Here is a 576,716-nt window from a genome sequence, read left to right on the forward strand (position 1 = left end):
TAATAGTTTAGTTTAATAGTTCAGTTTAACATTTGACTTCCAAATAAAGAATAAGTACTAGAGGAAACAGAGAAGACAATATATTATATAATATATAATAGATAATAAACTGTGTTTCTGTTCCTGAAGCTCAAGTTCAAGGTGAATAGAACCATTTAGGCTGGAAAGAACTCTAGAGGGCATTTATTTAGTCTTACCCCTCGCTGAAAGCACTGTTGATTTACAAGTGAGATCCGGTTGCTCAGGCTTTGTCCAGGTGAGTATATCCAAGAACAGAGAATCTGCAGCCTTTCTGGTCATCCATTCCGATACTTGACCCTCACTGACACCCTCACTGTGTCTTTTTTTCTCCAGTCAGGATTTCCATGGCTACAGCTTATGTCTGCTACCTCTCATACTTCTGTTGTATGTGGCTGAAAAGGGTCTGTCTGGTTTCTTTATAACCACCTGTTAGGCAGCTGAAGTCAGCGGCTGGTTAGGTTTCCCCCACCCTTAACCTTCTTGAGACTGAACAAAGGCCGTGCCCTTACCCTTTCTTACGCATCACATGCTCCATCCTCTCACCATCTGAGTGTCCCGTCACTGTCTTTCTCATACTGGGGAGCCCAAAGATGACACTACACCAGATGTGGTCTTACAGAATGTATATAGAACAGAGGAGCATGAATAATCACTTCTGTTGAGCTGCTGGCTACACGCTTTCTGGTAGCTACGTGGATAGCTTTCTCTGTTGTAAGGGCACTTTATCTCTTGCCCACCTGGATTCCTTTTCTTCCAAGGTGCCTTCCATCCAGTGGGCACCCAGCCAGCGTGGAGTTGTTCTGTTCCTGGTGCAAGACCTCATTGTGTTTCCACCAACCCATTTCTCCAGCCCTTAATACAGCTGGCCTTTGGACCAGTCACTCTGAGACTGGTGGCTCACCGATGTGAAACTTCACAGGTCCCATCACAGTCACCGGCACCACTCCCATAGTAAACCAGCCCTTCCAGGGGGAGGGGAGGTGGCTGCAGGCTGAGGCTTCGTTAGGGATTGCTTGAAAAGCCCAGTATGGGGAGCTGAAAGGAGACTCTGGGGAGCACTTTACTTCAGGAGCATTAATTGGAGGAAGAAATCACATTCAAATAAAATGCTGAGATCCTATGAAGTTCAGTATAACTCTATCTGAAACATTAAATCTAAATCCTGCCATCATCTGGATTTCCTTCTAAATATTATTCCATTCCCCTGTCAGAGAACCCATGGAACCCGCAACCTTATTTACATAAATTCCATTTAAGAAAGGATGGTTTTGCAGGCAGGTACATGGAGTGAGAGCATAATCTCCATCTTTGAAGCTTTGATCACTGACTGAGCATTTTATTGCTTTGTATATTAGGAATATTTTCGCAAAGATAACAAAAAGTACACTGTGACCAGTACAATTGTTCTGATTTCCAAAATGGCCAATGATAACATTGGCAATAAAAGCTCTTCTGGTGCGTTGCTCAGCCTGGAAGCTCTACGTACGTAGCTGCGGAAGCTGCAGTAGTTCATCAGCTGCCAAAACGAACCTCGCAGGGATCTTAAGCTGTTGAGGACAGGCAAAATACACAACGATTCTGACTTGCTACTCAGCTTTTTCTCTCTGCAGCTGGGTGATGGGAGTCTTTACGCAAGTCAGGTGGGACAAAGCGCAGAGGCCTCACCTGATTGCCCTGATTACAGGGGCTTCACCTGATTGCAATTACACAGGGCCAGGTCTCACCTGGGGGTCTGGGGTAAGTTGGCGAGGTGTGCCTGGGGCTGTGGGGAGTGGTAGGGAGTTGCTGTGGAGTGGTGCGAGACTCGTGAAGGACTGGCAGGCAGTACCCGTTAGTAATCCAGAAGGGGTTGGCTTGGATTTCTGCTGCGCTGGGAGCACTTAAGGATGGAGTACAGAAGTGACCGCAGCAGAAAGGCCATTTGTTTGCAGCTCTTTCTTCTCAGTGGTAAGACAAAGGATTTATCTAACACGGGGCTGAGTGCGAGGTACCGGCTCTTTCTCTCTTCAGTGGCAACGGCTCAAAGGGTTTGCACCGCTAAACCCTCTTAGCAGATGTCTCTTTCCCTTCCCTTTAAAATCCAGGTTTATCTAATGTAAAACTCTGTGATTTGAGAACAGAGAGGTAAAACTTGTTTCAAGTGCTTAGTCTGCATCTGCTCCGTGTTCTCAGCTGTGGGAGCTACTGAAAGGCACGTGGTGGAAAAGCATTAAACAGAGCTGGCTGCCTAAGGAACCCCATCCGAAACCTTTGGGTCCGTGTTCCCTTCCTTTTTACACTTAACTCACCTGTTTACTTACTGTGGCCTGAAGGAAATGTGGGGAAAAAAGGAGAGGAAAAAAAAAAATAATTAAGATTTGCAAACTGTCTCTGCCTCATTCAAAAAACTCAATGTCTTCCTGGCATTTACAACTCAGTTAAACGGCAGTGAAAGCTTAATGAAGTATGTGGTTAATGAAGCTATGGAAGAGTGTAGCACTTGATTATTTTTTGTGTGTGTGTGCTGGAGTAGGAGCTTAATCACAACAGCTTGCTTCCTAACACTGCTCATCTTCAGGAGCAGTGGATTGATGTCACCTGAATGCTTTAAAGTCACTGATGCAGCTGGGCTTTGAGCCCCTTCCCTGCCGAGGAGGCACCCCTGGAGGAAGGCGCCTTGGGCAGCTCCATCCCGCAAGGCACCACCGGATCATTGTGGCGGGCGGTGGGCTGCTGCCTGTCCCTCCAAATAACCAGGGTGAAGGGCACCGTCTGTCTGTGAACTGTGCAGCAGAAGGGCAGCCCTTAAAACGGAGATGTCTGTGGCAGGGCACGTGAATTACAGTGATTTGTGTTGTGTTTTTTTTCTTTCTTTACGAGGAATTAAGGAGGAGGGGTCGGGATGGGAAACTGCTATTTCTGTCTTGTATGCTTCAAGGTTTGTGCCGGAAAATCCGGCCTCTGTCAGGGCACTCCCTCTCACCAGATATGAAGGGGGGAAAAAAAAAATAAAGCTCCATGTGCTGGATTTCTAGCTGTTGACATTATTTACTGTGCTCTTAACAAATGGTGCCCTGAGGAGAATGAGAATAATGTGCTCCAGCAGCAAAATATGCATAATAAAGAAGCAATTGCTTACGGTTTCCTGGGATTTCTTCCTCCGTGCTCTCTACTTCCCTGTTCCTTCATTGTTTCAAGCTAATGTGTATTTCAGTTCTGCCATGCAAATGTTCAGAAGGGCTCCCCGCACCAAAGGAGAGGAAACAAAATATATTCAGATCACTGCTTCAGTGGCATAAGTTGTGTCTTGGTTTGCCAGAGGCTCGGGTACATGCTTTAGCTGGCTGTATAACTCTGCTGTTGCTGCTTGTTGACTCGTGCTGAAGTCTTTTATGTGGCATATCTTGTTGTGAGCAGGGTTTTTTTTTTCCCCTCCACTGTTCAATCAACTCTGACTGCTAATCAGAATGTTGCTGGGTAAACAGGACTGATTAAAATTTTAATTTTGTGTTGTAAACAATATGGCACTTTAATATTTGTACTGTTATTAGAGATACTAATAATAATGCATCTAGTGTTTTGTGGTACGGTTTTCATATTCATTTCTTGAAGCACTGACAAGTTTTGCTAAAGAGCTTCACTTTCAGATGCCAGGATTTTGTATTCCATGTTTTCCCCTTTTCAAGGGTGATTGTACCTTAATTACATTGGATAAGGGTATCCTATTTATTCTTTCTGGTTTTAAATCTCATGGGGAAGAAATGTTTCTGTGAAAACTGGGGACATTACACTGTAAGAAACAGTCATATCGTGAATGTCTTAGTCTGTATGAATCTACTCGTTGCTGTTAACATTGCTTACCTGTCTGCCAGAGGAGAGAAAACTTAGGTGTGGAAACACCTTGCAAGAGTGTTGGCTGGTGCTTGGAGACTTGGCCTGAGGAAAGGGACAGGGGAGCCTTGAAAGTCCTTGCCAGAAAAAATAAATCTGTGATGGGACGTTGAAGTGTGAGGATGAATGGAAGATGGGAAAGGACGTGCATGTTTGCACAAGAGGTCTGTTACCTGTCAGGCCCTTCCAGGCCGAGGCAAGCTGCCTGGAAACGGGGAGGGAAAGAACCTCCCTGTGTTTTGGAGAAAAAACTGAAGGAAGAAGGAGGGTGGAGAGCCCGAGCACGTCAGTTAACCCTATTGTAAACTGAAGGAGCTTTTCAAAGCGGCCAGGGAGCGTATGCTGAAAATCTGTGTTTCTCCTGTGCTAACTAGAGTCGTTGTCTTCTGAAACTGGTGGGGGTTGTAAGTGCTTCTTTCTAGTGTGCCTGGCCGCTGAGGTCACCGCGGAGCACCTGCGTGGCTTGGTGATGGGAGTGCACTGAAATCGCTTGTGTAGGGGGCTTGATGCAGCTGGACTACGGCCTCTGCCCCGGGGAGTCCCACGGTCAACCAGTAACCAGCGGGATGGTGTCCTGCGGAGAGTCAGCATCTCTGCTCCAGAAATGAAACTTGCCAACAGCTCTGACAGCGCGGTGGCTCCTGGCCATTTCTGGGTGTATGCTTTGCCTGCTGCCGCCTCCTCCCCCGCCTCCCTGCTCTCTTGTGTCCTCTCACTGTCTCTTCCCGCAGCCCCCGCCATCACTTCGGCAGCCTCTTTCCCTCCAGGGATTTGCAGAGATGTGAGCAAGAGGGCCGCGTGGCAGAAGCGGCACGAAGATGGCAGAAGCGGCATGGGTCATCATTCGCCTGGCAGGGCTGCGGGTCTCTGCTCCTTCCGCTCCCCTTCCCTGAAATACGGGCTCTGGCAGCGCTGTAGCTGCCTCCCCAGGCAGAGTGGGAGCCATGGTGAGCATTTCCATCGGAGGGACACTTGTCCTCTCCTGGGGCGACACCATGGCTTGGTTCAGGTTGGGTGGCTCTGGAAATAGGATGTCCCTGCCGCTCTTCCCCTTGTTTGTCCCCTGGCTCATCTCAGAAAGGCTGCTGCATGAGCACGGGTGAGACGGGTCAGTGCCAGGCAGGACACATGTCCCTAGGGCTGGGCTGTTGGGATCCTAGACCCTCTAGGAGTGGCTTAAGCCTGCAGAAAGGTCACTGATGCCTGGGGTCGTTCTTGCTGTGAGGCATAATAAAACGATGCCTTCATACCTTTGGTTTGAATAGACTGTTCTGACATGGGCTGAGCAGGCTGATCCCAGTGTTCACTTCTGGCCCGTTCCTTCCTTTCCTGCTGATCATAGCCTGGAGTGCAAGACAAGCCATAACCATCCTTTGCGGTGAGCTAGGTAGCCTGTGCAAGTGTGTGTATTCCCCTTGCAGCTAAGGTGACTACAGTACCACATATCTCCTGTTCGTGACACAATGTAAAATATGTGCTTAACTATCCTTTAATTCAGTGGGGCTAAAGCTGACTATGTGCTTACATCCTTTCCTGACCTGAGGTCTATAAAGTGACATCCCTGTTGGCATTCAAATAACGCTTTCCTGACAAAGTCTGCAAAAACACGGCTTTACAGCTTGGTAATAAATACTCAGATTTGAGATTCTGCCCTCAAGTGGGGGCTATGCATTACCTGGATTGATTTTAAATGCACTTTTAGCTCAGGCTGATGTAGCTAAGGTGTTCTTTTACATACCCACCGGTGTGTGCGGGGGTGCAGAACGGACTGGGGAAGAGCAGAGGAGAGCTGTTTCAGGTCACGGTCTCTTCTAATGGGTAACTCTCTATAAAAGTTGAAATAATTCTGTTGTATTGGAACTTCACCCTATTCGTTTTATTTTGACCGCTTTTTAAAGTTAAGGCATAACTACCAGCATGGGGTACACAGAGCTGACTGACTTCAACTCATGCAGAGAAGGCATATCTAGTAAGATGAATGATGTTTCTGATAATTTGGCGTTCAAGAGAGGGCAGGTCATGCATTTATACACCCAAACGTGTTTTCTTAGGAAAAACCTTCGAAAGAGAGGGCAGATTTGTCTGGGGAATTTTTTGATAACATTTTGATAACATCTGGGGAATTTTTCTGCCTTTTCTTGGTTTCCTTTTATTTTTTCTCCCATAGAAATTGTCTGGTCTTGGTGCTTAAAACTCTCTGGCAGTAATGTCTATGAGTTTTCTCACCCGTGTCACTTTTACTGCGCGCAGAAAAAGCGTCCTTTCCAAGGTGCATGCCTGTACACATGTAGCAGACACCTCTCGCCCGGAATGCAGGCAGGCTGGGCAGGCATTCGGATGTGAGCAGCTAGCACTGCAAAAAGCATGTCAGCTTCTACGGGTTGTCTGCTCCGATTTGAAAAAATCCGTTGAAGGATGCAGCGGGGGAGACAGGCTGTGGAGGGGAGCTTAGGAGACCAGCATCTAAAAAGGGAAGCCTCTCGAAAGAGCTAGGAGTTGTGTTTAAGGCAGGCAGATTGATCGCCTTGATGTCAGGCAATGAGACTTGACAGATGAACAAAGTTTCCAAAAAAAAAAAAAAAAAAAAAAAGTTTATATCTATGCCCGAGATAATGTAGAGAATGAACAGAAAATACATACTTTGAGACTTGCCCCTGCGCGTTGCAGGGTATGCACGCCTTGGATTTCGGTTTCTGGGAGGAGACTCCAAAACTGCAGGATGCTGCCCTGGGGGCTGCGCAGCCAGCCGTGTACCACCCCTGCCTGATACTTGCATCGCAGCTTCTGTACCAGAAGGGAGGATGTGAAAACTTTAAATCGCTCTCCCTCTGGCTGTGCTGAGGGTTAACATCCATTTCTTCTCCGCTAGTGAACGGGCTCGCTAGGCAGGAGCCCTCAAGCTACAGGGAGGCTTTTTGCGGCTGCCCTCAGTGTGCTGCCTGAGCCGGGGATAAAAATAAAAATAATGGGGACTCCGAGGAGCTCGGTGACTTTTAGCTGCCAGCAGAGAAGGCTGGCTTTGCTTGCAGAGTATAACTAAGGTGTGACTTAAGAGATGCTGGAGCAGATGCTATTGGGACTTGGAGAAACACCGTGAGTGAGATGTTCCAGGTGCTCCTGGCTGCCTTGGTGGCTGGTGCTCTCCTGTGGGGCCTCACTCGCTAGCTCTGCTCCCAGCGCTGCCTTTGACTCCAGCCAAGTTCCTTGATCTCACTCTGTGTGTTGTGTGTGTTCCTTCCCTGTGGAGTATCTCCTTTGAGATGTGGGAAAGAGGGATCATAGGTAATGGTGACGGCTTCCCGTTATAAGGACCGGCTTCCTACATCTCTATAGGTCATGCGCTTACCACGTTGCAAAACATCGCAATGACTTGCCTGCGAGTCACATCAGGGTTCCCTGGGTGAAAGGAGACTACAGTTCTCTGCCTACTCTGCTGTTTGCTTCTGGACATTTCTCTTCTGAGCTAAATTGAAATCCCTGGGTCAGAATCTGATAATCTTATCTGAAAAATATTTTTTTGTATAGTTACAAAATGAGAAAACTTGTTCATCCAAAACCTGTTATTAGAAATAGCTTTGAACCAAAGATAACATGTTCTTCAAATGATTTTTAACAAGACACAGGTATCAAAATCCACATCAGGCTGTGAAGTCAGTCAGTCTTGTGTAGCACAGGCACATTACATGGAATTGCTGTACTTACTGATATAACAAATACATTTTGAAACTCGGTGCTTTCTTTATTTCTTCCCTCCTTACTAGATAGATTTTTGTTATATCTATAATTCTTTGTTGCTAGCTATTTTACTGAAAGTAATACCTTACCAGGGTGGGTTGGTTTTGTTTTTTTTTTAATGGAGAAATCTGCCACTTAAATTTCTTAATTAGCAAGCTGTAAAGTTTAGCTTAAAAAATTGCAAATTAAAATGGCTTTTTTCTTTGTCACCTTCTAAATTCCTGAGTCTTATTCTCACTGAGTAGTGGATAATATTTGAAAGACTGAACACATTTGAATAAGTGGGGATGCTTTTGTCAAGAGGACTTGGAAGGGAGAGGGACTGAAGGGGTTATTTGTGTGGGTGATTAATCGATTAGATAAAGCTTTAGATTTTGTTTATGGAGTTACTCAAAAGCATAGCCAAAGAATAAAGCAGTTGATTTCTCCCTTCCTTATTCCTTATCCTTTAGTCATATGCTTGCAACATCACATACAATTGGTATCCATGGAAATTATATCATAGCAGGAGCAGCTGATGAACTCTTGGGAAATAAAGATCCCATTTTCATGCAAATATTCTAAATAGCAAAGAGGTGAGGAAGAAAAATGATTGATAAATAGAATTATTTCTGTCTTAGAATATATTTCAGGATTTTCCTTGAGGCAGCAGTAGCTTTTTGAAATTGTGTTCTTACTGAACACAAACTTTCATAGATCAGTGTGCGTATGCAAGCTATGAGGAAGAAAGCAAAATTTAAAGTAATGCACATTGATTTTGTGATGAAATATTCTAGATACTCCTTGTGTAATTTAACTTTATTGTCAGAATACAATCCAATAACTTCAGAAAGAGCAGGCAACTTTCATTTAAAGGCTAGATTGAGAGAGAGATTAATTGCTTGCTAGAGGCTGGACACTGGTGATTAGTGTAGCCTTCCGTGTCACGTGAAAGCTCTCTCTCCTTGCCCCCTCGATACTGCACAAAAATCCTGTCTTTCTGTCTGCTTTAAAATGAGAGCAGTATAGGATGCAAAAGACTGCTCTTTCTGTAGCATCTTTATTCTGAATTTTAGAATTTACCTGCACTGATATGAACACTTGCTTTCTGTCCTGCTGCCAACACATTTGAACGCAAGCTCCTGAAGTGGGATGGTGCTCCAGTCTGTGTTTCCACACAGGCAAAGGCACAGATTAATTTCCAAAATTTGGCTTCCTGACTTTTATTTCTGCTGAAAACTACGGATGGAAGCTTCAGTGAAGTAGAGGTTATTATACACCTCAGATAGATGGCAATAGTGGGAAATGCCATAAAGAAATAGAGTTTCTTGACAAAGAATCCCTCTAATGCTTTTTGGACACTGTGATGGGTTGACCCTGGGCGCCCACTAAAGCTGTCCTACTCCCTCTCCTCAGTTGGACAGGGGAGAGAAAATACAGCGAAAGACGTGTGGGCTGAGGTAAGGACAGGATCATTCAGCAATTACTGTAACGGGCAAAACAGACTCGGGGAAAATTAATTTAATTTATTACCAATCAAATCACAGCAGGGTAATGAACAAATAAAACTAAATCTTACAACACTTTCTCCCCACTCCTCCCTTTTGTTTTGTTTCGGTAATAGAGGTCCTCACATCCCTTCCTCTGCCATGTCTAAGAAAGCTTATAAGTTAAAACCACGTGCACCGGTTATGTGAGCTAGCTCTTCTTTTAGGTTTCTTAAGAAGACCTTAATAACGGCATTGTGATAGTCACTTGCAGTAGCTACCTCTGAATAATAAAAAAAAAACAAACAACCCCCAAACATAATTTATAGAGCAAAACTGTTGCCTTGTAAATAACTAATTACCTGTGTATTGCGGTCATTAAATCTTCAGCTACCGATACGGAAAAGTACTGTGACACTGCTGCTGAAAACAAAGATGGGGAGGGATGTTAGTCGTCAGTGCTGATGGGCTTTCGATCCATTTGGTTGGCAAGACCTTCATTAGGGGAGTTGTCTGGACCATCAGAACCGTCTGCAATCGAACCAAATACACGTATGGTCCATTCAGCCAGATACGCTAAGGGAGATCAGCATCGTATGCTGCAAACCAGTGTACCTGCCCCTGATTTGATGCGTAAATATTTAAGTGCGTATTACGAGGACTGTCTTCCTGTAAACACAGGGAGTTACTGTTTGGGTTGTATCCTGCATCACCAGTTTGTTGTCCCTAGATTACTTTGGTGTGGTCTATTTAGGGTGTACCTTAGTCACCTGAAGGTAAATCTTGGGGTATGGATCTTCACAGCTTGGTGATCCTTAGCAGGAAAAGTGGACAGGTCGTTAAGTCTCATTGACTTTTTTTTTCCTGTCTTAGACTTTGGGCAAATCAAGGTCAAACATTTACTAGTCAAGGTGGTAAGTGAGACTAATATCTCTGAATTGTGATAGTTTCCCTCATCAGTTGTGTCTGAGGAAGGTTTCGCATCCAACTGTGTTAGGCTTCCCAGCGCAACTGAGGAGTGAGTTGGGCCGACTGAGCCTTGCTCCAGGCTCACGCAGGTAATTGCCTTCAAGACTGGGTCCACTGCAAGATTCCTTAACTCCTCTTCTGCCCTCCTCCATCAGGATACGAGAGAGAAAAGAAATTTACTGCATCTGGGGAAAAAGTCATCTGAAACAGAAGGTCCCTGAGAGGGAGAAATTTTGGAAAAAGTAGTTAAGTAGCGTTAAGAGTCAGGCGTGCGTACACGATAGAAGAGTTTGAGATGGGGTACAGTAGCTCAAACGACAAGGGTGACTTTTGGAATGTGCCTGTCATGGAGAAGAGCGAAGTGATCCTTCCTCACAGGATGGTTCTGCTGCGTGCCCTGCATGCTGTTGGGCGCTGGGGTCCTGTCCCGGCCCGTTTCTGCTTCGCGTAACTCCGAGAGGGTGTAACGATGATTAGGAATGTGGGGATGAGGGGAAGACTTGAAATGGGTAACCTTTTTAAACGATGCCCAAAATGTCACTGCGGTGCTTCCAAACGTTTGAAGGTACAGGGAGGAATTACTCCCTGTAATTCAAAAGATTGTAACCAAGGACAGTGTGTTAAATAAAGGGGGAATATTAAATATTTGGAGGAATTGTATTCTGATAGCATCACTGCAACCTGTAACAGCAACAACACATCTTTGGGGACCAAACTGCTGTCAAACAAAAATCTCTGTGGTTTGATTTGTTCCAAACGAACAGATACTTGAGGTTTTTTCTTTTTTTTTTTTTCCCTCTTTTTTTTTTTTTTTCTTTGTCTGCTGCTGCTCAGTGGAGTGATGTACATACCTATATGCTAGTCGGCACAGGCTGATATAACAGAAAATATTGGCATGAGTATTTGCTTAGAAGGGATTTTGTTTCACACCATGTTGACTTGTCTCTGCTATGGTGAACAGAGGTTTCCACGGCAATCCTCATCTTCAAGAGTCTGTCATTTGTTGCAATCAAAACTTCCAGTCTGAAATTCCCCTCCTGTTGCGTGAGCCCAGCGCAGAGCAGTTGTACGTTTTAAATACTTACTTTAAATGTTTTCTAAACTAGACTACATTTAAAATACTTACTTTAAATGTTTTCTAAACTAGACTACCAGGACAACTGTTGATGTTTGCACCTGCAAGTATTTTTTCTTGGAGAAGAGTTTGACAGGGTGGCGCTTCTGATTGTGGTGGGAAGAGGCAGCATCGTGACATGGGGATGCCAATGTCACCTGTGTGATACAGATCAGAACTACCAAGTATTTAATAAAACAGCTAAATTGCCCCAATTGCTTTGATAATAAAGTGACTGCTGAGCTGGCCAAGTAAATAATGAATTTCCAGTACCTATTTGGCTCTTGTGGCTGGCAGCCACCTTTGTTTCACGGACCATAACTAGTTGGCACTACTACTCTAAGGCAGAAGCCTTTAATATAGAGACTAACAGGCACGTTAACTTTTAGCACATAACCTTTTAAAGAATGCGGATTATTTGTCTTTTAAACAGAAGGAAGAGCCATATTATGAGAGAGAAGGTCTAACCCAGCCAACACGTGCATGTGCACTGTTCGGGTTTTAGTCCCTTACCTGTAAATGATAATAGTAACGATGCTACTCGCTTGTGTAAAGAGCTATTCTGGTCAGTCTTACCCTCCTTCTAAGTTCCAGACTCTTAGGAACAGGTGTTTCTGTGGCCAGGGTCCCTGCCACCGTTGTCAAATATGGCACGGATTAAAAACCAAACAAACCAAAAGCAAAACCACCTCCACTTCCCAAACTCTGGGATGTGATGCTGCGTCTTTTCTTTACTCGGGCTCTCAGGCGCCTGCAGATTCACAGTGCAAAGCCAAAGGGGAAGAAACAAAATGATACCGAGGGCTCAGTAATATCCACCTTCTCTCTCTTCACACTCTGTCACAACCTTAATGTAATTTAAGACACCGAAGAGGTATTCATGGATATGCTGGCTGGTGCTCAGAATCTTAGGGAGCCTTTTAAAAATTTTATGAATTTGTAATATAAAACAGGTAGTTGCGTGAGCCAGCTAAAGCCGTGCTTGCTTTACAATGGAGAAGTGGCAGTGACTGCAGTATGGCTTGCAATATCCAAGAGGGATATGTACTCACCTGTGATTAACCTTCCTTGGCCATTAAATGTCACAGTTGGTGCGTACACATGGAGCAGAAAGAATATATATTTGTCAGTAAAAAGGTGACTGAATGAAAGAAGTCGTGAAATGACATTTTTCAGAAGGTTTGTCATAGCTGGAGCATGGAGGAAAATTGCTTTCTGTAAATCTTGGCCCAACAGAACAAAACACACATTTCTTTCCAGTTGGGAAGCCATACTCATAGACATAATGAAAGCACTGTGTGCTCTGACTTTTGCAAACTCTGATAGAAACCAATCTGCAATCTTGACAGATATGATCTTTTGCAGGATGCACTGTTCATTTACAGCAGCTAGAGACCTCAATTAATTTATGAATGAGGACAGCAAGCTGTGAACTCCCCAGCTCAGCCTAGGTGGAGATGTCCCTGTCTGAATTTATGTTCTGGTAATTTAAAAAGATTTATACAAAGCTTTTCTTTCATTTTGAGAGTAGATTAAAATTCTAATGGAAACCATTTGTATGCATTTGTTGAATTGAATAATATTTATCGCTGTATGAAATGGGGAGAGAAAAAAAGAAAGAAATGCTGAAAAACTTTGCTAGCAATAAAGTTAGTGAGGCAGGAATAAATAAGTGCAGAGGCAGAAAGAGCCCAAACCAGAACGTAATACTTAGTAGAGCCTGTAGAAAACCCGCTGTTATATAAAAGCGTAATGAAAGCAATCTACACCTGTTTCTGAACAAATAGAAAATAGGATGCTGCCCTGTGTGTGTGGTCTCTCAGTTCTTTAATCTATCTGGGGAGATATTTCTTAGTGCTGGATAAAAACATAGCTTCGTCATGGACATGTTGTTTGCAGCTCAGAACATGCACTTTCACTGTAGTAGGGTTGCAATTTTTTTGGGGGTGTGTGATGGTCACACAACCTGTTCATTTATTCCTGGAAAGACCTTTTTCTTTTTTTCTTTTTTTTTTTTTTTTTTTGCAAGTTCATAGATGACTTGAGAGCAGAAATCCCACTGAAGGGGAAGATATTATACGGACGTATGCTTCTGAACCCAGTTAACTCATAACCTTTGCTCTGACATGACTGTTTTGGTTGGGGTCCAGCTCTTAGGTTTTCTTTTGATGAAATAGTTGACAAGCACCACAGATCACGCAGGGGCATGTGTCGGTACAACATGACCGTAGCCAGAAGGAAGAATAAACTAGAATAATACCTATCCAAGAATTGCTATAATTTTACTTGGTCATTGTCTTGTCTGAGCTGTGATCAATAGATTCCTCCTGTGAGCGTTTTGTATGAAAAGGAACATGTAAATATTTGAGCTGTTTCTGAAGAGACTTCTTGGTGAAAGTGAAGTCTTTCATTCGCTGACTTGGTAAAGGGAATGAGGGTATTCCTAAAGCTATCGACCGTGCACACCGATGGAAAAGTATTCTCCCTGAACGCCTCGGAGCTGTAGATCTTGTTTCCACATCCGAATGTAGAAGCCCAGGCAAACTGTTGACATTGCCCAGATACAATAATGCAGATAAGCTGAAGTAAATTTTGGTAAGGGCTGCAACAAGTTCAGCTAACGTGCTGCACAGCCATCTGCACCGGAATAAAGGCAGGGGTGCCAGAAGGGAAGGTAATACTGAGGAAAGGGTCGGCTCTCAGTGGGATGGGCTCTGGTGGGCAAGAACACGCTGATAAAATAGTAGCATTTGAAAACATTAACTCTGTATGGTTTTAAATTAGGTTTTATGATGCATATTGTCCTGAAATGCTCAAAAATATTGGGGGGAACCAATATCAACTAATAAATTATTGTTGTGGTTCTTTGGGAATTCCTCATGCCAAAGCTGTGAATTTAATTGCATCAGTCTCAAGACAAAGTGACCCTTGATGATAAATATCTGGAATATAAATGAAGAACTAATGCAGGATATAGACATCCTGACATGATCAGGCTTAGTTGTGATAATATTAATGTGTTTTGAAGGCTGGCCAAATTAAACTTGGGACAAATTTCTGACATTTTAATTCACACTAAACAGTATCTTGTTTCATCTGCAATTCTGCTGACGATCTGTTAATGTCTAGTAAGAATTTCATTCACAAAAAAACGGGTCACAGAGCAAAAGGATGAAGCATATCCTTTGAAGTATATCCATATTTTGATAAACTTTAAAAAAGGTAAATACTGGGCTCATTTTTGCAAGCAGTTGAGTATGTAGGCACGTTTTCTAGAGAAGCAAAGTGGCTCAGGTGCAGACTCAGTTTGATTCCTGTGCCCTAACTCAGTAAATCTTAATGGCATTACTTGAGCAGCTGCTAATTTTGAACAGGAGAGAAGAATTGAGTCCTTGACAAATTACCAGCCAGCCAAGCTATCTAAAAGCATTTCTTTTCTGGACTATCCTGCAGCAAAAGCATGCATAAATCACTATCCCTTTATTGTATGGCCCCCTGGAATGTAAATCTTTTCCTTCTGCCTTTTATCTGAACTTATGTTTTATTGAACTATACAGTGAAGGGTTTTTTTGGGGGGGAAGGTGGTAAATTAATACACTGCATTTTCCTTCCACACACATTCTTCATTGCCTTTAGGGATTTCATTTGACAAAGGCCTTGCTAATGGAAATGCAAATTTTCTACCTGTCATAGAGTACTTTTGACTCTGCTGTTTGTCAGAGCAACACATTCCTCAAAAGCATGGTTACTTTGACTTCTCAGAAGCCAGGGGAATTGCGTATGCACCTACCAGGGCTCTGTTTGACCTAGCAGACAGTAAAGAACATTATTTATGTAAATTTGAATGAGAAATATTAGCCTATTCAGTCCTCTGCTATAAATAAAAACCCACATAGATTGAAAGCCTTATTAAGCTTTGATTTATTGTAGCCAGTAATTCATTTCCTGTTTAGTAGTTTTGTTGCACTTTAATAGACAGCAACTTCTTCTTTCATTTTCTAGTGATACATTAGTGATTCTAGTTCTGATAATATTCCATCTAATCTAGCCTTATCTTTTGAGGGTTGTAGAAAACCATGTGCATAACAGTGGAGAGATCCTTGGGCTACAGAATTTAGAAGATTAGAAAATGTCCTTTGTCTTTGCTCTTCCACTCTAAATAGAGCAGACAGCCTCGCCAGACTTCTGGTAATGGAATCGTCAAACAAAAATATACAAACTTTTAAGAAAAGGAATACAGAAATGAGCCTCTGTGTTATCATATTCATGTAAGAACTGAAAAAAATAAAATTCTTCATATCCTCAGCCAGAAACACCCCCCCCCCTTTTCAATCACTTTCTGAGAATTTGGACTTCTGTTGCTATCTAAATCTCGGTGGCCACAAAAGGTTGTGTTTAGGGCAAAACAGTAAGTGAAATCCTCATGCCTTTTAAGTAGTCTGGAACATTCCCCGTGACTAGGGAGATCCAGGAATTTGTGTGCCATATGTTAGTCCAGCTGAACAATACTCATGGTGTGTTGTTACATAGCTGACATCCTCGTTTGGACAGCCTTCCCTAGCGCACGTTCTAGCCTAAGCAATACATTTTCTAACTCTTCTCCCCCTGACATGAATGCCTTTGAGCAATCACACTTCTTTTTTCAATCGTGCCCTTTAATTTCTCTTTTAATTTTGTCTACTTCCTTTCTTTCCCGGAAAGCTCTACTCGTTCCTGTGAAATTGTAGCATTTCTTCACCTCCACTGTCCTTGAGTCTTTCTTTTCCTGATCCACTCACCCTTCACAGTGCTTTTTACAAAGCCTCTCTCACCATCTGTGCTTCATCTTGAAGAGGAAGGATGGTCCTTTCCTTCTCTGCCACGGTTTTTGGGTGTAAGAAGAACTGCAGTAACTTCAGCAGTTCACATTCTCTGTGTTCAAACCCGGGTCCTGTAGGGCTATAAAAAACAAAAGGGAATGCCATGGTCTCACTCCCGCCTGAATTTTTGGCATTGTCTAGGTTCCAGTTTCAAATTTTATTTTAATGACTGAAGAATAAAGGAAGGGAGCTAAATGCCCAACACATATGGATGGATCTTCTTGCTTGCACAGGTGATATGGTTACAAGAGACGGCAAAAGATCACTTAACTGCTGTTCTCGCATGATGATGATCTTCACAAACACAGATTCTTCCCCCTGCGCAGGCCAGAGGAGACCAGCAGCAGCCAGGACTGCTCTTTGTAAAATCGAGTGGTGGTTGTTTCAAAATGCTGCTTTCTGCAAAGAGACAATTCTACTGAAATGGAGGATGCTTTTCAAGGCTGGATTGCAACACAGTATTTACTTAGTCATAGAGACCATAATGTTCCATGGTTTATTTGAATTATTAAAATGCAATACTGCACAATAATCATTATTGCAGAGCTTCAAAACACTTACTGACAATGCGGTCTTGGCAAAGTAAGTACTAGTCTTTTTAATGGATAGTTGTTGCAACAGAGGAGGGGAAACCTGTGTTTCAGACTAAGCTGTGCTTTCCAAAAGGGCAGAAGATATCGATTATATTATCGATTCCATACAGATTTGTGTCGTTGCTTTATATTTTAAAAATACCCCCCTCTCCTCATCCTCGCTCGACAAATCAGATGTCACTTCACTTTTCTTTCCTTGAAATAACGCTGAAAGAAGATTGTTGACAGCTTCAGGCTTCTGCACAGTCAGCATTGTAAGAGAACAGTATAGACATGAGCAGAAGTCAAATAGTCTCCTAGGAGCTCCAACCCATTAAAACAATTGCTAAGGGCGCAAGAGCACAATAAACATCTGTGGTTTGTCTCCCCAGCACACCACATGCCTTTCAGTTTGCCTCTGCTTGGAAATGGGCTTGAGCTGTCTGTTGGGCATATATGTGAACTTGCAGAGTCTGCGGAGCTTGGACTTCTGGGTCCAGACTTGGAGTTCTGGGCAAAGGCTAGAAGTCACTGTAAAGTAAGGTTCCATAGCAGCATTTTCTCAGATTTGACAACACCTTAACAGTACTTTATATTTTTGGCTCTGCTCTGCTAGGAATTGCCTCTTTGCAAGCATCCTGATCTACTGGACGGTCCTCACTGGAACCAAATACTGCAATGAGAAAGTAAGCACCCTCCTAAGGTTCCTTGTGCAGGCTCTCTTCCTCATGAGTCAGTCACTGTTTTGAGCTAAATTGGTATTAAAAACATATGCCTTGCCACATAATCGTCAACTTGCTGCTACAAACCATTTTATTTACCTTGATTTTGTGATAAAATGTATATTCATATCTTATTTTAAAGACAGACTTTAGCAATCCAAATGATACCAACCTTGACATACTAATTAGAAAACAACAATTTTATATGGAAATGTTTATCACAGCCCTACGCGTAGATGAGAAACATCCTTCGCTACAGAAGTATGATACCTCGTTTATGATAGCTGGCTGGCTGTAATGAGGTTCAACAAAAGGAAAAGTGAACCAAAACTCTGGAAAACTGTTTTGCTAACAAACGCCGCTCATGGGTAATTTGGCCTCAAGGATGAAATATACTTTAGAGGGTTAAGCAGAAATGAAACAATTGACTCGTTACTTTAACTAAAACTATTTGGTCAGAAGAGATGAGAATTAAGACGTTGTGGTAACATAATAGTAAGGTAAAGGTAAATCGGGCAGTGCTTGATTTATCTGTAACTGTGCTTGTGCATTGCAATGGAGAATAAACACAATCTTGTTGGCAATAATGATATTACTCTTAAGTCTTCACTTAAATAACTTCATGGAGGAGGAAATGAGACACAAATAACATCCTAGCAACAGCTGTAAGTCCAAGTGCTTCACTCTGCATGCACTTCCATTCAGAAAGCTCAAAGCAGGAATCACAGAAGGCAAACCAGCCCCTTCCAGGTTGGAGTTGTGTTTGTTCATTAAGTAAAAGAGTGTTTCAGTGCACCACAATCACGAGCCTGCCTTCCATTGCAGCAGTGGCAGAATTTGCTGGACAGTCACTGGTGTGTGGTGTAACGGTGACTGAGAACACGAAGTGCAATACGAATCATGCAATACAGGTGGCAGATTATTTGCACTTAATAAAAGCAGGCACAGTTCCTGTAGTTGAGCAAAGCTTATCTAAGTGCGCCTATGGATAACTGTATGCGTGAGGGAGTGGCGGAGGGAAGGAGCGGCACCGTGCAGATTTCTTACAGGCAGAGTAAATAAGGCAAAAATATTAGCCAGTATGTCTGGAGGTGATGCTGGCTGGTACTGGAAATGGAATAATGAATAATCCCAGAAGCAGACAGAGCATGGGTAGAGGGAGCAAAGCAAAGGAACGTTGTATTTTATTCTGCAAAGTTTGCAGTGTAGGTATTGTTTAATCACAGAGCTGATTCCTGATAAACTGTCATCAGAAGATGACTAGAAATAAAGAAAAGCGATCTTAGGATTGCTTCAAGATGCCCGGTGCAGAAAGGCGATGGGACCTGTTCCTAACTCTGCAGTGGGGCTGGTGGGGGTTGTCAGCACTGCTGGGACAAGTTTAAGAGGCTGTGAGCAGGGAGGATAATCGCAGCACTCTGGCAGGTGGGAAGACTTCGCAATAGAAAGGATGACCTGCACAGAGTGACTTACTGCCAGATGGCTCCCAGCTGGGGGACTTAAGGAGGCTGTGATCTGGCCTCATCAAATGCCTGGCACCTTCTCTCCCTGCAGTGTCCAGAAAGACAACCCTCGCTGCCAGCAACACAGCGGATGGGGGATGATGAGGCTGCCTTTTATAAATACAGTCTGGGCAGCGCATGTAATTCTTCTTGTTGGCTTTCTCTCAGTGGCATTACCTTGAATATGAGGAAATTAAGGAGAAAAATTGCTATGAGCTTTGCAGGCCCTTTATCGCTTTAATCTCCTCTCCTCTCTGCTTTCTGTTTTCCTGTCTTGTCATCCATCTTTGCAGAGACAGTGACCAAGTTAAGCTAACCAGCAATTTAGATTTGTTTGCAACTCATTTGATTTCTGCTTTCAGAAACGGTTTGAAATTGTGTAATGTATTACTTTAACTAGGCCTAAATTTTCAATGCAAATTCTGGGATTGCCAGAGCAAGGATTCAACACAGATCTCCTGGATTTAGGGAAGGGGGAAAAAACTACCTAGCATGTCTATGGGGTGTCACAGACTATATGATTTCTGGGATTCCCTTTAGAAGGATGCAAAGGAAGGGCAAGAAAGACTGTGTTCTGGAGCATGTGCCCTTACAGAAACTTGGCACGGTGGTTGTTAAGGTTTGGTGTTGCAAGAGGCTCTAAAGTTACTGGTTGAACCTTCTGGACGGTTAGTGCAGAGCCTGCAAGGGCTGTTTGTGTTAAGTTGTATTGATTGCCTTGTGTATAATTTAATAAAGTTGAAGCTTGCTTTCTTTCCTTGCAGCTATTCACTGCATCTGTCCTTGTTGGAGTGTTCCCATGGCAATCGTGGGCTGGATTTTTATTAGTTTGATTTATTTGATAAATAAATAGAAAAATAAAACAATGTAATTACCCAGCAATGAATAGCTACCATATGAATACTGTGAAAACTACACCAAAGGCCACTGGCAACAGGCAACGCTTCCAGTTTAAAAGTAGTGCAGATGTTTCCAGTGTAATTTTTTTTTGACCTTCGTTGGCCCTTCCCCCGTTAGGTGTCAGGCTCTGTAGCTTACCTGAGTTTCACCACATACAAAATGTCTCTCCTGGCTTCTCACATTCATACGATCGCTATTGTTTAAGCAGTGGCAGCAGCTTTTATGCTCTCTTACCTACTTAGGCTGAATAGTTATATTTGCAGGGAAGAAACATCCCTCTTTTCTCCCCAGAGAAGCGGTAGAAAAACCTGTGCTAATAAACCAAACCTCTGTGCTTCGGCTGAGGTTTGCTCTCCTAACAGACTATTGGCGAACATGCAGGCAGGCTGCTAAGAGGCCCCCAGCTCTCAGGAAGCCAGCGTTGCCAAGGATGTGGGGAGCTGGCTGGACTCCCCCTAACCGTGGGAGCCCTTTGCAAGGGGCACTCCAGCGTAGCTTCTCTTGTGGAAGAGCAAGAGAGGACTAGTCTGCAGGCTACTCGGAGGACAGGAAGACGTTGGTAGTAGCTCATAAGGACATCGCATCCAATGCTTAAAATACGGAAGCATAGGTCACTTCTTTTACAACGTGGCTTGAGTCGATTTTTCCGCTCGCTGTTCATAAATGTTAGGAGCCTTGGCTCCCGCTATAGCGGCACAGCATTCGGTGCACCACAGAATGGGAGAGTTGTAAAACACTGCAGTGTAGTCAACTGACAATAAAATTTGACTTGGGCTTTCCCAAGTACTTGCTCTAAGCTCTGGAAGCTGCTGATAGCTAACCTGGCCATCCAACAACCAATGCCTAGTGAAAAACTAGAGGCTCTTTGCTGTGGCTCCTTGTACCCTTGGCACAGAGGGTGTAGAGTGACTGTTTCTGAACAGAGTCAGTCCAAGGCTGTCTCTGCTGACTGCAGGGTACTTGTATTTCGGTCAAAACCATTTAAAACCCTGAATGTCATATAAAATGAGAGGACAAGAAAAATATTTCCTCAACAGGCTGCTGATCAGAAGGTGCTGTGCAGGCTGCACCCGGCGGTGCTCAAGCAGCATACCAAGCCAGGCTTGTAATCAGAAGTAGATGCTGTTATCCCTTTGAAGATCTCCCTTTTCTCTAGAGGATCTCGCACAAGTGCAAACCTTCCTAGGAGTCTCTGCCGAATGTCTTGGGACATGCCCGAGTATGAAAAGCTTCTAAACTGGTGTTTGGAAACCGGCTTGAATGCCCGCTGAAAGGCAGCTGTAATACAAGCTAACATTTGAGGCTTTTACAGGGAACCGTGGATCTTGTTTCAAATCTCATTTCCCTGAGAATTACATCAGCACTGAAGTCTTCCAGCACTGCTGCTGGAAATGTTTTTAAAATTAGTGCTAAAATGACAGTGCCTTTGTGGAGGAACTTTCATTATGAGAAGATTCCCGTGATGGCAGCTTGTTCCCACCATTAGACCTGTAGAAACTGGGAGACCTGGGGTCTGTTTCTTGACTCTGCTCTTGGCCTGCTGTTGCATGCAACTCTTATCATCTCTCTGTGAAATGGGGATAAAGCTCAGCTTCTTTCGTACGATGTTACGAGCACTTCAAAAAAATGATGTTTCAAAAGAACTAAGTTCTATTAAGAACCTCTGTTGTTCTCGCCTCCTCCTCTCCCCTACGGTGTGGAATATTATGAGACCTGTGGCCTTGGAAGGTGCGTAGGCTCTCTTGTGAGCCTCTTGCTGCCGGTTCTGAGGCCGGCTTGCCTAGCTGGTGTGCTCAGCGGTGGGCCAGTAATTGTATAATTTCACCCTAGGAAACTTCCCACTTCTGGCTAGGGTGATGCCCTAGACAGATAGCGCTCCAGAGTTAGTACAGCCTGAATCAGAAGTTTGGGAGGGGGGAAGAGTGAACAGTTTCACCTTGGCTTTCCCTAGCAGAGTGGCAAGAGAATATGTCCTAAAATAAACGTGAAGAAAGCTCTCAGATGGTGCTTCTCAGCCCGAGGAAGTAATAAGTGCTCTCTCCGGGCATGCAGATGATCAAGAAACCATTAACAAGATTTGTTTGCTGCTGCTGTGAGCATGTGGTGCGTACGTCTTCTCAGGCATTTGCAAAGCACTTGAGGGAAAAACTTGGGGTCTTGGAGATGGGAAAAAAAGCCCTGCCCCTGTGCACTCCCACAGAGGCTCGGAGTGGCTTGGGAATGACAAGCAGAAGTTTGTAACCCTGATTAGATGGAGGGGCAGCCCCGTGCATCTGAGAGATCCCTGCTGTTCAGCCTGTGCCAATTCTTTAAACTTGTGCAGACACACTAGGGAGGGAAGACCGTGCCTGAGGGGCAGATGGAGAGGAGGTGCTGTAGGGTGTGGGACTGCAAGGTTGGGGCCATGACCCTTCTGCCCTGCTCCAACCCTTGTGACATTTCCTCCCCTGTGCTACACTAAGGTACAGAGAATGTCTTCCTGCTCCCTTACCTGCTACTGGCATTCCGTTTAATCAATGTTCTCTTCTTTAGCTATTATCTCCTTTCCTTTTATTTGTTTTCCACTTTCCTGCCCCTCTCCTATTCAGGACCTGATCCTGCTCCACCCAGTTTAGGCTGGGTGTGTCACCGGCGCTGTCCCACCTTCTGGGACGCAGACCTGTGCCGTGACGTAGGCTTGGTACATATGCCACAGCGTGAGCTTGAGTCAGGATTTTTGCTCTTGCCAGGCAAGTCCCCGAAGCAGATTCGCAGGGCAAGGTCTTTTGAGGTCCCAAGCCTGCAATGTGGTGCAGAGAAACTGCTCCCTGCCCAGAGTGATTCTTAACATCAGTGCCTGGGGGAGCAAAGCTGGGTGTCTTTCTACCTCCTCCAGCTCCCCAGAAGAAGAGGTTTCGGGTCTGGAAGACAGTACAAAGCCAAGGTTACGCCGTTTGGGCCATCCTCTCTACAGCTTCTGCCCTTCCTCCCTGCTAAAAAGATACTCACACTGCACATTGCTCAAGCACACTTGTTGCAGGGCGGGGAAGTACTGAGCTGGGCTATACCTGACCGCTAACCACTGTACTTACTGCTCATGTTAACTGATAAGTAACGGGAGGTTTTTAATATCATATGCAGTTGTTTGTTTGTTTGTTTGTTTTTTAACTCCTGACCCTGCAACATGATCCAGGAATTGCAGCGGAAGGCTTGTCGTATCCTAACTGGTCTTACAAATTTTGTACAGTACCAGTGTTTTGGCAATGGAACAGTTTTGACCAAAGGTTATATAAATCCCATTAATCACAGCAGCTAAACTTGTGTGAACCTTCTGATGGGGCTTGTATCACCTGAATTCATACGGTACTGTTGCAACTCGCACCGTCTGTGTATAGGTAAGCTTTCATCTGAGCTCCTTCGGCTGCAGGTTCTGGTGGGCTAAGGCAGTGTGTGGGCTGCAGGATCCAGGCTCGCCAGCCTTTCCTAACTGTGGGTCGTCAAGCTCCGCATCTCCCTTCGTCAGCTAGCGTCACATCCCTAACATTTTGGTGGAATGTCTCTTGCCTGACTGGGAAAATAAAATAGAGCTCTGGCAAACAAATGGTGCTTCTTTACTTTTATGCACGTGCCGACAGGAACAAGGAAGCGCAAACCCCTTCTGCTTCCAGGTATTGCAGGTTTCTGTTTAATAACACCCCAGGCCAGCCGCTCCGAGGGCACTATTCTGTTTCTTGGGTTGTTGAACTGGTTTGGCCTTGTGCCTCACAGCATGCAGGGGGTACGTGTTAGTAGACCTGAAAGATATGGCATGCTGTGACTTGATTTTATTTACATTTACAGAAATATCACCATGTTTATTTAAAGATGGCTGAACTTCTGCAGTTGCAGCGCCAGGGTGGTAGAGATCGCTGAAAGGACAGTTAGGTTCCTATCATCTAAATCTGGAAGACCTCACTTAAAATCATGCTCACTGTTTGCCATTCCTTACTTTGCTGAGCTCAATCCAGTGAAACTGTACTGGTCTGTTGTCTGGTCTGTACTGGTCTCCTGCCTTTTTTGTCTGACTAGCTCAGTGACTCTAGTTGGATTTCCAGTGACAGAAGTGATAGCTATAATTCCTCAATAATATGAAAAAATATAATTCCAACAAAAAAATTAAACTTTTTCTTACACTAAAAAAGTATATTTTAATTCATTGAACTGAAACTCCAGCTCATAACTGACTGTCCCAGATCCCCGTGTCTCTCTGAGCTCCATCTCAAAAAGACAGCTTGACTAGCCAGAAAAGGGAGCTCTGAGGCACTACCGGTGCCATGACATAAGTCAGTTTCTGGCTTACTGTGTAGTGCTGGTCAGGAATTTTCTGTCAAAGTGTTTTTATTGTCTCTAGTCAGAAGCCCCTGATTTGACAGCTGTTAGTGGAAATGTACCTATCGGTTTTGGCAGGTAAGTCTTCTCACGCAGGAGGAGGAATCACTGGAGCAGGGCAGACACCTGTCTGCAGAGCATCCTTCTCACCCTGGTGCAGCCGGCAGCCCTCCCTGGGTCCTTGGGGACGGCTTCCAAGGCTCTGCTGGCCTGGAGACTTAAACTTCCATTTCTAATAGTCCAGATGGGGAGAGCACCAGGATGCTACTGCTAGTATGAGGCATGGCTTTCTCAGTCTCGAGTTAGTTCTTCTTTTGTGCTTGACTAAGTAATTCAATATTTATTGGGCCAGAGAGGGAGCAGGTGACTGAAACTGTTACAGGACAGATGCTTGAACTGACTCTGGTCAGAGAGATCCTGCCCCTGTCTCCCCTTCACACCGAGCCTGGCTGCTTGTTCCTATCCTGTCACACGGATCCACAGTCAGGCTTGTCTCATGCTGCCTGAAGGCGTACCAGGGAGCTGAGATCCACGGACAATGAATCTCAGGGGAGGAAGGCATTTAGGTCCTCGGAGTAACTCACAACAGGACCAGATGTACGTAAGTGCTGGCACCAACAATGGAAGGCCTTGGCTGGGAGGAGATGGGAGAAAGGCATTCAGCTCTCCCTTTGCACGGCAGCAGGCCGTGAGAATGGTTTAGCTGCAGCCTTGGTTGGCACCCTGATTTCTGAGCCTTACCTGGGATGTGTGCAGCTGTATGCCTCTGGTTTCATTCACTCTCAGGGATGAATCCGTATACCGCTCCTGCCAGTAAGCAGGTGCTTAGCATGTGAGCTGAAAACATGTAATGCTCAGGCTCAGATTCCAGCATGCCCTAATCAACAACCAAACGGCTATTTTGGGACATCTTGCTTTCTCTCCTCAGTGATTTCCCCCATGGAAGAAACACAGACACCTTTAGGTTTCATCCAGATGTGGAATCAGGAGGTCCATCTTCAACATGGCCCACGGCTGCCTCTCTGCCCCGTTGTCTTCTGCAGCCCTCTTCCTTTCTCTTGCTGCCGTTCCGCTGTTCTGTCAAACTAAGCTCAAAAGCCTTGTATGACAGGAGACTTGCAGACCTTTGCACACGTGCTTCCCCAGAGGTTTCGGTTCCAGGAGTGGGGTGCAGCTGGCCTTGCCTGCAGCCAGTAGAGCCCATCCAGCAGGACTGCACCTACTCTGCAGCATGTCCTGTCCCCCACCGGCTGAAAACCACTGTGATGGGGACATCTGTTACAAGCTGAAGTCTCTGCCTCCCAGCACTCAGCGAGTTCGGTGGGATTACTTGTATGCATAATGATGCTGCCATTTTAAATATTTCCTTTCTTAAAGTTAGTTAAGTGGGTTTTCTAGTAGGTACCGCTACACGTGAAGCTGAGCCTTTGCTTCTGGGCACAGGGTGTAAGTGACCGCTGAGCTGCTGTGGAAGGTAGAAGGTATTTTGACTGGTTCATTGCTAATTACTGCTTCAGTAAACAACAGCTGTTCAGAAGCAGCTCAGCTTCTTGCTTTGAAAAGATTACAGTGCCCAAACTGTAGTCTGGTATTATTGAAAAAAGAAAAAAAAAAAGTTATAATCATTTCACTCCCCTACTGCTACAGATTTTATGGGCCTTGTAGTGTGCTGTTATGTCAGGCATATTAATTGCTAGCGAGTTGCTGTTAAGCAAATGAAACGGCTTTGTGCAGTGTTCGGACACTTGGTTATAGACAGTTTAACAGCAGTCTTCTGGAGAGACTGTGCATTAGTCTTAGATTATTTTTCAGCACTAGAGGAATGTCTCTTTCAAAGTAACTATAAAATGAACTATTGCTGCCATGCAATAGCAATAATAAGCTGTTAAGGTACATTGCAAAGCATGAGGTCAGAGGCAGTGTGTTCTTCCAGCCACCCAAGAAGTGTAATAGCAACTAATTAGTGCAGCTCTTTCAGAGGCTATTGCAACAGGAGGAAAGAAAGGCGGAAAAGTGCGAGGGGGGCCCCGCTGTTACTGTCTGCCCTTTAGATGAAGGAGTCGTCGGTATTAACTTAGCGGAGGGTGAAGGCCTGACCCAGCACAGCAATAAGTGCCACTGATGCGCTCTTGGCACTGCTAAGAAAAATAGCCCTGTACTCTACCCCGTGCGGCTCCTGGCCTTCTGCTTTCTTCCTGAGGAGGAGGATTTATAGGCGCATCTGCCTGGATGTACTGAGGAGCAGAAATTACAAATTAGCTTCCAAGGCAGGTACGCACCCACGCTTCGCTGCACACCAGGGACCGAGCTCTTCCCCTCGGCCTCCCGGCCGGGCGGCTGTGGCGGCGCTGGCGTTGGGCCGCGGCCTGGCCTCCCCCGGGGCCGCAGGTCCCTCCGCCACAGCCGCAGAGCTCTACCCTGTTGTGTTTCGCTGGCCGCTGATGAAAGCCACCCGTAAATACCTCTTGTGCAGTTAAACTCCCCCCCCTGTATTTTGCTAAATGCGTACACCAGCGGCCCAGCCGGTAGCCTTTGGTTGCATTTAAAACGTAACAAGGCGGCATGGGAGCAGCTACCCATTGCCAGGTGCGGCCAGTCGGGCTGAACGGCCAGAGGAAGGGCCCCGCTTTCGGGGCGTCAGCCCGGGCCTCGCACCGAAGGCCGCAGTTGCTTGGCTTTGTTCGGCCGCTGGGTGCCCGCCCGGGGCCGCGCCGAGCCGCTAAGATGGCGGCCAAGGCCCCCGCGCGCCGGGGCCGGTTGGTGCCGCCCCGCCCCTTCCCGCCAGGGGGCGCGCGCGCGCCGCAGCCGCGTCCCGGCGTGAGGGAGGAAGGGGCGGCGGGCGCCGGCGGGGCGAGGTGAGCGGCCCCGGTCCCTCGCCCGAGGCCGGGCCGCCGCTGTCGGGGGGCTCGGCCGGGCTGCGGCCCTGCTCGCTGAGGGCGCGGCGTCAGGTGGTTACGGGAGACGGTGTCCGTCCCGGCCGGGGCGCGGTGTGGGGCCGCCGTGCGCGGGCGGGCCGCGGCACGCTCGAGGCTGGCAGCGACCCTTAACGTCTTCTCTAAAGCCTGAGCTTCGCTGCGAGGTGGGGCAGGACCTGGGAGGGAGGAATGGCCTTGCCCGGCGTGAGGCGGGGCGGCAACGTGGCGACCATCGCAGCCCAGGTGTCCCCCGGGTGGCGGCAGGGCCCGGCCCGGCGGGCTGAGGGGGCCGGGGCCGACCCGCCTCACCGGGGCTGGCGGCACCTGGGCAGGGGGAGCCGGTGACCTCGGGGCGAGTGCAGCCACGGCTGGCGCAGGCAAGGCTTTGCTTTGTTTTTTTTTACCTGAACACTTGTCTCTGGATGCCTTGGAGACATAAAACATGCCGGCATGTTGGCTCTTGCCACACTCGTGAAAATAATAGAGAGCCGGGAGATTTACTTCAGTTAGTTTTAGTAGTCAGCTGCTATAAAAAGTAATAGAACAGTGCATCACTGCTGTGGAAACCAAGGGATGTTTTTAAAATGCCTCCGCCTTGTGCTGTCCGTTTAAAAACTCGGGGCTTTCAGAGTGACCTTCAGTCTCTGTCACAGGAATTTGGATATTTCAGGGTTGGAGAAGGGCAGGGGATAAGGGGAGGACAAGCCCAAACCCTCTGGGCTGGCATTTCCCAGAGTCACAAAGGTTTCACGTTGGTGGCTCCTGTGTGGCTAAATGGGTGGTGCGGTGGTCTGGGTTGACCTCCCATCACCAGCATCCATGGCCCGTCATTCCAATAGCTGCCTATTTTGCCAAAAGCTTCTGGAAACTTGCTTCTCCTGTAGCTTGTTCTAGCAGTCAAGCAGAGCTTGCCTCATTGGTCTTTTTGTTTGTTGTTTGTGGTTGTGGTGGTTTTGGGTTTTTTTACTACCCAATTCCTAATGTGAATTTACCCAGAGTTGCATTCCCACCCACTGCCCCCTCCCCTTTAGAAGCACTTCACTCCAGTGGTTTTTTTACTACAGTGTGTTTTTTAGTAGTGTTGTGGCTTTTTCTGTAAAGGCACTTGAGATCTATTATCACAGCATCTTTTCTTGCCTTTTTTTTTTTTTTTTTTTTTAAGGTGTGCTGTTTAAATCTCTGTCTCCAAGATTTTTTTTTTTTTTGCCAAGCCTCAGATTCACGTGTGATTGTCCTGCTGTGCTCTCTTCAGGGTTTCGTGAGCATCTTCACGATGCATGCACCAGGGCTGCGTGCAAGGGTAGTGTTACTGGTGCCATATGCAGAAATAACATTGCCTTCCCATTTCCCTTGTTTAACAAGGCCAGTAATCTCATTAAGCTTCTCCGCTCCTATGAGCTCTTCATTGCCACGGCTGTTGTACTGGAATCTCACAATGAGTTATTTATCTATTATGTGCTCCTCATTCTTTCCAGTCGTTGCTTTCTTGTAGGCAGCTACATACCTTTCATAGCAGGATTTGCATTTCTTATTCTGAGATATTTTACTTCTGGAGTTGCCTGTGTTAAAATGCATTTTATTTGAATGGGCTCACTTCAGCGAGTGATCCATATTGTTCTGTATGACTGCTCTGACCTAGCCATTATTTGCCACTCTATTAATTTTTGTCATCTGCAGATGTTGTTGTCACTAATCTATTTTTCTTTTTTTTTTTTTTTTTTTTTGATATGGGCTTCCTCATCATTGTGGAAAATGGTGATTAGCACCTGGTCCTAGTATTATGGTCTTGTGCAGCCCCCAGCTTGCCCAGTCCATTTTTTTCCCCCCAGTAGTTCTCATCAGCAAACACTGGATGGACTTTCCTACAGCATCATGTGCCTATAGTTACTCTCAGATTTGAATTCTTAACTGATTCCTCCACTAGCTTTCCCCATACTGTTGGTTGTTGTTGTTGTTTTTTTTTAATTGATGTAAGCTTAATTGGTTCATTAGATAGCCATTCCTGTAATTTCAGTTTTAAAATTATTCCTGGGCTTGGAATGTGGAAATACTTTATTGTGTTGGGATAACAGTTTCCTGTGTGCCTCTGTAATGCACGGCACTTGCCCTGCTGTCTCAGACAGCTTAAGTGTGATTGAGTAACTAGAGCCTGTTGAAACATGTTGTCGCCTTCCAGGCTTGTTCTTCATTTCTGAATTTTCTCCTTTCCTCCTAAATCCCAAAAGGCTTTATTAAGACAGCTTTGTGGGAACCATTAAGTCTAAGCCGCATAATTATGTTACTATGAGCTTTGACTTATAGTATGAAAAAAAAAAAAAGCATGCATCTCTAGAAATTCATATTCCTCAATGACAGAATTTAAACCTAGTAAATTAAAAGGTTTACTCAGTTTACTTAGGAACTTATAGTAATTAACAGCAAGAGAGTTTACCTGCAGAACAACTGAAGGCAATAAAGTAGATTCTGTGAAAACATGACACTCTAATGAGCTGCCATGTTATGCTTGTTCTTTGCCTTCCAAGTTGCACATAAGACTCTGTGAAAGAGACAGTGTTGCTGTTTGGCTTGCTTTGTTTAGAAGTGAGGACTGATATTTAGGATATTTACCTTTATTTAGGGATGAATTTTATGTCGTCCTTGCACAGCTCAGATTGCGTGCATTTGTGACACTAGAAATTGGGTCAGGATGTTGGTTTTTTTTTTTTCTAAATTTGTTTTTAAGGCATGTGTACAAAGAATAGTGCAGTTGAGATCATTCTCATGCCAGTCTGTGTGTGGTACTGTGTGACTTCACTTTCACTGTTGCATTTTAGACCACCTAATGACAGGCCACCTCCCTTTCCTTCTCCCTCTCCACCACCCCCAGCACATCTGGTTACTTGAAGCAGGGCAGAGCGTGCCTGAGCTTCACGCAGCATGTCCTTGTTCCTCTGTCCCCCTTACAGTGCCAACTGCAAGAGCCATATTCTGTCTTGCGATTAGGAGGTGGCATGAGAAACAAACCTTTCCACCATCTTTTCACCCTGAAAGGCCCAAGGCATTTTCAGTGATTTGCAATGAATACTCAGGTGTCTGGGGTGAATGAACACACAGCTGCAGGTTTTTTCAGGTTGTGGTGGTGCACTTAAGCAAGCGCTGGCATCCTTGTTTATGCTGCTCCTGTGGGAAGGTGGGCCTGGGGGGAGGAGTGGGGCTTTGCCTATTATTAGTGTTTTGACCTTTATTATAGGTGCAGCCTAGGCATTCACACAGCTGAATTTGCCTCTTATGGTCACTCTGCCACAAAGCTAGAAACTTCAGAGGAAAAAAAATGAGTCTTAAGCGCTGTCTGTCAGCGTGGTCGCTATATACCATGTGCTCCTTTTTTTCCCAGGGGGGAAAAAAACTGGCACCTACCCATCAATTAACTGGTTTTCATTTTGGCTTTTTTTTTGGATCATTGAGCCCCAGCAACTTGTGCGTGCAGTCAAAGATCAATTTAATTTTATAAGCATTGCATGTTTAATCCTTAGCACTAATTGGCTGTAGATGAGAAGCTGATCAGTCTGGTTGATTTGGATGTGGCTTTGCAGTTCGGGGTGATTTCCCTGTGCCTGTGCTGTTCAGTTTATGCTGTGTGATGCTCTCTGCTTTGGCTTATTTTTAACCCTGGCAGCTTCTAATAGGTGTCAAATAAGCAGCTTCTAATAAGCTGCTTAGAAGCTGTTTCTAGTAAGTGTCTTTGCTTTGCATTTCACATCCCCAAAGAATTACACGCTAGCTTCTTCCTCTTTTTCTTAAAGGTTCTCAAGCTGGCCATATGTATAGCTGTAGCTTGCCATTCTGGAGTTAGCAGTCAACTAAGGTATTAACGCTTTTAGAAGGTTTTTCTTTTTTCTTCTGAAAACAGAATTTGAACATTTTGTCATCTCAGACTCTGCGACTGCAGCCTATTCTCTTGTAGACAATCGTTTTAAACTGTTATTTTATGCAGTCTTTTTTTGGTTTACAGTCTTTCAGCCATCACTTTAAAAGTGCCTCTGAAGAGTGGCAGTGGTAACTGGCATTTTTTTCCCCCTTGTCAAATGCAAATCTCTCACCTCCTGAGTGTGAACATATAAAGCTCTCTTACTTTTTTTTTTTTTTTTTTTAAATAACAAAATTAGGCCACAGTTAGCTAAGCAGAGTGACCTGATTCGTGCTGGATCAACATGTTATCAACTGGAGGTTGTCACTACAAAGTATGTGTGGTGAAGTCTGCCTGTTCCAACTAAAATCAAAGCGGTCTCTTGACATATAGCAGTGCTGAAGTCAGCAGTTTCTGCAGAGTGGTTCTAAATGCAGATTGAAGGATCTCTTCTGTGTATGTTTGTAACCACTAGTGCCAACCTATTTATTTATAATCAGATAGTTTTTGTTGTATTTTTACTCAGGAGGACATGAGAGAGAACGGTTCCAAGTGATTTTTTTTTTTTTTTTTTTTTTGGTTCTTTAGGTTTCCCTTATCTATAAAAGATTTGGCTTTGTGAGGTGTATTTAACGTTTTCTCTAAAGCAGGCCACCTGAGAGATCCCGTGGACTAATTCACTTTGCTGAGTTAGCAGACAAGGCCATTGGACAGAGTCAAAAAGATACTGCCAACTGTGAAGCAAATGAATCGATACCGGTGCAAATGGATCAGTTGGCTTTTTCTGATACAACGAGAAAAGCAATAGCACAGATGCAATATGTGACATACAGATTTAAAAAACAAATATAAACACACACACACACACACACATTGGGTCGGCTTTTATTGGAAAGCCCAGATGCAATCTATAGTTATCAATTTGTGGAAAATTCAGGACACATATAAAGTTAAGAAGGCAAATTAAAAGAACAATACAAATCAGACGAAATATACATCTCAAAATATCAGGATAGCATTTTGACTGGCATTGCCTAAAATACTTAGAATCTCCTTTCTTTTTCTGTAATATGCTTCTTTTAATTATGCATATTTTTTCTTTAAAAAGATCTTTTGTTTATATATTCCCCAAGGTCGCTATTTCCTGCAGGAGCATGTCCAGATCAAAAGTCTTTTTTAGCAAGAAATAGGCTCATTATACCTACTAACAAGGCCACTAATTGGCTTGATTTGACTTTATCTAAAATGATCACCAACAGATACTATAATTTGTTGTTTATTGGTGCCAGAACAAAGGAGAAGGAACTGGTACGAGTCAAGTAGAAGATATATTTCATTGTTGACATGTTATACAAGCTTTTCATATTCAAACAGAACAGAAACATTTGACATAATTTAGAATATGAGCCTATTTCAACAGAGAGCACTTACAGCATGCTAAATACAGTGCTGTGGAAGAGCCACCCAACAGAACTGCGAACACCTAGCATTTTACATCTTTAAAAAGAATACGTAGATCAATGACACGCCTCTGGGGTCTGACATATCGTCCTCTCTAAATTTAGGGCCCTCAAGACTTCAAGGGTAAAAGTACTAACAACTAATCTGTGCTTTCATTCTAATAGATGACTAGCATTCATTATATGTGTAATTAGTTCTGTATGCTCTACCAAATACACACATACAGTAATAGCACTGATACTGTAGATTCGGTAGCAACTTGGCTGGGAGAAATTCAAATCTGTTTATCAAACAATCCTAATGTGCAATTTAGAGTATGTAATACCATAGACTCTCGGAATACAAAGCAGTTAGAAAACTATTTTTATTACATCCACTTGAACCATTCATAGTTAAGACACGTTCACTTACTATGTTTTGTCATTATAATACATGGATAGAAATACTGTGTATATTTCAATGAACATCAAAAAAACCCCAATTTTGTCTCATCTTAAAAATATTTATTTTTGTGGCTGAATTTAGTGCTCATGAGAGTAAAGCTCTAAGAATGGTTTCAGCCAAGATGTAGAACAGATGCCATAGATGCCACCACAGGCTTCCTACGAGGAACCAGCTGCAAGCTTCAGTTCTGTCCTGCAGCACGTGAACTGGGCCTTGGAGCCGAGCATGCCAAATCTATGCAGTGGTGTGGAGATGCAGACTAGGCACTAGAATTGGACCTTCCTCTCCATCCCCAGGCTCAGTGTTCACAGTAATGGGATTTGATCTGCCAGCCGAAGGCCAGGAGATGAACCTACCGAACAGCCTGCCTGCCTAAAGAGCAATTCTGTAGCATCAGGTCAGAGGTACACTTCTTCTATCTGGAGTTATTAACATCTAAAAGAGCTGTATTATACATAAGACAAAGTTGACATAACTGGATGAACTACATCATTTCTTCTTCTTCTTCTACATACAATTTGCCAAGCACCTGAGACACTATTCTCTCCATTGTGAAACAAAGCTTCTAAAAAACCAACAGAAACCCCAGTTGGTATGAATAAATGTCCATTTATTACGTTAGGGCTGGAAAAAGACAAGGAAAACCCAACCTATTAAAGTCTTCCATCATAATAAACAAGACTTATTTGGTTACTGTGCCTTCTAACAATGACTGATGAAGTGGCACTGGCCTGGGTGACAGGAGAGGAACGGGAGGGGAGGGGAGGGAGCTGTGGTCTGATTCAGCCAGCCACTTTGGAGTGTCCCATCCTATCAGCAGAGTGATAGATGCACAGCTTTAAACCTAATACAAAAATATTAACACTTTTGGACATTAGTCATCACTGTTATATCTCTACAATATAATCCTTTATACTGTACAGCTATAACATAAAAGGTGCAATTCCTTTTTCTTTAAAAAAATCACACACAGCACATGTTTTTATCGTTTTATTTTTAAGTATAAACTTTTTTAAACACTTTACATAAATTAACTCCTCTGAGACTAATATTTGATGTACAGTAAATTGTAATTCATATAAAAATCCATAAACAACTTGTCTCACATAATTTACAAAAAAATCAGGGTTTCCTTTGCTTATCTGCAACAAGGATTCTACTTGCCATTTTCCCCCCAAGGCAAACCATGTTAGCATTGTAAAATCCATTATTAAATTCCCATGGTAGCATAAGTCACTTGTGCCAATGTCCTTTTAGAAAGCAGCACAGTTTAAAGCAGTTGGGTTCTCTATAAACAGTAATTTTTGCCCCACGTTTTAAAATTAACAGATATATACCACATCCTATGCAGTGAGAAAGAGAGAAAAAGAGAAAGAGAAAGAGAGAGACTACTTCTCGTAAGCAAAGGTCAACAATTCAGTAATATTTATTTGGAAACACTGTATGGGTCTGTATCTTAATTAAATACAGTGCCTCAAAGGAACAGCCAGCCTGTTGCAAAATCTGTAGGCCTTTTTTTCTTTTTTTCTTCTTTTTAATACTTTTCAGTCCAACTTGAGTGCAGCGATATGCATATGTAAACATATTCTTTAAAGCAGATCACCTTTAAGGTCATTGAGAAAAAAAAAAAAAAGTTTTGTCATAAGCAGTATCATTCTTCTGGAAGGCGCTCTTTTCGTTACAGAGTCTGTTCAGATTGTGCCACAGAAAAAATCTGAGCAAAGATGTAAGCTTAGGCTCAAGTAGTAATGCAGCAAAACAGTTTGGTCTCCTTTTTAGAAGACACTGGTACACAGTCTCTTTGGCAGCCTGAGCTAAGCCAGTGTGTTACCTCTTTCCTATCTCACTTTGTCTGAGGAACTGTATGTTGTTAGCGCTGTCTGCTAATTCTGGATATTGCTCCACAGAGAGTACATAGTACCCATCGTATCCTTGTACCTTTCCAGCACTTAGCAACTGCCTCTTTTCTCCTTCTGTCCACAACCTGGCGCCTTCCTCTCCATCTCTTACTCTCTGTTGTTCTCTGGCCCAGGCACTGGAAAGAGCTCTTTGCCTGGCTTGCTCCAGTATTCGGGCCTTTTCCTCATCAAGTGTCATGCCATAGCGGACGTGAAGTGCTAAAGCACCGTATTGCATTTCAACATCGGCAAACCTACGAGTCCTGCCGTTTACCACAGTGGTAGACTGGGAAACAGTGACGTTGATGCCGTTCTCCAGGGCCTTCCGCCCACTTGTCAGCCTCAGCGTCCCAAGGTCACTCTCGGGGGAGGTGGTCTTGATAAAATAGTGCGTGTCCTTTCCCTCAACAGTGAAATGCAAGTTTTCTAGGTAGTAGGCGTTGTTCAGAACAGCTGCCACTTTTATGCAGTCCTCGTTTGCAATGTTGAGCACGTTAGTTTGCACTCTACCTTGATTGACAGCGAGCATCACCCCCTTCCCAATCAGAGACTTCACCGTAGCAAACCACAGCCATGACTTCTCTCCACTGGATTTCCGTCTGCTGACCTGCACTTCTGCCATCTTTCCCAGGGAAAGAAAAGCCTTTGCTTGTCTTGCCACTTGTTGTTGCACTCCAGAAATTGGCTGTAAACAAGAACAGACACAAGTTTTACCAGCCATCTGTAGCCCTCTAGATGCCAAAGAGCCTGGCTTGCTTGATGCGCTGCCTGTGGACGACAACAGGATATGCCACAACTGACAGTGCCAAGGAGTTAATTAAATCTACACGCTGCTTGTTCTGCTGAGTTACAAGACTATTTTGTTTGCTAGTGTTCAGTGTTTTTACTCTTTGGTTCCCCAAGAACCTGCACAAAACTAAAGTTTAAATTCACAGGCTGCTTGCTGGGCTGCACGGCACAGACCTTTGCAATACTAATACTTAGTATGGGTAAGAGCTATCGTACTACGGTGTCCTCTCACCCTCTGAGCTTGTTCAACTATGATTCCTGTCTACCAGAAGTCCATCAACATTGAGATTTTTGCAGGTTGCAAAGCTGCACTTTAGAACAGAAACAAGCCGTTCTTTACACTGAGTCAGGAGATGGGAGTCTCTCAGGTAGCTGCAGTATGAGACCAAACTGCAGGGAGGCTCTCATAACCCCTCGAGCTGCTAAAAGAAAGAGGGGAATCAAACTGTAATGATAGTCTTTACAGTAAAGGAGAAAGAAGCAAATGGTACAGAGCAGTAAGGTGGAATACTGGGGACTGATGCCCTTTCTTGCAAATACTTGCAGAAACTGATAAAAGGGGATATGTGAAAAGGCTGCAGCCAATTCAGTTGCGTGAGCTTCCATTTCACTCCAAGTATCAGCATGCTGCCTAAGAGAGATGAGCAGCTTCGCCCCCCAGAACTTCAGGTGGGTGCAATCCTGAATACACAGAGTGCTTTGTTGACAACTAGCAAAGAGGGACAATGAAGGAAAAGAACCAACGGGCAAGTATAAAACACGCTCGCTTGGTATTCTGCGTTTCGCTGTATCTGGGGTGTGCTTGTTGAAAAGGTGGGTGCTGTGAACGGGAGGAAATAAGAGTTGCAATTGTGAGGTGCAGAATAGGAGAATCTGTTGAAGTTTGACTATTAAGAGCTATATGCCAGATGCACTTTTGGTAAGGAGAGAGGGAAGCTGGGGAATGGGAACTGCCAGCCTAACCGCTGTGGTTAGCCAGACCAGCTAGGAGAGCCAGAATGGCTAGCAGGAATGGTTAGCTCGCACAGCTAGACAGTGGGGGCACCTCACATTACGGGGGCCAGATGTGGTTGGGATGAGACAACTGTGCAGAGCAGGCACATCTTACCTGTCTAACCCTGACTTAACAGCTACAAGATGTGAATGAGCTAGTATGGACGGAGGTGGGGAGCAGACAGCTGCCCTAGCAGTGGTCTCAGCGGGAAATGAGAGAAAGATTTAAATAGCTTTGGCTGCGCTTTTGAGAAGGAATACTTAGTTTCTGTAGATGATCCGGTTTATCCTCCAATTGACCCTTTCTCCCTTCACTAAAATACCATTTGATTTATTGCTGACAAATGAGGCAAAAGCCTGTTTAGTTTTCCCAAATTTCTGGGTGGGAGACCAAGCAGGAGTCATTAACAGACCCCTCCAAACTTAATTCAGCCTTGCTGCTAATCAAAGCCTGGCAGAAGGTTCGCAAAGGCTTCTCTGCTCTGCCATGAGGGCAGCTTTCTGGAGGGGACAGTTCCTGAGGGAATTATGAATTGACTTGGACTCTCATCTCTTTTTGAATGTGGCAGATTCCTGTCTGCACTTGCTAACAAGTATGGATTTCAGCTGTTGTAAATCCTGCATGAAAGCTATTGAGCACAAAATATATTCTAGACAGCACGCTCATCAATGAGAGCAGTGAGATGCTACAGCAAGTTCATAATGACAAAGTTTGTTTATTTTTAACATGTATCCTCAGAGCTCGGTAGAGCTCGGTAAAGCTCGCTCACTCCAGAATGTTTCAAGATACTAAGTGGTCTGTGTGTTTACTTCTGCCTCCTGGTTGCATTTGCTTGTTCAACAGTCAATATCATGGTCACAGCTTTTTCCTACCTGAGAATTTTGAATCCTTGTTTTCCTCCCACTTCTCTCTTTCTCGCTGTCATGTCACATGCCCCTGGCACTCCTCACGTTGATGAGCTCTTTCCTGAAGATTTTTGACAACTAGCTGTCTGCTCTCATCTCTTTGACCAGACTGGTTCTCTTCCTGGTGCACCTTTGCTGGTGTTTGTGGATAATTGCGTTTTTTAGTCTTTGAGATCTAAATAACCTCTGACAGTTCTTCCCAGCCGTGCCTGATGGCAGGTCTCTCATCTCCTGATACAACCACCTTGCCTGGAGTACTTGCAGTGCTCCTCCTTCACTGCTTCTCCTGCTCACAGCAGACACTATTCTCATGCTGTGCTCTAAGGTCTTTCCCCATTACTTAATCCCTGGCTATTAAAAAAATTTATACAGTGGGTCACTTCATGCATGCAAAATCAGCTTCCATATGCTTCCTTCTGCTGGACCACCTTTTTGTCTAAATTAAGTTGTAAGATTCTTCAAGATCATATCCTCTTTTATCTTGTAAAGCTCTCTATCACGATTCTTGTAAAAAGAGATCTGGTTTTGACTGCTTAGAATGGGATTACCTGTTTTACTGTCTCTTAACACTTCCTTCTTAACTGAGAACTGTAGGATTTTTGAGGGCATAGGTCTTTGACCTTTGAGTAAGTTATAATTTTCTTAAATAGCAGATCTGGAATTTTAACTTCCACATTTATTTCTTTCATAATTTAAAAACGTAGCAGGTTTTCAGGACTGAATTTCATTTTTTTTCCTCCCAAAGAACTTCATAAGCACCTGGAGTTTTGGCTTTATGTAATGTAATGGGTTTTACCTCAGGTAATTTCATTTTCAATATTTCATCTTTACATATAAAACATGGTTAATATTAAAGAGAAATAAAATTGTAGTGGTGCCCAGTATGCATAATTTATATCACCTGTTCCTCTGTTTATTTCACAGTCTATTTTTTACTGCAGTGTTCAGTTTTTGCCTTCAGGCAGAGTATTAGTACAAATCTAATCTCTGTAGTTTCTGCTACAAAACTTAAGACATCTTTCAAGGGTCCTAAACCTCTTTTCATTGATTATTGTCTTTCTGTATTTTTATTGCTGAAAGCAAACAAAAGCTTGTTTAAAATGGTACCTAACTTAGCAAATATCTAAGGAAAAACACCATCTGTAATTTCTTCAATGCTTTTGAAAGAAGATAAAAATTAGAGGCTTAAAAAGCACTGTTCAGATTTAATTTAGCAAGTAACCCTGTCTGGATTATCCATGCCTAATACGATATGAATAGAAAGGAACATTCTGTCTTGTTCCATTTGTATGTTTAGTTTTGTTTCTTACTGGTATGTCCTCCCATTGCTGGCTCTTCACAAGTTCGTAAGAAGGTTCTGTTAAATCAAATTTTGGAACAGGGAAACCAGGAATGGCATTGTGCAGATGGAAGCCGAATGTCACCAGCCAGCTGTTAACATCTGAAAGAGAATAATTTTTTTAAAAAAAGAGAAAAAATTGAGAATTGTTCTAGATTTTGCATATATTGCCATTTTTACATGGAATAGCTTTTGGCACAGTTGATTGCCTTCTGTAACATGAAAGTTATTCAACAGTTTTCATTTTGATATGTGTGGATTATAGTGTTGTGCTACAGCTAGAACAGAAACCCTATACAGAAAACCTGAAGGTCTAAACTTAAAAGACAACTTCTGTTCCACTATGCTCGTTTGAAAGGCACTGAAGGTTTCAGCAATCCTGAAGGCCTCAGTGACTTCCAGAACAACTGCAGGAGCACAATTAAAGTGAGACTTCCTTCTAATATAGCCTAAACTAACTGGGATTTCATGGTCAGGCTGGACACGCTTTATGTCACACCTTCATACTTTAAAACAAAGCAAAAAAAGAAAAAGTACAGCAGAGCACATCCTATCCTTTTGTTACATATGTGTTATTGTAATGTCTCCAGACTACCACTGAAATAATGCCTGTACGCTCAATTACCTTTTAAATGATTTGGTAGACATTTTATGCTGATTCAAGGGAAATCTCCCCCTCTTCAAGATGAAGTTGGACCGATGAAATTAAAAGCTAATGAAATGTATTACAGTTGCATCAGTAAGCAGACATGAATACTAAACTGGCGTTAGGTAACATTATTTATGATACATTTAATGTTCTGTTAAAAATAAATAAATTAGGGATGCCAACAATCAATTAGTCAAGAATTGTTGGGCAAGAATGGGTGCTCTGCCTTGTTTTTTTTTTTTTTTTACCCTAGCTTTCACAAATACTAAGCTTAGCAGAAGTTAGTAGACTACTCCTTACCAAGTCTAGTAGTTTTCATTTAAGAAAACCCCCAAAACGTGGACCAAGAAACCAAATTTTCCGTTAAAGGATAAAAAATATTTACCTTAAAATAATTTCTAACCTTTCCGGATACGCCTCATGAAGGCTCTGCAGCTAAAACTGTCAGTCAGCCAACTTACTAATTGTAATGATAACCTCATATAAACAGTGTGTGTCTATGTATTTCATACCTCAAAGATGTTAAGTAAAGAACTAAAACTGTATTTTGAGGGCAATTTTTAAACTTAAGTGCATAATTTTCAATGCCACAAAGAATCTGATTGCAAGTGCATCCCCTACAGCACCTGCTGCTAAAAGAGGACAGACTCAAAGGTCTGTTGTTATCCTTGGTCCCAGGCAGTCCGTTAGCAACCCCGTTAATAGCTGCTGTTTGTTAAATTAATGCAAACCCAGTTGATTCCCAGGATACTTTTCAGAGTCGTAATATCACAACTTGTGAGTGGGGCTGAGCCCCTTCTGTAGTCTGGCACTCTCTGTGTAAAATACTTCAGATTATTTACATCTATTAAAATAGGAACATTCAAATGGATCTGAGCCCTGCATTTTTCAGAAACTTCTGGCAATGTGCAATCAGATTTTTTTGTATGTAGAATAATGGAAAACACTACACATCACTAACTCTAGACCCACAAAAAGCATATAGCTTCCCTAGGAACTCAGATATACAGGGAGTGGCGCATTAGCAGCTCTTTGTTGCCAAAAGAAAAAAGCACGCTCCTTTTTCTATACCCTGCTTCTCCTTCCCCGCTCCTGGCTGTGTGCTCGTTAATTTGTGCTGGCCCTGGAGCTTACTGGACTTCTCTTTCTTAGCCAATTTACATTAGTAGCCTTGCAAAAACCTACCTTGGCAAATACCAACCAACTTCCAGTGGATATTTTCTGCTGTGTTCATTAACGGGTCACAGAAAGACCCCTCGTGCCCTTGCTACCTTACAGTCTCTTTTCTTCTTGTTTGTGGTCTTTTTGGTCCATCAATATGCACTTTTTACTGCTCAGTAGCCCAGAGCCGTGAAGAAGCCTGACTTTAATCCACATGTAAGGAGATTCTCGTGAACGGACTTGAGGGGTTCTTACTCTTACACTTGCTCAAGGAGTCTTACTTTTTTTTTTCACTGCAAGAGCACTGGCTAACGCATAACAGTACTGGAAGGCAACCTAGGGTTCCTCTTTCCTCTCCCAAAGCACTGAGCTCTCTCTAGCTGAGGCACACTGCGTTACAGTTCCGTTAATGGGAGAGGAAGAGATGTATTCCGCTGGGACTCCAAACCGTACTTTGGAAAACCCAGCCCCTCTGTGTACTGAGATGCTCCGATTTATCTTTTTGGGGCAACAGTCTAATATTAAAGCACCATAAGGAAAAAGTAGGGCACAAGGGTTTAGGTTTAGTTACCTAAACTTGAAAGCTCATAATGGCCTGTGGACCTTAAATTATTATACAAGTACCTAAATCACTATCTAAAGCTAGATGAGATATTTTCAAGATCTCCCATGTGCTATTTCGCTATTCCTGATAGGCAAGTTTGCTGTAATTATTCTCGTTGTTAACTGCTTAATGCTTCCTCATAAAGAACTTTTCCAAATAGGACATATTTAGCAATTTCACCAGAACTGTGAATTGCAGTCAAAATTGGATGTCTTTAGTCCAGCACCTCCAAGCTAAAATCACTTTGTTGATCTGTTTCTAAGCGCCGACTACTTTTCTTAACATATACCTTCCCTGAGAATTTCTTTACTGACCTTCCCCAGGCAGAATCCTCAGCCTGTAACCCAGTCAGATTCCAGATTATGAGAACACAGACAGGTAAGATTCTGAGCAAGTGGGAGACAGACTTGAAATTAAGTAACCTTTTACCTGTGATATAATCCTTCACATCATGTATTTTACTGGCTGGGTTGTTATTTCTAAACATGTACAAATTAAAAGGAGCTGGATCCTTCCCAATTCTCTTCCAGATTTCAATATCGGGTGTTGTCCACCGGCCTGCCAGTATGTCATAATCTCTTTCTCCAAAGTGGACTAGCTTGGTCAGTGGGTCATACAAGCCTCCGTGGAATCCGATTACCAGCTGGAAGTCAAGGTTAGAGTCAAAATAGATCTCTCCATAAGCAGTGTACTGGATTTGTTTAAGCATGAGACCATTGCTACTGAAAACAGCCAGTGGTGTCCCTGTATTGTCTGATGCAATGTAGAACTCATCTCCACTGCTAATTTCCATGGCAAAAAGGTGTCCTTGCAGATCATAGTAAAGAGATGTGATTTCAGAACTTGAGTGGTTATACACGTGAGTTATCCTGGTTGGGTAAGTAAGGTCTGCATAAAAAAACTGGAGATGCTGTCCAAGGCTAGTTTTACTGGAAACTCGTCGTCCAAGTCCATCGTAACGGTAAATCACTGTCCACCCACTGCCTTTGCTATAAACTCGTGTAAGAAGGCCCTTTGAACTGTATTCAAAGATTTCAGTACCCCTCTGACGCAGAAATCCATCTTCATCTAATCGGTACTGAACATCACCTAGTCGAGTTATTCTGTCTCTCAGGTCATAGCGGAGTGGTGTCAGACGGGCGCTGCTACTGGGGTTGAGCAAGTGGAGGTTGCCGTTCAGGTCATAGTTGTATCGCCACATTATTTTTTCATTCAGATAAACTGTCTGGAGCTGACCGTCTACATCATATTCATAAGCGTATTTCGTGGTGTTGGCAAACGGGCCTATCTTAATTTCTCTTTTTGTCACTCGTCCCATGTTATCATACTGAATTGTAATCCAATACATTAATGACCGAAATATCTCGTACTGAATCTCCTTGATGCGGCCATGTGCATCAAAGTGTTTTGTGTAGGTCATTACAGCTGTTGAAATGATCTGGTTAATATCATAATATATAACTCCAAATTTTCCAAATTGTTCAACTTTGCCAGAGATATCATCAAACTGGTAGAGATCAATAGGCAGTGGGGTTTCATTGATGACACCTTGCATGCTAGTCACTCTGAAGCTATTGTCATAGCTGTAGTCAAATCGGGCATTTACCATTCCGTCTTCGCTAAAACGGAAAATCTGTCTGTCAATCAGTGGGCCAATTTGCCTGTATCTAATGGTGCAGATAAAACCATCGCTTTGGAGGTTTACTGTTTTCAGGACTCCTGCTGTCTCATCGTAAGTAAAACTAACTCTTGTACTATCATATAAAATTTCTGAGAGCTTGGTCTGCCGTCTGTACTTGAATAAAACTCTTCGGCTTGTCCCCAGGAAGGCAGTTTGGAGGAGCTGCCCTTCTTCATTGTAGTCCATTATGACAGAAGCATTGCTTTCTGGGGGGTTGTATATATTCCGGTAATAACCAATGGAGCGGATAGTCTGCATGGTATGACGAGCAACACTGGGCATGGTGACAGCAGAAAGCCGATCCAACAAATCATATTCGAAGATATACTGCCGTTGGCTATGAAGCAGAAGAACCATTGACTGAAAATTAAGAACAGATTTTTACCATGTGACAAATGGTGGAGTACCCCCCTTCCCCCCCACCCCCATATACCGATACTATTTCTTCACAAAAATGTGACATTCCCGCTTGAGAAAATTATCTCTTCTTTAATTGAGTTATCCTTGACCTTACATGTTGTTAACATCTCCCTGCCTAATTTACTTGGATGCTTAATTGTAAGGGCTTTTGTAATTAGTAGTTCCACATTCATAATTTGCTACTTGTTATGACTGTATCACTCTTTTATCAAGCATTCACAGCTAAACAGCAGATTGTCAATGGATTCAGATAAGTCATGTTTAATATGGGAAGAAGTAAAACTGTCTTAGAGCCATTAACTCACGAGGAGAACAACATATGGGAGATACAATTTCTTCCCTACAATTAGAGATGATGTTGAAGAATTTGAATAGCCTGAGATCCCTGAATACCGTGTTCTTGTTCTGTAAGCTTTTAAGACATAGGCAAACGAATTGTTTATTTATATCAAAAGGAGCTACTGGGAATTATACTGACATTTTTCTGATGCATGGCTATTATGTATCATAGGTCTTGATTGACTTATGTCTGCGGTGACTAGTAAACGGTATTTGCTGAGCAACAGCTTCGACAGAAATATATTTAAACCCCAGAAAGAAATGGATTCTCTTTTTGCATAGCAGGCATGAGATCTCACAAGGGGGATTTTCACAAGTATTTCTAGAGGGAGAGCTATCATTCAGCAATCGTTACATATAATGAAGATTCCTAATCTTTTGACTATCATTTATTTTGCTGCTACAACGTATAGCAAGTACAAATTGACAGCTCTATTTAGAAACAAGAGCTTTTCTTGGTAGTGAAAAAAAAAAAACAACAGTGAAGACTACAAACAAATTATTTTCAACTGAATTATACTGCAGCGATAATTAATTTAAGTGTTAAGATAAAAGGTAAATACTGATGCTTCTTGTTAGCTGGTGGCCTAAATAATTTAAAACCACATCAATTCCTAGCAATTAGCTACAGCGTGATTACGTATCTATTGTGTAAAACATTCCCCTAGGAATCACATGCTGATACTTAGAAGAACTGAAAGGTGCTTCTACTACCTCTTTTTGCTTTGTACGCAGCAGTCAGATGCTGCAGAACTTCAGCACGTTCCAAGCATTTTTTAAAACCCGAGTGTTCTTTACCTTTTCCAAATATGTGTAACTCCAAGTTTTCCCATCAGCAAACACTCTAGACACTATCCTTCCCTGTCCATCGTACTCTATTTTTTCACTAGTGGTCCCTCGCTGTATGCTGCCTATTTGACCTGTGGATGAATAGGTAACATTGACAGCCATCAGCTTGCTGCTCGGTAGCCACAGGGTGGGGTGCCCTGACGTGTCGTAGGCAATCCGCAGCAGGAATTTACGGTGGTCATCGTAGATCTTTTCTGTCTTTGTGGTTCGATCAAAGTCAACTGAAAGGAGGTTTCTGCCATTAACCTTTTTAAAGCAAACAAAATGACACAATAAATCATGCTGTTCAAACCTTAGCCACCTATTACTTCCCAAAAGCTAGCTATTCTTTAAATACCATTTACAGTGATTGATTTGCTGTGCGTGTAAATTATTTTAGCAACTTTTTGATGTAAATGTAAGGCACTATATTAGCATCTACTTTAGAAGGTCTCATTATATGAAGAGATAGCCCAGAATTTGTTGCAGTGTATTCTTTCTTAATGCTTAGTCAACTGTTAAGAAAATTAGTGAAAGATGATGAGCACTGAAAACTTCTGTAATAAATGGGGCCATTTCAGTGAACAAACTATTTCTTTTGTAGGCAGTCCAAAGTATATCTAGCAAATTATTGTCAAAACGTATTCCCGGTAACCGCTTGTCCAATTCATAACAATCACGCCGAGAAAGAACTGAATCCTAATCTTCCACAGCAAGTATTTTTCAAAATGGTAAATACAAAAGCATGTTAAATCTTCAAATTAAGCTTAAACAGTTTTAGAACACAGGCTTTCCCCTTCTGGATCAAATGGAAGTTTAACTCACTATACCGCTGCTGCAACGTATTGATGAGGCTGAAATCCTTAGTAGAGGATTATGTCTTTCGCCTAATTAACTGACCACTTAAAGTTATAAATGACTGGAAGACTACTGAACCACTGAAAAACAGTTACAAATGCTTTTAAGTTTATATTCTGATTTGGAATCAAGGCCTTAGCCTACATACCTTTATGTTAAAAACTGTATTATTTATATATGTAAACTACGCTGGTGGATAGTGATTTCCATGTAATACTTTTCTGTTGAAATTTCCACCCCTCTCCCCTTTTAGTGTTCTAAATACGCTAACTTTCACTTTCATTGACTCGGCCCTCATTTTTATATTTATGAAAGGAAAATGTCTGGTTTTCTTTTCCCACGTTGGTATCTTTGCATTTCTCTGTTCCCCCTCTGCATTGAACTGTTTTTTTTTTTTAGTGTTCCCAAACAGACCCCTAGGATTTTTTTTGTTCATCTGTAAACCATTTCTGGATCTGCCGCGTCTTTTAGAAGTTATTCCAGGTGGGGATGAAACACCGATAACTAAGATTTTTCAACACCATATTTTGCTAACATATGGGAAGTAGGGGACAAATGGACATTAGGCTATGTGAGCTAAGATTTTTTTTTTTATTATTCCTTTTCAAGCACTTGATGCATACATTACAAAGAGGTGAAGAAAGACGGCTAAATAACATTCAGAAAAGAACAAGAAAACAGATATCCTGACCAAAGAAATGACTGGAGGATTTCTGCATTTTTCAAGGCTGCATGTTCAAAAATCACGCATCATGGATGTTGGTACTTACACCCTGAGGTAAGCTTCTAAAAGATCATATAAATTAGAGTCTTTGTTACTGGCATAAAAGGTTTTAAAGTGCTGGTGGTGGGCCATAGGCAAATATGAAAAAAAAATCCTACAAATGCTCAGTTTTGCTTTTACCTGTCTGTCTGTCTACAATACCTTTCTCTTTTTAACGCTGGCTTGAGAACAATCTGTACTGTCAATTCAGGAACAAACCAATGTTCTCACGTAAGTCTTCTAAGTAAGGAACACAAAGTCTAGCAGATGCAGAATAGCTACTTTATTTAGTGAGCCATCAAATGTGATTTAAATATGTTTTGAGAAATTAATGCTACAAGACTGATTCTCGAAGTAGGTTAAACTGTACTATGAAGTATGCCAATTCACTTCCTTTTTGTCATTTTTTTGGACTTACTGATTTTCAGGTAGTTTTTGTTTAAATTTTCCAACATCTAATATTCGCTCATTTGCCTAAATTCACTCTTAAATCTTGTTTGTCTCTGGCTTTTCTTTCCCAGCCTCTCCCACGCATGCCTGCACTCATCTCTGCGTTCTCCCTGCCTGTTTGCTTCTCTGATTCCCCCCACCCCCCTTTTCTCTCCATCTTCCCTTCCTTATTTTACATTTAATTACGATTTTTATTAATTTTCTTGTCTATTTGTCAGGCTTAGACACTGAAGCGAGAATGGGCACTTCTGATTTTCTGAATTGGCAAAGAGGGAAGGGTGGTTTTATGGTTAAGGCAGATGTCCAAGCAATTGTGGTTAATTTCTTGGCTAAGCACATCCTTCCGGTGTAAATTGCAGAAAAGTACTTAATCTGGCTGTCTCGCTGCCATATCTGCTAAATAGGATAATAACATCCCTTGCCTTCTCACTTTACATCTGTTTGGTCTGTGTAAGGGCAGAATACGAGGGGAAAGGAAGGAAATGCCTCTTTCTCCAGCCAGATTCATGCTTCTAGATTTCTGCTGACAATTGTTCTTGAGTTCAGACACGCAAGCTTTTGGTGACTTTTTGGCTATGCCTGCATAACCTCTTAATACAGACAGCAATTACAATAACAACAAGTTTTGGTGATACAGCTTCTTTCTTTGGACAGTACGGGGCTGGAATAACATATGTCAGCTCAAGTACTGCCTTCAACAGAAGCGTTTCTTAACAGCTCTGCTACCAAAATGCTTTTACGGCAGAACCTGAATATTTTTATTGGGTCTAAAAGACAGTCACACGCCAAATATATGTGAAACCTCTGGGTTTCATTACGATAAGAATAGTATTTCAGGAAATTTTCAATGAAGAAACGATGACATAAAACTGAGTTTCTTGACCAGTCCCTGCCTACTGTCCTACTACATTTCAGTAGTTCAGGTGTTCATCTCTCGTGCTCTGCTTTGACTCCTGGTTTTATTTCCAATGAGAAGCATGAAATCTGGCTGTGATTCCCCCGTTAGAAGTAGGGGTGTATTGCTGTGCCTTACAGAGAGGCTCAAGAGGTAATGTGAAAACTGGGGACCTCTTTAGAGCTTGGAGTGTGTCACGTTTCAGAAGGCAGAGCAAACTCTCCCTGTGAGCCCTCTTGTCCACAGTACCCGTCTACTCTGCACGCATCCCTTGAGACAGAGCTCATACCAGTTCCTGTCTTTGGGACCCTTCTGAGTAAGGGTCCTTTGTGTAGGGGACTGTCAGGACCTCTGCCAAAGGCCAGCCTGCAGACCAAATGAACAGGTCCAGGGACAAAACTAGCTTACCGAACAATTCCAAAGGAAGTCTGAACAAAAGTTTGATTGACAGAGGGTTGTTAAGGAGGGTGACATAATTCCTAATTAATTTCTTTATAAAGACTACTAGTAATGGGTAGAACTAATACAGGATAGAAAACCAAGAGTGTACTTTGTAATGTTATATACCGCATATATTTAACACAGTGAAAGTGTCATATATATGAGTACATTTACTGGCAATACATTTTGTCACTGCTTTTTGTCTACGTTTGTCATCTTTTCAGCCAAATGTTACTGACATATCTGTAGATGAAAATGATGAGCTCCCTCAAATATTCCTGTTCTTTCTGTTGTTTTCTTTCTCTGCTTTCCTACATCCCCCACCCACCCCCGAGCAACATTTCTGTAATATCTTCCCATGTAAATAATTTTCAAGAAACCTCCCTTTTTTCTTGCTGACAAGATTTTACTTTTCTTTGGCGTTTTTCTCTTAGTAACCCGTATTTTCCACCTACTTCTCCCATTTGTATATACACGTTTAATTACTATTTTACCCTAATGTATAATCTGTCACTTTCCCATCCTTCTTGTTAAATCTTTCCCTTTTCTCTGCTATTCCTTTTTCCCTGTTAACTCTTCCAAGTTAAAGTGACATTGCAAGTTAAACTTCCAAGTTAAAGTGACATCTTTTACCCCCTCTGCACCTGAATGGCAAAATTTTGCTTCGCTTTTGAGAACTGAACTCATGGGGCTTTGTTTCACTGCCAAACCCAAACCCCATGGTACGGTTATTTTATTTTCTGTTGGGCTTCTTTCACAAATGAACTGGCAGGTGTGTTATCCCACTGTTCTATGTAATGACACGTCTAGGAACCAGAACCGCAAGGAAGAGCTCCAGAAGCATAGCTTTCTTTCCTAATCCATGTAAGACAGCTGCCATAGCTAGGTGCAAGCGTGTTGTTCTTAAGCAGCAGCTGCTGTGCATAATCATTCCTCCTTCCTGGAAAAAATCCATCCTCCTTGCAGAGCAAGTGGTAGAGAGGAATATAAGGTGCGTGACAGCATTCCCTCCTTTCTCATCCCAAAGGAAGATATAAAAAAATTTAAGATTTAAAATGGCATGTTACCTCTTAGAAGTTAAGTGGTCTGAAATTACTTACCTGCATTTGATATCCTGTCTAGGCCTTACTTAAAGAACTGAATTCAGTTCTAATAGTAAGTCAGACCTCTGATGTGGTCTTGAAATGGTCTCCTGGCAACCCAATTTTAAATGCTTAATTTATGTTGTCTTTACCAAATGGCTGTCATAAATCATAGTTTGCTTCCTACTTACATTTCACTGACTGTATAGGAAGAAGAAATGCCAACAAAATGGTAAAGACATATGTTAGAGGAATATGCTATACACATGCACACAGTTAAACCCTTTCTACCATAAATAAGTATTAGTTCAATTTATATTTAAAATAAAAATGAAAGAAAATCCTAGGACTGTGCTAACTTATGGTAGAATAATTTAAAACAAGATTCAAAATCAGGCATGTGAATTCAGTACCAGAAACAAAACCAGTAAAGGAGAGCAGAAAATTATTCTTTTATCCTGGTTCATTCCAATGAATTCCAGGCTAACCACAACAGTTTAGAGTCCGCAGAAAAGAGCAGTTAATAAAGAAAACCAGCCAATAAATGATGTAATAAAAGCAGTTACTTCCAGCTCTACAGTAAGCTTGTCTATGGTAAATATTCTGTGGTTGTTGGATGGCAGTACCTATAGGAATCTATTTAACATTTCCTTTCACTTAATGAAAATGCAGTAGGTGCCACACATGCTCGTGTGCTTACCCGAAGCTTTCGGCCAAACACGTTGACTTTTCCCTGGGCTTGCTCTTTCCGGAATCGCCACTCCACCAGGTTCTGCCCGTTCTCCCCTGGGAGGGTCATGTTCCTCTTGGCCACTGTTGGGTTGGCAGTGCCAGCCAGCACGTGTGGCTCTGTCTGGTAGTGTGAATCCAGGCCGCTGGCGTACAGGATCCTCAGTGAGCCATCGTAACCGATCTGGTAGCTATTTCTTAACTGATCTGAGAAAGCAAAGAAGAGAAACACGGATTACCGACATGGGTTAAGAGTCTGCCCTTGTCCCACACCCTTCATGCAATACGTGTATGTAACATCTTAACTCCATGTAATTGACCCGATGGTAATAAACATCCAGGGTGAGGCTGGTAAGAATGTCTGTATCACATGGGACCACAAATGCCTTTGGGACCCATCTTGAAAGTTGCTTAAACACTTAAAAAAATCCCACCCTCAGACTATATTCTTTGGACTGGCACAAAACATGTGTTCTCCTCTTTTACTAGGCATTTTTGGCCTAATCCTAAGCATACCATGACTACTGACTTCTGCAAGGATGTGGCTGCTGGGACGTCACATGCTATTTTAAAGCTACTATCTCACTTCATGCTATTTCTGTACCTATTTCCCTTTCAATCCGTTTTGCTCTCCTGTCCAAGATTCCCTTTTAATACCAAGCAGATATTCTGACTGCTTTCCGTAGCATTTTACAAAAGCTATTTGGTTAGAAAATATTAATTCTACTTTCATTGCAACTTCTTCCCCGAACAGTTCTTTCTATATATGTATAAAACCATGGAGGTATCGCTCCTTCCTCGAAATGCTATGCCTCTAAAGTTTCCCTCTAATGCATCCGATTGGAGCTGCCTGTACCATAAGAAAACAGTTTTCAGGTCAGTATCTGCTGAGAAATCTTTTGTTTACAGTACCTTGAACCATGGTATAGAAAGAATCAATTGATGATAAGTTGGAAGTGATGCTGACATCTTCCTCTCTGCTGGATGACTGAATGTCCACTGTAATGGCCCCTTCCATTTCCCCATGAAGGTTAGTGACAACTCCAGTTGGGAATGTAACGTTTGTTAGACGGCCCTCACTATCGTAGCTAAAAAAAGGAAAAGAAAAAAAAAAAACCCAAAGGAAAAAAAAAAAGAAAAAAGAAAAAAAAGAAGTGTCCAGAAATGATACATAGCAGGAACAAATTGTTTTCATTTACAAGTCAAATGAACACAAATGCCAGCTACTCATATTGTTAAGGCACGTTTGCTTTTTTGTGCATGGGATAGGCAGAGCAAAGACTTCAAACGTGCTTTGAAGTAGTCAAAAGACTGCTTAACATACAGGAGCCTCAGTGGTGATAGCAAGAGCAAACAGATGGATCTTCAGCTCTGCATATTATTCTTTGAAGTGTGACCAGATCCTGCTGCACATCTAATTCACCATTTCAAAGGAAGCATATTTATTGGTGCTAAATTCTGTAGCATTCTGTACTTACTCCCTATTATTAGACTAGATTTTGCTGTTATTGTAGGAATCTTCAAAATTTTTCATAAAAAGGGTATCTTAGTAGGAGTGTCTCTTGGGCCTTTCCTATCCAATGTTTATGCAGACCACCTGCCCTCCTGCTCCTGAGTTCTTAACAAGCCTTGTATGATTAAGAAAAAGAACCTGGGGTAATATTTAATTTACTTAAGCTGCTTGTAGCTGGAAATCGGAACAGCTACATGTATAACTCGTTAATTGCTTATGGGTCATAGTTTGAGAATGGTGGCATAAGCCATGCAGGAGATGCTTTTTTTTCTGGCTCTACTGACATTTCTTTAAACCAACAGCTATATAGCCATTTAATATGAATAGACAGAGACAGTTTCTGTAATTGAGGTAGACCTATGAGGTCTAAACCATGTCTTTCCCTGCGCTGTTAGGTACACTCCTTTGGCTCTAGACCTGAGACCATGCTCGCTCACAGACATGCACTGTGGTCACGCTATGGAGAGGTAAAACATTATGTGACGTTCAGGTCATGTAACTGCCTTTAAGATTAGCGCTTCCAGGACTACAGCCTTCATTTGTCAGCCAAGGTGTTCAGCTGAGGTTCCTTGTTTCGAAGTATAGCTTGCCTGTACCTGGAACAGAGAGAAACAAGTATCCAAACGGTGCTTCCAGGCCCACATATGACCTGTTTGCTCTCAGGAGTTTTTCACCCCTCTCCTGTGACTGTGTAGTGGGAAGCTGAGGGAAGCTTTAGTCTCTTAAAGTAACTAGAACGTGACCCTGCAGGTCCTCGCAGACATTTCATGCTTACAATTATCATCAAAATTGCTCCTTCTGGCAAGAAACGCAAAACAAAAAAAACCCAAAAACCCCAAACCCAAACCAACAACAAAAAACCCCCCCAAGCATATCAGTGAGGCTATAGAAACTCTTTTTCTTAAATTGAGAGAATTAATTCCAAACAGTTTTAACCCACAACGCCCTAACTTTCTCTGAACAGCATGAGTACTGCACAGCATTGCTGTAACTGAAAGGATTAGGTTAAGAAATGTTTTTTTCCAGTTTGCTTACTCTGTAGATTTGACAGCTTTTTGCATACAGTCATTTCCATCCTTTTAACACAGTTGATTTCCTTTGTTTATATAAGACTTTTACTTAGCAACAGGAAAAAGAAAAGAATGTTTAAAAATCAGAAACCATACTGCAAGCCAGGGAAACCAAGTGAGGAAACTTATTTTTTGAAGTTAAGTACATTTCAAGATAATGGGGTTTCTTCCAGTGTGTTTCTAGCCCTAACTGGCTCTTTTTCGCTTACTGGACTTGGCAAGCTGAGATGCTGCATTTATGCGTGAGACCGAAACAAACATACCAGCGTTCCTCGCACATGAATGTGACTGCTAGCCTGTTCATGACCGACCTTCCATCTCATTCCTCGGTTCTGTCATTTATTTTCATGCACAACTTCCCTTTTCAACTCCCAGGGGAATGTGTATTGTCCAATTACTGCTCTTTTCTATTTTCTGCTTCATGTTTGAAAACGGTATTTTGTTGGGAATTACTTGCGTCCTTTGATTCCAGTAGCCAAATACTGGTCTTTATTTCAAGCAATGCTTACTATAGCCGCAGAAGGTAAGGATTCCCTGTAAGAAGAACTTTTCACCCTTTGCATTGCAATACTTGTGAGAAATTATTTATCATAGTTCTGAGTATACCACTTGAGTTGGAAAAAGCTACACATACAGTACGCTTCGCTGCAGTATGCAGCACTGAACATCGCTATTCTTGTTTTATGCATTCTTGCTTCCACATTTTTTTTTTTTTTTGGAGTCCATGCCTATAGTTCCTGGACTGGTCTCTTCTTTCACAAATACATGAAAGCACATCATGAGCCTGAGATAAGCAGCTAATATTATTACAGTGGGGGAGAGTTCAAAGATCGGCAAAAAAATGATGCTACACATTCATGTTCTTAAAAACATGCCTTTAAAGCTGAAAGAATCTTAAAAGCCACGATTGCTTGGTTCAGGCATCTTAGTGTAAGAAGAAAATCTGACTGAGACGTGAAAGGCAAGAATAGGATTTTTCATACTTTTATAGCCAGGAACAAAAGGAAAGAAGGGAAGTAGGTCTTTCTGCAATTTACTACATATTCCATTTTATGATGGATTGTAATGTGTGTCCTTCATTTTGTTCACAGCACATCGAATACCAAACTTACTTTATACTTGCTATCTTTTTGCCCACAATCAAAGCCTTATCAATGCTCAGCATAGCAACATCACTCATACCTTTGGGCATTCCTCTGCCATTTTTCCTATTACATTCAAATATCCTTGCATTCTGCTGCCAAGGTGAACTTATTCATCCAAGACTGTCAGTTTTAGACTAAGAGATTTCTTTTATCTGCCTAGTGTTCTAATATTGAAATTGCCCTAAAAAGGAGTGAGATCTCAAGTCTAGAGGGCGAGTGCCTATATTTGGCATTTCACAGCCTCTTTGATCTTTTCATCCAAACACAAGCTGCGGCACGCGGGTTACCGCGGAGCCCTCTGATCTTTCTCCTGTGCCAGGCTCCACGGCAAAGTCATTCAACCCATCTCTTCAGTTCCTCAAGAGCAAGCTGCACGTAAACTTTTTTCAAGAATCTAACCAGAAACTTGCTCACTGGCTGTGACCTCATGTGCATTAATCCCGCCAGCTCATTGGCATTTGCATTAATGTAACAATCTTCGTATTTGGTCAATAACTGCAGAAGACGGCAGCAGGGGCAGCTGCTGCCACCGTGAGCTGACGTTCCCCTTAGATCAAATTCTTTTTCTTCTTTAGGATGATGTGCCACTGCCAGGTAATTTTACCCTTCTGCAGTGAGAATTTCTCAGAGATAATGACTATCAGCTTCCCAGATTCTTGACCTTTTGCTCTTCACCTGCTGTAAGTCTCTTTTCCATTGTTCATCTCCTTTAGTTTTAATTACATTCCTTCCCAGACCATTTTCTTCTGTTCTAAGTCTGTAGGACACTTCACTTTGCAGCGGTAACTTCTCGGTAAGCCTCGTGACAGACGGAAATGCCCCACTTTCTTTATTTCTCACTTGTTTCTCATGTGCGCTGTATCTTAGTTTGGAGCACATTTAGCTCAACCCCAACTTGCAGAGCATTATTAATGTTTTATATCAGAATTTACTTCAACATAAAATAGGGAGCTGTAGAAATGAAGTGTATAGTAAAGGTTGCTGCTAACACCAATTCTGAAGTTATGACTGATACTGTTTTTTCCACAGACTTCGGCAGCACGCTCCCGTAACAAAATCTGTTATTTTTTTTGATTGTGTGTGCGCTATTGTAAACATGTCAGGTTGAAGAGCGAGGCATGCTGGTTCCAGCGCATTTCAAATAACAAGACATACAGTGCAAATGTGTATCATGTATTTCTTTAAAGACTAGTTACAGATTATACTATTAGTTGGGATACTGTAATAGAGAAATGAGGCATGAATGCATTTCATAATATAGATGTGTATAATTTCGACAGTAAAATGAAAAGTACTGTTATATTCTCATTCAACACGCATCAAGCATTTCCTCGGTGCGTCTCGAATTAAAGAGTGGCTAAAAAATTCATGGAACATTACCCTACTTGTTTCAAATTGTTTGTTGGAAGCCTTATATACCAAGGTGCTGCTTCTTGGCATGTGAGAACAGAAGTTTTGAAGCTGGCTTTCAGAAGTGTAGGATGATGTGTACTCATCATGTTAAAACATAAAATCTATCTTAACCTGGCAATGAAACGCCTCTTTCAGCTTGTTGAGGCCATGAAGTTCACATTTAGGTAGAGAACTGTTGGCTTTAGCATTAAAGTGTTGGTTTGCAGATACGTTCTTGCACTTGTCTTCGGCCTCCCATAGCATACTGCAAGTTTAGTCCCTCCCACGTAGTGAATTCATAGATGGAAAATTACAGTAAAGAGCAGCCACCTTGATGGGGTGTCACTGCACTGCTAAACCAGTAACAAAACAGTTATCTTGCTGATCAAAGAAAACAAATCCGTAGTTTATATAGCGTGACTTCTATTATCATTTCTTCCCCTGTATGGAGCTCTCCTGTCCTCCACCAGCTTAAACAGGGCACGGCAACTTACTGGGAGCTCTAGTTCTGACCATTTTTAACTGTTATGTGGGTTGCTGAGAGAGAAGAAGACTTTCAACTTCAACATAATGAAATTTGTTACTTTTTTCCCTTCCTTCCTGAGTTGCTTTCCTCATTTTGCTAAGCATTTTTTCTTTTTATTTGTCTGAAGAGTGACTGAATGAGCCTGCTAAGAAAGAAAAAAGGTGACAATAATATACAGATGCATGGATAGACAAATGATTTCTCCTTTTTTTTTTTTTTTTTTTTTTGGCACTTCTGTGGATTTCCATTTCAGTGGCTCCATACCTACTCATTTATAACCTGCCTTTTAAAAAATATTAATTGAAATACTGTATGCATATATTCCTTTATTTCCACACAGTGTATTTGACATCTTAAAAGGTTTAGCGTCTTGCTTGTGAATTCACAGAACAATGTATCAGGAAACACAAAATATTAAACTGTAACAGATTGTTATTTTTTTTTAAATAATGAACAATAAGATAGCTACATGTCTTGGTAATATTGTTTTGTTTTGCTTAACAAAAAGCAAGCAAATGTGTCATAAATGACAATTTGATGTATGTTGGTAGGCTTGGAAATTATGACAAGATGATTTATTTATTTATTTAAATTTGACTATTGTCTTAGAAGGGTAGCATTTTTCCTTTGCTTTTATCTGGAATATTGTTAAGCATGAGAAAAAAAAATTCAATATAGTTTCCAGTCTTGCAGAATTGTAAATGTACAACCAAAAAAACTCCCAAAAAACCAACAGCTTCCTTCCCTTCTTTTCCCTCTCCTTGCTGCTCTACTCCTTTTCTCTTTCTCTCTCTCATTTCCCCTCTTTTCCTTTTTCCTTTTTCTCTTCCCTTCTGCTGTGCCTAGATCTGAGGAAATGAAAATGAATTAATAGTAGTTCTAGAAAATAGGTCCAGCAGTGATTCTAGTGATTCTGGAAAATAGGTCCAGGAGTGATTTAGCTCTAGGAAGGAGCTAAAGTAAACTGCAGCCCAAAGTCCAATTCTGGACAGGAATTTATCTACCTACTTGTTTTTTTTTATAGAATTTGGGCCGAAAATACAAGCTCACAAAACCACAGAGGCTGGAAGGACATTAAAGTATTGGTATCTGCTAAATTTCTCTGTCCTGCTCAACCGAATGTCAGACAACTCAAGCTTAAATTCAAGCAGCTGGTCCACTTTTCCTGTTCCTTTGTCTGATGGCTGCCTTCCACGGGGAAAGGGTCTTTATCACGTTTTCATCTGGAAAGTCTTATGCAACTGTTTGCACAGCTGGTTAAATAATTCAGGTAATGGGTCTTTTATCTTAGCAATGTGGTCAGGACGAATTTTTCAGCTCAGGTTTAATGAAGAGATTTCCTCAGCTGGAAAGTGATCGACAATTTCTCTTTTCACCTTCTCCTGTTATAACCGCAGCTTTTGAGGCCTTTTTTTTTTTTTTTTTTTTTGTGTGTGTGTGTGTGTGTGTGTCTATTTTGTCATAACATTAAAAGGATAGTTTTCGTTCTTTTTTTGTAAACTGGCAGTCAGCACACCAGACGTGAACAATTCACCTAAACAGGCCCTTCTTGACAGCTATAACTCATCTGCAAAACAACAGGCAGACTCTAACCGAAAATCACTGCAGGAAACGTGTCTTGGAAAAGGAGCTCAAAGAAATGAATCAACACCTTCCCTTGTGATAGCTCGCTCACTTCCGCACAGAGAAGTTTTTGATGCTCATTTTCCACTTCATTGCACAACCAGACAAACACGCGCGAGTCCAGCGCGGGTGCTGCAGTCAGATGGACCACCTTCACAGCCTCATCTAAAATGACTTCCAGAGACAGGTATTTGGGGGGCGCGGTGCTTTGCAGTGAAAGAATAAATACGTGAATTTATCATGCCGGGGCTGCTGCTTTACTTTTTGCCAGGAGACTGCCAAACTTCCCACTGTTGCTGTACGGTGTATCTGGGGCTGGGGGTGCACCTCAGCTGTGCATACCAAGGGCAGCCTATTCCAGAGCGATTGAAGGGGGCTTGTCCTTTTGAAGATGAGACTAAATTACAGTAGCCAGGCTTTTATTTACAAGACCTCAGTGCTCATCAGCTCTTTTCAACTTCCCTCTAATGGGAATCCATCCGCCCCCAAGCTCCGCAGGGTCCACGGGGGCCAGACTGGTTTTTGCTGGGCTATGCAGAGCCAGCTCCTGCCCCGCAGCCGCTTCCCGTGTGCTGGGTCTTTAATCTCAAGGCTCCCTGAGGCTGCTGGTTTGTTTCTGTGTCACTTCCCCCCCACCTTCTTAGCTCATCTATTACCGTACAAATAAACTGTGTGCCTTGTCGATATAAATACCGGAGTACGGCCTTTCAACTAAAAGCACCGCTGGTGTGTATCTACTTGGTATGACGGATTGTCCCTTGCTGTAAGGTCTGCTTACACTAGCAGAGCTGAGCGCACAGGCCTTTGGTCAAGAAAGGATGTAAGGCTGGTCTCCTTAGCCAGACATTTTTGTCAACAGAAGAAGCTGTAATGTTGCTTTTTTCCTCTTAATTCTTCTTCCCCCCCCCCTTTCTTTTTTTCTCCTTCTCCATTTTGAAAGGTAAAAACTCTGTGAAGGTGGTTTTATAGGGTCACAAAAAGCAGACATAAACTTATTAAATAGCATTATGTTTGAAAAGCAGATTTAACAAAAGGGCAGCCGGATTATATAGGTATATATTTTTTTTCTTTTAGGACAGTGGAATAGCAAATGGTAAACAAATGCTGCTCGACGCCAGCTCTGCGAGTAACTTGGCATAACATCCTTATTCCTCCGAGGCACCACTACAGACTTGAGGAGCCAGAGTCTCCCCTCTTTGGAGGGAACAAGGTAGGACTTTCAACTTCATGTGCCTTGTAGGCTCCCTAAAGAGCTGATCAGTCCAGCCTCACTGGGGACATCAAGGAGGACCAAATCTCTTGATAAGACTTGTAAATTAGGACCGTGTGTTCAAAATACAGAATGACTGAAAATAGGGAGCTGCCTTTTCAGCTGCCGTCTGGAGCCGCCCTCCCACCCTCGCTGCACCTTGTGAAGTGAGTGTAAAGAAGAGCGAGCGAGCTCAGCTGTAGCCTCCCTGACAGTTCTGTTTGACAAAGAAAATTAACATGGGACAAGAATATTAACTATGTCAGTAACTGAACAAACGGTATCAAGTCCCTGATAAAGCCAAATGTGAAACGGATACTTTCAGGAACCTGGATTGACAATGCAGGACATTTATGTCATTAATAGGAACAATGCCATTTTTTTGCTGAACTATCCTTACTTTTTAAGTGCTTTCCAAACCCACAGAGACATTATATGCCGATTTTCTTGACAGAAATCAAAGCACTTCTTCTCTCATGCATGTAAGATGTAATAATGTTGTTATGTGTCTTCAGCATTGCTATTTTGGTATTACTACCTATTCAACAGTTTCTCAGATCTGCTTTTATTACTTAGCCTAGTTTTAAGCACAAGGAACAGTAAACATTTAAGAATGAAGAAATGGGTAAACGTCTATTAGACGAGCTATGCTACTGATATCAGGGCAATTAGGGACACACTACAGTGCTCTAAAAAATTTCACATTTATATCTAATGGTATCTATACACGGCTGCTTTGTTATTAAGCAGGATGAGCAGCAGGTTTGTGTGCTCCACTGTCAGCACAAGTCTTGCAAGACTGAAGTATGTAACACCATGCTGTATTATAATTATGAAATTTACTGTAAAGTTGAGTTACATTTCCAGTTTAGAAAATCGTGAGATCATAACCTCTATTCTTAGTAAAAGGAAGTTGAAGTTAGAAATTTAAAAAAATTATTTAACAATTTATCTAAAGAAGAAACATGGTAAGTACGGTCAGAAAGCACAACTGTCACTAGGCTCCTCTCAAAACCTGAATGTTGCACAAAACATGGTTACATGTTTGTGTAGTACTGATTTATCTATGGGAAGGTTTGAACAAACCATGTTGTTCTTCAGCTTGTGGTTGTGCACGAATCAAACATGTCCGCTTGATATCTTCCCCTGAAAGTTCTCTTTGGATAGGGGGAATACTTAGCTTGTTTGAATAGAGGGAAGTGTTTTAATTGCCTTTTGGTCAGCCTTGCCTCCACAGGTCTACATGAAACGGTGAGAGACAGTTATGCCTACTAGTTTCAATTTGTGCCATGCTGAGAGGAGGAGAAGCCCCAAATCTTGACTGACAGGGAACCAGCTAGTCCCCGAAATGTGCTTTAAGGGAGGAATGTTATGTATTGCATGCTGGATTGAGACAGGCGATGTGGATAAAGAGGCACTTATGCAAAGACTGGTTATTTCAAAAACAGTCCTAAAAAGACAGTTCAGAGATGGTTAAGAAAGAAGACACTACGTCTTTTGTTGCTTTTATATATTAAATATAATATGGGAAGATTAAAGACATTGCACTTGTAAGTCATGGTTTGCAATCAAGGGCTGATGTGATGCCACAGAAGTCAATGCAAGAATATGGTAATCGGCTGAAGAAAACTGTTTTAATGAGCATGGTTAATTACAGGGTTAATGGTGAAGTCATTGTGTTTTACACTGGTGAAGCAAGAAGCAGTAAAAGCAGAAGGTACAGAAGGCTGTTGATGGTAAAAGGATAAAAATATCTAAAAAGCACTACGATACCAAGGACATCCAGAGAATGCTGTTTAGAGGTGATAAAAAAATCCAGATTACAATTTTGTAAAAAGTTCTGGTATTTGTAAGAAAACAGAATCAAATTAGAATGAAATCCTCCAAATTGCAAGAAATAAAGACGATGAGGCATTTTTAGATATTCATTTTACTGAAATATGAATATGGTAGAAAAATGAACACAAATAGAAATATTAATTATGAGTTGTGAACCTCTTAATATACAGTAAAAATGCAAGTGAATTGACACTGTTTGGGGGGGTGGGTGGGATAATTTTTATCTGATCACCACTAAATACTTGCTTTTATCTGAATGGAATCTTTCAGTAGAAGTTCAGTAGACTTTTTACAAGCCAAATCTCAGTATTTCCAAGTCAGACTCCATAAGCAATGCATTCAGATGAAGCAAGAGGAAAACTGCAAAATATCATCTGTTCCTTGTTGCCAAATGCCGACAGTTACAGATGATACGCCTGGTACGTGGGGAAACTAAACAAGCCCAAACCAGAGGCAGTATCTTACTCTGCATCACAGAGTTTTAAGGCAGTCACAGCACTGAATGCATTGTTAATAAAAGCGTAATATGCAAAGGCTGATACTCTGTAGCACTCAGTGAAAACAGATTTTTACCTGCAATTCTGTCTAGTCTGTAAGTTATTGTAAGAATTTCACATTCTGCATGATTTCACCACCTCTCCAGAATGGCTGGAAAGCTCGTTAATTTAACTGTGGGAGCAAAGTAAACTTGTAAGGGCTCTGCCGCTAATGTCACTCTCTTTGATTTCAGTTGCATTCCTTCGGAGACAGGAATTGAACCAGGAGAGGGAGGAGGGGAAGAAGACAAATGAGCTCAGGGCACGAAGTGCCCGGGGAAACGCTGGATGGACTGTCAAGAGATACAAGAGGGGATTGAGAAGAAATGCACTGCTGGGAAAGGAAAAGGCAGGGAAGCCAAACACGCCGTAGAGAAATAATGACGGGAGACATGGGAAGGAGCGAGGTAAAAAAATAAGGCATCACAGTAGGAGGGCAAGGTCTGGAGAGCAGAAAGACATGGAAGAAGGGCGGTGGATTTCCAGGGAGGAGGAGGAAGAGGCATCTGAATCTGGATCAGATCTCTACCTGCTGATACTACTCCTGACAGGAGAGAAAGGCAAGAGGAGGTAAGGCAGGAAAGAGGTAAGAAAGTGGCTTATTGGGATTAATTCACAGGCTAACGAGGAAAGTTACCCGAGTTTAACCAAACAAAAGGGTTCAAGGAGGCCAGAGGGGAGCACGTGCAGCTTGCACCTTCCAGGGGAGCTGTAACATGGAGAAACAGTTGCCTCTTCCCAGAGGGACCTGCAGAAGCCCCTGGGCTGGGACCACAGAGGGATGGATCCCCGACAGCGGGCTGACCGCAGGTTGTCCTAAACCATCTGGAAGCACTACGTGGCCGTCAGAGACCAGGTGACTGCCAAGTGCACGGGTGTGCACGTAGACTGCAGCCTCCCCAGTGCAGCCCAACCTCAGCAGGGGCTGCCCAGGCAGCAAAGGCTGTCTTCTTGCCCCGGAGAGATCCTGCCTCGCGAGCAGCCTCTACCAGTTCCTCGAGCAACCAGAGGAGCGCCAAGTGCCAGAGGCTGGCGGGGCAGCAGACCAGCAATCCCGCCAACGCCCCAGCTGAAGTTACGCAGGGTAGTTGGGCAGCAAGCTGAGTGGGCGCAGCAAGGTTCTGACACCCCCTCGAGCGCAGGCTCAGCTCCCAGCAGCTCCAGGGGAGTGACTCGATTCAGAAAGTGGGGCTGAACAAGACGCTTGGGACCTTCTTAGAGGGCTGCCTTACGCTCCTGGCCAGATTAAACACCGTGAGTAACAGCAGCTTTTTATCTGGAATAATTTGCCCTCTTGAGCGTTGCCAACCTTTCAATTAACAGCAAGCTTTCTACACATTTTCAGCTGACTTTAAAGCCTGGCTGGCAACTGCTGGCGTGCCAGGGCTTTGATGGTGACCTGGGATGGCAGGCTGGGGGGCAGTCTGACCTCCTGAAAAGAGTGAACGATTGCACAGGGGCACGAGGCTTTTTAGGACTTCTGATAATCCAGAAACTTAGGTGCAGAGAAAATGCTCCTGTGCACCTGGCTTAGCTCTCTGTATGTGAAGGCAGAATGGAAACTGCTGCACACAAGGGCTAGCTAGGAAGTGTCACTTCCAAAATGCTAATACTTACATAATTAGTTCAACTTTCAAGTTTTTTCTGTTTGAACATTCATATTATGCATACATAATATGCAGTTAACAGTTTCCAGCTCAGAAATCTCACAATTTTATGACAATAGAATTCTATTAGCCCGATTACTTTTATACCTTGTTTAATATCATAATTTCATTACAAAACCTAAGCCGGAGGACTTCTAGCTTCATATGGCTCCGTTGGTTTTTCAGTATGTGTGTATTTTCAATCATTTCTGTGAATACTCTGTTAATATCTTTTCTGTTCAGCAAGTTTTTAGACCCTCGATAACAGGTAACACTATGAATTTCAGTAACAGTACTTTACAAAAGTAACATTTCTTGAAATACACAGTTTCAATTTTGATCAGCAGATTATAACCCTTAACAAAATAGGAATTTAGAAATCCATTGTCCACAAAGATACATAGAGATATAAAAGCAAAGTCTGTAAACAAATACTGTAAAGAGATTATATGATACCCTAAATAATCTGAACATTTTCACTGTAAAAAACACAAAAAGTATAAAAAAAGTATTTCCTGTATGTCAGTCCTTCCCTTCTTCACTCAAAGTGGAGACTAAATACACTCAACTCTAGATTAATTAGTGTCCAGCCTAAATGAAATAAAAAAGTAAACTTCTTTTGGATCCGATGTTAGTGTGATTTAGACTGTGGAAAAAAGCCATGAAAAGAAACAAGTCCAAATGCTTTAATATATGCCAGAGCAGTGATTGCCTGTTTTTGGGATGCAATGTTTTTTCAAAGATTTCCTCCTTTCAAAAAAAAGGTAAAAAAGATTAAATCATTTTCATAAATCTGCTGTCATCACTGAGAACTCAACTAAAACGATCTAAGTTCTTTGGGTCCACGCTCTGGTTATACAAACAGGTTTGCCCAGGAGAGTAGTTAACAAAGCTGTTGCTGAATTAGCTCCAAAGACTCATTTTTTTATTACTAAAACCGCACTATTTTTACTCCGGTGTAACTTCTGCCATTTAAACAGACGTGTGACAACCAAAGGGTGAAACAACCCAGCCATACTCAGAGCTGGTTGAAAAATGACATTTCTAGTCCCCTAACAGTTGAAAAGTTTTAACTCTGAGTGGGAAGAAAGTCTAAATTCACCACGGAATAGAAATTCCATTCCCTTCCCCAAATATTTTGAGAATCTGAGTAATACAATAGAGTAAACGAAGAACATAAATAAATTCTGATATTAAAAAAAAAAAAAATTGCATCCAGCAATGAAACAGAAATACTTTGCTATTACTAAAATAGAACAAGGAAGGCAGAATGATTTCTTCTCCTGATTTCTTATTCCTCGCCTGACGTTTGAGGGAAACTTTTCCGTTTTAACAAGACTTCATCTTTTTCAACAGAAAACTCTCCAGCTGAAAATTTTTTAGCCCACACTGCCTACAAACGTGAATATGCAAAACCTGGGAAAGAGATACAGACAGGTTACCATGTCACCTTACACAAGGTTTCCATCTATTTTGGCAATAGTAGCAGAAGCCTCTGGAAACCCAGCCAGGTCAGATGTAACGTTGCAAGTCATCAGTACTGAAAAGCAAAGTCACAATAATGTTTGCTGATCCTCAAATAGAAAATGGCAAAACGGTCATGTTTATATCTACTTCTTCTTCAGAAGCAAAATACAGAGACACAAATTTAGCGCATGGGGATTTTATGTTAAAAAGAAGCAAGCAGCTACGATGCCCAGTGGATGTTTTTAAGAATGCTGTCTTGGCAAGAAAAATAACACTGTGGGTTTTTTTCCCACTTGCTGCCTGTAGCTTTACATAATCAGTGCAGTTTTTTACTTTTGGTATTAACTTGTACAGAGCATCATAGAAAACGTGATTGCAAGGGACCTTAAGAGGTCATGTGGTCCAAGCCCTACCCCGTGGCAAGATCCTGTGTTACTCCTGGAAGATGTCCGAATTGTTACTCTGGAATCTGTTCTTAAAGACAGTCTGTGAAGGGCAAGGGGTCACCATCGTCTGACTGCTGCAGGGCTCCAGATCTTCACTGTGAAGTTTCTCCAAATGTCTAATCTGAATCTTCCCCGTTGCAGCTGAACAGATTACTGCTTCACCGTGGCTGTGGGGAAGGAGATTAATATCTGTGCTTCCACAAAAGCCTGATACACTTACGGATCTGGGGTGAGTGAAAATTGCCTATCTTTCTCCGTAATTATTTCAGCTTGGAAATTCTAACGAGACAGTGGTCGGAGGTAATTGTTTAAGAAGTGCAGAAACAGCAGCTTGGAAATAACACTAATACTTCCTGAGGGGAACAGCTTGGCCTTTGGGTGCTCCGTAAGCCAGCTGGCTGTAACCTATCTCAGGCCAGAAAGCCTGCGTGAAAGCAGATCGGGTGTGAAAGATGGCTATTTACCGACTCAGTAAGTAACTACGCACTTCATGACACACAGTACCCTGGATTCTCCCTATGATGAAACCCAGACCTATCAGCTGCCTAACAGTGACTACAATACGCACTTTTTTGCGATCACACAGACGCCATTAAGATACATCCAGGAGCCATCAGCTACTTCTGCAGTACACCACAGTAGGCTACACAAAAACTACGGGCAACATGGTGAGAAATTACTGCCCTGATTAAAACTGGAGGTCCTCAATTAGCCGGTATGAATGCCAGCATGATTTAAAGCGCCTGCTGTACCCAGCAGATGCCTTCATTTCAGTAAGGGACTTCACTATCCCCCAGATTGACTGCCTTGCCCAGCTCGCCTGCTGGAAACAAGGGGTTGTGTGTGTCACAGTTAAACACCAAATATACTCTCCATGGAAATGGATGGCTGTTCCCAGCCCATCCCAAGCTGTGCTTTGGTCTCTCAGCGTACAGGACTGGGAGATGAGGAGCAGAACACACGCCCCTCCCGCCCAAACCGTTTCTCATTCCTCTGTGTATCCTCCCTGTGCTTCTGTGTCCTCTTGGCAGGACCTAAAAAGATACGCAGCGGATGTACCAGTGCACAATTAAATATTACAGATGTGTGCTACTGTTTTGGGAACGTGCCCGCTACCAAAGCCCTGCCAATTTACAGATTAGTGTAAGAATACCTTAAAACTGGCAGCAGCACCATTCCACCTGCTGTCTTTGTTAGGGATCAGCATCTCTAGCCCTGTCTCCACTTCAGGACACAATATGCAGTGAAGCAGCACCTGCTGCCCTCGTGTCTCTGATGGGCATATGTAGAGGCTGGAGAGTACATACAGGTGTTCAGAGTCCTCCTGCACGCTGCCTCAGCCAAATGTACACTGACAGCAATATGAAGTTATCTCAGAACACAGATGTTTGGCTTTGCTGCCACTGCCTGACACGGGCACTTTATTTTCTTTATCATGTGTGTTGAATTGAAAGCTTTTTTTTTAGGCCCTGACCTTGGCAGCCGTTGCTACTGCATTTCATCACAAAGATAGGAGAAGAGAAGAGGTAAAACAAAAATAAAGAAAAAGAAGAGGGACTTACTGGATTTTCATGATGCCCCTTGTAATCCTGAATACTTCTGGTGAGGGCCCTCTTAACAACTTTACTTACCATACTAACTCTATGTCTTCCACTCCTTCCATTTTTATCTAGCCTTAGCCTGTCTTTCACGTGATTTAAAGATACACGTGGTTTTTCCAGTTGACAGAGATTAACTGAAAAAAAAGCTGTGTTAATTCTACATCAGCCTCTTCTGAAAGAAATTGTGTTTTAAGCTGCATTTTTGTTACGTTTTGTTTGGTGTATCCGTTTTTAGTTCAGCTCATTTGGGCGTGAAGTTGCCTATAAAACCTGTATGTGAACTCTCAGTTTCTACAAGTTTATCTATAAATTGTCAGGACCTTCCTTAGTCAATATAATTGAGGATTCTGCAAAACGTTTTGCTAATCTGGCTGTTATGAACAGGCATTGATGACTTAATGACTGTAACACAGGGTAAAGCAATTCACTGAAAAGACTTTTTTTCTGAGGTTGATAAAATTACAAGTCCTACTGTTCCACTAACACCCCTCGCTGCTGTGCTCACACCTGTATACCGCACATTGTTTTCAGCTTATTCCTGCAGGAATGACACTTCCCCCACGGCCCACGTTTCTCAGCTTCCTCTGCTCGGGTCCACCTGTGTGAAAGCCTGCTGTGTCATCCACGAGATCCTTCCTGCGTATTTGCCACTCAGTGAAATACAACCTTTTACAACTCCAAAAAAATACCCACTCAGACTTTTTGTTGGGGGTGTAAAAGACCACGCAGACATGCTTTTACTTAGAAAAGAAGAAAGGAAAAAATACTGAGCAGTGATGACAGATTCCTTGTCAGTATTTGATGCAGAACAACATCAATCTAATGAGCAAATGGGATGAAAAATCTAGTTTTTGATGCAAATCTACAAAATTGTGGCTGTCTGAGTTACAGCTTTCTTGACGAGAGTGAAATGTTGTCTATTATTTCAATATATAAAACTGAAATTCAAAATAATGAATTTAAAATTATTCAGACCGAATGTTTAGAAGACAGACAGAGGAAGACAGCATGGGAAACAAAAAGTATGTTGCTGTTTTTTTTGTTATCATGGGTCACCTTTAGAGTTACTTCATTAGTCTCTAGAAATACGTCAAATGGTACTGTAAAACTACAAGGCATCTGACTTCATTTTATGTACTTACTCAAAGAAAGTTGTCCATCCAGTCTCGTCGCTTTTAGTCGCCAGAAGTCCACTGTTGCCATGGTAGGTAAATAAGACAAGCTCCTGCCCTTGTGCCGTCATGCTTTTCAAACATCCATTGGTGCCTATCGTCAGCCAGATGACCTGGTTATCAGGAGAGACCACTCTCACCGGCATCCGGTTGGGATCCCGTCTGATACGAAGAGTATTCCCATTGCTGTCCGTTACTGCTGTAATATCATTATCGTTGCTATAGCTGAAATTGTACAGATAGTCCCCGGTGACTAAACTCACAGTGTACTGGTGAGTACCGTTGACATCAAAGATATAAAGCTCTTGGTCAGTTGGAGAAGCAACTTCGTAGAAGTTCACCGAGTTCAGTAAGGGTTTGTTCTTTGACACAGCCCGTATCCTAATATTTCCCAGATCAGCGATATACAGGGTGCCGTCCGGAGACACAGCTAAGGAGGAGGGGGCGTTCAGTTTGGCGTCTTTAGCGTAGCCGTCTCCGTTTTGGTAACAGTCACAGTTGACATCATTTTTGCAATCGCAGTCTGAGGGTATTCCAGCAACTAATGAGATCTCTCCATCGGTTGTGACCTGTCTTATCCTATTAATCTTTTTTTCATCGGTTTCTGTAATGTAAAGCACCCCGCTGTAGGACACGGCGATGGCGGTTGCTGACTCCAGCGTGGTCTGTACCGCGTGCTTTCCCACCGTGTACTCCACTCCAGGAACCTGGCAATGCATGGGCCTCCCGGCAGCAATGCGAACCTGACGGTTTTCAGTGATCTGCAAAACCACGTTGTTATCCAAAACGTAAATGGAGTTATCCATTGGGTTGATGGCTAAATCTGTAGGCCATTCCAGACGAACCTTAGCAAACAGAAGTGTTTTGTTAAACAGTTAACCAGCACAGAAGAAATGAATTCATTCACCTTCAGTTTTAGACACCGCTGGAAGGATATTTTTCATGTGCTGTAAGCAATCACGACAACAAGACCGATATGAAAATGGACACAGAAGCTAAAGGTTTGCAGGGAGGCAAAGGGAACAACATTCAGACATCTACTTTATCAGAAAAAAAAAACCCCAGCTGCATTGGAACCGTAATAGCCCCTCCACTAAATGCTATACTTTTCTGTGTCACAAATCCGTAAATAAAATAAAGATGGATAACAACTAAATACAAACTTTAAGGACAGTACTCATCTTTTATTCGTGTAGTATCAAAAATAACTTATTACCTTCCAGGTTACAAAACACTGTACTGCATTTTTAAAAATACCACTACTGAGGTCCTGCCTCACCTACACAAGCTTCTTGAGACAAACAGAAAAATACGTTTTTTTGTAGATATCCTCTCATTCACTCCAGCGGGCTAAGGACGTTAGTGATTCAGAAAACATCAACGCGCCAAGACAGTTCGAACAGATCTGCCATTCTCCCAGTATTTACTACCAGACTTAGTGTTTCCTGCTGATAGTTTTGCCGGTCTAAACTGAACTGAACTTTACGGGCAGAAAACTGAATACAGCAGCATTTAGAGCTAAGAGAATACACCGCGACTCATGCCCTTGGAACAGGTTTCTTTCTCCCAAATTCTGCTGTCACATATCCATTGCGCGTTCCACCCAGTTTTATTTTAAGGGGCCAGAAAGCTGCATTTGCATTTCTAGCCCCAGCTCAGCTTTCCAAATTAGCAGCAGCTGAAAAGTACCTGGCTGATGTGCATGCTGGTATCACAGGTTAGAGGTCGTGCTGAGGTCAGGTCATTGGAGCCAAGCAAAGTGGATATTATTCCATTCTGATCCACTTTTCTGATCATGGTCCCATCAACAAAGTAGATTAACCCGTTCTTGTCAATTGCTATTCCTTTAGTGAAGAGAATAAAAATTAGATTTTTGTGCCAGAGTGAATACATTATCCGTAACTAAGGGCATAAGTGGCATGTATCTAGCAGAAATTAAGGGCAGAAAATACGGTCTTAGGCAGTAAAGCAGCTTGTAAACATATTTTCATAATAAACCAATGTTCCGTGTGAAATGTACTGCTGCTGGTCACATTTGCTGGTCGTTTGCCGTTGTGTGTTGAGAAGTGCCTAGCTTTTAAGTTAACGTGAAACACGGGATAAGTGGGACCAAAAGCAACGCTGATTTTAAATCTTCACCGTTGCCTGCCAAACACATTATCTAAACGAGCATTTAAAAATGCTCAATAACCACGTAAGCCAAATAGTTCCTAAAAGAGCAGCCCAGCTCCCCTGTAACTCTCTTCCTCAATGGTCTTTCCAGCTGGAAAAAATTACTCAAACCCACATTTTTAAGCCAACTGGTAGGCTCAGTAATTAAACATGATCACCCCCCTGGGTCAGAACTTTCACATTATTTTGAAGATTACGGAGGGATAACTCTTTTTACCTTTAGGGCTCATGAGAGTTGCCTCCACCGCCTTGCCTCCATCACCACACCTGGCCTCATCAAAGGGCAGGCACTGCTCCCCTGTTCCTCCTATGACCTCGGCGTTTTTGGTCAGGTCTTTCGCACCCGTGAGCGACCTGGGCCGATAAATCCTGCGCGTGTTTGTGTCGGAAACATACAAATCTCCCGTCACGGGGTCGGTTGCGAGGTAGTATCTGTGAGCTGGGTTGTTGCTGCAAAATGAAATTTTGTATTGCTGTATTGCAATATATCTATGCACATATATTGAATATGCTGTAATTAATTGCACCTAACATCGGATCAAGAATAAACGGCTTCAGTTCATGTGCAGTCATACACAAATAGGTAAACCCGACAGCGATGCTCTAGGCACAGGTAGCACAGGTCAGAGCCCCCAAACCTTTTCAAGTTCACGTTTCTTGCCCGTGTGACAGGCGGTTCAGTCTAGACTACTCATCCTTCTGGGACGGAAGATCCATTTTGTCCGTGCTGCTCGCAGGCCTGTTCCGTGCTCTGTAATTACAGGCAGCTCCTCTCTCTGTAATAGGCCAAATCAAAATCCTGGAGTCTAAAAGCTTTCTGGGAACCTCGATCCAGTTCCACACTTTGCAGCAGGACCCCAGCCCTCGCTTATACTTTGTTGCTGTTATCGGCCTATCTATCTTATTATAACTTATATAAGGCTGCTGGGGTGCATGGTTTATATAATTCATAAACAGATAAGGCAGAGTTCGTATTATTAGTTCACAGGCAAGAGATAAGACATCCTTCATAAGTATTTGTTTAATCCACTGCTTTCAAAGACGTGATACGCATGATTTAATGCATGAGGAAATGTCATCTTTTCCACCGGAGCACCGAGCGGAGCTTTTCTGTTCTTCTTAACTCAGAGTCATATTTCAAGGAACTGTACACATTGGCACAAAACCACTAACTATGCCAACACAGTCTTTATTACAGTGAAAATATATATTGCTAACCATTTTCCCAGAAACGTACATTTTGCCTCTCCACTGGTGCCACATAATTGAGAATTACTGTCTTTTCTCCCCTGCTGGTGAAAACACCAGCCCTGGAGAGTACTTCTTGGGTTGATATATTATGATGTAGAAACTTAACCCAGTGCAGTTGGGATTCCTGACCTAATTTATGGCACAAAGAGCTGAAATAAGGTCATGTAAATACAGGAGGTAATTTCAGATGCTCTCCTAATGGATTGAAGCAGAGTGTCAGAACAGTCGGTCCCACTTCTGATGTTTGCAAAAGTGCTGCTCAGACAGATCTACCAGTCGCGGTGACAGCCAAACATCTGGTTGCAGAATGTTATACTTCACGTTTTGTAAATACGTAACTGTGCTAATGTAACACATTTTTATATACTGCTACTTGGAAAAAGCAACAAGAGACCAACAGGAACAACTTGTGAACAAATTATGTCTTTTAGCATGGACAGATTTTTATAGCTATCCAATTACAAAAACACAGAGAAAATGTGTTGCATAAATAGGATTTTCTTTAAGACTTGTAACGTGTTGGTTCAGAAGGAAGAAACTAAGTGAAGCAGACTAATGAAATCAAATACACAGTGATTAGCACCTCTTAAAAAGCTCTGCTCTAGAGCCGAGTGTTGTACAGCATGTCTGAAAACAATCAAACGTAGGCTTACTTGAAATTTCTCTGTTAGAAATCTATTGCCAATGTGCTAAATAGCTGAAAGGTATTTTTGAAACCTTACTTTACAGAGAGATCATCTAATATGATCACTATGTAGTGTACAAATTATTTGCACCTCTGTACACTAATTAATTTATACCGATATAGGTGATTACTTTGGTCTTTAAGAAACTTCAAATATAAACACATCGCAAAATGTGAAATGTGGATTTAAATTTTATTTCATTGCAATAAAAATTAAAATCCTTTCTTATACTACCGAAATCTAAAAGTACCTCTCTTCAACGCATCTAACAGTATTAGCTCAATCATATTTTCCAATTGTTGGAATAAAAGGTCATCAAATCCATAACTAATTTATGCCTAACAATTATTTCTTTCTAAAAAGAATTTTTAAAGCTGTTTTCGTCATAGATACGAAAATTTTTCTATGTTCTAATTAACTCCAACAAAAATGACAAAGCTGTTCTTACTGGGGATGAGTTCTCATAGCAAGTAGTGTATCCTCATCAAAACAAAAAAAAATACAGCTGTTAATTTAAGAATATTTTCTCATTTCATGAAAAAAAAATCCCAAACTTTGCATAGGATATTATTATTGAATCAATGTAAACTCTCCAACTTGTCATACGTAGATGTCTAATGGCTCCTTTCTCAGATAACACAACAGGCTTAACTTTAGTGTTTCTTTTCAAGTGAAGATTAAAAAGCTGAGGTAGCTGTAGCTCATAGAAAAAACCTATTAAATCACAGGAGCAAGGCACAATTTGAGGAAATGAATAACTGTCCAGTGAAAACCACATTTATTTTCTAGCCAGAAAACATCCACGTACACTATGCAGATCTCAAAAATAGTAGAGGGATAAGCAGCCAGCAGTTGGAAAGCTGCACAGAGGTTCTTCTATTTCATTGCAGCCTGAAATGATATTAAGCTTCTGCCTTATACCAATAGCAACAAAAGCAAAGAAATAAAATTCAGTCAATGGCAAGTTCTTGACTCATTCAGTGTCGCCTAATCGCTATCTGTAGCTCTGCAAAACATGCAGTTACATACCAACATGAGCTCCTGTAAAGACAAATAACTACAAATTAACTTGTTCTGTCTGTGCCAAATAATATTAAGTGCTTTGAATTCAAAGTGCGCACTCACACAGGCAGAGCTGTAGTGATCTATTTCCCATTGCTTTTATCTTGTAATTCTTCAGCTGTCACATCACCTGCATTACTCTCTATGCACAAATTTTTAAAAAATACCCTTTCTGCTTCAGTCCCCCCTGTCTGCCACTCACTCTGTGCCTTCCAAACCACATACCCTCAAAGCTATTTTTATGTTTTGCTTAACTTTTTTCTGTCTCTCTACAGACTTGGGATACTGCCACAGCTTACAAATGACCTCCCTGTCTTCAAAGTCCTTCTAAAGATTACTTCTCCCATGAATGCCTATCAGCATTAATCACCCACAGGCAGCAGTGTGTATAAAGACATCAGTTCAGCTTGGAGATTGAAAAAATGTTAGGTCACTAGTACATGAGAGGATAAATCTGACAGGCATCGTTTCTCTAATTTAGGGTACAGGCTCCTTGAGGTGGGAGGCGCATCGCCCCGTGCTCCTGGAGCACTGTGGTAAGGGTGAGGAGAGTTGAACGTGTGAACAGATGAAGAGAACTGAACTAGTGTTCACCCCTGTTCATTACTTGGGGAAGGCCTATTTTAGGGATTTTTCATAGTTTTGAGTACCTAGTAATTATACGAAGCCCAAGCGGTCTGCTGGGGGCTGCTCTCCAAACCGCAGTTCACATTGAATTCCCCTCGGCAGTTTGAAGGGCTTTGCCCTGAACTGGACGGTTTGCCCCGCTCCCGTGCAGCCCAGGCAGGTGTGCTGCTCTCCGCAGCATTTCCCAGGGCTCTGCATGGCTTCACGTCGGCAAAAGCAGCTATTTGGTCTCATGGCGCGTCCTGAAGTTGGGCATGGCAGCAGGATTTAGCGGACCCTCGAAGTTTATACATGTTTAATAAAAATCGGCTAAATGAACAGAATAAAAAGCTGCCGGGGGACAGTAAGCATAAAGATGCGACTCTTGGCTTAGGAAGCCCCTGAGCAGCAAACCCCTAAGGCCAGGAGTGGACACTGGGCAAAGGTACGATGGGAGAGAACACTCCAAGGCGTAGCAGACCGCGTCAGGCTGCGCAGCGGGATCCACCCCTGCCGGCTCCACAAGCCCTCCTGCAGAGCGCTGCCCCACCGTCCTCTACGCCTCCTCCTGCCTCAGGAGGAATCCCCGCTCACAGCCGCTGTGCGGGCCCGCGGAAGCGCTGTTACACTGATCTGGGCGGTACAATTGCAGTTTTTGCCACCCGGAGCTTCTGCATGTGTAGGCATGAATAAAGGAGACAAACTTCACCGTTCTCCCTCACCAACTTTTCTTAGGTGCAGGGGGGACCTAGTTTCCGAAACGCTGCAGCCGAGTCTGTGACCACAGTTCTGCCAGAGGCAGCAGAGGATGTTGCTACTAAATCACAGCAAAACAAACATCATTATGCGCCTGTTCCTTAATCCTGTTTGTCCATTCCAAATTCCCATTTTGAGCATAATTCTGTATTCCACCCATATGCCAAGACAATGTCTTATCCAGCTGCAATCACAACTCTGTGATACCACAAGGGATAGAATTCTTTTAAAAGGAGTGGAACAAATGCAAATTAAATGTAATAGTGAAAACCTAAACCCACCAAACGGAAGACACTGCCTCTAAGTCACAACTGGAAAATAACATAAAACCAGCTAGACCGTGCATCAACTCCCAGTTCTGATCATTAGCGCTGATGCAAACACCTTATTTAGTCACGGATTTTTTTGCCTAACACATTTGAAAGATACTTTCTCAAACAGAAACCCCTTCTTCACAAAGAAGAGTGTCCAGAGGAAACTGAATTTAAAAAAAAAAGAGAACCGAGATATGACTCTCTGGGATTTGTTTAAAAACAAGGAAGGAAAACGACTGGCAGCAAAAAAGGAGAGAAAGGGACCAGCGGGGCTGCCGAGACTTACACTGAGCGGTTCTGCCACAAAACCTTGCAGGGTTTCACGTATCCAACAAGATTTTAGCATAACTGGTTTTGTCTCAGCACTGGCTGCTGCAGCAAAGCAACTGTAAGCATCCACTGCCTTCCCTTCTGTTCTTGCCACCACTGTAGCGATGCCAGGACAGGTGAATGTTGCGCTACAATCCTTCTGATTACTATTGATTTTATGACCAGTCTTACGAATCTTGGTGTACTTGAAAATCTTAACTCCTAGAGTTGTGTTATTATAGGAAAATTTCGGTTTTCATTATTAAGAAAAGTCTGCCTTTAAAGAAACAAATCTGTTAAATGTAAGCCCGAAAAGACTCAACTTCAAAAGGCTAATGAAACGAACTCACTTGATACTTCTATAATTTTATTACTTATATGCCATTCTCATCATATTTGGGGTATCTGATTAATGAGTGAGTTTTGACAGGATCAGCAAAAGTGCTGCCAGCAAAGAATAGGAGTGAGCAGAGATGAGGGGAAAGCAAAGGTGGGCATACAAAGCACAAAAAGAAGCCTGACGGTGGACAGAGAGTGATGAGAAAAAAGGAACTCTTATCCGAAAGGATGATACAGCCTGACAACTGACATAACTAAAACATATGAACTCATTATTTTTGAAAAATACTCCTCTTTTCTGGTAATACATCTCAGAAACGACTTCTCCATTATAAGCATTCACTTGTTAAAAAAGAAAAAAGAACAGTTAGAAAAATATAAATCTTCTTTAAGGAATGCTTACCTATGTCTAAAATCTTTATTTCTTGGTGGGAGCACGTAAAAAAGAACAGAAAAACATTGTTAGAAAAACATTCAGAAAGGATGTTAAAAGATGAAAAGAAGGCAACATTTCATCTATCGTTAGTGAAGCAGTGAATGACTGTCTTTTGTCCACTCGTGTCGACTAAGTAGGTTAATTCTTAAAATCTACAGAATAATTACCTTGGGCCAATTAAATTCTCACATTTTATGTAAGCATCGCTAAAATCTTTTACCAGGATACAATTTTTTCACTTCAGTTTTAAATAGTTCTTCAAATGGTTTAAAACCTTTGTTCCCAAAAGCATTTGGAAACTCTATCTCACGCAATGACAGGAATCTAGTCAATACTTCAGTTTGCAACTAGAATTCACAACCCATTCGCAAAGATGAGAAACCCCCCATACCTTAGCTCCAGAACACTAGTTACATTTCCAGATGGGAATATCCGCCGAACATAGTTGAAATCCCCCACGTACAGGCTGCCATCTATCCCACAAGCTAAGGCAACTGGAGCCAGTAATTTATTACCATCAGCTTGACCATTACAACTGGGACAGGAGATGCTGCGTCGTCTTCCATTGCCCATAATGCTACTAACAACTGGGGGTTGCTGAGATATAAATTGATTTTCACCGTTTCCTTTGTAGAGGATTCCTGGCAAATAACAGAAAAAATGCAAACCAAAAAAAAAGTTTATAAAAAAATCTGAATGCTCTGAAAACTCTCTATATACGCTCTCTCTACAGTCTACATATACTGAAAATTCTACAAAATCTCTGAAAACATAAAATGATGCATACATATTTTAAATATTCTTTCAGTAGATTAACAGAATTTAACAGACTTTTAATTCTCACTATGTATTTTTCTCACTACAAGTATCAGAACTTCATTAAAACGCTTATAGTTAAGCCACAGACACACAAAGCATTAAATTACCTTGTCCACAAAATATAGTAGAAACACTAAATATATTAGTATTTAAAACCCAAACAACTTTTCAGTCATTCTTATTTTAAAATTTTAATAATGGTTATAATTCAGAATAAAAATTACCATGTTGATGGAAATGCAAGGTGTACTGAATAAAATCAAGGTCTTGTGTTCCTAAATGTTTACAGTTTTGAAATTCCCCAGAACTGATTGAAATTCTAACTGTGTCTATTTTATAAAATAGAAAAAATGTATTTGGAAATTGTATTCCTAAAGTCCTTCTAAAATGAATTACAAATATGATGCCAAATGCAATGTAAAGTGGATTACTGCTGCAAATTGTAAATATTAATTAAAGAGCTACTTCAGAAAGTTGGAGATTGCTTCAATTTTACATTACGAAAGAGTCTTTGCTCAGCTCACCACAAAAATGTACCTCTGGCAACAAAGCCTGCCTCAATACCGTGACTGCAGTTATAGACAGTTATTAAAAATGTCAAAACAACAAAAAAAATGTGGTGCCAGGCCAACCTGCCTCTTAAACTTAATTCTGCTTTGAGGCATGAAAGGAACAATAATTTCGTGAAGACAAAGCAATGTGCCAGCAGTATTTGTCTTCCTTATAGCCTCCACAAGAAATCTGAGAAGAAAAATGTATGCTTTATGTTAAATCTTCAGTCTTAGGAAAAAAAAATGGTGACTTTACAGTGTGTTAAAACGTTGCCGGGACCCTCATTATTGTACCTCCCGATGAATCCACTGAGGTGTATCTACAAACGGGCAGCTATTCTGGTTATGCTCCGAAGTCACAGTATGTCTTTCCGTGGTATAATCCACGTAAACCACACGTCCTTTTGTACTTTAGAGTGATGTGTGTTTTATTGATTGCATGCCCAGCGCTTCAAAGGCAGTTTGGGGCTGAGGGATACATTTCTCTTTTGAGATGCTTGCAAGAAATTTACGATGTATTCCTCTTTCTCTCCTCACTCCCAAAATGCACTCTCTATACTGTAAGATAGGAGGAAAAAAACCCCTTTGTTTTCCTTTTCAAATGTTTTAGGTGTCTCCGCTACTTTTTAATGGTTTAAAATTTAGGAAATTATAAATGTAAAACCAATACATATGATAAAATCGGGAAGAACGAACATGGCTTATGGAAACCTAATGGCAAGTGATCTAAGTAATCTAAATCAAAAGAGGGAGAACATGTTTTTCATGAATAGTTAAAGCCAGAAAACATTAACAGGATATGAAATCCCTTTTCCTATGGTTACATCATTTATGACAATCATGGCACCATAATTTTGCCTGAAATAGCCGAGTTCTATAATTTTCATCAGAGGAATTCCTCAAGTCAGCACAGTGCACTATTGCACCTGATTTATTCCGTCATTACCTTGAAAAATTGGTCCTTCACATTTCTCCTCTATTATCACAGACTAAAAGATGCACATTAGACTATTTACTGCATTAGTTCGGGATACCCGTACAAACACTCTCTGCACTCTCTTCTGAATAAATTTCTCCAGCTCATCCACCTTGCCATTACAACTCTCCACTTCGTTTATTCAATTAGACACACGTCACTTTGAAAAGTCATTACTTGTCAAATGTACTCCTGAACATAATTTAAAGCCACCATCAATTTACCTTGTGAACAGAATCAATCTTATATATGTATTTGTAATTATAGGTCTTTACATTTTCAGAAGGATTACCTTATATACATTAATTTACACAGGGTTTTTTTGACATTTTAAATTAGGTACAATGACACCTTCTCCCTCGATTTGGTTACCTCGGTTTTCTACCAGTGAAGCAATGCTTTAGGTGGCGATTGATGTATCACACGAAAGATGCTCAGGTACTAGTGGGAGACTCCAAGGGACACCAGGTACTGCAAAAGTGACGTTCTGCCTGCTGCATTACTTCTGGGCTCCTCCTTTGCATAAAAATCTAGTCTGACCAACTCCTACCTTGCGCCATGCGGCTGCTTATTTCACCTTTCTTGCATGCTTCCAGCCACATTTTTCCAAATTTCCTCCTGTTCAGTGTTGAGCTGGGGTATACTTAGCGTGGCACCCTCCAGACAGTTGCTGAGTAGCACACTGGACACACTGGCACACCTTGGTGCCAGGGCACAGTTCTTAGAAATGTGTATCGCTCCTCATCTTTTCGCTGACATCAAAAAAGAACTGCTCACTAGCAACTGGACTCTGTCCTGAAACAAGGGGCGTAAACGCTCGTGCTCGGTTCGTCACCTGCCCTGTGCTAAGGTGACCTCAGCATCCCGGGGAGGATTCACTTCAGGGAAGGATTTAAACAGGAGGAGAGCGCAAATGAGTGCTCACCCTCCAGAAGAGACAGTACCCACGTGCTAACTGCTGCGCTGAGCAGCCGGTGATACCGTAACACAAAGAGGAACACCTCCTGTATAAATAAGGAATCAGTATCGGGAGCGAAGAGCTCTCAGTTTGGCAGGAATGTCTCTTACTGCTGTTTGATTGTCATTTACTGTGAAAACTGGAAGGAAAAACATTGTCCAAGTTACTGTTAACAAACAAACAGCTAATCCCACCACCACCACATTCAATTGCTTTAGAAATAGCGTCTCCTTAGCATCACTCAACTTTTAAAAACAATTTCAACATTTTTGGGTTGGGTTTTTTTTTTTGGTAAGCGTATCTAACACAGGCCGACACTGATGAAACTATTAACGCATATATATTTATAGGATGAAGAAACATGATGTCCACTGTAAAGCTCAAAGCATTTACCATATGCAAAGCATTCCATAATTACCTTTTTAAAAATAACAAAGCAAACATTTGAAAGGGAGAATGAGATACCTGAAGTGTGGGGCAGCTGAGTGTTAAAATTAGCAAGAAGGAAATGAACTCCTTACCGTTCTGAACATCCAGTACGTGATGCTTATCCAACGTCCAGCCACCCATGTTGGAGGCATCCAGTTCATAACCCTGCAAAACGGCAGTCCGCTTTTCCCAGAGAGTTAGATCCAAGCAAGACTCATACTCATAACCGACAGACACTGAAACAACAAAAAATGTCCTCATTAAGTATAGGATGTCGTTCCAGAAGAAGAGTTTCCAGGATGTGACTTCCTTCAACTACGCGCGTTCTCCTGCTCTCCCAGGCTACCTGAAAATCCCTGTGGCTTCCTTAGATGTACTGAAACTACTAAAGAGAATTCCAAAATAATTTTAAATGCAATCCCGGGTTATTAGAGTAATTTTAGTTATGGAAAGTAAGTGGATTAGGACAGGTATAGAGGAAAGCCATTCTGTGAAGTACGTCAGAACGCTATTGTGCTGCGCTCTGAAGTACGAGGAGCGTGAAGCCTAAATACCACGCTATATTATTAGGCTGGAGGCTATTTCATGGAGAAGAACTAGAAGTGAAAAATCACTGGTTTCTTTTTCCTTTTGAAATAATTTTTTTCTTATAATTCAAAGTTTAGATTAGTATTTTCTAATATATTTTATACCCATTATTATTTCTCATCTTACTCAGCTAAACATTTTGGACTTAATGGATACAAGTATTTGAGACGCGCTTCCTGATTTTGAAGACAACAGTAAAAATGCAAAAAAGCTTCCGTAACACACATACCAACAGCTTCAGATAATCCATAGACTCTCTGGTTGTATGCATCAGTTTTATCCCATATGAAAGTGTAAGCCAGATTTGGGGATGCAGGGAACCATTTCTGGAAAAGTCTTCCCACCACTGCCACCATAAGATGAACCTTCATTAAATTAAACGGTATGACAGATTGGGTCATAGTAATCTTCAGAACAGATTTATATCCTGCAGCCCTGGAGCTTAAGTATGATAACTTCAAATCCGTTCCTGGTATTGTTGTTTCCTCATGAAGAACCTAATGCATTGGTAAGAAAAAAATACCGTATTTGAATGATTTTGAAATTAAACAGAACAATGCAGCTATCACAAAAGGAGGCCTGACGTAATGCTACACGACAACCCATTAGAGGAGGTATCATCTAAATCCAGCCTTCATTTAATGTAAAAAAAATATATAAATAACTAACAATATTTCACCTTTTTGTCTGGAAAGTGAAGTCTAAATTCTTCATTATACTGAAGCTGCTTAGTTGATTCTTTCTGCTGAAGGATTTCAAAGATCCCTCCTTTATTTTAATGAGGGGAAAGGAAGCATGCAGGAGAGGGAAAACATTCCCAACTGCTTTTTACCAAGAGGCAAAACAGGCATCTTTCATCTAAGTGAAAATAGCCCCTTCTGCTGCTGCCACCCACGACCCAGCTACGGATACATAATAAAGGCAGCAGAGCCTCTGAGCACCGCAAAGCTTCAGAATTGGGTTGGGATGTCTAATTGCTCCTGTAGAAGCGGGAAGAACTTTTATGTGGTTTATTATTTGCATTACCTGTGGATTGTAAATACTTTGAACTAGAGTATTCTTCCATTTATTTTGAAGACAGATAAGCAGGATGCCTCAGGGAAAGCTTTTCCATATTTCCTGATCAATATTCACTACTCAGACATCAGCTCACCACTTTCTCATTTCAGAGAGGTGCAATGATTCAATTTTATTTTTAAAAAGGTTCCTCCCCTCCTCTACCTTGTCTTTTCCTCTGAGCTGAGGAGCTTTTGTGGGTGATGGATGGATGTGAAAGGTTTCTGTGGAATATGGATGAAGACAGCCTATAGTGTCCTATACCTCTGTCAGGACATAAACACTGACAGCCAGCACTTCAGGTGTGCACCTACCAACTATCCCAGCTTGCTGGGGGGAAAAAAAAAAGAAGAAAAAGAAATAAAAAAAAAGAAAAAAGTATCTAAACATATTTATAACAATAATATTTCTCTGGTGGGAAGAGAGGGCAAAGGATGCTGAAGGACAAGCCCAGAGCCTCGGTGGTGTCAAAGGAGCACTCTTGGGGAAATAAATTTGGAAAGCATTATTTTACTTTCCTGTCTCTTAGTCCTAAAGTCTTAAGACCAAACAGTAATTAGTGTTGGTGGAAAGCAGACTTCAGGGAGAGCACTGCCACAAGTATTAGGCATGAGACTTCAGTGGGATGGAAAGCTGGCTACTAAACGAGTGCTAAAGTCAGCCCTCTATGCCAGGGAAACCCTCGGACATTGCTTTTGAACAACTGACCGTCTGTGCTGAATAGGGTCAAATAATGGGGTTTATGCTCCTGAGGAGGGCAACAGGTGCTACGCCGTCTCCTATGTTAGCACTTTTGGTGAGATATAAAGAAAGATTGATACGGTATTAATTATATCTACCTCCTCTCCAATAACAGTAACAAAAAACCAGAAATAGTATTTCGACTTTTTGCCTGGCATGAATCGTTATTTACATCTGATACACGTAAACATAAAACTCTTCTTCTCCAGTAAAACCATAGTAGAGCTGTAGGAAATAAAGGAGGAATTGGAAAATATTAGAACTATGAAATTCAGATTTATAAATTCTTAATTTTCGAATGTTTCTTTTCCCCCACCAAGAACCTGCCATCACCGAGAAGAAATTACAAGCAGCACCACCACTTGAAGGAGGTGAGAGTGGCATCATTTCTGTTTGTAAATCTAGTCTGCTCTCCCTCAGCCCAATATACTCATGGTATCTAAGCCAGAGAACAAGCAAATCTTTTGTATGCAAACAAACCCCCCTGCGCCCAGAGAGAAGCGATTGTGAACATGCTCCTTTTCTAAGACTCTGAAGGAAAAACACAAACCACCCGGGAACAAAAGCCAAATTCCTCCTCAAGACATCAGCGGGACTCTCATATACTGCACATTAAAACTAGTCTAACAGATGGAGGTCTCTGTAAGCAAGAGGAGAAAAAGAAGTAATACACGGATAATAGGACACAATTTAATGGACTTCACTGGTCTCCTGTTATGACCACTGCTTTTTTTACAACTGCAACTGCGGAAGAGCAGCGTTAAACACTTAGGTGGTCTTCCAGTACTCTGGGCTGAGATAACAGGCAATAAAGAGGACACCTTGAGGTTTCAACTTCCAAGAAATTCCACTGTGTATTTGGATTACTATCAAATTAGAAACTAGGACACTCATGCAGTTCTTAGTGAGGTTTAAAACAAAATCCAAAGCCCTGTTATTAGTTTCTGCAGAAGGCTCAAATATCTGCTGGAAATCCAACTTACGACTTCCTTCTTTCCATAAAATATCCCCTGTAGTAACTTATTTTCTTGAGAACTTTAAAAATGTAGAGGTAAAGTTACGCAACTCAATCTCTCTCCCAGAATCAAGCATTACAAAGAGAATTAAACAGCTTAATGTTCATCAGAAAAGTTAAACCATCAGGCACAGCAGAGAGCATCCCATGGGTGCCATGACAACACATCAATTGTAAAGCGATCAGGAAAGTCACCGGGTATAAAAGTCACATCAGGAAGCACCAACAGAACCCAGCTGTCTGTACTTTCCCTTTTTCAGATGGAGTATCAAACTACCTGCAGAAAGGCTGATACCCTAAGGGGACTGAGTTATAGCCCAACCACCAAATTCTAACGGTTGACATTTTATTTATGGATGACCAAGCTTCTTGGAAGGACAGGTAAGAAATATTTAACCTACAGGACTGAGATAAGGGTCACCTCAATTTTCACAAAGACAAGAGTTTGTTCTCCTGAGAGTTCAAGCTGGCAACTGAGTCACATAAATTGTGCAGGGCTCGTCGCCTCTCATGGCCAGCAGGACTAAAGCTGTGCAGACTCCGGAATGCCTTCCTGCTCCAAAATATAATATGATTCCAGTGACATGCTCTGATGGTATTAAGAGCCCTGAATAAGGAATTTAATTCAATTAGAGGGAAAATTGCCTGCTGTATTGCCATTTGCCATGATTTTTTTTTTTGGCACAATGAGCAACTTCAATAGAGGATTTGAGAATAAATTTCACAAGTGAGCGCAAACCTTGGTCCTAATGTCAGAAAAAGGTTCTTTGCTGAGAAGTAACAGCTGAACTGCTGCATTTAAGTGTAGTACATCTTGGTTTGAGAGGGGTAAAGATGGCGTTTTCAGGTACGGCCAGATATTGGCAACTACTGATATTACACAAAGGTTGAGATCAAGGAGTACTAAAATTATACTTCTTTAAGCAGGAGCTGAAACTGCTCATTTCAAGAGGGGAAAAACTTTTCCTTTAAAAAAAAAGACTTCCCCTAGAACTGAGGCTCTTAAATGAACTTATGAAGAAACACCCTGAACAATATAATGCAAGGAGAAATGAAAAGGGGAAAAATATTCGTCTTTTCTAGACTTCAAACACTGCTGAGATACCACAGAGAAGAGGGATAGGAAAGCGCCGTACACATGTGGAAACCTTAATATGCGTCTATAAAAGAATAAAATCAAAAGCTGCATATAAAGTTTCAAACAGAAAGCAAGAGAGAAGGAAACCAGAAAATGTGCTGGAAAACAAGGACACATAAATAGAGATATTTGGCTCTGAGAGTAGTCTCCTTTCTTTTTCTCAGTACAAACTTCCAAGTTCTGGAGATTTTAGCTAAGTGAAATGATGATGCAGCATCCATGCAATAATGTAACATTTAGACAGCCTATTACAGTGCCTGTTTAACTGATAAAATAGGTTAATTTCTTTGCTGAAGATCTGGCCACCCTGACGTTAAAACACACATTTTTACTGTCACCGAGGCCCACATTTTATCCTGAATTTTCATGGGTAAATACGTTTTGCCAACTTCTGCTCTATAGTATCGCCGGTAGTGGGTGTCAGTCAGGGGAGAGGAACCTTGAACATACAATCTGAAGGAAAATTTCTCAGTGTTCGTTCTCCCACACACTTTGAGGTGATAGAAACAAGCTGCTTGGGACCTGCAGAAGGCATCTTGCAAGTGTACGTAACAGTGGATGACAGAAGTTTAGGAGAAGGAAACTCTCAAAAACTCGATTTCAGAATCGCTCATTGTGACTCACGTGGGTTTCTGCCAGACCACACTGCAAGGTGCGGCAAACCGACAGGTATCGCATCAGGAAAAAGACAGCAACAGTATCACATGAAACACATCAGCAGCTCCAGCTTAACCTGATCTCCCTCACCTGCACCCAGTTTACTGTCTTGTTCCACACTGATTAATCTCAGCTAGTTAAGCCTAGGCAAAGCATGCTAACTTGCAATTAAAAGCAGACAAGGTAATGCCCAAGTAGCCCGATATTTAGTTAACATGTTAGTTATTATCATCCATTTTGAGCAATGATCTGTTGGATCTGCGATCACCCCTTTTACCCACCGCATTTGTCCCTTCCCCTTGCTTGCCTTCTTTTGTCAGTTTTCTGTTGCGTTGTTTCTTTGGTACAGACTTTAATTCCCCCTCTGATCTATTTGGGATTCATAAGCCACTAAGTACACTCTTTTGGAAACGTTATCTCCAAGGAATGATGAAGCACTTCAAGGGATGATGATTAGAGAAGCACATAATTTTCTCCGGTAGCACATGACAGCGAGTGCTGTCACCCCACTTGAACAGGGTGACTAATACCGACTGAAGAACGTGGGGAACAGTTTCTCCGTGCCTTCCATCTGTCTCCCACACTTTGAACTGGTATTGTCCCTTTTTTACAAAAAGATCTACAGCAGTTCCTCCGGTGCTGAACAGACAGTTTTGAATGGCATCTGGTTCTGCCCGTCTTTTATCAGAATAGTGAAGTTTTTGGCACAGACCGTTACACATGATGCATTTCCGAGGGGAACCTGACCCTAAAAGGGGTAGGTCCCATGCACAGCTGTGGAGCATTGCATGGGATGTACACGAACATGCATGCATGTTCACTTGCTGAGGCAGGGGATGACATGTGTGACCAGCAAAATATACAGAAGATACTCCTCGATAATTTTTTTGTACAGTACTGGAACCGGATTTTTGCATACATAACAAGAGCGCTATTTTTACCTGGTCATTAATGACCATCCATACCAACCGCCTAGGATCTGCTGGGAATATGATCCTTCCTTCCAGCTAGTTTCCCAGGGACATAACTTGACCCAACAGTTCTGCCTGTCAGACCGCCCACCTCACAACTCTTGAACCTGGTAGCTAACTTCAACCACACCTGAAATAACAGTAGAAATCTTGTGAAGATAATACAGTTCCTTTAGGATTTATTAAAAAATGGGTTCAGCTAGGGAAAAAGTAGCCGAGTTGGTAGTCCCATCAGAAAATAAAGGCTGAATGCAGTCCACAGGGGAAGGACTGGCTGGGGCAGATAGCTGGAATTACACCAATGGGTGGGAATCAGTAAAAATCCAGACTTCACTAGTCCCGTGGCTCATGAAATGGCTTGTTTACCTAGATGTTACAAGTTGTTTTTGAAAATACGTATTTTCTGACATTCTTCTATTATTACTTTTTTCTTGATTTATACCCCGTCTATCTAACCCATTTGCCATCACTTCAGGAACTGAATCCATTATCTGTTGCCAAAACAAGTAAATCAGCTGTTTTTCAGTGGACTGTGTATTGCAAATACTTTCTTTTAATTGACTTGCAACTATCAAAGGCACAGAAATGATAGAGAGTATAAAAGCAACAATTTTCCAGCAGAGTCTAGATTTGTATGAGCTTTTAGTTGTAATTTCCTCACATCTTTACTTTAAACCCGCTTCTACCATGAATTGCTTAATGATTTTGCTCTTTTCTTAAGAGCTCTGCATGAAAACATTTGCATACATTTTCTATGTTTCCCTTGAAGAGGCAAGGACATTTCTTAGTGAATGGGGAAAAAAAGAGTGCCCTATGTAATTATGGTATGGGGAAGGTGGGGGAGAGAAAGAGAGACAGAGAGGAGAGGGGAGAAGGGAGAGGGAGAGAAAGAGGGTGGCAGAAAGAGTGCTGATTCACTAGAAGTTTTATCAGAAATCAATAATGAAATAAATATTTCTTCCTGAAAAGCAACTCTGCTTTAAGAGCTGAGGAAGACTGTATTAGTGATCAGTTATTTCAGATGGAGGAATCCAATACAACTGCGTTAGAGAAAAAACATTCCAGTCACAGCTTTTTCCTTTTAAAGCAAAGTTTTGATGTCAAGTCTTACTTTCGGTGTTACAAGTTCTGAAGGAGATTAGCACATATGCTCATTGGTTTGTAAGCCTCTCCTCGGTGTTACAGGGAGTTCTTTTAGTTTATAAAAACCGGAGACTCATGCTATTTATTCTGATTAAACAGATAAATTGAAGTGTATGGGTCTTTCAGACCTAGCAGAAGAACACCTTTCATTTTCAGTTTCTGAGGTGCACTTCTAACAAGAGGGCAGTCAAAAAAGTCAGACGTACTATAGTGTGTCCACTCTGATGGCTTCAGCTGATTGCTGAAGGCATTCTGTAAATTAAATGATGCAAACAAATATAAAACCAGACACTGGTGTACACCAAGCTTTCTTACCTTTTTTGTTTCTCAGATGAAAATTTACAGATCATCCTACAGAATAAATAAATTGGTCTGAAAATGACCACATTGCAAATTGTTAGCACTTAGTCAGAATTATGTGGTTTTAAACATTACTTTGCACTCTTTTCATTATAGTTGCTTAATACCACCTGTGATAAAATGCTATCTATTTGAAGCACACTTTACCTGTGTCTCTGGGATTATAGGACTATCTTCAGGAGAAATTCTAAAGAAGGTGGATAAAGGTGATGACACGATAACAGGGTTTGGCCTTACGAATCCACTCAGATCACAACTAGGAATGTCATTCTCTTCCTTCTTCATGACCAGGGTATCCATGACATAAAAGACATTCCAGGGAATCCATACGGTGTGATACTGTGTCAGGAACGGTGATCGCTCAAACACCAGCGTCAGAGAGGCACCACCATTCGCTACCAAGTCAAACCTAGAAAAAAACCAAACAAAGAACAACAGGGCTAGCTCGTCAGCAAATTCCCAAAGCCATCCACAGCCTCCATTTTATGGATTGATTCTGCATTCCATGTAGTGCTCTGAAGGCAGAATGGCTCTGCTGGGAACAACGGAGAAGTCAGTTCAATTATATTACATAACACTGCACTAAGAGAATGGAGAGTTTGTGATGCTGGGTTTAAATTAAGCAAAGCCTTCTACTTCTAAACAATATCATCAGCATATTTTACATTGGAAGAATGTACAAAGTACAACTTTAGTCGATCACTTTGTTCATGTCTTTTGTTTCCATTATTTTATTTTTACAAGCAGCTCTTCAGTAATGCCTTTGCTGTCTTTATGACTTCGAAGTGCTTCAAAGGAAACTTACATTCCATCTTGGCGAGTGATTGTATACCCGTAGTCTGGATAGTGAAGAAAGGAGACATTGACTCCAATGAGTGGTGTTCCATCAGCAGTTAATACTTGGCCCCTTATGACAGATGCAAGACTGAAAAAGATGCAGGATCAAATTACAATTAACTCTTTTCCTTCTCTTTTGAATGAATAAAAGCTAGGAGAGTGAACACACGCACACACACCCTACATGGCATCAACTGCCATTAAAAAGAATTCCTAAGACTCTACGCCTTTTGCAAGTTCACATAATTTACACTGTATAAACAGATGCCTCAAAATCTACAGACAATAATTTTTTGTCAGTATTGTTGATTTGACTTTGGCTCATTCCATCTGTACTGAGTTACTAAGAACAAATTCACTGAAGAATTTTAAGAACTTATGAACTCTAGATGTTCCCACTTTAAGTCATACTTCTGGCAGACTCTTAAACAACAACGTACTTTTCAATTAGTATCAAAGCAATCTGTAAAACTGCAGGGACTATGAAGTACAAAATTTAAAAGAGCAATAAGGAACATTGGTGCAACAACTTTTAATCAACTGCTGTGCCCAAACACATTAATGCTGTTAAATTACTGCAAACGCAGTAAGTTCTAATGTAAATCATCTTCTTTCACTCAGTGAGATCCCAGACACCTGCTTCCTGTTACTGGTTTATTTTCAGGTCATTACTGCTTCGTAGAGCACCAGTCAAATAGTTTATGCAATTACACTGTCATGCACTTAACAGTTCTATTACACTAATTCATAATTTATATTATTTAGTGAGCTCAGTTTAAAAAGTGCAGCTTTGCTTTCCTTCTGAAGTGTTTTCAGTGCTTTGATATATTTCCAACTGTGCTAGCCCAAATCAACTGGTTAAATGGAGTCTTATTTCATCATTAATGAAGTGCCCTGTTAGAATACAGGTACTAAGCATGGCAAGTACCTTCTGTAACCTACTGGCAATTTGAATTTTGTAGGAAATGAGACAAAACGCGCAATTCCACATATATTAAGAGAAAAGGTCTTTGCTGAAAGTTCACGCCATGAAATTTGCAGCCACAGTGGATCTTCTCCTAAGGTGCATCTCACATACTCTTCAACTTCTTTCATATTGATGAGTAAAGGATGAGTCACGCTCACCTCTTGTTAAAAGGACTTTCCCCAGGTATGACATGAGTGCTGTCCGCTCCAAGGAGAAAACTGATCCGGTCGTAAAATGCTTTGGCAGCTTGCTGAGAGGGCGACTGTTGGCTTTGGCTGATAATGTCTTGGGGATCAGGTAGTCCACGACAATAAGGCTGGTTTTGGCAAGAGCTCTGCAAACAGCAGTCGGGATCCATACAGTCAACTAGCCCATCTGTTGGCAGAAAGTCAGACAAATGAACAAACTCTTCCTCCTGCCCCTTTGCATGTGAACGCATCAGCCAGCAGAGAGATTAAAAAAATTACGTAATACTAATAATTAAGGTTTTAATGAATTCACTTTCAATTAAGGGAAGACAGTTTGTTTCCACTGAGTTCTTAAAACTCCCATGGAAATCCATGCAAGCTGAATATTCTCAGTATCCTGTATAAATTAAGCCTATTTATTTGATAACTTTCTAAAAACATGTTGAACAAACCAGAAAATGAAGGCGCTCAGGCTCTGCATACACTGTTAACTTACGAATATTAAACATTTTAGGTGGGTCTAAGCAGCTTTTATCTGAGGTTATTTGGCTTGCTAGAGAAAAGAAACAAGTAACTCCCACTCAGCTGTTTTCCTGAGGTTTCTCAGCACGCCTATGCTGCAAGTAGCTTTAAGTATTTCACAACATTTATCAAGGTGGATTGCTTTATACCTTGGCAGAAAGATTTTGTTGCTAGTGGCAAAGTTCCACTACTGCTAGTGGCAATAGTTTCCACAACTACTTTGCATGAGAATGTATGCAAGAACAAAATCCGTATTTAACATTTAGATTTTATTCTGAATAAACTGATGAGAAATGCTGGCCAGTATAAACAAGATTTAAACACATGGGTGCTTTCATGCTTATGTGCTGAAATACTCACATAGAAGGAGCATTAGATCTGTCACATCACTGGAAATCTAATTTGGTGAAAGATTAAAATCAAGACCAAACTGATAACTACTAATTTGCTGTAAGTAAAGTAGTGACGAAAACGAGCCTGGAAATGACAGCTACAGAAAATTTCTAGATGAATGTAATACGGTATCACATAGCTGATAATTGTTTCCCCAAAAGAACAGCAAGACTGAAATAGCTCCAACATTTTATTATTCAATTTAGATTATATAGGGAGCTGGCTTGCTGTACTAAACTGAAAAATATACCAATGCAGCACTCTGAGGAAACCCATGACTTCTTCTCTACAGAAAAAAGTGTAGCTTTAGAGCAAAACTTCTTTCTGAAGGGAAAAATATCATCCTTTTTTTTTTTGATCAGATGTTGAAAAAGGGTAAACAGAGACCTTCTAAAGGTATTCCTCTAAGTACCGCTGTGCTGTGCAGATCAGTTAGAGGATTGGTGAAATGGTAAAGGACTGGGATTTCTGTTCTTTTGCACATCCAAAATTCTTGTCTAATTCAGCTGACATGGAATTCAGTTCAGGGAAAAAAAAAAAAGGATGAAAAAGTCATCATTAAGTGTATCAAAGTTTAAACTTTTTTAAGAGAAAAGAATGTTGATTTTTCCTGGGATGAGGATACACCAGAGGATTGTTGCCATTCGGATAAATTTTGACAGACTGGAGAAATGGGCTGACAAGAACCTCGTGCAGTTCAACAAAGAGAAGTGCGAAGTCCTGCACCTGGGGAGGAACAACCCCAGGCAGGAATACGTGATGGGGGACACCTGGCTGCAAGGTAGCTTTGAGGAGAAGATATTGGGAGTCCTGGTGGACACCAAATGGAACATGAGCCAGCAACATGCCCTTGAAGCAAAGAAGGTGCCGATGACATCCTGGGCTGCATTAGGAAGAGCTGCGCCAGCAGGTGAAGGGAGGTGATCCCTCTGCTCTGCTCTGCACTGGGGGGGGCCCAGCTGGAGTGCTGTGTGCAGGCTGGGCTTTCCAGTACAAGAGAGGCAGGGACGTAACTACAGGAAGCTCAGTGAAGGGCTGTGGAGACGGTTACGGGCTTGGCACATCTCTCCTGTGAGGAAAGGTGGGGAGAGCTGGGCCTGTTCAGCCTGGAGAAGAGAAGACTGAGAGGGGATCTCATCAACGTGTACAGATACCTCATGGAAGGCTGTAAAAAACGACTACCTCTCAGTGGCGCCCAGCAAAAGGACAAGAGTCAACAGGCACAGGCTGAAACACAGGAAATTCTGTCTAAACACCAGAAAAACCTTTTTTTGCTGTGAAACTGATCAGACACTACAACAGGTTGCCCGGGGAAGTCATGGAGTCTCCATCCTTGGAGATATTCAAACACCAACCAGACATGGCCCTGAGCAACCTGCTCTAGTTGACCCTGCTTTGAGCAGAGGGTGGGCCTAGATGATTTCCAGAGGCCTTTCCAGCCTCCAATAGCCCACTCTTGTGATTTTTTTCTTTTTAGTCTTATTCTCGTAGTAGAATATGCAACCCCTTCCTAGCCAAAGCACTGACCTCCCTTCCTGGTTTTAACCTGGATCAGTGTCAAAGCTGGGGGTACTGATGGCAGTTTTGGGGTTTTGTATCTCTGTATGGTCTCCCAGGCAGTATTTGGTGCAGTTGCCAAATAAACGCTCACATTTCTTCATTCATCTTTCTTAGTTTATAAAATCTGAATGTACATCTGGAGTATAGTCTGCAGGTCATAAAACTGCATGAGATTGACACCTTCTGAACTAATCAGCTGGAAATGCATTTTTACAAGCCTCTCTGCTAACATCAATCAGAGAAAGAATCTCATTTTCACCAGCCAAGATACAGGGATATGCTGTTTGTTATTTTTCTGTGGAGTTTATCAGCAACTTGCCCAGGCGAGTGACGGATGGTTATGAATCTGGCTCCTTATAACTTGAGAAAACATTTTTCATTCTTTCTCTGTACTTATGTGGCTAGAGCTATCTAGTACCACTAAGTTGAGTACTCTATTGCACTGTGTGAAGCAGAGTAAAATTTCCTTTCTGAAATGCCTCTGCAAAATTATTGACGAAGTTTGTTTAGCCTGAAAAATATGAGACTTAGCTCAACACTGGCTCATCAGTTATATCACTCAAATATGATAGTGAAATTATAAAGAAAACAGAAACTCCTACCGGCACCTGGACAATCATTATCAGTCTCAGAAGGCTATTTATATTCTTTTGATCTAGATGTAAGTGGTTCTTCTATACACAGAAGGCTACGTAATGACGACATTATTGTTTTCCTCCTCGAAAGCTAAAGTCTAGCTGTAAAAAATTTGACTAATGTTACTCTTCCCTTTGTTGCAAAATGCACAGAATTGCACGGTCTGTTGATAAGATTGCTTATTTGGAGAGACTAACAGAACCACCAACACATTAAATTACAGGAGTCAAGACAAAGGATTCCCACCCTTACGTACGTCTAAAAAATAAGATGTATCAGTGGGTGTTTTTGCTTTTGAGTGGAATTTAAAGGGCACGTATAAAAACGCTGGAAGGATGAAAAATAGGAGGACAAAATAAGTACTGGGCACAATTTCTGCCAGTGTCAAGGGGAGATCATAGCCAAGGATCTACATAAATCACATTCTTCATAAATAAGTTGATTATATATTTAGGCAACAACAAATCTCCTTGAAGTGCAATTCAGTGCCTACACAGGAAGAATACTGTTTTGGAGCTATGATGCTGGCCATCCCACCAGGATGGTTTCAGTGACTGTGTCATACTAAGGAAAGAGGCCGGAAAGGACAGAAAACCATTATTAACAAACCTCAGTTACCCTCACATAGCTCAATTTTGCAACAGGACTCAATTATAGACACCAAAAATGACTGCCTGCAGGAGCAGCTGGTCGGAAAAGCCACAAAAGCAGAAACAGCCCTAGATTTATTCCTGAGCAGTGCACAAGGACCTTGTTCAATGTTACTATTGCAGTATCTTTATAAGCATACCTATAGCGTACTCAAATTCAGCGTTCCTGTTGGAGTGAAGAAGCCTAAAATATCAAATGTTGGGCTCTAAATGAGCTGTCACCCCAGAAAGAAATCCTGGAGTCATGGCAGATAAATGCTACAGATATATCAAACCAGCACTCCCCAGCAAACACAGATGCAAACAAAAGGCTGAAAAATAACAGGAAGTGTTGGAATACAAGCCAGAGAACATAAGCATGCCACTTTACCAGTCCTAATTCAATTACAAACTTCCTGAAATTTCCTGAGCTTGGGTTATATTGTACTTAGTAACCCTTCTGACATTCAAAACATTCTGTGGCAGAATTTCCTACTTTAACTAGCAGCCTGCTAGTATATCATAGACAATGTAAGTTCACATTTGTCCTATTATACTGTTTTGCTAAGCATTTGCTATCAGCTGCTATCAGAGAAGAGGCCTTGGTTTAGATAATCTCTAGGCTGACTTTATACTACCCTGTGACAATGCTTGTCAGGAGCAGGCTATCCTAGCCTGTGGATGTAATTCCAAAAATACAGTAATGCTAAGTATGCTTTGCTTTATTAGAGTATTTAATTTCATTTTAGTAATAAAAGAATGTTAATAATCCCTTAAATCCTGCTGGTGGAAACCTGTAACTATTCTTAATAATTGGATAGGAGCTAACAAAATGCAAACTTAAGAAAGGAATCTGTTCAATAAAGGCTTAACCTAAACTCAAGAGTAAAGAGCTTATTCTTTCTACAGTGATGACAAAACATGGCACGCTTTCTTAAAGTGTAACAGTGACATTTTTCCCAAGTAAGGAGGTTAGGTTTATTCCACCGGCCGATGACTCTGACTTCCTCTCTCCCCACAAAGTCAAAAGGAGTTTAATTCAGCCTGAGGTCTGCTTGTTGCATGCATATTCCCTGTGGGTTGCTACAATGTAAAGAAAATTCTGTAATTTATTATCCAAATCAAACACATGGAAAAAACCCCAGTGATCCTTAAAGAGAAAGGAAATGATCTGCAAGCCTCTCAGAAAACTGCATTATACAGAAGATGAGTAATAATCATCCCATCATGTGTCAATAGTATCTAGAAGGGAAAATGATCAAGTATGCCTTGATGTCATTAGCATTTCCTACGGAGAATATTCCCACTGACGTCAACACGCGTGTTCACAGAATTTGAACAATAAGTCTCAGAAAGAGCTAAGAATCAAAGGAACAGCAGGCACTGTTCTTAATGAATTATACTCATATTAATATATGAAATATATTTTATCCAGTGTAGTACAAAACATAAACATTAACCACAGCATATCAATCAGCTAATAATCAAGATAACTTTAATTATATAACCACTAAGCCTAGTGCGATGTAAATCACAGTACCTGTAGTCGTGGTATAAATTCAGCTAGGTGCTCAGATAACCTCATCGCCCACAATAAACAAATACAACAGAGGCATCTCTGTGCCATTCCCTGTACCCGTCTGGAATTTGCATGGCTTGCTCCAGAGATTAGTGGGCTGATCTCAGGCACTGTTGGAAAGGGAAGAAACACTGCTTCTCTTTCCAGGTGGGTTTCTGGCAAAGACGACTTTCTTTTCCCAATTTTGTTTGGTATGCTTCCAGATTTTAATTTGATTTGTTATACTTTAATCCTTTTCCTCAGCTACTAGTCAAAGACTGAAGTGAATATGGTCTGTACTGAAGCACGTAAATTAGTATCAGGTTTGCTGAAAGAAATGCCAGTGACAAATAGCATTATATAGGTCAATGAGGGCAAAACAACCGTTCGGCCAATCCCTTCCTCATACATAGCTGCATAATGTCTGTAGAAGAAATAAGGGGGAAAAAAGTAGAGAAAAAGAGCAACAAAATACCAGCATTAAGACTTTTTTTTTTTAAAAAATATTGTTCTTTCTTCTTGAAGAAGGCTTGTTAGAGCCTTCTGCTCCAATTCCTTGTTCATCTTCCCCTTTTCCCCACAAACAGCTATTATTGTTTTCAGTGTGAAGGAGCATCCTCTTTTCCCTTGTTCTGTTCACAGGTATGCCTGTTCACCTTGCTCCTCTTCCTTCCACAGCTCTGTTATCTGCTCTTGGCTCTTCCTCCGATACGTCACGTCATTCTATTATCTTTAATGTTTACAGAAACTGTTCTAGTCTATTACTGGGCTTTCAACTTTTTTTCCCTACATGATCTGTTTTTTTGCCTCCACGTTGTTTACGCTCTAACCTAGCTTCTCCTCCTCCTTGCTTTGTCTCTTTTCAGGCTTGCAGGTTTCTCTTTCTTCGTTATGGTCACAATTCCCTGGCCCAGCTTAATTCCCCAAACAGCACATCTCTGCATGGAAATGCTATGGCTAGTCACTCCTCTCGCTCCCTTCCTACGTGCAGACATTCAGCTTCACGCTAGCTCAGATTCTGTGCATCACTTTGTGTCAGATTCTTTAGGCCCCTACACGTGCAAAACTGACTCAAAATAAACAATATATAATAGAGAAGGATGACAAACCAAATGATGTGTAAAGCAATAAACGGCATCACTGTTTTAATTGTGTTACTTATTTTGCTTGGGAAGTAAATGGTGCTGTTATTTATACTTTGTGATGTCTAAGATCCCAGCTGCAGTGGGGATATGAGAGCAAACAGCCAACGAGCAATGGCAAAGACATACACAGTCTGAAGCTGAAAATCAAAGTCACAGATGACTCTATCATCACCCCGAGGCCCTAATGGAGTTTCTTATCTGTGCTCTGAATCTGAAGGTGTTAAACAAAAGGAGCCGATGAGAGAAGAGAAAGAAAGACAGACAATAAAATCATTATGCTGATCTAATATTTGACTGCATTCACATTTAATCTTGTTTTTTTGTGGGTTTTTTTCTGTGACTCTGAAGTCATGCCAAAGTCACAGCCCCTCTACCTTCCCTACTCTACAATGATGATTGCAGATTGATTCCTTAGAGTCAACGGTCCTGCCTGCATCTTCCTGCAGATTGTTACCTGTCACCTGAATGACAGACTGCGTAAAAGCAAGCCAAAAACCCCCAAGACTTCTGGGAGCATCCTGTCACTTATCTGAGCATTCACAGGCTACGGAGGGATTAGATCTCTGTAGACTGGGCAGGCAACTGTTTCCAGCAACAGCATCATAGGTCAAAATGTAAACTCCCTGTTCGGCCTTTTCTCTTGGGATAATTTCCTTGTGAGGTCACTGAAAATTTGAACTCCTTTTTTTTCCCCTCTCCACTACAGTTCACTGAGTTGAGACTACATTTTATTATTCCAGAATAGAAGAACACTGCAGGGAAACTAAGGTGACACCCATCATTTTCTAAGCACACATCTCACCTGTCACAAGCAGCTTGTAAGGCTTTGCTGATACGCCATATAAAAGCAATGAATAGCACCGCGTATTCTTACAGGCACAGAAGTTAGTAAAATGTGTGTATGGTTCTCATGGCGGTAATTAATCACCTGACTGCAAAATCTCCATTCCTCCCATGTTCTCCCCAGCGTTAAAGATCCATTTGGTGTATCTTACCTCCTTCATTGTCCTTACTGTCGGTGCAGAGAGTTTCCATAGCTACATCACAGCCTGCTCCCCTCCATCCTGGCTGGCAGACACAGTGCCAGCCGTTTTGGTCCAGCGTGCACCTCCCATTGCTGTTACACAAGCCAGGGCAGCCCTCTGTCGAAACAGACAAAGAAGAAAAATCACAAGTGATTTCAATATTGCAATTATACAGAAAGAAAAAAAAAATACAAACAAGGGACACTTACTGGGAACAGGCCTTAAGAACAGCACAAATACTGTAATTGCACATGGAGTGGAACAGCAACATTACCTGGGGAATGTAATTCTTAACAAAGTGGCATCTTTGATTGGCCTGACACTTGAGACACCACTTACCTGTACAGGCAGGAAATAAATGCACCAATCCTCTAAATACCTGCAGGCCAGACAAAATTAAGTTTGTTTTTTAAATACTGGCTTTTGGCAAAGTAACAAGAGATGAGTGCATAGCGCAAACAGAGCTGGGTAAAATGATACATTTTTCTGTGCTCATAGAACAGATAATTATTTGCTCTATGCAGTATTGGTTACATACTGGCACAAATGTTTAAGCTCCCTGTTACTATGAACAAATCCCTCCAAATTCTTAAGCAGGACAATAGATATGATTTTAGGCACATAATAAAAGAGAACGTTAACTTTATCTGGTCTCAGAGTTGCCGTATATTCATGTGAAATTACAGTGTGTTAAATAATTGCACAAAGTATAGGCCAGTTTTAATGACTATACTTTATGCCAAAAATACATTCCTTTTCACAGAATAAGCAAAGCCCAGGAAATAGTGAAGCAGCTTAGCATCTATTCTAACAAACATTAGGATTCAGGCTGCATACGGATGGGACAGGACCAACAGGATTTCCAACTAAATGTAATAGCTGTGCGTATTTGATTACTTAGGACAGACAAAATGAAATACCATAAGGACCACAATAAAACATTGATAGACTGAACAAAAACACGGTAGTGACGTGCTTCAAGACAGATAGCAGAGAGTGATTTTTTGTGACAATCTCCCTAAGGCTTTTGTGCTGTTACCTTTATATCCTATCTTGTCTGCTTTTATGGCCAAGGAGGGAAAATTTGGGAAACAATTAAAATAATTTAATATATCCAAAATCGATAATTGTTTTCAGTCTAACATTTCATTAAAAAAAACAGTAACTGTCACTTCCTAGTGATGAAATCTGGCATGCAGCCAACATGATCTGTATGAGGATGACAACACTATAAATATGTAGATTTTGGTGTTCCTTATCTATGGCTATGACAAGACACTGACAGAAGCAAGTACAGATATGGCACTAAGTATCTTATGAGAAGGTGGCTACAAATCAGATATTTTTGGACACAACAATTTTCTGTAAACTTTTATCCAAAACACTTAAGTAACTGTCTAAATACTTCTTCACTTTGTAGAACTATCTTCATGAAATAATCTAATGACTCATCCTGGTTAGGCTTAGTTGAGCTTAGAACCATTTTTCAGAAGTAATGGTCTATTTTTTTCTTCTAAAGACTTCTGAACTTACTGACACCGTTCAACCACGTAGCTCCAAATTACAAACATTCCCAGAGTTTAAAGTTCTGAAGTTATAAAGGGTGCTTAACTCTTGTCAAATTACTCTTAGAAGGCAGAGGATTGAGAAAACCTCTTTATGAGGACAGGTGGTGATGCTACCGTTAAGGATACTGTGCTATCATGCCAGGCTGAGATTAGTCTTGCTACTCTTATTCTTTCAGACTGTAGCTGCTAATAGTATTTGTTCACGTACTGAGAGCTATTTGTTTCTTAATCTCTCTTCTGTTTAATTTATGGAAGACTTACATACTTAATTGCAATACTGACAGAGCGTTTTAGGAGTCAACTGGGTGCACTCAAAACTTATTGTGTGAAAGCCTGGATATTGCCATGAATATTGCCATATTCTAACGAAAAAAAACACAAATAAGGAATAGAGAAAGATACTCAGGGAAAGAGGGGTAGGAATATTTAAAACATTTTTCTAAATAATTTTTTCACCATAACTGAAGATACAAGAATCTTTGCTGTTTCATGTCAGGCTTTTGCATCCTTGAACCTTTTTAACTGAAAATGTTGCATAGCATATACAAGCTTTTTCTAGCTTCACGCAAAATACAAGTCATAATTTCCTACAGATGTTCTACACACAGATAAACAAAAGTTTAAAAGCCTGGGTATTCTATTGATCTGTCTATATATATACACACACATATCCATAATTAATCTGTTCTTTAGAACTAATGACACTTGTTCTGTGACAAGAGTATTGCTTTGCTTTGTTTCCTAAATATTTACAGTTTTGTAGGTAGAGGTCCAATGACAAAACTAACAGAGAAAAAGCACCAAACAGCAAACGAATACTATCTTCAGTTTCTGGTTCAAACAAAATCTAACACATGTATACAATTTGCATATAAATGTATAATTACTGATAAAACATTCGTCTATAACAAACAAGATTTCATTAAAAGTTTCCATTAAAAAATTTGAGATGAATTGAAAGTCATATGAGTTAAATCTATAATCCATGGAATGTATGTAAGAGAAGATTCTTTTGCCCAGGCTAGTGTGTTTGTAACTATATATTCATATAAAAAAAGTACATGTAAGTATAGGCATGTCATCAAAGAGCAAATATACAGTACCTTTCACTATCTTATCCAAATAGTGAGCTTGAGAATTAGAAAGAAAAAAAAAAAAAACAGACAGACATTTCAGAAGTGTCACATAAAACAAGAACTGTTCAGAATTCACATGCAAATCAAGCAGGTGCACCTGACATGAGAGGTCTTACATTACAAAATGAAAATGTAATTCAAAGCTTTTAAAAATGCAAGAAATTATCTTTTCAGCAAACATCGTCATGATTCAAAGAAACTATTTTAGAAAGGAGGCCTGCAGAAGAAAGAGATGCTACCTTTCGGAAACTATGTTTTTCTTCTGACTTCTCTTTACATGCTTTGATTTTTATGTATAACAAAAATATAATCAAGGCTAGTTGAAAATGTCCATTTTCAGCACAATGTAGGAGTAATTAGCTTACAAGCTTTAAAACACTGACCATACTGGAAGATCTTTGGTTTGCAGGTCATGTATGATTCTGACAGCATAACTGGCACTATCCTAAATCTGGCTGGATTAAAAGGATTTTTAGGAGGAACAGTTCTCTTCTGCTTCAGTTCAGCCATAGTTATTCTTCCGAGCACAAACATCAAGTATGCAAAGTAAGTTAGATCATATATATCGGGTGTACGAGGAGGTAGTGGGGTTAGTAGGTGGTGATCCATCTCATTTGGAAAAATGGGCGAAAATTAAACTTGGGCTTTAGATGGATAAAAATGAATAACACAGTATATTCAAGAATAGCAAGACTTTTGCTTTATGAAAATGACACCTGAAATTCTGCAAAAAAATTGAGGAGGCAGATGGGTGAATGACAGACGAGTACAAGATGGATTTAAAGCAGCGGGCTCTACTTGTAATACATGAAACACAGCAGAGACGGGTTATATTCCCTCACGTTCCCTTACTTTCAGGAAACAGACGTCAACTGCAGGTGTGTTACAGGGGTTAAACGTCATACAGCAAAACCAGGTAGGACATGTCCATCGCAGGCCACCAAACCCAGCCACCTGCACGGGTGGTGACGGAACATTATCGACCGCAGCAGTGGGGACATGCCAAGCTGAGTCAACAAGGCTAGAGTCGATCTCCTGGTTTTGCTGGACAAGGTCATTCAACTGGGCCCTCATGGGCTCTCTTTACTTTCAAAAATTGGCCTTTTTTAAATCCCTGCTGGGGATCTAGCAAGGATACCCTAGCAAGGACCCTGCTAGGATACTAGCAAGTACTCTGTCATCTGCTATTATTCTTCAACTTCGTGTTTTGGATGGGTAAGAAAGGCATTTCTAAGCACGGCCTTTCCTCTAGTTTGGATGAACGGGGAAAAAGCTCTTCCCAAGTCCAAGGAGGGAGATGATGAGATAGTCTCACAGTAGCCACGGTCACCGCTACAACTAAGAGGCAGAAACTTTCTAGTCCCTGTCTCTCAAAGAGTCAGGTGTCCACTGCACAGTTGTTTTTTTCTTTGTTCTTCTACAATGGTAAGGTTAAAGGGAGACGAAGTAAGAAGATGAAAACATCAATTACAGAACATTTAGAACAGTATCAACAAACTAAGTAGCTTTTCACATTAACCACAAACAAAAAGAAAAGTGATACAGTTGCGTTTCGGGGTGGATCAAATTCTTCTCTTACTCATGCAACACAATTCCCCGTGCTCCTACACAGCTGCTCTTAGAACAGGGTGTAGTATGCGTGGAGGAAAAATTAAGCTTTATTTCATAAAATGAAAGCAATTAGGTCTGTCTGGGGAATGGATCTGTCCACCAGTGAAACATTAAATGCCTCCACAAATGTAGGGATAGGTAACAAAACAGAACGTAACAAAACCCTCCTAGGCAACTGAAAACACTGCAATCCCAGGCCCCCACGTGCTATTTCCTTTCAGAAAATCAATCTGCATTAAAAAAAAACGAAAAAAACCTTCAGAAAATGCTCTTTTAAGATATCTTGTAGCTAGTAGTCTTGTCAGTCAGTTCCAGACCATAAAACTATACCGATCAGAAAACAAGTGCTACCTTTCAGCATCCTTTTACTCATGGTCAGTTGACATTAAGGACAATGTTAGAAACTATTTTGGTTAACATGCAGCATCCTGGAAAAATCAAAAAGCAGAAAATGAGTGACCAAAACCAGTATAACTTTGCAGTGAAGTTTAACTACCCATGCTGTCTTCCTTACCTTCATGGCACTGCAATTGCAACTGAACCCAGCTCTCACTGGAAGTGAAAAATAAAACCCTTTTTTGCTCTGTATAGAGAATTCTAGGTGGGATTTGGAGCACTTCAGTAGGATAGAGCATCTCAGCAGGTGTTCCTTGGCAAGATATTTACACATCTGGCACATGTGGGTTATGTTAAGTCCTTAAATAGTCTAATTATAGACTAGACAATATACCTACAAGGGTTTTCTTGCAGGGTTTAAGACTGTGAAATTTAAAATCTTGCTATATATCCAGGAATAGAGGGACTTCATATAGCTCCAAATGGAATGAAGAAAAATAAAAATGAAGATATAAAATTTGTATGTTCTAGGATAGTCAAAATCCACGAAGATGTAAATGGCATTCAAAATTCACGCAACATAAAATATAAGTAATGCTATCAATGTGTGTGGATATTTATATAAATATGTGGCATGTAAATGTATTTTACAAAGAACTGGTAAGTCAGGCAAATTCACATTTAACACTGCATATTTCATAACCAGTCAGAACCCTGACGTGTTTTTTTTTTTTATTTAATGTCTCCCATTAGTTTCCCATCAGAGATGTAAGTCAATGCCTTCCTTAGATTATTCATATGCTACTTCCTCCAGGTATGACAGAATAGCCACAGAATAAAAGTACATATTAAATCCATTTATCCCAATCAGCTCCTGTTCAAATCAGCATGAGTCACATACCCGTTGATTTGATGTTCCTTAATTGGTACTTATAACACTGCTTTATTCTGATTATTCTGTCATAAAGGATTATAATGGTGACATGCTTCTAAATACTGTATAGCAAATTTATATTTCTATTAGCTTACATTATTATCCTCCACCAGACGTCTTCACCCATCATAATCTTTGTAACCTGTACACTAGACTACAACACGCCACACATCTTTTGTAGGGTATATATAGTCCCATTACAGTACCAACAGCTCCACAAGAGTCACGGGTTACTTTGCTGTAAGAGCAGAATTTCACCTCATAGTACCGCCAGCCGTGAAGCAAAAATACCAAAGAATGTGACCAAAGCCATGTCGATCAAGGTCTGCCTAAGTTAAAAACTAACTTTAAGGTTTTTTTTGCTTTCTACACTTTGAAAGTGTGAGCCAAACCCTTGCCTCCTCTCCACCAACACTATCGGCTTCCTTCCATCCTTCCTGCATTACAGCCTCTCCCTCTAACAGAAAATGGAAAGGAGAAATTAGAAACAGAGAACAGAGCCAAAGGGGGAAAAGGAAAAAAAAAAAAAAAAAAGAAAAAAAAAAAGAGATGAAGAAATGTATGCTACAATAATGATGAACACAGTTCCGCACCCTCCTGAGCAAGCTCTGCTTTGCTTACTCTCCTCATCTCCCACAACTCTGCGTAGCAATTCCCATCCACTGGTGAACAACTGCATACATCTCTCTGCTGCTAACACAAACTTCTTGCTCTCAGACGTACATCTTCTACAGGAAGATGTAAACAACGTATCTTGCATCAGGTGTGTTTACACTTCTACATAACCTTGCACTAGATGTCATATAAGGAGATAACAGGAAAAAATGCCATCTTAATTTCCTGGTAGGAAAACTGACTGTAAGCAAACTATGGTATGTTGAATTTTCCTTAAGCTATCTATACATTTATTTATTTGTTCAGAGTTAGAAAGTTTTAGCATCTTAATATTTTAATCAATTTTTAAAATTTGTATAAAACTGTTCACAATCCGTATGACAAATAACACCCTGCCACCACCACATTACATTACACATTAGAGTGGCCAAGTCCAACAACCCCAAATTTAGGCAATGCTGGGTCTGTGGGTACCTGTGCAATTTTTAGACCCTTCTTCCTTTGTCAATGCACAGAGGTGACAGTCCTCATTCAGCACTCATTCCCTCACGAACAACAAATGGCTCATGTCCCAGTGCAGGCACACTGTGCTAACCTCAACAAAGAAGTGGCTGTTTCCTTACAGACTTTCCTATCATCTTCCTCCTTAAGTCAAAATATTTAGTACAGTGTCTTCACAATACTGGGGTGAACACAGAAATGCATCCTTATCTCATTTTTGCCACCGAGCGACTAAGGAAGGCATGGAAAGATTAAAATGAGAAGTCTTCATCCACTAGGCTGCAAACACCTATGATGTGATTTTCCAGAATACTTAGAGCTATATGGGATTTCATACACAAACCAGCATTTTAGCAATTCACACAAAAGTCAGTCAGGTCCCCAGAAAATGAAGAACAGTCAGAGGACACGCCTTTAAAGTTTGCTTTTGTGAATGACTAACAGAAAATACATGGTAGAAGCAAGGGTGGAATCCAGTTCTTCAAAATCATTCTTAATGAGGAGATCACCCTGTGCACCAGTCTCTGGCACAAGTGAAGTGGAGTTTTTGCATGTGACAGCCCTTCACAGCCTTGCAATGTTCTTAAATCATGTCTGTCGGGTGCAGAGGGAAAAGCAGTTGAAGATACCATTGAATTTTTTTATTACAATGATACATATATACTATAATTAGTGTCACATCTTCTGTTATATAATGATAAGGACACGTAAAAGTGTTCTCTTGCGGCTTCCTAACTTTAGGTTCTTCATTTTGCAACTTGGCTAAAGTTCTTTTAACATGTTTTTTTGGCATTTCAAAGTTCTCAAGCCGTATGCATACAAAGTAAACTGGAAAAAAAGAAGGGAAAACACCCCAGAGATTCCATTCTGCGGTACTGCATTTTTTTTCCCAGTGAGCAGTGGGGCAGCTTTGATGAGCCACCTATGTCTCTGCCATCTGTGCTAACAAAGTGTTACGAACCGCACTTCTTACTCCCTGTGCAGCCAAGGAGTAGCAAGGGATGAGGCACATACTTCATCAGTGGTTTCACTGACACTTGCCAACAGAAGAGAAACTCTTGAGTTTCATTGCAAGCTTTAGGGAGCAAGCACTTTGGGTAAACAGGTTTTTGTGCTTTTTGGGTGGAACTGGTACAAAACACAGAGCTGACAGCTGTGGCCTACACCCTCTAACCTATTCAAGACTCGGTCTGTGGTGGTTTACTTCTGACCTGGCTACGGGAAAACTCTTTAAGTTCCTCTCATTTCCACCCAGCCACAGTTTAACTACCCTGACAATTCAAACATCTTTTGAACGTAAACAACCAAATATTCCTTGTGATACTTAAACCCAGTATTTCTTATTCCACTCACATCAGTCTTAAGAAATAATGTATTGATTGCTTTGAACAACTGCTTTTACTCTCAACAAGAGACTATAAAAAGCCATATGTGTCCATATGCAATTTCTGAGGAGCTCCGTACCTCTACCAGAAAACTTAAAGGAGCCCAGAATTCATAAAGTTTTAAAACCCACTGTTCTGGCCTGTCTTTACAGCAGTTCACTCATGTCAAATGATTCATCCACTCCAGCCTTTTCTGAGCCTCTTCTGCCTGGTGAGCTGCTTCCTAACTTGAATTTGTGCGGTTGATTATTCTTACTTAAGCACAGAATCCAGCATTTGTTGAATTACACCTCATTTTTCTGCATAGTCGGTGCTATTTGTTAAAGTAATTTTAAATTCTTGTCCTGTCTTCCAAAGTGCTTGGGGGCAGCGGGCTTTGGTGTCATTTGCAAATGTAATTCTCTCTATTCATCACTGAACAGTACTGAAAGCACATGCTCTTCCACTGTAAGCAGCGCATGGTCGTCATCCCTTCCCTGCGTTTATAAGAACCTTGTCTTAGACATACCATATGTTCACAGCATTGCTGCCAATAGAGGAGGATTAAAAACACTCTTCCCTTTTGATAATTTTTCACTCCTAAATTCCCATCTTGCCCTCCTTGTAAAGGAGAATACATGGATGGAATAATAGTTTCAGGCAACCTTCTTTTTTTTCCTCTCCCTACATTGGCCAAAACATAATCCTCCCCCTGAAATCATACCTCCTTCTTAATTTCTACACTTCTCTCCCAATGTTTACGTAGCCCTGCAGCAGAAATACCTGCTGTGTATGTTTCTGCAGAGAGACCCGAATTCACTGCGATTTACCCCTTGCCAAAACCGCAACTGTTCTTTGCAGCAACCATTTATGGTTTTTTCATGTACAAAGGCATGTAAGCCCATTATCCTTCCGACTTTTTTGTTCTAGCGTCCATCCCAATTTTACTATGAAGTAAGATTTCTCATCAGGATTATGGGAAAGCCACATGCATCTTAGAATAAAAGGTACAGTTACTTCTAAGGATATAGTAGATGTAGGAAGTTTGGGACTGCTGATAAATTCATGAGCGGTGTTGTTTCCTATTAAACAACTATTTTGCTGGAAAAGGATTTAGAAGAAAGGGTATATGCCATTAAGGATTTAAAACTGTCCCACATGTACAGGCTGAAAAAACGGTCAAACACCTATTTGAGACCTCTGACAAACTTGCAAAGACCTGCCTCAGATGCAGGTAAAACCTGACGTTCTAAGAACTGCATGAAAGATAAATTTGGCTTGAAAACATGTTAAGAGGATGGAATGGGATGGGAACCGTTATCATTTCTGTCTTTTTTCCTGACTGGAGTACCTTCAGAGTGTGTCTGACCAGCATGCAACTATACAACAGAACAAAAGCACTTACTTTCTCGCCACTTCAGCTCAAGTAAGCTGTGCAACGTGCTTTAAAATTCTTCACATCTCAGAGGATTCTGCTGTTTTCTGAAGAAGTGCCTAACTTGAACTTCACATGTGGTCCTTATTTAAATGCAAATCAACCAATAAGCAATTTAAAGTATGCTAACAGATAATTTGTCTTTGAGATACTTGGTCTTGCAATGTGTTAAGGCCTGACCAATAATTCACTTTTTTTCACAGCTTCAGATATGCGTGCACTATTTTAAATTCACCTGGCAATTGAGTATTTTTATAGTTACCAAACACACAAATACTTAGCATATTGAGGGCTTGGCCTGGCAAATTAAAAACAAGCCCTTCAGGCACAGGAAAGATCAAAACCGTATTTGTTCTAAATTTCATGAAATCTTGTTGAACTGTGGTTATTAGTCCTCTGGGTGCCAAGAAAGTAATCTTTTCTTTTTCATGGAATTTCTGCATTGAGAATAAAATTATAAATATTCTGGTGAAATCCAAACTCCAATGTAGTCATGTGTTTTGAAAGTAGGATTTCACTCACAATATTGTGGTAAACTAATTGCTATTTGATTTTATCTGAGAATAAACTGTTTGAATGGCAAAGGTCAGACGTTCATTCAGATCCAATCTTACTTTTAAGATGAAAGTTTTACTGAGGTATAATTCCACGAACTCAAAACTAAGGAAAAGCTTAAATGTAGGAATTCTGAGAATTACAGAATGTATTCATACAGCAGTAATTATTTTAATTTTATGGACAAAAATTTTCTTCTGATCAGAATTCTAAAATCTCAACAGAACCTTAAAATTTATTAAGAATTCTTGGCACGAATGCATTAAGGTACATTAAATACCTAGCACATTAAACCACTATGAAATATCAATATTCTCAGTAATTCAAACTTTGAAGAAAAGTAAACCATGCTTGGCAGCTTAGCATCAGTACTAAAATGACCGTAAAAATGGTCATCATAATACTGGTTATCCATGCTGCTCTGCCTCTAATCTGCAAATGTGGGGAAGATCAATCAAGCCCTCAAACTGGTCCATGAACTCCTTCAAAAATATATATTGTAATGATATATAGCCATATCAAATTTTCTATAAGCACTTCCTTTAATTAACAGGAGGAACACATTTGTCTTGACTCGCTCTCTGATCTTATAAAGAGATAAAGTGTCATTTCCCTGTAGTCATATTTGAAATCAGTAATATAAGGAGCCGTAAACCGAACATGCATTGAAGACAGCAGGTGCATACCATGTAACTTAGTGGAGGAGATTACTTCTTTGCATTCCTTAACGTTAGCAGTACTGAGCTTACACTGCTCATGGTCACATAGAAAACCAGCACATAAACGCATTCATGTTTGTCTGAAAACCATCTTTATCAGTCACCAGGACAGAGTCTGTACCAATGGAAACAGACTTAGGGGAGCGTGCTCTAGATGTTATTTATTTTTTTCATAATTCTGATTGAAAGAAAGTAATTCAGATGACTTTCTTGCTCTTCCTAGCTAAAATTACAAATTTCTTGCTGAAGAAAATTTATTTTTTGGTTTGATTGGTTTGAATGTCATGTTAGTGTCCTTTCATGCCAAGAAAAGGGTTAAAATAAAATACTTTGCTGCCCACTGTTATTTTTTTCTCAACTAAAATTCAGGGGAAATCTTAGAAGATAAAACAATTGGATCCCAATTCTCGCCAGAATATAAAAACATGACAAGCTGCACACTCCTGCAGTGGACCACCACTGAATTTGATTTTCTATTCCATGTACCAGGTAAAGTAGCCTCGTGCAGCAGTCAAAACTAGCATGAAAGTACCACGATGCTAACTTTAGCCTTCCTGAGGGATTAATATGAATGCTTAATGACATTAATCTACATTTAGACCACTTATGTTTAACGACATGCTTTCCATGCATACATATATAAATATTAATTTTGGACTGAAAGATAATCGTTCAACATGATAACAATTAAACAGCTGTAATCTGTCTCGTGCTAAGTAATGGAGCTGCAGGCAAGCTCCATAAACAGATGGTCTTACCCACCCATGCTTAATGTTAAAGACTTTTTAAAAAAGAGGTGTTGACAAATCTGAGCAAGAAGGCATAGTTTTAATGCAAATTGGCCAATTTGCAATTTAGATTACTCTAAAACTAATTTGGTCTATAGAAAAAATTAAGCTGCATTGTAAAACTGAGATGTTAGACAGCACATAGATATAGCAGGTTCCCCACCAACATAATTATTTACTAATTTCATTCAGCTAACAGAGTTTAATGGAAAAGCAGCTGGAAAAGTATTCATATTTATGGGCTTCCTATGACAGTTCCTTAATGTACTCATGGTACATGCCAGTTATATCACAAAAAATAATAGACTTTCTGAAATGGTATCTGTTCCAATCTCACAAAACAACTACTCAGACAGGAGAGGGTCACTGAACTCATTGCAAGTGAGGACAGAAAGGAAACAAAAACATGTTTTAGCACAACTGTGTTATGAAAACTTAATTACAGAGCAAATTTTCATCCAGGCTATCACCTGGGCACCAGCTGTGCATATGTGGTCTTGTATCACATTGAGATGCAGGTTGAGCTTCACAAAATAATATATGGATGTTCACCTCAGACCCACGAATGTCACTCCCAGACCAAATAAACAGCTGGCAGGTCATTTTCCATAGCTTTGCAGTAAACTGTTGATTTAACCTGTTCACACAGGGATACAGGCAATGGTAAAACATTACATGAAACCAATTTAGCAGGGCCTGTTGTGACAGGACAGGGGTAATGGTTTGAAACTAGAAGAGGGCAGATTCAGGCTAGATATAAGGAAGAATTTTTTTACAGTGAGGGTGGTGAAACATTGGGACGGGTTGCCTATAGAGGTGGCAGATGCCCCATCCCCGGGAACGTTCAAGGACAGGCTGGAGAGGGCTCTGAGCAGCCCGGTCTACTTAAAGATGTCCCTGCTCACTCACTGCAGGGAATCGGACTCCATGACCTTTAAAGGTCCCTTCCAACCAGAACCATTCCATGGTTCTATGATTACAGTTCTCAGGAGGGAAAAGACAGTAAACAATGTAGATGCCTTAAACTGTTTAGTATTTGAAACACACATTGCCAGTGTTTAGTTCAAACCTGCAAGATGCTAAACAATAGCATTAAATCTTGAGTTTTGTTAATTTTTATTAGATTCATTTCATCACAGTACTGAGCATGTATTTATCTGCCGAACATCTTTAAGATAAATATTTGGAAGTATATGTTCAGAGCAAAGACAATGACTTGCAAGTGTGGCCAACATCAGGTGTGGTACTGAAGTGGAATTACCCTGTGCCAGAGATGTGTAATGGAACAGGGGATATCGGCATCACACATCAGGTTTACTGCACTAGTCAAAACAATCTTGCCCACCTTAATATATGCATTGCTTCCAAAAAAGAAAAAAAAACCTCACCCTGATTTAGTCTATTCTGTTCTGTCTCACAAATCAAAGTATTGCAATCCTCAGCCTTAGGAAAATGCTAATGTTTAAGCCAGGTAAGCAGATATCTAAATTTTTTCTCAACACAAAAAGCACACCTTTGCAATCACCTATGATTTTGCTTCCCAATATCCTGAAGTATTGAAATAAAAACAAGAAAATGGTCTCTGGAAGCAATTAGAATTTCCTTTGGCCAAATTCCCATTTTAATATCTTGAAGTATACATAAAAATCACAGTATCTCAAGATGCAATCTAGGGTTTAAGAGATATTAGAGAGGAATAAAACTGAGGACTGCTTTTTTTTAATTAAGGAAATAAAGGTTTGGTTTTTTTTCCTTCTTCCTACCCTTTAACACATGTCAACTAATAATACAAACAGTGGGCTAACTGAAAATGAGACCGGACAGATAGTCAGCATTTAGAAATACATAAAAATCATTCGATGAGGTGCAAAACTTTTAAACTATTTTAAATGGCATTTATGCTTCACAAAAGTACCCTAATCTGTTTGATCAAATGAGTTAAGGATTCAGATGATTCAATACACATTCCAGTTAGCACCTCTGTGATTAATGCATATATATCTACTCCGTTTTGTGCATCCAGCTAGAGATCTGGCGAGCTATTCCCCTCCCAAAAAGTGATTAAAGTGCATTGCCCTTAAAATTTACAACTTCTTTGGAATATTTCTTTCACAAAGAAGTTGTAAATTTAGGCTGTTGCACTTCATGTGACTTCCAGCTAATAGCTGCAACAAACAAATATATCTGCATTTCTAAAATACTTCACACTACTTCAGCTAAATGGTTAATGACTTTTAGAAATAAGGAGGCGGTAATTGTTTATTTATAGAAGTATAAAGGAAGCGTGGGAGTCTTTCACACATATCACGTAAATACTCTGCTACCAAGCTGAGAGTTGTAAGCAGCATAAAATGCCGGGGTTACAAATGAAGGGTGACAATAAAAAACTGGTTTGCATAGAGAAACATTCTGATGTCCCTTGTGTTCTGGAATTTATTGCTCAGAAAGAGCTGCTACTTACTTTAGGGCAGGTGAAAGAAAAGCAATTTGACCCTTCATCTGCCAAGCCGAGGAGGCAGCAATTTTTACTCCACTAAGTGGAAATACTCCTGGAAATGAGCAATAAAATGACCTCGTTCCTCCATAACACTGAGCTCCTGAAGAGAACAGCTCTAAGAGAAATAAATACAACAGCAGGCTAGAGCCTGTACCTCATTACTTGTCTTGAAGACTGTAAGGGCAATATAAACAAATCAAACTATCTTTACAGCAGCAGCCAAAAAGTAAACACCCATTTAAAGAATAAACAGGTGGGAAGACAGACCTGCTCACCCAGTGCTGAGGAAAAACTTGTTTGTGCTTAATATGTTGGAAAAATTGTTCAAGAGCAGTTCATCCGTGTATAACTACAACCCTTGAAATGCTGCCAAGGTCAGCGAGACCAACAGCAGCGCGATCTGCTGAGTAATTGCTTGTTGGCAAGTTAAAGCAGTGAAGGGAAAGGCTTTATCCTACTTCTAAAGATTTACTTTATTTTATTGTTCAGAAAGCGGTTCTCTCCCCATCTCTCTACTCTCTCTGTCAGCATGTTTTCTGGAAGCTCCTCAAAAACGTTAACCCTACCGACTCGCGCCCTGGGACTCTGCAGATGCACCTTGGTTCCCTCTCCTTCATGTGTCTCATTCTCATTAGCAAACAACAACAACAACAAAATCGATTGTGATTTCTGTCAAAAATAATTCACAAATCAATCTTACTACTTCACACCTGACTCCGTTCTACAAAACAAAAACTTGCCTCATCTTCTTGGCCCAGTGATGTGGGTATCAGTTAACAGAGCTGTAACAGGCCCTCGTTGTCCTTGCCCTGAAAGCTCACACCACTGTTCCCCACGCAGCAAGCACCACCATGCCGCCTCTCGGGCAGGGCTGTAACCTACCCAGGAGCACAGCCTGGGTTTTACTGGTTTCTAGATGCTCATGCCCCAGTGATGGCCCAGCTGTGCTAACACATTTGGAGTTGCAGCCCTCCCAAAACATCCATGGAAGTTCAAATTCTCCAGCCTCTTTTTAGCTTGTGACAAAAGCAAATCATACTATATCCACATCCATCAGCTCTACCGCTATTACACTTACTGACCTAACCTGTTGCTTTGGCTGTATCACCTCTTTTAACTGGCTCTCCCCCACCTTTCCAAACTATGGGGTTTTTCTACTTCCTGGATTTTTTTTTTGACTCTTCAGATTATCTGTGACTTTCCCATCACTCAGTGTTACTCTTGCCTCTGTTTGACCTGTGGTTACCTCTTTTGCTGTCTATTCAATCCACCTCTAAGTGCTTAGCCGTGATCTTCTCACGCCTGGGGGATGTGTCCCATAAATACCTCTGCAGAGCCACGCTGTTACACCTGTTACAGCCTTTGCTGAGCTTCGTGCAATGCTCTCCACACACCTAGGTACGAGCTAGACATCTCTTGCAGTTAAGACCATTTCCAGTCCTTTGTCTGGGCTTCCTACCTGTTGTTAGGGAATAGTTTCCCTGTGTGGTTATACTGAAACAAAAACTGTTTGGATGGGACCCTCCTCCTCTTACAGACTCGCAGTGTCTTGCACAAAGGGAGATTTAGCATGGAAGGGAATTTCTTAGTGCTACAGCTATACAAAATCAATATGAAAATGATATACTTCTGGCAACTCCTCCCCTTATTTACATGCGTAATTTCTCATGCTAGTCCACTGTCAAGGCCTGTGCAGTGGAGAGGAATATCCTGCTGTATATGGGACATACAGATTGTAAATAACTGAGTAAGAGAAGCTCCATTGATAAAGGCAGAGTAATTTCAAAAGGTTTCCACGTGCTAGGACTAACCTGATTACAGAAACACAGAAGCCGTATTAAGGATGGCCTCTTCTTAATCAGCTATATTAAACTTACATTATTTATGTGTAAGAGATTTGACATCATTCTAAAATAGAGCATTATGTTGACAAGAAGATAATTTTGGGCAACTAGATCACATTTATTACAAGGTGGTAGTGACATTTTTGTGTAGGCAAGTCACTTCTTAGAGCTTCTTCCTCACGGAAGAAAAAAACAACCCCCCAAAACAATAGGAAGCATCATTTCTGAAAAAAGTAAAGCTATTAACAACAGGAAAACAGGAATCAAACAATATCTTTACAGGTTAAAAGAAAAGTAACCTCATCCTCAGCAAAAGGCAGTTAAAAGACTGAAAAAGAAATTATTCCACATCCTTTTTTGTGGCAAATGATGTATGAAAAACTGGTAAGCCACTATATAACCATTTCCTTTCTTAAAATACCCACTCCCTTACACAGGCTGACACGTGCAATATTCTGTTTGAAGAAACAAGCTTCAAAGTAATACACTTCTTATTCAGATGTGGCCAGCAGCGCTGGCTGTTTGAATTTTGCAGCGAAGACCAGGTAAAGCATTGCCAGCCTACCAATGGTACAGTGCTCGCCGTTCCATCCCTGGCTACATTCACACTTCCCGTCTTTACAGGTGCCATGCTCCGCGCAGCGGGGATGGCAGGCTCTCTGGTTGCAGGCTGCGCCCGTCCAGCCTTCCTCGCAGCGACACGTGCCACCCATGCACACGCCATGTGTGCCGCAGTCCACCGAACAGATTTCTGGATTCGAGAAAAGAAGAGGGGAGAAAAGGAGGCAGAGAGTACACACAGGAGAAAGAGGGTATGCATTAATTAGCAGCGCTGCATTTTAACTCGACATGCGAAGAACAAGAAAGGCAAAATCTCTGAAAATTAAATCAAAGGAATTTACTGTGCAAGGCAATTTCAGGTAGGACCCAACAGAATACGGAGTACAGAGTTTTATCTCTGTGCTAATGCTCACTTATTTATCCAGCTGACTTAGTGGTGCTTAAATGCCCCCTCAGTTAACAGCTCTTCTGTTAGCTCCAAGTAATTTTCAGTCATATGTTTTGTGATCACATATGTCTTGAAGAGTATATACCTTTTCTATCTTAGATTATATGGCACTTAGACCTAGCAGAACATACAGTGTACTCCTAGCGACTCATGTAACATAGACCTAGGTCACTGTGGCTCCAAGTGAAAATCTAGTATTAATGAAAGTTCATTTTAACAAGGTTTCCTGCTCCCTGGTTGTTTTTTTTTTTTTTCAAAGTAAAAATGTGCCATTTGTGACACATTTTTTCATTATAAAGAATCAGCCTTAGTGAGACAAATTAGTACTATGCTGACATACTGACACATCTGTTAAATATAAAAGATGATTCTCTTTTACTTTCAGTAAATTTGTATCAGTGACAGCTACGAACAGTCTGGTTTAAATAATAGATTGTTAAAAAAATACATCAACATACAGCAATTTAACTTGTCGTTTACATATAGTAACAGGATCTCATAAGTGATAGAATAATTGAAAAATATGTTAACAGCCAAAGGTAGTCTGAGGCCAAACAACGCATGTTAAGTCTCAGCTAATACACGATGATAATTTAGACTGCCAGATTTTGCATTTACAGTTTTGGTTCATTTAGTCAGACTCCAGCAAACTTTTCCTCTGCTAAGCAGACAACAGAAAAACAAGAGGAGATGCGATACAGCCTGAGGGGCTGCTTTAGTTCCTTGGCATACAGCTGGCTGTAACCACGTACTAGTTCATAAAAGTACTGTATTTAGTTTTTTTTTTCTTGTAAAAGGCAACAAACAGTTCAGTAATAAAAGACTGAAATTATTTTCAAGAGCAAAAGAGAGAAGCATTCAGCGCAAGAAAGGTTTCCAGTTTCCCACTCGACAGTGTTTTTCTTCCCCATAGAGAATAACCCACTGTATCAAAGTGCTGTGGAACATTAAACACGGTATCAAAAAGCTGTGACATTTCCCACAAGAAACAGTCCAAAACTTTTACGGAGAAAGACAGCTGTAACTTCCCCCTCCTTTTTTTTTTTTTTTTTCCCCCCCCTATACAGCATTTTATATGTACCTTGAATTAAATTTTTGATTAAGAGATGCAAGATGGTTTGATTAACTTCAGAGTCGCAAAATGTCAACGCAGCTCCAAGTAAGAAAGGTTTATTTCTCTTCAATCTAATCAATTTTTCATTAGGGTGAAGGTGTTTATCAGCTTTTAGCACACTAGCTTTGAGCAAGGTACGTCAATCTTTGTAATGAATTTATTAATTAGAGTTAATTTAATTGAAGTGGAATTGAAGGGCTAATTAACGGACAAACTGCTGATGAAGATAGAGGAAAGCTCTGCTGATTTCAAACCTATAAAGCCCTCTGATGGAAATAACACAATTCTTTTTTTTCATCTAGCAGCGTAACAAAATGTTTATGGGTAAGATTTACTTTTTTAGCGTACCACTCTGAAGGTCATTTTGCACAACTTCAGCGAATAGTCTATGAGTACTTTTACAGAGCTCTTCTATGAGTTTGACACTTTTGAAATATTTGAGGAGATCAGAAATATTTTATGTTATCTTAATGACAAATCGTTCCTTGAAACGTAAGTAAAAGATGGAGCATAAGTGTATCGTCAAGAAACAGGGGAGTCATGTTTTGCCTGAGAACTAGAAAGGGTCTCTCATAAAAAGCCATTTTTAGTCCTAGAAATGTTCAGAGAAGGCTTTTTTCCTTCTAAACAAATTAAAAGAAGACAGCATATCCTTCTCTCTGTCACTTTTTCTTGAATGTTTGGAACTCCATCCTATCACTCTCATATGCATAAACCATTACGGAGTTATCACAGATCCTGGTCTGGAAGTACATTTGTTTTAAAAAGATGGTTCCTCATGAAAAAGTTACATTTATTCATAAGTTGGCATAGACCCAGCTAGCCCATGTGTTCAGTTTTCATTAACAAAATCATCTGAGCTGTTATATGAACTGTTTTAGACAAATGTATGTCTTGCAGTTAGCCATGACTTCTCTTTTGATATGTGACTACCAGTACGCTGAAAGCCCGTATTTGTCAAAAGACTGCTGTAACACTTCAGAAATATTTAGATTCTGTTCTCTGTGACAGTACCTCCAGACATTTCCTCCTTTTGTTTCTAGGCTCAGATTACAGTTTTAATAAGCTGTTTCTGACTTTAAGAAATCCCTCTGCTTCTTCACTCCTACCAACTCCTTCCACTCTGGCAGCCTGCGCCCTTCCTCGAAAGCTGTTTAGAATTCACTCTTGCATTCCTTTGCCTTCAAACTTGAACACTGTCTGTTTTTCAATAAAAATACCTCCAATTAGCTGGAGAGATTTAAAAAATGTGATTGTCTCTAGTTTCACTAGCATAGTTTTAAGTTTCTAAATAAGATGTATTAGGTAAGATGATACTTAGATCCATTTGTCGTACTAAGAACATTTTGTACTTGCACGTGAAGTACTTGAAGTTATCAGGTGAAGGCAGCTAGAAGATACCAACAAATACACTGACTTTCAAATGCTTCAAATTCATCAATTATTTCGAACCTTTGAAATCTATTCACGGTTCATGCCGAAGTCAACTCAAAGATTTCCATCAGCTCAGCAGGTCAGGTCCTAAGACAATGATGTCACTAAAATGCTGCTATTCAAGATGCCATCATTTTACAAAATGCGAGTGCTTTTAACCCTTACCATTGGAGCAATCTGGACCTGTCCAGTTGGGGTCGCAGGTGCAGGTACCACTCTCTTGAAGGTAGGTGCCATGGCCAGAGCACTGGTCAGAGCACATTGTCTTCAGGATTTCACAGTTGTTGCCACCCCAGCCTGGGTTGCAGTGGCACTCACCGTGGATGCACATGCCGTGGCTGGAGCAGGCTGGGTCCAAGCAATCCGCTACGGGGAGATGAGAAAGGTCAGCTTCAGCTTGTCAGTCCTAACAACAGTAATCAACCCCTAGATGCTCACGACGCTTTGGGGCTTAATCCACATTGTAAGACCCTGTGAAATAGGCAGCATTGCACTCATCTTAAAAGTAAACGTTAGCAGCCTGAGGCCGAGAAGTTCACCTGTGTTTTACTGCAACAAGTAAGGAAAAGACAGAGTGGACCAAGCCACCTTGGTGCCAGCCTCCCTTCCCCGGCTACAAGGTAAATCACTCTTTATCATCATTAATCACATCGCAGCAATTTTCTTTGTAAAAACACCTCGCTTCCACATCACTTTCTGGTATCGTGAAATTTGTGCGTGCACATAACTGACGCCAAGACATTTACAGGCCACTGTAACCACCGAGTTAACAGAGAACCTTTCAAAGTTTGCTAATTTTTCAAAATTACAACAAGATTGGCTTTGGGTCTTGGGCAACTGATTTCTGTTCTGCCTAATCACAGTGTAACAAGTGCTGGACTCCCTGCAGCACTCTGCATCAACTGACCTGATCCACCGCTACAGAGTTCTGACAGCTGTACAGGACCCTCAACTTGTTTCAGAAATGAGTTGCAGACTGTCTATCTGTCTTAATTCACTTTAATGTGCTTTAGATGACGAGATTTAATTTAGCAATTTGACTCAATAAAATGTTACACTTGTAGGGTCAATGGCCTGAAAATTTAATTCCAGAGACTTAATTGCATTACTTTGTACACGGAGATCAATAAAATCAATTTGATTGAGGAAGAAAATGGCACTTTTTCCTCCCTAAAAAAATAGAATGTAAAATGAACTGCATTTTGCAGCACACCCGAACGAGTATTATTAAGCACATCTCTGGTATACAAAAATGATGCATCATTTTTCACTTTGAGGCATTTGAATCAGCACTTTCTACAATGTGGTTGGTGGAAAAGATCATTAACAAATACAACAGATCGACTTATTCTATACTGTGAAAATTCAGTAAGTCTTCCTGTATTCCGACATCTATTTTTTGTGAGCTTTCTTCTTAGCTGACCTCAGCTAAAAAAATAAATAAAAATATACTGGCAAGCAAAAAGATGTCTCACACTATTAAGAATTTTCCCATTGATTACTTGAGGATAAATAAAAGTATAATAATTCTGTAGAATTCAGTGATACTAGTGATTCCCAAACTTGATTTTTAGTATTCTAAAATGACTTTTCAAGAAACAGCATTAGCGCCTACGACCTAGATCTTGCAAAATCAATAGAGCTGGATGTGCCAGCTGGAAACCTGACCAACAACAGCGGGTGCTGGGGTAAATATTTACTCATTTACCTTCTTCACAGTTTTCTCCTTTATATCCAGAGTTGCAGGCACAAGAGCCCATGATGCAAATGCCCCGGCCCCCACACTGGGGATCGATGCACTGAGTTGCAGGCACATCACACTCGGTGCCCTTCCAGCCGCTGTAACACAGGCAGCGTCCTTTGGAGTACTGCCCATTGCCACTACACAGCACTGGGCAGGCTGCTGTGAAATAAAACACGGCAGTACAATGAAAACCAACTTCTTCACCAACGCTTTGCAAAGAACATTTAATCAGCAAGACACACGCCAGTTGCTTTGCTGACGTATCTGTCTTCTTGCTCACTTCAACTGACTCTAGAAAAAGCACTGGGCTGATTTACCTCTTGAACAATCGGGACCCAGAAACCCAGGAAAACAATGGCAGGATCCAGAAACACATTCGCCGTTACCATGGCAATTTCGGGGGCATTCCACCACAGACTCTACAGGGAAAAAAAGGAGGATAATTCACAGCTGCCTACCACATGAAGTACCTATCATTTGAACCACTACTAACTGACAGCCTGCTCTCGCTCCCAGAGAAGTGTTTACATTTGGTTTGTTTGAAGAGCACAAATAGCTGTGATTTTCTGATGCTGATGCCTCTAGTATCTCAGGACATTGCATTCCAACAAAAAAGCTAAACTTACAATGGTAAACCCATATGAGCTCCACACTTAAAATTCAGCCTGTGCCATTTAACAAATATTCAAAATAGCGTCCTCCTTTCTAGCACTGCTTTACAAGAAGGTACACTCCTTGTGCCTTAGATCAAGTAATTAAAATACATATTCTGCATTTTACTCTAAGCAGCAAAAGAAACAGTATGAATGGAAAACCTGTGAAAAAAAGGCAGATCATTTAACTACAAAAACCTATCTCTCTGTTCCTAAAAAACCTGACCAGAGTCTAGCACTTGGTAAGAGCTTTGAAGATTATGCTTACCTATAATTATGGTATTAAAAGACACCTGCTCCGCATTTTTCCCATCATTATAAAAGGCCAGGTGCCAGATGCCAGAATCCAAATACTGGATAAAACCTGCCTCGTGGAGACTGACAGACCTTGCCTGCCGCCCTGCTCGCTCTGACTCCAGTAGGTTGCGTTGCTCCCTCGCAATCAGCCGGCTGCCATCCAGGAGCTCCACAAAGTCATACTGCAGGGAGGAACAGACAGGAGCTTGACAAGTCACAGGATGACCCACCACACTTCCAGCTTCCCCACAACACCTTGACAATATGCTTGTGTTTCGACCAAGAGTTCCCTTTTGGAGCAGGGAAGCAAGAGTTGAAACTGACACTCGCTTATTTCTTCGCCCCTTGCTAAGACTTCAAACAAAATTTCCAACTAGACCTCGTGCTTATTAGAGTGGCTTTTTTGGGGACAAGCGGCCAATGAACCTATTACGTATACTGGGGGCAGAAAACGTCAGTTGAAATGAGTCTGCAGGCACGACTGCCACCTGAATCACAGGTGACAACTAACTTTCAGAGTTATATATACATGAGTTTATAATAATACCCAACATGAATACTCTACTCTGCTTTTCCTTTAGTTTCAGATGAAGGATTAAACTGCTCAATCCCCCTTTTGGACGGTTTGGGATTCTGGAGGAAGGAGAGCAAGAGCTTTACTTCCTATCACAGAAGCCCAAAAGAGGAGATGGAAAGCATAAAACATAGCAACTGTTGAAAATGACAAACTGACCAAACATACGGTACCTCAGGTCAATGGACAGCACAGACTGTATTGTTAAGAACCATCAGTGGGGCCTGGAAAAATGTAGCAGCATCTCAGCTGACACAAGCAGCAAACTCACAACACGAGGTTTTATGCATGTTGGTCTTAACTAGGGCTAACAGCACCTGGAGAGCTGATCTGCTCTGGGCCTGGCACTGATTTACACTGTCTGGGGGTCTGCTCTCATGGCTTTAAAGATGTCTTCTGCACGTTTATCATGTAAAATCAATGAGTATACAGGAAAATTAAAGAGGCAGGAAAATTAAAGAGCGCTCTTGCTTGTGGTAGAGCGTCTCTGCTTTTCCCGCAGAGTCTTTTCACAGGTTCACTTCTACTGACACGTTTATTGTATGAAGTGAAGAGTAAGACATAAACCTTCAATCTTCCCACACGGTAGAGATCTCTCTCAAACGGAATTACATCCAGAGCCCATAAAGGAAAGGCCAGTATGTGAAACCACTTATTCACTTGAGCTAGGATAACATCAGTTACTGGGACCAGAGAATGAGTGGGTTTACACCCTGACTTGTGACCTTCAGAAACTGCTCCCAGGACAAAGGAAAACATGATAGCCTTTGTCCTGGAACAAGGGTTTAAGTACTTATGTTCTCTTCCTGAAATTGCAGGCCAAAATTCACTGCTATTGTAAGAATGTTCCTCCCTAGTCATCAGAATAATCTTCCTACCAGTCAGCATGTGAAGGAAATGCAGAGTTAATATGCGTCTATCAACACCTGAGACACTTTTCTAGCTACGTCTGAACCAGCAGAATAGAAGATAATACGGTTAGGATGTGCAGAAGCCGGTACCTTGCTTGGTATGCTGTGACTCTGTATGTACTGTACCGCATGAAAATGTATGCAACTGTTTTGGGAGAGCAGCCATTATTCAAAATCATTCAACATTCTCATCTTTTAGAGAATTAATATTTATCTTCATTTTGTGCGAGGGAGAAAAACAATTTTCTCCTCCCTCCTGACTCAAGAACACTTCTTTCTGGTTGCGTTTTTCACTAATATTTTAAAAAAGAGAAAGGTCAGGGAGTTCTGAGTTTTAACAAGTCTTTTATGGACACTAGAAGCAAGCCTGTAATTTGTATACTGCAGAGGATCCTTTTTTGTAGGAGGACAATTTCAGAGTAAAACCTATTTTTGATACAGGAACAAGTGATTATAGCACTTGATTGACTAACGGCTAATAAGCATGGTACAATTAATGATTTTGTATTTGTAATGTAATAAGGACATAAGCTGTTATCAGAACACCATTTTAGACTACGTTTTAAAAGCCATACAGACAGGAATTTACTGTTCACTCTGTCCCCCAGTGAAAACCAGTAACTGATCTTCACCCTTTTAAAGGCTTTTTTTTTTTAATATTTAGGACAAGATAACAGAAACAGACTGGAAAAACAATTGTCTTCATAAGCCAGACACACACCAATTTTATTTTACTTCTATGAGGATAAGTTAATTTATATTGAGTCTAAAAGTGCTGATTTGCCCCACCATTCCATTCAGCTTTGCTTTAAACCAAAGTCCTTTTTTTTTTTTTTTTATTCTTAAAGCCTCTTTAAATAAACATATTGATTCTCTGACTGCAATGGAACTGACATTTCTAGAAAGTGTCACAAAGACTTTCAGGTTTGCATTGATTGGGTTTTGAACGGACAGCCACCGTCAATTATTTCTGGTTGATTTATTTATGATTCCCCAGAAAGAGAGAACTATGCATCTCAGATCAGTCTGTGACGCACACGTGGTGGCTGTGCTTGAGACCGATTTCAGTACCTAAAGAGAATACAGAAACACAACCGAAATTCTGTCCTGATTGCAACACATTAAACCACTTCTTACATGCTGTATCCCTATTATTTTGGATTGTGGGACAGAACATGAGTTAAATTTGCTGCCTTCTGTTATTATTTTATGATTAAATGCTAAGCGACTGATAAGAATGATTTAGATGCAGGTGCTGCTCCAAGACAAGGGTATAAACAAGAAGTCTTCTTCAGATCTCTCCCAAGTTCATTTCTATCGTACTTCCATTATGTCCCTTGCACCGGTAGGATAACTGGCATCTAAGGTTGTACAGCTACGGAAAGATAGAGGCTAGTTTCCTCTTACTCACTGTCTGGTTTTACCTGGATTACAAGAGGTGGGTAAAGTGGCAAAGAGTCTGTAAGAGAAGTGGAAAACGAGGTGGCAAATGTCATATGCAAGTTTTGCATTACAGCCAAAGGTGACATGGTGACACTCATAGAAACACCGAAGCTGCAGGGAGGGAGCTAAAGAAGATACTGGTGTGCGGTCACACATGTAGGGTATCACAGGCACACGAGCAAAGATATTGGAGGGGGACAGCTGGTAAGGAAACTTTACAAATGCTGGCAGAGTGCAGGTAGTGATCAGTTCTCTATTACTTAACGTTAAGATCTAAAAATTCAAATACTGCCGTTTGAGGAACAGGCAGCAGTTGCTCATTTACATAAATTTTGTTATTAGCACTTGTCACTCTGTGACTAGGAGATAAGGGCATTCAAAAGACACAGACATGAAGTGATATATATGGGTGAGATCCAACTTTTCAAAGTCCTCATGAAACAACCCTTGCTTTACACATCCAGAGATGGGCTTTGACCCAACTTCTATCATTTTGGCATGAGATCTTGGAGCTATGGTAGACAGATCTATGGAAACATCAGCTCTACGAATCAAAAAAGCAAGCAAGCAGACATCTTAAGGCATTATATGAAACCATCACAGTTACATATCTGCTATGTTCTGTGCTCTTCTGGTTTCCCCATCTCCCCAGTGGATAACATTCAGAAAAGGACAAGGACGATCGAAGGGTTGAAGCAGCTTTCATACAAAGAATGAGAAAACAGACTGGAAAAATATAATTCATTGAGGACACTAAAGATCTATAAATCAAGGGTGGCAGGGAGAAGAAATTGGTGAGAAACTCTCCACTGCCTCTTCCAAACTCTACCAACAGGGTGTCAAACTAAAACCTCCAGGAGGCTGCCTCAAAGCACACTGAGGATAGTGTAAGATGTGTAGTTAAGCCATGAAACTCCTTGCTGCAAATGTCACGTATGCTAAAAGGTTCCATAGGTTCAAAGGTGATGATGCAAATTCACAGGAAAAAAGAATCTATCAAAGGTTGTAAAAAATAAAAGACAGCATCTTTGACTCGGGATGTCCTTCAGCCTTAAAATGCTGGAGGTCAGGAGTGTGTTGTAGGAAGAGTAACTACAAATCTGTCATGCTGCTGTATTAATCTCTATGTACTGCTAATGGCCACCGTCACAGAGAGAATGCTGAGCTAGATGGGCCTTTGATCAGACCTGGCATGGACATTCATGTGTTTTTCTAACATGCTCCCATGACACTTGGAGCTACACAAATAAGCTGCCTTGTCTGATGGAAGGATGCAGTAAAGCCCAGCATCAGCTGCTAGTCTGCCCCTAACAGCTACGCCTGGCCTGCAGTTCAGCATTTCTGTCAGGAAAAGCCATAAGGGTTAGGGGAAATAAGAAAGCAATAAACAGATGTTATGTGTGCAGACCCCTGAACGTTCTGTTTCATTAGATGTCCTTTTGCCTAAATACCTTATTTTGTTTAGATAAGCTACTTTGTTAAAATACATATTTTACCAAGTATCAGTTGTGTCTTCATCGAAGTCCTGTGATTAGAACTTTGTTGCAGAAAGGCCTGAACTGTTGAGAGGTCTCTTACTCCATTTTTGCCCCCATGTGTAGGAGCATAGCAACAAAAAAAAAACCCAACAACAAACCCCAACTGCTCACTGGAACTGCTTTTTTAAGAGATTACATACATGCTTTATTTCAGGCACCTAAACTAGACACCATTGGATTCAAGGCCATATAAACATTCTGATAACCCTGCACCTTTGGGAACCTTCGGCAGCCCTTAGATGTTCACTAGGGTATGCTGATAAGTAAGCATGCCTGATTTTTCAAGGTATCAAATGTCAGTCAAACAGTCTGTAAAAAATACGCTAATTAGATACCAGGCAAAACCAGGACAAGAGTGCTTGACCTATATCCTGGGAACAATATATCCAGGATGTCACCCAATCTACAGAAGATACAGTAGCAGGATTAGCATATGATTCTTTCTGTTGTATCGCACTTAAACATGAATAAGCACTTGGGCAATAACAATCCAAAGGGAAAGGAGCCTGTGCAACACAGATGGTGGGGAAACAGATTTAGTGATCTCCCTTTCCTGAGTTTTTGAATAAAGGGCACCCCGTATTTCAATCTTTTGCAAGGATAAGGGATCAAGTCAGGATCATTTTTCATAGATACATCTACTTGCACAACTTCTCATATAAATGCACAGCCCAGATCAGCTTCTTCAGTTCTATTCATTCTTGCCACACATGTATTCCCCTAGCTCCTGTTACTATTGTTATCATTGAGATGGCATTTGTATTCCAAACATCTATTTCCAATGGCTGATAACTTTCTGAATCAATTTTCTTTGAGCTAGAATTTCTTGTGCTTGTTGTCAGCCTGAGGGTGGGTATTCATATGTGGAGGTCTGAAAAAAATCCATTTAATCATTTTTATGAGGATCAAATTTTTAAATAAACATAAGTGCATTTCCTGCGTTCAGTAAATTGTTTGTAGTTTAATGGAAACTAAACTAAAAGAATAAAGCTAATGTAACGTTTTAAGGTTTTAGCTGCATGGAACTCCTTTGCTGACCCTAATTCTTCCTCTTTGGTTTGTGACTGCTAGATAGGCAATATAATTAACATTATTTCTATGTTCTAGGTCTTTTAGAAGTTATCCTTGAACAAAAAACCAAAATAAATTTAAACAGTACAGTAGCAGGCAAATAAAAACTAAAAAATGTGGAATTAAAATACAATATTTGATATATGGATTTGCTGTTGCAACTGTTTAAGACATAGCCCGTCACGCTTCCTTCCAATTATACCATTAGGTTGCCACACTTGAAGAGTTGTGTCCGGGGCAAATCCATACACTTTAAAAAAAATAAATCAGTGAGACGTTGCAGAATTCTCTAAATGGGGGTCGAAGAGCATGAGCTCAACTCCCATTTCAGGTGGAAAAAATGGTTCAGAGCCAGCACTTGGACAAATACTGAGCTGAAAGAGATTTAAACTTGGGGCATCTTACATCTTAAAAATAAAATCTGAATACAAGTGATTCTAAAGTACTGTCTTGGACAATGATTCTCCCTTTCCTCTGCTAATCCAGAAGACTATTCATTCTTTTATACTTCAGCTTTTCTACAGCTATGAGTAAAAGGTGTTTCCTTGTTACTAACCAAAGGCATGAACAAACCTTCTAAGGAGTGCAGCAGAATAAATCCTCCGGGGCACTTAAGAACAAAGTTTCAAGACACTAGATGTCTAGTGAAGACTGATACTTCTACATTCCCAGTTCACTGTATCTCCATAGGCATGTATTGTATTTTTTTTCTTTTACGTATTTATTTAGTGAGACACCAAGCTGTAAGTACAGTAGCATTTGCTTTTAGAACAAACTGAAACATCACTGAAAAACTGTTGGCTTCTTGCTTGGAAATTTGGCTAACGTGGTGTTTGCCAGGCACTTTTGGTGACGTGTGTGGCCATAAGATGCAGTTTCGGTTTGCTTGGGTTTTTAAAGATACGTGTATATACCACAGAAGAAAACCCCCACACCTATAAATTCTGCATGAATCACTCCATATGTAAAGCATCATCATTGCTCACAGCATACAGAACAGCTCATAAATAAAAATACCTGCCCACCCCCCCCCAACTTGGATCCCATCACTTACAATATTATAAACCTTTTGGACATCACATGAGATCAATAAAGTATAGAAGGTAAAAATAAAAATCGGCAAAATGGAAAAGGATGCAATCCTGAGAAAGAAAGAAGATAAAAAAGATACATGCTCATAGTTTTCAATAACATGTCCTACTTTTAATGCAAGCAGCTCTCACCTGAGTGTGTGAAGGTGGTAAGCCTTTTCGGCCATATACTCCAATCAATGCATCTTTCTGAAGGGATATATTGAATTTTAGAAATTGTGGCTGATCAATGAAGAGTTGTGATCTCCAAAAAATCCCAGGGGGAACTTCTTGTATTGCTCTTCGGCCTATATCAAGTTCTCCAGAATCTATAGTGTTGTTTTCTTGTGCAAATCCCCCTAATTTTCCTGACAGGTTAGAATAAAAAGAGATCAAAAATCAGTATTCCTTTCTTGCTTTCAATCATTCTTCACATAAACCATCAAATATTTAGATTCACCCCTAAAATGTTACCTGACAATCCTTCTGAATGTAAGATCCCAGGGAATTTATTGATTTGGAAATAAAAAGGCAAAGATAGCAGAAATACTTACAAAGTGAAAACGCTGTAACTTCCCTAAGCCCTAAAATTCTGAAAACTGTATTAGGATCTACATTAAACTGTTCATTTTTTTCACCAGGTATTTTAACAGGGGTTTTCCAGCATAAAGTCTTACACTAAAAAAATTTAAGGTAAAGGTAAATGCAGCATACAGATTTGAGGAGTAATAGATGCATATTCATATATATATATATATATTCATCTATCAATAGATGCATAATCAGCAGTCAAGAGAACTACTACAGTCTTTCCGACATAAAACATCAGAGCATTTACACAATACTAACAACATCCACAGCTCTGGATTCCTATTTTTTATTTTTGTCCCATCCCCCCTCAAAAGGCAACGTTTCCTGCTCCATTGTGCCAATGTCCTTATGCCTTCACACCCCATAATGCCTATATCCTCTGCACTGCCTGGCCTCAGCTGCAAGCTCGTTACCACCTCCTTATCCACAGTCTCCTGAATAAAATGTATTATAGCATGTCGAAGTCTAGTACTTTCACTATTTTCTGCATCACCAATATGTCTTTATCCTGCAGGCCAATTACTAGGAATAAGAACACAGCACTGAAGGAAGGGCATTAATGACTTTTCTCTATAAAGCATTTGTCTAACTGCCAGTTAGTCTTGTAATCAGAGGCCAGTGATGATGGCTTGGAAATGCCCAGAAGAAGCAGAGCAGCTAACATGCAAAAGACACACCATGTCAAATACTAACACCAAAAACCTGGACTGCTGGTTGTGGCATTAAAAAAGAAGAAAATAAAGTCATATGCTTCAGATACCCTCGACAAACCTTTTATTCAACTGGGTTACTCCAGGCACCAGAGACTGAATCTGTGCTGCACCTGGAGTACAGGCCAGTACCACTCAATCTGCAAGGCTCTGGGCCATCCTAGTGAAGCACCTTCACGCAAATCAAAGAGTAAAACTGCTCTAGGGCAAGCTGCTGACGCTGCAAGGCTCTGGGCTGGATGCTATGGACAGCACAGGTCTGTGACAGCTCTGCGACCTCCACACTGCCCCTGGTTATACCACACAGGCACACACTAAATCCAGCAAAGATTACAAACCTTTCGCAAAGCTTGTAAGCAAACAACTTCTGGTTCAGTTGTGGTAGCATCTTCTACCTGCCACATTGGTGGGAGACAGAACTACTAAGACCGATGCACTAAAGAAGTGCTTTGCCCAAACATTCACCACCCAGCTTTAAAACCTGGGATGGTTTACATGAGTCTGAGTCAAGTTTGCTTGAGGCCAACGATTCAGATCTGATATTCAGGCACTAAGACCACGCTGTGCAGCCAGACACAGGCAGTCTTGGAAGCTGGTACCACGGTCAAAGCCTATTTTGATCTGATGGGATCAGTGCTGTCAAATCCAGTCTAAGATGCAAAGATTTGTCAAAGAACTTGCTTACCAACACATGTCAACTCTGGAGTATGCTGCATTTAAGCAGCTGGCACATCAAGGTGAGCCTTGGGTGAAGCAATATAAAGAAAAATGGAACTGTAGTTACAATCTTACAGACTGCTGTGTTTTAAACCAATTTATACTTTTTTTCTCCAGCAGCTAGTCTATTATAAAGATAGAACTAAACCCATCTGAGAGTGATAAGCATGTTCAAGGGATGCTGCCTTGTTTGTGTACCAGTGTTCTGAAGAACTGACAACGCTCTGTCGCTGCCCTGTCTATTATGTTCAAATTCTACATTATTCATCATTTGATGGAACAAAGTGACACAACCTTTTTGCAAACATTTAGACCTTAAAAAAACAGATTAAAATCTGAAATGCCAGGTGAGGTCACTGATTGATCCGCGCCACTTTTTGTGCATCAGAGATGAACAGAGACTGCTGCTGAATTAAACAGGCACAGAAGCACTACTGAGAGGCCTTGAGTGGGGGCTTGCGTCATCATCAGAGCTGTGCCACAATGGTGTTGCAGTCACTGAAAATGTCTCTCTCACAGCATCATCATATTGATCAGTGTTCTGCTGAGAAGAGACAGTGAAATATCTGATCTTGGAGACACCATTTTTTTCACACTTTTCAGGATGAGTCTGATGCTTTTCTAATTTTGGACTTAACCTTTCACAATATTCATGTGTTATTCCAGAAGATGGATCTGTAATCGCTATTTCTGTTCATTTAAGCATTTGTTTCTTACCACTTCCTTCAAATTTAAGCACGTTGTGTTGTATAAATACACACAGTGATGACTGGTAATCACTGAACAATAAACACTTGTTTGCAGTATTGATCTGCAGCTTCCTCTATTTCTACATTTGAAATGAGAAACAACTACCACTTATTACGGAAAAGATGAACTAGACAGCCTGAGCAGGTGGCCTTTACAGAACATTTTGACCAGCTTGCCAGAAATGCCTGTTACTGGGTTTCAACACTTATCCTTAGCTGATAATGATCCTAAGGACTCCCATTTTCTTCGCCAAAACAGAGGTAGTTTTACCCTGTAGCCATATGCCCACCACCTCTCTCAAAATTATCTTTTGCCACACCACCTCTCTCAAAATTATCACCAGCTGTTTGCCCTTCTAATGATAGCGTGTTAACTATTCTTTGTTCTCTGTGCTATCTCAACAGGCGTACGAAAAATCTTAGTAGTGTCATCATTTGTTTTTCACTTTCTAAGCAGTAACAGTTCTTATACACAGCTTTAAATCAAAATATGAAACGTCACATTCATTCACAGAATTCCATAATGACATTAATAGTCCAAAGAAGAAACAAAACTTCAAAATACCTAGCCTCTTGAATATATTCTCCTTCACTATACTTCTTCTCTACCCCCAAAATTTCTTCTTTCACAGACCCTCCCCAAAAGACAATAATACAAATAACACATAAATACTTATAGGTAAATAACATTTGTATCTTGATTTGTACTTATATTGGTAGATACACTATAATTTGATTTACAAAAGTCATGATTTTGCTGTATCACTTCCCATCTAATATATACAATCATGCATTTGTGATATCCACAATCCAATGCATTATGGGTAATTAAGAGATAAAATATTTGTTATATTTGTTATTGGTAAATTGTATTTCAACTGTCTGAGTTTAGAGTGGACAAAATCCTGAGCTAAAGAAGTATTGAAAGCAATAAGCAATACTTATTCTACGCGAAAAATTCACAAGTATCACTAAAACGACATGAAGACAAATTCCCTTCCCTTATTTGCAAACATTCTATAGATGAAACCACAAGATACACTGTGAATAACTATCAGTAATGCAGAATAAAAATGAATGCACAACCAAACCACAAAAATGCTCAACAACAATTGCTGCATAGTGTCACACGTATCATTTTCCATCTTTCAAAGGCAGTGCTAATTAGAATATTAGGTTGCAAGGCTGGATTTACAGTCAATAGCGTGTTCTCCCATTCCATTGCATAACTTTGTATTCACGATCTTTTCCTGTGAGACATCTGCTATATATCTTTCTGCAACAACGGTTTCCAGAAACGAAATAAAAACCCTCTTAAAAACATATTTTTAGAAAAAAGCCTCAACGTAACATCTAATTAAGAAGTTACTGTATCTTTAATTAACATGGTACTGTAAACAAAACAAAAAAGCTCAACATACCAGTTAAAGCAAGCATAATATATTTAAATGAGTACAATCTCAAAAAGTACATCTACGTAAACCAAAAGAAATGCCCCTTTCCCCATTCACTTTTTTCCTCTCTTGTATTTTTTAAAACTCTGCAATTAAACATATATTCTTATAAGGGCTTTCTGAACTGCACACAGATTTTATATGACATAAAATAAAGCCAGCAACATGTAATATGCAACCAAGTGCTAAAACACGTTGGTTAAACAAGCTCTGTTTTTTAACCTTTCATTTCTATCATGTAATTATAAAAACAGATAAAGCGCTGATGCACCTCAAGTAGATGCTTGTATTTAATTAAGCATGGCTTACAAATGACTTTGGAGAACCTAAACTGAAATGGCCTATAAAATTCATCATATCCATCGAGAACACACGTCCCTATGCCACCTTATGCAGCCCTGAATTGCACCTGTCTAGATAATGGGTGATATGTTGCCAGCGGTTTGCTGTTCATACAGAAAGACTGGGGGAGGGGGAAAAAAATCCACAAAAGAAACAAACAAAAAAACCACTCCGGAAAAAGCTTGTTCAGAAATTTGAGCTTCACTTAACAAATGATTTGCATTTAAGGATGATTTAACATGCTTTTACTGTTGATTTATGACTAGTTATTTCTAGGTAAACCACAGCTGAATTCTCTTCAGTGGTCATAAGGATGCATTTTCAAGATGAAGCTTTGCTAATCATCACACAAAGTACCTGCACTTCTGAATGAATTCTACTCGTAACTCTGAAGGAATACCTGCGGTCCAGGGCACGGCTATGATTTCCTGACTGAAGCAGGCGCAAGATTATACCGCTCAGATGAGAGAGAGTCAATGAAAATGCCTGGTCCATACAACACTGGGAATTTCTCCCATCTAAATCAGAGTATCAGGATATTACCAGGGGGCTAAAAAGGGGCAGTACTGAAAGTTTTTCAGCTGTCAAAAGTACCCAAATCTAGGCATTATTGATTCTTCCTTACAGTTTTCAGTAACTAGTATTATAGCCCAGGGCCCCCTTCCTTAAAACTCACATCTAGTCATGACACTTTCCCATCTGATGAACCTTCCTTTTGTGGTTTAAAATGTATATTCTCTGGTCTGTCTGTTGTTTAGTATTGATGTACGCTGATAAATCACCACTTACCATATTCCGCAGAGGACAGCATTTTAACAGCGGATGAAATTAACCCTGTTCTCTTGTACAGCATTTAGTGTCATAAGGAAGGAAAAATGGAATTTGATATACTTGCTATTTCCTTTAATTTTTGTGGCGAAGTATAACGGGTTTAAATTTGTAAAAAAAAAATTTAAAAATTACCAAGGGAAAAAACAATATAAAATATTTACAAAAGCTTGTGTCTATAGAAGAAAGTATATTGGCTGCTGAGGGCAGAAGACAGTGGGATGATGGGCTGTCACTGCAGCATCAATATTCATTAACTATACAGCAGCTTTCTGCTATTCATTCAAAACAATTAAGAACACAGAAAGAGATAATGAATATCTAAGTGCAAGGAAAAGGCAGTAGGCTAAAGGAAATGAAAAAAGTCCTGCTGGAGAAGTTTCATATGCTTACAAAGATGACAAGAAGAAAGAACTGAGCTGTATCTCTTCTCTAACTTGGAGCTGTGATACCTTGACAAATTTTCAAGATGTCAGCTGCTGGCAGAGGCTTCCTCCTCCTCAGTGGTAAGGAGGTCAGCTCTACCTTGTGAAAGGGAAAATGGATTTTTGTGTAATGAAGCAAACACCGCATTCATCTACCATTTAAATCAAGTTTTCCATTCAAAACCTATTGATTTTAAAGCCTGTGTTAGCCAAAAGTGCACAGGCTCTTAAATGTTTTGAGAATCTTAAAGGGCAACATGGAAAAAGGTCGATAAAAAATAATCCCTTTATGTGGTTTGTATTTTAAAAACTCCTACAACAAAATTAATAAAGTTTTGTTTTGTTTTGTTTGTGGGGTTTTTTTACTCTAATATGTTGGTCGGATGATTCAGAGTCAACATTACGTGCTACAGACTTTCAGAAAACAAATGAACATATTATACATGACCTATTAAATTTCAGAGAGGAATTAAAAACAAAAGAGATCATAATCTGTAGAAAAAACCACAAGCCATTCCACAGTGAGGTCATCATGCCATAGGAAGCTCCTTGATCATGAGTTGGCTTCTAAACACAGCTAAGAGAGAAGCTTCGAAAATATGCAAAACCTCCCCGAAGTGCCTGTTCTGGTGCCAGCTCTTCAGAAAAGGAGATTATGTCGCCCCGGCCACAGACAAGGCTTTTGCCTGAAAAGCACCCAGAGCTCACTGGGACTCCCGAAGACTGAATCTTGGTATCGGGTCTCCCTTACGAAGGAGTGTGTTCTGTCACCTGGGGCTTCCTGGCTTTATTGAGGCCATTCCCACAGTACGTTCCCACAGCCACCCCAGCCCCTCAGGCAGGATGGTCCCAGCCAGCCTCAGTACCATCCTGCTACCTCTGAGGACTCCACAACAATCGTTACTGAGGAGGATTCATTCAGAATTCATCATTACAGAAGGAGAGAAATTGGTGCCTATTTCACTTACCGTTTTCTCCGGCAGGTACTGTTACAGGATGTGTTGGCACAGTATCGGAATTCACTTTTCCATTCTCAAATGTATCATTTTCAGTTTGCTGCAACTGCCAGTTGAGGCCAAACAGATGCATTGCTGGTGGTAAAGGATACAGGTTATTTTATGCTCTTAACCACAATGACAAATTGCACAAATAATGGCTTTCCATGCTTTGCAGTGGAATAGCAACTCATACATTAAAAAATTAAATTACAGGAACAAGCATTCACAGACTAATAGTTCAACTTAGCAATGGCACTAAGCAATTACTACCACTGTCCTTTAATGATACAGTGCTTTCGGTGAACGGAGTTGACAGAAAGCTCACCAGTTTCACTTTGAGTCTTTTACCGGTCCCAAATCAATGTTCAAAAGGATAGGCAGTAATTATGCCCTTGTCTCTTTTTTTTCATTCTTGGTCCTTCTGAAGAGACAAATCATTTAAATGAGCTCCTAAATGACATATTAAAATAAACGATTTCACCAGCAGATGGATCTATGCTGGTTAGCCAGAAAGAGAAAAGAAACAATGCAAGAGGAGAGGAAGGAGGGTGCTGTGGGCGTTGCAGGGCTGATCCAAGACACGAACACTCCTTTCCATGCTGCCACCAACACACTGCACAACCTCCCTTTACATGGCCATGCCCAACGGTAGCCTACGGAACGAGGCCAAGACCATCAGCAGAGCTAGAGATGCTGGGGCACCCTGCTCTGATACTGACAATGCACAAGCTCCGTTTCTGAACCACTGCATCCTGCGCAAGCACGTTTACGAGAAAGGTGATACCATGTTCCAAGTTCAGCTAAGCTAAGTATGAAAGGACAGGGTCAACCTTCGAAGGTGTTAGGGAGAACGACGTAAGGAACCTTGCTATCACCAGAAATGAATGAACGAACCCCCTGTTTGAACTTTTAGAGCAAAAATACGGAGGAAAAAAAGTCACCTTAATGCTGTGCTATGACACACATAACTTACGCAGTTTCTTGCTATCTGTGGTGTATTTCCTTCTCTTCCAATGACTCTATGATACCACAAAATTAATTTTACCGTAATTGCTCTAGTTTGGTGTAACATGGGTTTGCTCATTTCACTACAGCAGTTATCTCCAAAGCTAAAGCAGTCTTTCAGTGCTACTGGGGAATAAAAATACACTAGAAAAAACCCTGTAATAATGCATTTAACTATTAGTGCAAAACAGAAGGAAGATAATTCATTCTATCTTGTTGCTAATTCTGTCTCTGAAACAGATTACCGCTATAATCAATGTTACCAATTTATTCATTCCTTCTACCCAAATGACAAACAATTCTTCATCCCTTTTGGTTTCATCCCTGATCTTTCAAATGATTCTATGACTGTGGCAGCCCTTACTTAAGACAAACAGGCATCAGTGGAAGTTTAGTCAGGCAGACAGCAAACAATGCAGAATTAAGGCTTTCTCTGCCAGGTCTTTGACTTAAACTCTCCCCTTTACCCTCAACAAAGAACCAGAATGCAACCGAAGACCTATCACTGAATGCTTCAAAGACTGAAATCCTCACTATAGATGACATATTATCTTTGTTCCAAGTCTCTGACTCCACTATTACTCTTCTTTCCCAGATCTTAAATTGCCTGTCAAAGCCTGATAATGTAGAACATTCCTTGACCCTAAAACCTTATTTCTTTTCCCCCCCCCTCATCTCTTGTTAAACCGTAAATCCGACCACCACCATTTTTGGCACATCACTAGAATTAGCCATTATTATTTTGGCCCTACCTCAGCTGAAATTCTTATTTATGTATTAATCATCTGATGATTATATCTTTTTTAACATATTTCATCAAAATCCCTAGGGTCAAACTCTTACTATCTGTTATTCTAGTCCACTCCACTGGCAGCAATGAAAGACTGAAAATAGCTAAATATTTCATGATTCCAATCCAGTACATTTCTTGTCTCCAGTCTGGAGGTCTAAATCACCTCTCCTAACTTTGCTGGCTTCTTATCACTTTTAATACTCTTCAGGAGGAAAAAAAAGAAAGTGACATTAATTTTGTAACTCCAGAAGTATATTCCTTCCAAACACACGAGCTTAGAACATCATTAACAGCTCTGTCTGCTAGTGCTATGTACATGCCCTGTGCCTCTTCACGCTCCACTGGGAGATCAGAAGGGGAAGCAGTGACATGACCTTCTAGCCATTCCTTCATAATTCAAAACAGTTGGAATTTGAAGTCTTCAGAGGTAAGGACTGTGGGATGTATATTGATTACATTTCAAAGAACCATAGTTACTACAAGGTAAGTGACAATTACCTTTTCTTTGTGTTTGTACTGATTTGAGTCCCACTGTAGTTCACTGTCAAAGCTGGTAATAGTTGTATCCCTCAAAAATACTACTGCTCTCTCAACTTTGACACTGAACTAGCACCAAGTTCAGTAAACAACGTCTAATAAAAATGAACAGATGGATACATGCAGCTGTTTCACAGATTGTGAATACTGGAATGCTTTTGAAGCAGACCAGAAATGTTGCTTGACAACTCCAATGGCAACCAAAAACTTCCAGTGTGTAATAACACACTAAATAATTCGACTATGTAATCTCTCTGAGACAGCACTATGGAATTTAGAGAATTGTCCTTTCAGTATAAACGTATGAGAACAACATGAAAGAATTAGGCTTCTTGCTACAGGATTGAAATATGAGACAATTTCTTTAGAGATGGGGAACGTTAAGAACATGGGTAAATTGACTCGTTAAGACAAATTCAGGTACTATTTTGTTGATTAAGATTGGTCTTATCTCAGCCAGCCATCTATATAAAAGCAGACTTCAAGCCCTTATCAGCGGACAGTGAGGCACCTGCTGAAAATTCTCCATGCCCCCATGAGTCTGATATGCAGCACCTGGTACTGGTAATGGCACACCGAGAACACACCACGGCAGGGGGTCTGACACCTTCAGGTCAGATGTTATGAACTAGTTCTGAATTTCCAGAGGGGCAATGATGCAGGCAGACTGCAGGGTTTTGTTTGTTTGTTTGATTTCCTTGGGTCTAGAGAAGAATGAACACTTCCTCCCACCTTTGGGACGGGGATGTCAGAGTTCAATCCCCTTTTCTGTTTCTATTATGTTCAGAGAAATGATAGGTTTGCTTCTTTCTATAAAGAATTTGATATATGAAGCAAAATTAAAGCAAAACCATATAAAGCAAAATATATTTTTCTATTCCCAGCTGCTATTTTTAGTCCCAAATCTAATGTAAAGCAGGTCTTGATTTTTGTATTAGATATTGCCCGTCAGGTCTGGTTTATTGCCATTCAATTTGGCATTTATTTGGTGTTAGACACTGACAATGAAGGGAAGAGACCCTTCCTAGAGTAACTAGTTCTGAGTCTGCCAAATCTATGAGGTTGTTAACGCTGGAACAACTTCTAGTACTGGCACGTCTTTGATGGCAGGAAGGACTTGCCTGAGAATGCCAGATGCCTCTAACCAGAAAGCACGCAGCTTTTGATGGCTGTGGTTATAGACCACAACAACTCCATCCAAACAACCCATGGCTGCAAGCATGGATGAACCCTCAGGGAACAGGAGAAAAGATGGGTTGTCACAATTCCAAACGTGCCCACAAACCTTAATGAAAGCTTCCTTATACTTGTATCAAGACTGGGATGATTGCTCCCATCACGAACAGAACGACTTCACGCAGAGAAACAGACAATGGTCTCTGCCTATTCTGCTGTTTCAGTCCCCATCTCTATTCTGCAAAGGAATCTCTAGCTACCAACAGATCTTCACCTGCTGCAGTTATGATAGCATTTTACTTTGGGACTGACAGAGGTGTTTAAGACGGCATCTGTACATCTGCTGGACAAATTATCGGCATTATGGCCAGCCTTTAGGGTGCAGTGATAGTTGAAATTGTGAGGACTCCATTCCCTCTAACAGAGTGGGAAGGAGAGGCATCAGAGAGGATAAAGTCCTCAAGAATCTGCGCTGCTTTTGGCATGAGCGCAGCACCAGTGTCTGGGTGGTGCTGGTCGGTATAGCTGAATTCTACAGGACAAATCCCAAACATACAAGCAGTGACTAAACCAACAGTTGGGCTTTTACCTCCGCTTTGTATTTCTGCAAAGTAGAACACACCAAATGGACTGGGATATTAAAAAGATTCAGGGCTCAGATTAAAGGAGTGCATTTATACCCACGGTAGCACTGATGTGAACACAAAAAAGCCATCATTTGTTACAAGCTATCAGGTAATCCTACCATCTTTCACCACACAGTTCACTGAAGGGTTTCTGAACCACCTTAAACTGCTTTTTCAAGCTTGGTTGATCTCACCTTTCACTGTGTAATTGAGGTCTAGGTATTTTGGCTTGTAATCTGTCTACAAGGCCTTCATTTCCACTTAAGAATTAAAATAGCAACTAAGAATACATTTCACAGCAAATATTTGGAAAGACTATTATGACTAGTTTACACTGTGTAAACCATTTTACAATAATCTGCTTCGGGAAGAAGTTGCTGCTATCAGGCCCTTTCATTCTTCTCATGTTACCAACCCATTTGTCTTGCAACCTAGTATTGCTATGCTTTATGCATTCTCTTTACAAGGAACTTCTTGTTGAGCAAACCACACTGTATTATCACTTCAAAACTCTCCTTGAGATTTCCTTCAGCAAGCCCAAAAGAAATTAGTCCCTTTATTAGCAGGTAGTAAGACAGAGGGATAATTTTATGTAACTATGTGGCAGGACTAGGACTGTGAGAGCTGACAACTACCTGCTGCTGCATTCGACTGGGAAGTGCTTTCCTTTTGCTTTGCTTGCTAGCTCAAAGCTCGCTCTCTGCAAAGAGGCACAAAAAAGAACTGTAACAGAAAAGCAATTTATGTAGCTCTACCTCCATTTAGCAAAATCTGGGCTTGTCTGATTCCCCCCCCCCCCCCCCCCCCCCCATACACTTAAATGGTAAGAGTATAGGGACAGCTAGTTGATAAATAAATTACACAGGTGTTAACATCCTCCAGTATCCAGGACATAGCTCTGAACAGAAAACAAAGTTTGGACACAGGTGTGAATATACACACAGTGCTGGGTGGGATCTATAACTGCTATCTGAAAGAAAGAGTATTTTTTTCTTTGTAAGAAAGAGTAGTAATATGCAGTAAAAACCAGAGAAACTTACTTATTATTCTGGTCAAAATTAGAGGGCGTCTTTATTGTAACTCACCAGGACCAACCACATCTTTTCTTGAAGTACTGTAAGCGACAAATAGCCTCATATGGAAAACAAAGGGCACAGCAAACACCCTATGAGCTGTGCAAGTGAAAGTATTTAAGAGGCAGGTGATAAGGAGGAGCAAGCAAAACCATAATGCCTATAAGCGGAGGCTTTATTCATGGAATTAGCCCTACAGTAACTGGAGAGGTGACCAAAGTTTGAGTCTGAAGTCTATGACGTACTGGTCAGAAGTGCCAGTAATTCCATAGCTTCCATTCTGAATGTTGTAAACTTGGGGGTTTTTTTGCAGCGAAATTCTGCAGGTCACACAGTGCATTTCTGGGGAACAAGAATTTACAGATAGGAGGATTCTCTGAAGTAGAAAGAAGCAGAAACAGGGTTGCCTGAATTGGGAAATGGACTTCCAGTGTTTCCTCCAGCTCATCTCAGAATAACGACAGATCAAAAATTAACACTAGACAGCGGAAAGAAGAAACACTGGCTATCTCTAAGCAGCAAGCATCTCCCCAAGACCTCTGGAGATAAGCCCTATGGTATACACTCTATAAACATAAAGAAATCGACACTGTGGGGAGAGTTGGCAAAAGGAACCGAATGATGTTGGCGACCCTCCTTCCTTTCCCCCGTGTGTTTTACAAAGTATGGTAATCAAGTCTTATTTAGGAAGCTGTGCTTGAAGAGGAGCTTCTTGCTAAAATATTGCACTCACCTTCCAGGACTGTTACTACTACGTATTTTTGGGTGCTGGTGCTTTCAAACCACGATTTACAAAATTGCTTCCCTTGAATTAATAGAATAATATATATGCACACTAGCACATAAGGAAAAGTGAATATAATTTATATTTAAAGCAATGCAAAAAGATTATAATTTAAACTAAGCAAATTGCAATTATTGCTCAATCTTGTTGAAGGATTATCTTCTAGTTCATCTCCCTGTTGGCAATACATTTTCAAATGAAGTATTTGAACATTGAAGTGGTTTTCAAAATTATCTCCCGTATATTTTTCTTGCAGCTATAATTAGAATCTAAACCTATTTTATTCTGAAGGACCTGGAGTGGACCAGAAGATGTGCAAATCAACTGTCAGTGATTTGCATTCATTTGCTTTTTTCTAAGATAATAGGATGCCTTGGATGTTGCTGCAGATCAAATAGTGAATTAAAAAGAGTTAATTAAAATTTTAAATAAAGTGAATTAAAAGTTACAAAGACAAGTTCTTTATTACTGTTTTTCTCAAACCAACAAAAAGCCTGTTAATTCTAAATTTAAAATAATTTTAAAGCACATGCTTTTGAGCACCTTCAAAATGTTAGCCACCAGGAGCATCATATAAAAGTTTCTGGACCTGTATGCTGAATGTAAGACATTTCAGTATAGCATTATATGAAAAATTTAGCGATACCTATCCAGATCAATACAGTAACTGAAAAAGTATGGTCTCTTTTCTTTTAGCCTGAACTGCTGAATGGGTCCATTGATTTTACTGTTTCACCTGCAAAAACATCCAACCTTTATGCTCTAGCCTTCATTTTCACTTGGAACCCTTTAAGAAAGAATTTGCAAAACACATCACAAAAAATTGCCTAGAAAAATACAGCAACAAAGATATATCAGCTATCCACTATGGCTAAATTTACTTTCTTTGACCACTAACCAAAGATGATTATAAGCCATTTTAAATTATGCTGCATTTGAACTGTAAGAAAGGTATGTGGTAGTCTCAGTGTTACTATTTTTACTACAGTCACCCAAAAATGGAACGTTTATTCCTCTGAAAACTTGTATTGCTAGATACATCATTTTAGTTGTCAAGGCAGGGACTTTTATATAACAACGGTCTGATTCTGTCAACACCATTATGTGAGACACATTCAAAGCTTAAGGGAGAATCCAGATTTCTTAAAACAGAAACAAAGATCATTATTCACTAGCCTCTTATTTAAATAAGATGTATCTGTTATGTCTTGTTTCAGATTTGTCCATTTATTTTGATGATCATCCAACATTCCCCTTGTATAACAGTCTTCAGTATTACCTGAACAGTCTTTAGTATTATCCTGGGCTTTCTCCTGAACATAGCTTTTTTTCTTTCAGAAAATGTTGTTCACAGTTAACAAGATGGTGAAAAATCATTACAGGTACAGAAATTCTGGGGAAGTGCATATTAGATTGCTGACTCCTTTGAGACAAGGGATGTTTTGTCTCTTTTAGTTCATACGAAGACATGAAAAACATTCCATAAATTTTGGGTTTCTATCTAATAAAGTCAAAATCAATGATTTTGCTGTCAACTACTGTGGGGGAGAAAAAAAATTCCCTGATTTACGCTTTTCGAGACTGGGTTGAGACTGCAGGATAATTACTTCTCTGTATTCCTTCGGGCATTTCTTTACTCTCTTCCTTCTCAATCTTTAACTCCTTCCCTCTCCTCCCTTAAACTCGCCTTCTGGAAAACAGCTGAGACTCAGGTTTATGCTTATCTATTTTAGTTTTTTTTCTACAACTCCAACAGAAGTCTTGCTCAGGGCGACATCCTTTAGATCTCAGCCTTCATAAAACGGGAGCGTTAAAAAAAGCAATGGCGATGTAATGTCTCAAAATTCATTGGAAACATCTTTCTTAGGCAAGGGCATCAATGAACGGGTCCAACCATTTTTACAGTTCAAAAGCCTTATTCATTACAAATAAAAACCCCAAACCCAACAAAAGCTCACAAATCTCTTGAGGGATATAATAATAATGAAATGGCACTATATGATCATGCATAACCTATTTGCATGTTGATGGCATGGAGAAGTGCAGTTTGATGAAAAGATTTAAGAACCAAAGGAAAAAGAAACAGGGGCCAATTAATGTGATGTTCAAAGGACACACCAAGCTGGGATTTTATAGTATATAGTGAAATACTTGTGTTGCGTATTTCCATCTCATGACTGGCTGAAAAAAGATCAAAGCTTTTTTATTCCATATTAAGAATGACAGAATATTACAGCAAACATGCAATAAGGAGAAATGTAATAAGCTTTAATAAAAGATGATAATAAGGTTTGATAAGAACTTTTGGAATGTCACCAAATCTGGAATGTAAGATGAAAGCATCTGCATGTAGAGATTGTAGTGTGTTATTTGGAACCCCATGGAGCTAAACTGTGATTAGAACTACATATTTTTCCATAAATTAGCTTTTGTTTTGAATTTCCTGCTGAGATCACATACAAGTTGATTGAACGTGCAAGTCAATATATAGGTTTTCTAATCCTTTACTGTTTGTTAGGCTTCATGATATCATGATTACAGCAGTCCACTTGTAGATCAATGGGACGTGATTGGGGCCAAGAGAAAATAACCTATAACCTCTTTACGAAACTTCTTCATGGTGATTTAGATCTATCCATGATAATTACCACTCACCTACCTGAACTGTGCAATTATGTGGATGCATAAACAAACCACAACATGCAGATCACCTTGCAAACCCAAAGAATTTCCACGTCAATCTGTATTTAAAACCAGAATATCCATATTTAAAAATACAACGGACACAGCGAGTTCACCATCAAAGAGGCTTTTTTACACAACTCTACCTTACCTCAACAATTCCAATATACACTTGTCAGCTATTAGGTATCTGCAAAAGCAATCTTGTGCAGATTCTTGGTTCAAAAAACCAAGGTTTAAATCAGCTCAGTGACTGCAGTTACCCCCTACTGAAACCTCTCCCGCACCCTCTATTTTAGCTCAGTTCCTCACAGCAACACAGTTTCTCACTATAGCAGGAATCACGACTGCCTAAGCAGCTGTGTGTGTGGGCACACAAGTGAGACACACAAGAGGGTACTGGCTACTAGATGAAGCATCCTTTATTATATAGTCATTAATGCACTTTATGTGCATTGGAATAACACATCATGTTCCTCTAGAGGCCTCACTGAAGTGAGACATGGCTTTTATGAAACTATTCTTGTGAGTAAAGATACACTGTAGGTACACGAAAATAAAAAACAAACCAAACAAATAATTTATCATATATGAGTTATGAAAGGAACCTATACCCTAAAGACAACTTTACTGTTAATAGTTTGTAAGACCAGTGATCTGTTGCTTGCAAGCAAGTTTGCAAGCCACTTTGTATTTTTAAAGAATTAGGTAAGCCTTTGAAAAAAAGTTAGGATTACAGTTTCACATTGATGTTTTTTCCCCCCTTACAATAAAATCAGCCATGACACTGAACTAGAAAATCTTACAGGTGATACTAAGAATAGACAGTCTTAGCTCTAAAGTAGCAGTTACTTATAAAATTGATGTAAAAAAACAATTACTCCTTTTACTGTGTGAAAAGATACTGGATCAGTAATAAGGACATGTTTTAAAATTATCCTCTACTTTTGATTCCCGTTGAACTGAAATAACAAGGATAGTATCTCTCCTTTTCAAACATACCTCAATATCATTACCTCTGCTTGAGATTACTAACAGGAGAGAGGCAGAAAAGAAGCTGCTGGGAACAAAAAACTTGGCAAGTAAGTTGAAAACATAAAGGACTATTCCTTGGCAGTGTGAAAAGATTTGGAGTGAGTCAAATGAGGACCCACTGTCCAACAAAAATGCCTCAATAAAAAATAGTGTGAAACTTGACATTTCAAAGATGAAAGACAATAAAACAACAGATGAGTTTTCAGCTTTTGCAAGTGAAGATAAATTTATTGTACCCTGTTGTTGTTTCACACCTTGTGAAACTCATGTAAATCACAGGTTAGCAAAGGGTGTTTATGCAGCTGGCTGTTAGTTTTCGCTGAGTATGACTGAAATAAAAATACTACTCTTCCTGTAGTAACTTAGAAGTATTTTTGAATAAAAACCACAGAGAACATACCTGTTAGGTTTCTAGAGCTAGCTAATTTTCCAAATGGCTGGTATTTATTTGCAATACCTAACCCTCTCCCATATTACTCCTTCTATAGAGTTATTAAAAGAGATGCCTTTGTGTAATCCTATTTCATCAAATGTTGGCAAAACCACTCTAGTTTTGTTTGAATGGTTTTATTATTGAGGAAAATTAAACATTTCAAATGCAAACGTCCACATCATCTACACAGTTGTAGCACGTTTGTTTTTCCTGGATTATAGAACTACAAATATTGTTATAGGTGATGACTTCTAAGAGATAGCATTTTTTTATTATTTCGTGAATGAAGTTGTCTGAAATGGCATCAATGTGAAAATGAAGGATCTCATGTTTAAAGATTCTTGTCTACTTCAGAGGACACCTAGCTTTCATCCATAATTAATCACTGCAGTAGGGTAATTACACCTATATAAAATCCATGTGTTCTTGCGATCGCAGTCATAAATGTAACATCAAATGATATTGCTCAAAGCAAGTTTGGATACATGTACTTGACCTTTTTATTCTAAAGTGCTTGTGTAGAGAGGTTTACCAAAATCTCATCTAAATCAGACAGTTTTAACAGCGTATTTTAAAGCATTCAAAAAGAGACCAAGCATTTCTCTTAATAGAAAAAGATCTGAGAAAAGATTGCAATTTACAGAAAGGATGCACTTTATAAAAGATGCAAAGCATACACAAAACTACCGGTTTTGATACATGTATTATAATATGCACATCACAGCAGACAGCACATCTCTAAGGGCTGCCTTCTTTCTTCACAGACACGAGCTAGAAAATAACGGAAACTACCAGCAAAGAAGAGAAGACTGTAAACCTATGTCCACAACAACTTGAGTAATCACCTGTGTAATTTCATCTCTGCTTTGCAAAATCTCTTAAACATAGGCACGCGTTTGAAGTATCACATATGCTTACATACTACTAAAACATACATGTTTACCTGCATTGATAAAATAGGAGCTACATCTCTAAGCTTGCTATTTATTGAAAATAAGTAGCTGATGTAATTTAACTTCATTTCTCATTAGACTGAAACATTGCTACTATTTCAGAGTCTGCCAGAAGATAAAGTAGTGCAGAAGGGCCCACTTCTCTACATAACGTGCTTGCAAAAGATACCGCTATTTCTGAGACCACCAGTTGGATCTTCATAAACCATCATATTGCATCACAGTATGATGGCAGAATCACACAGTGTGGGACCTATGGAAAATGACACCATGTCATCTTGCAGTTTATTACTACACCTGTTATATTGCCAGGATTACTGAGTTTCAATTTGCTCCACTGGGCAAAAGTGGAAGGGTGACAAGACTATTGCCAAAACCCTTCTGATATATCTTAATTAGGATACAAGCCTTTTTCAGAGCAGAGGTGGGTATGCTCCTTGACAGATTAACTTTTTTAATCCCTTGAAATCTTGTCAAGTTTCTTTTAACCTCCTGACTGCCAATTACATGTTCCTACATCCTTCTGTGCGAGGATTATCTTTCTCAATGAATGTTCTACTCTCAGTGCCACTAACAATAATAGCATGTGACATCCACAACACCAATCAAGTACTAATACTGTGCACTCCTGAAAGAGTAAATATTATATTATGCTTCGCACTGAGTCTGAAACACAGTAACAAGACCTTTGTTCAAAAAAACATCAACCAAAGGCGTTACTCACAATGGTATTCTTGCACGAGAAAAGAAAGTATGTTTAATGTTCAGGCTTCACAACACAGATGTTCAACACGTTTAGATTCTGTACTATTTCAACGAAAGATGTTAGAAACGCTTTCAGCCCGATTCAGCCCAATAAGCTGGTGAAGCATAACAGCTTCATTTTCTGACTAGTCATTCTCTCTCCGTCTCCCAGTTTTGAAAGAAAGAATGTGGTGAAGAAAAGAAATTACATTCTTGCTTACAAAGTATTTCCACACTAAGAAGGCACAATGACCTCATCAGCAATGCTGTATAAACATTGTAAGAAACTCATACAGACGTCTAGAAGTCATAGCTATGGGATACCAAGGAAAATAAATTTATCTCATGTTAGTCATAGCTGAAAATCCCTGCAATGCAGAAAGTCATGGAAGTACTAGCTGTAATATTAAGCTTCAGGTTTAAGCATAAAACCAGTGTGGACAGTCACACGTGTATCTGAATACTTTCATTTACAAAGCACGTGTCAGAAATGACTGAAAGGAGTTGCCTGAACAGATATTATAAAGGCATGGCCTACAAGTACCAATTATCTGGCTTCTATAGTTCTGTTTTTAATGACTGTGAAGTATCGAGATGGAACTAGGACATTGCTACTTCAGAATCCAAGGACTTTCCTAAGGTCCATTCAGGATGTTAAAACCCTTTAGAAATTCCAGGAGGTGGTTTCCACCTGCTAAATAATTGTGCTGTACTGCATTCACCATTATATGAGCACACACTGAAGGCCCAACTGAAGAGACTACACACCCTTTGGTCCTACTTTGTAGTTAGACCACATACCTGACCTTCAGTCAGAGAAAAGCAAGATGTGGCACTGATGTCTAAAACCACAGGCAAGCAGATTTTGACAGGTGTGGAGCAAAAGCCACGCATGCTGCCGAAGCAGAGCCCCACACATGGCGCTGTCATCATCAGCGGCAGCGAGCTTCTGGATGCCCATGACATTTGGATCTGGAAACATGCATTCTAGACAGAAGTAAGACATGACTATGTACCTAATCCACAGCTGCTTGCTTTGAGAGGCAGCCACTTCCAATCGCCATCAAGCCTGAACTGATAAGGGAAACGTTTAATTTGGGAAAAGGAAGGATGACAGTGAACTGACAGTGACACTGCTTCTGTCTCCAAATGCACCAGAGACACACGGAGCTTTCCCTAAAAGCCCCATGGACACTTAAAATGAGAGTTTTCTACAACTTTTTAATGTACTCTCTGTAGTGCTGGAGACACTGGCTGCCTTCACAGCTCCAGAGATAGGCACACACTGGGCAAAACCACAAGATGTTGATGTAGTTCTCCTAAGTGCTTGGTGCAGACAACGCTAAGAACCCATTCTTTGATAGGTGATGTGCTTTCTCAGAAAAGTTTGTAAAAACAAGTTTCCCTGCTGTAGATTTTTGGATGGTAGTTGGAATACACTGTGATATGTGGACTTGGTAAACTGTAAAATCTCAGAGCACTTTCTTCAAATGATGTCAACAAACCAAGAGGAAAACCAAAATATTTCTTATTACCCCCCCTGCCCCGAATCAGATATATAAATGTATTAGTCTACCTCAATACCTCTAATTTGATTGAAAGAGGAATGAGGTGAGAGCATAAATCTGGCAAACTGTAAAAATCTGCCACATATCTGCAGACAGGGAACATATTTCCAATCCATACGCCTCAGTGAAGCTCCAGTCATAGCTAAGGTCCCAGCACAACCTGGGGAGGCAGATGGATGTGGGGAAAGAATGCGGAAAAACAAAAGTTCTTGATGAAACTCTCAGTGACAACAGCATTACAATACTCAAAATTAAATGCAGGTCAAAGAGAAAAACAGTTTCTATAAACACATAATGAAAAGTAAAGGTGATTAATGGCAACTTAACTATATTCTCCCTCATGCCTGTTAATTACAATACCTATGCTGGGTATTGCAATAAAAATTCCATTTAAATGGCATTATTAATTAAGTTGTTTTCTTCATTCCTGGCAGTAATTGAGCTTTACAAACAGCAGAATAATGTTAACTTGGCATTGCAATAAAAAAGAAATATTGTATTGTTCTTTATTGATAAAATAAAATAGATTCCTTTTGATTACAGGTATATGGAGTCATTGCTTTAGTCACAAAAATTCAGTTCTACAATTGTCACGGTTGTAAGTCCATTAGTTTTGGGGAGCGTGGTTCTGCCCTACTATGACTTCTGCCACTGAGAACAGAAAAAGGCATCTGGTCCTCTGCAATCTGGGAAGAGACATGAATGCCAGCAGCTATCACACTAAATCCTGAGTAATATGGGAGAACCACAGACAAGAAACTTGGGAACACACTGGAGACATGCAAAGTTAACCTCAATCTGCAGAAACAGACAGTTTTCTAATTTTTAAGGATTACTTAAAGCTCACCTGCAGGATAGTTAATTGACCCTCAGTTATAATTTTCACACCCTGTACCCCTCCGTGTCAAGTCTGCTCTAATGATGAAACTTGTTTGCTATTTTTCCTGGCCACCTCCTTCTCTTTCTGCCTTAAAACCTCTTATTTTAAGTTGCTCTGCTACTCTCAGTAGGTTTTTGAGATAACTCTGAAGATAGCTGTCCATTATTAGAAATCTATTAGCATATAAATTTTCAGTTTAGTTTAAATAGCTTGAGATGATGATAAAACATTAATGTTTCTAGATGGACGAAAAGCATGAATGCACAGTATTATAACCACAGAATAAGTACAATGTACCTATTTTTATACAAATGTGGAAAATACGAACTATCTGTAATTATAAAAAATGGCTTTCAAGTCTGGTATCTCTTTTCCATTCACATTTCATTTGCAATTTGTGTTATGACTGTATGGTCATCTCCGTGTCATAGCAGAACTGCCGTTTTTCTACTGTTTCTCACAGAACGAAACATAAATTAAAGTACATGTTTTCCCAAAAGATGTTCCAGTTAAGTCTAAATCTTAGCTTTCTTTTCTGTCCAAATTAGATTTGCTTAACTGTTCACAGCAAGCAGTAGTGACAAAAATAGTCCTGTAGCCTTTTTAATTAAACAAAACTCATTTATCCTTTTTTTCCCCCTCTATAGAAGAGATGCCCTTCTGTTATCACTGATACTTAAATATTTGCTTTATCACAAAGAATAGCTAGCTGCTGTATATTCTTGTCCTGACCATTGGCTGCAGAGCTAAGGTTAATAAAATGATCAATTCCAAGGTACACAGAGGGTGAAATGCTCAACAGACTTGAAAGTACAACAGATTGTTGTGAAGAAGTCAGGACAGCAGAGGCCCGACTAAATAGGTCAGGTCTCCCTGTGTATTTGAAGACTGTTTTATGTTCACAGAAACCTATTTAGTAGACATAAGACAACATTCATGACGGATGCATGCAATCTTTCAGTGTAAAACTCTTCAAGTGTAATTGAATGATTCTGGTACTGTGTAATTCTAACACTGACTGAGGAAAACTGCTCGCCCCTGGTTGCATGCACAGTGAAAACGGCACTCACTCACTTCTTGTATTGACTTAGACCATGTCAAGATAGTGCCATTGGCAATGGAGAATCAGTTGCCAGAGCAATTCTTGGGGACGAGAGAGGGGCCTGATGTCCCCAGATTTTCATTAATTTCGTCCAGTTGTTGAATCCACACTAAAGAAGAAATAATTGGTATAGTACCTATCAGTCTGTTAACATAGCTGGTCAGAGTCTGTGCTACACAACACCATATTGGAAACAACTCCTGACTGACGTAGTACTCTAAAACTGCACAGTGGATTTTTTCTGTTAGAAGAAAACCACACCCAAGAACAACTGACCCTCCCTTAATAAAACCAAGAGTGGACAGAGCAGATCCCAAATGGCAGAACTGAAGAATGGAGGTGACATATGAAACGTTGATTTGATGCCCATGTTTGACCTAGTTGTTCTACAGAACTTTCATTCATTCGTTGCAAATGACGGATGGTGAATGAGGCAGTAAGCCATGGGGAGAGGAGGACAGTTTTGTTTTGTCTTGAACACTGTAAAGCTGGACTCCATTTCTGGCTCTCACACAGGCTTCCTGTACCAAGTTTGGGTAAAACTATTAATGTGTATTTAGAAAGAGGTCAAACTAAGGCAACTGCACGTTTCTTACTCTTTCATGGCTTAAATTTAATACTGCTCTTCCTAGTCTTCCAAACAGGGAAAAAGATTCTAAAATTTTCACGCTGGAAAAAAAAAAAAATGGCCATTTTCTTCCTTGGTTGAAAATCTGATTATGGATAGCAGTTAAGCAAATGAGCAGCTTGAAGAAATTCCAGCGTACTCCTGATCCCAAAACGAGGCAGTTTATATTCTTTATTCCCCATCTTTCTAACCCACTATTTCAGGGAGCTCTTCTTTGAATCCTTTACTCTAGATGAGATCTCCACTTTCCTGTATGTTGCTGTACTATCTTTCGGTTCAGCACTTGCATGTTCCTGTTGCTTAACTCCTTGTTTCTCAACCATTTAATTGCAGATGAAGCTTCTAGACAAAGGATCAGTGTTTTCCCAGCTCCTATTTTCCTCTAAAAATTAGCAGGTCTCATTGGCAGGAATGGTGAACTTAAACATTTTGTACGTTGCAAAATGGCTGAGAGAGACCACGAGGACTAGAAAAGCAAGAATATGTGGGGAGGCTGGAAGTGAGACGCACTTTCCTTTAGGCTGAAATAACATTTTCAATTCCTTCTGAAACCCAAGACTGCATTAAGTGGCCTTACAATACAGTGTTTGCTTTCTGCCCCAATACAGTGTTTGCTTTCTGCCCATGCTTACACCCTCTGCTCTCACCTCCTCTTTGAAGACTCTGTAAATGTAGGAGTCTTTCCTGTCAGTGATGGAAGAAGTGCAAGACAGACCAGACTCTTGATGTAGCTCCTTCCCCTGGTTAGGCTAATTGACAGAGCAGTAATTGGCTGAGTAGTTCTGCAAAGGCAGACATGGAGTCTAGCAAACTGTCTCTTCTGCCTTATGTCGCCTGAGAAGAGGCAGTGGGATCCGAAGTCACTGTCTCTACCCCATATCCACTGCAACTAAAATAGGCCTGGGCACGACACATTCATCTCTCTGCTTTTCTGACAAGAGCTGGTTACACCACCGCTCACTGGGTAAGCAGTCTTACTAGTTCTTCAGTCCGCAGCCGCCACAGTCACACAGCGGACATCAGCCACACTATGCTCCTTATCAATGTATACTGGCATATTTTGCAGCAAGGGCTGTAGCACTTCCACGCTTGTGGCAATGTCTCTCTATGAAGTTCAAAACATGTCTCAAACTGCCTTTATGAACGTGACATGCCACCTCAGATGCTGTAAACCTCAGCAGACAAGCCAGACCACTGTATTAGAGCCATGTCACAAGATGCTAGAGGTCCCACAATACCACAGTCCTTCCCAACTTTTTATATTATGACCCATTTCTTACTCAGTCATTTCCCTTTTCACACCTATGTTATGAAACAGTTAACCAAGGTGAAGGACCGTTTCCATCTTACATTAATGATTTCCACCGATTTATACTTGGACAGCCTATTAAATGGAGAGTAATTCTGATACTACATCTGTGGAGATGGCAAAACCACATATATGAATGAGTGTAATCCATTCATGGTTTTATGGACCTTAAGTTCTCTAGAGAGTGTCCCTGAGTGCTGGATTTTACATTTAGATTGCTGAGTTAGCTGAACTGTGTGTAATATCACCAGTAGGCAAAGAGCTCCCTATTGACTATGGGCAGAGGCAGGCCCTTGTGCATTATTTCAGCAAGGATGTGAGCTGGCATGCGCCCATGAAATGAAATGTTGTACAGCTATATTCGGGGTTTTTTTACAGGTTATGTGAATAAATGATGTGTGGAGCTGAAAGCTCTCACTCACTGGAAAGCTCGTCTCTTTTTCCCAAATACAGGAATAGAGGCGCATTAGACATGCTTACATTTCTTAATGTGCCTGTGGGAGAAATAATCCGGTACAGCCATCTTCCTGTGCCCCTCAGATTCATAAATAATCTCACTCTTTGGGGCTAGCAAAGTGTAGAGCTCAGCTCAGAATCAGGTCTTCAATATTTTACCGTCTGGCTGCTTTTCCCGGTTCTTGACAGTGATACTTCACACTGAATTCTTCTTTTGTATTTATGTATTTATTTAGTAGCAGATGTTTGCTTCTGATGAGTTATAAGGCAATATTATGGAGACCGAGTGCAATTAATATGCTTTATAGATGGGATTATTTCCACTCCACTTTTTTTAAAAAAGATGTAGTGTTGTCAAAGCTTAACTCTAAACCACACCTTTATAGGTGCGCATGTTCACAGAACTTTAGTACAGAGCCAGTGACTGCAAGGGGCTGGACGGCAGCGGCAAGCCCTGTGTTCGCATACGTGCCTTTTGCTCTTCGGGGCTGGCAGCTGAAGTGGAAAAGGTGCTCAGGGGGCTTGGTTTTGCTGGGGCAAAGCAGAATTTCTCCAGCTACTCAGCAACCCGGTTTCTTGCATTGTTCACAGGAGCTTCAGCTCAGGAAGAACTACTTCAAAGGCTTTATATAGCTTATGGTGCGCCTCGGATTGAAACGAAGCAAGTCCGTTTCAACAAAGGCAATGAAGATTTAAGGATCATAAGGTCTTCTAGGCTTTATTACTAATTTGCACTGATTTCAAAAAGAGGGAGGAAAGGAGAGATTGACTGTCCTCTTTCTATTTTCTTTCCTTGACTTCTTAAGACTCTGTATCTAAGTGCAACCAATACCAAAACCCAGACCCTTACATTTGTATTTCCCTAACTGTGGTGACTTAAACTTCTAATTAACTAATCAGTTAAAAGAAAGTCTTTGAAGATCATTTATGGACTCAGAGGTGAAAAAATTTGTAATCTGGAAAAAGCCACAGAAGAAATTACTAGCACAAAACCAGCCTGTTCTGTTCCCTCATTAAAGTCAATGTTATTTTTCTTACAGATAAGCACTGCCCCCAGTTAACAGCCTAAACCTCAAATTATAGAATATACATAGCGAACAGTTACGACATTAAATAATTACAGAGATGAAGAAATAAAGGAAATCCTCTAAAATAAAAATTGGGAAATGGAATTTAACAAACAAATAAGGAAAAGAGAGCATAATTAGAAATAAACAACCCGCAGGACAGGAAGACGTCTCTGTCCTTTTGGACAATTGTTTTCCCTATCTTGCAATCAAAAGCATGTATTAGACTTCTGCTCTACCTCTGTACACAAACATATGTGTATGTAATGATGAAATAAGTGATAGTTCACATTCCTAAATGCTGCATTAGTTGTATTTCATGCAAAATGAGAGGAAAAGAGTTCCATGGATAAGCTGCAAGTTATAGTCACGTTACAAAATTTTTAAAGCCTATATTTTGCACATACTTTTATAAGAACTAGACACCACATAGCTTAATTGCAGTTCAAATACTGCTTTGAATTAATTAATTCACCCACCATCATGCTGTAGAATGCTTGCAAAATACTCAAACTTTCTATTTCCTCAAAACAATTGGGACTTCTCTTTAAATAACTGTTGTGGTTTTTCCTGTTACCAAAAAGTTGGCTAGTTAAAAGTCAGTGTGTCACAGTCCATATACAATCCATCAGACATCCCTGTTCACGGTGACAATTACAAAAAATGGGACTCACCTATAAAGTAGGACAGCAGTATTGCCAGCAGCACTGAGACCCCTACAGCACAGAGCGCAGTGCATTTCCAGCTACAGTACTTCGAAGACTTCTTGAATTTAAAAGCACTTCTGGATAGAGTGTTCCTAGGTAGTGGCCGAGTAGGAGGGGAATAAACAGAGCCGGATGCCATTGTGTACCCTGGCGTTGCAGTACTGAACAGCGGTGTGGTCCCCGTTCCTGTTTTGAATAGGAAATGCCTGTGGAAGAAAGAGTGTATGGTAAAGTATGAAAGTAAATAAAGCTGGAGCACAGGCAGTCATACCTCTTTTGTTTAACGTTGCTTATTTTTCAAATAGCTAACAACATCCAATCGACAAAGGGTCACGGAATCAATACTTGTTGTAACACTCAGACATAAAAGACACTTTCCCTTTAAGAAAAGACTGAACCCCCCCAAACGTAGTAATACACTGGTTTCCAGACAGGAAACAAAACTACCCAAAACACAGTACGTTAGGGAGGAGGTCTCTCATAGTTTATCCAACAAGTTGGGACAGGCTTTCTGCTGCTGTTTATTTTTCTTGGCTTTTGCTACAGACTACAGGGAACTCCATTAAAAAGTCAATAATAAGCAATCTGACTATAGCCCACACTACTTATCACAGCCCTCCTGGGTTAAGTACAAAGAAAACAGCAATCTCTCAGATACAAACTTTTGGCAACTTTGCCAGAATTAGTCAGTTAACAGATTATTTTTTTTGTGTCCTAAATACTCAGTTCTCTAAGCCATATCTCCTTGCATGTAATCTTACCATAACAAGACCGTACTATGGATACAGCAGCTAGTCACAGCCCAGGAAGGACTCCAAAGAAATGTATTTAGTAAGTGCTTAAAAGAACCACTGCCAGCAAGAGAAATGAAAAGCAAAGCCGAAGTTAAGACACACTCTGTGAGTTACCAGTAAACTTAATTTTTTTTCCAATTTAAATTTCTAAAAGAAGTATTACTCCCTGAGCCTACATGCAGTAGAACCCTTTAATTTTAGTTCATGCAGGTGTAATTATTTTGGAAGAGCCTCTAAGCATAGCACATACTACCTGGAGTTTTTCTCCTGACGCACGTATACAACTCCACAAACAATAAAACCTCAGCCAAACAAAGTTCTTTGCAGCAGGGTTTTTTCCACCAATTTGCTATGTTGGCAAATCTGTAGTGTAAGGCTTGGCCTTACCTAATTAGATTTTGCAAAATGAATACATTATAGCTAAAAATGGTAAGAAAGCACACTGTGGAGAATTTTGAACTTCCCAAGCACACTAACAGCTGAACAGAACTAGAGAGGTGTTTGCATTTTTTAATAGGTAAGAGACACTCATGAATTGCTGATACCCAGGTCCTCCTGAAGCTGAGTGCATGCTTACACTGTGTTTGCCTACTGCAGGTCACCTACACAGTATGGGTCAGAGGATCTGGCCCCAAATGAGCTAGCTGTGGAGAAGAAAGCCCTCCAGTTATACCATGTGCCACTGTGGACTCCTTCTTGGCCGATGGGACTTTCATCCTTCAGGATCCACGCTTGGATCCTTGCATAGTAATGGACCAACCTACACAGGTATAGCAGCTTTGTCAGAAATGCACTGTAGAGACACTAGAAATGAAGTTGCCCCACTGCAGTCTGAGAAAAATACCAGCAGTTGATAAACAAGGTTTGTTATTTGCAGGTGATTTTGCTATGGGAGGTTAACAGATGAACTAGAACATCTTGGCATAAGCCCTCTCCTTGAAAATATTTGCATTACAAACATGGTCCCATGAAACATGCTACACAGGTTACTTCATTCTGAACAATATTCAACTTGCTGGCAGTAACAACGGAAGGGTATGTGCTAGATCTACTGCTGCACAACAGCACATCCCAATTTTTCTTAGCTTCTGAGCTCAGAGGATTACCAATAATTTCAAAAGACAAAGCCCTGGTGGTTTAAATCCTCTCTAAGAAGGTATTTCATTAAAAGCTGTGCCATTTCCCATGTAGCAAACACCAAAATAATAACTAGTCCTATATAAAAGATGTTTTACACCTTACAAAACCATTACTTTGATTTTACAGCCTCACAGAAGCATGTAGATTCATTAAGTCCTGGTAAAGTGTCTTATCCACTCGACCTTTACTGCTCTTCCATTTCTGGTTACGTATGGTAAATGCTATGTCCTCCAGGTATCACAGAATCACAGAGTATCCCACAAACAATCTCTACACAAATCTCAAGAAAATGCCAAACACAAAGACAGCTGTTTTCCTCTATGTGCAACGTGTAGTTTTGGGGGATTGAAGGAAAGCCATACAATAGATATTATAATACTCCTCTCAAACATCAGCTTCCATGTTAAAAGTAAGAAGCTGCCTGACCGACCTACAATTTTCACATCCTCCTGCTCTTGCTGTAAAAGCCCAACAGACTAAAAATGGAAACTTGAATGGAACTCCATATACGTCAAGCTTTAACAAAATAATACAATGAAACTGTCAGCCTCTGATCTTTCTCCCCCCTTTTTTTTTTTCTCTGAGAAAGTGAGAGCTGAGACATTGGCTTTAGTACAGCACAGCCTACTAGAGAATGTAATCCACATTCTCAAAGCCTTTGAGGAGCTAATCCCATAGATAAACTCAGGAGATGGCTGCATATCCGTGGTGGTGTGAACTGTCACAGCTCTAGCAGTTCACCTCAGGCATCTAGGCAATGAAAGGAAATTGTAACTTTCATATGCGAAACACAGAATCATTTAGGTTGGAAAAGATATTTAAGATCATCAAGTCCAACTGTTAACCTAACACTGTCAAGTCCACCACTAAACCATGTCCCTAACCACCACATCGACACACCTTTTAAATACCTCCAGGGACGGGGACTCCACCACTTCCCTGGGCAGCCTGTTCCAATGCTAGACAGCCCTTTCGGTGAAGAATTTCCTCCCTAATAGCCAAGCTAAACCTCCCCCGCACAGCCTGAGGCCATTTCCTCTTGTCCTATCGCTTGTTACTTGGGAGCAGAGACCAGCACCCACCTCGCTACAACCTCCTTGCTGCAGGGAGTGATGAGGTCTCCCCTGAGCCCCTTCTCTCCAGGCTCAACAACCCCAGTTCCCTCAGGCGCTCCTCATACAACTTGTCCTCTAGACCCCTCACCAGCTTCGGTGTCCGTCTTTGGACTTGCTCCAGCACCTCAATGTCCTCCTGGTAGGGAGGGGCCCAAAACCGACCACAGGATTCAACATGGGGCCTCGCCAGTACCGAGTCCAGGGGGACAATCACTTTCCTAGTCCTGCTGGCCACATCAGTATTTCTGACACAAGCCAGGATGCTGTTGGCCGCCTTGGCCACCCGGGCACACTGCTGGCTCATGCCCAGCCGGCTGCTGACCAGCGCCCCAGGCCCTTTCCCCCAGGCCCTTCCCAGCCGCTCTCCCCCAGCCTGTAGCGCTGCGGGGGGCTGGTGTCACCCACGGGCAGGACCCGGCACTGACCCGTGTTCAACCTCATACAGCTGGCCTCGGCCCATCGGTCCAGCCTGTCCAGATCCCTCTGCAGAGCTTTTATATCCTCAAGAGATCAACACTCCCCCCCAGCTTGGTGTTGGCTGCAACCTTACTGAGGGTGCACTCGATCCCCTCATCCAGATCATCGATAACGATCTTGAACAGGAGTGGGCCCAATACGGAGCCCTGGGGGACACCACTTGTGACCGGCCACCAGCTGCATGTAACTCCAGTTACTACCAGTCACTGGGCCCAGCTGTCCAGCCAGCTTTTTACCCAGTGTAGAGTTCACCTGTCCAGGCCATGAGCAGCCAGTTTCTCCAGGAGAACGCTGTGGGAATTCAGCAGTGTGTAGTCCCAGGCAGCACAAAGCATGACTGCTCACCTCAAGCTTTTCTTCCTTTGCTTTGACTCCATGAATACAACGCCAGAGTACTGGCTAGCTGGAGAACACCAAGATAAAAAAAAATTACAGAAAACCCAGCCTGTGGTTTAAGAAAATTTCTGGGATCTCTATTTCTAATGAGTGGAGTTAGTAACAAAGTTGTCAGTGACTCTCCTGCTACATTAACTTTGAGTGATAAGTATTTAAAATGTAAGACTATCAGACTTGCACATCTTGTCTGTATCACTGAGCTATGCCAAAGTGTTCCCATGAGACACTCAGAAGGATATGGTACCTGACACCAAACCCTGGCTGCTTCCAGATATACTGAAATTCTTATGCTCTTGAAATATAATCCATCCACAAATGATTTTAATTATATATATCTATCTCCATCTACCTTGTCTTTTCAAACCATGGAACTTAAATGGCTAATTTTTAAAGCCTAAAATGTTTGCACTACTTGACCAGGCACTGACTTACTGGCAATTACGCTATGTTTCATCTCATAGGGAGCTTATAGCATCTGCAATAGCGTATCTTCCATTCAAAATTGATCATCTAACCAGCACTTACTAAATCTTCGTGTAAGCAGCACTTCAAATATTTTATTAAGCTTCAGAGTACAAAAATCCAGTGAATCATGCTAATATGTTATAAGGCAAGCTAGCACTATTTTTATTAAATAACTTCATTCACTTTTCAAACCAAATAATTTTCTACTTTTATGTTTATTCAGTATATATTTGTCTGCTCATTCAATATATGTTTCTATTATAAAATGCAGCTAATCTTAACATTTTAGGGGGGAAGAATTTAGCACGTAACAAATCTAAACTATAGACTGGGAGCTAAACACAAAGTTATGTCACAAACTAATCCTTGGATGCAAAGACAGTTGTGAAGTCTCCTTATTTCACAAATGGTAGGCATTTTACTTAGGCTTTCATCCTTAAAAGACAGAAATAAAGCATCAAAAACCTCAAAGACACTAGGTCAGAAAACAGAAGCATATGATTGAAAGTAAAATAATGCTTTTAATTTAACTCTGTACTCTCTGAGCACCAAGCGCTGGTGTGCACATGCTGACATGCAGGCGGTTTTCTTCCTCCTCAAGTTAGGAGGAAGGATTCACATCAAGTAAGGTTTTCTCTGTGCTGCCACTTCTATGGAAAATTAAATTGAAGTACCCACTACTAAATTCAGTAAACGGGAAAGCGGGACAGGAAAAAAGTGATAAAAAATCCATGAGTTGGGCAGAATGATTCAAGTTAACTGAAATCTGTTGTCTTTAGAGAAACTGAGATAGATTATCAAAACATATAAGGACAGTAAGGCTCAAACCATAAGCCCAAATACTTCTGACATAAGATAGCCAGGTGTCCAGCAACAGAAATATGACTTAGAATAATTTCCTTTATGAAAGGATCTGTGACAAAAACTTTTGACCACAGTTAGAAGAAAAGGGTTACTATGCATCAATGAATGCATCTGGAAGGCTCTAAACTCCAGGCTGCCAGAAGCATCAATTTTATACAAATAAACTATCACCAAGAAAAAACAAGTATTCCACATTACTTTTAAATAGATTGGTCTCAATTTATATAGATTTACTGCATAATTTTAATATTCCTAATATAATTTTTACATTAGACATATGACTTCTATTTTTTTTTTTTTTTTTGCTTATGCTGAAATTGCTTCACCTTGCAAAATATTCACTGTGATCTGTAGCTATGATTTCTCTGGTTCTGGGCATCATATAAGAATGCTTTCAATATACTTGGAAGACATGTGAAAAAGCCTATATAATTTCCAACAACTTTCTTGGCCACAGTTCTGTTTCAAAGCGTTTCATACAGCACAACCACATCAATAGAGTGCTGAAGCCCATGGTAAACACGTCACAACGTATTAAAAGTCACACAGGACTTTTACAGAATTTGTACTAAATATGGAATTGTGAATAAGGCCCAGCCAAATTCTATTGAACTCTCTTAATTACGTCAGGATATGCATCATATTTTATCACCTGGCCAGAGAGATTTAAAGGCAGCTGTTGTTATTTTGTGCGATATTATTTAGATGATGCCTGCTGCCACAGAATGAAGATCAGTATTGCTAGGCCTTACGCATATACAACAACCAAACGCTCCTCACCTTAACAGCTATAATACCACTGATCCAGAACAAAACTGCTTTTTGAATATATGTGCTTAAAAAAATCGAAATCCCTCCCTCCTTCCCAACTCTTTGAACCTTGTGTATTGTTGTATACTTACCAGCACCTGAAGAATCTGGGGCAGAATAAATCTATTAGTTTGGTCATGTTTCTGAATAGAGAGATTTCACTGTGACAAATGTCATAGTGCTATTGCAGTACAGGTTTTCTTGCAGTACTGTCTCCTATGCTGTCCTAAATACAGTCTGTTTGGTCATTTCCATGACGGCGTTAATGATATCTGTCTCTTCAGATCATTACAGACCACTATCACAAGACCACTAAGGAAGAACAGCTAGAACACTCAGAAGACTGCACTACAAAAGGCATTCACTGCTAGAAATTATCTCTGACCTGGACTTTTGAAGGAGGTCTCTGTCTAAAAAAATCAGTATAAGGGGTAGGGTTCCCGCAAGCATACACAGTACAATGAGCAAGTTAAATATTCTAAAAAACTGTGGAGAAGGAGGATAATCTTATTCGACAGAGAACAGTTACGTGTGTTAAACCTGTAACTGTAACCAGATGAGCAGAAACAGGAATTGCTGCAGATCACCAGGACCAATACCCTGTCCGAAAGTGGCCAGTGCCAAGGGAAGGGATGAATGCCTTCCCCTCTACTTATTCACTAACAGCTCACTTTCTCTAAATAGTCCAAAACTCACGTTCTCACTGATGTCTTGTGGTGGTTTTTTCTGTAGGCTAAGCATCCATTGAGTCAAAATGTATTTTCTTCTCTGTATTTCAACCGACTGTTCCCTTGTTCTTGTAAAATGACTATGTACTGTTTGCCCCACAGTACAGAAAGACAAAATTTGTATAATACGTTTGATTCCCTTTATTTTTAGGGTAAAACCTATAAAACCATTAAAAAGTAATTGCCTAAATGAAAAAAAGCAAAATTTAGCCGCTTTATGGGTTAGGCAAAGGCAACTGTGTAGTTGAGGACAGCTGTTTTGAGATACATTCTGCACTGAAACAACAGGTAAGAAAACTGACATTTAGAAGATGACAGAACAGAAAGTGACTTCAGGACAGGTGGAGGAGGAAAGGAAAAATATCCCTAACGTTTTTTGTATGTTTCTTTTACTGTTAGGTACCAGAAGACCCCCAAATATTTAAGTATATCTGTAAGTATCTAAATATTTCTTTAATGTAAGTAACAAATCCACTAATCTGTTATATTTGACTCACCTGTTCTTCTTGCAACTTGAGGAAAAACCCTGGACATAATAGTAATTACCAGCACAGGGGACCACTGCTGGATCAAAAGATCATACTTTACTTGACGCTTCCTGCCAAGGCAATACTATTCTGTCCTCCGTAACCACAGGTTAAATACTTTATGAAATGAGCACACCGATTTTTATGTTGTGGAGTATAGGTTAATCTTTCCCCCAAACCCAATTCAAATCTGCCAGTATCTACCTCTATTAAAGATTACCTATTTGCCTCTAAGGAGTTTTGCATCTGCGGACATTATATGAATAAAGACATTTGTAAACAAGCCCAGGTAAATGGTCTTACCCATTCTGCTAAGATCTTCCAAGGCACAACGTGGTAATACGTACACCTCAGACATCCGGAATTAGGAACACATCAATCATATTCTCCTAAGCCTCAAGAGGCAGCAAAAACATCCATCGAATCCAATTTGAGTGAATACAAATTGAGAGAAATGTAAATTTTAGTGAATTTATGTTTTGGTGACATATTTACCACTCGGGACCAATACTTCAGGAGACATGACTTCTCTGCTCAGAATATGACAGTACTCCTAATGACTTGGTTTTGATGTTTAATATAATGGTATTACTGAATTTCTGGGAATAAACCCTGTAATTACTCTGTTTTGTAATGAATACAGCTGTGAGGACTGCTCAACTAAAGTAAAAATAAAATACCGGGCTTTGTCCAAAAATGGTCCCAATTCATAATGCACCTATCTGGAGCCGTCAGCAGCCAGTAATTCTGCTTTTCAAAAGTGCAATGGCACCTTCTACAACAGTTTGGCAGCATCATGAGAGCTGCAGCTTTATCTTTTTATTTTTCTGATGGTTCAAAGGGCCAGAGGAAAGTCAGAATAGACTTCTGAGGTTTGGGAGTTTTCATTCTCTACCTCACATATGTTGTTACTGACATATGCAGAGACAGTGTGTGCCTATCTCTGTGTGAAGACCTAGCATTTTCTTTGCCATTTCCAGACAAAGAAATCAATTAATCTTAAAAAAGTTAACTTCAAGAGGGGATGGATATCTCTAGCTACAACTATTTTAGTTTGCTCCAAATTCCCTCGTTTAAGTTTTTTTATTTCTCTCTCTCCTCGACTTTCCTTAATGCAAACCAGCTGAATTTTTCCCTCCTGGGAATGGGTTATCATGCTTTTGGGTTTGTGTACAAAACCCCTACCAGATACATTAACTGCCAGAATCAGAAGAAAACCATTAACTGTGGAAAAACAGGGGGCTGAGATCCCAATCAACCATTGCACTGCATCTACGGAGTGGTGTGCTCTCTCTCTGCTGACAGACCCTATTCATGCTGGACTGAGTGGGACCGTGACCCTCACCTGCCACCTGACATTAGAGAGCTCTGCCTGGTTCACTAATGGATAGATCACATCAATAAATCTGATTCCTTGCATTGAGTCGAGGAAGCAGATTGAAAGAGAAGATTAATCTTGCCGACTGACATTATAGGGAAGATGTAAAAGATAACAGAAATTACTGGCTAGGTCTCATATGAACTCTAGTTCACTGATGCATGAGATCGGCTTTCCCAGTGGGCTCCAGAAGGAATTGGATTTTTGTTTCTCTGTGAGCATTTACGCCTGTCTTCATCTTCTGTTAACATTCTTCCTGAGATGAAACCTTGTAGCTGGTGGTGTTTGCCCTTAGCACAGGCTTATGACTGACTTCCCCAGAACCATATGGCTGCATTTAACATAAATCCAAGTCAGCACAGAAACTGTATTATGCTGTGAATTTGTCTCAGCTTATTTTTTGTGCAGAACTGCAATCAAAAAATTGCTTAGGAAGAGACAAAAGTGAATTTCCACTTCCTCAGAGCCAATATTAATACTACCATAATCCAGGAAAAAGCTCCAAGATCACAACAGATCAAATGATGATCAAAGTTTGGGGGAAAGAAAGAGAAGAGAGCTATTACCTATATGCAAAACCAGAGGAAACATCTGTGGGAACTGGAGATAAGCCTCTTCTAACAGCTTATTCAAATGTTTCAGAAAACCACTTCACATATGGTAACACTTGCTTGAATTTGGGTGGGTTTACACTGAGGACCCGCTTTCTCCACAAACTGAAGACTGAGAGCCAAGAGAGAAAAGAAGCCCTACTAGGGCTGCAAGTGCCTTCCTCACTGCTTGTGTGTTCTTTCACATCTGCCCCAGCAGGTTACTCCTCCACTGCTGGCTGCTGTTGGAGAAAGACTGGAGAAGTCAGGCATGGCAACCTGCAGCTTCAAACAGCAATTCAGACTCACCAGTATCCCAACCTGCTGTGAAAGCCACCAGGACACGGTGACTTGAAGGACTGGATACTGACAAAAGCTCCAAACTTCCTCCCTGTAGGTGTGCAAGAGTAAATCTGCATTGTACCTACCTTCTTGGTGGTGTAAGAAAGAATATAGTGCTACTGCATGCACCTGTAAATATCCTACTGTTTGTTCCTCCAAATTCAGATTCAGGCTGCTAGCTCTCTCCCCGGGAGAAGGGGGAGCTCACTTCTGTGATACGCAAATGCCTATCTAGGATCATAAGAACCAGTATAATCAGATGGCTCTGCCAAGCCTGCTCTTTCACACTCCTCTGCTACGCTACAACTCTGTGAAGACGAGCAAGGAAAACAAACGCCACGAGGCTACACTTTGCAGATGTGAGCAGGAAAGTCTGACGCAAAGACTGACTCACGGTGCTGGGCTAGCAAGTGAAGAAACTTGCCACCGTTTTAGTTACTCATCTTCGCTGCAGGATTGTCCCATTACCTATTTTCCAGAGGACAGTGGCTGTTCTTACAGGCTTCTTCTGGGTCTCTCAGAGGACTAGTACTTACACAGACTTCCACCTAGGCTACAGGAAGTGCCTTGGCTCTCGATATTGTTAGTGATATTCATTTCCCAAGGAGACAGCAGATGAAGTGAACCTAACAGCCCCTTAGTGCACTTTGTGATACTGACAGTGTTCATGCTATTCCAGTTCTCCTCTCTCCAAAGGAAGAGAGAGTAGAGGAAAGCATCTGAATTTTCCAGTGAGGACTGGAAATGTTCATGTGGGCAGTAAGCCTTTATATTACAATTCCTTATCTTGTTCCCTGCCCTTCTGAAACCATATCCCTACCAAGACAGAGAGAGAAAGAGAGCAAGTTGTCTCTGAGATGAGGTATTCTAATCTTGGCCAGTTCCTGCCTTGTGTATTGAGTAAATTAAGCTTTCCAGGGAGAAAATCAAAGAAGAAAGGTAGGGCACAAGTACTCCTCCCATCTCTTTTACTGCCCTTGCTGTCTTCATAAAGCTGGAAGAGAACAACTGCTCTAAATGTCTCAAACAGCACATAGAGACAATTTCAAAACCCAAATGTGGTTTAGGAGAGCCTCAGAGCTGCATTATTTACCCAAAGATTAATTCAGAAGTTGGAACAAAGGTTGAAATCTCATCTGCAGCTGAAAGCCCTGACTGAGCTGCCGGACATTTTAAAAGGAGATAAAAGCCGAAGGAAGTTAAAGTAGTGAAGTATTATTCTGTCAGTGACTGATAGGATCTGATTCTGCCTGAAGCTGCAAGCAGGATGAAGTTGCCATCATAATGGATCGATCTGTGAACCTTAGCTCACTTTTTGATGTCCATAGCTGTGGTTCTCTTGCAATTCAGAGTCTGTGATAACCTGTGATGAACTCTGTCCTGCCACTCAGTAGTGCTACCAGCAGTCACTCAAACAGCCACATTCACGTAACTACAATGACAGCGCTGTCATAACCTCTGAGTTACAACCACTACCACCAATTTGGCAACCGTGCATGCACATATGATGCAAATGTCATTCCTGTTTTCCAGTCTTTACTGTCCCTTGGTGAAAACTGGTCTAGTGCACTTCCATAGTCTCCCATTTGCAACATGCCAAGATTTGTAGACTTGAGAGACCACCATTCAGGGATTCAGCATGGCAGGGGATTACACCTTGTGCCCAGAAGAGGGTGATGCTCTATCTTTATTGGTACGTAACTTACACATGCGCCTTTTTGGAGCTGGACTTCTCTTTGTGCAACCAACATTATCAGAGACACTGGCTGCTGGCACTAGAGAGTCATCAAGGTCTGCTTTGCCATCGTGTTTGGTATTATTTTCTCACCTGTTTGAATGTGACAGAAAGAATCCCTGGAATCTGTTCAGATTCCTTTCTGGTTCAACTCGAGCCTCACTTACTGGGATTGCAGACTTGACTGCAGCCATGCAACCATAGAAAAGACATAGAAAAAAAGATCTGTAAAATTTGTGTGCTTAACTTCATGGTATCGATGACATTTTTTTACTGAAGTGTTTTTCTGTTTAACCCGTGATTTTTTCAAGCAAGTTTGAAGAAACTTCAGAGACTGTGTTGAAAGACTTCTTATCAGCATTAGCCATCAGATATAAAATCTTTGTTTTGATTATTTCTGGCTTCTACCAGTAGTAGAACAAATGCCAGCAGCCAAGGTTTCTCATCACCTTGAGTCATTCCTATAGGTGATCAGATTCATGCTATTCAAAAGGATTTCACAAGGAATCACAAGCAGTAAAGGACAAGGAATAATCTTGGGTTTCATCCTAGATATTCAGCCTATAGTCCTCTAGCATTTTAGCTAAGTCCTACCATGCCTAACAACCACTCTCAGTTTCTCTTTCTGGACTACTCCATCTACCGTTTTCACACTCATTCTTACCCTTCTGGGCCCAGCCATTTCCAGTTTTCCCCTCTCCACCCTGCACTCCTGGCTTCTTCCACTCTTAATTTAATTCACTATGCTTTTACAACAACCTGACCTGTTTAAACAGAGCTCTCCTGAACTTTTTCCCAACAAATGTCAAAAATCCTCAGCCAACCTCCTTGCAAAGAAGTCTTAAATACAACAGGAAGTTTTCAAACCTCAACCCTGTAAAAATAGGACATTTTCAGAAAATGAGGAGATTCTATAGAAATAGAAAATGCTAGGAATCTTTATCGATAAGAAATATAAATGCAGTCATTTGCTGATAGTGAATCTTACTTTTTTTTGCACATTTTGATACCTAGATAACTCGGGGAAAGGACTGTCAGGTTAGGTAAAAGAAAACCAGACTTTTTACTTCAAATTAAGGTGATTTGTCAGCACATATACTAACAACGTGTTTACATCCTAAAGAAAAGAATAGTGGTACCATGTAAAGCCAACAATACGTACCATTAAAACACTTTGGGATTTCCAGCTGTCTTATAATTAATGCACTGCACACAAATCTCTCGAAGCTATAAACAACTATTCTTTCGGTCTAGGCCTATGAATCATTGCATGAATTTCTATGCAAAATGTCTACTTCTATTACCATTACTAACACTAAAATTGTCAAATTCATTAGATTAATATTCTCTCCATAAGCCATACGAACTAAGAAATAGTGTATCATAATGTAACACACACATGACATGAAAACAAAGAAACAAATATATAATGATTCTAGCTGTGACACAGTATGTTAGTGAGGCTGATAAACTGAATCTTCATGCTGATAGTATGTTGTAGTCTCAAATCTATTATGCTTTGGAACGGATGTGCTATTATCTCTGGACAACTTTCACACCAGGAGATGATTCCTGCTAGCATAATTTTAAAAAAGAAGGGATTACAAACAAGATAAATTTCATTATATTGTTACCTGAATTAGTATCAACTAACAGGAATTTCATATAACATCATTCATTTGCCAAAATACTTGCATTTGGTGGTGCCATTACAAACATATAAAGCACAAACCAGGCATAGTGCTATTAACTCTCCTTCAGCAATTATGCATCTGAATCAGTACTGTATGGTAATTAGTTTACAGGGAACAATAATATTTAGTTTTGTTCTTTTTTACTAGAGCATGCTTACATTTTTACTCTAAAGCATATATATTAGGGTCTTCCAGTAAATATCTGCAGTACCTTTGAGTTTGCTAGTAATTATTAACTAATTGAATTTAATACACCATTCTCTTGCCGCTGTTCATTTTAATTTGTGGCTATGTGAAAGTTTAAGAGTTTTCAGAACATGAAGCATATCAATGTACAGTGTCAATATATTTTACAGATTAGTTATTAAATGGGCAGGTGCAGATCTCACTTAATCAAATACTATCTTACCCCTTTTACACTGTTAAAAGTTACAAGTAGCAAATCAGAATTTGGACATGTATGATTTTTATCATACTATAAACAAAACAAAAAGGTAAATTTATGTTTAATAATTACTCACTAAAACCTAGTGAACTGTGCTGGCTAAGAGGCTGGAACTCATTAGAAATGGTACTGCTTTGTCAGGGTTTTTTGGTTGGTTTTTTTTTTTTGTGTGTGTGGAATAGAAACCAAATATACTGATTTGACATAAGAATCGCAAAACAGTTCAAATGTTAAGACAGATCTTAATGACCAAGTTAAGTAGATATGGAACAGTTCTAAAATATACATTTTATTTAAACATTGAAACATTAAATTGAAACATTCATTTATACGGAATTCTCTATTTTCAGTTTATATATTTATCAGCAGTTCTGGTTTCAAACTAGCTGTTAAAAATATTACAGATTAGGTATGTAATTTTTTGATTGGTCATTCCTTATGCTGTATTAATATGTCATTTCTAAAACAAACATTTGCTGAGTACTAAATATATTACAAACTAAGGATCAGATCTGGCAAATGTGTAATCATGCAAATAGCTTGCAACAGCTTGTAGAATCAGGCCATAGTGAATTAACACAACCTCAACTGCACTCTTACTTTCTTAAGTGAAAGCAAACAAGATTTGGCAGTCAAGGTTTACCATTTTTTATTTACCATAAGTCAGTATGACAAATCATTTGACAATTATTTTTTAAAAAAAATCAGATATAAAGATGAGGAAGTCTGTCCCAGATGTTTTTGACTATTGTAACCAGCATTTTTTTTTTACATCACATTTTGTCTCCTGTGTCAACAGTTAGCATCATGCAAACACTTAGAGTCACATACCCATAACTGCTATCGTGATATGTTGGAGAAAACACATCCATCTCTATAAGGTTGTCATGACCATTTGCAAGGACTGCTTGATTTCCTAATTCTCTATACACAAAGATACAAAAAGATTAAATTAGAGTGGCAATGTCAAATTAAAGAACGGGATGATCCCACAAAAAGAATATACTGACTCGTTGCATAACTTTCTTTTCCCACAGATGTGCAAAACTGCAACTGCATTTTGACTGTGGGATGTGCCTTCCGTGCTGTCTTCTGAAATACATGTTGGATTGAAACCTGACACAGCATTACAAGGCTACCATTAGGTGGTCACTACCCTTTGGTGGTCCCTTATTTAAGTGCAAGTCCTTGAATAAAATTCCTGGCTGCTGCCTGTGGCAAGACAGGCTTAAAGACTGAACAGTGCATAGTGGGGGATGTTGTTTACTTGATGAGGCTGGACCGGAGATGAAGTAATAAAAGTGAACTGAGACAATTAAAAGACAGTCTCTTGCTGGCTATCTGGCACAGCCAGTCAGTCAGCCAGAAAATATGCAGAGGGCTGGCTACCAGAGTGAGTGGAGATGTCACATTCTGCAGACAACACTGCACAGCAGCCTGGGAGGGAAAGGAAGGACCACAGACTCTGGCTCTCTCGGGGACAGGCAAGCAAATGAAGGAGGAAAAACAAAGCTATGCACTAATATTTTATTTAGGACTACATGTTTCTTTTGTCCTATCTAAACCAGGAAAAGGTTAGTTTTGGAAAAAACCACTGGGTCCATGCTTACTTCAATGGCTGTGTATCTTTGAAGAGGGGAACGATAAACGCAGGGAATACTGTGCAAATACTATCGAATTCTGGACTATCGGTGCTTGCCTAAGAGACGGGATGAAGTACACAGCATGGTCAAATTCCAAATATTCATGGTGACAGCAAGGGATTTTTGAGTAGGAAGGATGCCAAAGAGATCAAGCAAAAATCTAAAGTAACACAACATTTACACCAAGGGAAACTTATAAGGATATGGGCTCACTGTGCTAGGATTCAAACACAGATGCTTGGTGAGTACCTAACTGCATGAGAACGTCAAAAGAAAAAATAACTTTTTTATTCAGCTTTACTGTTTGAAAACAATACTGGTTGTTTGACTTAATGAATGTGGATACATACTACTACAATACCATCTAATGTGTGTATATACCGACCCCATAATTAGGGTAGGTCAATCTGTAAAATGCATTCATGCACTCAGCAATCTGAGACCTGTTTCCTCAACTTGCAAACCAGTGATGTGGCATGCCCACGATGATGCACAAGGTCTTCAGATGACTGGGATTTGAACCCCATCCCCAGTTTCTGCCTTTATTTTGTACCATGCCTTCTCAATGTAAGTAACACGTTCTAATCATGTCCATGCATGAAAACGTGGAAGACTTACAGAACGGAACAATTTTGAATTTGATTAAAAATAAAAAGGTACTGTTTTAGTGGGTGGAATGTGTAAAATAGCTGCTTCGAGCAGACTTTCACCACCAGCAGCACTGTGTTTTTGCAATCAATCAGCGTCTACACAAATTGATTTGAGACTTCCCTGGAAACTATCAACACCCTTTCCACACCTTAATCAATACTGAAGGCGCTAGTTTCATTGGCGGTCCACCCCAATATAGACACCTGGGTATGTTCATCACACTTTAGGAATTTCTAAAATCTTCACGTTTTAAAATGAAGTTTGGATCAAGCTTGCAGAATGGTTTTGAAGTAACGCATTCTAGGAATTGTTTTTTCTGTAGCACTTCTAAGGTATTTGAATAGTTCAATTGAATCCTTTAAAATGATGAAATATTTTCCAGCCATCAAGTATTTCTTCAAGTGATTCCCTCTTTCTTCTCAATAAAATTAGCAGATAAGTAACTGAATACAGTAATGTTCCTACCAACTGTATTTTTAAGTACGTTAGGGGTAAGGAAAGGCTCACATTACCAGTATAGACTACAAAAACCACATTAGCTTCTTTGTTAGTTTCTATAAAAAATTCACAGTCCATCATACAAAATACAGCCATCTTTCAAATAATGAGGTATTTTAACACAGCAAATCAAGTAAGAAAAAGCAAAGTTCTTTGATTCACTGACACATTAGCACAGATTCTGAATAAAGTTATATAATATTATCAGAGATTTATTCCTTGACTGGAATATGTAAATTTCCCCTTGCTGACAAATTTATCTTAGACACTCAATGCCTAAAATTAATGAAATACTACCTGAGAAATGCACTAAGCTACCAGCTTCCTTTTATCAACAAATTTATGAAATCTAATGTACTTTTCCTCTGCACATCTCTAACATACATAATTGATTGTGCATTAGAAAAAATCTGCAAATTCAAATATTTGACAGAGAAGGCATTTAAAGACGTAATTTACTAAGTATTTTTAAATACCAGTAATGTAGATCCTACTAGAATACAAAACCATGGAACTTAACTGGTTCCTGGTGCTCATGAACTCATTACTAAAACTTGCAGGTGAATAAAAACTTAAAGGACCAATGATAATAAAAAAAATACTAATATTTAATTATTTAATCACCATTTATAATATTCAGACACCTGACGTAGTCACGCATTTGCATGATTTTGGCTGTCCAACCAGTAATTCAAAGAACAAAATGGAAAGTTATTCAATAGTCCTGCTTTTTTATTTCATCAAAGTTAAAATTGCTCTACAGTGCTGACTCCTCCAGCAGATCTATGCATTCTACAGCTGAACTTAACCCGTAGCAGGTTGGGGAAGAGTCAAATAGTAATGACCATTAAATGTCCAATGAAAAGGCCCTGCAGTCTGCAGGAAGTATTTTCTTACCACCTTGCTTTTGTTTAAAAAAAGTAGATTTTACTGAGCCCCAATAGAATGAAGACAAGTTCTGCCACTGCTCAGTAACCTCGTTGTCATTTAAAGATGGCATCAAAGATGAAAGAAGCATTCACATAATCCAAGTCATAGTTTTAGGCTCTCACAAAATTTTAAGCAAAGAGTCTTTTTATTTTTTATTATTTATTTATAGTTTTAATTTCTATTTCTATTTTATATTTTAAAACCCATAAATCGGAATTTCTGTTGGATGTTATTGATCTGTCAGCTTATAGTTCACCCATTTAGCTGGTAACAGCAATGCTTTACACAAAAGTATTAACACTACACAGAGCCAAATTGCAGAATATGCTATTAAATATACAACTGAATCCAATATTATGATAGATCTATTTTGAAGTCACTTCCATTACTACTGCAAAACAATAGGGACCAGAACCTCCCTCAGGCTTTGCAAATACATCTCTCTCACCTACATGCTCATACACAAACCCAGCCTTTTCACTACCCAGCTATGTATGACAGCGAGCTGTATGTCATTTTTATGCCACCCATCACCAGTATGAGCCTATAGAGATAGAAAGACAGCTATGTATATATGCTGACATATACATTCTGTACCTCTAAATGGCTGTCATCTAAGTCAGTTAAAAAAAAAACAAACCAGGGGGGAAAAAAGCTGACTATGAGCATAAGCTGAAGTATTGCCGAAGTGGAAATAAACTTTCTTTTAGGCTGAGAAAAGGATGAAGGAACAGACCTATCACAAAGTTGTTAACATAATTGAAACTAAGCCTAAGAATCACACTCAGTAGGGAACCTTAGCCAAAAAAGGGAAAAATCAATGACAAGTAAGATGGGTTCTTCACCTCCAGAGTTCCATCCAAGTGAGACTATTAGAGAAACTACAGTAGGGCTCTGTTAGTTTTTATGTGAAATTTTCACATTTCAGCTCATTCACAAAACACTCAACTCAAATACCCTTAGCTTTTCATCACGAACATTTAAAAGATGAAAAGACTATACCTGGCAAAAAATATTTACTCCAGGTTGGAAGTGGTATTCTCATTCAAGTCCTATGTCTTTTTCTTTATAAAGACAATAAACCCACATACGGCAACAGAAGCAAACACCAAAGACCTTACTGTCTACTGATGATTAACCAGTCTGGAAAACGTCAAACATCTTATTCCCACTAGAAACTTAGCTGTTCTATAAGAACACTTTTTCTTAACGTACTAAATTGTCTGAGCATGATGATGGAATCCCTTCAGTGGAAACCTATTCCACAGTGCGTATGTCTCATTAGCAATACATGAGGGCCCAAGAAAACTACAAAAAGGAAGAGCCATTCCCAAGAGCCTGACAGAAGAGTTACCTGGAACACCTATGGGGACAAAACTATCTAATAAAGAATCTTAAGGTCATATATTATTTCGATTAGTCAAAATCAGCTGGACTACCTTTACTTTACTACAAAATGTAATTTAAAGGGTTTCAAAGAATGAATCGAAGGGATTTCATAAACATATTCAGGAGTTACTGTCACCTTCAATATAGTTATAAATGCTAAGTTTGATGCCTAAATTGGAATATTATAGCTTTCGTTAATAAAAAATCAGTGCTGATTGAGTGTTACATGAGTATTAATTAATCACTGTAGGTAAATTCAGCTCTGTGCCAGTAAGTCCTATAAAAAATTTTTATAGATCATTTTGCATCATACATCATCCTGCATCTAAAGAACCTAATGTCGCCCTTTATATTAGTTGCTTCTTTCCCACAGCCAGTTATCAATTCTAAAAGACAAAAAGATTCACAACAGATTTATCATTACATCAGAACTAAGTGAGCTCTTTCATCTCATCAAATCCTAGGCAACTTTAATAAACACCTAGCCTCACACAGGTATTTCTTTAAAGGGACCAAGTATAAGAGTTAAAAAGTATTATTAAAGTTCCTTGACATTTGACCTGTAGGCAGTATACATTTGACACATAACATACCTGGCAAGCAAGGCAAGAAATCTCTTCCAACAGTCAGAAGTCACAGGTTATGAACAGGAAGGAGAATGCTTGCCTGGAAAAATTAATTTACTCTTCGAGACCAACTGCGCTTTCATAAGCATTGTAAGGGAAAAGGGTACCATTGTGGATTTTAGAGAGAGGATAGATTTTTTTTTGGTACTGAAAAGCTTTCATTTTTGTTTGCTGAGGGCAAGTATTAGCTGCTGGTCACCTTTCATCAAGTTAAATGTTTTCTTTCAAAGTGCCACAGTCTGTAGTAGTACCTAAGTAGTTACCTGCTTTCCAGTGGCGCATTACTGCCAAGGACCCAGCTGTCCTGCAGCTGGACTGACTCAGGTGTGGTTTGCAGCTCGGCGGGCAAAGCAGCCGGCGGGGCCGGACTCTGATTCCTCCTATTTGTCAGTGAGTTTCTGTTAAGTGAGGTGATGGATGGGTGATGCTGTGCTGAATGTTGCTTGTGAGAAGGTGGCAAAGGCTGCAGGGTCGACTGGCCTTGGTTATTTGGAGGTTGTTCTAAGAAGAAAGAAAATTAAAGTTCGTTATACACCATCTCAGCATTTGCTACAACCAAACCAGACTGAAAAATTCAATATAATCCTATCATCTAATATATTTGCATATTATTCTATTAGCAGACATTCAGTGACATTCTCTAAGAGCAAGTTTACCCTTGATACACCAAGTTCTAATTAATATACAACAGATGGTAAAATTGCTTTTGGTTTTAATTTGTTTCAGGGTTTTTTTTTTTTTTTAATCTGGTATTATTAACACCTACAGAAAATAGCATCTGACAGCTCCCCTAATGTGCCTTTAGATTTCAGCTTTTTTTAACAAACCAACCCTGAAATTAAATGGGTAATTTCAGTAGAACACAAAGGTTTTCAAAATGCATATAATCCCTATAATTATTTAATGGAGTTTTCTAAGCTTTATTTAACTGCAATAAATTATTACAAGCTAGTTGCTAAACAGCAGTAGACTAGTTTAGTGCATTTCAAATAAGGCAGATCTGCACTATGATCTGCTAATAGATGCTAAGTATTCTTTAGCAGAAGGTCACTCTGTGAAGCAGATGTTGCTTCATGGATATTTAACAGACTGAATCACATCTGATTACAACGTCAGAAGACTCATATACTTAATGACCGTTACATCCATTAGAACACACACAGAACAGATTTTCCAATTTCACACTATGCGATATAACTACAGTTTGGAGTAAGTCACAGGTGATCAGATAGTCAGGCCATCAAAACGAAAGGAAATATTTTTTGACTTAACCAAAGCACACAACACCCATAAAGCTTAAAACCAAAACCTCGAAACAGCAAAACCCACAATCAAATATCCCCAGCAATGCTAGGTTTTAACAATCCGTTCTGTAAAATCAGTGGTAAATAAGTCATAAAAAGAAGACACACTTTGCCATACAACACAACGAATACAAAATTAAAAAAAGTCAAGACACGTAATTTATCATGATTTAGCAATGACTGATAACACTTAAAAATGTAACACTTAACATCTAATTCAAATTGCAATTTATTTCCTAAACTAATGTAGTAGAAAATACTTAATAATACAATTGCAAGTTTTAAGCAGAGCAGAAGACACAGGGCCTGCACTTTGCTCACAGTGTAAATGCTTTCAAATTAGTTTTTTGATCTTCATAAGCAATTCCCTGTTTGGAACTGGTTATAACTGCAAATTGTTACAAACCCAATAATAATACCTTGGTACAGAGAACACAGGGAAAGTATTTCAGTTGAAACAGACGTTTCCAGTAATTTACAGGTGACTACTATAAAAACAACTTAACAATGAGAAATTTGTCATGTTGTGAACATAAAAAAATTTGAGAATGTTAAGGAATAGACATGCTAAGCTTTAACAGAAATTCCAGACTTTGGAATAATTTTCTTTCCCAGAATCCCATCCTGCCTTCCAGTTATCTTGTCTGGTCAATACAACTTTTGCCACCGACTGCAATGCTGAATATGTCATTAAAATAATGACAGCATTTACATACCAATAAGGTTTTCAACACCAAAACCCTAATAATAATAATAATAAAGAAATCCAGGAAGGACAGAACTGATCAGCTTTGTCTTTACTAACACTGAGACCAAGAGTGTCACTCCATGTGATTACAATCACTATCAAGGGCTTCAAGCCACATTTCAACAAGCCAGCTAAAGGAAAGTTAATAGACTAACACTAGCAAAGACGTTTTTTCCCGTGTCTATTTAAGATTTTATCTGATTGAGATTACAAGCTATTTATTGGCTAAATCAGAACTCACTGTGGCCCTGTATTTTATCATATATAGGTGTATATGTGTATATAAATATATATACACACATGTGCATATGTAAACATATATATAAGTATAAATGATTAATTACAGAACAGAAAAAAATACAGGTGAAATTAAAACAATTTTCCTTAATTTTAATCAGATAAATTACTTAATCAAAATTGTCCTAAGGACCTTTTTTGTTACTCCCTTTTTTGACTCTCCTACCTGCCTAGCCTTGCTGAACTGCAAAACCGTCCTCCCCCGCAGCTCCTACTAGCTGAAACATTAGATTCTGACATCCCTCTTCTTCATTAATTTCTTTTCTCATTTAAAATCACAGCTGAAAACCAATCTTTTAACCTATCATTTTTAGTACTAAAGATCTTGCATCATCCTCTGCTAAAGACAAAACAGAGGGTAAAATAATGGTGCTCTCTTGCACAACGGAGGGTGTGAGTAAGGTGTGTGCCAGCCCTGCAGGCTTGCCTCAAGTGGGTGTCAGGCCCTCCCCCACAAGCTCCATCGGAGAGGAAGAGGGGTAGTAAAGGTTCTGTAAAGGCTATTTATGCACTCCCCAAATAAATGCATAGATCTAGTAAGTACACTGATAACATGCTGGAGGAGTGAAACCGCATTCCTCAGCCCATAGGCCAGCTACTTAGGCCACTGTTTGGGATTTAGATTATTCCCCCAGAAATTTACTCAGAACCCACAAAGCCCTTCTGCTATGTAACATATAAACATTACTGACACTGACAGAGTAACATATAAAATAAATACAGAGTTGTGGGATAAGGAACATGAGGAGCAGGCTAGAAGGGAGCTAGAGGAGCACAGCAAGTGCAGCTTTGCAAAGATCACACATCCTTGAAGCCCACTGTCTCTCTCCATAGGATGCTGCCAGGTGACATTTTCTAGTGTCCGAGGGTGACTCCAGTTGGCAGGGACTCTACAGCCTACAGAGAATCAGAAATACCTGAAAACTCCGGAATGATTTATTCCTCTTCTAATTGTGCAAGAGCTACAGGTAGAATTGAGCCTAACAAGATTAGATTTTCCATAAATCAATAGAGCTAAAATCTATATTCCTCTAAATTTCCTCAGTCCTTTATTGTTGTTCTGAATGAGAGATCACTGAGGACTGCTCTTTCGATCTTTTCTTCAGCCTGCCAGATTTCCTGAATCCACAGTTCTTCTGATTGCTACGCAATGCCTAAGAGAAACGTCAATCTTGCACCACTGATTTGTGAGGAAGATATCATCATCATCATCAACAACAATCACGTTTTTAATGCTGTTCTTAAACTGGAGCCAGAGTAACTTTTTTTATTTTTTTTTTACTCCTCTTTTAGGGAGTTAATAGCTAAAGAACAGCTTTCAGTATTATTGCAACTTTCACACAAATCTATCAGTCTTATCTAGTAACTAAGCCTTTTGACATCCTTGTGATACTACGGAAATACTCTCATTGCAGGGAAACTGAGGCATATACGTCAAGTGATTCACACAGGTCTCCTGAGATACCAGCATCACAGCCGGAAAGGTACTGGGTTTTTGCTTTTCATAATTAAGGAATTGATTAAGACAGTGGGAGTTTCATGACACAGATACATACTTCACGATGACCTCTGCAACGCTGGAGACTACTCTTGGTGAAAATTCTCCTGCATGGGCCACAATGGCCAGCATCGCAACCCTATAACTCCCTCCTTCTTCTCTATCCATCAGCTTGCTGGAAAATGGGAATTGTAGAGGGAACCTCTTCTCCCCTCGGTTAGTGAAAAGATGGTCCTGGGCTTGGCCAGGGCCCTCACAACAAACCACTTATTAGAAATTTCCTTCCTATAGACTATCAGGAAGAAGAAAGACCAAATGTGATAAATCATGACCGTGCTGAAATACTTAAAAACTACTGCAGAAAGCTATAGTTGCTTTGCTTTAAACTGGATGTAAAAAGCTATCCTAACTAATCTAAGAGAGAATGTCTACTTCACACTAAAAATAAGCAGGTATGGGTACAGGTGGGCTTATGTCTAAACCCAATAAGTTTTAATTAAAACTTTCTTGCTCAGTCTAGACCTTAATGACTGTTGAGCAATCCCATTCATCTTAAAGAGGTTTCTGCAGCAAGAAGCAAATGTAAATTGTCTGAGCAACCAGCCTGTGCGTTCAAGTTGTTCAGGTGCACCAAAAAAAGCCCCGTATTTCTGAGGCATTTGCTGCATAAGTCAGCATCAGATAGTCATGCATGCAAACATATGTACAGAACTTGGGAAAGTCACAAGAAATCGGGTAGAAAGCTGTCTTACTACAGTTACATGAATTTTTCAAAACATATTTAAATTGTTGTTTACCCTAGGGAACCACAGTGAAGCAAAGCAGCCATTGCAATTGTAGAGGTAAATTATACGCACTCTGTAGCCTTTCACAAAACCTTTTTCTCTTTTCTTTTTCAAAAAGTAATCTACATTTAATTAATTTTATCATTTAATTGTTACAGAATTTGAACGGCATATGAAAGAATACAGAGCAAAGCTTACATGAAAGTAAAAAGTAAGGAGAAACAGACATTTATGATAACTACTGTCATTTGGGGGAAGGGGTTAATTCAGAAGGAGAAAAGCAGACCAAGTATCCAGGAAAGAAAGTAATTTGTTGCTCATTTTGTGCGATAGCCTTTCTATAACAGACAGATCACTGAGACCTGTCAGCTAGCTACTCATCTAGCAAAAAGAGGTGATTTCCATTTGATAAGGACTAGGCTTTTTAATAGGGTGTAATTAACGTTAACTCTGAGTTTCCATGACAAACACAAAAGCGAAGACTTCCATTATGATATAAACACTTCAGATGTGAACATAATGTAATTCAGTATCTGTCTGAAAGAGTTTTAACTCTTTCTAATCAGGTTGCTCCTTTTTTCCTCTCTCTTTAGATGAGTCTCTGCCATGGTAAAGCAAATACCCACAACATATACCAGAAGTAAGCAGCTGGACTAGACTTGAATGTTTTAGAAAACCGGTAACAAAAAAGATAACCTCTCCTTTCCAGGTCACTGGTCCCTGGTCTGATAGCCCTTGATTGCTAGCAGTCACAAGCAATTTCTGAAAGAACTGGTTTGATTTCCTCAATAAAACACTTTGATACACTTGAAATTTTACTTAATTGACACATGGACATATCTCCAAAAGTACAGTCAGCGGAAGTGGGATTTACCTTGGAAACCCCTTCACACTGAAGAGAGTGGGTAGTATGGCTTAATTATTCCCACAGCTCCCAAAGGAGCTCTTTTTTTTTTTACAGTCCCTGCTTACAGGGATAACACAGGTACCTGTACCACTATGGCCAGAGCTTAAATGATTCTGCCGGCAAGTAAAACCAATCACTCCAGAAGTCTCTAGTGTGGGAGCACCTGTCATGGGAAGCTGTATTTAATTAATGAAAACAAAAAGAAGGTTACGGGTTTAGAGAAAACCCATGTATTTAAGTGTTCATTTGTAATTAGGCAGATCTGTCTTTTGAATGAAGCACTGCTTCTGCCAAGGTGTGCAAGACTCATAGATTCCTTTCTGATCATTTAAAACATGATGTAGTGGCAATCGAGATAACTTGCTGTATGTGCTTATTTTGTGGTTAATCCCAAGTATTTGCTTAACCTTATCCATGTCCAAATTGGCTCGGCCCTGCCAACTGCTTCAAGGATCCAAACCACTCATTCAGCCCAAGGAATGAGGTGACATAGTGCCTACCACCACAGGAGAGCTCTTTCACTTTGATTTTTTGTCAGCCTGTACCATCCTTTCTGCTTGCTTTACAATTAATGGACATACAGATGGAAAAAGAATGAACTCGCAGCCACTGCTGCCAACTACCTCTTGCAGCACCCTGTGCTTCTGTGCTAGCTACCTGTGACAAGAATGTGGAGAAGTGACAAGGACACTTTGATGAAGATATGCATCTCATGTGTGTGTGTGTGTGTATACTGTTAAAATATAAAATGGGAAAAAGTCATACAAGTAGCTTGATCAAAGTGGGCCAGTGCTTGTCTCCTCATCAGTGCACTGCCTGTAGGGTCTGACAACCTGTCAAGCTACCTGGGAGTGAGAAACTACCGGTGAATTTAACTGCAGGATACGCTCTGAAAGATTGCACTGCCTTGCTTATGCATCCTGAGATAGGAAGAAATGATAAAGAAAACCTGAATTTTGTTATTCACATTACACATTTTCCTTTAAATCTCAACATTATTTCACTTGTTACAGAGAAATAAAGATGACTGCTGTGAAAGCAAAGAAAGACATGCTTGACTGTGGAGAAACTTAAAATGGTCTCACAGTGCACACACGGTCAGTGTCTGTCTAAGATCTGCCAGATGACAAGAGGAGAGAAGTAGCTGGAGCTCCCTGAAGGGCAGTAAGATAGTCCCTAACATGTAACGTTGGTACTTTAAACCACAAAATACACGTTGATAATTTCCTATGCCCTACAACATATGGAAGTTGTTCTTCACCAGTTAAATACATGCTGGAAGACAAAAACCAAGTCAAGTGCAAGAAATGCAGTCTTTAGGAACTGAAGAAAAAATATTTTTCCAACGTCTTACAAGTACTTTCAGGCTGAAAGTACACCTGTAATGTTGTCTTTCTCTTTTTCATCCATTTAGTAAAGTTATTTCCCCTCAACAACTTCGTACTGATAATATCTGTATGCTCATCTCTGTTTTATAATTCAGTTCTCCATAATGTTTTAAAAATCTAATGCAGCAAACAGAAACCACGAGTTATTAACAATCTTTTCACAAAAACTTTGTAAAGTATATGAACTACACTTTAAACTTGCTTGAAAGGCAGAATTTTTTGTCCCTGGTATTTTTAGAATAAACAAGCTAAAAAGCTAGACACCCTAATATGATACGTGACCCTGTGAAGATAGATAAAATAACTTTTTATTTTATGGCATTTACTTTGAAAATCTGATTAAGATAGATGTCTCTAGTTCGTAATTCTTCAATGTCATGTTGTCATAGTTCCCATCAGCAAGATGCTTTAAAGGCTTTCGATTAATATTGCATGCCAGAACTGAAATTACATCCTTTGTCGTTTAGTTCTTAATGGTGCAAGTGATATCTATCAAGTAGTGTTTTATGAAGCATGTGTGATTTTTATTACAGGCTGTTTTCACAAATCTTCTTCAGGTTTCATAAAGACTGTTCATGGTTCACAACAAAAATGCCCTGCATTTACAATCTCAAATGCAATTGAATGCCAATTCTCAAATGCCAATTCTCAAACGCAAAATGAAACTTGGAATTTCTCTGCAAGGTTTACCAACAGAACAAAACCTCTTCCTTAATTTAAATCTGTATATAATCATATTAATTACCAATGCAAAAATGTTACTGAAAGCCCCTCAGCTCTTCATGAGAACTACACAGTAAAAAACCCCACCAACGTCAGTAAATGTGGTCATGTATTATTTTCACAAGTAACGAGTTATGTTTGCCAAATCTTCTAAGTGCCTTAATTTTTTAAAATGGAAGCGACACACAGATAAGTCAGATGATGCAACATTCCCCCATAATCCAAGTACAACAGAGATTTTCATGTGTAGCATCCATTTCTGTAAAACAAGACACATACAGTTAAAACTTCTTCAGCTGGCTGGAAACCAGACAGTTAGGGGCAGCTGAGGAATAAAATCAGAAGAAAAAAGAAAAACATACAGTCGTATAGATTGATACCCAACTTAAGGTTGGTTATTTTTGGTCAACCTGCCATTTAAAAAAAATATGCAAAGTCAATAACACAAACCTTAGAGGACACATGAACAGAACATTTTTTAATTATTTTTTTTTTTTATTGTCCAAAGACGTCAAGAGCTTTCTCTTGATACCTAAGGCAAATATACTGCAGGAAGAAATACTGCCCACGGAGAAGAAAGTGGGCATTTCTTCCACAGGTGGTGGTCAAGGAAAAATCAGAGGATTTACTTCTGAAAGGTTTATAAAATGCTGTTTCCACTCTGTTGTTCACTGTGGGAACTGAACCAGCTCACTTTTTAAAACATTTTTTCCATTAGCTGGAATCGATCCTCAAAGCATTCCAACATATCCACCTCCAGCCTGCAACTGCTTCATTAACCCCTTCAATACATATGTAACATTTGGTCAGTATCATGGCAGGCAAAATCTGTTTAATTTAGATACCACATAGTGAATGATACACACCACCTTGTCCACGGTACCATGTAACAAACCAGCTAACAGAAGGTAGTTACAAAGCACAGAGGGTGAAAGAGCTCAGGCTGGGAGAACAAATTCATCTGGATCAAGGAAAACCAACGATGATCCTGTCATCCACAGGGCAGACATTCTAAGTAACAAAGTAAACTGAAACTTTGCAGGTTTTCAACTGAATTGAGGATGGCTTAATCATCTTATGAAAGCTGAAACAGAGTTAAATATTTCAGCTTCAGTGAAGAGAGCTACAGTGGAATGAGTTCAGCAAACAGCCTTCCTAATAGTGGCTTCTTTATCCCCACAGGGATTTAAGAAGAAAGATGAAAAAAAAGAAATACAGAAACACTGCTAAAGTAAATTGAAATTTAACCTGCTGGGGTAACATACTTATGATCTTGCTTTACAAGAAAAAGAAATTTAAAAAAGTAACATTAAATGCATGATGGCAGCTATGCACACAGAATGAACTAGAATCAACAGTGTACTCACAATACTGCTGTCATACTACACCTTCCTTCCACCCCAGGCTAACCCACACAAGTAGTTAGCAGGGACACCAACAGCCATTACCTCTATTCTCTTTTAAGGACCTGAGGTCTGGAAACAAACAAAACTTTCCAATGATAACACGTCATTGACTTATTTCCAACGATCTACCTGGAGATCAAACTGGGAAAAGATGATATCCATGCTGAGAACTGGCAGAAGCTTGCTCACTTGAGTGACAAAAATGACCTTCAGCTTACATTATGCAGAGATTCAAACTACAATAATGCAGTCTTCAGCGGTGAACTCCTGGCCTGGCTTCCCTGAAGTGGGACTGAGACGTTTTGCAGGACTCTGGGTTCAGTTTTTTTTTTTTCCCTGGGGGACAGCAGTCTCCCAGAGTAATACTCCCTGGGGCTGCGGATCACCAAGCCCATAGGTTTCACTTAAAGTCACACTTGTTTCTATTCAGAATAGACTTTTCTGCATCTTCATAAATGAGAACACCCTTCTTTCTTGTTTAGTCAGAAGTGAGAAAGTTAATGCAGTTATTTCTAGCTTCAGATAATATTCTTTGCCCATAACTTCTAGAAATCAGTGGAGAAATAAGTTTTGAGTTCACAAATTGAAGGCCAGCTTTCTAATCAGAGAATTCAGATTTTCACTGGAAGAAAATGAAACATGAAACAAAAATGGAGAAATCTGGCTGAAAGACTCTGTAGAGAGAGTAAAAAATCAGCTTTCCAAAATGTTGACAGGGGACTGGAATTAATATGAAAAAATCTTTGAATACATAGCCAAAACCTGCCTGTAAAACACAGGTAAAACCAACTGGAGTATCCCATTTTCTGCTTTGCTCACCCAGCTCCTTATGTTCATACCAAATACAGACAGCCACTTAATTTGACTGCAAAAACTGTGATTTATAAATCAATGTTATAAAAAAGAAGTACCATTCCTCAGCTGTAAACTGAGTAAGTTCTACAATCCCGATTCAGGCAAAATGACAGTGTGTTAATACATGTAGTCATCTCATACCACACGTTTAACTTGAGTGGGGTATGGATTGCAAAGTTTGATGCATGACTTCTTAATAGATTTCCTAGCATTTTCAAGTGTTAGGTAATTTTGGTTCCTATCCAAAATCATTAATCCAAGGAGAGCTACGACTGTATGTTTTTCTTTTGTCTTCTGATTTTATTTCTTAACACTTCCAAGAAAAATAATTTGCCAAAACTATTTACTTTAGAAGCAAAGTTACTACTGTACAGATTAAAAAAAACCCCAAGCTTTCAAGACCTTCAACCCCCCAAAAAACACTCACAAGTCATGATTATGTAATGCTTACAGCCGGCACAGCCAGTGCTGCAAAAAACTATTTTCTTCCCAATAAATAAAATAGTACCTAAAGGCTCTTTTACTACTTACTAAACCTGACTTTTACTGACATATGGCTGACATTCAAGAAGGAGCAAACCAGTAGAATTCCTCAATTCCAAGAGCCAGGGGGAAATTCTTCACTAATTAAGTCAACTGAATTTCTGTCATGGACTTGTTAAGGTTAATGGCGCCTCTTGAACACTCTGTAAATTCACAAATCCAAAAGTAGTTTCAAAGGCCCCCAAATTAGTTCATCATAAACAAAGAAATTTTTGACCGATTTCTGCATGCTCAGCCTTGTCTGGGAACACAAGGCCACACTAATAAAATCTGTAAAAGATAAGCTAGGAATGGGAAAACACAATATACAACTTCTAAGCACAAACAGGTAAGTTTGTTTTATCAGATTTGAAAGAACTCAGATAAGAGGGATTCATGTTTTGCTTTGGAGGAAATGAAAAAGGAACAGGGGCAGTGAGATGAAAAGAAAACCATTGGGGGAAAAATGGTGGAATTGCAAAGAAAAGGGGTTGAATGAATAACACACAGAGCAGACGCAAAAGTGAACAGCTAAAAGAAAAAATGTAAGAAAAATGAGAAAGCATATACAATTTTATTAGAGAATCCTAACAACCAAACTTTTATGGAAAACACAGAAGTGAGATGCTTACTCTACAGCCTTGACTTTTAAAAAAGGAGGTTAATCCTGACTTCTAGAGTTAAAAGTAAAAATCTTTATAGGCTGCAGCTTGGGCCTTAGAGCAACAGCAAAATAAAGTAGTAGGTCACCCGAGGAATCTTGGTCTCCAGATCAATTAATTGATCTGTTACCAAGTACAAGGAATATGCAGATCAGGATAGGCAGAAAAAGAATGAGGAAACAAGCTTCCAAAATAGCTTTTAAATACTTTTTTCTCCTAAGTGCATCAGGAAGAGACATGCCTAAGAGGGGGAGGCCTCCACAAGAGCAAACTGAGGAACTATTGTTCTCTAATGACTTTAAATAAGCTTTTTAGGCTTACATGTGAATTACAATTTTGCTCTTCCTCCTTATGTTTAAGAGACACCACAGAATCCATCTTGATTTTAGTATGATATTATTCTATTCTAATGACAATCAAGTCTAGTTAGGTATCAATCAAAAGAACAAATCCATTGCAAAAGATTTCTTAAAAGATAATCTGGGTTTCCAGCATAGCTGCTTCCTTTTCAGAAGGAACAGAAAGTCATTAACCCTCAAATCAAACAAAATTTTTGAATTGCTGAGAGTTGAAACAAAAACTACCTTTCAGCCTACTGTCCCAGTTCATGTAACTTATCAATAAAACTCTCCCATACCTAGCATAGCATTTGAAGTTAATCTATGATAATGTCAGAGGTATCAGTGACACGGAGAGTGATTTAATTAGACATTTGTATGTGTTCACTATTTATCCTGCAAGTGCCGTGAAGGACAGCACTATGCCGAGCACCTTGAACAGAATGTACTATAATTAATGATAATAAAAAATTATGTCCAATAAAAAACAAAAGTTAGGAGGCATATTCCTGAAATATTTTTAAAAACGTGTAAGACCCAGCAAATTGTGAAAATCAGTCTTTCTTACAGTTAAATTCCACATATATTTTCATAAATGACTGTAGGCTTTGCCTTTTCCTGTACGTATTTTCATTATGCCCTAGCTGTCTTTGCTGCTCCACAGCTGTTTCCAGCAGGTCAACTTTCACATCAGTTTCTAGCTAAACTGTACTGCTTCTTGTCTGAACCAAGCTCCTTAAAAAAAAACGTGGCTGATTCATGTCTTAGTAAGCTCTTCCTTTTAATAACACTGCTGTAGTTCTAAGGCAGACACTGACAGAACAGATAAAAGGTAGAGAAATCACAGCTAACAGCTATATCCTTTGATTTAAGTAGCCAACTAGATGGCATACACATAAAGACCTAAAAAGACTAAAACTAAAATATATGTTTTTGAAACAATGGCAAAAATACACAAAGAATCACAAAGTAAATCTCCACCACAGTGCAGTGCAAAGTGATGGAATATTCCACAGACTGTTAGCAAATGCAAGTTGAATTCCACAATGCTCCTGCCTTCCAGGCGATTTCAGCAGCAAAAGAGATGTCGCTGCTTCTTCTGGGGTACGCAAAGGCTAAATAAAATGATTCATTACAACTCTATGTCCTTCTGGCAGAATTACAGATTCTGCACATTATTTAGTTCTTAAAAAAGGATTGATCTGAAACCAACTAATAGTAATCGAATTTCTACATAAACAGAATTTGAGTTTCAAATTATTTAATGTGTATGAAGTGTATAAACTTCCTTTATACCCAAGAGCTGTCATTTCAACAGTCACAGATTTGGCAAAAGCATTTCTTGGTATGCTGGGAGAACGCTTAGAAAACCAGCTTGCTCACCATGTACCACCCCTGATGTATAATGCAGGCTATGCCCCAGTCAGGGGGACAAGATCTTACACAGACGTAACAGAGCTTGAGATCTGAATGACTGGAACGCCTGGAAACCTGCTGCCTTCTAGGCAAGGGGAAACACCCCTCTATTTCTAGCATAATCACATCCTCTCCACCTGAACACGTTTCTCTGGTCCATCCTCTGATTAAACTAGCATATGGGAAACTGCATTTCTTGCTGTTTTCTGCTGCAACCCCAACACTGCTGACCAGCAATCGGCTGGGGGCGGGGGGAGGTACCCAATTGCGAGGGAACCAGACCGTCTCAGGCTGAGAAGTCTCACACGTAACCTGCTTTTATAACTACTACCACCAGCTAAGCCCAAACATTTCGGAGGGAGAACCGTTTTGTGGTAAGACTGCAGCACAGTAAGTCAGGAAATCTCTTTTTTTTTGTTCCTGGCACAGCCAATGGCTTACAGTGTGATCACAAGCAAGAACCTTTATACATCCAGCGGTCTTACTGCCGAAGCTGCTTACCAATACCTGTCGAAGCACAGGGGGCCGCAGGAATCAATTACGTGCCCAACAGCTCTTTGCTGCTCTTGAAAAGAAAAAGATGTTCTCTGGGTGAAACTTGAACAGATATGGCAGAGGTGAATCAAGGTCCTCTGCCCTCAGCCTGAATTTGTGATGAACAGCACACAGACCAGTGTGTTTGCGGAGAGGAGGAGGAGGAAGGGTACGCTTTATGTTCTGCTGCCAACACGGGGAGGGGATACTCAGAATATCGGACTTTTTCTGATATGGGTCAGGTTTCCATCACCTTTCCACAGAGAGCCTGTAGGTGGGGAAGCGCATGCAACCCATCCCATCTGCTCCCTGCAGCCCAATTTCCCTGGCTCCATGCAGGTGTAAGTGTGAAAATTTCACGCGCACATCCTTCTACAAGGTGCAAGATTTCACAGATTACATGCGGTGCTACATGAGAACGTTGTGTCTTCCACAAAGATAAACCAACATCACAAACAAGGTAACGTTTTCAGCAAAAGCTATGATGTTGCTTTATAGTCTCAGGTGAATTAAACCTATTCGAGACATTCACACTTTGGAAGTCACATCTAAAGAAAATAAATACAAACAAAAACAGTGAAGACTTTGAGGTACACTGGCTGCAAAAATTACCTCAGAAGCAAATGCTTTTAGAAGCTGCGAACATGAACAATTAGTAGCGTTTCTGAAAGCTGGAAGTCTAAATAGCTGTCAGCAACTCCACCAGCAAGTGTAAGTTATTTACAACAGCAAGCAGACAGATTATCAAGATAACAGAAGCACTGATTAATTGTGTAGCCTAAACTGGCAATAAAAACAGTGTAAAGCCCTGTATGTGTGAATATTTATTATTAAACAGGTACATTCTGGTTCCAAATTTTCCTCTTTTAGTTGTTACCATTTAATAATGATAATCATTGAATCAAACTGCTCTTTTAATTTTTCAGAACCTTTAAAAGTAAAAACCTGACTTTGAAGATACCAATGAGATACTTAGCAGAGGCTAAGAGCTGTTTTAGAGTTTGCTGCAACAGTTACAAAATATGTTACAAAACAGTTACAAAAGATGCTTGCATTGCAATATTCTTCTGTAACAGCACAAACTTCAAGCCTAGATTCCAAAATATTTTATAGCTCCCAGCAAAGTTTGGGTGAAGACCTTCTAATGAATTTTATTAGGTACAGGCTTCCTCATGGCACGCTAGATGTATTATACTCTTCTTTAAAGACAATTAGAAAATTCTTCACGTTCAGTAATCTATATTCAGAGTATTTTTCAACTGGACTTCTCAACAACCGGACTTCTCAAAAAGGCAAGGAATAATTTATCTTCAAAATACATACCCAGTGTGCTGGTTTGGGCTGTGTGGAGTCTCACATGACACATCGCAGAAAGTGATGAAGGACAAGGTGAATCGAGTCAGTCTGCAGAGGTGAAAGCCATCCAGCTGACGTTAGATATTGCTGAATGGGAAAAATGGCCAGTACTTTATACTGACTCATGGCGAGGGGCAACTGCCCTGTGCGGGTGGCTACAGCAATGGAAGCAGACCAACTGGCAGCACAGAGGTAAACCCATCTGGGCTGCTGAGTTACAGCAAGATATTACTGCTCAGGTAGGGAACCTGGCTGTAAAAGTATGTCACATAGATGATCACGCACCCAAGACTCTGGCCACTAGAGAACACTGAAGCAAGGAGCAGGTGGATCAGGCTGCTAGAATTTAAGGGGCTCATGTGGGCCTGGACTGGCGACATACAGGTGTTGAACCCTATGGTCTGGCCCAAAGGGACCAGGGTGGTGATCGTAACGGATATACCTTTAAATTGTTGCAACCCATGATTTGAGTTGCATGTTACAGGAATTACCATAACGTGAACCACCTGAACCAGTGGACAACAAGCCGTAGAAGAAGCAGTGCAAGTAGAGACCCAACCTGAGCTGGCTTCAGTACCCGTTAACTCCACGCAACACACCTCTCCTGTCCTGAGTGACCACGGTAACAGATGGAGCCCAAAGTCACGGACTAAATGAAATCAACAGACATTTTGTGGACATTTTACAGACATTGCACATGGGTGGTGCATAGACAAATGGAATGTTATCTGTGTATCGTATCAAAGGATGGGAAGGGGGCTAGCAGTTAGTGAGGATGTATTGGATAGTGTGGTACCTTAGCATGATGTAAACAGTACGGAATAAGGTGTGGAGAATGCTCTGGTTTTGGCTGGTTTAACACTAGCCGGTAACTAAGTACCAAATCCAAACCACAATACTGCAGCAGCTACTACGACGAAAATCAACCCTACCCCAGTCAAAACCAGGACACCGGAGTAAAGTTAATTTTCTTCATAGCAGCTACCATGGGGCTATGTTTTGGATTTGCCATGAAAACCGTGTTGATAATTCAGGGATGTTTTCACTACTGCTGAGCAGTGCTCACCCAGAGTCAAGAACATCTCCGCTCCTGACACCACCCCTCCAGTGAGTAGGCTAGGGGTGCACAAGGAGTTGGGAGGGGACACAGCCGGGACAGCTGACCTCGACTGACCAAAGGGATATCCCATACTGTATGATACCATGCTCGGCAATAAACTAGGGGGAAAGTTGGCCAGGGAGCCGCTGCTCGGGGGCTGGCTGGGCACTGGTCGGTTGGTTGTGAGCAACTGTGTTCATCTGCATCACTTGTCTGTCTTGGGTTTTACTTCTGTTATTTTCCTTTACACTACAATATTTTAGAAATCATTATTGTATTTCAATTGTTAAACTATTCTTAATCACTGAGTTTTCTCACTTTCATCCTTCAAATTCTCTTCCCCCCTATCCTACTGGGGGTGGGGGAGGGCAGTGAGTGAGTAGCTGTGGGGTGCTTAGCTGCTGGCTGGGGTTAAATCATGACACCCTGCTACCAGCCAGACCTCAAGATGCTGGAAGTTTAGACAAGAAGAAACTTGAGCCTTCATTCCATGAAAGACAATGGATATACTTGTTCTGGAACCCAGCCGGCCGTGGCTGCTGGCATGCAATAAGTCTACCCTTGGCCAACAGACAACTACATGGAGGAGCATGCCCTGGTTTTGACTAGCTCTGACAATAACCAGGGGAATCAGCCAGACTGGTAGGAAAGTACATAAAAGGCAGGCACTTGCAGTGCCCCTGGGCCCCGTGCTTCAATTCAAGCTCAGAGACCTGACACAAATTCTCGTATTGTTTTTTGCCAGTCAGACCCTTGCAGCTTCTTTAAGTAAATACCAGCTGATCATTGTTTATCATGTCTCCAAAACATGAAGTTGCAGAAAAGCATCACATCTGCCAGAGGCATTACTCCTGCTTTGTGATTGTCTGTATTCAATCCTCACCCAAATGTAAGCCATGGGGGCACTACCGAATATTCTTCATGCTATCAGAACACAGATGAAAATCATTTGGGCCATTAAAATAAGTGACTCGTATACTGAAGTGAGAGATGATGCCAGCTCTTTTCTAGCAAATCCCAAGAAAGAAATTGGATGACTGATGTGCTGCTGCTCATGCCATTGTGGTTTTCCGCAATAGCTACATGCCCAGCTAATCTCGTGTCAGTTTGCATAATCCCAGCTGGTTAAGCCATCAGGTTTGTGTACAACAGGATGTGTGGAACCCCCCCTTCATGATAACTCTCTTCAGAGATTCCAAGCTGTATTTGAACTTGGGACGGAACTTTGCTGAACATGGGGAAAGATGCCAGATTTACTCCTCCTAGACTAGTGCTCAGGTGTTTAATGACCAGGGCTTTTGCTAATACCAGTAGTCTCAATGAGCTTTTTAATAGTTTCCTCTTCCTCATAAAAACAGAGGAATTCTGATTACTGGTACACATGCCATAGGAGTCAACCCCAGTTGGCATGTGTCTCTTCTATATCAGAAACAACTTTCACTGAACTGAGGTATGCATTTTGAGCTGTCTTCTGATTTATGCACACAGAGCGAAGGAATAGCAGACTAGTTTCTATGTGGACGGGTTTCTCTCCACTTACACAAAGTATCCTCAGTGCTTATCAGTCAGTTGCTTAAGGTCATTCCATTAAGGTCTGAGCTTAACCATATCCACCATTGTTCTACTGTATTTACTTACCTTTTTTTTGGCAGGGACAGGGGAACATGAGTACATATAAATTGTTACTGAACAAATAAAAACTTATTTGAAAAGCAAACCTCAAGAAAGAATATTCAAGCCACTAAGATCAGTCTCACTGCTATGACAGCAAGAAGGTCCCACTTGACCTGTGATTTCTTTTGCCCTTACACAGGAACACAATGAGAAGCGTGTGCCTCTAGAAAAGCTATCTACTCTTACAGAACAGAAGAATAATTCATGTTGTCTTTGATATTTGCAGCACTGTTAAAGCTCTTGGAATATAAATATGTTGCACTATAAGTATTTATGCAAATGCATACAAAATTACTGTTAATAAAAATATAAATATGTGTCAGAAGTAGTACATTTAATATTACTTCATGAATATCTATTATACTTGGGACGTGTCCTTGCTGTTTACTAGAACTCAAGTGAGAAGTTACTGTGCCTGGCATTGCCTGTGACAATTTACATCTCCCTAGGGATAAGGGTGCTAAGCTTCCTTCAAACCACTTATCCTTGGCACCAAAACTGAGCAATTATAGCTATGTCTCACACTTTGTCTTTTAAGGATGTGGCATGTTTATTACTTACAAGAGGAAAATTACTGCTCCAATGATGTTTTAAAATCACTGGGTTCAGACAAAAAACAAAGTGCTGGCTATAAATGACAAAGTTGTTTGTATACAGCTCCTATCTCCATGGCATGTAAGGCACAAAAGCCCCAGGCAGAAAAGCATTCTTTTCCTGCTCTTCCTCTTAGCAGGACAGAGGTACTATGGAAATTTCAATCAACAGTTTGGAAGTTTCCACAAACATTTTGCTTCCATACTAACTACTGGGTATCAACCTTAAAGTTAATATTTGAAATTCAATTGCAGATATAAGGTGCAACTTTCAGTCGCAATCTTCAGAACTACAAAAGTAGCTAATGAAAGCTTGGTTTAGACTTGTAACTTGTAAAATCACAGACAGCCCTGCCTTGCACATGCCTAACACAAATGCAAAATTCAGAGCAGCTCGGAAAAGGGCCTGAAAACACTAAGAACAAAACCAAAACTGCAATAACCAACTAAATACATAAGTGCAATTAGGAAATTGGTCTTCAGCTGCAAAATGAAAATGTAACACCGAATGCATAAAGCTGTCCAGTAAAATATATTCATTGCATCAAATGAAGGATATGATAATTACAAGTACTTTGCATAAATCTGAAAAGTAATGTAATAGAAAATAAACAGCCAATAAAATATGAACAATTTGGGAAAAAAATAACTCAAGCTATTACTTCTGAAATACAAAATTATATTGGTCTCATTAATCAGTTCAGAGTGTTGTACTAATGAATGGAAATTACTTCCTTTTAAGGTGTTTCTTTTACAATGTAGTTTCTTCTACAGAACCAATGTGTCTCCATTCTACATACTAAGGAAATATCAGTAATGAAAAAAAAATTAAAGGGGTATACAGATTTAAAGGATTACAATACTAAATGTGAAACTCACTCTGTTTTGGTTTTTTTCCATTTCTTTATGTGATTGACTGTAAATCTTAAAATAACCTGAGCAATTCGCATTGCTCTGTTGCACAGTATCTTATTGCACCATACATATAATGATGACATACTGAACATATGGTTGAGAAATACGATTAAGGAAAACCTAGACTGATAAACTGGTAATATAATCACAAGCAAAATTCTCACAAGTTTCTAAAATATGACAGGAGATTAAAAAAAACTGTAAATTTTCTTTGTGCTTTAAGAAAAGCAATTGAAATATTCTTCTACTTTTTTTCTTTTCTTTTGAGAAATAATAGCCTCTAGGCAATGAAATCCCTTAAAAATGCAAACATCTGGGAAAGGAAAAAACAAAGCACAATGGTAAATGTATAGAGACAACCACTCAGACATGTCAAAGATGTTTCTACTAGCATACAAGAGAATTAAAAAAAAACACTGAAGAAAGAATGGTGAAAGATGAAAAAAAAAAAAAAAAGAGAAAAAAGACTGACAAGGGAAGGACAAAGGCACCCAAGAGGAACTTCTGTCCTAGGACATAAAAGCAGCAGCTATCCTGTTTTTGCAATGTGCTTCAAAGAGCAATTCTGTTTTTTCTCTAACCACGTTCCAGGGTGCCTCAGAACCATCCTGCCATATTTTCTTTCCTTTAAAGCAGACTAGTTCCAACCACACTACTAGAGCATTGGAAGAGATCCTTGGGATTGGTTATGTATGCCACAGACATCCATCTGCTCTGCGTTACAATGCCAGCTAATTCCCTCTGACCGCTCCAGCCCTTTGGACATCACCAGCACAACCAGAGGGCTGCTGTGCAGGGCTGCCACACGGGTGCTTGGAGGGTATACGACCAGGGGCACTGTGTGCCCCAGAGCAGATGGGAAATCTTGGCAGGTCCACTCACACTGCCGGATGACCAGTTAGGGTGCTGGGAGCACAACTATTGAATTAATCGCTGAGCAAAATTAACTACTCTGAGGAGATACATAGCTCCTCCATTCCAGAAAAGAGTCTCAGGTGTGATCTCACAGAATGGTCAGAGTAGGAAGGGACCTCTGGAGATCATCTAGTCCAACCGCCTGCTAAAGCAGGTTCTCCTCGAGCAGGTTGCACAGAATTGTGTCCAGGTCGGTTTTGAATGTCTCCAGAGGAGGAGACTCCATAACCTCCCTGGGCAGCCTGTTCCAGTACTCTGGTTCCTCTCAAAGAAACTTTTCCTCATATGCAGATGGAACTTCTGGTGTTGCAGTTTGTGCCCATTGCCCCTTGTCCTGTCACTGGGCACCACTGAAGAGAGCCTGCCCCCGTCCTCCTGACACTTATCCATAAGGTATTTGTAGACATTGACAAGATCCCCTCTCAGTCTTCTCCAGGCTACACAGCCCCAGCTCTCAGCCTTTCCTCGTAAGGGAGGTGCTCCAGGCCCCTTAGTCACCTTTGTAGCCCTGAGCTGGACCCTCTCCAGCAGGTCCCTATCTCTTCTGAGAGCCCAGAAGCAGGCAGAGTACTCTCAATCGCATGCAACATGGGAGTCACCAAGGCAACGGTGTTATGTCTACACATGGTAATTTTTTTGTAAAAGCTTCCACGCACTAGATAAAACATTCTTCACAGCACGTTTAAACTCTTTTTATCCTTTGTCCATCAATTAATCGCTCATCTCACATTTAGGCACAAACATGTCACCACCATTGCAATCATATCCTGATGCCACTCTAATATTATGATCCTTTCACTTATGCAAAAAGCATTGTTTTACATGCAGCGATGCTGTTGAAGTCCTACTTGCTGACTGCCTGTCACCTCTTGAACAAAAATACTTTCTCTAATGGGACTACCTGAGCATGAAACACTACAGAGAACACAGTTCCTAAAACTGCTCTCAGTAATCCATTTATATCATTAATCTCTTCAGAGAAATCTGCAATTCCAAACTTGACTTTTGTCTTTTAAAAATTTGACTTTCAAAAGATCATCTAATAATTTTAACAAAATTCTGGGGGGAAAAAAGGTAAGATCCTTGTTTCTAAAACATATTCATTTCTGTATCAATTGTTAGCTTCAGCTACTTAAAATCTAGCTATTTGCACAATACAAATAAGAGCAAGAATACAGAACTGTATAGAATAAAATAGAAGAGACAGAGAAAACACCTGGGGAAAAGCATAAATCCTGATGTTAACTTTTGCACAGGGAGCCTAAAGAGCCACTTGGTATCAAGCTCACACATTAAAGGGAGTGGCATTTCAGGTTAAGTGGGAGCATCTTACTGAGAAGTCTGAAAACAGCTACTCTCTACAGCAAAACTAGTCACATTTCAGTAAATTAATGCCATTCCCAGTACCAACATCTCCTTCATTTCTGCTTTTAATCCTCTTGTAAGGATAATAAAGTATCCACGAATCTCTCAGTTCCCTGGGGCAGGATAAGTAGCCCAGCACCCAAAAGGTTAAGATTATCCTGCACAGCTAGAACCACCTGAGACAGACAGTTTTCTGTATCTTTATCTCCCATTGTCCTCTCTGCAACTGCGAATTCTCCCAATAACCACAGCAGCCATCAAGTGAAGTCTGTTGGGGGTTTTTTTTTTGATCAATTTTCATCCCTTCTAACAGCTTTCCTGCTGCCCAAGTGTAAGAGGGATCAGAAGCAGCCAGGATGTTAGTTTTCATCCCCAATTATAAAGCAACTAGACTTCTTCTAAGTGTTCTTATTTGTGTTTTTGCTGACCCTTCTGCAGATGGCTGGAATATTCTCAGTACAGAAAAGAAGGGTTAAAGAAAATTCTGGATAATGAGAACTGTAATATGGATTAGAAGCATAAATTCTATTTTTTGTTTCAAAAAAACATACACGCTGCATAATATTCAATTCCTTTAATGTGAAGACACCAATATTAAAAAAAGAAATACGACATGGTTATTTTAATTATGTAAAACTGTAATTGGCATTTATTGCGTAGGGCTTCAGAGGGATAGAAGCATGGGATGGAAAGCTGATTTTTTCATTAAATAGCTGCCCCAAGGCAGATACATTCTGAACAAAGCACCTTTTCAGGAGATATACCTGTCCCATGGAGAGCACAACAAAGGGAATGAGGAAGGGGAGGCAGGAAGCCTGAACAAGGAGAGAATGATGTGGAAAGAGTCCACTGGAAAAGAGAAAAAAGGATAAAAGAGAAAGTAGGAAGTGGGATGGAGTGGCATGGTATGGTCTAATAAAGGTTACGTGACTTAATAAGAAAAAGAATCCTTCAAAGGAGAAGGGGTACAAAAAGGGAAAGGAAGAAATGAAAAGAGTACATCTAAAGGATGAGGAGGACTAAAATTAAGATGGAAGAAGAGAAAAACCCCAACAAACCTCTCTCCAAAGAATAGGAAGGAAAATGAAAAATAATAATAATAAAAAAAAATCATATCCACGCATACAGGTCACTTCAGGGAGGAAAAGGCTCCCACCAGTTTGAGCCTGCTGTATTGTACATTTGACTATATGGCATTCCTCAGCACTCTTGACTGCTTAAGGAGCATTAAAAAGATGAGTCATCGAAGACAGAGATAAGGGCAGATGAGTCCAGGACTATCTCTTTTTCATCTCCACTTACCTCCCTCCTGCTTTGCCCCAAGGTGGCTCAGAAGTTAGGCTCAGAAAGAATCTGGAAAGAACATCTCCCTGCCTATTTTTCTAAGAGGAGGGGTGGTATCAAAAAAATTGTCCCCTAATCAGCTGCATATGCTCCCACTAGCAGAAGAGGGGATTCATGCCTGCCTCTCCATAAGAGAGCTGAACATTTGACAACACCAAAAATTGATACGTGGTAGAAGATAAGCCATCTCCATTACTCATTCATTTTCTTTTGAACATGAGGGAACTGCACTTACAAAGCCTGCTGACACTCCGCAGCAGTAATATAGCAATGGAAATGACCATTCATACTATGCTAAACAACAAAAACGCTAAGAAAAAGGGATCTAATTTTCTAGGACCTTCTGTGGATTCAAAATTAGAGGCTTTGATGCATCACCACTTGGCTTCGCTCGTATGGCAGAGTTGTTGTCTGACACGTCAGCAGAGAGCATGTTTTTGAACGGTGGAAATATCTAACCTGCTACTATTTTTTTTCCCTTTTCTACTCATCTCCCAAGGAACCAAACAAAACTAGAGCAGCACTGATGAGGCAGCAAAAGAACACTGAATCCTGAGGTTCCCATACTTCGTAACTCTCAAGAGTTTTTCCCAAAGGCTTTCTGCAGATGCCACTGAATAGTTTAAGTCTTTGTAACCACAGGAGTATACTTTTCACATTTCTTTAAATACATTTTAAGTTCTGTTGCAATCGTGGCAGTACAGTAAAAGGAACCAGAAACACAAACGTACGGTAACTACAACTTAATTCTGCCAGGATTTAAGCCTTTGCACTAACCATCATCACTATAGATGAAAGGTGAGTACACTGATTATAGACTGTTTAGTTTCACATTTTACTATTTCTGGATCAACGTTAGCTAAAAATTCTATACTGCTAACCACATAAAAAAAAAGTTAAACATCTTTTAATCATTCCTTTGATTATTTTCCTGCCTTCAAATTTCTTGAACCTTCAATGGAAGCAGCATCCTATCCATGACTCCAAAATACATACATATATGCCTGCCAGTTTAAAATTCCAGGTGCAAAATCCATAGTCACTGTCTGCTCCTTTAAGATACGACAGAAAAGATTAAATCTGGGGCAGAACAGCATACAGGAACACCGACATTGCTAAAGCATGCATGAAGGATATGGAAGCTTCCCCAACTTCCCTAGCACAAAATCGGTGCTACAGGGTACTTACTTCTAGAGATGTGTGGTTAAAATGCTTATGTTTAAGCATTTTATTCTTTACAACCTTGCATTTTAACTCTCTTAAGGAATTTTTCACACACAAAGGGGGAAAAAATATGGTCTGTTATGGTCACGATTATAAAAAAGTGTTACATGGTAACGAAGCAAAGCTGCATACAAGGTTCAAGATTGAATCAAAAGAACAGCCAGATGAAATTATTTAACAGAAATTTTGATCTGAGTATTACTAATGATAAAACAATTGGATAAACCTGGCCAGGCTGTACTGTTTTACTCTGCTATTATTCTGCTGGTCTTTCTCTACACCACCATCCATTTTAATGCCTAGCTAACACTATAAATAACTGTAATAGGGGAGGGAAGAATTTGCCTTTCAGGCTCAAAGCAATGCAAGTACACTGGCCCATTCCTCCGCCCTGCCCAGGAATGTCCCTCAGGGCCTCCTGTCCCAGAAGGCTTGGCAAACCAGTTTATTCCAGAGGGCTTTTCGGAAGCTAGAAAGGAGTTTTAGCACATATCTAACCCATCCTCCCTCTCTGCCTTCAGGTTTACTGGCTTAGGCACACACTAGTCAGAAATCATGACAATTAAAGGAGACAACAGAGGCTTCCAAATGGGAGACCATATTAAAATAAGAAATAATTTATCCGTACAAAACTGTAAACAAACAGAAAAACATCCTGTATTACAAGCCACTGATGAAAGGCCTTGAGGAAATAGATCATGAAGGACATCTGAAGAAAAATACTGCAGTGAATTTTGAAAACTATAAGTTACAGGCGGGGCATAAGTAACAATTTTATGTTGTATCTCTTGAAAAATGCATTATAAAGACTTGAGAAAGAAGGATTATCTTCAAATTAGCCAGGCAAATATGGCCAAAATTATACATACCTGGAGACACATAAGATCTAGACTTGGAAACTGAAGCTTACAAGGTACCAATCACTACTGTTTCTGTCGGTGGATACTTTTTATCTGAGCGTTATGTTGTGATCTGATGTCAACAAGATTCAAATCGTGAAGTGCTTCTTTCTAATTTTTCAGTACCAGTAAAAATGTCTTTTAATTAATGAAAAACAGATCTTTGGACACTTACCATACGTTTGTAATCACAAGCAACTTCTTTATTAACATACCGCTGCTCTAAGAAACTTTATCTTTCAGCATTTCCATTTTTATCATCCCCATTTAGAACGCCTGCTGGCAAATCAGCAGCATGTCGGAAATGGGTGAAGAACATGAAGATATACAAGTGCAAATTTCAGGAAGTCTGTTGCTCCCACTATGCTATATACTTTTGGCCAGTAAAACAATGAAGTACTTAGCTCCAAAACCCCACGTTGCGCATCTCATCCCAGTAGCAATTACAGCAAGAGTCCAGCTGTAAAAACCTGATGGAGTTGCTGTGCAGATTTAAAGAATCAAAAGCACAACTCATAAATTGTAAGTGCTTCACTGGCTCTCTGAAGCATCTTCGATGCTGGTGTACACAGAGTGAGGGGTGCAAGGTCACTCCTATCCTCGCTTTTTCACTGCTCAACAGAGGACAACCTACCAGAAAGTAACCCAGACTCAAGAAACAAGCACGGACAGTATTTTAAACCTTTCCTGAACACACTGTAGGATACCACTGAGGGGAAAGAAGGAAGCGCATGACAAAAAAACCCCTTTGTGTTCTTTGGATTTAAGAATGAACAAAACAAGCCCCCTTTACACCCACTACTAGCAACAAAACCAAGGAAAAGCTTTACCCTTCTTCCAAGCTGCCTGAATGAACTAAAAGATCCAAACAGTAGCAGCTACTTTGTACTCAGTGATAGCCAAGTCAGCCTTCTATATATTCAGCTATCACAACATATGTTTTTCTACAAATAAATTCCATTATATGTTGTCTGAATAGGTACTGCAGTGTTAAATTAAAGCTTTAAGAAATGCACGTAAAATAATATATAAGAGAATATTTCATCTGGAGTCTCCAGGTTACAGCAATGATGGGATGTTTACTGCTGATTACTGTAAAACATGGTACGTATCACCGCAAAGATGAGTTGGACTGACGGTAGAATTTACCGTTACTGAATTCCTTTTAATTTGCAAGTATCCCCTACTTAGAGTATTTCTAAATTGAGATTTTTTTTTTTTTTAATGCTAACAAAGTATCCCGTTACATACACAGAGCTGTTCTTTGACATTTTAACTGGCTGCTGCTAACTGTTGTGGGATTCATCTTCAAGTGAAGAATAGCAATAAAGAGGCGAATTAATTCATTTCTCTGTAACCATAGCAGGGATACTAGTGTAAACATACAGAATTCCCACGGAGAGAATAATTTTAGTCCTTTGTAATAAATGATCAGCAGCTTAGCAGACAGATACATCCTTACTTTTTTTTTTTCCCCCCCTCCTGGCTCAGAGAACATATCTCGTACCTGTGAATTCTAACGATTAAAATAATTCTGCCCATTACTTTGCCACATTCCAGTATGCATACTCAAGTATGTAATGCAATAAACTATGCCTGAATGGTCTGTTTACCCCACAGCAAGTTACTAGGAAAACTCTTTTCCCTTAAAGGACTTGTCTCATTGAATCGCGCAGGCTGGCAAAAAGCCAAGGAAAGCTGGTGCTTAAGCAACCAAGACTGAGCAGTGCCTGTGTGCATTGCAATCTCAGCCAACCGCAGTAAATGTTATTGGAGTTTTTGTGCTGTAAAATTGCTGCTTTCATGCCCACTGCATCTGACAATAGGAATCCTTGGCCTTGCATGAGAGAGGAAGGCTGATGTGCCTTCCAGTCAGATCTCTGCATCTTCAAAAGTAGGGTTACTACTCCTGTGTACTCCTAATGGGTTAGTGACAAATAAATTCATGTCAATGCTACGTCAGACACGGAAAGATACTAAATGGAGAAGCCTTTTGTGTATAAGGTAGAAAAGCTCTGCTTTATTGATTTATTTAATTATTAAATTATGCTTTAAGCACACTCTTAAGCTTTCGAAATACCTAGTAATATTTAGAAAGAAAAAGGATGTTAAATTAAAGGTGCCCAATGTTTAGCCTTTTACTTTTCAAAGCAACTTTGAGACAGGCTCCATTTTCACAATCATCCAGTGCACACCTATTTATTTTTTGCTTACTGATTCAAGCACAAAATCCTCGGTATTTCTCCTAGGAAAGAATGCAACAAGGATCTGCCAGCAGAATTTGTGAGCCCCGTTTACTTCCAGTAACATATTTAAAGCACTAAAACATTGTTCTCTAACTTAACAGGTAGCCAGAACAGAGTTCAAGTGGAAGCCAAAAGGCAATGAGGAGACAAACCACATTTTTTGTTGCTGACTAATGCTCTATTTTTTTGCTACAGGGACTTTTTCAACACTATAGAATAAAATGTGTGTTGCAATTGCATTACAATGACTTAACTCCTGCATTAACGCCCACTGGCAACTTCCATTTAATCCAACAGCAACCTGGCTTTCCTCAGAAGTACAGAATCAGGCCCTAGCAATCATCAGCATTCAGCAGAGCTAAGGAATAAATGAAGCATTTTATGTATCTGCAGAGCTTTTTTTCTTCAACAGTGACTAAAGACTCAGTCCCAGCTGGAGGAGGAAACTTCACAAGCAAGAGGGCAGGACAGTCCATGTTATCCTTAATAATTTTATACATTTTGCACCAAGCTGGTAGATATTTGGTGCTCTCCAAAGCACTAGGTCCTCACAATAAGCAGGACTACATAACTGATATGAGTTTAGCTAAAATAAAAAATGAAATTACTAACTAAGCTCCCAGAGCTGGAAAAAAACCCATGATTTGTTTGTTTGCTTGTTTTTTAAAAACCACCCCTAATGAGAACAGCCTAAAGACTAAGAAACAAGAAGATTAAAAAAAAATAAAGATTTTCAAAAGCTCACAGCCTTCAATTCATTGTATGTTTCCGGAAGAAGTTTTGTATTCTAAAAGCTATCAAGATTTGGTGAGCATTGGAGCTGATAGGAAAGGATGGTGAAACTCTTAAGTTCAGGCTGTTGCCACTGAGCGATGAACAAATAAATGGGAGCATGTGTAAAATCTTGAGTCTTCCCTTCCTAAGTAGGGCTTTAAAAAAAAAAATAAATCTATTGTGATACAAAGTTAAAAATATTACACCTTTCTCTGAAATAAAATAATGAAAGATCATAAGTAATGGAGTTTAACGTGATGATGTGAGACACGTGCATCTGATCCTGACCTCATAAGAGTTATTTGCTGCGCGCAAGCACAACTTGTACCCCCAGAAGTCTGCCTAAGCAGTAGCTGGGTACAGTCCTCAGTTTTGTAACTTTATAACGAAAATTAATTCTCTCTGGGACTGTTTCCTTCTCCTTTTACCTTTTGTATTACAAATTAACTTCTACCATAAATCTGTTAAAGCCTACTTTTCCCCACAAGAACAGTACATCTCGTTTCTGATCATGACTTCAGGATTCTTCCATTAACAAACTGTGACAGAATTTAAATTCAGTCTCCTTATCTTCCAATTGGGAATGTCTGTTCTGTAATCAAGCTAGTAAAAGGAAACATTGTGCATGCAAGCACTAGCAAGCACATAAGGGATGCATTTTTCACTCTCATGTTCATCTATACTGCCAGGTACATGTTTGTTCAGTTTAAGCAATCTGATATTTGGATGCAGCTTTCTTCCTTTGATAAAACTGTGTTCTGCTTTTGCATTTCACCGTATTTCAGAATCAGTTTATCTTCACAGATTTTCTTAACTTGCATGATTTTTTTGTAATATGCTTTTTGATGGGGATGGAAGGAGGGGACGAAATGTGTCTGCATCAGATGATATCTGCAGCACGATACACAGTTGGCAGGTTGTCCAATCTGGCATGCATTCAAATAGAAGATGGATAATTTGTCACCCTGAATCCTTTGATTTGTGAAGAGGCCGTAATCATCTTTGTAAAGATATTTTGCAGTTAATGATACAGGAGGCATGGAGGAGACTGTTCTTTGAAGGCTACAAAGGCCACAATCTGAGGAGAAATAATTGGTCTTGGCTCTTCTATTAAGTAACAGAGATCAAAAACTACAAAAATCTTTAAGAGAAAAACATGACTTAAAACAATCAGATATGAGAACTAATTGCTCACCACTTTACAAAATTTGATTTTGGAGGGGTGAGGGTAAGATTGGGGAACTGTAATTTGCTCTTGGCAAACAGACTGAATGCTTAATTAAACTGAACAAATGTACATTTTTGTACATTAAGGGAACAATGTTGACAGAAGTTTGGCTTAAAAACACAAGAAAGAGGATAAAAAGACGTATTCATGAAATTGAAATCAAATATCAAAAAAGGATCAAAAATAAATCGGCTATCATTCAAGAGACATTTTTTAAGTTTTTAAAGCAACCGTATTTGCCCCAAGCACGCAGAACAGATAAATCTGTTGATCTGTACCCAAAGGATACTGGCCTTCCTGCATTGCCTGATTTTTGACCGTAAGAGATTAAGTGCTTCTGTAGCTACCAAGGAAGCCTGCAAGCACTGCTATACAGTGGCTGAAATACAAGTCTCCGGCCTCAGAAATACATGTATTTTTATAGCAAGAACTTATTCCATATTTACAGAAAGCTTGTCAGATATCTCTATCCAGCATCACAGGCATTCTGAATTTATGGGTATCAAGCATGTTTGCTTCAGAAATATTTACAAGAACATGCACATGCCCAGAAGACATTGGTAGTTTCCACTGAGAACAGGCAACCTTATTTTGTAATTTTGCAAGATATAAAACGGTCCAGCAAGTGGGAAAAGAAAGTGTCTGCTTTGCAAAGGATTTATTATGGAAGGTGTGGACAATTTCAGTCCAGCCTGGGCAGCAGGACAAACTGGGGCTTTTTTGGTTACATTTAAACAAGACAATGCATTGCAACATGCATGCAGCTAATGGAACACACTTACAGTAACTTAGTACCACAATCTCTGTTACAAACTACAAACTTATGTACACCTGATTTGAAACGCACACAGATATTGCTAGAAAAGGTTACCTCAGTCCACCTTCTCCTAAGCAAACGTAGGTTTGTTCTCAGCAGTATGACTGATATTTTTTATTTATTTTAACTTCATGTTACAAAGTGACAGAGGTTCTGTCACTTCCCTTGGGATAGACCTAGGTATCTTTAATGCAGCTCACCGTTGGAGAGTTTTCCCTGCTGATGTGTCCAATCTTTCCTTATTTTCATCCTACAGCTTTTAATTATATCTCTACATGGTATAAAACATGCTTCATTCCATCTTGGGTTACTGGTTTCCCTTTGTCAGCACTTAATTAGTACTTAGGCTATGTAGAGAGTCAAAAGTTTTATTCGCTTACCTATTCCCATATATTAACACCTCTAACCTTTTAATTGTTTTCATCCAAATATATATGAACAGTAGAATAAATAGTAATAATTCTAGAAGTAATAAGAGAATTTGACAGGAACTTTGAAAGACCAAGAGGCCCAAATTCAAAACTCAGACTCCATTGATGCTATGTCTGTGATTCCCTCTTTGCTGATGTATATGTATACCCAGCTCAAACCGTACTTGTTAGTCAGACCATGTTGCAGATTTATGCCTAATTAAAGTTCTCTATCACCATTTCTCCTCAGATTTTTCTTGAATATTCTGCATCTCAGACCAGCTTACATTTTTCAGTTCTGATTTCACTTTATTAGTTTCTGGCCATATAATTAATGAGCCTTCCTTGTCCTTTTCTATTAATATTTTGTCCCCAGTTGGCACTCAGAACTCTCACTATTTAGTATCATTAGGAAGTGTTTTTAGTGCCTTTTTTACTTCTTCATCCATATAACTAATGATGATGTTAAATAAAACCAAGATTATAGCATAACTCCATGATGTTCTTCAATACAACTCCTCCTAGTTTGATCTATTATTCTTAATTTATTATCACAGACTATTTCTAACAAAGCAAGTCTGAATTCATTTTTCAAGCAACACGTTTTAGGACCAGTGTCTGACTTGAAGACAAATTGTACGTACTGATAAAACAATGAAAAAACTTAATTCATCAATTATGAGATGAGATAAAAATACCTCATTAGATGATGTGCAAGACAACAATGAAAATAAGGTGTGTGGACACCCACAGAGCTTCCAGGGAATTCAGATGTTTGCCAGTTCTCAGAACGATTGACAGAAAAAGAAGTTTACACTTCACCAAAAAAAAAGCCAAAACAGCTTTTAAGCATTCAGTTTCTGGCCATCATGTTTGTGTTTCCTTCTCCCCTAGCACTTCTTCCCCCCCTCCTTTTGTTCCCCAATAATCAGAGCTAAACTGCTCTTGAATACATGGCAGGTGACAGCCTTGCTGCTACGTTCTAGGTCAGCAGCACACGCAGTTTCCCTTGTGGAATAACTGTGGCAAAGCAAAGATGGAATAAGGGCTGGGAAGTGTTTTGTAAGCACTAAAGCAGGACAGCCAGAAGGTTACGTGAGGTACTTCCAAGATGTTGGTTAGGACTAATTTAATTTGCCCTGGGTCTTTTCAACATTCACAGGTTATTTCCAGCCTTATCTCAAGCCAGCGCGGTATGAAGGGGGAAATCATGCTGTCCGCTTACCCTCACAGAGGCAAAAGCAAGAGGTGCAAAGGAAGACAAGATGCCTTAAGGTCACTTGCCTCTTCCACTAACTTTTAACACAAATGCCTGCGTGTACTTCCATTTACACTTCAGTTTCATTTGATTCTGGCAGGAAGGAAAAAGCAGAAGTGAGGAGAAGAAGAAATAGCAGATTGCTTAGTTATGGTGGTTATACATTAATTGAGACAGTTAAGCAGAAAAATAAAATATGATAGCTGGAGGGAAAATCTGAAACATTAAAAGCCCCAGATTTACAAATTCAACAAAATTCACACCTATGCTATGTACATGTGTTGCGTCTGGCCATTAACCACTGCCAGGCTTGAGCATTTGGCCTGTATTCTTTTAGGTGCTTGTACAAAAGCAGGTAGTTTTGACTCTGGCTTCTTGACATTGTGGTATGATAAAATAGTAATAATTTCTGTAGGACTGATACTTTTTTATAACCTCTCCCATAAAATTCTAATGAGTCATCATGAACTAAAGTCCTCAAAATATGTTTATAGGAGAATCATGTCACAGAACATTTGGTGTCTGCAGAGTGAGATGTCCTACAATAAGACCTCTGAATATGAAGAGTTCTCATATGTTATCATTCAACCAGCCTTATTAGGTTATTTTTTCTCTTTCACAAATTGAAATTCGGAGTTGTGCTCTAGATATCCAAATTTTTTCTCCTTGCAGGAAACCTTAGCCATTTTGAACTGAAAAGCCCATCAATCTGCAACTCCCATGTGGCTGGAGCAGATCTTGCTTATCGTGCGTCACCTGGCAGACCCTTGATCAAGGACAACTGAAAAACATTTTATATTATACTGAAATCTTTTTCAGATCTTCCCATCAGATGAACTATCATCACAAATTGTTATTAAGAAACATAAGAATCTTGTACAACTTGAATGTTCAAATACACTGTACAAATGCTGCTGTGAAACCCATCTTTCTCTGCTTTGCAACTGAAGTTTTTGCCATATTATTTCCAATTTAGGGGGTAAAATTCCTCAAATCTGAATTTCTATTTCAGACTCTTAATCTCTATTGCCAGTAGTAAGCATTAATATTTAACTGTATCTTTTCTTCAGTCTGTTTAATCTAAGAATCTAGCATTGTATTTCTCATTATAATACATGTCTGTATTGAAAGATAAGCTACCACTAATTTCAATAAATTCCCTTCCGAATTCTGAGAAATCTATAGGTTGTTGTGGAAAAAGATTAAGCAGCTTATCAAGATGCTTAAATAAATTTACATGACTTCTATTGTTTATAAGGAGACTTTATTACATAAACAAACCCTCTCCACCTCAGTCACATTCAAGAATCCTCTTCCTCTAGATTCAGTTCTACCTCCTCACACTTGAACAATTGTTCCTCTTTCCTGCAGACATTCAGATGCTCCTATTTCTTATAAACTAGTTGGCTTTTATGTCTAAAACCAATAAAACTAGCAAATTGTTCTGAGATCAGTAGACAAATAGGCTGACTGCTGGAACAGAGTCAGTATACTGAGCTGCACCACGGAGAAGAGGAAGAACAAGTAGAACAAATTGGAGTGCTGTGTAAAGGAACACTGTTATGAGGGATGGTCCTAAAATTCATCTTCTGAACTTTATAACCTATTAACACACTGCTTTTAGAGAAATGAAATGACTCCTAGTTAAGTTGTCCACAACAGTCCTCATTTGATACAAATTTTTAAAGCTACTAGCAATACCTCCATGAAAATCTTTTCTTCTCATGTGGTAAGCATTTGATAACTGATTTCAGTAATTTTCATTTCTCTTTTAGCTAATTCCTCAAATGAAAGCTAATTCCCATTGGTTAACAAAACAAACTAATCAAACCCAAAGACTTAGATTAATATGATTCTAAACACATAATCAGATCCTTTAAATTTGGAGGGAGCTGATCAAATAAACTACATTGATCAAATGAACTCAGACTAAAGGAAAACAAACAGATGTTTGCATAGACTAAAGAGAGGGTAATTTAACATGCTATTCACATAAAGTCAATATAACTGAAAACAGTTCAATTATAGAATTGTTTTTGGTCAGTACCTTTTTTTATCTTAAATGCTTCAGAAGTGATCCTTCACCCCCTGCCAATATAAACATTGGACAAAACCACCCAGAATATGGCACTGGAGGTATTTTGTATCCGTTAACATTAGATAGCAAGGAAAGCTTAATTCATTCAGATGTAAAAGACAACTATGGAAACGCCCCCGCCCCCCACTTTCCTTCTGTGGAAGTGCTACACATGCCGTATTACTTACCATTTTACCTAAAAAAACACAATACTCAAAATAAGGCTGTACCAAAGGCCACAATTAAATGATATTTACTTTCTAGGGTAAATTTGGGGAATTCATATACTGGTAAAAAGTTATACAACAATGCAAACCACCGAGTAGAAGAAAGCTGTAGCTAACTTAGAAAGTATTAGCTTAATTATTAAATTCTGCTCCTGCCTGTTTTACAAAGAACATTATTTTTTCCCCATCAACAGGCCAACAGTATCAGATGTTTCTCAGTATGAGAAACCAACCATAAGCAAATAAATTAGATATTCCAAATAATATTCATATACGTGCTGGAAGAAAGCATCCTTTCTTCAAGTAATACAAACCCTGATCCTGCAGCTGACTGCAGGAATGAAAACCTGCTACCAGAACACCTATGGTCTTCTCCTCACCCAGCAGAAAAGCAAACAAACCTTACTTAAATTATGGCAATCACAAATACAGTACCAGTGGTTAGCAAGTTGAAGCACTTCTAAAAACAAGTCCAATCTTGTGGAGAGAGTGAAACATCATTAGCTGCATTACATGACTGTCAGCAAGACTAATGATTAAGAGTGTATATATAGATCACCGATTTAGACAGTGGGAAGCAGAAACTGCAAGCACTTCTACTGCACTTATACACTGAAGGGGCCAATCTCAGACACCTGCAGACAGAGGTGACAGGGGGACACAGCAGGAGAGGGGAGGGGACAACGAACATGTACTTACAGAGTATGCTGGGTTCTCCTTCTGCTTGGCAAGTCTTACCAAGAACAACTCTCTCAACATACACCATGGTGTTAACTCCTGCCTTGCTTGTTATCAACCCCCACCCCCCTCCACCCCCCCTATTTTGTCCTGCTAAAAGGCCAACACTTTACTTGCCATGGGACCTGCTGAAATTATTTTGGCTAGTCTGTGGTGAAAGGGGTTAAGGAACAGTTCTCAATACTGGCAAACTCAGACTGGCAAGCAGCTGTTCAAAATGTCAGAAGCAGCAACATGCTAAAACCTAAAGGAATGATGAACACATGCTAGTTCCTAGGAGGCTAGAAGGTATAAGGAGTTCATCCCAACCATTCAAAATTTTTAACAGCTTTCTCTCACTTTTGCATTTTTTATTCATAGAGGAAGGGCTGGTGGATACAGTAATCTAAATGTATTGACTTATTGAACTACACCAGGCTACCATTTAGATAATGCAGATGTTTTCTAACAGATTTCATAATCCTAAAGGAAAGAAGCCAACTTGATAACATACTCTGATTATGACAATGTATTACTAATTTTTTTGAGTTCTTCACAGATTAAATATGGAGCAAGCTGAACATGCAAAAATAAAGTTATCATTGTCAGTTTTAAAGATCTTAATCCAAGCCCCTAACATAGCAAAAAAAACCCCACAAAAGCCGTCAAATTCACACACACAACTGCTTTTAGCAGATTGGCCTTTTAGACACAAGACCAAAGCTGCACTCAAAGCTAGGAAGAGAAGCTCAAGCTAGTGTTTTCACTCTGCAAAATAATTCTGTTGAACTAACTGATATGCAGGAAAATACTTCCCCAAACCCCCTCTAGTGGTTCATCTGTAAGAGAGTTCTTTACAATCAAAAGACAAAACCGGTTATTAGAAAATGAAGAGGTTTGCTCCAAGCTTTGTTGATCTACTGGGGAAGGGCTGTGAATTAACGTTATTCTTCCAGTCTGCCTACTGCAAGAAAATCTGTTCAAGCATACAACAAAAATGGAACACTGTGGCTACTGTTTTTCGTGTAAATAATAATAAAAAAAAAAAAGTTAAAATGTGGTTTCTTAGGGCATGATGTCTAAGTGGGCATTGGTGTTTCAAATACATGTCACTCCTGTTGGTTACTCATACTGATTGGGAGTATGAGAAACATGGGAACATATATCTCAGGAGCCATTGTTGCCTCCTCTCACCACACAGCTCTCTTGAGCCTCTAGATCTCCTTCTCCAATCTAGACTGCCCTATCCAGTAACATAGAAATCCCATTCTCCTGACCCAGCGAAATTAAAGGAACAGATGGAACCTGCTGAACTTGATGAGGCAGATAACTTTCACATTATTCTGAAGCTAAACATCACGACAGTTTAATCAACTTCAGCCTATCCTTTAAAAAGCAGAACTAAAGGCTAGTCATTTGCTACAAATTACATAATAAATCATCAATGGCTATTGTTTCATATAAGTATGGCATATTAAAATAACTTCAATGAGCTTCTATATACTAGAAGTTAGTTTCTACTCTTGCATATCCTACAGTAAAGTAGAAACATAATTTGCTACATTTAAAGGAAAACCAGTTTAAAATACAAAGTAATGTTGATATCTTTAATTTTTATTAGTCGATTTTGTAAAAGGATGGAAAATAAAAGGGTATTCAAACTATAGACAAAGTGTCCTCTTCTTACCATGACCTGGGACAGACACTGAAATAGTACCGGTCTGTACTAGATATGAGCTGGCAGTATAGTCCTCATCTGTATCAGAGTCCTGAACTGGCTGGCTGGCGTTATTACTTAATAACCACCTCTGGTTGTCATGGAGATTGGGTGATGGAGGAGGGGAGTGTAAATGTTCAGTAACTGATGGACTAGATGAGGAGGATGGCATGGGAGGACCTATGAAAAAAAATAAAAATTAATTTAAAATATGGATCAAGATATCACATGAACAACAAATCATTTTTTGCATCACTGAAAGGCGAATAGTCTATTTCAAACAATAAAAAGAGATGGACAAAGAAGATATGACAATTATCTGTAATAAACCGGTTTAGAAAACCTAACGCAATGCCACGACTTGTTATTTCAATGGACAGTGTCTATCAACTACCTAGACTTCCAATGTCTCTGCAACACAGAATGACAGAGGAACAGGTGCCAAACTTAACGAAGTATTTTTTGTACAACCATTCAGAAAACACATGATTTTCTATTATTCAAGCCTTTCCGCAGTATAGAAGTACTGAAATATATGGCCAAATACAGGGCTGCTTCTTTCAGTGGGATACTCCAGTCCAAAATCTAGTTATGGAAAAAAAAAAAATACAGACCAACAAAGAAACAGAAACAGCTTTCCAAGCTCACACATACAGGGAAACTCAGCCCTGAATTTCTACCATGAGTTACTATGACAGGAATTTCAGTTTTTACCAGCATTTCTCAGACACATACACTATTTAAAGTCTATTAAAATGTTTCACCTGTAAAACTTGAGTCTATCTGCACAAGTTGTTTTAAAACATGCATATGCAATGACTACATCCCATTTCTACATCTTGAAAGTATTGTAAAGGCACCACGGAGGAAGACAGATTTAAACAAAGCTTTAGGATATCATAACAATGCATTTAGTCCTCCAATGGAACAACGATTAAACGTGGTAAACAGCAGAGAAAGCGTCACCTAATTTACCCTGTGAATACATTCGTTCTTTACGGTATTTAGTCAGCACCGATCTCACCCTGTAAGGGTAAGACTGCTGGACTACTTCTGAATATAGTATTATGTTGCCTACAGGTAGGGAATTGTACCAGAAAATAAAGTAGCTTTACTACATACTTTATGTTAAAAGAATTAGATTAACCTGCACGGATACCATTCATAACTATGAATCTATATTTATATTAAAGGAAGAGAGTGGGGTTTTTCCATCATGTAATGACTTGCTTTTATGGTACTCAATAGTATAGTTATGCTGGAGAGGTGCAGCACCCTTCAGCATTATATTTAAGATTAACACAACAAATCATATTGGCACAAAAAGCTTGAGCTACCTTCCCTTGATCTCCCTTGTACACTGCCAGAATCACCTCAATTTTTGATTTTTTTTCTGTCATATTCAGTTTAGCCATTTATCCCACCACATTGTATCTTAAAAGATCTCGAGAACATGTTGCTAAACCCTAACCAATCGTTTTCCCTGGAAAGAAACTTGTGACAGCCTCACAACAAACCATTTGCTTAATTCTTCCATGTCATTTACCTCTTCTTGTATTGAACAGCACAATACGTATCATTACCAATTTAAGATTCAGGTTTGGTTCTGGAAGTAAAGCGAGCACTTGCTATTACTCAAGTAACTCCTGCGTGAAACTGAAGGTTTATAGCCATGGAAATAACAAGGACGGGGGAACAACATTTTACAGGGCTCTACATGGGAATCTGGAAGTAAAGATTGGGCATGTTTTAAAGTTCAAGATAAAGTGACACCAGATTTTCTTGCTACACCTTGATTTTTTTACATTGCTTATTTCAGTAATCTGGATTTGTAGTTATTTCCTGATGGAGTATTTAATGCACTATTTATGATATATTCAAACTGATGTAGATAGCTATTACATTTAATTTTTTCAATAACTGCAATAACAGTTAACAGTTTTTCAAACACAAATTAGCTCATTAACACTCGTTAACTTTTGAACACAACAGAGCCTTGGTTACATAAACAGTAATCATACAAAATATCCAGTTGCCTGAGAATGTGTCATGTTGAAGGTGCCTTAATTATTTTGTGAGTTACCTCATTTATCCAAATTTATTAATTGACTCAGTGCTACTGGCTAGTTCACACTGCACTGGACTGATGAGTTGCCATCCAGAACGAGCATCACTTTAGGTGCTCGGGCTTACTGGGTTTCTCAGTTCAGAAAACACTGTGTGTCAGGTGTGGGGTGGAAGCAGGGGACTACTAGCAAAGCTCCCACTGCTACACTCAGTGGGTATAGATCTCTGCCACTGCAGAAATCGGGTGATAAGGCCTTTAACACCACCAGCAAGTTACACAATTTTGGTGATTTGATTTTTATAAACCAGTGTAACACTGGAAAGCAGGTCTTAGAATTATAGAATCATTTAGGTTGGAAAAGATATTTAAGACCAAGTCCAACCACTAACCTAACACTACCATGTCCACCACTAAACCATGTCCCTAACCACCACATCGACACACCTTTTAAATACCTCCAGGGACGGGGACTCCACCACTTCCCCGGGCAGCCTGTTCCAATGCTAGACAGCCCTTTCGGTGAAGAATTTCCTCCCTAATAGCCAAGCTAAACCTCCCCCGCACAGCCTGAGGCCATTTCCTCTTGTCCTATCGCTTGTTACTTGGGAGCAGAGACCAGCACCCACCTCGCTACAACCTCCTTGCTGCAGGGAGTGATGAGGTCTCCCCTGAGCCCCTTCTCTCCAGGCTCAACAACCCCAGTTCCCTCAGGCGCTCCTCATACAACTTGTCCTCTAGACCCCTCACCAGCTTCGGTGTCCGTCTTTGGACTTGCTCCAGCACCTCAATGTCCTCCTGGTAGGGAGGGGCCCAAAACCGAACACAGGATTCAACATGGGGCCTCGCCAGTACCGAGTCCAGGGGGACAATCACTTTCCTAGTCCTGCTGGCCACATCAGTATTTCTGACACAAGCCAGGATGCTGTTGGCCGCCTTGGCCACCTGGGCACACTGCTGGCTCATGCCCAGCCGGCTGCTGACCAGCGCCCCAGGCCCTTTCCCCCAGGCCCTTCCCAGCCGCTCTCCCCCAGCCTGTAGCGCTGCGGGGGGCTGGTGTCACCCACGGGCAGGACCCGGCACTGACCCGTGTTCAACCTCATACAAGTGGCCTCGGCCCATCGGTCCAGCCTGTCCAGATCCCTCTGCAGAGCTTTTATATCCTCAAGAGATCAACACTCCCCCCCAGCTTGGTGTTGGCTGCGACCTTACTGAGGGTGCACTCGATCCCCTCATCCAGATCATCGGTAAAGATCTTAAACAGGAGTGGGCCCAATATGGAGCCCTGGGGGACACCACTTGTGACCGGCCACCAGCTGCATGTAACTCCAGTTACTACCAGTCACTGGGCCCGGCCGTCCAGCCAGCTTTTTACCCAGTGTAGAGTCCACCCGTCCAGGCCATGAGCAGCCAGTTTCTCCAGGAGAACGCTGTGGGAAACAGTGTCAAAGGCTTTACTGGAGCCTCGGTAGGCAACATCCGCAGCCTTTTGCTCATCCACTGAGTGGGTCACTTTGTTATGGAATGAGATCAGGTTGGTCAAACCTTTCATAAATGCCTGCTGATTGGGCCTGATCATGTAGTTGCACTGTACATGCCATGTGATGTCACTCCATAAACTTCGCCACCAGCATCAAGATCAGGCTGACAGGTCTGTAGTTCCCCAGTTCCTCTTTGTAGATGTCCGTCACATTTGCCAACCTCCAGCCAACCAGGACCTTCCCAGCTGGCCAGGACTGCTGGCAAATGATTCAAAATGGCTGGGTGAGCACTTCCACCAGCTCCCTCAGTACCCTTGGATGGATCCCAATCAAGCTCCATAGACCTGTGCATGTCTAAGTGGTGTAGCAGGTCGCTCACCACTTTCCCTTGGATTATGGGGGCTTCATTCTGCTCCCTGTCCCTGTCTTCCAGTTCAGGGGGCTGGGTGCTCAGAGAACAACTGGTCTTACTGCTAAAGGCTGAGATGAAGAAGGCGTTAAGTACCTCAGCCTTTGTCACTGTTTCCCCCTGCATCCAATAAAGGATGGAAACTCTCCTTAACCCTCCCTTTGGTGCTTTCTTGTCACTAAATTACACAGTCTGCAGAGAAAAGCGAGCTGGTTATAATACGAGCCATTTCATTGTAAGAACCCTAGGCCAACCAGCAGTATTTCTGTACAAATTCATTCAGCACTGGCAGATTTCTGCATTGAGCTCCTCTTTGATTCCAAGTGAAAAGGTAGACAGATCGCTATATTGCCATTTATAGAATAAGCTACATGTTAAGAAAAAAAACACAAACACCACACTAGAAAGAAGAAGTGTAAATGATGTACATATTCCTCTCCAATTCTTTTTTACATGGAATGAAAGGCATTTTAAAATATGTGGTAATATCTCTTATTGAAGTCTTAAACACATTTATAAATCACAAAAATCATTAAATATGACAAAAGCCAATTATATTGATTATAACACTTTTTCACACAGCTTGGAGGCACAAAACGATGCAAAGAATACTTCATTCTAAGGAAAACCACAGAAATACAAATATTGATTTTCCGCCCTCCCTGTTCTGCTTCTTTCCATATACAGGCTAGCAGAAATTTCTGTTCTGCTTTGACTTTCTTGCCCATACTTTAAAAAAAAGCAAATTTTCATGTTTTAACTATGTGACTTTGACATAAGATGGTAAGCTATTTTTAATGAGAAAGTATACTGGGCTTAAGAGTACTGAAATCTCATCTTTTAGGTTAGTTGTAAGTATAAACACACTTTAATCCATTGGCATGTTTATAACCAAAAATACATGACTTTCAATTATCTTCCTGTATTTATGAAAAAAAAAAATTATCTCACACAAACCAAAAAAGATTTGCAGCAAATATAGGCAAACTACAGCAGGAACAGACTTAATAGAGCAATATGTGAAGATGTGAATACATTTGCTAAGGAAATAATACAAGTCCCCAAAGAAAGTAAAACCCAAAGAACTGCTTGTAAGAGGAACACTGACAAAGAAATACACCTGAGCTAATAATGGATACATTAAATACATATGTACAAGATAATTATGTAAAAAAATAATTTTGTACTGTTCTACACAAAGATTGACTCTACCTAAACTATAAAATAGAAGTTAGAAGCAGAGCTGATGTCACATATGGAAAATCTGAAAGGGACAAGTATGGTAAGTGCAACCCATAAAGAGATAGCAAAGAAACAAGGGGAAAGACTGCCATCAGTGGACTGGTAGTAATGGGAGGCACAGGAATGCATGGGATTTTCTATCTTCAGTATATTAAGGCTTAAGTAAGTCTAAGGCTGAGCCTCTGGCAGTTGCTGCTGTCTAACACCATGGGTATGAGCACAGGGAAGGGAGGGGAGCTACTGCAGAGTGTGGGAAGGGCTGGGGGTAGTGCAGGGCAGAGCTGTGCCTTCAACCCCAAAGCCTCAGCGACACTTCCACCTAGCCACAGCCCGCAGCTTAGAGTCATGTACAGGTTGTCTACACCCATTCCCTTTAAAAAAATAATAATAATAATAAAAATTAAAAAAGGCTATTAGCAGCACTTAAGCTTATTTATATTGTATTATGAAGAACGAATCCAACAACTGCTCAGCTTTCATCTTTTATCTGTCTTCACATGCTGAAGAAGCACTTTGCTTCAACACCAACGGGTGCGTAAATGAATTACACACTGCATCTTCACTACATGCACTTTAGAGAAAATAGTATTGGGCACTTTTGGAACACGGCATTTAGGAGAAAAGTAGGATGGAAGAGAAGCAATAGTAATGATCTCCTGCTGTTGCAAGGTGGGCAGGCTGGAATAGATGACCCAGAAAGCCTCTGCAGAGCCTTAAAATACATGTACTTATCAAAACTTCCCAACAGATCCAAACTCTTTAAAGAGCAACATTTTGATGGCCATACGATATCAACAAAAAAGGAAAAACCTTGATTATTTTCTTTTGTAACTGTAAATCTTCAGATTCTTAAGATCATGCTTTAGTTCAAGAGAGTCTTTGCTGCTTCAAGAATTTCTTTAACACACAACTTATGTTCACATATCTAGATTAATTTTCAAAACCTGGCATTATTAATTCACTTTGCATAAGATGTATTGAAAGTTACATACTTTGCAAAAGTAATTTCCCTATAAAAATTTGAAGGGCCATTATTTTCATCTCAATCAGAATGCATAAATCCTATACCTAACTCTTACACAGAACTTCTGATGGCTGCTTAAGGCAATACAAGAGCAGACAGCTCTGTTTAGGCTGCTTAGCTATGGCAGAACAGTGAAGTTTTCCTTTCACAGTCTTGGCAGCCCTTGTCATCGAGACTGAAGGAAAAAAATTCCTCTATCTGCATCTCAAAGACAGAAGAGGAAAGTCTTATTTTGAAGTAAAAAGTACTTACTGACTTCAATGTCAGTAAGAAAATGCTATTAAATTACAAATTGCAAGGTAGGTATCTCCTTCCTTTACTTAAATTAATGGGATTTTTGCTGGTGACTTCATGGAAATGAAGATTTCATGTTATTTTAAATGGCACTATTATGTCATATAAACCCAAAACCACACCACATACTGTGGAAAAATACATTATACATATAATGGCTCACTAACAGTAGCTATATATACCCATTTTGTACCTTCTTTGTTCCACACAACAGGAAAAGACAGGTTGCTGGTTGTTGGGATTTTATTATTATTTTTTTTTTTTAATAAAAATGGGATCCTTTAAAACTGGGATCAGACAGGCAGTGGTTTATGAAGGTCAGAAATAGCATGTCTTCTGGCTAAATTAATTAGAAACCAAAACACTTTCAAACAGGCTGAGGACACTTACAGCCCTTCTGAATCAAGCTGAGATGGCTCTTTGCAATCTGTTCTAGGACTTCCCAGTGTGCTGAAAGCTGTAACACACTCTTGTTAAATAGGGCACCTACACCCTCCTAACAAGCTTACTGATCACATCCCAAAGTTTCAAATACCAATGTAGCACATGTAGATTGAATCACAAAACCCGTCTAAAACCCCCCAAACTCCAGACCAGGTATGTACAACCCTAAGCAACCGGATTTTGGACCTCTTCATCTCTGTGTATAACACAGTAAGTTAGCAGTAAGTGTTTTTTAATTGTAAACTCATTTTTTATTATGGACTCCCTGTATGCTCTCCAACTCATATGACTTGGCATTGGCATTTATCTCTCTGCTGGATACTGCAGCCTTCTGCAGCCAACCTGCAGTGACAGTTATCTCTTAATTAAAACTCTACATGCAAATAGAACTGCTGAAAAGTGGTGTGGCACAGCACACAAAGAACGATTATTTATAACCAACACAGTTCTTTTTATCTCCTTGTATCAGAGTCGACCATTGTAGCTACTGTGACCATGTCCCCAAGGAAACACATGCATAGACAGTCTTTCAAATATATACACATGCATATATACCAATAAGACTATAAATCCACCTATAGTGAAAAACACTCTGGTGAGAAGAACTACGTGCCAAGAATTCTTTAAAAAATAAATGTTTTCAAATGTGTAAAAACGATGCTTGCAATCTACTGTGGGTTTTCCATTTAACTGTTTTTGTTTTCCTTTGTTTGTATGCATAACGGATGACCCTTTTACCCCTGAAATTGGGAAGTGTATTTTCCAAGTTTCAAATCCCTCCGAGTGCTGATGAACTATGACTACATCTTAGATGCAATACTTAAATACAAATGCCATGTTCTTTTCCTAGATTTCCTTGTAAAGTATTACTTCTAAACAAGTGTATTATGATGACACTTATTTAAACTCACAAAGTTGCAACCGCTTCTGTAGACTGAAAGCTGAAATTTTACAAGACTATAATCAAAAGACATTGATTTGAAAACAAAAGTAATCCATTAGAAAGAAAGAGAAATGCTGGCCTGAAATGTAATTTGTTGGGCTGTTTTTTTGTTTTGTTTTTCTTTATTTTATTTTTCCCTTTTTCTTTCTTCTTGGAAGTGTAGTACAATAACCACAAACTGTAATATAAACCTTGTAATTGTCTTCTGAAAAACAGAAAAATTTCTTAAGAAAAACAGTTATGCATTACAACTGACACTCATTTCTGTAGCAAACACTTAGTGTTTTGAAGCATTTTGGTGGTTTCAGAAATTTAACAGCTGCTGCTCAGCAGATTGCTAAATGAAAAGGAGTGCCCTGTTCTTACAGGGGTCAGGCTGCATGACCACAACGGCTCCTTCTTAAATCCTGAGTTCAGGCAGTGCTCATCTTAGCTTTAAATGGCAGTTTTGTCTGTAACAAAATTGCAGAATATGAGCCTTAACCGACAGATTATCCTAACTGAACTGCATTTCTCTCACTACCTGTTTAAAGTTATTATTATCATTTTCAAAAGTAATTACCTCGTAACATAAAAGCTAGGTGCACAGCAAAGGTCCACTCAGCCAGGCAGAAAGTTCATGAGCTGAACTAAGAGCTCAAGCATCTCTAGCATCCAGATTTTATTTTTAGGAGCCATTTTGTTCAACTCAACTTTAGTTTCCACTTTATTTCCCCCAACATTAATTAAAAGCGGGCATGCAAAATGTTGGTAGGGGAACAGAGAGCTATTTCCAGAAGAGTGAAAATTCCTATTCCGCTCAGAAAATAATTTTAAGTGATGTGTCTCTGTATTTTTAGAAAAAGATGCCTAATTCTTTTTTCTTTGGGGTGGGGGGTTTGGACAGAAGCAAGCTGATGAAATCAACAGTGGATTCTTGCATGAAAACGTCACCTCTCCGTTTAGAGCATCTGCTGGGATTCAAGCTCCTCTGCCTTGTGGTAACAGCCTCATCCAGCACAGCCTGGGCAAGACCGCACCAGCTCAGCCACCGACTCAGCTGTACAAGTTGCATACTCACAGTTTTGGCAAAGCCGCTACCACTTGCAGCAAGCACATGACAGCTGGAGCATGGAGGTCTCTAAGGGCACACAGAGCTTCAACTGTGTAGGCAGGGGAGCTCCTGGGGGCCCCATCTGGACCCTGCGTGGCTCAGCCATAGACCTGGCCCCTTCCCACCACCACAGCCACCAAACCAAGCTGCCGCCTGCTCGAATCTGGCCAAATTAGAGAGGTGCCCAGTCTCTCCACATGCAGGCAGGGATACACAGCTGTGTACCAAGGCAACGCAGGAGGCACCCATTCGTGGCTAATGACTTCTCAGTCACAGCCCTGCACCGCTGTGCACATCTGCCTGGGCTTACTGCTTCACTGACCACTACATGGAGGGGTGGGAGAGGGCAGGAGAGGTCCCTTGAGTGGAGGGGATGTGCAGCCACTCAGTTCTTTCTATTCCCTATTCATCAATTCACATGTAAAACAAACAAGAATCACACAGTGCTGTAGACAGAACCCAGCCCTTCTCAAAAACCTGCCAGGATTTTAATGTTAAAAAACCCACCACAAACACAAGCAAAAAAATCAGGAAAACACCCCACCAGTGCGCTTTTTTTTTTTTATTTCCAGAAATGGAACTGCGCATTAAAAAATGGAGTTGCTGGCATATACTGTAACTGCTGTGACAGCTACTCTCAGTCTCTGTGTGTCTTATATTCACTCAGTGATGAGGCTGAAGAGTTTACCAAGTTTCCACTCTCAATTCTGACCTTTGTAAAAGACTGTAATTTTTCTGGATGCTGATATTCTTTCTGATGGCAATTCATAAAAAGTAATCGCCTAAAAAAGTACCTTTGAAGAAATGCTTCTTTGCTTTTCCTATCCATGGTTTTTTATTATTGGAGGAGAAATGGATTGAGCTGCGTCACACCTGGTTCATACTCCTTCCAGTATGACTCTGTGGGCTAAACCGGGGGGTGGGGGAGTGGGGTGATGGGGGGTGGGGTGGTCAGAAGCAAGTCTTTTTGGAACAGGACAGGAAATACACCTTGAAGAGCACAGGAGGGCTTGGGTTGGTGGTTTTTTTTTTGGAAAGGAGGTGGGGGAAAGGCTTGTTAAAGAGAAAGTAAATCTGAGAACGACTCACAATTCATTCAGTTTTCAGATTCAGGTAACTTCCCACCCTCATTTCTCCCACCCCAGTAAGTAGTCTAAAGAGAAATCAAAATAAATACTGATTAACTAAATTTGGTTTTCTTAATTCTACCAGGCCCTACATGAGAAAAGCAGTCAAAGCAATGGTAGGGATGCCAGTTTTGCCTTATTTTGCTACCACTGTGGCTACTGCCTTGCAGTATGCTATAAAGGAAACCCTATCTTTGGAGCAAAGCATCCAGAGAAGCTTTCAATGACATTGGATTGCCTGTGCTTGCAGACCACAGAGTATAACTTGCTTTCTTAGAAGGGAACATGGCAAATTTAAAGAGAGATTTTGATAGAAGGTAACAAAGATCAACAAACTGCTGGGAAAGCATTCTATAAAACTCACCTACATAAAAAAAAATGTTATTTCTCAATATTCAAATTAGTTATTTTAGGATAGTTATTTATATCCCTCTTAGCTGCATTTTTGGGACCATTAGATATTTCAAAAGATCAGGGCTGTGGCATAGCAGAGGAGGAGGAGAAGGAGGAAGGATGCAATGACTGTTGCCATCTTCACCAGCTTCTGATGGAAAGCTGCCCCAGGGACTGGCACACATCCTGACATGAACTCCACACCTCCCAGCATGGCTCTGCAAGGACCATCATACTGTGAAGCCGCGCTATCACCAGAGCCTTCCACATGAAATAAACATCGTGCTGCTACACCCTGCTTTTTCCCAATAAAGTAAACCAATAAAATTTCTTGTAAAACTAAAGAACCGTGCAATGCTTACGAAAGCATACATTTAGCAACAAGAAAGGAGAAAGCAGTCCTGCTAATAAAACATCAAACTTATCTAACCAGTAAAGAAGTATTGAACTTCATAGGGTTTGTATGCCTGGAGGTAACAGAGTAGGTATTTTTGCTAGCTCTTCATTGCTCCATTTTCAAAAGCCCTTCCCTTCCTGCTGCACTTTCAAGTTTTGTTCCTTGTTGGGGCTTTTTTTTTTCCCTATATTAAATCTAACTTCTTAACAAAGGAATTTTGGGTCGCAGAGGAATTAGAGAATTACCAGAAAATTATCGACTGTTGTCTCACGCAGTACCACTCTCGCAAGCAACAGGACATTTACTGGACATTGATGTCTCATTACATCTAGCATGTAATTTATTTCTCTGCTGGAACAGAACTTATCAGCTTTGCCCATGTGGAGAAAATGTTTCTACCTCAGAAACAAATAGATGACCACAGGCAGGAAGCTGGAAAGCTTAAATGAAAACCCACCGCATGATCACCAAAGTTAGCTTGCTACCAAAGCCACTAAGGCAGCAGTGTTGAAATGGGCCGGAGGTGGCATTTTAGGGCCAGATTTTTGACAAAGCGTAGTCTTGTTGAGGGATGATTTAGAAAACTGAGAACAATAAAAACTGTTGGGTACTAAGAACTCAGAGAAAGCTGGACTTATTATTTAGATGTTGCTGGAAATTCAGCCTTAAACAAAACCCCCACATCAAAGCAGTCCCTTATGCTTGCCTGATTATATAAACAGTAATGTTTTAACTGGTGAGAAAATTTATACAGTATTTGCAAAGCACCCCAAAGTTACACATTTTTAGTCACTCAATTCCACTGTAAGAAATTATTGCGATCCAAAATAGAATATATTTTGACTGTTTATATAAACTCCCTATTTGATAGCTTTTAATTTTGTAACATATTATCTGTGTTTATACTTGGCAGGACTGCGCTGTGTTCTAGCTATATGTATAATTTAAAACCATAAATTTCAAATACGGTTAGTTATCAATTCAAGTTTAGAAAAACACAGACATAACGTTTCTTAAAAAAAATAGACAAACCCCTCACATTAGTTTAGGTAGGTCAGAAAATGCTGAATGGAGGTAAAAAAATCCCTTTGGCCTCAGAATCAACATGGAAAATTTCAGTCCAAAAGTGCTTTTCATAAAGTTATGAGCTAATGATCAAAAGGGAGTTCTAATAAAGTTTCATAAAACGCTAGCTATAAAATCCAGCAGTAATAACGTAATCTTTATTTCTTTGCCAATTTGACCACTTCAGAATAGTAAAAAACCAAAGTAAAGTAAATCACACTGGTTACTTCTAAGAGGTTTTATCTCAACGAAAATAGAAAAGGCCTAAAAGACCGGGCCAAAATACATGTAAGGAAAATACCAAAATAAAGAAAATACTTGTTTATGCCAGATCGGAGCCAAGGGTAACAAACCCTCTTTACCAAGCTGCTTCCAGAATCCTTGGGCCTTTCTCCAAGGACAAGGGAAATGCCAACTGGGCCATCCAAACCTGCTGCCAGGCAGAGGTTATCCATCTCTTTGAAAAGAGATAAAAGGAAATTCTCATCTGAGTGCTTTGCAAACTCCAAAACTGCTCTTCATCTAAACGGTAGGATCGCCAGCAGAAGATGTGTAAGTCTCTGAGTTCCTGAAAAATTATTAATGTTGAAGCATTATACTTTCAAGATGCACCCGCTCAGTACCTGTAAAACCTGCCAGATAAAAGCCAATTACTACACAGAAAGCATTTAAAGGCACCGGTCTGGAAGCCCTGCCCTGTAAAACTAAAATTCCCCATACACTTTATTGCACATGCTTCCCAAGATTATCCACTCCCTCATATCAACCTTCATAAATCTCTACTGCCAAAACATCTACCAAAGCACTTACTGATACGAAAAGACACGAAAAAAATTCTTATTCTACTGCTTTTTTTTCCCCTCTGAAAAAGACTTCTTAACAGGTTCTTGACAAAGATTACATTTGTATTCACACAATGCTCCTTTTATAAAAAGAAGTAATGCAACCAATTATGAGAGCAGCCCCTGAAAAAGCCAACTAATGGCTTGACTTTGTCCACATTCATATCAGCACAAAGTAACTAATTTTATATGATGCTCGATAATGCAGCACTATGTAAGGAAAAGATTATGCAGGAACACTTACAAGCTAAACATTCATTCTGAAAGGATCAGCCCATATAAAATGTAATTTATAAGTGCAGAGAAAAGGAAAAACACAGAATTGAAACCAGGTTTACCCGCATTTCACTCCTTTTGTATTTTGGCATGTTTATGCCTAACACGCATGCAGTTTTTTGATGCAGTTGCTGTTCCTACATTGTACCTGATTTAGCCTCCTACACTCAAAACACCACAGCATCTACCCGAAGAGATAAAGACAAAGGAGTAGTCTTAGCTCTCCTGCTTGCTCAGTTGTCTGAGATGCTTTCTCTTCCCTGTGTTGTTTGTATTTGTTATTTATCACTGAGGTATCCTAGTAGTCCAAATAATCATTCATCACATGTTTTCTGAAGCAGTTACCATTCATTATGTATTTTCTGAAGCACTTACAGCCTGCAAAGTCAATTCTTGGTCAGAATTTTTACATCCAGAAGTAGAAAACAAATCACAGGATACTTCAAAGTCAGATCCTGTGAAATAGAGGAGGATGTTAATCAGTGCAGTTTAATACAAAACCCTCTGTCACACTGCTGTTAAGATTATGTGTGCTGAGGTGAGCACGCAGTGACATTAAGAATCATACACGAATTTCTTTTGAATAAAAATGATGCATCCACCCATAACATTCATCAACCCATGCAAACTCTCAGGAATCCAGCTTTCACTGCAAGTGTCTTTTTGGATGTGTTTATTTCAGAAGATGTGGTATGAATGATAGTATAATAAGTTTTACTATGTTTTAGGCATAAATGACTCATATATCATTCCATTTGAAAGAAAAAATCCTAACATGCAAGTACAATATGTTAGCGCAGCTGCTCCATGGGAACAAGAGCATATCCATTTGGAAGGAAAATACATTTACGAAAATGCCCGATTAGCAGAAAAAGAAGAAAACAATTCATTATAAACAATAATATACAACACAACTGCTTTATTTGACATTTTTATGGTTACAGTCTGTTTTCATGGAATCTATTGGATTAAAATGCATCTAGCTCTTCCCCTCCCACCCCCAGCTCAGATTAGTCTTCATTGATGTTATCCATTAAAAAAAAACAACCACCAAAACCCCCTCTAGTTTTCTTTAATCCAGGCTTTGAAGAAGGGGTTCCCATGCTAGTTGGATGTGAAGTTGCTGGACAGAGTTCACCACATTATCTTTTTACTTCAGGCATCTCCTACCAGGATCCCAGTTTGGGGGCAGAAACGCATATTCCCCTCTCCTTTGTGCTTTGCAAAATACTGTATTTTTATCTTGCATGTCTCCTATCCCCTGCAAAGGTTATAAATTGAATGCTGCAAAGCTGACAGGCAACATACCTCTGAGAATTGCAAAACATGTACGAAGTCGAGGCAGTGCCACCTACATCACAGCATTTGTGACCTCCTAGAGACAAAGCTTCCTGCTGTCCCAGTCTTACCTTTCACAGCCAAGGAAACCTCTACCTCTCTACCTTCTTCCGTCTTACCTCTCATTGCCCTTTTATTTCCAGACACCCTTCTCATTAATGGACACCCTTTTTATTTTCCCTCACACTGCAATTGAAAAGTTTTAGATGATTCTTCTGTTACAAATTGATTAATTTATTGTAGAAAAGGCAGGGAACGTCTACTAAAAAAAAATCAAGACAAGAACACGTGGGAGTGTTGAATGTAGCACTAAATAATTATGCCATTTAGTGTAAACCACTGGCACACTAAAATATACTTAGAAATTATTTACAGTGGGTTATGACATTACATGGAATAACATAAACACACAGGTAATACTAGTAATGCCATTGTTTCTTTTGATAAAACCAAACACACACATGCGTAACAAAAAAATTAATAATGGGCTAAGTGGATGCAGTTGGGCACTTCTTTATAGAGTATCCCCCAAACATTCACCAAAAGGAACTGCAGACTCTGCAACACAAGAAGAGTCTCAGAAGTACCTTTATTCCCACCTGCTACTGGAGAGAGATCTCAGATGGTTACCCCAACTTTTGGTCAATATAAGAGACACGACCAGGAAGAGACAGCAGCTTACTAGTGAAAAGACACTTCAGTGTTTTGCTTGAGTCAGGCCAGAGGATTAAGTCCGGATCTCCCACCTTCCAGGTGAGTGCCTCAGCTCAGAAGTGCTCAGCTAATCGCAGAGCAACTTGTTCTGCCTTCCTTTTTTTCATTAAAATCTCTGAAGAACTGTGTTTAGTTCCTCATCAAGACAAATGCCAAGCCTGCTAAATTTTTCATGACACTGAATTCTTGTCCTCCTGCCAGCCCTAGTTATGTGTGAACATTTTAGGCTCCCTCAGGCATTTATTTTACTACAGAGTCCTGAAATACTTAAGTCTATTAAGACCTAAAATAAACATGCAAAAAGGAGGAATCTGCTAGTTGTTCTCCCAGTCTACGTTTTAAGGAGGCAGTGCCTACACCAGTTTAGTCTGGAAATTATTCTCAGTGTTGCCAATGAAATGATGGTACATACAGCAACAAAACCATCAAGCCATGTCAAGCTAGCACAGTGGGGTTCAGCTCCCTGCCACGGCAGGAGCAGCACCGTCTGCAGGCTGGGAAGAACCAGCCAAATGGGGCTGAGCCGAAGAGAATCAGCTGGACTGCAAGCGCACAGCCAGAGCAGAAGGCATAACGCTGTCCAGAAAAGCTGGATTTACTAAACCCACACACAATGAATATTCTGCACGCGCATTACCCCTGGGTTTGTGCCCAGCTGAGTCCTTGGATGCTCCCTTGCTGCCAGGAAAGGGGGGTCGCTGGGAGCAGACCATGACTGAAGAACAAATTCACACAGTTTGGCCTTGGTTAACCTCCTCACTAAAGGCCTTTCTGGAGCAGAAAGCGTGCTGGCTGCAAGCTAGGCTGGCCCGCTGCGCATCAAAGTGGGAGCTTGAGAAAAGGTAGCCAATCATCCAAAGATTTCAGCCAGGCCCTGAATGGTGGCAATGACTGACTGAATTAACCACTGGGCTAGCACACAGGCTGTGCATCCCTTAAGTACAGAAAGGAGCTGAAAGGACACTCATAATAAATTCCTTACACAAAATATCTGGATTTAAAGTCACCCCATGAAAGAACGTTATGGTCACTCCCAGTTTATCTATTATTTTATATATATATAGATATTCTTAAAGCATTCTGTAGCTGCTCTTTCTAAAGGTCTGGAAACAGACTAAGCTTCGCTGTCTTGGTATCTCTTATTGCCTGCAGCAACTCCAAGAGCACTTCCACAGGCAATGCTCCATTATTATTGTTACACTTGCTGCTATTAAAAAAGGAATGACAAATGGCCAACTTGTGGCCAGAAAATACCATGCCCGATACAGAATCTGAAGTTCAACACTGTTGTCTTAGAGACAATCCAGAGAGGTGTGAAGAAGTACATGCAGGGATGCACAGAGTCTTACACTGCAGGTGCTATGTGCTAAGAAGGCAATGTGGACATGAACTCAGCTGTCATGACCTGCTGGTGCGCACAAGCCCCCAGCTCATGCCTGTCCCTAGCATAACTTCAGAAAGCTCCCAAAGACCAGATCATCTTCTACCTAATGCCTCTTATCATCCTTACCTAAACTCCCACACTGCCTTTTTCCTCCTTTTTTTTTTAAAAAAAAGTAGTTTGTGTGTCTTCTTCCATATCTTACGTGCGAAAGAAACTTTCAAAATCCTCTTAAACAGTTTCTTCTCCTACAGTTTTCAAATTGCTATTGTATACATGTCAGCCCTCAGGAGACCAATGCTCAAGGTCCCTGTAATGAACTGGATTTAACACGGGTGTAATATGTCTATATAATCCTAGCAGGTGATCCTCATTGAATGCACAACCTAAGACAAAAGGCCTCAAAATTTTTTTGCCATTCAGAGCAGTGAGGGATTTTTCTTTCCTTAGTACCAAATCTGACAGCTGGACCTTGCGAACGTCCAAGCAAACTGGAGTGCTGATATCCAGCTGGTTCCTTGCCCTGTTTCTGATGCTCCTAAGACACTTTTTCTGATGGCAAAACCCAGAAGATTTCTCTACAAATCATGAATATGGTGGGGAAGGATATGGGGAACTCTTCCTGAGGTCTGCAATTCTGTGAAGTGTGTGTATTTATTATTTAAAAAGTAGGGTTTGAATAGAAGTTAGCAGTTCTTTTACACTGTTATTTCCTTCTGTTGCTGAAGAAATATGAGAGTACTTCAGTTTCCTGGTCTGTCCAGAGTAATTGAAAGAAGTGAAAGAACAGAAACAAAATCACTACCAAAACCCCTAATACAAGCAGTGCTCAGTACTATCAGTAAATGTATATTTAATCTTTGTTTGCCAAACTGCTTAAGTTAAATGCTCATCGTGTTAGTTCCATGTATTATTTGTAACTAATTTTACCTCGTTACCCGGTCATTTTTGCCCTGATTTTCTATCCTCACTTTTCCTATCTTCATCTTGACAAACTAAAAACTTAACCAAGGGAAATTGCTTCTTCCTGTAATTGGCAAAGTCCTTAAGCATAACTGGAAAAATATTGTAATCCCAGTTATAACGGTATTATTTTCTCATGCCTCTGATACGAGCATGATGGAGTATGAGACTGAGTGGCATGTTTGTGATGAATCATACTTCATGCCCCTGAACACCCATGGCAGAAGAAAAAAAGAATCAGTCATTTCTCCCTCTGAGGGCTGACAGGATGTGAAATACAGAGCAAAGTGAAGTTGGAGGATCAGAGCTGCCAGATTTTACATCACGTGGGACCACATAAAGGGCCACAAAGACCATTTCCTTAAGATAAAAACACAAGAACAGACAACCTTTTGCTCTTCCTCCACCCTGAGTGGGAGGGAGCTTTCTTCAGCTGAGCTCTGCAGTAAAATTGTGGCTATGCTTCTGCAGACACCTGAGGAGCCTTATTGCTTTTTGCTGTCAAGCAGCAAAAGGACCTGCTGTCAAGCATTTCACCTGCAACATTCTTCTGCCTTCTGGGTTGGGAACCCCACTTCAGGGAGTTAAAAGAACTCAAAAACCTGATATATTCAAAATTTAAGCCCAGTGTGTCTAAACCCCAGTTCTGAATTCCTAAAATCTGAATATGTAATACCAACTCTGACACAGCTTTCACCAAAGAAATGGTATATTGTGACCCCAAACTACTTGTTCAGTTTTGTGTTTGTTTGTTTGGGGTTTTTTTTGGTGTTTTTGTTTGTTTTTGTTTTTTTTTTTTTACAAAACTCATGACTTTGCTCAGCTCTGAACGAGACCAGTGTAATGAGGAATGCCAAAGGAATATACCCCAAAACTGAAACATCAAAAAAGCTTCACTCAGAAACCAGGCATGGAGCTGGTCCACATTTATCATCTATGAGCTGAAATCTGACTAATGTAATTTAAGATTGATAATTAATGGTGGAGGCCATATATGTTTTTATTAAAAGGGAACTGTCAAATTAGAAATACTGCTGCCATCTGACTTTTTCTAGAGTATCATGGTTTCAAATAACATCTCAGATTTATATAACCAAAATAACCATCCTATACATTTTCAGGATTTTTAGTCTCTTTCCCCGTAAATGAAATCTTTCCCTTTCTTCAGCTGTTTGCATTGCCCTTTCAAACACTAGTAAGGGAAATGAAAATAAACAAAATCAAACAAAACACAACAGTATATTACTAAAACTTGCAAGTAATAGTAGAAGGAAGAGTCGCATTTTTCAATCCAGTTTTTAACAACTGATCTGATTTTAATGTATGTTTATTATTACATTAGTGGGTACAAGGGACTCCGTTGTGCTAGGCATTACAGAAGACTATAACCAAAAAAAAACCCCCAGTTCTTTCTCTGTATGAAGTAACAAATGGCTGGCACCAGACAGCAGTCATCTGAGAGTGAAAATTCAAAGGTAGAATAGCTGAATTACTAATGACGATATGTCATCCTTCTCCCCAGTGCCTTGCTACTCAAGGTCTCCAGTGTGGCTAATGTGCTGCCAACTTCTAATACAGGTTCCAGAAAAGCTCCAGGGAACAGCAATCTGCAAGCCTGATGTCTATATGCTAGTCAAGTTAATAGAAACTATAATAACAAATAGACTAAGCGGGCATGTGTCAGATGAGTAAAATTTCAGTCTTCTAAATGAAGTCCTGTCTTACAAAATTAACCCAATTCTTCAAATAGCTCAAACAAACATGTGAAAGCAGTGATCCAGTCAACACAGCCTATGTGGATTTCTATAGGCTTATTTTAAACAAGTACTTCACCAAAGGCTTTTAAAGAAACTAAGCACCCACGGCAAAATAGAGGTCTCTGCATGGCAATGTAACTGATTAAAAGGCATAACCAGAAATGAGTGTAAATAAATGGTCAAGTCTGCACAGCGGAGGAAGCCTACCAGTGGAGGACCACTGGGATCTGCACTGAGACCTGCTGCTCTTTCCATGCCTGTAATTGACCTGGAAAGGTAGCTGAGCACTGCAGCAACCAAGTTTGCAGATGATACAAACTTATTCAGGGCAGTAAGGGTGAGGGCAAGCGGTGAAGAATCACAGGACCTTATGAAATTGAGTGACTAGACAGTGAAATGGTAAATTAAATTCCGTGTGGATAAATGTAGAGTGATGCACATGGGAAAGTATAACCTTAACTTCACATGTACAGTGATGGGTTCTAAGCTGAACATTACCACTCAGGAGTGAGACCTTGGGGTTACAGTAAATAGTGCCATCAAAATGTCAGCTCAGTGCTCAGCTGCCAAAAGAAAGCAGCCCAAATATTAGGTATTGTTAGGAACCGAACAGGAAGCAAAACAAAGAACACAATTATGCCACTTTGTAATGCAATCCAGTTCACACGATGTCCCTGATTCCAGCAGGGAAGAGTTCAGGGGACATGCTTCATCACTGTGTACTTTTACATTTTACAGTTTACTTTTACAAAGGTAGGAGCAAAACAGGAAGACTCTTAATGCAAGAAGAGTGACCTATAATTAGGGGGGAAAAGACAGCAGTTTTAACATTGTCTGCATCTCAGTTTCATAACAGTTTTCCTTGAGACTGTATCCAAAACTCAAGGAGACAGCACCTTCTAGGTAGTTGATGATAAACCATTCAAAAAAGAGGTTCAAAGATTACATACGTACAATCAATGAGCTCTATTAAAAAGCATTACTGCGCATCAAAAGCTGAACTACTGCTAAATGCACAAGCTTTGCTAGTATTTGAAATAGGTGGGAACAGACAAGTTTGAAGATTTGCCTTCACACTAGCAGCATACAGCCAGCTAAAAATCACTTTGCTGTGCCATTTTGAAGCGACTAAAGACGTTAAGCCTTAAGGGTAAGCACAAGTGCCTGCAAAAGAGTAAGTAAAAATGAATGAATCTAAAAATCTTTGAAGTCTTGCCTTTCTCACTACTCTCTTTTCCTCATTTTCTTTCGTATTCGCTAGCCTGCTCAAGTTGCTGCTGGAATCAGACTGCTTCAGTGCTTGAACAACACACAAATGTTTTTAACCACTGACGTTCTGTTAACAGGGACCAACTAAATTAAGTCTAGGTCTTCAGATTTCTACCTAATCTCTACACATCTCTACCACAACTACTTCTTGCTTTTACGAGAAAGGATCTGCCTGTCTGCTAATGGACATAATACTCGTATCTTTGTCTAATTGCATGAGCCATGAGACTGTTCTGGTTCTCGTTTGGATTGTTAAGTATCAGACACAGAATATGTCTATCAATACTGGCTATGCATAGCGTACTTTACTTACTTACCTGCATAAAATACTGTCTATTCACTTCACATATGCATACGCATATAAGAGATATACACTGCCACCACAATCTATAAACGATCTATACAGTAGCTTTGCCTACCATGAAGTAGAATAAATACAGAAAGGCAGATGTTGGAAGAAAAACCAAAATCGTGATGAATAGTTATTCTTTAAACTCACAAATGTATCCAATATGAACATAAGTGTTTTTCAACAAGAAATAAAACAACACAGGGTATTTCATTAGTTTAAACTGTTAGCTAAGAGCCGCTACAGGAGAGTGCAGACGGACAAAGAACACTTGTTCTAAACCAGACCAAGTCGCAAATTATTTTTTGCCTTTGTTCTAGCCTTACATTTCATTAAAAATCACTTACAAGTTATTTCAACTCAAAGGTTATAGTATACCGTTATGCAATAGAGCCATAATTCTCTACCACTGAACTGTAATTGAAGTTTCTTTCTTTTTTGAAGACACACTTTTCAATTTGTCCTGTCCAAGCACGTTTTTATGACAGGTCATGAAGGACACTCAGCAGGAAGCACTCTGGGAAAATAAGTAGTCCCAGCTAACCAAAAGGCTTCTACAGGCAATAAACGGCATGAGTTTAATTGAAGTAGAATGAAGAAATCAAAGTAAATATTAGCTGGTAGCAATGCACTAAAAAATTCAGTGATTGCAAGTAAGCGGAAGTCAATCAAACTTCGCAGAGAAGCATTCTTAAAGCAATGCACAGAACTGGTGAAGCTGTGACAGACAGCAGACTAAACCCCAGGCAGGCACATGAACTCACTAACTGAAGATCTGCATCCTTCTATCAGATGAGAACTTACATTTCAGCATAACTACAGTTACTTTTGTTAACTGGAGAAAACCAAAGAAAAATCAGGCAACCACCTCTTCCCTCTATTTATTCTACTGTTCACTACAAATAAAGTAATCTTCTGTCTCCTGAAGTGAGAGACGAAACATTAAGTAATCACAGAAACCCTTGGACCACTAGATAACTTGTTCCCTTGACCCCGTGTTGTTTTCAAAGGGCAGGGCTACATTGCTGCAGCTACAGCAGCTGCCTCCGAGCACTGGTAGTAGCACTGGGCAGCTACAAATCACCGGCAGAGCAGGTGAAGTGCAAAATGGTGGCCGGCCCCTTTAAAAGTCCTGGCGCACCCTGAAACTTTAATTCTGTCACGCAGTTAGAAAACGCTGAATAAATGAAGTTTTCCAGAAAGCCATTCTAACTGAGCTCCTCATTACAGATCTAATTACAAGCTATCTTTATAATGTACACCTGATGACATCGTGTAAAGCACTTCGCTTTAAAGGTCAGCAGAACTAGAAGAACAATTTTGCTATTTATAGTAAAGGGTGAACTTTTCTTATTTGGCTGTTTAAGCAGCCAACCCTTGAGTTTAATGTAATTAGGGAGGGGATATTCAATTTACAGTATCCACAAGTAATGATAATTACACTGGTTCAGAAAAGCTGTTGGTAAGCATAAGAAACCTTTGTAATTACATCCCGTTTCCAAAATGACTTGAGCGCCATGAACTCGAAGCATTTCAGAAAATGAAGGCCAAGGCACATAAAAGGAGAGCTACAGCGCTTTAAAAGCTGCACTGTTTAACATAATGAGCCACCCGACCAGAGGGAGATCGCAAAACGTGCTTCATAACTCACCCCGACAGCCCATGCCATCTCCTTCCTGCTCACAAACATCCATTAAGAAAAACATAAGCCGGCTCCCTCATCACTTCCTTCCCATCCTTCGTCAGCATTGCTCAGCTCCCCTCACAGAGCAGCCCCAGGAGCCAGCCCACGTAACTCCACTGGGCTTTGGGAGCCTGTCTCAGGCTCGGGCTGCCGATCCTGTCATGTTCAGCAGTGTCGGCGCTGTGAGCAGTGAAACGTTGTGGTGTGTGTCTGGCCCCAGCGCCCCCGCCCTCCCTGGCCCCACACACGCAGCAGATTAGCAAGGTCAGCAATCCGCCAGGACCAAGGTGAAAAATAAACAAATAACCATGTTCACAGCAGCTGCAGCGATCGCTCTCCGGAAAATTATTCAGGCATTATGAGGGAGACAGTATTAAACGCTGCCACTTGCAGCTTCACGGCTCTCTGCGTATTCACATCAGCCTGGGATGAGCACTTAAGGAGTATCATCGGAGAGCTTGCCCAGCTGAGCATCTTCCATTAAGTTTTTGTCTTAAAAGGAGATAGCAGAAACCTCTCCGCCTGATAGGCAAAAGGCTTGTCATAATTCATTAATAACACAGCCTTGCTCAGGTTTCCTTCAATGAAAGCAGGCAGGCAGCCTATGAAGGAAACGCTGAGTGAACAACAGCTTCTCTAGAGACAATGCAATAAACTTGCCACTACTTGGCATCATTTGGTGTCTGAGACAAGGATGACCAATGCTATTCGACAAGACCTGTCAGAGCCCCTTAAGGGTCCTAGTGAAGAAACCCACAAAACAAACAGTAATTCCTCAGCAGGATGCAATTCCCTGCCTGGAAGTAAAAACTCCACGTTCTAGCTGCAGAAATGGATGTACCAGTCCGCTTTTGCTACGCCCTGTGTAAAGCTGGCAATGTACTCTGATAAACCCTTTGTGTCCAAAAGAAAAAAAGCTAGAAGAGGTGAGGTAAAAAGAAACAATTGCAATATCAGATTTTCACAAAAATTAACAGGACTACCACAACTCTTTCATCAGATTTTAAGTTAATCTGAAGTCTCATTTCTTTCTAAGTAGGAAAACCAGAAAATACAAAGTTATCTGTTAGGTAAGGAAACAAGCTCAGTCTAACTGTCAAGATAAAGTCATTAGGATGGCATCAAAGTAGGGAGAGCAGACCATGAGTAATTCCCCCACCGCCCAGTGCCCATCCATTAATACAGAGCTAAAACGCACCTGTTATGTTTATTTGAGTCTCACGTACTTCCTCCTACGAGATCTGTTCATTATGAAGAAATGAAGAAGAAAAGTACTCTTATTGGCATTTGATCCACTAGCACTTCATATACACAACATCGCTTCAAATGACAAAATAATCTAGTAATACAGCAAGCACCTGCCAGTTCAATGTACAGCATTTTTTATGATCCAGGGTTTAAACAGTCTTCAGCATAAAAACTAGTCCTACAAATTTGTTATCTACTATGACAGGGTTTCCAGGTTTGCATTAAATTTTTAAAAATGCTTTATTATCATGTAACAGGAGTAGTGCAAATATATAAATTAATTTTGTACAACTAGAAAAAGCAACAAATACACAGAAGATGGCTGATTATTGATTTTGGAACATCCATGTCACAAAATCATCTACTGCAATAAAGTAGGTTCAGGTAATTTGCATACAGCATAATACAAACGCTTCCCTAACCTCCTTTGTGTTCTGCTTAGGCACGGTAATTTATTTTGAATGTACTATCTGTCTTTAAAACTATGTTCTATAAACATTATTAGAAACAGCACTATTAGCACATTTAGAGATAGCTGTATTCCAGCAGAATGCAACCGATTGAACAGAAATCAATAAAGACATTTAATGACTTCATGAGAAAAATAAGTGACCCTCACACCCTTAATGGATTAATGTCACTTATGTGCAACACATTGCATAATGCTGACACAGAGCTACTCAAAGCAGTGTCACTTTTCATATGAGTGCCTTAAAACCTTATCAAAGGGAAATTGTGTTTTAATGCTATTTCAGATGTCATTTTTGAGAGGATTTTTACAATCCCATTTCATAAAGCAGAAAGCATGATCTGAATCGTTACAAGTAGCTTTTGTCATTGGCACATGTACTAGGTCACCCTCAGAAGCTAGCTAGTGAAATGAAATCCTGAACACAGAAGGAAGATAACACTTTGAAACATTACTCAAACAACTTATTTACGGTCGCCTTTTGTCTCTGAATACACCTTTATCTACGTATCTGAATGTTTAATTAATTACCAACAGCATGTTTTACTAGGGAAGGGAAAGGACTCCTCATAGTCAGTCCTACAGCATGAGATACAAGGGATGCACAGCTCTGATGTGCTACCTGAGAATCAAAATGGGAGGACGGAGGTAATCTAAATGACAGAGTACTACACCGTTAAATAAATGCTTGTCTCTCCGCCACCACGACTACGACCAAAACTCTCAAGAACATGGCTATCTGCCTGTTCCTCTTCAATATACTGCTTTTGTAACCCATTTTACATCTATTCGCCAAAAAACAACTGTGGGTCACAGCAAACCATTCCATGCTTTCATTCCTTTATTTTCACTTTAATAGACTAAATCAGGAAATACGCAGTATCTACTAGGTATCTCTTCAGTGACATGAAGGCTCCTTTTTGGGAAAGAAGCAAACCAAATTCAAGATGCCAACATGCACTGCCTAAGCAGGCTTTGCCATCACCAGGCTGTATTTACAATTCCTTTGGAGTAAACCTAAACGTAACTGAAGGGAGCTGATCTTTGCCATATTATCTACCATAATTTTATGCTCAACATGAATTAATTTTTTTAAAAAAACAAACCCAAAAATCTTTAAAAAAATAATTTTCCATAAAGATAATTTGGTCCCTGCTTTCATATGCAGTTTTCACCTGAAGAAGTAGGAAAAAAAATGTGTTCAGTTAAAACAAGGAAGCAAATGCAAAAGCTTTTTCTGACTGACTTGAACATTTCCTTATTCCTCCCCAAAGGATATGAAAACTCCTCCAGTAAATGTAGCATCATAATTGGCTATAATTGACTCCATCCTTCAATTTTTAAGGCAATCTATAAAATATGGATTGTTTTGTCAACTGGGAGATAATTTTGTGACACCACACTGTTTATCTTGTTACAGTGATCTCAGCTGCACTCGTATCACTTGTTACCCCTCAGACTACCTTATTCCTGCTGTAATCCTGGACCTCTCTACATTTAACGCACCGCACACAAGTTAGCTTCAACACCAAACGTTTTGAGTGCTACCAAAAGGAATTACTTGCTGGACCAGGTCACTGTAATAGGGGATAACAGTAGCAATGATGTGGTTGTAGGTGAAGCACAGCCATCATATTCGGGCAAGCAAACTCTGTTCCAATACATCAATGTACTTCATGGTATACTGTGTTTAGTTTATCTCACAACTTACCGCACAGGAATCAGAAGGGAAGTGGGACAAAAAAAAATAATCTATATATATTTACAGGTTTAACTGCTTTACTGCTGTTTTTCTATTATACCTGCTGCTCTACTGCACTTGCAACATTTTAACGTGAACTAGTAACAGTCTGGACATACAGGTATGACATCATGGTAATTTTGCAACAGACTTCTGTCACAGTATGATGACTGCTGAATGGGAATGACTGCATCAGGCCACTTCTTGTGAGCTGAATAAATGCAAACACCTCACACAAAGATACTGGCTCCAAACACACAGTCAAAATTATGGAATTGGCTTACCTTTTTTCTGTCTTCCAATAATTATTTTTATTTATACATCTCTCTTTATGTGCTGCACTGCTTCAATTAAAAACTAAGGTAAGTAGAAGGAGGATAAAAACTAAGACCTAAAGAAATCCAAGTACCAATAGCCACAAAACTGCAGCAAATGATTGATAGAAACATTGATGTAATCCTGTCCATAGCAACAGTTTAATTATGAGCATCTTGGCAGTGAGCCTGCTCTATGTGTTGATTTTCCCCAGCAGAGAATGCCATACAATCCATCTTTGTGTTATGCACTACATGACTACATGGAGAGGCCAATCAAAGGGGAAGAAGGAACAGAGAAGTTGTAGTAAATTACTGGGGTGATACAGGAATGCGTATGTTGGCCATGAATAACTTCACTCCTGAGGCTAAGCAAGCCTAAGAAAAAGGAGGGTGCTACCCATAACAAAATAGTACTATAGTTCTTACAGTGATTACAGCACGCAACATGAATACTCCTCTCTGATGAATGACATGAATTCCTGGTACCTATCTTAAAAGTGCTCCGTCTCACATTCTTGTTCCCAGGATCACACCTGTGTTGTCACCAGCACTGATGGGATTGGAGAAGGATCCTGCAACCCCAGGCAAGCAGGTCCCCCACCAGGGACACAGGACTCATGGGCTGTGGCTACAACAGACTGTAAAGCAAAGCGTGCCGACAGGAATGGATCTGCTGCGTGGAGCAGCTGCTGCTGAGAACCTGACAGCCATGTGATCTGTATTTTAAGGGTTTGGCTTTGGGCTTGTCCCAGTGCGGTCCTGTGGGCAGGAGCACATGTGCATCTGAGGACAGGAAGAGCACTCCTGGAGTGCATTGTCCAGCTTAGTGCCACCCAGAAGGCATCAGCATGCATGCTCTGATATCAGTCCGTGCAACATATCCAAGTATGGTAAGCCAGGACATTTGCTGAAAGGCCACACTCAAATAAAAGTAGGCACATCGTAGGGGAGGTATAACACCATCGGTGAGGTGCAGAGTTCGCTCCAGTAAACTAGAGGACAAGGAAGCAACAGTGGCAGCCTTGTAGTAAGGGTGTAAGGGGCAGGGGACCTTAGGAAAAGACAGCCATGCAGACTGAGGAGGTTTATAACAAATGGTGAAATCTGTCTGTGACTCTTTTTGTTTCTGTCTGGAAATTACCTGCAAGTATCTTGAGAAACAATGTAATAGAACCACACCCTATAATTAACCTTACTTCCCATTTCTGTGTTGGAGAGTGTTAAAAAAAACAACCAACAAACAAAACAAAAAAATCAACCATCAAGTTATGATGCAATGAATGAACTCTTCCACAAAATGAATAGAACAAAGTATTTCAGTCTATGTACAACTGCAATCAACAGTGTTTATTTACACAAAATTTTCCCTTAAATTCCAGACCTATTTTTTGAAGCAACATTTAGGAAAATCTCTCTAAAATATTAGAAGCAGCTGTTAAGATTATATTACCTGCTCTTTAAGGAAACGTTCTGGTAATTTTTAATTTGTTCTGTGTGAACAAAGATTTTGTGAAATCCTGTTAGGCTATTACATGTGGTAAGAAAACCATCAATCATTTCTGTAGCCTGGTGTCCACATTCACAATTTAACTCAATAAAGACTTTTTAGTTTCTGTTAAGGTATGACTTTTTTATATATGTAACCACATAAATCAATGAGAATACTCATATATGTATATACATGGATCATACCATGTACATGCTTATTTGAGGAAGGCACTGAAAACAGTTACGAAATCTGAATTAATGGCACTCTAAAAATGAGCTTCCTAAAATTTACAGAAATTAGAAGAGACATCTTCAAATTAAACACATAATTTTGAACTTTTAAGAGTTAAACTTATGCCACACAACTGTTGTTCCACTCTACAATTTCTGGTTGCAGATGCGTGACTTCTTCCACCTCCCAGACACTGTGGCTGTACCACAACACGAAAACAATTTATTTTTATTTTTATAAATATCAAATGTATGGGCATGCTTCTACTTACTGTGCATGACCTGTCTCAGAAATTGCTTTTAAAAATGAAGTGTTAGTATATAGAAGACTCTGCTTTACCTTAACAAGCTCTTCCTCATTAAAATTTACTTAAAACATTGAGGAAAGGTTTGGGGTTTTTTTTTGTGGGTATAAACTAACGTTCAGTTCACTACACTATAAAAATCTATTAAAACACAGAACTAAAACTGGGTTAGTTATTTAAGCTTTGAAAGCCCATGGTACCCATCTGCATCCTTCCAGATATGGTCATTTCTAGCTTTGAATTAATTTCTCATGTTTCAGCTCAGAGCACTCAAAAGGTTTTCTAAACAACAATGTACTAAGAAATGTCCATACTTGATAAAAAGTCTTTTTGTGTATCATGCAATTTTTTTCCACCAACATTCTAGTTTGCTAACAAAGGAAAAAATCTATTGTTTGATCATGTCTTAAATGTAGAGATTCTCTCATAATAAACACATCTTCTAAAACACCCGTATGACTGTACTGATCGAATGATTATCTGAATAAAGCACCCAGCTGATTACATTGAATATTCAGTTAACTTATTTACCCTTCAACAGCTAGAGAATACAATGAAAGAGAAACCCACAGGAAATCCTGGTAAAGATACTTTGTCAAGACATTAATCAAAGCTAAAGTAATATGAACAGTTACATCACTTCTCAGCAGGTTCACCTTGGTATTTCCATAAAAAGGTCATTTGCAAAATCTTGAGAAAACAAGAAAATCATGTCATGCCTGGATTTGTGAGAGTGAGGGAAAATGGGAATGTGCTCTCAGGCACATGGAAATACGTAGCACATACAGTGCTTTTGATGCAGGTCTTTCAGTTGCACTTTTTATTTGTGAAAGAGAACTTTCAAATACAAGAGTGACTGTGCTTTGTAAAAAATGTGCTATTTGGAAATGCTTATAAGCAGCTACACCACAGAGGACACAAGTTTTGCAACTAACAAAATAATTCTGAAGTCCCAATGCAATTACAAATTAAACAAATATATATTTTTAATGAACCAAGAACTGAATTAACGATTACAGAATACCTGAAAGATCTTAATGACTACTAAATCTGACATTAAAGTTTGTGGCCATTTAATCTTTTATTACTTTTGGTGCATTACCTCAGATCAAAGCACACAAATCTGGCTGAAAGTATTTTGCCCTAAGATCTGTATCACAACTCTTTTTCCCTAATTGAAAACCTCAATAAAAAAATCCCCCATAGATGACTATATATCAAATCTCAAAGAGAAGAGGATGATTTTGCCATTTAAGAATTATTAGCTATCAGAAAAGATAGCAAACATCATCTAGTTCAGAATAGTTATTCTGGCCAATCTCCCACCAGGCAGTGATGGGAAGTTGGGATACAAGCCTTGTGGAGGACATCCAGCAATATTCAGCCTGGAGACACCTCCTAACAGTATCTGCTAAAGCTGGACACACAACCGTCCAGTAGAGCAACCCTGTATCCACGTAGAAAAAGTGGCTCAAAGTAACAAAGGCAGATCAGCGAGAAACAAGGTATCACTCCACGTAAAAAACTGCAGTGAAATTTGGTGTAATTGCCTTAAAAAAAAAAAAAAAATAAATCAACAAAACACACAGATACCCCCACCCCACCACAACAATAAAAAGCCCCATGCTCCAGTAACTCCCAGCACTTAGGTTTTATTCATTGCTGTATTTAGAGTCCAACAGCCTCTTTCTCCAAAGTCTCAAGAAACCAAAGGGAGCATGCAGAAACTGTTTCACTTTTTACTGAAGCAGTGGAGAAGACTTAAAGCTTGGGAGCATTTCCTGAGTGACTCTCACCCACTGTATGCTTCTCTGATTACTCTGCCTGGGTTGGTTTTGTTCAAAAGATTGAGAGGTATCACAGCTCAAGTAAGCAAGAGACAACTGTAGAGGCTGACAGATGAACACAGATCCAAAACTAACCTGCAAGACACCTCTCAAACCACGTTAATTAAGTCCGACAGTAAATACGGAGCTTCTTACTAGGAGCACACAATGAACACACCCAGCTATGGGCTTCACTTATCTCACCCTGCCCACAGGCGACACTTTCCTGGGAAACTTTCAGTTTACAAGATTAACCCTTTAGAAATAAATACAAGTTCAATGTATTTTGGCACAGAGCACAGCTGAAATTCTCAATGGGAAAAAAAACCCACCCAAACAACCAACCCCCCAAAAAAGTTATTTTGGACCATAACTGCAAAGAAATCTTTTCAGTTATTTACATATACTTCAATTAAATATTAAACCAGAGACAAATGATCTCAATAGGCTATAGTTGTCTGAACCATCTCTGATCGTTTCTACGGTACAGAGGACTGCAGCACAAACAGAAAAAAAGGTATATGAGGGAGACAGTGTATTTCTACAATTCAACACAATGCCAAACGTGCAAAACAGTACCTTGCATCTTGGGATCAGTTTAACTACCTCACTGCAGTACTGAGCGCAGGCTATTAAGCCTTGCATCTGATTATCTTAGGCACTATTCTGCGCTCACATGGATGCATTACTTCTTACCTGGACAGTAGCCTGGGTACCTCTACACCAAATTCTTTGTGGATTAATTAAACACATTAATTTGGATCTACTCAGAGTAGTAGTATCTGGAGAAGAAGTCCCAAAACATACATCTTCCAAGATTTATAAATGAAACTACCTAAATTAAACTAACAATCCTACAATAAAACAGACAAATTAGTAAAATTCTTTTTAAAGAATCAAACAAGAATAATGGAATTATTTTGTTTTGTATTAATACATTAAATAAGCAAGTAATTTATTATAAGGACTGATAACGTTAGAGACTTGGATCTTGTTTAGGCACTAGCCCCTAAATGACAGGGTATCATAAAGCTCTGTGTGAACAGAAACTGTGTTCCAGCTAACCAGTGAACATGAAAGGATCAGTTCATCTCCATTCTAAAACAAGTACTTAGATTGAGGGTCTCATGCCAATTATGGAAGCCTGCTAAAAATACATCTGATTAGATAAGCTTTTCTTCCTCTCCTTTACAATCAGATATGGATAAAATAGCCATTCTTGATCTCTTCGGGACATTCCATCTTACTACAAGTAAGTTCAGATACAAATTTGAAATGCAAACCTCCTGTTTGAAAAAATAAATGTCTGCCCACCACAGTGGTGGACAGAAAAGGCATTTTATAGGCCACAAACTATTATACTGGGACTGTACTGAAGAAAAAAACAATCTGAGACTAGCTCTGCACTCTCCTACACTACTTGACCATACCATCAAATGGGGAAAATGCTAAAGGAGATACAGATAGCCGTTAAAAATACTAAAAGGAAATTAACAGGATAGTACTTGGGCAGTATGCTTGTTGCTATTTCTGAATTTTAAGTATGCTTCTGTAAATTGGTACATTTGACAAGATTAGCCATTCTTTTTTTTTTTGGCTCCATTAATATCAATGGAGCACTGGGTTTCTTAAACCACACACTTGCCAGATACCTACGCACTTGAGAAAGCAAAGGAAACACATACTTTTCAGCAAGCTTGGTTTTACCATATGATCAGACAAGACGGCAAAACTTGAAAAAACCCCAGATTACTTGCTTTTTCTTCGCCTGGCTACAAAGCCTACCTGCTTCTGCTCATTCATCTCCCTTAGTCCAACAGGCCAGAACACAACAGTCTGCTTTCAAGGCCTCATTAGTTTGGATTGACCATCTTAGGCAGAATGTAGTCTGAAAATACTTTGGATTTTAGACATTTACAGTCCGTTCAAAGAAGTCAGCATAATTTCTTTAAGTGTTTAACAAACTATTCTTAAAAAACAGTCCAATGAGGAAAAAGTCTTGTCAAATGATAAGTCAGGCATAAAACCAGGAAAAAGACTGGAAAAAAAAAGCACCTCAAAAGCAGTACTGCCTCAGTCACAAGCAAAACAATTCCTCCTCTGTTCTGCAGACAGCCTTAAGAACCCATTTTATATATAAACATATCCTGTATTCCAGTCAGCAGTTCAACTTTTAACAAAGTTTCTCAACACAATAATCAGGATAAAAATATTGGATAATCCGAGTAAAACTATACTGCTCTCAGAAATCATGACTTGGATTTGTGTTTTCATATGTAAGCCTACCTGCTTCACCTTAGCTTCCGTGCTCAAAGACCTCATTTGTGCTCACACTGATTATCTTACCCTAGCCAGGTAATTGTAGCTCTGTTCACAAGACCAGTTTTTTCTAACTTCAAAATAGGAAAAAGGAGTCCTGGGGCATGTGGTTGTGAAGCACAAAGAAAATAAAAAAAAAAATACCGTGAACAAAAATGTAAATAGAAAAAAAAATAAATTAACAGTGCAATTTTAACTTGATTTGTTTCTATGTTAATTTTCATTAATATAGCTAATATTCTAAGTCTTCTAACTGTGGCTCAATCACACGTTTTCTTCCATGTGGGCAGATCGGTGTGCCTTTAGGGAACTGCATTTAATTCAGTGAGTTACACAAGGCTGTAGCCATTTGCAGATGTGCTGCCTATATTTTTCCCCCTTTTTTTTGTGTCAATTCATTTAAAAGAAATTAATAAAAATTGCAACACATAAAAGAAACACCTCCTTGCCCCCCCCCCCCCCCCCCCCCCCCCACACACACACACACACAAGCCGACCACCCCTGTCTGTTTTAAAGCTGGGGACTATGAACTTTCAACCTACTTCCTCAAGCCATTTGCCAAAGATGTGGATTCACAAGGGCTACCAAACCATATTCAGCACCAGGAAAAATTCTTAATCACTGATCTTGTGAAAAGGTAGAGTGAATTTTAAGGATTTTGTATTTTGAAAGCAGCAGTACTTATTCCAGATTTAAATCAGTACTCTTCCTCTGTAACCCTTCATCCTGATAGGAGTGGCTTTGCTGTGAAACACACTGCTTTCTTTACTTTCTCTGGCAAGTAAGTACAGCCTATAGTCTGATTTTTAATTTATTTTTTTTTAATTCAGAAAACTTACATGCATGAGAAAAGTATTGTTAGACGGAACCATTTCATGGTCATTAAAATCCCAGAAGCAATAAGCCATATAGACAGGGTCTTGGTTCAATTAGAGGCAGAGACACAGGTCCAGATAGACCTCCTTCCTTTCTTCTTTTTAATGCAACATACTTACCATACTAGCTTCTAAAAACACAAATTTGAAGATCTGTATAGCAAAGTAATCAAAACTGAAAGTAAAGGTTCAGGTTAGCTAAGTCACCCAGGCTTGATCAGCTCTGCCTACAGCCTTGAGTGGAAAAGGCAGAGATGCATCTTTAAACTGAGAAACAACTTCCTCTTTTACATGGTTGACAAAAAAGCCAGATATTAAAACAAAGCACAGAGTCTGTAATTTTAGAAAAATAACACACTTTACATTTATCTACCTACAACAATACTTATTTTCAACATTGAACAACATTCTGCAAGGGGCAGGGTGGAGTTGGGGGGGGGGGGGGGGAAGTAAGTCAGTCTGGACCGCTTTGAGCCTCGACTCAGTCTGAGGCCGGTTCCTGTGGCTCTGCTCAGCGGCTCAGGTGCACAGTGATTCAGACTGATGCTGCTGTGCTAGGACTGTTCCCTGAAGCCACAACAAGACAGTGGCCTGCAGCCATACCATAAACCCTGTCAGATAATGCCAATATTGGATAAAATAAGGTAACGGTTAGTGCAGTCTCAGTAGATCGTAAAGAAACACCGATGGGCACTGCTAAAAGCTTGAATATAAAATTGCAGTAGTATCCCCTCTACAGAGGGGGAGAGTAGCTTTGGTAGAAAAGAAATACCTTTTCCTCTCTTCCCTGCTCTTTAATTTAAAATCTGTTTTACTGAAGGAAGAAGAAATAGTCCAATGTGTTATATCCGGAAGTGTGGAAAATGCTTCTGTTTTTAAATATGCATGTTTTGGTACACAAAAGGAAATGATGCAATGTTATGCTCGCATTTATAATTCCCCCCCCAAAATATCAAAATGATTCCCTATGTGAATGTAAACACACGCCAACAGGAATTTTGCTTCAGCCTTTGAAACTCAGTCTAGTGTGACTTTTCTAAGCACAGATTCTAGTATGACAAAGGGAGACACTGACAAATACATGAAATGAATGGATTAGAATCCATTTCTCCACCTCAGCATTTAGTTGTGGTTTCTGAAGGAAACATGCCAAGTGCACACGCCTCACATCAAACCCCGCCTTGCTAAAGGTAACCTGCAACATCCAGCTAAGTGATTGCTTTTTACTTCAGTAAATTCCAAATGAAAGACGAGAGAAATGATGCTAAAATTATGTCACATACTTTAAGAACAGACATTTTACTTTGGCTTCACTTACTATAATTTTATGCCACTGCATATAGAGCACTTAGATATCACAGGAAAATAAATCAGGGAGGAAAGCACACAGAGGAAACCCAGTTATCAAGTTTCAGTTATGCAACTACACAATTAAATATGCTTGGGTTGGTTTTTATTTTTTTGTCTTTTGGTATTTTGTTTGTTTGGGTTTTATTTATTTTTCTTTCACAGAGTACCCAACCATATCTATGCCAATCAACCCCACACTACATATTCTGACACAAGTATTTTGTGTAAATCTGTAGCTGTAGACAGCATGTATTTTGAAATGCCATTATAGTAAAAACCCGTTTGTGGCCTTGTAATACTCTTATCTTGGTTTCTGCATCAAAACAGTCTTTCCAAGAGGGAGTTAAAAGTTCTGAATACTACACTTAAAGGCTCCTCAATTCTGGAGGAGACACTTTGCTTGCAAAGGTTTCTGCAGACACTACAAAGCTGTGCACTCCAAAGCATTTCCTCTGTGATCAGTTTGAAATACGGCAGAAATATTCCTATTTGCTCATTTAAAATATATTGATTCCAAATGTAATCTAACCAGCATTAAAAAGTTATTTTACATAGTTTAAATCTAAACAAAGCATTTAAAAATGATCTTTGGAAAATGTTTCTAATGAATTACAGTAATTTTCCTTTTCTTTTTTTGCATTACCAATCATGAAAACTTTGAGGGCTTCTATTTTGTCCTGATTTGGAATAGGAATATTCCTCCTGAAACATTAAAGCTGCTTTTTCTTTAGTTCTATTCAGAATATTTACGCAGATTATTTTTGTTGCCTGATGAGCATGCAACATACTTCAAATTGCAATGAAGAAGGGGAAAATGAGCCATGGCATAGTCTGCTTATAAGTATATACCACAGGTACACAGTTAAATCACAGTTAAGTCACCTGCCCATACACCTGACAGTACTGGGACTTGGGTCAGAGCTATAAAAACTTGTATATGGTTACAGTAAGAATTTCTGTGACTCAGTGTAGGAACGATACCCAAAAAAACCCCTACCTTACATACCTGAGAACTCACAGAGGTCCAAGTTTTCACCAGCAAAGCTGCAAGAGCTTCTTGAATTCTGCTGCTGAATATCGTAGCATTATCTTGCATCTCCAGGCCATTTGCTACCCACAAATGAGACTGGCCAAAATCCCTTGAGGCTCACAAGTCATAAGAAAGCTCTGACTGCCTAAGGCCATCGTCAGATGTGTAGCCCTGGTTGCATCTGAGTGGGGTGATGAGGTTATTGCTCCCAGCTGCTAGTCACTGGGGGAGGGGGAGAACATCACCCCTCAGCATCACAACTATACACTCATTTCCTAACCCACTGATGTCACAGAGACAGGCTAAAAAGTCTTCGTTATTGGAAACACATGAGAGGCTGGGGCCTGTCTGGACAGGCCAGGTTAGGGAGCAGCTACCTGGGCAGTTAGCTGGCACGCACGGTGGGAAAGCTAGGGCAAGCAGCTGGCAGCAGAAACCCCTTATGTGGCTCAGCTGCTGCCAGCAGGGTTTGTCTGACTGCAACCCTCACGCGACACAGAGTTCAGCACAATTCCCCGTTCATTCAAATCAGCACCAGGAGAGGAAACATAACCCTTTTTAATTATTAAAAGAAATCCTTTTCCTCCTAATAGAAGTGGTGGCACTTACAGCTAAATGCAAAATCTGTGGGACCTTAAAAGTGACAACAAGGCAGAGCACATTCCTGCCACCAGCCACAGAGAGCACTAACAGTAGAGAAACTACGGTGTGGGGCTGCTTACCTAAGCCTTTGGGAGGATGGAGGGCTAAACAGTATATCTAAGTCACCTGCAAAAGAATCAGGAAAGTAACTTATGTCTGACCCTGAGCTACACCCAAAATAAGAATTAATCTCATTTTTATTTTTCCATTTTTGAAAGAATGTAAAAATTACTATATAGTTAATCCTCATAGAATTAGAAAATATTTATAAACCAGTAAGCACCAAAGTTGATGTTAACAACTACTAACAGTGTTAAAACATACAAAACAATTTTACATGCACTGACTATTATGTGATAATTCTGTATTTCCTAGATATGAGATAGAAAATCTTTAAAGACAGGCTACAATTATAACCAAGTATCTGTCAAGATCAGAAACACATGGCAATGTTACTATTTAATGTCTGCAGTAATTTTTAATGTAACACTTCCCTAAAAATACCATCTGACTTCTTGTTACTGTGTTTACAGCATTATGCACAACATGGTGTAGAGACGCTACAAAATACCAGAAATTCTGTTTCTGTAATGACTGTATACATGTAACAGAATAGAAAAGAGATAAAAAGCAGAAGGAAAGGGGAAGGAAATAAAATAAAAGGAAGTAACTGTGAAAACTCAATTATACATTCCAACAGAATAAAAGCTCCCAAACTTTATCGCAAATTGATGAGGGAGATGAACTAACATCTTAAAGACTGTTACGTAACTTACCTAACCATTGTATAAGAGCAACATATATGCATATTATATGAGGCATTCTCTAAACTTACTTGTACTTGAAAATTAGGGTACATTCAGTCACCATTTCCCATAGAGTAAGATAATTTTTTCCCAGTAATCACCTGAAAATATGGCAGCTGGGATTTGAAATCATACTTTTGTTCCCAAGAATTATCAGACCAGAAATTCAATGTATTGCTAGAAAACTCCCACACTTGGGCTGTAATAATGCAGCAGCTCAGGAGTTGTGACGAAACAGGTCCATTATTATTTAATTCCCAGAAAATACAATTTGGAAGACGAAAAGAGGACAAAGAGAGAAGGAGAAAAAGCCACAGAGGTTTGGTAAATATCTTGACATTACTTTATAGCTGTTTTCCACCTGAGAAATAGCTTCAAATATTTTGTGAAGCTAATACGGAAACGGTTGCTAAAATGCGCTCTCAAATATAAACAACTTCACAAAACAAACTGTCATCCCCTCTGGGTAGCAGCTCCTCTTGACACCTCTGATAATCCTACAGCTCTTGTTCAACAGCCCTTCTCTCACCTCTGAGCAGGAAGCATACTGTGAAGTTGAACGGCGTCATTACTGGACAGTACCTGCTGTGCTGTCCGTGGACTTCAGCAAATAATTAGAGCTGCCTGCAGCCACCCAGGACCATAAAGGCCGCCGATGCACCAAGTCACGTTGGTGACATTTCCCACTAGCGACTGTGTTGCCGAGAAAGGGGCAGCTATGAGAGGTTTCCAGACTACTGTTCTCTCACCTTGTTCAGAGCATGTTTCAGTTGCACTAGTCAAAATAACAATGGTCCCTAAGGTCTCGCTGACCCTGGTAATACCACTCTTTTCTACGCCAGTGCAGTTGAACGCGAAGCAGCAGCAACAGTGGGAGTGAAAATGTCTTTATGTAGAAGGAGACAAGTTTTTCTTTCATTACTCCATATGAATGGCACCATCATCTAAAGCACTGCATTTATTTGCCGCATCTAAAGCACAGTCAAATGCGTACAGAATCTATTGCCAAAGGTCAAGCTATGGATTCTTACTTTTAATGAGCATGAAGTTGCTCAGCCCTCTAGGGTAGGATTCCTTCAAAGAAGCCATTCAATTCTGCTGCGCCCAGAACACAGGAACTGATTCAATCCTAGCCCTAAGTTTAAGTGCATTTTGAAGTCCTGTTAATTTAATTTCCCCTACCTACCACCAGATTAGAGAATTTTATGACTCAAACACTACAATGGATCTAGACAACAAGTCTGGAAATAAATTTTCAGTATTGGTAAAGATTCTGGCAAAACTACTATAAAATTTCTGTATTATGGCCACTGTCAACATTCACAACCCATAAGAGGGGAGAAAAAAAGTGGAATCACACACAAATATTTCTGACAACAACTGCTGATGTTTGTTTTCTTTATTTTCTGGCCACAAGTTTTGTTTTTTTTTCTTCAAAATAGCTGACAACTGAAGCTGTCTTTCACGATTTCAGATACACAACTTTCTCCGCAGGTTTCCCTGACAAGGATTTTCCTCTATGCAACACATTTTGGCTTACTCAGAGAAATTGCCTCATCTACTTGCATTTTAGTGTGAATTTCTCAGACAAGCTACTCACTGAATTTTCTACACAAAACAGAGTACCAGTCATCAAAATAAAATAAATTAATTCAAATAGAAAGTAAAAAAAAAAAAAAAAAAGTCAACGGATCAGTGTCATACACATGAAAATGTCTTTTTTGAGTACAGAAATAGTCAGATGTTGGCCAAACTTGAAAAAAACACAATGAAAAGTAAATTCTAGTAGCAATGTTACAGAGGTTAGAAGCACAGCAAATTACTTAATAGCTTTACTGCATCATGAGAGTGGTCTGAAATACAAAGATGTTACATAAAAATATGATCAAAAATTTGTGCTTGTAGCTCAGCAGAAAGGTTCAATAGCAAGATTGAGTAGAACATCACAGTATTTCAAGCGTACAGGATAAAAAGTCAGAATGCTGGGAAAGACTTGTAGCAGGGAATGAATTCCAGACCTGGGACAGAATGTTACTGAGATACAAAACGTTCACATCAACATACAGGAGCGAGCAGCCAGCAATCCTCCTGACAAAATCAAAGATACAGAAGCATGAGAAAACGTCACCAACTTGGAGTCTGCATCGTCAGAAGCTGTGGATGTATATTGAGCCCTGCATACATCTTCTCTATAACCTTTTATAAGCTTTCTAAAACAAGACTAGAAAACACCACAAATGCATATAAAAGTAGCTTAGGAAATGGAAAGGCCAGAAGATCCAAGACACAGTAACACAGGAAAAACAGAACACAGCTTTGCATTGACCCTCCAAAGCTAAAGAATGCAGAAAACATAATATTAGTATTTCACCCTGTGGGGACAGGTTAAAAAAATCTTCAGTATATATAGATGTTGCCAGAAGACAAATATAGCTCCTTTTTGCAGCAAAGTTCCAAGATCTGTACTTTCACTCCTCCATTTGGGTCAGAAAGTCCTCTTTGGGCTACACTGAAGCTTAGTACTTTTTAAACACATAGTGACCCACATGGCAGAAGAGCAAAGCACTCACTGCCAACCATAATCTAGGCTGCTATGATGCTCAACACCAAGGAAAATTTGAAGAGTACAGGAACCTGCAAGTAGTAGATGCACAAAACCGTACAAAAGCAGGTATTAATCTCCTCTGATTGAAATCCTGTATTCATAAAAGAAGTAAGACCATGAAGGGGAAATGCCTCATTATGTTAAGGTTTAAACCATATTAATGATGCAAACTAGAAGGCTAACAACAACAAAAAAGCTCCAGCAAAAACCCCAAACCCAGCCCAAAAGTCAAACACAAGAAAACCCCAAATCAAAACACCTGAAACAAGCCCCCCCCCCCAATTCAGATACCGCAAAGAATAATGAATTATGAAAGCTAGCTCATACTTTGGCAAACAGAATCTAAACAGCTCACACCCAGAATATTTTTCTGCAAGACTGCAAAGTGTGTAAACTAAAAGCAGTTTTACTATGTCTGACTCCCTAAAAAAAAAGACTGAGCTTCCCACTGCAGCTTAACAAAGAGGCATAAAGACAAGTGGATGTGGTGATAAGGTACTGTGTCCCCTCTGAGGAATATGACAGCTACAGGGGAAAAAAAAAAAAAGAGAGCATACATAAATACTTGATGAGATGACCAAGTCTTATATGCCATCAGAAGTTCAGTGATTTGTACTGATCCTTTGTTGCTTTTCAGTGGTTGTAGGTCTTGAGACAAAATACTCTTTATGTTTCTGATTAACTCTGAAAAGGGAAACAAAAGCTCCAAGAAGATACCCCTTAGGGCACTAGTGACTGTGCGAATGTCAAGAGCACGAAGTTCACTTGAATTGTTTTGTAGGTCCCTGTTCAAGCCATTAACAAATACACAAACACAAAGTTCACTTATTGCCAGGAGTGTGGAAGGGGGTGGAGGAAGACTCCACCATGGAGAAAGCAAAAGAGGCAGCAACACAAGATGTAAGTAATGTTTGGGGGAATCAACGGCTTGTGTCTTAAGCTACAACAGAGTGATGGGCTTTCAGTGAGCTTTGCTGTACTCTGCAGAGCTCAGGAACACTAGCTTGTGCGCAGATGAAAAGAACAAGCTGGAAACACATGAAGGATACCATGGAATTGAATAACGTATTAATAGGAGTAATAAAGAGAGCCAGAGAAGCTGGACCATACACATTCTTAAAAATTACTATAAAATCATGATGATCAGTTATGGAGATGGAAGTAAAGAAGCATGGAAGAGTGACACGATGATGAGCTAGTGTCGCTAGCACATTGCTTTGCTGAAGAGAGCAGCCATGCCCCTGTTTTGCTTGAAGAAGACATAAATTTGAAAACAGCACTGTCCTTTTTGTCATCACACAGATTTAAACCTTATTCCCATTGATTTAATTGAAGGACTGTGGCAGCCAAAGAGACCACAAAACTATAAGCTTTGCAATAACGTATGTAAGTCAATGCAAGAAATCATAAAAACACCACGTCTCATGTCATCATAAGCAAACAGATTAGAAAATGTGCAATGCTCACATGTCCCAAATAAACAAAGCACTTAAACACTAGTGTGAAATAAGAGACTACACTCATGAACACAGAATATAAAATGCTGACATATATTTCAGGTAAAGAGATGTTGCTATGTAGTTGCTATATATAGGACTACACAACTGTTTGAATCTTAAAAAAAAAGTTAGATAGACAGGAAAACCTCAAACAGTTCACATAAAAAGACAACATTAGAAATATTAATATGTGGACAATATATAGTAACTAGAGTAAGAGAGTATTTAAACCACCACTTTCTCATATAGGCTTCACAGAAAGCAGAAAAGACTTCAAGAAATTACGAAGTTTTACAGCATTGATACAAGAGGTTAAAGTTACTGGGAGCAAATGAACAGAACACTAAACAGAACATGCAGAAAAGCCAGAAGTACGGACAGATTGGGTTCCTTTCTGACCAAAAGCAAAAGAGGCTGGAGTGCCATGCAAAGCAGACATGCATGCCAGCAGGCCAGTGAAACTGGTCAGGAACTTTTGATACTGTCATAAAAACACAAAAGGGAAAAAGCTGTATTCTTGTTATTATGTTATTATCTTGTTTTAGGGAACAAGTTGATTCACTTTATAATGGGGAAGTGGCAGGGAGAAGGAGGAGGCAGGAAGTTCTGTAAGTAGGGAATCCCAAGCAAGTAGACACAAAAGGACCAAACCTTCAAAGCCACACGCAAACAGAAGTAGACAGCAGCGTATCTGGGCTAGATAACAAAGTCAAATTAAGAAGGCTAAGACTCAAGCGAATCATCTACCTGCTTCTAAGCAGCAGCCGTGAGGTGTGCCAGGTGCACACACAAGAGGTTCCCCCATCTTTGTATACCGAGGTACTCCTTCAGTAGTAGAAGAAATTCCAATGAAATCCAAAGTCTCTGCTGCCTTTTCAAGGCCTACATCCTACCGCTCTATGATATATTTCTTACTGGGGCTGGTGTATGTATCTCTACTGTGTCTCTATTTTATATGAATGAACCGTGCAGTTCTTCCACAGGGACATCCTTGGTCATCAAAGTGCACTGCTGGGCCTCGTCTATTAGGGACTGTAATAATCCTCACAAATTGTTACAAATCAAAGCATTTGTCTTCCCAGAGCTGCCTCTGCTCAGCCAATACTATAAAGAACTCAGAAAAAGCTGGCTAAAAAGAAAAGGTAATCTTACCTAAACAACAGATTTTCTTCCTGATCACTGCAACTGCAAGCAAACACAGCCCAACTTCTGTCCGTCTGCCATGACGGAGCATCCCTCGGTGGGGCTCTCCAAAGCAAGCCAGTTTGCGGGACCATCCTGTCACAAAGTCCTCCTGCTTGTGCCTTTCTCCCTCTGCCTCTCTTGTGCAGCACAGCCACAAATGGTGCAGCAGTGGCTCCCCTTGGAGCAGTTTACTCCACACCCTTAAGTCATCCAAATTAACACTTGACCGCCAGACAATGGCATTTTATTTCTAGTTGTTAAATGCAGTAATTTGAATCAGCATCTGTTTAAAAACAATTGCAATAAATCTGGATCCTGGATCTGGAATCAATTTGTACCGTCATCAATTTGACTAAAGACAGTAAAATTCAGCTATAAAAGGCATTTTTTTAGCATTGGGATATTCTCTAGATGGTAAAATGTAAGACAGGAGCAGCCAGGAATGTGACCTATAAATTTAACTCTCTTTAATCTTTTTGAATATTGCATCTGAAATGATCATTTTTTTTTTAATGGAGAAGAGAAGGAACAAGCTTTTATGAATTACAGAAATGTGCAGAAGTATGAAGGAAGGGCAAGCAAACCCAAATCCACATCTATTTGCAGTTTCTCCTTCTACACCAGCCGACCAACAGCTAGGTTGAAGAGAAAATGGGAACATTTGGTGTTTTTACTCATAAATTAAAAGAAAAATATATAGAAACAGATACGTGATTGAGTCACGCTTCCTCATTTTTCATATATATTTTGTTTTATATTGCACGCTCTTCAGGACAGGGCTGTGCCCCCATCTTGTTGAAAAGTGCTTTGTATAAAGAGGCTCTAAAAATGCGTGGAGATTTGCGTGACTACTAAAATATTCATATTCTATACTTAATTTTAATATTTAATATTAACAATATCAAGACTAACAACAAATATCTCTGTGGGGCTGTCACAGGTATAATCTTGGCGAGGGAGGGTAAACTCAGAAAAGCTGGATTTTCACTCATGCCTGCGGATCCATCCAAGCTGCACCGATGCCTCTTGGCATCCTTCCCACTATACGTGGTGGCTGCCACTGACTGTATTTCACACTCCAAACTACAGGTTTGACAAGGTCCGTGTTGGCACTATGCAACTTCAGAAAAAAATCAAAAAGGAAAATAATGTCTATACTTAGCTGTGATCCATCATATGCTCTAGTGCAAGGATTCTCAGAAATTTCACACATGCACTGTCTTCTTTACCATTAGGTTAGCTCTTCCCCACTTGTTACTAAAATTTTTATATTAAATTAATGTAAGGAAGGTATTGAATGTCCTAATTTAATCTACCCAATGCAAGAGAGGGCCACCATGTGCCCAGCTGCTCCCAATTCACAGTTCAGGACATGGTGAAGCACAGACCACACTTAAATCTGTGGTGCACGTGTCATGTTCAACTGAATCTCACTTAAAGGCTACAGCTGTAAGTTAGAGATAGAAAAGACTTACTAAATTATTTCTATTCTCTCCTTGCTTCTATACATGTTACTTCTCAGTGCTGTGTGCAGTCTACTCTTAAAAAAATTCTAGGACTTAGATAACTTTCTCCAGAGAAAATGCTATGCTTATTTTATTCTCCAACCTATGTACTTTTCCAACATATACTGTAATTTCCCCCCTTATTTCTATTATTACTGGCTATATATCACTTTAGATAATTTTCTTTCCTTTTCTGCTAATTGCATCTCTCTATTTGCCAGTTTCTCCAAACTAGCTTGTCCTCCTCCAGCATATTGACTTCTTACAAGAATTCTTCATAACAAAACAGACATCCTCATGCTTATGCTGAAACACAAGGCATTGAAACAAAGATCAACTAAATAATTGTAACTCTGGATTCATAAAGTGGTCCTTAATCCCAAACACAATTTAGGAATAATCTTATTTGCCAAGAACAGAAAATCCACTAAAATTTTAAGCCTGAGGTAAAAAATATTTTACTGAATTCTTAATTTAATTTTATAGCAGACCACTATTATTGCATGAAGAACAGTGCACAGGCTTTACTTTACTAAATACAGGATACAATTTCCTTGTAGTCAAACACAACTCACCAAAAATGAACTAATTCTTCACACATCCTGTACCGAAGAACAACCTTTACAAAAATCATTTCCCAATATTCCTTAAGGATTCCCCAAATGCCAATTCATAAGCATAATTAAAGAAATATTACAAAATGCCTTAAGGCTGGACACTGAAAATTATACAAGAGAATTAAAATTTCTCATGGTGAAGTGGATTGGTCAGGATATAAGACAGGTCTAAAACCATATTGTGTCATCTCCATTTATTATACATTGTATCCAAAATCATACAATATGTGGCTTTTGTTGACCAAGCAAAGCCTTAATCCTCCACAGAAAGTGCAAGTTTCTCAGGATATAAAACCATAGTTATACAAGGTTTGGTATTTGGAATATGTGAATACTCGCAAAGACAAGAGCGGAAAGCTAAACAAAAGATAGAAAGGCGTTCACTGAATAAATGAATAGAGAGGTAGAGGATGAATTCCGAGCTTTATAATCCTTGTCTTTTTATGTGTTTGTGGTCATCTAAAATAGTTAATTTTAACTGCATTCTGCCATTCCTTGCCCGAAAAACATCACTCACCGATTTTCTTTATGACTTGATAATGGAATGAAAAGCGTTTAATGCATCAATATTCTGTCATCAATACATTGGCCTTTCCATCACAAAGCAATGATGGGCACATTTAGAGAGCAATATATTCAATTCTGGTTTTGCTGTTACACAGAAACCCTCATGAAAATGAAAATAATAGTAAACACTAAGTTAGAAGTAGACATGGAAAAGAAGCATATTTCTTTTAGGCTCAGGTTCCTATGTTTATTTATAAAGAATGTAACTATGCCAAATATAATATTTTTAACATCACAAATGAGGAATATTACTTCCATTTCAAAAGAAATGCCTCCCCTAATGCTTTCTCCAAACATTCAAATCCCAGCTTAATAAAAACAAACAGCATCCCTCATTTCTTCAAAATTGCATATTTGATATCCAAAGGTTTGCTGTTCTAACAAGATACAAGCACTTTGAAATCCCACAATTAGGTATTCATGTGACAGAAGTCAGGCACATTCTTTTTTCACAGATGTGGGTGAATAATAAATACATTTATAACTCTAAAATTTCAAGATCTTGCTTTTGAAGCATGAAAAAAGCATCATGGCAGATATTAAAGGCCACTGGAAACATCACAAAACCATTGTAAAGGTGAAATCTTATTCCCCTGGCATGTAATCTCCACAGTCATTTGCAACCACATTTAGTAGCAACAAGATACCAAGCCATTTTTCAGTTAAGTTTGCAATGTTATTTACACAGTGAAGCTACAGGTGATTTCTTACAAAGAAAAGAGTTTAAAGAACAGCTCCAACAGCACGTAATTGATGTTTCAATCCAAATTACAAATGTTGTACACTTCAAATAGCTTAAACGCATGGAATTCAATGTATGTCAGAGGAAAGCTTCACACATTTTGCTTCCAAGAAGTAAACTGAACACCACATTAGCTGCACATGGTAGTCGTTCACATACAATTACCCAGCCCACTAATTTAAGGACTATAAGAATCTATGTCTTAAAGTGACTTTTCATTTCCAAAATGACTCTGTAAAAAGAAAATGAAGAGCTATTTATCACTAATAATTGAAACTGTATTGAATTTACCGAATTACAAGGGCCAAGTTGTTTTTGCTTTATATTAGAAAGTTTTACTAAGAATGTCCCTGAGGCATTTTTTCCTTTTCCTTCATTGGACTGCTAGTTGCTAGGTGGTAGTCACATGCACCCTGATCTCACAGAGCAACACTTAGAAGGAAATGACATTAGCTTTCAGTTCATCAGTGAAGATATACTTGGAATTTCTTACTTAGCAGCCTTTAGTGTCGTAATTATTCAGAAGCAAGATCTTCCCTTTCACAGATCATTTAAAATAATACAACAGTATTCTGAAAAAAAAAAAAGGTCTCAATTTGTTTCATACATCACTTAGGAAAATAGTTAAGTATATATTTGATAGCAGGTATGGTCTGGCATAACATTTACATCAGACATTCTCAACAGCATGTATATATTTAGCAATACGATATGAGATGATCACCATCAGCCGTTTGAATTTGACATTTAAGAAGACATTAATAGTAACACTAGAAACATGACAAACCCTGGGCAACAATAATGGGAAAGTAAAATGATTCTGTTATAATTAGGTTTCCAAAAATAAGCCCACTTTTCAGTCATATCCTTCTGCTGCTGCACCTATAAGCCCTCCATGAAGCAGTACAAAATTTTTTGACTATTAAACATGCTACAAGTAGGGCAGTTAAAAGCAACAAGACTAGAGTTCCCCAAATTACTCAAGTTTACTTTGCCTGGATACTAATATATCGTCTTACTCCTGCCCAGCAACAAAACAGCCTTCACTGAACACTGCAGGGTGACATCCACTGACAGTAATTTTTCCCTCTGTGGATTTATCTCATGACAGAGCATTTCATAAAGGACCCAATTCAACCAGATGAACATTATCACAGTTAAAACACAAAATAATTTCAGAATATGTGAAATAATGAAGGTCAAAATAAACTTCACAAACCTGCACTGCTGAGCATCTGTGGGGCCTGACACCTGCACTCTTCAGGGCCACAAGGGGCTGCGGCAGCAGCAACTCCACGGTAGTACGTGGCATAAAACAGAAAAAACAGGCCCATCATGGTACTAATGCTGTATATCATCCACACAAAAACATCCTACCGACAGCAGGCCCACCACAGGGAATATTCAAAGCCTTCTGAAACCAGTTCAGACTTGAGGCAGCTATGGACACTGCCTGTGGGATCCCAGCCTCTGTCAGGAAAATGTAAGGAGATTTTGCTGACAGGAAAAGGCCTTGAAGAAATACTTATCCAGACAAGGACTTCCACCTCCTGTACAATAAGGTCTGTGTCACTCTGAGCCTACAAAAGCTTCTGATCTAGTTTAAAAAAAAAAAAAAAAAAAAAAAAAATCAATCTATCTGGTCTGACACAACATCCAGTGATCCCTTCTACAGCCGCCATTTTAAGGCGACAGTGTATCCTCCTCAAAATGGAGGGCAACGTCCCTTCCTGCAAAGCTGCTGGGACCCTGCAGCGAAACCACCTGCAGCACAGTAAGACACTATCATGGAGAATTCGTAAGATTCTTCCTCACATTATGTCAGGTTTGGTTACAGAAAGAAACAGTAAAATTCTCACACAGAAATTTAAAGGGGCAGCAGGACTTATGAAGTGCTTCCAGTGGGGGATTTGGGGGGGCATTTCTGGAACAGTGACTGACAAAACCTCCCTGTACACCAGCGAAAGGGCCTGGGAAGAGTTCGTGGATCTGGCAACTTGCACCCCACGAAATGGCAACCAGCATTTCCATGCTCGGTGTTAGCCTGGAACAAAGCCTCAGAAACAAAAGCATGCTTGTTTGATTTAACTTGGTTTCCTAATCTACTCTCAGCAAAGATTAAGTACAAGGCAGCAGCTACTCTGAACCTGCAATTTATCTGGATTATCTACTTTCTTTGCAAATATCTCCTGCTTTACTAAGAATTAACTTTCATGCATGGGGTTGCCTTGTCCATCCCACACTGAATTAAGAGCAAGAGTTAATGTCTGTGATCTAGTGTGAATGAGTGGATGATTCACTACAAACCAACAGTCAAGTACAAACAAGCTAAACAAAAAATGTTAAAAATATAATAAATAAGAAATCTCTTCCATTTTTTCTTGTCTCTTAATGTCTCCTCCCCTCTGCTGAATCAAATTACATTAAAAAGTTCAATTTTTGAAAGCTTTTTACATAAAAATTGGGAAACGAATTGTGGAAAATACAGAATTTTATCTGTCAAAAGTAATCTTAGCTTTTCAATAAACAGGTACCTCTCAGTGCACTAAAGCTGGTGTTTACCTCCCATCTAATTCTGCAAAACAGTTCAGCATATTCTTAACTTTACAATTTATCTGAATCTCCCCAAAGGTGCTGAACTACAAGCACTGCACCAAAGACACTCTGTATCTTGGTGCTTTTGCAGAAAACGGATTTACATCAGCCACTTCAATGCTTTGCTCAACTTTATTAGTACGTTCTTCAGATAAAAACGTTTGCTTGCTGCCATATCACACCCACTCTCCTTTACTGTCAGTAAAATGATATCTGAAGAAACATGCTTCTTAGGGCATTGACTGTTTTGAAACAAACTGAACTTCAAGATGGAGACGTTCATGCACTCGTTCAAAATGCAAGCAAGCTTCAGAACAACCACCAGTACAGGATCCGTGCCCAGAGGCAGTGTGCTGTCCCTCCCCGCTGGCCACAGGTGCACACATCAAGAGCATATTCCTGTAACGCTGATAACAGGAGGTCTTTTAGCAGGGACTCACTGCCTGAAAAGGCTGTGCAGCCTTACATCACATCCAACAGCTCTCACTTTTAACAAAACCAAGGAACAAACCTGACCTGTCCAGAGAAGTTTTAAATCAATTAGCAAGAGCCTGCAGTAAAACAACTAAAACGCAGAATGACCTTATTGAGATACTGTTTATCAGATAAGCTTTATTTCAAACAGCCACGATAGGTTTGAGCCAATGTTCTCCACTGTTCATCTTCTCTTCTAAATATCTATTTGGTTGGCAAATGGTAAAGCTGCACTACCATAAATGAATGCATCAGGAGCACACGTGTTCCTTCTACCCAGCCTTTCCTCCCTGGCAGGCTACAGGGTTAGGTTGAATCTCTTCTCTGAATTTTGCCCTCTCCCTATCTTCCCTGCAGCCTCACACAAAATGAAGTGCTATGAAAGAGCAGGGATGACTCACCATAAACCCTTCTGTTTATTAAAAAAACCCCCAACAAACGAACAATGAATTCTTTGTTGGTTCACTGTCCAGTTTTGCCCATTGTTGCCCAGTTTTGTCCAAGAGGTAAGGTTGAGCAGCAAACAGCAAAGACACATCAACATTGAGAAGAAAGGATATATTTTTTTTTTTTTCCCCAGAATAAAGGTTTCGGTCTTTCATTTCTCATTCTTTCAAAATACTTCCTCATAATCTCTCACAGAAATAGGAAACTACTTGTTACTACAAACACACACAATTATGAGTAGCAAATAGAAGTACACAAGCAGTACCCGAAGCCGAGAAACACAATTATTCTTTTCGAGGAACAATAAGCAAATAGCAGTGGAGTTACAACAAAAAGCAGCCTCCTTATAACCTGCGAGTAACCAACTGTGGATACTGCATGACACTTACATGGCATCTAGCTATGCTGAAGTGATTGCAAACTGTCATTTTTCCTTAGGGGTGTATGATACAAAGGAGCTGGGCAAACATTCAGCTCTGTGAAAATCAAGAAGCTTAGCTCATCTCACTCTGCTCTAAAGACTAGCTATTAAAGGAGCCATGTTATTTAAAAGTGCTTGCCTGTATGCACCTTGTGCAGCTCCTTGAAAGGTGTTTTTACAGAGTAAATAGCCCCTAAAAAGAGGAGGGGGATGAGACTGAGTGGCAGGGTTTTGGGGAGAGGACCGACTGCAGTCCAGATTGTACTGCAGCGTGTTTTTTCAGGCAGGACCATGCTCCTGTGCTGCCAGGGCACAGTAGCAGCAAGTCACAGAGTGCAAACTCACAGCGCGACTGGGATAGACTCCTTTTATTTTTCTGCGGAGAAAGCCCCTACAGCTGCTTAGGTTTACGAGTCTATTGTAGTGATTTTTTTCTTCACAGCAATTGCACAAATGTGCACAGTAAGCATACTGAGGCTCAAATAAGAGCAGGACAAGTTCACTCTCAGATCCCACTGGGTAGCCTGAAAAGTAAATAAATAGCGAATACACTGCAAGTCAGCACTGAAACCTTCACTTTCACTGATACTGCAACCATCAATGTAGGTGTTTAACTACAGACATTCCAAGTGCAAGGAAAAAAAACCTTAAAGAACAAGAGATTGAGATGAGGCACAAAACTGGGTATCACATGGCAGTAACTATCTACTAAAAAATAATACCTTCAGATGAATGCTAAAAAAGACGCAAAATAAGATGCGTGTTTTTAAAAGATTGTAGGTATTGGACATCAGTGCTGCAAACCAAGGATAAAGTTATAGTTTAAGGCTGAGCTACTCTCATGGTCTGCCACCAAAAAGGGGGCCCCCCACCCTACCTTTCTCCTGCTGCAGCCAGCCACTCCTGCTCACCACCCGCCCCCCCACCTACCTGCATGGACAGCTGATTTGACTTGCTAACCCACAAGGTAGCCCTTTTCCCACCTACCTGTTTTCTTCTGGGTTATGCTTTTTGGCAGCAGTGAACTGTTAGCTCAAGATTGGCTTAGAGCATGACTCTACCCCAAGTCTTGGGATAGCAATGAGGGGCACAAATTTCCTTTCTCATCCTCTCCTGACCCTGAGCACAGACTTCATTGAAAAATCTTGCCTATTACACTCGTATGGAAAGCTCCGATATAATAGAAATGTTTTCAACCCTTGCACAAAAATCTTGTTCCACTTGCAAGAACTGAGCCCCTGAATGTTTGGATTAGTGAAGAACTTGCCTGTTCTAGTACCAGACCCTATGGTTTGAACCTCTTACACTGCTGCTGTAGGTGGGGCCTTTGCAAAATTTTATTGACATAAGCAGGAACTGTACTTCATACCTAATATTATCAACAAGCAGGACAGAGTAATAAGGCAATGCTCAATAAATGCAGAGCCTTGGGTAGCCTGCAAATCTGCCAAGCAACTAGAAGTAACAGTGTGAGCTACTCTGAAACTGTAGGTGACAAGCTTGAGAAACAGTGATGAGCAAATGGCAAGGCAGAAACTAAAAGAGAGCCTCCTGAAACCAGTATTCTCAAAGACACTGGAAGTACGAGGGTTTTGTTCCGATCTATGCAGCAATGCAGTTATTTGGGAAGCAAAGTTCAGTTGGATAACTTCATTTTCTAGCACACCACCTACACTTATTTGCAAAGAAACCCTAGTATTTTATTTTATGCCAGTCATTTTATGCACCTGGTCAGGTTTTGAAGCAAAAAGGGAAGTAATAATAAAGTAGTTCTATAACTGGGATACTGAAATTTTAACTGCTCAGATATACGCCAATCATTTATAATTCACTCTTAACAAACACTTTCCTTTTAGGATTCATCTTACCTACTTCACAGATACAGACTTTGTGCAAAAAGTCTGGGTTTGGTTTTTTGTTGTTTGAGGAAGGCAAAGCTAGCCAATTACAATGCCAATATGCATTTCTCATAATTAGCCACAGCCTCCATGGTATCTCTTTAGAGGTGCTCACAGGTAATCCAAAAGCATTTTGAAGCCATAAAGCATTACTAATTGAAACATTTTGAGGCTCATAGCTTTCCTTTAAGAACGCAAATTTAACCTTAGAATAAGTTACTTAATTATCCTAAATTTGAAGAGGATTTGATCCTTCCTCCCACATCAACTTGCAAGTGCAAAGCATAAACATACAGGTTCCAGTGCAAAGTTCCAAGTCCAGTGCAAAGTCCCGGTTCCTCAAGATAGCAAAGAAGCTACCTTTCATTTCCTAAATCAGTATTTTCCAACCTTGCCATCCACACCAATACAAACTTTGGATTAGGAAAGGCCAGGACTGAGCAGAAGAGCAGTAAAAGACACACCAAACACCACATCAGCAGCTGCTGCGGATTAAGTAGTGAGGAACTTCTTTGAAGTTAATCCTGCAACCAGTCCTGCTGAAGCCAGTATACACAACTCTCACTGGACAGCCTGCCTAAGCACAGCTTTTTCTCTCTGGTGACATTTACTTCACCCAAGACAGGATCTATATGGAAATCTGCAGGCCCATAAGTAAGTATGTTTTCTAGCACAGCACAGAAGTGAAAAGCAGTTTGAGGGTTGGTTTTTTTTCTCATTGCTCCCTGAAAAGGAACGGACACTCTTCCATAATCTCAAATTTTCACTGAGACTAAACCAAACTAACAAAAAGGTGACTATGACCTGGGGAAGAAAGTAGGGATGGAGAGGAAGGCTGGAGGAAGGGAGTGCCCCAAGCCTTCATCCTGCTCTCCCCTTTAAACCAGCATATATTGCTTCAAAAAATATGTCTAGTTGCCAAGCTAACAGCCTGAATGAGAACTAAGCGGTCCAGTCCAGTCACAGACGATCCCAAGCCAAAAGCACGGCTGGCTCTGGTAAGACAATAAAGAGGCACCAAAAAGGAGCCCAAGGCTGGGGTGAGGAACAAAACAACACAACTCACCAAGAAACCAAGGAACCAAAAAAGCCCAAAGGGAAAAAATAAGGAAGTAAAAAAAATCAGAGCAGACACGAAGGAGAAGGGAAGATTTCAGAACAAGACACGTGGAAAAAAAGCGTGTGGCCTTCAGGCCATTTCAAGTGATCTTCTAGCATGAGGTACGTTGGGCCACATCTCTCCTCTTGTGGGGCTGCCCCGCCACACCAGTAAGAATGGGTAACAGAGTTAACAACATAAAATCAGAGTTAAGCACAGCTCAGAAATACACCACAAGCTGTTCCTTAGTGGAAAAATCACCCTGCCCAGTACCACGCTGGTAAGAAGAGCGTTTGAAAGAAAACTATACACCAGACACCAGAGGTAGGGGGAAAGACGAGGAAGGCATTTGCTCTTCCTGCTGTATGCTGTTTGGCAACTGCTTTTGTTAAATATGAGGCAAAACCAGCAGTTATTTTATTTGATCGTTTCTATACAGATGGTGTTTTTGTATTAAATTAATGAATGCATAGCACATTAGAGATATTAAATGTAAACTACATGAATTGAGGATGTTTTAACTTGAGGATATATTGCTACTTTCTTCTCATTTTTAACATATTTCTGAAATAAACACAGGCCAGCTCAGAGTGCTGCAAATAATCATACAAACTCTAAAACAGTACCCTGTTCCAGCTACTTGGATTTGTCTTTTTTTTAAAAAAATATATTCATGATTTAAAGAAATCAAACGCAGACAAATCCTGCCAGAAAGTGTTTTCGTAACAGAGACAAGTAATGCCTACACAAAATGCATCGCAAACACAAGCTTGTCATCAATGCCTTTCTCAGCTATGCTAGTCACCCTGAGACACAGCTTGTACTGCACACAGTAGTAGCACAGTGTCCCTGGATCACCATTAGACAAACCTCTAAATCCAGATATTATATCCTTATTACAGCACAGCAACATAAACTTCAACTCTCACCCGCCTTGTCCTCCCTGTGCTACAACCCTCCACCCTATCCCAGGCAGCCAGCTGAAGCAGAATTAAGCCAGGATTTAGTTCAGAGGGTTTTTTTTGATTTTTGGTTTTGTTTCACTGAAAAGCTTTAGGGACAAAACTTGGTTTGAACTGCCAATATAGTGGAGAGAAGACTTTCAGGGCTGGAAATAACCGTGACAGCGTGTGCAGGAGAAAATGTAACATGCAAAATCTCAGCTTCTCTCTGCAAGCACCTGTTTTAAGTCACTGGACCGACCCTATAGCAAACTCACTGCATTTAAGGAGAATAGGGTAAAACTTTTTGGTTTAATTGATGATGCTTGTGTATGTGGCCACTGTCAGTATTTTCCGTGCATATCAGTGTTTCTTCTTGGTTTAAAATACCCCCACAAAGTTCCTAGGGAAAAAAATAATGTGAACTAGTTGACAAGATATTTATCACTTAGAGGTTATATTTGTTATAAAAACTTCAAAAAAACAGATAAGCATGCATGTGATGGTAGACTAGTTTTCCTAATAGAAATGGGGAAAAAAATAACGATACCTAAATAAACCCATTTATGCCAGTAAACGTTCTAGCAGGGATACAATCATACAGGCAGCAGAAGCAGAATTCAGTTAAAAATATGAAAGCAAAAATTCTTTCACTGAAATAATAGATGCTTCTATCACTGTGAATGGGGAGCAGGGCTATGTGATGCACCTCTGCTGACAAACATTTTGGGAAAAGTAAGCCCATAATGTGTGTTCCTGTAAACAGCTACAGTCTACCAGAAATGAGAGCAAAGAGTTTATGGGTTTCTTCATTATATCCTTAACATGTTTTACGCAGTAATTCTAAACTTACAACCTCTCACAAGAATTGATCCACTGTTTTGTTCTGGAAATCTACCTGCAGCAGGCAGGTAGGAACTGGCTGCCATGGTTTTAACGCGTTCTTGGTATTTACAAACTTTTAAGTTTATAATCAAAATGCCGTTACTCCACATACTAACAAATGTGTCATTTTACAGTACTGAACTATATTTACACAGGCTACTAAACCATGGATTCTTCAACCCTTTTAAGATTGTTTTATGACATTTTCAAGAACGCAGTGCCTGTAATACTTCTCATACCTCTACAGCATGAAGAAAAATACCGTCTATTAAAAATATTTCAGCTGACTAGTCTGACTTTCCAACTAGTCGATTTTTTATACCTACTCATGCAGGAATTTTGGCATTACGCAAAATGCCTTTTAGAAATGATGAAAGAAAAGCATTTTCCTGATCCTTGGAGCCCTACACATTTAAATTCTATTCATTACTAATTACTGTAATTTTATTACCCATTTTCCATTCATATTATCAAAGATTATTTATTTTATTGGTTACAGATGTGAGTTTTAACATCTTAACATGAAAGATGCAAGTGTTAACATCACAGACAAGCACAAAAACGAGGACTCAGATTATTTTAATTTTTACTAGGAAATATACGAGGAATGTGCCACACTAGGATAAGGCATATCCCATTATATTTGGATTTCTAAGCCTCTTGGGGCTAAACTGTTCAATATTCTCTAAGGGATGGCAAGGACTACTGTTTTTACTGCATTTATTGTTATAAATATTACACCTATTTGTGATCTGAAACATATCCACGCTTGTAACCTGTTGCTGTGGTGTCGGTATTTTATTATTCATATATTATAATGAAAATAACTTGAAACTTCCTACTCCTTTATGTGAATGATGGATTTAAAAATGTTCCCATTATCCGGCTTCCTGCAGAACAGCTTTCCAAATCCTCTTTCAAGAGTGTTTTGCAACAGAAAAAAACCGAACACGTTTGAGTGCTTGCGGTCAATTACAAAGTATGAAAGACAGAAGAGATGCCTCAGAACAACAGTTAACAACTCTCTCAGCAAATAGCTTTTCCCCCTTTCTCGAGGCTTTCCTAGAATGAAAAGGATAGCAATTCTCAAATGCTGACCATCTGACTGGTACCTGCGATTAACATCACCACAACCCTCAAAATAAATAAACATTGTGTTACCTTATGATTTTAAAAGTTCCTGACCTGAGGAGGGACCGGCCAAGGTATTAAGACACATTAAACACAAACAAGACACCTGTTTCAGGGAACTCTACTCCAGCAGACAGCACTTCAAAGTTTACAGATTTGTTTACCTTTTTATTACAAACAAGCAAAAAGCTGATTGCTAGTTTCAAATACGCTACCTCTTTAAAAACTGATTTACTCTTGTAGGCATGTAAAGACCTGCTAGTGCTGTAGCTGTAACACGGCAGGGAATTTGTCTACAGAGCCAATGTGTCTCAGTCATAATCTCCTTCTGAAACATGAAAATCTAAAGGTGCTTATTTCTGATTTTATTGCATTTATAATATTAAGTTATTATAGCAGCTCCTGGCATTACTATGCTGGAGCTGTCATTTCCACTATACACTTGGTTTCTCAAGCATTCATACCTTAGCAGTTTTAATTCATATCTGGCTGAAATTTGGTATACTAGTCAGCTTGCATACAAATTTCCTCTGAAAAGGTGGGGAAAAACAAGAAGCTTCAGATTTCTTCCAGCTTGTTAATCCAAGATATTTTTATAAATGTTAAGAACACTCTAATTTATAATAATATTTTATTCTAATAATCACTGTCTTGGTCTATTGGTCTATTAGCGGTTTTCAACCTAAACTGCACCAGAGCTGTGCTGGCCCTGTGCCTTAGGTAGCTTCGCACCACAATGTGAAACTGGGGACACCAGAGTGTATCTTTGCAGAGACATTTGAATGCAACGTGGCTGGATGCTCTCAACCAACTAGTTCACGCTTCTTGAACTGATTCTGGGAGGTAATGATCCTGATTTTGTAACAGGAGCTAGAAACTCCGAAGATTCAGACTTCAGATCCCATCTGTGACCTCTAACAGGCTTCTTTGTTTAATTCAGGTTGCACAGGGAACTTGAGCTGTCACTTACTACCCAAGTATTATGACAGTTTTATTACACATTCCTCAAATAACTCTAACATACCCCCAAAGTCTGAACACGTGTATAAAATTTTCCAGTAACATCTATCACTTTTTGTATTCAAAAGTGAGTTCATTAAGCTCACTGGATGGCAGATGTGGTCTGAACAACCTAAGGACACCTACTGTATGAGGCTGTACCTAAATGACTTTCAGGTTTTCTGTTAGTAGACACACAATAGCTCACAACAGCAGAGTTTTTAAGTATGGGTATCTGAAGTTAGAGGAAATGAAGAGTAGTAGTATCTTTCATGATCTTCTCTTTGGCACTACTCGGAAATTACAAGAATAAAATATCAGAAAAATAAATATATGCAGTTAAGTCTTACTTAACAGGTATATGCATTGATTTGACACCGGTTTGCTTATACCACAGATGTGTAATTACACTGATTCCACAAACACTGTATATACCATCAACAATAAATTCTAAAATCTTCTATACATTTTATTATAGATGAAGCTTTTGTTTCTCTTTGTCAGAGTTATCCTGTTCATCCGCATTGGCACATCGACTTACGCTACCAGCGTGGAAAGAAGCAAGGTCACCACATGGAAGAGCACAGCAACTTAATAAAATCTGGTTTACATCATAGTTACTCGCAAATCTCAGGTATTTCAGAGAAAAGTATGTACTACTATTGCTATTTTTGCTATTCATACATTATCCTAATTGATCAGACCAGTAAGATAATTCTCCTAAGTCAGCCAGACTTTTACCACCAGCCTGTCTGGACGGAAGGCACATCAACTGCACAAGTGCACACATGCCTGCCTCACAGAAAAAACTGTCACCTCAAAGCACGACACATCTTAAAGGCTGGCCACAGTGATAGTGAATTGCCTATTACCTGTTTGGCTGTGGAAAGTAAACAAGTATCTTCTCTTTCTGCTCTATTTTAATCCTACTGACGTGGAAAAGAGCAGAGTTAGGAGCAGCAAAAGCAGAAGGTCTGTCTGCAGAATTACAAGCAGCACTTGAATGAAAGTGAGAGCTGTAAATGACTGATTGATAACTCAGCTGGCAAGAGTCCACTATTTTTAAAAAAATTGGCTCATGTGCTAATAATTTTCTTTAAACAGAGCAATGGTGGCTTTATAAAAGGAGATGCAGTTCCATCCAAAACAAAAGCTAGGTAGGTCATTCCTCTGCCACAGAGAGATACTGAATCTCTCTATTTAATGTGATTTATAATTGACTTGGAACAGAGTTGAGAGCATTTCTTTAAGCTTCGAAAGGGAGTATTTATACACTTTTTTGACCAACTTAAAATCTGATTGCAGCAATAGTAGTATCATTGTACAAAGGTTTATGACTTAAGATGGTGCATATGTAAGGGAAGACCTTGTTTCTACCAACTAAAAAAATGTATTGCATACATCTACACCCAGCAGAAAACACATCAACACACTTCTTGCTGCTTAATCATCTCACTTAAGAAACAAAGTGTGACCACTAGTATAAGCTGCAACATTTTTAGTTGTCTCAAAAAACGTGGAAATGTGTATGAACATGAAGCAGAGCTAAACTTCTTTCAATCTGCTGTCATTCAGAACGGAGCAACAAATTTTGCAAGAACTGGTACATGCAAGGTAGTTAAGCATGCAGCCACTCAACTAGGCTGAGGGCTGAATGGGAACTGACGTTTCATATTCTTGCGTGGTTTTATCTTCTTGGTTTGTTTGTTTTGTTGGGGTTTTTTTTGTTTGTTTTTGGTTTTTTTAAGCATTAAAAACCTCCTCATTATCCTAAATTAAGAGCTATATGACAAAGAAAGGTGGAAGTCCCAGCATAATTTGGATGTCCCTAGAGCTGGAAGTGAATCTGTGGAATAAAGAGTTAGTAAAGTGGAGGTAACTGCTATCTTTTAAGAAAAGGGGGACATTGCTCCTGATCTGTCAGGACCACACTGAAAAGTGTTTCCCCTCAACAGCCCCATATAAAAATCACCAGACAGAAAAACAACAAAGAAATCCAGATATAACTGGGATGGTGGTCTAAAAAATATTCTGAGACAGACATACTGGGTGACTGTCCTTAAGTTTGCATGGTTATGCTGGAAAGTGTTAATGGCTTCTGTCAAACACAAATTTGTTTCGAGCAGACAGGTGTGTCCCTGTAAGGGCTTTTGTTCTACCCTTTCCCTCTTAATCCTCCCATGCCTGAGCCTGAGGCTCTGTGTTTACATCTGCACTAACCCAACAGGAGCAGCGTAGTGCAAGCTTGCAGTGCAAGCACCGGCACACAATCATCAGTAACTTGTAACTGATAGTGTTCTTCCTGCCTTAATTTCAAGCTCTGATAACCAATGCTCTCCCAGATAACACCCACTCAATTTGGGGAAAGGTACGGACCAGGGACTGCTCCCAGTAGGTCACACAAGTGAGGTCCCCAGGCTGTTGGTGAAGGGCACATACAGATCGGTGATGCTTGTACCACAGCAGTCAGAAAATGGACCGTTCCCTTTGTCAGCGTAGACAAAGACTATGCATCTGTCTCGCTTCCTCTACAATTTAACTTCAGTGAAAAAAAAGGCACCTGGCTGGTCTCTTCTCTCCTTTTTCATTGCTCTCTTCCACCACATTGCAGGACTTGGGAAACCTGAGAAAGGAGGGAATGCCTCATGGCTATAGCTGCTAGCCAGCAGCACACCACCCTACAGCTGCAAGCAGTTCTCAGCAGACAGACAACTGACACCTTCCAAAACTTCTCAAGTATTACTGCTTTGCCAGGCTTCTGGATTTATCAACACCCACAGCCTTTTACCTACTGAATTCTAGGACACTTTTTAAACAGTTTCTGGCAGCAATCAGGTATAATGTTAAAGAGTAGTCGTGTCATAACCATGAATACGAGTGGAACGTCAGCCAGCTGAGGATAGTGGACTCCTTCCCTCGGCTAAAACACACACCTACATGCATGCAGGCATATGATGTTTCAGAATAACACAGCTCAGTCCACAAATTATGTTACTAAAGGTTATAATTTCTATACAGACTATACCCAATAAATCTACTTCCATGGAACTATGGTAATTCTGCTAAAAAAGGGCCCACGGTACATCTTCATATTTCTTAGTAAAGACCCCCATGTAGTCCATCACATACGAGTTCAATACTGACCACATTTGGCACAAGAACACACATGGAAACTCCACCCACATACAAAACTGCACGAAACAAGACGGGGAAAAAAAATCCATCAAAGAATAGATTCCAGCACAAGCTCTGCTGTACGCTGCAGAGAGCAAGCAAACACTCAGAAAGACTGATTTGTTACCTGTTATTTTATGGGGTACAGTCACACTACAGGAAACAAAGGCAGACAATATACAAGCGAGATGAAGAATGCTCAGCTCTGCCCAGCTTCACTGAGACCACTGCAAGCAAAACAAACTACCTCAAAGGCAAAAACATAACTTTGTCTGATGTAGGTTTTTATTTTCATTCTTTTTTTCACCTCATGTAACTGGTTCTGCTTCCATGGCTCTGACCAGCAGTAAATTAGGATTAGGTAGAAAGGACTAGGATGACTGGATAATGTGAAAGCTGGAGGGCAAGAATCAGAAAAGAGAAATGATAAATAATACACAGGTCTCTTCTGTGAAAAGCTGGCTGAGGAGTAACTGGAAGTACTATCCAAATGCCACTGATAGAAAAACTGATGTGGGGAGAAGGGTTTACATCCAGAGAGGAACCAACCATCTGAAAAGTCTGTTTGAGATTCCTTTACCTCGGGGGGGGGGAAGTGGTAAATATTGGAATCTTGCACAAATGAGGGAGTAGCAGGGTCTTCAGAATAAGACTGTTTGAAATGCTCTGAAGATGCCTATTTAATGTCATGCACCTTACTGTACGTTTTGGAGAAAGGACAGCTGTTAAAAAGAAACTCCTGGCAGTGAAATACGTGCCCAGCTCCATAAAACCAAAACGGTCAATGGAGGAGCAAAAGAAAAGGAAGACAGGGGAGGAAAAGAAAAAATCTTTGAGGTACTTCTAGGCTATGAAAAAGACTCAAATATTGACAGTGCTTTCAGCACACTTGTCAAGGAACTCTTCAGCACAAGATCCATCAGCTCACTGCTTGTCTCTTGGTTGATGGGAGAGATCTTAAGATTCAGTATCATTACAAGACAACGGACAGGCATATCTGTGCAGCGACCTTCCTGGAGTTATCTGATGAAAAAGTGAGTTCAACAGAGGGAGAAGGCAGAATTAGATTTTCAAACTCTGACTCTATGTGTCTGCCTTCAAAAGGCTTGTCTTCCGGATGGGCACACGGAAACGCACACACATACAGATAAGCCTCCCACTTTATGGCAGAACACGACTGATAAGTGCCAGGAGAGTACCGAGGTGGAAGCAAGAATAATTAAAACAGAAAGAAAATGTAAGAAAACTCTTTATACTGCAAAGGTGAAGGGCACTTGCATCCTGTAGGCAAGCAGATCAATAGGGCAAGTCTGTGAGGAACAAGGGGAACTTGGCATGAGTGAAAAGGGAGATTCTCTCTCCAGCTGGATGGTGCTTCACGCTGAGTACGCACTCTGGCTCTATGAACCAGGGCCAATGACCACAACCCTAACGGACTGAATAAAAGGTCTCAGAGAAGTACCGCATAGCCACAGGTAATGTGCTGTCTCGCTGCTATAAAAAGCTGTGAGGAGACACAGCTATGAGATGCTTTCCAGCTCCAAAGACAGAGGTGTTGACAGGAAGAACCGCCGTGCCCTGCTTTCTTTTGGAAGATCACCGACACTTACTGAAGAATAAGAGATCACTGGTTGCGAAGTGGAAGTTAAATACATCTCTCTTCAAAATGGCAACATTTAATCAAAACTTAAGAACAAAAGGTATAAAAGCCACGCTTTGCCACGAAACAAGAAATATTTGCTCTTTTTAAGAAAAAGGGACTTCTACCAATTGTGCTGAGATATTTTCCATAACCTCCAGGATGTTACCATTACAAAATGTGTCCTGCGGTGCAGCTGATATTTTTCTGGTCCTTAATTTCATTTTATTTCATCTAGATATACCGCCTGAGTCCAGATGGTCTTTAAAAATCTTACAGATTGTTCTTCCACCAGTGCAGATCTGTCATGTGACTATGCTATATGTTTTTTCTTTCTTTTCACCTTTTCTTATAAATCATTCCCTCTGGTCTCGAATAATTTTTAATACTCTGCCTTCAGTTTCAGCTAATTAACCAGTGTCTTAAGGTGCTCACGTTTGGATCCAGCTTTCCTGATAGCGTCTTCCCTTGTATTTTTTACATTTGTTTCAAAGTTCCCTTAATAATTATGCCAACACCTGTACAGAGAGCACTATAAAAAGTACAACTAGCACCGAGGTCTTTTCAAAGCCAGAAATTTAAAATGGCACTGCTTGATCCAAATCAGTGTAGCTTTACACCAAAGAAAGAAACCATTTTCGAATGAGAAAAGACAGTTAAGAAGAAGGGAGGGGAAGCTGGACAGTTGAGAGTACTTTGATTAAATATTTAAATTCACATGCAATAGCTGAAATTTTACTTTTGTAAGCTTTTAAGGCATGGACTGCCATTACAAAGCAAAGTGACATAGGAATTTAAGCATTAGTTATACAGTTCTAAATTATTTGTTTCCAGCTTAGCCACAGGCCTCCCATGGTTTGAGTATCTTTATAAAAACATAAACACACACATGTTAAAACAAACAGTGTCCCTGCTGCTGAGGCTGGAAGTTGGCTCGCCTGTCCTCATAGTAACACAAAGCGAGTTTAAAAAGCAGTAGAATAAAAGCATGCATGAACAGAAAACAATGATTATCATTAAGAGATCCTTAAAGGCAGGTATATAACAGTCAACATTTTAAGGTCACCTTAACATTAGAGATATTTCTATATCTCCCAAGCAAAAGGATAAATTCTAAAGTACTAAAATTTGCCATTATTAGAAAAGTTCCCTTCAGTGCTCAGCCTCTAACTCATTATCTGTAATTAAGGAAAATCAGATTTCAAAGCAACAAGAGGAGACTGTGATAAAGCTATTTGAAGTACTCTCTGGCAGGGATAAAGCCAGCAGAGAGGTGGCTGTCATAAAATAGCCAAATGGCTTTTTCCACCTCCATCAAGGTCACTTTACTGATGATGTGCTCAATAAGATGATAATGCATTTAACCACTTTCCTTGCATCTGACTTCGACCTTATTGCAAATCCAAATGGCCTTGTTTAACTACCCTGGCCTTTCAACATTTCCCTGAACAAAGATAATTAAGGAGATATACTGCCCCCTACTATCACAGGAATTGAAAGACAAATAAACTTTTAAGAGCACAGCCAGGTGTCTATTGCATTAATGTACAATGGTTAAGCAGGGGGTAAAATGAAATAATGGTTAAATAATTATAAAAGGTTAACGAAGTTAACTTTGTTACATAAGGCAATTCTGTTTTATTTAAAAGAAAGAACATAAAAGGCTTTCCAGGCTACTTTTTACAACTCCCCGGACAACAGTCTTTTCTTTAACGCAGTTTCTGACTAAAGAGGAAGAATGTTCTGCAAAAATTAACAACTCTGAAATTTCTGTAGGTTTGGAACCGGCTGTATTTTGTACATGGGTACAATAATGTTTTATGAAAAAGCATGTCTATACGATTAAACCAAGAGCTGCTCTAATAAAAGAATTTCCGTTCATTTTTTTTCCTTTGTGTGTGGTCAGCAGCTATACTAGAGATGCAAATTAAAGTAGTTTAAAAATTAGTTTGGCAGTTACGACAATGCGGAAGCTTCAGGTAATGCTTTCTCATGATTTATACAATGATGACAAATGACCAAATAATACCGTTCTACAATCGCAGTTACTTTTTTCTTTAATTTTTATTCATATATACTCTTGCATTCCAAAGCTTTCTCCAGGGCACTAATTCTTCTTCATTCCAAGGAAAAAAATAAACCCACGTCAATAGCACTTGGACTAATAACAATTGAAACATAATAAAAAGAATAAAAAAAGCAGGCAAAGCAGTTAGATGCTCTTTTTGTAGTTGCATCCAAGAGATCTTATTTTAGATCAAACATTTTTTCTTCTAAATCTGTTTTTCTTTCAAGCATCCGAGAAATATTGTTGTATAGGTCTGAATCCTCTTCAAGAGCCAGAAAGAGGCAGAACAGCAAGTTGTATCAGAAAGATAAAACCACGCAACTCACTGTTGATGTGACACCAGACATCTGAGCTTGCTGCTACTGCAAAAATTGCTGTTCCTTGGCCACACAAAACACAGTATGCAGAAAACCTCTTCCAAGTTATTTAATCAGTTTCACCATAACACAGTCCTTCAGAAATGACAGTATCTAGCTTCGCCATTTTGTCAGGCCACCATTACTTTGAGCTGTAGATGTTGTTTGTCCAAATTTCAAAGCACGAAATGAGAACTCTACCACTTCCTTACATTTAAAGGACTTGCTTCATAAACCATCTACTTTATAGCAGTTTACACAAATGTTTGGATAGACGGTTGCCCTAGCCAGTCCCAAAAGAAGACTGCTCACCTTGTTGTTACCCGCAGCAAGTTCTGAAGTTTTCCTGTATAATTGCACTTTCAGTTCTTTCAATCTTGAGCAAAGAAGGTGAATGATTATTTTTCATTAATTCAGAATATTTCAACCACCTACCTATTCTGTTCAGAGTTCAACACGGGTGAAGCTTTCTAGAGGAACACAAGTGCCATTTCTTCCATTTGTCCCTAACATTTAAAACCCTTAACTTCCTTAAGTTGGAAAACTACATAAGCATTTCATTAGTACAGTTACTTTATTTCATCCCGATTCCTTATTTTGTAAGAAAATCTCCAAGTATTCAAACCTAAAAGATGTATACATCTTCAAACCACTAGTGAGGTCACCAGCTCACAACATCCTCTCTCTCTATATATTACTGAACATACAAAAGCCCTCTTGCTATTCTGAAATGCATAAATCTGTAAGCACCTCTTGAGAAAGTCTTTCAAATCCACAGTGAAGCCTACCGTCGTTTTTAGAATGAAATAACTAGCAGTAAGATCTTTGTAGACCTGCGGAAAAGATAGGAAAGCTATTGTCTTTTCTCATTTGGAAAACAAAACAGTGCAGTATTATCTTCTGGTACCATTGCTGAAATGCCTATACTGTACAAACCATAAACGTTGTGACCTTTTATTTTTCCTAGTTTGGTTCAACAAGTGAACTGGCATGCAAAACAAGTTACAGAAAGAAAAGTTGTATAGTCTGATTTCATAATTGCTTACCAGATCATTTCAGTAATTTGTTAGAGCATGTTAAGTCTTTATAGATGCACGTTAGAAATGCAAGAATACAGATCAAGACAAATTCTGTAAGTTGGGTCAGTTTGGATAATTCTCTGGTGGATGCTTAGCAGCACTCTTATTGTGGATCTTTAAAATGAACGCATACCTGAAGCGACATTTTACCTTTTTTTTTTTTTTAATAGCATCAATTATGACTTTTTTTAGATAGCTACCACATCATCTGCTTTTCTTCAAAAGGAAAAAAAAACGTATCACATACTGTGTGGAATGTATGACTTCACATGTTCTCAAGTCTACTGCAAAAAGGTTAGAAAGTAAAAATGACAAGTAAGCCAAAGCCATCTAACGTTAAATGGTTTTGTAAAGGCTCTGCCGTTGCAAGTTTCTTGCTAAATTGTGACGTAGCTTTTTTTATAACTCCTTGAAAGACAGAAACTATACTGCGATGTTTAGGAGGCCATTCTCCACACAGAGTTGCAGAACGATTAATCAAAAAATTGTGTAACATCTCATTGTAGTTACTGAGATGCTTGAGAGTTTTGAGGCCCGATCTGATGGATGAAAAAAAAAACCAAAACCAAACAACCCGGTAAGCTAGTTTTTCTGTTCCGGTTTGAACACCTTCCCCTTCCCTGGCTTTACTCAAATACTTCCCTCTGAACTTGCTGAGGATATATCAAAAGATTTACCTTATGAAAGAAAAGAGGGAAAAGTGAACTACCTCAGCTACATGCACATCACTAAGAAGTTCAGGGAAATAAACCTGGCCTATTTAGTACCATTATGCAAATGTATAGGTTCTTATCTTAACGATAGCCTGTATTTAACATCAGATCGTTGTGTCTATGAAGCAATTAATACACTTTCTAAGAGACAGGGGACTTTCTCACCATCTTCAGTAACTTTTCCACACATTTTTAGAGAATTTATTCCGCAGATTTGAGAGCTTCGGAGAGAAGGTGCTTCCCTTCCTCTCCCTCCATTGTTCTCTACCTTCAAAGCTGGTAACAAACATTGAAAGCAGCTCAGTCTTTGTCTGAGCGTTTGGTAGTTCACATCCTAAGTTTCTCTCCCCATCGATGAAATATTGGAAGGCATGGTTTCTGAAAGCTTTCCTCAGTAACGGCCAGAAAACAGGCACAAAGTTAACAAAGGGGAGCTATCACTGCAAAGTGTCAGGTTTGTTTACTGAAGCTGAGGAGTATTCCCCCAGAATTCTTCAAAGTTCCGATTTTTTTTGCTTAATAAACTGTTAAAAAATTTAAAAAGGCAAATGGGCCAAGTAAGGTGAACAAAGCTAAGATGGTTTAAAACAAAACGCTCCACAGACAGACGGGTAGTTCAAATTAAGATCCACATGAATTAACAGGAAAACTAAAACGCAGCATGCACAAAAGCTGCAACGGTATGTTCTTGCACTGGAATAAAGGCATTGTAATTTTAAGTACATTTAATTGCTGACATACCTTTCTCACGGTTTTGGTGTGTGTCTGTCCCCCCCAATCCTTCCTTAAAGTCTACTCTAGCAATTAACAAACAGAGGTCTCCTGATGGCTCACTGAAATATTTAAGGCTGGGGAACAAAAGGTTTATTTTAAAAATGAAAACCTTGGCTTGTACAACTCCAGACGTGAATCTGCTTTCAATTACTGAAAGTATTTCCACTTCAGTGAAAAAGGATCAAATCTTCAACTACACCATCTTTAGGCAATGAATTTGATTATATTAAGCTTTAAAAATACAGAATGACTTTGTGACACAGCTGTATATTCTATACGTATCGTTTATTAGGCATACAAAAAAGGAGGAGGTAGCACTTTAAATGAGAAGCAGACAGAGCTGTGGCTGCTCGCAGCAGCACTGTACTTCCATAGCACAGCTCTGCTTTAGGGTTGGTTTGTTGGTTTGGTTTGTTGGGTTTTTTTTATTTTTTCAGGTGCCCACATAAATGTCAAAGATTACACTAAGCTTTAAACGAAGGACTGAACCTATGCTGATCCCCCCCTTTTCTTTGCACAATTCGCACTGTTGTAAAGTTACATTTTTCTATCTAGACTTTTGAAGTAGCACGGTCTGTTCCAAAGACATACACCCCCCCCGTACAGCAGGTACCGCAGCCCCTAGGAAGCATAATAATTAGAAGTACTCGATACTTTTCCCATTATACCAGCCTAACAGAGTTCGGCGAGGGAGCTCAAAGGCTTACACCGCACAGCGCGACGCAACACCTCAAACGCAAATTACGCAAAAAACTTCTCATTTCTTACACGTCCGATTTCGCAAATCTGCCCTACCGCATCCCAGCCACGCACCGGGCCGGGCTCTCTCAGCAGCCAGGCGAGCAGCAGGAGGAACGCGGTTACCTCTCGGCTCGGCAACGCACAACCCGCGACGCGCAGCCCCGCCGGCTCCTCGCAGGGCTGCCCGCGCCGCCCAGTGAGCCAGCGCCGCCCCCGGGCCCGGCCCGCGCCGCCCCCCCGCACCGCCCCCGCCCCCCGCCCCCCGCCCCCGCCCCGCCCCGCGCCCCACCTCGGCGTTCCCGGCCCCGCGCGTCCGTGCCCTGCCGCTCCGCTCCGCGCCGCCCGGCCCCGTGTGTGGCGGCCCGCCCGGCGGAGCCCCGCTCGCCCCCGGCCCGTCGCGATAGGCCGAGGCGGCGGTGTTTACTCCCCGGCGAGGAGCGGGGGCCGGGCCCGGCACCGCGTAACCCTTTCGGGGCCGCGGCTCGCCGCGAAACGGCCGCCAGCGCTTACGGCGGGAGGTCGGGATCTCCGGGGAGAGGCTGAGGGATCCTTCCCGCCGGGAGCGGAGCGCTCTGTTCGTGCGGCGCGGCGCGGCGCACGGCCGGGCGGGGGGACGCGGCCGCTTCGGGGCCGTGCGGCTCTCAGGGGCTGGTGGCACAGCGGAGATTTCCCGTGACACAAAATAAACTTTAACCGCCGCGCTCCTTCCCGCACAAAGTGGCACCGAAGCCCGTACGGCACTGCGGGAAGGAGCCGTCAGTCGGTGTTGACAGACCGCGGGCGGGCTGAGGGGAGCCCCGGGCCGGCTGAGGGGAGGCCTGGGCCGCGGCACGGGCGGCCGCCCCCTCCTCAGGCGCCACCTGCGCTGCCGCGGCGCGGGAACCGCCCCCCCCGCATCTGCCACCCGGGGACCCGGGCTCCTTCACACCTCCGTGGGCACGAGCAGAATAAATAAACTCGCCTTTACTGCAAAACACTCGACAATTTATAATCAAGCCCGCTCCTAATGAAGCCTTTGGAGTTGCAGCCGGATCTGCCTGGGACACGCAGACACAGAATCTGGCGCACTGCTTATGCACCGTAGCGGTAGATAAAGCTATCAAATAATAGAGACAGCACACAGCATTCGCATTACGCACCGTTAATTTCTGAAAAACTGTACAGAGCCAGAACAACTAGATGCCTACAAAATATGCAGATGCAAAGGTACTCATTCAAAACAGAAAATCCTATTTTCAGCTGGTAATCAAACTTAAGTTAGTGCCTCTGTCTTCAGCAAAAGAAGCAGTTTTTAAATTTATGTTTTTTTTAAACTACCCCCCTGTGGAACATGGATTTCCTTTGAAACTTTCCTTTGAAACTCCAACTCAATTTTTAACACCACTACACAGACAACCGACTTCCGAGGTGGCTTAGAAAGTACAGTGGTATGTAGTAGTACCTCGTGTTTTTTTCACCTTAGACCTTTGCTAATACCAACTAACCTTAACTCCACGCACCCTATTAGAAGATCCATTGTCAACACAGGCCAAGTTATCCCAGCAGCTAACCAGAAGCCACATTCTGCCAAAAATCAGATCAAGATACTGTTAATGACTACACAATACTTCCAGGGATGACAATACCGTTCCAGAGTATGTTTCAACACTGCTATGTGGAAGGCTGCAATAAAAGCACATATTTGAGGCGTATTAGTCATAAGAAATTTAATACTCAAAAAGCTCACACAATTAGTGTTCATTTGCAACTTCCTAGAGAAACAAAGACTATACAGACTAAACTAGTAAAATTCTGTGAAATGGGAGGAAATAACGACCTAAGTAGCCAGGCCCCGATGAGGGCAGTCTTGTCTGGCAATGGGGGGAAAATACTGAAAAAAATCCCCATGTAGTAGCACTAATATGACATCTTGAACTGAGGTTCTTCAAGTTAGATACGCAACGGACTACGCTTGCTTTGACTTGGCACAAAGGAGAAACTGTAGTATAGTCACCATCGACTTGTCATTTGCTCAGGCTTTAGGGGGGTGGGTGGTAGTATTTTACTAAAAATTAGAAGCTTTTTGCAGTTCAAATTCTGGACAGACTCACGTCTGTGACAGCTGCAAGAGCAGCCAAGAAGAGAGGTATGAGATAAAACCATGAACTAACATAGTCAGTTAAGGAAGCAAGTCGTCTAGCAATTCCGCAGCAACACTCGTATTCTCTGCATCTCTTCCAAGAGGTCTAGCTGGTTGTAATAAATGGGGTATTAGATCATGCAAATATTTTCCAAAATGCTTGAACAGAGAAGCTATGGATAAGCAGCACTTTCTGCCGCTGAAAAATAAGATAATTAATTCAGGTATACAGCCTTACAGATCTTGAGAGAAAGAGGAACGTGAACTGGATGCTTGGGAGTTAGCTCATGCAGAGTTCTAGAGCTCGTTTGAGAATTACTGCCCTCAGAAGGTATCTGTAATTGCGCCCCTCCACAGAAGACTGCCATGGACTTGTGCAGGAAGCGGGACACTGGGTCCTTCAAGAGCCCGATGCTATGGAAGGCAATAGGTATTTAGACAATCCCTCTTTCCAAAAGAAAGCTACCTTGTCACTACCCAGTTATGTGTTCTCTACCATTTTTCTATGAACACGTACCACTGTGCATTCACTGAGGGTTGCAGCCTAACAAAAAAAAGTAAGATTCTGCCTCTGTGAATTACATCAGGGCTGACCTTTTTTTAACTGGCTGTCCCTGATCCCTCCGCCCAGGAACAGACCTGGATGTCACTGCAGTGGATCCTCTTCTCTCCATTTTCAGCCACCTGCAACAGAATTTTCCTTTGCTTTGATGCCCCCTGTGCTGTGATTCCACTGTCCCATTAATGTCATTACAAATGATTTATGAAATCTATTAGGTGCAACACTGAAGACATCTGAAACATAGATGTTTGCTTAGGAAAATATTTCTAAGGAGTAGAGAGATGGGGGTGAAGCAAACTCCAGCACAGATACCACACCTGAGGCTGACATTGCTCATGCCCAAACAGTACAAAGATCAAACAAAAACTTGGGGGTGGTGGGGGGGCTGGTGGGGAAGAATATCATAAATGTTTCATTCATGGGAGAAGAGAGAAGCACTTTTTTTTTTTTTAATTATTTGGTCAGAAGGATTATTAAAGTAAATTACGCAGAGCATTAACCATTGAATTTGAACCCATTTTTAGTCTTTCTTTATTAATAACTCATTATAGTCCTTTTCTTAATGTGGAATAAATTAGAGCTGTGTTAATCCATGCAGCTATCTGCAGGTACATTTATCATGATGGTAAGTCACTTTTACTCTCCTTACTGGAAGCCGCATTTCATGGGCAAGAGACACCCATACCCTGCTGAACTCAAGTCACAGTGGCCTTTCCAGGTCACCGGCAGGGTCACCTGAAAACTTCCTTTTTTTTTAAAGGACGGAAAGGCGGTACCACACAGCTCGCCTTGGCATATGTGAAAGATTTTCTCTCTCTCTCTGTCATATTGCCACAATTTAAATCAGTAAAAACAACTAAGCTGGGGCTTTGCTAGTATAAAAGGGTGAGGAACTGCTAACAGGATGTTCTTCGTGGGAACTCAAAAGCTTCTGGAACTGATTCCTCTTCCCTGATCCAGAAGAGCTGAAATTTTATGGCCTTCATGGCATGTTGCATACTTCATATTTTTCCAGAGTGTATGAAAACAGGAGAATTGTGCATGTGGTTAGTTTCTGGAAGCAGTGCTTTGTTTCAGCTTTCAAACTGCCTGGTTTGCATTTGGTTGAGGAGGGAGGGCTATCGCAGCTTAGTCACAATGATTCATTTTTATATTTGCATTTGAACTTGTGTCGAGTTTTCAGGAATTTAAAGTTAGTAACAACCAGCCATACTCACTCTCTATTAAAGATAAGTATTATCACAGAGAACTGAAATGTTGGTAATCCCATGACTTCAAGCTGACGCTTGGAAAGGACTTGAGACATTACACCGGAGGTGGCTCTGGGTAGTCATTACCGAGTGTCCCAGGTATGAGTAGCTGTGCTCCTTGCAGCACGTAACAGTTCAGCCCTTGCTATTATCTTCTCTCAGCACCATCAGGCCAAAGTAGAAAGCTTTATTATGCCCATTTTTAACATGGCAAACGGAGACACAAAGCTGATTTGCCAATAGCACAAAAGTAGTACTATGGGAGAGGGAAAACATGATGCCTCGGATAACCTTCTGAGGCCTACCCTAATTGCTGAACCTTTCTTCTTCTCATCATCAAGGTAGTAATTTCAGCTATTTATCAACAGTAATGACGACCAGTGGCTTTTATTAAAAGGGAACAAACACTTTTTTAGCCAAATACTAATTCACTTATTTGAATAGCAGCAGCCTAAGTGCCCTGTTAAGACATGCTATCATAAACAGTTCATTAGTGTTACAGCTACTTTTACTGAAATGCTAGGTGTACTTCAAGAAATACTGTTGTCTGCACGTGCATTACCAACAAGCATGAATGGAGTATCTTAACTGGAAGCTCAAATTGCACAGTATCAGTACACTGCTTTGGGAGCAGTTCTGCTTATGACCCTACAAAAAAAGCTGGGTATGAAGCTATGAAGTTTAAACACTACCCGAGAGAAAGATTTTTGTCAGATAAGGTATCACTTACAACAGCAACATAGATTCTCACGTCTGTTTTACAAAACAGACTTAAGTATTTATAATTTAGCTTTCCAGTTCCTGCTGGAATTATATTTTTAAAAGGCAAATTATTGTCTAGAAATAAAAGTCTGAAGAATACTACTATCTGATATCAACAGGATTAGTAGTATAATGTGTTCCCATGAGAAAGCACATGTACCCAAATACATGCACATGTAAAACATCTTGTAGTTCTTTAGCATTTAAATAGTACACTACAGTGACTAGATTTTTCTCACAAGTACAGATTAGGATGAGCCATTTTTCATGCAGTAATGATGCCGATTTAAATGAGAACAGGCCAAGACCATGAATGAGCCAACAGATTCACTTTTCAATTCTGAAAACAGTGATTTTTTTTTCCTTTTCATTCACAAAGATGAAGTCTAAGTCTATTTTTTATAACCTCTTCCAAAAGCGTATTAAAAATTTTGCAGTTTCAGATCAATAGTTCACTAAAAAATACAAGTGGAAATCGTAAGCAAGTAGATGAAACTGGGGTAGGGCAAGAGTCATAGCAAAAATAGAGTCATTTCAAAAAAGGATTGAATTATGAAACTTTATGACACTTTTCTTGGAAATAAGTGGATAATATGTGGGATTTTTTTTTCCTAAGAAGCAAAATAGTTCTTTCCTAAGAAAAAAACCAATGCAGTGTATGTTTGTACTGTGATCTTTGAATGCTGTGGATTAATATATTGAAGTAAACAATGTTCCTCTGCTCTTTGACAAATTTCCCAGCAAGCTCAATGCAGTGTATGGCAAGGTAAAAAATGCAAAAATAACAACACCTAGAATTTTGCGGTTTAAGAGTACAATGCCCTGCTTAGAATCATCCTACTCTAATTTCTGTCATAAATAAAGGTATGGGAAAATACAAATTTATAGTTATTACGCAAATTGAGTATCTTGGTCTCCAAAATATGAATTATTGAAGGCATAAATATTGATCATGATGCTTTTCATAGTACTTATGTAGTTTTAGTTACTTTTTCACTAATATATTCCTGCATTTGAATGCAGACAGTACCATTTAGCCAGCAGAGAAAAAAGGCACATATGCTTTGAATAATTAACACAGATCTTGGAAACACCAAGCATATATGCTTTCCTTAATTTATAATACAGCTAAGTGATGAGGAGGATAACTTTTTCATAAAAGTTCTGGGGGATTAGATGCTGTATCAATGAGTGCTTTGAAAAAAATATCCCCCCCCTCAAAAAAAAAAAAAAAGTTAATCCTATTTGTTTCAGGAGAACTGCTGTATGAATAACAGTAATGAGGTAAAGCAATAAAAAATAACGCTCTGATATTTTCAGGTCATTTTACCTGATTTTAGAGGAAAAGGCAATAGTACTTTAGGAAAAAGTTTAAACCCTTCACTGAAGAAAGAAAAATCCAACTATAATCTGAGCCTTGTACCTCTCTTTAAACTGAATTCGCTATGAATTTGAATCCTGTTTGTATCTTGCGAGACTCATTTCAGTGCATCATCACACTTCAGGATCCCAAAGAGAAAACTATTAAAAATCCTAAAACATGCACAGTTGTGGCACCTTCCTCAATTTTTCATACTGCTTTCCCATTTTTCCAGTAACCTCTATCAGCAGCTGCTACTCACAGGCTTTCATCTGGAGAAGGCAGCAAAGAAGCAGTTGCTTGCACAGCTAATGCTCCAAACAGGAGACTGACTGTCTAATCTTCATAATAAGCAGCTTCTAACTGACCAAGTTTTGATTTACATTTAATACTTGGGTCCACAGCTCTAAATCCCTCTGAATTACTGGATTATTTTTTTTTTTTTATTTAAAAATTTATACTTTTGTCAGAAAGAGAGAGAGGAAGATATTTACTGCAACTGAAAGTGACATAAAAAAGTAAATGGAAAGAAAAAGTGGTCAATTTAGTATGTAAACTCCTGAGATACAGGACATCTGATAAAAAACAAGGCACCTACAGGCTATTTGAAACAATCAATCCATTTAGAGTAAAACAATTTCATACAGAGGTCTGACAAAGAGAATTAGCTTCTGTGAAAAAAACCTACCCTACTGTGAATATCTTAGAACTGGTAAAGACCACCAGCAGAACAATCCTATTGGTATAAGAGAACAAGTGCCAGGAAAACCTACCCTGTTCTTCTTAATGATGAAGCTGGAATCTCATACCTCTAGAAAAGTTTTACTTGTATTCTGATCGTCTTAAAAAAAAATAAAAAAAGTTCAAGGTACTTCTCAAGAATGACATCTTTCAAAAGATAATTTAAAAGCAGAGGCACAGACACAAAAAAATCAATATCCGTGTGATTCCCACAAAAAAATATTTCACATATTTCTTGGAATAAGCATTATACTGATCATGACAGAAACTATGTGGCTGGGCCTGTGGGTTCAGCTGCTGCTGTCCTTCATCTTCTATTTTGTCTTTTTATTGTAGGGTAGATGACTGAAAACTCGCTGTATCATTTTGGTCAGAATTTTTTTTTTCTCTGTAGAAAGAAACCATTCCTTTTCTTCTAATTACAGCTTCTCCTCCCTCCCTTTACATCATAACTCCTTGGGGAAAAAAACCCAACCACCAGAGCAAATTTTCATTTTACACAGTTGCTGCTTTGGCAAGATCAGAAAAAAGTGTCATCCTTTGGGTAAGTCTGTCAAACAGATTTCTAACATACAGTTTGAGAGTGTTCATCTAAAAGTACTATATCTACACTTGTGTATGCTTATATGACATTTATTGCCTTGGAAAGGTGGCATAAAAATTATTTCACACTACTCTGACACCTGGTATGAGCCGTATCCCTGCAAGTGGTCTATATACAAAATGGTTATAAAAGCCATACATTTAAAATAAAATAAATGCTTTCCAAAATATTAACTTGGGTTTATATTAAAAAAAGCATTGCAGGCTGATGTTAAGTAGACACTTTATCACCTTTTCGGGGTGGGGGGGGAAGAGGTTTCATAAACCATAAGAACAGGGATTATATATGCTTTATGTACACTCAGAACTGCCTACATGAACAAACTTTCCCATGGTACAACTTCAGGCAGATGATGAATGCCTCGTGATAGCTGGGCTGTTAGGCACAAGACTAAGTGCTATAGTGCATCTAGAATTGCATTTACGGCACACCTTTAAGTGATTTATTGGATATTAATTGTCCTAGATAGCAGGTGATCATTTTCCACATTCAACCCAACACACTTAATATTTGCCAACATGCTGAACTGCTAGTGAAATAATTTTACTCCATAGCGGTAGACGCGGCACATTTAGAAACAGGGCATAGATGCTATCAAGAACGTAAAGTTACCCTTTACTTAAGAGGGGAGGAAAGAGAAGAAAATATTTCTTCCTGCATTTTATCTATACTTTGGGATTATTTGCTGTGCTTACTACATCCCAGTGAGTCTGCTCACCTTGTGCTCACACACCGAGCCATGTCTGTACAGCAGGTCTTACAACCACTTTCTAGACTCTACTTACTTCAGGCCAGGCTAACCATTGCTCAAGTTTCCAGCACACAGTTATTACATATAAATTGTCACATGTGATAGTCCCTAAAGTCTTTCTTCCTGCTACCACTTCCCTGCACTCCATTTATTTGCTCAGCACGCCACTGCGTAGATGTCTGACCGCCATGGATCCATGTGTGTTAAACAGCTTCAGAAATCTCGGAGTTTGGCTTTGTTGTGCAGTTGCTTTTTTTCACAGCAGCCAACTTTATCACCATCATTTCCTAATTCCATCATCTCAACTATTTCACTAACAGTGCACATCACTAAAAACCTTCCCACACGCACTGCCAGATTTGCAGGCTCTGGTGTTATCTGCCAAGGGAAAGAACTCAAAGGCCAGCTGAATTCTTTCATAGAAGAGCCCTTAAAATGTGAGCAAGTGGTAGAATATGCAGCGTAAAAGGTATTTCTAAAGGAAAATAAAGAAACTAAATATAGTATGTATTTATGTACTGAGGGCACACAAAAGCCAGTGGCACGAGGCAGTTCTTCTCTTCTGATGCATCGACCCAAGTCACAGGAAAGGGTCCCCCCCGCCCTCTTCTTCCCACCCACCATGTGCTTAAACTTGAAGAGCAAAGCGTGCAAAGTGAAAGCCTACATGCAAACCTGCATGGAAGGATAGAGCCACATCTATGTTTGAAAAGGCAAGTGTGACTGTATCAGTTCTGAGGCCAAAAATCTGAGATGGTCAGAGCCGAGCCTGCTGGAGAAGGATTCAAAGATAAGAAAAACATTCAGTAAAAATGCAGCTTTTATTGCAAATGTCCTGAAAATAACTGAATTTATAGAAGCTGTCCTTAACATTGCTAAAAAAGCAGATACAGCATTACCAGTACCTCAAAGAGTTCACTCGGCTTTCTACTGCGGTGTTTCCTGAAGTTTCCCTGCACACACACAACTTGCCTTAGCTTCCTCCTGCCACCTATTATACTGCAAGAAGCATCATCGCCCTTTCTCAAGAAGTTCCCATACTTTGGGATTATTTTCCTTCCTTCCCTTTTGCTGGGGATGCCTTTGCTTCATTAGACTTCAAATACTCTTCTCACTGCATTTGCTCAGTACTTGGTTGAAGCGCGGTCAAAATAGTAGAAGAGTATGGAAAAAAGCTTGTTCTAAAACAGCATAAAAAATGTAGGTGAAAAATACTAATTTTATTACAAGAAAGAGCTCTATCCCACATCTAATGTCTCAGTGCACTGCTGGCAAACAAAATTATTCTCACATCCCTCTGTCCACCCAAAGATCCAAATACTTTTTTCTACAATGAGGATTATCTACGCATACATGACTCAGTCATCTCTCTAGGCAAAGATGGTGGCTGTTGAAAGATGAACTTCAGGAACTTGCTGCCATCAGTTCGTCCCTCCCTCTCCCCTGCTGTCCTCCCCACCTTGAATTGTCCTTTCTCATCTTGTCCACCTTCCTCTGTGATAACTTTGAGGGAGTGAGACAGAAAGTCTTCGGTAAAGCACTGTCCTGAAGAGCAGAGTACTGATAGCGGCATTCATTTTGAGACAAGCCCTCAAATGTGTATACCAGAACCCTAGACTGTCGGTGTTTGAAGTCCTTTTTTCTACTCATGTGGCCTCCCAGAAGTTCTTCTGAAGTTTCCCAGGAGCCAGTGATTCCAGCAGCTGGATCACAGACACTGACAAAAGTACTCCAAGGGCCATGCAAGGGCACCGTGGCTCCTACCGTAATTGTGGAGCAAACGTGCAGTGGACTTACTCCACAGAGAATACAGCCGGTGTGGTTCTCAGTTCTCTGAAGGAAAGGGATCTGTCACTATCCACATTACACAGGAGCTTAGCTGGATGGAGAGTGCTTAGGCATGTAACTACATGATTTCAATACCTCACCTAAAACTATTATACTCCAAAGCCTGGCACAGGTATTTATCAGCAGAAATCCATCAGTTTTCTTTGCTTTTTTGATAACACTCATGCTAACATCCAGCACAAGGGTCACATTGCTATTTAAAACTCTCCTGCACCAAAGTAAACAAACCAGACACTGATAGATTTCCTGAACTACCCTGAGGCAGAAGCAGTTTCAAAGACGGAAAAAAAAAGAACCAAGATGGGTGAAGAAAAAAAACTGCTTGAGTGAGAGAATTTTGCTCCAGGTTTTCTAAATCTTACCATCTATATTTCATTCTGGAAAATCCTCCAATTGATAAAGATACTTTTACTATTATAATTATGGGGGTTTTCCCCTGAAATATTCAGAAATTGATAAAGTTGGACCACCTTCTTTGCTGCAGATTTCTGCATGCTGATTAAACAAGTTAAAAATGTGTCCCACTACAGAGGAACAAGGTGGTACTAGCAGAAACAGTGTTTTAAAAGTTAACAAAAACATCCAAGAGAGAATCTTACCATACCAAACAGTGTCTGAAAATCTGAAGCACTTAGTGATGAATGTGTAACTCCCCCTAATGGAGGCCTATTTGAATTTATCTCAAAAGAAAATATCAATAACTTAAAATCCTAATGCTCAGAATAATACTACTACTACTGGCATACCACTTTCTCCTTTCTGGCTTTTTAAGGAATCTTTTAAGGTATGTATCTGTGACTAACAGTAAACACTAAACTATTATGAACACAATTTTTTACTTTCTTGGTGAGTTTTATTACAGGTAGTAAAATCTTAAATATATGTGTCCTTCACCATAGTTCTACAATACACACTCAGAGGCCATTGAAACTCCCTTAAATTATCTTCTGTCAGTAATTTCAACTGTTTTAGCTAAGTATTTTCCTGTTTCTTAAAAAGTCAGCAAATTGCTATAAAAATGACAGTGACAGGCCACAGTGGTTTTGGCTGTGTGGAATAAAGAAACACTTCTTATATGCACAGCTGCTGGTAATGAATGCAGCATGTTTAAAGGCCTAATCTTGGACAGTTTCCTACATTTCTGACTGCAGTTTCCTTGGCAAGTTGTCTGGGACCATATTATCTATATGTCCCAGTATTTCAGCCAGAACTTTTCAATACCAGAGTTTGGCACTGTGCACTGGCTTTCAAGTCTGTCCTCCCATAGTTAAAAACATTTTAGGAGTCTTTGCCCTAATTCTAACAACAATTTTTGATTTTTTTTTTTTAAATACATCATTTTCTACATAACCACCCTGTAAGATACAGCAGACAGATTAAATTTTTATAGAATAAAATCACTACTTGTGAGTAGTGAAAGATGCCAGATTGACAGCATCAGAGACTAAAATTACATTTGTCCACAGCCCAGCTACAATAACAGCAGCAGCAATGTGGTTGTTTTCAGAGCTCTCAAATTTGAGCTACTGCAACTTCTAGGGTAAGCGAGTAACTCTGGACTTCGTTCTGCCCAGACTTCTGATAACCTTGGACGTTGCTAAATTGGTCTGGTGATACTGTAACTAAGTGGTATAAGTAGGACCGTGATTAAATTTTTACACAGGTCATACTCCCTGAAGGAGGCATTTAACCTATATTCTCATAGTGGTGAAAGACTGTACATTTTACTCTGCTACCAAAACTAGTCTTTAAATACGTGGGTACACAGATCTTTTCCTAATACAGAAAAAACGTAAAAAAGAGCAACAGTCTGGAAAGAAGCTCTGGGTGTAATCCCAAATAACTTTTCCTAGAATTTGATTATGTATTGGAAAGGAAGTTTAGGAAATGTGGTGCTGAAGAGTTGTTCTCTTTCAGTTTTTTGGTTTAAATGGGACCTCACGCACTTTTTGCTTTTCTTTGCAGGAAATGGTTCCTAGCAAAATAAGCTCTTAAAAAGGACTTACCTAGCTGTCAAATTCTACTCTGTAATGCCAACAGAGTGAGATTCTGTGCTGGTTTTGCCTGGGATAATTTTCTTCACAGTAGCTAGTATGGGGCTCTGGGTTCGGTTTGTGCTGGAAACAGAGCTGGTAACACAGGGATGTTCCCCTTATCGCTGATCAGCGCTTACCCCGAGCCGAGGCCGTTTCTGCCCCTCACCCCCCACCAGCGAGCAGGGGGGGGCACAAGGAGCTGGGGGGGCACAGCCGGCACAGCTGGACACAGCTGGCCCAAGGGGCAGCCGATGCTCAGCAGATACACCTGGGGGCAGGAGAAGGAAGGGGGGGACGTTCGCAGTGACGGCGTTTGTCCTCCCAAGTCACCGTTACGTGTGACGGGGCCCGGCTGCCCTGGGGATGGCTGAGCCCCTGCCCGGGGGACGTGGGGAGTGAATTCCTCGCTTTGCTTTGCTGGCCTGTGTGGTTTTTGCTTTACCTATTAAACTGCCTTCATCTCAACCCACCAGTTTTCTCACTTTTGCTCTTCTGATTCTCTCCCCCGTCCCACCAGAAGCAGGGGGTGACTGAGCAGCTGTGTGGGACTTAGTTGTTGGCTGAGGTTAAACCATGTCAGATTCAAAACTATGGATGAAAAAGTATTTAAAATAATTACATTGTAAGGCAAAAATAGATACGTTCTTGTATAGCAAAAAGGACAAAACCATGCTCATAAGCAAAAAGAAGGACATAGATAAAATATGTCTACCTGCACTGTTAGTCATTGTACTGGAATATTTCTAGCATCACGTAAGTACTGGGAAGTTAAAAACTAACTACTCAGAAGCAAAGATCTGTGTTACAAACCAGGAAATACGGAGAAGATATAGGGGAGATCTAGAAGTATAAGTGAAGCAGGATAAGCTACAATTCACACAGTGCAGCCTGGCACAATAACAAGAAAGAAATGATAGCAACAATTAAGAAAGTACTTAAGAGTTAAAACTTTCCCAAATATTTTGCTGCCTGGGATTTCTGCTGATATTTTTTTTTTTTAAGGGAGCTAAAACTAAACACCAGTAGCTGTATCTTACCCCGGTTTATTTCATGCAGTTTTACAAAATCTCTATGAATAATATTGCGACAGAATAATCCCACCCCACCCACACAACAAAACAAAACAAAAATACCCAAACCAAACCTGTAACAGACTCTCTGAGCTAATGTATTTAACCAAGAATCAGTCTAACCATGGTTATGGGTGTTGAAACAAGGATTTCACATCTGTTTGATCTGCAGGGCCAGCCATGTTGGGAGATCTTCTTTCCTCCCCTAACGGAAAGTATTACTGAGATTTGTTTTATATGTTTGACAGAGAGTAAATTACATAGATATAGGAGATCCTCTGAAGATTCGTGATCCTTGTGAAAGAGGTTAATGTGAGTCAGGGAACATCGGCGTTTAGGATATATAAGTAATACAAATGCCGTCAGTCATTGTCTTAAGATGATAGTACAATTTTGTTGGTTGGATTTCCTTGAAAAAGTTCTTTTCTATTACTTCTGGGATTGCAGTTCAACTGCAGTACACAACACTACTGATGCCATGTTCGTGCTTCAAAATAACTTAAATTATGCAGCTGATTATTTAAAACCACTGCTCACTGTTCAGCCCTAGCTGGTACAACAGCAGTTTTGCATTGTGGGAAACATAAGAGGGCAAATGAATAGGTTTTTCCCTTTTTCTTTGTTTAAAAAAAAAGGAAGGTCTATACTCCCACCCCTCCAAACCTTAGTACACATACGATATAAAGTATAGAAGAAAAAGCATGGACGTACATAATTACAATGCCTTAACTCTGCTAAACATTGCATCAAAATGTAGATGTCTTCAGCTATAATAAATACAAACTCATAGCCTATTTAGGACATGCACAAAGACTTACATAAATCACAGATTTAAATAATGTATATGATAACACACACAATGTAGCACTAAACTGACAGGTTTCAAAGTCATATACGTTGCCCTCTTAAAATACTTTCAAGGTGATGATTGTAGGAAAACATCAAGAATTTGATCCTTCCAGCTCAAGCTGGAGAGAACCTTGTGGAAAGCCACCAGGATGATTTAAATATTGGAGAACTTGCTACATGAAGAAAGGTTGGAAGAAGAGATTCATGCAGCTTTGGGAAGAAAAGGCTCAGAGGGAGCTAATCATAGTCTCCCAATGCCTAAAATGTGGTTATAGAGAAGATGGAGGAAGTCTCTTCACAAGGGTGTGTGGTGACAGGACAAAAAGCATCAGCTCCAAGCTGCTTGAGGGGATAGTCTGTCTGGACATTAAAAACCCCTTAACTATTAGAACAATTAAAAATTGGAATAAGCTGCCCAGCTAAAAGGTGGAATTTCCCTTGGTGGTCGGCTTGAGACGTGGCCCTGAATCACCTAAGTCTAAGGCTCTACTTTCAACAGAAGGTTGGACCCGATGAGTTACAGGGATCCCTTTCAACGCGAGCTTTACGCAATTCCACATTTGCAGTTTGCTGAGTTTTGTAACTACAGGAGGAACGGCCACCCAGCTGAACCACCGTTGCTCATCCCCAGCTTACCATTTGTTCTTAAAGGATCTTGCCAAATAAAATACCATCCCACACATGGACAAGGGGAGGGTGGGAGAAAGTTCAGTCATATCGCTGTCAGTATTCTTTGTTTACCTACATACTTTCTTTTACACACATTTTTGTGGTGCTCAAGTGTTCCTAGAAATTAAAACTGATTTGCAAGTTTTGGTTTTTTAAAAGATATGGTACATTAACAATCCTTCTGTATTTATGCCTAGAACTGCAAAATAAAGCAAAATAAATCTAGGTATGAACCATAGCCTACAAGCAGATGAACTTACAGAACGTTCTAGCTTCACCTATACCTTTCTTTGTGCTTTGCTGAACTGCCAGGGAAAAATGGTAATTTCATTTATTTTCTCCCTACATACGTAATCATATATACAAGAGTAACACTTCTTGATGGGTAAACCTACCTTTCCTGTGAGTAATACAGGAAACGGGGGCAGGGGGGAAAGAGCATATAGTGACATATGTAGAGAACTAATCACAAAGTATCTTAACTGATACAAACAACTAACTGAAGCGGAGCACAAATTAACCCAGTTCTGGTTTACAAGCACATAACAGGCACAGAGCATCTGAGAATTTCTACCTCGCGGTATTGAGAAAGCTTGTAGCCGAATGTGTATAACTGCAAACGCTACTACTGTCTTTAAGTCCCACACTTAAATAAATAAATATATATACACACACAGAAATACGTTTAGTTCCAGAGTCCAGGAGCACCCACACATAACCAAATATAAAGGGAACTCTGCTTGCTTCAAGAAACTCTTGCAATTCCTTTCCTCGCCGAGTTACATCCCTTTTTCTTTTCTCTTCTGCTATGGGAAATCTACTTGTAGCAATTCAGTACTAGCAGAAGAGTCCTCCCACATGAAAAGATGTGCGTGACAGGGCTGTATAACCTCACGGCAAGGGCAGAAACACTTTTGTAGGTACAGTGGCTCAGGCCTCAGGCCAAGAGAACAGCAAGACGATACAGTTACATTGGACATGCTAAAGCAGTTGGCTGACAACGGGCTCGTGGGGGTGAGCTCAGATTTCTCAATTCCCTCCTAAACGCTCCAGGACAAGATAAGGAGGATCCAAGCTCACGCCTTCGTATGCTGCCTGGACCAACTGGCAGGGTCGTACCAGTGTGAAGCCCTTACAGCAATGATATTAACAGTTGCGTAAGCAATGACTATAAATCACTCTAAAGCTTTTACAGAAAATGAAATGCATAAAGCAATAATATTTAATTTTGAATTCATAAGAGGAAAGGTTGTATTTGTAGCAGTGTCTTTATTCATGAATTTGTTTATTATAGACTGGAGACAAAAATTCCTCACTAGCTGACTCATATTTTATATTACTAATTTTGAAGTTACTGATTTCGTACTTATTCATTTTGAATTTCAGATTTAAGATAAATGGAAGTATTTAATTCTCAAGAACACAGAGCTAGAACATTCAGTTTTTCAACTACAAAACCTGTCATGGTGTCAAAACTCGGGGAAAAGGCAATGATGCTTTCAGGTAAAATATAGGTAATTAATGTGGCTTGACAAAAGTAGCAGAGAAAAAAATAATTTTTAACATTATTTCTTTAGTAGGACTCTGGAGAGTAAGTGACTATTATCTTTTAAGTACAGGACTCTGTGCATATCCCAGCAACCTCCATAAACTCACCAGTAAAATTGTTTGAACAGAGCAGAAGAGTAAGTCCCTTACAGAAGGACAAGTTTACTTTTAATTTGATACTTTATAATTGAGAATAAATAGTGTAACACTCCTATTTTAACATAACATTGACCATTAATTTCTATACCTGGGCTTGTAATTCCAAATACCTGAAAGCACAATTACCAACACATACTCCCTCCTTACTCAAACTCTGACAAACACCGAAGGAAACAAAGCAACTTTTATCAAACTCAGAAACCCCATGGCTGCTTTCGGATCATGCAGCACTGACTCATAATTCATCAGCGTATAGGGGATGACTGACATACAGTTACCTCACCTCTGAAATGGGTGTTCCAGTGCCTGCCTAAGGACAAGGAGGTGGAAAGCTACAAACTTAAGTAATAAAAGCTAAGCAATAAAAATTTGCTTAACAGGAAGTTAAATCTGTAGCTTCCAACAAGTCTATGTTTGTTTTTCACTCTCCCTAATAAAGATTCTGCTGCGGATAACCTGATAAGAAAGCTACAGGATACCAGACGAAGGCAGTGAGCCAGACCATCAGTCACTCTTTCTATGGCTTGAAAATGATAACTGCACCCAGAGTAAAAACAAGCTAACAGAACAAGCTGCTTTTCCTTGGATCTGTCCTGACACCGTCACATTTACCTAAAGCAGATCAACTCCTGCACATTTCAATGAACAGAACTTGCGAAGTCGCATGCGTTGCTCACATACATGGGACGTCTGGATGGTTTGACAGCACGCCCGCTCCGCTGGGAGCCTACGTGGACATCAGCAATGCTAAGGAAGCTTGTGGAAACAAAGGTGTTAACCTGAAACATCTAAACGATGGTTAAACACGCACAAAAGAGAATCAGTAAAGGAAAGAAACGAGTGATGCTCTGGAGCAGGAATAACTTATGTCAGAAATAACTGCCCTGCTCCCTCCCGTTTAATGGCCCTTACCTGCCCGATCCAAGCGCCAGATCAAAACAGTAAAATCTACCTTCACTCTAACTTGAGACCCCATTTCTGAAGCCGGATAGAATACAGGTGGAACAAGTAAGTGAACAAACAATGAACTCCTGTTATGCCTTGTGCCTTCTTAGGAAAAGGAGGTCAAATATAAAGGTACAACGGTACCACGAGCTATGGGTACTACAAGAGAGAGTACAGGGGTCTTGGGGACCCTAAGAGGATCTAAAATAAATTTACCTTTAGTTTTGAAGTTGACATTTTGACAGGTTAATTATTTATCAAAAGTCCTATTTACACTTTCAGATTTTAATTTTGCATTAATTTCTTCCTTTCTCTGCCTCACAGATAATTTTGTAACATAAATACAAATTGCAACGAGCGATGAGAAAGTACACGCGAGCACAAATTAGATGATGTAAAACTCAATGACACTTCCAGATTCTTCAGTAAACCTTCAGTGGGTTCATATTATGGCTATGCCAGTCCAAGGCTGCCAGAAGGGGAGGTCCCACTTCCTACCCCTTGAAGCCATGGATTCCTGCCTGCCTCCCCCTCCCCCCTTTGTTAGAGGAGCCCGTGCAGCTGCAGGGTGAGTTGGTTCAGCTGGCTGGTGATGTAAGATAATTTTGGGGGGGGGTTGGATACAGTTCCATTAAAGTTGACATTAAAATATTTAGTGCTGCCGCAATTATGTCCATCTTCTCCTAACCCTGCCTCCTGTGTTGTGTCAACTGTGCTCTGCAGGGAGCAAGTTCAAGCTACTAATCTTCAGGAAACTATCCAAAGTAATAGGGGGTGGAGGGGGTGGGGAAGGGGGGAGAAGAGCTGGGAATAATACTCTGCTGGCTCAATGGCCTCGAGCAGATCATTAAGAAATTGGATGAAAGCTTGCTCCAATGCCAAGAAATAACAGCCACTGCATAGCAAGACTCAGGATCAAGGCGGTACCAGTGTGGTGTATGCTAACACCGACCGTCACCCCTGGATCACCCAGTGAACTGACGTGCTTTGTGCCTGTGTAATTAAGTGCTAAATCTGCAAAAGAAAGGCCACAGCATCTGGCTGAAGTCAAGTGGGACGGGATCATCCCCTTCTGATACACACCAATATTGGATTGGCTTACCTACTGAATGAAGCCTCATCCTTAAAAATAAATTGTATTTTCCATTATAACAACATAGGGGAAAAGCTGTTACAGTCATAGATCAAGAAAAGATCAATATGTTTCAATTCAGCTTTTTTTTTTTTTTTTCTATCTTTCTTTTGAAGAAGAAATTTGGTATGTTTATGTTTTATTGGGAGAAGGGGTATGGAAAAGTAACACCAAACAATTATTTGTTGGAAAAAAAATACTGTCCTGAAGAATTTTTTCTAATGAGGTCGCATTCATTTATTCAACTGGAATCATTTTATAATTATTCAAATCATGATTTATTAACCCCTGTCTGGCCCAAGAGTTAAATCCCATAATAGCTCAAAAAAAAACCCCAACAGTGAATCAAAAGAAATATTAGACTGAACTAAAACAACCTTGAGACAGCTGGATCATGAAAAATCGTTCAACTCAGAGAACATTTAAAGGTTAGAGCTCTATTACAGGTAAAAGAAAGATCATAGACAGAGAAAAAAAAAAAAGATTAATATAGTGAGTAACTAGTCTTTCTTTTATTCATTTCATTTTTACTGTAAGGCCACCATTTTGCAGATGGTCTGAAGTATCACATTCCTTACCATCTCAAAAAGACTTTATACCAATTATTGTAACTATGCCTCTAAAAGAACAGCCTAAAGACAGCTGCTGGAAACAAAACAGACATTATAGAAGCTTCCTAGTATCTTCCTTCATGAAGATTTTTAAATAAAGAATGCAATTGTAATCTGGCATGAACCTGCCAAGGTTTATGGACTTGCATATCTTGCATGTTACGAATGGAAGCCCCACTCAAAGGTATCGCTGCAAGCACACAGAACACCGGCCACAGAACTACCACTAGTTACGTGTCTGCTCTAACTTGATTTTTGGAGAAAAGATCATGACTAAAACTTCTGGCAATTGAAGATCTTCCATAAAATCACAGAGACTGTTTCAGTGGTTAATTAGTCTTGATGCTAAAATGCCACTGAACGTTAAATGTTAACGTTAAAATTCACATGAATGATTCCTGCATCATTCAGTCAATTATTTTCCAGAAAAACAGTCAGCCTTGTAAAATTATACATGGTCAGTATTTATAAAGCACAGGGAACAACACTGTCTTACTTTAATTTCTTTAAAAGTTCTCCAGTGTGAGACAACTTCATAGTCATCAACATTAACAACGGCAGGAGCTCATCAGCCAGCTCTTTTAATATTCTTAATGGAACTTTACTAGAAATTGGCATCAGTGTGTGCAGTCTTAACTCATCTGCTTTATGTCTACCTGTTGTTTCACTAGTATTTTTGGACTCCTAAATAAAGTTATCTGGCCACAGTGCTTGCAAACATCCAGTATTAAGAACTACAAATGAATATTTCCATAGAAAAAGTAAATATCTTATGATCGAACTGTCCTCTTTGCCTCCTCTTCCTCCATCTGAGTACAGAAGATAAGTATTTATTGAACGCTTCAGCACTTTCTACCTTACTCTGGGGAGTTCTATTTTGCCTAATTTGGTAAACATTGTTAGGATTCCTTTCATTCCTTTTCATCTTAATGGCCCCAACAAGAAGCCCAACATCTGCCCCATGAAAGAAGAAAACCCCCCAAAACACCAAACTTACTGGCCACAGATTTCTCCCTAATTTGTCCTCCTACCCCTTCAATTTTCTGAATTTCTCAGCTGATATATGCTCGTCATCATCAAATTACACACTTGTCCAGCTGTTTTTAAATACACATCCCCTCAAACTGGTTTATTTCACAGGGCTTTTTGTTTCCTAGCTAAGTCAGTTTTCAGCACAAAACTGAAAGAATAATTTCAGGTTTCGGATTTGAATTTTGTTTTAAAGTTTGTAAAACGGGTTTTTAACTTACCGAGAGATTTTACATTACAGTTTTTCACACAGAGATATTTCCTGGTTTTCATTTTCCCCTATTTAACAGAGTCATAAATTAATCTGTTCACTCACCTAAGCCAACATTAACTGTGGGGTTTTTTTCTTCTTTTTTAGCCATCAGTATGATGTTTAATAAAAAAATTATTACACCAATATTTTAGTTATCTATGATTTTTTAAATGTCAGAGGGATTTTAGTACTGACAGCATAAGACATACAGAACATAATCTCTCCACTGAAGTCCCCATGATAATACAGTTTTGTTCCACTTCGATATTATAGGTAGGTTCTTAATGAGTCATTGTCCCCTGGTGTAATTTTACGATGCTCGTTCAAGTTCAACGTGGAGCAGGTTTTCAGAACCAAGCCCCGATTACTTTAACTAATGCTAACACGTTCTATTAGGTAGTGACAAAAGGGGGAAGAACGCACCTTGACCATACAATGCGCTCTTTCCATGGAAGCGTATGATTTGTTATTTGAATTGTATAAACTGAAATAAAAATTACAAGAAAAAAATTCATCTGGTTCAGCGTAGCAGTAATTTTAACCAATGTATTAAGTAATTGCTCTTGCACCTTGCTACAAATATTTGCACTCTGCACTGTTCATTACTTCACATGTATTATAATCAGATTTTAGTGCTCTCAGAAACATGCTCAAATGCAAAAGTTAAAGATGTTGCTGTAATAATGTTGTTACTAAAATGCTATTTGAACTCTTAGCATCTTCATTTTTCTTCTTAATGCTTTATGGTTTTTTCTGCCTTTCTTTGATGTTACTAAAGTGTTTTTATTTATAGATGTTCCCATTTGCAAATTTTGGAAATGTTTATCATTTGTCTTTTATGTATAATGTACGTGAATTATATTTGTGATTTCTGTTGGAAGCACGTTAGCTTCTATACCCTATACTGAAAAAGTAATGTGCTTAAGATACATTTTCCCTACATCTTCAGACATACCTGAATACCATTATGACTACCAGCATATATGGGCTTAGTTTTCACCTTCAGAGGTCTAATTAATTTCCTTAAATGGTTAACAGTCCAGGTTCAAGTAAGACCTGGCTTTCTTATGTCATCTTTCTGCAACTATTATGTCAAAATATATTTATTTGTATATATATTTGTTAGTGAAACAAGGAGAATTCTAACAGAATAAATCAAACATGAAATGCAAAATTGTATTGCCATTCAAATAGCTGGCAAGTGAATGGAGAGGTGAGCACTTCTCCCTCCAAATTATTAGCAGAAGTTGTTTCACAGCAACAATTTACTGATGTTGGGAAAAAATGAATGTAAAGACATTTTCCCTTGCACTTCTCACTTCCTGCTTTAAAAAAAAATGAAAAAAAAAAAAAGTACATGTTAACACTTTTCAGACAGTCAGAGTCTTGGCATTCCTTGCTGGCATCAAACAGATCACTGCCAAAATGATGAGACAACCGTGCAGTCAAATGCGCCATCAGGCTTGAAAATCTCTGTGGTCAGCAAACTTTGTTGTAAGAAAGGCTGACCTTTACTATCTTACCTTATTTTATTTTTAAAGAAAGGTTAATTTGGAGATCTGTTAACTCATACGAAAGTAGGTTTAATGAGGTCTTTCATGCTTCTGGATGAGATGTTGATTTAACGGGTTGCCACCAGTAGGTGCTGAACAGAAGAGAGTAACTTGTTAACTTGGACAGTGTCAAACAGGTTTAAATTGAATTAAATGACATGAAAGAAATGAGTTGAAAGGCTACATATTGTTTTACAATGCTTTTTCACAACATGGTATTTACTCACAATTATTTCAATGACTGGACAACTATTTATATACACTACCTACATGGGTGCTAATATCATAATGTTGTATCACCTGATGAAAAGGGTAAGGGGTGTTTTTTATTCTATCTTAGTATTTATATGCTAGCTTTTATTAAATTTCTACATGGAAAACAAATCTCATTTCTCAGTAAAAACAGTGGGACACGGGCAATAATTACCATACAACCAATACGCAAGTAACTATGGTAATGAAAAGATAATAAGAATCTGCAACGCTGTGGTGGTGCATTTGCTGTCCCCCTGTTCCGTGGATCTCAGGAATTCCTGTGTGGCCTTGGCCTTTGTGGTGTAGTCACTTGGGTGGTTAAGCACCCCTTGACCATACCAGGATCTCCTGCATGGCTGAGGTGGGGAGTGGCACTGACCATACCAGGAACTCCTGTTGCCTGGCCAAGGTGGGGAACACGCGCAGAAATAACCAGTCATCGACTTGCAACATTCCTTACCTCAATTGTAGCCCGAGTGGAGCGGTACCACTGTAACTGCAGTTTTGAAAAATTACCGACCCAGATTGTAGCCAAGATGGAAATTTACTGATGACTACAGCTGATCATCTTGCGACCCTATAAACAGTGGTCCTAAACGAGGTCCTTTGAGCTCTAGTGGACCACAGCGGGCTGTGATCAGCATCTCCCCCTGCGTGGGATGCCTCTCAGAGCTCATGAACTCACAAGCTTGTGAAGTTCAGAGGCCAAAACCCTCCACTCCTCAAGGCTCAACCTCACCTGTTCAGAATTGCGGAGACATCGGAAACTAGTATTTCACTGAACTCCCAGGGAACTTTTCACAGGTATACCTATCTTTGTGTCTGTCTGTGTGCGTGTGTGAACTGATTTAGATACCCTGCAGCAAGTATAGTAGAGATGTTACCAGCTGGGATCTGTAATGAAGTCACTGTTGTGATTGTACTAAATCCTATTGCCTTGCTTTGTAAATGTTAAATTAGTCAATGATTAAGTGCTGCTAAAATCTCGTGATCCACCTTAGATAGAAACCATTGTCCAAGTCTGAGACTAAGATTGGACCTAACTGCACCAAAGCTCTATGAGGAGTTTAGAAAGCAAGGGAGTCCACTCTGAACCTCGTGACTCAGTGGGAGGGTCTCCCTTTCCCTTTACACCTCCAGTCTCTGTGTAAATCATTCTAGCTCAATCTTCCTTTGTGCGTGTTGTCCGTGTAGTAAGTGACAGAGTGAACCTTGCCACTGAACTTTAAGCCGCCCTTCTACAAACTCATATTAAGCTGTTTTGCCAGTACCTTTGGTGTTGATTCTTTACGCAACTTAAACCACTAATTCATGACAAACTCGCATCCCAATTCGTGAATTCCTTGATTACCCTCTGTTTTCAGAAACCAGAGGTTTAAAAACATGCATGCTTAACAAAAAACTTAAAGTATTTGCTCCCGATTTTGTAAAATAGATACATGCCTGCCTTCCATTTATTACAAAAACATTTTTCAAAGTACACATCCAAGAGCGGATGTCTACATATGGATGCTAAAATACCTGACCTGGCAAGTATGCAAGCACTTCTGAGCTGCAAAACATCAAAGTGCGTTAGCACTATGCCATACCTCTTGACAAGTTACTTCAGTCTGGGTGAACCACCTGGCTAATGTGGTCAGACTTCTGCACCTGAAGTGGCAGGACAGCAGCATTGCTTTTTAACACGCAGATCTATCAGCTGGGGTCAGTACAAACTGGGATGTTTCTGCTTTTCACTGCTCAGTGTAAATAAGCCCCGTCTTTTCACTGGTTTCTCCGAAAAACTGCCACCTTTATTTTATTTACCAATTACAAATATTATAGTGGCAAAACCACAAATTGGACTTAAGGAAATGTTTGACCTTAGACAAACACCTACCAAAATAACCTGTGCTGGAACAGGTGTTTTTCAGGTTTGCTGAAACAGGGCAAACTGGAGCAAAATGAGCCAGAAACATGCAGGTTAACCTCACCCTGGCCACACAGATAGTAGCGAAAGCTGTTGCTGTTCCTCCTCTTTGTCTCTTCGCTGCTCTTCTTTGCCTTTTCACATTGGCTGGCTCATCTCAGCAAGTCTCCTTCAACCCTCTGATTAGTAACCTGCTTGCCCTCTACGACATGTTAAAGAGAGCAAACCCATGACCAAAGACAGATATAATGGGCTGGGGGGGGGGGGGAAGTTACATAAATGCTTCCACATTGACTTGCTGCCTGAAAAACATGATGAGCTAAAGGTAAATGGGGTCTGCAATTAAACGCAAGTTTTCTGTAATCTGCTAAGTATATGACTGGAATAACAGCCTGATAATATTTGGAAAGGAAGAATGTTTCTAAGTTGTGAAATAGCAATCCTTCCCAGTTTCAAAAGTCAGTTTGGCTGATTAAGTCACTAAATAAATTTGCAATCAAAACATTAAAATACATTTTTCCTGATTTCTTGTTCATGTCCTTCAAAAACATAAACAAAATAAAACAAACAACCCACTAATTTTTATTTTTTTTTCTGCTGTTCCAGGTACGAGGTGGGCAGTGGTCACAAAGTTCCATTAGAAAAGGAAAAAAAGAATACCATGCTGGCTCAAGTCTAAGGTACATTCACGTTTCAAAAGCACGTAAGTTTTTAAAGTAAACCCCCGCACACATTTTTGCCGCTCCACTGTACATACCGTTCCCACTCCGTGTACGACCCTGGCATCCTTCCCCCATGTCGCAGTAGCCTGGCCTGTTGTTTCCCCCCAGCCCATGACACCCCAAAGCTTCCTGCAAGACCCTGCACTGCCATCCACCACATCCAAAGACACTGCAGCCATGCCACAGCATGTCCCCTGCCCCCATGTGTCCCCCGCTCCATGCCCACAAGTTCCTTTAGAGCACCACGGAAAACCTTTCCGCCCCAAACATAATTTCTTGGCCCAACCCCGTATACATCCCTACTCCCTCTTGGAATCAGGAGGGACGCCAGTAGGAAGAAGTTTCTCTGAGCAAGGATAAGCAGGTATCACAGTGTTTCTATCCATCTAAAACAACCTTTGGTGTCCTGGTGCTAATGAGGGAACTGCACCATCTTACCACCCGATGACTTGTACACACCTCGGGTCCCTAAATCTTCTGGCAGACTGGGCTCACTGTGGAGTAGATGATACAGAGTGAGTTACTCAGTAGTACACAGTATCCATCCAAGTCTCCTGAGGCTCATTGAGGGGTAACTTAGCAAATCAGCAGCTATATCAGTTGACAAATACACAAAACCTGGATTTTGGAGACTTAGTTTCTAAAAAAACAATGAAAAATCTTCACTTTATGCCCTAGTTCACATGTCTTCAGCCCTGACAGACTGGAGGACTACACCACATGAAAATAAAATTGCCAGAATCATCAACCATAATGAGAATATAGATTTCCAGTGGAAATCTGTGCCTTTAAGGAACTGCAAGTACTTTAGATATAGGTAATTTGATTGGGTTAACGAGGGAAAAAGATTAACTAGGTGCAGACAGGTCTATAATATTACATGATAAAAACATGTAGCAGGGTCTGGTCCTCTGTTAATTGATTACCATGTTAAGCAGTTTAAATATTAAACTTCAAGTACAATAAAATGAATGCATGAAAAGCCAATCTGTTAGAAAAAAAAAAGCCGAAAACTAGCTGGAGGGGGGAATAAAGATACCATTTTATATAATGTCTAAGTATCTACTGTTCCTGACAGTGAACAGTTCTTAAAAGATGACTTACAAGATCTTTTGTATCAAATCAGATTTCACTCAAATGAAGTTTTTGTTCACACAGCTTGGGAAAAACATTTTAAACGTGATTTTGTATAATATTCCAACTCCTGTGAAGGGGTCTGGCATTTAGATCACGCTTCAGAACTTCTCAGGTGACTCTTCTGCTATTTTACATGGTCTCGCTATGACCATTTCTGTTCAAAAGTTTTAAGGAGGTGTGTCTGAGAGTATCCAAGTTCAGTTTTTAATTCCCTCACTTAAATTCAGCCATGAATATAAATGTTATCAGTAGCAGCGGGGTGGGCCAGAACCTTTGGTGCCTGGCACTGGTGGTCCCCAAAAAGTAAGCAGGTGGGAGGCCTGGGTGTTACCCAGCCAGGGGGCTTTCCCAGCAAGGTGGATCAGGCCCAAGCCACAAAGGGACAAGGCCACAACAATTCAGGCCCACAGGCTGCCAGCTGTTGGAAAAAACCAAACAAACAAAAAACCCACAACAAACCAACTGCAAAGCTTTCTGTAGGTGGGCAAGGTGCATTCTGGCTACACTTTGTGATTTCGGGGAATATATTATCATTCCCTAGACTGTTAGGGCAAAATACTAAAACTATGCTATAAGCTCCCGGCTGTGCTTCCTGCAGCCTTGCTGTCAAAAATATATACTTGCATTTTGTAAGAATAACTCATATGGGAAATGGCTGGAAGAGACAAACTGGGAAAACTAAAGGAAATTAATTCCAAGCAAGCCCTCTCCTGATACAGGTGAATACGAACTCAGCAGATTGGGTGCAGATTTCCATTGCCATCCAGAGCTGAATCTGAGCTGCAGCCACTAAAACATCACAAATGTTAAATTAATGCAAAGTGTATGCCACTATTAATATTTTGCCCCATTGGTAACTGGAGTGCTCTCTCCCTCATGCTAAAGGGCGGCAGTTCCTTACGGCCCAAACCTGATTTCTGACCCTTTGCTGCACAGGAAATACAGATTAGCAAATACATTTATATATATAAAAGTATATAATATTACTACAGTAAGGATTGTGTTTCAATATGCTTACAAATATAAATAACTGATATAAGAGTATATATGGGCCCTTACAGAGGGGAAACAATCCATTCTGATTAACACCACTGTATAAACACCTTTCCATGGTGTCTTTCCCAGTGAATATGAGAAACACTTCCACTACCCAAATGCCACTACTTTCACTTCTGGTTTTCTTTACCCGTAACATCTGTTCATGTCACTAGTTCAGAAGCATCCAAAGGATGTGCTCCCTAAACGTACTACGTACGCAATAGCTGTACAAACATTTTGGGATAAAACAGCAGTTCTTACATTCATCGTTTTAAAAATGAGAAATCCCTAACTGAGACAACGCCTGTTTCAGATACGCAACATCTCATCTTAAGCCAACAGACACGCAAACACGTGCTACTTATTTTAGAACAAACTAACATCTACTTGTCCTGGTTTCAGCTGAGGTAAGGCTTAGTTTTCTCCCTAGTAGCTGGTGCAGCGCTGCGGTTCGGATTCGGTGTGAGAATAACATTGATAACACACTGATGGGTTTGGTTGTTGCTAAGTAGCGTTTACACTAAGTCAAGGACTTTTCAGTTTCTCAGGCCCTACCAGCAAGGCTGGCGGGGGGGGGCACGGGAAACTGGAGGGGGCACAGCTGGACACAGCTGGCCCAAGGGGCAGCCGATGCTCAGCAGATACACCTGGGGGCAGGAGAAGGAAGGGGGGGACGTTCGCAGTGACGGCGTTTGTCCTCCCAAGTCACCGTTAGGTGTGACGGGGCCCGGCTGCCCTGGGGATGGCTGAGCCCCTGCCCGGGGGACGTGGGGAGTGAATTCCTCGCTTGTGCATACGGCTTTTGCTTTACCCATTAACCTGTCATTACCCCAACCCACCAGTTTCCTCACTTTTACTCTCCCGACCCCCTCTCCGTCCCACCGGGGGACAGTGAGTGAGCGGCTGCGCGGGGCTGAGCTGCCGGCTGGGGTTAAACCACGACACGAGTGAGTATCAACAACAGCCTGACATAAATTCATACAGGATGAAGCAACCTATGAACTACGTAACTACGTAATAAATATAACTTTAATAACCTACCAAAGGTTCTTTTCTTCCACCTGCCAAAGGTTAGTGTATTCTGGTGGCTAGAGGCCAGATGATTTTTTTTTTTTTTTTTTTTTTTTTTAACAAAGATGATGCAAAAGTCACTTTCAGAGGAGGTTTGTGTAGTTTTCAGCCTTTTGGGGGTTTTTGGTTTGTTGTGGGGTTTTTTTCCTTCACACAGCTCTAAGTTTTCCTTTGAAAATCCCCATACAACAAATTTAACCTTGCCAAGCTCAATTTTCTTGGTTACCTTTGCCAGGTTCCTTAAAAGTCGTCTGTGGCCTGTAACTGAAACCCACAGACTGTCGAGTGGACTGAGCAGTCCTGAGGGGTACGCTGCAGGAGCAGCTGAAGTACTGGAGAAAGCCTCAGCTGGTTTTATTACAACTTGACTTTCAGAAAGGAGGGCTGTAAAAACGGAGCTAAAGAGACGTACCTAGTGCCAGGGAACGCTAAGGAGGAACTGTGCCCGGTGCTGCCCTGTTCCAACACACCGATGCGCACACGGAAGGTGGCAGACCAGCACTGGACAAAGCCGGCCTGGCTGCTACATAACTGAAGCTTCATGAACATCCAGTCTGGGTCACGTGTGAAGTTACACCACAGACCACTTCCCCAGCAAACACCCCAGGCAGATTTAAGTTTCACTAGTATGAAGGAAAGGGAAGAGAGAGGAAAGGAGGGGAAGGGATCCCCCAGTAACTAGTGTGCAAACTAAGCTGTAACACGCAACGCCTTTCCCATTTGCTCCCATATTCAGCTTTATGTACCACACATGAACAAATACTACAGAGAGCAGCCAACTTACGTATCTGTGATGTAATCACCCACAGTGTACTTACCCATCTTGACAACTAAGACTTTTAGCAAGACAGCAGACAGGAACCACACGCTAGAGCAATCCGAGATATCTTAAAACAGACATACAATACACACATGTATACACGCATTTTTTTTTATACGCCTACTAATGAATGACACCTGTCCTCACTTAGGAGGTACATCATGTTATTTTCAGGGGAATACGGACAGTTATTCTCGGGACTCCCCAGAAAGGCTGGCTTGTATCCTGTCTACTGAAGATACTTAGTAGGAAAACACAGTGCAGGCACATGTCTGTGCAAGGTGGAGTTCAGGCATTTCAAGGAAACATGAACTGTTTCTAGCTTATTGCTAGATGGCAACAAACTATGGAAAATGCATAGGAGGAAGGAAGCTGATGTTTCTGAAGCTATTAAATATACTACGGGCCCATAATCCTCTCCCTTCAAGGCAATAAATCAACTTGTCCTAGAACGCTAACAAATTAACAAGGAACCACTGTACTACCCTGTGAAATAACAGACCCTACTGTGAAACAGCAGACCAACTTCTCTTTGGCCAGTAGACTGTATTAATCACCACCTGAAAATACAGCATTGTGCAGGCTAAAGCCACCAGTATGGTGCAATTTATAAACAGGCAAAACACCAGTTAGATGCTCCTGGTAAAGTACGTACCTATGCACCACGTAAATACTGATATGACAGAGCTATTTAACATCTGTGTCCAGCATTACACACCGAGCTGAATCTACAGATCTAAAGCCTCGTGGGCCACTGAATACTTTACAGAGAAGCTGGCACTTAAAGCCACGCACCACTGACAAACACATCTTTTAGTTTAAGAGAAACCATCTTCCCCAAAACTCTCAAGAGGAAATCTTGTGAGTTCAAACTGCCAGCTATTCCCACCTCGGTGTCTGTGAGCAAGACACTTCATGCTCTCCTTCCCTCTCCGAGTTTAATATTGCCTTGAGGTGGGAGCACAGTCCTGCACCTTGGACTTCGTAAGCAACCCAGCCATTCTCTTCTACATAAGAAATTTAAAACATGCCACTAGTCATGGATTCCTTTGCATGCTAGAGAAGGTGCTCCACACAAACCTTTTAGAAGGTCTCACAGGTGGGGTTCTCATTGAAGGTCTGCTTTAGAATTTGGAGAGATTATTTCCTCTCCCATATGCAAAATACTCTGTGATGAGGAACTCTTCCTACCCCCACACTTTTCAAAGATCTTGGGAAACTGCTTCTAAACTTTGGTGATACTTCTTTAAAAGCTGAGAGCTTTGCAGTTGGAGATGGTGTCCTTCTCCCGGTGCAAGCCTGAGCGTGGGGGTTCTGGATGTAGTGATAATGCAAATACAAGGACGTACTTTGCCACCAAGCTTTAATAATGAAATCCAAGTTGCCTTTAGAGCTTTAAGCCAGGGAAGAAATGCTCAAAGAATTTCAGTGCCTGACAATGAATCTCTCTCGCAGATCACAGAGCTGGTTTTATTACTTTAACTCTCAGATTCACTAATTGACATTTTATGTTGTAATAATGAATGCAACTTCTGACCGCACATGTTCAAGTACTGCACTTTCCCTTGGTAAAGATTTTTCTAGTTAATATTAATGTTTTTAAAATAGATGATAACAAACTAGATGTTACAGGGGCTGAAAGATGTGTTATGCCCAGCAGAATAAGATTCAGGAACTAAGACCAGCAAACACAAATACAAAGTATAATTGAGTGACCAAACTCAATATGACCCCATAGTTCAAAGAGAGCTCCACAAATAGCAGATCTCAAAGCCACTCCAACAAAGAAGTATCAGACATACCAGAGAAAGCTGCTTGCAAGTTTTTAGTATTATAGAAAAAACACATGCTAGGCAAAGATTGGCCTTGCATGAATTACTTAGGATTGAAGACTTCTGGCCTTAGTAAAGTCTGTGTTATGGTTTGAAGACCGTTACATATGAATAAAGAGGGACTTCAATGAACTGAAATCAAACATTTTTCACTACAGGGTCTTCAGTTATCTAAACCCAAGTAATATGTACAACATTAAATCTGTGTGGTTGTAAAATCTGATTGCAGTCTCTTACACAAAACACAGCAATCTTGTCCTATGGGAAAAATAATAAAATACAATGTTGTTGAACATTTATAAATGACCTTTCCATTCATAAAAAGCTAGGGGTCTCAGAGGAATCTTGCAATAAACTTGTATATGAGTTTATCTATAATCCATCATGAGGAAAAAAGACCCCAAAATAAAACCCTTATTGCTGGGAGAGTACTTTACTAATCTATTCCAAATCCAGTGAGGCAGAAGCCTGCATGCTCTAGCTGTCATATTTCGCTCCACTAGAACAGCAAGCTGCCCGTCATGGGTCACATACATTGCTTATCAACAGAGGAGTGTTAGGTCACTTTTTTTTAAAAAAATATATACACATATATATAAAAAAGATAGAAATAAATACATCAGAAGTCTAATCTCCAGGCCAGAGATGCTTTTCATGTCCAAAGTTGCACTTTGAATTTTATGCCAATCTAAGAGACAAAAATGAAACAATTAAAATAAGGCTAGTGAGTATGTGATAATGGGTTTATTAAGTTTATGGTGCTAAAAATAAATGTAGACAAAGGAAATTGGCAAATTAAATCACTTTGTAAGCAGAAAAATCAACATTTATGTGAAAGTTGGTTTTAAAATAAGGAAAACCACTCCAGCCAACTTTTCATGTAATTGGTGATTTTATCGCTCTGTAGATTTAAGACTGTAACATGCTATTTTTCTCACTTGCTATTTCATCTGCAAGCCCAGAAGAAACATTCTCACAAAACAAACAAACCAACCAACCAACCCACCCAAAGAATTTCATGATAATTTGTGGTGTCTACACCATAACACCTATGAAACAAATTACGGGCAATCTATGTTTCAGGGCAGTATGTATTCAGGGTGCACGTGTAGCTATCTAAGAATGTCCTCATAAGGGATCTAAGTGTATCAGAAGATACTAAAAAAATATATATATTTCAAACATCAAGGAGAAATTTTTCTTTTGAATCTGAATTACTACATATTCTGCAGTTGATTCTTATCTGTAATTCTCCACGATGATAGGTGGACAGTATCAAAAATGAGTCTGTAGCATAAATACTGGAACAGACTCTTGATCCCCAAAAAGAATCTTTTGCTCGTATTTCATGTCGATTTTGATGGTATTATGATGTCAACAACAGCCAAATGCACTAAAATATTCCTTTGGTACAAGCAAGGATTTTAGCTAAAGGAAAAAAAAAGTCCTAATAATACATATATATATATATTTAATTTGATGCTCAAGACTATTTGGGATTCTAGTAACAAATTTTTTAATATAGTCACTTCACTTGTCATCAAATTCAGAGGAAACAGGATGACAATTTTTCATAACTATGACAAGTATTCACATCCATGTAAAAGTTACTTTTTCAAATACATATATGACCAGCCATAGAGCATTTTGTACGTGCTATTTCCCAGTAAAAAACATTGCCAAAGTAGGCTTTCATTATACCGGCACTGTAAGTAAACAAACACATTAGCAGTTTAAAGCAAAATGTAAAAGGTGTTGTATACACCAAAACTGGTTTACTGGCATTAGGAAAAAACGTTGAATACCAATAAACTTCAACTCTCAATTCAACTCACTCAATTCAACGAAAATTTGAAGTTTAAACTGACCATCTTAATACATTTGAAGAATCACTTACATGACAAAACTGCAAGGAAAGCAACAGCCTTGTTAGCTAGCCTGAGTATTTACAGCTTTAGTACATGAGCAGTAGCTGTATGTATGTAGTAAGCATTTCCAGACGAGATTCTGGCAAGCAGGGAATCAGAATTCATACATCTTAATATTTATATAAGTGCAACACGGTAAAAAGCACTAATTTAAGAACTCGACCTAGCATATACTTTTCATACTTAAGACCGCAACCCAAATTAATGGTTGAGAATAAGCGTTAGAAACAATTTTGTCCTAACAACTCTAGTCAGCCAGTTTCACTAAGCTCATCTATTTCACAAGTCAGTAACTTCTGTTTTGAGAAGTGCACCAGGGATACGCTTCACTTTACGGACACACACAGTATCATCCTTGGACAAGCTAACGAGAGGATCGTTCTTAAACTTTTTATATGGTACAAGAGTGATTCAGAATCAAATCCTCCAGAAGAAAGTGCTTGAAACCAGATCTCTGACTTCCAAGAAATGTGCTCTCACAGACTAGCACGCTGGATGTCTTTGGGCAGGTCTCTGTCAGCCCTCTTTTTTAAAACAGTTCTTCCTTGCATATGTAAATTTTAGTCAGCTGTGGGACTTGTACCAGAGTCCTCTATATCCTGGAAGACTGAAAGAACTACTGAGACTCCAGAAGTCTCCAATATTCCTTGTGAGATGGGATACCTGGGAAATAATTTTAGAAAGAGAGAGGTTTAATGCCTAAGTGTATCAGATACAGGTATGTACGTAAGTAACCCAATCGTCTGTAGTTAGTTTTGGAGAATGCCAAAAGACTGCATCACAGAGGATGTTTCCTTCAAATTTTGGAAGAAAGCATAGACATGCTCGGAGCACGTCAAATCCGAAGAAGAAACTGAATGTTCAGGTGACACCTTACAGCCCAGGGTGCACATTCTTTCCTTGGTATTACTTCTGCAACACCTTCTTCTTTGGCACTTGCTTGGCTACGTGAGTGATGCTGCAAAATTGCTCAGTCTTTTGTGACTATCAGCCTAAGACATCTGTACGGGCAGTGTAATCAATACACCATTAGGAAATGTAGGCACCTGACCCGAGGCTTTTAGTTTCACCCAATGACAGAGCATCCACAAGTCAGATTCAGGACTGAGACTGGATCTCAATTTTGTCCCAACTCATATTTAATCATTAGATGCAATTTTGAAAAGCAAAACTGCATTTTTTACCTCTGGAGATACTTCTCACTTGCTGAAGTTAATCATGTGCTTTTGAAATCCAGAGGCTTTCTCCTGGCTTGCAGATAGATTTAACAAAAAACCTCTGTAACATACAAATACAATGCCAATTTAGAAATCTTTTGTAAAACAGCTCTAAAGCTAAGAATCAACAGCAACTCATTTCCTTCCTTTAGCTGGTTCATACTACAATCATCGTGCTAGTTACAAAACCTGCAAACGCACCGACCTACTTCAACGGCTGTGCTGCTTTTCACATGCTGTATACAACATTCTCTGAAAATACAGAAGGTGTTTACGCAGTTTGTACAGGTGACGATCATTAGAGGCAAAATTCTCTTGCTCCTTTCACCAGTGCATAAAGCCAAAAGCTTTGCACAGCCTGTGCTTGCTCACTGACTGTAAGAGGACAGCTGTACGGCAAAGGTCTGCAAGGGATCCTGCACCTTCCCGAGGGCTCTGGAGCACAGCACAGCCCTGCAGCGGGGCAGAGGAGCCCTTCTGAGGGAAGCCAGAGGCACTGAAACATGAAGCGTTTCTCTAGCTGAAAAGTATAATGGCACAACCACTACCGTAAACCAGGTGTGTGCTGAATATGCAGGCTATGATCTTGTCTCTGGGGGAGAATCCTCCCTCTTACCCCATCCTTGTTCCTTACAGACCAGCTTCGCGTGAGGGGCCACGAATTTCAATCTGAAAGTTGGAAATTCTTCTCACTAGGCTTTTAACGGGTTAATTTTAAATATGCATCTGCTTTCAATTCCACACTCTCCCTCCTAGGATGTTGAGTACATGCCAAGCATTTATCCATTTGTTTCAGAAGTGTCATATCAAGAATAAATCGATGTGTTAAGAATTGCCTGATAATGTTGTTGTGGGATTAATTTTACAGAATAGATCACTGGCACGACTACCTTTGGCATTCTGTGTGCACATTGTTCCATTTTAAGCATGAAAAGGCTCCTAATGCCAAAGTAGAAGAGCCATATATCGAATGATCTGCCACCATTCAATATTTAATCCTGCAATTGAAGCCACTAAAGGGATACACCAAAGTAACAAGATGAATGAATTGTGACCTTAAACTTGCAAAAAGACAACCCAAACAATTTATCTTTCTGGCCTGTAGTGTATCCTGTGGCCAATACTCCTATCACTTATCCGCAGTTTGGGATCCGTAGACTGATCAATGCAACATTAGCAAAGTACCTGAGAAGACAGCTTAGGAATTCAGACAATCCGCTGTATATGCTTTAAGAATATTCTGGGTCAATTTGGATTATCTGTAGCTGAAAATAAAGGCTCCTTAATGAAAAATCAATTCCATTTTCACAAATGCATTTCTAAACAACAGTGGCAAGGTGACTAGAAATGAAGCTTTTACTAATCAACAAAACACAAATAAAATACTCTGCAAATTAGATCAGCCCAAATAAACCATCAGATTGATGCAATTTTAAGACTTGCTAAGAGATTATTTTGCAATTTAATTTTCAAAATAGATGTATTGCTGCTTCCTTACAAAAGAAAAAAATATCAATATAATAAGCATGCAGATTCCAAGATGGATGGGGCTGAAGGCTATTAAGGCCTCAGAGAGCACCAACTAAAGCAGATCCAAATATTTTGCTCATGCCCTCTGTCACAGCCAAATAGTTTTTCAAACTACACGCTAGGGTTGACACAGTAGCCCTAGCTAAACTCATATACTAACAAATATTCCACGATGCACTGTGCTTGGAGACACACAGAAAATATTCAAAAACTTCAATCATCTATTTACCTGCTAAGAGTAAATTCCCCAATCAAGAGAGAAAACATATAGCCATGCTTGACTTTAAGTACAATTTTCTGTCCCGTTTATTTCGCAGAACCTAACTGTGCTTTGGAAATGAGCATCCCTACCTAGAAACAATACTTTTCTTGACTAAGACTATAGCTGTTTATTAACAAGGTGTCAGTAGTATTTATTAGCCAGTATAAGACACAAATTCCAACCAGTCTCATCAAGGAAATGTTCTGAGATCCCTTAACATAAAAGCTGGTCACAAACCCCCTGGTATTTGGATATTACCACAGGTACTCTATCCATCCTGTCTCGGTAGATTAACTGAAATAATTAAAAAAAAAATATCTAGCAAACAGATCTTAAACAGAGCTTCTAAATTTGTGATTTTACAACAGTATTTTCTCTCTCTTAGTAATTCTTGTGCACTGAACTGATGATTTTTTTTTATCTGAAACTGATCTGGTAGTCGAGTAGGTAAGCCATGCAGCCCAGAGGTGGCTGCACTTGACTGATTAACATGAAAATTTTATTTCTTTTTCATGAGTGAATTTCATTTCTGCCCACTTACAGATCAATGGATCAGAAATGAAGAGAATTAAGCATGCCTAAATCAAAACAGAATGTTATTAAAAATGACAAAACAAGAACAATTTCTTTGGTTTATAGTATTGTGATGCTGCAACATAAATAAGAAGGGACCAAATTATGTTGCTCAGCATATACTGATCATTCCCACAAGAGACAACGAGAATAGTATACGTAGACATATCCAGACATAACATATTAGTTAATGCTTACAGAAGTGGATTTTTTGTTTTAAAATGAGTGCAGAAGTGCTTCATTATTGATACTAATTTTCTGTAGGTGATACAGCAAACTGAGGGAAAAATTAGTTTCTTAAGGAAATGTATCATCTACTTCTATAAAATTGTCTCCACAACATCACATCTCTAAGGAGCTCAGGTAAGCAACATCAAGGTAGGAACATGATCTAAAGTCTACTGAATTAATGGAAGTCTTCTACCGAATAAAGTAGGCTTGATTCATCACCCTTGCACAGCCAAGTGAGAAAGTCCGTTCTTCTCACTAAGATTTTTGGCTTTTCTAAGCTAACCTTTTTGTGCATAGGTAAATACATATCAAACATGCTTTTTGTTTAGTAAGACATACTTTTCAAGTAGCAAAGCTACTGAAGCAAGCAGTGACTCCAGCAAAAAAAAAGTATTTCCTCTTTATTTTTAAAAACACACCTACATTGGAGAGTAATCATTCACTATTTCCATCTTTTTTTTTTGTCTGTCCAACAATTGCCCTGGAAAGTTAATCACTGATCAGCCAGCAGTTCCTGTCATAGTTCAGTCTCCACTGTACATCCACATTTTTTTCATTTTAATATGGTCCATTCAAAGAAGGGAAAATAAGTAACTACTGCTTTCTTTCTAAGGCTCAAAACAAAAACTCGCCTCAAGTTAAAAATTACTTCATGTCCACAAAGGAATGAGCTCTTCCACTATGTTACCAAGTTTATATTTGGCTTTTTGGATATATAGTAGTGAGACAGGTGCTTGCAGGTGGAGTCTCGTCTGAAGTAATGTTTGCCCCAACAGCGTTAGAAGTCTATTTAAAAAAAAAAAAAAAAAAAGCTGGCTTGTAAACTTCATTCACAAAAAAGGGAGATTGTTGAGTTTTGAACACAAACACCACCACATGAATGAGTAATGATATCTTTTACAGTTTTGTATTTTCATTTGGGTGTCTGTAAAGCAAATTGTGAGTTTGGAAACTGTGGGAACCCACAGAGATACAATCTAAGTTTAAAAAAAAAAAAAAGATGAACTTAATTCATTTTGATGAGGCATTGTAAAACTCTTAATCACACTTCGATAATTTCTATGCTGCATTTGTTGCCTCTACAAAGAATAAAATCTCTTCGTAGCTGCCAATGCTATACACTGTTTATAGATATGCATCCTCCAACCAGATCTGTTCTCCCGGGTGAGCCTCCATCGCAGCTGCATCAGTGAAACACCACTGTGAACACCTTTGGGAAAGCAATGAAGGGAGGAGTCTGGAGATGTACTTACGGTTACCTAATGATGGTAATTTACAAGCAAGACCAGGACAGACCAGGGTACAATTCACTAATCCAAAACTATGCTAAATTTGCCAGAGCCAAGGGTGTCTAAATCAGCATTTTCATTACTAAACAGAACGGTAAGCACATATAAGGCTCCCAGCAGTTGCATCAGAAACTGTCATTTCCACAGAGCCTCTTCTCATATTCGAGCTACGCTTCAAACCTCCACTGGAAAACCTAAGCCTATTCAGAGAATGCCTCTCAACTGCAAGCCTTGTCTGCTTGCTTCATCTAAAGGAAATAATGTATCATTCTTTACATTAGGAACCAATTCTGTTGGATGATACCCATCAGGCTTGGTCTGCTCTCTTCCTGATATGAAAAGCTTTCACAGTGCTCTCAGCCTCTGCGGAGACTAAGTGCTGCTGAACAGATGAAAAATAATTCACGTTATCACATCCTGATGCTCAAACCAGCATAAAGTCTGCAAGCGCCATATAATCATTATCTCAGCTTTTTAGTAATGAAGCATTGGTGATTTCACAGAAACAAAAGCAGTAACATCGCATGTGAAAATCCGCAGGGCATCGTCCCTGAACTTACAGGATACAGACACAGAGTAAATGCTGGAGCTGGAAAGCACAGTCACATCAGGATGAACTTCTAGCAGTTTATTCTACCACACATATCCAGGCATTCAGATATTCTTTGACTGATTTCCAAAAACCCAAACAGCCCATTTATTTTGTTTCCTCTGCATGAGGATTGTCCCCTTGCTCCTCAATACTTACTGTTCCCTCCATGGAAATTACGTGGATCCTGACAGAAAAAAAAAAGAGAGGAGGCACCAAACGTTATGAAAGTTTCTAGCTGGCAATCTGTTGTTTGTTTTTTTTAAAAAAAAAACCAAATGTATAAAGAATGAAATGAAACCGTATGTAAAGGCAGTCCCTGATGCCTCTGTCCAAATCAGTATTTTATTGCTAAATTGAAGGAGCATCCAAATAGCAAAATTTTTATTTGAAGCTGGAAAGTTTCTTCATTTAAAGCCTCTCTTCTTAATAGCTTACTATTCGTATTAATTTTCAGTAGTAGAGACAATATTTTAAACATACAGTACTTCTGTAAGCTCAAACAAAGGAAGCAGAGGAAGTCTGTCTTCTCTCCATTGTATTGTTCTACCAAGCAACCCGCTTATGACCTCTTTTTTTCTGGGGTCTTTATGTTAAATATGTAAACAAAATTATTAATTTCTTTAAATACAGCACTATACTGACTTTATAACCAAGCAATAAATATTGCAGAGACCCTATAACAACATTCTATAGTTCTGTGTCATAACTCTTACTCATAAATATGTAACAGAAAATAGGGACTGCTATTTAAATGGATATCATAAATCCATATGCTCAGGCAAGTCTGCATTATGCTTTGGTTTTCCAGGAGCAGACAGCAGAGATTAAAGAAACAAGTGTGAAAATGATCCATTTTTAGTCATTTTCATTGTATTTATTCAGGGACCAGAAGACAGAATTTGATTTCTCTTAGCCAGGAAACGCTGAAGAAATACAACTGTTTCTTCCTCATCTTACTCTAGAGTTGTGGAGCAGGTGGCCTTCGGGGGATTTAACGGCTTGGCAGACTGCACTAACATATTACAAAGGCACGGAAGATGGACAAGAACATTTCCTGAATTTGAACGCAAAGAGCTGATACATGTACACACCACAAACTGAGATTGAGATTAGAGAAGGCTGATAGTAGCAGTAGGTTGAAAAAAATATCAGTAGCTAAAAATGCATATAAACAGGAAAATACTTTGCCGTTATACTGGTAATCATTATTTTGGAGGAGGGCATGGTGTTAAGAAGCTCAAAACATGTTTCAGCCCTGATTGCAAAAGCAGAACTTTTTTCCTTTCATAACAAGGTAAACCAACGACAAATTCTCAGAGGAGTCCTCAGTCAAAAAAACAAAACAAAACACCAAAAATAAAGGAAAAAAAGAAAGAAAAAGCTGTGGCTTTCTTAAAGACTGTGCTTCTGTTAACTTCTATGTATTTACACTTCTCAGTGACTCAACAACATCACACAGATAAAGCCCAAAGGAAATGTAGCAGTTAATAAATTATTAAGCTGTTCTCCTTTAAAACATCAGCACTGGGCAGTACAAAGGCTTGGCATGCCATGTCAGATGCAAAAGGGTCTGCAAATCTGAAAGAGTTCTCGGGGCTGGGGAACAGCTGGCTCTGCAGATCCCAAGGCCCACCTGGGATCCACTTACTACGGCCTGTCATTCTCGCCGAGTTTAATGCTTATACAGTCAATGAAACATTAGATGAAGCTAAAGGATACATCCCCAAAGATTCCGACTTATGCTTTGGGAAATGACCTTTAAGCAGTCACCTTCCAATAGAAAATTAAACTACAGCTCCCTGCATCTGCAAAAATACCTCTGTGTTTGTGATGTGTTTTTAATGGCATTACAGTCGGTACTCTTTCTACTAAACTACCGTATACATGTATGTATTTGTTTGGGTTTTCTTTGCATTTTGTATTTTCGTACCTTAACACACCAGAAATTGGTTCTAAAGTGATTAATTCAAAAGTACTGCAACCACTGTTTTTTCAGTGACAACTGAAAGGCCAAAAAATTCATTTAGCTTGTTTTAAACATCAAACTTGCCTTGCGTGTGGGAGCATTTTCTTAACTCTTTATGAGTAAAACCACCAAACACATTCTCTTATTTTATTAAAAGAGCAAGAGCCTGGTTTTGGTGGCTACTATCATGACTGAGAAATATCATAAACAAATATGATCCTTTTCATGACCTTGATAAAGAAGATTTCTTTATTAGGAATAGGCCGGAGTGAAAACTATGTGTATGATACTGAAAGTAGTGTATTTTTGTGAAATGACATGGGAAAAAGCAGCCAAAAAGATGCAAACAAGCTAGAAACATACAGAGCAAAACAACTGAAAATCAAATCTTAACATTGTATTTGCAACAGACCTATCTCTTGTCTGTTGCATGCCTAATGTTATTTTGGGGGGGGGTGATGGTGGATAAATTTTTTTATAATACTGGAATTTCAGAGAAAGCTCTCAGAGTTAAAAAGCTGAAAAGTCGTTGGCCGTACTGCAATCACAACCCCTGACCCCCAAACCAAATTGAGTTTAGCATTCCCCCTCCACCTGTTATTTCTCAGCTTGGATATGATGCACAGGCTTCCAAATTTTGATTGCTTAGCAACTACTACCAGAGGAAAAAGCAGTTTGTCACACCCTGACAAAGCCAGCAGCAGCACACGTTCTCATGCAGGACAAGATCTATGTCAAGCCCCAACTCCTCCCATTACAAGGAAATGACTGCAATTTTAACAGTGTTTAGTATTTAAAATTTTGTAAGCGGTGCAAACCAAACCTATTAGAAATACTGTTCTAATAACTATATATTCAGATGTTAAAGCTTTAATATGTTTATTTGCCTTCCAAATTTTACCCAACCCTATGACAGTTCCATTCCATCACTCTTAGAATTGCATTTAATTCTATTTGAAAGAGGGCTGTCACTATTATAAGAAAATATATGGAAGATAGTGGATCAAAACTACAAACCACGACAAGTTTTGAGACTTTGAAATAATCCCTGCCTGAATCACAGTATGTGTGAACACAAGACGAACTTGAAGCCACTTGATACCAAAGAGTAATTTAAATTTTCTGTGCATTTTTTCAGAGGTAAGAAAGTTTTATGGCATTCCAATGTCCGCCTGCAAACCTTTGCAGGAAAAGCAGAAGAATAATTTCTGCAGGTGGGTTTGGAATAAACTTATGAAACTAAAATAGCTTCACTGATACTAGTTAATATTTCCAGTTTTAAAGCTAGATGCTCCTAATTTTGTAAGGACTACAAAAAATACTATCAGTACACTAAATCCATAGCAAAGCCACTTGAACATGTTTTAACTCTATATCCCTGAATGCTGAAGAATTCACCAAACTAATTTCTAAGCTTTAAAATGGTGTGTGATACCACCACTGTTCTTTGAGAGGTGAAAAAACGCGCACATTTGACTACAGCAGAGAGCGCCCGTGTTATTCCCATATTCTGTGCTGTGCATAACATCTGTGGCCCTGATAATATATAGGCTGAATTAGGAAAAAAAGGCAAATACACACACCCCTTCCAAGTAACCAATTATAAGAAGAGTTGTATTGGACTCTATGATTTTCCTTCTTCATCTTTTGCCACTTTCAGTCTTTCCAACAGTTATACTTTAATGACATTTTTGCTTCAAAATAGCCTTGTTTTCCTCAGTATCAGTACCACCTGAACCCTTTCTTTCCCCCACAGCTTTCTCAGTTTTGTTCTCAGTGGTGGCTGGCGGGAGGAGGATGGTTGTTGTCCATTTGTTTGGGTTTGCTGCACTGTGTTAACCAGGGTTTATACAACTCCTCTAGTATAATTCATGAAAATCACATTTTCCCAAGCAAACTGTGGAGAAACTTTCTGTCCATTTAAGAACAAGTAGATGGTTTGTACTGGGGTGGGGGGGTAAAGGCCTATTTCTTTTAAACTGACTTAAGATCTTGGTAGTCTAGACTTGCAATTAAACTTAGGTGTAATACTTTTTAACCTTTCCTTTGTAGTGAAAGGAAGGTTAGGAGCAAATCACCTAACACAACCTGGGCATCTACTGATGCCCCAAAGTACTTGAACCACATTCCATAGTTCCTCTCCGTCAGTCAGGAAGGGGATAAAGACACAGGCTCCATTCAGACAAATCCTTCCTGTGCTAACTTTGACAAATAAGACTGACACTGGCACATACAGAATTTATGCTCGTAAAATACTCCTCTATGTGAGATCTTAAAAATCAGTGATTTCTTTGAAGTAAGACAAAGCGCTGTGGCGATAAACACAAGAATAAAACAGCTGACAAAAATCTAATCACCAAAAAATCACGTCTGTTTTTCAGTAAGGATTGAGTATATGAAGATCCCAGTTCATTGAATACTCATCTAAAGGAAAAAAAAAAAAAGTTGGGAAAAGGAAAAAAAAGGAGGGCTGGGGAAGTGATTACCTTCAAACAAGATGTGCTGAAGAACACAGAAATGACAGAAACCTGCAGGGAGATGAATCCCACCTATACCAACACTTTAAGTCGAACAGAATTCACTGATCTGCTTCAATGCATTTGGAAAGCATTAGTTAAGTAGATTAAGTAGAAACACTTATCAGAGGGACTGTGCTAATACAGACAAGATCTCAGGGAGCTAGGAAAACACGATAGTGCAGAGATGCTGTGAGAGAATGAGACATGGTATTTAGAATTACGGAAACATGGAAAAAAATGGAAAAAGCAACGTAAAAAAATGCAAGTGGTATCAAACACACATCACCTTTACTGACAACACCTTAAAGCTTAAAACCAAAGAAAACACAGACTGCTCTTACACTAACATATTCCTCAGGAGGAAGAATAAAGGGGGTAAAGAAAACACTCTGCTGCTTTTATTTTCAAGATAGTTTCACTACAACCCTAATAACACTATTTCTTAAGGGAATCAGGAAATGCACAAGATCTATTTGTATGTTTGTATATAACAATACATGAAAACATATAGCAAGACAACATAATACCTGCATCTTCTCAATATACCTTTTCCAGCCTCAATATGTCAAGTAAAGAGCAGTTTATCCTTTCAACAGGCAAGATTATTTGTTACAGAAGTGATTATTGCACATTTTACTGACAATTTTTGAGAGACACTTCATGTTTCAGAAGCTGGGTACGAAGTGTATATTGTGTGGTAAATTTGTAGCAGATTTAAGAGACATGAAAAAAAAGTATTCACTTAACTGCCGAACTTTACATTTTGAGGTCTTAACTGGGGTTATGCCATGTCCCTTATGCACACTAGTCCTAAATTACATAGCACGGGCCCTGAGACGCTCAGCCAATTCCCCTACCTGCACCTCACTCCTAGTTTGATCTTGTCTTCTCTGCGTTATATATCTTACTGTTCTCACCCTATGGGCCAAAAGAGACTCATTATCCACCTGAAAAGCGAAAAAACACAGCACACATCTAAATCTTAAACTGATATTTGCATGTCCTTGTTATTTCAACAGGAGCTATGCAAATTCATTTCAAGGATACAGTTAAGAGTTTGAGCTTTCAGCAGATCTGACATTACATCTCCCGCGTTCCATGGAAGTGAACCAGGTTGGCAAAAGAAGAGCTGCTTTAAGCCTCCAACCACTTGCAAACTTCTCTTCTAATTTACCTCTGCTGCAAAACACATAGTGTATGCTTATAAACAAAGCAGTAATTCTCAGTCTATGTGTTGTCCTCATAAATGACCACCACACTGTCCAATTTTCAGTCCAATTACTGTCCGCCTACTGGCTACCAAAACCATCCTGCTGCTAAGAAGTTGCAGGAATATACTTCAAAACCTTGCAGTGATTTTCACTGATTTTTCTTTTTTCTTTTTTTTTTTAATTTTTATTGGTGATGAGTGGGTAGATCTCAGCTAAAATAAATCATTTCCCATTACCTCATAAAGCCCACACGTTTCATCCAAGAATGAGACACTAAAGTCTTCACATTTATCTTCACATGCACCATCCACCTGTCCATGTACTACTTGACAAGCAATTCTTAACTCCTTAGCTGAAAAGCACAATACTCCTAACTACTTACAAGCTTGCTTTCCCTGTAACAAATGCCTTGACTGACATCCTCAAGAAAGAAATCTGGGTTAAGCCCCAATTAGTAAACCAGTCTTTACATTTCTGCTGCGCAGCTGAAGAAGAGCCAATACCATCATCTCCTTCGTTGAGATGTTGCTAAATTGCGACACCTTCAAGAAAAAAAGAAAAGTATGAAGCACTTCAAAACCCACAAGATAAAAAGGTATGAAACAGAAAAGCTACGTTTGTCATGACGCAAATTTGGGAAGGGAAGTTAGAAAGTTAAACAAACCACCACCCGGCAGCATTTCTGATGAATTCTCTCCTCCTGCTTTGTTTGCACCCTGGCTTCCCAGCCCTCACCCCACTGCCCCTGCCTCCGTACGGGATTTTCTGACCTGAAAGAGACATGCTATTTAGAGATGTAACTCATGGAACACGTGCCAGGACTTACACAAGCCAGATTACAGGAACATAGATGGGGAGAGGAATGAGAATGCAAGGCCGAAGTAGGGGACCAGACCGTTTTAAGGGCTTTTCACTTGCTCTAAGACTCTGCTATAGGATCCTATGCACCAAATGCATCAGCCAAAGCATTACAGTGCTATAAGATGTTCCAGCACTATTTTCCTGTACAGGGGGTACATAAACAATGGCAGAGAAACCCTACTGAGGGAATCAGTCTCCCACTGAAATCATGAGACCCGACAGGCCTGATGCTCATGCCAAAAGAGACCAGGGGAAAATGAAGGCATTTCCTCACTTTGAACTTCTTGTAAGGTTTCCAGGAGGTATGTGAATGCTACAGAGTTACTATAATGCCTTTTCAGGGCAAATATCCTTTGCACAGTAACACGAAGCAATCAAAAGCATGCAGATTCTTTATGTTGGAGGAAGAGTTCAGGTGTAATTAGCATGTAGTACGTAGAATTTCAGGCACACGTTTTACAGAGAATTATACTGACTATATTGAGTAGCGAGTGCAAGTAATTCTTAATGGATGACAAAGCGATAGATTGTGGCCTCTGTACCTTAATTCTGACCTTCAGAATTACACTGAACACATTTTAAAGGGTATTATAGCTACAATGCAGCTACTGAGTCCGAGTTCATGCCTTATGTAAGTTAATTTTTGATACATGACTAACAACCATAGCATCATACAATACTGCAAATAAATTGAATGCAAAGTTCTTATTCCAATTCCTCATTAAAATGAGAATCATCAACTTCCTCATCTTAAAAACACACCCAAGTTTCTTCCTTTGTTCAAAGACCACCCAGACTTTGAACTTCTCTCACCTCAGGTCTGAATCCACCCCATCCCTGCTGAGCTCTTCCATAACTACAAGGCACAAGCGTCAGCCCCCACACTTTGCCAATGCTCCAAACCACCCAGCAGCATTTCCAATTAATTCCCTCCCCCTGCTTTGTTTGCACCCCAGCTTCTCAGCACTCATCCCATTGCTCCTGCCCCCAAAGGGGATTTTCTGAATGGCAGCTGGGGTAAAAAAGCACTGGAAAGAAGGTGTGCTGTGGTCAAGAGAGCACGATTGCAGTCCAGGTAGCGATTCTTGCTCTAGCACGTTCTTTGTCTTCACATTTCTTTGTGTTCCCCCTTCCAAAGAAGGAAGGGTGGAGGAAAGTTTCTGATTTAGGTAACTGAAGACTGATGCTCATTTCTTAGCATCAAATACAAAAACAATTTGTATTTGTCACTAGAATCCTGTAAAACACTTGCTGGTCTGGGGTTATTTTTTGTCATGCTAATATAAACCTTTGGGCTGGAATTTGAAATGCAGCACTTGGATGTCAAGAAACCTGGCAAATTCTCAAACTAGCAGGTGTTTGAGAAAATAAAGAAATTATCAAAACAATTCTCAACAGTCCAGCTTGCAAAAGCATTAAAAATAACAGATATGCATTGTTATTAAATACTATTTAAGACCAGCTAAGCAAGTGAGATAAGTGGATGATACCAGATGTTTTATTTTTGTCAGCTTCCAAAATGCAACTTTTCTTTTTCATTGTTTATAGCAATCTGCGGGGACCACAGATTCACAGGAACGAACGAGACAGTGAGAAGGATTATCCATTCTTAATAGAACACGAACATGTTCTTAAAACCTCTGGGAGACAGACTTCACAGCCTTCCCAAGACATCTCAACCTGTGCTTAGCTACCCTAATGCCGAAATAAAATCTCTCTCACAACAATTAGCACATTATTTCTTGACCTGCTGACAGAATGACATGCAAAGTTGTTCCCTGCTCCTTACCATCAGTCTGTACATACCTGAAAATGTATGAAGTCTTTCCATCATTTTCCCTTCTTCAGAAAATGTCCAGTTCAGCCATCGTTTCTTCAGAGGACGTGCTCTCCACTTTAGATTCCAGCTAATTCTGTTGTTTGTTTTTCTTTTTCAAATGGTCTTGGGTCCAAAACTTTATTGATTTGTGAATCCCAGTAGTAGGCAGTTATATAGATAAGGCCTTAGGAGCGCTGAGGGATGCTGAAGGAATTATTTTATGACTATTTCATATAACACTCATGCTCATGTCCCAGTGGATCGGTTGTTTGGTTTTTTTCTTTCCCTTCACAAAATTATTTGTTGATTCACACTCTGTGAACAATCCCTTGCCATACTTAGTTCCTTTCCTACAGAACTTCCTCCAGCCAAGTGGTTCTCCCATCTTGGAGGTATGAATTAATTACTGCTACTTCAGAATTGCACCTATACTTTCTCTTACTGACTTGCAAATTATTTACTGAAGTTTTTTGCTCGCAGCTCCAGCATATGAAGATTGCAATGCTAATCCCTCCCACCAAAGTGTTTGTGGCTCCTCCCAGCCTGGCACTGTTAGCAAAAGTTAATAAAACTACTCCAAACATTTAAAACCTTTGTGAAAATATTGACCAGGAGTGGAACCAAGATCTTCACAAAGCCTTGGCCACTGGTTGTTTAGCCGGTAGACTGACCAGCCTTGCTCTGCCCACGCAGCAGTCTATAATTCTGTTCTTGTTTTATTTGCGGTGTAACACCATGTGTAATGGAAGTGAAAGGCAATGGATATTCCCAAATTCCCAAAAATGTATGGCTCCATTTGCTAAGAAACAAACCAAAATATTCAGTCATTCATGGATTACATAAATTACACAAAACGCTCCTCTCGCTAGTGTGCCTAAAAATCGTAATGCTGATGTTTCTGTTTTTACTACGTGGAATACTCAAATTGACTGAAACCTTACACCAAGCCAAATTTATGAGAAGTCTGGTTTGTCTCCAAGCCTGTATTTTCAAAAAACTTCACACTGTTAATGAAGGTGCAAGTGATAACGGTGCACAACTCAAAATCGGTAAACAGACAAGGGTTGGAATTACACATCCTTACATGTAATGGAATCAGGTAGCTCCTGTTTTCACTGTTTGGTGACATTAATGCAGTAATACTGAGTAACTGCTGACAATTAGCCAGAAGATGGAGCAGAGGTCTTGTAAGAAAATTACTCCCTGGTGGCAAAATATTGAAAATTCAATTACACTCTGTTTATTACAGGCCTACATTAGGAACTGCATTCATAATAAAGACCTTGATAATATACAAATTAATCGCAGCACAGGGGAGTGCTTAAGTAACTTTTTTACTCCTTGATGTATTCTTCAATATTAAGTTTTTAATATATGCATAGACATATTGAAATGCTTTCTGTAAAGCTTTTCAACTAAAATTCCTTAAATACAATAGCATGATACTTGAATATTGTTCTGAAGACAAGATAATTTCTATTACGGTTCTTTGAATTAAACAACGTGTAGATACCAATTTTTAATACCCTTCAGGTATTCTCCATATCTTAGGATTCATATTGAAGAGCGGCTGAGGGAACTGGGGGTGTTCAGCCTGGAGAGGGGGAGGCTCAGGGGGGCCCTTACTGCTCTCTACAACTGCCTGAAAGGGGCTGTGGGCAGCTGGGGGTCGGTCTCTTCTCCCACGTAACAAGCAACAAGATAAGAGGAAACGGCCTCCGGTTACACCAGGGGAGGTTTAGGTTGGATATTAGGACAATTTTTTCACTGAAAGGGTGTTGAAGCATTGGAACAGGGATCAACACCCAAGGGAGGTGGCAGAATCACCATCCCTGGAGGTATTTAAAAAACATGTGGATGCGGTGCTTGGGGACCTGGTTTATGGCAGTGCTGGGTTAACGGTTGGACTTGAGGATCTCAAATGTCTTTTCCAACCTAAATAATTCTATGATTCTGTATTTGCGTTTCTATGAAGCATGCAATCATGCAACGGCCATACAGGCTACAGTCTGACAGTTTTTTTGCACACAATCACATTTACATATGTGAATATTTTTCTTTCCATTTACTAAAGCCAGGGACTTGAAGGTACGCATATCCAATGTCTGCAGATACTGCAGACTGGTTTGAAATAAGAATTAATAATCTAGTTCTTACTATTCAAGTTACAGCAATTGTACAAAACACTCCTCAGAAGAGTTGCTAGATGAAAATTCATGCTATGGCGATGTGTATCGGATACTGTTGAGTAATTTAGTTTCTGAATGAATTTAGTCAGCAGTTTGTTTAGCCTTTTAATAGTCTATTGCCTACTTTAAAGACTTCTAGTTGCAAGTTGTTCAGCACAAAGGCTTTAAGCTGATGTATTTCAAATCTAGCTATATGTTTACTGATTTTAATTGCATTTTGCCAGTGAAAGCAGCAAGACCTGTGATACTTCACTGATTCCAAAGTGGAATAAAATAAGTCCACTGTCTTCATATTTAACTTAATCTTGTATGCTACTTCAAAACTGCGAAACTTTAGAAAAAGCACTGAACACATGCACAGTATTGCACAAGTCAGCTGTCTCTAATTTTGTTTGAGAGAGTTTCCTAAGGAACTCTGGTACTGGAGTTTCATTACCAAACACCGCAAACAAAGACATGAAACTTGGTCCCTGCCTGACTAGGCTCTGTATTAGTGAAACTCTCTTTGGATCCAAATATTCTGAATCTTGCTTGTAAAATTCTTCCCCTTTGTAGAAAAAATCCTCACGCTTTCTGCTTTGTAAAGGGATTCCCTGAATCTGCAAGGTACAGTAACTCTTAGTAGTGCTCAAGCTGCTGACATTCAAGAGAAGACCCAATGACCACATCAGGTGGGACCTTGGCTCTGCAAGAACATGCCCTGCATAGGACACAAGCTTGCACAGGAGGTAACCGGTGATAGCTCTGGTACTTGAAACAATAAGCCTGCAGCCTCGTCCCTGCTAAGCTTGGATGCTCCTCCGGCAATCAGGAAAAAAAAAAAACACCAAACACAGAAATGAGTTTAGGATGACTAAAAACCAATGGTATCTGGCAATAAAGCCAATTCAAAATGAAGTAGAAATTATGAATTTGGTATTCTCTTCTGCGGCAAATGAATCTTTCACAGGTACGTCCCTCTGTCACACCACCTACACAAACCCCTTCAGCAGCCGCTCCCAAGTCATCGTTTAACTACTTTGAAAATGCCAGATCACTGCAGAACCCACGGAAATAGGGAGTTTATATGATAAGATCTCCTTGTGAGACAGACTGCTTCCTGGCAGAGACGAGATGAATGAATGTCACGTTCTTCTAGCTTTCAAGGGTGTTGTTTTTCAGGACTGACTCTCTGAAGGCAGGCACAAAAACGAGCTGCAGAACAACATTGTGTGGGACAGCACTGACAAATTTCAAAACCAGGAAGAAAGACTAGGTGATTTGATTTCATCCCAACATCACATCCCTTGTACCCACAAGTTACTCAGTCTGCCTGGTATATTTGATGCGAATAGCTACAACAAGGAAAAGAAAGAGGAATCTCCACATGTTCATGGGATCAGCCATCAAGCCGGATCTTGCTTCGTGAATTTAGTCTGATCCGTAAAAATCAGTCTGTTCAGGTGGTACCTGGAAAGGCAGCACACAAACCCCAGCCAAACCTGTAGCTGTTATGAGTGAAGTTTTAAAAGCATCATTACATACGCACATAAGGTTTAAGATCTCCAACTATCCACATCCTGCATTCATAGGACTACATTTTTAATTTTTTTTAATCAACTGATAGGTCATGGCTCCAACCAACTCTATAATCTACTATAGTGTGAGCTGATATATTACTGCTTTCATGATATCCTAATTGATGCTGCAGGCTTTATGCGACTTCTGACGATGTCGATCTGCATATGGATTTGGTCCCTCCTCAAGCGTGCTTCCACAACTGATAGATGTACAGCAATGCCTGGCTGTGTGGAAAACCTTTTCATTCACATGCTACAGGCCATGCAGTGAAATTGCAAATGGAATACTTCTTGCAGGCTTGGAAGGTGGCCAAACGACTTGCAAGTTCAAAAGCTGTGCACCAAAAGACTCTGAAGAATGAGAACACCAAAACGAGAAGGGCTAACCAGAAACCTATGGATCCCTTGAATCTCCTTCAGATGTAGACACCTGACAGGCTAAAGCCATCCTACATTTCGGAATAAGGAAATACTTCAAACACAACCACTTTCTCTTGGGTTCTGCTTTGTCGTCATCTACAGCTCCTAAACAAATAGAACAAGGCCACTTCTCGTTACAGTAGACTCTGAGGAGGACCTGGGAAGGTACTGTGAAGAAAATACAGCATGGTAGACATCATGTCTAGCATGATGTCAGAGCAGAGAGCAGAGCAGAAGGCGGCAATGCTACGACTAGACAGGGCTGCTACCTGTGCTGTCAGTCCTGGCTTTGCTCTCCACAGTACCAACTACCAACTTCAGGGCAGAGATTTCCTTACTCTACCACAGCCAGACTAATCTGGGAGGGAGAGCAAACATGAATGAGCAGCAGCGATAGCACGTGACTGGTACATGTAACGGCAGGCGCTCCAGTTCCAGCTGCTGCTTCAGCTATCTCAGCCCTACACGGCTGCTAAGATGCAAACCATGTTGGACTTTCTGCCACCGCTGGAATTTGGAGGCATCTTCTCTTCCCTCAAACACTGCAGCAAAGCAATAAAGCTCCATCCGATGCCTCTGTGTGGCTGAACATGCTCCTTCCTCACACCCATCTATGATGCCCAAAGTACAAGCATCTGCCTCCGTTTCCAAGAATCAGCAGTTCCCTGTACTGTGCAAGAATGCAGTCTGGCTTGCCTGCCTGATGACAAACTGTTCCCATGGTTTTGGTGGGATGGGAGTGGGGTGGAGGAAAGGCCATTGCTTCATTTAGAGCTGATGAGATCGATACAGATACCTCCAGAAAGCTGATTCCGCCTCCTCTCTCATGCTCTGTGCATCCTACTGGAAAACATCAAGCACCCTGAGCATGGCAGTACGTGCAGCTCTCCAAAACAGGAGATGGAGACACTTGTGCCCATTTTCTAAAAAGAAGAGAATTAATCTGTTACTGAATGGATAGAATTTGAAGCCTCAGGCTGAAGAGCCCTGAACAGCAGATAAGGAAAAACATAAAAAAAATGGTATTATAGAGGAGTGTGAAAAATGTCAGTACTTGATCTAAGAATACTGATATAATCAAAAATCCAAAAAATCAATTCAGGAAGTTCGTAGCAATTTAGCCAAAGCCTAGACAAGAATACTAGCTCAGCTGTAGTCTGCTATAATGGAAGGTGGCATGTAACCAAAAAAAGGGCGGTAATGTCTTCTCTGCTTTTTTACTCCCGTACAAGTAGATAAAGAACACATTTCCAATTTGATACACACTTTAAAAACATACAAAATTACCTGCATTTATTGGAATATGCAAAAGCACACATCTTTCTTAAAGCTGCAGTAAAACTACTACATGAATTACAAGCAATCTCATCGAAAATTACCAGAGATAAAGAAGGTGGATGCAAAAATCTACTTATTTTAATTGGATAAAATTTACTGAGGTTATTTGCAGGATTCAGAAGCCCTTCTGAATTTAGAAAAGTTAGGCTTTTTTAAAAGTTACTGCAAATGTACTTTTCTTTTTTTACATACATATATATACGCACACACATACATATATATATAAAAAAGATACCCATCCTTTTCAAATTATTTAGTTCAAGAAGGTAAAAAAGGCAGAGTTAGGAAGTTTGACAGAAAACAAGCATTATGATGCCCATTTATTAGTAGGAAAACAAAATCAGAAAGATGAAGTAACGTGCAAATGCAGAGACAGGAAATAAGTGACCAGATCAGGATTTCACTGCTGAATCTCTGAATTCAAAGCAAATACTCTGAAGGTTTCCCCACATGCAAAGTTCAGAAGAAACTAATAAGCAGAACAAAAGTCACTGGGATTGAAATTCAGCTGAGCTAATAGTTGCACTTTAGTAACTACAAGTTATCAGGACACTGAGTCTAACCTGAACTCGCAGCAGAATACTCAGCACTGATTCCGTACTAAATTTAATGGACATAATGAATCATTATCATCACATCCAGGAGTATGGTACATTTTCTTTGATTATTTCCACAGACTATCCAAAACTCAAGCCCACTTAGCTTGTGAAGTCTGATGAGAGCACAGCCTGAGGTAATACAGACACACAAACAGCTCATAAGAGATTAAGTTAGGCTTGATTTAACAAGGACAAATAAAGTAGGACCACAATGGAAGAAAAGTTTGTGGTTTTTTTTAAATAATAATTTTTTAAATTGTTTGTTTCTTAAGGCAAACCAGACTAATCACATATTTTGCATAAAAATACATTATGCTTTCTGGCTTTTTCATAGGTTCTGGGGAGGAAAACCATTGCTTTATAGAAGGAGAACCACAGAACGCGATAAAAAACATTCAGAAACATTTCTTTTTTTGGATACGAGTGCAAAATATCTTCTTCTGTATCTTTTAGTATACTGTATTCAAACTCTAAAATGTTTTTAATCACAAGGAAAACTGGATTTAGAGATAATCAATAGTACCATGTCACCTGAATGGTTACTTCCAATTTATGTTATGAATCCTGGGTTAACCAGAACCAGCAGGGAACCACGTAATGCAGTTCCCCAAGAGACACCGTCTCCTGTATTTACCAAACATAGATAACTTTCTCATTGAAAACAAAACAATCTTTTGAGTTCAATTAACTCTCCAGTCTCAACAAAAAGTGCACTGCAGTAGATTCTTTTTTAAAGGAATAATTTATCAGAATTCTCTTTAATACTTTTTTCATAACACTGAAATTCCTCAGAAAAGAGGATGAAAAAATTCAATTGCGTAGAGCTGATCAGAGGAACAAAAATCCACTCTGAACAAAGGTAAGCCGATTAACTTTTTCATAAAAATCAATATATTTGATGCTGCAAAGAACAAAGAACTTGTAAGAAAACAAGAAAGAAATGAATTTGTGTTTTTTTAAAGCAGATTACTAACTGAAAGTACACAGACTCTGTTACCCTATTTTTAATGTTGTTATGGCTGTTTAAATGTGTTCCCCAAGTCCCAGAAGCGCAAAGGTGACTCTCTGGATAAGGAGAATGTTATTAATGTACGCAAAGTGGACACCAGCATTTTTGTGGGTAGGTTCACTTAGTAGTTTTATATATGTTACATCTGGAAAAAAAAAAAAAAAAGGTAAGAACTCTAACCTACCTTGTAAAAAACGTAGCTGGGCATTTGTAACAACTAAAACTGAGTTTTGAAATGTATATACGTGTCACAGAGCCATCTAAACCACACTTGACAAATACCACCTAGTGTCACAGGGACTCCAACATTATTCTATTTTAGGTAATGCTGAAAAATAGCTATCTTCCAAGTTGTTAAACTTTATGAGCTCCTCATTGCAGGCAGCAGACAAAAATATTTTTACATAGCTGTTTATGAACCCAATTAAGAAGTCGATACGTGGCTACACGTAGATTGCAGTGAAACCCACTTTTTAAAGACAACAGGTTCTTGTCTGCTTGAGACTTGGCCTTGCTGGAAACAAGAACTGTAACTGCCAGAATAGCAAGAAGAGTGGTTTTCCCCATAGACGTGAAAAAGTATTTCAGCCTTTTCCAGGCAGTAGTTATAGGGCTCGGCTGGCAGGTATGGCCATCTTCTGGCAACCTAAAAAACAACGGAGGAACGACACAACTACATCAAACTGCCTTGGCAGCGTCGAGGTGGTAGAAAGAAATGGCACTGCCATCAGCCTTGAAAGGTATAAACCTCTGCAGCTCCGGGAGCAGGTGAGTATCCCCACTGCCCTGTGAATAAGAAATTTATGAGCTGGTCAGAGAGTTAGAGGAACTTCAGGAAAATATTGAGAAAGACGAATAAAAACCTGAATCCCTGAGTTTAACCTCTGGCTGACAGGTCGCCAACAAGCAACACTTCGGTGAAGCAGTCACAAGTCGTGCCTTCCATGCTGAGAAGGCTTTCACTTCGACTTGGCTCCTTCTATGAAGTCAAACACTGCTGTATTTTTTATGTCATGGAAATTATTAGACATGAACTCTCTCCTTGCTTATTTCTACTCACAACCTAATTGCCAGCAGATCCCAAAACATTCTGATAAACTGCATTTCGGGGTAAGACAGGAATACTCCTAAGACACTGAAGAGATTCTTGTTCCAAAACCAATACCCTCACAAACGGTCTTCCAGAAAATTACCAGCACTGTATAAATTAAATCAAAGGCTGCTGTAACTATCAGATCCTGCAACCTTTAAAATACATTTTCACACGAGGAAGTGCTGTTAAAATTAAACAACCAGCCCAGACCTTGGCATCTTAGAGCTTCTCTTTTGGAACTAAAAAGATTGCGGCTATAGGTTCTCCCAACTCCACAGTATTCCCTGCTGTATTTTCACAGAGCAAACCTCAATTTTCAGTTAAATACAAAAAGGAAATTAGAAGGGGTGGTGTGTGTGTGTGTGTGTGTCTGTTACAATCACAGAAATGTGAACCAATTTGTCCATCTGTCCATTTCTTCTGTGCAACATCTACACACCACAGGACAGATGTAAATTCAGCAAAAGCACTGGCAGAACAATTATAGGGCCACGATTTCTGGTAAGATCCCTCATCATTTTGCAGCTGCAGACTGAATCAATGAAAGCCAGCTGAGGCAAAATACACCTAATCTAACGAGCAAATGGGAGCCTGGGAACAACGGATTTCTACACTCAACCCACTCCTATATCGAGTCTTTCTGTGAATTTAGTCAACATTCTCTATATTAATTTGATTTCTCTGGGAAAGATTTTTCAATAGCGCTCATATGATTTAGGAGCCCAAGTCCTATTACAACTCATGAGGATGTGAGCTCTAAATCTCCAGGGCCTTTTAAAAAAATAAAATAATCTCACTCTACCTGTAAAATGGAAAAACAATTGTTACTTTCTGCCTTCTAACTACACTGATACAAGGACTAAAAAGAATATCCAGTACTGTCCCTGCGTGAACTCCTCACTTTTCCAAGGCTCAAAAGGCTAATATAACCTTATCATGACTTCAGGTCAAAAGATTGAGTCTAATGGACCAATGGAAGGAATTAATTTCAGAGCTCAGGACCTTTAATTGAGAGCAGATGGTGCCTAGTCCCTATAAATTTAAAGTCTGGGGCCTGTTAACAAAAGCATCTAATCTCATCTTAGTTGCCATAAGCAGCCAGGACCCAGCAATATTGAGTTTACAAAACAATATAACAATCTCCTAGAGCTCCATTGAAAGCAAACAAGCAGCAAAAACAGTTAATGAAAAAGACGTCATACGTTCTCTGCAGCTAAAGTAGTTGAGGGAACGAGCAGCAGAATTCCCCACTGAGTGCAGCTTTTAGGCAATTTTAAATAAATCTCCTTACAGAACATGCAGCAATCACGCAACGAAGAACTCAGCAGCTTGAACAATGCTGGTTAACGCCACATGCAAGGAGACTGGATACTAGCCATTTAACCAGTGATGATAGAGGCCGTTCCCTTCAAAGTCATTCTGACCTAGGTATCTCGGAAACTTTGAATATTCAAAAGAACTTCAAAGATTATAAACTATCTTGATATATTCAGTATCCACCTTCAGCAGCAGGCAGCAAAGACAACTCTGAAACCTTCTCTGAGAACTAACTTTTGCCAAAAAGGATCTTATGCCTTCTCGTTTCTGCTATTTTTCTTTGAATTGCGCAAGTGACCTATACAGTTTGGTTCAGCAGAACCCACTAGAAAAGGAATTCCCGTTTTCTACAGAGATAAAGCAACCCAAATTCTTTAGACTGTCTGCCATAGGTGCAGACCGAGACTCCATAACATCAGTCAACAGCAGTTTTACATTTTATTTCTAACGATAAAGCAGTTCATAGAACTATTACGTTTATAAGACCCCAGCAGCTGGGGGGATGACAGAAATTAAAAAACTGATCTCTTTCTCCAGCATAGAGTAGGTTAGTGGCAGAGTGTATAACATCAGAATAACCTTCCTTTGCCTATGCTCATGACTGCACATGGATTCACCATGTAAATGCTTTAAAGCTTCTAGGTCATTTGAAGAAGAAGAAACTGGTCTTCAGCACTGTACGTTTAATCTGTGCATATGTATATAAACCGTGAAAATAAAACTGTTTAAGAAAAAAGTCTTGTAAGGATAGCCATGTATATGCATACATGGCCGTATACACACATTTACGCATCTAATTTCACCACAAAGGACAAAAAGGAATCGTGATGTAGTCAACCAGAGAAATCAGTCTGTTGCCAGCCTTTACTCTGTTGTGGCCTGGCAATCCAGAACCAGGGTTTCGAGGGTCAGTTGCTTCTTTTTCTGCTGTGAATACTGCACCAGAGGTGAAAACGCTCACATTTTGTCTCAGACATACCTCGTCAGCTGCCACGGTACCCCAGGGAGGGATTTGCCAGCAGCAGCACAGGCCTGGCACGGGAGCTGCACAGAGTCTTCACACTCCAAGAAAACTGTTATCTATTATGGACGTTCTTATAGAAGATACGAGATACAGGCCTATTAACCATTTACATATTCATAATTTCATCTATAATTCATTTACATTGGTCCCCCTCAGCTTTCCTAACTTGATGCTGTGGGTTCACAATCACGAAATTAAAAATAGTAATAATAAAAAAAGTATTTTGCAAATTTCCACGTACTATACAGAAACCTGGGCTAACCCACAATGATGGCAGCAGGTGTCAAAGGCCCTTCCCACTGAAAGGCTTCGAATGTGGAGTGAAAAAAACCCAGTATTATTCTCTTCAGTTTCGGTGTGCCAAACCCACGCCACTTCTCCTCTACAAAATACACACGAAGACAACAGATAACCAAACACAAAATGTATATAAATTAGAATTAAAATGGTATACTGAATGGAGGGGGGGGGGGGGGGGGGGGGGGGCGGTGTGTGGGCTAAAAATCAAAACGACAGCTTCTTAACAAGCATTTGTCTTCGTAAGATTTGAGACTTCATCTTCTTCCCACCTTAAATCAAGAAAAAAAGCTCAAATTTTGCCAACAAATCAGGCAGCACATTCTGTAGACCAAAAAACATTGATGATTTCAATCCACAGTTTTAATAGTTGTAAAAGGAATTAGTTTTCAAATTTGACTTGAAACTTAATGTTAGACTGAATTCTCATCTGAATCAGAGAAATAGGACTTTTTATCCAGAAAATGAAGTAAATCTTTATATGGGTTTAATAAGATTTAGTTTTAAAGAACTGTCTATTCCAAAAGCTTCTTTGCAGCTTTTTGTAAAAACCCCTTCATCTTGACAAATTTTCTACAGTTGTTATTTGACCAGCACACAAAGGCTGTCATCTGTAATTATTACTGATACTCTGACAAAAGCACAGCCTATATTTACTTTAAAGTTGAAATCATTATTAGATTATTTCTCAATATGACATATATAATTATACAAGTAAATGCAATTAAAATCTTATTTCAAATTAAAAATCAAGGTGAAGCTTAACAAACACCTTTAAAACACCTCACCATGAATAAGCCTGCTCTTTATACAAAACTGGTATTATTTGGACTCTACCATTAATATGTCTAATGAATATATAAATGTATGTGCATATATTTGTATTATGTACATACACGCTCCTATATCGACAGAACTATATAGGAGAAGGAGGAAGTGGTGACCAAGAAACTTGCTTTCAAATGACAGCAAACCAAATAATCTCACAGCTCTGACAGATTTTTTTCTTCTGTCATTTTTATTCCAGTGATAATTACGTCAATAAACCTGATTCAGCAAATCTGTTGCTCTCTAATTCATTAATTAAAACAATTTACTGCTACCACTGTGATTTTTCAAGGACATCAAAACCACATTCCAAATGAAAACAGCAGAGATCATCAGTTTACAGATTTGCAAAATATGCTTTGCTTTCATGGCCACCTCACAATTAAAACACAACGTAAATGAAAAAGAGCCATTTTCTTTAACATTTCCTTGTGCAAGCACGTCCAGAAGAACACATTTTGTTTAGGGGGACTGAAGAGCAATATTTTTATATCAAACTCAAAATGAGGAGAAAAAAAAAGTGATCAATGAAAAGTTAACCATTTCCAATTAGAAGAAAAAAACAAGACATGAATATTAATATTACAGTAAATTGCAGAGCAATGGTTTTATAGCCCTCATTTTCTCAGCACTCTTCCTGCTCATTAATTTTTGGGTTAAATAACACAACTGACGCACAGAAAACAAAACCAGAAAGGAAGTGAAGAATTTCTTTTGTCCATCCTCTCCCACAAATCAAGAGCGACAGGAACTGCACCAACATTTTAGAATTGTTTTGAAAAATACATTAGGCTATGAAATATTCACATGGTCGCCAGCAATCTCTTTCACTGAGTTATCCTTGGAATGCCATTGTCTCAGCAGCAGCAATACCTAGACAGAACATGTTAGGCACGACAGTCTGAATTCGCCCAAACTCTTTTACCCTTGTGTGTTTAAAAACTTCTGCTCATTCTCATTACGCTTCCTCTAGGCCTCCAGCTGGCTGGTATTTTCCTCAAAATGTAGTCCCCAAACCAGTCAGAGACGCGGTATTTCTGTCTGAGCACTGCTGAATGCAGTAGTATTATTTCACTAGCACCGTACACAGACAACTGATAAGGTTATAGAAGAAACCCTCACATAGTACAGTGTCCTGGTTTTGCCTGGGATAGAGTTAATTTTCTCCCTAGTAGCTGGTACAGTGCTGTGCTTTGGATTTAGTATAAGAATAATGTCGATAACGCACCGATGGTTTAGCTGTTGCTAAGTAGTGCCTACTCTAAGTCCAGGACTCTTCAGTTTCCCATGCTCTGCCAGTGAGCAGGGGCACAAGAAGCCGGGAGGGGATACAGCCAGCACATCTGCCCCGACCAGCCAAAAGGATATTCCACACTGTAGAACATCATGCTCAGTATATAATGGGGGTGGGGGTGGCCAAGAGGTACCAATCGCTGCTTGGAGACTGGCTGGGCATCGGTAAGTGGTTGGTAAGCGCTTGTATTGTGCATCACTTTTCTTTCTTGGGCTTTATTCCTCTCTTATTGTTGTCTCTCTTTCCACTACATTATTATTACCATTATATTTTATTTCAATTATTAAACTGTTCTTATCTCAACCCACAGGTTTTACTTTTTTTCCAGGTCTCCTCCCCACCCGGCCAGTGTGTGTGTCTGTGCATGGGAGAGGCCCGTGTGGTACTTAGTTTGCACACCCCAACCCCACCCTCGACAAATAACTATGAAAACAACAAAAAAAAATAATGAACTTCAGCTAACGGCTGCCCAGGAGCAACGCAGATACATCTCCCGGACATGCAGGACAGGGGGTAGGGAAGCCAAAGCTCAGCCATTGCAGAGGAAGAGCAACACGTTCGGTACCACTTACACAAGCTGGGCATACCTAAATCCAGAGGACCAGACAGGAGGCATCCACAGCTGCCGGCAGAGCTGACCAACGTCACTGAAAGGCCGCTCTGTGCTTCCTTCAAAGCAACGGAGGAAGGTTCCTGATGACTTTTTAGAAGATAAAGGTCATGTTACCCTTCAAGAAGGGCAAGGAGTATATGGGAAAGTAGAGGCGGTCAGCCTCACCCCACTCTCCCAGGGAAAATTATGGAACAAATACTGCAGCAGTTATCCTTGGTGTGCCTGGATAGGCCTCTGGGAAAAGAAAGCGAATGAGAACAGCTAACGTGTATTTACCAAAGGCAAATTATACCCGAACTACCCGACTGATTTCTATGAACAGGTAGTTGTCTCAGCAGATGAAGAGAGCACAGCGGATGCCGTTTTCCTTGACTTTAGCAAGGCTTTCAACATGGTCTCCCACAGTACCCTGGTACCCAAGCTGGAGAGAGGGAGAGACCAGCTGGGTGAGCTACGAAGTGCAGTTTGTGGGACACGGGTTGTATGAAGAGGCTGAAAGAACAGTGTTTCGTAGCGTGAAGACCAACTGTTGGCCAATATTCATGGAATTCCTCAGGGCTAATATTGGGGCTGATGCTGGTTTATGTCTGTACTACATTTAACATATTGAGAATGAATAGGATGGAATGTGCCCCCGGCAAGCCTGTGGATCACACCAAGCTGGAGAGAGTCATCAAGACACTGCAGGGCAGGATTGCCTTTCAAAGGCATCTCAACAGGCTGTTAAGAATTGGCTGAAAAAACCCTCATGAATTCCAAAGGCAGAATAACCCCATCTAACACGACTAGCTGGGAGTCCAACGGAAAGCAGCTTTGTAGTAAAGGACCTGAGGAGTCAACGTGGACAACAACTTCCAGCAGTGTGCTCTTTCAACAGTATGCCCTAACCACATACTGGTTTGTATTCAGAAGAGTGGAGCCAGCATACCCTGGGAAGTGATTAGTCCCTTTTATTCAGCATTTGAAGACCGCATCTGGAGTACAACGTTCCGTTTGGAGCTTGCCAGCACTCACACAGCACTGACAAACTGGAATGAATCCAGCGGAGGCTGACCGTGATGGTTGGACTGCTGAAGCACACAACTCAAGCTGAAGCTGAGTGAGTCTGGAAAAGGCAAAAGGTGGAAATCTAAGTTTGGTCTTCTGCTACCCAAGGCAGAAGTCATCACTGAAACAAGGGAAACCAACTAGATATAAAGGGGAAAAAAAATTCACAATGAAGTTGATTAAGCACCGGTACAGTTGCCCAGAGATGATGTGGAAACTCTCTTCTTGTAAATTTTCAAGACCCAGCTGAAAAAGGCCTTGAGCAATCTCACCTAAATTAACGTTAGTCCAGCTCTAAGCAGAGTTGAACCACATGACCTTAAAAGGTCTCTTCTAAGATGAATTATTCTATCATTTTCTAAAGGACTGTGATTCAGCCACTTGTTTTTCTCACATTTGGGAAATTTGATTATTTTCACTTAAATGTAGGTCTTCGCACTTCTATTTACTGGACATTTTTTCATGTGGAATTATTTCTCCAGCTTTCGTTCTGTCCTACAAAGCACATGTCATTCTTTCCAAGTTACAACATTCTATTTGCATTATCCAAGTCATTAAGAAAATCATGACACACTATGAGGAGTATTATTTGATTCAACTTGCTAGTTCATTAAATTCTGGAAAAAATCCATAAAGAATGATTATTAGTAAGTTGTACATTTACCTTGCAAAAACCAACCTAGACCCTCTGTCTCTATTTATGAGTGTGCCAGGGGCAAGGCAGTGTCAGAAACCTTACTAATATCGAAGTACCTATTACTGTTAGCATCTGCTCCTTTTTCCTTATCAAGGAGTGGCTTACACTATCACAGAAAGAAATAATTATAGCTTGACAAGACTCATTTAGTACAAACACATGCTTATTGTCATAAAACGTAAACCTTTTACATATTTTTTTTTTTTTTAAGATGTTTCCTGTCTAACTGATTAGGCAGGTTCTTCCTCCTCTTTGTCTCTTCTGAAGTTGTTCTTCTTGGTTCTTCCTTCCAGAACCATATCCATCAACACGGACTTCTCAGACACGAGTCATAAAATGCCCAGAGGCTGTAGACACTCTATACATGCAGGACAAATTTTATTTACCGAAGTAATCTCTAAGCTTTTAATAGTATAAATGTAAGCTCTGTGATCAGTTACTCAGTTAGAAAATGCTGAAAACCAAACCAACCAGATGAAAACGTATCAACAATATATTACCAGTCTTCCTTCACTGTTAAGTGATAAATCAACCCACTCTTTTCCCTTTTCTTAGCATTCATGTTTCTGTACAGCTCTTCACTTTTTTGCTGATTACATCTCAACTTTATTTGTACGCCTTGACCTTCCCAATTACATCTCTGTAAGCTCCTCAGAAATTTGACCTTCCCTGCATTTTCTGCATGGTTCTTTCTTGAAATTCAGATCTCTGGAGAAATCCTAAGCTATTACAGCTGGTCTTTAAACAACTCTTTCACCAATCCTTAACGTTAGAAGGATTTATAGGCTTAACAGCCAAGAGTGAATTCTCTGAAATTTTCTTCTTGAGATTTGTTTTTCTTTACATATCCCAATCCTAATTTTATTGCTGTCAGCTGTTGTTAAGCCTACAGCTCCTGTGCATCAGAAGATTTGTTAAAGTGTTTCCAAAGAGCTTCATCCTCTGGCCAGATGTTCTGTACCAGACTCCTATCATGAAAGCATCATTAAGATGGCCCTTTGCAATCTCATGCCTTTTCTCAACAGCAAGTTCAGTGACATTTAAAACTCTGAAATCCAGGAGATCTCAAAAAGTTACTGGAAAAAGCTCAGCCCAGCTGTTCCTTCCTTGGCTACCATTAGCCAAAGGAAACATCAACATGTTTTCTATTTCATCAACAGTGAACGCTAACAAGATTTATTAAAACATATCCACTGAACTACAATCATAACATAACAAAATCTGAAAACTGGCATAACTACAGAAAACTTGTGATAATACTGCAGAAAACCAGAGATGCCTACTTTCATGTAGGGATTTCTGTTCCACATGTCTGTAACCAAAGAAAAATTCATATGCCTTTTTAGATACTAAATACTATTTCAGAGCTGACTTCTGTCAACAATAAAACAAGACTGATTTCCTGGTCATGAAATTTCTCAGCAGCAAAGCAGGATTTAAGAGATATTGGCATGCTTAATGAAGGGTAGATAATTGCTAGATGGAATACTGGGGGAAAGAGTGAAGCAGCTGTAAATGGTGGTATGGCACTAAGATGAATATTAATTCATCAGCTATGTGGCTGGTTTTGATCAGTAGGCTCAGCATTTGGCTAGCAGGTATCAAGCAGCTCCTACTCAGTAGAGCTCATCTAAGTCAAGTTTCGCCTTAGCATAAAGAAGGATGTTAAACAGGTGAGAATGCGTAACACTGCTTCCTGAAGGATGTGCATTATTTAAGAATGCAGAGTTCAAGTATACGATATACTGGGTTAGAGAGAACAGATTTAAAATGTCTTGACAAGTATCTTACCAACGTATTTCTTGGTTTTCAGAGATCTGAATGCCAGTAAATTCACCATTCTGGAAGCACAAGAGAGTATTAGGTTCACAAGAATGCTATCTTCAAAAACCGTCTGAAGTTGGAGAGGAAGCAAGCAGGTGCCCACACAGCTGATAAAGCGGTATTTTCTCTTTACAGAAATTCTCAGCAATGAACATTCTACCAGCAAGATCTACTTTTCTGTACCTGTGAAAAATGGGTTCAAGTTTCAAATCATTTATCTAACCAATTCAGAACAACTGCCTGAGGCCATGAGCTCATACTCCTCTCCCCCTTTCTTTTTATTTTGCTACATCCTGATCACCTCCGGTCTCGTAACAAACCCCCATCAGTGCAGAACTTTCACCAAGAAAATAACCCCCCACATTTAGTGCCCCCAGAACTCTTTTCTGTACACCCAGCCAGTCTTTGTGGCTGAGTGGAGTCACCTACAGGCACACATCTATCCAGAGCGCCCAACTCTGTTCCAGAAGCACTGGTGACACTGCTTCTAAAGGGACAGAATGGGGCATGGACTTGCTTCAGTCTTAAAACGAGTGACTTTCAAGTCACAGTCATTGCCACAGCCTGAATTTCAGGCCGGCACAAAAAGTGCACACAAAACTGGTTACATAACATTACAATAAAGAAATAAATTTATTTATATATATTATAAATGTAATAAATAAAAGGAGCTGGCCTTCAAGAATAACTTACTCTAACTTTGACGTTTTACTTACTAGCTTTCTGATGTCTCATGAAGGCAGGGATTGAAGTTTACTGAATTTAAAAATAGTTTAAATAAGTAAGTAGATTCTAAGATACCTTAAAAATATATTGACCCTTTAAGCTGAGGTGCCATCTGAAGCCCAACTACAATTTCTAGCTCATACTCTGCTGGAATATTTATTAAGTTTAAAAAACAAGCTTTAGCAATCTCAGAACTTAACAACACAAAGTTAGTAGCAAGCATGTAAAAGACAGGTTGTTTGCGTTTCAAAGTCACAACTCCTAGAACAATTACATAAATTTCTCGATGCAGTGCTTATGAAATAATTTGCAATGAGAATGGAGAAGAAAACCTGAAGAAACACATGCACGCTCAGTGTGCTCCAACTGATACATCATACTGTACGTGACACTGGTAGGTTGCCCAGACTAACAGATGCAGGTCCTCCTTCAGGGAGGCTGACGTGACAAATCTCTCGGAATACGATGCCAAGAGTCATATATGGAACGTGAATGAGCTCAAAGAAAAGTCTTTCTCTCCAGAATGATTTACTGAGCAGTAACCTAAACTTTGACATGAGGATACATATACAAATCCTATGTTTGATAAATAGTTTGTTTTCTAAAAGAAAAAAAAATAACAAACTACTTAATTTTTTTAAAAAAAAACAGCTGGTATTCATGGTATGTTATTAGTATATTTTAAATTTTGCAACTTAATCATGTGCAACGTTATTTGTTTAAAGAAACTTGTAAACCTTCCAATGTTATTCACAAATTTAGGTTGCTTTTGTAGGACCTTAGAAACATAATGTTGAGACCTCAACAAATAAAAGTTAGTATCTTCAACAAACTGTTCCCACTCATTCATTGTAATTGTGCAACAGAAGCTTGAGTTTTGCCTTCCTGAGGGATATGCAATCCACAACTATTTCAGAAGAGCAATACACACAACGGTTACAAGGAAGGAGAGGAAATGTTCTAGATGCCAAGCTTTTCTTCTCGCCGAACTGGCGAGAAAGAAAACCCTAAGTGCATTCAACAGATCCCGAGTTCATAAACCTGCAGGGTAAGTCACAGTTCTCATCACTGTGAATAGTCCCATTAACTCCAATCAGGTCTGCTTATGGTAATGGACTATTTAAACAGTGAATAGTTTTACCGGGCGAACAGTGAGATTGCTCAAGAACTGAGGCCTTCAGGTGAGGAAAGCATCATCTGGTGGTGTGTTTTGCTCATCGTAACTTCCAACTCCTTATCTACCTTAGAGGTAAACACGCTGCACAGAAATGCATTTACCTGTACAATGGTTCCATCAAACTGCAGGAAGCTTTCACCCACAGCAAAGGGGGAGTCAGTGCAGAGGACTCGTCATAACTGGTAATTTTGGTTTCAAAGCTTTATCAGATTTGTCAGATTTTAACAGTATACTGGCACAGCTATTAACTTCAGGCCATTAATTAACAAAACTCACACCTGCAGTTTGGTCCTTTGATTAGAGTACCTGTACCTGCCAGGATGATATGGCTTCCCTGGCTTTAAATTATATTTTCTGTTCTACTGTGAGCATTTAACATGCTGAATTCCAATGTGTATAAAATCATTTCTCAGTCAAATCGTCCATGTTCAGTGGAAACAAAAACGCCGAGAAAAATACCAAAGAAGATTAAGCTTTCCACCACTTCCATAACATATCCACTGAAACAGTGACCCATGACATGGTCTGAGTTATATATGTTTCATAACCCTAGGGGACTCTCAAGCCATCAAAATTTCATTAACCGCACAGCGGTCCCAGTACCTACTTAAGCTGGACTGCTGGCCTCCCTATCAATAGATAAATCAACTGTAATCCTTTTTAGTGACTAAACTCTTCTTTGAAGTTGTATCAAACATCAGACATTCCTTGCATAATTTTAACCAGCACAGAGTAATGTCTTTTCTAACAAATTCACAATCTTCTCTCACAAAAAAAAAATAAAACAAAACTCTAAGCTCGTGGAGGAGGTTTTGGCATACTGTAATCAGACATTTTGCTTTTTTAAAAATTGTGAATATCAAGTTTATAAAAAAGTATACTAAACCTAGCGTACTACTGAAGCAGTCACCTGTTTGGAGGTGACTTTCCCATAAGGAAATTGCGTGTGTGCGTGCATGTATATATACATCTGTATTTTCAGTATTTTCATATTAATGGAGGGTTTTAAAAAAGCCTAGTATCTGTTTCATCACAGACCTTTCAAAAGGAAAATCACAGGACTGCTCAACAACTTACTCTAGACTGCAAAGCTGCCATCAAGAGTCATCCAACAGAAACTCCCACCGCTAAAAGGAAATAGGCAAGTATTCCTGTCCTCCTCTTTCAAAACGTGCCTCTGACTCAAAACAAGTTTTCCAAGCATGAGACAAGACCCCTGCGAACACTGAGAGCTGTCTCCTCAGGTACCACGCAGCGTTAAGTCCAACATAAAAAAGGAGGATCCCATCTGCGACATTCGTCTTGCACAGGCATCTTCAGTTAGAATCAGCCACCGGAGGAAAGGCAACAAGTATGAATAATACCAAAATACAGCTTTGGTTTTGTCTTCTCAAACAGAAGTTAAAATAATAAATAGATAGGACTAAACCCTATTGCTTGTAGTTTAAAATAAAAGTGCAGGGTTTGTTGGGTTGTTTGTTTTTTTGGTTTTTTTGGGGGCGGGGCTGGTTTTTTCAAGGATTACCATACATACACACCTGCATTGATGTTTCTCACAACGTGTAACAGCTATCGCCAGAGTATAGAAATAAAATGGCTCTGACTTTTGTACAGCCGAGCAAGAGAGATTTAATAAATTAATAAAATGACGTGTAGACTTGCAGGCAACAGCCATCAGTAATTTTCATCTTTACTCATTTTTCTTTATTCTTTTCTTGCATTTGTCATATAGGAAGTCATGAAGTTAATAGAACAATCATTTTAATTTTAGTAAAGCTGAAAATCTTCTGCAAATAAAAAGAAGTTAAAGATAAAGTGTTTTCTAAGATTTGTGCATTTAGCATTTAACACCACATCAGGTTCTGTTCCTAACCTCAAGAGGAGGAAAAAAAACCTGAAAAGCTTCAAAAATGAATCACTGAATTGTATTAACCTCTTTTCATTTAAACACTAAGCCTAAATATACAATGGTCATACCCCACCATCCTACAAAGGTGATGTTCAGATTTTATTTTTTTCCACAATTTTAATTGCACAGTAATCCAGTCCCACAGGCACATCAAAGGCCACATGTCCCTCTTCACCACAATTCCAATTGCTTTCATCAACTATGAAGTTTTAAGCACGATCAGATTTGTTTTCCAATCACATACACCCTGTTAATAAGCTATTATTTGCGTTCATTCATCCATTCTACAATTCTACAACTTCTCCAAGACGTCTTGAAGAAAAGTTTAGAAAGAAACCTTTGATTGCAGGCTGCCCTTGGGGATCAACTTTATCACCACTTAGCTGCTCCCCAAAGGGTAACAGGTGACATGGCCTGAGAGAAAACAGAGTTAATCTTTTTTGTGATTAAACTCTTTCACAATTACAGCTAAAACATCACATCAAAAGCTTGCATTAGTTAGGACTGATATTGAATATTGACTTTTCTGGGAAGAGGAAGAAAAAAAAAGGGTAAGTAATTCAAGGCCATTCCTTTAATGATTTAAAATTATTGAGTGTCAACCAAAACAGCAAATAAAACATTGATTTATATATGGGCATATGCATAAGAACTTACCATTTTCACTGTCGGACTTGTTTTCGTGTTCGGTATCAGTCAGAGTGAGGGCTGAGTTGGAACGGCTCGACAGACAGGAACTGCGCCCCGATTTGACCCCCCTGCCCCAAAGTCTCATGGCATGCTCTGGAGACATCACTCCTTCATTTTCAGTATCAGCATCTGACCCTGCACTGATAGAGTAACCTCTGTGGGGGAGCCCCATTTCCGCACAAAATGTCAGTCCTCGGCGCGTTGCTGGTTCACAAACTCCTAACTGCCTTAGGGTAAAATTCTGTCCTGATTAGGGGAAAAAACAGATAACAAAAAGGTGAGATTTCTTTATTTGTTTGGTTGTTGTTTTTTTTTTTTAAAAAAAAAAAAGAACCTAAAAGTAAAAACTCTTTACAAAGAGTATAATTATCTCAGGTATCGCACAACGTGTTTTGTCAAAACTCTGCAGGTTTTACAATCAAATGGATTCTTTTGTCTCTAGCTCTCTGTGGTGCCCCTTTCATTCATACTACACCTTAGCACTATTTTGTCAACTGCTTAAACACATCAAAAATGCTCCTGGGGAGGAAAGAAACAGAACAGAACTTGCAAACTAAGAAAAGCCAATTCAGCACATGAAAGGATTAAAAATAAATGACAATTTTGGGGTGGGTTTGTTGGGTTTTTTTAGGTTTTCAAAGTGTGAAAGCAGTAACAAGGTGTTTGTCAGACTTTTTTTTTTTTCCCCCCGCCCACCCTGGTTAGAGGCCAAAGCAACAGGCTGTTTTCCCCATACAGATGTCACCTAGCGTGGCAGTGGAAAAACTAAATGGGAACCAAACTCACTTGGTTTTTATTGGATCTCTCTGGCCTACTTTAATACACACATATAACCAAACACCACCCGTTACCTGCAAGGATTACACTGAAGTTGTTATTTTTCACGCCTCCATATTTTCAGAAACATTTTAGGCTTTTACAGCTGAAGCAGAGACTGTGCATTTTAAACAGACTTTTAGCCTCTGTTTTGGGGCACAGCAAGAGACAGAAGTGAATCCCAAATGATTGTATTAATAAATTAGGTGCAATAAACTCATGACACTTCAATAACTTAAAGTGCCTAAATTATGTGACACTCAAAAATGACTGCCTTTTTAATGGCTGTGTCTTCATCCTACTTTTATGTCCATAGATCTAAGACATTTTATGATATATAGACACTTGGCAAGCTCATTTGCATGCCTATACCTATAATGGTTTTCCACCTTAGCCACAGTTATTTCATAGCTCCAGGAACAAATCAGAACACACACATTCAATTTTTGAATTGAACAGGCATCCTAATTTCTCCAAAATTAGTCATTTAACATAAAAATACACAACATAATTAAAGCTTATAATAAAAATAGAACAGAATCCTATCTATCTGAAAGTAATAGAATTGCAGAAGTGTGAATACAGAAGTGTAAATAATTCCTGAAATTTATTTAAGAGTTAATGCCCTGGCCATTGACTTGTTTTAGTGAGCCAGTTAATTATTGTATTGCCGTGGTCATATGAAATTGTCGCTATAAGTTTCTTTGCAGCCAGAACCAGAAATGAATTCTGTCAATGACTTTCATAAATAATGAAAATCAGTTACTACAACAGTTGCTAAACTTAGGTACAAATCGAAGTGTATTTATTATGCAGCTGTGAATAAATATTTGAACAAAAATACAGCTGGGGAGGTAAACATGAAAGGAGTAAGTGTATCTGTGACTGCGTCTGAACGGTGTGAAGGGTATAAGAACAGGGGGTTACCATGCACACGGATAGTATCTTGCTATTTTTTAAAGCTGTCACACCATGAGGATTTTCAGGGTTTGTGAGAGTTAAAACTAATCAGAGAAGCAACAGGCCAAACAAACCACCCAGTGGTAATAGGGTTACAGCGGAAAGTAGCAAAGTGTCTAAAACGCTTTTTATTTTGCATTTTTATTTTGGTAAACATACGCTAAGGAAGACAGCCTAGAACACTGGTTTTATGTGTGTGGTACATTATTATGTGACTGCATTTTCAAACAGTTGCCTTAAATCAGAACCTAATATACAGGAAGCCTATGTGCATTATAGGTGTACCTACACACACGTTAAGTGGCTAATGTGTATACACAGCTGCACATGCAGCATCTTACTGGTTCTAAGAACAGGGTTTTGGGAAGCAAAATGCAAAGGAAAGAGGTATTTCTGACTGAAGACTGGGTACTTCAGTCAGCAACAAAACTGCCATTGACTTCAATGCTACCAGGTGTTATGCCCATGGTCCCCATAACACCATGGTGCTGAGATCTGGAGGTGAGGAAGGACAGGGACAGACACAGATGCTGCCTCTCGAGTCACACTTAAACCTGCTGTAGTGGGTGAGCATGGCAACCTGCAGCTCCCCAGCCAGCCTGCACCACGTAGCCCCACGCTCCCCCCACTGCTGAAAGGGCCTCTTTGCACTCAAGAGAATCTCAGGGAGAGATCTGTGCAGGTGTATCAATTTTAACAGAGTCACACACACACACACACACACATCATTTTTTTTTTTCTTCCCCCTCTTAATCAAACTATTATTTTTAAAAGAAACTACTTCAGGCATTTATCAACATCCTCCACGATCACTTTCTAGAAGACTTGGTCTCACATACTACGTACCACCTATTAATGGATTTTATTTTTTACTTTAAGTTTACAACAGCCTGCCTCCATGTAAAATATTTCCTTCTTTTTTCCCCCCTCTTATGAGTGGTAAGAAAACCAAAATGGCATGTCACAGGGCCAACACAGAAAAGGGGGCTTCTTTGTATATTGCTGTTTCATCCCATTCACTATATTAGAGCTCATCGTTACACTGAGAAGTTTTACAGCATAGCCCAGAAATCTTGTTAACAGGTTTAGAAACACCAGGCTAAAGTATCTTCTGAATTAAAGCCTTCCTAAGAACCTTACTAAGAGGACTGCACTCCGTGTAAGTTGCCTACACAAATGAAAAACACACTAAAAAAACACCCCAACGCACACAAAAAACCCAAACCCAAACCCACAAAACCCAAACCAAAAAGTTGACATGGAAAAACATATGTATTTGTGTAGGAATTTATATCCTAAAGGAAATCATACATATGCGATATAAAAAATTTACATGATCTTAAGATTGCTGAGCAATGAAAACAGGAAGCCAGGGAAAGGTGAACATGGCTGGGATGCAAATCTAGTGGGCAGCAGAATAATTGGGGACTTTTACCTGATAATGAACAATATTATGAAATAAAAATAAGAATTGAAAAGGAGGTTGTAGGAGCTCAGTGGAAAAAAAAAAAAAGAAAAAAAAAAAAAAGAGTATGAAGAGAGGATGTTCTCTTTCTTGTGGTTCTTAGAGTTTCTAATTAACCTTTCCGGAATGACTTCAATGTGAGGGATTTAATCATCGGTTTCTTACACTGTGCACACATTTGCAATTTCTCCTGCTGACAATAAGTGCCTCAACAGTTCATAAAGACTTAAAAACAACTCGGCGATTGTAATGAACTAATTCCTGAGAAGAAAATGTAGATACAGAATAAACGGATAAGCATAATGCTTTATGGGGTGGGTTTTTTTTTTGCTTTCCTTTAAAAAAGCATGAAGTGTAAAATGGAAAAAAATCAGACACAACATTTCAAGGAGGCTTGTTCTGGAGACCCCTTTAGGGTTTTTAGACTATTTAGGATGATGTATCATAAAGTCAGGTTTTAAAAACTGACAATAATACTGTTTACTACCACTTTACCATTCGATACTGCATTTCTCTTGGCTAGCAATATCAATTTATGGGTAGTGTAAGGACACCTGACACCCTCCATTTGTGCAGACAAGAACAAAATTAATGTAATAACTCTAAAATAACTTTCAGGAGCTTGTGCAGCAATCACTGTTAAAAACGGCACTTGCCAACAGTAACCATACGCATCAACCTGTTACGTTGCAACCACTTTCTGTGCAAGCCATGATCCACACACTATTACTGGTGTACTTCCTGAACTACATTAAATAAATAAAAAAAAGTATAACAACATAATTTTAAGATATAATTTCTTTTTAAAGAGTGTATGTGTGCATATATAAATATATATTTCTCTGCCAGAATCACAGATTGCATTGTCTAGAAATGTAAATTATTTTTTTTAATCAAATACTGCATATAAGCAAGTCTGAGGTATGCAGAAATTATATATAATTTTAGAAAGTCAGAAGTTAACAGGTGGAATTAAATGGAAAACTGCTGCATTTGTGCCACATTTGTTTCCTTCAACTAAGTTGTGGACAATATTCAAAAGTCATCCCTGATAACTTAAGCTTCAAGTTGGAAATGTTATCTGTGGGAATGGGTTTTTGAAGAGGACTACTAAACAAAAGAAAAGGCCCCACGGTTCTTCAGTTGTCAGTCCTTCCTCTAAGTGGGATTTATACTGAATATATACACAAGAAATATTTTCTTAAAAAAAAAAAAAAAAACATGAAAAAGGGAAAGAAACAAACTGAAGGAATGAACAAAGAGTAGCCAAGAGAGAATTTGTCAGCATCTCCAGACACCAGCACTGTCCTTCGTAATTCATTAATCACTCATAAGTCAACAAGTCAGGTTTTAGCAAAAATAGATTATTTTGGAAAAGAGGAAAGAAAACAAAACCAAACCTGAAAAGCTTCCAAAGCATCTGACCTGTTAGCATAAAAATACACCCACGTCCCTACATTTTAAACCAGAAGAATTATAGTTTGAGTGCCTTTGCTGACTTTGGTTTTGTCCTAACGGGATAGGCACAGTACCAAAACGGCAGAGGTCCCAAACCCACCCAAGACCGTACTCAAAACTCTGCCTAGTTTTGCTCTTCCTTAGGCTTCTGATGAAGTTTCATGCCATGACTGCTCTCTCTGCATTCTTTATTACTTGTCACTCCCCTCTCTAATCTATTGTTCCTTTGTATCTTGCCGGCTTCTGTCTGACCAAAACAGTTCTGTACCATTCAAAAATCAAGTACATTTTGCCCATAAACACTCTGTGATAACACATGACAAAACCGCTCATACTCAATTTACAAAAGCTGAGAAACAACTAAAGCTATGCAGATGCCAAACTATGATCACGGTCCTTAGAAGAACCAGTTCTCTCCCTTACATTTTCTGGATTCCCTACTTCATTCTGATTTTATAATTGTTTTTAATTAAAAAGAAGCTTAATTTATTTAGAAAGCAATCGAGGAAAATGTTTTTCTCAGGTTTATATTTTCTGTCTGCATACAAACATGCCCTCATAATACAATGCTTATAGTTTATTGTATAAGCGACACTGACATCGAAGTGTTTCTGCAAGGACCATGCTTTTTGGTGCTATTTTGATATGGGGAAAGTACGTTCTTCCCTTTGTATCCATGTTTAGACGCTATATAGTGGGCATGTTTTCCTTCTTTGAAGCTCCTACCTGGAGCTCACGCTCAATACCTCTGAACACTTTCTGCAGAGCAGAAGCCAGCACGCCGCCGCAGCGCACCTCTGCAATGCTTCATCCTTTCTGAACAACCAAGAGCTCAAGACTGCTGACCTGATGCAGCAGTGCCCTGCCTTCCTCACTCATACACATGACCGCTATGAAGGAACAGCGCTGGTTAACTGCAAATCCAACTGCCTGTTCACAGTCCTAATTCCTGAAAAAACACAGAGTTCATTCATGTGCTAATCAAAGACAGAAAAAGGAGCTTCTTTGCAGGTAACAGTAGGCAGCAAAACTGTCCCCTCTGTTCTCAGGGCACTAGCCAGTCACTACAGGACCACTGAGAACATTGGGGTAATGTTCCTAGATGATCGAAGCAGATCTGGACTGGTTTAGCAAGAATTTCACACAATTCTAAGGGATCTTAAACATCATCCACCTTCAAGTGCCAATTCTACCTGGTTTCTTAAGGAAAAATATGTAACACTTCTTTGTAAGTAATTTCCCCCCCCCCATTTCCTGGGGCAAATGTAGTATGGCACAAAGGTGGCCCTTCGTAAGGAAAGATCCTGAGAGGAAGGAGTCTGAAATGGAAATAAATGCACAGCAGGACAACAGATTGGCTGGAAATGGAAGGACAAAGATATTTTAAGGAGAAAAACAGCAAAACAGATGCCCTGGATGCTCTATAAAATACTGATAAGAAGTGCACAACTGCTGTCTCCAGAAGTCAGTGTATTAGGTGTGTAGAATACAATTACACAAAAGATAGGACGAGTAACAGATGTGATACCAACCATTTTGACACAACAAACTTCACAACATATTTACTAAAAAGGAGTTTTCAAAGCTGAACTTGCAGAGCTCTGATTGCTAGGATGCAAGAAATTGCAGTGAAGACGAACAAGTAATGAGCTTTGCCTACGTTAACATTTTTTTCTTCATGATTTGGGTATTTCGTTGTTATGACTTCATCCTGATTTGATCTTGTTTTTGTGAAAATTATCTGTTAAATTTAAACCTTCCTAATCCACTCTATCACATTTTTCTCCTGTTTAATTCCTATGTTTTTCTCTTCACTTATCACAACCTCCTCCTTTGTCACCTCTTAATCTCTCTTTCTTGACCTTTCCGCTCTATTCCCTTTTCCATCTTAACCTCCTTTTCTTATCGTTATCTGATTTAGAGCAGAGCTCTAAGATTTGTATGAATGGCAGTTGTTTCTCCAATATATCCAGTAAAATACATAATAACAAATGGCATTAAATTATATTAAATCTTAGCAACTGCGCATATAATTTTCAGGTGCTCGTTATTCTGAGTAAATATTAACCATACAGTTTCGCCACCCCTTATGAGCTTTCAAAAGCGTATGGGGAGCTAAGTCATGGTCTCAGTGACTTCTGAAAGAGTTAGTGCCAGATACCGTGAGTTCTCCGAGCTGCGCTTGCTGTGCCACTCTTGGTAGAACAGCTGTATGTAAAACTCAAAACCTGAGTCAATTCTAGAAAGACAAACCCACACACATTTGTGGGAAATAAACTAGTTCAAACCTGATATTTAAACCAGCTGTGTATTTTTACTGGCATTAAACTACAAAATCAGAAGACGACATTGACTGAAATGCTAGTCTGGGGAAGTTTTTATTTTAAGAAACAGAGCAAAATCAAGGTGAATGAAACACAGTATCTTCCTGCAACTGTTTTTCCAAATTATGGTTAAAACATGCAGACTCTTCCGTGCAGTATGGGAGACTTGTAATTTTTTTCCCTGTTAGGCTTCAGGATGGCAGGGGATCCTCTGTACTAATCCACGGACTAGAACATAAGAAGCACTTCTTAATCCAGTATAAGGATAAAGGACTGTTCATCAAGCCCTCCTGAAGTTACCGCAGAGTAAGATTAAAGTCAGCTCAAGACAGTTTCACAATTGCACAACTCAAAGCTTCAAGCTACAGCACCAGCAATCATGTTTCAGTAAATGTATTAATAATTAAAACAATACGGTTCCAAATTTGGGGATTTTACATAAAAACCAGGTTTTACGACTATGATTACATAATGTATAAACTGAATTAAGAGAAACTAACATAGCTGTCCAGATCACGGGCTGCAAGGAGAAAAAAAACCCCAACCAAAACCCCACAAAAAAACCAAAACCCCCAGGATTCTGTAGATTTAAAAAAGAAATACAACTCCATGAGCAGCAAGGAACACAAAGTCTTGATCATGACCAGAATGACAGTATAGACATTTTAGGGCCCTCTTTGGATCCTGGGACCAAATCATCAACATCTCAGCATCCATTTATTGCAAAATACGAATAAAGCCTAAATTTGATAGATGTGGAGAAAATATGACCCAAGGGTAAGCAATGTAGAGATGATAGATATCCAGTCTGCAAAGAGCCTACAACCAGATCTGACAGGTATGAACTGCCACATTAAGGTCAGTATGATGCTAAAGACGTGACATACAGCTTGAAACAGGGAAAGAAGGTGAGGAGGAAGGAGGCAGCATGAAGAGAAGCACCCAAAACAGAGCTCAGGCTTACTGCTATTCCTCCATATGGGGAGGAAAGAAAACTCTGCTGTTATTTATGCCTTTCCATGAGGGAAAAGCACGCCTGCCACCACAAGTGAACGGACAGACCCACAGAGGGGTATGTCTCACGGCATGGTAGAAAAGCTGATTTGTTCAACAGGCTCTTCAGTGAGATAAAGGAAAAAAATCCCAACACACCTATTCACAGTAGCCCATGTATTTTATTTGTAGGGTTTCATAAAGAAGTATCCCACATGCATGGGAATCGGCTCTGCAGTGCGTGGATAGAATGAAGCACTCAGCCTGTTGCTGTAGGCAAGTGCAAGAAACAACAGAGAATACAGACCCAAGGATTTATGCAGAAATTAAAACCTCTTTTACCCCCTCTCACACTCTCTCTTCCCGTCACACACTCCCAAAAGGGTTTCTGTTCTGTAAACCCCATAATACACGTAGCGTAGCATTGTCTTAATTGAGATTTCCTAGCAAAATGTCCATTAGGCTGAAGACAAGGATTTATGACTCTGAGATATTTATGACACTGCAAAGCAAAAAAGTAGAAACACAAAACTTGAGGTAAACGTGTTCCCTTGGCTCTGCTATTTCCTCTTTCAGCTTTAATAAGCTCAGTAACGCCGAGTACCGGCTCTCAAGCCAGTAAGTTGTGACACTTTACAAACTAATTTCAGAAAGTATCAAGGAACTTTCTGAGAAATTATTCCTATTTAACATCTCTGCTTCGCTTTCTGCATTTATTTGCCAGTAATGGAATAAGCAATCACTCACAGGTTGGCCTACAGCCCTGACTCTCAGCCCTAAGTACTAAATCAATGTACGGGCCAGACGGTACACTGCAGCCTCTTCCATTCCCCCCGTCACCCCATCTCTAACGGCACACTCTTCTAGCTTTATCGTCTCCATAGATGTCAACACGCTGAAGTCACCTTTCCTAGCCCTGCATGTGACCCATTTGTCTCCCCAGTCCTCAAGTTTAGTTTTCATCATGAACAGCAGCATCATGTACATCTCGGTATGTAAGCTAAAGCAATATACAGGGCAATTGCAGACCTTCTACGGTATCCTCCTTTCCATGAGGCTGAAAGTCTTCGCAAAGACCCCTTGCTCACCTTATAAATCCTTAATCATTATGATCAAGAACTTAAATCTCTTATTTTGCAAGTGGACTACTCAAAGACAAGGTTTTTTACTCTGTGGACCAAGGCTGCGTAGAAATGCCTGATCAAGCATTCTACTGTCAATAACCAAGGTTGATTTTTCCCTGGAGAATCACAATTGCCCTTTGTCTCCAGATCTGTAGCTCATCTACAGACCATGACCCACAAGGGGCCAATTTCCACTAGATGAATACTTTAGAGCAAGTGTGCGTATCACTGAGCGTGAGCTAAATATACTCCTAATCGAAGTGAAATGTTTTTCTTAGTACCGCGCTCTGTAGCTAATAGAATAACTTTAAAAGTCAACAGATCCTTATCACCTGGAACCTGAAAACCAATTAACTTCTTATTGTTGCTTTAAGAAGTAACTAGTATAGCAATGAAAGATGATAATATTACTTAGCACTTACAGCGCTTTTCATCTTCAAAGCATTTTGGAAATATAAACTAATTAATCTTCCCAACATGCCCGTGAGGTGGGTAAGTATTATTCCTGTATTACAGAGGGGAAAAAAAGCCACCTCTGGCAGAAGGTTATGTGCTTAACTCAAGGCCACAAAATTTTCCAGATCGTACTGGCACTGCATGCTACTTACAGAAGTTACCAACTTCAATGAGGCAGATAGTGCAGGTGGCCATGTTTTAGTATAACAAAAAAAGTATCTGTCACGATGACAGTCAGGACACACCTTGCACTGCAACCAGAAATATAAAACACTGATTATGCTGTCTGCCTCGGATTTTGAGAGACAGCCCTCGCCATACCGCTGAATGGTGATTGTGATCTCGTGATGAGCAAATTAAAGTCACTTCTATACCATTTCACGCCTTCTTGTAAATAATCTGCAAAGCAGGCTGACTCAGTTCTACTGAGAATCACTTGCCTACTCAACAGTCAAAATCAGCTCACCAGTAAGGCACAGGTAGCAGAGGGTGAAAAATGGTCTTACAACACCTATCCTTCCACTGCTTCAGACAGGTCACTTTAAAGTACTGAAGCTTCAGGTTTAAAAACATGACCAATTAAATCCTTTAATCCTACAGTTGACTTTTATGGTGACTAAAAAGATTAAACATTTTGCTATCCAAGTAACTCATTTTGAGCAGCTAGCATTTAAAAGCAATAGACTTTGGAGTCATCTTACATTAGGATAGAAGCCGCAATTAATGTTTCAGGTTTCTGAAGTCTTAAAAATGTATGCCTGACAGTGTTTAATATCTTACATAATAAAATTAAATTGCCGAAGCATATATAGCACCGTTTCAGGTCCCTCTTTTGCTGAATGGTGAGATTTTCCTAGCACCTAAATCTAATTGTCACAGGAGCGGCGGCTGAACGATAACTGTGATACTCCGCGCACTGTAACATACTGCACACGGCTTCGCTTTTCAACAAGCTGGTATCAGTGATACAGCATATTGTGAAGGAAAGAAATTCTTTTTCTTTGCTTTGCTGGTTTGGTAAGTTCAGCCCCCCCTTCTTAAGCTCCAAAGAGTTACTAGGGCATTTAATCTAATTTAGACATTTAAGCATTCCAGGAGTAAAGGTACAAACCCATGCTTACAAGTACTTTCTCCTGCAAAACCGAAAGGGGTAGCATGAAGATGAATTGTATTGACACTTAGCTGACAATGAATTCTTCTGATTGATAAATACGGTGAACTCATTCGCAGCACCAGCTAGCAAGACCGAATAACTTTACCCACAGGCTAAACCATAGTTGACTCAAGCTTTCAACAAGTAAAAATACAACAAAACCTACACTCCCTCATCAGGTCTTATAGTAGCAAAATGTGTCCTGCAGCTCAGCTTTTCAATTCACATAGTTTACAAACAGTGCTGTCATTATCTTGTATGAAAATATGAACATGTACAAATCTGCAGTGCATCCTGCCACCTGTTCTCATGGGTCAGCCTCCTGCTCCTGTGCCAAAACTCACTGGCTTGCTATGTGGATCACCCTATAGGGTCATTATACTGTTCTGCAACAACAAAATGCTTTGAAATGAAACAAATGACTACTTAAGAGGTCTTGCACATTCCTCTCTACCCTTTAACACGTATCTGATGGTAAGTAAAATACAGGTTTTGTCTGCCTGTATTTTTCTTACTAATTTAATGAAAAGGTTTTCAGTTCTTTTGAGTCCAGGTCTGATTTACGATCTCCTTCAAATTACTGTCATGTTGTTATTTTATTAATTCCAATTATTTTTTCCAAATGCAATTTTTTAAATACTCCTTACTTTCTATACTTCTAGAATCATTCCCTCCCACTCCATACTCATGTCATGCTTTCAGGTAATTCTGCATAGCCGTCTCCTATGTACTTTGTACCCCTTCACACAGCAGTTTAGTTTTGCAAACACAGGAATGCCTCTCTGTACAACAGAGTAATTCAATTTTATACAGTCAGCTTTAATCCCAAATTCAGCAAGATACTTGGGCATATTCCAAAATACAAGCATTCAGGTTGCTGAATTCAATTACAGAAGTTGTACGTTTAAATCAGGCTGCTCGTTATAGTTGGATACTTCAAAGTGTAAAAAAAATAGGTGTCTTCTTCCTCCCCAATGCATAAACAGCAAACAATCACATCATCACAACTGGGAAAGTTTTTCATGGTGCTTCATCCATTGCCAAGAATGAGATTAGGTATATTCTCAAACATGCCATGTAAAGTTGAGTATCTACCTTAAAAACACCTTTAAAGAAAAGAACCTCACAGTCTTCATTTACATGGCTCTGTGCTGAGTTTAATTATTCAGAGACTTACCAGGTTTTTTGAATCTTATGCGGGGATTAACAACAAAGTGAAAATAAGTAACTGAATTAGAAGGTTCAAAAATAGTAAGCTAAATAATCCTCATCTAAAGATTTTAAAAACAAAACCAGTTTTGCAACAGATGAAGGGGCTTGAGAAGAAGGGAAGGAGACCCCAGTAGGTCTTACCTCTCGCTAATGTTAACTGAAAGCACATCGCCTAGATGAAGTTACAATTTTCTAAACACGCATACCTGCTCTTCCAGTCTTGCAAACTGCGTTTCAAAATTAACAAGACAATCCCAGTTACATAATTTCATGTTCAAATATTTTACTGTATGTTTTAAATCCTCATTTTAGAATTACAACTACAAACATACATATTTTTAGACTCTTATTTTGATTTATGCAATTAATCTCAAGCAACAGGAATTCAACAGATGAGGAAAGAGATTCTGTGACTGTAACTGGCACTGGAGAACCTCCTTTCCACAGTAAAGATCTCCTGGGATAGGTGTGCCCCGTTCAGTGGTAGCTTTATCTCCTACGGCAGTATCCCTTCCCAAATTCCTACCCTGGGATTTTGGGAAGCAGGAAGCAAAAAGATGTGTACTGGGACAACTCGGGAAGAAGAGATGGGAAAGTTCCGATTCATTAGCAGAAAGCTTTGAAGGGCTTTACCCCAAAATATCAGCCATAAAAGCACACTATCCTTTTTTTATTGTGCCCCATTTAAGAGACTCAAGAAACTCACATAACTGCTCCAGAAGCTTTCCAGCAGACACTAGAAATCTGATATTCTTATTTTACACAGTTTGGGCAAAAAAAGTGAAACACTGGTCACAATTAATTTCAAGAACTAATTTCCAATTAAAGGTGTTTATTAAATCTTACCTTTTCTGCTTATAGATTTATTTCCTGTTGATTTAGCAGACTAGAATGTAATTAGACTGTCAACAAAGCCGCGTATCTGCACTTTATTTCTAGACACAGGGAAAAAATAATATATAAAACACGCTTCCCTGTACCTATTTTCAAACCTTTGGAATGACCTTGATGACCTTTTCCACAAAATGCCTCCAACGCCAGAAGCAGTAAATTCTCGCGGTCAAAGCTGAATCAAAGGAACACACTATCTAAGACTGCAAAACAAGCCCTTCATAACCTGACCCTATCAAACCTGCAGGTAGTCCCCAAAGGTGCTAAACCAGCACGCATTAGAGGAAACCAATAAGCCATACAAAAAAACCCTGAAAGGACAACGAGGAAAATCAATGCGCACAGATGACAATGCTAAGGCCACTGAAAAGTGAAGACAACAATCCCAGACTACCATTTTAGATCTACAGACCTCATTTATTGCATATTGGGCACTAAGTATTAGCTAAATAATACTATGTGCTTTTCTGAGGAAAATTAAAGAGAAAAAAGTCGCAAGCCTTGGGACACCATCATACATGACCTGCCAGACTACGTAACTTCTTCCATTGTGTTACTGCTATTTAAAAAGAATAATCCTCTATTCAGGCAACAGTTTATTAATTAATTAAATGGTGCCTATTTTTATATAGTTTTCTCACTAGTGCTAAGAAAAGTGTCTACAGTACAAGTCTTAGAAAACTTCCTCTTGATTTTACCTCATTAAAGTAATGAGATCAAGGTAACTAATGACTTAAAAACTAGATAGTGATGACCTGAAGTTTTAACAAATCACAGAAACCAAAAATACACAGCAGAAAGCAGACTACAGTAGCAGCAAGCCTCAGTTACATGAGCCTAAGAAAATATTTTTATTTCCTTTGCAACATTTGTAGGCAAAAAAGTCAACACCATCTGCCCAACTCTATTTCTCACGCAATGTTATTCTACTTGGAACAAAGAAAAAACACCAATGGGGAAACTATTTTTAAACATTTCTAAAATTAAAACTATGGACTTCCTCACAAGGATGAAGCTTTCTTTTTCTATCCCTAAATCTACTCGTTTCCTCATACAAGAGGAGATAGCTTTATACAAAACACTGAGGCACAGGTTAAGACAGCTCTTGCTCTAGCTTTATCCTTTTAGATAGCTGGGCTGCAGTACTTCACATGTTTAATAACTTTTTTTTTTCCCCCCCTCTTCTTTCATTAAGTAGCTTAGTCATGGAAACAAAAACGCCAATTCCAGAGACGACAGTTTTGAATCCAAAAGTGATGCATAAGTGCTTAACTCTAACTGGAGCCAAGTGCAATCTCCCAGAATCACTGAGGTCCAAAGCGACCTCTTGAGATCATCTAGTCCAAACCCTCTGCTTAAGTACGGTCAGCTACAGTAAGTTGCCCAGGACCATACCCAGTCAGGTTTTGAGCATCTCCGTGGAAATTTAGATCTCTCATGTCTCTCCAGCTCTGGATTCAGAAATTCAACAGTGAGTTCTAGCAACCTGTTAACATCTGGTTAGATACCACATACATCCACTAAAAAAATCCCCCAAACCCAAATGCGTTAATCATCAACTAAATCACCTTACTCACTGTATAGTGCTCTGTTACTGTCCTTTTGAGCTAAACGATGAAGGCACTGAGCTGGCAAATTATTTGTATGCTCATCCACACACGCTATGTTTCCCCAAACCTTCTTGGAAAAGTTGTATTTGCTTATTTTCATTCATTTTGACGCTATTTATATTTTAGGTATATTGGAGTGTCAAACTTTTAGGCAATCTGTTAATGAGCTGAATTTATGCTGGGGGTCTAGTTTTTAAATTGTAAGGCCTGAATACTTCACACTTGAGTCTGCAATGCTGTCACTGACCCATTGCCCAACACGGGCCATTTACTCAACTTTCCTGTGCGTCATGTATTATTTATTTCAAAGATGGCACACAATGCCTTCCCACCTTCATAAAACATTTAGGGAGATACAAGTGAAGCGTACCATGTGTGTAAAGTATTACCAAAAATGATGGGAACTGTTGTAACAACGTACTCTTCCCACAGCAATAATGCCTTGTTACTCAGTACTAAAGGATTATACACTCTTAATGAAAACACCTTGCCTACCTTGTCTGGTATATTCATCTGCTTCTCTGTGGACCAAATCTTTTACCCGGTTTCCATACAGCAACCTAGAGGAATCATGATCAAAAGCTTTCAAGGTTTCACTGGAGCTGTAAGACTTCTGCGTAGGCACTCTGCACTCCTCATTTTCTGCAGAAGAATTTGTATAGCGCCGTTCCTTGTCCCGTCTGCTCTTTGTCAGGGAGCAATAAGGCCTACGTTCCTTCACATCCATACTTCATTCCTTCTCTGTGCACATCAGTCCAGCTTATTCGGAAGTCTTCTCTACATTCAGCTTACATTCACCTATAACAAAATTAGAAAGACAACGGCTGATGTGTTACAATGTTCTCTGATTGCTGTGATTGCTTCCTAACTGGAAGAGAAAGGAAAATCTGATCAAGGATTGGCGAGATGCACTTCCGTAACATTTGCAAGATTTCTCAAGAGTTTCATGCACGAGCTACCCCGATCAGAAACAACAGCAAAGAAATTCTTGTGAACAACAACATAATACTTCTCATTTTTATACAACACATTATAAGTTCAAAAGCAGACTGAGAACTGGGCAAGAAAAAAACCCATATTTTTATCTTTAAGAAAGTCTATCTGTAGGTAAGATTTCTTTTTTTCTTAGAATGATGCAGGCTTTAAGGGCAAGTCTGACCTCCTTCTGCTTGTCAAAAACTTCTGATTTTTATTTACAGACTTATACAACTTTGTACTGTCATAGCTATTCTAAGAAAATTGTTCTCATCAAGAACATATACACATAATTTCACAGCAAGCTACAAAAACATTATAGGTGATATGCAGGAAGACTGCTCCATGTCAGCATATTCTTTATAACTTACGCTAGAAAGCAAGGAGCTATTTGATTTGTAAATGACACTCAGAAATAGGTTTTCCTTTCCTCAAGTTTTTAAGGAATATTACAGTAAGAATCGTATTTCTATTACTATTTATTTTTCTTTACTGTTTCATTCCACATTGCTTTCAAAGCAAGGCTCCTCAGTTTCATTTCTTGGGTCCTGCACACTTAACCAAAATAAATGCATTAGTGAGAGTAAAAAGTCTGGAAATTTTGCTTTTGTTGTTGTGTTAAAATAAAATAAAGAATATAATTTGTATCTTTAAACAGCTGATAAAACATCTAAATGAAGATCAGTCTGGATGATTTTAATACTTCACAACTGCACCTGTTAACTGAGGCCTTGATATTTTTTGTTTAACACCTTATATATGAGGGTTCTCTCCTTTATCTCAAGGAGAACTTTCTCCCGGGTGCTCCCCTCAATTTAAAGTACTTAAACAGCACAACTGATGGTTTTCTGAAGTACTATAAGTCAAGTCCTTTGCGATGGAGAATTAAAATGACCGTTTACATCACATACCACAAAGCAAGAGCCAACTCCGTTTGCACACTGTTCAGCAAAACCAAGGCTGCTTTAGAACCCTTCAGCTATTTAAACATTTAATATCAAACTACTTTGTTGTTATTCCTAGATGTCATTAGATTTTTAGAGTATTTTTTTTCCTGTCAGTAGATTTTTAAAGAGTATTTTATTTACTACAGAACTGTAATTCAAGTTAGTGAATGGCAACTGGTCTTTGTTTTGAAATTCTCCAAAAAGCCCTTGCATTTCTTGACTTGTGTGAATCTCATTTTAGACGAAAAGACAAAGCTACAAAGCCTTCCATCTCTTCTATATTTATTGTAATTTCAAATATTAAGTGGTTAAAAAGAAATGGAAATATTTGTATATGATCAGATAAACCGAAGTTTTAAAACATAATAGTTTGTTAAATTTATGACCTCATGCCCATGTAGCACATTTTTCATATATATGAAACACTCAGATTTTAAAATATTTGATGACTAATGAATGCAAATTCTTTCCACGTAAAAACAATTTTCTAGACATTTTATAAACTTTGTGTTTTATTAACACTAAACTTAATCATGATTTTAAAAATCTTTATTAATAGACACACAGAGGTATTCTTTTGCAGTGTAAAGACTTCATATGGAAGCATATCTCTCCTTCCATCTATGTGTTTCAAGATTTTAAAAGGCCGCTAATTCCTAACGTCTCTAAATTGTGCTATGTGAAAACTCCTATGCACTATTCATCAAAGATGAAAAAATTTTTATTTTCCCCCCAAGTTCCCAAGCTCCTTTATAATGTAAAAAAAAAAAACAAAAAACCAAAAAACACACCCCAAAACCCCAAACCCTTCCTTACACAATACTTTGTTACTACACCAAGGTAAAATCCTCAAAGACTTAATCTATGCTGTAGCACAAGGAAGTACTGATCTGCTTCCCACAGAAGTCAATGAATTCAATAAAACTTCAAAAGGCAGTTTTCTGGGTTATCTATTGCCTCTCCAGGCAAAGAATGAAAAGGTTAAAAAAAATACAAGCTGTTTAATCGCACCGCATTATGGAGACACTTTAACAGTGATTACACTGGCACAATAATGAAGACTACTGCTTTTTTTTTTGTGGGCATTTTGGGAAGAAAAAAAAAAAAAAAAGAATCCTGTAAGATTCAAGAACCTGATCTTTTTGATCCGTCATTAAACAAAACGCCTGTTTACTTTCAGTAATGTTTAACTTAAAAAATTAATAGTATGTCTCAGCAAGTCTTAGAAAACACTTAACATCCTCAGGCTCATGCATTTGAAATTATTTCATCAGTGAATTACTACACATATCTGAGAAAAGGAGACAGAATAAAAGCTGTCTCAACGATCTGTCTACAAATAAACCTTCTTTACCGTGATCAGAACACAAACAAAAGGAGAGAACACAAATTATTTTCAGAATACAGAAACAGACACCTGTGTTAACATTTAAGTAGTGAGCCAGCAAAGATAAGTCAGAGGGAGAACTTGCTTTACAATATCTGAACCGTAAGCCTCATTACTGCAGTGTGATGTTTTGCAGTCTCAGGACTGTGCAGGGCTTACTTGTCCCATCATGAATTCCTGCCCCCCCCCCCCACCACCCCCCCTTTTAAAAAAAAAAAAAAAAAAAAACCACACACCCTTCACCCACAACTTCAGAGAAATATTTTCAGTTGTTGAGAAAAATGTTTTAAGAAAAAAAAACCCAACTGTCAGTTACTGCCTCTGCTCAGCTCTTTTCTTATAAAGATCATTGTAGTTAAAATATTAACAAGTTCTCCCAGTCAAACCTTCAGATTTAAATGAACCACTGTTGCACAAATTTAAACATATTTCATTTTTTCTTCTCCGTTTCCCATAACATTAAAGCTGCATCCCAGTGGGAGTTACCTGAATGCATAGACTAGCCTCCTTTTACTATGCCTTTAGAAGCTGAGACAAAATATCAGTAATGAGCACCGCACAAACTCAAGGGAACACAGAACTAGTTTGTCAAACCAGATTAAAATTTTAAACCAAACAAAATTAAATTTATTTTGTGACATGTTACAAAAACACTTGTCTTCATCTGCAAGTAATTTTTACCCATACGCCAATATTTATGGTCCATCGAACAGCTTCATTCCAATTGAATGAATTTTCATAGAGCAATATTTACAAAGCTATTGAACTACTAACTCACCCCCTCACAAAAGGATATCTAAATAGCCATGCTAAGAACTGTTACATGTTGTATTACAACGCGAATGTGAAATGGCCCGCATATACTGAAGAAAATCAAAAAACATTTCACTGCTGCGTGCCACTACTTCAAGTTTCTGTCTAATGCTTTTCGAAATATAAAAAACTGAGGATGCTCATCTGTGTCACTGAGCATCAGGATCTCCCGTGACCTTTTCAGTGATCTGTCCAAAGTCACAGGCTCCTGGCTGGATTAAACAGGAGTGTGTATGCTCATCACCAGACTGATGTGACAGCTCTTACATAGTCATGCCCACCCCACTCGTGTACGTACCTTAGCTGACGGCAGCCTCAGTCAAGCTGTACTTTCCCAGTGTCACTCCAAATTTTAAACACAGTTTAAAACTGTAAAGAGGAGATGCCTATTTTTGAAGTCATACCTACATTATTTCTTTTAACTTAATTTAGGAGGGAAGCAGGAGAACCAGAGAAGCATTTCTCGTACATGACCAGGTCATTGGGACCACATAGCTCATTACCTTATGTGTCAGGTTACTTTGAAGACCTCTGTCACCATTAACACATTTAGCACAATATTTAATTACATAAGCCAGGTAAGTTACGTACAAATATAAATTAAAACATGTAAATTATCAAAACTATTTCTTTTTCTCTATGTGTTGTAGAGCCCAAGTGTAAACACCAAAACAGAGCACAAGGCACATCCACACACAAGGGTCAAAGCCACTGTGGGAGCTTCGATGACTGAAGCCTCAGATACAGCCAAAGCTGATTGATGCAGCAGTAGAAGTTTTACACTGCATTTAAAATTCCCCAGGACAGCCTTTCAGCAGTTCCTTTTAATCACCTATGGCAACGTGAAATAAAGTCACTGTAGTGAAAAGGAAAAAAAAAACCAAACACCTAGTTTCTTACCTTTTTTACAATAAAAAAAATCCTCAACACTAATGCCCTACACTGCCATATAGAAAAAGTACAACAGACATAAAATATAATATCTATTTTAATTGCCAAGATGTAAATGAGGCTTTAGGGTCATGCTACAGAGTATTATCTAAACCACCCAGCTACAAGTTTAGCACGCTTGCAGGCCTTTTAAACTATTACGGAAGATACTGCATTTAATTCAGCAGATTCAACTCTGAGTTATCCAAAGGGTTATCGCAGTGTGGCACCAGGATAGCAATCCTGCCAAGTGTACACAGCACTCCCTCCTCATCTCCCACTCGGAGAACCTTCTTTCTGCATTAAACCTGGTTCAGTGAATGCCAAGGTAACTGATAAAGAAGTCTAAATATACCTCAATATTTTATGCCCTTTGATACCTAAAAAGCCACATAGGCACGAAGTAGTAAAAAGGTAAGAAATAAAAGATGTTACCAAAACAAAGACATAACCGTATAGAAAAGATTGTGTGTCTGCTTGGGTTGATTTATGGATCTACTGTAGCGTGTATTATTTTCCTTTTCAATCTGTATATCCATTTTAGACATCTCAAAACAAAGCAAAAACAGAACTACTTCTGCAAATAATAATAATTAAAAAAAAAAAATTGTTTTAATATATACAGCACTGGAACAGAAAAGGTTTCCAAAATGAAAGGATTAAAGTTGTAGTTTTCTCTACAGAAGAACAGTAACCGAGTACAAAATACTGTTGTAGGGAAGGCCAAACAAGAGCTCTCCTAGTGTCTCACAAGGAGAAGGAACGGTACGGAAGGCAGCGTGCTGCTCAAAGCAGAGCCCTTCTTCCCTCCCCAAGGCTAGCAGAGCTTAGCCAGGGAAGGAACTTGGGTATTAACATGCCAAAACCTTCCCTCCCAACACTTAAGTCTAACAATCTAGGCATTCCTAAGAATGACGGTGTTCCCAGCTGCATTCAAAAGCCTGATTATTATTTAGTTACTATGATTTTTTATTATTAATTACCATTATTATGAATTAAGAATCATTGTTCCTTCCTCACTGATCCCTAAATACAAGGGCATTCTGAATGCTTGCTTAATTTGGGAACAAATTTCCTCTCATGATACACTGCCACAAACACAGGCAGTAAAAGAATCCTAAGACTTTTGGGAGAAGAAGCAGGTTTGAACTCCTGTCTAAAATAAGAGCAGAGAATTTTATGGGCTGCAAGTCAAGACAGTGCCTATTCTCAGCATTGACAACAGTTGCTGAAAATAACGTGTAAGTAGTGCTGCTGAATACACATTCAACGAAACGTTACTGCAAGTGTCACCGTTTTGATTTAATCATAACTTCCTCCTAATCTGGAATTTTTTAGTAATCAAATATTACATTAGTTACAATTTGCACTAGGTATAGTTCTTGCATGCCCCTTAACAGCAAAAGAACAAAAGCAAATTCAGCTGGTACATGTAAAAAGTAGATTAAAAATCCTAAATTCAATATGCAGAAATTAAGAAATTCTCCTGTCCACAAAAAATACTCACAATTCACACAGCTAATCACCCATAAAACCTATTACAAACAAATACTAAGAAAAACTCAAAAGGCATAAAAGAGTGATGAAATTTCCACTTCAATGGCTGATAAAGTGAGATATGTCAGAAATCAACTGAGCTGGAAAAATGACACTTTGAAGAGGTGCTTAGGATGATCTGTAGCCATGGTGTGCCATTAGTCAAACTGATGACTCTTAATACATGGACATTTCAGGTCATCATATCTAGAAACTCACTTCTTAATATTAAAAGGCTGTCTTCCAGCACAGAAACTAGAGAGGATGCATCTGAAGTCAGCATTTTTAAGGGGGAGTGGGAAACAGATGACCTGTCAGACAGGCAGTTCACAAACTAAAATTTTAAAAAAGCCTCCTTAAGTCACTAACTAACCCTACATTTTAGAATTAAATTACAAATGAAGGTGGGTGGATGTTTGTGTGAAGGGAGGAGAAAAAGGAAGACCAGTAAAAATATATCGCATATTCTTCAGGCATTTTTCTGCATCGCTCAGGGGAACAGAACACTCATATCCCACCATCACTACAGGATGTAATCTAATAGTTACTTTACATAGTCTATCTAAAAATCTCAACTTCATTGGAGAACAGAATAAGCAATAAATAACTGTACTTTATGTTCATTATAGAAGTTTCTTGCAATAAGAGTCAGGAAAATAAGCAAGATAAAAAGAGTTCGGTGAGGTCCTGGTTAATCGTAGAGGTTGATGTTTGTGTAACAATTTTGCTGCCACTACTTAAAACTGAAACCCCGGGGAGGGCGGGGAAGAACACCCCGTCCCTTCCGTTGTACGTGCAGCAAGAGATGGTGCACTCCCTAAGGATGGGAGCAGAATGGGTACCTCTCCGGGTGGCGTTTCCCTGTGAGGGGATGAAGGTTTGAGGGTTTGAGAGGGAGCCACAGCTATTTCGGCTTGCTGGAAGCCCTCCACACAGCAAGGCTGCAAACCTCCAGAACAGAAAACTGAAAATAGCTGTAAATTGGCTATGCACGCATACAGCCTGGGGCTGTGCTGGCTATTAAGTTGCCAAGCAGGCCCTGCAGAAAAACAAAACTTGCAAGGAGGGAGGGCTAAGACACTGGATAAACCGCTCTGTGAACAAGAACAGCTTCTTCAGAGGAACTCGGTGCAGGGCTACACTGACAATTTCTGTTCCTCCTTGGGAAGAACAATTTGCAGGAACTGCATGAACTGTGATCTTGAGAGGAAATGTCTGCCTCTAATTTGGTGGATTTGAATAAGATGTGTTTTATCTTGAAGAAAGGCTGAGGGAGATAAGTGAGAAAGAGAACACAAAGACTGAAAGAGAGAAATAGTGTGCTGTGCTCCTGTAGAAAGAATGAGGGTGAGAATATGTAATGAAAAGATGGAGAGGCAAAGGAACCTAAGAGAGCAGAAACATAGTATAAAGAAAAAATGAACAGGAAAATGAGCTCCGGAAGGAAAGTGGAGGGAGACAGAATCACTAGCACTCAGTATGGCAACACTGGGGAGAAGTGACCCAGCAAGCCTAGAAAACAAAGAGTTTAAGAGGAAAAAATAAGCAGAGGAAGAGAACAAAGAAAACTCCAGAAGGGAAAAACTTTGTTCCTTATTTACTTCAGAGCAAAGTAATAACCTCTGAGAGTCAGCACAAGGTAATTCATTATTCAGCAGCAACTAAAAAGGCCTAAATACTTTCCTCCACTCCTTTAAACTTGAAAATAATTCTTTATGCCATAATCTCCTTCACTCCCTATCTTTTACGCATCATTCCCTGCCCCGTGGTCTTACTCAGCCTATCGCAACGATCTCCTGAGTTACATGAGTATCATTCCTTCTTGAGTGGTATCTCCCAAATTTACTTTTGCACCTGCTCAGAGCTCTTCCACACAAACAACATGTAACAAGCCACAAACATCAGCAAAGGTGCAACATCCCCTGAGTCCCCAAGCAGAGAGCACGGCGCGATGATTTCTGCGTTCCCATTTGGAGAACAAAGCCATCAGTATGTCAGCTCCACCATCTGAACAGGCTGTCAATCATTCAACTCCCCCTTCAACAACTCAGAGTTAATTTCAAACAATTTGACAGTAGCGAGGTTTCAAAAATAATACATCTCTCAAATCACTACAAGGGAAATGAAGTAAATTACATGTGACATGCAAGAGCTGGGCATACAGTCACCAGACTGAGCTGAAAATCTCATTGTGAAAGTGTTTGGAAATGAAAGGAGGAGCTGAAAAAAACACTAGGAGGATGTCATTGGGGACAGACAGGAGAGGGATGAAAGAATAGTGCGGGGCAGGTGCTGAAGCAATTGCTGTGGTCACACGGCATGGGATACACATGCACCAACAGCCTTGGTTTCCATGTACAGCTTCCCATAGTAAAAGCTGAAATTCCACAAGAACAGGAGACATTCACAAGATTTTTCTTTCCACGATGATCTGACAGGTAACCAATTTTTCAGTCCCACTCACATTATAATTGGGATGCTCTTGCAGCCTTGAAACCCGGAGAATTATTTAGTGATTCACCTCAACAGAGAGTGACTAGTAAGAAGTGTAAGGTATGCTGCCCTTTTTTTCATGCTCAGGAACTCTGTTTTGTTCAGACTTATCCCCTTGCCCTCACCCCGACTTTCCTTCTCAGAATAGCAACAAATCTAACACACACAAACAAGAACAGTCCCAAACATGATGAAAAAACCCCACAGAAACATGAGAAGTACCGTATGCTCATACTGCCACAACATTCACTTACTGCTCCTGAATACCAGTGTGAAAATTTATTAGCTAATGCCTACATTAACATATAGCAAAGCGCTGTTTAATTTGATTAAGTTTACGTTAGCAATCCCTGCTACAGTATTTAACTATCCCATCTACTCAGACTGCATCAGCTGTTATCTCTTCCTCTGTACTCCCCAGGTTCCTGCCTCCCTCTCTGCACAAGCTGTGTCCTCTTGTCACAACCTCTAATTGTCTCTTCTTCAGCACTGTCCAACATCAGCAGACAGTAAAGGCTGGAGGTTGTTTGCCCTGCTGGATCACTTCCTCTCTGTAATCCCTGTTCTAACTCTCTTTCAGACCATCCCTTTCATAGCATCAGATATTTAGCCTTACCTTAAAGGTCATACAAAAACTTTTTGTCCTGTGATCAACCCACCCCACTCCTACCTCCCAGGTTTTGTCTCCAATTTCAACAGAACTAAGACTTTGATTAGGGCAAACAAAAGAATAATGCATTATTTTAAAGTAGGTCTTTGGCTAGCTCTGAAACACGAAATTTCCCACAGTACTTATCAACTTTCTTCAAAGGACCATGTTTCTCTCTGAAAGTGCCCACACAGCCTACTCTGGCATCACCCTACCTGACTGCCAACCGAGATCCTCTCTGGTAACAGTACTTAACAAACAATCAACTTTTAATAATGCAAAGCCCCCTTCAAGAAGCTGGGGAAGTAGGACAAAGAACTACCTCCTGCTGACCTCTTCCGCTGGTGTGTTACCTGCAGGTAAGGCACCCAGCTGTGCTTCCACACGCTGCCAAATTTCTATGGTGAGGACGCAGCACAGCTGCTGCTGGCAGAGCCCAATGACAGCACCTGCTCCACTGCGCTCACATCTCAGAGAAACCAGTCTCAACTACTAAAAAAGATGCTTCATTGCCAGAAGATCCCAATTTTGCAGAAGCACAAGCTTCTACAGTAAGTGTTGCGCAGCTTCACATTGTGCTTTCGGAGGGAAGTTGCTTCTTTAAAGCCTTTAAATTCCCACTTAAGATAATGCTCGGAATTTCTTAGTACCATCGTTGATTAAAAATCTTTCTAACTGAAGTAACAATTCACTTCAGCAACAGATATGAAGGTGATCTTTAAAGGGTGGGAAATTTTTATCCTATAAAAAAATCTCTTAATAAAGTAAATGGAAAGTTGGAGTTCAAACACATGGACAATTAACTATAACTGAACAATGAAAACATTTAACAATTATCAACTAAATCCTTTTTGATCTAATATGAATTTGCATAGAAACTTCAGAGTTCAATTACACCTGAGCTGAGCTATAGGTAATTTTATTTCTTACCAAGTAAGTTTAGCAAGCACAGGTGCAAAGCTGAAAGCCAGAAACACTACAGACTTCGGCTCATTTACAGGGCAGGGAAAGCACAAGCAGAAGAAGGAAGAGAGTCACGGTGACAGTCACGATGCCTCAGACAATTCCATATGGACTACCTAGGTAGACGAGCAGGTAGTTTACTTTCCATCCTGTTTCAAGTCTTTCCAATTCTGCTTTAATATGAAACACAGTGGCAAGTATCACCGATTCATAATTTGCATGGCCTTACACCTAATCTGAAATTATTCATCATTTTCTTACTCTGTAGGTAAAGACACGAACGTCATTCCAGTATAGGCTCTTCCAAGCATTAACTTTTTCCTGATTTGTCTTGCTACTTGAGGTATTTTTGGTGGGAACAGAAGGAGGGCATGAGATTCATCAGAAGGCAGGATCTGGAAGGTTTCTTCACCAACACAATGGAGGGGCTCACATCCACCCTAACGTGAAGGGCCCAGTAGCGCAGTAGGATGTCTGAGAAATTCCTTCAATTGCATTAGCTACATTCAGAAACATTTAAACTTTTAGGAAAATTCTGATCATTCTCTCCTACTCCTAAGGAATGGGCCAGGACTGAAGAAATTCAGGCATCAGATAAGGGAGAAAACACCCAGCACTTGTACCTGAACTTGGTGGCACCAGAATCTCGTCTCTATTTGCACAGATGAGGAACACAATGCACAGTACTGGGAGATCCACTCTGTACTGAAAAGTTTTGCCAACATAGTTGAATTTAGTAGAAGCCATAGCTTAAGCTAGCAAAATTTATCATACAGATGCAGTGATGCTGACAGAAGAGCGCACTTTTAAAACCACTGATGTAGATAAGCCCTGAGACTGGAGCCAGCCTGATGAATATCATAGCTTTTAACGCATCCAGGTGAAAGGATGAGCACACCCAGCAGGGTGAATGAAGGGGTTCACACCGCTCAGCTATCATCTCTGGACATACTCATCTTCTGGGGGGGTCTTATTCAGCTGGGAACAATGAATGGGCTAACTCCACACCTCCAATTCATGCACAGACTGCCTTGCTGTGCTGCACGGAGCTGTTGGGCAAGATTAGTGACACAATTTGTGTGTGTTTAGAAGTTAACTAGGGTTTCCAAGAAGGAGGTGTCAGAAAGAAAGAGATTTAATGTAGGATATATACCAATATTTGGGGAGTTTCTCTCTCATATGGGTAACAGGAGGTATAAAGGAAATCTTAATATTCCTTAAAGTCAGTTAAGATCCCCATATAACTGAATTTATGTAATCAAAGAATTCTCACACACAGACAGCAAGCAGTATAAAGAAAAAAAAAACAAAAAAAAAAACCAAACAAACCCACAAATGCCAAGCACAGCTGTAATACAGAAATACAGACTTGCACAGTTTGAAACGTAAGTGATAGAGACAAGAGCACAGCAGGTAAAAGAGAGATTAGAAAGGTGAGGAGACATTTTATAGCTCCATGGCCTGACAAGGCACATAACCATCAGATCTTAACTGATATGCAGGCCTTGCTTCCCTAACGCTTAAAAAGCTCAATTGAACATTACAAAGATACTGAAATGTAAATGTGTGCCCATAAATAGACATAAATATAAAATAAATGTTATATATATGCATATAGAAATACAAAAATATATTTTAAAAAAACACCTATGAAGGACATGCTGCAGGGAAAGTATTATTAGATTCAAAAGAAGATGACCTGTAAAGTAACAAAAACCGCTATGTAGCTCGCTCAAGCCAGCTTGGGAAATTCATGTCATGCATCTGACCACTTTACCCCCTTCAGTAATTATATATTCCAAAACACTTTAATACTGATAATTTATCCCTTCACAGTAATGAGTTATTTATGGTCAAACTGACCAAACCAAGATAACCAGGAAGTACTGGAAGAAGGGGCAAGGCAGGAATGTTCTTATAACTATGTAAATTCAGTTTTTTGAATAAACTCTGTTCCCCATCCGCTGACAGAAAACAACAACAGGGGAATCTCCCCCATATCTCAAGTAAGCAAGGGTGGGAATTTTTAAATTCAAGTGACAAAGCAATTAGTCAAATGTGCAAAACACCATTGTGGAGAAAAATTCTATGCTGGTTTGGGACTTTGAAACTAGAGGAACATAAACCTGTAATTGCCTCCCAAATCCTTTTATCTATTTATTCAATTACAATGAAACGTATTATGGAAACAAAGCCAGCATCACTAATACTGAAATACTGCTAACTATGTATTGCTCTGTATTGCCTTTGCTGTTATGGTCCTGTGTACCTAAAGGAGAAACTGGTAGCTTTTGGCACAGGTGCCAGATTTATCGGGAGCTGCTGCCTCAGAGGGTATTGTCTATCAGCAAGTCAAAAACATTGCTGTGAGGCTGCACCTTCCACCTCCTATTTAATCATTTAGTTACATTTCACAACAACATCAAAACCACTACCAGCTGGTACACGACTGATTTAAAGGGCACTCACCGACTCTCCTGCACAACTGTTGAATTAGAGATGGTTACAGTGATTCAGTAACAGCTGCAATACAAGGAACTAATAAAGTAGTATCTTACCTCACTAGGATGTCAGTCCTGAAAGCTTAAGCCTACCAGCTCGGCGCGCACCACGCCTGTGCCAAGACACAATACAGTTTTCTTGTAAAGCAATCTGTCAGGCTCCATCTCTGAGTGCCTTATCCATACAATCATTAAGCAGGTTGGCTTTGTCAAACGAGACATTGTTCAGATTCCTAAAGTATAGTTGGCCAAAAATCCTGGTGATAAAATTCTAGAGTTGGCTGGGGATTTTTTTTCTGTGGCTGCATGAAAAATACTTGGGAGTCTTTTGAGGGAGTTGTATGTTCCCTCTATTGACCAAGCTGGATTTGGCAGATGCTTATGAGAAATTAAGCTTAAAACTTAGGGAAAAAGCAGGGGCAAAAACCCAACCAAACCCAAACCCACAAACAGAACAGCTTTTCTTATTTTTTAAAAAAGCGAGATGAAAGGCTATAGCGACTGTAACAGCGTTCCCTTCCCCCCTCTCCCCTTTGCAGACGCCCTCCTTGGAACACTCCTGCAAGAGGAGCAAACCTGTGCTCCAGCACTCTACCACCAAGCAAACCCGACCACACGCGGCATCATCCCACCCTTCTCCTGCTGAAGCTGGCGCTCGGTGTGGCACACCAGGAAGCCAGGAGAGCAACGAGGAGGAGTTTGATAGGGTTTGGAGAAAATAGGCAGCACAGCGTTAGCTTACTGCTTGTATCAACTTTGTTTTGCTTTATTTTTTTTTTTTTTTTTAAAAAGGACCTTTTTAGCCAGGTTTAAGTAGGAAGTTTCTGACCTGCAGCTATTCCTTCAGTCACTCTGAGTGCATTTGGTAGTGCTGACCCCCACAGTTCCCTCAGACAGGATATACGAGCCAGGTGCTCATGATTTCAGAAAGCTTTAATCTAATTATATTTCTATATATGAAGTAGCCCAATAAATGTGATCCTTGCCAATGCCGGTGAAAGGCCAGAGGCTTTGCAGCAACCTGGCGGCACAGAGTTCTCGGGAGCTGTGGGGGTTGGCTTCACGTGAGCTGCTTCTGACAGCTGCCCGCGGTCGAGCAGGTACTGCCCAGCCTGTCCCCCAGAACAGCATGGGGGACCTGCGTGCCCCACGGCAGGCTCCGGGCAGCCGAGGGAAGCCCTTTACCTCAGCTGAGGCTGGGGGAGGCTTCGGGGCAGTTTCAAAACCCGAGCTGGGAACTGATAGGAAGAAAGCAGGCTACAATAAAACATACCGAACCAGCCCCAAGCCAACCAAGGTCAAGCCAGCCCCACCGTGAACACCCTGATCCCTGCGGTGGAGGGCAGGGAATGCTGGTGACGTTGTGGAAACACCTCCTGTCCTCCACCCCCCGCCAATTTGTTTGCACCTTCACAACCCAGAGGAACACTGGAAGGGTGAGCCTAACACCAGAAAGGGGTAGGCGCTTGGAAGTTTTGTTTAACAATTTTAAATGTATTATTAATAAGGCTTTTCTACGTAACGATGGGCTATCAGACTGTTAAAACGTGAACCGGACTAGTAAGAAATTTTTAGGTCTTTATCTATGTCACGTGCCCTTTTATAACTTAAGAAGATTCAGTATCAATAAAGCACGTCTTCCCATCTACAAGGAATAGCTTTTAAAAGCAAGTAAGAGAACCTGAAAAGCTTTGGAAGATTTTAAAAAAACTTGGGTTCCTAAGAGCTGTAGATGATTAGCTCTCCTACCACTTTCCACGGCTTTTTCCTTACTCTTTCCATATGCAAAACCTTTATCTTTAGCAACACGTAGTAGAGAGTAATGATAATAATGGATGCTGCCAGACAAGCTCTCATTTGGGCAACTGCATCTGACTGACGAGGGTTTGTTGCGGGATACTAAGGATATGCATGCCAAATCACGGCATAATTGCTACACACCGCATCCAAGTGCTCACTTTCCAAATACGTAATAAGCTTTCAGAATAAATAAAAAAAAAAAAAAAAGAAGAAACTTTAGTGTATATAGTATTAAAAGTGACCTACCGAAATGAATTTTAAACATTGTATTGTTAAAAGCTAACTGCGTCGAGGAAACTATAAAGAGCCCACACGTTAAGCAGGCAAAACTCTATGTGACATCAAGAAAGGCCTTACTTTCCACCACATACCAGTTATAAACAAAAAAATCCTACTGCCTACCTCTGAAGTACATTTACTACTATGGGAATTGGTTTACTTGTTTAGATGGATAGGTAATTTAGGTATTAGTCATTATATTACGGGTTAAAAGACCTGCTTTATTACTAACACTGTAATTGACTCACAGAGATTACTTGCTGAAACTGCAAATGCTTTTCACGGAGCTTCTTTGTTCCACTACTGTGTAAGACCTGTGATTAATATTAACCTTTATTTCAATGCAGATCCTTACAAAAGTAAGAAGAAAATATTCTCTTTTTTGATCCTTTGGAAGAAACTACCCTCACTCTCGCAGACCTTAAATACCCAAATTCCCAGAGACAGTTTTGTGAAATGAATCCTTTGATGAGCTTCAGAATCAGGCATTTTAACAAAAAAACCCAACCCCTGTCTCTATACCCTGCTGCTGCCACCGTTGCTAACGATTATAAGCTTTCAGTACTGTGAATAATTCAGAAACTCATCTGTTCCTTTCAGTGTAAAGACAACATTGAGAGAAAAAGGTCACTTTTTCCCCCTTCCAACCACTGACTTTTCCATCCCAGCACTGGTCTGATCGCATGATACACCTAGTGTTTGACATGCATCCCCTGACAGCTTCTTAGCAGCAGTCAGTCTGTTTAGCTTAGAGTACAAAAATAATAGGAGCACAAAGGAATGACAAGTTTCAGCGGTTATACACACAGTACCAGCGCTCACGTTTACTGTAGCTATTTCAGATACTTGATGTACTGTAGGCCTATATTTAATTATAAAATAGACAGATGTCAGCATACGTATTGCAACCAGGCAATCTGGTACCGATGCACAGAAACAGTGGTACTTGAAAAACATTTATTAAAAATAAATAGGAGCAGTATAATCATCTGTTTTCCAAAGACTAACACTTGAGAATCCTCCCCTTCAGGCCTTTTTGAAGAGACTGTAAATTTACTGCCACTTCCTCTTTAATCTTGTGATTAACAAGTACACTGGAAGGCTGTCAATATATACACATACAATAAGCAGTTTTCTTTGAAAATGGTATCTGTCAGAGCAAGACAGACTTATGCAATATAGTATTTAAAGGGATTAATTACTGTTTACTTGAATCTTCTCCTCCCTTCACTTAAATTAGAACAATTTCTTTGGCCAAGAAGGCTTATTTTAAATACATACGCAGAGGATCTGAATTATAGTGAATGCTTCATTTTCCAAATTAAGATGATTGGTCAAAAGTGTTTTGACTTGAACTTTCATTGAACTCTTTAACAGGCACCCAATTGGAAGGCTGCTGCACTCAACCACAAGTCTGTGCTTAACCATGAAGAAAGCTAGAATATTCTTCGATACTAAAAAACCCTCTGCCAGTTAATACAGCAAAGCATAGCATCCCAGTATTTTTACTCATCTGTTTCATTCTTTTCTTCCTCTGGTTGGAACCTTGATGGTCAAGGAAGATGACCACCTAAGGGAGAATGAGAGATTACGATGCTTCCCCTCTCAAACCGCAACAAAAAAAAATAATTAAAAAACCAAGCATAAAAACAAACCACAAACACCCTCCTCAGGGAACAAACTGCTCGCTCCCCTCCCCAATCCTCAGTATTTATGTAAGGTCTAGCAGGTTCTGGTTTGTTACCTGACATCTTTTCCCCATTTCCTTCCTTCTTGCCAAGTAACTTGAGATCTATCACAAAATGTCAAATTTGGTCTCCCTGGTTTTGCTGAAGGACTTTTCAATGTCTCCATTATGAAGATCAATGAACTCCTCTCTCAGACTTCAGCAGAAAGAACAAGAGCACTCTATCCTGAGGAGGGTAACTTTTGTCCCATGTGTCCTTCACTCAGAATCACCTCCCTAAACCTCACTGAAAATTAACCATTTCACAAAAATAATAATAATAAAAAACAACAACAAAAAAACCCACAACAAACAAAAAAACAAAATCACCCCCACAAAAAAACCCAAACACACAAAGCAAAAAAAAAAAAAAAAAAACCCAAACAAAAACCAGTGTGCACTTACTCATCTGCTCTAAATTTTGGTTTAATACCTTCTTGAGAGAAAATACCACAAGTAGATACTTATCATTCTGAAGAGTCTCTGTTACTAATTTAAATGCTCCCTAAACATCTCAATTCTAGACAGACTGTCAGAAGCATACTGCACTAAGAGTCAAAAGTGGTTATAAACTTTTGGTTGCATGTCTGCGACCTCCCATTACAAACATCCTGTGTAAAACATGAGTAAATCCGGACAATCATAGCGCATTCCGAGTTCTTGATCATGTTGTATTACCATCTCTGCATCTCTAAAAAAAGTTACCTTCATGCTAAGTGTAGATCTAGATTATGTCAGGATCTGAAAGATTCTAATAAACGCACAGGTTCCTTTACAAAACTGTAGAGTAACAAGCTATTCTTAGGCGTCTGGTAAAAGAAGCAATTCAAGTATTTGTTTCTGTGGTAGGATTTATATGTATACTCTATATATTCAAAACTATAGAGCAATCTTCCCAAGCTTAAAAAAGGAAAATGGTTGTGGGGATTTTTTTTTTTTTAAAAAACTTCAGACAGGTATGCTGCCTGCGAGGAACAGGGAGTTGGGCTCGATGACCCTTATGGGTCACTTCCAACTTGAGATATTCTATGATTCTATGGCAAAGAGGGAGAACACCGAGAATACTTCAGATGAGTAGGCTACTCTCCTACCAACTAACAGAGCAGCTCCTGCACTTACAGATGGGAATGATACGAGCTCTAGCCCACAAAAGGCAGCTGCAGGCTCTCTTAGCCACACAACCCATAGACTTACAGAATCATTTAGGTTGGAACAGATCAAGTCCAACCACTACCCTAACACTGACAAGTCCACCGCTAAACCATGTCCCTAAGCACCACATCTACAGGTCTATGAAACACCTCCAGGGATGGTGGCTCAACCACTTCCCTGGGCAGCCAGTTCCAATGCTAGACAACCCTTTCGGTGAAGAATTTTTTCCTAATATCCAGTCTGAACCTGCTCTGGAGCAACCTGAGGCCGCTTTCTCTCACCCTAACCATACACTGAAGCCTTAGAAGTCAACCTGCCTCTTCAGGACAAAATACCTCCGCAAAGGCTGTGACAGCGTAAGGCAGCCAGCATACAGGAGGCACATCCAGAAATTCACACTGTAAGTTCAGCAGCGTACCGCAGCTATTTAGCTTTATAAACAGGAGACAAAAAAGAATAAGGTACTGTCAATATAGAGTACATCCAACAGATCAATAGGCGTAGTAGTTCCCATTTAGACCAAGACTTTCAACTCAGAAATTGAAGTAATTAACTCCTTTATCCCAATGTTTTGTCTCAAGCCAATAACCAGTAACACCAACGTGCTCTGCACAGTATTTTGGTGATCTTCCTTGTGAAGAGTCAAAGTTTGGATTTCTCACACTTTTACTTGTGAAGTGTGGAAGGAAACTGAGCAGTAGAGCAGAGGAGGCATTTCATTCAATCCAATGTATTTAAATACATTTCTACCAGCAGGTTTTACGGTCCAGCTCCGAGCCCTGTCCTTCTGCACCACTGCAACGAACACCAATAACCAGTACTCATGAACATGATTTTTTTTTTTTTCCCCCCCGCTGGACTTGCCTACCACCAGTAATCTTTGTGACATACCATATTGAAAAAGGAAGGCAAACAAAAATGAAGAGCTAGGAATTTATCCTCAGCTGTAAACAAGAAATACCAGTTGGTATAGTGACTGCCATGTACAATACATTTATTTACTATACCTCTTGTAACAGCAAGCACCAATGCAAACTACATTATGAAAAAAAAATGAATTAAATATTTATAATTTGTTGTTAAAACACAGCCAGTATGTATAGCAGAAATATTAATGTAATACACTACCAATCTTGATACAGTCTTTAGATTTTTACATCTCAATTGTTGGATTTTTTTAAGGAAACATCTAGGAAATATGCCCAAACTGTCGCTAGCAAAAAGTAAGTAAAGCATCTCAGTTTAAGGGTTATTCTTAAATTTCAAAATAATTGGAAAACACTGACGAGTAATGGAAAACACCTACATAAAAGCTTTGCATTGTTAATTGTTTTAAAGTTTGTAAGTTCAGTGAGAGTTGCAACATGAAATCTTAAAAAATATTTATATGGAAGTTGCCATTTATCAGATTCCCATTGTCTCCTCCTAATATGTTCACACTTTGAATTGTGTGCTGAAACGTCAAAGAATTTCAACAAATTAATTGCTTGTCTCTTTTTACTAAGATCATTAAAGCTTAGTGGTAGCAGTAAAAAAACCGTTGTTCATTAATTTTTATCGAAGGAGGGAGGAGGGAGGAAGAGGGCACTATGGACCAAGCTTAGGGGAAAACAGGCATTAAATAAAAAAATGGTAACAAACGGAATTTTGGAATGCGTACACAACCGTATGCTGCTAAACCTGTTAATACTTACATACACACTTAATCTTACTACAGCTAGGAGTCCAATGTCTGGAACAAAATTACACATACAGTTTTCAAGGTCACACACTTATGTCTGTGAGTTAGCCTATCACTCTGAAAAACTTGTCTTGGTTGCTGAATGATTTACATTCCAGTATTCCAATTTTAAATAAGCTTTCACAACTCACCTTAGAGCGATTAGTCAGAATCACAGAATTTGCGATGGGTATGGAAAAAACATTGGTTATAACATACTGTATGGAAGCTATCTATAATTACCACAGCTGTGTCTTTCCTGGCTATTTAATTGCCTTCCATAATCATTTATAATCCATATGCAGCTGTGCATTCTATTAAAAAAATAAATATTCTTGGACATTACTGTATGAAAATATCCAAAGCACCTAACACAAAGCCCGTAATATTTTCATACCTAGCTGTTCAGGAGCCTCTCAAGAGTCTTCCAAATACACTTTTCATGGCAACAAAGCAAAGCTAATAGACAACACAGATTAAGATTTATGACAAATTTGCCCTTTTTTAGAAGTTACATTACAAACAACTACCTAAAGAACACATAATAGCAAGGTTACTTAGCGTAAAAAATACTTGTCAGTGAAGCTCCACTGGTGCGTAAGACTTTGAAACCCATGTTTCAGACAGAAAACAATCACAAATCACAGCCTTCAGTAAAAGATACAACATGTAAACTATGGCTTGAAGCACTCTCTTGGGGAATGTAAACTATTTAAATGTATAAAAATTTACCTTTATGTGCCAAAACAAGTCCGTCTCTCCCGGTCTTGGAATCTCTATCAATTCATACACCTTTCTTCACCGATTTTTCTCCCAGCGGGAGCCAGCAGCAGTTGCTGAGGGAAGCGGAGGTTTCCCTCCCATCCTCTGTAGCAGGTCAAGGTTTGCTACAACCCAAAACCCCCAAAGCCAAGCTCACAGCAAAGGGGCTGCAAGCATCCTCTCTTCCTACAGCTCTTCCCGTTCCAGGTACTCTTCAGGTTCCCCTGCTAACCACTGAATTTAACTCAGGCAAAGAGAAGAAGGATTTCAGGCATACATTACAGACAGAGAACCCAACGGATGATTACGAAGGTGTCTTTTGTAAAAAGGCTTTACAGAGCTGCTGAATTCAATATCACTATTTCCCATATGCAGCTTGCTCAGTTGACGAGAATGTTTGCCTTCTCCTTAGTGATCTCCCAACTTTCCCTGCAAAGCAAATGATCTGAATGATCCAGTTTTGATCATAATCTCTAAAGAGTAATACTACGGCTAGCTAATGTTTGTCATATTGGAGGTAAAATGTGACTTTTAAGGTTTTTTACCAGCTTGTTGAGAACAGAGTTGAAGACAAGACCAGCTGCATGGTCCAAAATATTCCAAGTAACTGAAAGGATAGAAAACTTTTTTCCTTCAGTCAGAATGTTGTGATCAGCAAAACAACAAATGTTTTACAGTGTTTATGTTAGAAGATATTCTAAGATTGTATTACCTCAGAAAAATCTACTTCCTCCCTACATACAGCAAGACTGATACTCCTTGCCAAAAAAGAAATAAATGTTAAAAAAAAAAAAAAAAGGATCAGAAACAGGAATTATAATTGCAAGAGAACACAGGATTTGTCATGCCTAGTTTCATAGATGTTGTCTTCTAATCCCTCCAAACTGAAAACTATGTCAGAATATTAAGAAGTTATGAGAATGTAAATACAATAAAAGCACAGGCATAGAGACCAACTAATGGGAAAGTCTGAACTGAATCTGTGGAAGGATTTTTCTTCCACCCTCCCACCACTGACCCAATAATTTGATGACATTTCAGAACAACGTCCTAGAGACATCTGTCAGACAACTGCATGAGGGACAAGAGGTGCAGGTCTTAGACTCCACAGTAGCTCAGCAGCTTATTGAATTGCAATGATCAAATTCAGATTTTTAAAGAATAACAGTAATTGTCAAGAAATGGTAAAGGCGTGGTTTGTCTGTCCATACACACACACACAAGATATATATATATAGATATATAGATATAATACTCCTTTGATGTAGTGGAGAATACTCAAGTGTCTGTAAAAATTAATTTAGATCTTTCACATTTCTAGAAGAATCTGTTTCACATCAGTAAAAACAAGCATGATAAAGGTGACATTTTATAAAGTTCTTTGCAAGATAGGCTCTAAAAATATAAGTTGCTGTGGTGTAACACAAAATACTCCTAGAGACAAACCAACAGACAGATGATAGCAAAACAGGGTATGAATAAGTGTTTTCTCTGCGGAGAAAGGTCCCACAGAGACTTGTGCTAAAAACTAATGAGAGATTAATAGCAAGGCCACAAAATTTACTGGGACTGAAGATAAGATAATTCACTGTCTCCTACAGCTCAAGAAATAGGGATTTCTTCATACCTTTTCACATAGGTGCACAGAGCGGAACAGGATATTAAAACAGCCGAATGCTTCACCTGACTAGTACAGTTATCTTTATACCTTTATTTTAGAATACCCCCACAGCACAATGCCACAGCATTTCTTAAGTCAAACCACCAAGATGCCACTGCCAAAAATAGTATCCACTGCTCTTCTACCCAACCCATATACTTGCAGGGCTTTGTCTAGTAGTCGTACATCACTATGAGCAAGAAAATCAGCCTATTTGTTTTACTGGGTTTATTTTTTTTCTTGAGTGCACTGAGGTAGTATATGAGAAAAAAAAAATGCCTTCCAGAAAAAGAATTATAGAAGTTCATGTGTTCGCTTAGAACACTGTTCTCTCCTATGGAGAGTCATAAGATACGCAAATAGCAAGAAGGTGGTCAGAAAAAAGCAGCTGAAAAATGGGCAGTTTCATAATTTTAATCTTACTGCAAGTAGATTAGAAACACCTTTCTTCACTCTTGCATGGCTTGTTTTTCAATGTTATTGTTAACAGCATTTTAATTCTAGGGAAACCTACAGAAAACTTTCCTTCTGCCCCTCCACGTGGAAGCTCCTCAGCTTGGACAGGTTTGTACTGGGTCAGTGAGCTGAAGCACCTCACCGTGCCGAATACCAGAGCAGGCACGAGGAGTGAAAGGAACAGCGCAGCTCAGAAGGGCCTCTTTAGGTGGTGGGGAATTAACTTGGCTCCACTCTCTGACACCCCCAGTGTGCCTGCATGCTAGTTTATGTAGGACAATGAACATCATCAAGCATCTGATAGGAAATAAGAAGGATATGAAGCAGCGAAGACACCACAGAGCATGCTTGGGCCTGGTGATCCAGAGGGAGTTTGTCTCTCAGACTGAGAGTGCTGGGTTTAATATGGCATTTTCTCTAAGAGCTCAAAGCATGCTGCAGGGAATTTGTTAATTCTCACACACCCACCATTAAATAAGAAAAAATACGAGGGGGGCGGGGGGGGGGGGCGGGGGGGGAAGTGTGTGTATGTGGGGAATCCCTCAAGTCGAGACTACTCCCTTCTCGTGGAAATGTGTTTTAGCAAGGGGAAAACATAATTTGTATTTTAAAATCAGGCATAAATATGAAAAACTATTTTAAATTAGTTTTTGATGGAAGAACTCAGTGAAAACAAGAAATAGTACCAATAAAGTAGTTACAGCTCTTTCATTAAGATTCAGCATTTATGCAGCTCTTTCTACATAACTCAGCGTGGCAATCCACCAACATTTGTTGATGCTGGTATCTTGAGGTCATCCTCACTAGTAAAACACATGAACAAACAGTAGGTTGTCTGTGATTTTCTTTTTTTCAGTGTCATAACATATACTCCAAAAAGACAGAATATAGACCTGGATTAGTGTATATAAAAGAACATGATTAAATATTATATTAACACTATTAATGGCAGCTACAAAACACTTATTTTTTCTGGATGAAGTCAGAAAAAAGCAATGAAGACTCAGGAAATAACTGAGAAAACCTGAAAACTTACAGGCAAGTGAAGATTTTTCACATGCAGAAAGTATTTTGTTCAGCTTGAAAAGTGTATTTATCTAACACACAATGTCGCTGGTTTACAGTTGTGTACTACTCCTTATTTGAAACCTAGAGAATAAAAATAGCTATCATATCCACTGGAAAAACTACTTCCATCTCCATACTTCCAAAATAAAATCTACTGCTTATAATTTTTTTCATAATATCTGACTCTTCAAACCTAATTGTGCTTCGTTTCAGTTGTTGTATATTTATCAAATCTTACATTCACAATTGTCCTAAAGAAATTACTTCCATATTATACATTTATATTTACGGCAACTTCCAGAAAGCAGAGTTTTACAAGGAATGTATTGATTGCAAGATAATAGATGGTAGGTGTGCGATCTAAGTAGTTTTTCTTCAGAAAAGGGATCAAGTGATAAAGTAGTGTTGTGATTTGTAAAGGTCACATACTGGCAGATCAAATCAATCTCAATTTTGAAAATGTGTAAGAATAAAAAAAAATGAATTTCTAAGTGATGGATTCTTAACAGTGCCTAACTTTAAAGAGACAGTAATAACCATAGCTCTAATTAAGATATTTTGGTGAAGTCATTGTATTAATTTCTACTTCTAGGATAGAAAAAAACTGTCCTGCAAACTGTCCGTTTGAAGCAAACTTAACTTTCTGCTCAAATGTCTTTTATCTCCCCATCTACCCTAGCTGCAAATATTTTTCCAATATTGTATTATTTTTACTACAAATAAATTGCACATATAAAAATAATCAAACAATTAAAGTCTATTTGCATTTGGATTTAACCTAATTAATTAACAACAGTCTGCAAGACGTACCTTGAACTTTGGAGACAGCTTTTAAAACTAAATCCATGAGCTTAAAAGAGAAATTTAGTACAAGATAAGTGAAGGGCAGAGTCCTGGTACATCTCATTATCCCTGCCCAAGTATGTTACAAACTGACACACGATGGAAACGGACAGACGACTATGGTTTAAGAGAAATACATGCGTGTTCTGTTCCTTTGAAAGAGAATAATTATTAGATTTGGGAAGTCACGCAGCATTTTACTAGCATGAAAAATGTCAGTACTAGTTTCTTCATTTTGTGAATATTCAGGTAGGAAAAACGAGGTATCTTCTCTGTATCAACACAAAGTGTTTGACAGTCACTGAGCTTGGTCACGCGAAGGCATCAAGGACGCCAAGATTACTGGCATCCTCTTGTGGTACCGCCTTGTCCAGGCAGGAGAAGGCTTGCCTGCAGATCCCAGATGCCCAGGTGTGGATGCCAGCCCCCCAGCCTCCACCAATATGTCACAGCCATTTAGCACTTCTAACTTTGTGAATGTGAAAAACATCGAAGTATCTTTAGCTAAGAGTGCTCCAAGTAACACCTGCCAAACCCTGAGCGTTGTTCAGAGGGCAGCTGCTGGACACTTCTACAGTCAGACAGTTTGCAACGTCATCTTCCAGCAGATGGAAACACACGCAACACACACAGCTGCTAGCTGTAGGAAAAGCTCTCATTCGTGTAGTAGAAAGTGAAAGACAACAGCAGCTACTCCAGAGCTGAAAAGCTGCTTACACTATTGATGACAAACTAAATACCAAAGCTTGGTACTTGCAGCCCTGCCACCTACAAACCAGGAGGGAGAATGCGTTCCCAGGAACGCATCAGGCACTTGGTGACAGCAACACAAGCAGCCAGGGGAGCTGAGCATCCAGCACTGCGTCTGAGGCCCACAGTAAGAGGGTTACCTTGATGTGTACGATGCACTACCTTGACTGTCAGAGCAACTGTCCTAGGGGAAGAGCAAGAATGAAGAAAGAGGAGAGAAAAGAACTCTCTTGGGTTTGCTTCTTCATGTCTGCAGGTTATGGCTAGGCAGGACCTGTGTCAGCCTGCCTCTGCACTGCATGTAGGCTCTGCAGCTGTTTGTTTCCTGAAATACCGACAGACAAGGCTCTTGATCATCATTTCACAATGTCAAATGGGAGCAAGTGATAGGCAGGAGAGAAGTCAAAGGGATGGAGAGGGAAAAAAAAAAAAAAAAAAAAAGGCAGACAAGCCCTTCCCCCCTGGAATCTGCAGCTGTATCACTGAGTCACTGTTCTCTCCACCAGACCATCCTTGTGCATGACAGTGACAACAGACCATGGATATTCTTAACAGCAGAGAAAAAAACCCTTTCTCGAGATGAAAAATATTATCACTTTATTACTTGGCAGAGGACTAACAGTTCCCATCAGAAATGAATACATTTTAAAATACCAGTGAGCTCCTGTGCATGTACGATCACACTGGCACACTGACAGTGAGAAGTACCTTCCTCATGCCCTGTGTATGTACCTGCTCACCTTCCAGCAGGAACAGAGCACTGGAAGTTCCTAGTTTCCCATGGAAAAGCCCCTGCTGCTAATGGCCAAAACATGTCTGTTGTCCCTCGTCAAATGGGGCTAGCACAGACGTATGCAAAAATGGCTCTGTGCATCTTTAAATTCTGAATTGACTGGGATGCATCAAGTCTGAAACTGAATTTCCTCCCAAACTGTACTTTTGAAATGGCTCTAGAACTGACAGTAAAATAGAAGCATCAACTCTACACCCAAACTCTTATTATCATACCTTGTGGGAGGATAGAAGTGCCCCTGCTTGTGCTCTTATTCACCACCTCACATTGCTCTGCAAGTGGGCCAGGAGATAACACACATATGACAGCAGCAGAAGCATCATAAAGCTCCAGTGTCCAGTGTTGCTTGAACATAAAAGCTCCAACTACAATACAAACTAGACATATTGAAGCGTTCCTGCTGCTACAATCGACGTCCTGGAGATGACACTTTGCCTGGCATTTCGGAGATTTCGCTGAAGCTCTCCCCAGGTTTCAACAACTGAGCCACACATGCCGTAGACTAGCTTTCACCATATGCACCTTGGAACAACACAGTGCATCCTGTGACTGCCTCTGGTATCAGAAACACATACCTGGATTCAACAACTTTCGTGCCTGCAAAACTGCCATTCACCCTGAAAAGACATACTTCAAAGACATGGTTACTAGAATACAAGCACGTAACGGCAATCACCTTTTCACACATCTACACAACCTGTTTTGAAATAGTGAATATCAAATCTCAACTGAATGTTTCCTAAATTCCTTAGTGTAACCCATACTTAAAAACAAATGAACCAAAAAACGCTTCAAAAAAAGAAATGACACAACCATGTACAGAAAGGAATTTCTGAAATGTTCAAGCAAGCCACAGGGCTTAGAAAACACTAAAAAGAAAAAAAAAAAGTAATGTTTACACCTTACTGTTCATATTTTAAAGCCATGAAAGAATCACTCTGATTGAACATCTGAATGCATTTCAGAACCATAGTGCATCTTATTACCCAGTTTATAAAATTAAAGTAGTAACTTTAATAGTAGATTCATGGCATTTTCGCAAGCATTGTTGATAAACACCAGCAATAAAAATAAGACAAGTTCTAGAAGCAATATACTGTGCTTCCACAAGAGCAAAGCAGAAAATCAGTGGTGGTGGAAATCTAGCTCAAAAACAAAAAAGGGCTGTCACTGAGCAAAAGAAATTAATTTCCACAAAAGAATAAGGGAGGTGTTCACTGTCCACTTCCTCTAGACCAGTATTCACATGAATAACATCCCATTGTAGACCAACAGTAAGAACCGAATAAAACTATTTTTCTCCCTGTTGCCTCAAAATGTAAAGTCAACAAACAAACTAATATTCCAGATTACAATAAGAAACTAATATTATCTTAGTTACAAATTATACCTAAATTTTATTCCTACTGAAGTCACTATTGTAGGTAAGCTTAATGAAAATAATAACTGTATGGGTACACCGACAGAGATATCACAATTTCATATTATGCCATAAATTTTTGATCCTCAATTCCTATTCCAAAACAACTCTTAAAGATGTCTTGTTCCTCTTGCCTTTATAGCTAAATGATAAAGAAGTTCTTGTCAGAGCCTTGCAGAATCTCTGTTCTCACACCAGAGCCAAAACACAGCACTGTACTAGCTACTAAGAAAAAAGTTAACTCTATCCCAGCCAAAACCAGCACGTAAAGGCACTTCAACTGCTCTTCTGCTTAAAAGGAGAACATGAATTCTGCCAAGTTGGAACACTAATGCCAACAAAAAGTTCTCCTAATAATTACCTCCCTCACTAAGGAGATACTAAATTACATCTGAAAAAAACTACAGACTTCTGCATACTCCTAAATCATTAAGATAATGTTTTGTCTACAATATAGAGTAAGGTAGAAAAATGTCGTAACAAAAAAGGTAATTATACACTTTCAAACAAAGTAGGAGACGTAAAGAACTCTCAAAGGCTTCTGGGGCAAATTCGGCTCTTGTGTTGAAAATCTGTTCACATTTTGTACAGGTTTGGATAGAATTAGCTTTAAAACAGAATACCTTTCAGAGCTACTCTCTGGTCAGTCAATGAAGTCTAACTGCGTTTGTCACAACATGTGAACACCAGTTTGGTAGGAGCCAATTTTCATTAGTTCACATTTGAAGTTAAAGCACTGACTGAAACACAAGCTTCCAAGTAAGTTGTATTCTTTGCCTAACTGATCACATCACATCTTTTCAAGTTCTACAGCTGTAGACAGCAACAGCACACTAATGAACAATTTGCCTGCATTCAAGAGTCTCCAAAATGCTTTAACACCTGACATTTAAGAAAAAAAAAAAACACAAAAAAAACCCCCACACAACACCACAAAACCACAAAACCAAACATGCTTTCTTTGCCTGGAATCTGATGGCAGGAACTATTGCATGTCTGGAGCACTGTATCAGCCCTACAGATGATGCTGTCAAATATCGGTATGACTCAAGTTCAGAGCTCGAGCTGTTGTAGCTGTTTGGCTCTACGGGTGTCACGCAGCACCATGGCCTGGGAGTTGTTCCCTTGTCCTTGAGCCTTGCTTGTCAAACTGGCTGGTGCTCATGGTGAAAGCTTCTAGCTTCCACTGCGCTGCATAGTGGCAAAGTCTTGTTTTCACAAGAAGCACCAGCTTCTAGCTCCCCGCAGTCCCAGGTAAATACGTAAGAATGCAGAACATCTTAGGCAGGCAGACTGACTCTTTGAATGCAAATGCAAGCTGGGAATGAATTTTAAATTAGAGAAGACACTGAAAGGGCTAGGAATCAGTACACAAAGCAGTCATGAGGAATTTGTAGACTGGATCTCAAAGTAGCTTCCTTTGATACTGGAACAAATCAAAGCGGATTACAAAACGTTCACTTTTTGTCTGGGGTCTGGAAGGTGTCTGTAACAGTAATTCAGAGATCATTCTGACCAAAGAAACTTCAGGGGTGAAAACAAGTGGAGAAAACATTGATTTAAAGTCAAAAACTGAAGCAGCCCAGCAGCCTTAACTGTGAGTCGTTCCCACACCAAGCATCAGAGCAATCTTCGCAGGCTGTCCAGTGAGCCGCACATGCGCAAGTCTAACAAGGCCCTTACAGCATAAGCTCTACAAGATCCAAGCATCCTGAGGCTTTACACAGAGGAATGTAGAAGCAGGAAGCAATATGCACTTTATATTTAATTAGCAGACCTCTATACCAGTCAACAAGCCAAGGGCCTCCACACTGGACTCAGTAACGCAGGGATATCCTAAACAGCTACCACAGCTGAGGGAGTCTGGTTTTTGTTATTCTCCAGAAACTGAAGGATCATATGCAATATGATGTATGAATCACAGTAAGTTTACTTAAGACTTCCAAATCTAACAATTGAAAACAACCCCAAAAAACTTGAAAATTAAATTTTAAGAAAATTATACACCCAAGTAACATGATACAGTAGCTGGAAGAAAGCAGACTAAAGTTATCTTGAAGGAATACATCCAACACAAGAGCTCCTGTTAAAGTACACTTTTCTCATGTAACTAAGATCTGTGCTGAAATGAAAGGAAAACACTGAAAGCAAAATACATGAGACAGCATATTTAGATTTTAAGTAAGAAAAAATTGTTTCATCTTGATCAGTTGGAAGCCAGCCAAGCTATAGGGCACTCAGAAGAAGAATTAATGCTCCTTTCACATGCAGCAAATAGTAAGGCAAAGAAGGAACAGAGCAAAATTACACTGTCAAGAGAGGAAGTTCAAACCACAAGGTAATAAAAAATGCCAATGTCATATATAGCAAATGAGATTCGCAGGTAGAAGAAAGGTATCAGTTGAGAAGTTCAGGATCAAACGTCACACCAAGGTTATTCACAGAAAGTCTAAATAGCAACTATATAAGCAGAACGGTTGACTTGTCCCCAGGAGAAACACATCCACGCGAAGTATTTAGAGGGAAAGTCAACACAAGCAGGCAAAGAGAACAGAGAAGAGTCATTAAAGGTGTCAAGAAGTATGTAACAGCTGAGAATCACGAGCACATAACTGTCAGTTAGCAGTATAGTTTAGACATGGTATATAGGAAAGAGCAGATGGCCCAGAAGTGACCCTTGTGAGAGGGACTCAAGAGAACAAGGGTCTTGTCACGTAAGAAGTGAACAAATATACACCTTCTTTTATTTTTTATGAGATGTGTAGAAAAATGTCCACAATAAAAAGGATAGGGCAGGCAGCTGGATGCGAGATTTGTAGAAACACAGCTGTTATATAAGGAAGAGAAAAATGAAAGAAATAACATCTGCACTCGGGGACTGCACAGCTCCTCAGGGCAGCACCATTATATCCTTAGGTCAATCTCAAATATAACTTCTCAACAAGTATTTTGGAAAAGACTATGAGTAAGGTCTAACGCTGAGTAGATTCTCTTCTCACTACAAACCAATTCATGATAAACATGTTTCTTAGCTGGAGGATTTTTATACCAGGCCTTTTATAGAGATGACCTTTAAAACCTTTATTAACTGAACAATCTAAGCCAACTCTTACAAAGCAAAGCAGCAGGTAGGCAAACTCACTCCAGGTATTGGGTACATTTAGCCATTTATTTAAATTACCTAACTAGATAGAACTGTAAAGTGAAAATATCACTTGTCAGCACGTATCAGCTATAATTGGTGCTGTACACTTCAGGAATAAACCAAAACTGAAGACTCTCACAAGCATCTGACTAACTAGCAACTCAGTCTATGTCAGATTTTTTCTCTGAGAACCTGAATGTTTTCTAGATTATCCCTTTGCTTCTCTCAAACTAAAGATTTAACAATATGCTTATTACTTGAAGAAACCAAATTGTCATCACAGGAAACACCTATGGTATAAACAGTTAATAAGCATGTATTGGTATAATGATATAATAGTATAAAATTGTTAATAAGAAAATAGACTGATACTATCAACTTGTTCAAACCTACTTAAAGCACTAAGACAATGCTATCTGTTTTGTTAAGAAAGAAGTCTTAACTAACAGCAAATTTTAGTAAAGTTTCTTTATCTTTTTGCTCTCTAAATATCAGTTGAACATTGGCGGATGCTTAACTCTGCAGCCTGGGGAACAGATCTAGGTTCCAAACTTCATATAAACATCTATTTATGGCATATGTATGTTGGTATGTCTTTCACCTGGGCTGTAGGTAAAAATGTCCTCTCCAGCCTCACAGTTTTTACATGAATTAAGTAGAGCTCACCTCGACAAGCAGGCCTGTAAATGTGAAAACTCCTGCATCCATTTGCCAAAATGCCGCCTTCCAAACAAATAAGAAAACGGAATATCAGAAGCTGCTTTTTTTATTACTGAAATCAGGAAAACAGGAGTAAGAAAGAAAACTAGGACGATAAAAGAGCAAATTAAGATTAAAATGTTTTACATCACAAAGATGCATCACATGCATATTGTTACAGAGCACATAAAAACATAACACTAATATGATTACATTTAAGTGTTCCATGAGGAAATGCATATGATATATTGTTGTGATTTAAAACATTTTATTTCTATTGAAGCAGCTCTACAGCTTTAAAACCTGCTGCAATTTTGCATATCTGCTGCCTTTTACATTCTTCAACATCAAATGACAGATTCTGCTGAATATTTACTTACTAAGAACCTTGGCAGAACTTGCAGACCCTGATTTTACTGTAGGATTGTAACTCTGTATGAGTTACCAGACTTCCTCCTTAGCACCATGGCATCAAGAACTAGAGTAATCTCAAGCAAAATTTTTGTCCGATTTATTTTGCTCACTGACAAAACACCTCTGCCCCAAAATCTTGATGATTTGAAGCATCCAAAAATTGTTAAATGTTCAGTACACAAAAGAGATCTCTGCTGCATTTATAAAATAGTCCACAGTGCAGCCTCAGAAGCTCAGTGGATAAATTGGAAATACAGATGCTTTACAGAAACACAGGTATTTTTATTTTACAGGACAGATCTCTAACCCTGCTTCAAATGGTAAAGACAAACACATGTTAAGTACTTACAGAAAAGCCTACATTCAATATGTAAATAAGTGTTCAAACACATGCAGTATATACATACCTACAAGTTACACACATAGTTACTCAGACATAAATCTGTACGAAACCTTGTGGTATAAGTAGATAAACAAATGAATGTATGAATGATTATTGCTTATTTTCAAGTTTTAAACAGTGCGGGTTTCCAAGTCAAAGCTTTTGAAAGCTGGGAATGTAACACGTTGCTCTGAAAACACTGAATAAACCAGCAAAGAGGGGAAAGTTTGTTAAAAACATAGATAGTGTGACATGCCACGAGTGGGACAAGTAGTTTTGCCAGTATTTGAAAGCCAACGGCACAATGACAAAAAAAAGTTTATTTTTTTCAAATACTATTTCAAGTCATCTGATCTTGAGAAATTAAAAGAATGGCTCGATTATCTTAGCTTTCATTCTCAAATCATGATGGAGAAAGATCACAACTTGCAAGAAATTTAGTAAATACATGGTTCAGTTTATGTTTCACAGCAATAACGCAGCAAACCTCTATCCACTAAATGCATAATGTTAACCACCTTTTCATATTCAAATTGAAAAGGTTACTGTAAAAAAAAAAAAAAAAAAGAATACATATAGCACCTTTTCACTGATTTTCTTTAGTGTTTCTTAGTGCCGAAAACGTCTGCATAATGTATGCAGCTTTGCTAGTAATATACCACAATTCTCCAGTTTCCTTTTAGGCAGACTAATACTGGTCTCAAAAAAACCCAACACAACCCCCCTGTCTTGTACCAGTCTCAATAGGTTCCACAGCCACAAAGACATTGAAGAGTCTCCTCTTCCATGGAACCCTTGAGGAAAACTAGCTCCAGCAGAAATCTATCTCCCATCTTCTCTTCATCTCTGTCAGTGATTTCCGTAAAGTCCTCCTACCAAGTAAATGACCTGTCCAGATGGGCATAATGTGTTTTCTGGGCAACTTCTGTACACCAAGCCGGTGCTGAACCCTTCCCTGCTTCCCCCATATCTGGTCCTGCAGCTGCACCATGCCATCCATGCTGCAGGACCCTCGGAGGTGAGCAGGACCATGCTCGGCCCAGCTCTCCCACACGTGGTGGCTTCATTCCACTCGCAACATCCAGCACATGGAATGGCAACATGAACCAAGAACCGGCAGCGTCCAGCTACAAATACATGGATTTCAACTGCTGATGTGAAGTCAGATTTAGGGAAAACTGAGAAGACCGAAGCCCATTAGCTTCCAACTATCCCACTAAAAGCATATGCATCAACAGGGAAAGGACGACTAAACCGAGTCATCTGAAATACAGCTCATCTTTCACTTTCCATTGCTCTTTGCGGAAGAAAAGCAACTTATATGGCAGTCCTGAGAGCTTTAATTGAGGGATTTCAGATATTTGTACTCCTTTTAGTTTGTTTACTGTTTGTTTTTAATCAAAAACTTTCCATCAAAACAAACTGTAAGTTGATAGCAACATGATTCCGTTCCAGTATCACAACATTACTTTTGCTGGTAGACTAGCAGCCTTCCCAAATTTCAGTTATTCAAAGACAGGCTAACTAGTTTGAAAAAGAAATCATTGGTAAGAAACAAACAATCCCAGGGAAATAAAACAGGGGCTTAAGAGGAGGATGGCATTTTCAAGGGGGGCAAGCAATCCACAGAAAGAAATCTCCTTTAATAACTACATTTGCCAGAAAGCATAGAATTAATTATTGTTCCAATATACATAATGTATGCAGAGACCTCAAATAACAGACATTGCTACCTGGCATTTCAGACACAGTCGTTGAAGTACACTGATTGTAAGCATAACTGCTCGTATTACGGAACAGGCAGATGGTCTGCTTCACCAGAAACATTACAGTCTGACATTTGTTATCAATTGTACTGATTTAATACTAATGAGAGTAAATGGAGACAGATTTGCAAAAATCTGTCTCTCAGGAAGATGTATGTATGCCTTTAAAAATCTTTTACTTCAGATATATCATGCTATGGTACCAAGAGGAATAACGATATATTTTAATATACAGCACCACTCTGACATTTGCACAGAGCTTTCAGGTCAGTAGCCAAAGCCTACGACTACAGGAGAATAAATCTATTCAGGAAAAGGAGCACGGGTGGCGTTTTTGAGCCTCTGTCGTAGCAGCAACCAAATTATGATTAAATTTACTTTTTTTACGATATTGTAAAACACCATTATACGGGCCGTTAGTGAAGACTTCCATTCACAAGTACAGCGATTATAAGCACAGTAAGGGTAAGTTACGCTCGTTCTTGAAACCCCGAGGTGCTCTGCTCCTAGCTGGTGTGTCCCTGCTGACACCACCCTCGCTGCAGGTGGGAAAGAAGGAAAAGCCCAGCTCCCCCCAACACCATGAACTACAGGAACCCAAGATGGGTTATGCAGAGCAGCCCACCCCACCCCAGAACACCAGCTGTGTTGTGGATTATGGTATATACCTCAGGAATCCAAACCGATGAACATCAAACAAGGGGCACAGATCACCAGTGCTTTCTCAAGCCTAACACTTCTCCTTAAACTGTTCTACCGCATGCAATTACTTCGGGTCTTCGGAATCATTAAGGCTACATTTCTCATCATGATGAAGTGGTGAAAGTGCTCCTTGTAAAGTTAGTGTCTGCCCGCCAGTGTTTCTGTGAAGTGACTACATTAATATCTCTGAGATTTCTGTTGGTTATGAACAACGGTAAAGCACACCAAGTCTTTAAACCATCTTTTCAAATAAGAATTAACAACAAACACCGTGCTCTCGCAACGAGGTGCTGAAAGATGGGCAAAGCGCTATTTTGGATTTAAGAATAACTTTTAAAATACAGGGCTGTGTAATGGCAGAGCATTTAGTGAACTGCTGACCCTCAGCAGACTGCCTATCTATATAACAGTTCCCCAGAGCACCAGCGTTCCTCCTCCAGGACGCGCCAGGGCAGGGGCACGGAGCCCCTGCAAAGGGCTACAGCAAACTGATGCCACAGATCTCCTTGCTCGTTCTCCACTCAGATACTTTCCATTTCTTCTGCAACATCAAGGTAAGTGCGATCAAATACACCACAATTTGTTACCTTCTCATTATTTATGCAGCATCACTTCCATGGAAATTCTGACTTTATTCAAGCTGCTCCGAGCACAAACACAATTTAGGATTGAGCTGTAACAACACAGCATTATGTCGCAATTCAGCTATTCCACTTCAACTGACGTCGAACACCAAAACCTGAGAACTGATTCTGACAGACTAACCTTGAAGATCGGGATTTCTTCTTTTATATCCAGAACTATAAATACTATTATCCACTCATTTACTATTTCATTGAATGCTAATGCCTGTTTATTATCTGAGGATAGGTTACTATGGGGTTTATTATGAAGTAAAAATATATTTGTTTCTAATCATCCACATACTATATCAAATGAATACATCCGATAAAGAGATGAAGAGGTGTTAAAAATAAGTCCTTTAACCATATCTGTCTACAGGCTATTGATAGAAAATAGATTTTCTTGTACTTCTCATCACTTGGAAACATCTATTTCAGGTCAGATGTTCTGACCCTATATACTGAAAGTCAGGCATTAAATATTATGTTTCCCCCATTTTGTAACATTTTATAGCAAAGAAATGGTCATTGCCAGTAGCTTATAAAATAAGATTAAACCCAAGATTCTATTTCTTGCACTGGTTACAGTATTAGCATACTGGAAAAATATGTAGGGTTCTGTACTTCAAACTTTCAAAAAAAAAAAAAAGACTCCTCTGGTATAAAGTCAAGAAAATTTAAAGTAGTCAGCTGTACACACTGTAACACACTTTCTTGAAAATTCTACACTAACACAAAATTAACTGTCATGTTTAAGCAATTATCTCCTATCAAAACAATGAAAAACTCCATTTACACAAGAGATACAGTGGATGCATTTCCAATTCCCCCTCCAACTTCCCCAACACAGTGTAACTGATCTGAACTAAAATACAGTCACCCATTTTAGGGGTGGGTGGGTGGGGTAATCATTATTTATTTTTAAGTAAATGGAATAAGTGTGATCTTGCCTGTAAGGCCTGTAATGAATGTTTTACATATTGGGATAGTCATCCAGATCAATATCCTAGTTTGTTTTTTTTTTTTTCTCACATGAAACCGATAGCACAAATGGATACCACTTGATTTTTCAAACAAGCTTTTCACAGGGCAGGCAGGGAACTAAGTGGACAGAACGAATTTTGGAGCCAGACTCCTGAAACAGTATTTGCCTTTTGTGATCTTGAAGAAGGTATCTGCTCCTGTCTCACAAACACTAGCATCTGGAACATGACCAACATCAAGCCTACCTTCCTAACCAAAACATACGAACAAATCAATCAGTGTCATTTAGCAAGGGGAGGTGGGACTGGACAGCACAATGACACAGACAGAAGGAAAGAACAATAATTGTTTTTTGAACCTTTACTTTTTTTCTAGACACTTGTGGAACTACAGCAGTGGAAACGTTTACTCACTTTTTTTTTCTTAAACCTACAGGGCTGGGTCTAACTTGTATAAATATAAGACTTTAAATTGTTTTGCTGTAATAAATTAATATACATATGCACACATATACTTTGTGTATGTTCTCTGTCTTCTGCATGCAATATGCAAATTCCACTAAAATCCACTTCAAATACCAGAGCCTAATTTTGAAGTGTGATGGAAAAGGCACAATATACAACAGTCTTTTCAAAACTAAAAATATACCTCATGGAGGTATGAGCTACTTTTCCCCTTGTAGTTTTTTGTTTTCCCCTGTCTCTTCATACATAAGTCTCACAGCCTTCTATCAGCACTGGTATTGAACTTGAGGCTTTTTGACTAAGGAATGGAATACAATGGATAACTTCTATTCCAAAAGTCAGAAACACAGAATATTGTAAATCATTTCTTTTTAACTGAATAGGGCACTTAGACATCGTCTTATGCCAGGGTGCAAATATTTATTTTTTTTTTAAATGCTGAAGACCTTTTGCCTAAGGGGAAAAAAAAAGGGGGGGGGGGGGGGAATGGAAGAAAAAAAAAAAAAGAGTGGGGAAAATTCTTCCTCCCGCTTTAATTGCTGTGGCTGTCCTCATGAAGTAGCGCTTTGCAAATCTGAAAAGCAGTCATCCTCGATCAGCTAGAGGAGTCTGATGCAGTGTTTTATGAAAATACCGAAGGACCAGTACACCATTTTAATATGCCTGCAGTTCTGGTTAGAAGCTAAAGCATGCTCACTGACACAAAGGCTATAAAACAACAGGTTGTCTTCTCTAGAAACCAAAGAAAAAGCAAAGACCCTAACAAATTTTACTTACACATTAATCATTTTTTCTCTCTTAACAGTTTACTGTGGAACCCATTGTTTCCCATACAAAGGTAAAATCTATAGCTAAAACCTGAAAGGCAGTCGGTTCGTGTCAGAAAACCCAAATCCATTTGTTCTAATATTGAGATACACTTGAACCACCTTCCTTGGAGATGCACACATTAGCAGCGGACCAATTAGCAGCATGCAGGTACTTGAACAAACGCGTGCAAAACTGCGTGTGAGTAAGTACACATGGTAGCTTTTTGCTTTGGACAGACAACAGTGCTTCCTTCTACGATCCCTAGGAACTTCCCTTAGCCCGCAAAGCTGGCTGAAGAAAGGTGTACCCGGAAAGAGATGGTTCTGGGAAAACAACAGTTAAACGGTCTGAAACATGAAATAAAATGTTTCCATAGATTTCTTAAAATGCCTTCACACTTCACTGACTAAATATAAAGCACATTAGTTATAACAATGTGCGGTTAACTTTCACTACATTCCCAAAATACAGAGGTTCAACTCTGAAATCTGGTCAATATTCATACCACCTTACATGCCAAGTTAATTGGTAAAAATGCTGCGATATAGTCTTTAAATTGTTCTTTAGAAATATTTCAAGTATTTGATACCCAACATGAATAAAACTCCCGTTTGCAATTACTGATGAAAGTTAATGGAGGTATTACATTGTTAGAAGGGTTTCAAAGTGACTTATGTGAGGCATGTAAACAGGATAAAAATAGAACTTAATATATTGTAATGAAACCATGAAGGCATAATTTAGATACACGCACAAGATGCAAAGTCCTTTTTGCTCTCAACAAGAGAACTACTAAAACACAGAAGTCGCATACAAAAAAGCAGCTTTAACAAAGGACTGACTGAATAGTTTTAAAAATCACTACTGTGTAGCTTTGCAGCAGTAAGATATAGATTACAAGCATGTATTCTGAAAAGGCCTCTATTTAAAATTTTGCTACAGAATTTTACAAAGGGGATCTAGCAGTCCTCAGACTACATGCGTAATTTAGAATGAATGTTGCAAACAAAAACCTAATAAAAATCTGGGCAAAGACAACTGAAGTCAATTGTATATTTTACATATTTTTTAACTAAGACCTACTGCCTAGTTTATCATCTAGAATCCTGACAAAACTCTGGGATCTGCACACGAACAGCACATGCACGTCAATCACTGTCATCTTCTAATCCAGAAATCTGCATATGTCTCTCCATAACAGAATTAAGGTTAGTTTTTATGAAACTACACAAGTATAAGCCCACAGTAGTCCTGAAAGCACAGGTGGAGACACCCACAATGTTCATGAAGCTGTGAATTTCACCTCATAACCTGGCTTCATAATCTGAATCCAGCAAGCATTACACAGGGAATTACAAATTCCAGTCCTGAACACTATTTCTGACGCCACACTCACTTTTTGGTGAAGTACTCATCTTCTGCTAGGAAGGGCACCATGAAAATTACAGGAGGCCAGACAAACATTGCTCTTTCTCCTCTTGTCTACTCCTCTTCTCTTCCCATACTGCCAACCTCAAGCACTTGCCAGTGAAAATTCAGGTAGAGAATTCAGGTTCCCATATAAAAATCCCAGGGTTTTGGAGGATTTTGGCTCTTGCTAGCTACATTTCTACTGCTTATCTTTCATTCTCTTCTTTACAACTAAAGCTAGCCATCGTTACCAAAGCCATTTCATCTTTACACATACAAGCTGGAAAGTATCCTATTGTCACAGTGGTCTGAAGCTTGGGTCTTACAGAGAATGCTAAATAAACATTTAATAAAAGGTAGGGAAGATGAACAAGATAGTAATTGTTGACACACGCATATAAATATAAATATATATATATATATATGCCACCCAAACCCGAATGCAGTTGTGAAAAACAGAAGATGGAGGAAACAAATAAATTGCTGATCAGGAAAGAAGCGCACCTTGGGAATACGAACTATGGAAAACAAGCTCACTAAAGCTGCCAACAACTCCCTAAACATATTTTATTCTTTTCCCACGGCAAAAGGTAAGACAATATCATAGGCTTGCTCCCTGCTGTAAGGCCACTAGCAGTTTGCAGTGATGAAAATCCTTTGAGAGACAGGAGTTGTAAGTGGGTAGAATTACAGGGACTCAGTGGAACCATCTATGATTGATATGAAACCGAACTTCCTAATACTAATGTACATTCAGGTCTTATCATGTATGTAAATTCATAAAGGGAATTTAAGGAGCAGTTTTCAAGAGACTCGATATTTAGAAAAGAGGCATATACATTATGGAGCATCCTCTGGCTGAAAGGCAAAGAGTCATCTTATCTGGAAAAAAATAATCTTGTTGTTTTATGCTGTCCAGTCACAGTAATTATCGCAATGATTTCCCTTCCTCTTGTAAGAGGGGGATGGGGGTGGTGCTGCAGGGGGTGGGGGGGGTGTGTGTATAGAAATACATGATCTTTAAGGAGAAAAGACACCCTGGTGCCATCTGATGGTTTTAGCCTGATTTTTCCAGAGAACTAATGTTATTATGAGAAGACTAAACACAAAATCATAACATTTGAAGCATGTTGCCCAAGTTCTATCCAATTTGGCAAAATACTAGATGTCACAGATATGAATTTCCCAGAAGTTAGAGACCTTACTGAAAAATTAGACTCAGCATGGTGACTCTAGAGGGAAAAGTGACCATAGCTTTGTCCCTTTTCCCTTAGAGACACAGCAATCTACTAGCTAATCAGAATTAAGGTACTATTTGCTGAAACCACAAGCATACCACTCCCAACCAGGCCAAAAAACAGAGAGGCTGAAAGGAATGGCAGACTTTAGGGACATGGCAGGGAGCTGGGCATCTTACGTGGGAGACTAAAAAACATAGGGAACAAACGAGAAAACAAACAAACAGGTTTTAGGTCTATTTCTCATGGAACAACCCAATTCATATTTATGGAGTATTCTCAAGCCATAGTACCTAAGAAAAAACAAACAAAACAACACTTGAACAGCAGACATGTATAAAACATAAACATAGATAATTTGAGTAAGTCAATAACAATTAAATAAAAGGATGAAAACCACTGCAATTATTATTGTGACTGGATAGCTTTAACTATCTTGGTAGCATGCAATATAACAACGTAGATTTGTGCTGAGGTGCCTAAACAAAAGACAGAGCATATTTCTTTTTGTCAAAAGGCCTGAGTAATATGATAAACGCTGAAACAGAACAGTGAAGAAACCTCCCACCATTTATTCTTCATACAAATAGATAGTATTTGTATACATGGGCTGTAAAGCACAGATGCATCCTTTCAAAGGCCTGGTTTTCCAAAGAGATTTCTTCCCCGCCCCCCCCTAAGGAAAATATCATTGAAAGAAGAAAAAAGTCCAATAAAGTAAGAACCAGTAACTGATGCCCCAAAAAATCTAGAGCAGATACAAATTACTGTTGACTCATGTTGTAAATTGCCTGTCCACTACAAGCTTTTCAGAGTAATGTAACAAGGAAAAAAAAATGGTTTTCAGTCACTGCCATCCATCATTTTGGTAAACAAGTAAAACGTATACTCTGCCATCTGCTAGCTATTAGTCTGTGTAATCATAAAATATCATGTAATGTAATAATAAAAAACACTATTATTACCTACTCTTTCAATTTATAAGCAAATATTTCTATCTGTCAACTGATTTCATGCTAGCATGGGGCTTGAACCTTCTGTGCTGCTTACCATCAATCTAGTCATCAATCTAAGGTAAGTCTGCCTCCTGTTCGGTCCCCCTCCGTTTGGAAAACGCTCTGCGTGGCAGTACTCTATTTGATGCCAGAAGAAATCATATAAACAGAAGGGTCAGTAAATGATCCAGCTGCCAAAGACCGGAACAGTTCAACAGGGGCTACGAGACAGTCACTGCTCTCAGTCTGACAAACTTAGATGCCACCAAGAAAGAATTCCCAGTTCTAAGATTTTTATTTTTTTTTGCTGCACCATATTTTAGTTAGTTTTGATACTTATCGTTAAACATAGTTGTATGAGAAGGAGCCCTAGAACGGCTACAAGTGTCTCAAATTACACCTTTTAAAGGTACAGTAGAAAAACAGCTTTATTCTAAAATTGTCAGAGGAATAACTTTTTTTAAGAAAAAAACAGATTTACAACCAAAACTATCCATTAGAAAGCAAACATGTTAATGAGCAACTCTGTGCAGGGAAACTGGTAACATTTTTCAGTGGTATGTATTACTAAAGTATTTATAAACACCAGTACTGATCTTATTCCTAGTAATTTCTCAATAAACTGGAAAGTGAAGGTCACATAAAATGGCATTCACTATTTTCACCAACTTACAAAACTTGCCAGTTATTACACCATCAGGCCAAGAACGGTCAAGTTCCTTATTACATATTTTTAATTTATGGCAGGAAAAAAATAGATCAATTTATGACAGGGAAGATTCTGCTTAAGCAGAGTCTCCTTCCCCCCAGCTAAATACCAAAAATAAAGGTAACGGTGTGAGTGATACACAAGTCATAACTTCAGCTGCACGTGACTCCCGCTGGTTCATGCAGGTGATTCTCTCGTGACTAGAGGGCTACGGTCTGCCCCTGCAGTGGCAGAAGGAAGCGGAATGGCATACCACGGAACACCCGAGGCTCGGAAGGCCTGCCAGCTATCCCTGTAATTTGAAAGGGTAACTTTTTAAAGAGGTAACAGATCCGCTGTGTACGGACGGACTTTGAAACTCTGAATGAACAGGTCTGTCAAGCTACAGAGGTACCTTTTCTTTCTTCAGCTCAGCCATTTAGGACCAACTTGGTTATAATCTGTCAGAAACCTCAACTTTCTTTCATGTCTTGCTTAGTAAAATTCTGACCCATTCCAAGTATTATCAGTATACCTTAAAGGCATGGTCCAGAGCCCCAAAGCAATTAATAGTGCAAAAACACAGTCAAAGCCATAGGAGAGAGATCACGCTCTTTATAAAAACACAAGTATGAAGTCCATGCTACTGGAGACAGCAACCACCATGTCACCTCTTAGCTTTTGGGGGTGAACACCTGAATCGCCGCAGCAATCAGGATTTTCTTTGAGGCAACAGCCACTCGGTCTGTGCTGCACACGTGGTGCTGCCAGTCCACTCGGGGAGCCCTTTAAGGAACCGGTCAAACTCCTGAAAGAAGCAGCAAACCCAGCCAGCTTTCTCAAACATATTTATGTCCTAAATCTAATCTAGTGGTCTTCTCCAAGTGTTTGTTGAATAATTCTGCAGTACATATGGGAGACTGTTACAAACGGCACTTAAGAACTACATTAGCCAAACTGCAAGGTGATCATTTAGAAATTACGGAATGAAATGCACATGATGGCAAGTGCAATTTCCCATTTAAAACTAAATATTTACACATAACCAAAAAAATGATCTTTTCTTTTTATGCCTTGCGATGCAATCTTTAATTACATAATCACATATTTGCTACAGAGTCCACGACTGATACCACAGGATGCATGTACAAGGAAACAGAAGTAGAGATTGTATTTGCCAGCATCCACCTCTCATTTTGTTCACTTGCTAAACTTTGTGTGTCTACAGTACTTTACTTCAAAAACTGAATTACATTTATTTATTATATATATTGCATTTATGAAATTTAACAATTAATGCTGTCATAAAAAGATGTACATGAATAATAGAAATGAGACAGTGATAATAAAGTGGTTTTCAGTCTGGAAGAGGTTTCATTTCCTAGGATGCATCCTGTAAGTCTAGCCAACTCGACCATTAATGCCACTATCTTTACATCACTGACAGTGAAAAATTAAAGGAAGTCTCAAAAACCAAAAGGCACTTCCTCTTTTCTGGATAAATTCTATAATTATGCCATAGAGTATATGACACGAACAATGGAATGTGATGCTCCACAGAAACTGAAGACGACTTCAGTATATGATTGTGTAGTATTTTTCATTTGGGCATAGGCACAAGGAAAGAAGTCACTCAGGGGAAAAAAAAACGAAACTAAACCAAAACAAAAAAGCCAAACAAAGACAAGAACCCCCAAACCCCACAGTCTTCTGGATATTTCAGTTTCCCTCTGTGAAATTTTAAAGCATCCTCTTCCTCTAAACAAAACAATGCGCATCCCGCGCCCTTATAATATATGAGGGGGGAATGCCCCAAGACAGAGACATGCAAGACCCATTAGAAAACTGGTGCAAGAATTAAAGACTATTCTATTTTGATTTTAAGTTCCTTTACGTTAAAAACAGAGCTGAAAATTGCATTCAACCAGAGAAGTTTAACTTTCTTACAGTAACCATGTGGTTAACTTGCAGCAAAATCATAAAACTGTTTGCTATCACCACTTCTACACTTTTGCAGGAAAAGATTTCATTTAGTTCTTTACAATATCTCTTTTTTAGTCTATCTAGGTATTTGTTTTCAGAATCCTCTGGCCACTTCAGAATTTCTAACACCAACTCCACAGAATCAGACCCAAAAGTCTAATTCAGTTTGTAGCCTTTAGACTGGTGGCTGTAAAAGAGAACGCAGGAAAACACCTGCTGGACCATTTTCTCTCTCTATTAATAGCCACCTCTGTCAATGATTGACAGAATGAATGGTCAGCATTCTAACTACAAATGTTGACTGAGCTAACAAGGCGGCGATTCCTCAATGGCAGCAGCAGAGAGGAGCACAGCTCCGTCACCTAACGGTACTAACTTGACTTGGAGGACTGAACCTCAGCATAAGATTATTATACCTGCAAAACTATCCAAAGAGTGTTACATGGAATTTATGCAAGTTTAAGCAAGACAACACCCGGTTCTGCACTGTCAGAATGGTATGGAGAGGTGACATGCGATACAACATAAAAACTGCTTATAGAAAGTGAATCAAGAAGAAAGAAAAGATAGGAAAAAAAAAAGGGCAAAAAAAAAAAAAAAGGAAAAAACCCCCTTGGAAAATTATCCAGAAGAGTGAATTAATATTGACTTAATTTGCACTGTATGGGCATTTTGCTGGGGTACTGGATACTCCGGTGACTGATTTATTGCACTGTTAAACCAGAGCATATTTTGAAGGTGACTGGAAAGATGGAAAGCAGGGTGCAGCGTTCAGAGCCCAGCCACTGCGATGCAGGACTGGACCCCTGGGCAAAAGCCACAGCAGCAAACAGGAGGGCAAGTCACCAATGCCACAGCTGAAAAAGCAGGTGTCAAGGAGGTGGGGTAGAGACGGAGTAAACAAAGCTAAAACTCGACTTTCTCCCTCCCATACGGCCCAGTGATTCTCCAATAAATTTATGACTTTTTATGCACAAGAAAAACAACTTAATTGCCACTTGGCAACATGTATCTGTAATAAATATCAAAGTACTATTTTCTAAGAAAGAAGAGGCAGCATAACCAGAAAGTAAATTATAGCTATTAATTCCCCAGCCGTATTTCTGTTGTTATCCAGTATATATCTTTGCAATTCTATTATGGCTACGAGTTCATGACAGTCAGATATTGTTAGAGCAGCCCACTACTTTTAAATGACAGTTCTCTCACTTGAGATATCAATTAGTGTGTGTGGGGTGGCGGGGGGGGGGGGGGGGGGGAGTTAAACCAAGTAGAGTTCAATTTCTTACTACTGCAGTCAACATTTTAACTCTCCCAAACAAACAGCCATAGAAGATTTTAACTCTGTAACAACTGACTATGCAGCATTTGAACAACCCATAATAAACGACGATGCAACACAACAACAAAGTATCCTCCCCAGTTTTAGATCAGTAAATAAGGAAGGTGAATGTGAAAAAGAAGAGACTTGGATGCAAGATCAGCACACCTATTCACATTTTCAGGAAACACCGGATTATGAGACCAAAATTGTGCATCAATTGAGGATTTTCTTGCATTTCTAATGCTTTCTTTTAAGATACAAACAATACTGTATTATCAGGGAAAAAAAATATTGGCATTCAGCATTTCAGATTCAATTACGTATTTAGCAGAAGTTTAGGTAATAGCGTACTTACTATCACTAACTAAAGGAAAACTTTCCATACAGGTAGACGTTAAAATCAACTGGTTTTGGTAATACATACTCCACCCATCCCCACCTGTTACTCACATGGCTGGCTAGAGGCCTTCATGTGCCAGATTTATCTGTAACGCTACGTATTCCTAAGGCAAGGACTATTATCTTCATCTCTGAACTATCTGCAGCGCAACAGAGCTCTTTCCCACAACAGTCTATCGGCAAACAAACATGCTAACGAGAAACGCTGAAGCATCAAGGTCAACCACGTCAGCCCAGGTCACTGCGGAGCACAACAGTGGAAGCCCGCATCGGAGCCACTAGGACACCGCCTGCAACAAGTTTGCCAGCAACCTTTAAAATAGATTTTATTAACATTTGTATTATTTCTTGTATAATATTCAGTCTCAAAGAACAGATATACACTTATCTGTGCTTTGATAACAGATGACAAAAAGATAAAAATTAATAAGAGACTCGCAGCTGGATTATTACAAATACCTTGGGCCCTTCAGATGTGGGAAAGGTGTCCCCAGGGACTCTCAAAAGTCCAAATGCCCAACTCCTGCGTAACTTCCCAAGTACAAACAGGGCTATAACCCTTGTCTCCTGACAGACGCTTACTGAAGCTCAGATCGGGGGCTGTGCTCCCATTTTCAAAGGCTGGGTCCATGCTCGGCAATTCACTTCAAGTGTTTTCATTTCAAGTGGCTTTTAACAGGTTTAGAGACTGACGTAAAACTGTAAGAGTACCAGGTGCATAGCTGTTATTCGCTTTGGCCCTTGCAATGATGATCCAGCGACCTACCAAGTTAATCTCAGGTAAACTGAAGTGCTGTAATATTCCACTAAATCAGAACACATTCTAACCTCCAGGTTTATACTATGGAGAAGACCTAAAGATTCTGCTTCTAGTATGAACAGGTATTATGGGATCTTAAAAAAAAAAAAAAAAGTGTTAGAAAAATACACCACAAACTATTTTCTCTCAAAAGCTATCAAATTAGACATAGTAAAGACAACAGTTTAGTTCTATATGCAGTATGACATTTCTATAAATATATGTTAGAATATTTCTTAAAATATTTTTTATAACAGTTTCTCAGTCAGGTGGTCAAAACATCCAGAACATGGTACATGGATGGGTTTTTCAGGCAGACGTTTGGAATGACCGGCTTAATTCATCGGCTGCGAGTTCCCTTCACTCAGGGAGCAGAACTGCAAAACCTGTACTAAACACACTGCTTTAATGGAACTTCCCAAAATATGTACCTCATGATATATTTTGGAAAAAGATATACAAGACAGACTATATAATCACCTCCTCTCTCCATGTTTTCATCGTAATTCACAAAGTCAGCCCCTTAGACTTTTGAAGACACTTGCTATGAGGTATCAGGTAAACTAACTTCTTGTTCCTGAAAATATCGTTTACAACAGTGACAGCTTTAGTTCTCTGCACTTCATTAACACCACAGTCAAGTCAGTTTCTTCAAACAATAGTAGTGTTCATGCTGTGCAGAAAAAAAAAATAATTTCCACAGACATGAAAAGCGATAAAACCTTATGGATATCTTTATCTTCAACCACATATTTGATTTTTATAAGCCCTTGATTTAGCTAGTGTTGCGTGAGAAAAAACTACACCTTCCCCCTTTTATTTGCCCTCTAAGAACACACATAGCAGCAATTTCATGTTTTAACTAGGTTATCTACTACTTTCAGATCCTTTATTCTCTTGGGAATATTACCATTCTCAAGCTATGCAACTTGATGCACACACCACAACACTTTTCTAAAGCCAGCTGAAAACAGTGGTATTCTTACAGAGATAGCTGCAAAAAACAGCAATAGGTGCAAGCTCCTCACATCTCAGCATTAGCACAGAATGAGGACTCTCATTACACAGTCAAGAAACAGAAAATAAAATTTATGTGAACAATATTATTAAGGTCACAGAACTAAATTTTTCAGGGGTTAGAGAACACTCCATAGTGGCTCAAAAATATCAAAACAGACACCAGCAAGCACAATCCTAACACTGATATAAAAGCAAAGAAGGTTGATTACCTAGGTATTCTTAAAGGGCATCAGTTAAAAGGTCTAGGTCAGAACAAACAGGCTTGGTACGTTAAAATAATCTGCATCTTACCCAGAAGTAAAAAAAAATAGGCCACCCAAATCTGCATCGGGTTCCAAAATCTGCAAAATACACTGCAAAACTCCTTCCCGCAGCTTCGTGACGAGAACAGTTAAGCACTGGAACTGCCTGCCAAGAGAGGCTGTGAAATCGCCATCCTTGGAGATTTTCTGAGCTTGACTTAACAAGACCCTGAGCCACCTGACTCCACTTTGAAGGTAGCCCTGCTCTGAGCAAACGGCTGGACTAGATGACCTGAAGAATACCCTTACAACTGAAATTATTCCCCGATTCACCTTCCTGTACACTGGAGAACTCCTTAATGAGACATTAAGGAGAGCTTTTGTAACTGCAAAATACACATTCAAGATGTAAATAATGAGTTTCACAAACAAACAAAAAATTGTATTTGAATACTACCCTGAAAAGGTGATTTCTGGTGAAAAAAAAACCACATCAGGTGGAACGTCTTCAACTAAACTAATAGAGACTTACTATTCCGACAGTTGGTAAGAGAGGACTGCAGGTCCCAGGAGCTTAGGGATCTGTTTGAAGAGGCTTTGGCACAGATCCCATCCTTGGCCTCACTGGCAAACATCCTCATTCTTCCCACAAATCAGGCATTGCAGTGGAGGTGATGAAGCCTCCCAGTAAGAGCCTGACCTCACAAAGTCCTTTCATTGTGTGCGCAGCCCTTCACAGGGCTCCAAAACTTGAAGGCATTCTAGATTTACCGGTCATACCTTCAGGAAAATGAGTGAAAACGATGGCACCAAAACACACAGCGATTCCAAAATTCGGTTTTGAACTTCAGCTAATGTTAAACACATGCACACAGAATAATGTAAAGGCTCCCTTGTTTCCCTGTCTGTTTCCTCACCAGTGAGAGCAAACCGTTCAAGCCAAAATTACTCTGCATATCGAAACTTCTCATAAACATAGGTTTTTCTTTCCATCAGGGAATTTCTCTGCTCCCTTGAAACCAGACCGCACTGATTCCTCCTATCCCCGGGGTGTTCCCCAAATGCCTGGGGAAATGCTGCTCCCATTACAGCTCAGTTCTGTTTGGATGACGATCCGGAGATCAGATTCACAAATGTCTTCAAAACCACCTAAGACATGATTAACTGCTGCTGAGTTCAGATGTGAAAAATCAGTTCATCTACCCAGTAGCCATTCCTTTGCCGAGGACGCTCCCTTTAAAACTAAAGTCAAATATTAACATTATTATTAGACCTATGCCAGGCGAAAGTTTCGCACGCAACCACTTGAGGGTTTTGCTTCCCATGGTGTTTTCAAGCCCGATACTTGTACATCTTCCCCAGCCCAGTATCAAACAGAATCAATCCACAGAAGACATCAGATTACCTGACACATCACAGCATCCTTTCAGCCACACACTGATGAGAATCCCAGGCACACCAGTCTAGTGAAGTTAATGAAATTTTGTAACAATTTAGATCAATCCAAGGCAATACTTCTGCCATCCTCCCCTGCTGCCCTGTCCACAGGGTCCCTTCCTTTGCTCTGACATTTTAATGATTGCAAGGTGCACCGTTTCAGAAAATAGTCACAATATCAGAGGAAATAAGATGAGCTTAAGGTTAATATTTGCTCTGAGCAGCTTTCTGAACCAGTCTTGAATGGTTTTATATAAGCACCAGCAACAATACGAAAGAACAGTGCATGCCTGCCTTACTTTTGCTTAAACAGCAACAGCACAGCAACTTCACAAATGTGAGTTATGGCTTATAAAAAACACAAACAGAAGTATTTCTTGCCAGTTTTGATAGCCTTAGAAGTACTCAACACACTTTTATTGGCATCCCCTTCCTGAAATACAAAAATAATTCAATATACTGTGCCTTCCTGATTTTAAGTTTTTCTGTCAGTATTCATTCACTGCCTAAATGTAATTTTTATTTTTTTTTTTTTGGCTGAATTTCAAGGCAGCTGCTTCTTCCAAGTTGAAGTGGAAGGTTTTTAACCCTTTAGTTTACACTGGTAATTGGAGGTCAGGAAAAGATAAAATGTAAATTTATTTTATCTATTACATAGAGCCAGACTGAATGATTACCAATAGTTAAGAGCAGAATTTTTCCTCAAACATCAAATTCTACTAAGGCTTATTTTTAAAATATTTTCAAATAAACTTTTTAAAATGAAACTTCAAAGGTTAATATCAACCCCATTATTTCACATAGTCTTTACACAACTTAAGAATGTAAGACATTCTGCATTGCACAGGAATTTAATTAGTCTCCAGATCAGAGCATCTAAATTACAGAAGCACCATAAAACTCACTGTGCTACTAACAGCATGCTAGATGATCAAGTCTGTTATGTATCTTAGGAAGAGTTAATTCTCACCTAGTTTATGTTGTACTATACTCTGATTCCCCCTCCCCTGCTCACAACTTACCTTGCACAGAAATTCTTTTTTACAGCAGTATAACTGTGAAATCCAAATTTGACCGAGTAAATCTGTATGTGGTATTTTAGCACGTTCAAGATACTGAAATCATTCTTTAAAATACTCTGCAGCATCATCGGGTATTTTATCTGGTTTCATCATCTGTACAAAACGGCTTGCAGTGATTTGTTACATGATATTCTGAAGTCCTCTGCAGCTGCAGTCTGCAAGACTAAAATCTCTCTTTTTTTTTTTTTCCCCCCTCCATTTACTTAGTAGGATCTCAGGAATTCTTTGAAAACCTTGGTAGAAGATCTACTTACAAGGCCATCAGGTTCCAGCTGAATTAGCTTCTATCGATGAGGGAAACGGTCAGACAACAAAACATCAAAGATGAACGCATGCAACGTTTACTTTATTGTTTCTCTTTAGGCACCTGTAGCTCTTGGAAAACATTAAGGAGACGGGTATCACCTAGAAAGATTAATGTGCTAGGGATGATGTGCAAATTTGCTTAACTTAAAGGAATTCCTGTTAACACTTCCCAACACCAACAATTTCTTCATTAAGTGCAGCCAATGACTTCTATTTATTTTAGCATTTAATGCACGTTCAATGCATGTGTTTAACTGCCTTTATTTAAAAAAAAAAAAAAAAAAGCCTAACAGAAGCTCCATCTGAAATATCAACACCAGATTCAGTAAAAATCTTCATTAAAGAGTACTTTTTATGTCCTAGTACACGACAAGGGCAGTTGTTTCTTCACCCCATTCACTTCTCCTTTCCATTACTGCCTATGCAAACAGAAGCATGAAATTCCTTTCAGCATTCATCGGGAAAATGTTGTGTATTGTTATTACCAGGCATCCCTGCATGCTGCTGCATACCACCGCTTAAATGCTACGCACTTTCCTCCTTAATACAAACTGAAAGTGCTTTGCACCATGGAAGAAAACCCTGACATGTCCTAAACCCAGCTTTTTTTAGATTTCAGGGTTTGGTTTTTTTTTCCTCTTCTTTCTGTACTGTCAAGGTTTACAGTCAGTGTGACTTCCAAGCCATAAGGACACTGTGGTCTGCATAGCAGACAAACCTGCTCAGGTCGGCCACTGCACTTTAAAGCAGGACTACTGCCTGAGCTGTACAGCTCTTCCCTGTGCTCGAAGGTAACAGCCCACAGTAGTAACGGAAGCAAACGTACCACAATAAAACTACCACAGTTCACAGCTCAAGATATCAATTCAGAATTTTAGAAATTTTCCAAATACCACTGAATGGAAATCCTTCCTTGATGACAATGCAGTCAGTGAGACCTTATACCACATGCTGTAATATTACACAAGCCAAAAGGGCTAAGATTTTTTTTTTTCCCCAACATTGGAAATAATAACTCTCCATCATCTTAAGTCAATTTAATGCTGATAGTTTTACAGTCTCACAAGAGCAATATGAATTAGTATGAATTTCTTCAAGGTAATATTGATATCAGCTTCTACATGAATTAATCATGCTGTAACCACAGATAAAACTAATTTTGGATGCTTCCATTAATACTACAAACAAGATACAGAGATGAAAATGAGAAGTGAATACTAGTGAATATACACGGTTAGAATACAGTTTACAGAGAAGCCATCTAAGTGCTGGCTATGCAAGCTGCAGATACAGAGCCTTATAAATAAACTGGTAAGGATGGTGGAAAAGTGCTATTTAAAGACAACATAGGGTCCTAGAATATTAGATCATTACACACAGGTAAGAACTAAGAAAACAATTTTATAAAGCTTATCAAAAGAATCTGAGGTAAACCACGAAGGACAGAACGCCATTTCAGCTGTTTTTAAGATTTTGTTTAAACTTTTCAGCATTCATAAATTAAAACAAAACACACATTCCCTCTTTATTAGTATGCTACACTTGCATTGTCCTGTGCTTATCCTATAACTAACCTACCTGCACATGACAATCTATCTAAGTGTGGGTTTTTTTCATTTTCCAGTGGTATGAGTCCTTTGTGGTCACCAAGCAGGCAATTAATTTTATTACTATATTGATAAAGCTCATGTATGAATCTTACAAAAGATGGATAATCCTTTTTTTCCTCAAAGGGAAGTTTCACTGCTAAAATAACCATGACAGGCAAAATAATCATGCCATCAAAAGCCTTAACTGATTCAGCTAGAATTCAAGATCTGTCAGCTAAGCTACTCGCGAAGGTTACTGAAAATGCTTATGATCCTGACAAAAATGGCATTAGACAATGACGAGAGTTTTTCAGGTAACTTTCTCTACAATGAGATTAGCTAAGTGAAGTTAGGAAAAAAAAATAAAGTGAGAAAAATTATTCACCTGTTCCATACATACTGAAATTTGAACTTTATATAGAAGTACACATTTGTATACCAGCATACAAAAATCAGTAAGTCTTTAAAGATGCACATCTGGAGAAGCCTCCACCAATCAGTATAAACAACAGTAATACTTCTTTCAAATGGAGTGCACATTTAAGTCTTGAAACATGACAGTTAAAACCAGCAAAAAATACCATGCACTGGTTCTTTCATGATAGAATTTACCATAATGGCAAATCCTGCCATGCATATTGTTCTTTTGTACTTGGAATAGTATTTCCAAGGAACACTTGAATACAGATTAACATTCCACCCACTGCATCTGAACACTCACTGATTAAGGAAATGCTTGCAATGGTGTTACAAACAAATAAGAAACCCACTCAGCAGTTACCTAAAATGAAACATAAAATATCCCCCCTAATTTACAAGTATAAAAGGACTCAGTTATAAGGGAAAACACCACATACAACTAAGCAGAATGCTAAAAAGCTATTTTATATGTGTTATTAACAGCAATATTCAGCTATTTAGCATTGAAGAATAATAATACTAAACCCTCCCTTGGAGGTGATTACTTTCATTGTTGATAGGTCAGTAACTGAGATTTCAGAAGTTAACCTCTGACTAAAAGACATCAAATCTTTTTAGGTCATGAGGTCCTACATGAGGTCTCTCCGAAGACAAGCATAAAAGTCCTAAAATAACAAGCACACACACAGGTTTCTCTTAATTTGCCCTGTTGGATTCCTATAATAAGAGCTTAACAACTCCATCCCCAGAGCAACTCTGCAGTCATCAACAAGACCATTTACCACATGATTTAGCAAACATATTTCCAAGATTTTCACTTACATGTGCTACACAGAACTGGAATAGAAATTAACGTCAGGCAATTTACGGGCAATATCGTTCTTGCCTTCATAGTTCTTTGCTATCAGATCCAAGAGAAGAAAGAAGCTGAATTTCCAGAGACATACAGAAGTTGCAATGCTACGGGACCCGTCTCCTCCTCTCTCATTTGCTATGTTATGGGCAGTCAATCAAGGACTGTGTCCTTTCTCTATTCCAGCCCAGGATTTGCATTTGAAGAAAAATGATTTTTAAAAAAAACAGTATTCAAAACGTAGCAGCATCCACACAAAACAGTGGTAAAATTCACTCACAACGTAACAATCACAACAAAGTATGCAGCCACCTTTCCCAAAATAAGCCACTTTGTTTTCTTGTGCTCACGTTAAACTCTTTTAACTGGGAATTTGAGAGCCATGAAGACTTTTGAGTAACGGCTCTGCTAGTTGCTAGCTTGCCTTCTGCTGTAACACCACCAGTTAAGCGCTCCCAACGGCATGAAGCAACCATGTAAGGTGGCATGCTAGCTGAAAACAGCTACTCAGAAGATCACAGAGTCTATGTTTAAAACGGTGGATCAGACCTACTTGCCCACTCTCTCACTCACGCTACGCTTTCCACAAACTTGTAAGAGGGGAAGAACCAGCATGCAAACTGAGAGGCAAGAGCGGGAAGCCAAGGGAGGGGGATCCTAGGCCTCCCAGGAACAGCAGTCCCGACCCCCCTCGGCATTGGCCTGACACATCCACTGCTCACCCTGCTCCACATCTGATGTTCTCACCAGGAAAGACAGCGTTGTCTCCAACAGAACTGATGCAAGACTAAGGCAGAAATGACACCAAATGAAGCAAGTAACCCTGATCCCCAGCGTCCGAAACATTTTGCAATGACCTTACCAGTATCTGATTACTATTTTGATAGCCCCTCTCCTCCACACTTAACAATACCCATTAAGCCTATCCACATAGCTCTTGGGTGATCATACTATTTCTTGAAGGACTATGCCCAACAGAGGACACACAACTCTAGCTCAAGTCTTAGAGATACTGATTAGCTCACAGATCTTACAGCATGAACTTCAGCTCAGCCTCGGAGCTGCCTGCACATTTTTTCAACGCCCGCCTCCAAGTCGTAAGGCAATGGGACCTACTCTAACCTTACGTATTTTTCTCTACTGAAACTATAGTAGTGGTCAGTATCTGCTCACCACCCTCTAGTCATTTAGTTTATTCCTCCTGCCCATCAGCAGCAATTTAAACACATCCATACAGAGTGGTCCGCTACTCCAAATAAACAGTATTTTCTGAACAGCAAAATCTTCTCTTTTACCCGACTGAATATAAATTCATTTTGTTAAGACTGTTTAATAGTAACCTTAAACTAAAGCACTGATGGCAAAGCTCAAAAAAAGCTTACAGTCTCTTCTTCTGCCATCTCATGAGAACAAACATGAAAAAAAAAAAATTCAGGTTGCTTTGGAGATCGCCACACAAAACCTAACTGGATACAGCCTTCTGCACAGGTAATGAACTGCTGAGCGTTACTTTGTAAGCGGAGCTCTCCAAGCAGTACCGAATCCACCTGGAGTAGTTTTTGCTGCTATTTCACATGAGGCGTCATCAAAAGTCTTGAAAAATCCACACTGACCAAAAGGATCCAACATGGAAGGAAGTCAGGTTAGACTGGTGTCATCGCCCTCCCTTCGCCCCCCCCCAAAAAAAAACCCCAACAAACCACCAAAACAACCCACCCAAACCTTCCATCCTGATTTGTACTTTAGGCATACTCTTTCCATCACCTTGACATGTGTGTTTCTATAAACAGAATAAACTGACTTGTCTATGTTAATTTTTTAGTCTTTTGGTAATTCATCTTCCAGAAGTTCTCAAAGACGGCTCATTGCAGCTCTGAAATATCCATGACTAGGAGAGGAAAAAACAGCCACCAAACACCAAAGAACTCAAACATGGTTTCTATTTTCTCCTCTGAAACAAACAAAAACAAACAAAACAGAAAAAAAAAAAAAAAGGAAGGGAGTGGGAGGTAGGAAGTTACAGCTTAACATCAATTACCTTCAGTTTCCAGAGAAATACAGAAGTAAATAGTGCAGGATGGATAAATGACTAAGCCATCTGCTTGTTCTCAGCAGCTCTTTAGAAACACAGCACCTCAGTGAAGTGTTTGCCAAGTACTCAAGTAAAGAGGGCAGTAAATAACCTGAGGGAGCAAGGCCACGAAGTAAGGCTTTGACATCCACTCCTCTGTAGGAGTCACCTACATCCATCTGCTTTCTAATCCCAAACCAGAGGATCTCTGCAGAGAACAAACACCATGTGTGTTCTGGATCTCCATCTTCCTCTTTGATACTCCTACACCTGCTGGTACGCAGAACTATTAAAACAGAGAATTTATTTGTCCAGAAGTGTTCCTACCACCTCAGTAAAACACCATCAGCCAGCATGGAGAAACTTTGAAACAGACCAAAGGCATGAATCTCCTTAAAATGCAACTAATCAGATTACAAACAGACTTCACAACAGATTAATTACAGACCAGAGAAGCATAAACTCTAACTTTTTTTTTTTTCCCACAATGGTATTTTTCATCTGCTTCTGTGATATACATTACCATCTACTACACACACCATCCAGAGACGTCACTGCAAAAATTTATTATTCCAGGCACAAATTCCACTCAACTGGCCACCACCTTTATGATTGATAAGGAATCTAACAATATTTAACTTACCCACCAGTTTCTCGCAAGTAGCGGTTGCCTAAGGAGCAACTGAAATCACTGTTGTAACTTTAAGCACTTCACAGCTGTGCACATTGGTGAGTATTTCTTACCAGCTTCTGCTTCCCCTCTGCCAAGGTACTACACCAAGAAATCCTAACGCTTCAGAAGTTCTGAAACACTGCTGAATCAGTGGCATCATAGTGCAACAGACATGCACACACCCACGCACAAAATAAAATAAAAAAAAATTAAACTTCAGATTTTTCCCAAGGTTATACTTAAAAAAAACAACCAACCCTAAAAATTCACCCAGAGGCATACCAAATTAAAAAAAAAAAAAAAAGGAAGAAAAAAAAAGTTAAAAGCAGGCAAGAGCTAAGAAAAAATGTCAGCACAAATAAGCATAGCCAGCAGAAATACGTCAGAACAAGCTTGATTTCTTTCGTTAAGTGGCCATAGACGTCAGAGCCTCCACATCTCTTGCTCAGAGCTCCTTCTCTTTTCAAACCAGTTCTCAGATTCCAGCAAAACAGAACTCTTCTGTGTTGTGTTTGTATAAAATATATGAATGCTGTACTTAAAGGCAAACATGCACGTGACTTTTGTAATTTACATCAACTTAATGATCCAGGTTATTTCAAGTTTTGATGACCATAAGAACTACAGTTTCTGAATACCGCTTATTCGTTCTTTGTCAAGGATTAGTAGTGGACACTCCCATTAATTTTGTCTAAATAAACTATACAGAAGAATACTATTAAAAAGTCTAGCTCAGAAACAAAGACAGAATTTCTAGACTTGAAGAAGATGTTGCATCCTATTTTTTGATCAAAAAGTTCTAATACAAAAATTGCCTTTCAATTCAAGTTATTCTCTTCTGAAAAGTAGTAAAATGTTAAGTGTCTTTGTCAGACAGTTTAGTCATTGATGATTTAGCAACTCATTTATAACACGTACAATGCCTAAAAGCAACATACAAAGAAAAAAATAAATCCATCCAAATAATCCAATGACATAATACTAACTCGCTATTAAAAAAATCCACCAAATGAGTTGCAACCTCAAAGCCGTTCAGTTTAGCTGCAGTTAACAGTACAGGAATATAGTTGCCTTGTACTATGCTCACCAAAGCTTCTAAAACTACGCTTGAAATTATCTTTTTAGCCAAAGTTTTCAAGACAAAACTTCTTAGAATGAAGCAAGCACCAGAAGTTTCCTTCAGCTACTCCTGTTTTCTAGAACAGTGGTACAGATAGCGTGCAGCGATGGAATATGAGGATGAAATGGGCAACTATGGTGAAATCTGCGCAGGGACATGAGGCAAATGGGCAGAATGACTATCAAAGCACAATTTGTATGCAACTGCCCAGGAGCAGAGACAGATCCCAGGAAAAAACCCTGCCGCAACGAGAAAACATCAGCTGCTCAGCACCTATCATTTTTTTCCTACCTTCCACTATTGCAACTTAGTCTAGAAGATAAAGATTTGGGGCTTGTTTCATTACACTAGCAGATTATGATACCCTGAATGAAAAAAAAAACAAAACCAACCACTCTTTTTTAACCTCTGAGAGTACCCAACTTGAGTTCTTCCCCACTATAATTTTAAATACACTGAAATGTTTCTGTCAGTATAGACGTTGGCCACAAACAAAAGCCCAATGCCCTCAGAAGGCAATGTCCTTCTTTGTGAACCTAACACAGCGAGCACAGCATGCAACGTTCAATACGTGACACAGCTGCATGGAACAGCCTCTGTAAAATAAATGTCATTGCTAGGTGTTAGTGAGGACAATTATTATCCACCTATTTGCACATCTCATCTTTTACCTTCTGCGGTAACTGAGAGAGATTAAGGAATTTGGGGTTCAAGAACTGGAACAAAGAAGCATTAGTTCTTAAAGGAAAAAAAAAATGTTTCTCAGAGCATGTCAATTCTGGAAAAGCTAAATGCTGAGAGGTCAGCTTTAGGTCAATATACACCTCCTTCTCTACATTGCAACACAGCAGAAACAAAGCTCCTGGGCTGCTCTTCAACAAGAGACTGCTAGGACTGTCAGAGAGACCTCTGCAGACCTCCTGAAGAAATCCATCTAAATCAAACACTCCTGGATGCAAATGGGACATTAAGTCAGATGACTTATGGAAAAGCACTAAATTCATCATGGAAAGATAGCAGCAGCTTAATTGAGGCTGTTATCAGCTTCCACTATAAATACTTGCTCTCAGCTCTCCAGTTCTCACCTCAGACACCTGACTTGATTTAGCAACTAACACATTAATGACAGTTTGACACTTGTAGGGAAGGTATGCACAAATACACATTTGTACAGGTTCCAATTTTCGCATTGGCAGGTTCCAATTTCCATCTCTTTTACTGTGAATTACTTGTTTCTTCAAGTAGATTTGCACTAAAAAAATATTTTTAATTAAAGCAGACTGCTTTTGATAGTTTGAGTAATTGGTGCTTCTAATGACCTAAAAAGGAACATTTAGTTCATGAAGGCAATTGCCAATAGCTGCACAAGTTCGTTTTATTAATTTAACTCCAAAGATTTCAATAAAAAGAACCAAGCATTGCATTCATAAATATCTTGCCTTTTATGAAGTTACTAGTGGTCAAGAAGATTACTACTATGATCTTTCTGTATGGATAGTTACTGAAGATCTTCCTTCGTTCTGCAGATAGCACAAAGGTTTGTGTGAACAATATCCTAGCCTAAACATTGGCAATGGATGGATGGATGGCTGGCTGTTAACCTGCTTCCTTTAGTCGAGGTTGATTTTATCCTCCTTGAAGTCTGCCTTTTTTCCCCACCTTTTCTGCTCCATCTTCCTCACCAAGAAATCCAGATGTTTTCAAAGACAGATTACAGCTTAATATGAATTTACAGAGTTCTTAAAAGTGTTCAAAATATCTGACTACAAAAGAGGTAGCTTGAAAATTATGGATATTATTGATATTACTATTACTACTACTATTATGTATTATTACTATTTATATTATTGATATCATCATTATTGATAATATTATTATTAATACTATTACACATTTTTGCATCCACTTTGTGAAACACATTAATTCAGCCCCTGAAGAACTGGTAGGCTGCACAAGACAACAAAAAAGTAAAGTACTAAAAAACATTAATAAATTATCATTATCTTGGAAATCAGACATGATGCCCCAAGGTGACACTGAAAGTAAAAAGTCAATGGGGGGATGTGGCCTGTTCTATCATAGTCCTGTTGTCAGCAGATTCTATGACCAAAGATAGGAAGGTGATGTATTGTTGCAAACAGGGAAGCGGCGGCTGACAAATACCTTCTATGTTTCTTACAAAAAGCAAGCCCCAATCCTTCAGGTTGATCTATGGAGCCAGCAAAGCTTTAAGCAAGTATACAGGTTCCTCTTGCACTGAAAAATTAACATGCACGAGGTCACATTGTAGTCATGCTCTTGCAACGTGTTTGCAGACATACTTGTAACAATTTTAAAGCTTCCAAAAGAATATGGGTGTTCATCTGCAAACATGACTAGGTTTATCAACTGCCATCGCTGTTTTTACAATGTAGCAGTTAAACACAGACAAAACAAGCGTGGCAGACTCTATGGGGGGAAAAAAGGAATAGAGAGGTTGTTTCGTTTTTTTTTTTACTTTTTAAGGAAAAGTACTTTTTAAGAAGCAGCTAGAGCTGCCAAGTGAAGATTGAATACTTGCTCATCACATCATTTACAGATCCCTAAAGGAAACTATATGCCACTGTCCAACAACGCTAAGCAGTTGAGAATAACATCTATATTTAGGTTACCACTTTCAACTATAAAATATGGTGGCTTTTTTTTTCCTGAAATGTTCTAACACATTAATTTTTTGGAGCAGATTATTACTACTCAATTGGGAGAAAGTAGTAATGTGCCTTTGCAAAGTGAAATCATCACCATATTTGTCAAAGTTAGAAACTTCCCAAAATATTCCTCTTCTGTCATCTGCCACACCAGAAAAATTAGTGACCCAACGAGGATACCAGCTTAAATGTGGTCTGGCCAACAGCAGGACTCATACTGATTTCAAGGGCAACAGTGGTGTACAGGAACTCTTGAGAGACAAGCACCCCCTGAAAGGCAAGAACAAGATAGCTATCCTTGCTATTCTTGGTAACTTTCACAACATCTAGCTCATGATACCTATAAAACACCTTTATGTAGAAAGCCTCACGGAACAGCCTACAGCTCAGACCCAGAAGATCCTATACCATGGAATAACTGCCTGGCTCTGTTAGTGCCCAATATATCCAATATATCCAGCCCTGCATTGAAGACACCCTTTAAAGCTTCACTCTGATGCCTCGTTGTAATTACAGCCGTACAAAGTTAATACCTGTTAATACCCCCTGCTCCCTCTCCCACCCCGTGCCAGAAACAAAGCAAAAACCTAGGGCTTCACGTATGCACAACTACACAATGAGACAAATGCTCCAGGTTGTAGCCACACGCACAGAAGTGACAAAAGCCACAGATTCCTCGGCAGTCCTGCCGCCCCAAGCCCAACTGCTATCAGGCATCTGCATTTCCCCACGCAGCTTGGCAAAACTACACGTGAGGTTTTATGCCGAGTTGCTCTTCGCAGCCAAAACCAGGATGGATTCAAACCACTCTGCTCTGTCCCAATCTCACCCTGTTTTGAAGGTTGGTGTAGAGATCTTACAAACCGGTACCTGGAAGTTACAAAATTACACATCTCTGCCTGAAGTAACTTTTTTCTGCTTTATTTTAAGTTTTATGTAAGTAATTGGTGAAAACTGACAACATATTATTGAAGTATTTAAGCACTTTTACAAGAACATGTAAATAAAAGCCATCCTGAAAAGCCCGAATGACCTGGAAAAAAAAAAATCTCTGCAATGCTTAAAAAAAAATAATTAAAAAATCTCTCCGAAGTCTATCGCTTTTCCACATAAACAAGGGAAAACGAAGGAATTTAGAATAAATATTCTACGGAACATTTCACTGAAGGCCAAACCCATATATTTTCTTAATTTTTGTATCCTGGCATCTTTCTTCATTCTCGGCAAATACAGCAGGTCTCAGCAAGATATCTAAACCAGGTTAAGAGACACTCTGAAGTTTTGAGAACAAAACCAGACTGAAAACATGTTCCATTTTGTATTAGCACTGTTCACGTCCATCATTGTCTTATACAATTCATAACCAACAACAGAACTCCAGAATTTTTAAAGAACAGAAAAATTTGATTATGCATTTCAAAAGAATTATTTTTTAAAATAAAAATATGAATTGATTTTCAGTCTATTTAATGAATCCCATTGGTTATTCATACAATCTTTATCATTCAGTTTTGCTACCAATCAAAAATCTGCTTGAGAACAACAAGGACAAAAAACAAGCCAGATTAGAAGTACAGTTTTATTTTCTTACACTAACAACTATCATAAATTATTTACTGAACTTCAAAGCTTTGAAACTGATGATGAATATGGTGGGAAAAAATAAGATGTGTTTGTTTACTATCAATTATTCATTACATATGTTTTACAGTATAAGATATGCAGAAAATAATAAAAATTTATTATGTTCGTTACATTAAAATTTATTGTTCTTTCTATCCATTCAGAGATTACGAAAGCACTATTTGGTAACTTTTCAATAATAAGAGATGCAAAGAAGCTGACATCGTGGGGAAAAAAGATTACATCCATACTTTGCTGTAAGAAACTTAAATCCGTATGTGCAAAACATTACTCAAGACTAGTCAAAGTGAAGCCTTGAATCAAAATAAACCACTTACATAAGCCAGCACCAGTAATAAAACATTTAGAGCCTAGAATATGAACGACAGCTGAACAAAATTCAGATCCAAACCGGTCAGATCAAAGAATTAATATGTCAGTTCTAAGCAAAGCACGGTATCAAACCAGTCGAGCAGTTACAGATCCAAATTTTCTTCTGATTAAAAGGAAGTCTGGGATGCACAACTGTATGCCAGATAGCTATTGTTTTTAATGTGCCTGAGGTCAAACATGGTAAACTTCACACTTCTAACCAGTGCTGTTTGTAATAGATTGGATGAAACACGTTTACAAAAGAATCAATAGATGTAAAGACTGGAAAGAATTAGAGAGGCTTGCAGGCTTGTACCTATTGTCTGGGGGAATTAGACGTCAGTTTGAGTATTATAACTCCAACAAAGGTTTCCTAGCTTTAATTTACTAGAACACATAATGGGTGATAGAGAAGCTGGGAAACACTAGTCAGGCGGAATACATTACTTAACAAAAGTCTAATGAATGTTACAAACATTATTATAGTCCTGGCATACTCTCTCTGCTCATTCATTTTTACTTTGCAATCTTATCATGAAAGGATATTTCTTTGTGAGGCTGTTCCACTCAAATTTTATGTCTCAGAAGCAAGAAATACTGCAACATGCTCAAAACGTGGATCTAAATAAACTGCAATAAACAGCAAGTAACTAGCGATACGGAGCTTTCTAATCTGTCTCACACACAGAGCTCTATCTGCATAGCTTATGCACTTCTACAGGTTAGCTACACTATATCCTGAATATATAAACCTAAAGAAAATATTCCATTTCTAAACTAACATATAAGAACAAATGTATAAAACGGGATGAGTAAATATATGAGGGCCTCAGTGGAAAGACAAAACCAAACCCACCAGGTCATTCTTTACCATCAGAAGGACTGGCTGATGACAGAAAATATAGCCCAAGTTTGGTTCACACATTAAAAGGAGTAATAATGTCTTTTCTGAGGATATTTAAGTCTTCAAGTAGTTCTTGTGAAACAGAACATCCATGCCCTTTCCTAATTAAATATTTCAGTCATCTGTTTTTTAGTCCTCAGTTCGGTTTGACTTTAATTCAAATGTACAACCTAAAACAAAAAACGCGCAACTCTGGTGTGCCAATAAAATAATTAAGACATAAGGTATAGTTTAACACCACGCTGAACTCTAAGGTTTACCTTTGATTACCGCAGTATTTTTCCTCACATTATCTGATTTATAAAGTAGAAAACGAGGAAACAATGATGAACAAACTATCCATAAGCTTTTCCAGATAAACCATATGGTCTAGTGTTCCAACAGACAAAATGAAATTTTAAACACACAACAGGGCTGTTTAATGCCATATTCCACTGGGTAAAATTGGATACAGAAGGCTGGATTTCTCCATCCCAGGTTCCCTCTTCAAACCACAAACCGTTCATGTGCAGCTGATAAGTACAGTATCTCTGAAACTCCCTTTATAACCCAGTGCATACATTGAAACAATCACTGGAGTGCATTTTTTCCCAGGGAAATGTATAAAGAACCCGGTTTCTGAAGACAGAAATGTATTGTATCATAGGGTTTTGAATAACAAGTTATTGAGTTCTTGTTCCACCGTGATGGGAAAGCCTCGCTTGGGACTTTTTGGTTCATATGACAAGAAGTTGCTATGACCATAAAGGAAAAGGTATACATATATCTGCATTACAAAGAATGTCCTTGTTACTGAAAGAAAGGCTTTGTTGATATTGCTACCCCCAGACAAAAGTAAACATAACCTACATTCCTTTTCATGTATTAAATGTTTGCAAGTTCAGATACAAGGATGCTGGTATACTTGTCCCACTGTATTGCTGCACGACATTACGGGTTTTTTTTCCTGTCCTGTCATTAACAACCCGTGCGGTTAATACGCTCACGTATTAGCTTCAGCTAGTACAAAAGTATTGCTAGTCGCTACACCCCATCTACAGCAACAAATATGCGTATTTGACATTCTGCTTTCTTCTCGTTTAAAACTACTTTAACAACTTGAGAGCCTTGTCACTTGGACAGCCAAGGTCATGATTTTTGAAGAAGGTTCACTGCCGGCAAACCCCAAAGGGCTATATGAGTGTCTCTTTGTCTGGTCACATCAAAAGGAAGTTTTAAAAACGGTTAATCATTGCATTAAAGTATAAAAGAAATGCACTCCACAACAGAAGGTGCTGTTTATGCTCCTTTCAGCTGTTCATTGTGGAAATCTGGTTGATGGAAATTGGGATGAAAAGCCTAGAAACAGCTATTCCTAGAAATAGCTGCCTCACAAAAAGAGGACACCTGATTAACCTTTTAGTATATCATTAGCCTAGCAAATTGTAGCATTCCACAGTGCAGAATCATATTATGCAGTTCTTTCTCTGGAAAGAAATATTAGTCAGATTTATATTCCATCATATTCCTTATATTTGTGTTACTGCAGAAATTAAGTATTTTAGATGTTAATAAACAAATCAATAGTTCATTCTACTGGTATCTCCCCCTGACCTAAACCGAGAGTTGCTACAACCCTTACACAACTGACAAGTTCCCAGCTTTTAAACCTGGGGCATAGGGGCTGGGCACTGGAGTATTTTGGAATCAGGTAAAACACATCTTCAGTCATTTTTATTTTTTTTTTTCCACTGTGAGAAACTTAGGGGAAATACTACGCTGGCAAAAAGTATGATTCACCTTGCCTCAGCCAAAAAATGTATCCCCAGCTATACACTCCTTTAAGATACATTCTCGTCGTGAGGAACTAACAAAACAACTATATTATTACCTTTTTACAGGTAGTGAGACAGGGAAGAAGCATATTTTTTTAAAATGCCTGTTTGCCAGCTAAAGGTGAGGGAAGTAGGAAGTTCTGCGTCTCAATAAACGAAGGGCAAGACTACGTAACATCAGTAAAAGGATGAGCACAAACGTTATTTGGTTACAGGCATCCACAGCCAAGGGCAAACTGTTTTTATACATGGAAACATCATCCTTCTGGAACACGGTTCTTCATTTTCCAGCTTCCTCTCACTCCCCTTCCAATACGACGCCCACCAGGACATGTAATGACAGCCTACCCCTAAAGCTAAAGAACAGTGGGCTTGACTGCTGCCAGCGTCTGCTAGACCATCTTTCACCTTGCAATAGACTCCTACGGAAAACAGAAAGCCAATCATGGAAGCAGAATCAACTACGAGAAAAAGCGTGCTCTTTCTCACCGATACACAAAACTACATCTAGACGATGTGTCTTTTTTAAGTACCCACGTGTAAGAAGCGTTCTCTGCCGCGAGGAGAGGCAAGCAGTCTAGCAAGGGCTGCAGTACAAAAGCAGCTTCTTTGGCTTATGCTCTGGTTCAGAGAGGAGAGGGAAAAGGGCCAGGGAACAGTAACAGAAAAATGAAGTCAGTTCCTACCTGCTAGTTCATCTGAAACCAGTAAGTTTTGACCGTAAGGACAGGCAAACACCAGCACAGGTTGCTCAGAGGCCGTGGGTCTCCATCCTGCGGGCATTCAAGACTCAGCTGGACGCAGCACTGAGCACCCCAGTCTAACCACACCTGCTCTGAGCTGGGCAAGGAGCTGAACCAGGCAGCCTCTGGACGTCCCTCCCAACTTACATACACATTCACATACTATCACAGAATAATTCATAACAGCAATTCTTTTGCCAGTAATACAACCTCCGCATTCAGGCATGCTGTACTCCTGCCATAGCAAGGAGCCTGGTGAGTATGGCATCCTTCAACATCTATGGAAAATTAATAAATGATTGGCACGTGGCAGAAAATCTTACATTTTAGAATTTCTGAGATCAACACCCAGAGAGGTAACAGCCCCCAGGACACCTGGAATATGCTCTCGCTTTGTTGACATAGCTATTTCTGATTTAATTGCAATACCCCCATCACCACTCCCCTTCCACCCCACCCCCCAAGACAAGGAAGTTGGTAGGTTGATTGACAAAATAATTCCTACTAGGAGGGAAAGTTCCCAGTTTTTCAAAAGGTTTTACGCGTTCTTCCTAAGGAAGAACTCATGTTAACTTCCTTAACTCATCTTTGTTAGACACCCATATTCTATTTGTAGGAACAAATTCCAGGGAAAGCCCTATGGCAACATAGTTAATTTCTTTTGTGAATCTCACAGCGTATTCTTCCATGGTTTATAGCTGTGAGAATAATCTAGATACTTGATAATTTTATTTATTTTCCCCTCTTACATTTAACTCGTCATTGGATACAGCCTTACATACTACAAAAGAACAACATAACTTCCTGTCACTTTTCACAGGAAAGTTCTAAGGTAGCATAAAAACAGCTTGATTGATGTATCTAATTATAGATTGTAGGGTATCATTAAATACCACCCCAGAGAATATTTCAATATTTTAGGTTCCCCCATGTAAATTCCTCCCCCCCCCCGAATCTGTATGTAGCATTTAATTCTGCTGCAAATTTTTATTCCAGAAGAGATTTTCTATGGACAGATCTCCACTGTGCATCTGGACTACAAAGGCAGAGCAGAACGATCATGTGGCTAACAGACAATACCTTAAATTTAACACTAACATGCCAGATTTTTCTTTCCCGGAAATTAAACCTGTCACTTCACACCTGTTTATGAAGATGAAGGAGGAAACAACCAGCAATCTCTATTTACCTTTTGAAACAGAAGACTAGGCTTAGTACACTCCATCTCCAGTACACAAATAATTAACGAAAAGCGCTCCCGATTCATGAACATCACACATCAGGCAAGACATTACTTTCTCCCATTCTAAATTTGCAGTTGATTTTTCCATGTTTATGCTGTTTGGATAGACAAGAAGTACTCCATACTCACCTGCAGACACCTTCAGAAGCACACCTGGCAGTCCTTTAGATGATATACTTTAGTGCAAATACCTGTGTAGGATATTCCATCTGCTACACAGCGATCTATACGAACATACTGCTATTAAGACGTTAATACAGTTTGGCCCGTTCAAGCCGTTTATCATACTACACATGGTCCCGGCACAGGTAATCAATAGTATCTACAACTTAGCAAGACTGAAAAAAGCAAGTGTACAATCCAAAACGACAAACACGTGGCTTGCATAGGCACTCACAGTTATGAGGAATGAAGAAATACTTTTTTGCTAATGACGCAGAGCTATTTTGTTTGTTAAATGCCATGCAACCCACGTAACATTGATTAGCATAATCCTCATCTGAATTGTTGACATCTTTTACATCAGAGAAGTACCATGCTTCATAAAGGCATAACTAAAATTTTAGTGTGTTTTCTTAAGCAAAATGACATGTTCTATTTTTGTTGATTACACATATTGAAAAGAAGGAAGCAAATTAAGCCAAACTAGCAGAAAAAACCCAAGCACCATCTTATCATTGGCTTTAGAATGTGCAGGTAGTTTCTGTGCTATAGACATCACAAATATAAATGCCACATTTTCTTTAATTCTTTTTCTTCTGTAGAAATAAAACATCCAACAGACAACACATTGGTAGCTGTCTTAAGGAATCCATTTCAACCTCATAACACAAAATACTATGCACTAGAACGTTTAGGAAAAATGTTATTATAAGACATTTCAGCTAATAAAGGTGTTAGCTTTTCCTATTTATGTTCCCATTTTACAGCTTTAGCAGCATTTTGAGGTATCAATGGAATTATCCTTATGTTACTGGTTTTTTCTTAAATAAATAAAAAAAATTACTAAATGAGCCAAAAAATTTGCTTGTAACAGTTCCCAGGGTGATCCCCACATTCCCAGAACCCTTCAGCTGAAATAGTTCTGTCAGGAGTCTGAAAATAACTTTTTTTAGTGATTATCACCTGTTCCAATTTGCAGCTTATCACTGTTTACTCTTCCTTTACCAACAAAAGCACCCAGACCTGGGGGTCTTATCCACAACTCCAACTGTATAAATTACCGTGACAAAGACTGAAAGGCAAGACCCACGCAGCTCATCTGCTACCATCTTCAGCTGCCTTACAGCTACAGTTCCGTATCACACCACGCTACACAGCTGACAGACTACACAGACACGAGCAGCCGCCCAAATCAGTTATTAATTAGGCTACTGAGCACTGGACTCTTCTACCTAAGAATCCCAAAACTCACTCTTAACTGGGATACTGTTTACTGGACATTACAGCCAAGCAATAGAAACAAAGCTATTCCTTAGCTCTCCTGGGCTAAATTTCCAATAACTGATTTCTGGGAGGCCATGTGAGAGCATGTGGGTTTTGTTGTTTTGTTGTTGTTGTTTGTTTGCTTGGGTGTTTTGGGTTTTTGTTTGAGTGTGTTGTGTTTGGGGGGGGGGGGGGTTGGGTGTGGTGGGTATTATTAAACAAGTCAAACCCTTTTATTTTACAGGGAAAAAAATAATTGTTTAATCATGGTTGTAGTTTTTCTAGCCCATATTAACATCTTTTAATCTCTTCCACTATTATTTGTGGCTCTCTTGGTCATAAGCAGGGAAAAAGAAACTTCAAGAGGATTGTCATCTTCTTCTGAAGTTTCTCATTTTTCCCTACAAATGCTTATCTTTCATCTCTTAGGCATGTCAGCGAGTATTTCTTCTCCCAGCAATATACCTGTTCTCACAATGCCTGAAAATGAAAAAGCTCTTAAGTACTTATCTAACACATACACTTACTGGAAGTTGTTTTAAGCTTAGAGTGTTGTTTTAGAAGGGCAATGTTGACTGGGATCAAATTGGAAAGTTATTTTTATTTCCACTTGCTGAAACAAGGCATCAATAAGAAGCAAGTAAAAGATGACACATTTCTGAATGCAAGGACTGAAGTGTTAAAAGTACAAAAATTACGTTAAAAATAATTCCTTTCCAATTCATGGAATTGTGCTATGTAGTTTGCACTATTATTCAGCAGAGGAAATTCTGCTCATCAGCTATTACGCTGAGACATGAGCCCCATTTTAGCCTTAAATTTGTATACAAAGAAGCAAAATAAAGATTATGTAACCAAAATGAAAAAAATGTCCTTGCAAGTATATTCTCCTGAACAAATTCTTACTATCATAATGATAATGCTACTTAAGAGTACAGAACACACACACAGCAGATTTATCTTCCACAAGCATCAAAGCACTTGACCAGGACGGGGAGTACTCCTGTTCCGTAAATGGGAAAACCAGGGTGACAGGTTATTTTTCTAAATCCAGTGGCAGACAAGAAAATCAAAGTCCACAATTATGACACCTTTACTGTATTCTATAGATCAAATTTAATACATTTAAATATCCATTAACTGTCTAACTTGTAATGTTGATACTGATTTCAGGCAGAAATATGCTTAACTAGTAAACCACACTTGCAAGATGAAATGTAATATTCATTCCTGTGTACCCCAAACCAAAGAATGTACTAGATGAAAGAAATACAGTATCTTGAAATTGCGTACTCTACTTTTCAAAATATAGAAGACAAATATAATTGATACTATATAAATATAATATCAGCCATATCTACCTGAAAAGGCTAACATCTGTTACTAGTTTAATGAAATTACAGAATAAACAAGTTGCCCAGTACATGTTAGGGTATATTTATAACATCATGAAAACAACTGAAAATTGGAAATAGCGTTTATTTACATCACCATTATTCTATTCTTGGGTTTTGGGGGTCCATTTGCATATTTTAAAGCATCTCAGAATACTTTTGAACCCCTTGACCCCTTTGATGCCTTTACATTTGGAATTTCATCCCCAGAACTCTTCTATGTTATCTGTATTTAATTAAATAAAACATTTTATTTTTACATCATCTATTTGCATAGAAACATGAGCTCTGTTTCCTACCTCACATTAACTACTTAATAGCAACATTTTAGACTAGAGACTGATTATTCTAATCATCCTAGGGTTTACAGCTCAGACAGATTCAGAGCTCACGACAAAACCTCCTGTTTTCTTGCAGCAGAACATATTAAAAGTATTGCCATTTTTTAAAAATAACCCAGGTGACGTATTTTTGTGCATTTGCCATAGGCAAATAGTATTTTCTTTTGAACAATTTGATCTTACACTGTAAATTGTACACAGTTATAAAGGCGTATGTTTCACTTACAGATCAGGTGATCACAGTAACCAGTAGCAAGAAATTTCCCCAAAGGGAAGGATTTTGCTTCAAAATCTTCAACACCATCTTCCCTCCCCCCTCCCCCCCGCAACTTACTTGGTCAGGAAAGACTACTAGAAACAGCATGTGGTAAAATTCAGTGCTCTCCTCCATTTGAAGGGTACAGGGTTGTCAGACCACGTGGAAGAGCAATAACAGAATCGTTACCAACAAGTGCTTTGTCTTCAGGAGACCGCTCAGAAAATATTAACTACCCAGCAATGGTGAAGAGGCTTTTGTTGTCTCAGTAAAAATGAAAGTATTTTTGCTATCTGAGGGCTTCACTCAAACTCTGACCTTACGTTCTGAAAGTCAGAAGAACCTGGGTGACTCAGTACCTTTGGTCAGGTTCACGATAAGGTCTCCACAATGGACTACTGTAAGGATGTAAAACACTTTATGGTCAAACACTCAAATGTTCATAAAGACTGTGCTGTTTATTCTGCTGTGCCATCAATTTCAAACCTACTAACCTCCAATCAACAGATGAAAATGACTACACATGTATATATATGAATATGCTATGTGGCTCACACAACCGGCTATAGAGAAGCCTATGAATAAAACAAATCATTCAAGCATGCAATTTGGTTACATTTTCAAGCCTTTTAGTATTCATTTTCATGAGAAAAATGAAAAAAGGCTTTTAAAGAATACAGAATTAAGGATTGTATCTCAAAGACAAAAAAGTACACAGAGCGGTCCGCTTTACTCAAAACTGACTCATCTTAGGTAGAAAAGTACAGTGAAAACGCCAGGCTATTCAGATATACAGCTTTCCAATATGGGGGGGAATAAAAAATAGTGAACAGAAGTGTTTAAGAAATGGAAACTGATAAAAAGCTCCTAAAGCCAGATAGTTGGCTTGCAGCTTAGGCTACAGAGTTAGTTACATGTAACCATTATCATTGCAAAACTCTGTATATAGACCACCTCATAGCAACAGTGTCTAATGTATAGCAGTGCTAAATCCGGCAAAATTGAAGTGCTTTTGACAGAAAATCCTGACATGGTGACAGAGTTTTTCCACAAAAAACAAAACAAAAAAACCCACAAAAAAAACCCAAAAAACCCAACAACCAACCAACTATGAAGTATGACATGTATTGCATAAAGTAAGGAATTATACAGATAATGAGAATAAGGCACTTTGTTCCAAAACAACCATGAAAGAATATCACAAAGGTGCCTCTTTGGGCCAGAAAAATACACCAGCACAGATATACAAAAAACCCGACACCCCAACACCCCCACCCCCCAAAAAATATGCCCAAACAACCAAACACTAAACAATGTGTCACAGAGGATTTTAGTGTCTTTTAAAAGGCTTTAAAAATATATATATATTTCTAGCAAAGGTAACCAGCTAATCATTATACCTGTATTGCTCAATTACTCCCTATTCCAAACCAAGAAGCAACTACTATTTTTCATGCATTTAATAATTTATCTGGTCAGTTCTTCTTTCCTTCCACTTGCTCCTGTACAACCACTGTTTAATCGCTGAGCTCTGTTGTCCCAGCACAGGGGATATCCTAAGGGACCAAAGGCTAAAGCAGGGGATATCAAGTACATTCCTACTACAACTGAAAACATTTTTAACAATTTGTGGTTTATTTCCAATATTTACTTTTACTACAACTGAAAAATGATTTTAACTTACTGTAAAATAAGACCCAGACTTGTGCAGCAGAGATAAAAACTCAGCCTTTTTTTTTTTTTTATGCAAGTCATGTATTTAGATTCAGTTTTTACTTCTAAAAGAGACCACTGCTACTCCCAGTCGTAGCCAATGTAGAGCAAGTCGCAGGCAGTAACCCAATTGTTTCCACAGAAGGTGAACAACTTGCACTTGCTCAAAAGCTACCGAATTTTAAGAGTCTGCCTCTTGAAGAAATTTTTTCCACTCTCTCATGACACAATATCAATGTTTCATTCATATTTAAAGTTTGCAGTCTATTGTCAAGCGTGATTTCTTTTTCAAGGTCTGCTTCACACACTACACCTTGAAGTATGAGGTATACCTCTAATGGAAGCTTTCTTGTATTTCTGTGCTGGCTTTGGCTGGGACAGAGTTAATGTTCTTCACAGTAGCTAGTATGGGGCTCTGGGTTCGGTTTGTGCTGGAAACAGAGCTGGTAACACAGGGATGTTCCTTATCGCTGATCAGCGCTTACCCCGAGCCGAGGCCGTTTCTGCCCCTCACCCCCCACCAGCGAGCAGGGGGGGGGCACAAGGAGCTGGGGGGGCACAGCTGGACACAGCTGGCCCAAGGGGCAGCCGATGCTCAGCAGATACACCTGGGGGCAGGAGAAGGAAGGGGGGGACGTTCGCAGTGACGGCGTTTGTCCTCCCAAGTCACCGTTACGTGTGACGGGGCCCGGCTGCCCTGGGGATGGCTGAGCCCCTGCCCGGGGGACGTGGGGAGTGAATTCCTCGCTTGTGCATACGGCTTTTGCTTTACCCATTAACCTGTCATTACCCCAACCCACCAGTTTCCTCACTTTTACTCTCCCGACCCCCTCTCCGTCCCACCGGGGGACGGTGAGTGAGCGGCTGTGCGGGGCTGAGCTGCCGGCTGGGGTTAAACCACGAGAATTTATCCTTGAAGGACCAGACTGAACCCAAGTCTCTCCTTGGAAGCCATGGCTTTCAGCATCACCCATTCCTCAGCCATTGCTACACAGCATCAACACCAGCCAAGAAAATCAGTAACAACGGAAGCTTTCTTGAGCAGGGCTGCTGCTAAGGTTTCTCTGTTAGCAAGTTCCATACGCTTTCTTCATCTCAAAGTAACTATTGTCAGGATAATCCAAGCTCAATTTTCTTCTAGCGTCCCATTGTTGAGTCTACTCTTGATACTTAGGAACTGAAAAGGTGCCAGTCTGTATCTCCAGGACAGACCATTAATCCCTCCCATCTTATCCAAAACACATCACAAATCTCCATATGCAAGCTTAAGAAAATGCCAAATCTAACAGCATGACTCAAAGATCAAGAAAAGGGGTGGGGGTAGGAAGTTTACAAGCCTTATTAATACGAATTAAAAAAATCCCACCCTCTCATTATTGCTAAGGCGCATGTAGCATAAAGGAAGAATCAAGTATTATTACAGTCTACTAAGGAATTTTTATACTATATATATAGTATACATATAATATATTATATAACCGCAGCATGCTATAACAAATTTAATTAACGGACAATTTTTGACAGATAATAATATCCAAAAGGCATCTGTATTGACTTAATTTAAATCCAATACTCTTATTACAAAACCTACTTTTTAACAAGAAAATCTACCAGAGAAATGTCATTTATTTTGCAGGCTGAAACACAACTGCTTAAGTTGTTTAAAGTCACATACTTCATTTGAGTGCATTTCAGCCTTGTGAAATAGATTACTTTTATACTGTGATCACAATTGGCTGTTGTCAGCTTTGTATATAAACTTTCTGCTTATAATGTATTTACGTCCTTTGAAGTGGTTCAATCAAGGATCCTGCCTTACCATACTCACACTTTAAATTGTTTCACAGTTTCCAATAATATTTTCTAACCTCTAAAAAAAAAAAAAAACAAACACCAAAACAAAAAAAAACCACCAAACAAAAAACCAGAAAATAGAGTATTTTATACCCCGTTGTTCCATCATTTATTTTGCATTCTATACAAAACCCCAAAAAACAAACTGTGCAGTCATCTTTCAAACTCTAAATGCCAGATAATCAAGCAATAATAAACAAAAGGAATTAGTGTCTGAACCTTAAGATATGTCTGTCAAATCCCAAATATTTAGAAAGCAGATCTGATTTCTGTCAAATATGACTCTTTGAGCTAATGTCAAACCACAATACACTTATGCAAACACATTTATTTAAGTCACAATTGTCCTTTACCTTGGGGTTCTGACCCAAGAGTTTTTACTGAGTAATTTAGCAGCGCTCCCCTCCCCAAATTGGACCTAGGAGTATCTAGGACTCTGTGCCATGAGCCACAAAATCCTCCCCCTTTCCCCAAATGCCCACAACCCATTTATTACTAGCATTTCTCTCCTTTTCACCCTTTTTTTCCCCCACCTTTACTCACAATGGTTTTTCTTTTTCTCTCTGACCAATACAGTCATAATGACCAAACTTCTGTCTGAGCCCATTCCCTCAGGCTATCTTTACAAACTCAACCTTTCCTCACCCACTCTACAGCAATGATTTCCAACTAATAAAGCTCAGAAATTTTTGCTTTTAACTAAAATATGCATTAGTGAAATACACTGAAAACACAAGCACACCTCTTAAATTTCATTTTGAAACCAGGACTGCAATGTTTTATCAAGCACAAAATGTGTTTTATCAACAACAAAATATGATTACAGAACCAAATTTCCAATGGTATTAAAAATTTCTAACTGTTTTAGGGGGTTGGGATTTTTTTGGGGGAGTGGAGGGGTGGGGAGGGGGGATGTTGTATGGTTGGTTTTTTTTTAAAGTGACATTCTCTAAGCTTTCTGAAATGGCACTGAACATGTTCTCAGTATGCACTTTCTGTTGACATGCTGTCAGCTACTTGTATTTGGGTTGTGGGTTTGCGGTTTGGTTGTTGGGGTTTTTTTTGTTTTCAGAGGAAGTTTGCATACTGAGATGTGTCAAATAAGCCTTCAACCAGTGTAGACAGGGAATAAAAAGGTAGCAGGAATGATAGGAGGAGTAAACTGCCCTCTGTATTATGTAAAACACTGCAGATCTTATACCAATTCTCACAACAGATGGTGACCTCGTGACTGGCAGGTGGTAGTGAAAAGGGGACCTCAGTATTCACAGAAGTTAATGGAAAGCTCTACGGACCATTTGTGCTGGGGATGCTGGCCAAAGCTGGTGTAAAGCCACAACCATCATGCACTGGAAATCTTCCACCACAGTCCATGCCAATTGCTTTAGACAACTCCCTTCAGGAACCCCTGGCAAAGGGGGATTATTTGGACACTTCGGGCCCCTGACTACCAAAAGCACTGTGATATCAACAGACATTAAAGTGTGGGCCAAGAGGTATGCTTTGAAAGGCAAAGCAACCCTCCTCCCTGGGGCACGAGAGATGCATCGCCATCAAATCTTGACCTCCATGGTAAGTTCAGTACTTGCTCTTAAATGGATCACGGCTTGCTCTCGGTTTGCCAAGTACAACAAAAATTTAAGATTCCAAAGGCTTATTTTGCCATGCAGACATTTTTGGTGTTGACAGGACATTTTTAGATGGGAGGTAGTTCCTTCTCAAAAGTCTCTCCCTTTCAGTAATATTAAAATTAAGAAAAGAGCACAGTAATTTCTTTAGTATTTATCTTTCAGATACACCACAGTGTGGTAAAACAAGGGGGGAAAAAATAATCTCGGGAATACCATCAGGGATCCTAACATCCTCTATATTTTCCACTCTACACCATGATGAACAGTAAATCTGTGAGCCACATGATGTCCTACCATAACAACAATTCCACCAACACATTATGAAACCTCCACCTAACAAATATTTCTATTTCAAAATACACGCTGAATTTCTATTCCAATGCACAATTTCTCACTTTAATTTCTGTTATTTCCTTGTCACTGTTACCCATCCTCTTATGTATAGCTTGTAATACAACCTTCACAGTCCTGTAAACACTTAGTCCCTATTTAGATCTCTTTTCATAATCTATGTTAAGATTTGTAGGGGTTTTTTTCTTTTTAGCCTAACCATTTACTGTAACAGAGACCAAGACCCAAAGAATTTCATACAGTTATCTCCCCCACATTAGACCCAATCAGCTGCTCTCCTTCTTAAAAACTTCTAGAATAACTTCAGTTATGTTTTTCAGAACTTTACAATAAAATGCGGATAACTAATTTATGGAGTAAACAGTGTGTTCTTATGCTACTCCTAATGAGTCTTTGCTTTATTCATATGCACAGGACACACACAAAATCTTGAAATTCTGAAGAAAACGTCGCAAAAGTTTCTTATTTTTAGGGAAAAACCCACAAACTTTAAAGGTGACAAAGATAATTCAGGTAAAAAAAGAGCAACAGAAAATCGAGATTTTTGCACGTGTATTATTGAAGTATCTATTAAATTAAAAATTTCAAGTCAGATAACATTCATCAACGAGATAGTTTAGAAATGGTAGTAAAATGTAATCACTATCATTTTGAAGTCATTGAAGGACTATAAACAATAGCATAGTACATTAAGAGCAAGAATAATCTCATACCAACAGTTTATTAATACAGCACTCCAGTCTAAAGAAATATATCCATAAAGATGTGAATTACATACAGAACAAAGTACAGGAAATAATATATGCTCATTAGGGAAATCAAGCAGTGCCGTATTGTGTAAGTGCCAACATTATTATCCTTAAGTCCTGGAATCAAGTGATGACTCAAACACTGGGTTTTCATGAAAAAAAAAAAAAAAAACCCACAAAAAAACACAAAAAGTAGCACAGACAAATATTACAAAAATAACGCCCTTCTAATACATTCATACTAATCGTTCATTAGTATGATTGAATGTATCATTCAAAGCAACCTGTGAGAAGAAAGCCCATCACTAAGTATCAAGTATTCTAAAATGTGGCTCTTTTACCTCGTCATTTTTATTTTCACACAAGCCTGCACTTTGTGTACTCACTGCTCAAGTGCTAACCAGGCAGGAGAACTTGGATATCACCTCTAATCAAAACAATCGCTAATAATACCATCTGTTTGCAAATTCAGCAGCGTGAACATTTTGAACACACACTCTAAGCAGGGTCACCATTTTCTGCAGTTGTTCCTTGCGTTCCTAACTTAACCAGGTCCCCGTGACCCACTTTCAACAATATTGAGGAGAAGTCTAATAAAAAGCAATGCCAAGGTATAAAAGATGACAATCGGGATTATCAGAAAAGGCCAAACTAAGAAAAAACCCAAAGCAAAAAGCCAACCTGTAGCTCGATATGCTTGGAACAAAGGATAACAAGAAATCCGGGTTTTTTTGAGATACTGGTAATTCAGAACTGCATTTAGAAAGTGAGACTCTTCTACTAACGTGTTTCATTTAGTGGAAACAATGCTTTCAGAGTGAGAAGTTGTTATAAAAGAACGACACAGATGCAGTCCAGGCTGTTCTAAGTATTATGGAAAGTATTTCTGATACTAGCAATGCGCTGTCACGCCGCAGATACACACTGAAATTGTCACCCTGACATTAGATCTATACTCACACCCCTTAAGTAGGAGCACATTATTATTACATATTGCTCTTTCTTCAGTTCTTTTACAGAAAGATCAGCAAAGAGCTCTAAAAATCCCTCCGTGAATCAGAAATCAAAAACGCCTTTGCAATATTCTGCGGTTTTCACCACCAAAAGGTGCAACGTTTTAAGTCTAAATTCAGTAAAAAAAAGCAGGACCATGCACTACTGACCTGCTAAGGTTTGGGTTCAGCTCGGCTGTACACTGCAAGTGGGTTTGACTGAGCAGGCATTATGTAAATGGATGGACTTAAATAAAAGGCAGCTCTCATGTATTAATCCAAGGCCTGGGGTGCTTTCAGAGTAGGCTGGAGACAATCCCAGACACCTGGCTTTTGAAAGACCACCGAGGGAATATGCAAGGGGAGAGGGGGGAGGGAAGGCTGGTAAAAGCAGCCTGAAATGAAATTTAACTAAATTCAAACCTGTCTTAAAGTGTCTGGGTCAGCAGCCTTAGGAAAGTTCCTTTTTAGTTATCAGATGCTGAAATATGCTTTTCTAGCTTAAGGACAGAAAATGCTTTTTGAAGCAACACATATTACATACTTCAGGATTCAGCAAGCAGCACTACCTGGAAACAAGAGATGTTTGTAACTATAGGTTCAAAATGCATTCTGCCTTGGCATCTTCAATATTTACTGTCTCTACCTTGGCATCGTTAAGCCTCTCTGGAAAAGTCAGAAGCAACTGTCCTATTCTAACTGCGGAGATGCAAATCTGAAGAACACAAACTTGGCTATCAATTGCAAAAGCTACTGCTATATAATCATGAACAACCAGGGGTTTAAGCTGGACTGAACAGATGATAAAACATCAGTATAGTCAGGTATCCAATACTCTTGCTTCAACCGTCCCTTCTGTCTTCCTGCACCAGAGTCTAAAGTAGGTTCTCCATAAAGTGCCTTAAAAAAAATAAATATATATATATTAAAATTTATTTTCTCTTAGATTTTTTCTCCTCTTATGGCTATTGTTCTTTTTATAACAGGGTTGGGTTTTTTTGGTTGTGGTTGTTTTTTTTATTTTGGGGGGGTGGGTGGGTGTTTTTTCTTGAAACTCCTGAAGTAAATATGAGCAGACACAACATTTTCTGTTTCTTCTTTCCATTATTTTCTTTTCTTCAGACTTACATAGTCACCTTACCTATATATTTCTCTGTTACTTCCCTTCCACAGAATTGGTTTTCAGTTATTTACCTCTTTTTGATAAATTCCTGACTCCTCCTTCCTCCCATTTTTTACTGTTGTCTTCTCACCTAGCCCCCTACACCTCCTCTTCTTCATCTGACCATCACCTACATTCTTCATCTGATGCAGACATTTTGGTGGCCTGTTTGGTTTCCCCCTCTAGCAGCTCTGGGGAAGCAGCCAGTGGACATAAGTTTTAGCTCCAGACCAACAAGCCAGCCAGCACCCTAGCAGCTCTGCAACAATCACGGCATCTGCTGCCTCCCCAGTAGCTGACCCACACCCAACACCTCCAAAAATCAAAGACAAGACAAGTGAGAAGTTACTGTGGGGAGAGGATGTTTATGTCAATAAAATGAAACTTCTGGAAGCCTATCAGAACTACCTGATGCATCTGCCATCCATCAACTATTAGCTTGTTATGGGAAAAGGGTGCCACCTGGTGCCCATTCCATCTTCCTTGGGCTACTCGCTTAACCTGCTCTTGGGGTTTTTCTGTCCTTTGTTCTCCAGAAGTTCACCTCCTCTTCTACCGCGAGCCCCTAAAACGTAACATACTCCTATAATCTCCAAATCCCATGCAAGTTTTCAGGCCTTGAAATGTTTTCCAACTCATTATACCCTGAAAAGAACAACAAAAATGCAAATAATGTCACAAACCAAACCCTTTCACCTGAACAAGTTGCCAAGTAGGAAATTTCTAGCTTGTTTACCCAACAGGAACCCCATATAAATCAACCTGAAGACTTCCTGCTCAGTAATTAATCAGGCAGTAGGGCCAGGATCACGTGTGGCCTCGAAGGATGGGGCAAGAGAAAAACAGAATCACAAGGTCTTTGCTCTAGAAAATCTGTTTAAAGAATGAAACATTTTTCCTCTTGTTTTGCTCTTGAGCTCTACTACACTACACCCAGCAAAATACTGCTTTTGTTTCCTACAGTGCTGCTCACTGCTACCCCAACACAAATAAAAAGGAAGGTAGTTATATTCTGATTTCTTGAGATGGAGACTTAGTAATTTCTTCTCTGTATAGGATGCTTTACCTTTCTAACTACATAAAATACAAGGTTCACACTGATTCATTCCAAAGGGGAGTTTCTGTCTGTTTATCCCATGAGAAAAATCCCGGATGATTTTATTTTTTTTTTTTCCGCAGAGATCTGCAATGAATAATAATCCGTAGGAAGTGCTCTAATTGGCTGCAAAACCCTTTGAGACTGCTTCCGAGTTGGGGAGGAGATACCTCCCCTCTTATCTGCCCTTTTCTAATTCCAAGCATCCAGTTGAAGTTCAGGTTTACGAAATGTGAATGCTTTCTATTATTCCAGATTTTCACATCTCTGCTTCCCTCAGTCAGCTCAGTGGCTGTGGCCTAGAAACCGCACAGAGGCTCCAATGATCGGCAACTTTGATCTTCCGAAACTGTTTAGTACAAAATACAATATTCATATGTTTGGGTAAAACACGGTTAAAGGAACAAAACTAAACCCCTTATTTATTTCAAAATGGAATTCATACTTCATCTGTCACACTGAATTGAACCCCTGTTTTTTTAAAAAAAACCCTCCTTTCAATTTAAAGACAAAACGTTTCCAAGCATTTATTTATACTTAGACTAGCCTTTGTTGTAAAGCAGCTGGATATTTTGTGCCCTTTCTACATCCATCTTCTAACCACAATCTTGACTGATATCAGGAATATATTTGACTTCTGTTTTGATTACTACATTTGGGTTGCAAATGACTGTCATCCCAATGACGTCAAAAAAGGGCCTTTTTAAACCAACGATTAAAGTAGCCTAGATGTAAATAAAAAACCACCAATGTACAGCTCTATTATAAGCATGATTGTTTTCCCCTTTTTTTTGATAATTAAAAATATTTCATTGGGGAGGGGCAGACAAACCACCAAGAAAAGTGACTAAACTATGTTAACAGTAATTTTATTAGCGCTTTCAATAGTCTTTCACTAAGGCCTTAGCATAATGGTGTTTAACAATTGGACACGTGCAAATAAACATTTTCTAGTTTATTTTAAGCTTAGAATTCTATATTATGCATATATTCACACACATGTATACTATTGAGTTCTATAATTACATAATACCTGCACACACAAGTATTTATGCATACACGACTATACATTTAATAATATACACTAAGTATACTGTTCTTACAAGATACTTCAAAAATATGCCAGGTAATATCAATACGATTGCTCTGGGAAAAAAATGAAACAGAATTAAGAATGGTACTCTACCCATCCTTCTAAAGTAACTTCTCATTCGCCCTTCTAGGCTTTCTAAGTCACATGATGTGTCACCTAAACGTAACAGAAATCTAAGTTTTTTGAGTGTTGTGGGGCAGGTAACCACAAAAGCAGAGAAGGATCTGAAAATCCCATTCCCCAAAAATGGGGCAATCCCTTCCTATTCTAAAAGTACGTATCCCTTTATAAATGTCAGTATCTAAGCATCTCTTTTCTAGTTGTGAAGTCATTTAACCCTCCCAGTCAAGACTACAGAGCTTCCAGAAGACAAATATCCATCAAGTATGAGGCTGTTTACTGCTCATTTATTCAGTATCCTAAAGAGTGCCAGTCTCTATGCTCTGATTGGTCATAATTTCCTGACCTATAGGCTGATGAAATGATCAGCGGAGAACAAGATCAGCCCTTTTATGGAGCAAACGTATGAACCTTACTATTAATAACACAGATGAAATTTAAATTAGAACATTACTAGCAAGTAATATTTTAAATTATTACCAGTTATGATATCTGCAAAAAAGCAAGCTGGGTTGGACTGGGAGTGAGAACAAAAGCTCTGCTCCCCGTTACGTCGCTGAAGCTAACAGCACACCAGGCTCTGCATCTATCTGTTGCTGTAGTGCTGTTCCCATTAAAAAAAATCCATAAGCAGAGATGACAGAAAATTCCTTGGCAGGGCAACTTCTTTAGAAATGCCAGCCAGCCACAACTGAGAGACAGGAGACATGAGACTTCAAAAAAATACCCATGAACATTATCATACTTTTAATAATACAAATACCTAAAATAATAATAAGCAATAATATTTGTGTGTAAATGATGATATTTACAACATATAATTCATTGAAATTGAAGGATTACTATTTCCACACACACAGTTCCCAGTTACATTTTATGAAAGCTAGAACTTTAAAACTAATTCTGAAATAGAACTGAAAAAAAAAGCTAAGTATCAAACAGCAAATACTGGGTTTGCCAAGAAAATCCAAATCATTGATTTTTTCCTAATCAGTTAAAAAAAAAACCAACAAACAAGTCCAATAGAAAACATTTTTTTATATCTTCTTAAAGCAACACACCACAAGGATCAGTGAAAACACTGCTTCAGTCACTTAAAGATCTACACAGTCTGTAATATGGTTGACTAGTAAGATTCTATTATAGCTACTGATTGAACAAATCTAAGAGGGTTGTGTTTTGTTGTTTTGTTTTTTTTAACTTGGAATAAGACCAAAATGCTTGCAGATTTCAGATTGCTATTAGACAAAATAATTATATGCTAAACTAATTACAACTAAAGCAAAACCTGACTTACAACTAATTAAATTTTATTGCATGAAAATAAAGCATAGTCCTTATTTAACACAGGGCACAACTATAAATGTTTATAAACTCACCAGTCTGTGTATTTATTTCAAGCAAAATGTCTAGGTCACACTGACAAAGTTGGAACGTGGCATGATTTGGACACCAACTGGCTAGCTTTCTAAAGTAATTCATATGCAAGACTATAAAAAACAGATCAACACTCCTAAAATTGTTGTTTATACTGCTAAGCAGCAAACCTAAATGAGAATTTCTCCATTAACATGCCATTTCATTTTCATGTAGATCTTCACTGCAGTTTTACAACACGGATCAGTTTTAAATTTCAGAAGTAGATAAGCAACTTAGGAGCTTAAGTTCAATTATCAAGGCTTAGAGCTAGATCCTTTTTAAAAGCCTATTCAGACCTATAAAGATGCTGACAGGCAGCTTCCACTGAATACGAAGTTAGATATTTTAGTTTAAAATCCCACTACTTGACCAGCTCCTATATGGCAACACTATTTTTAATTTTAGCAGAACAGTAGCATGCTTGTACAAGCCTAAGTAAATAAATCAATGCCTCTAGCAGAAGAAAGCAAAGCAAGAGGATTTAGACATCAAGAAGGAAGGGCGAATATGATCTCAAACAGTAGAGAAAAGAGAGGTTGAAAGAACCAGCCGAAATCACCAAAGTTAAGCAGGAACAGCCTAAAGCTTTCTCCTCGTTTTACAGACCCGTTACAGAATACTGAACGGTGTTGTTCTCATTCTACTATTACCAAGCTATTTCTGCCGAGTTCATACCTCCGCTAAATTTTTTCCTGCCTTCCTCCCCTCAGGAACCAAGGGCAACACTACCCTATAATTTGGTTGAGTGCTTGTTGATCTTGTCACAAAATCCTAGGGTTTTTAACAAATGCTGCATAGTTGAGAGATTTTCTTAACGGAACAACTTATGTGAAAATTGAAGATTTCATTAAAGATTAAAAAAAAGGGTAAATGCCCTTCACAAAAATAAAGATAATCTTAAAGGCAAACTAAAGTTTCACGTGCTCCACTTCGATTCTGCCCCATCCACTCCTTCCAGTCACACAACCTTCATGTGTAAAACGGCTGACACTGTCCATCCCTTCAAATCGCGTAGCTCTAAAATCAGCTTCCTACTAGAAATGTCTTGGATGCATACAAATATTTTAGGCCACAACAATCATGAAAAGTATCTCCCACCCACCCCAAACATCTCATCAGATGGCACAAACAAACAACATATGGATCGGGGAAAGGGAAGGGGATAGCATTTAAGCTGGTTTATGCGCAGCACAGTTAATAAACACTGGTTTGCTACAGGTATCTCCAGTCTTTACTTCTCTCTCCATATAGCTCATGCTGTAGGGCACTGTTAAGATGCCTCCCCTCTACCAAGCCACCTGGACTCATAAACATTATGGGAGCCCAATGCCTTTGGAATCTTTTTGTGACTCTCTTGTTTGTTTGAAATTGGCTAACAAGTTCCAAATTATTACAGTGGGTCCGATGCACAAATGGTAGGATTATTTATAGGTAGGTATCATCATGAACTCTTTCTTTAGAAAATCAAGGTAAAAACTTAGAAATAACAAGCTCAGGGTATAATAAAGCAGATGAATAAAGGAAAAAAAGAAGTAGATATTTGAGAAGCAAAACATAATACAAAATAAAAAAAAAAAGGAAAAAAGCACAGAAGAATGAGAAAAGCAATCGTGCAACTGCTTCAGTTACACCTATGCATTCTGCATGCATATGCTGCCTATGTTTTTTCACATTTCACTGAAAAACATGCTGGTTTTGTCTGAGCAGAAGAATGGCTTCTAACTACTGAATAAGTAGGGAAGTTAATAAAGCAGATATTCTGAAACAATTTTATACATCAGTGCACCTGTATAACAATCTTTTAAATATAACCATGATCTTCTCCCTATTGAAGATTTTCATCAACTTGGTTCAACTTAACTTATTTGCAGCAGCCAGAAGACACAAGGGACTTGCTACCTTAACTTTAATTTCCTAAAAAATGTTTACTTTCTTCCAGATGGCAAGATTAAATTACATAAACACTGTCAGCAAGATGAATCCTCAAATGTATTCGTTTCCACCACAGAAGCTTCAAACCATCTATAATTTTGTTACTGATGTTTGGAAACAGCTGTAGCTGACATGGCTACGTGTTGTATATGTCAGCATTAAAGGATTAAATATTCTTAACCCCCAATGGAACACACTTGCGCTATTAGCAAGACATAGTGTAAGGTACGTCAGAGACTATTATAATAGAGATGTCTTATTAGTTCATTTGATAAACAAAAAGGTCAAAGATGCTATATTTGGCTTTCCTCTGGAGAAGTGCTGGAGGAAGGATGCAATTTAAGACAAACTGGTATTTTTAAATATCACATGGTTTGAGGAACATGCTAAGCTTACTTTGTGGCTACAGGAAAATCTACTTTTACATAATTTTATGCAATCTTACAAGTAATTACATCCTGCAGTTCTACAATACGAACTTCAGAAAAAAATTAAATTATCTTTCTGTTCCACTATCTGTGCGTGCTTACATAAAAACATTATTTATACAAATGAGGTACGAGTAAATCAAAACACATACTTATGAGAATGATCTTCCTTGGGAAGGGTCCTTGATATGACTGAACACCCCAGGTACGTTACTGAAACCAAGAACCATGCTGACAGGAGCTGGAGCTCCTAATATCTTCACCTAAGTCATAAAGGTCTAAGGCCAGGAATCGATTGCAGAGCTGTCTACTTCAGCCGTCTGGTTAGAGGACTGATGAATGGAGTGACAACTTATCATTAGGAAAAAAACCAAGCAGTCTGATCCAGCCAGGAAGGAGGGTGGCCGTTCCACTTTGCTGCAGCAAACACCTACCACATCTATCTCAGTGGGGCTGAGGGAGCAAGAACAGCTCCAGCTTTGACTGTGAATGGAACAAAAGTCAGCATCTTTATATAACGGATTAAAGAAATTAATAAAGTTTTTTATACACACACTCTATGCTTTATGTGGACTGAGCACACACCCAAGTCTCAAAGCTGTGTTCTGTGCACATTCCTGACCCTGTTTCATGGCATTTTCACATTAAGGTAAGTAGTAGAAGAAGATATTATAAGTAATGTTGCAATTGCCTTGTCTACATTATCTCCTTCACAAAAAGTGCCCAATCCTAAATTGTCCACATCAACAAGAGCCTCCTCTCCAGCTTGAATGAGAGCAGAGGTAGGTCCCATCACTGTGGAAAAACTGGAAGCAGAAGCAAAAACTGCATGTGAGCAATATGATTCCTGTTACCTTACAGGGAATTCTGTGAACTCTTGCAAAAATTAGATGATGGATTAGGGCTACCCTAGAGACTTCAGCATTTCAGCAGATCACAGGAAGAGCTCATTGGTCTTAGTAATGCCAGAGATGTTTTCTCCTTGCAGATGGCACGACATTTTTTCCTCTCAAATATTTCCTGAAATACATTTTAAATTCAACATGTTTTTTCATTGGACTTTCAGTTTTGGCTACTGCAAGAAAAGCTGTCCTGTTTGTCTGCTTCTACCCTCCACTAAACTCTCCCATACCCTTTCAGAGGGTTGCACAATAGGGAGAAATAAAGACTCGCCACCACCTCCCCCTTTCGAGCTCCACAGACATTGCCAGCCCACTTGGTTCCAAATCTAAATGAGATTTAATATTTCGTTTCCTCACTTTAACACACGAAGACCCAGGCTGTTTCTTTTGTCTCATCAAACTAGGGTACGCTCTGGCAGCAGAGGCACTGAAATATTCCACCATATTCTGGGGCATCGAAATGAACATCACCAGGGACAGACCGTTCCATCAATTTCATCACCACTTTCCCACAGATGCAAGCTGGGAGAAAGTTGTCTTGTGGCAAAATTCTATACAAACTATAATCACTGTGATTAAAAAAAAAAATAAAAATAACCTGCCTTAACTTATTTGAGGTTTAGGGGGGGTTTGCACATCTGACATATCGCACTCCAACTGTAATCCACAGTAACAACCCAGAGGAAGAAACAGCATAGCAAAGTAGTGGAACGGGTATCTATAAAATTATTAGTTTTCTTTGTAAATGTTTATATGCTTATATAATTTGCTTGCATGCTATATGAATAAGTAGAAGTATTTTCTTAGTGACATAATACTCTAAAAAGATTGAACTGGTGATTTACAAAGGCTAGCTTTGTTTCTTTTCAAATCCAATCTAACCCTATATCTCACATATTTCTGCGATCTAAGGTAAAAATGATGTTTACACAAAGTATTTTGAAACAGAAAAATGTGGACTCTGCAGAAGGCACAAGGCAACCTGATTTACAAAGGAAACAGCATATAAAATGACCCTTGTATCAAAGTTAGAGCAGATGCACACTTGCAAGGTCACTCCACCGTCGCTGTTCAGACTAGGTCAGCTTTTGAAGACATATTACTTCAAGCATGCTTGTTACCCTGACACAGACCTCGCAGGCGTATGTCTACCTTCATACTAGACAGCTTAACTAAAACATCCCTATTGCTTAAGGAGGGCACAGTATCCTACACTGACAGTCCAATAATTACATGTGCAACATCGATTTCAGTTGGCAGATAGTCTCATGTTCAGACTTCCAAGTTACTTACACAATCAACTAGCCAAACACCTGAATTCCTCACCTTGGGAGGAAACCCTTCTGTTTCACTAAAATCACGGAGACTGAGCTGCATCGCTATGATTCACACAGATGTCAGCAGATACAATCATCTGGTCCTCAAATCTGGCAAAGGCTGAAAAAAACCCTAACATAATTGCTTGGCATCAGTACCAGAACTGCACAACCTCTCCTGCAGCCCACTGCATTTGTTAACCCCGTGCCAACTGAACAAGCTTTTACCTTCGTCCCGAATACACCCACTCCTTGTGCAACAGCGCTAAGAAACTCCAGCACCAGAAGTTCATTGTGTGGCACGCAAAGACCTTCCAGTCACTCTGACATCTAAAACAAGAAGTAAGTGACAACTACAATAGTTAAACAGGGTCACTAGGTATCTCAAGTTTCCAGGAAATAAGTATTACATCAAATGTTTCAGCAATGCTAAATGCTAAAAACTCTACAGTCAGACATGTTCTGTACATCACTTCAAAATAAGAAGTGCACATGGAAATGAGAAAGCAGTAAAAAAAAAAATGGCACCAAAACAAATTGAGAAATCAGTAAGGATTTAAATCAAACTGACATTGAGCCAGAGTAGCCTACAAAAGTGAAGCTGAAAGAGCCACAGAATGATCTAGGCATCCTTACGGACAAATCAAAACCAACCATCTCAGACATGTATCACAAATTGCTAATGATCAGCTGACAGTAGAAGACAGACAAAGGGTATTTCCTAGAACTGAAATTCAATTTTCTGACTCTTCTCTGGAGAACACCACATTCATTCCAGTGCCTTCTCGACAGTGACCCACGGACCAAAGCAATATGCAAAGCTGCGCTTCATGATTCACAGTTCACCATGGCCAAATGATTCTCTTCTGAAAGACAGATTAAAAATCTTACTTCTCTAATCTTACTTTTCCAAGTACCTCCAAGGACATCGCATAACTGAAATCTGAGGAAAGGTGTTGAATGAAACATTCTCTCAGCTAGTAAACCATCCTTAATCTCATAAAGCACAGGAGACTTTGGAGACTAAATGTTTTAAGCACTAAGTATGCCTTTTTAATCTCAGTAGTTGTTTGAGAACTTTCTAAACATACAAGGAACACATCACCCGATTGGGAAATCCCAAAAGAAGTTTTTCCCCTCCCAACGGAAGAATAATCCCTTCTGCTGCACTGCATCCTCCATCACTAGCCTCTTCACACAGCGAGGCTGAAGGGGGGATGACAGACGCAGATTACGGACATGAAGAGGCTGAGTCCTGCATGCAACCCTCCCCCAGACCCAGGAGTCCCACTCAACCGGGATCTCAACTGCCTCCATGCAACCTTGTTCAACTCAACACAGCACAGCTCAGATGCTGTTTGAAACCAGGTTAACGTTAACTAATTCAGTGAGTAAACTGGTAAGAGAGGGTAAAAATCCTCTCCTCAGGACGCAACAATATGCACACAGACTGGAACCCCACCTGCTCAGTCTGGGTTCACAAGACAAAAAGGAGAAAAATACCAGTTACCATTGTTTTATTAGACAACACTGTTTTATTCTTCTTTTGAATAGGTAACTCAAAGTGGTGCATGGGTAGAACATGCTGCTTTACATGATTATTTTTTTTTTCAGTGCTCCCTTACAGAGAGAAGTATGCTTAGGCCTCATATAGTGTCAGTATCTTTACCTTTCTAATGTTTCCTTTCCTTGATAACTACCTTGTTTATGAGATGGCATCAAAATTCTCTTAAGTTACAACTACAGATATAAGAGTAAGCTTTTGATCCAAAAATAGAGCCTAGGAAGTTCTTAAAAAAATATATTTAAATTAAAAATGAATTATTTCTTACTACTAGTAGATTCTAAGTCATATAGAAATAGGTTCATATAGTTGTTAATGCACAGTTTTATACTTTTGAGAGAACGGAGGGAGATAACTTTTAATTTTGTACTCATTTTAACTGTGAACTATACAAATCTGTGAAGTCAACTACCTAATAACAGTTCTGTAACACCAAAACAACAGACTTCTATTATCCAAATTAAAGGATGTTCTCAGTCAGTCACTAGATAGAAAACATTTGACCTCAATGACTTTTTCGTCTTTGGTTCATAGCTTTATGGGGCAAGATGCAACGAAGAAAAAAATAATCAACAAATGTGCATTCAGAAGGTGCACTACGCACCTTCACGGGAACATTTTTGAGACTACTTAATTTAAGGCCATGTCTGCGCTACCATATGCACTTAAAAACATTCACAGTTTGCACTAATGGCAGCAGCAAGAAACTCATAGTACTAAAATGTGTGAGCTGCTGAGACTGTCACCTAAAAACATAACATGGTTAGTCAGCACCTCATTTCTTCAAATATAGCCAGCAAAGCTCTGCAAGGAAATTTTATCATACTGGAATTAGCAAGCAACAGTAGTGAGTGATTTTCAGACCAACAGACCTGAATAAAAATATCTTCCACCTTGATGCATGGCCGTATTTGAGGATATAAGCAACTCAAACCCACAGCTTGACACATTATCCTCATTCTATACAAAAGTATGTGTGACTGCTCCCAGAAAATTTTAAGACCGATTAATGCACCACGTCAAAATTATGGGCAAGCCAAAAATAGCCTATAAAGAATACAAACCATCTTCCATACTGTCTAATTAGGAGTTCGGTTATACGAGGGCTCTACTGTAAGTTCTTGTGATCCTACAAGCAAATCATCTTTCATTGCCTCGGTGTTCAGGTCTGTAAAATAATGGTAAACTTCCTAGGTTTTATCACACTCAATAAACTCCACCAGTAACTTTTATTCATTAGCTACTGAAAAGGGTTTGTAGTGACAGTTGTGTTTGGACCTGTAATGACAGCAGTCGTTCTGCTCCTTCCATGGGGGAGACAAGCACACACGTGTTTCGAGGGCGAGCCTAGGATACCCTTGCACACAGGAATAACCTGCTGAATTACATCAGAAACACTATGCTGCTACCAACATTAGAAATAATAAAAAAAAAAATTAAAAAATCCTTATCTACTATATTTAATTTTGGAACCATTTCTTTCACCACATTATTTTCATTTTATATTTCTTCCCTTTCTTTGCATGCACAAAACCAGCTTCATGCTGTCTGGGACCACAGCACGACCCAATGCTCAAACTGGCAGCCATTTCCCCAGAAAGGCAGAAGTCGGATCCAAAAAGGGACATGCACACTGAAACTGATCTGAGCTAGGAAGTAAGTAACATCCCTTACAAGCAGAAAGTGCCCACGTTTTGCCCATCCTAGCTTTTTAATATATATGCATTCAAGTTGTAGTTACAGGCTCACTTTAATCCCATATAATCCCTTTTAAAAGTGCATTCCCAGCCTTCTTAGCAATTTCTTATTCCCAGCTTCAGCTACTGATTCCTTCCTCTTGCATGCCAGCACTAGCAACTATACTGTGGCACCAAGAGACAGTTTGCAACTTGAGCTAGTAAAGACTAACTCAAAAAAAAAAGAAAAAGGAAAGTTAATTTCAGGGGCGGGTGTGTGGGGGTGTGTGTATAATAATCTTTCAGACAGATAAATTCTGGCTGAGCCCAAAGGCATACCAGTACTCATGTCAGCACCAGAGCAGTGGCAGGAATGAAGGAAAAGGACACTTCTGGCAGATTAAAAGAAGCTGTAAATTCTCCCCTTCTCAGATGCCTGCCCTAGGCACCAGGCTGCAATGACACATCCCCCCTTCTTCACCCTCTTCTGATCCAATGAATCGTTAAGTTCTTCATGGGAAGCCGAACAGCTTCAACAGGAAAAATAAAAGCATCAGCATCATAACCTATAGCTAAGCGATGATGACCTTCTCCAGGAAAAAACAAGAACTGAACTGTGCCGCCTCAAAACAGCAAAGTTGCACAAGACATAGCCGTAAGTCCATCACAGGATGCAGAATTACCTGCTGTCACATTAGCTGGTACTAAAGGGTAGGGTTAAAGTGTGAAAAACCCTGTGATCCCCTTATATATCCATGTCTGGAAGGAGAAATGGGTGGGCAGAGGAAAAAGCTGCATAAATCGCTGCACCTCCTCTCTGTGCAACCCTGAAGCCCAGCTCTAAACGATCAGCAAAGACTTTGGGGAAAGCTGCATTATGAAATACAATCCTCTTTCAGGTTTGTTTCTTACACAAAACAATCAATTCCAGGTTACTCTTTCCTCGAAAACTGAGAGGCACAAACCACCAACACGAGCATTGATAACACTGACATTGTACTGACAACATCTGGGTTTTTTTAAAGAAATCAAATACAGAAACGCGTGGTCTAGAGAAATCAGACCTCTTATGTACTCTGTAAACAAGTGCTGATTGCTGTGACATCCCTTCGGCTGCTGCCGGTTGAATTCCTGGAGAAGGACTGCAATTCGATTACAGAGCAAGGGAACCTCAGTATCGTTGATTTTCCTTCTATAAAATAACACATTTTTTTAAAAGAGAGAGAGATGTGGTCCTGCTGTATGCATGCACACATATAGTTATTGGAGGGAAAAAGAAAAAAAAGGTAGTCTTGTATTTCAGTTTCTTTTCTTTTATTTATGGTTTCTCTTGGTTAGCCTAGTCCCAAAAGTTCTCTGCTGTGATGCTGAGTATGAAACAAAGCAATTCACAGACAGGAAAAACATAAGTTGCAAGCCCATTTCTAGGAACTTCTTTTCTCCTTGAAGGTGTTTCTAATTTAACAACCCAGGAAAACGTAGGCGGCATGTTATTCCTTTTTTTAAAATAATAAACTGAAAAGGCAGTCCTATGCTCCTTATATTCCTGCCCTGCACCTAACATTATGCTGTGGCTCCTGCTGCATTGGGTCAGTAAGCTGAGTACCAACCTGGCAAAAAATAAATAAAAATTAAAAAAATAAGAATACATTCTGAATGGTTATTTTTCAGCTGTGCTGCTACTCTGAATTCTTGTATGGCCAAGAAAACAGCTGAGCTTATACAAGGGAGAGGGCAATGGAGCCGAGGACAGGCTGTAAAGGCTACAGGATGGCAATTTTTTATTTTTAAAGGAAGTGCTGGCAGCCTATGAAAGCTTAAAATGTTAATCAAACCAAAGCCTTGCTGTTTTTTAAGACAGTTATGAACCACCATAGAGGAGATGAAAGAACAAGCAGTTCCTACGCTTGTCACACAAAAATCGTATAACCCATCTTCTGGAAGTAGAAATTGGTACCTAACAGTTGTTTTCAGCCATCAGGGAGAAATATAACAGGGCTGAGTGAGACAGTCATAGGAATGGCACAGTAAAGGAGATGGAAAAAAACATGAAGACCAAGCTTTCGGAATCCCTAGTACTTGCAATTTGTAGGATATGAAATTAAACTGAATATGTTGGTAATGTTATGAGGGGGGGGGGGAAATGTCTACAGCCATTGTCTACTTACATTTTTTTAAAATATCAATGAGCTAGAAGAGTTTCAATGGTTAAATGCACTTAACCCAATTTTTGCACATTTTCTGATTTAAAATTCTTCGAATTGCATTTAGCCAAAATATTCAAAACAGCAGTAGATACACTGCTTATCAGTTTATAATGAAATACTATTCTTTTTTTCCCCTGAGACAGTATCAATCTAAGCCAGAGCCTAAAAGATGTATATGAAAACTCCTATGTATTTGCAGCAACATTTATTTCTAGTGTGCAGTTCATGTATGTTAATGTAGAAGTCAAGGTCTTTTTTTGACCTGGGGACAGTAGTCAACCCCCAAACTGATGATGAAACAGTTTGGAAATAACTATAATGCGATTTCAGTTATAACCTTAAAAAATAAAGCAAAACTGAAAATAATTATTTTAGTTCCAGTTGAAGAAACACTTAACATCCAAACTATTTTTACAGTGCTCTCATAGCTGTTGATGCAGTTTTGGTTGAGGCAGGACGTATGAAATCCAGTCTGTTTAGCTCAGATCACTAAACTGAGCCTACGCTTTAGGCATCTCACAGAGCAGCACTACTGCAGTAAGTGTCCAGCTTTCAAAGCAATGGAGAGAAGGTCATGACATGCCTTAAAGACCTTCACAAAGATAGCCCGTTTGGGCGCCTAACCTCAGGCAGACAAGATCCCTTGTAGGCGGTTTCATTTACTTTCCTCTGAGTGGGTATGAAACTGAAGCACTGCAGAAAAAAGTGCTTTATAAGGCACCTGCCTTCAGGTTTCAGTTAACTGCTTGTGCTCAGTGGACTACAGCCCCCACCCGTTCCCAGTTCAGGTACCTAACTGCTGTTCAATCCCATGTTAAGTACGTGATTTACAGTCTCATCTACAGTTTGTGAGTGTTTTTACATCCACGTGGTAAGTGGTGATGTGGCACATACTGCCTAAATGCCAAAGCTACGTGTAACCTGAGCCTCTTCACATCCAAAAAGCTGGGAGCTACTGAATTATTTATTTCGTTACTGTTACAAACAGCATTGCAGCTTGTTACTCCTGTCCATTCTGTAACAAACCACATGAAAAAATTAACTTCAGAAAAAAAACCCTACAGATTTGAGATTCTCTTGTTAAGACCATCTTTACCCCAGTCTCATAATAAAAACCTCAACAAGAAGCTGTTAGGGTTCCATACATGATATTGCCCATAAACAGCAATGCTAGCTATCGTACACTTAGCATAAACAAGTAAACTTAAATCCTGTCGAGTTAGCATTGTGTCATAATTAGCAGGTTTAAGCTAGTTTTTTCTTTCTTAATATTTGAATTCATTTTATCAAGTTTCTAGTGCACGGCAACTTACTGCACCTAACTGCAATTCTATAGAGTTTGAAACAAGTGCTGAAACAGTTAAGTGGGCAACTGCTTTATGATATCTTTGTAAAAACTGAATGGCTCATCAAGTCATTCCCAGTCAAGTATTTACTGGGGGGAGGAAAAAACAAACCAACCACCACACAATGCAAAGGTAGACTTATATCAAAGGTTATGGGTGGAGTGTAATCCCCTAGCAAGAAAAAAAAAAAAAAGAAGAAAAAACATGCTGATTATTCTCAAACTCTCATCTTTGACTGTCCTCTGAAAGCAATGAGCCTAAGCCTGTATGCCACTGATCACAGGCACAATGCCTATTCACTACACAATCTCACTGAAGTCCCTGGAACCACCAGCTGAATAGATTATTTAGAGACTTATAAAATTAGACTCAACAACAAACACATCAAAACCACACGATTTCCTACTTCTGTCCTAAACTCACACTCTTAAGAATTGAGAAGTGGAGTTTAAGGATATCTGTATGCCCTATAACTCACGTGATAAAAACATGTAATTTAAGAAAAAAACACTGAGGTACTCACAGGTAAAAGAAAATTAGTCTTTGACAAAAGATAAGGCTTTCAAATGAAAAATCAAGGTGGATCTACTGGCATTTTAATTCACCCTGAATAAACAAGATCTGATACAACAATGATCACAACAAAGCAACCAACAGAAAAGTGCATCAAATAAGTAAATACAAAATATTCTGCCCTAGATTGCTGACTGAATTTGAATGAGTGTCACCATTTTGATGGAGTGATTTTGTTATTCTTTACCTCAGAAATTCTACCTCCTGATGACGACATTTTATGGGGAGAGCAGGGCGGAACATCACCACTCACATCCCTTTTTTAATGACGATGTTTAAAATCTCTAACAGAATTAAAACATTATGTTTCAAAATAAAGCTTATGTAAAAAGTACAAGATATTAAATTTGTATTACTAATTCTGCACTGAATAAGTGAAAGATGACTTATGCAGCCAATATTAAATTTAGAAATTAAATACATGTCCATATTGTATCCAGCCTAGCTGGAATTCACTAGATTAAACATACTAATTAATTTGGTCATGGTGTGTTTTGTATTATAATTTAGCATTTATTTATGAGGCCCACATACTCAGTTTACTGAATTTAATGACTGCACTGTTCTTAAACATATCATTAGAAGTGCTAACATTTTGTATCATTAACCCTGTATCATTCCACAATTAACATAAAATTATCAGAAGAGTAATATAAGCGGCTATGCATTTTGAAGCCACTTAAAACATTTCTAAATGTAATTATAACTATTTCATCCTAAGTAGGAGCTGATATTCCATTTTCACTCTAAGATATTCTTCACTGGAGAGAAAATAAAACCCCAGCTTTTCTGATCACTTAGGACTTTTAAGTTTCCTGTAGAGCACAGTCACTCACAGACGTATTTCTGGGTTATCATACATCCAGACAGATTGCTAACTCTTATTGACCACAAGAAAAATGTGGAAGATTAAAACAGGCCAGTAAGGTGAATATTTCATTACAAGGTGGGTCTTGTTTCGTGGTCTAACAAGACACAAATGGCTGAAAAACTTTCTGAAAGGTGACGTGCATTTTTGCTCCCTCAATCCACCCAGACGTCACTACGGCACTCTGACCCCACGCGTTCCAGGGGCTTGTCAACACCTCCCAGCACGTCGGCCTCTGCCGAAGTCACACACTTCTGCAACCGCCAGACCAAGCGGGGGGAATCCGCCTGCAATTTTGTACGGTCGTGCTTACTAAGTCAAACTACTGAATAATCAACACATGCGCGCGCGCGCACACACATTTTTAAAAGCTGCCAGGAAAGCTTTTCATTCATCTGCCACCAACTTAGATAGAAACTCACTTACTACTTTTGATGACTAGACAATTTAAAATGTTGTGTATCACCACTACAAGCAGGAAAGCAAGGTAAGAAAAAGAATCCTTCCTACCATCTACACTATCTCACTCACAAAATCGCCTCTTAAATCAGGCCCAAAACAAAAATGAGAAGCTATAATGCTAAAGGGCTCTCTGCTGCTCAGTTTTAATTTTCTAACTAGTTATGGATGAAGAGAAATCAAATTTCAAGACCTATCAGCAGTCTGACTTACCAAACGCAAGCTAGAATCCCCCAGCATTCCAAACTACGTTTTTATTTGTTTGGTCTAAGCTCAGGCAGTCATTTGTGGAAACCCAGTATTTCCCAAGTTCCACCACTGCTATAAAAATCTAACGTTTCTGCCCTCCAAGACAGGAACAACAGCAAACAAATGGCTCTTTGGGAACTGCTGCCTGAATGTTAAGACTCCCAGTGACTTTGCCTTTGCTGCTAATGCAATACACAAATGCTCACAACTTGTAAGCAAAATTTCAACCAGCTGGTTTGTTGGAATATCAAATCTTTCTACGGTTCTAGCTGCATAGGTTTGGAGGGTGCCACTCGAAATCAAGACTGTCTCTTAAGGGGGAGTAGGGAGAGATCAAGTATTTTATCTATTCAGTAGCATGAATAAAGAATGCCTTTCTAAGAAAAATTGATTTAATAACATGAATTGTTTTCTGCTTTGCCAAGTTCACTAACCGAATGCGGGGGTTTTTTTTCTTCTTTTAGTTGAAAATAACGTCTGAGCCATGGCACTTTTCAGGGGCACCAAAGCCTATTCAAATTAGCAACATAACGTACACTGCTCTCAAAGGAGTTAAAGTGAAATCTAAACTGAAAGTGTTTGATGGGCACAAGGCCTAGCCTTTGTCATCTGCAAGGTAAATGACAACGTCTTCACTGAGGTGAGCAGAGCTATGCTGGTTTGCTTTAGCTGGGCCTGTCCTAGCTTCACAAACCTTCACACTTTCAGTCGTAAAAACAAAACTACTCCATCAACCCAAGCTTTGCGAATGTATAGATGGTAACACAGCTAGGAGGAAAAATACTAGCAATACAATCTGGCTTTAGATTTTTGTTAGCCAACTGCGATACAGTTTAATTTTATAAAGCTGCTCGCTGGTACCATAAGCATTACATCATTAAGAAAAGAGATTTTTAAGTAAATGGACAATTTGCTGTGACAAGTACTTTGGTGTTAAAAGATATATTATTGCTCCTGTCATTAGATTACAAACTTCTTGAGACAAGTGCTGGTCAGTTTATTTATGTGGCAGCCTAAGCATAAAGTTTCAGTAGGATTTCTTTAAAAAGGTCAGACAAACGTTCAAAGAATTATAATGAGAATGGATGAGGCCTTTGAAGGACGATGCAGTCTTTCATTTGCTAATCTAAAGTAACACTTATTAGCAATGATGATTTCTCCAACCACTAAGCAGTCACCCATTCCATGACCCAGACAAAGTGTATCAAGGACTTCTATGATTTGGCAAACTATTGTCGTATTGTGGTAAATCATGTGCTGATTACTTTTCCCGCCCCCCCCCCCCCAAAAAAAAAAAAAAAAAACACCCTAACATGCAGCTTTCTATTACAATTCCTGACAACAAATATTTAAAATCTGTATTTCACCAATTTTACCACTGACAAGAGTTTTCTTAAGACACTAAAAATTATCAAGACTCAAATAACAAAGCAAGACTCATCAGTGCCTTTGTATGTTGGTTTAACTGCTGTCAAAAAATACTATCAGAAATTCAACAAAATGTTGGAAAATAACACCAACAGCACTACTGATTTCAATACAGCACACACCAAGTTCCACACCAACAGAGCTTTTGTGATATTTGTTGTTTTTCTCAACATTTTTCTGCGCTGTCACAGGAAAAACTAAAATTGCAATAACTTAAGATTTTTTAAAATTCCTGGTTTACACTTCTATAACTCAGATGCAAAAATGCATACGTAAAGATTAAATTCTGCATTTAAAAGAATTACTGAATACAGATTTTAGACTGCCATTATAGAAAGATATTCTCCTTCCTTTTAAAATAAACTACTTGAAAGAGTAAACAAAGTTGGCAAACCTGTTTTGCACTAAAAATTTCTGTAATCATTCCAGTGTCTTGCCAGGGGAGGGGGGGAACAAACACAATAAACAGAGAAACAAGAGACTCTATTATTACCTAATTATAATCCATAGCCAACATGTTAAGATTTGTATTTTAAACACTTACCAGAATTGTGTTTAAAAGATTAAAAAAGACAAAAATAATGAAAAAAAACCCAACAGCACTTATTTTCTCGTGTTGAAAACTGGTTTTGTTTGCTTTTATGCATAAAGATTGTGTTTGTATTCAGCAAAGCCTAGCACAGAACTACGCCAAAGTTGCTACTATAACCTATACTGCACATTTAGCAGATGAAAAAAAAAGATTTTAACACAAAGAGATCCTACAGCCTCCCAGTTCAGTAGTACATGGCAAACTAGGTAATTTGCTGATTTCAGTGGATTTGCAGGGTACCTTAATCAGCGCTGAATTTACTACAGCACCTTCCAATTTCTAGTTTACTGTTTTGCTTTCTGTATTTCTCGGCACTGTCAATTAACTTTTTTGCAGACACAGACACACACATCAAGTATCAACAACCTCAAACCCGTCACACAGACAAAAGTTGCAAAATTTAAAATAATTAGGCCAGATAGGCTTGAACTTTTATGTTGGTTTTTAGTCTAAATTAGAAAAGCATGCCCACCCCTTTGCAAGACCCACGGTGTGTATCAGCACAAAACAGCTCCAGGCTCAAACTACTTCTCCATCTTGTGTTATCAAGCATCACCTTTGCATAAAGAGTATTTTACAACAATCGTAAATATACTGTAGGATGAAAGTATGTATCATGTGGACTGACCTCCATCTAAGAAGGTAATAAGAGACACAGTTTGTGTTGTATTCTCTAATACGTTTAAAAGATTATTCCCTCTTTATTAATTCAGTAGCAGCTATTTCGGTTACAGTATTAAAACGAACCTGTACTGAAAATGTTTCTTCCATAGCAAAAGACTAAGCTAAGCATGGAGCGCTTACAGCCTCGTACTCATAAACACTTGGTAATTTTATTAGCTTCTGATCTACATAAGACCGGAAATATTTTTATGCAATACCTCAGCTGCAACATTCTGTATATTGTTTACATGTACACTTGAACTAAAAGACTCACGTAATTAGTTCAGCATGCAAACTTAAAAAAACCTACTGAATGCAGTGAGCATGTCTTCCAAGAAACATATACATAACTACAATTTAGATTTAAATCACTATCCTGATAATACACACACAGACATAAATCTTCTTATAATTGTTTACTACTTTCAGAGGTTTCTCTTTTTTTTTTTTTTTTTTTTTTAAGTTTGGCCTTTTGAACTTATTTTTTTCTCTCACTATGAAGAAATCAGTTTTTCCAGAACTTTAAGTATTTATGTATCACACTCAGCAGTCGCGTGTGACCATATACTATTGGCTAAGAATGAAATGGTAGCGAAGCTGAGACCAGAAGGTGCACAGAAGGAATGTGCAAACATTTCACTAGGCATTGAAACAAGCAGTATCTTTGCTACTTTTAAAAGAGAAAAAAAGAATTAGCACATCTTTCATTAGTTACACAGGCAATATGCAGCGGACGTACACCTTGGAAATGAAACTAGCCTCATGAGTTTTGATTTCAAACCCTAAAGCTGTTCTTCAAAATAATCATGCAGACATGCATTGTCACAGTCCGTGTGATGCACAAAGACACTGTCTGTGCATTGTATGTCACTCCAGTCCATGTGTGAACAACAATACCATAGTTTAAGGAACACCATTCAATATAGGTGTAAGGTTTGGGGTTTTGGTTTGGCATGGGTTTTTTGGGTTGGTGCTTTTTGAGGGAAGGTGCTGTCGGTTTTTTGGTTTGGGTTTGTTTGGTTGTTTTGGGGTTTTTTTTTGGGTGGTGGGGCAGACTGCATAAAAGCACACCTTTTTTTTTTTTTTTCCTTTTTTTTTTTTTTTTTTTTTTTTTGGTTAAACTACTTTGTTGAGGAGGTTCAGTCAGGCCACAGAAAGGGCACCTGAGTTGCCTGACCCTGTACTCAGTCTCCTGGAAGCCCGAACACTTGTTTTGAAGCAAATCACCTCTGGAGATGGAGCAGGCTTCCTATCAATCACTAACAAGTTAATTCCACATAATAAGGCAGGTTTGGATGCAGACTGATACATTGTGAAATGCTGTATCTAAAATTGATTAGAACAGCACTCAAAATGAATGCAGCCCTCCAAACCACTTCTTTGCTCAGAAACATTAATCTCAATTATAAGGAGAGCTTCATAATGGTAATGCTTGGTATGAAAAAAGTATGAAATAAATCAGGTTTTATAAGACACAGCAATTAATCAGTTTTAGAACTAAGGAAAGGTTGTTAAAGCGGCACATTTTTACTACAGTACTCTTTAAAGCTTCTGCAACCTCCAAAAAATTAAATGTTTAGGGGTTTGTTTTAATCATTCAGCTGACATTGTGGGTACATACCTTAACTTTGTGTTTCTGATATATTTTACCACAAGGTAAAACTCTTTGCAAATAATACTACCTATTATAAAGTTAAAAGGTTTATTTGAAGACCACAAGATACTCTTCAGCCTACGAAGAAGAATCGCATGCAAGCATCCTGAAAGAACTTACTTATTGAATCAGTTAGCCTGGAAAGAAAAATTAATTTCATCAAACCAATGTATTTATCGTATCACAGTAAAATTATTTCTGTGGATCTTTTTTGTACAGTTGATATTGCAGAAACTTTCAGGAGCTAAAGTCACGATTTGGTTATGTTTACTAAAACAGTAACTCTAATTACATGTATTCATTTAATAGAACAGATTATACAGTAAAGCTATTCTTAAAAGTCAGTATCATACACACATGTTAATCTTATTAACAATCTCTAACATGTAGTACAACAGTTGAAATCAGTCTCTGAATCTCAGGCAAGTGCAACATACTTGCCTAGGAATTTGAAAAAAATATTTTAAGATTTCTCTTTAAGAATTTTATAATTAATTTTTTTTTTTTTTACACTGCCAGGGATAAGAGGTTTTTTTAACAGAGATGCCGCATTTAGTACCATAAATGCAGTATCGCTCTAAAATTAGAAGTATTTGTGACCTGAAGTCTTGGCATAAAAAGTCTCAGGTGTTTTCTGTAACGTCTGTATAGCACAATACTCCTTCACAAACAGCACCTGATCCTCCAAGTTGCTGAGCACTCTCAGTTTTTATTGGGCCTAATCCAAAACTGAGGCAAGTCAGTGGGAGTGTTTGCATCAATCTACATGGGCATCAGCCTGCATAAGGCTCACCAATTTTAACTGAAGGTAAAGGTACTTGGTATCTTACCGAGCCATGACTGATCTGTTAATTTCTGGGGCTAGGAGATGACAAAAACATGTATTTCCAGGTTGATTACTATTTCATTTTGTGATATTTTATGGTATTCGTATCAAATAGCTGCTTATTAAAAGCAGCTATCGTGGACTGATTTGCAGCTTTAAATCTAGTTCCTATTACTAAGTCCTTTTTTCCCCTTTTCCATTTGAACAGAGAATAATTACCCTTGGCTCAAAGTGATTTGACTGAAGTACCAGTCTTAACTTGCTAACTGGATTATGAATGTTATTCTGGATTTTTTTTCCTCCAATAAATATTACACAGAAGAATCTTCTTAGTGTGGTCAAGTATTTCTTCTACCAAACAACATCTTTCATCTCAGTGCTCACTCATGTAAACTCATTTCACTTTTTAATCTGATGTACGCACGTAGTACTTCAGTACTGTTGGCTTTTCTTCCTCCCCTCATTTACCACACTGTTGAAAATAACCCAGCAAGTTCATAACGGCAAATCAAGGGACTGTAAAATAACATAATTTTTTTTCCACCTGCTGTATTTTCCCCAAATGTAAGTGATATATTTTTCATATATTCATCCCCATATAGGGCCCATTCTTCCCAACTATTCTTACATCAAAGCACACATTATGAAATCTTTCCTTACATACATTATTCAGCCAACCTCCTAGATATGAATGCATTAATACCTCTGGATAGCGCCTGGATTATTTCAGAAGGGAAGAGCAGCTGTACTTCTCACGGGAGAGTGTCTTTAAGTGTTTTACAATTAACTCTTACGTAAGACCACAGACAAGCAATGTTTATGCTCCAATGTGCTCTTTACTAGACTGAATTTTAGGATGTAAGCATCCACACAATGTTACTGTCACTCTCCAGTGGCATGATGCAGAACACTTTGCACGAAGAACTATATGTAAAGCACAGCAGGTAACGGCCAAATGAAACCAAACAAGCACCCAACTAAGAAGGCTCTACGTAAAGGACACATGATTTTTAGAAAGTACAAAAATAAAACTGCTGAAGTTTCCTCATAAACGAAGTATTTTAAATCTCGAAATTTAGGTGAGCCCAGAAGTGTGTGACCTCTTACAGAAATGGCGCCTATTTAAACTTTTAACAGCGTGTGCGAGCACATAAAGCTGCACTTCTGTGCATTTTACCTGGTAACACTGCTTTGCTTTGAAGCAACTTCACAACATAAAAACTTTTAAGCCCACGGAACAACGGACCTGGCTTCCTACGTCCACGTGAAGAAAAACCCCACCAGACAGCAGCAGTGTTCGTGATTTCACGAGAAGGACGGCCACCCCCACGCACCCCCTGCCCTCCTCACGCCACCGCGACAGTTCTTCTCGCTCACCGTGTGCTTTCGCTGCACCGTAACGCTATTTTCACTACAGTTTACCGCGCAAGTCATTAAAGATGCTACCCCTGCCGGTCTTCCTCAGAACACCCCGCCGTTAGCAGCGGGCCGGCGAACCCCGGTGGCGCTCCCGGGACAGCGGGGCCCCCGCCCGCCCCGACCCGCGGCAACACGAGCCAAGTTCAACACCCGCCGCAAACTTACCGGGACGAGGCTCCGCGCCTCCGCCCCGGCCGCTGCGCTCAACAAGCAGCACGGACGCTTCCACCGATCCTCCGGAGCGGCGGAGCCTACCCGGGGCAGCACCGAGGCAGCCGCGGGGGCGAGTCCCGCCGCCCCGCGCAGCCGGCAGCGCGCACGCCGCGGGCGGGGGTCCCGGTGCGGGCGGGGGTCCCGGTGCGGGCGGCCCCGCTCCCCCTCCGCGGCGCGGGGCGCAGCCCAGTTGCGGCCGAGGCCGCGCAGCGCCGCTGGCAGAGCTGCCTCCCCCACCCCACCCCCCGCTCAATTTGCGCCCCGCCCCGCGGAGTTTCCAGCACAAGTTGCGCCCCCAGCCTCTCCCTCCCGCTCCCCCGCGCAACCCTACCTGGGGCCGGGCTCCGGCCGCAGCCGCGCTTCCCGGGGCGCCCCGCGGCTCCCGCCCGCCGCCCGGCGAAGGTCCCGCCGCCAGCGGTGCCACTGCCGGGGGGAGGGGGGGAAGAGCGGGCCGCGGAACCCCCCGCGTCCTCCGCGCACCGGCCCCCGGCCCGCTCGCCCGCTCTCGGCCGTGCGGCGGGCAGCGGCTCCGCGCTGCCGGCCGGCCGCCCCCGCGCGGGCACCGAGCGCGCCACTTACCGCGGGCGCGCTGCGAGCCTCACCGCCTCCGCGCCCCGGCAGCAGCGCGGGGGAGCGCGGCGCACGCCGGCACTTTGTCAGGCCGGGCGGGCGGGAGCGGAGGGCGGGCGGGAGCGGGGGGAGGGCCGGGGGCCGGCCGGGAGGAGGGCCGCGAGTTGCTGCCCGCGCCCCCCGCCGCGGGGGCTTGCGCGCCCCGCGGAGTTCACTTTCCCCGCCTCCTCCCCCGCCGGGGCGGGCAGGGAGTTTGGCCGCTCTTCCTGCGGGAGGGGAGGGCGGAGGGGCGCGCACGGCAACGTGCGGGGGGGGGAGGAGCGCGGGGAGGAGCCGCCGCCGCGGCCGGCACCTACTCGCGCCGTAGCGCGGGGGACACGGCCGAGGGCCGCGCCGGCGCCCCGCGATGGGACCCGCCGGGGGCCGGGCCGGGCCGCGGCGCCCCCGCCTGCCGCCCTCCCCGCCGCCGGTTGCCGCGGCGCGGCTCCCCCGCTGCGCCCACCGGTGCCTGCGCGCCGCCGGCGGCGATGTCGGGGCCATCCGCGAGCCGCGCTGCAGGCCGGTGAGCGGCGCCTCGCGGCGGGCTGCCCCGGGGAAGCTGTCCGCGTGCTCCTGATGGCCAACGCTAATGAACCGCACGCGGCTTCGTTACGCGCTCCCTCCTCCCGGCGCAGGCAGGGAGCTCCCGTCCACCGCGGTTTGTTTTCCGCGGGGACCTGTTTATTTTTACGAGGGGAGCGGAAGAATTGGGGGAAATCAGCCGCGGCTCCCCGCAGCGCCGCGCCGAGCCCGGCCGAGCCCGGCCGCGGCCACCCCGCCCCGGCAGCCCGCGCACGGCGGCGCAGCGCAGGCACGGCGGAGCCCCCCGGCCCGGCAGCGCGCCCCTCGCCCGGGCACCCGCGGCCTCTCCTCCGCACCCTGCGACTTTCGGAGTTCGGCGGGAGCCAGTGCTGGGTGACCTGGTGGCAGCTTAAAACATCTGCTTTTAGAGGCGTTGCTGCCTGGCGTACAAGGGTGCTCCCGCTCGCTTTTCCTCCCTGCCTCCTCAGCATCCCCCCGGCTCGGAGCAGTAGGCTGCAACTTTTCCCACGCGGAGGTGTCGCCTATCTGTATATCTAGGACCACTCTCTGTTTTTATTAGTATTATTATTATTATTATTCCTTTATCTATTCCCTTCAAACTCAAAGGCGTTTCACACGCGGGATGCGCAACACCGGGGGAAGTTAGATGGGCGGCTTCGAGCGCTTAGCTGCCCGCCCGCTGCAGTACTTTGATTTTCCAAACTTTATCTGCCACATCTCCCGACTCCGTAACGAGAGACGCGCGGCTGTTTTACGTGACACATCCCAAGGAAAACCCCAGCGTTCCCCTGACCCGAAACGCCTGGCGATACCTCCTAGTGACACACACGTCACTGCAGATGTTACCGGAGGGCACGGCCAGGGGTGCACCTATGCTCCGTCCAGCCGTTTGCTCTCACAGGCGGCTGGTTTTACCCCTGTGATTCCCGTTGCGTTTGTACCGGGCCGGGCTCGACCTGCGGAGCGAGGTACCCGGGTGTTTAAACCGAGCCGTGCTGAGACCAGCCGCTGGCAACGGCAGCAGGTAGTGTGCGCGCACGCACACGCGCACCGCCCGCATCACAAAGCACCTTCGCAGCAAGTTTAGTAGCAAAACCTAAACGGCAATGTTTCGAGCGTTTTTAAGCGGACAGCCAATGTGTGATTCATAATACTGAGCATAAAAAAAAAAAAAAAAAAAAAAAACAAACAAAAAAACCCACAACACAACAACACAAAAACAAAAACATCCCAAACAGGTATTTTATAACGGATATAACTTGCCTGCATCCCCGGGAAAGATGTGGTATTACTAACTACTTTAAAATACACATTTGGATAAATTCTTTTAAAGACACCAAAGCTAAACCAATGGGATTGAAATGAACAATCTGCACTGACTTTGGGGGTGACTCCGAAGTGGTGGGATTTAATTTTAAAACGTAGGAGTCACAGAGACCTCTCTAGATAGAGTTCTGTGTAGGTAAGTGCCCAGACGATACAGGTAGAACTGGAATCGTCATGACCTTGTCTTTCACATTAAATACCCTGCAGAGGTTTTAGTCTTTATAAGAGAGCTCTCGAAGTGTGAAAATGTGAATCGCACAAAATTCTTTATTACAAAACACATAGAGCTACACACAGGAATAATCTTAACCCTGAACTTACGCCAGGTGCTGTAATTGTTGTTGCACAATATAGGAAATAGCACTTCTGCTAAACTAAAAGCGAATCTTGTGGAGTCGGGGCTTCACATACGGTTTTCTTTTTGGCTTACAGCCCTCTAACACAAAATTAGGAATCATATTTTGCAAATGCAAACATACAAAGTGGTATGTTTTTGCACCACTACTTCAGACATTTGCATTACCATAGCTAAATCCATTCATCTAGTACTGACTTGAACTTTTTACTGCCTCCAAACACAGTGAGTTAAGACGCTCCCCCATTATAAATGGAAAGATTATATAATGCCTTCCTTGTGCAAAGCCCACCGGATAAACAACAAACGTCAACTACTTACAAATAAGCATTTGAAGTTCAGAGTAAGTTATTTTGGTGCTCCTAACTTAAACATAACTGAAGCAGCATTACCAGGCTTACAGACGTTTGATTACAGCCTTCAGAGTTTAGATTAATTTGAAAAGTGTGCACTCACATTTGTGTTAGAGCTTTGTAGGAAAGTATCTTCCTAATGTCAACTAGTAAATGTGACTAAACTCTCTAAAATCCTAGTCCAGCCCTTCCTCGCTCTTTTGGATTGCCAATAAGCTTCCTATTTCAGTAGAGAAAGAACAAAGGGATATGCATTCCTTATCGATTTGGGAAGACTTTTTTTAAACGTGACTATCAGCCCATCTTTTGGGACGGTAGGTGTTGGTGAAGAACGGAGCAGGACGTTCTCTGGTGCAAGACATCCCAGCTACAGCACTCATCAGTAACCAGTTAACCAGAAGAAGAGACAAATTCAAGACGTTGTCACGTTCTTTCCAAACTTCCTAAACTGCTCTTATTGCCTCCTTCCTTACTTGAGCGGTGACTCGGGCTTTGCCAGGCTTATCAGATCAGCCCTGCCTGCTCCCAGGACTCCACACTCTTTAGGATACTCGCGTGTCTGAAAAGAACAGATCCCGAAAGCTCTGCGTTGTCAAAGGTCCTTGATCTACAGCTCATGGAGGAAGAAACTGTTTCTAACCACCCATTTTCCTTCTCGGTAAGCGGCAAGATGCGGTTTAGCGCAGCTAGGTAGGGATTGCCTCCACAATGGGATGGAAACAACTGGCAGCATTACCCTGCATCAGGATACTTCATCATCACGATCCTAATTAAAAAAAAAAAAGCTCCTTTCCACTCTTCCATCAATTCTTGCTGTCTGATCCTAACATGGCAGCAACTATTCGCATTTGCGCCTCGCACGATTAGCTCCGCGGCTGCTGTTCCTGTGCGAGCCCCGGGAAGTGACCGGGTTAGCGGCGGCTCGAGCGGTCGCTTTCGAGAACGCGGCGCGATGCACACACACCCCCCCGTCCTGCACGGCAGCCGAGCCCGCGCCCCGCGCAGCCTCCGCGCAGCCCCCGCAGCGCAGCCCCGCGGCGGGCGGGAAGGTGCCGGGACCGGGTCAGAAGGTGACGAGCCGGCCGAGACCACCCTCTGCCGTAATCCCCGGCGAAATCCGCCCCCCTCGCCTTGGGGCCAGGGAAACTTCGAGGGGCAGGAGCGGCTCCGCACCGCTCCGCCGGCCGGGGCGAGCCCCGCTGCGCGGGGGATGCGCCCGATGAGTAACTCGGGAGCGCTGGGGGCGCGCAGCTCCAACGCGGACGCCCCGCGGGAGCAGCTGCGCGCTCTGGCCGGTTTTTGCACCAGCGTGCCCTGCTGCCACAAGTAGCTGGAGAAAGGCACTGTCCCCCGGTACGGAATTGTGGTAAAACTGTAAAACAAATATTCTAATCTGATCACTGACAAAGCCATAAAAATAAACAGCTGTCTGCAGAGGGAAATATGTCTTAATTACCTTAATTAAAGCGAGATAGGGCCTTACACACATTCATTTTGAAGCCACTAAATGTACTGATTATCATACAAATCAACCTTTAAATGGGGGTCATGCTTTTCCACTACATTAGTTTGTGTTCCACCGCATAAAACAAAGCGGTATGGGAAGCTGACCCCTGGTGAAACCCGTGCACCTCAGCAACCACTGACCCTCTTCCTTGGGTTCTCAGGAAGGGACCTAAGGAGTTTGCGTACGATTTGGAATACAAAACCGTCTTTCATACCCTCTTAATACTGCATTAGGAACTCCAGCCCAAGCTAAACTTATGGCCTTAACGTCAAGCACAGAATCATTTTAATCACCTTGTATTCATATGTAGGAGCTATCACAAAACGCTGTTACTGCCATCAGGGCAAATTAGTACACGAGGCCATGAAAAATTTAAGATTTGTGTTTGCTGGTATAAGGCTTTCCCAGCAAACTATAGCTGGGGGTAACTATCCATATTTTCCATTAACAAAAGGAATGCAGAGTATTTATAGCAATTCGGAAGTCAATATACAGAACTTACATGCGCATACAGAGGTTTACGTAATGAAATCGCATTTATTCAGAATTTATGATTTTTACAAGAAGAAAGAGGCCTTGTTTTAAATAAGCTTCATACCCGTAATTGACTTTTGCGGTTTTTCCTTTATAGCTTTCTGGCTGAAAGATGTATGAAAAAAAAATCATTATAAGAAATTCTACTAATTAACTGTTCAAATAAAGGAAAACTACATAAAAGATTATTTGAGGGGAAGAAAAGCACACAGAATGAGGAAAAAAGAAACCAAATGTGCTTTTCTGTTGTCTGTTTCTTTCCAGAAGATTTCCAGAAGGAAAATCCCCTGCCATGTATTCCTCCTAGTAGAAGTCATCACTAATAAATGCAGTCTGGGAAACATACCTCCCTAACTAAAAGCTCTAATGAGGGACAATGATCTGCTATTTTATTTTGATAATTCAATGTAAATTGCTCTGTCTGATGTGCCTAAACAGACATTTCATTAAAATACTACTGGTTTAAAACAGTTCTTGGGCTGTTGGTAGTAAAATATGTTGTATTCAGGGTGACTGCTTTCATTCCTGGAAGACAACAGCTCAGGCAGTAGAGTGGTAACAATCTGTGTTTGTTCCTGTCTGCTCAGGAGAACTGTTTCTAATTGATCTGGCATGGAATTTAGTTGGAAATGTGTATGTTGCAACCTAAGCACAGTCCCTGTATGCTTTGTAAAGTGATCACCATATGGGCCTTATTTGAAACATTTGAAGGTTTTAGCCATTAACCTTGTTTATATCGAGCTGTAAATTCAACTCCCCGAGCTGAAAAATACATATAAGTGTGTGTGCATGTATATTTAGCTATATATGAATATACATGTGTGTGTGTGTGTATGTGAATAGATACACATACGCATAAGCAGACATCTACAGACGTGCATTTGCACTGACCATTGTTTGATATCATGAACGTGTCAATTATTTGCATATTATTGCTAATAAATAGAGTTACTACTTATATTTTTAGAAATTCTGTTGTGTGAAAATAAATGTGGATATAAAGAGGAAGTTACTGGTATTATAGAGACATTTTCAATAGATGCCTTTTTAATATTCGAGAGTATTTTTATTTTTTTTGTGGAGAAAATATGCTTTAGGTCTGTTTCCACATATCAGAATACTTTCTAACCACTCTCTTGATGTCATGGAGATTTAATTAAGAAAGCCCAGATAAACTAACAGCAAAGCTGTCTGAAGTTCCTCCACAGAAAACTTTTTAGGAGATAATGGTTAACTGTGATCCTTTCAATCCTAGGGCCAATTATCAATTTTTAACCCTCAAAACTCTTAATAGTGATTTCTTGTTCTGAATGTAAAATGAATGGCTAGGCTTTGTTACAGGTAATAGTGCTAAGTTATGAATGCTGATGGCCTTCTTGTACAGCCTTAAATTACATTGAAAAAGATACAGTTTCTTTAATTAAAAAAGCTGCACTGAACTAATCCCTCTAGCTGAAAAAAGAAAAGTTTTAAGCAATCTCTTTCTGCTCTGGGAGAGAAAAGCAGACAATACCATAACAGATCAGAAACATAAGCTATAGTGTGCAGCCAGGAGCACAGCAGGGAACTGAATACTGCTCCGACTGTGTCATTTTTTAATCCCCCATCCCAGTTTTCCCCGTCTGACCTCATGCTGAGATGAAGTTATCACAGAAGACAGCTTTACTCTCACCAATGAATCCAACCCTGGATCTGTATTATCCTCAGCAGATCAAAACACCGCTTTCATCAAATAGCATTATCTGCATAAAAGGCATGCAATTGCCCGATAATTTCACCCAAACTATGCTATTCATTTAAAGGACAAGAAGAGAAATGTAATTCATTCCTTTTTTTCCCTCTGGAAAAGCTAACTTATACTTCACTCATGGGAACTTTTCTTTTTTTAACGCAAGATCTCAAGAAGAGGTCCATTAAAAGTTTCCCCCTGGTTTACAATTAATTGTTAGAGTACCCCTGTGCTGCTTGAGTGACATAAGTGTAGTTATGCAGAAAAGTGGCAGGGAGAATTCACAAAGCTTGCTGTAGCCATGATACTGATTCCATTAGCCATGGTTCTGCTAACCCTAATAATCAAATCATATATGGCATAATTGTAGCAGCCTAAAAATAAATAGTAGCTGAAGATGTTTACAGGAGAATCGGGTGATAATGTCTTTCCTACAAATAGCAATGTTAAGTCTAATCGTTTTGCCCTAGCACAGAAAAAGCTGCACCACAAGATCCCAAAATATCTTCACTAATGTATGTGTTGTTTATAACAAACATGCACATATATTAAAAACTCATGCTGGTGCCTTGTCTTCCAGAAAGGAAAGCGCATGACGCTGTGGCTCATTGGTTTTATTGATATGCACTACAAAACAGTAAAGTCATGATGGAGGTGGGCAGATTGCTCCAAACGAATGCCGTTACAACAGCTATTGTATTTGGAGTATTCCGCCTGCTCCGTAGAAAATTGTCAAACTGTTGGTATTCTTCTGCTTGTAAAGGGCTTATGCAGATCTCATGTTTCTTCCCCAGAAAAATTAGAAATAACGTTTGTAAATTTTTTTGTTTGTTTTGTTAATACTTGCTTGAGAGAGTAAAAATTATTTTGTATTGGAGCCTTGTGCTTTCTAGGTTGTCAGTAAGAGGTGTTCTTGTTTCCTGAATGGCAGCATGGATGTTCAGTGCCAGAAGCAAGCGCTGATTTGTAGCTGGCGGAGGGAACTCTCCCTTTCTTTTTCTAATAGTACAAAGGCCTTGGTATGTCATGGGGCTGCAATTTCTAAACTAAGTACTTGTCCTGGCCTAAATATTGCTTCCTCTATACAATTCTCTGCCAGTTACTTTTCTTTAGGACCACTGGACAGGTACCGTTCTCTATTCAGAGGATAAAACTTTTTTTTTTTTTTTTTTTTCATTCCAGCATGTCTTTGATAATTTTTACAACAGGAGTTCTTTGAAGTGGCTCAGAGGTTTGGAATCACAGGAGTTGCCTCAGAAGAGCTGGATTAGTGAGCCTGACAGAGGCGCATCACATATTTACCATGGGGCTACAACATCTCTGTGTACATGCAGACACTGTGGAACTTCATATTATAAAAAAAATATCAGTTTAGTCCACAGCTTTCTTGGGTCTTTCCAGCCTCAACATAGAGTTCTTTTCCCCCCTGATTTCACAAAAGCTTTGGATGTTCCAGTGCTTCTTTATAAAATTAAAATATATAAATCTATACATTCACTTTCCCTATCAAGGGGTATCTTATCTTTTAATCAAAATGGAAACACTTTCCTATCCTACCTGACAGAGGATCCTGATGAAGGAACCCCATATCTGAAAGCTTGTGTTCTTTTTCCAGCTATATCAGCTAATCAGAGAAAGAAACTGTTTTTTACAATCCTTGTTTCTCATATATTCCCAAAACATTTCACTTGCAGCCATATAAATGGTGTATTGTTATTGAGGAACAATGTATGTAGGTCCAGCTGGTTTTGGACCTGTGTTCCTAAACATTTCCTATTTGAACCCTGTTTGTAGGGGTTTATCATGTGTTTCCATGGCAACGGATTGTAACTTCTTAGTCAAAGATTGTTTTTAAAAAATGTTGTTGTTGTTGAAATAGGTTGTACTGCTAGGCATTCAAACCAAGATTCTTGTGTGAAAGGAACAGCATAAGCTGAAAATGCTAATTTCCCATATTGGTATGGCACTATGCTATGTATGTTGGGATAACCATATGTGAAGCCCCACATGCTTGCTGTTAACGACTTCGGGGTCCTCTTTCTGTTTATGAAAAGCAGGGCCATCTGATGATGGAGGAACCCAGGAAGAAGGAGCGCTGCTTGGGAAGCAAGCTGTATGCTCCCCTTCCTCCAGACTTCTTACCTACTGTTTTGTGGAGCAAGGACACAGACAGAGAGTAGGTCAGCTCTACAACCATGCCACCGAGCAGGTATTTGGTATGAAGATGAGAGTACAGTAACTCTGGTAGTTTACTAGGTAGAGTGTTGTTTTTTTTTAATCCTTCCTTCTGGTGCCAGACTGGTTGTACTATAGCAACTATAATCAAGAGTTCTGTTAATATGCAGGCATGTAAATTGCATCACAATCTATCAGCATTGCTTTTTAAAAAGTTGCAAGAAATACAATGCAGAAAGCCAATCCTCTCTAGAGGGATTTCCATTTAGGAAAACCAAGGTCATGACACAGAAATACAAGTATTCATATATACTGACAGAGCAACTGCAAACTTTACCACAGATGCTAGTATTGGTGCCCTTGTATCAACTTTGCTAGACCAGAACTCAGTTTTTTAACTTATCATTTATGCTATTTCAGGATATACAAATAATCCTCATTCTGGATTTCCAAGTGTTTTCTGTTCAAATGTATTTATTTTTCTGGCTTGAGGAGAGTTCACAACACATTAAAAATACAGACTGGGGTTTTTTTTTGGAAACTGAAATGAATTGCCTTGAATATATAGAATTCTTAAATCACTAGAAACTAAATACAGAAAACTCCAAATGTCTTCAGTGAGAATTATACAAAAAAAGAAGTGTCTACCAGATAATTCTGCCCCCAAATAGCAGTTCTAACAGAATTGAATTCAGTCAGAGTGACCTAAATTTGGATTCTGTGATATTCATCTCGTATTCAGAACAATGTAACTTCCATATGGGCATGCAGAAACATAGCAGCTTGAGCGGGACTCTGTACTCTTTTACACATCTCACCTCAGCACTGGAGAACCACCAACAGCGGAGACAGTTTTGGCACTGGTATAAATTTGGACTGCCGTAGTCCCTTCTATCATATGCTTTCAACTTCCTGTCTGTGTTTTGTTTCAGTTGTCTATTAAATACTGCCTATATTATTTAAGGTCACGCTGAAACACCCGTAGCTTCTGGAGGTATGAGTTCTTTCTGTTCGTTTTGGTTTGGGTTTTTTTGTTTTTTTTTTTCCCCCCAGGAACTTAAGTATAGAAAAATGAAGTAGAATGGAGGATGAAAACCCAAACAAAACCACTTTTGCTTTCATTATCTTCATTTTTTGAAATCCTCAGCTACTACCATAGCAGTGCAACAGTTGCGTTGCTGATTTCATGTCTGATTCTACATTACTTCTCCTGAATTACACTGGATCAAGACTAATTCCAAAACAGTGTATTCATCAAAGCTTTCAATAGAAGATGAATAACGGCAGGATTTTAAAAAAGCTGAAATTGTCATCAGACCACTGAAAACTTCTTTGTTGATGATATCATAGCAAGTGCCTGAATTCAGACAAAAGGGTGGAATCTTAGAAAATCCAATTCCAAGTTCGGCACTAATGCCAGTTCCAAATTTGCTGATTCAGAGAAAAGTTGTCCCGCTATTTTGGGAACAGGACTTGCAACGAGGCAAAACGGAAAAGGAAATTGTTCTTTACCAGCTTCATTATACAACATAAATCTTTCTGGAAGCTTTCTAAAGTACACAACTATAGTTCTTCTTTCTTAAATGTTCAGTATTTGAAGAAAACTAATAAACTCCTTTGTATATGCATATCATAAAAATACAGCTTTTCTGTTTTTAGACTAAACATAAAGAAATGGAAAATCAACAAAGAAGCAGCCGCAGAAATCGATCGCTCATGTGCTGGCAAAACCAGAGCCCCACATTAATATTTTTCCATTATAAAATAAATAGTTCTCAAAATAATGTTAGAACAATAAACTTGTAATATCTGTCAGGAGGAGTTCTATCACAGAAAGTAAAATAATCGATAAAAAAATCCCCTATTAATCCAGTCTTATGTGGCTTATAACCTTCCCAAGCGTTCCTGCAGAGGCTGTATTTGTACAGCCTGCCACTTTGGCTGTTTTGGGCACCGTGGCAATAGCACTTTCTTCCTGGCAGCCTCTTCTCTACTACCAAACTTAAGCTACTTGTCTTCATTTTAAGGATTCTCCCATTGCCCTTTCCCATCCTGCCAGTCATTGCTTTCTTACTGTCGAGAGCTCAACACCCATGTCAGCCTGGCATATGATGCCAGTCGCTGTTGCCAACTCTTAAAGTTTGAAATGCATCTCTCTGCTTTTTTTTTTTTTTTCTCTCCATGATTTCTCTCACACTTGGAAGAAATTCTTTGTGAAAACCACAAAGCTAGCTATATCTCACTTGTTTTCTAACTGCTTCTTAGCGATTTTCTTTCCCGTGATACCTTCAAAAAGCTTGGACGGTATTTGCAATTGTGCTGACCCATACTCCCAGCGCTGCCGTTAGCTGCACTGCCTTGTTGCTTTTGTTTTAAGCGTAGTAAAGTTCTCTGGAAGCAGGAAAAGTCTTTTCCCATTTACGCTACATCTAATGTAGGGTGTCTGAGAGCTCTCACAGTCTGAGTGCTTGTTGAAGCCACGGCAATACAAATATGTAACAACATTGGCAATAATCAAATTCACACACCACTTCCGTTGGTAATTTGATAATAGGTTCCATGTCTGTGCTGATAGTATTCCTCATTTTTCTATGTTTTCTATATGTGTAAGCACTACTTGGGCTTAACATCTGCATGTGTTCATCCTCATGTAAATATAAGGCTGCTGTAAAACATGTACTTCTTATTACACATGAAGATGAGAAGTTATATGCCAAGAGCAATGTGATTGCTATATCAACCAATCAAAAATCAGCCAACGCCATCAATAATCAGGGCTGCCCATGTAACTGTAATTCAGTGTCCTGCTTTTAGATATAAGAATACTCTCTTTAATGATCAAATACTTGATGTTTTTAACGATACAAATACAAATAATGAACAACTTCCCCGCTTTGCTGGTTTTCTGGGCTGCAGGAACAAACAAAAATTTGTTTTGTACATTTGTAGAGCCCAGTCTTGTTTAGAGGAAAGGTAGGTAGTCACCGTGCACTTTTATCTCCTACAGTCAATAGGTTTTGCCTGATCTTACTATGTGCCACTATAATGATGCACTGAATAAAAACATTATGAGTTTTGTTGTAGGCAGTTCTGTGCCTACATATGGACATGACCTTTTAGTATTTTACATTGGAAATAAACCCATTGGGGCCCAGAATTAAAACTCTAGAATCATCTGACTAGCCTAGAAATTGTGGGTGCTTAATCTGGAATACACAAGTAGGCTGAAGACAGCGAGCACTGTGTTTCTTGAGACTGTGAGCATTGTAGATGCTTCTTGAGAATCCCTAACCCAGGAAGAGCCAACTGTGAACATTTGGGCTTGAGAGACTTGCCCAGAATTATATAAAAAAACTCTAGCAGAGGCAAACTGATCACTCTTCAGGTGATATGTAATGTTCCCTAACCACAAAATCACCTTTTGCCTTGCAATCCATCACAAACACATATTCATATTTTTCAACTAAAGAAGAAAGTATTCTAAGAAAATCCTAAGAAACCCATCCAGTACAAACTGGTGATTCATTCCTATAGGAGGGCCGCTCTGTGCATGCAGCAATCATTTAATGGAACCATGTAACACCACCACAGAAATAATATTTCACAGGCACCCCACATTTTGCTGCTTCCTTAGTTGTAGAATATAGCTTTGCAGATTTCAATGTTAATTTACTTTCTTCTTACAGCTTCTGAGTAAAAAAACCCATGAAACCAAAAAATGTATTCTGTGTATAAACATTAGTTTTCACAGTAAGTACCCAGAAATCTTATCCTTTGGTCAACAAATCTGTATTAACTAATAAATTTGTATGATTGGTAGCTAGTTTCTCTGTGGACTAAGTGAAGGGGAAAACCTCTCTATCCTCTTTCTCTTCAGTTTCAGCTATCAGCTTCTTTTAAATGAAAAAGATATTAAATATTGGATTTTTTTTCTAGGTCAACATTTTGAAAATGAAATGCTTTGGTATATGTTATAATAATAAAATAAATAATATCAATTTTCAGTTCAAAATGCCTTTCTTAGCAGAAAAACAACAACTTGACAAATTTGCAAAATGCAAATCAAAGTTAAATAACTGGAAACTAAGGAAGATTTTTTTTCATTTTGGACTTGAAAAAAAATTTGCATTAGTAAACCAGTCTCCCTGGCCACTAAACCTCTCCATCATTCTGTTTCAGTTCTACTTGAAACAGTCCTCTCCTCTTCTTATTTTTCTGCTTGGACATCAGACTTAATCAGTGATCTCCCTGGGGGCATTCGCTAGCCCCCACAAAGTACACCCCCTGCAGTTCACAGACGTCAAACCCAAGTCCAACTTCCTTAAGCTTCGGACTTTTTTCCATAGCTTTATCCAACTCACATTGCTCTCATTGGTCTCATACTACCTCTTCAGTTTTACACTTTAATTGACCACAGGAGATGTGTGGGCATCGACTCACTAAAATACGACTGTGCTGGGACTAGCAGATAGACCACAGTGGGAAAAGAAAAATCTTTCTATTTTAAATTCCATTGCTCATCATCAAGTGCCCTTTCAGAAACCAGACAGAATGGCTGGGATGAAATTCCTGCAATTTTAAGCAGGAAATATTTCAGTTCAGACAGTATCTTCAGAAACCTCACCTTCCAAAGAGGACATTTCCTTCCCAGCAGGGGACATCGTCCCGAACTGAGCTCCACTGTACCTCGTCACTGCTAGTAGTTCTCAGCCGCTAAGGCTGGTGTTAAAAGAGGTTTCTACAGTGTACCGGTATCACTGAAGTTATTTAGCTTCTTCTTGGCTCGTTGGGTAGCCCTTGTGGCATCATTCTGAGTCATTTAATTCAGAATAACCAGAAAATGAGGCGAAGATTTTCTAGCACCGTTTTAACCTTCAGCTAACTACACAGAAATGACTTAAAATCTTTCTCTTCGGCACTTCCTCTGAGCATTGCAAAACCAGAGGAGCTGGTCTAGTAGGTTTCAGTTTTTTTAAATTTAAATCTCAATGAAAGGAAAAGAAACAGTTTCAGGGAAAGGGTCAATTTTTTTTTAAACATCATATTCAAATGTAGTTGGATTTAAATCTTCTTTTTTAGGCTATTTTCTCATTTAGCTGTGCCAAGCATTTAGTACTGAGCTGTTAGATGTAAGACTGCTTAGTTTGCCTAACGTAATCTCATACTTTTCCTAGAAGACGCTTTGTAACGTAGCTCACCAAATGATAAAATAAATTACTCTTTTCAAGCCCTGATGTAATTGTGGAATTACAAACTCTCAGTGCTTTGATATAAACTTTCAGGAGAATATATTGTAGGTTCAGACAGCTGGCAAGTGCAGTACTTCCAGCCCTGTTTCTACAACTGGTAAAAATTAGAAAATAGAAGAATACATGATCTGTGTCATCGAGAAAGTGTATGGAGGAAGACCGGAATGAACGAGAGGGAAAACAGCAGCAGCACTTACAAGCTTGTAAACCCATAATGAATGTACCTAAGCAGCAGATGATTGTAGAAAATCTGTATCATTGACCTCCTCCTACCTCCTATTACTGTTGATTCCTCTGATCCTCCTCCCTTGTTTGGGGCAAATATGGGAAAGGGTTTCACCTGCCCAGGCTGTCGCTTTGCTGCTACAGTTCCAGCCCCGTGCTGGCAAAGGAAGAGAAATGGGAGGTTTGCAATTTCATTACAAGGCTTCCTTTGATTAGCTTGTGGTAACTTGTGATGTTGAGCACTTGTCACACCAATCTATCCACAAGTAATTGAAGAGATGAGAGAAAGCGTCCCTTGTCATAGCCAGCACGCTGGCTAATTTTCACACTATACTGAAGGCAGTTAAAATTCTGACTCCCCCCACTTATGGCTGAACTTCCACATTATGAGCGCTATAGTTTATAGCAAAAAAAATAGACATCAGGATAAAAAGCAAGGATCTGAATAATATTTAATATTTCTTAAAAAAAAATAAAGCTCCCTAAGCAGAAAAAAAATACGTTTAGAATAAGCTAAAATAATAATAAAAGAAACAAACCCAACCCAAAACTTAAGGGAAGAATAATATAAGTGAGTTGAGAATTTCAATCACTTATGTTAGAATAAATGAGCATGGCTTTACTGATTTCACTTTGTACTGGTTACTAATATGGACCCAATTTTCTAGCAGCAGCTTTTAAAAAATACTTAACACAACTCTATCAAAAGGTAAGAAGTGGAAAGAACCAGTATTTTAATTTACCTTGCAAAAGCTCCATTAAATGTTTGTCCTACTTCACAAATTTTTGTTAAGTTGATGGGAAGGGATTAGTCACCTTTCTTTGTTGCTGTTGTATAGAAATGTCATTTACAACTGGATGCCTTCCCATCAATGCATTAATAACTTGTGTTTGTGTATTTTTATAGTATATATTACCATTTTATAATGAAATGTTAAATATTTTACTTGTGTTTGTATTTTACTTTGATTTGTACTGAGTACTGAGCATTTGCGGTATTTCTGTTTACTAGAATATTTTATTAAAATGAATATTTAAAACCACCCATTGCTTAAAAAGAGTATTGCTATTTTTTATAATAATTGTCTTCCCTTCAGTACTGTGACCAACATTTAATCTGTTGTAGTATAATAACCTGGATAGTGTAGGACTTTACACCACCTCTGACTTTGTAAATTAAGGACAGGTTCCAGACCACTCTTTGTCAGGAGGCATCCCCGTTTGCCTGATTGAAGGCATCGATTACTGAACTTCTCCCTTAAAAAATAACCACTTTGAGGGTATCTTCTCAACAAGTGCTTTTTTTGCTTTCTTCTCTCCACCCCATTCTACCATGTCTGTTCTTAGCTGGATCCCTCATATTCTACCTATTGCCCAGTAACACAACAGAAAAGAAAAAAAAAAATGTGGACGAGGACGTCTCACTGAATCACTTCTCTTGACATATGTGAATTTTTAAAACCTGAAATTAGCTGTTGACTGGTATTATGCGGTTTTACTTCAAGCTACACCCAAAATAGGACGCTTGCTTCTGTGCTCTTAGAGCTAAAATACAGGAAGACTGTGCCTCCTTGGCTCCCCTTACTGACAATGCATAGTTATGATCACCCCTCAGGCAGGCTTTCAGCACTTAAAAGGCTACAAACTGTACAAATATATGGCAAATGCCTCCCTTTGGTATTAATAATACTCAAGATTTACTTATAATTTTCCCCCTCTGATTATTCAATGTACTTGTCATTATATATGATATTTATTGTTTGAATTTCTCACAACCTGGGTAATGAAAGTTAATAAAGCGTTGCCCTTGTATATTCTTTCTAGCACAACATTAAGATTTCATCAATAAAATATGTGATTAAGAATAATTGTTTTTACTGGTCAAAAAAAAAAAGATCAGAATATTTTTGTTGATTTCGCCTTACACTTGCATTTTATGTGAAATATGCTCCTAATAATACTGTCAACATACATTTGGCCTAACATCGATTTATTTTTTAAACCCTGCAAAAAATCAATCTCCACATTAAAAATGATCAAATTTATTATAAGAGTTTCACTAGACAATAGGTGCTTATATTTTGCACAAATTTGCTGTTTCTTCTTACTGTCAGCATCTGCTGCCCACACTGGTATTTCCCACCGCGAAGACCAATTAATGTCCACTGTCGTTTCAGTTACCGTATTGTATGGCTACTTAATCATGTTCCAGCCCAGAGATTCGATGTAATTTCTCCTCACCCTCTCCTTCCACGGCAGTTAACTCTGATGCAATTCTCATTTGGTATTGAAAATTGAAAAGAGAACTTAAGAAATAGTAGCCTAAATCCATGTATACTTTCTTCTCCGGTACTCTCACTATAAGAGAGCATAGGTTCTTATACAGCACTCATCACTACATTATCTAATCCAATTCTGGGTCAAAGTGCTGCAGGTTTTTATTTTATTTTAAAAGATTATAAATTTAGTGGACCAAATCCAATCACAAATTCATCAAAGTATTATTCCTGAAGGCAAAAGTCTGTGTAATATAGATGTGTTTTTGAAGATGTGCTTGTATTTCATAGCTTGAGTGGGTGGAATATTTTAAAATCGGATGCCCCAAAATCAAGAGATACTGTTCATTCACATCTATGATTTAAAGTGAAATCCCATCAGCTGACTTCAAAAGACAAAAGACTTTGCAGTAACAAAGGTGGGTGTTTGGGTAATTATGGTCCACGTTACAGAGATTCTAGAAACTCGTAGCAAAGTCAGGACACATGACGTGCCATCTGAGTGCTATGAAAAAAAAAAATGTATTCGCTTCCTGTTATTAAAACTGATAACAAGCCTTTCCTTTGACATTACTTGTAAAATATTTTCCAGTGAATTTCCCCAAATAAAATATTTTAACAAATCAATCTGGAAGCCTTAAAGACATTTTTTTTGAAACATCCATATCCAGAGAAAACCTTTACTTTTTTTTTTTTTTTTCCTGGGCAAATGGTCCTGTGTACTGCTGTCACAGGCTGTGCTTTGATCAGTTGCCAACCATGAGATACTAAACATTATTGCTGGTTCCAGATTAATTAACCTGGAACCACCTCCCACCTGTTAGACGCTGACATACAACTAAAATGACCAGTGCCATTTGTGTTAAAACCCTATTTTTTAGATGTAAGAGATTTATAATATTTTACCTATTAAGGAAAACCATAGGTTATATCTTAGAAAAAAAATATTTCTCCATAAACTAACTCATCCATCACATCCACTTTTTGAAAGAGTCATATTTGTAATTTATGAGTTCTGAAATTATACTCCATTGATATTTTTCCTAATGCTTGTACCTTGATTTGAGAGTGGCCTGGTGGCAGATATTGGGAATTGAATTCCTCTGTCAGGAAACTCCTCAGCAGGATTGGGAAGAGAGATGGTGGTTTTGTACAGAAAGCTTGTGATTGTTGCATCTCCGGAGAGCAGACCAGCCTCCTACGCTGGCAGAGCTAAGGGATCCTCTGCATATGCTGACTTCCAAAAGCTCATTTTCATTACCACAAAAAAATATTTTCATCTCAAAGCTGCAGTTTTTCTTGCCTAACTTCCACTCAAGGAATGGAAACAAGAATTACATACTAGTACTGCTACCCACGTAGGGAGGAATGAGCTGCTTTCTGCCATTGCTGCCTCTGTACCAGCTGTAGAAGTTGTTCCCCCGACTAGGTTAAAGCAGGTACGTAGCTAGTAGAATATGTAACAGGACCTGAAGTTAGAGACATCACCCCTAAATAACTGGCCTGACTCAATACGGTGAATCTGTGAAAGAGAAAATCTGCTCCCTACCAACCACATCCTAGTATTCAAAAGGCAAAACTAAATTCTGTTAGTTGTAAGACAGGTGGTGACTGCACATGGTAGAGGAAGTATAAAATTAGAGACGGTCATAGTTCATTATCAGCTGAAACCTCTGCGATTAGAACTCATTAACATATTCCATGTATATTTATGGAGTTACTCTTAGTTTTTATAATCTACAACCTAAAAAAAACCCACTAAGGTATGAATTTTTTTTTTAGGATAATGAATGGAAGTTTTGCACTCAAACCTACAAGACTATATTACTAACTCGGGGCTAGCAGTCTCATTTTTACCAAGTTCTACTGTTAGCGTTTATGGAGGATCAACTGAGCACTTTTTGGAGGTCTGCTCAGCAGAGGGTAGAATACAAAGCGTAGTTCTGCTGGCTCAGCAAGGAAGATGCTTACTGCTGCTTGTTTTAGGGATGTGGCAGCACCCTGCAGATCCTCCTAGGATGATGCTCTACAGTAATGTGCGAGATTTCAGAAGTCTGCGACCACTGACTTATTCAAAGCAATATTTATATGACATCTGGTTTGAAATAAAATTCTACGAATGAAATAGCCCTATATTAACAGCGCTATTACAGACAGCCAAACAAAATATCAGATATCATTATTAAGCAGTTATTGAAGTTGGAAGTGACGTTAAATACCTGGTTAACAAATAAACAAAAAAGAATATAAATCATTGTTGTTGGGTTCAGGTTTTTTTCAATTCTTTTCTACCAATTTGTTTATTCTTGTTCAAGATTTGTTCATGATACAAATATACAAAAGTAAAATGAATGGATTAATAATGTGGCTCTCTGCAGAAAAATGTATATATGAACAAATACATTATGTGATACTGCTGCACTAAAATCAATTTAACTTGCAAGAATGCACAAAAAGTAATCTTGCCCACTTCCCAAAGATCTAGCAGGCAATGTGCTGCAGTAAGATGTCCTGTTACGCAAACTTTAGTTTTATAAAATATCCTGTAAGGTGTTTTGTTTTGGGTTTTTGTTCCCCGCCCCCCCCCCCCCCCCCCCCCCCAAGTGTGAAGTATTATAAATAACTTAAACTAAACTACATTTGTCAAATAACCCCCCCTACATTTTGCGATATGCTATCCTTGCATCGTGTTTGCTTGCATATCCACTAATTCACAGTCAATGATTTGTGATTGTGAAGCTGAATGGCATAATTATGTACACCTCTGCCACTTCTCATATCATACTTACTGCCTTAGACAGAGCTCAATTTTGTTTCTTTATGGTTGGATTTGTAGTAAGCTATCTATCTCCCTTATCAAAGGATGTGTGTGCGTCTGTGTGTATATATATATAGTGTATTTATATATATAGTGTATATATAAAAAATTATTCTTTCCGTAATAACTACTTGGAGAGTTGATGCAGTATTTCCCCCCAAATTCCTACAACTAGGCCATAAAAGTAATTATTAATTTCCCCCAATAAAACAAAAACCAGGTCTTGGAATGTAGGTCAAATCAAGGAGTTTAACACTAATATTTTTTTTCATTATTTAGGAATAAGGAAACCCCCCATGTTAATATTATTATTGTATGTGTTAGAGCAGTCTTTTCTTTATGTTTTATTTAAAAAGTAATGGAGTGTATCTGCAATTCAGATAATTTATCCTTAAATCACTGTTCTCCAGAATAATGCACTGTGAGCGCTGTAATACACGGGCAAGTCCTCTTAAAGAACATGCATCAATTCTCTTCCCTTCTGAAGCACACTGCAAATGCCCTCTAACAGGGCACAGCGGCATTACATAAATCATCTTATATGAAAAATTAACATGACATCAAATATTTATAAATATTAATGTGTATGTTAATATAACCAAAGCTGTAACAAACAATCATAACCTTGCCAAGTTTCTTAGGACAGGCGCCGCTGATAATGATATCCATTATCTCTGGAGGGACACGCAATTATGAAAGTATACATGGGATGCTATATTGTTATCTGCTTTTAAGTTCATCCATTAAACACTCCACCTCACACTGGATGTTAACCCTCCTCTTAGCTCTTTGTCAGGTACTAGTATTCTGTGTATTTACACAGCCATGTGAATGAAGAATGAACAACTGTTAAATGTATACCATTTCCTACTTCATTAACACACATATTTAATTTCATGTTGTACATTCCTTTGCCCTATGGCACTTATGCCTTATAATGTCTGATATCTACCTAGCCGCCTTTCTGTCTGCCTATCCATCCATCCTTCTATCCTGTACATAGCACAGCTCACATAGGAATTTCTGAACTCCTTTGGTTTATCTTTTACATGTGCTGCATTTATGCTATTATGATTAAAGCCATGTCAGTAGTTGCAGTAGAAACTTTATTTTTTGTGGCTTAATAATTATGCTATAAAATTAATTCCACACCTAAACATAAAGCACAGTAGGATGCACTTTCTCATGATCCGATTTGATCTGTTACTATGAATTGCAGGCACTTTTTGTTATCATCACTCATCTAACATTGTAGTGACGGGGAAGAAAATCATGAGCCAGCGGCACAAAAGCAACCGTGCTTCTCAGGCGAACATGACTAGAGGTTTTACGATGGTGCTTAGCACATGCAAAAGAGATTGTGGCCCGGGAAGCTTCCTTAAAGCTTTAAGATGCACACCCAAGACTAGGTGATACTGATTACAATTTGCAATGAAGTCTTCACCTGAGCTGAGCAACGAGTTGTGCTTCTCGTAATACATATATTCAAATACATACGAAGACTTCTTCCCATGAGTTATTTTTCAGAAAAGATCATCAAAAATACACATTCAGTAAGAACAGCTGCTGAAGTACTGTACACTGTCAACATCCTTTACCATTCAAGACAAACAAAATCAAAATTAGCAGTTTCACATAATAAAATTCTCTTCCTCATGATTATTACTGGTGCTATTATTAGGCATGAAGATAGTGAAGCCCATTTCAGAAGTTGTTTGAGAAGATAAGCTTCAAAAACCAGGCTTAGCAGCTAGAATATTACTATCTTTATTTCACTGTGGAGCCAACCAAAATGCAGAGGAGATAAAAGACTCACCCAAACTGGGGGGGTGGTGGGGGGCAAAGGGTATACAGCTCAGCCAGGGTGGAACTGCAGTGAAACCACCTTCCAGTGCTGCTCTGTTAGACAAACCCCATGCCCTTGCAGTGCGGTTATTTCTAAAGGCACATCTAAAAATCTCATATAACTTGTACATGATAGTTAAATATCAGTCTAATGATCCTGCTCAGTTGTAAAATTAACGATATTTTTAAAATCTGGAAATATCAGCATCTAGGTGATTCACCCAGAAGAGCTACTCATAAGGTAGGAAGTGAAAGTTGCTTCCTTTTTGAAAATTACGTAGGTTTGGATGAGTCACCCAAGAAGTGTTCTCAGTTTGCGTTGATAATTCTGGCATTCCAAAAGCATGAAGAACTTTTTTAGGGGGCTGAAGGGAAAGCAAAATAACATAAAAACTCACAGTTTTTAAAGAACTCCTGGATTGGCTAATTTTGCCATTTCAAGTATGAACACAGACTCTTTTAATGCTTATATTCCATACATAATTTTATTTCCAGTTGTAAAATAGGGAAACCAATACTTTCTATTACATGTGAAACAAACCAAAAACTGAGCCTGAATTTAAAAGGCAAAAAAATTCACAAAGGACTCACCTTTTTCATGGGACTTTAACCTTTAAATTCTTCTACCAGTTCCTAAATGACAGACTATTAAAACTCCTAAACCAATGCTGGGAGACTTAGATTAAATTCCTCTCTCTCTATCCCTCCCCACTTTCCCCCTTTATTTATTTCTTTTTTAAAGGAATGGAGGAGGAAATTGTAATATAAGTTTTGGGATTTAAAGAACTTCATTCAGTTAAAGATGAAATCCTTTACCCTGGACAATGTAGGATTTTTTTTTTTTTTTGAGTCTTTATTGATAAATAGGATTGCTATCACTTTTGCCAATGTTAAAGCTCACTTCATGTTTACAGAGATACTTTGTAAGTAATCCCATTTCAAGTCTTTAGTAACCACTGAAGTTAATTGTATAATTATGTAAAAATAAACAAACAAATAGTTAATAAGATAATTATTCATACACTTTATGATTTTAAGCTTGCAAATAGGAACATTAATTCAATGCACATCTCTAGGATTAATTGTATTGTACTGGTCAACATCCCTCTAGTACATTATGAATAAATGTTTTTTTTTTTAAAAAAAAACACCTAGACTAAAGAATGAGTCATTACAGTGTATATGCCTCAAATGTAAATCATGACATAAATCAAAGCATGCAAAAAGGAGGCACCAAAACTAGATGCACCTTTTTTTATGTTTGTCTCCCGTTAATATTCAAGAATTCCAGACATATTTGTGATATTAATACTTTTTTGTTATAACTGTCCAGTCATTTGCTTATAATTGCTCTTGTTGTTTGCAAAAGAAAGGTGCCATTAGCGTATTCGCAAGTTGTGTGCAAGAGATCCAAGTTTCAGAGCCCATGTTATTTCTCAGGATCAGAAAACAACACGCACAGTGTGAAATACAAGCCCTTTTCTCACGCAAAGATGCCAATCTGAATAGGACCTTTTTGCATATGCAGTTTTAATCTTGAATTATAAAAAATCAGTATTTGTCAAATAAAAATGCCATTCCTGACCTAAGTGAGGAACCAACAGTGTATTTTCCCTATTAGATAAAATTGCCAGTACAGTTTTTCTTAGCAATTACTTCTGTATTTCCTACTCTTCCTTCAGAATACTGCAAATGGAGAGTCAAAACTCTTTGGTAATATGCTTTACAACATCTAATCCCCACAGTTAAACGAGAGGACATGGGTTTAGTAGCTCTCATGTGTCAATAGCTTCTTGAAGGGGCTATAGTGTGGTTGAAGTGATTTGGTATTTGCTCTGTATTGTTATGAGGTAAGAACAATTCCATGATATTATTTATTTTAATTGAGTCTCTTCTAATGCCACAGCCCTCCATATTAATTTCCTAGTGAAGAAATATCATATTCCTGTACTCTAGATATATGTTCATGAATGCAGACATTTAACTTTTTACATACAGAAACCCTACTCCTAAGCCAAATAGTGTTTCGGTCTTATGTAGTCGTATTAGTCTTAATCATATGGAAATATAGATGCTTTTACTAATTGTACCGACAAACTTAAAATTTATTATGTAAAAAGCTGATTGGAAAGGTATCTATTTATAGATCAGAGGTTAGATTAAAAATTGAAAATTTACTTTCTAAAAAGTTTTGATCCCTTTCTTACTGATACAGAGATCAGTTAAATTTCTGATTAATGTACAATTCCGGACAAAACTGTGATATTTTAAAAGTATATTCTGTATGTAAAAAGAAAACCTACAAAAGCGACAGCTAAAGATACACATATTTTCTGATTTCTCTGCAATGTCTTTTCCTTGTAGTATTGAAAAGATTGAAGCAATTTTTAGACAAGTAGGAGCCACGACAAAAATAGTGGCGGTTCCTACTGAACTAGAAAGGCCACTATTAGACTTCACAGATCCTTCAGAAAATGCCATTGAAAGTAGGGGTTTAAAAGAGAGAATAATTCTGGAAGTACATATCCTTTTCAAATGTGGCCACTGTGGTACCTGCATGATTTGATTTCGGTATGACAAGAAAACAAATTATTTGAGGCATGAGGAGAAATATGGATTTTACTTAAATGAGTGGAGAAGCAGCTGGTCTTGGGCCACAGTGAATTGTATTCAAAAACCAGCTGACTGGGTTCAGGAAGGAATAAAGGATCTAAGGCTGGTGGAAGCTAAGCATGTTACCAAGGTGACATACTTCATCTTGGTGGGACAGCTATATTATTATTGAAACATCCTAATTCAAATAACCTATGGTGCGCTGCTGCTCAAAAGACAACTTGCTTGCTCTGCTTGAAAGACACTAAATTGCTGTAATTGCTAACAGAAATAATGCAAGGAGCAGAAAAGGATGTGCGTTCCGCAGAATAAGGCATTAGGATAGGGATAAGAAAAAGTGTTATAAAACCTAATAACATTTTTGATGCTTTCCTCTTAACGAAGATTGCAAACTAGTCAGCTAACATTATACTTCTATATAATTACACTCCTAATTGTAAAATAAATCATACGAAGCCCTTAACACCAAGGAATCGGCTTCAAGAGGGAGAGTGTTTTCAGAGTTGCATGAAGGGGTTAGTAATATGGGTTACCCAAAGAAAGGGAGATCAGCAGTTATCATCTGGAAGGCAAAGGCTTTCTTCCAGAGGAGTTGTGAGGTTGGACATGCACAGTGGGAGGCAGTGGGATGCTTCTGTTCCAAGTAAGAGTGCCAAGGGCTCTCTTCCAGCTGGTTAACATGTGTGATAGCAATCTCCACTCTCTTGTTTGTAATTATATTAAATTTTAGCTGTTGCATTCATTAACACAAGAACTTTGTAAATACATGCTTATGTAGGTGCTCTAACTTTTGTATACCCAAGGAAGTAACAATCAGACAAATGATATGAGTTCAGAATTCATATATGTTTCTTCCTTGACTATTTGCAGTTCGCCTCCTTTTCTCTCATTGCCAGCACTTACTTAAAATATTTCAGGCCTCAAACTTACTAAAGTAACATCTAATACTGTCACTCAGAACATGAGAATGTTTGGGGTAAGTATACATTACAAGGCATTTTGTGAATGATGACCTTTCTCAAGGCATCCAGAATGTAAATTTGCACTCATGTTCCCGCTGTATGACTCACAATATACTATCCAGGTGTGATCCACTGATTTGCTGATTATTTTTTTGTTGGTCATAAAAGTAAGCAGATTGCAGACAGAAGAAACAGTCCAGAGAGAAATACTGGGAAGTATTTTTAATGTAGAGTTTCTGAAGTTAATGTGGGTTTAATTTGAAATGCCTTAAAATTAACAAAATGAGTTTTCTTCTGGTTTGAGCTATGCATTTACCCCTAGAGCATGCCTAAGGTTTTTTGGTAGATTGGAATGGAATGAAAAGGGATACATAATACACAAATTTATCTGAGTCTCACTTTATCAACGTTAATAACATTTCACTTCTTTCCTTTAGATTTGAATTTTGACAAAAAATATTTTAATTTGAAAAATATTTACCACAGATCTTGCTGACTCAGCCCAGGGAAGGGCACTGTCCTCGCTCCAATAGCAGAGACAGTGCTTCAGGAACAGTCAAGTATCCTGGTGAGACAACGGGTTGCAAACACCAGTCTCCATCAGCCAGCCAAAGCAGCTAGCTAGAATCCAGATACTACACTAAACAGAAGTACTGGGGGGGGAGGGGGGGGGGGAGGGAAAGGAGGGGAAGCTAGATTGGATCTAAAAAGCAGAATTAATAATGCATAAGAGGGAAAATACACATAGGGAGATTTCTTCAGAGCCCAGCTATATTGCCTAGTGACAGATTCATTATTACAGATACAGCAGGATTCCTCCTCTGCCCCAGAAGGTCATAGTGTAAGATTTTGCTGCAATCTGAAATAGGACTATTTCAGATTTATGGACTATGTCCGTATTTCTGCACATCAACCAAGAATATTAATGCTGGGAACAGGGAGGAGTTGTGGGAGTTGGAGAAAAAACAAAGACAAGTTCGGCTGGTGGTGGTAATTCTCAGGCTAGGACCGGGGTGAAATTGGAAATGCAGTTCCTGGAAAACTTGGGAATCTTCTAGAGTGCAGGGCTTTCTAAGACTGTTCAACCAATAACCCAATACTCTTTCAGTTACTATGCTGAGTACAGACACGGGTACCTTTCTCAGGCTGCACAAACGCAGTGCCATTGATGGCTGTACACGAAAAGCAATACTCAGAAAAGCATAAGTAGAAACGCATGCATTTGAAAGTGCTAATGTAGCTTTACACACTAAACAGTTTTTGGAAAGAATTGAAGCTAGCGCTCTAAATCCTGGTTCAGGGGATCATGCTTAGCCCTGCTTTTATGCTCACTAATACTCTGCCTGCAGCTTCGCACAAAGATTACTTAACACTTAAAAATTAGTACTCACCTCCTTTTACAGCCTTCTTTTACAACAGTTAATTACCTTGTGAGTTACAAGTACCAATTGTGATTTGAAACATTAATATGCTGTAAGCATGGTAATTTCTACTGTTATACACACATTAAATCAAAGCATACTTTTGTCAGTTTTCTGGGACACTCAACATTATTCACAACTCCTCTGTCTGGCCTTGCAGTACCCAGACAGAAGCTTTCTAAAACTGTAGATGTGAAAGCTACATTTAAAGCTTCATTTGTGTAATATTAGAACTGAATGAACCCCATAATATTTTATATGCTTTTTTTCCCCAGTCATAGACTGGAAAAAAAAATGTTCTGAGAGTTTGGCAGCTCTCAAAACTCATGAAAACAGTGTTCTCAACAGACCTTAAATGCATCAAGAGTACAGTGGTTTTAGTGTTTTTAATCTCCAAGCAACTTCTCAGTGACTAGAAGTATAAACTTGATCAGGAGATGAGTAATTCTTTAGACACTGAAATCTGTTGGGACCGTATTGAACCTTAAGTATTAAAAATAATTCTTCTGGTGTATGTCCAGAAACAAGTTGGATCTTGTGTCAGTGTTGCCTTTATGAAGAGCACAGCATATTAAAAGTAATCTTTTTAATACAAAGCAATAAACTGCATCTTTTCCCTAATGAGCCTGACAACTAATTTTCTGTAGATTTACACTTGAGATCCCTGAATGAAACCCCTTTTTAATCAGTATAATGATATACAAACAGAAAAGCTCAAGACTTCTTTCCCTTAAAGCTCAGCAGCTCAAAACACTAAAGTTGCACATGAAGCACTGATAATATTTCTCTGTGGTTACATTAGATTTAACATTGCTGCATAGGTCAACTTGCAGCATCACCATGACCGAGTACAAGCTTCTCGTGCCAAAGGTCATGCAAAACTGTCCCTGCATTCAGAGCTATTTTGTCCTCCTTGTTTATTAATGCTGATCTATCTATACTAATGGATTTAGCTTGTAGGGGGTTGGGGAAGGAAGGAGAGTCGCTATATCTCAGCTTCCATTCTTCATTAATATTAATATCATCTTCAGCTATAGCAGACTGGTACAGTACACACTAAGAACTTACAGGACAAAGAGCTCCAGTGCTTAACGGCACGTGTATTCACATCGAGAATCAAACACACTCTGCAATATGTTATTATTCTGAATTATTGACTGTGGCCTTACATGTTAGCAAAGCACTTTTTTTCAATAACATCTCTTCAGACTTCATGGTCTGAAGGTGACAACATAAGGTCAGATGTTTACTACATGAAGGATCTGTTTATTTTAAAAACAACTGGTATATTTAAAACAAAAAGAAAATGTGTTCAGATATCAGTAATGCAGTCCCCATGCTTAAAAGCTTCCAGTTTGTTACTATGAGTTCGGTTACATAAATGCTGGAGAATCAATCCCACGTCCCACAAGAAATGCCATTAAAAGCAGTAGAAGTATACCCATCTGACAGGAAAATCTGTGCGGATAAGCATCTCGGACTGAATTCTTACTTTTGTAAATCATGAGAATCTTTGCATATGCAAGGCTTTGCATTCCTGTCACTACAGCTGGGTAATTGAATTTACTAGCCAACCCCCTTGAATGTTCTCACAGAAATTCCCAGTTCTCATATAAATTCCAGTGTAAAACCATATACATTATGTGTTTAAATGTTATATGTACTTTTGGAAAAACAAACAAACAAACAAAACCCCAAACTTAAAATACTTTTCCATAAATGTTTATTAATTAAAAAAAACCCAAACAAACAAACAAGAAAAACCCCAATACTCAGGATTCTTATATGCCTGAGTAACTCTACATAAATACAGAACAAAGTCTAGCAGCTACCTCTGAACCCCAGCAACTGCATATAGGCAGTTCTGGAGAAGAGCACTCTAGGGATGAGAAAAGTGCTGGAGAAGAAAAAAAGCTGCTGCTGGTGGTGGGAAAAAAATATGAAACTATATTAATTAGAACAAAAAAAGGTAAAAAAACTAGAGAAGCCATTTGCTGATATACACAGGGCGGTAATTGTGGAAATAACAGGATATCTGGATGGAAACCCACCAGAAGCAACCTGACATTGCATACAAAATGTGTTCTATTACAAGAGAAAAGTAATATAATATTTGAAAAGGAAAATTTCATATCAAACTCATTGCATCTGAGATATTATAGCAGTGGCCCTGGATCATCTTTTCCTAAAGGGTAAAGTTCCATTGCTGAGAAAAATTAAGACTGAATGTTTCATTTTGGATATCAAAAAGTGCCTAAAAGGCAGTTAGAAAATTGATAAACAGAATACATAGTTTGCTCTAACTTGATTTTCATAAATAATGGTGAAATAGTTTTCCTCTGTTAAAATATAATAATTTAAATGAATTTTCATCTCTATATACTTTGTTCTAGTTATGCTAGGATTTTCTATTTACCTACTAATAATTTGGGCCTATCTCTTGCTTGCTGTGTAATCTTCTTACTTTAATTCCATCTGGTATCTGAACACACATAGATGTTGCATATTTTACATAAATTTCTACTCGTTTCACTGTTACTTGTTGACAACAAAACCTCATATTTCACTCATGCTGAATATGTTCAGTATTCAATATTCTTACATCAGAAAGCTTAAATTGATGATAATGTCTTGAAACTCTGGTAAAATTTTAACAAGTCTGTACATTTTAGAAATTCCTATTTCAAAAGAGATAAAAAAGGAAAAACTGAAAATGTAAAAAGAGGAACAGCTTTTAATACCACATACAACAGTGCAACATATGTGTAGTAAATAAACATTACTGCATTGAATTAGCATTTCAATGTTTTGTAAACTAAAATAATATATGCTTTTCATTATTATAGTAAAATTAAATAATGGGTTTACCACAGTATCTTTAAAATTTCATATCGTTCAAGCTTGTTTAGGCATGGCAAGTCATTTAACGTGATGAATGCCTATGCAGCAATCAGAGATACTTACAGATACTGCAATACTTCTTAAATTCAAAGCTAAGAGACTCATTTTTATGTAAGCCATTATTAGAATTTACTCATAAGAAACCTGATATACTATGTCCTATTGCTTTAATCTGAGCTATATATTAGAAAATACTCTTTTCTGTATTATGTGGGATTCACAGGAGCAAAAGCAATTGCATAATGCGGTGAAAACATAAAGATTTATAGTGTATACACCCGTGAGGGTGAAGTGAAAGGATTTTTGACCTACACTTGGACAACCTAAAGGAAAAAGTAATGTTAAAAGATCTTGGGAAATCCCACTAAAATATCTACAGTTGTGTTCTGGAAAATGTTTTTAAAAGCAGTGACTGTTTTTACTTGACAGCTATGTAAGGAATTTTGAGTTTCAGGGCCTGTTCCTTCATTGTGTTAACCCAGCTTTACATCAGTATAACTGCATTGATTTCACTGGAATTTTCCCTGGTGTTGAACTTAGCAGAGAGGTGGGTCAGGACGGTAAGGTACTTGTTTATATCCTTTTTTCCCCCCAGATTCAAGCATTTTTAAGATATATTCATAACTTATTTGGTCAAGTAAAGATCAGGAATGACATATGGGACAGAAAAAGAGGAGATTCATAGCCCTATGTCTCTCAGTATGTCCATCCATCATCAAGGGCGAGCAGCTTACTGTTAAAGCGAGGGGAATTTGATTACCTGTTACAGGTGCTGGAATTTCATAAACCACTTCAAAGCCATGAAATATAATTCTTTCCTTCTTCTCATTTGTTAAAAACAATGCCTTGCATTCAATTGAAAGCCAAAAAAAAAAAAAAAAAAAGCAACCCTCCAAAATGATCATTCTCTGGAATAATTCTTCATGCTTTTACAGCTCACTGGCGATTTGAATGTTACTCTAGGTTTGGACATTTTCTTAGACTGTAATGGCCTTTCTAAGCTGGTCTGTGCTCCCAGAGACTTTTATCTTCCATTCACTTTTGATTGAGAAATTGATGGGGTTTTATTTCTCTAATTTAAAATCTTAATTTTAAATGAAGGTGTTTCTGCATTTACAAGAAGTAAACCTATACTTATGTTCATAGACTTCCCTAAAGCTGGTTTCAAGCTACCTACAAATGCCAAAGTAGGCTACTTATAGTGTAGCGTGATTATTTTTCATTTATTTGTCTACTTGGTGGTGGAGAGTGTGTGTGTGCGCACACATGCATGAACATCCAGCATCAAAACTAGTAGGTTTTTGTTACACAGAAAAAGTATTATTTCAAATACATATATTACCTTTCACAGAGTTTAACAGTAAGACATGTAAATGAAGTGATATTAAAGTATCAGATACGGGTTTTTAAGCAAAAGAAAAGGATAATGCTTTTTGTTTCTTTGTCAGGAAGTCTTAATGTTAAACTAATCATCAGGGAGGAAACTTAAGAATGATTGCTATGAATTCTAGAAGCTTTGCTTTTACAGAAGCCAAACTGAAATAGTTTCTTGATTTTAATCTTGAAGTCAGCAATAAAAAGACAATGATGTCCTTTCCTTTTGGTAGACAAGCACTTAGAAGTATTAAATAGGAGTGGACAGGTCCTCTCATTTCCTAAAATGATTTCTTCTCTGACAGTGTGGAAAAAAATTCATTTGTACATTCACTTTTCTCTTTTAGCAAGCAGTTAGAAACAAATAAGCAACTCTATTTCTCTCTGGAAAGCAACTACTTTTCTAAGTAACAGTTGGGAAGAAAAATACATTCTCAAGGTGAAATAAAAGATGAGACTTCCTATGGGATACATCCAATTTTGAACATTGTTGGAATGCCATTTTGATATTTTATTACAGTCATACCGTCACTTCCCCACCCCTCCTGAGCTGAAAACTGTCTGTTTTCTGCCATCATCAATAACTTTTTTTCACACATTTGTGTGTTAGGTGATAGATATGAGTCCTCTGTGGTGCCTGACTTTTCCCAGCAGAAGGTATTCAGATGATGGTTCTGTCCTCTGTGGTTAGCCAAAGGACTGAGCAGTATTCTGTGTAATAGTCTTTATTCCAAGGAAGCAAAGCCAGTAAATGCATGAACCCAAAACCTCTTCAAATTGAAAAAAATTCTGCTGATCACTATCCAGAAGTTCTTCTCTTGAAACTGTCCCATGTGCTACTAGAAGTGGGAATACTACTGCGTGTACGTGCTGTTATCTGACTGCTGAATCACATTTCCCATAGATACAGATCTGCCTAGTGTTTTCAAATACAAATTGCTATGCCATAAGATAAAACCACACAAAGTTTCTGTAACTGTTGTGTTTTCAATAAATCTTGAATCTGTAGGAGGGATTGTAGGAAATTTGCCAGTTATACCAGAGAAGTATTTTTATCCCTTTATTTTACATTTGAAGAAAAATAATCAAAAGGTTATTCTGGTAAGATAACATAGACACTCACATAATGTGACCTTAAATGTGATATCTTACTATAAAATCTAGGCCTGTAAGAATCTTCATGAAGTTGTGTAACGGTACATAAACCAGGAACACACCTTTTGCAATTGTAAGGGATATGGGCATAGCTGAAATACCTGTCTATGGACAGAACACACAGTGTGCTGCGTTAATTACCCTCTCTAGCTTTACCACACCAAATTCTAGCTGGGACAATACTGATTTTTTTTAAGTTACAAATATGAAGGATATAAACAAGGACCAATGCAAAACTCTTCTCATCGCTGAGCGTAACTATTCAGAATATCAGACATTAGTAAATAATTGACCCTTCGAGATTGTTCATTGGCTTTTTATCTGATTCATGCTAAACCTGTCAACTGCTATGTGTCTAAGAAAATACCATCATATGCATTCACTAGTATAAAAGGACAGACTGAAATGAGGAGTTTTAGATAGTTTAATTACATTATAGGGGTTTTAATATAATTCAGTAAATATGTGAACTTTTAACTTGTGTTAACTCAATTTCCTCATGCTTTCATTTACCATTTCTTGGGGACATTACAGTGATTAGCCAAAGCCCTTCCAGCTCTTAATGTTCTCAATAAATCTGCTTTAAATTGACTGTCACTTTCTTGCTATAATAAAGTAGGTATCTGACATCTCAGAAGGAACCAGACTACCGTCAATTACATTTTCTTGAAGAAAATTTTTCTAGTTCCACAAAATCAACAGAAGTACAGTTATAGCCAGGATTGCAAGGAATAGCCACAGCTGGTAGGTGGGCTGGACAAGTACATGCTCAGCCAGTTTCACATTCCTGGCTCTTTTGGGAATTAAAATGACGCTGTGTGCCTTTTGTTTGACAAGCTAAATAACACTATATTCTTATTTAATTGTTTTGTTCCAAGTTATTAGCAGTTTCTGAACTCCCTGAGAAAAACAAAATATCCAACTTGTCAGCAATACGTTTCCACTGTGCTGAGATACAAACGCAACAGCAGTGTTCTTTTTCTGTTAGGTTCAAAGAGTAGTGTGGGCCAAGAGCCTTGAAAGTCAATCTGCTAAACTGCAAAATGGCACGCTAAAATTTCTGCAAATTTATGTATAAATTCTCCAAAGGCTTTTTTTTTTTCCCTCCCCCCAGATTCAAGCATTTTTAAGATATATTCATAACTTATTTGGTCAAGTAAAGATCAGGAATGACATATGGGACAGAAAAAGAGGAGATTCATAGCCCTATGTCTCTCAGTTCCTTATAATACTATATATTCACACTACAGACATGTATCTTACAAATATCTGTATTTTGCAATCATGGCCTACGCAGTGCTCAAAATATGTAGGCAAAATAATACTGTGCTAGACTAGCATTTTTTGGAGAACAAATTCTGCCTTCATATGAACTCTGCATAATGGATTTTTTTCTCCCCACTATGGCATTTTTTTTCTTTCTATTTTGGCTCCCTCTTTCTAGGCTTCCTTGAGCTCCAGGTTTTCCCCCACATTACATCGCTTGTGGCTGCCCTAATTAATCTCTGATTTATTTTCCAAGACAACACATTTTGAAAAGTGACAGTCTCCTCTCCATTCTTCCTGGTAACTAGATCTGCTTGGTAACGCCAATTTAAAATTTCCTAAGTCTCTTGCTCTAGTTTTTCCATGGATTCAGATGAAGAGCATAGCTCTCCCATGCAACAGATCCTTCCTCTACATTTTATATTGCCTTATTTATTTACTTAGATATTAATCAAAAGCCACAAAAAACAGGAGACTAGTTAAATTTCTATATTCATGCTCAGGTTCTTAGGACCCTAGTGTTCTAAAATACTGATCTCAATGGCAAAACTTGAGTGTTATGCACTTTTCGAATATCAGCTCTAGCACAAAGGGTTTGAATATGGATTTAGATCCTAAACTCAGGTTGCTAATTTTATTTCTAATTTTGCCCTGCCACAGTTTTGCCTCTTAATATTTTTTCTTGGAACAGTACTTTGACAATTTCTGAATCATTCTTATACCATTATCCAATCCCCATTAAAAAAAAAAAAAAGTTCCTGCCCTCCCACAAAAAATGTTTTTATATTCAGTATTTTTATAGTTCCAGGCTTATTTGATTTTGAGTGAGCCATTTTTCTTTCACACCAGTACAAAAGGAGCTGCCTTCTGATATCTATCTTCTTTCAGTCTCAGTTTCATCAACAATAAAACTCGTAATATTCCGTATGAATAAAATGCAAAAAATAATGGTCTTGTATTGTGTCTTTTTTTCCTTTTTCCATAGTTCATTGCATAGAGTCATAGAGCTCTAAACCAAAACCAGTATTTAACCAAAGATTTTGATATTAAGTAGCTGAAATCTCACAGAATAATTATACAAGGAGGGAAAACACTGTTTTACATTAGACTTGTAAAATAAATTCACAACATTGGCTTAATTCGCACATATATTTTCATAATAGTAGTAAACTTTTCTTTGGGAACATAGAAGTCTTCTGCCTGCCTGCCTGCTGTATTATTGTAATAGAGGAAAGGGGAGTTAGCCTCTAAATGCTTCAGAATGTTGTATTTATGTACTGAAGTATTTAGCACAAGAAGGCAGTAAGTAGATAAAGGAGATTTACCTGCAAATGCAAAGAAGGAATTGCATTAGTGTGAGCTGGCTGCCTAGCAGGGATTTTTTATTTGTATTGGAACTTTCATTTTGGCAGGATTCTTAGGCTCAAAGCATATATAAAAATATAACTTTTTTTTTATTATTATTTTTTTTTAACTTTAGGTCATATTTTGGATGTGTTAAAGTTTGATGGTGTCCCTTAAGCTTTCTTATTTACTTTGTTTATTTATTTATTTAAATTCTCCAGAACTAGGCAGAGAGAAGAATTTTTACTTGCTTTATATTTTTAAGGCAACTCTGGAAAATTTTTTTAAAATAGCTTTGAAACAGGAAATATGCGTCACATTTAAATTTATTAGTTGCATTAATGCGATTAAGCTACTGCTTATTCTGCTTTTCCATTTTCCATCATGGTCAGTCCTGTCATTTCTATCGTAGGCATAAATCAATTGGCCTATCAATAAGTCTATATGTTCATTCCCAGAACATGCACTGCAACAGAAGAGGAATCAGAGTTGGTTTTTGGCCATTAGTATGTCATTTGTTTACCCAGTTGGTCCATTTTATCTCCAACTGCAAGTGTAATTTTCCATAACCTGATCTAATTTTGAAGGATGCAAATTACCTTTCCTGTAAACCAAGAAAGCAATAAAGTATGTCACATCTGTCAAATTATTCAAATTACGTTCGTTCCCTAGAGGTATACCTCCCGCAATTTTCCAACAATCAATGAGGACAATAGGAAAGGGATGGGAAGCTTTCTGTTCCTGGTGGGAAAGACTCCAAAGCCTGGAGTCTGCCCAAGGAGACCATAATAACTGCAGGGATCCAGACTGGTTTCTGAGGACAGGGTTCTGATGCAAAGACAGCAGCACTGAGGAGTGTGGAGAACACGGGACTTACAATGGGAACTATGTATGAGGCTTTGGGAATAAAGAACCAGCAGACAGAAAACCCTACCTAACCAGTGAGTAAGTATGCCATACTTCAGCTTGGATGACATGAAATCCATGAGCACAATGTTCATTAAAAAGAAAGTGCTATTCCTGCACAAATGAAAACCTAAATTATTTAATCATAAGAGGAATCAGGTTTTGCACCAATAACAGCTCAGCAGCTTTCCTGGTTATATGCAAGCAGAAATATGTAATTAGAGTTATTAGAAACAGTAGAGAAAATCAGAACCATGCATGACATGAAGGATGTGCTTGAAATGCTGTTGTATGCAAATCTGACCCATCTTTCACTTTGAAAATATTGTTAATAGCATATACCTGGCAAGTCTACAGCTATTCCTGTATCAAGCAAGACAGCAAGAGCACCTGACAGCCCCATCCCCGAGCTTGTGAATAATGCTGTCGAGGAACTGCCCTTCCCTTTGTAGCTTCCAGTGGGATTTGAATGGGCAATTTGTTAATATATGTAAGATAGAGTATATATCTTCTTAGATATTTTGAGGCAAATCTTGATAATAAAGCTACCAGAAAGAAAATACAAAAGCATAACACATATTTCTTAAAAATATAGTGCAATATACCATTTAACCCCACCAATCTGTCCATGAACAAGAAGGGAGGGGGAGAACAAGCTCTCTCCTCAGGTTACAAGGAAACCAAGCTTCTCTCAGAAATTCAAGTGATTTTGTCATGTCAACACAATGCCTACGATATAGGAAGGGAACGATGATCTATTAAGTCAGTTCAAGACAACTCCATCTTGTTTTTTAAAAAATAGTGGACTTACTATTACAATCCTCTAACATACCTGTATATGTATCAGGCTTCTGCTGTGCCTTCTCTTACCCTCCTGACATTTCAAGAATTCTCTGCCAGATCTTACAAATGCTCTCCACTAAAAATAACTGCTGACATTTGCAAGTGGCATGTACTAATCACATTCAGAATAGGATTTTTTACATACACTTATTTGTGTTGTATATTTTTTGTAAGCCTTGGCTCTGTTTGTTAAAAAAAGAAAAGTAGCGTCAACTACATCCCATAGCTGCATTAAACCAAACAAGCTATTATAACTGAAGTATTTTGATACTAATATATTACATGGGGTTTTGGGTTGCCTTTTTTAAAAAATCATATTTAAATAATCACTTGCCTATCCAGTTTTCAGTGAGTGAAGGCAATGGCAGTCTGCCTCATTACGCAAACAACTCTTATCTCTAAAGGGGAGAATCGTGCACACTGAATAACACAAGAACTGGCTCCACCTGTGAGATGGTCTTACCTCTGTGTCAAAGGGGAATAGAGGCTTATAAATTCATTTACTGCATTCATCATTCAAACTTCACCCCAGGGCTTCAGAAGCCTCTCACTTCTACTTGCTTCACGTAACTCTGAACTAGAATGGTGCTATAGGGCCTCTGCCCGTAACTGGCCGTGGCTCTGACCGACTGCCATGCCACAAAACTGGAAGAGTGTTTTCCCACTAAACCCAAACTGATTTCAGTTTGCCTCGGTTTGGATTCTTTTGTCTTACAATGTAATGGATAGAACTTTTTTTTTTTCTTTAAATGGCTTTTAAAGAGCACAGCTGCTGAGCAGTCACTAGGAGGCTGAGGCCTGTGCTCACTAGGAATAAAATTCCAGTTACTCAGTGGGAATTTTCATGCATTCTCCTGGTGGACCTTAGCCCTTTAGTCAGAGATGTGAAGTCTTTGCTAGCCAGAGTGCCCCTTTTGTACCTTATTTACCTGCTGTGGAGGAGAAAGAGGGTGTTCCAATCTCTGGCAGGTTGACTGAAGACACTATACATTTATTGCGGGATTTTACTGTGGGAGTCCTGTAATTCCACACACAGACCACGCTTCACGTTTGGCATGCTAAGTTAATAAACTTTTGACCCGCTGTTCAAATCCATTTCTTTTCATCTCAGTCTTTCTTATATCTTAACCAATGTTTCAGTCACAAATAATATGAATATGATTCACAAATATTCTATGTAAAAATGTAGACATTGAAATTAAAAAAAATCATGAAGATGTTGCCATAAATGTTTGAACAAATCTGCATATCATTTGGAAAAGAAGAGCTACTTTTAATTTTTTCTTCCTGAAAAGACCTTTTAATTCCCCTTTAATCACATGATGCAACACAGAAACCTGAGGTCATATAACTGCACCAATACTAAGGTGAACAGGGAAGACACCCAATGTCATCTGATGGGACAATTCCTACTGCAGGTGATGCAAGGAGGCCACAAGCTGTCAGAACCTGGTGGGGTATGTTTGATCAATGATACAATGACTACCCTGTTTAAGTAATAACTGATTGCTTCTTTTGGCCCAGAGGGAGAGGCAACGTACATGAACTCTGGGTTACTTATGAGAAAGATAGAAATATTTAGCCCATTATGCTGGTTCTTGCATGGCTCCACCACTGCTGTGGCATCTGACTGACTAATATTCTACTGAAACCATAGAATTTTCAGTACATATTCAGAAGAGCTGAAAACTGGTTGCTAATAATCATAAATGTGTTTTCTTTCCCCCCCCTTTTTTTTTTACATCAGCCGTCTATAAAACACATGAAAAAGGAATGCCTATATTTGCTACATTCTTCTGATAAACATTTCTCTTAACCACATTAAACAAAAAAACCCCACCTTATCACTATCTAACAATCTTCAGTTAGAGTTCCTGAATCATAATTTCTCATTCATTGCAGAACACACATCAATTACCAATAGAGGTTCTGAAAAGTGAATGAATTAGCACATTCTCAAATGGAGATATTTTCCCAGGTGATTGATACACCTTAGCTTCCTCTTCCCTAAATTTAGGATACAGACCTTCCTTCCCAGCTATGCTCCTTTAAGACAAATGCTACAGCCTGCTCAATCATGTAAATAAGATGACTCATTGCTGTCTGTTATTTGAGAGTGCGAAGAACTACCATAAAAAAGAAATCTGTCACAAATTGTTAACCTGGAGGTTAAAATTTTTATGTAGTCTGGAACATAAAAGACACCATTTCATTTTCATATCAGATACTGTCCGTTCCATACCAACAACGTTCTGTATAAACATAGCTAAAACGCAAAGCACTTTCAGTTGAGCTAAAACTGGAAGCATCTTCTTGATGAAGCTTATCTCAAAATCATTTGAAGCCCAAAGTGTCTATGCAAAACCATTAATCTCGGAATGTGTCTAAACACTATCCTGGAGACAGGCTGCAATTTATAGTTCTCCGTGACAGGCAAATCACTTGTAGAGCCCTGTCACTTAACCCTGATGATTTCTTCACTAGGCATGGAAAGTGAGGTTTTTCATACTGCCCTCTCATAGCAGGGCTACAGAACATGTCAACACTGTATAACTTTACATAAAAATTAAAGCAATGTGCAGGTATTTCAGTCATGAAAAAAAGATCAGCAAGGCGGGTTTTTAGATCAGTGTCATTGATAAAACCTTGCTACATAAAGAGACCTTTTGCACTTTTAGGGGAAAATATATGGGGAAAATATGTTGTTCTTGTGCATCAGTTTTTTCTCTCTACATACTTCTAGTGTGAGATGGAGTACTCTAGTCTTATACAAACCCACAGTATGGTTTCAGTCTCCAGTTCCTAAGGGTGAATGTTTGCTAGCAGCATAGAACACCAGAGCCATGGTCATATTTATCTGCCCGATACACACAAGTCTTGTCAAAATTCTGAAGGGCTCAGCTGGCTAAAATTTGGGTTATGCTTATTTAAAGAGGACACTCTCACTGGATTTACAGTTTAAATGCCTCTGTTTAAGATATGTTTCACCATCACAAACCAAATTCTACGCAACTTAGAGTCCATCTTAAAGTTTACAGGTATTTGCAACACATTTTCTATAGTTTTTTCAATTGGCTTCATGCACATATATTTAGAAACTGTTCAGTAAAACACAACAAGCCAAACAGATATTCGTTTAACTTTTTTGCAACTGGTATATCACATTTTCATTTGAAAGATTTGTTTCAGGTTATGTAACTGAGAGGTCGTATTCCACACCTGCCATCAAAGCAACCCTTTTATGTTCACATTATGTACAGCTCTTCGTGTAAAACTGTATTCCTGGATCATTACCTAACAAATATCACTGCTGAGTAGTGGAAAAAATGAATGCCAGAGAGACACACATGGAGTTGCCCAAAAGTCATCTAGTGCTTCCTAACTTTACTTGCCCTGATCTTCCTGCAGAAAGACTTTCGTTGGTTTTGAGGGATATACAGGAAAGTTAAGGGACTGCATTTTCCTTGCAGGTCAGAGCTGGCAGTAACTTGGCTTAGCTGCAGTGGCTTTAGTTACAGCCAACCCAAAGGGATGTACTGAATGAGTTTGAAAAACCACGTGCTCCTCACACAAGTAGAAACTGGTGAAAGGATTAAGGAATAAATCAAGATAATGAAGGGAAGAAGAAAAGAAGAGACTGTTAGCTATACTCCTCAGTGTCTGCAACTTTCAAATATATTGATTTTTCTTCTTTACTACCCACAGACGTTTGCAATCACAGACTCAGCCATCAACTCATCACAACCTGCATTTGCTGTGTCAACAGCCTGAAAAATCCTACTGGACTACAGGATTCACCACCTTCTCAAGTCTAGTCAGATTCTAATAAAAATCAAATAATTCCAAGACTTCTTTAGATTTAAACAAATGAAATGTTGTGCACGTGCTCACAAATGTCAGTAGGGTTTGACTCAGTTCCTCGACTCTACCCCTGCTACACCAGATAGTGATGTGACCTTGCATGCTACACCTGTATTTCCCAGTGTTGGTGTGTCATTTGAACCCACCCTGTCTTCCTATGATGATGTACCTTTGCTTACATTTTCCTTTGCTTTCTCCAGTAGTAAAATGTTTCACCGTTAACAATTCCATATTTCTCTTGTGTGTCAGGGACACACACATGGCAATGGAGCTCCTATTAGTAACGATCTTTGGCAACTCTCTAAAACTGATGAGCTGTGCCCAAATTATGTGTTTAAAAAACAGGTGAAGGACTTTATTTAAAACCCCATGAAAGCAACAATTGCACCAGTGGGGGGACTAGAGTCGGCATGCTTGACTGCCGCGTCTGGGTTTGGTACACAGAGCAAGCGATTTGAAGGCAGACTAGATATGGAATAACATGCATTTTGTAGCTACATTTTTAAACTGTAATGGCAGTGATAAGCACATAGAAAACTTCTTATTATGAATTCATTTGTGCCTGCTCATTCAAAATTAGTTATTCTTGGTGAGTGATAGTAGTGCATTTTATACTGGTTTTGAGGTACGTTAAGCTATCAATTACTAACCTAGATAATCATAAAGCTACCTAGCTACTAACTTAAAAAATAATCATCAGCACTGTGCAGCAGGCAGGGTGTAAATACCCTTAATTCAGGAAAACATTATTGTATTTGTAAAGAGTTTTAATAATACCCTGCATAGCACTGTGCCATGTTCAGTGAGCTTTGTACAACGTACGTGAGTCACGTAAACCGCAACTTGTCACACCATGCCAAAAATCAACAATTTCTTTGAAAATGGAGAGCTGAAGCTTGCGTGTTAGGGGGACTAGACAGCGCTTGTTAAATGACGTGGCTTACAGAAGGCAGCTATTAGCATTGATGTGCATTGGTTTAATCCAGATACCTCAACTTTGATTACCAACACCTCAAAATATTGAAGTTCTGAGCCTTCCCTACGAAAAAGCACTTAGCTGAACTCCAACAGATTGTACTGATTCACTAATCTGGACAATTGCCCATTAGGGCCAGGGGATCTAAACTATTTTAATTTTGGTTTTGTAGCCTGTAACTTCTGAGTTCCATGCTTCCATTTTCCATAGCTTCAGGTTTTCCGTGTGCATGAAATTCCCCACCTTAACCTTAAATTATTCTGTCCTTCTGGTGTTCACTGACAGTCTCTGAGGTTTGGGCTTTATTCTCCTTCAGGGTTCATTCTTCTTCTAAATACTCGTCATCCATTGCATTCTATAAAGAGAGTTCCCAGCAGTAGTTTTTAAAATAAAAGATAAAATGTTCAGTATCTGAACATTTAAGGCTCTAGTGTCAGTACCTGGAATGCCTCCTGTTGACAATGATGGTTATCACTGGGGGCAACTGAAATCTGTTCATTCTGAACTGTCTTCAGAAATCAGCGTTATCTGATTGTTCTTTCAGATCAAAAGAAATAGGAAGACAAAGTAAGCTGTGCATATTCTTTCACTCTGCACTTTGTTGTTAAAAAAGGAGGAATCCCACTAGGACCCATAAACCACTTTTAGATATCACTAATCTTTGCTATGGCTTTCTATTTTTTTCCATTTATTGCCAGCTGATTTATTAGATTTTGATATTTTAATGACATAGCACAGCACTGTTAGGAATTATTGTGAAAAACATAGAACAGAATCTAGATAGACAAAAGAGCATTTATTGCTCGAAGGGAAATGACATGTAATTCTCAGCATCTGCAGCTGAGATTAGACCTTTTTTTTTTTTTTTTTCCCACATGACAGATATGTATTCAGTAATAGAAATACTTGCGAAGTCTCCAAAATCACACATGGAGCTCCTGGACTTAGACACAGTTACCATATCTTTTAGATATTTGTGGAAGGTAGCCTGCATTGCCTCTTACAGCAGGTTCAGTCTTGGTGACTGCATAACTACCTTTACCAGCTGTGTAGTGAGCAGACTAGAGGAATACAGTCCTTCACTTTTAATTTTTTTTTTTTAATAGCATAGTTAACATTGTTGCTGACAAAAGGGGTGTAAAATATCAAATACTACATATCAAAGTTACACTGAAAAACCCCCAAACCAAATAGGCATTGGGCTGTGTATAGTACACTCCACACCTCACACTCAGCTTCACGCGTGCTGCTGGAGTTGCAATGTTTGGACACTTTCCCAAAACTCAGTAGGACCCGTTTAAGGATCCCTACTTTTACATAAACAGCATTACTCATGTGATTGATAACAAGTTAATAAATGAAGCATATATGTTATACTGTTTCATAGTCTCTGACACAGGTATTATCAAGTGAATTAAACTCTTAACATGGAGCTTGTATCTTACATCTGCTTTCTGCATCTGGATTTTGGTTTATTTATAAATAATAAATACCATTAATTCATATACTGCTGAACAATTCTTGGGAAGTCTATGTATAACCAATCAGTTGCCTGTTTTCTAATGAGTTCCACTTGGTTCATTGATTTGCATCACTCAAATGATCTGTCCTTGTTTTATTTTTTTCGCCACTAAAAGACAACCAGGTCAATGACCATCTTACTGACACCCATAAAGCTTCCCTTCACCTTTCTGCTTGTCTTACTATAATGTTAAAATGAGTTTTGTGAACAACATAATTTGTACAGTAGCCTCAAGCATACTGAGCCCTATCTGCCATACACTCCGTATCTGCCAGATGCTGGAGAAAAGGATATGGATACAACTGAACCCAAGATCAGTTTTCCACCAACTCAGACAAGTAGCATGCATGAATGTCCCTTTCTATTGTGTTTAACTGAAGGAAAGGTCTCAAACCTATTCAAAACCCCACCAGAGTAGATCTGGAGGTCAAATCTCAGTTTTGGGAAGCTCCACCCCTTCCTGGAGAGGTCATTAAACTCCATCTACCCCAAACCAGCAAACACTGAAATGTTGTTTCTTATTTTACACAATACATGCAGAAATCACAATTTTAAACACAAAGGGAGAACGTTAGAAATCACCCCACCCACCCATCCCACCAACAGTTCTTTGTTATCCCAGCAAATTTCTCACTGAAAAATTGAGTTACGCTAGCTTCTGGTTCAGCTTGAAGTACTGGCTTCAGGTTTTCCTGATTTCTGTGCTTCCTGACTTGGGCTGTTTAGGTTAGGTGAATTCTGTAGACTAAATATAAAAATCACAGTATGATATCTATCACAAATTAGTCTTAAAAAGTAGTTCAAAGAGCCATAACAAACTGCAAGAAAGGGTTTTTATCCTCTTGAAGGGAAATAACAAAATGCTCTTTGAAACAATAGTACAGTGGCTCAAAAAAATCATTGAGCATCTTAAAATAATAAGGCTGCAATACTTGTGGCAACTCAAAGCATCAGCTGGACTGCTTTTAGACATGTTATTACCATGCTGCAAAAGTGAAACTGATTATCAGCATTCTTTAGCATTTTGCTTAAGAAACCAACAAAACCTTCAATTTATTTCCTTATTTTTTGTTTTGCTTGTTTGGCATGCAAGTAATAAACAGTATGAGCAAAAGAAAATTGGGGCGGGGAGGGGGGAGATTTATTGAAGGAAAAATCCCTGCTCTTTTTTTATCTAATGCACTACTAAAAACACCCACACCCTAATTAGTTCAGCTGTATTCATAAGACCTGACAACCCCCAGCTTTATTTCATTGTAAACATCTTTTTCTGAAAAAAACCCCTTGTTTTTCTACATAGAAGCTAAAATATCATTATTCTACTCTCCAGTTAGTATAAAATTTTGGAGACCAGCAATAACAGTATCTTCTTGAATTTATCACCTGGGATATTTACTGTCTGATCCTGGATTGAGCAACATCTCTGTTAATAGCAACAAGGTATAGAACTAAAAGCAGGTGTTGCCAGACAGTAAAGAGCCCTAAAAGACAGTAAGTGAAACTCCTGGGTTGTACTGATGCAGCACCTCCCTCGGCACAGTTTTTCCCATTTCTGAAAGGGAAGATTTTGCCTGTTACCTCTGCAAACGCTCCAAAGGAGAATCCTACCAGTACAGACAGAAATTGTTCCTAAGGACAAAGGCAAGTTTTCAAATTTTCAGATTAAAAGAATAAAAAATTACAGAATCACAGAACCATTTAGGCTGGAAAAGACCCTTAAGATCACCAAGTCCAACTGTTAACCTAGCATTACCAAGTTCGTCACTAAACCGTGTCCCTAAGCCCCAGGTCTACAACCCAGATAGCTATCTCCCCGACCGCTTCATACCGAGTCACTTGGTGACCTGTATGGATAGGTCAGCCCTGCCTAGGTGGAACAGAGCACAAACTCTGTGGCTGCTGCCTCTTGCTCGTGGCTATGCCAGCAGGTTGCACTGAGGCTCGAGTGAGGGCTAATTTCCACTTTCTGCTGGAATCCCAAGAGGTTCAGGGTCTTGCTCATGTGGCAGAAGAGAAATGCTTTTTAGCAGCCACTTTCCACCTGAGGCCATCCGAGCTTTACAAAGGAGGTGCCTCTTCACTTTATTCTGCTGTTAAGCAGGTTAAGTTAGATAGGCTCAGGAACTGCTTAATAGCCTGACAAGATTGAGCTCATTACAGATCAAATGGCTCTGGCCACTTCTGATTAAAAGTATGATGTTGATTGTGATGATAACAGACTAAAATTTAATAGCTTTAATATTTTCATTGGCTTGAGAGATTGGATTAATAAATTAATACATCTCAAGGAGAAGTTTTAAACAAGAGCTGTGCTCTGGGGGTACACTGAATTCCTGATGACTAAGAATGGTAGAGAGAGAAATTTCCCGTGATAATCATAGGAGAAAATTGTGGAATTTTACCAAGTGAGCAGAATCCTGGCCCTAATCCATCCTTCCAGAACCATTTACATGAAACATAGTCTTTAGGACTACTGCTCAGAAGAGAGATGTGGTTTTGAGAAGGACCTAGAAACAGAAGTTTTTCCAATTTCAAGGAAGCCATTTTCTTAAGACAGGAACCAGCACCGTTACTAACACTGACCCTGGATTTTGAACAGAGAGGGTGGGAAGTAGGCCGTACAGAAAGACAATTCAGTCCAGGAATTCAGGTCTGTGAATCACAGGCTAACTTGATTTTTACCTCAGGCTTCAGATGGGGATCTTAGCTTTGATGGCAGAGATGATTTCAAACCCATCTATCACCTGCTATAGGAGAAGGTCAGGTTTGAGACCATCTAAGGAACCTGAAGGTGCACAAGTCCATGGGACCTCATGACATGCATCCATGAGTTCTGAGGGAAGTGCCAGATGAAGTGGCTAAGCCACTATCCATCATATTTGAGAAGTTGTGGCAGTCCGGTGAAGTTCCCATGGACTGGAAAAGGGGAAACATAACTCCCATTTTTAAAAAGGGAAAAAAGGAAGACCTGGGAAACTACAGACTGGTCAGTCTCCCCTTGGTGCCCAACAAGATCATGGAGCAGATCCTCCTGGAAACTATGCTAAGGCACATGGAAAATAAGGAGGTGATTCGTGACAGCCAGCATGGCTTCGCCATGGCACAGGGCAAATTGTGTCTGACAAATCTGGTGACCTTGTATGACAGGATTACAGCATTGACAGATGAAAGAAGAGTGACTGACTTAATCTACATGGACTTGTGCGAAGCTTTTGACATGTCCCACATGATAGCCTTGTCTTTAAATGGGAGATGGATTTTATGGGTGGACTACCTGGTGGGTAAGGAATTGGCTGGATGGTCACAAAAGAGTTGCGGTCAGCAGCGTAGTGTCCAAGTGGGAACCAGTGACAAGTGGTGTTCCTCAAGCATTTATACTGTGGACTGGTGCCATTCAACATCTTTGTTGGCAACATGGACAGTGGGAATGAGTGCACCTTCATTAAGTCTGCTGACGCGACCAAGCTGTGCGGTGCGGTTGACACACTGGAGGGAAGGGATGCCATCCAGAGGGACCTTGACAAGCTTGAGAGGTGAGACTGTGCAAACCTCATGAAGTTCAACAAGGCCAAGTGCGAGGTCCTGCACCTGGGCCGGGTTAACCCCCAGTATCAATACAAGCTGGGCAGAGAGTGGGTGGACAGCAGCCCTGAGAAGGACTTGGGGATGCTGGTGGGTGAAAAGCTCAGCATGGCCTGACAATGTGCACTTGCAGCCAGAAAGCCAACCATATCCTGGGCTGCACCAAAAGAGGCATGGCCAGCAGGCCGAAGGAAGTGATTCTCCCTCCTTAATCAGCCCTTGTGAGACCCCACCTGGAGTACTGCGTTCAGCTCTGGGACCCTCAACATAAGGACATGGACCTGTGGGAACAAGTCCACAGGAGGGCTGTGAAGATGCTCAGAGGGCTGGAGCACCTCTCCTATGAGGACAGCCTGAAAGAGTTGGGGTTGTTCAGCCTGGAGAAGAGTTGTTCTATGTTCTGAAAAGAAACCAATAAAGACAGGTAACACCGCATAGAGAAAATACATAGTAATTTTCCATTCCTTCCAAACCTTTATTTCACTATTTATTAATTAATCCTTAAAAAAAAAAATTAAGCATAGAGCTTTATTATCTTCTGTGGGAGGCAAATTAAAGTGCTGGAGAGGGCTACTGAAGGTGGCCATAGTGGTCAGTTATGTTGTATGCAACATCAGAACTGCAAATATCTTTTTTTAGGTAATACTTCTTATGTTCACAGTGCCCTAAGTGTGATACCTTACCTTTCCTTACTTATACTGTCCCTTTGCCACATTCAAGAAAAAAGTGTATGACTCAGCAATTCCAGAAGGCACTTAAATTAAAAACTACAACATAGCTAGGAAATGAGAAAGGGATAAAAAACTGGTAAAAAAAGTCTGATATCGAAGACTGTAGCTCTGGTGACGAAGTGGTACAATATCTAAAGCCTTTTCCAGGTTATTGAGATTTCTATTCTTTTTCATGGAAAGAGAGCAAGTGAGAAGGGGGTGCAGCGGGCGGAAAGAAGAATCTGTGGTCTGTAAATGATCAGCACAAAAAATAAATTATGGTCAAGTAACTGAACTTTTCTGATGTGTAAATTGAATCATTCCCACACGCTGGTGTTTTATAATTAAAAGACCCTTTTCACTGTGGGAAATTTTACTGAATTTTGTATTAAAAGAAGAAACAAACCATCAATCAGGAGGAGGTAGGGGAACTCAAAGAGCTCAAGCTATTAAACTTGAAGAGTGCAGTCGAATTCTGAATTACTTGCTCTAGGAAACTCTGGCTCTTTTAAGGCAGGATACTGTACAAACATTAATGAGCAGAATGCGTATCTGATCACTGTTCTAAAATCTTTTGTAGTCATATAGAAGAACACACTTTCCATTTGGTGTCACAAGATGCAGAATATGGTTTTAAATGAACCTTTTTGTGAGGTTCACAGCTTTAAATTACTTGACTTTGGTTACCATTGAGAAAAATCAATGAGCTAAAACCCAAGGAAAAAACCCAAAACCCAGGTACTTTTTCAATTCAGTACAGTTGCTATGTGAGTACTGATCAGACAGATTAAGGTTTGCTCACGGCCAGACGGCTGCCACATACAAACAATTCTGAGTGGGCACCGACAGCTGCCATTTCAAAGCTCTGGGACTCTGCTTTCAGTGGAGTTGAAGTCATGGCTACAAATGTCATTTGCAAATTATTAATCTAAAGAGGGGCATCATTAAAAAACATCACAATATGGCATACAGAGGCAAGAGTAGTTTCTTGTGGAAACTTGAGAACTCTCACAAGAGATTTAATAGTCATTTTGAGAATTTAATTATTTATTCAGTTATGCTCTATACTTGATAAGTCTGGTCACAGGGTAGAGAAGTTATCTTCCTTCTTGAACAAAATACATCTGTTAAAGTTAGCACTATATGAATTTGTCACATTTTGTATTTTGACCGACACTGTTATTGCAACAACAGTAATTTAGATACTGCAGCAGAAATTATTGATAACAGGTAAGTCAGTAGAACACTGTATACTGAGCACATACCAGCCTATTCTGACTTTGTAGTTTGCTCTAGTCTGTCAGGTAGACAACTGCGTTTCATTTCAAAAGTACCAATGATATTTGGCTCCTACCAGAGCCTGAGTCTATAGGATGTTTCATCTTACCTCCAGCTTTCTATGTGGTGTCTGATGATCCAGGAATCTGCAATGAAAATAGATTAGGAACAATTTGGTCACTAAACATATTTTTATTTTTTAAATGTTTAACTATTATTACAAAACACCACAGTAACTTCAAAAATAAAAACATTAGATTTTTTTCCTGTATAATTATTTTCCTCTTTGCATTGTGATATACAATGTATTGATAAGCTCTGTATCTTTCCTAAAGTCTAAATAAGATGCAGATTTTCAGTAATAAAATATTTATTATAGTTGCTGTTGGACTGATACGTTACTACACTGTAAAATGCAATAGTATTTGTTTGAACCATATGGAAGAATTGGTTGTATGTTGAGTACTAAATGTAAAAATGGCATTTTGGAGATCCATGTTCATTGTACATCATTTACTTTCACATTTTGTTCCTTCAGGTCACACATGAGAATATTCTTTTCCTTCTGCTACTGTGGAAAACCGATCATGTGTCCTGAGCGTTTAAAATAAATTTTAAGAGAAAGGTCTTCCTAGCTTTAGCACAGATGATACGAATTTTCAGTTGCAATTTAGCAATTTTGTTGATGTATGTACCAGCAAATACATTATAAATCCTCCTGCCATAGCTTTGCAAAACCAACATATTCAACAGTAATAAACATAAAACATATAGAAAAGATAATGCTTATTTCTTAAAGAAAAAGAAACATAATAGCATTTAGAATATATACCAAGAGCTATTTTCAGACAGTATTTTTCATAGGTTTTACAAGCTTACAGTGTTTTGAAATTAACTATAAAATGATTTTCTGTTTTAATAATCAGGAATTTGAGAGTATTTCTTGCATAAAGACTGAGCATTAATAAATTAAATGGATACAAGGAATAAAGCCCTTGCTAATAACAACAGTATCTGAAAATCGTGTTTCATTCTTATCATTCTTACATGCTAATAATGTTCACATTGTACTGTCTGCCAAAGAGGGAAGGGGAAAAAAAAAAGAAAGTACAACGTCTTGAACTGCACAACAATTTGTTTCTACAGATCCTTTTCAAATAAGAATCCAAACAGCCTACACAATTTTTCTCTGAGCTTTAATAATGCTGCGATTTTGCAAGTGATAATAATAACTTATGATGGATCAAATGTTAAAAAAATGTACACTTCCTTTGTTTGTGTAAATATTTTTCCCATGACAAAATGTTTTCATATCACTGTGCTTTCACCATTTAAAAAATGTAGTGTGAAGGAGATTTCACCAGTAATTTTTTTTATTTCAAGCAAAATATGTGATGTGTAAAAGCTCAGCATGTTCTGTATTTTTTTTTGGCTTATCAAAAGGTAGGTGTTGGACTGACTGATCAAAGAACCAGAAGAAGGGGTACCAATATGATCCAAATAAGAGTAGTTTTGGCTGAGACGGAGCTTATTTTCTTTGTAGCAGCTAGTATGGTGCTATGTTTTGGGTTGGTGGCCAAACCAGTGTTAGTAACGGGGACGTTTGAGCTGTCGCTGCGCAGTGCTTACATAGCTCAAGCCTTTTCTCTTTCTCACACTGCTTTAGCAGTGAGTAGGCCGGGGGGCACGAGGTGGTGGACCTCAGCTGACCAAAGGGATATCCCACAGCACAGGAGGTTGTGCTCGGCAGTAAGAGCTGGGGGAAAGAGGGGATGTTCGGAGTGATGGCGTTGGTCTTCCCAGATAACCATTACGCACGACAAAGCCCTGCTTTCCTGGAAATGGCTAAAGATCTACCTATTTATGGGAAGTACTGAAGGAATTCCATATTTTGCTTTGCTTATGCACACAGTTTCTGCTTTACTCGTTAAGCTGTTTTTATCTCAGCCTATGAGCCTTCTCACTTTTACCCTTCTGATTCTCTTTCCCACCTCACCTGGGGGCAGTGAGCAAGCGGCTGCGTGGGGTTTGGCTGCCTACTGGGGTTAATCCGCAACAGCCAGGAAAGTTAACTCTTGATAGTGTCTCCAAACTTCTGACAGGCAGAGATTAAGAAACAGGATCCACATCCTATTTTTACCTTCTGGGGTAACCAGAGTGCATACTGCCTTAGATCATAATACTGACTGGCTCTACAGCCTGAAAATGTGGATGGATATTGGATCTGGGCACCCAAGTTATACCTGAAACATAAAAGGCATTTCCTACAGTATCTGTAAATACAAAACGGGATAATAAAAGTCAGCGCAAACTCTCCCACATGGTACTAAGACACAACACATCTCTCTCTAAGTTTATGCCCTGGATTGTAAATGATTTTATTTTTTTTTTAAATGAAAAGGAATACATAGCTTGACTGTACAGTCAATATAAACATGACAGACGCTTAAATACCAAAATATAATTATAGCAATATGGGGGCAAGGTACTGAAAAACTAAAGGCTCAATATTAAAAATGTCCTAATCCTTGGTAACTGGTTACCAAATTGTAGATTCACACTATTTGAGGACCTTTGTGCTTGTTTATAACACACAACACAAAATAAACAGCTTTCTGCTTAATGTCCCGACTGAGTGTCTAAGCGTTCCTATTTGTGTCACCAGAGTATCTGCACCACGGATCCTACCATAGCCTGCTTCAGGAATCCTGAACCCTAGACAACGAAGGAGCTTGAAGGCAAACCTAAAATGTTAATGTGTAGAGCTCTATGGCAAAAATCTTAAATTTAATCCTTGTGTTTTCTATATGTATTTTCAGTTGCAGGAATTTAATCTTCCCCTTCTGGAGGGTGGGCTGATGAGTTCTAAGTGATGAGTTCACAGCTGTCATGAATAGATATTTAAATTCAAGAAAAAGCAGGAATTCTTATAACTCCGCTCTCTTCAATAATTCCTATTCCTAGATTTAGGTGACCTTGTGCTTCAAAATTCTTCCCTTCATGATTCCATTTCTTAGGTGTCTAAGTGCCCTGATTCACTTAACTCATATTTCTGAATATATTCTTAGCGCTGCACACTTGAAAGTCAAGCTTGGTGACACTGCCAACATATTTAACTCCCTTTGATGCTCTGATCTTCATTTACTGGAGCATGATCAAAGCGCGTTGCCCTCAGAAACTTGGGAAGGAAAACTGAAAATAGCAGCCAGTTAAAGTCCAACAAATAGCAATGGAAGCTCATTCCTGATCAGCTCCTTTTGAGGTGCTCAGATGTGGAATTCTCAGTTTCACCAGAATCAGTCTGATTAATCTGCCTGCTGGTTTTAATGGGAAATGTACTATTCAGCAGAGGGGTTGTGATCAGGAATTTTAAAATTCAAAAACTGTACTGTTAATCTATAGTAGTTCAGCTCATGCACAAACTCTCACAACAGAGCTGGGACAAGAATCCCAGCATCGCGGAAGGCACTGCTGTGTGAGAAAAGGAAGAGGAAGTTATTGTTTAACAGAATGGGTAAACTGCCAATCTTCAACAAGAAAATAAAAAATTCATCTGATTGTTCCTAACTAGCTTCTGGAAGAAGACTATGGAAGGTCACATACAATGACCCTAGTCCAGCAAACAGGTCAGCAATATGGTTGCCTGGCCTCAGCTGCCTTTCCAGGAGGCAGCAGGTCTCCTGTAGGTCCTAATCCCTGGGGGACAAGACACCTATGGTTAGACAATGGCATCAGTTTCTAGGAATCCACCAGAAATAGTAATTCTTGCTTACCACCCCCACAAAATCAGTGGAACATTTATTATGCATACTGAGACAGAACCTTTCATCCCATGGAGAAAATGTAAAATAGAAGAGACTGTAAAACATCAATGCTATTTTATGTAAAAGTGACTCAAAAAAGCTTATAAAACTTTACTGCTGCCTGCCAGATAAAACACTGAGATGATCCAGCACATCCCATTTCTTTGACTATTAACTTTAAAGGTCTATTAACTTGGAACTTTAGTGATTATATTGCTATACTAACATCTATGAGAAACCATACATCGATTTTAATTGGGGAAGAATACCTTGCACACCAGATTTTCAGTTTTTTACACCCTGAAGGCACTGAACTTGGACTTCACCTCCCACTCAGTTATATGTTGAAATGGTAAAGGCGGGTAGTGAGTTTTTCCATTCAAACATTATTGGTCCACCTTTGTTGGTAGGGACTCTTGAAAACCCTAATCATGACTCGAGTATCTGTAAATCAAGAAGGAGCTAGCGTAAGGTAGAGTTGATGTTGTTATCTAACAAGCAACACTTTATGGCACAGAAACTAAGCAGATAAGTACCTCCTCACAAAATGGGACCCTCCACACGGGATTTCAATAGAAGTTATATGGAATAGAATGGATAGAGCTAGACATCTATCATCATCTCAAAGCAGCATCCTGGCAACTTATGTGAACAGTGCTCTTTTGTAAATTGTGTTTGAGCCATGCGCCTAGACACAGCTGGAAAGAGTCCTGAGCTAAGGATCATGTAGGGCATTTTTATTTACCAGTTTATTGACTTGAATCATTGGCACAATTGATCCAAAGTTGTTGGTAACAGATGGATTAGAAATAGCTAAGAGCTGCAGTTCTATGGAGAATAAATAACACCAGGTTCTCAGCACCAGCCTCGTTCGGTTATGAATGAGCGGACCTTACAGCCTATGGTGGTAAGCAAGTCTCCTACCGTTACCCCAGCCCTGCAAAGCACCAGACACCAGTGTTTGCACTGAGAACAGAAGCTCTGATGTAAACAACGATTTAAAACCTAAAGGCGCATTAAGAACAGATTTCTTGGGTCCAGGTAAATCCACTTAGGTACAATTCATGTAAAGTTAAAATAAAAAGAATATAGTTAAATACTCAAATATAGAAATGTATGTATATATGTAACAATACATATAGTGTGCATAGAACAAATATGTGTAAAATACTATAGTTACGTATAACTAGTTATATATGTGTATATATTTATATAAATCCATAGCTTTATACAGCTTTGATTATATATAACTACATATAATTTTTCTGTACCAACTTGTTACACTGTTGCTTGTGTGACAAAACCAGTAAACTCTATACACACAACCTTTTCACTAATTATTATTACTAATAATTGTATATTAGTAATAAAGATTCCCCTCTAACTACACAGAGAACAGCATTTTTTATTTAGTTGCATCAGGACTATATCTGTATGGTGTGTACAGAACCTCAACATGCTGTTAATTCATTTGGTTATTAACAGTGGGGTGCATCCACTAGAGCTCCTGACAGTAGATTTGAACAACAGTTTGGAAAGACAGCTTTGGAATATACAACATTTTAATCTTGAAGTGTCATTACTTAGAAACTATGTACTTCAGCACATGAGTGACTGGGGTTTTTTTAGTCAAAGGTTGTTTAGGGCATTTTCTATGTCTACGATATCTTTTTCCATAGCACAGATCCTTAACATACTGTTTTCATGTTCACAGTACTACTGGTGAAACCTGCTGAGATGCAACCTCAAAGCTGTAAAGGTGCCAGTTACTCATCGTACATGCTTAAAATAATTGGTATCATAGGAAAAGTAACACAGCAAAAAGTAACATTAAAGAACAGGTGTCCCTGATATAATGCAGAACATGTGTTAAAAATGTGTAATAATTAGAGCACTGTGCACCCCTTTTCGTATCAAACCTGGCTTTGCTTAAACTATTTGTAGGTATGAATTTCATGCTATGACTATTGGTTCTCGTGAACAAAAGACCACTTCCTCCAATCACATGTTCTTCCATACCATGAAACTTTTTCAACTTCACAACACTGTCACACAAAGTCCACTACCAAAAACAAACAGAAAAACAAACTACACTTTCACTATGAAATATCTACTGGCTTTTTCTTAATAGAAACAAAGAGTAAAATTTGGAAGAGAAACAGGGGTAAAGGTAAAAAAAAATAAAACAAACTGCAATATTTAATTGCTTAAATTATTGTGAACAAGACTACATTATTTTCTGCACTTTTATTAACTTTTCAACAGAGCTCTGAATAAGCATAAACCAACAATATGCCTTATTTTTCAGCTTGGATTTATTCCTTAAACAGGAGAATTCTTTTTCTGCTTTCAGGGTATATGATTAGTTTTGCTGCTGACGGCACTAAGAAAAACGCACCCTATCTAGCAAGGCTGTACCTACAAATGTATTGATACATATTCTTGAAAACTCAAAAGATGACTCTGTATATGAAGACAATTTTAAGAATATAATGATTACATGTTTACATTTACTTTCAGTTAAGTTGTATCATCATTATTGTATGTGTACCCCACTTTTCTGCCCCTCCCTTGAATCTGTGTGTTTAGATCATGATGAACATTCACATGAAGCTGTGAACAGCTGATATGCATGGAATGATAAAACAAGGAGATTTTTACCATACATGAATGCTGAATGCTTAGCAGGATAAACTTGGGCAGTTCTGAGAGAAACCTAATATATTTGAAAGCCAGTTGTCAAAGAATGTTAGTATTCAGATCTATAGCGTCTAAAATACCAAATTATTGTTAATTAAATGGAGCCTGGTTTTTAAAGGAACTCTATTTCTTCACTGATTAATCAAATAATTACTATTTTAATCAGTTTTGAGATTAAATTCTGGCCCATCAAAAGCAGTACTTCTAACAAGAGCCAACAAGATGCTGAAAATGAATGCTTTGCAATACCAAGACCTTCACAACTCTGACCCCAGCCCAAACATGCAACATTTAAAAGTGGTTTTTGCCCTCTCATTCCAGCTGCCAACATCAGTGAAGGTGATACATAGATTTCACCAGTTCCCATGTTTAAACATATGGACACACAGTACTTAATTCAGACTCTGAAAAGCTTTTCTGAAGTGTTAAACACTCTCCCTTCCCCTCTAAAACCCTAAGTTCTCTCATTTCTCTATTGTGTTTTAACTATGTAGTATCTGTGGTATCTACTTAGCTATTTCTATGGTACTGACAAATTATAATGAACTGCACATTTCCTTCAAATAATTTAATTTGTGTTGTGTCATGTATTTCCATCAAATCTGCAAGTTATGCAAAAATAGAATCACTGTCTGGTAGGTGATCAGGTTGGTATTAAGTAAGTTGTAATTAGAGCAGAAAATTCAGTGAAAACTGCTGTGTCATATATTTTAGCAGTAAAGTAAAAGCCTCAAATAAATAAAAATGAATTTAATAGAATGCAAGTTGTTCTTTTCAAAGATTTCTTGCAATGGATGTCACAAAAGTAATATCCAAGTCTAAGTTTTGAAATACGCAAAGTCAAATGAGACCTTGTTCACTAAAACTGATCACCGTAGGCTAAACCTGTGTGTGGTGTTGGATGCAATGTTCTCTGCACTTCTTTTTATTTTTGAAGTCATTTTAGAAAGCTGTGAAACAGTAAGGATGAGAAAAGAGGGGCTAAGCCTTTGAAGGTTTTGATGGTTTGCTCTTCAACACCTGTAACTGGATTTACTGAAAGAAACCAAGTAAAATATTTAAAAACCTTATTCTGATCCACAAACATTTGCCTCAAGCATTTTTTTTTATCAATTCAATAGTACTTTGCGAGGATGTAAATTTTGCCTCTGGCTTGTTTTGAATAGAACATGTAAAAGAGGGTAGGCTTTAAAATCCAAGATGTATTTTGGGGAAAATCATGTCCGAGACAAATACGGTTACTGATGGACACCAGCGGGATGTAATTGCCCGTGTCAACCCTGAACGCACATTGGCTAGATATCAGGAAAAAAAGTTGATATTACAGCAACTGTGCACTTAACCACAGTGTTTGTGTTCACATGGAGAACACAGAAATCGTATTGCGTGAGAGCTACAGTCCTTTCAGAATTTAGTCAGCCCACTGACAACTTAATGCTGTTGATTACACTGAACTAAACATGTAACATGAAGACTTCTCATGTCAAAATGTAGCTTCCAGTCTCCAGTTTAAAGATTTGATTTTCCTCTTTAGGATGTGAATTATCCTTGAGACCAACTCTATTCATATAAATGGGAATTCTGTGAAAAGATCTATGCCATTTATATTTCTCCAAGTCTGCAGAAAAGTGCTTGGTATTGCCTTTTACTTTCATACTTGAATATTTATACACAGAAACCTCTTTCCTAAGATCTGAGACAAGATGGACACAAAATATAATTGCAATTAGAGATATGCTGAGCTTCCAGAAAAGATATGTCTGGAGACTAAGTCATGAAGAATACCTGCTGATTCCTGGGTAGTGTGGGTACTTAACTCACCTGCATGCTGTGCATCTAGTTACTGTTTGTATTTCACAGGAGAGATCCATTACCCATATCAATAGTGGGCAACCAATTATAACCAGGACATATGCCTTCAACTATCATAACATATTAGGCTGCAAGTGGCAAATCATGAAGATGATCTATGATAATTAGAGCAAACCAACAGCAAGTTATGTGCATGTGTGATTCATCAGAAAACAACATTATGTGCAAAAAATCAACAGTAACTGCAACATTAGGTAGATTGGAGTATTCACCTTTCTCCTGCAGTTTGCACTGACAGGAAATCTAAGAGCAGCTTTCATTGTTCGCGCCAAAGTACTGATGCTTCGGCTTTTGAATTACGATCTTTACTGGCAGAATTTCTATTCTCCTAATGGCAAATATATACTTTCCTTTTTACCCTAGAGATGTACACATTATTATGAGTAAAATACCAATAGAAAAGACCAGCACAGTGTTTGACTCAGTGGAAAACATGTTTATTCTGAAAAAGTTTGCTCACAGACTAGAACTAATTTATGTCTTTTTATTGGTCTCAAGTTGTTTAAGAAATTCATACATTTCCTGTAAAAGAAGACAAAATGTGATTAACTTTTTTCAATACAGACTCAACTAATACAGACAAGAATCAACAAGTTCAGCTGGGATGTGGGAAGTGTTAATGATGTTTCAAAGGATTTTTAGATAAGGTCTCTTTATTGTTATGTGCAAGTGGCAGAATTAGAAACCTAATACAGGTGTCTGTGCACTGCGGTATATGGAACATATATTGCTACCAAAACAATTACAGTCTATGAGGCAGTCTCTGTGCTAAATCAAAGTTAACTCTTTCACCATCATTGAACTAATTACAGTGGATACAGTGAAAGTCCCATCAAAAGTTCTTCTATACCTTGTATTTCTCTTCCGGCAGATAAGACAGAGATTCTTGTAACTAAAAGGTAGATAATTTAATTTTGTAGATTTTATGATCTTTATTTTTTAGTTTTATTGAAAATAAATAAGGACATTAGAAGAAACAGAGCTTGATTTCTGTATGGTTTTTTTCTGTGCATTTATATTTGTGATATCTTCAAAAGACAACAGAACTATTGTGCCATGGCATTTAATTTCATTTTTTATGCTGAAAGGTAGCATAGCTTTATATGCATTACTACCTTGATTCTCCATTGATATTAATGAAAGTTTTTTACTGATCTCAATTAGCTAGCTAGATTATATATATATATATATGTATAAAAGATAATTTGTAGGAGTAGCCAAGAAGTCCTGAAAATGTTACAACTCCTTCAAAAAATTTTAAACCAAACCAACAAAAAAACCCACGTGTGCTCCATGGCACTTGCAGTCTGAAAGCTGATATTTAGGAAGTGAATAGAAATCGAAGGATAGAAATGAAGAAAATTTAGGTTTAATTCTCTTTCGGGTTTATTTTGTATGCAAGTTTTCATTCAGCTCCATAGTAATCTGGAAAAATTATATGTAACTATCCAGGCTCCAAGTCTATTTCTCCTTCCCTACCATGATGATTTTAAAAGGTATTGTCTCTCTCTTTCTCTCACAAAGAGCAAGCAAATAGAGATTACTTATTCCATGACAACTGCATGGCATTGCAGTGTCAGGGCTGCAATTTTACATCACTGTAATTTGCTAAATCTCAACTCAACGCTGCTAATTAAGGGTACTTTAAAAGGTGTATCACTACCGTACTGTAATCGCCCTTATAAAAGTTTTGGAGATTTCTTTGGGAACACATAATTCAACAGTCATCTGTGATGAGCTGCTTCATCAGGGAGAGCTATTTGTTTGAAACAACAGCTGCAAATGGTACACAGAAGTGGAATGAGTGAAATTGTGTCAATAAATACAATCCAGTGTGTGGGAATAAATACCCTTTCCTATACATTCAAAACAGTGGATTCTAAATACTGCTTAAAAAGAGAACCTGGGAGTCATTGTGACTAGTCTAAAAGCACCGGCTTCCAACCTCAGCCAAAAAAGCAGCATTAGAACATTAGAAATTGCTAGGGAAAAAACCCACACCAGGAAACTTTTTAAAATGCTGTAAATCCATCCACTGTATATTCATGTTGAACGCTGTATTTCTGATCATCTCAAAAAATGCATCAGAGCTAGGGAAAAGGCAGAGAAGGCAGGAAGAATATGGAGGGGTTTTGAAGTAATTCCATACTGGAAGAACCGCGTAATGACCCAGAGTCCTTCAGCTTGAAAAACAGATAATTGGAGGATACAATAAAGGCCTATATAGTGATATATAGGGAATTCTCATTGCTGTTGCATTAGAACAGGGACCTTTCAATCAAACTATCACAAGAGAAGTTCTAACAAACAAATGTAAAGATTTCCTAAACAAAAAGCATAATTAAATTGTTCAAATCACAAGATGATGCAGCCCAAAGGCCTGAATAATTCAAAAGACCTAGTGGGTTCATTGATACCTATTAATCATAAAAACCCAAATCTGACCTCTGACATAATAACACTTCAAGCCACTGATCGCCAAGTGGTGAGCTGGTATACACAGGGAAGAACTGCCCAGAAATGCTTCTGGTACTCTTTCTTTAGCAGTCTCCTCCTTGTTCAACTCAAAATGTTTGTACCTTATGCATCAAAAGTAAATCATGCTAGACTAACCTGGTTCCTCTAATAAAGTAATTGTTTCCTTTCTGGAAATAGGAAATACAGTAGCTCTCATCCATCACCATTAGTAAACCAATGCCACATTAACTGAGCTCAAGATAACAGCCGTTAGATAGGTAAGGAATTCTCTGAAGGTGAGGTACCTGCTGGAAGTGGTGAAAGCCAGACAGAGGAGTTTCTTAGAGCCCGATTTTTCCCTTATGTGATGTAATATTTTTATTAGTGGCCTTGTCAGAAAAAATAGTAGAAGCATGCTGATGAAATGTATTGATGACACAATGTAAGTGGAGATGCTCCAATACAGAAGAGGACTGTTATATCATACAGGAAACAATGGATGACCTTGAGGACTGGTGTAATAAAAATGGGATCAAATGCAAAAATAAGTAATGCATGACTATATATATATAAAGTATTTCTGTTAGGAACTGGAAGCTAAATATCTGGAAACCACTGAGAAGATTTGTTGTATTAGTTGATTTCAAGACTCTGGTATAACATTGTAAATTCTAATAAAACAATAAAGGCTAAAAAATTCTCAACCTTTTAAACTTATGGTTTCAGTTCCTTGTTTAATCCTGAAATTTCTTACATAGTGTGAATCATCCAGATTTCCTAGTATTACTGTGCAAAATAACCACCTTCAATGTTCTAGTACCTCTCTTATACGATCATCAGAGTCATTTAAGAAATATTTATTAGGTTCTACCAGACTTCAGTTACTACTGTAGGAGAAATGTGTATGTGCATGTGGTCAAACACAGAGGAATACTCAAGTAATTTTTAAGTATACAGCGATTGTATACTCACTGGTGGCCTTATCTGATTTCCAGAGTTATACCAATCTTTGAGACCTTTCTTGATTAATGTCAGTACCATAAACCGCAGAAAATAAGTTCTTGATATCTTTTCATCACTGAAAGAAAATATTTTGCAATACTAAAAAGCTAAAGACAGGGCAGATCTTATAAACGTATAAAAAAGCTGATCTTCTATAGATAGATCTATAAGTTATATAGAAGCTAATTTACCATCTAGAACACTTATGGCTCCTTATGCCATTTCCCTTGGAATGGTTTTGATTTCGTAAGAAAGCCCCCAGACTTATTTTCTAATGGTAATTAATTTTTCAATGTCATCAGTTTCAATTGTCAATTCCATTATGACAAGTGATTTTATTAGATAAATACTAGATGCAGAAGTAGTCTAAATGAATTACAAATCACATCGCTGAGAAGCAGGCAATATAAAATTGGTGTGTAATTTGCCTAAGTTACATACATCTTATAGACAAAACTTCTACGGGGGGCTCAGGTGCTGCTCCCTAGGAGTATGATTTGACTTGCTTCCAGAAGCCCCTGTACACGTTGGCTCTGTTCTTATACTCTTACTACGCAACTTTTACTGATGATGGATTTGCAGGGATGTTCATGCAAAATCAGATACCGAATTCAGGATATCAAAAGTCTGGAACTGAACACCACCTAAACTGACTGATGGAAGTTCAGCTCCTTCATGTGATAGTGTTGTCTGAAGTTTAGGTTTTGGACCAGAAAATGATTAACCTTTGGATGTTAGCACATAACAAGAACAAGCTAGCAGTTTCTAGATCTCAGGGGTGTAATACATTACATTTTCAAGGAAGTTTGTTACAAACAACATTGAGTGTTCCTACATGACAGGTCTCCTTTAAAAGTTACCTTAAAATCTTTATTATAACTTTTCAAACACTTGTCAAAAAAATTCAAACATCTACTTTGCTTCTCTAGCTTGCTATAATTTCTAATAAGAACAGACAATTTCAGGCCTTTACCTTACCTTCTACAGGACAGAACTGTACATTTATTCACAATACGCTAGAACCATCTCAGATAACAACTGACATTTTCAAATAGAACTGTGTTACTCTTGCACTTAGGGTTTTTTCCCCCTACTTTGTTTTAATTCTTGCCTGTTGTTACTAAAGAATAGTTATACGGAAAAATAACCAGTGACTAGACTTTGAAAAGTTTACTTATTATAGAAGCTAATCTCAGAATTTTATAGTGTACTGAAAACATTTACATACACAGAAGCACATGCACAATACATAGGATCATTTTATCTTGACTTAGTCTAATTTTATTGATAAGCTTGTTTCACCTTCAGTTTGCGTTGGAACAAAGGACTTCAGCCATGAAAATTACCAGTTAAAGTTCTTTTGTTTTCTTTTATTAATATAAGAGTATGAAATGTGTCTCTGATTCAACAGTTATGTTTTGTTATGTCAGTAAGCAGGTTATTGAGTCTTACTACAAGTGTCGCGAAGTTCAAGTTGGGCTAGCAAAGCAAAACCACCTCTTTAAAAATCACCTGTGGGGTAGGTTTGTAATTCAGTATGGAAACATAACTAATCAACTTCTTTCCTCTAGCATAAGGTATAGACATGATGAAAAAAGTATTCTAAATTAATTATGAATAATTAAGTCAATGTGATGTAATATGATATCAGCAATACACTATTATAGGGATTAACCCCCCCCAACTGTACTTTTACATTTGCTTGATGCAAATACTTTAGTTACCAAGAATTCTTTCTAATCACTTTGAAAATAATTTTATCCCATGAGTATAAAATGATTTCATAAAGTCCTTGTTACCTATTTCTAAAGTTGTCTATCAGTTATGCATCAGGATATCAGTCTCTGGCATTCTTCAAATTCATGGAAATGCTCAAGAGCAGGAAGTGAGCTCGTTATTTTAATGGTGTCCAAAATGAAGTTGAAGTTTCTTATTCTTAAACTTATCAGCTCAATCAGGGGCTGGTTCTGCAGTGTTTAATATTTATTCATCATTAAAAACGTGCTTTTCTGAGGGATTTCTGGCAAAAAAAGTTTTCATTTCTAAAGAATCCTAAACACTTTTAAAATTCTATGGCTGCACAACTTCAAAATACATACATGGCTATTGCTGAGTTTCAAAATCAGAAATCACTCCCATAAATTTGTATGTAATCCTATTCTGAGCATTCTGCATCTTTATGGGCTATTGATTTTTAGACTGTGTGGCGATGCTGGTTTAAAATTGAACTATCCACCCAGTAAGAAAAATTAGATATCAATTTGTCTTTTGTGTATTGCAAAACAGTCATACTAGACCTCAAATGTACTTGGAAAGGTATTAGTATGTCATAGTCTAATCTGATAAAACCATGCTAATGGTTTGGCATCTCACATTTTGTATAAGGAAAATTTACAGAATGCAAACATTAAGACAATATAAAAACAGACCTGTAGAAATGCTGTCAAAACATTGGACGTACCTTTGCAAACTTTATTTGATCAATAGAGGATATTTTAGAAGACAATATAGAGAGTAAGACAGTCTGTTAAACTTCACACATCTAGACTTGAGGTAGTTCAGTGATGAAAGACAAGAAACTCAATTACACAGTCAACGGAGTGATTTCTACGTCTCCAAAGGCAATTCCAAACGCCTAGATTGGGAGCTCACCTCTTGCTATCAATTACACAGGGCTCCCAATTACACGGGGAGGTGTAAGAACTTAACTTCAGGTGTTTAAGTTAGAAGGCTGAGCCTAGATCTCAAAGTCAGACACCAACCTGTGATTACATCTTTGTATTTTGTTCTTAGTATTGCTTGAAAACTTTGGCATTTTTTCCATGGATATTCTATGTATGTTAGAGATGTAAGTTACTTTTCTAGGAAAGAGTCACTTAATCTGTTACATCCAGAGCAAACTTCCTTTTCACAGCCCAGCCCAAAATGTTGTTTGTTCTTCTTTAATTACCAGTTAATTAACCAAAGCACAGTTGCTTTACATTTCTGAAAATACTAAAGATTTTATTATTCAGTAAGTTTGTAAGTGACAACTGGACAGAAGAGAGACTATAAACAGCAAAAATCCAAGTGTGGGATTTCAGGTAATAGTCTCTTAAAAGATATTTAATGAGTAAAGTTTAACATCTGCAGTTGGGAGAAGGGAAAAAAAAAAAATCAACATCCCCCCTTCCCCCTCCCCCATAAAACCTTATCAACATGCCTATTAAGACAATGAGGAAAAAACTAATTAAAGTAAATTAGCTTAATGTGCACAGGCTGGATAAAGACAGATCACTTTTAAAAATCCAAGAAGATAATGGTACCCATTTGGGATATGTTTTTGGCATTTTTCATATAAATTGGACAGTTTTAGAGGATAAATATGGTAGAGAAGTCCTTACAGGCAATTATGTCTTTACAGTGCTGGTGGCTGACATCATAAAAGTATAATTTTAATTGCTATTAATTGTGTTAAGTCTACTTTTATTGAATACTTAATGCCATCTCTGACAGTTGTAGTAATTTATGTACTTTAATGAAGCTTCTTGGTAGAAGTTTGGACTTACAGGGTCATTTACATTACATTCAAAATAAGGCATTTTATCAGCTAAGAAGTAAAAGTTATAAAGACACTGATTTTTGCATTCTCAAAATTTGTTCATTTTCATTAGCCTTATATGGATGACTATAAAACCAATTTCTCTCTTCTGCTTTAAATGTATCAGAATTTACTAAATAATTTTAAGAGAAACAGTCACTGCACTATTTTCCAGTATGAAGCAACCTCTTTGTTTAATAAGAAAACTAAACTCAGAGCAGTTGATGAATGACTAAATGACACCAAGTCACATTAATGTTATGCCATTTAGAAATATGGAATGGGTAAAATAAAACCCTGAAATTGCTTTGGCATTCAACTACAAAACCACTCATGACTAACAGAATAGGGTTGTCTGCTGGAAGGACACGTCTCAAAGATTCTAGACTAGATAAAATAGTGGAAGAAATGCAAGACAGAAGAGATAAAACAAAGAAGTATTTAACAACATAATTTTATGTAATGCAGAGAAAAAATGTTAACAACTTTACATTTCTGTACTAAAATTCACAATGCTTTACTGCCAATAGCGGTAGGTCGTCACTGCTAGTGTGGTTTGCATTATTAAATTATGAGAAATGAATTTATCTCAATTAGTGCTTGTTTCAATATTTGTGAATTAGTAATTGCCCCACTTGCACTAATGGGACAATACATCTATTATTGCTTTTCTGTCTTTTTTCACGCCTATTTAAATTTTAGCAGCATTATATACTAAATAAATTATTGAACGGGATAGAAATGTGCCTCAAAGAAATCGCAAGCTCTTTGGAAATTCTACCCAGTTGCCAGAACTGTGCAAGACACATTTAACAGAACAGGCAACAAAACCCAAAACAATATAAATTTGGCAAAATACACCATGTTTTTGCTCAGCTTTCAGAGGACATTGCAGTTAAGGTGATGTCCCTTAACGGATCCTGTAGCAGAGGTTTTTAAGTAGCTGTGGACTCCTATTTCTGTGCCTTAGTTCCAAAGACATTGTGGAGTCAAATACAGCTGCTGGCTATCCATCGTCACTTTCATTTTGTTATCTCTGAATTATATAAATCAAGCTAGAATTCTTACAACTTTGCAATCCTGAAGGTGAAGTGATTGTCTTTGTAATTTGGTCCTTGTTGTGAAATTAAGTGGAATTTTCACAGATGATTTTTAGACAGCTAAGGAATGGGCATCTGTTGCTTTTGTTAAAAAAAGCTACCAAAAAATCAATAAATCAGAGAACTTTGGAACATTTGAAAGCCCAAACTATCTAAAGGTTGTGAAGTTTTAATCTGAAAACCAGATTAAATTTAACTTACTTTAAAATTAAAAATAAAAATATTTTAAATCTTATTACAATATTAGTAACAGACAACTTGAAAAAATCCTTTGTAGATGAACCAAATATTCTACATTTTTTATGACCTATGGTTGATTGCTTTATAGATATATCTCAACACACAATATGTGCACCTGATAGCTGTAGTGTCTCTGAGTAGAGTGGGCTCTAAGATTTGCATGAAACCAGAATGCTTGATACTGTAAAAAAACTGGGTCTAGAACACTCCATTTTAAGGTGACCCTAAAAGAAAAGGGACATTTAAAGTGTTTCATTCCCAGTTTATCTGGGACACCAGTTAGTTTTGGTTTTTTGTCCATATCCAAACACGTTTTTACCTGAAGACATCCCACAAGAAGAAAGATACCCGCAGGTTACTGTAGATTTCCTATTCCTGAACTGCTTTAGTAATATTAGTTATGGTAGTTGTCTTCATATTAGCAAAGTGAACGTTAACATAGGATAAGACTGTTTTTGCAACACGTAAGGAGTAGATATTTAATAACAGCTTTCAATTTGCTTCAAGTGTTTTTACATTATTTGAGCCAGCAGTTTTATTTGAACAAAGTCTGATTTCTCAAAACAACATTAATCAATTTGCCAGAAATGAAGCAGGCTGCCTATGATTAAGCCCCCTCTCTTTTCCTTGCCTCTGTATCTTTCCTTTTTATAATAACCAGGGAAACAAAGCCTTTCTTCAAAAGGTGTGCAATTTTTAGCCAGCCAAGGAATAACACAACATGACAATAAGTAAAATGACATAATGAGGAACAAATATGAAGGACTGTTGCTGAATTGAACACCCATCTTCCACCATAACAAAAATGAAATACATACGAAACGTCAAAGAATAACTAGTGTTAAAGTGCGTAAGAAGAGGCTTGTGGTTTTCCTTTGTTTTCACACTATTTGTGGTTAACTCTTAAGCATATGAAGCAGCAGATATACACGTTTCTTTACATCTCCCAAAGTGACATTTTGCAGCACATGGGGAAAACAGAGAGAAAACTTCTATAGTCTATGTATAATAAATTTATTTAAATCAGTAAATTTTAAAGTACTCTGTTTTTTTTCTCAGTGTATGCAGAGATACCGGTGCATAATTCAAAGAAGTCAGAAAAAAAAAAAGAGATAGTTTTTTAAAGCTGGCTTGACTTCAAGGTCTTTAGAAAATGAGAAAACATACACTAAAATTAAAGGTCAGTAGTATCATCAGAGTGGTCTTTATTTGAAGTATTTGATCTCAAAGTTCTCTTTAGCACTAGAACACCAATTAACTGCATGTTGGATTCCCCTTAAGACATAAATTTGCAACACATGAAGATAATATGCAGTATAGGTGAAGCATGTGATTGTAACATACGCATTCATCTTTTTCCAAACTGCATCTGGAAGGTGATAAACTTGCCTGGATTTGAGATGAGGCTGCAGAACATTACAAAACTATGGTAAGGCTGAACAAGATAAAATATAGTTCTGGACAAGACCAGGACTGAGACAAAAACTAAAAAATATTGTGTTGAAATGTGTATAAAGTTAGATAATGGGAAAGTTAGATTTAAAGTACTGGACCAGGGTACCTACACCAAATAAATTTTAAGCCATTTTCATAAGCTACCCCACTTCCTCCAACACCACAAGGTACTGCAACGAAGTAGAAGGCTGACAGGATTCAGAACTGAAAAAATCAGATCCTTTGTTTTATTTAATTAGTTATTATGAAGAACTAGTGTTAGCTTGTGACAATTTTGCACATGGCAATGCATTTATAAGGAGTTCTTGCTTTATCTTCTTCCTGTCTCCAAGATCATTCCCCTCATTTTGTCTCTTTTCTGTCCCATTTTCAACTTCTAATCTCTTTTTGTATTTTTTCTCAAACTGTCTCTACTTGCATTTCAATAGCATATCTAGTAGTATACTTTTCATTTACTAGCCGTACATGTACTTAATATTTATCAAGTATTTTTATGAACCATCCTTTTTTCTATCAAGCAGCTATTCAGATAAGAGTCTATTAGGTAATTTTGAAGTAAGTGTTTGCCTGAATAAATATTTTTATATTATAAATTGCAAAAACAATGGTATTTTCCTGTAAATTACCAAAGCCGAAGTCTCCATTGATTCTAGTAAGATATGCAGGCTTTTTTTTGTCTGCAATTATGTCACGACTGGCACTGATGACAGAATTAAAAAAATAATATATTTCTAAAACTTCATGACTTATTCTAAGCAGAAATGAAATGTGAAGTCTGTATTAATCAGCATCAATGTTTTTTCTTTGGAAATACAAATCCAAAGATCTACAGTACAAAGTCACTTCCATTGCACACACTCTGGAACCTCTTTCGCATGTTAAACTGAAATTTTAAATTTTTTTTACTTTGAGTTTCTATGTAGAACTAACATGGTCAGAAATATTAGAAGGAAACAAGATGTATGACAATAATTTCTTTTTGCAGTCTAAATTAGTTCATTCAGTTTTGATCAGATATATGGTTCAGTGGTCACTTTTTCTTTTCATATCTACCCGCAGAAAACGTCCTCAACAAGATCAATATATGCTATGCCCAGCATTAAAAAATTCTTATGATATATCCTGGACTTATGTTAACAGAAAGGAAAAAAATTAAGAGGTGAAAGAAATGTATGCATAGCCAACAGCCTTGCAAACAGTTTTTAGAAAAAGCTATTCCCAAGCTGTAACATTTCTTCTACTTAACTTCTCCTCGGGAATATTCTGTCTTGTATTACAAAGGCTTGGAAGAAGATAGATCCAAATTTTTGACCTCCTAGTTCAATTAACTTCACAATTATATTGCTGTAATTAAGTATAACTTCACTGAATCAAATGGAATTATATTAAATTAGGTGTAAATGAAAGGAGAATCAAATCCCATATTTGTAACTTCCACAGTAAAAGCCAATAAATTCATGTCAAGGCTGCAAATATTGCTGGAGGAAATCATAAAAGCTAAACGATCTTCTTCAGTTACGGGGTTTTCTGTATTTGATTGTGTGTATCGAAAAAAATTGCAGGTAGACAATCAGGTATGCTTTATGTGCAAGAGAAGGAAGAAGGCAAGGAGGAGGAAGAGCACGACAGCAAGAAAAATGTTCTTTAAGGGAGCTGACAGAATGGGGATGGCACAAGGGAATTGGTGGAAGGTAAAAACAGAGTTCGGAAAAGTGAGAAAGTATTAAAGGGAGCCCAAGACACTTTATGAGGATCACAGAAACACGAAGGGGGTGAGTGAGGAGATGTGGAGTGGCCAGAAGGAGTATTTTACTGGCAGTCAAAATGTCCCAGTGCTAAAACCATAAATCATGACAGAAAAGGATCTAAATAAAAAAAGCGTGGGTCAGTTGACCTTAAAGGTCTTCTGAAACACTTTAACAGGGAAGAAAGAGGAGTTCAGGAAAGACTAAGTCTATATCTGAGGTGCCTTAAAGCAGCGGGAGGCTATTCCATTCTTAACACACTTCATTGAGTTTTTGATTTCCAGAATATACAGCGTGAGACAGTGGAACACAGAGAAAAATTCCTTATGTAGAGATATTCACCACAATATGGCTATGTCTTTTTCTCCAGATAGAGAAGAAACTAGAGCAATTTTTCAGGAAGGTATCTTGGTCCCAGTGGATGTTACTCGATAGACAAAGAGAGGTACGTTGAGAACAAACCACCTCAATCCACCCAGAAGTCCAACATACAGTGCAATTGCTGCTTTTATACCCATCTCCCCCCCTTTTTTTTTATTTAAGAATTTGGCAAGAAAGGTGTAACATTTATTTGAACTAGAGATGACTACATTAAAGAAGTACTTGTGTTATTTTGCAGACTGGACTAGTTAAAACATGTGGGTGCAATGCAAGACTGGTCCCCGCTCCTTGCCCTGCGCTCTTGTTACCTACCACAGACCTCGCAGGTCCCAGACCCGCAGGGGCCTCCCAATGTACCTGCATTTGGGGACAAGGTGTAAAGGAGAGCACGTAGGGCATGCTGCAGCTTCTGCTTCTTGTGCAGCGAGAGGGACTTCATGGAGCAGCACCACTGCCTCCCCCCTCTTGCTGGCTCTGGGGTAGTGTTAGATTATGTCGCAAGCATGGAGGCGACACGGATCGCTGTGAAAAATCCTGCAGGTCTACTGGTCAGCAATCTTTTTAGCAAGTAAGCCCAAATTTTGCTAACGCTCAGAAGAGCTGATTTATTTTACTGTGCCTGTTCTTAGCTAAATAATCATTAGGTCACTCAGTCGCCACATGACAAAATAAGCAAAGAAAATATTATTCAACATTAGGCAATAAATGAAGAAAAAAAACGTTTGAATATTTCTTATTGTTTTTAAACTCTCTAGGAAGCAGGAAAAAAAAGTCTGTTTTGCTTATTATCCATTCTTGAAAAGCCTGTCAAAGAATAGGGCTGAATCTTCAAAAATATTAAGATAAACATTCTCAATAATAGTAATAGAGAACAAGATGTCATGTGTTTTCTGTGAAGACTAAAAGTTTAGTACAAGGTTTAAATGCTTGTTGCTTTACAGATGTAATTTCTTGATTTTGCAATATTCAAAGCATTTCAATATTTACACTCTCTCATTTGCAAAGCTTTTTTCCCATAACCTTTTTACTTTCAAGACTCCCGAGTGTAACTACTAGTCGCCACGTTTACATGGCAAATTGTGGCTAACAGAGGAATTACTAAGAGGAGAAAAAGAAGCAGTGTTCATGCTTCTAGGGTTGACACCTGTAGCAGAGGTGCTCCATATGGTGGAAACGTGCCTTCCAAAACACCTAAAATTCCCAGAAAGCTCTGGGGCAGAAAGAGGAGAGTCAAATGCCATGGGACAGCTGGATGGACAGACACACACCCCCACCCACCCCGGTGGTGCCTGCTGACACATAGCCCTGATTCCAGTGCAGCAGTTCTGTTTCCCCATTTTCAGCAGCTGCCTGGGGAGTGCAGCACCCTGCTCTGCCCCCCTCACACATTCGCAAAGCTGACAGATTCACAGCTATCGCCATCAAAAGTGAAATTCACCCCAGGCTGTGCACCAGCATAAGGACTCTGGCAGTAATTAAGACCCACTGAAACCTTCAAAGGCTTAAGCAGTGCTTAAAACCTTGGGGTATTTGGCAGAGACTTTTACCAATGTCAGGGAAGGGGCACTGAGCTAAGAGTGCATCACTGGAACCAAATTATTTCTTCTAAAACTAGTGAATGTCACCAGTGAAGAATTTTTCCAAGTACTTCCCTCCCCCTTAAGATCCAGAGAACTTGAAAAACTCATGTTTGTATTCTCAGAACATTAGAGTATAGCTTGGAAATCAATTTTCTTTCAAACTTTCTTTAAAACTTTTAAGTGGAAAGAATTTTAAATGGTCATACTTAATCAAAATTATATGTTTCAGGATGGCCAAACAACAACTTTTCATTTTTTGATAATAAGACTTTCAATCTTTTCATTTCAGTGTCAATAATATACAATACAGTGTCAGTGAACTTGTTCTATTTCTGTATTGTTAACAGATAATGAGAGAGTATTTGGAAGTTCACCTATTTTCCTGCCAAAAATGGAACAATTCACAAGGAAGACCCTAGTTGCGTGCGTGTGTATGAAAGTGACAACAGTTGAAAAACAATGGGATAGAAAAAAAAAAATCTATATTTCCACCTTGAAGTGATAAATTATCTACTGTATGTGCTAGGTCAGCCTTTTATACTGTAATTATCACCAGAAAATCTGGTGGAAGGAGCATGCTCTGCTAACAAGTAACCATACAGGACAGCTGTGTTCTGCCTGCAAATCTTTTAATAGCTTACACATTCCATGTTTCAATTTTCTGATTTGTAAAATGGAAGCAGTAGCGCCAATGCATCTTTAATAAAGGGTTTGCTTCATACAGATAAAAAGCAATCTGCATCCTCAGTATTTGTTGGCATCCATTCAGTAACAGATATACGGTGTTGATAACTTCCATGGTCCATAAAATAAAAAAAATCCATTCAGAATACCATTAGAAGAAATGGGTTAATACTGATACATGTCAATCAGGAGGCAGTCTGCTGTGTGTTTTGGACAAAATTCTGTGTCAACATTGCACCAAGGTGTAAGAGTAGAAGAATGCCTGAACCATTCAGGAGATTCCTCTAAAACTGTGTGAAAGACAAAGGCTATTGGGCCTGGTTTTAAATGCAATCTGGCAGTGAAGAACTTAAAAACTCCTGGAAAACAATAGAATTTATACGATGTTACTGTCTTACTGCTAGTTACTACACCTATCATTTCACTTTTATGATATAGTTTTTCATTCATTAGAAACATTGCCTATTGTAAAAAATACATTGTGAAGAAATTTATATTTCTTTTTTTGGTATATTTCTTTCTTCTGTGTTGTAAACGTGACTATTCTTTGGATTAATTGCGTGCCCGTAAATCAATACTTTCATGCAGTAATAAAAATATCTTATTGTAATGGTAACAGCTCCAAAGGACTCCTGACTGAGTGGCATTTTATTTAACTCAGATCTTTGCTCCATCCCCCAACTAATGGTGCACCATGGGTTATAAAGCGATTAAAATTTTTGTCAAACTGGCCTCCTGGAAAGAGGGAGCCAAACTTTTTTTCCTGCAGTTGGTAGATTTGCAGGATCTGTATTTGACTTCTACGGCTGGAAAGCAAAGAAAAGCTTGCATAGGAACAATAAGCCAGGAATTGATGGAAAAATGGCTGTTTTTTTCTCTAGTGCCTCTAGTAAGCACACTTAAGTAAACAACCAAAACAAAACAGTAATCAGTATTGCTGTTTTTTGAAGGTTAATGGAAATACAGACAAAGAGATTTGCCTGCAACTACACGGGAAAACATTAGAAGAGGCAGGAGTATAACAGATCTTTTGAGTCAAATCTCTGGTGTCTTTATTACTGTATTTCTATCTTTAGTTCTTTAAGGGTCACTGGATTTCTTATTTTTTTTTAAATTTATGTTTATTCTTTTCAACGTTCCTGAAACTTCTCTTGATAATATTCCTGAGAGATATGCAGACAATATATAGAATTGCCTTTTTTAACTTCAGCTCTTCCATTCCACAAAATGGTATTTCCCAAATAAAGAAGGGAAATTATTTTATAATTATATACACTGTAACTGATGTATTAATTGAGGATTCCAAAGAAGATGATGAAGTTGATTACTCTTTGTCTTAGCTTTTGCTAAGGCTAAAAAAAGCCTAAATATAGTTTGAAAATCAGCTGCAAAGATAATTCCAATGCGCTACACTGGTGTGTAAAAGAGCTGCCACACAGAAATGCTTGTTAATTCTAGATAGTTTTACCATATATCAGAAGTTTCTAAAACTCCAGAGATATTTTTCAGAGAACCAGTAATCTATGCAAGTTGTCATAACAGGGAAACGCAATCAGCCTGCTGTCATTTATGACTTTCTGGCCTTTACTGTTCTAAAAGGAAGAGATCTACTATCTGCAGTCAATTAGAAGGAGAAACTGCTTCTGAGAGAAGCGATACACAGGGGTGCTACAATACAGCCAACTGTACATCCTTCTGTATTTCTGTCTGTTGAAGTACCAACATATACCGAGTGTAATAAATCATATACAAATAAGAGCTGCAGTGAGTGACCTAGTGTATGTTTATACTTCAGCACCAAAATTCCTCTCTCATCTTCCTAAGAGGCTGGATCAAGGTGTAACTTTAATATTTAACCCATCAAATTTAATTTTACCCACCTGTAACTTTTCTTTTTCGCTACAGAAAAATGTTATATACACACTCAACAGTCACGATAGGAAAACAAAACTTCTGGACATTGACTTAAAACTTAAGCTCCCCAAGTCTTAACCTAAAATATGATTTACCTGTTTAACATCATGTAGTTTTTAAAACTCTCCTTGAGATTTCCCTGTTGCCCTCACAGCTTCCTCCATGATTCATGATATACCCTGTATCTGCCCACACTATGAACCTTTTGCAGTCCAGATTTGTAAGTCACTTTTCTAACAGACCAAAACTAAAACACACTAATAACTGAATTAAAAATAAATCTGTAAAAAGAATAGCTATCTGCTTAGAGACTGTACATTTATAGCCATGTTTTTTATGAACTCTAAACAAAACACATTCTAAAAAAAGGATTTTTTAGCTCATCTTCTAATGAGGAATAAATCATGCATATTCTCAAAGAAATGGTGAGCATTTTAAAAGCATCTCTGTTGTTCCCTTGCTCTTGGGCGATGAAAAATCTGCAAAATTTGCTTGAGCGAGCTAGATTTCTTTCCTAACTTTCAAATGAGGCAGCACTAAGATAGTAGCAGTAATAATCACTGTGGGGAGAAAGCACCCAAGGAACCTAACTAAGGCACAGGACTGTCTGGATGCAATTTCAGCTTTTGATACAGGTTTCTCTGTGGCCACTGCAAATCTTACCACCTCTGCATCTCAGGATACCAGCTATAGGTGACACACAAGCAGGTCTGTGGAGTATGATCATGCCATTTTTACAGCCTTGTTAGCTCAATGCTCATCCTAGAGCAGTATGTGCTGGAAAGACAATGTGCCAGCCATATGTATTCTGTAAGGGTTAATGAGTTCCAGCAGTGCTTCACATTCCCTTTCCTTGCTGTAACTTCTCTGTATCTAATACTAGATTTAGGACAATGCCCATCACTGCAGAACCCTAACATACAGAAGCACTGCTGTGTAGAAATTACCTTCTAAGACCACTTAGGACTTAAACTGCCCCAGGACCTTGTGTCACTCATGGGTACCTCTTATAACACCTGGCACCGAGAGAGTTAATACCTACTTTATAAAAATTTGTTGTGCTATATATATGTTAATTTTCATGTTTTCCTTCTGAATGTTTTTCCTGTATCTATGTGTACTCTGTGGCCTGTGGCTAATGCACGTTTTCTAGCTGAAAGCCAGCTAAGCCTCTGCTGGTACTTGTCATATGTTGACAATATTCAACAGTGCATGCAGTATTCTAACAGCTTCAAAAAGATAAGGGGGGAAAAATGCATCAGCGTTCATGGTTTTACCTCAGATTCTTTGCCCAGATTTCAGTGGTAAAAAAAACTCAGAAAAAAGAGAAGGAATGAAATTCTGCCTCATGGACACATTAGTGACAAAAGAGAAGGCACCAACGAGCAATTTCCTAAGACTGAACAGGTGTCAAACCAGAATTCTAGACACAGCTACTGGGTCCAAAATAAGCAAACGAAGGGATGAGGCTCAGAACCAAACACAAGTCATGGCTGACTACCCGGGGTAATAGGGAAAGCAAAATCAGCCTTCAGCATTCAGTGTCAGGAACTTTGAGAAGATCCATTACCTAAAACAGACACTTGTGACCTGAAATCTTACTGCCCTGCTGGGTACCAGCCTTACTGCTATGAAACTTTTATTATGACCACGACAGATACAGCTGCTCCCCATTTTCCTGGAAAATGCTGTACTTATGCTCTTTTAAGGCCTCTGCTTCCTAACCATATGATCCATCACATTTAGGTCATATTAACTTTTCATTTTTTTTCCTGTTGTATCCTTTACAACAATTTGCTAATGACTAATCAAGGCAAATGGGAACTTTGCTTCCTCATATTTTCTCATATAGTTTCTATTTTTCTTGCGTTACTTAAAAATAGTTACTGCAGCATAAAGTAATTTTGCTGTTAAGACTTAATTCTCCTCTGTGCTGTACATGGTTTAATTACACTTGTGTAAATAAATAAGAGCCTAGCAACTCTTATAGTCGCTTGTACTGTTACCAGCATTTTACGCATGCCATGCTCCGATTCAAATGGCAGAACACGGGACAGCTAGGAACTGGTTCTGTCAACTCCACTCCTCAGAAAAGGATTTATATTGAAACTTGGTGCAGTGCTTTGTTTATCCTCTCCTCTTCCACTAAGCTCACAGATGAACAAAGCCACAAACAAGCTGTTACCTAATCATCCAAAATTATTGAGCCTGCTGCTGAGAAAGAGGTAAGCATTCGCTCATTTTGATACTGAAGAGATTGCTATTTTTAAAAGTAATATACACACATTATGGATAAATAGTGCCTTTTTTTAGCTTTAATAAAAGTAATTTATATTCAATTTTTAAAATACTATAGAAAAGAAAAAATAATTTTAGTCACAGAATGAGACAGCCAAGAAATTGGAGATCCTCTTGTATTTTTACCTTATTTTTTTCTTACAGCATGGTATTGCCATAATTTTCAAGAAGTACTTAAGAATGCATCTAAGCATCCTGTGATTAGACAGATTCTGTTGGCTGCAGAGCTCATGAGAAAGATCTGGGAAAATCAGCAAAATGTTGGCCGATTAGAACTTAACTCTTAAGAAAAAAGAATGATCACAAAAGCACAAAAAGAATATTCAAATGATTCCATACAGGTTACAACTGAAGTATTTGCACTTTCAGCGTGTTGTGTCACACACTGTGTTCTTCCTCTGGTCTGTGCAACAGGAAGGTGCCTGGAACTAGAGGGCTGATGTTTGAATGAGGGATAAGATCCTGCTTGGCAAGAAGCAAGCACCGCACAGTCCAAGGTCAGCAGCAGTATTTTGTGTGGGCTCAGCCCTATGTTTTGAATTTAGTTGGATCAGATAATTCTTTTAAGGTGAAAGAGAAGGCAGTATGAAGTAACATATGCTCAAACATTACAGCTAGACTCACTCTGGCATAAATTTTAAGGCTATGTTGCAAACAAAAATTCTTACTCTTAATACCCCTGAAGCTCAGAGTTGAAGTCTTTGGGATAATGCCAGTTCCTGGCAAAACACCACTGAGACCAACCAGTAATAATGCTACTTCCAGTACAAACCCAGGTAATCTAGACTGCAGGAACCAGACCAAGTACTGAAATTCTGATCAAAAGCATTAGCTTTGATTCTTACTGATGCTGATATAAAAACCAGCAAAAGTAGCATGACTTTTATAATTTCAAATATTCTTAAAAATGCATTATTCTACCCTATCACTAGATACAGGTTGGAAGTGATTCCAAAAAATAGGGAAACATGGAAGAAAAGTTGTTTTTTTTTTTTAACATAACATCTCTGTAGTTCTCATTATATCTAAGTGGAATAGGTGGCATTGTGTCCTGCTATAATATATTAACATGAAGGCAAAGGAAACAGGGAATCAAATAAGTTCTTCTAAAATGAATAGCATTGTATGTACACAATGAAAAAATCTGTATTTTTAGATCCGAGATCCTCTCTAGGTTTCTCCTAATGATAAAATAAGGTAGTGGCAAAGAGCACTTATTAATGATGTTATAAAAGCAGCTGGCAATAATCCTAATAAACACACAATTAGCTTTTCTTATCCAAAGAGAATAAATTATTCCTTCTCTAAACAGATATATAATCTCTAAAGCAGTTATGCTATGCTGTCTAATCCATGTGTTAAAACCCCCCATATTTTAAATATAGCTCAATGTTCTTCCTACCTCAGTTAATTGAAAGCATTCAGCACAATCAGAAATTTCTTGGAGCTATTAATTTTTTTAATTTAACTCTATTTGCAAGTCAGCTTTAAATTTGGAGGGAGAGTTCAGAACCTTTATATGTTAAAATGGAAGCACATAGGGTTTTGCCCAGAAATCAGTATCTCCAAGCAGTATAATCTTATTTTAGTGCTGAAGAAGAATTTTTATATTTAGTTGTATTTCTTAAGATCCAGCATACCAAAAATAAATGTGTGCTTTATCCTATTGAAGTAATCTATAATAAGAATAGACACCATACTAGATGGTGTCTTCCATTCTAGCTTGCTCTGAACTTTCATTACCTATGAGACTTGTGCCTTGCTTGCAACAGGAACCAATGTGTGGCCACACACTAGCAGTAAGAGTCATTCCGTTCTTAAAGAAAATACACTGTTGATCCAATTATTTTGAAATAGTGAGTAGCTACAGATAATTGCTTATATATACATAGCTAGAACTCTGTGCTCTGTCATGTCTTCCTCCCGGTGAGACCTTTGTATCTTTGTACCCCTTTGGCTGGATTACTCTGTTGGAATGATATTCACAGGAAAGGTGTTATAACTAACAAGAAGCTTGAAAACCTTTCACAGAAGTGGGAACAACAGGTGGTATTCTGCACAACCATCCTCACTAGAGAAAGAAATAGGAGTATAACACACCAGTGGAAAAAAAAAAGTCTAATAAGCCAACATATTTTAAAAATGTTATCAACAGATGCTCACAGGTTCTCACACAAGCTGTTCTTGAACAATAATCACATAGAGGAATGCTGGTGGTTTGGAAGCTGGTATCCTCTGTTAAAGCAAAAAAATTACAGACATTGGGAAACTTCCTCACTGCTTGAGCAAACATCAGCCTTATTCACTTAGACATAACTATTTTCCGTAACTGTGCCAAAACATGCGGTAATTCTGCAATGTATGTACTCTTTTACAACACTAAGTCGAGATCACGAGAATAAATTAATTTGAAACTTGACTTTGATTTAAAGTGCATGTACAGAAAACAGTTGGCAATCATAAAATGTACTGAATTGCTTTAGAATCTGCTCTGTCTCTGTTGCTCTTGACCTTCTGGTCATATGTTGTTAAAGTCTTCTGAGTGATTTTGAAAATGTGTTCTATTGTTAGACAATTCATTAAGTTAGTATAAAGGCACAAAAGACTGCTCAGAAGGGGTGGTGTCATTTTAAGCAATTTGTCCTACTTGCAGCGCCTTCTCCCACAATGTTAATATTAAATAAACAAAAAGGGCAGGAATGAAGAGCTCTTCATTTATCTTTCCATTCCTAAGGTGCTATCAAGTATGCATCAAACTATAGCTACAGGCTTTGCTGCACACATTCAGAAATGTGGTATCTCCCCAATAATAGAGCAAAGAATCAATCTTTAGCACAAGTGCTAAAGCAACTGATGCTCTTCTGAGGACCCAAACATGTAAACACTGGAAACAGACCACACAGACGTGCAAATACTTCCTGCTATACAAATTCCTACGGCACCAGAAGTTGCAGCTAAGAAATAGCCTAAAACTGCTAAAACTGACAAAGGCAGAGGAAACAGCTGTGATAGATTTAGACAATCAAACTGAAGAAAGATGTGGGACATCCTATCAGATTAGAAATGCTTTGTTTTTCCAAAACAAAAAATCAGCTTATTTCATGGAAGTTCAACCACCATTGCCATCAAATGAATCGACTTACTATACAGGCATTGCTTTCACAACTTCAATGACCTCTGTTAGAATCCTCCTTACCTCTGTGCGAAAGCCTTTGAGGTATGAGAGGGGTTTACAGTGAAACTCCTGTTGAATCTGAAATTTTTTGATGAGGTTTTATGTCTGGATTTTCTGTGGTGGAAGGCGAGCTCTTGGCTGCTGGATTTCAACCATTTTTTATGGTTAGCATATTGAAGACTTCTGTAGGTGGAAACCAGTTTGAACTAAATTAACAGATTTTGATTTCTTCTTGTCCCTCTGACGAGCAGCGGGTCAGCCCAGTGTCTCCAGTACGACAGAAAGACAGAGGGACACAATTCTACGTTGGTAATGAGTGGTACAACCAGGATACTATGCTTTATGGATTAGAGGTGTTTTGAAAAAAATTCCAATGAGGAGATTTGGGAAGCCAAATTTTCAAGAAATCAAAGTCCCAGGATGGGCAATATATTTCTATTTTGGATTAAGAAATAATGCATATTTCACCCCCTTTCTGAATCAACAAACTTTTTCCTATAAGTTGCACAAGGTGTCATATTTTTTATTCTATCTGGATCTTCTGGGAGTTCTTTGAAAAGGGACAAAATAGTAGTTTAGAAAGAGGTTCAAGTTGCTCCTGCACTCGTGTCCATCCCTGACGCTTTCAGTCTAACAGTCTTTAAATAAAAGAGCAGTTGCCAAGATGAAGACGCAAGTAGGACTAGGATGCAAAAAGTATCACATGATGCACTTTGAGCATTTTCACTAAACCAGTTTCCTCAATGAGCAATTAACTCCAGCATAGCAGAGGAAGAGGCAGCGGGCTGTATTCAGTGGGATCACTCCACATTCCTCAGTAACTTTATTTTCCTGGAAGTTCAAGCAGTCAGAAGACTGGTGTCTAAATGGTTGTACTAACCTAAGTACTTCTGCAACAAACCCAGAGACTTCCAGGGACCAAAAATCGTACTACCTTTCCATAACATGACACTATGAGTTCAGAATAAGTGACGTGTTTGGTTTTCTCCAGTGGAATGCCATTGTCAGCTCGCTGCCTGCTCCCTGCTGTGTAGCTGGCCTGTGGCTTACTGGGGAATCCTAAACCTGACTGGGATGCTTGAAGCTACACACATCATCCAACATGCCAGAATTAGCATTTATTCCAGAATTAGCGTATAGCCTAATTAATTTCTTTCTGAAATAAGTTACAGACAGTACTGGTCAGTCAGCGTGAGCTTTAGAATAATAGTATTCTATAATAATAAAATGATAACGAAAAATAAGCTTACTTCATTTTCTCACAGGAAGAATGGAAGTAGATTTACCATTCTAAAAACTGCTGCAGAACAGAAACGTATCAGGACAATGCAATTCTAACTCGACCACCATGACCTGCCTGCAGTGATTCATTTTCTCAGCAAGCTTGTGAGACCGGACAATTAGAGTCTTAATGACTTCCAGGCCCCTATGCCTTTACAACACTATCTTTTCTAATCGTCACAATGGCGATGGCCACCCTCAGTCTTCTAGGGAAGAAAGGAGGATGGGCGAGAACCAAGGGCTCCAACTAATGTGTTTCTCCTTTCTTGTGCTACAACACCTTGTTTATTCCACTGGTGAAAAGGTTTGCCCCTCGTGCCTAATAACTGTGGCTTTACTCTCCTCTATAGGTTATCAAGGTCAACACAAACATGTATTGTTAATTTAGATGTTTTTACAAGTATTGCAAAAATGTGTGATAACTGCAATTTTTCTGCTTCTTTTGTATTACTTTCAGTGGCATAGCTGTTCACTTCCTCATATCCCACATACTTAGAACTCATCTTTGCAGGTAGCATGAAAGGGTTCACTGCCTCATCTGTGGAGGGTGGCAGGAAAAACTTTTCTTTCTTTAGCAGCTGACATTTTCCCTCATTATCTTCTTTCTGCCTCTCAAGCATTTCTAGTTACACTGACTGTATTGCCTGACTTGGCTCCTTTACACCTTTAAGCTCCGCACCTTCAAACCCTTCAGGTTTTCTGGAAAAGGTCTGTACACCTCAGGATATCTAGTAGGGCTGGGGAGACCACCAAAGTATAGCACATAAATGAGGGTGTGCTGTGAACATAAAAGACACAAGCCATCCTCTACCGTCATTCATAGACTTCATTAATTTTCCTTCTAAAAGGGGAAGGCTATACCCTCCTTGTGGAAGGATGAGAGAAAGTGAAAAGTTTCTATGACCAGTAAGAGACAGATGGCATAAACTTCATTCAAGAAAAACAGATGCTTAAAAGAAGTAGTCGTGGGATAACCCACCAGCCTGGCACTACAGTGTCTCTAGAACTGAAAGGAGGTGACTGTAGCACCAGACTTGATAATTACTTCGTGATACTATGTCAAGCTCAGTTCAGAGGTTAGACCTGTGTTCTTAAACTGTTTTATGGCTGACACAGCTCTTCTTTCTGTTTGACCATGACAGCGATTTTTTACCCTCAAACTTTCCCCCACAACATTCACCCCTCCAGACCATGATTCCTATCTTATACAGTGAATGCCGGGCTACACTGGGCCAAGCCCTAGTCCTGTACTTTTCATTTTTTATAGCTTTTAGAATTCATTTAAACCAGAAAACCAAAGCAGTACATAATACAAATGCTGACAAATATATATATATTTAATGTATTTGGCCATTGTAAGGCTGCAGTATTTGCATAAACTTTATCACATTGTAGGAATGAAACTGCTTCTCCCACCTCAGCCCCCTAATCAAACTGATTGGGAAATACTTGTACCTGATTCAAATTTGTCTCCCCACACAGGGAGATAAAATTCATTGGAAATGCAAAGTAAAACCGAAATTATAAAATCTACTTTAATCAAGCTTTCACCACTAATTTGTGTGGATTAAAACATGCAGTAAAAATCTGAAGCTCACCAACGAGCCATATTTAATGTACCTATTTACCTTTGAAGTACCCGATTTTCACTTCTAATAATAAGTGAACAAAACCCAATAGTGCTTCTTACGTATGTAAGTAGAACTGAAACAATCACAAGACCAGTAGGTCAAGAAAGGATGCGTGACAGGATTTCACTGAGGAATTACCTGGTTTTCATTTTGCTTTTTCCCCACAGTAATAAACACTGGCTTCCTTTTTAGCAACATGCTAAAAGACACACAGCCTGCAGTGGTACACCGTCCAGAAAAATACAGTGGATCAGAGTCCAATGGCATTTCTTAATGTTTTCCAAGGAATAAAGTTAATTTTTTACTTTCCCTGAAAATGTCAAGCATAACTGAAAAAACTCATAATTAAATATATTGTTAACATAATCCCCTCCCAAACAAACACACTTAAATAAAATTAACACAACCTTATTACAATTTAGATTTTCAGTTGGGATCTGAATCCATGAAGGACATAATAACAAAACAGGTTTAACATATAGAGTTACAACAAGTTTCATTATTACTTTTCATCAAAATCAGTAGTGGACTCTGTGGCTTTAGAGAGTTCAGCTTTTCCACAGTAATGGTTTATGGCAACACAGTAGTATGAAGTAGATATGCTTGAATTTTTTGGATGTTAGAAGTGGTGCATCACTACCTTAATTTACAGTAATTTACACTAAGTGTTACAAGCCTGGTGATATATTAGGACATTTAACTCATTGCATTGACAATTTTCTGCCTATTTGAACAACAACAAAAAAATTAAAATAAGACTTACTAACCAGTTAGATACTCACAGAGGTATAAAAAACTAACCCTTTTTTCATCTTTTGTTCTTACATATTACAAAATGAAAGACACTAGGGTCGATCACAATTAATTGTGCAATTTTTGATCCAGTGTCTTACTGAAGTAGCTTTATAAAAAGAACGCATGCTAAGGGAAAAATAACAGAGTATTAACTTGGGTGTGATACCGTTAGTAACCCAGATCCTTTGGATTCTAAATCCTTTGTAAATAGTAATATCTGGATTTTATGCAATATGGCAAAGAGAAAACCACAAAGACAAAACTCCTAGAATGAGCAGCAACTTTATGAAGGCTACAGTATAAACATTTTCAAATGTTTATATGCCTGGCTTTTATGTATGTACCATTTTTATGCAGTGTATGTACCATTCATATAGGATGTACATTCTTTTACAATGTAAACAAGAAGAAGGAATGAAGATGTACTATGAACTTCATGAGTTAAAGGAGTACAATTCTTTGAAAGAGTATTTCATTTTCTCATGTCTTGACAAGGCACATCAGCTATAGTTTAAAGTTACACTGGTATAAATAAACGCAATGTACACATTTACTTTCTACACGATTCTGCAGTTTGGAGGTCTTTGAGACTTGGCTGGCCTTTCAACAGCCTTGTTTATGGGCACAGGTGAAGTGGCAGCCTACAATTGTATATGCTGCCATACTGTCCTCCTCCAGAGAATTAAGACCATTGCCAGAGGCACCAGACTACTGCTCTTCCTCTAACAAAATTCGCGCTCCTACATAGCCTCCCTATGAGGTTGAATGAAAAAGAATATACTCACCTCGTTAATCTAAGCCATTACCTAGGCTTTCATGGTGTAATTGGCATTTGTATTGCTCATCTAACAGGGATCATTTTGAACTGCATATTTGAAAATGGGTGGTCTGCCTCTCCTACCTGTCTCACCATCCAATCTATGGAGTTATTGCATTGCTTTACGATCTCCTGCTGATCCTTGCAGGGTAATATATTTGACTGAGGATGTAGCTGGTCTGATGGCAATCGTAGTTAAAAACATTATATGGACAGCTGCCCTAATAGGAAACCATCCACAAGGACGTGTTTTTTTGCAAAACAATATAGGCATTAAAAAAACCTTTGTTGTTTTTTTCCCCTTCCAAACCTTTGTTGTCCCTCCTCCCCTTCCAAAACCAGCAGCTGGATAGGATTTCCACTTTGTCTCATTCATAAAACAAAAGCCTGATAGCAAGAGTTCACAGATACAAGTCCTGGCTTGAGGAAGAGTGGCACGTGATATTTAAGCATCGAGTTTGTCTCACTGATTTATACAACGAATGACGTGTGAAAACACCAGTAAGCAGTGACTGCCACAAACTTTGCTCTCTGCACACTGCAGTAGGAACACAAGTAGAGTATTTCACACATTTGTTAACCCACTTGGAAGCAGGAATAAATAACCTACAACAAATATTTAATATTCTTGATATAACATGCTAGTCATGAGGCTAGAATTAATGAAAACAAAAGGTCTTATCTTGTTAGAGGTGAAGATTTTGATTTAGAAGCACAAATTATTTGTGTCTTAAAACTGCAGAGTGCGTTAACAAAAAATAGTCTTTCTAAAAATCACTTTTCTAATTAATTTCTTAACACAGGGATTGTTCTGCTCTTCCAAAAGCTGTGACCATGATGGGACAAGCTATTCCAAGATTCTCACTGTGTCCATTTAATAAATGGACTAAAATTCTGTGTTGGGCATAATGGGCAAAGCTTTGCTAGTGGGGGTCTTCAGGGTGACACGGGGGAGGAAGGGCAGGGATGCTCTGCTCCAGGCACTGCTGGTTCCTGCTAGTCTGTCACGGTCAGAACTAACCTCCCACATGCCAAAGCTGGATGGGAGCGTATGGCACCTCTGTGAAAACACATTTAAGAAAGGGTGGTAACTTCTAGGGGCAGCAGACACCCACGCATGAAAAGACACATGGAAAATGACCTGGGATGAGCTGCACCTCACAGGGGAGCTGTGTCCCATGGAGGAAACCCTGCTAGAGCAGGCAGATGGCCCCCAAAGGTCTAAAGCTCATAGGAGGGTTTCTGCCAGAGCAGGTGAAAGGAGCAAGAAACAAAGAGCAGAGAAAGGAAGGAGGTGCCACACACCGATCTCCAGGACAACCTGTCACCTCAATTACGGGACTGAGCGCAACGTGTGGCATGAGGCACTGGGATGAGGAAGGGGGAAGGAGAGGTATCTGGAGTGAAGGTGAGATGTTTTCTCTAACTTTCTGTATGTCTTCTTTCCTTCTTAATACTGGAATCAGTAATTAAAAGCTTATGTAAACTGACAATAAATTAAATTACTTACCCTGATTTAAGACTGTTTTACCCAGTGATAAATGCCATACCATAAGAAAATAAATTTAATTCTGAGTATGCAAAGCAGGATTCAGAATCATGTATTTCTTAATTTTGTGTGATCTGAAAACAGTGAAAAAGTAAAGATTGATATAGTATTCATCTATTTGTATGAGATCAAACTATTCAGGAAAACAGCTGCAGTTGGTTAGATAATGACATATGCAAGAATACAAATACTTCTTATTTGATCAAATTTATGGTTTGAGATTAAAGAAAATTGTAATTTTTCCACACCTCCTATGCTAATGATTGCAAAATGGATGATTCAATTTTTATTTTTGAAATAATGTTATTTTACATTATATATAATATTAAAAAAAAAATCACAGTGAAACAGATTAGCCTACCTGTTCACCTGCACTGAATCATCTATAATGGCTTTAGCAATACTAAAGTAAATGTCACTGTGTAGAAATCTTATTTAGTCTACTGTTTAAACCTGACTTTGTGAGATACATTCAGAGTCTGAATACTTAATTTGTTTTGGATGATTAAGGTAGATCATGCCATGTAGTCAAGTGTCTAAGGAAGATGACACTCTATGGCCAATTATCTAAGTCAGCTTCCAGGAATTGGAACTGGGGAGTTTTAGCAGCTGCTCTGAGACAGAGATACAGCTAATATCCTGAAGGGAAAGTCCTGAAGAGTAGGGGTTAAGAAAGCAAAATGGTAATTTGAGATGAGGGATTGCAGAGAGGAGGATAGCCAGAAGATGTTTAGCTCACCAAAGCATAAAATCCTCAGTCTTGGTGAAGAATTTATCATTAGAGGACAGAAACAGAAAGATACAAGTCTGGGGACCTCTTTTTTGATCTTCAGCCTTTCAGGAGGCCTGCATCCATCGCCTAGCTTCAGATAGCACAGGAATCAATATAAGACTATATTAAGAGATGGAATGGATATAGATATGGAATAAGATAACCCATGTTATTACCTTAGCAATTATAAGGAACAACTGTTGGGCAGAATTACCCAGCTAACCTTAGTTATAGTAAAAAGAAATAAGATGACCAAGAAACATTAGAGATGAAAGACTATCAGAAATGAGCTTGTATTTTAGGAGAGAAAAGGCAAAAAGCCAGCTGTTGCAAACTAGCCAACAGATGAATTTGATTTCTGGCTTGGATTTTATATTGTCTTTGGGATATATTAGTTAACTTATGGTAATTTAATAAAGGATTGGATAATTTTATATTAGCGATAAGGTTTCAGAACAGTTCATCTGGCACTTAACCTGTTTTCATGAGAGACTTTCTGATCTGCAGATGTCCAGTAACCTTCTTTGAAACTTACTTTCTGAATTCAGTTGAACAAGACACCCCCCCTTATGGCTTCATTTCCTATTAGCTTTCTTGGAAGTAAATTTTCTGTTTTAAACATGAGCACTTACTCCACTGTAGAGGAATGAAGGCAGTGGGTTGATTAGCATTGTTAATATAGGGTTTGTCTCTTCATCCAATTCTGACCGTTCTAGCGAATCTATGATCAATCTCCATGCTGTTAACGAGGCTGTAGCAATTTTGTCCCCCCTCGAGGCAGCCTCAAGAAGTACCTTTCCAACTCTTTGCCATGTCTAAACACTGGAAAACTTTTTCATTGTAACTGGCAAATCATACTTTTTACACCACACTAACAGAATTCTTATTGCTGTTTTATCATATTTCAAACCTCTTGTTTCAAATATATCCATAAGCATTGCAAATATAGAATTTGTCTCCCTGTCCACTTTTAATTGTTCTAGTAAGTCTAAGACTAATCTCCATGTTGTTAGCGATGTTGTTGCAATTTTATCCCCCCTCAAAGCAGCCTCAAAAAGTAACTTTCTGGCATTTTGCCATGTCTGAATGCTGGAGATATTTTTTTGGTGTAACTAGCACATCATTTACCTTGCACCATCCTAGCAAAGTTCTTATTGCCTTCTCCTTATACTTTAGGCTTCTTTTTTTCAAATATATCTATAAGCATTGTTAACATAGAATTTTCTTCTTTTGCACCTATATCAATTAGTCCCCATCTACACTGGGCACCAAAAGTTGCCATTTGAGTTAAGATGGACAACAATTACTGCAATACACCCATATCAGTTAGTCAACAGCTCACCTCTCACAGTGTCTGTGATGGGTCACAGGTTCTCCTTGTCTCAGATACATTGGGCACCAGTTCTTGTAGCTGAAGTCCAACTCAGGCAGCCTCACACGGGGCACCCATTGTTGCAGCACTAACTAGTAGGCTGCAACAAGGCTTTCACCATCAGTCAGATTCTACTGTCCATGCTGTTTTCCCCTTCCCCCAGAGGTCAGACCACACTGCTCCTTCTCCATCCAACCACCTCTCCCACAGTCCTTAAGGTCTGTTTAACTACTTAGCGGAAGGAGCTCCAGCTGCACGTCATCCATGTCAATCAACCCACCGCCTTCACGGCAAGGCCACAGCTGCATGTTATCAATGCTAATCAACCCACTGCCTTCATTCTTCTACACCCCACCTTCTGTTTTTGTTTTCCTTGTTATCCTTTTAATCTTAAAATGCATGAATTCCATGCAATCTACCACATGAATCTTCCATATCCTATCTGCATGACATTGTTCTTTATTTGTGCATCACGTTGTATGTTTAAAGTAAAAACTGATTTTCAAAAAACCCGTTACTGAGAGTCTACTTTCATTAAATTTTCTGGATTCCGAGGTACCGTCTGAGAGGCCAAAAGGGGACTTGAAAGGTAGAACATTTTATGGTTCTTAAGACAGCATCTACTAGAACAAACTTGTCATCACCTTAATATATGTAAGACGTAATTGTCACTGACAGTTAACAAGATGTATCAGTAAACCAGACAGTAGAATGAACAGCAGGACACTGTGTTATGGTCTCAGTGCAGAAATAAAAGCTGTACTTGCAAAACTGTTTTAGCCAGACCAATTCTTGGGTTAAGCACAAGCCTTACTAGACGATGGCTTCAATATTCAAGAGATCAATAAAGAGGTGTTCCTTTTGGCTTTTAGCTACATAAAAGATACGTTGTTCAAATCTTAAAAAAAAAGTAATCAGATTACCTCCATGATACAGTCCTGATACCAATTTTAAAGCACGTTACTGAATTTCACAGGAAAGGTAACATACGTCCACACACAGCTTAAGATAAAGTTAATGAGCTCAAGCCGGCAAGTACAGGGTCTATTAGCTCATTGAAGGATGAAGTTAAGGGCGTCTAAATTTTCAGAGAGGACACCTCTGCAAGAAGTACAATGGGTTTAACCTAGAAAGAATGTGATTAAAGATTCAAAGAAACTCAAAGGGAGGTCCTGGTTCCTCGTGGAAATTCTGTCATATATTTGACTTTTCAGTTGAATTCCCAAAGGCCAAAAGTCTACAGTTGTGTTCTTCTGTCTCCTACTCATTCAAGCAGCCTAGTAATTAATGGGATGATCTGGAAGCAAAGGAGTTTCCCGTTCTGTGTTAGAACACTGACCGTAACAAACTACATCACTAAAGAATTTTTGTTCCGAAATGCTGAGACTGAAACAAATGTACAGTGATCATGATTAAAAGAAATCTGCATGTGGTGATGACTTCTAGTGCTTAAAAAAGGAAAGAAAACAGCATTTTAAAATAGTTTCCAGCTGCTTGTGGCTTCACTGCAAAGAATGTAGTTTGCTAAAAAATTCCACAGTACAAAACGGTAAGTTACATGCCTTTTTTGTGATTTGTTAGGGAAAACGACATTTTCTTAAAGTGTTTTTTTGAACTTAATGCATGTATTTCTTTGTCTTCCCTTGCCTTTTTTGTTTTTTTTTTTTTTAAGGATTGACTCCCTTTTGTGCAGTATGGTTGGTAATCGGTGATCTTTTCTGCAAGAGTTCTTGCGTGGATTTCTTTAAAGCAATATCATTTTTCAAAACGGTAGAAATCTGAACAGTAATTGAGGCCTGTACCATATTTGCCTCCAGTGTTAATCTCTATCAATGGATATGGCAAATACAAGTGATACTGCATAGGCTGTGCTCATAGGACTTAGTAAGCACTGTTTTAACGTCTGTCTCGATAACCTTAGGAGATTGATTTCAGAGTCTGAAAAACAAAATTAGAAGTACAAAGAGACGCCAGTTATTACCTATTTTTATATAAATGGAAATCACAATAAAATTTAGCAATATTAATCAACCACCAACACCTGTAATCAAGGTTTTGATGTTTCATGATATGTTTCAGATTACTACAGGACAATGCAAGTATGCACAATGAACGTTCTCTATGTACTATTATTAACTAGACTTGACACTGAATTCTAACTTTTCATTATAGACTGTAAACCCGCTAATAGCAGCTAAAAACCCCAAATCCTAATAGACTTTTCTGAGTGTTTTCTTATATCAGCTTTTCCTCAAAACCTTAATGTTTACATTTCCAGGATTTTTTCACAATTTCCACATGCCATTACCTTATAAAATGTTAGTTTTTAAATAAAGCTTAGAGTTTCATCAACAATTAAATATACAAGTAATTTTTTATTATTTTCCATATTTTTACTTGATTTTTCATGTCTAAAATATTAAATCAGGAATAACACAACCAGACCAATTTCTCTGCTACATTCTTAAAAAATATCATCAAACTCTTCTCTCTTTCTTCCTTCTTTTCCCAATCCTTATACAGAGTGGCACCTAGAATTACGATTTGTTTAGAAGCCTGAGAGACTGCAAGAACCTTCTGGGGGAAGAGTCTGAGAATTACTACCAGATAACTAAAGCTGGGAATTAAGTTTGAATTTACTTTTTTGAGTGGTATCAGCTGAATCTATCAGTTAAGATAGACTGCATCGTCCTATCAGGTAGTCACCAAGGGCTTAATCCTAACAGAGTCATTTTACAGTCTAGTTTTTGGCTGAGATAGGAATTCAGTTCACACCCAGATGACCAGCACATCGAAAATCAGTTTGAAGGTGAATTTCAGAGTTTAGGAACTGAGGTACAATGTAAACTCTCTAATACACACTGCCTTTAAAGAACACTTTCTTCATGGAGTCCATTTCTAATACAGAACCTACTAAATTTTCTGGCCAGAGCATCTGTTTTTCTGCACAGGTACACGCTTATTTGAGCCAATATACATATGATGGATTATTTTTTTTTATTAATGCAGAAATACATTTTAATATGTAACATAGAAGAAGTGATGATAAATAAAACCAAAATGCCACTGATCTAATTTTTAAAAGCAAAATACCTAGAAGCATCTAGGAATATTTCTAAATCAGAGATTAAAAACCAGCTAGGTAATTCGATATAAGACATATAAATGCTGATTAGCTAGCCAGTAAAAAAACCAGCCCTATCCAGAAAATGGACTCTCTTTTATCTCACTTTGAACCGGAGAGTAAACCGGCATGGAGTACTGCATGTAAAAGCCATTTAGGTACAATCAAAAGTCATTTTCATCAGCACAGATGCCCCAAATTGACCACCATAATGTGGTGGATTAAATGGGTCTTGGAATTAATCACATACGAAGGAAGTTCTCTTGAATGGTGGAATCATATGGGACTTCCACCTGCTGAGATGTTATCGATGCACCATCTGAACAGCTTTCTAAAATGCTGAAAATAAGTCTTTGTCTTGTAACATTTTTCACTCAGAATTTGATGAATGCAGGAAAATATGGCAAAGAATACTAACTGTATGCAATTAACTATTTTAAAAGGCAAATCATTCTGGCAGAGCAGAGTCTGTTCAGTCAAGATGAAGGGGTTTTGGTAATTTCTAATCTCAGTGATGAAGATTCTATAACATCAGGCAAAACAAAAAAAAAAAAAAAAAAAAGAACCATGAGAAAGAAGTTGTAAGGGGTACTGCCATGTTTTTCTCTCTGCTTTTCTCAAACTGCAAAATCTATTCGAGCTGGGGGACTGGAAAGCAAATGTCATGTTTGCAAAACAAAAGAGGAAAACATCACCAGATTCATAGGGCATATGAATAAATTTAAATCTATTTGATCTTCTGTGCAAAATCTATAGTGAGCTAATGCAACTTCCAAGGTGGGTCGAAGAAGCGTATCAGTATGGCAAAGTGCCATCACGTGAGTCAATACAGAATCCATGAGCATTGGTCATTAGGGGCAACAGCATGGAGAACAGACTTAAAAATATGACCTTGGGTACACAGAATTTGTTTTAAAAATGTAAACATAAAGGGGACAATGCAATCATAATTCAAAAAAATGTCCCTGTCTAGATGAGATATGTATTAGATATAAGTACACAGATACAGAAGAATATTGCAAATGTGATAACTGTTTAGTTTTGGCCTGCTTACTTAACATATTTAGGATTTTTACAGAAATTAAGGTAAATGGCATACATGACTCAGCTGCAAATGATTTGCCACCTGTCCTTTATTCAGGAGGCCACTAGCATGCCTCCCCAAACGTATGTGCAGTGGCACCTCTCTACAATATTTTCAGAAGGTTCAAGAAATTTCCTTCTCCCCAAACATGTTTCCCTAGAGTTAAGACCTTTAATCTTAATCAATCCTTTATAACTTTCCCTGAATAAATGACAGTAGAGCCCAGTGATTTTAAGGTTTCTTCTAAGTTTTTGAAAACTCTATCTTGGCTGTGTGGGGATAACAACTGTCATGTATACGAGGGAACGTGACCCAATGCCACCTAGAAAAATTTCTAAGAAAGGAATTGATTGTCAAAAACATAAAAGAGGCCAATGATTGGTGCAACCATCTGACAAGAAGTTAGAGTCCTCTCTCCCCTTAAATCAGACCAAACACCTCAAGAGAGTACTACACCCATTACGGCAATCAGTTTTTCCTTTTTATCATGATATTAACTAATTCTACAATATAGAACAGTTCCAACATGAATAGATTGAGAAAGACCATCTCTCAAATAACAAATAAATGTTGTTTAAGGCAATCGCAATAGGCTTACATTCCTGATTCAATCTGCCGTAAGGAGATCTGGAATATACCTCATTGGAGTTATTCAGAAAGCAAAATGAAAAGCCACAGAGTTTAAGATACTGACCATGAAACAATAATATAAAATCAGGTGCAATGTGTTAGACCAACACTTGACCTAGCCTGATGTTCTGTCTCCAGCAGCAGCCACTAATAGACACTTCTGGAAGAGCGTAAAAATAGGGCAGGTGTATTGAGATACTTTTCCAGAAGACTGGGTTAGCCTCCAGCAATTTATTGGCCAGGGTGTCCCTGAGCAGAAGGCAAAAAAAAATTCTGGGGTCTAAAGGAAAAAGAATAAAATCAGGTTCGGGCAAGGTTGAGGCATTCACATTTGGGAGATGTTGGCATCTATTTTACATATCTGACGACCAGATTCAAAGCTAAATTTAAGAAGCATATACAATGTCCTAGTCTTCCATGAATATTTATTTACAGGAGCAAAGCTGAGCTCCTCCAGCTGTACAACTATTGTCAGCTTTGTAAAGGAATCCTGTCTGAATTTTTCTCTTCATTCTAAGTAAAAATCTCTCTTCCTACAGGGGAAGAGGACACAATCTAATCATTTCAGTAATACTGCCTTTTATTAATCTTTTCTATGAGAGATAATAAGCAAGTCCTAAATGTCTAAAACTACATTATTTAACCTTCTGACAGCACTTCTTTTAACAGCAGACAATTCCCTCCCACAGTCAACTTCCAGTAAGAAAACCAAGATTATTCATATACACAAAGGCGAACCTTTACTTTACAATCAGAACTTTACTATTTTATTAGGGGAAATTAAAGCAAATCAGATTTGCTTAAATTAATTTAATATTCTACTAGTGACTTGGAAATCTCCATATGGCCTTGAACAACTAGATCAGATAAGAAAATAAGATTATCTGAAGCACAGAGGGAAATCACATACTTTAAGAGACTCAGCTTTAATCAACTAATTCAAAGTTAGATTTTATTAAACCTTGTTAATTTTTTCAGATCAAATAAGCTTAACTAGGAGCAAAGAGCTATTCCATTTAATGTCTAAGTACACAGTGTAACTGTAATAGAAGCAGAATAATTCTACAGATTGTAGAAATTGTATTTTTCAAAGAATGCTTTCAAATATCACCAGTGAATAGCTTGGAATTAATCATTAAATGTTTTTTAACCAATTCAAAGGTATTCTTTTCCTCTGAATGTTCATATAATAACTAACTCTGAAGTACCAGAAAAAAACAAACGCTTTTCCACTGTCACTGGGACTTGTGGTTGATTTAGCTGTCTAAGAAGGTGGAAATGCTGAAGGTTTCCTTTAGTCAGGAGGTTTCCAATGCATTTTCCCCCCGCCCAGGTTCTCCAGTGTCTGACTGGGATTGATCTCCTGTTGCCTGTTTTCTCTCTAATGGGGAATTCAGAGGCAATATGTGTTCTCTTTTCCTGGAGGTTGTAAGAACATAATTATTTTTGAGACCTCTAGCCCCTGTTAAATTTAGTTTAAGCACTTGAGTTTCAAAGTTATTGAGGAGGTGGGAGAGAAGTAGATGGAAATGCAGAAGTGCATAATGTGACTGCAAGACTTTGTATTTACAGAAAATCGGTTGAAAACATTGAACAAATGTATAGTGCCACTGCCCGTTTTTAGATTAATAAAATTCAGTTATATTAAAAAAATGCATGAAATCGTGTTAACAAAAGGCAGATACAACTCTGCTGACAACTCCCCTTATGGAAGAAGAATTCTGCTGATGTGGAGGGGGCATACCCTGCCCGCTCACCCCCACCGTTCCAGCATCACACACAGTACGTCAGGCATTTCTTGGCAGGGCATGCTGGTAATCCTGAACAGCCCAACCTTCTGGAGCACTGCCAGGCAAACATGTACTGCAACAGCCTCTTTCTAACCTCTTTCCGGAAATCCCAAGAACATTGCAAAGCCAACCAGGGAATCTGGCTCCATGTATTTAAGTCACCAGGTTTTGGTTGCAGTATTACCCTGAGCAGCAGAACTCTACCCTGAATGTCTAGAGATATGTAACACCAATATAATCCAGGCTCATTTTCATTTTGGATTCATTACTTCTAATTAAAAGAACTGAGAGTTTTTTCTACCTTTCAACATTCAATGTATTTTAGTATTGCGCTTTACAGTATTTGAGTAAACAACCTCTTGATAGTTTATTTTTAAAAAGTAATCTCATTAAATATCATATATTATTCAACCTAAGATAATTAGTTTTCAGTCAGTCCTTATACATTTTCTGGATAGGTCTGGCTAAAAGAGGATTTAAGATTACCGTTTTATTCTACTATATACTTTGTGCCATGTCTTTCTGCTGATGTGAATAGTTCATTGCAAAAAAAAAATTTCTGGTTATCGAAGAACTCATCTCCTTACTTGCATGGTGTTAATGCAAGACAATAAAATAGGGGCTTTGGTAATAATTGTGTACCTCGTCCCTTCAAGAATGTATAATTGCTTATAGTAATTTCAGTTGCTGTTGAAAATCTAGTTTACAAGATATGATTTGGGAGTGTACAGTTAATAGTGTTTAAGAGAGTGCCAGTATCTAATTGCGATTAGATGGAAAATAAAGTTAAAAGAACAGTAATGCTCCAAAGTTTTGATTCAAACAAGCAAACATGGAAAATTACAAAGAATTTGTAAAAGTGAATTGAGAAATGGAAGATGGTTCCTTCTTTTTTCAAGTTTTCTTCCATTCTGCCTGTGTTTCTAATATAGAAATCAAATGATATAATATATAATTTCTCTTTCTGTGTTGGTCCATCTTTTATTTACCATGCATTATAGTAGACAAATCATCATTTATTTTCTCATTGAACTACCATCCATAACAATAATTTAAAACCAGCTAATAAACATTATGGTTTGTTAGAACTGTTACCGATTAAATCTTAAGTGTCTAAAACATACAAATATAAACAGAATGTAATTAGAGCTATTTAAAGAATCCATTTTTAACTTAGATTAACCATACTTTCCATTTGCTGGAGATAAACACTCATAAATGAAACCCATTGCTGAACAAGAAGCAATTACTTCAGTTTAAAATATTAATACATACTGCCTTTTAAAAAGCCAAGGAAAATCATTTATGTACTGTACAATACAATCTCAATTCATACTGAGAATGAAAATGGGACTGCATTCTGAGTCCTAAGCGAGCTGCAATCATCTTTGAAGGTACAGTTTGTTCTTATCCATTTATAAGTCCATTAAACTATTTTCTCCAATTAGTGTTACTCTCAAAATAATTATTATAAAATACATATACATGGTTTTTGTACTTTTAAGCTAATAAGAAAACCCAACTCTGTTGACCAGCTGTCTTGTAACAGCTCCTCTTAGTAATACCTGAGACATGCTAGTAGTGCAAACTGATTACTGATACACAGCATATTAAATCTGAACTGGAGAGACTCTCAAGCTTATCTCAGACTGCAGGACTAGAAATGTACACATACATGCATACATATATGCACCAGGGATAACAGGTATTTGTTGGATTATAGTAACTACCTGACTATGAAACACTCCTAAGTTCTAGAGGTAGCTGATTTCAGGAAAAATATTTATATTTTGATGTTATGATTTTGGTCTGCTTAGACTATTACTTGGTTCTTTCTAAGCATGGTGTTATAAATTGCATTTAAAGGTGTAATTTTGAGTGAAATCACATAAAATTTTATTTCTTCACACTGATGCACTGAGAAAATACCAAGTGTTTTGCTTTCTCTACAGCTGCACAAGACCCCTTGGTCAAAAAGGGCAAACCCATGGATCTGATGGTGCTGTAAACCAGGCTTTTATTAGCAAGCGCTGTTGTGTCAAGGTTGGGGCCTTCCCTCCTTCAGCCTCAGGACAATAAAACCTGTGTTTTCAAAGAGGTAAGAGTAAGATTATTGATATTCGAAACCAGATTTTTTGTTCATACCTCCTATAAACTGTCACCTCGTACACTGCAATCTACCTGGTTATGTAGCTCAGTTACACTCAAGTGAATAGAAACCGAGCATGGGAATTTCTCCCTCATCATTTACACAGTCATGATCTACTCCTTTAATACTTTTAGCAATCCCTCCTTTAAAAAAACACAGTTATAACAGATATAAGAAGTTTAACAAATTATTTTTCTGTTCTCTTTGAAGTGGTATTTTTATGTTTGTATTTAAGTGTATGTTAAAGGCAATTAGCAATTGAGCAAAGAGAATAATTAATTATGTGCAATTAGAGTGGAACTGTAGACAAATAGTACCATATTACTGGCAAATTTTAACAATGTGATAAATTATGGCAATTATAGGCGAAGTAATGATTTTTAATCAAACAATATAAATGAGAATGTGTTCTGTATTCACAACAATCAAAATTCAACATTTGTTTTAAAATTGGCTGCAATTTACACACATGCAATTCATTATTATGACTCTTGATAAAACATGCTTATTTTCAGCTCTACTTCATATTATATATTTTTGCATGCCTATTAGTAGTTCCCGCTGGAAATGGTCAAAGGGCTTTGAGGATTGTCCTCTGCTCAGTCTTTCCTGAGACATTTCAGGACATAAACTCCCTTAACTGCCTGCCTCAGGTCTTCTGCAGACCGTCTTGTACTGTCTGGTGGGTTGCTGAGAGGAGCCTACAATGGAAAGGAGCATTTCGGGTCCTCCAGTTTATATGCCTCTGTAGCAGAGCAAGTCTTCTTGTTAGTTGTTTAACCTACCATGCTGCCGTGGTTTAACCCCAGCCGGCAACTCAGCCCCGCGCAGCCGCTCGCTCACTGTCCCCACAGCAGGATGGGGGAGAGAATCGGAAGAGTAAAAGTGAGGAAACTGGTGGGTTGGGGTAATGACAGGTTAATGGGTAAAGCAAAAGCCGTATGCACAAGCGAGGAATTCACTCCCCACGTCCCCCGGGCAGGGGCTCAGCCATCCCCAGGGCAGCCGGGCCCCGTCACACCTAACGGTGACTTGGGAGGACAAACGCCGTCACTGCGAACGTCCCCCCCTTCCTTCTCCTGCCCCCAGGTGTATCTGCTGAGCATCGGCTGCCCCGTGGGCCAGCTGTGTCCAGCTGTGCCAGCTGTGCCCCCCCAGCTCCTTGTGCCCCCCCCTGCTCGCTGGTGGGGGGTGAGGGGCAGAAACGGCCTCGGCTCGGGGTAAGCGCTGATCAGCGATAAGGGGAACATCCCTGTGTTACCAGCTCTGTTTCCAGCACAAACCGAACCCAGAGCCCCATACTAGCTACTGTGAAGAAAATTAACTCTGTCCCAGCCAAAGCCAGCACACGTGCCAAGCTGTATACTGCAAAAACTGAAGAAATATTCCCTGCAACTCTCCCTTACTGCACTGCCAGTAACCTTGGGTAGAATCACAGGGCAAAGCAATGTAGTTGCTGGAGTACAAATTTTTCCCAGGACTGTGAGCAGTCCTATCTATAAAAGCCCATCAGTTATGTGAATTTTGGGTTAGAAAAAAGGTAATCTGGTATTCAAAGGTGCAAGCAAGCCTTCGTGATTTTGCAAGAGCAATGCAAAGAGGCAAATACACCCCAGCGCTATAATAACGCCTGCAAAGAGCTTTGGAGCCAGGGCTGAGTGCCTGCGCAGGAGCGGCACATGGCACCCACCAGGATGCAGCACCCACCAGGACGCGGCACCCGCCGGGATGGATGCAGCACCCACTGGGACGCGGTACCCACCAGGATGCGGCACCCATCGGGATGCGGCACCCGGTACCCACTGGGGCTGTGGCACGCAGCGCTGGCTTGAAGAGAAAACATGGTCAGAAGATCCTCGCTTTCCAAGGAAAGTGTTATTCCTACTGCACCCACCTTTTAGTACTGTTTTTTTCTTGGTCAGTCACACAAAGAAAGTTACAATATTATTTAAGAAGAGTTCCTGTCTGTGTTACAACTGCCCATCGTTATATACCAGCGTTATAAAATAATATACCTTTTTCCTAATGTACAAGGGAACTCTGTGTAACATGGATGTGAGCATTCCCTCTGACAACTTGACTGGTAAAGTCAGTTTAAGACTATGTCAAGGAAACATAACGATAATTTTTCTACATATACATAGAATTTCCCTTAATTTGATTTTAATTTCCTGCATTGTATAAAAGCATATAAAAACCATACTTTAGATAATGCCTGAAATACTGTGTGGCACTGAAACAGTTACTGGATCATTAAATGATAGCTACGAAGCTAGAAAGCTGGGAATGTATCATATCGTAGCTTCTTCCATAAATTAAATGCAAGACTTCTGTGTTAAATATGGCTGTAAACACAACATGCACAGGGCAGACAAGGCATTCAAGATGCAGCCGACATTGTCTTGGATTTTTTCCTTTAAGAAAACAGTAATTACAGAAGTGTGCTCAAAAATACCACACTTTTTTTTTTTTTAATCTTCTATTTTCATTATGATGGGATGAATTTTAAACCTACAAATATGATTAAACGGATAACAGGGAATTAGTTTTATGTGATTGCACCATCTCTACACTTCTCTTCTAGTCTCCTGGGAACTTTTGAACTTCTTGGATACTTCTAATCAGTTTGGCAGAAAGATACATTTTCTCAAAATACGACACACCTAAATGTCTCATGAAGTCAGACAGCAAGCCAGAAGAAAGAGACCCTACGTGCTCTCTCAAGAAGGTATACCATGATCACATGTAGAATCCATAGAGAAACACTGTTGGAAAATCCTTGATCCAGTGTCTTGCTTTAAGGTTCTGTCCCACTTCCAAGGGTGGTCCTAGCAACTCTTTCTGGGTGTCCACTGTCTGAAAATAGGCGAGCTCCTGATAAAACCTTGATACAAAACCATTAATTCCAATCACCCAAAGGAAACTGGTGTGTTAGTCATGGAATTACTTTGCTGAACGGGAGATGTAGCTGCATCTGCATTTTGAGATCTGAGTTTACATACCGGATTAAACTTTTCAAAAGACATAGCAAGAACAAGCAAGTTTGCATATTGATACACTTCTCACATCTGAAAGGGTGAGGTTATTGTGAATAAATCCAAAACAAACCCAGAAAATTCTAGGAAGCTGAAATTTCTGCAGGATTTCACCTGGCTGAAAAGAGATTTTGCAGGTCACGATGTCAGACAGCTATTTGTACTTCATATATATTCCATGTAGGATCCAAAGGTCCTTCAGCATATTTGCAGATTAGGAAACTTTTAGAGATTAAATGTATGTGACTATTTACCAGCCATTTTATGCTGAGAAAACAAAAATAACAAGTATAATAGATTATAAAATAAAATGGTATTTAATAATATAAATAAAAGGGTATTTAACTTTTTCATAGTTACAGTTCTACTTTTTAGAGTATTCTGAAAAAGATGATTTCTGCAACTGTATTCTAAATCTGTACATAAGTGATTTTAACTGAGGTCTATTGTAACGCCTAGTTAAATATCAGCCCTGACTTAAATTTGCTAAATATATACACAAATGCATAACTCACCTATCTGAATACACCAAATACATATTCAGCTTTGTATACACATGAAATAGAAGTAATTTTAAATCTCCATTTATAAATTTCATTGGTGTTTAAATCACAATTATATCATGCCAGGAAAACACAACTTCTCTGAGATTTGTGATTGCTATTCTGAACTTTCTACTTCAAGTGTATTCTCTTTCCTGTCTCTACACTTCTAAACCATTTCCTCCTTTTTATTAGCTCATTAGGTTGCTATCTGCTGATTTCTAATAAATTCTTCTGCATGCTTTTGTGCCTTTTGAGTGAAATCCTGGCTTTTTTTGAAGATTTTGGACACTGACTTCAGCAGAATCCTGATTTTACCTTATCTTTCTTTTACAGTCTTTTCCAGTGAGGTAAATATAATTATTAAGAATTCTGCATTTCTACCCTGCCTGTTCCCTATCTGAACATTCTGAAATATCCTTAGAATATCTAAGCTTATTTAATTTTATCTCTATTTCTTCCATGATCTTATTCCCCAACTAATATTTTTCTGTTTTTTGTTGTCTGACCAACTTTTTCCTCCTAGAAAAAGAAATCTTACGTCTGCCTCACTTACTTCATGAATCATTTTAGTTGCTCTTGGAGATGCCTGAGGTTTTCACTTCTACTGTATTCCCTGATAACATACTAGCACTTTCTTTCCTTAATCAGCCTCATAAGCAAATCCTATACCTCTTGTTAGATAAACCAACAGCCAGTACGATGTGATTTGTATCTAGAGCATTAAATGCTGTCTTTTCTTTGATTTTGTGCCTGCTGTCCATTGTCAGTGACAGCACTTCCCCACTTTCTTTTCTGGCCTTTCCTCGTTCTTTCTCACCATTTCCTGGATGCATCACAGACTTCCCTTTCTGTTCTCTTCATATCAAATTTTTCACTCTCCACTCCCCTTTTCTTTCCAAGTAAACTTCTTTGTACTTTTTTTCTAGTAAGATCTGCATACCTCAGTTATTTGCAGCACAGGCTACCTGAGATGCCAGATATTTCAAAGCAAAAATATATTTTTGTAATATATTGCCCCTTTTGTATGTTAAATGCCAGTTCGATTTACCAGGAAATACCCAATTCTAATGTTCCGCTCCAATAAATCATCTCTATATATGTTCTTAAAAATACCTGAATCAGCAGATTCACATGGTGCAGATTTCTATACATCAGTCTAAATCTGAAAAATTTATTCATCTTTTACTTTTGACCATAGCACCAATTGCATCTCTCAGATTTCCTTTCAGAGCCCAGCCACAGACCGCCAGCTGTTTCACATCCATCAGGCTTCCACAGTCTGAGAACAGGCTTTATGTTTCAGCATTTCAGCCAGAAGGCATCTCTTTTTTATATAACCTGGCAAATATCACAAGAGAAAAGCTCAGCTACAACAGCGGAGGTCAGCTGGGGAAAACAGAAAAACCACAGTGGGTGTTTATTTATATTTACATCGGCATGGGGATCGACACTGCTGTCTACCCTATGTTTAATACATTCACTTCCACAAGGTACAATATCCACTGAGATAGGCTATTGTTTCCTGACATTGTCTGTAAATGCTGCTGAGAAAAGGCTAACATCTGAAAAGCTGGTTTGGTAAACCTAACAGTATTAAACAGAACAATTTTATTGCACAATTGGTTTTAAGACACTTCTTTGTACAGCAGGACATTCATCTCACTCGCCTGGAATTGGACAAATGCAGAGGCTGGGGTGAATACTTGAGGGCAATGCCATCCTCCACCTCACAGAGCAGAGATCCTCCACATCAGTTAAAGACTAACACGAAAGGATGAAAAGTAGCCCTGCTCCAGTGCCAGAAAAGTGGGTCAATAGTGAAAGGCGTAACCCAGGTCCAAATGGGACTTGTGGATTCTGTGTATGAAGCACTGACATACATCAGAGTTGTGGGAGTTAAGAAAAAAGTGGTGTGTGTGCATGGGTTACTTTCATTCTTTCAACATGTATTATTTTTGTACTAAGCTTGATGAAATGGTACCATTAATAGTCCTGCATGTGTTACTTTCCTCCTCATTATCACTGCAATCAATTGCAAATATTATTTTACTCTTTTAATGTTATTTTACTGTTTTAACTGGAACACAGCCTTGAAAGTGCAAGCACTATTTATAAATGCAACATTGAGATTATTAAAGCTAGAGATCCACTAACATAGCAAAAGATGAGAAAAATGTATTTGGGTTAATTTGTGGGCTTCTGTTCTGTAAACATAAACTTTGAAAGTCTCTTTAAAACCTCTTGTGTATTCTCAGAAACACCCGTAACTCATTAGAAGCTGAACTGTCACTTTTATTATTGTGTGTATTAGACATTGCTTAAAATTAAAAACATTAATCAGAAAACTGCTGTCCTAACCAAAGAAAATATTGCCCAGTCTAAAATTCAAATATTAAATTATTTAATTTACAGTCTGTGGGGTTCACAAGGTCTGGATACAGTGTGTAGTGCCTTTATGTCACTGTATGCGTGTATATATGTATCACAAGGTTTATACTGGAAGGTGCAGAATACTAAAATAGAAATTATGTCATCTACTATTAAAAAGTATCTTCAGCACCTTCATGAATGGAGACTGTTTCTGGCCAGAATCGAGAAGCTGTGGCATAAATCAGGGCATGTGGCTACAGAAATCCATTCACATACAAAGGAATTCAGGTCCAGGGGCTTCATTCACATGTATACATAATGCACAATTATTCTTCTATCAGAAGACAGAAAGTCCTTATGGGGGCAAAGTTGGTTAGAAAATGGTTACAAGACTTAATAAAAATTGTTAACTAACGCAAACGGTATTTCTTGGGATTACTGCCTGGCTTCAGTGAGTATCCATGAGACAGATCACCACATTGACACCACTACCAGTGCCGTGTAACTTCAGGCATGAAAATTCCAGAATATAAAAGGATGTCAGGAAACCATGTCACACTTCTGTAGACTTCCTAAAACCTGTTTTTGTTTCACCGAAACTTACCATTGCTACGAACCAAATGGTGCTGCAGGAAGGGATTCTCAGTCTCTCAGTTTATTCATCTTCAGGTAACTAATGGGATTGGGTGCAGAGCTATTTTCACCTCTTCACTTTTAATATCAAATAGACAGGCACTGTCTCCTCTTGTCAGACATTATCCAGACAGCAATAGAATTTAAGGCTAACTACGTCCCTTTTAAAATTTAATTTTTTCTTTTGTAAAAAGATAGTATGTGTATACATGTGCGTGTGTGTTAATTATTCAGTTACACAACGAAGAAGTCCTATCCATCTTGAAGACCTCCTGCCTTCCTGATAAGAACTGCATACAGAAATAGTGAAATTAGGCAATAGTTATTCATGGGGGAATAATCAGGATTTTTTCCCAAAATAATTTCTGAGTTATTATTTAGAAAATAGGACTCAAATCTACTTTGACCTGCATTCTAGTTGTTGAATAGATAAAGAGAACAGACTAAACAGAACAAATATAATGATGACATTTATGTATATTTGTTTATATTTCCCCCCACTTTTTCTTTCTGCCTGTAAAATAAAACACTGTTTGAAACTTCAAGTGCATAAAGAATCATCTGAAGTCTTTGTGGCATACAATGTAACAAAAGGTGGAGTAAAACCATCATCACTGAGAGATGTAAAGACTATAGAAAGATAGGAAGCAGAGAAGCAAAAGGATCTTAAAGAGTTTGCGAAAGGACTCCAATTACTCTTCTAAGCTTTTGATGTTCAAGCACATGCTATTAAACTCTTTATGTTGCTTTCCAGACTCTTCTACACAAGCAACTTGAAAGAACGATTCCTATTTTGCGGGAAAGTTTTCACTCCTTGTTTTGTAACTTCTCTGACCGTATTTTTTTCCTCCATATTACCGTTACCATGAAGAGCACCAAAACTACAGTTTTGATAATGATTAATTTCTCCATTAACATTATCTTTCTGTGTACCAACATACAGCTTCAGAATTTAATCAGACCTGTCCCTCACTGCTATACTTTTTTTTCCTAACCCACCACACATTATGTAGTATTATATATAGTAAGACATATATATATATTACATTACAGGTACTATATAAACATATATATATAAAAAATATGTAAGTGTTATATACAAGTATCATCTACTGTCTTTTAGAAGCCAGTAAGGTTTTAGAAGGTTTTGTAAGATAACTGGATGACAGCTATACATCAAGCAGTATGATTCCTTCATGGCATTTCAGAACAGAAGTGCTACTTCTAAACAAGTAGAGTGGAGGTAGCACATACAGGCCCCCTTCACAATAATTTGCACTGTTTTCTTAAGCAGCCCTACTGTAGTTATATTCAACTTCTAAAATATGTTTCCTCTGAACATGTGAAGAATTCAGCAATTACAATTCTATTACATGTAAATTCTTACAGAATGTATCAAGATAGGAACACTGAAAATTTGATCTTTTTGTGAATGAGCCAGAGAGAGAAAGGGAGGGAGAGAAAGTGCATGGTTAGTAGCTGAAAATACCATGCTTTTTCACTAGTTTCAATACACTACACCAGCAATTACATCTCAGTGTTGTTGCTATTGAACCACCTACTCCGTCCAGAAGGAGAATGTGGTCAGAAATTACTGTTTTCCTGTCAGATACTGATAGTCAGTACATTCGCGTAGAAAAATATCATCAGCTGAGAACTGAAAGTTTCCAGATAGGGCAAATGTTTAATATTCATATTATTGTAATCTTCTGCAAGCTGTGATATTCCTAGTTTCAGTGCAGTGATCAATGTTCAGCAAGGCTGCATCTTCTCAAACTGAGATCCAACAGGTAGCACATCTCAGCACAAACCCCACACAGATTTCACTGAAACCACCACCCGAACCCACCAGGCCTACATCCTCTGTATCTCTTACTACTGTTTCCTCAAACATAATGTACTGTAACTCATACCCCAACAGTAGAGTCCTGAATTGTCTCAGTAAGAAACCTGTGAGCTTCTACAAATGTAACACTGATTTCAGAGATCCTAGAAGTAGCGCTCTTCTGTGCCAGATTTTTCACATATACTCATGGGGAAGCACAAAAATACCCTGTTTCCACTTTTTCCCCTTCTCTGGTTAGTGTTTTTACTTTGCCTGTTCAGCTGGAAGATCTTAGGAGGGCCCATAAATATTACTTTATATAAATATAACTTCATGTATATACTCCCTTCTCCCACAGGAAACAAAATCTATATACACAGAGAGAGACAGTGGGACCCAATGATTAACAAAAATGATCAAAATTCTGCAAAGGATGTGAAGCAGAAACATATACTTTCCAAAACCACATTCTTAAGTTGAAGGCCATTCACTTACATATTCTGCTTACAAAGAATAGCTTGAGTATCAGAGACTACCACAACACGTGTTCTGCAGTATGAAGAGAAGAACTACAGGTATGCTGCCAGTGCAATGGGAGTCCTTTAAAGCCCTGAATCCCAGGTTTGATCTGGTTTTCCAGACATAAATAGGGACAGAAAATCTTAATGACTGCACTCCTGAATAAATCTCACTAAAAGCCAACGTATGAGGAACATGAGAATGTGGTCCAAAATAGGCATCAGGACCATAATGATTTAACAACAGAATGTATTGACAGGCTTGTCCTTAGGATGAGGCAAGGTATATGAAAGTTGTTCTATGATAAGCCAATATAACTGGTGATAAAGAAGACTTGCTTTGTTGGGTGTGTGTGTGAACTCCCGTTTACTTACAGACAAACAAAATCATTGGGGAAATATTAAACAAGTATAAAATATTTTTTTTTAAACTCTGGATAAAAAACTATCAGAGTATTTTGAAGTGAATGCAAGAAACAGAAACCTTAAAAATTATCTATATCTTTCTTTAGCTGTTACTTCTGAAAATTTTACTAGGTGAGATACTATCCTGTACATTTAAATTGAATTACTCTTATAGCATATATAGGCAAAAATGTTTAGAACATATAATTAAACATACATTGAAAAAAGTAAACAATTTAACAAAGTAAATAGTTTGTCTAATGAACATGCATGATTTATATGTGGTTATATACATATTCTTATATAGCTGTTGTCTTGCAGGGGAGAAGCAATAAAAGTGAGCCACCATCAATTTGTGACTGCAAATACTGACATGCGTTATTGGAAACTAGAGGAGAAAATAATTTCCAGCCTTCTAGTTTCATGTCACTGATGTGAGGAAGGTAACTTGGTAAAATGCTTTACCGTATTCCTGATAAAACCTATCATTTATAAAAAATATCAAATCCGCTGCAGCAGCTCCAGATTAAAGAGACAACCTTAAAAGAAGAAAAAAAATCTATTTCTGAACAGTCTGCCTCTTTGTAAATACAATAAACTTTTGGCTATTTGCTCACACTTCCTGACAAATAGGATAATGCCACTCTTAAGTAAGTTCTTACTTGTTTGTCACACCTTTTGATGCATTTATCTCCTGCCATCCAATAACGGACAACTTTTCTGGTGAAATCAGTCATGTCAGGTCTGTAAAGGAAGGCACGATTGCGGGCAATCTAAGCAACACAAACAGGAGCCATGGTGTTAAAAGGAGCTTTTAGAACTTTGCAAAAATTGTCTTTCTACGCCACAGTTGGAAAGGATAGGATTGATTTTTATTTTCCTTTTGATTTATAAGAAATGTGTTTAGTCTACAGATATTTTATTGCACTGGGAGTTTCCTACAGATGACAAAAATTTCCAATTATCTGTCTACTATACATGTAGTGCAGCTGTGTCCCAATATAATTAGTATTTTATTTCAACTGACTTGATAATCTCAGATTACATACCTATATGTATGTAACAGCCTGCTAGGAAAAGAAAAAAAGCTTTATAAAAAAAGCTATTCTAAAACAGCTGGGCAGGTTAAAAATAAGATGAGTATTCAGGATTAAAGAATTTCCACATTAAAGTATGCTATATGCTCTTTCAGAGATCCCACTGAACCCAACTAGACTCTATCTGCAACCAAAATTCTGCACATAACTTTCTGCAAGAAGTTTTGGTTGCAGAATCTCCAGTTCTGCAAAGAGAACCTCTGTGAGCATAGGTCTTTTCTTATCTATGCTTGTTCTTTGCTGCACTTAAATACAATTTGATTTACCCCAATGAATTTAATTATACACCAGTGAACCTGGTACCAAAACCTGGCTTCTAGATTTTCTGTGAAATGAGTGAAAGAGTATCACAAATTGGAATATCTTACATACTTTTATAGAGAAGGGGGGAAAACCCCCGTAGGGACTATTCTCTTAGTCAGCTTGCAGCCTGTGGTTAAAACGAGGAAAAAGGGATGGACCAAGTGTTCTGCAGGAACCTCTGCCACTCACGGAGGCAATGTCCCAGTCATCAGCAAGAGGGATGAATTACCACTGTGTGAGGGACTCACCAGCATCTGGGAACAGGAAAGACCTGCCTTTGCAAATCTTCTTTGCTACATTCTTGATGGGCTGATCACCTGCAAGATGGTAACGTGTAACTCTCTTATTTATCACCTATCCATTAACAGAAGACTTTGTCCCTGAAAGACTGGAATCTGTTTAGGACTCTCGTCTCAAAGGGATGGCAGAGTTAAGGCTGAGAACCAGATTAGAAACCCGAGTGAGTGGGAAGTATATTAGAGTGGCATTTACATATTTGGAGGCAGATGATGAATGATTGGATCAAAGAAGAAGAGTGGGGCTTTTCGCAATTTAAGGGTGATAGAAAAAGAGGGCAGCAAAACACAGCATTAGTCAAAATTAAATGAACGGAAGAGTAACTAACGTTTGTGAAGCTCTGACAGTAAAACAGAGTGTGGCAAATAATGAGAGGGGGGAAAGGCTGTGGCTCCTGTGAATGAAGGGTGAAGAACAGACCATTGCGTGGGGCACTGACAAAAGGTAAGTGCCTAAAGCGAAAAGTCAAAAGGACATTGTATGAGACAGAAGACCCTGACAAAAGTAGCTGAGCTTTTACTTTGCTTTTGCTGAGACCATTATTATGATGTGCGGAGGAGAAAGAGGAAGAAACTGAAGAGAGAGTAACGTGAACAGCTGGGTCTAAATAATGTTAGATGGCAACAGTACATGAAATTAGTGGGACAAGCAGTGCCTTTAAAGTGTAAAAGGCAGCCTTTGATATAGGAGGAGTGAAGCAGAGGTAGAGGAGAAAGTATCAGGGCCACAAGGATATGTTGGTTTGATCTCCTCTTTGAAATAGTGGGCAGAGAGGGAAGTGAGAGGACTTAAAGTAGTAAACAGCCAGCAAGAATTGCTAACATTTTACTATGAGGAATATTCCACAAATGTATCCTGCAAATGAACAAAACAGGATTTTAAAAAGTCATATTCACTAGCCTTTCTTATGAGAGGGTGTTAAAAGGGTGTTAGCTTGCACAGCTTTTTGTAAGGAATTCTATAGAAATATTTCCAAATTCTCTTATTTTTATTACAATTTTAGATGGACATATTAAAAAATAGAAGAAAAACATGCATGGAAAATTGTTTATAATCCTGTTCATACTGTGACTTTGAATGTGGTATTTCCTATTGTGAATATTTCAGAATGTGTTTATGGAGGATGTCACAATATATTAATAATTTTTTTGTATTCCTTACTGTTCTAGAGATGATGCAAAGAAGAAGCTAATATTATGATGATGTTAGAAAGAAGTTCACTGTTTTGCATTCATTGTAAAGGAAGTAATTTAGAAAGCTTTAGAGACTTTAAAATACAAAGTTACAGTTAAATCAATATAAAGTTGTGGGTAATTGTTTTCATCAGGCGTCTGTTTTAAATCATGGAATCAGGAAATAGATAAACATGAACAAAAAATGTGGACTGCATGCAAGGAATGAAAAGAACTCCATGTAGACACAGTAGTGACAGCAACACATTTACAGAGCTAAGTCTGATTTGCCTCATCCTCGTCCCAATGGACAAAAGCTGGTTCTGATTTGCAGCTCCTGAGCTGCCGCTGAAATCCCCACACTAACACATTTATGTGGTTTTCCTGACTGTAGTTGGCTCGTGTCCCATCGGTTTGAGGCTGGGCAGAGTAAACTTGCATCTGTTGGATTATATCCATGTAGGAGGTTTCCCTGTCGGTATTGCAGTAGCTTGTTATTCCTGCATGCCTTTAACATTAGGATGTGTCATGTTACATTATGCCTACAACATGAAATAATACAGAACTTCATGCGCTGCTGTTGGTAGGCAGCAGAAAAACTACAGAGTAAACATAAACCATTCAAGCCCAGTTTATTGCAGCAGACTGTAAGAGAATGTGCAGTAAGGTATTCGAAGAATATTCAGAATGCTGACTAGTCAAAGTACTTTTGGATAGTTCTTCCATATATTTCTAGTTTTCAGATTTCGTTTGTGTTGGCTCAAGGGAGCAATCTTTCTGTCATTGAAAAACACCTTCAGCAGAAGTCAGTTCCTGAGAGGAATGGCAAGTATGAAACCAAAACCAAACCAAAAAGCCCCTATAATGCAACAGAACAGGAGAGTCTCGGTGAACGAAGCAAGAATTGAAAATAATAAACTTACTAGAACAATATGAATGCTAATATGGTTTACCTTGTATTATTTGACATAGAAGCTGTCGTCACAGTAGACTATACATTAAAACACACTGTGTAGAACATATGTTAATTTAAAACCTGTGAAACTCAGTTTACGAAACTGGCATGTATAACATGAACCCTAGTTGGGTTAATTAATCTGCTGTACATATTCCTAACTTAACAAAACACATCAGCTATGAGAAATACGGAATTGAATAAAGTAAGTATCATAGAGCAGTTTGGACTATTTCCATTCCTTTTCAAGTTGTGTTGACATAAGTTTACCAATTAAAAGCAGGGAATTAATTTTTCTTTTTATTTGAAAACTCATTGCTCTTAGATCTTCATGGGAAGGGTGAGCTCAATGCAATAACCTTAGGAAGGAAATGCTGTAGGGAACTCCTGCAGCATATCGTAGCAGGCAATGGGTCTGCACTTTAATTCCATGTTTTGTAGCAACAAATTATTTTTTCCCCAGTTGCGTTGATAGCCTCAACATTTTAAAACCACCACAATTTCCCTGGCATTTTAAAATCTTGTGTTTAATAATTAATAATATTTTGTGCTTAGATTCAGTTGTAAATACTCCACACTTGGTGAATAAACCACAGCAATCATTACAGTTTGAAAAATATTCTGTTTTTAACTCCTTACAGTAAATTTGAAAAAAACCCAACTTCTTTGCTACTTTCCACATAGTAAAGACTTCTTATTTAGCAATATAAATATTAATATATCTCATGGTCAGAATTGCTGGGAGCAAGTTATAATAATAATAATAATAAAAATATTAGCTATATTAAATTAATTCCCAGTCAAATTGTAAAGGAACAATTACTTGATGAGTTCATATCTGCAGTTTAGAATCTCTTTCAGGTGTTTGAACTACAACTGAACAGATGCCCATCGCGAAGGGCTTACCTAATGTTGCAGTACCACAACCTAGGGAGTCAGAATACACCAGCTTACCTTGCAAGGGAAACAGCATGACTGAGGAAGTCCTTGAAAACAGATGTTCTTTCAACTAAAGTTTTCATGCTGGTTTTTTTTTTTTTTTTTTTTTTTTTTTTTAAATTCTGAAATTGTCCAAGGACATTGCTTCTTGTAATAGCTCCCTTTTGGGGTTACAGAAGCAGATCCTTCCTGATGAGGCCTTCAGTTCTTAAATTAACAATATTAAACCCAAGAAGTCATGAATTCAAAAATAAAAAGATGAAGATAGCTGAAATTGTCATGAAATACTTACTGCTTTACCTGGATTACCTGAGCAGAGTAACAGAGGTAGTACACCATTTGTTACACGCAAAGCTTGAAAAATAGGCTTAGCGGTTACTAGCTCATAGATGAAGAAGTTTTGTCAGACTTAAATACTTTGGTCCTTTGTGCTCTCTCCATCCCTGATGCCGCATCTACCCCTGCAGCCTGTGTTCTGCCACGCTTGGGCCCTGGCATTTTGCTGACTAATCTCTAACGGACCATACTGCTCTTTAACCAGCCATGCCAAATACTAAACTAGCTGTGCTGCCTCCAGCAGTACCTCGCAGCCATACATGAGAAATGAATGCCATTTAGATCTTGTTCCAATTATAAGCAAACCAAACAGACATTAAATATAGGTTTCCTAGTTCCAACTGTTACTTTTTTGCTAGCTAGTCGCAGGATCCACATCCAGAATACAGGTAGTGGCTGCTGCTTTCCTCTGGGGCTAGATTTCAGAAAGCTGAACCAGAGGATGGTCTGTGTGGGACTGTGAAGAATAAAAGCAGCAGGAGCCCTGAATTCTGTGAGAGAAGAAGAAAGAGGGTCAAGACAGTGTGCTGGCATCGGGAGGATGCTCTCTTGTAACGCTTCGGAGTTTGTACATTGAAGGAGCATCTGCTGGGTGATGGCTGTGGGACACAATGAGCCTCCTCCCGGTGTGGTAAGAGTGCTTCTCTGTATCCATTAATGATGCTGTATCCTCCCATAATTGGAAAATTGTTGAGGATGTAGTGTGAATTTTCAGTTTGGACATAGGCTTACCCACTCTTTTACTGTCATTTTTTTTCTTTTACTGTCACTTATTTTCAGGTTAGTATAGCATGTTTTACTGTCACTTATTTTTACTGTCACTTATTTTCAGAAGGTTAGTATAGCATGCATTAGCGGAATTTAGCTGAGGTCAGACATAGGTATGTCTGGAGACAATTTTGGCCTAAATAGAATGAAACAGAGTATTTAGATGGAAATTTTCAGGATGAATTTGAATGCTTACATTCAAATATGCAACTTGGAAAAAATGTGGGTGAGGACAGATACACCTTTCGGTAGTATTCTAAATTAAGGATAATTGTCTGCCTTCACTGAAGTTTCTATACCTGTCTGAACCAGCAATGAACAATGAGTAGAGAAAACAGTGCCTGCAGAACAAGTTTGTGGGGAAAGCTCTCAAGCCTGTGCTGGGGAATTGGCACACTTGGGGGTGTGTAATGCTCCTCTGCAACACTCACACACTGATGCATGCAGCATGGGGAACACGCAGGATTTAGAAGTCAGTGTGCAGCTGCAGGGCTACATCACTGGAATCACGAAGGCAGGGTGGGATGGCTCACACAACCGGAGTGCTGCAGTGGAGGGATACAGGCTTCTTAGAAAGGGCAGGATGGGAAGGCAAGGAGGGAGAGCAGCTGGGATCCATGCATCTCTGCCTTGGTATGGGTCAGTAGAGAGCTGATGGGTGAATATTAGTGGGAAGCTTTTGTAGTTGGTATCTGCTACAGACCTCCTGATAAGGAAGAGAAAGTAGATGAGGTCTTCCTCAAACTGCTGGAAGAAGCCTCATATTCACACGCTCTGGTCCTTGTGGGGGACTTTCACCACCCTGATGCCTGCAAGTGGCAGAAGTAGAGTGATTTTGAAAAAAAATAGAGAAAAAGCTTTTGGATTGAAGAATAGCTGAAAAAGGCTTGGTGCTGGGAAAGAAGTATCTTTAATTTAATCCACTGTATTCTGCATCACTTTGTAAGTAAAAGATTGCATCAGAAATACCCTCATCACCTTCTCCAGGTAACTTACACAGCTCTGACTAGCAAGCCAGTCTAAAATGTTTTACAGCCCTCTTCCCCCACCTTGTATTTATCAAATGAAACATTTAATTACTGAATGTTTGAAACTATGAAACAAATGATGAAAGGTCCATATTTTCTCATGATTAAACTCAGAATTTGCAATTTAAGTAAATGTTCCCTCAAATTACTTGCTTAGATCTGTACTTCTGCATACATGAACAGATTTCTTGAAAAGTAATTTAAAAATTATTTAAAGTTTCTTTCAAAATATTATTTTGGCATCATAATAGTGAGCAAATGAAAAATGCAAAAATGCAAGATATTAATGATTTACTAGTTTAGAGATATCCTTTATATTTCTATTCAGTTTGACTAATATTCAGAATTAAGAAGTATTTTTGAAACTGTTTGACTAATAACAAAACTGAATAATTACAAAATTAGATGGCACCTTGTTAAAACAAAAGCTCTAGGAACAAACTTTCACAGAAGGAGAAATTTTAAAGTCATTTGCAATTAGTGATAATGGATAGACAGAACTGGAGGTGGCCCATTTGTGATCAATATTACGATTATTGTCACATTTTCTTTTTTATCATTACAGTCTATTTTCAGGCTAAAGTGAGAAGCATATTACACTCAAGCTTGTAACCTTTGTCTTTCTCTGTAACCCTGTTTACACGAGAGAACCATTTCCTTAAAATCTCAGTAAAAAACCCCTGAAGTTTGCTAGATCTTAAAAATCCCAATTATGTCCTAACTTTTAAAAGTGCATTGAAGAGAGTCACAACATTTATGTTTGTGATGGTTTTGAACAACTGATTTTGTACATTTTGTTGTGTCAAAGACAAGTTCTTTAGGAAATTCAAAACATTTGTGACAAACCATACAAATTCTTTTGTTGTCAGGAAAGTGGTATTGTCTTATTCAGCTGGTATATTTTTAAGATCACAAAACTGAGGGGAGAAATGCATTTTTGTTTTACCTAGAAACTTTGGGTCATTGTTTGGGTAGGTCTACATTTCCACCCAGAAGGAGTAAAAAAAATAATTTAAAAAATTCCATAATTTGGTGCATAAGTTAGAAATGTTTCTGACTTTCTATGAGGTAAATCTGTTTTGACTTGGCTGAGTTACTACAGTTTTATAAACATTGTTCATTCATGCACAGTATTTCTTTTATAGCAAGTGGCTTTTACAAATTATCACTTGAAGTTTTATTGGCACTGTGCACTTGCACTGAGCTGAAGCTAAATGGAACTCTAGACCATCTGATTTAAAAAAAGAGAAGCAGGAACAGTCTCTTGATTTTCAAATTCATCTTTTAATTTTGCTTTTATCTGGAATCACTTCCGTTAAATTTGTGGTTCCACTTGCAGATAGAATGACCTGAAATACAATAAAGGAGGTTTCCCTACAATCTTAAATCAGCTGCAATTTCATTTCTTTTGCTTTTCTGCTGTCTGAACAGAAAATAAAAGCCTGGCTTTAGCCTTGCCTCCTCAGAAGGTAGCATAATTTGCCAGCTCTGGAGTAGGAAAAAGATGTCACTGAAGGCATCTCGTGGAGCTCCCCAGGGAGGATCCTCTTATGACCCTGCCTGGAAGCTCTTTGTATTTCCCTAACAGGCATCTGTCTCCAGTTGAAGGCAGTATTCTGCCCCTCCACTGCAACCTAGAGCAGAGGTAAGAAGGAAGAGTACGAAGGAGGCTGGAGGGATGCCTTCCTAAGCCACATCAGTCACAGGGTAGAAAGAGCTGAGGGTATGGAAGTAAATGAACATTGAGTATACATGTATCGCACAGTTCTCACAATATGTCAGCAAAAGATCCTCTGAGAGGATTGCTATTTCTATGCTTGCACATGTGTTACTGCACTCCAATTTGTAGCAACCAATATCCTGGGAAAAAATACTATTTTGCAAATGACTTCTTAGCTGCTAAAAGAAAATATTACAACAAATAATGCTGTTTCATCTCAGCAGCCAACAAATTGGTTACACAGGTCAATTTAGTTTTACTGCAAATAATAGTACCATTTAGTCATTTCTTTGCTATGAAACAGTGTGGGGCTTTAGATCCTGTGTGCCAGCTTGGATCTTATTTTCTATGAATGAAGCATACTTTTTGAAATGTTTTTGTAAAAGTGATCTCTTCTGTTCTTTACTGAGGTGCCCAAGTCTACTGATTTGTGAAACTATGAAGCCTTTGATATAATCACAAAGTGCTTTGTTAGCAGTAGTAGGCTTCTTTTCAGTACTCACCTTGATCTCCAGTGTCTGTCAAGTGTATGAGCTCTTGTGTCAATAAACTAGATCTGAACATTCTGCACTCGAAGTAATTGTAATTTTTGGCCAATGTGCACTTAAGGACAGATTAAAAATTAGTGTAAATCATGATTTTAAGCAGCAAAACACTGATGAAGGCCAGCTAAGAATTTGGCCCACAAAAGACCATATAAAGGAGATCTTTATTTCTGAAATCCACATTATAAAAAAAAATCAAGTTAGTTAAAAATGTTATGATTTTTCATTCATTAATAATTGATCTACTGTTAAAATTTAATGGCTGTTGAATATTCTCTTTTAATACTGCAGAGGAAAGTACCTGTAAAACAAAAGTCCTGGGCTAAATTTACTTAGGTGGTAGAACAAAAAATTCTGCCCTAATCTGGCAGCCTCAGAAAAGGAAATTCTGAATGACTGGATCAAGCACAGGGCACTTACAAGCCACCGGTATGGTGTAGTCAGGAGCAAATTGTGACTGAAACGTAGACGGTTCTGGTTATCAGTCTTATCAGGCTTTGGAACAACTTTTCAACAAGAAGAGTGGGAGCGAGTAATGTAACGTCTTTCAGATACCACTTGGATGACTACATGAAGTAAGATGCCGTTGCCTGGAATTGGTAACTCAGATCTCTTCCTGTTCTGTGTTTGTATATAGACTGAAAGCTCTTGCTTAGTCTGCCAAATTGCTTATAAGGAATTTACTTTTATGTAAAGGAAAACCAAAGAAAATGTTGGTTTGCTACTCAACAAAGAGGGTGATCTACAGACTCATAATATAATAAGAACAATTTGATACCTCTTTCGCATTATCCTTCATGAAAAGATCAATTGCAAGCAGACACAAATAATACGAGCAAAAAGGGATAAGATCTCACTCTGTAATAGGAAGAGGAAAGGTTACATAGTGCTTAAATAACACAGATATTCTCAGATCATCTGTGCTGATAAACTTCATCTTAGGGGACTTAGCTAATTAAAATAGACTCAGAAGGCTTAGTGGTCTTTGAAAAATTATGGAGGACAGATGAGATGCTGGAGAACTGAAAAAGAGCAAATGGATTGCTATTTTTCAAAGGGTAAAAAACCAGAATAATCTGGTCTACTTAGCTTCAATCTCTGTATCCTAAGTCCAACACTATTCAACAATGGAAAAGAAGGTGCACTTATTAAATTTGCAGACACCAGAGCTGGAGAGACTGTAAATATCTTGGGGAGTAGGATTAAAATTCAGTTATTATGTGTCTTACAGATTGAAGAGGGTCTGGAAAAGAAAGGGTGACTTTGCAATAGGAACAGGTGAAAAGTGTTACAGACAGGCAGGTATGCCCAGCTGCACAAGTACGGAAGGGAATCAATTAATTAGGTAGCAATTATTCAGAAAAGGATCTCAGGGCTAAAGTGGAAAGTGATGAGTTAGCAATGAATATGCCAACAACCTTACACTGTGAAAAAGGCAAATGACAGAACTGGGATATATGAACAACAGTACAACTGACAAGATAGCAGGCATTTTCCTTATGTGCTTTTCAGAATTAGTGACGGCTCAAGTAAGATCGTGTGCTCAGTTTTGAATGCCATACACCAAGCAAAGGTATCTGTTTGGAAATATTTCAGAATATAAAGGCTGGTTTAAAAAAAATGATTTATGAGAAAAGGCTGAAAAGATTGGGATTGTTAACCAAAAAAAAAAAAAAAAAAAGGCAGGAGGGGAGGCGCACAAAGAGTTTTTTTATAAATAGAAAAGGCTGTTGCACACAGGAGAAAATAAACTGTATTCTTCATATCGTATGATGAATACAACCAGAGATAATGCAGTTCAATTGCAGTAAGAAAGATTTTGCTTAGGCATCATGAAAAAATTCTATTGGAAAGGATTAAGAACAGACTCACAGGAAGATTATAGATTTTACAGTATTGGAGGTCAACTATGAAGGTATCTATCAAGAATGACCAGGGTAGGGCTGATTCTGTTTTGGACAACAGGGATGGACTACATGATCTCCTAAGGTCCCTTTTAACTTTCTGTGATTAATAACAAAAGATGCTGAGTATGGTTTGAGTACTTTACAGTGAAAGACTGGGAATCTTCAAGAAATAGGAAGCTGGAAAAGCGCTTTGTTATTTTTAAGTTTTCCATTCATAGTGTCCAACCAAATCTGAATAGCTTTAATTCTTCCAATGAACATACAAAGAAAATATTTCACGATATATTTTCAAGTTGTTATACTATATATAGATATATAAAAGTTCCAATACCCCTATGGTACCAGAAGAAAAGATGATTTTGCTCCAACAGTATCATTGGGTCTAACTCAGCGTGGACAGAAAAGCTGTCACCAGCTTGAATTTGGAAGATGAAAAATTCAGTCTGTACAGACTTAATAGTAGGCCTTTATGCTGGTGGGCCTAAAGAAATGTCAGGTTTTTAAACAAGAAAAATGACATGTTAAGTGAAATGGCTAAAATGGTATTTTAGGCTGCCTGCACCATTTCTTACTTCCCGCCCCCCACCCCCCCAGAACATCTCATTTGCAAAAAATAAAAGGAATCAGTTCTTAATATCCTGAAATGAAAATGCTTATATAACTGACAGGATATGTATGGTCTTATTTCTGTAGAAGTGCGTCAGTTCTATATTTAAGAAAGCCTTCAGTGATCTGGGGGCTCCCAGAGGCAGAGCAGATAGCAGGACTATCGGCAAGGGGCAGTTACCGTTAGTAAGGTGAAGTGGAAGTTCACAGTGCATTAGGATCACTGAAGTATTCCTACGTGTGGATACTCCTAAGCACAATGGACCATCTTCTACCTGCGGGCTGGACTGACAGATGGACAGACAGACAGAATGCATGCAGACAGATCTCATTTCATTAGGCAGCCAAGATAAAAACAACTGGAAGGCAAGTACAGTGACTGAATTCCGAGTTGCCAGAGATCAAGGGCAACATGTGGTGATCAGGAACCACTTGTCTCAAAGCAAAATAGAAAGAGAAAACTATTTCTTTCTGGTGTTAAAAGATTTAATGAACTGGTGATTAGTGTGTCACTCCTTGTTAAATCAATAAGGAAAATACTAAATCACTTTATCATTGCTCACTCGTATTAGTAAATTATGCACTCAGGCATTCATGGACTAGTGATGGAACACTAAAGGGATCATCTGAGACTTTTTTTATAAGCACCAAATTTAACGCCTGTATAGTAGCAATGTTCAGTTATCTTTTAAGTGTTTTTTCCTTTTTCCCATAAAGGAAAAGAGCCGCATAAGTAGTGCTTTTTTATTTCCTAACAAACAAACTCCAATTTCTTATTCACTGGGTTCAACAGAAGCAGTGTTTAAAAAAAGTTTTAGATATAAGAGGACTAGATATTAGCAAAGCTATTCACTTCATTTAAATCCAATATGGCTATTAATGCATTTCCAATAAATGAGTTACACCATGTAGCTTCAGTTAACCAAGCACAGTTTTCTGTTTTGTTTTTTTTTTTTTGTTTGTTTGATGGCATATTAGGGTTACAGTCACAAATGGCTGTTACGGGTGTTCAAACATCATGAAGGAAAATTATCATAGCAGGAAAGCAGCGAAAGCATAAATTGCTAGAAGTTAGCACAGAGCGTTGCTTCAGCAGGTTGGGCGTTATGCCCAACGAGGCTGAGTGGCACAGAAATCTACTGCTTTTGATACATGTTGGCAGTTGAGGGATTTAAAACAGGCTTTTGAATGCAGCAAGGGGGAAGGCTTGTGCAGGGAGAGGGGATGGGCTGCACTGACCCACCGAGGGCACTGATATGTGATGAGTTACAGGGACACTAGCTCCTTTCCAGGGTGACTTTTACCCCCCACTTCCTCACTATCCTGCCCCCTCATTTTCTCCTGCCACAATAGAAATTCACACTTGCCGCACAGGAAAATTTCTCTCAAACTCCTTGTAGAAAATTGCTCCTGCCACAAATGCCTTCTTCCAGAGTCAGTTTCTTTAAACTTCTGTCACACTAAGTTCTGTAATCAGCAAAATCTGCTTCAAATCAACATCTTCCCTAGATCCGAGATTTCTCTACACATGGATTTTGTCTGCTTGATACATACAGTCTAGATATTTAATAGAGCTTTTGACACC

At 39.3% G+C, this 576,716-nt stretch overlaps 1 protein-coding gene and 2 long non-coding RNA genes across 13 annotated transcripts; 2 read left to right on the plus strand and 1 right to left on the minus strand.

Moving 5' to 3' along the window:
- The first annotated feature begins 30,667 nt into the window (after positions 1–30,667).
- On the plus strand, positions 30,668–57,019 carry LOC130143619 (uncharacterized). The gene is made up of 4 exons (XR_008819814.1): positions 30,668–30,836; positions 41,653–41,777; positions 45,858–46,026; positions 56,762–57,019. It is a non-coding gene; the product is annotated as an uncharacterized LOC130143619 (long non-coding RNA).
- TENM3 (teneurin transmembrane protein 3) lies at positions 33,761–357,124 on the minus strand. Of its 8 annotated transcripts, XM_056326379.1 has the most exons (31): positions 356,827–357,124; positions 341,837–342,115; positions 206,205–206,414; positions 170,260–170,497; positions 165,091–165,183; positions 150,727–150,965; positions 131,172–131,294; positions 124,541–124,755; positions 117,752–117,962; positions 117,148–117,249; positions 116,795–116,989; positions 115,252–115,452; positions 112,095–112,280; positions 98,298–98,324; positions 95,597–95,743; positions 88,129–88,345; positions 86,972–87,091; positions 86,314–86,575; positions 79,315–79,582; positions 78,590–78,733; positions 75,156–75,405; positions 74,732–74,752; positions 69,223–69,455; positions 68,523–68,677; positions 66,804–67,678; positions 50,521–50,696; positions 49,580–49,815; positions 44,361–44,657; positions 41,552–43,163; positions 38,680–38,810; positions 33,761–35,366 (listed from the first exon to the last, which is right to left on the minus strand). In XM_056326379.1, exons 1-31 carry the CDS (start codon positions 357,056–357,058, stop codon positions 34,611–34,613), a joined length of 8,451 nt encoding a protein of 2,816 aa, XP_056182354.1. In that variant the 5' UTR covers positions 357,059–357,124; the 3' UTR covers positions 33,761–34,610. The 8 variants fall into 8 exon arrangements, with proteins under 8 accessions (XP_056182354.1, XP_056182359.1, XP_056182356.1 ...); XM_056326384.1 differs by lacking the exon at positions 165,091–165,183; XM_056326381.1 differs by lacking the exon at positions 98,298–98,324.
- Positions 58,291–66,793, plus strand: LOC130143618 (uncharacterized). Of its 4 annotated transcripts, none has more exons than XR_008819812.1 (5): positions 58,291–59,494; positions 60,696–61,071; positions 63,504–64,289; positions 65,527–65,662; positions 66,193–66,793. It is a non-coding gene; the product is annotated as an uncharacterized LOC130143618 (long non-coding RNA). The 4 variants fall into 4 exon arrangements; XR_008819813.1 differs by having other exon boundaries at positions 64,202–64,289; XR_008819810.1 differs by having other exon boundaries at positions 63,504–65,662.
- Positions 357,125–576,716: the final 219,592 nt, after the last annotated feature.

This window comes from Falco biarmicus, chromosome 1 (assembly GCF_023638135.1).
Source record: "Falco biarmicus isolate bFalBia1 chromosome 1, bFalBia1.pri, whole genome shotgun sequence".
In the NCBI taxonomy this organism is placed as follows: Eukaryota; Metazoa; Chordata; class Aves; order Falconiformes; family Falconidae; genus Falco; species Falco biarmicus.

What these genes read in the sequence shown, in the direction of transcription:
- TENM3 (XM_056326379.1), bottom strand. Translation starts at nt 357,058, where the DNA reads ATGGATGTGAAGGAACGTAGGCCTTATTGCTCCCTGACAAAGAGCAGA. An exon ending in TTTGGATAAGATAGTGAAAG is followed by an intron (nt 95,744 to 98,297) that starts GTACTGTATATT and finishes CTGTTTCGACAG; the next exon opens with AGGGCTGCCCTGGCTTGTGT. An exon ending in TGTGAAGGATTATATCACAG is followed by an intron (nt 38,811 to 41,551) that starts GTAAAAGGTTAC and finishes ATTCTCTTTCAG; the next exon opens with ATGTTAACAGCTGGCTGGTG.